We start from the raw sequence: 514,270 nt of genomic DNA on the forward strand, positions 1-514,270 counted from the left end.
TGTTAAAGAGCCGAGTGGCAAAGCCGGTCCAGGTTACCAAGCTGGTTACCCGGACACTGACAGCTGGTTAGGAAATACACACCGTTCCGCTTCTGCACCAGAGGCTGCATCACCACCCCGCATCCCACCCGCAGGCGGGTAACAGTGCTCAGTGACACACGGGTGCGTCACGACTGCTGAACTTCACGTACACAAGGGGAGAATTCATGAGCTTGGAGTACTTCTTTCAAGTCCTTTTTTAAAGGCTGTCTTTAATCTGCCACTTTAAGGATCACCACGTCCTGCTGCCCTCATTTTGTTTTGGTCTGTGAAGAGACTTTCAGAACACTAGGGATTTAAAAAAAAAAAAAAAAAAAAAAAAAAAAAGAGGCATTTAACAAAAGAACAGGAACTAAAGGTAAACAGTCTGATTTACTTCGCTTGCTTTGCTTAGTTTACTTATGACTTGTAAAATGTAAATCCTTTAATCTTGTAGTCCAAATACATTGCCATTTTGGTTGCCTCCAAGGCACCGTATTGCAACTTGGGCATAGGAAAGAACTCTGGGCGAGGGGAAGGGAAAATGTGAGAACCTCTACCTGATCTCCAGCTCAAGCAGCTTTGCTCACTGTTCTGCGTGTGTACGTATATGTATGTATTCACATTGTGGGAATCCTCAAATCCTAAGCAGTGGCGAGCAGACTGGTACCGTCAGAGCGCTGCGCACGCTGACCAGGCTGACTGAAGCCACGGGTATTACACAAGTGTGTAACACTGCACGTCGGAGGAGGCGAGAAGGATTTCGCTCATTTCCTTGGTGAGTCAGTCAGATGCTGTTGAGTCCAAACAGGTGTGGAACACGGAGGAAACAAATCCTCCTCCAGAAAGGTTCCCCTTTTCACAGACTCCTTGAACCCAAGAATTACAACTATTAATCGGTGATAGAAACTGCTGAGTGCTCACATTTTGTGACAGTCTCTTGAAGGGTGAAGTTTTGATGATCTGTACCAACTACCTGTCTTTGTATGAAACATGGATACGTTATTTATGAGAGAAAGGCCAACCCCCTTTGCTAGCCCTTTGATAAGGGTGATAGGAAAGGCTACCTGCAGGACCCTGCTTCTCCGTAAGCTTTCAGTTCCATTACTGAGATATCCTGCTTACAGGATACAGGGAGTGCCAACTACCAAAGCCGACCAGAGCTTCTTATCTCCACATGTTCGATTCTGGTTGAGTGAAGTTGTTCAAACTTTTAGTTTTGAAAGGTGGAAAAGCAAGAGGGGATGTCTACTCATATCAGGGGGGAAAAAAAAAAAAAGCATGGGGAACACTGAGCTGGCTCCAGCACTTCGCAATCTTTGGGGTGGGGTGATAACATGTTGCTGCCTCTACAGGGTGCTTCTATCTATAGCGGCTTGATGGTATGGATAGTAGGCGTTACAAGCCTGCTCTGCTGCTCAGCCTCATGACACACTGGGTTAATCGAGCAGATGGCCTTCCCACAATGATGTCACTTGAGAGGGAACCTGTCTGACTTTGCGGTGAAACGGGAGAGGGTGATGCCACCCCAGTGCCACATCCCAGCTCTGGACAGGACAGAGGTGGTGGTAGCTAAGACATCCTCCAGTGGGTCAGGAGAAGAGGTGTGGGCCCACTCACATCTCCCCCAGGCTAAGGACACAAGTGCTAAAGCTGAGGCCACCCTCTACTGAGACGAGTTGGACTGGTTCTGGTCAGTACAAAGAGGGATGATCTGACAACTTTAAAGAAAGGATAAACAAAGAGCACAGTACAAGGCTGCTTGAAGAAAATGATCCAAACAGTGAAAACAAGGCTAGGCAGTTGGGAAACAGCAGGAAAAAGATGTCTCATCAGGAAGTTCAAAAGAACTGAAACAGCAGCCAGCACACTCCACCCTAAGTTCATTCACTAAGCATGAGAATGGTATTGTGAACACATCCTAAAGAAATACCTGACTTTTTTCCAGCTGTAGAACGAATCACAGCGGATGATAGCATATCCACAGTATGAAACTGCGAGCAGACTATCACTTGCACATAAAGAATCCTCTGTTTCTGCGCTGACACAAGTGGTATCACACCACTTGTTTTGTCCTGCACATGCAACTCTTCCTAATACTGTATGTAACTACAGCTCAAAGCACACTCCTGGCAGCTGCAGTTCTCTGCAACTCTCCGTTAACACTTAATTCCACCATTCTGACCTAGAAACATCTTCAAACTGCATTTCACAGAACTACCCAACATGCTGCTAAAAAATACTAATGTATTTTTTGCCGTCTGCTTCAGCAACATGCCCAACGTTTTTCTTTCCCCACTTTTATTTACAACTCATCTCTGCTGTCCCTGCTATTCATCCACATATTCACATCGTTTCAGCTTCCTTTGAAATTGTTAGACCACTCCTCACTACCTTCCTGGACCAGGTAATCCCTCAGCTATTAGAGGGGTCTTCATAACTCACATTTTATGATCAACCGTGACTGCCACAGTAATGTCCATTCATTTCAGGCTATTCCACACAGAATTGCTTCCTTGAGAAGGAATTCATACAAAAGAGACACAGACCAGTAAATGAGTATCATGAAATTATCCTACAGTTTTTCTTTCCTTTTTACTCTACTATATTTTTCAGCAGCTGCTTAAAAATCGGTATTCAGTAATATAAACGCCTGATAATATTTAGCTCCTTGAGACACGGATATTTTACTTACTGGAAAAGTGCCACTGTAGGTCTAAAATACTTTAAAAATATTCACCAGTCTTTGCAGCACTTCCAGGAAAACACATACAATTCCTTTAGCCTCTCCTCCCTTTATGCAATTGTTTTCTCCTTTTCAGTCAGACAGATGGTAGGAAAGTTTTGCACTTGAAATTCATTAATTGTCTTTCCCGTGGGCATGCGATGATGTGCTCGTTGCATCATTTCTCCCGTCTGCATATTTTAAAAAAAGTTGGCTTACAAATTACATCTTGGGAAAGGTGAGAGCAGGAACTGGTATTTCCACTTTTGCTCCTGGTTACATGCTGTGGAAGTAATGTGTTTGAAACACAGATGTTAACACTGTCACTGTATAAACACATTTGTCCAAGCTACCGTGGATCCAGAATTATTGTACTGAGGCTATCGTAAGTAGCACCTGAAAAAGAAACAGATACATATTGTTAGGGAAGGGGATTCCTTATAACTTAAGGGGGCACTTAAAGGCAAACTCTCAATTAGTGCTGTCATGTTACATTAAAAGGAAGCACTAAATTAACTTATGTCTTCAAGTATTTTATTTTATAAGGTATTTTATTTAAAATTATACATTTAAATTATAGATTTATAAATTTTATACACTTTTCTTTACAGCCAAATAAGCTTTAATTTTTCATGAGACAGAAAACGGGCCAAACACTGTACTGAAATCAAGTATAATTCTTGCTCTGTGAAAGAGACGAGATAACCTAAACTCTCAATATAGGGAACAAGCGGTTACTGTGGGATTCTGTATGAGCACATTGACAGATAAAGAGCAGCAAGCCAACCTGGATAGTACAGATTCTATATCACACAGAAATGACAGTGATAAGTGAGAGAACACAGGTGGCTATAAAAAGACCTTGCAGTAACTGCATAAAGCATATTTTGGCAGTATTAATGAATACAGGAGGGAGATGGGTCAAGAGCCTCTTTGCCAAAATAAATTTTATCATACTCCAGTGTTGGACAGCAAGGAAAGGAGCTCCATGATCTCAGAAATATTTTTTTTTTTTTTTTAGCTTAATAATTTGTTTCATCCCAGATGAGGCATCTGTTTCTTCCCTCTCATATGTGGAAAGATAAACAGATGATCCAAAATGCAAGTGCTTTTTCACCAGCATTTTCTTCGAGTTATTTCAAATCTGCACAGTCAGAGGAGTTGTTCAGGATACCTCCCCTGTGATTCATTGCTAATCCACAGACACTTGGCAGGGTCATGAAATATTCCAATAGCCCAGAAACCTGAACGCTGCAGTAGCAGGGGAAAAAATAAGGGGGGCGGGGGGGGAGGAGTAGAAACAAAGTTTCCTCCATCTTTAGGGATAAGATATATATGCAAACTACTTTGAAAATTTACAGATTGTTATAGCAGAAGAGTCAGCACATAAAGAAATTTTTTAAAATTGCTGAAATGCTGTGAAGATTTAGGGCTATAAACACCTAGGATGCATAAAGCCCTACTTCGAATACTCAGTAAAAGTCCTACTTAGAATACTTAGTACACATTTCACATTGGGCTAGAAAATGCTACTTCTTGTAACTCAGGTTTTGAAATACAACAGAAGTATCTCAAATATGGTAGTTTGTTGGTTGGGGTTTTTTTGGGGTGGTTTTCTTTTCCCTTCTTCTTAATTTTATTTTTAATTACAGCAAAGGCATTTTCAGAGCCTGGGGTAAGGGCTGAGGCAGAAGCAGAGACCTGGGATTACAGCATTACCACAAAGATGGAAAATAAAATACATAGGATGAATCATTAAATAAAAACATTCTTCTCTGTTGTTAGAAATCAATATAAAGGTATTTAGCCAGTAAAACTAAAATAAGTCTAGTGCATATGGTGAGCTTATGGAGGAGGAAAATGCTCGTGGGGGTCATACCCCACTGCATGAGTGTGGCGGTCCTGCCAAAGCCATGCATTCGGCAGGAGACAGGCGTGCTCCTTCGCTTCCTTCCTCCCACACCCCCAGTGCAGCATTTGCTTCCCTACAGGCTCACAAAAGGCACCGCGCCCTCTCCGGCCCCTGGCCTGACCCACGGCTCCGCTGCGCATGGCGGCTCCGCTGTGTATGGGCGCCTCGGAGGGAGAGGGACCACACATCTGGAGGGCTTCAGGGATGAGGGTTCCTGTCCAAGGATGGTGCACAAAGGAAAAGCAGCACGTACTCAGTCCAGCTGGATCCAAATGTGATGAAACTCCATGTCTGAAAGTCAGGTTGTTTCCTCATTGAAAAAAAAAATATCGCAATGGTAATGATTAAATTAATTCATTTCCAGCTTTGGTTCACTGTGATACCATTGCAGAATAACAGCCTCCTAACCCAGAACACCTGCATAGTCCTTGCTTTTGCCATTTCCCTAGACAAAAAAAAATAGAGCCCATTTCTTTGTCAAACACTTGTTAATGTATTATTTTGTCACAGAAATGAGAAGTTGTAGAGAGAAAGCATTTTTCACTATGCATGCATAACATTTCATTTGCATTAGAATGATTTTACCCTATTCATCTTATTAAAGACAGATTTTTTTTTCTTTGCTCATTATATATACCCATTTAAATCTCTACGTCTAAATATGAAGAAATAAATGAAAGCTGAAGTTGTGTATGTCATTTTACAATGGAGCTGATAAATTGTATGCTTGTGTGATTTGTTTGAGCTGGCTGTGTCTTCTGAACCATGATGCTAATTTCACATCTCGGTTATCGCAAGAATGCTAAATTAAGAGGAATTTTTTCATAATATTTTATCCCTAAAATATGCATTTATATGTATGGTAAAAATAATAAATCTAACAATTTGAAAAAAGGGATAGTTTCAAGTCAGCATCACCCACACAACTTGCATTTAACTCTTATTTAGCTTAGGAAGCACTTCAAGCAGAGACCTTAACGAAAGTATTCCTAACATTCAGCCTTATCCAACAGTTGGTTTAGTTTTGCCAAGTAATACATGACTTGGCTTTAATTCCTGAAATAATAAGAAACGAAGTCTACTAAAAAAACACACCTGAAATGAAGCATTTTTCCATCATTTGTGTATTTTAGATATTTCTATCAAGTTAGCTTGCTATGTTCTCCTCTAGGAATTTTCTAGCAACAAGATATAACAGCAAAAATCACTAAGAGGCTAGGAAGCAGGCTAAAAATCCAGTATGCTTCCTTTTGAGAAAGATATATACAGTGCTGCTATAATACCAGTAAAGATTTGTTATGGCATGTTACTGTAAGCACATTCTTCATCTTATGCAAATACGTTTGTCAGTACATATGCACAATGTAATATGATTTATTACAAAATCCTAACAGCATCATAACTCTGATATCTTGTGACAGTTGTTTGAATGACTGCAGAAAAAACCCTAGAAATTTGCTTAATGTTTCAGGCTCTATCTAAAATGCCGAGGGATAAGCAACAGCATATGAAAGATATTCTGGACTATGTGTGACCAGGGCCTGTGATACTGTACAACAAATATAGAAATAATTGGGGCTCCCAAATCTCACCTGTGCACAGGCTGTAGCTGATGAACAAAACACGACACAACTATTACATATAGTCCAAATAAATATATGGTAAAATGCTACTACACCCCTGTTTTTTTACGAAACTCCTGAATGAAAACTAGCCATTAAGGCCAACTGAAAAAAAAACAAATGTTAAACAGAATTCATGAGATTGTTAAGTCAACAAAAACCTGAAAAAAAAATACAGATAAAACATGTTTCAGAAGTAAAACATACGAAGTTCTTTGGTTTATTTGCCTGTCATTTCAATATTGCATTTATTTCAACCAAAATAACACAGAAAATACTTGGCAAGTAACCCCCTATTAAAAAGATTCTATCTAGAAGAGATGAAGTAACTTGTTACTGCATGACAGTTAATTCAAGCAATTACTGTGTGTACTGACACATGCACACAAACACGTAAAATGCACAAATATAGGACAGAGTTTAGGAAAAGTTTTCAAAATTAAGACTTCTGACTTGCAAAATATGTGATTTCCAGTTATAATTTATGAAAAAAACCCCTTGACCTTTTTCGTAATAGTAGGGTAAGATTACCTACCCTCAGTAAGAAGGCGTAACTTCTTAAATGAAGGCGTTTTTCACTAGATATGTACATACAAGCTTTATCAGAACTTAATGAATGCAACTCCATTAAGCATCTCAAACAATACTTTAAAAATGGATCAGGAAAAAAACCCCTAAATTTATACCAACATTTACAGGCTCTTAAAGTAGAGAAGACAGACTCTTTACCTGCTCCAAATGTAGATGCATCAAAATTCTTAAGATCACAGCTTCTAAAACAGGAGTAGAAGTACCAGTAAAGAACATCACTGTAAATTCTTCTGTTTCCACTAACAGAATATTTCTATGCGGCATCGTTATCTTCTAATGGGTCACACAGCTCAGCAAGGCACACTGGAAGTATCTAGTGCTAAATAGGTACTTACCTATCAGAAAAATCATTGATCAAGATGTACATCCTGAAATTACAGCCATTCATAAATATGTCATAGTTGACTATTGTCACAAACCAATTCAAGAATCTCCTAGAATTCACAGAAAAAACAAGAAAATATGAGATTTAGTTGAAATTGATAGCGAAGGATTAGTTTTAACAGGCTTTACAGACACTGCATAATCCCTTTGAAATCTAGAAAATGCACAAAATAACATAATCAGGTATTCCACAGGTTATTATCTAAAGTAATTGCAAGACTGTAACATCAAATACTGTGAAGGCCATGCGTGGCAAACAGACCTGTGCAGTGATTCTTCCATGGCTTAAATCCAGACATGCAACAAATAAATACAGGTACAATTAGTAACGGGATACTACTTATTCAGTTACATCACTTACTGCAGTATGATGATGGTTCCTTGCCAGCGAGCACACAGAAGCAAGGAATACTCTTAAATCCCGATCCGAAGGGTGTAGGTTGCGCTTGGGAAACGACGGAGTGTATCCTTGGGAAGGACAAACCTAGAACACTTGAGTGACGGGGAGACAGTCATCTGACCACCAGCTCCTAAGGCAGTGTGACAGCCAAAAGTTTAATGGGATCAGTTGAACATGCTGGACAGCTCGGGGTTAAGAAGATTCAGAATACAGTTAATGTTTTTCAGTGTTAGCATGTTTGGGTAAATAGTACACTAAAAAACCTCTTCAGTGTTACCTCTCATTGCAGATCTAGGTGTTGTATTTATTGCTCTTCATTGTACTTTGGACCTAAATATATTTACAGCACCATGAGAGAAATCAAAACCTGTTGATGAGGGATCACAGTCTCCACAGGACTGACCACAATTTCCACCAGCTTATCTTTAGTTTAAGGTGAGGACTGAAATCTTGGCCCCTTTGAAGTAAGTAGCAGAGATCCCACACACTAAGCAGGGCCAGGACACCATTGGAAGGAATTTCCTTCATTTCAGGTCTGGAGAGTTGAAGTTCTTTGATTACACAAAATGAGAAACAAAGAGTTTTAAATGATTTATTTGATTTCTCCACATGATCACAGTTATAGTTTTACATCGATAGGGTCTGTTACTACTTACAAACAGAATGCATATTAAAATGAAAGCACTCCTTTCTTCCCCATGTTACAAAAGGGGTCTCAAGCCTCCCCAGAACAGAAGCTTCTTGTAAGCATAATGGTTTTTTGAAGTCTTTTAACAGTCTGCATTCAGGACCTAATTCTAACAGTTTAATACAACTCAAAGCTGATTTAAGTTCCTAGCAGGAGATAGGCAACCTCAAAGTGACTGCAGACTTATAGTAATGCTAATTTACACACTATGTACAATTTAGAGAACTATCTATTCCCCCTACTGGTCCCATTTTCATCACCCCCTTTTCTCTTTTCCAAATTTAGTCTTGTTATTGGTTCCACTTTTCTTTTAAATATATACACAATAATCCATTTTGCAGGCAAGAAGTGCGATGGTATTTTACAACGGAACAGCAAAATGCATGCTTAACTGCAGAAAACACACAGCTTCATATGGAACAGCAAGTCAACATCTAGAGATTCATTGTTTAAATATCTGCTGACTGTCTTTCAGCTCATTTTATCAAGAAACAAGAGGCTTCTGCTGCATGCAGTACATGATGGGAAAATCATTCTACACTGTATGTTAGACTTGGTTTTTTTAGCAATACAAGACGCACATTATATTAGGATGAACTTTGTTTTTTGTTTTTACATTGTTTTACATTTCATTCTTAACTTAAAAAAATAAAACCCCCAAAATATATTTCATTGTTGTCCCAGAAAAGATTTTTGTTGCCACACCTTCATTCATTACGTTGCCCTTTCATTTTTTCAAACCAGCATTACTACTTCGCCACATCATTAATGGGAAAAGAGAAACATGGTCACTCTGTGTAGCTCTGTACCAGTTTTTAATTGGCAATGACATTTGAGAAAAAAACCCTCTCAATTTTACTCCTGCAAGCAGAAAAAAATAATTTCCTTAACCACACGCAATGGTGAAGTGCTATCATTTTCCTACTCTAGGCATGATCCACACTGCTCCAAGCAATCGTTAGTCAAGGACGGAGTCAGAGAGGTTATACTACAACCCTAAACAAGCAGCAAAGTTCTTAAGACTTATGCTGACACCGGGACACATTTGTTTGTTTAAAGTACATACAAACACAGTCTAAAAAAATAAAAATAAAAATAATCAAGTCCACTGTTTCTCCTCATTGACTTGAAATAATAGTTTACAAATGCTGTGCTCTTCTATGACCAGTTTTGGTTTTTAAACTAGCCTCAAAATGATCTGTAATTTTACACGTGAGACTTAATGCACCTAGAGGGTTAGCACAAACTCTTTCCCCATGTGTACATGAAATCATGTGTAAATGGCTTTTTGCACGCACATTTGTGACATCTCCTGAGTATCCGATTACACATGGAAAAATCAGTGGTCAAGCATTAAAATGTGGCTTACTGTGTAAGTTTTGAATATTTATATGTAACTCTAATTTAAATGAATGAAAGGGGTTTTTAAACATAGAGCAAATGAAGATCTGGGAGATTTGACATCTTCATTGTTAATTAACACTGCTAGAGTCAGATTCTCCTCTCCACTGCTACTGCATATTCTGCATTTATTCCATACACAGGCAATTCTACTTACATTACAACTCTGCATCTGAAACAAGCACAGACTCTGTCACTCGGTGAAGAGGAGCATTCTTACCTCTGTTTAATTAAGAGATGCAGTTTCTGAAAGATGTTTGTACCCCAATGTTTCTTTATCTTTTCTGGAACAACCTATAAATTACAGTTAGACTCTACTATTGGTACAGATGTATGAAGAAAAGTCTACATATTGAAATATGTTATCACTTTACTTCAACTAATATCAACAGTAACACTGATATATTTTGCAAATATACAATATGTAGAGTGTAGCCTCACACTAATAACATTAGATGACATGCAGACAGTTCTACTTTCCCTTATAAGAACAGTATATATTTTTTTAAACTGCAAGGAACAGAGCCTCAGGGGACCCGTATGAGCCCTCTTAAGGTGAGCTGCAGAATTTAGAATAGTATGAGTGATACTTAGGAAAAAAAAAAAGAAGTAATTACTTGTTTTCTTTTCTTTTCATGAAGATAATTTAGAGGAGAAGAAGCAGAAGGGGAAAACATATTGCACGTGTCAAACAAACATGGACAGCTTTAAACAAAAGGCTAAACTCTAGATTGCTGTATTTGCTCTCTGTGGAGGTTAACAAAGTGCTCAGTTTGCAGTTTTGCTGGTATTGTGATATCAATGGTATGAAAGGGAAAAAATACTCGTCCTCTCCCCCCCCCCCCCCCCCCCCCAATATCAGAGATGCTATGAGCAAGCCAATATGAAAAGTCACTCCCTTGTTCTCATGTCCTCCTTATTTCTGACAATTTTATTACTGTCACATAGAAAATCGACCAGTGGCTGTTACTATTATTATTACTTTTACCCATCTCATACTGGAACTTTTTGCTCATCCTCTTCAAGGTTTGCTTTTAGGCTGGTACAGTTTTGCAGTTGTGATTCCTTTGTCTCTACTGTTTAGGTGTAAAGTCCTTGCAGTGGCTCAAAATGCTGAAACTACAAAGTACGCGCCATGTATAACTTTGTACAGGATTTTGGGATAAAAACTGTATATAAATTTGCAAATGGTTTGATTACAACACATAAGCAACAACAGCACAGCCTATTTTTATGTGATGTCTTGCAACTAACTGGACTATGGAAGTGAGGGTTTGAGCATAAACTCAGCCTGCTGAGTGCTGGGTACTTTCAAACTAACAAATGTGATGAGTAGAAATGGTGAAGCCACTTTGTTGCTAGCACATGGCTACATGGAATTACGTATCTTTTTAATCTCTATATAAAAACCCTATACTAAATTCTTAAACAAACCTTCAAGTTTTAGAGCACTTCCACCTGGAAACGCTCTGACTAGAATTCAGCTTCATTAGGGGTAAAAATGAGAAATTATGGTAAACAGGAAACAAAGTAGCTGAGAAATGGAAGTTTGCCATTTTCATGTTCGAGATGAATGTTTTTGCAGTGTGTACATGCACCTGTCGTAACCCTTCATGCGTGTTCATTAAATTGTATGCATACAAAAGAAACGTGGATCATGTAAATTCACAGTTATCACAGCCTTTAAAGTGTCCAAGAATTTGTGTGACCAATGCTTGAAGATGACCACCGGTAACTGGTCATCCTACATTGCTATGGTGTAATTACTGCATCTTAACAAGTTTGCTTACCTGAAATAGCAGAGCAGTTATAATACTGATTACATATGATATTATTGTGTTAATAAAATAAGGATTTATACAAAGCAGTATTTGACTACAACATTTAAATGCTATGTTACTTGGCACATTTAGTAATGATTGCTTAGAAATCTTAGCAAGTCCGGAGGACTTTTAATGAAAACACTGAAATGTCTGAAAATTGTTTCTAACGTGTAATGTTGGTCTACTCTTTCATATGCTATTCATCTATTATACTGTCCTATCAAGTAAGTGGAATTCCTTGTAAAGTCTATATTGCTAGTTTTGTGGACTGAAAAAAATTCTTCCCAAGCACAAATGTTAACTATACAGTATATATATATTTGTATGTATATATTTATATTATATAAAGTTTACTTACGTACTTTCATCAACCATATCAGGTCTACATTTTTTTTTTGCCCATTGATAATAAAAGAGCAAGAATGCAACACTTGGTTCTGTATCACTTTTTTCCTTTTTTCCATAGACTTAAGTTTTTATTATGCATGTAAAATTGTCAAGGGATTTGGTGTAAAAGGTAGCTTTACTCATATTCAGCAAGCAGCATGTTTTCAAGGCAGTTTGAAAATAAGAACTAACCAGATGGTAAACGTGTATCAAGTAGCTAAGTAAAACAAGTATCGGTTGCGCTAACTTGAATTATTTTATTTAGTAACAGCAAGCCTTTAAGCTCACACAACTCAAACTGTGTAGGTAAAAACTGGCAATATTATTTGTTGCTTCCTGTAAGTGCCTTTGTAACCTTGTTTAAAACTATAGTTATGAGGAGGGTCAGTATGTTCTAGACTATTGTGCTGATGCCACTGTGTTTGGGCTTAGTGCTGGCTGAAGTGGAGGGAGGCAGAGGCGGTCCGTGGTGGTGCTGAGCGTGTTGGGGATGCGCAGAGTGCCCTGGATGCGGAGGGGGCAGCGGCGGATGAGGAGAGTGGGTGTGCTGTGCATGGGGGTGCTGCAGGTAAGGAGTATGCTGGGAGTGCGCCGCATGCTGCGCATGGGGCACATGTTGGTGATACTGGTGGGTGTGCTGGATATGCTGGGGAGGGTGATAGTGGTGGTGGTGGTGGTATGGGGGTGGGTTCTGCTGCATGTGGCAGTACTGCGAATGGTGGGAGTGCACTTGTGCCTGCGCCTGCCCCTCAGCTGGCCCTGCGTGATGCATGGCAGAAGGATGCTGTGAGTGTTGCTGATGTGGGATTACTGGAGGGTGCGGAGGTTGCTGTGATGAGCCAGATGGTGGATGGCCTTGGGAAGGTGGCTTTCCCCTTTTACTACCAAATAAGGAACCTAGGAGTGAGGAGGAGTTAGGCATAGTCTGGTGAGGGCGAGATGGACACTCTCGGGTTGATGTAGCTCTTCGGCGCATGTGAGGACTGCTAATGATGGACCCCTAAAAAGAAATTAATAGAAATAAAAATTAAAAAAAATCTTAAAATGTTTAAAAGAAAAACTTCACACTGACCCACAAACTCCTCCTTCAGTGTTCACATGGGTGGACTATGTTAAAGAGTTCTAGGAAAAATTTTTATTTCCACCTTCTCTGTGTTGCCCATGAGGCATTCATGCCCTTCTTGGGGTATTTGAAGCATTAAATGTTTTTCTCTCAGTACTTTAATATTGAAAGTTATGACTTTAAATAAGAAAATGTTACAGAAGAGTAACATGACATAAGACCTAGGAGTGTGTTTTAAAAGGAAAAATACATTTTAAAATACTGTAAAAAATACCATACTTGCTTTTTTACAACAAAAAATAAACTACATTAAATTCAACCTAAATAGTTAAAACACACAGCAGCAAATATTACAGTTACGATTCAGATTTCAAAACAGTATTTTAGACTCCTTTTTTTTCTTTTTTAATAGTAGTTTTCCACTACTATATGCCACAGTGCTGCTTCTCAAGCCTACCTCTGAATTATGTGTTAAATGGAGCCATACCATTTTTGCCACTAAGATTTCTATGTGATTGTGTTCTTCTGACCTGTGGTCCAACATTCTCTATTATTTAGCCTTGAATGGTGTATTTAGTTTCTGGAAGTTTTGGGTTTGTATTTTTTAAAGAGTTATGGGACACAACAGTACTTAGGCAAAGTGTGCTAGATTTAAACTGCAATCTACCTAAAGCAAACACAAAAAAAAAAAAGAAAAAAGAAAAAAAAGAAAAAAGAAAAATCTGCAAGCTGAATTCAGAGACATGAACAGTATATATAAATGGTTTGAAGATGAATGAAATCTCATGAAATCCACATTGAATTCACCTGTCTTAGTAATTTTTTCCTCCCATGCCCTATCTGTGCAATTCCATGGTGTCATGACTGCATACATTTAGCAATTTAACTTGAAAAGAAGCAATGGGAATGGTTGAGCATGAAAGTCAATAGTTGTAGCTAAATATCAAACAGCAAGAACAGTGGACTTTGTAACAAAGAGCAAGTGGGCTTTTAAGCTGGGACCAGACTGAAATGGTGGCAAAAGGACACATCATATTCATTTAACCATGCTTGCAGGAACAAAGGGAACAAGGTTAGCTCAAACCAAAAATGGCACTGGTCTAAAACAAGCTGTCAGTGCTTTTGAAGCCAGAAGAATACAGAGTGAGTAGCCTAGGCATGCATATTTTTTTTTTTTTTTTTTTGTGGCAGGCAGGTTATATGTTAGAAGAAAAAAGAGCAAAAAAATATGTATATAAAAGAAAGGTTTGAAATGCACATCATCACATCCAGCTAGACATCAGTAACTTCCTACTTACTTCCATATTGCTGTCTAGCGATCCTGCACTGCTGCGTCGCCCACGCTTGCCTGCCCAGGACATGCAACACCATAGATTAGAGACTGAGACAAGACCCAGGTGAAAAACAGCTGCTTTCCCTGAATCACTAGAGGAGTCTCTAAATGCAACTAGAGGGGCTGCAGGGGGGTTAACATTGCACTGGACTGGTACAGCAGCTACTAAGGCAGAAATTTAGATTTTTAAGGCCATTAGTTATATTAAGTTTCTGTACCTGATGAATTTTTAAGAGGTATTGTTGTTGTGAATCAACTATCATTAGTGGTGTGTGTTTTTTTAAATTTGTACAGCTCTTAAAATACATGTATTTTAGCAACTATATTTAGTAGTATGGTTACGATGTTGGCCAGCAAGTATTTTAAATAGTTTGATTTTCTGGAATCTAATTATCTATGAAGTTTCTTTCTTCAAAGACTGGTAGCATTGATACATACTTGTGGGGTAGTATTAATTTAAATATTTAATATTGGCATAGTCTGAATTTCACTGTGGGGGACTGGTAAGGGGCATCAGTTTCGTCACTTCATTTTCAGTTTTGAACCTGAGTGGATTTCATATAATCTTCTTTCATGAGGTTTAAAAAAAAACAAAACTAAACTTAATTTTTGACCAATAAATCTGGAATCTGTCTTGATATTATGGCTAGATTTTGTTTGTTTAGCTGTGCAGTGCTTTATCTTTAAGCATGATGGATATGTTCTCCAGTGTTCTCAAATTCCCAAAGATATTTGCCTAAACCGCCAGACTTTGCCTAAAGAGCCAGAACACCTCAGTGGCTATATATAGGAGACAGGATCCCAGATTTTCTCTCTAATTTCACAGAAGAGAAAATAGCATATGGCTGCAGTGGAAATAGGTATTTTTTAAAAGATCGCTTGTTAAGCATTGCTTTGCGATGTTTCAAAATACTTTACAGGCCGGGTGTGTGAACAGAGCTAACCTTTAAAGAGCAGTCAGGTTCACAAAGCTTCTCTAAAATTGCATGCTTTTAGAAACCTAAGTTTTCTCAGTGCTTTCTCCTTGCTTTCCTGCAAGGCCAACTATCAGTCTCCACCCTGCACTGGTACATTGCTGCCTTCAGAATCCTCTACTCTGACAGGCGGTTTTGGGGAGGAATGTCAAGATTTCAGCATCACTGAACCTATAAGCCACACACCCTCATCTTTAGAAGCCCCAAAGCCACATCAGAGCTACACTGACAAACTTTGGGACCGCTTTGTAAACGGGGCACAACAGTGATTACTGGGAGGTTGACCCTTACATCTTGACATACCCTGTCACAGACCCATTTAGACCACCCATAAGTCTTATAAGATCAGTGTGACCTGAAAATACCACCTATTAGATCCAGAAGCATAATGTTGACCTGGCTGGTCATGGGATGCTGCCCTGTAACACAAGTTCTCTTCAGAGAAGCTACAATTCTCTTTAGACTGCTGTAACATTTCCCACTCTCTTCTCATCACTGAGAGTTGCTCCCTGGTACAACCCCCTCTACACTAACATTAAATTGAGGGGAAGGCATGTATGGTCAAGGTGTTTTGTTTGACTTACTAAAGTTGTTAGAATTTTGAACGACTCCCCTGGATAGGCTCTTTGTCAAAAGCCTGGTGCTTCATCTCTTGCTGCAGTTTTAGCCTCATCAAAACTGTAATTGTACTGTCTTACGAACCCCCCCAAGGAAAACTGGTTGTGATAATCTCTTATATTTACTTTTAGTCAGGGTTTGATTTTTTTCTGCTCTGCTATGGGATTAGTACTGATTAACACCCAAATCACTCTTGCTTGCTGATACAAAAACACAGAGACATCATCTCGTAACTTAGCAGTCAATATTGCAAATAAGATTGACAGCTGCCACAAGCCATTAAATGTGGCCAAAAATGAAGGAAAACAGGAAAATCTAATGCCTTTTGCATATGGCGGGTGTCTAATAAAATAACCATGAACACAGTATATACACAGTATATACAGACAGAAAGAGACAGATGGATTTTTGCTTAGAATAACTTCAGGGCAAAGTAGTACTAGCAAAGCCGAGAACAAACAGAAAAATCCTACTGAAAATGCCTATAATTTCCCTCAGATAGGCACTATCACTATACAGAGCACTTTGCTTATTTTCTTAAAAACAAATTGTATCCAATTCTGTATTGGCCTACAGTGTGATATGAAACTATAAAGTAAATCCTCTTGAGAGTTCCCCCTGCCAATGTGTGTTTATACAAGATTGTTCTCTGGTCTTCAAGGTGGCATCCCATCTCAAAAACGTTTCCCTAGCACTGCAGTGTTCAAATACATTTCAAGAAAATGGTGACTCTCAATTAGAATTGTACATAAGCATAACTCTGTACTCTCATAATAATTAACAGCTGTGCTATAAAGCAAGGTGGTATTCATCAAATCTGAAGACTAGTTTTGTTTAATATACCAGTGATCTACCTGAAATTTTTAAGGATGTTTCTTAGAGTGGTTTACAATTTATTTTTATAGAATTAAATTTCAGTTAATTTAAACTTTTCTGATTCATTCCAACAACTCATTGCTGTTAGATATGAATATTCTTTGTAAGAAATACCTTTAACTTATGTATGTATAACACATCCCATAAATGTACACGCATCATATGGGACTAAGAATATTTCAAATTTATAGTAGAAATACTGATTAAAGTATTTTTACGAACTTAAACATTCTGCAAGAAAACTCAGAGTTTCATTAATAAAAATCCATTCTAACTTGCAGAAATTGATCTCTCAGATGTGCAGATCATTACAGCAAATGTCAATGTTTCTCACTGTACCCTGTAACTCTGTTCTATGCCAGTGAGATACACTGATATTTAAACAATGTATTATGATCTGGCTTTGTATGTCTTGGGGAAAAAAGTTTGGCAAAAAGTTCTAAATTAAGGTTTTGGTAAAGCAAACTGATGCAGCAGCTCTAATAACAATGAGTTGTTATACTAGCCTCCAAAGGCTGTGAAATTGATATTCCCAGCAGCAGCAGATTCTGTAACCATCTGGCTACCGAGCTTACAGGTACTACCCCAGCTGACTTGATCAAAATTGTCTAAAAAATATGCTCTGATCATTAATTTAGAGACACCATTTTCCAGGGTGAAAAGACTCTTCGTAACCTTCAAATTTTCATCTTCTCTGGGTGAAACAGGTTCAGTCTTAAGATCACACACTGACTGTGAAAATAGCGTCCTGGGTTCTTAAAACAGACTATTCTCAAAATACTGATTAAACCGCAGGAGATGAATACAGCATAACCACACCTTGCCTTGTGAACTCATTCACTCGAAAAACAAACAATGTCTCTTCCATAAGACAGAAACATTGATACAAAGGTGTTTATATACAGTGCAGGGTGTAGCTGTAAAATGGCTTGGTATTAATGTGTGCGTATCACAAAAGACTTGATTCATATGGATCTGTTTTATTTTTAAAACCCAGTAAATTCTGTCATGCCCATTACTGACTGTTGCTATTCCACTGAAGAATAGGAAATATAACAATAGTGACAAGGGAACAGACAGGAAAAATCTCTCCCTACTTGGAAAGCTCTTCTAATAAAATGACTGCTAGTATCCTCTGTCCTATATAGTGCAGGAAAATCCATGAAGAAGGAGGGAAAAAATAACTGAGTAACCCTGCCTGATGACAGACTATATGCAATATACAAATAGAATTGTTTTAATTCTGGAACTACTTTGTGTTTTTGTTTTGGGTTTCTTTTTGTTGTTGTTGGTGGTGGTATTTTTAAGAGTCCCTACTGGCCTGTAGTTGTTTTGAGATAGCTCAGGAGATTGCGAGCACAACTTATATTAATAGTAACCATTATACCATTCTGCACTTCTGTGCAGATTCCAATATTACAAGGGTATGCCAGTTGTGTGTTATCAGGGCAAACCATAAAATTACAATTGTTAAACCAGCACAGTGTGTAAATATTATTTCCACCTTACAGTTAGGGATGGGGGAAATAAAGCTTGATTTCCACGGGTGCTCTCCACCGTAAAGTCAATGTGAAAACACTGGGTCCCTACAGCAACTCAAAGTCACTGGAATTCAGACTGACTAGCCTAAAATCAGTCAAGAAACCTGTGAGAAAGAGAGAATTAGAAACACAACCCGTCTAATCCTCAATGCTCTGCTTTACGGGCCAAATCATCCTTCCTACATACTAATGGCCATGATGGGACTTCACACCTTGCTGTAAACCTGCTGATCCTGTAATTGCATCTGAAGTGGTGTAATGTCCAAAATTCTATTGGAACCCATAAAACTCAGCTTTACCTGCATTAAAATTTGTGTGTCTCCTAATATTTTTATGTAAATTAAGAATTTCAAAAGTCTGGGACAAATAAAATCAGTTCTTCCTTGACTATGTAACTCAAGAAAGTGTAATAAATTATGTATGTTTCTTTTTAGAAAAATAAAGCACTAAATACTTTTGACATATTCACATCTTGGAACAGCTGGTTGCCACATTCTGCTTTTTATTCCATGGTAAGAACTGGCAATCCGCAATGAACAATACTACCTTTAAAATCAAGAGACCCTCATGCACACCCTTTTTGCAATAAGGATTTAAGCTACTGCGGCAAATGCATGCAAGAACCACCATCAGGAAATGATTCCTGACATTGTTTCTGACAGAGATCTTGACTTTCCTTACGGTTTACAGCTTAGGAGTCAGAATCATTCAAGGTATCAACATTCATTAACTCTAGCAGCTTATGAATCATCACACGTTTTCAAGACAGAAATTTAAAGTCACTTTCCACAGCCACCACTTACTACTGTGGTATCTGGTAGAGAGTAATGGACTGTTTTCTTAAATAGTTTTGTCATATATACATGCAGCCAAAAGGCTGTTCAATCAGATCTCCCCTTCACTGAATAAATATTTAAATTTTTTCAATTTGTTTTTGCAATGTTTATTGGACAATTATTTGCCTTGCTGCATAAATATACAACCAGGCAATTTTCTCATGTTTATTAGATTTATTTCTGTTAAAATGTAGAAGGGAACTCTACAAATTCACTTCATCATGCCTTTTCCTACAGAAAGACGCACATTCACACGTAGCCCTACTACTCTTGTTCCTTCTCCTTGTTGATCCTGTGTTTTATCCACAAAAAGAACTGAAGCAAACTAGCTCAGTACTCTTTTACAGAAGCAATTTAATATGGTGTAATCACTGGGATGCAGTATCTTGCTAACAAAGGATTTCTTTGTTTGTCTATGGATCATCTCTCCCATATAAAAAAAAAAAAAAGTCAGCCTCACATGCAAGCTATTCACTGAGAAAAGGCAGAAAACACATGTAAAATCTCATTAAAATTACTACACCAAATAACAATATAACAGATAAGTAATTTCGCAAGCCAGTTGCACTGCACAAGACCAAACAGAAGCTCTCCATAATTCTCAACTATTTAAAGTTAAAATTAAGTTTAGTTGGGTTTAACAAACTCATTGATAAACCCTCCAGTCTGTGATTTCCATTTTTTATTATGGAAAAAAAGTTCTTTTCATTAATAAGCATGCCCATTGTAGGCATGCCTTGTTGAAACGTGAAATGTTTTTGTGATTACAAATACTTGTTTATTGCATAAAACTCGTAACGTGAATGTAAGTACATGGAAATGTTTGAAAGACAGGGATGAAAAATACCCATGTGATAAAAAAAATAATCAGAAATCACATTTATGGGTCAGATACCCACTGAACTCACATATTCAACAATATGGTAGTTCTCATTCTAATGAAGTAAAAACAAAACAACAAAAAAGGATGACAGAAGTATCCTCAAATCTGAGGTATAACGGTGGTGAAGACTAGTGGCTTGATCTAAAATCCATTGAAGCCAATCAAGCACCAATATTCAACTTCAGCCTGATTTTGGATCAGGGTTCTACGTCTTTTTAATGAAAGCAAATGGACATATGAGTATGAAAGCCTAAACAGAGAATAGAAAAATTGAAGGAGCTCACTCTCTACATACTTGTATGCCCATACATATACCCACAAAAAACAGGCTATAATTTCAGTTTACAACAATTTTTATTGCAGCATAGCTAAAATCTCTTCTTTATTTTTTTAAAAAAAAAGATAAGTAGTGTTTACTCTAAAGATACATAGTATTGAAATTATGACTATACTGTAAATCATCACTGTAATTAAAAGAACACATCGGAGAATGTAACACAGACTATATAAATAAAAATAAAGTCGTTACTATCCCCAGAAGTACTTTCTGAATGGGGGGCATGGTGTTCAGATTTGACTTCTTGTAAATGACAGGAATCACATTTAACACTGAAAGACATGGTTACTACCCACGGTAGCCTGTATTACTGAGGTATGCCAGTTATGTATTACCGAGGCAAACCATAAAACAAAAACATACCAAGCTTCCCCTGGCTTTTCTTTGGGTAAAAAAAAAATTTCACACCACCACTGCTTTCCAGTCTTTAGCTGTATTGATCAGTTAATAAATCTTAAGACACATCAGTGGTTTTGTGGGGCATCAGTATTCTTGTCCACTAGGGCTTCTTTTATTATATTGGCAGCAGTATTTCACAACAACCTCTTCTGCAGGAATTGGGACTATATCTTGAGTTACAAAATAAGAGAAGACCATCAGGGACACACTGTATCTGAATCGCATAGCTCTAGACAGAATGTAGTAGGGCTTCACTCAATTTCATTCATCAAGGTGGTAACACAGGTACATCTGAGCACAATATACACAGAAAGCGGTCATTACACACAGACCAGCTTCTTTTCTTTCTAAGCGTATTGTGTGAAGGGGAAGAAGCAAAGGGGAACAAAAAAAGAAAGGAAAACTAAGTGGGTTACTCCTAGCACAAGGAAGCCTTTTTTTTTTTTTTTTTTTTTTTTTTTTACAAAACACTTACAATTTTTCCTCTGTCTTCACTCTCCTTGAAAAGTATATATAGCAATCTACAACGGTTTAAATGCTTTCAAATATTGGTCGCTTAATAGAACAAGGGTAAAAAACAAACAGAAATTAAACACGAACTATGAAAGAAGAGCTATTTAAAATGTTTGAAGTTTCAGTATTACTAGTTCTGGAAGCCCACTGTGAGTTGGGCTTTATACACATCCTTCACGCATCTTTGCATGCACTAGTCGGAGCAAGGAAACACGGGCGGCGCTTACCTGCTTCAGAGAGGTCTCTCAGGGAGCTGCTCAGGGCGCTTCTTTTCAGCCCCTCCCCAGTGGCATAGCTGTCATCCAGGCAAGCTCTGTTCAGCGTCCCATTGCCAGAATCTTTTTTCAGGCTGGAGCACTGAGACATGCTTGGACGCACCACACCCTTCTGTTTTTCTAGCTCAGCTGAGAGAAAGAGAATAATTTTGCAAGTCATTTTTACTGACTATAATGAAGGACACTGTAACATCACAATTTCTGGATGTGATCACCTATTACTGTGACTAATAGATAAGAGTTCGTTTTGGCACTGTTACATGCCAGAGAGGAACTTCACTCCTGTACTAACAGCTTTATATTACACCACACTGGATGAAAGGCTATTCCTCTTTTGAAAAAAACAAGATAAACTTCCACATTTAGACAACTCATGTAATTTCCAGCAAAATATATCAATTTGTGTTACAGCTATTTAATTGAGAGAATACAGGAATATCAACATGGAAATGATGAAAAATTCAGTTAAAAACTTATTTGAAAGGCCATCCCTGAGAATTTCAGAGTGATGTAAATTATCCCTAAAATTCTTACTGTAATTTATACTACAAATTACAAATCCATCTCTCCTCTGTCCATTGCTATTTGCAGTTTGCCCAGGCTAAATAGCCACTGCAGCTATGCTGCAGTAAATTAATAGTCAGTGAACTCTGATGGGGGCTTAAGATATCATTAGTTTTTAATTCTTTCTAGAATTCAAAGCCATGGAAAAAAACACCCACATTACTTTTTAACTTTTAAAGAGTTCTAATTCTATACATATATTCAATATTTTCTTATTTTGATTAGCTTGAAAATGCTCTATTATATGTACCTTTGTACTTACACTCTATTCTGTGCTTTTCCATTTCTTGAACCTCTGCAATTGACTCCCTCAAATCATCTGTAAACTTCTTCCTGTCCTGAGGATTTGGTGCATTAAAATTTATTAGAACTTTGATATCTGCTCCTGGAACAGCTGATGTGAGCCGAATACCATTGGGATAATCTAGAAGAAAGAGTCAAGAAAAACTAAGCTCTGATTATTCCGATTACTTTTCTTTTCATAAAACAAAAGAAAACAAAAAAAACCCTGAAGGCTTTTTACTAATATTACCATATAAGGGACTAAGAGAAATAGAAGTCTAAAGGCACAGAATTAGAATGAAATCCCTAAAATACATTTGAACTGCTTAACTGTCGAGATACCAAATAAATAGTGAAAGATAGTATTTATGCAGCTGTTACCCTTAAGGTATCATGTACAATGTAACAGAAAAATCACAGGGAATAAAAAACAAAAATTAAGGCGATAACTTTTGTTTCATGGAATGGATGCCATTACCTACCTTACTCAATTGTGACCATGCTGAATAAAGACTACTGTAATGCCTCTCAAATACTAGCAAATGTCTTGCACTTTCAACTTTATGTTTGCAGGAAGACAAACACACTAGCATATGTACAGCTTTTAGTATTTCCTATTCAGTTGTGGGGACATCCTACTTTCCCTTCTTTAAAAAAGAGATGTTAAAATTATCTGTGAAATTACATACTGAAGAAATAAAAGGAGTGGGCTTGCTCCCCCACCCCTTTTGGCCCACACTATGGACTTCTTCACAATAAAAGGCAGATTTTTCAGCAAACTGTCTTTGCCTCTTTTCTAGCTGCACATCTGAAAATGCTAATTATAACAGCTAGTGAAAAACATCTCCTGGTTGAGACAGAAGGGTCATTTACAGAAAGAAAGCTTATAATGAAGGTATGTTCTGCCGCAGAACACAGAACCAGCCTTTGCTCAAAGCAGAGACCTGTAGAAACAGGGTGTCAGAAAACAGGAAAACTCAAAACGTGCATTCTAATTCACAATGTTTTCTTTCACTCAACTGCCTGACCTTATTGGTTTGCTAAAGGTCTCAAATATTTACTTAAGTATTCAATCTGAACTTCAAGTGCTCCCACGTACTAAAAAACTCATTCCCTGCAGAACCAGCAGATGATGCAAGATAGTCTCTTCCCTCAAAGCCATTTGGTTTCAAAAAGACTTAAAATACTGAGAAACAAACGCAAATGCTACGCTTCTTTAAAAGGGTATCTTAACTTCCAAATCAAGAGTCGCAACTAAAAGTGAAGCAAGTCCATGTACCGTTCCTGGGGGGTGGGGTGGGGAGCGATCTCATTTATATCCTGGCATTTGCTCAGGTGGGCTACCACAAGCCTCAAAGGGCACAGAGAGGGAAGGAGGGGGCAAGCGCCCGGGGCTTCTGCTGGGGTCTGATATCAACATCTGGCACAGCAGTAATGTATAGCTGACCTGCTTCTGCTGACCACACGACAATGGCATCTACCTTCAATCAAATCAGACAGCCGCCTCCAGCCGCTGTCCTTCAGAATACGGCCACATGGCCGACGGCGCAGAGGCAGCTGGCGCGAGGCCAGCAAACTGGTGGAGAGCAGGGTACACCGCCACAGGTGCTCTGAGCACTGAGACTGGGGAAGTGGCAAACAGCTCTAGAAAGTGCACCGCTTGGGAAGGGGGGGGGAAATAGTTATGGAACTGAACAAGGAAACTTGGTAACCCTAAAGTCACATGGGCTACCTTCACATACGAGCAAAGAATGGAGTTCCAAATAATAAACAAGCAGAAGTGTTTTATTATCAGAGATACTCCTCTACATTGTACTGATTAAGTATCAGGAAACACATAAGTATTTATTGGTTTCATATACACTCTCTCTGAAGTTATTTGCTTGCCCTTTCTATTTTCTCAGTGATTTTGACTGAAAATCTAAAATATACTTCCCTTATGGCCTATTTATTTACTAGAGATATACGACATTATTCTCCCTTTTGGAGCTTATCCACCCCTTGATGTCATTGACTTCTGCCATTAGAAGTCAATTCTTCTATCATCCAGGGCAACCATGGTTGATGCTCTTTGGCTGCTGGTGAGTAGCCAAAACCATTTTTGTTGCTTCTGCTTTAGTGAGACCAAATTTTACTCACTTGAAATCAGCTGATTCTGACAGCTGCGACAGACAGATTTACTGAATGGCACGATAGCTCAGCCAAAACAATCCAAAGCTGGCTGGGGACAGGGGAAACCAAAAATATGCATTTTACAAACCAGAGGGGAAGAATAACCTTTCTTTCCCAGCTGGAAGACGCTGCATCTGGAGCTCATCTGCGTCTACTAAAGTGTCTCAGTTAAAATGCCTCCAGTTCACTGGAAGGAATCCAACTCTTCACTCCTAGTTTCACTATAGGTATCTTTAAGTTTACTTGAATAAAGTGCTTCTACTCAGCATGCTTACAAGATTTTTAATTTATTTACTTGACATCAAGGAATTATATATTCTATTTTTAGTAGAATCCAAGATATAAACATTTGGCCTTCCTCTCTAAAAATGAATTTTACATCATACAATGTGTGCACAAGAGAGAGAATAAATATGTTTGCATATAAATAATCTACAGGCTACATCACTGCTGTAAGCTCTACAAAATCTTCCCCTTTGAAATCTCCAGATGCTTTTGACTCAATAACAGCAACTTCTTTTGAGTGACATGAGCACTGGAGCAGGTTCTCAAGAACAAGAAAAAACAAGAGCCTTCCACAATAGAAAAGCACAGAAACTACTGACTGTCACACTGCACTGTATCCAGTTTATCACTAAGGGCAAGGTTTGGTTTACAAACCATGAGGTCAGCTCAAATAGACTGTATCCCTGTGTACCCTACAACCAACTGTGCTCTGCTACGTTATTATGATGTGTCTGGGCTTAAAATCAGGCCATTAGCAAACTATTTGCTTTTTGTTGTGTTTTTGTCTGCTGAGACTAAGGTTGACAAGCATTACAGATAAAAAGTATATCGGATTGATGCAGATTATGACTGACAAAAAAAAAAGGTTTCAGAAAATACAAACTTTAATCTAGACTCTACTTTGTATTTATATTTGAAGAGTATACATTACCTAGGCACTAAGTTAATATATATATCAGAAAAATAAACTAAATAATGCTAACGCTTTGATTTACACATATCGTAATAGTCATTATTTATTATCATTTATACATTTCCAGCTAACCGTACCATTGACTCTGCAACAAATGTATTTGCTTCTTTACAAACATTTTATTCTTTACAAGTATTCACAAACAACACATTTGGCTAGATTTGGCTTCTGAATACAACCAAAAAAATCTTAATAGCAGCCTTGCTGTTTCTTATGCTGATACCATCTTGTGTTAAACTTTAGGGCTAAGTTAAATTCAGAGCAACTTTATTCCTATATTCAGAATCAAATCCTGTTCACCTCTTTCATTCACACATTTTAAAATTTTGTTTTATTTATAAATATGATGGTCATCTAAAAAGAGAGGAGAGACTTACACTGGTTCTCAAAAAGAAGAACTTGCATTCCATAGAGGGAAAATGACTGTCGAAAACTGTATGTAACTGAGTTCTTCTTCTTTTGAAAAATCTTGGTCACCTGAAAGTTATCAAATAAACAAAGTGAAATATCCCTTTCACCACACAGTGTTTGTGGAAAATTATTGTTCTTAAGAACTAGCATATGAGAAAACATTTTATGCCAAAGAAAGCTATAATCTGCCAGAAAACATGAACTTGCAATTTTTTCCTTTTTTTTTTTTTAAAAAAAAAATAAAAAAATGCAACTGAGGTGTTTAATCTACTACTACTGAAGCTAGCTTTGAAGCATTGGTATATCTTAGCAAGAAGGTTTAATATTTTATCCAGATACAAAGCTTTTGTGCTCTCTATTTCTCCAGAATCCTACTTAAAATTTCAGAAAGAAAAAAAAACACACCACAAGTGCACCCTTATTGTGCACTCTACATGCCAGCAAAAATGTAAATATTTTTAAATTATCATTTTTTAAAAAACGCAGCTGCTACCACACTTCACACTTTTTTCTTACAAGCTGACTACAGGCAGGATGCTCCACAGAAGTTTAATTCTTAGCCCTTATTCTCATGTGCTGTGACCTTCCAAACCTGCTTCAATTCTAAGCACCTCCAAATACTGCCTTACACAGTAAGATGCCCTGTTTCCCCTATGATCTTTACAGCACCTATCGCAATAAAAGCTCTGAGATTTCTACTTTTTGCTACAACGTAAGTAACATACTGCTCCATACCATTAATTTTGGGGGTTTCCTAAAGTGTGAATGCCACCACCCTTTATAGCCCAGAGGTTTATTTTCACTAGCTCTTTCTAATTTTAATTTCTGATGATGGTATTTTACTAGAACTGACAAATTTGGTCTATATTAGTCCCAAAACAGTGTGATAAAAACTACTGACATCTGAGTAAGTAATAACAAACAACAGAAAACTTGCAACCTGAAGACAACAATGTTTCATCACTTTACACACAAGCTCACATTTACAACTAAGAGGTTATTCTCATTATCAAAAAGATTATTTTTTATTAAATTTACTTCCTGGTTGTAAGGTCTGAAGGTAAGTAAAAATTAAAACACCATGAAGTTGTGCACCGGAAGTATGCCTTTTTTGTAACAAAACATGAAATACTTAGTTTAGTTCTTAGTCCTTTGGTAACAGCCAAATACATTCCAAATAGAGTGCAACAAATTTTCCTATTTTTAAGAGTAAATCAACCACATAATTCCAAGCTGTCACTGTTTTGGTATGTCTGTTTTTCAAAAGACTGGTTCAAGTTAAATGCACACTAAATAGTAAAGTCAACTGTAAAAATCTATTTCAACATATCCTATTCCTATTTCAATGAATAAACATATTTGGTTCATAGAACACCTGGGGAATACAAAGTAGCATGTAATTTTGTTTTTCCACAAGTAACTTGAATTTGTTATTCACAGAATAAAGAACATCTCCGTTTACCCATTAGGGAAATGGGTAACCTGGAGCGAATTTTTGTTCTTTCCAGTAAAAACTATTACATCAAAGTACTTTCTTACAATAGAGTGTAGTAATCAGTAAAAGGTTTCAGTTTTGAAAAACATTATATATAATGAATAAAATTAAGAAAATTTCAATCTTAATCATCCCAAGATTGTTGGAGTACAGAGTAAAAGATAATAGATACTTATTTTTAGGAATGCTCGTGCACTTAATTGCCACTGATTTCATGAAGATAGAAATACCTCCACAGAAGTCTAACCACCTGAAAATACATACCACAAGAAGATCATTAAATAAAAATATTTCTCGCTGGTGTAATCCAAGCTTCTGAGGCTTATTTGGATCTGGGACTTCAAACAGCCTACAGTAGCAAACAAGCCTCCGGTGGGGTAGAGAGAGAACCTATGATAATACAAAAGTTCACAGTTAATATAGCAATATTTAGCCAAGAATGAACATCTTTCATACCCAGAGTCTTTTTTTGAGTACTTCAAATATTTTTTACCTCTAAGCCTATTGGACTTTTTCATCAAAGAACAAACAACAGAAAAATAAATATGTATATGCCACAAATCTGCATAACATTGGAACGTCATCATAGTTCTGATATAAATTCTCTAACAGCTTGCATTCCTGTGTATGGATGCCAATGAAAAGTTTTACTGGGGATAGAATTTGTGAAACAATAAAACCTTGAAAGAACTTAAGATTAAGCAAGTGGGAGCTCAAAGCAAAGGATGTTTGCTTTCCTGAGCATTTTTACATATCTTTATTAAGAAGAAAGGATGCAAAGCAACTTCAGCTTTTGTGAGGTGAAAAGACTGATGTTGTAGATTACTTTTTGTCAGCCACTGAGTTAATACAATTTGTTCATTCCCCCATAGCAGGGAAATGGTGACATCAGGGAAAAGTAAATGCATTTTCAGTCTGGCGTATTTTCTCATGCTGGCAAGAATCATTTTCCATTTTCTTATTTGAAATATCTGCTTTCAAATCTGAATGATGATACCTTGTCAACAATATTAAAATAAACCCTTTAAACTTTAAAAAATTTGAAGTAGAGCATATTCTTTGGTAACTAGATATGTATTCATTTATATCTTTTATTTCTTTATAATTCCTGATTCTGCGTGGAAATTACAAGATTTACTAGGCAAAGAAAAACAGTCGAAGTATGTTAATGCTTCTCCTTCCTCTATATGAGCAGGGAGGGGCTGGGGCGAAGAGGGGAAAAAAAGAGTTTAGGATTCAGTATTTGCCTTTGTTGCTGGTTGGTTATCAAGTCATTTGGTGAGATTCCAGTCTTTCCCTGAAATCCAATGATAACTATACTAATAAAAAGTAAAATGCTAATGGGGTTTAATTTATCTATGGCATTAACTTAATTACCCTCTCTGAACTTGCAAAGAGAAGGTATTTGAGAAAAGATCTGACATGTTCTAAAGGAGCCAGTGAGGTGAAGAATGCTGGAGAAATCAATGTTTTCTATTTTTAGGCTATTCTGTCAACTGAACAGCTTATACGGGTTCTCAGTGAAAAGTGGCAGGAGTAAATGTTGCGTGTTGTCATTCTCTCCTACCTCCAGACGTAGTTTCCCCAGCCCATGGCGGGGATTTGCTACTGCAATGTAACAAAACCCAAGGGTAGTCACTGAGCCTATACACAGTGACACTGAAATTTAACTATAGACAATACTTTCACTGATAGCAATAGATGGCTCCAGTAACATTCCCTTCCACCATATTTTATGAAGGTCACATCTTTCAGTTTGCTTTTACAATCCAGTGGTACTGCTAGACATGCATCCATGAAACAATGGCAGGTATTTAACTTAGGAATATGAAGATAGCTTTGCATGATTTTAATTGTTTACACAAAAAAAGCAAGAAACAGGAGACTGAAAAAATGAATGAAAGTTTAAAATTCCTTCTCTGGATTGTCCTGAGTGAAGCTGCTAATGCACAGTGTCATTATAATTGAGAAAAAAAAAAAATTAGGATCAAATTTGTATAAGGTAATCAGATTTCAGAGCGCTACATGCACTCCTCTGCTATGGGGTGGTTGGTTTGTTCAAAACTACTAGCAACAACATTACCATGAAATTAAAGTCAGCCAAACACTGCAACAGAAGAATAGGTTTAGTATTGTTATTAAATATGCCTATAACTTAAATCTGGAATCAATATTTTCTATGTTCATCCACCTTGCAGAAGAGAACTGTTAAATTAACTGGCAATATCTTTCTGGAGTGTCATTTGATACTGAAATGGACCAGAAAGAATAAACACACCACGGCCCAAATGGAAAGGTGAGATGCAACTGTAATTTTACTTGTTTATTCTTTACTGGCTGTCTAATTTCTACAGTGATAACAGCATTTGAAATGCATAAAAAGTGTACTAAAAAAAAAAAAAGGTCTAAAAAAAGTCTCGGCAATAAATTAAGCAGTCTCTGGGAAGTGTATTTTTAAGAAAATCTTTATACTTTGAGAGTTATTACTATAACAATAGGAAAATTTTGCTTGAAAGAAGCCCAATTTTTAAAACAGTTAAAATGTAACAGAATTCATTATTGCTAGTTTAAGAAATCACTGCCAGTTAAAATGACTATACATTTTGAAGGAGTATGAGAAAAATACCTACACAACCAAGTCCATGATGCAGAGATCCAATCTACAGTAGAAAGACATATACAAGTTCGTTAAACTTCAGAGAAACACAGTACTGTATCATAGCAAGTAAATACGTCATGGTCTTACTATGACTAAATGCCTATAAAGTAAAAACAAATATTTCTATCAATAAGGACTGTTGACTTTTTCCTAAATTTTCTTTCACACAGTTAAAAAGTCTTGCAACAGAAGAATCCTTGAACCTAGGACTCCACGGAGGACATTGTTTTCTTAATCCCATTTAATTTACAAGGTCAGGATTAGTTTTAGGATTTGATTTGCCACATGCCTGAGTGAAAAACCATGAAAAAACCCATCTCCCACAGAAACCTATATATAAACCCAAATCCCCAAACAATTATGGAAAATAACTTTCATATGAAAGCATAAGTGACTGTCAAATACTGACTTCAGAATATTTATTTCCCTTCTCCTCAAAAATATATAAAAGCTGTTATTAAGGAAATTCTGCTTTCTCTCTCCTGCTTCTTCCAAGAGATCTCCTCTAGATTTCTTTACTTGGAAACAGAAGTAAATTAGATTTTATTTTTTTTTTTTTTGGGGTGGTCCCTCATTCCCTTCCCCCCCCACGCCATGTTGAGGCTTGTCTGAGAAAAGGGAGAATCTTGAGATCCATGCTCTTTATCTTAATAAAAAATCCCCCAACTTGTCAGTCCCTGCTGCAGCAAAGTTCCCCAGAGCTGATAAAAAATGTAGAACTTCAAAACCAAGCAAATCTAGTCTTTTTTTGGCTTAGTTCTGGGCTCCCTTTGCGATTACTAACATGAAGATTTTCAGAAGATGACACTAGGAGTATCCATTGTCCCTCTCCACACTAGGTATCATTGCTAGCATGTAAAATACTGGTCTTACTACCTGTGTGCACTCAGCTCCTAAAACAAAGGGGAAAATGCTGTGGTCTTTATTTTTTCTCTCCTTTTCCAACAGATGCTTTGAAGATTAATTTATTTAGCAAAGTATTTCAGTATTTTTCCCACAACAAAGCATGAGGTATTTTCAGATGCTCAAACACAACATCAGAAACCCTGGGACTGGATTTTCAGATAAATTCTGAGACAAAACAACACGATCTCCCCTTACAAAAAAACCAGTTCATAGAGCTAGTTGCAAAGCTGAGAAAGACACTGACATGAACAGAAGTTTTCTATTACTCTTCTAAATTATGGAGCCATAACTGATAATGTAAATGTTGGAATGTGATTCTCTACATCAATTTACCAAAACACTTCAATTACCTCAAAACAACACGAGAACTTCCTAAAATGCAGATATTTCAGTGTAATTTCAGAATTTTAAAGCTTCACATAGAGAAGATTTTAAGACTATTAACATCATCATGAATATTGGACTGCAACAACAAAATGTATCTGCACCATGAATACTCAAAAATTAAAACCAATCTCACAGCAAATTATTATTTTGACAGTTTCTGCCTTTTGCCATTTATCAATCAATTTATACTTCTAAGCAACACACTTCTGCATCGTTCTGTACTGTGCATTGTCCTATATCTCCTTAGGAACTGATAGGCAGTGCAAAGTAAACTTACCGGTTTCTTTCCTACTATGAGTTTTTCAACCTTCTGGACTTGGGATACATGGTCCTCATTCGTTTTCAGTTCCCGTTTGCGGATTCGCTCATAAATCCCAATCAGCATTTCTCGTGGGATATCCTCACCATCATCCACACCTGCAGAAGGCAACAGTTTCTATTATCAGTCTATATCAGTAGAATGATCTAACAAACACTATTATTTCTCAGCAATCCAGGCTTCTCGGCAAGGACAGGATAAAAACATGGGCAACCTTTGTTTCCTCTGCTAACAGTAACATCGATGCTGCCTAAGAATGCTGATGTACTTGTTTATGCTGTTTTGTTCTATAGCTGCCAGTACTTTGTCAACTAACGTCCTATGCTGTCCTTGTGCCTACCTTACCAAAGCACCAGAAGTTACGTTACTTATTACTGAAGCACTGATTTTTGTCCAAGTTTGCCTCCCCTAATATGCCAAGACATTGATGGATATTATACAGATTTGGTTTTTTGTTTTAAAACTCTAATCTAAAACAAAGCCATAAAAAGACTAATTTCCTATGTAATTTTTTTTTCTTTCTTTTTTTTTCTTCTTTCAAGCTTCCTCTGCTTGGTATGAAAGCTTAAATGAGTTAAAATGAGCTCAATAACCCTTTAGATACTAAAATCTCCATATGACCTTCTCCTAGGAATATACTACTGGGAGGAAGCAGATCAACCATTCCATTTTGCCTTTGTCCCAAAACTACTCAACACTGTTCATGAAATAATTTCCTACACGAGAACCTTATGAACATCCACTAAAATTAATTTAACCAATATTTCCTGAATGATTTCAAACCCAATTAATTTACTCTGGAAAAACAAATCAACAAAATAGCCTAGTAGCATTATTCTTTAACACTGCATGATTATCATTGGTATCTCAGTATTCTAAAAAATGCCACAGTGCCTTGAATGCTTGCTCCTGAATTTTTAATAGCAGTGGAAGGAGTCCAATTTCCATAAGTGACTTAAAGCTGGATTTCCTGGGGACCAGATGCATGTCTAGTTGTTAAACAGGTTTTAAAGCAATAAACTCTTATCTCCCATTCAGCAGCCAAAATAGAATATTTTGTCACCCAGTGGAACAACTGTTTGCTTAAAAAATACTGTGATAAAATACTGTTTCTTTGCAACCAGAAGGAAGCAAAACTGCCTCTGTTCTGTTCCACACCAGCAAGTCTTCCACAGACCATCCTTTGCGATCCAGTCATTTAAAGTTACAGGCAAGGTAGCCTGTCACAAAAACACCTGCTATAGAAATTGCTGGCAGTCAGGCTGCAGCTCAGAGAGAATGTACTGTATTTAATATAACTGTAGTATTACGCTAAGTGATGGAAATCATTCCTTTTTTAATCTTTGTGGACTTTATGATAAGATCTCAACACCGACTTATATTTTGCTAAGCTAAAACTTCTGCTAAGCATAGAACGTTCGTTGATGTCTTATATAAATCTAAAAGAATAAAATCACCAAACAAGACTCTCATTTTCAAGGTCTGAAATTCCAGAACACCACAGGTATTTTGTTTTTACTAGTACTAAAATAAAAGTACCACATGCACACATGAATCCAAACCGCCATGCATCTGAGATGCACCAATATATTTTTATATATTAAGCAACGTGATTATGTCTTTCTGCCATTCAGCCCACTTTTAGATACCACTGAAAAAATGGTTGTTAAACAGTACATCAGTACTTGCTAGTGCCTGCAATAGTGGGCCTGTTCTGCTACTGTGCTCCTACATCCATTGTAGCCAAAAGAAGAGAGACTGTGCACTAAGTTGTGCTTATTCTGTGCTTAAAGGCAGGGGGAGGAGGAGGAGGGTCGCAGTGGCTGAGCAGGCAATTTTCCTGGTCTTTGCACAAACACATAGTAATGGAACCTCAGTAAAAGCTTCTTTCTGCCTATGGGCACAAACTATTGTAAAGAAAAAAAACAGGATGGGGGCTTCAGCCTCATTTTACTTCTCTAACATCTGAGTACCCTTCTGAGATAAAAGGTAAGTGCTGTCTCAATCATTCTTCCTCAAATACCCTGGAACAACAGGAGGTATTACCTCCTCATCCACGACCTTCCTCCTCAGCTCTACAGTGACTATTGCCTTTTAGGCACAGCTGAGCACTGGCTGAGCCAATACTTCATAAAAATCTGTTGTTCTTCACCAGAAATAACCAGGATAGAAAGGTCCAAGATACAGATTTGAAAAATTATCTGTATTTTTTTGGCAATCTAATTGCAAGCTTAGGTGTGCTGTAGCCTGGCAAAGAGTTTCTTGATCAGAAAATATACCAATGAAGAAAACTAAATGAAATTTCTGTACTATTTACCATGTACCTTTCAGGAAGATTTTGGAATTCAGACTTCCCCCCCCCCCAAGAATTTAAATCTTTAGTTTATTTGCATAAATTCTCATCATGGCAATTTCTGTTCCATAATATATACATATACATGGGAACAAAAGGTCCTAGCAGTACATCCATTCAAGAAAAACAAGATAAAAATGACAAAATATCATATATTTAATCCTGTTTTCACTATTCCAGAAATAACTAAAGCCTGTAAAAATGACAGTAGTTTTAAGTCAGGTGAAATCAGAAACAAGTGCCCCGTATTTTACCTTTTTCCCAGAATATACACAGTGGCCCTCCAATGACAGTCACAGGGAAAAGCGTTCATGACCTCCATCGTTAAGTGTTTGCTTACCCCTTAGATTCTTGACAAAATCTTCTAGCTTCATTTTGCGTTCTGGTTTCACATTGGGGCTGTACATATCTGTGTTCAACAGTATGATGGCAAAAGCTAGAATGAAGATGGTATCAGGATTTCTAAATTGTCTCACAACACCGGGATTGCAGATACAGTATCGTTGGCTGTAAAAAAGCAAAAAGGGGACTCTGTCACAGCTATAAATTACTATTCTAATTCCACAAAATAAACCAACTGCTCCATTCCAGAGGCTAAGCAAGCCATTATTTGCATTCCATATATATATTTAGCTTTCCATCTACACATTTTCATAAGCCAGTCCTAAAACGTGGAAGGCTTTTGTTTTGTACTACCACTGTAACTTCAGTTAGTATGGATTCTGAGCTACAATGTCAGTCTTCCACTTTTCTCCATAAGTAGCACCCGCTAACACCAGGTAAGAACCAGCATTGACTTTAGCTTACCACCATATAATGACTTACATCTCATTTTGCCCTGGGCAAATTATGCTTGTGTTAGTATTAAGTTAATGTTCTTTATTCCACTATTTTTGAAATTCTTTATGAAAAGTTGAGAGCATATATACTCTAAAATGTAAATGGCCTTGTAATTTCACTCATATAAAGGATTGCATCCATTGTTAGAGACATTCAGAAGTCCTTGAATATCTTTTCAACTGATGCCAAAAAGAACTTTTAATTGAAAAACCTTGCTATATTAATACAAATGACATACATGAACACCAGCAGCAACTAAAACTTCCTATTTCGTATTAGCAAAACCACCACGAAAGACACACCATATTTGAAACTGTATGTAGCTGACAAGGACACTGCAAAAAAGCAGGGAAGTAACTGAGATATACTCAACTTCCCCAGTTCTCCAGCCTGACAGTTAGACAACAGCAGGTTTCTGGTGACTGAGTAATTTATTACAGCATCATACCTAAAAGCTTCAATGAGCCGTTCTACTTTCTGGGCTTCTCCTTGAACACGGATATGAGCCTGAAATTTCCTGAGTGCTTCATCCAGTTCCATTGTTGAGAAGTCCATCTCATCCACAACACAGCTAGGATAAAAACATAGTGCCATTGTGTCTTAATTTCTAACAACACGGTACCAAAGGTAAGCTTTTGAGACCAAAAAAACCTTTCAGTTTTTCATCTCTTGTAGAGTTTCATGGAGTTTTTTGAAACATTCAGCAGCAATTGCAGTAAGTGTAGGTAAGTTGTGAAGGAAGGATTGCAAATAATAGATCAAAGAGAATGTGCACATGTAAGCGGGTCCTTATTTTTTTTCTAACAGAAGAGCTGCTGGAATAGCAAATGTCTGACCAATGTAAGCAACGTACCATTGCCAAGAATAACTATTGGTTTTGTGCTTTCAGGCCAATCAATTATTAGAATGCCTATAACAATAATAAAGAGCCTATACTGTTCACAATATTGGATCTCAAACAGCCTGCAGCAAGCACAATAACCTGTACCAAATGGCTCTGTGTCTAGGAACGTTCTTACATATGGAGAAAAAGAAATAATCTTGTTTGGATACTCTCTTACTATTACTGTAATTCTCACCTCCCCACCATTTGCCATGTCTTTCAGTGAACATTTATGAAGAAATAGTTTCTTGCTCGGAAAATACAGTGCTGACATAAAATAAAAGAAGGAACCAGTTTAATGTAATCAACAATGTGAACTATGTCATTCTAATATTTTGTTTAAAGACTACTTTAAAATCAGAAGCTTGTAAATTTCCTTTCTTTAAACTCAGCTTTAAGTTTTTAAATAAGCAGATATGAATCACTGCACATAACAGCACTGTAATACAGATAGAAAGCACAATCCAATTTTAAAAGCCTTTTCTTAAATGTATAGCTATACAATGACAAATTAGAGTAGCTCACATTTGTCTTGTAGTAGTGTTGTAGCTAACATCTGCTTACCACCTCTTTACAAAATTTGGGCAAGAGTGGAACATACCATTTGCGGAGCCAGCGCAACAACAGCTGCCTTGGTTCTCTACTGTACCACTTGCCTGTACTCTTGCACTGAACTGTGTAGCGTAATGAACTGAAATGATGGGAATCCCGTACAGAGCAACAAAATGTCATGCTTTCCCTCTCACTTTTAACAGTGTTCTTTATGGCGGTTTCATTTTATTCCTTCTTTGAGAGTCTGTACTTCTGTTTTCTAATGCAAAGTCAAGACACAGTAGAAGGTCAGATCCTCAGCTACACCTCTGTGACACCATGCACTCCTTGGTCAGGCAAAGAGAGAATGCCGAGGCGCGCTGCAGAACAGCAGGGCTGCAGGAAGGGTGTCTGATGTCCCCCAAATGTTGGGCAGGGCAACAACATCAATGCCAGCCATGCCAGACCTGCGCCACCCAAACAAGCCTTTACAATTGAGCTACCACCAGGTAGCAACTACAGTAGGCCCAGAATGCAGCTTTTGGTCAAAAATTTAGGCTACTCTCTTGAGCATTTTCTAAGCTCCAATGAAAAGAAGATTTCAGCCAGTTAAAACACACTAATTTACAGCATCCGGGAAACTTGAACACAAATCAAGAGCAAGTCACTTGAAACTGTGTAACAGAAAAAGGATCACCTGTTAAAATGTCTTTTCTGTGTAATAACCTGGAGTTGTTATCAGTTTGACAAAATCTACCTCCAATCTGTAAATGTGATATTTAAGATAAAATGCTATTCTGTTGTCTCTTTTTAAGAAAAAAATACCTTGTTCCCATTTGCAGGCGAGGTTCAGAACTCTACCAAGATAACAGCACTGCTTACAGGGGGTTCCGTGACCCAAAGCGTAGCTGAAACAGCTTATTTAAGAACAGATTAATTTCAATGAAAGGATTGTTGTGGGGTTGTAGGCAGGTGATTATGACCTTACTCTTAACAATTCACCTCATCAGACTCAGCATCTGGCTTAGCAGAGATAAACTTCTTACCCATATTCTGCTGATCTGTTTGAGACAGTGAGGGCAAACAATTTGTTCAAGATTCCAAAATGCATCATCTAAGATTACAAATCATCTTGTCCTAGACCTGTACTGCTTTCTTTTAAAAAATAACAAAATATGCACTTTTTGGAAAGTCTTCAGCCTAGCCTGACTCATAATTGCAAAATCCAGACAACCATTACAAGCAGCTAATAATGACTCATGCTGAAGAGGGACTGCATCAAAACCAAGCCATATTCTGTTCCTCTATTGTAAGGCTGGCTGCATGCTTTGGTAGGGAGGCTCTTCTGCTGCTTTCTGCTGGGTATTGTACTGTAAGAAGGCAGCCTTTACCAAGGCACAGGAAAGGAAGAGAAGACCTCTAAAGAAAGGTCTATGGCATATGTACCCATGCCATTAGCCATATTAATTCAGTGCTCAAGTTTACAATTTGAGATACGTAAGTTCTGATGGCATAATAGCAAGATCAAGAGGGCTGTAGAGAAAGTGACCAGCATCTCTGTAATAAGAAGCCAATGAGAGCAGTCTATAAGAAATATACAAAGAAAATACAAGGTGTTGGCAGACACTTTGTAGCAGGATACCATAACCTTAAAATTATTTGCAATGTATCAATATTATGTACCAACATTCAGTCCTCAAGAAAGACCAATGCAAATTTCATACAGCTTTCATTATACTCGGTTTAAAACTGCGGTCAGAATTTTTCCTAGTCTTCCTTAATGGACAAGATGCAGGGCTTTTTCCATTCTCAGCTGTTTTGTTAAACATCTAACTAAATTTTTTATACAGTTCCTTGAACAAAACTGGACTAAGATGTATTCATGTTTACAGGTCAGTATGTCAGGTATAAGTTAAAAAAAAAAAAAGCCCCACAAGAATACATGTTTTAAATAAACACCCTCTTAATATAAAGCTTCTTTTTTTGTTCTACTCTGTATATAAGGTTTAAAAATTTATGACCAAGCTGCTAAAAGTCTAATTTTCTGCTTTGAATTTCTTTGGTTTTTAAAACAATTTTTGTTTATCTAATCTTTTGGAAAAAAACCACTTTGTATAGATCTTGTCAGCATATGCCTGTACACACTGAAATCCCTGTTTACCTAACATCTGAGCCATTTCGCTGTAATAATTATTTTCATGTTCCACTACTGAGGAGGCCTTATGTTGCACATAATATTATTTTGTTTCAGTCAGTAAATTATTAGAGAGCCCAAGGAAGGAAAAAGACTTTGAAATAATGTATTTTAAAGCCAATGAAATTAAACCATAAATTTAGAGTTAATGTACATGAGTACAGGGAATATAAATCCTTGTAAGTATCTTGCTGAATCAATAACAAAAACAGTAACTTAGCTGGAAAGCAAAGAAATAAATATTTGCTCATGTACATGCTTTCTTTTTTAACCCCTAAGAGTCTGGCTTCCCCCTCCTTCAGAACAAGACCCAGAGGTAAGTGCAGAACATTCAGAGACCATTATTACCTGCAGCTCGATGACATGGCTTACTTAAACATTAAAATATGCTTACCTCCTCCCCACACAGAATACTCACTCTAATACATCCCGGTTGAACTGTTTTTGTCGATTTCCCAGAAATTCTCCAATCATCTGTCTGCTGAGACCTTTCCTTTGCAGGAGAAAGTGGGCAACACCAACTGGAGTGTCTGGCACAAAACCTCGCTCAATTAGGTACTGGACTCCTTTTTCAGGCTTTCTGAGGAGAAATGAGAATGCAAAACTATTAATTTTCTTCCTTTGGACCCGAAGGCATTTGATTAAAATTTTACAACAATTTTGCCAATCACTTTTAACTAACATACTACTAGTATGGGCTAGTATGGTTTCAGGATAAATGTAACCATCCTGTAAGAACATACTGTTCACTGTTAATAGCTTACTAGCTTTGAAACACATCTTTGCATGTTATTACACATTTCCCTGCCCCATAACCCTTCCAAAGAGATGCTTTATATGCAAGCAGCTTCAGGCATGAAAGTCAAAACACTTGTCAATGCAAAAGACAAGCCCAACATCAGCTATTAAATGCTCCTGCTGCTGGGAGAGATGTACCTTCCAGAAACTGAACTAAAAAGCTGATGCTGAAAAACAAGAAACAAAGAAAAACAAAAAACATCCCTGACCTGCCATCCCCCTGCTGTCAAAAGCTAAATTTACTGAACAAAAAGATCTGAAGAGGTGTAACTTGCAAGATGAGAATACAAAAAATAAGGGGAAAAAATTGTCAGTCATGCCAAAAGAAGCAATTAAACATAGTGGCACTCCCATCTAATTTAGTTTTTTTTCTTGTCCTTTAACACACCCATTGCCCCATATTTCTTTGCCTCAGACAAGCGCCTTCATAGTTTCTGCAGTATTTTACATCTCTTTATATGTCACCTCCAGAGTTAGCTGTAACCATTTTTGATCTCAAAACAAAGCAAGCTGAAGCTACTGATTTTAACATATTAAGAGGTGTGCGCTGGGGAGAAGGGTTGCGGCTGGAATTGGTTTCTGGCAATAAAATCTACTGCTTATAAAGGCAAATGCTGCTTATGTTTCAAAGTGATGTAAAATTCCCCTTAGAGCACACGTTGTGCGCTGCATCTTCCAGCAGTGTGATACAACAACTATAATTTCTTTTAAAGATACTAAAGGGAAATCTTTAAAGAACCAGTAACTCCATCATCATCTTTAGTTTGTAAGAAATTATAATATAATGTCCACCTGTAAGAGCAAATCATTTGCAGTATGCTGGATGACCTGAAAGATATTTCCTTTAAGGCAAGCAAAATCAATTTCAAAGGACAAGGTGACTGTACTATTTTTATACAAGGTTGATCATACAACCATAATCCTTCCTCAGGGTTTTTAATTGCAAATAACATTACTAAATACATCACCATTTGCTTCTCCTATTCTTTTACGTTACACTATTATACACTTAATACCCTATTAAGAGCTAGATAGATCAGAGGAATATCTATAATTTAATCAACAGGGAGTTCTCAAATCTCAATTTCTTGCATCAGGCTTTGTGGCTCTTTTCATCTGAAATAAGATTAACATATGATCATCTTCTAAATACAATCTTGTAAAATTAATCTCCATACTCAAAAAGTATCCTTTTTCTTGTAAGTAATATAACTGCTACGTTCATATGCTTTTGAGTTGTATTACAGAATTCTTGATCCTTCTGAATTTGAAATCATGGCATCCAACAAAACCAGGAATAGTTTTCTCCATGCCCCTTGTTAGTGAGTTACATTTGTCAGTAAAATTCAGAGCGATAAAAACCCAGGAGAGTGCCTCTCCAGCAATTGTCTAAACAGAAAACAAAGAACACTATCAAAAAGCACAACTTGATCCAAAGATCACCTTTACTCAAGATACAGAAAATGCTGGATCATTACGCACTGTACTAAACCACAACTTGAATTCTTACTATCCCCATAAACCTGAACATTTAAAATCATCACAAAGGTGACTAATTTGGCATAAGCTCCTACATATTTGTATTTTACATAAGTCAGGGTCTCCTTTTTCACATAAGAAGGTCTGCTTCTGGTTCAGCAATATGACATCACTTCATTCAAATACACTTCAAGCCAGGCTAGGTAAGTCTCCAAAACAGACTAAATCCACTTAGCAATACACTGGAACCCAAAAGCTCTTTTCCCATTGATAGTTTCTTCATGCTGAAGTGAAGCACCAGGAAGTTTTGCAGTCTAGGATTATGTGAAAGTAGTCCATTTTGTTACAAAAGTTGTAACACAGAAGCAATGTAAACTCTGAACTGTAATAACATGAAAGTAGTACCTGAAAACTCTGAGCTGTAAGAATGAAGACTACTCATTCCCTATTTGGTAAAACAAACTGTAGTAGCAGCGGCATAAACTTCAGAGTAACAAACCTGGAAGAATCATTTCCACAGTGAACAAACTTTGTTCCTTCTAATTCATGGCCCTACCCACTGAATTTGCCAACTAGAGATCAATTAAATTGTGTCATATTATTTTGAAATCTGCCCTTTAAAAACTGTTAACTTTGTGGTTCTGTTCTAGAAAGAAACTGCAAACCTAGAGAATGACCTCAACTGAAGAGCTACTGGTGGGCTGACCCCAGCCAACAGCCAAGCACCCAGACTAAGCCAGTACAGAGCTACTGCTAAAAATAAAGAACTCAAGAATTAAGGGCTTCTCTAGAGAATTGCTACTACCTGTTGAGATGAGAATTGTAACTTTCCATAATGTTACTTGGATTTTTCTTTGAAGGTTCTGATGATAGTCATCACTACAATGGGGATAAAAGATTTGTTAGAGCAAGCACTAGCAGTGTAACCTACTTAACGACAGAACCTACAGCTTCAGGTCATCTTTTGCTACCTCGCCTCAAGTTAATGACAGTCTACAATAGAGTGTATTCCAAAGGATGGCATAAAGGGCAAGTAGCCAGAGGCAGCTGGTACCACTCTGTAGTTGTTAGGGTATCACTTGCTAAGCAAGGCAGCCTACCATGTTTTCAGTTTTCCTGTTATGGAAGTGAATGCTCTTTGGCTCACAGGTGAACTCTGAAGGTTAAAGGTTATGTGGGCACGTGCATAAATAAAGTTCTAAATAAAATAAATTTCTGTGGCTAAATGTGGGTATTAAATACTACAGGTGAAAAATTTTCCTATCCAATGGGCATCTCCCTGGTTTCCCATTCAGCTCATAAATGATAATTCTAGTTTCTGTTCTGGAAGTCTAGCTTGCCAACAAAATGTCTTCATATTTCTGTTTTTGATGATCTGAAACCTTGAATTCATTCAATACTCTTGACCAAGAAATTGAATTTAATATGAACTACATTTTACCAAGCAGCTTACTGGAAGTACGCTCGCTCTCTCTCTTTGCCTTCTAAGCTAGGGAGGTTCTGGGGAGTTTTATTGCTGTTGTAGGCTCCCTCCAACCCTGACACCAGGTATGACGATCATGGATTTCACATGAGATAGGACATCTGACATGTTACCCTACTCAGATATCCTGCCTACTCAGAACTGAGCGTAGAGCTTTTTGTACTTACAACTAAGAGTCTTTTGTGATTAGGAAAACTCCCAGTATGGCTTGTTAATTACACCTACCAATAACAGGGAAGATGAGAAGTCTATAAATAGCAATCACGAAAGCTGTGTACTCAGAGCATTTATTTTCAGATTTGAATACATTAACTAATATCAAAATGCATCCTCTGAAGCTAGCACCTTACACAGCTGATAACATACATATTTAGAGAACTTTTGGTATTTACAGGATTGTTTCCAAAAATAAAGTTTAAAACTGTCTTCTACCTAAAAAAAAAAAACCAACACAAAAACACCCAACCAAAACAAATCAAAAGAAATCTACTCAAGAAAAAGAAATAAACAACTAACACAAAAGATGCATACTAACATATTTACATAGGATTCTCAGATGTTACACAAAGGGTTAAGGAATTCTCCAGAAAATGATTAATAACAAGACCTTTAGGATGGTTTAAAGTGATTTTTTGGGGAAAAACATAGATGAAGAAAGTAATGCAAACTTCAGAACAACGGATGAAAACTATACATTTTAATAAGCCTGCTTCTTAAAGAGCACTGGTCATATCCAGTAAAATTTTTGACTTTGTGTGTTCCTGAAGACAGGCTGAATCCTGCAGCAATTTCTGGAAAATGACATCTTTAAGAAGAAGTAAGTGCCAGAAATGAATAGCACAAAATCACACACAGATATCAGTTAAAAAAACAAAGAGCAGAAAAGCCCCAAACCCTCCCCTCCCCAAAACTCCATTCCTAAAAAGCCAAGACAATAGCAAACCCCTGCACATCACTGCCATTTCCCCGAGTCAGTATTACACCTTTCCTTCCTATGCCTAATACTAACTAGTAGGAGATGGCTTATTTACTCAGCAAGTTCTACATGCACTACTGAAAGCGTAGATTCAGTGAAAGTTTATATAACTTGCTGACATTCATGTAGATCTCATTAGAGTGGTCATTTGTTGGGAGTTTCTAGATGGTGAAGCTGAAGAGGATCTGGGTTTTCTTCCTTTAATAGCTATGCAGGTTGAATTTGGAAAAGTCACAAAAAGGTCTGTATGTTTAAGAGTTTTGCTAATCTAAGTGATGGACCAGGCTCTCCTAAGAATGAGTTCTCCTTTGGAGTACGGGGTAGAAAAGAAGTACAATAAATAGAGTAATGATATCAAAGTTGGGACATTTCTGAGAGAAGTATCCCCTACCCAAGTTAGGAAAATATAGAAAGAAAAAAAAATAAGTTTCTCATTTGAAACCCTAAATTTATATAAGCAGCACAGAATCTTTAGAAAACCACTGCATCCCTAATATTTCTGTTATCATAAGTGAATTAGTAAAGAGAGCAGTGATCCAGAAATCTACAATTCTGAATGTGTCATTATTTGTCTCAATTAACTTTCACCTGGTTGGAGGAATCACTGACAGGCAACTTTAGGATACATGTTATTACAATCATTTACACCGTGTGCAACTAGCTGTTGCAGAAAATCTGCATTGCCAATGATAAACCCCAGCCCTAAAGCTCCATGAATTACTAAATATGGACCATCAAAATCACAAAATTCCAGTCCCTCGTTTGACATTTCCTCTGCTTGAATTCTGTTTTCAAAGGTGCCCAAGACCTGCCAGAATTTGAGAAAACAGGAAAGCCACGGTCAGAAACAGCTCCTCCCTTTGAAGAAGGGAAGCATAACAGCATCTGCTGACTAATTTCCCAAGTCAGTTCACAGCAAATGTGCTCACACACCCCAACAGGTAGTGTGGGATCAAGGACAAACACAGAGGTTTCTGTTTAAGCCACAAAAGGAAACAGTTAGAAATACACCGAGGAAACAGTTAGAAATACACCACCTTATGCTGTTGTGGGACAAAGTAATACCAGATTCCAAAGGCTGGTGGTACTTCAGAAATAAGGCTTTGTATTACCTAAGTATTCAAAACATTAGGTTTAAAATTATAGGAAATACTATGTTTGAAAAAAATTGTAGAATTTTTGAAATGAAATTTCCAATTTTGAAATGAAAAAAATGAATTTGGTAGAGGAAAACTTTTAGTCAGATTCTAGATGGTAAAAAAAAAGATATCAGCACAGACTTAGCATTTGCTGTTATCTACTAGACTTACTGGTACAGCCAGTCTTACTGCAGAACGCATTAAACCCCAGTTCTGTAGGTAGGTGAGCACTTCAGTGGCAGTGCCAGTACTGGCACCAGTCTCTTCACTCATTCCTGTTGCTGGTTTAGGACTTCCTGACAAACTGAACTAGGAGAAAAAAAGGGGGGTTTATTGTTTTGTGTATGTGGGGTTTTTTTTGTGGGATTTTTTTGTGGTGGTCTGTTTTGGGTTTGGGTTTTTTGTTTGGTCGGTTTTTTAAATCCAGTCAAGCTCCTGCCATAGCTGCCCAATCAGCTGTACTAACCAAGCCATAGTGTGGATAAAATGCCCATGTCCATGCTGGCCAACAGAAGAAGAGAATAGTGATCACTACCTCAAAAAGAAATAAACAGCAAAACCACAATACAAAGGTGTATAAAGCCCTCCCTATTTCTGACTTGCTAAACATGTAAAACTTACAAGCATCCAAACCCACATTAAATCTTGATATTTCCTTTGAGATGCTCAGACAATAACAGAGCTGTGAAATGGAAACATTAATAAACAAATGAGCCCAGGAAGCAGCTTGCCCATGTCTAGATTTCCAATACCCAGCAATGCCAAAAGTATCTTTTGAGGTAAACTAGGGATTTATTACACAATGTAAACAATGACAACTGTACTATTCTTACAGCTGAGACAAGGGGGATAAAGCTAGCCTGACCGAAAATGAGAAGCTTGGTGAAATATCCAGAAAGAATGCCAGTATTTCTGAGGGCACATCTATGCTTTTTGGTTTCTTGTTTACATTTAGGCACACATAAGTGCTACACTGAAAGGACTCTAAGCTGCAAGAATCTAGAAAACAAGCAAACCAAAACTACAAACATTTCTTAGAGGCTGTCAACACTGAAAACAGAAACAGTTCACAAACATGCTCCTGCCAAAGAAATCTTTTCATGTTGGGGGTGGAGAATTTACTGCCAACTATGATGCCAGCCCTCTGTTAAAAAAAAAAAAAAAAAAAAAAAAATCATCCTTGCTTTTGATACTAGAGATCCCATTTTTAAAATATTTACAGTTATCACAAAACGAAGCATTAGTTTAACGTTAAAATCCAGAGATTACTTTTTCAATAGCAAGAATCTAAGAATTTTCTTAGAATCATTTAAGAAGGTAAATATTTTTAAATAGCCAAATTGGCAATAACAAGCTAGTTGAACATTCTCCTCAGCCTGCCAGGCACTACATTTTGTTTCAATGGCTGTACTTCTTTCACTTTTGCTGAATATCCTACTGCTACCGCAACAAAGAGAATCACTGTGTCTATTTTAAACCTTCTGGGAAAAAAAGAAAAAAACCCAGTATCCTTAAAATATTACCCAAACTAGTGCCGAAACAACTTGCCAGGGTTCAGTCAACTATGCAGCAAGGCAAGAAGGGGACTGAAAGGAAGAAAATGAGAGAAAACTGGGAAGTCTGAGCTGCAACATTCTCATGTTACACAACTGTTTAATGAAGAGAAAGAAGAACTAGGTGTAAATTGCATCTTCTGGTAATTACAAGAAAGAGTCCCTGGGTCAGGAAAACGAGCCAAGAAACAGCACATTTCTCACAGCTTCTCTGCATCTCATGGAAACGGGGAGATAGTTATTCACATTATTTGGGCAGGAACCCTATGGTTTCTCCCCCAGTGGGGATGACTTCTCCTCACTACATTATGATATGTTAATCTTCTCAGGTTCATTCAAGACCAAACCAAAAACCTACCACCACAGATGTGAAGGTCACAGCTCACTTGCAATTACACCAAATTACCTGGAGTAACCTCCATTCAGTGAAAGTTAATTTATACACAATGTCACTAACAAAGGAATTTACTAGGAAGTGATCTCAGTGCCCAGTTCTGTTTGGTGGGGGAGCAAAATAAAGAGAGGAAACCCTGTAGGCAAGGCAACTGTTCTCATAAAATTGGGTAACTGACCTAAACAGTTCTAACCATTACTTCTGGTCTGATCAATTAGTTTCTTCATGTCACCATTTCCTAGTAAAGTGCTAGAAAATTATACATTAAACATTATTACTGCTACTGCATGTTTAGGCTTGCCTGAAAACTATCACCTGAATCAGAGCTTATTAGAAAACTGTAAACAGTATATAAAAGGGTCCAAGCAGAAAGCCTAGGTTATTCTAATAAAGGAGGGGAAATAGAGATTAAAGCTATTTCAGAAACAGATTTTTTTCTGTATGAGAAGCATCAGCCTTGAGGAACAAAGCAGCCAGCACAGTGGAGAGGCACACCCCGAGCAGTTGCAATGCAGTAGCTGGACATGTCCTTGCTAGTAAACCCAATCCTGAGTCATCATGCCATAGCAGATTCTGTAGCTCCTTGTTATTCGCCCTCTCCGCAGTGGACAGTCTACTCCCCACCCCCCGCCCCGCTTCTTCCTTCCTTGCAAGAATGAAGGAAATATTTTACCTAAATAAATGGAACAAAATACTCTTTGAGGATTTTCTCACCTCCTCTGACCCCACTGCACCTCTGCATTTCTCAGAGTAGGGAAAAGAGCGTGTAGCTGCCAGCAGAGCAAAATATACTCCACTTTGAGACAAGATACATGAAAAACCTGCTGGCTCTCTCAGAACTATTTGCCAGGGCTGAGTATTACATTCATGTTTATGCAGCTGTAGTCAGGAATGACACAGTAAGATGACTATGTCCTTGAAATTGAGGAACAGTCCCTATCTTAATGTTTTCTAGTGCCCCTGCCCTAAATTCTCCTTCCACACCCTCACCCCAGTTACAAATAACAGAAGTACTTCAGCTTCAATTTCTGCAACTGTGCTGATTGCAAATGGGAAACACTGACACATTTAAAATGGATACCTTTCAGATTGGCAATGCAAAAATACTGTTTAAAGATACGCAGGTTTTTAATTTCCAGATCCACCAAACTTCAATTCAGTAGATAGGTGTGAATTGTTAAACAAGAGGAAAGAGTCGGTGCCCCCTTCTCTCTTCCTTAACTCTTCTTCCCAGGGTTCCTATGCAGCCTTCCCAACTCCCTGTTCAGACTGTCCTCTGTATGCCTGCAAAGGCAGCTGCTCACATTTTTCACCTGCAAAATTTAGTCACTTGAGATTTGGGGGTGGGGAGTGGGATGGGTGGGAAGGAATTAAAATTCTGGCATCCAGAGTCATATCAGATGCTTGTCTGGGAGCTGCTCACCCAGTCAAATTCCTCCATTCATAGGGTCATTTTCTAATAACTGACCATATCCTGAGCACGCACCCAGGCATTGTTAGAGCAAACCAGTTACCGATTCCTGGCACGTAGCAGCGGGAGGGAGATGTGTGCCCGGAATGTGTAAGGGCAGGCGGAGCTGGCGGCGAGGATGAGGTAATGGCTCTTGCATGGTTCCAGGGACACTCGCACACAGTTACCGCTGGTCATAGCGCAGCCTTTCAAAAACTAAATTTGCTTTCAACATTTGGTAAAGTTTATACTTTCTTTTAATGGCAATAAAGGGAATCCTTGTGCCTGTATTTGAAATTGGCTATTCAATTTCAATTTGAAATCAGCTATTGGTTGAATCCACAGTTATTCATTTTGGCTGGTTTTTATAGGCAGGACATAACGTATGCTAATCAAAGCACCCATTTTGGAAAAAAAAGGAGGAAAATCGGGTCCTCGGGGAGAAAAGATAAAACACATACAGAACAAAGCAAAACACACAGAGCACTTTTTTTTTTTTTTTTCCTTTGGGTGTTCTCACTTAGGGCTAAATGTTTTCAGAAATAATGAGAGTCATGCTAAGAACATTCTTCTCTTCTTACTAACTCCTCGGCATGTTAGAGGACAAGCTACATGGAGTGCTTTGATTTTAATTTTTGTTGGAACCATCTGTGCCTGAATAATCTGCAGTCCAGATGTTGTAAGAACAGTAAAGTCCCTCTCAGCACATACAGGAGGATGGCAAATGGCTGTGTTGCAAAATCCTGAACAAGCCTCTTGTCTCCCCTTTCCTCTTTCTACTGAATCATTCCAGAAAATCACAGAAGATACACAATTTGCAAAGATACTAGAGAAGAGCTGACATAGTAAGAATTAGTTCAAAGGTAAACAGAACCAACTCCGTTTGATTTACACATTCTCCTTCCTACTCATCTGCAACTACAGAGTCTAAAACAATTAGAAATGTTTCCAATACGCTTTCAACTTAAAATTCTAAGGGGGACAGTCTAAAACTAGATGTTTTCAGACCAGATGTGAGAATGCTGAATGGATGCCATGACACCTGACTAAAAGCAATACAGTAAATATGTTCAATGTCTTATGTGAAATTAAGCATGTGATTGGTGTAAATGGAGCAACATCAGACTAGTACACCTATTACAGTATTTAAACTTAATGGCTACTTGTGAAACTTCTTTTAAAGAAAAATAATTAATAATATCTGGCAACTTTTATGGATTTCAAATAGAGAAAAAGTTTGCAGTACTTTCTGAACGTAAGTGCTTAGGAACCCAAATCATCTTCAATCTCTACCTACGTATAAATGATGGAAACAGCATACCTCTGCGGAACAGTTAAAGCTGCTTTCATGGAAAATGAAAAATGTGCCTTTTCACAAATATTACTATTGTGTGCCTCAGACCTCCAACAAGTATTTAGCTAGAAATTGTAATTTGCAATTTTGTATTTGGTATAATCCCACCAGCACTCACCAAATTCCTCTCATATCTGCTCAGTAAAATAAAGAAATATTTAAATTAACATTCCAAGGAATCTGGACATGTTTTAAAAAGTCTGCTCCTGGACTGAGTACCCAATTCACATCAATAGTGATATTTAAATTTTTAATAAAATCATCCCCATCATGTAATAAATGAAGGCAATAGGGCTTTCAGGGCTTACAGGTCAAAGGATGATAGATCACTGCATAATGCAAACAGATACTCATGCCTTTCTAGCTCCGTCAGTAAATCCTTGGAGAGAACTTTGGAATAGTGGGGACTTTGATAACAGCCCGTTACAAATGAAGCTACAGAAAACTCTTCAAAACACTATGCTGTAATGGACCATGGACACATGGGTAACAGTCTTCCATCTGTCACTACCCTTTCCAGAAAGCAAAAAAGGACAAAAAAGGGGGGCCGGGGACGAAAGGCATCTGGGAAAACTTATTGTAAAAATATTTATCGCCTACCCTCTGCTCTAGAAAAGTGGTGTTATGTAAATTTACCTCCAAGATGTATGTGTAAGATTAGGCCACAAAGCCTTCAACAAAACACTACACAAAATTAGCCCTCAACAGAACTCTGCTACAACATAAAAAGCAGAGCAGCACGGTGGCGATGGCCCACGAGCTGTACTTCAGAGTCACTTTTTGCCAGCCATGTCAGAAATTGGCACCAGCACGACTGGCACCTGTGGTGAAATCACAATGCCATAGAAACACTGCTAGGTGACAGGACATTTGACAGCATCTTCCAACACTTGATATAGCAAAGGAGATACTAAATATGACTCTAGTCACCTAGATTAACAAAAGAGTCTAAGAAATGCACTTTTATCTCCAATATTTTATAATACTAGGCACAGTTGAATCAAATTTTCAACCACTCTAATGTTCTCCAAGTTTTGCTGAAAACGCTTTACTAATACAGAAAGCATTTGTACCCCCCGCCCAAGAGAACGCCGAATAATCACTACACCGCACTATTTGACATGGCCCAGTTGGGCACGCCACTGCAGTTTGAGGAGGCAGGAATTGAGGGCAGCATTATCAACAAACATACCTGGTGGCCACAAGCACTTGGCAAGGAGCCACAGTTACTGCCACCATGACGGTGGCACAACAGAAGGGAATACGGCAATTTACTGCCTACGCACACAGCTGTGCACTGAATTACAGTCTGCTGCTATTGACTGCAGAGCTGACCCAAGGGCAGGACGTGTTTCCTCAGACTACTGAGGTTAAACCATTCGGTCCTATTTAATCTGTTAGAACCATCAGTGCACCGATAGCAGAATGAAACCTGAAAATCCTACCAGATTGGGCTGCAATAACTGGTAAGCCTGGTATTTCCAGCCTGCAGTCAAAGCAAGAATAAAATCACAGCCCTTTTTACTTTTTTTCCCTTCTTTTTTTTTTTTTTTAAAGCAGCAGTTAAAAGGCCTCTTGAAGCCTTGTTTATAAGCAAACCGGTCTCAAAGGCTGGATTTGCATTGGCAGGGTTTGGAGCCTGCAAAATAAACCTTTCTAGGTAGTGCTTTCCTTCTGCCTATAAGGGAGGAATGGTTTTCAGTGTAATTTCTCCCAGACTACATCCCTTTCAAACTACACTGAAGAAAATGCCTAATTCAACACAGCTGGCCTTACCACGCTTCCCTGGGAGCCTTGCACTCTGGGCATGCACCTGCAAGCCTTCCTTTAGGAAAGCAATGAATGGTAACACACAATCTGACAGCCTATTGACAGGGTAAAATCACTACTGCTGTTCAAAAATAGGAGAATGTACAGAAGCTGTTACTTAGTTGCAATTTCTTTGGCAGAAATCATCCCACTTGGGCAATACTTTATGTTCTAGCATAGTGGATACCACAAAACATCTTTAAAAAAGTATACTAGTTTAATCAACATTACCATTCCAAACTGAGTGTCAAGTTATAGCCTGAAACAAATTCTATGGTCAAGTAATAGAACTCCTAGAAAAATGGTTTTCAATTCCCTATAGTTTTTTCTCTACTGTCCTGTGTTCACCATTCTCCAAGGACCTTCATGCTACTCATGTTTTGCATATAATAGCGTTTAAGTGAACTAGAGGGCTTCTGCTAAGAAAACTGCACTTCGGCTTCTGATTTTTGTAATGATTTTGGCTTCTATTATTGTAATAGGAAAACCAGAAAAATTATAAAGCAACTGCTGAAATTTCAACTGTGAGGATAGTGACTTTCCATGCTTTAAAAAATTTCATTCTTTCAACACTCCTAGTGAACAAAGCAGAAGTATTTACACTACTGCAATTCATGCACTTCTTTAAGGTTCTAAATTCTTTGCATTTCAGCCAAGCTTCATGTACCAGAAAGAAATGACATGATTATTTCTTAATTAAGGTCTGGGAACTTAATTTGCAAGGAAGATTTTAAAGATGCAATGAAATTAACATAAACTTCTTGTAAAACACATCCCTAAAATTTCCTCTGGTAGATGCAGACATTTGGAAAAAAACCTTGACTTCTTGTAATAGGTAACTTCAAAGGCACTACTTTCAGTCCTGCACACAGTCCTTCCGCATGGGTGGAGTACATATCCTCTCAGGAGCTCACTGCCAAGACTTGTACTACTCCTATGCAGCAAGATCACTTAGATGTGTTTCAAGTAACAGCCTCTGTTCTTCTCTGTTCCTGATGTTTATTTTTCACTTTCAGCCTCCTACTGACATGGCATGTCACTAGAAGCATCTGACAATTTCCAGTGCTCTCATTCATCCCTACATGCTGCTTGAGCACTTCTTCAATGCACCTCTTTTCTTACACCCTTCTGCAATTGACTCACAAGACTGTATTATCAAGCCTGAAGTTCACTGGTCATTGACTGCTTCAGGCTTAATTACTGTGCAAAAAAACGAGCAAACGTCTAGTCTTTTAAATGTCAGCCAAACAGTACCAGCACCTTCCTCCCCCCCCCCCCCAGGATGTTAATATTTTCAAATCTAAAAAAACAGCAAACTGATATAACTTCCTACCCAGTCTACTTTATGAGGAGCAAAAGCTGCAGAGATCCTATGACTTACATACTGCCAGTTGGTTAAAAGGTTCCTTAAAGGCCTACTGACTTTTTACAAAGATAACAAAACAAACCTGAAAGTTTTTACAGCCAAACCTGGCTGATCCATACTTGGTACTGTAATGCACAGCCTCACCTGACAGCTTCAGAAAGCTTTAGTAGTCTGCAACATTACAACATATTATTGTATGAAGAACACTGACCTATTAATCCAAACAAAACAAATCACAGCACTGCTAGCTGAAAAAAAGCTGTAGAAGACTATGAAGCAAGGTCTATGGCAGCACACTGAAATATCTATTAGCACTTCTGAAGCTACAAAATTTTCATACAGAAATCCTGAAGTACTGTGTAGAAAATTCCAAAAACTTATACAAACACTGTGACCTGCCAAGAGCATCTAAAAGAAAAATAAGGGAAAAGTCTGGCACTTGGCATCTATCATCTAAGTGCTTTGAGGAGCTTTGTAAGCACTAGTACCAGAAAAGTTTTAAGTAAATTGCACCTGTTCCACAGCAAGGGAACTGGCACACTAGGCATTAAAAAAGCAGTGAAGAAAAACTAGGAATTCTAATGCCAGCTACCCAGCTGTTCTTATCTTCAGATTATGATAGTTCCAATGAAAACTGTTTAACTCCAATAATCTGAATACAGAGTTTGGAGTAGTATGTGATTTCTTACCCTCTGTCATAATATTCATGGTTTTCTACAGACACCTGGGAGTGTCCAAAGAAGAAAGTATTTCAATAAAACAAAGAAACTCGAGTAAGTTATTTTATCAAATTTTAAATTACTCCATACATGGGAAAACTAACACTCATAGGCAGAAATACAGATTTGATGATAATGTTATGATAAATAATAAATATTCATTTAGTGTGAAAATATTCAGCACATTGTTCATTAGTATCAAAGTTTTGATGAAATCTACAGAACAAATTCCAGACCCATCCTGTGTTAAACAGGAAACTCATCTTACACTGCTTGTCATTTCTAATTCCCATATGACAAGTGTTGTAACACCACATTACTAGGGCAGGAAGAAATCTGAATTTGTTGTAACACCAAAAATGAATCAGGATTTAGCCACCATATTTTTCAACAAGAAAGGAATCCAATCCATCTTCTTCAATAGTTTACTACCATATATATACATATAATTACATTTTTTCATTTCCCCTGAAGCTGTTTAACTATGAAGGTATCAATGTGCAAGTATCCTGACATGAACAGTCACCACTCTGTTGTGGCCATTTTTCAGCAGCTCAGTTTTTTTCACTGAAAAGTCGGTATCAGACACCAGTCTTACTTATCTGATACAAGAAAAATATTCCTGGTTCAGTGGCTATGTTTCTACCAAACACAGAGAGAAGGAGGAAATGCTGTACTTACTTGTTAAAAAGATTCAGTCCAATCCTGTAATGGCGTTTCCTGATAACATCGTTACTGAAGGCAGGGGAATCCCAGCTGTTGCGAGTTTCTTTGTGGTATGTTTGTTTGCTCAAGGTTTGCTCCCTTAGGCTGTCTCTAGAAGAAGATTCTGAGCTGCAATTTATTGTGTCATTAGAGTTGGAAGTGCTGTTGATGCTGTCATTGTCTCCATCAGAATAATCAGACTCTGATTTGCTTTGCCTGTTGGCTGTGCCATTGATAGCTAAATGGCTATCTATAGGCCTAGCCCTATGTCTCGCCTCCTGCTCCTCTCGCGATATGATCTTGGCAGGAATACTGTGAGGGATGTGTTTTGGGCTTCCTTGCTGACTAGTGATCCCTCGGTCATATGCATTTTGCCTCTTTAACGAGCCTCTCTCAGAGCGATCACTCAAGTCCACTGAGCTGTCACTGGGTGGCTCTATAGTTAGCAACGGTAGATGATCCATTCTCATCCTCTGTTCCTGACATTCCAGTGATGGGGTACTCCTGCAGCTCGTATCAGTGTCTATCTTATCATCTTTGTGGGTCATGGACCAGTACTCTTGAGAAGAGTTCACAGACCGGAGCCTCAAATCAGATTCTGTGCTGGACGGTCTGTCTACTGACTGCGAAAGTGGAAGGGGTGGAGATAACTCTTCCTCATCAATATATAACGTAACATCACTGTATGATGCTGTCATCTCATCAAGCTTCCTGTGATCCACATTGTGAATTGCTGGTTTAGTTTGAGCACAACTATCCCTTTCCATTTCACGACTTCTGACTTGATCCGGAGTCTGGGCTTCATCAGAATGTAGACTACGGCAATTCAGTGCATCATCAATAGATTCTGCAAGGGATTTCACTTGCCTGGAAAAAGCATCCTCCAGTTCTGTAATAGCATCAGCAAAATCAGTAGATGCTGCTGGAGACTTCATTGTAGCTGACTCTCCAAGGTCATCACATTCAGACTGTACCAGGGATCCCAGCTTTGACCCATCATTTGTAACAGACACTTGTTTTCCTTCAAAGTAAGAGCTATGGACTTTCTCAGGTCCTTCAAAGGAAAACTGCATTCTCATATTGGACAGTACAATGCGTCTTGACATACGATTTTCAGACATAGAACTTCTAAGACGCTCAAAATTTTTGTTCATCTGATACTGGCGAAAAGCTGTTTGTATAGTACGAGCAGCATGTCTAGTTATGAGACGGCCTCCATATTTCCGTTCTAGCATTTCCACCTGTGAAAGGGTGAACACAATTACTTTGTAACTTGATGCAGGTTGGAATAAGGTTAGAGTATAATAAAAAAATAATTCTTTTTAACAACTTTAATTTTCAGACATTTTTCAAAGTGTATACTGTTTCTGAAAGTAAAAACTCAAAGCTCCAGACGAACAACTGCACATACAGTGAACCAAATAGTCATTTCTAAATTCCACCATAGAAATACAGACAAAAGTATCAATATATGAATACTGTCATATAAAATTAAGGTGTTGGAAGTTTGTGTGTGTGTGTGTGTATAAATTTTGGTTTTCACATGTTAGTATTGGTGTGCCCATGTCAAAGCAGACAAGATCAAGCACTCTAGTGCAGTATGATGCAGTCATTCTTTCTCTGTAGGGAAAACTGCAGACAAGTAAAATCCAAGTACAATGCGAATTGCCGTATTTTGGAAGTAATTTCTAGAAGTGGCCATTGCCCTTCCATGTATGCATCACTTTCCACATGAATGAGAACCAGGTAGCATAATTTCACCCAGGCCCGATATCAAAGCAAAACCAAGAGTCCCAGACCACAGGCTTCCAGAGAGGTTTCTATGATGGAATATCCACACACAGAGCCTTCCTCAAACCAAGAACATATTTCAGGCTTTCTAAATACAAATTCAAATCTATTTTCAATCTTGTAATTGCACTCAGCATTGACAGTGTTTCCAATTAACAGAATGAATATGCAAAATAAATACATTATAAATGCTATTGCTTTAACCTAGTGAAAATGATATGTTAATACTTTTGGAATACTCATTAGATAATTTCAGACCTTTCCTTCCAAAACATGAAAAGCATTGCTTCTTTAAAAAAAAATAAAAATGACTGAACAAGGTGAATAACAAGTTTTACTTCATTTTTTCCCCAACATTTCATTTCTGTTCTGATTAGTCTTTGCTGCATTCATATTATTCACAAACACAAAACATCCATGACAGAGCAATACGGCTAGTACTACAATTAAACCCACCATTTTTCTGGCAGCATTTTTGTATAAGTCCATGCAATTTCCATAATACTCCAATGATTCAAAAGTCGTTTCTCCTCACTTGCAAATCCAGGTACCCTTTTTCATTAGACACCATGTTTTAATTATCTATGTTATATGCAGTTGCACGCACAAGCCGCTCCCCCGCACACACACACACTTTGGAGGTATCTTATAATAATTGCTACGCTCAGATATCGATGTGCTGAGGGGATTCATCCCCCTTCTATGGAAGAAACTAAATGCTACTAAAAATATTTTCTAGTCCATTATGTCTACCATTTGGGAGTAGTTGATTTCTTTCTTTCAGTGCTATTGCCTGGTTCAGCAGCTCCCATTCCCCTTGGTGTTTTTTTAAGTACGAATAATTGATTTTTTTTTTTTTTTAATTTTCATTTTTTAACTCTAGATGCAAAATGTATTATGCACAGTTATTGGCATAAACTGAGGTAGCCAGCTTCCCACATGGGCTCAGATCAGAATTACTGCTAAGGAATTGTTCTTTTCATTGTATCTGGAAACACCCTTTAACTAAGCTCAAAAAGCTGTGTCTGATCTCTGAGCTTGGAATCTGTAAGTCTCTGCATAATTGTCTACAGTCTGTCTTTAAAAAAATTGTTTAGCCTTTCACCCCCCAATGGGGTTTATATCACCCCCACATTTGCATATGTCAACGAGGCATTCTAAAGATTTTTAAAAAAATAATTAAGAACTTCTATCACAACCCTGCCACTGCTGCCACACATTTGCTCTTTCTATCCATAGCATACATTAGGTCACGTGTGTTTAAATAAAACATAAGAGATTATTTTGCTGGACTAATCTCAAAACAAATGTTGAATTTTCAGTTTAGTTCTCCTCTCAAAATTAAATGTCACAGCTAAAGAAAAGACAACTATCACAGCTGGTGTGAAAGAATAAAGCAAAATCTAATATTCTGTAAAATAAATTACATGTACTTTATTCTTGCAAACACCTGTTGTCCTTCAGGTTTACATAGAAAATATCATCATTGATTATAATTAATCAGGATTTTTTGTGGGAATTTTACTTGGAAGTATTTTTGAATTTGCCTTGATGATTTATAAGACTTGTGTCTAATATTGCTAATAAATTTTAATGCATATTTAATGCACACTTAATGAATATTGCCTTTAGGTAAAACCTTGGACACTTTCCTAAATTGTTTTTCAGTATCTTCTGATATTTTAATGAGAGATTTTCAAGAGCAGTAAGCAACTCTTTAGTATCAAGCTTCCTTTATGTATCATTGTCACTTTTTGTTCTGTGGGACTCCCTGAAGAAATACAATGTAACATCTGCAGTGCTCAATCTCTATCAAACCAGCCTAAAACGACAGATGGAATTAGGCTCTGTGGAATACCTGCAGTGCAGCAGACCTCCTCAGTAAGCCTTACACTCTGTATCACTCCCTTATGAGACACCTAGCGAAAACGACTGCTAAAGGTGGAAAAGGAAGTAACATTTCAGATCTCACAAGGAGGTCCAATCCAATTTAATAACAAAACTGGCATAATCCAGATCAGGAATCAGGAATTTGGTATGTATCCACTCCAATATAGAATTTGGTGATCATAAAGGCTAAGCAAAACTTATACTTGCTATCCCAAATATCAGCTTCAAGTCAGAGCCCAAGCTCTGTTCTTCCAAGTCTCTCTGGAACAACATTATATGATCCTCCAACCTGAAATTTCAGAACAAACAGCTGGCACATGAGACATAGCCCCTATAAATTTCAGGGACTATCAAATACGTCGTCCAAAATCAGGAGTACGTCAATTCCCTGTCTGCAGAATTTTGCCTGCTTCCACTGTTGCTATGTTAACATACAAGTTGGAGTGACTTTCCAGTATAGCACAATGATTCACAGTAAACAAAATATTCTGTGGCAAGGAAGATCTCCAACAGAAAAACCTCCAAACTCACAACCGACAAACACTGTTGTGTCAGCTACTGTGCATCTATCAGTGAAATCCAGCACATCCTGCATATTTGCTTACCTTAAGCTATTACAGTATCATTTTCAAATTATAAATTTGAACTTACATGGCAATAAACATCTTTCAAATACGACTACATTCAGAATAAATCTTAAAAGGAATGGCAGAGGCCATCTTACAGAAGTGCCTTTTTAGGGACAAAGGCTTTGAAGATCTGTGTAGCTTCCATCCAGTTCTTTTTAAAGCACATGGGAGTTTTGCCTAGTTGAGTAAAACCAATTAAGACCTTGAATTCACCACACAGATATGAGCGTGCCAGTTGCAATAAGTTCTTAATTTCTTTCAGCAACAAAGATATCCAGGTTTCAAAATGACTAATTTTCTTAGAAAAATATTTTGCATTATTACATTCTAGTACTTGTCCCAAGCCTGAAATCATAATTCCTAGTGGAACTTTTTTTTTTTAACACTGTTAACATTATCTTTTATGCCTTTCTTCAGGAAGCAGAGAAGATGTATGGTACACAGGGATGACAACACAGAAAAAAAAAAAGTAAAAAACCTCAGAAATGCTGATGTAGGACTATTTCAAACTAAGGTGGTCAAAGGAAAAAAAGGTATTTTCAGCATCAAAGCTGAAGGGATGCTAGAAAAGATTTTTCCCAGCTTACAGACATGTTGCTGTTGTCATAAGTTAAGTAACAAAGCTCAAATACCTGCTTATCTTGTAGGTCTGAAGAGAGTTCATAGCTCTCAGAAAGTGATCTTGACCTTTTAATAGCGTCTTCCTCTGCTTGTTTCCGCAGAATGGATGTTGAGTGCTGAAGTTTCGGCCTTCGAGATCTTTGTTGTCCAGGGGAGACAGAATACAGCCCGTAAGCAGAATGATCGTAATGGTCTGGACTTATAGCTGAACTGTGTGTTATAGGTCCTTGATGGTAAGTAGATGGGCTATCTAAAGATGTGCCAGTTTCACTGCTTGGAGCTTCACCCTCAACACTACACAGAATGAAAAGACAGGAAAATCCTCAGGTGAGTATTTTGTAGGAAAATCCTCAGCAACAAATAGCATAGTTTTACTTAGTATCATTTTATGTAGACATCCAGCACATTTTGTTGTTATTTAACTTTATACAGCAATTACTAATAACATCCTGAGTAAGTCACTCAGCAACCACTGTGTAAAATAAAACTTATAATTTCTTATAAAACTGCTCTTCTCCAAGTTGTTCTACTTCAAAATGACAAGTGCTTATTTGTGTCTTTCCTTCCTTTGACAAATAAAAGCAATACTTTCCTACTGTTATATTACAGTTTGACATAAAAGGATTACTTTCATGTTACTCAATGGAGATTTGGGACTTAATGGATCTCGTGAGCTACTATGCTTCTAGAAACTGAAGCTGGGAAAAAGTACCTACAGGAGAAATCTAATTTGTTTCTCTGTTAGTGAAAGATTGCTCCCACGGGACACTGTTGACATGCTTTGTAGTAAAGCATCCCAAGGGATGGTGTTTCTAGCTAACGAAAGCAAAATAGTTTCAGGTAGGGAAAATGCAATAGGAGCTATCTGGCAAATAAACTACTTTGTTTTCACATGAATGCTGTTATTGCTAAGGCATAAAGGAAAGAAAAAAATCTTTTATATTAAGACTTGTACACAACAGGAAACATTTAAAAACTGAGTCCTAGTCAAGGTTTACTCTGAAGTAGTGATGACTAATAGTAATTTGCAGTTGTTTTATATTTACAGTAGGGCATTCTCACATTGCAATAGGGCATGCACATGCACTCTTCCATCTTTTTCATATGTTTCACATAAATATTTACTATCTGCCTTATTCTGTGTACACAGAGCATTGGTAGAAAAACAAAATTTTACTTTTTTAATCATTCAAAAGACTTAGTAAACACTCCACACATGCATGAATATAAACATTTGCAGCACCTCCACTACCTTTTGTTTTAGGAACAGGTACACCCAAACTCTAAAAGAGTCAAATCCCACATTCCCACCACACCCCGTATTTCTTATTTTGCTTTCACTTACACGTACGTGAACATAAAAAAAGAAGCGCTCCTGTTGTCACTCAGCAATGAAATGCTGTGACCTTTGCTGCATACACATACCACAGCAATCCCTTCAAAGTACAGAGCGATTTCCGATAGAACGTTCTCCACTGGACCACAGTGCCAGAAGAGATCAAGATTAACACTGGCAAAACTCTCCTAGCTTGAACAGCGTGTACTTCTTAAAGCAAAGGAGAAAAAGGCCCCTTAGATTTCTCAAAATGTTTCTATAAACATGTAAAACTGGAAGCAAGTCCTCTTTCCTTGCCCATCAAAATATGACTCTGCCCAAAAGGTATTTTCAAACATACTTTACCCAAGCTGGAAATATTTTCAGTGTGCACTCATTACTTTTTCCAAAAAGGAAGCTGACAGGAAACGAATCCCTTTCCCTCCATGATACAGCTGGCTTTCAACTCAAAAATGATAAATTATCCAGAGCTTTGCTAGTGACACTGAAACTGTGTAACCACCCATTAAAAACAAACAAATCATTCTCTCTGAAGTATCCATTAAAGAAATTAGTAAGGTACTGAACTGCTTCACATTCTCTCTTTAAATACCGAAATACATTTCTCTGTTCTGCTAACTATGAGGCCATACTGTTTTGTACCTCACAGGTTGCTCATCACAAGCTTCTTTGTAAGGACTTTTCATACAGCCATGGTAAATTTGTTTTTAACAGGAAGTCAGGCATTATCACTATTCCCCCTTCTTAGGTTCTATGACTTTCTGCCTTCCTCGCCCTTAAATTGTGAACTATTTAATAACCCTTCCACATTGATTATAATTTCATGTTGACATCTTAATAATGATAACTTCAATGGATCACTTTAATTTTCATCAACAAAAAGGGCACTGGCCTAATCAGAAAAAAAATGGAAGGGGGTCTGCCTGAGGCTCTGATTAAAGTAAAGGGTTATTTCTTTATTTTTAGTCTTTCATATTTTTTTTTCAGACGTAAGCATGATCCTTGACTGACTGTAATGCTTGATCTCATTTTGCTCACAGGCCTATTCCCTGTCATCACATCTGACCTTTGAAACAGGGAAGTAATTATCTTTTACAACAGGTAGCCTCCTGCACAACAATACAACAGCCCTTTAAAGCAAACAAGCATGCACAGTCTGTACGGTATATTTGAAGGCTTTCTCCCATTCAGCTCCTCCTTGTCCTGTAAGAGCAGCTGAAGCTTCACACGAGTTATTTCATAAAAATCAAACTCCACTGACAAAGTAAAGCAGTTTGCTTTCTACTTCTTATTAATTTACATATGCTTGGGGGGGGGGGGGGGGGGGAAGAGTATTTCCACAAATATGACCTGCGTGAGGCTTTAAGGACGACAAGCTGTATTGCTCCACTATGTAGGAAGTGCACACAGAACATCGTGGTACGGAAGCAGGGAATTGAGAATCATCCTGCCCATGTCTATCTTGAGAGTGTTCACTAAAAAGGATACTTCTGCTTCAAAACAGACTCAGACCACGAGCCAGCCGCTGCAGTCACAAGGGTGGTTTTTATCTTCTACTTATTAAAAATGCAGCCACACAAAAACGTCAAGGATTCTGCTCGAGGTTTGCAACAAAACTTAAGAGTAAGTCCTCAATGACAAGGGGAACAGTTATGACACCTCTCCAGCACTACTTCAATTCCAGTAGCCACCCTGCACACACTGTCTTTGGCAGATGCGTAAGAAATGAAGTACATTAAATACACTGCAAAAATAGAGAATATAACACTTGACACAGCCCTAACTGGAAGCAGACCAAACTTCTTAATAAAGGTCTCTAATTTGAGGCATCTGCCACCTACTATATGTGTTCAGTAGAATTACTGATAATTTCAGTGTTTAAAATAATGCAGCAGACAAATTTGGTTCATCTCCCTGCACTATGCGATGGCATATTACTAGGCAGCCTGGCAGTATGTTGCATATCCCAATTGTGTAATATTAGGAGAATGCAAAACAGTTGAAATTAACCTTTCATTCTATGAACTCCAATTGTTTTATCACACTCCTGTTTCAGCAGAAAATAGACGTTCATTATGTGCCAAGCCAGAAAAAGGTTGCTTGCCAGTATTTTACAAAGAAGCACCAAATGGAGCAGCTACAGAGTGAAAATGGAAATTAATTATTTTAAAATAATCAGTACTATTAATATGACTTTGCATGAACAAACTTTAACACAGAGCCATGGAAAATCTTTGGGGTTTTGTACACCTCAATTACTTTTTTAAAGAGCAGCCAGCCCTGACTGAATCAGGGCTGAATTTTATCAGAAATTAACACTGGAAGTTTCTTCCTGCATAAACCTCAACTTGTAATAGTGTTAAAAAAAACCCACAACAAACCAAAACACCACTGTATCAAGAAACAATAGGGAAGAAGAAAGACTTACAGAAAAATAGAAACAGACCGGGTACAGTATTTCTAACATATCTCAATGGATATATAAAACTATTGGTGAAAATCAGATTAATTTTACTAATGACTATAAACCAGTATTAAATACCAAATATAGATGGATTCAGGCATTTTCTTTTCTTTTTTGTGTGTATGGGTCTAGACTTCCTGTGAAGGCTAAGTCACACACTCTGCAAACACTTTAAAATTAAAATACATCAGCTGAAGTGACATACATGCATGCAAGTGGGATCTGTTGGCTTCATCAGCAGAGCGGTGAGATAAGGGTCGTCCCCGCAGTGCAGCTAAGATGCACATTGCTCTCTAACAGCGACACAATCAAAGCTCACTGCTCTGTCTGAATCAAAGACTCACACCAATGTGCACACAGTGGCTGCCAAAAGCTGCTTTTCTAACTAATTTGCCTAGAATTCAAACCTGACTAGCACGGTACATGGCTGTATCGCTGGACTAAAGTAGTATATAATAAACCCATGCTTACAAAACATGAAGGAGATGATGTTGCTAGCTAGAAAAAGGCAATTTTTTTTTAATAGTTATTTCCCACTATTCAGGTGCTAAAGTAATTTCAAGAATTACCTAATAAGAAAAAGCTCTGTCTCCTCCTTCCCTCCATCTAATCACCAAACCTAGTTGCGTGGTTAGCCATGACCAAAACAAAACATTTCCTCTCCGGGCATTTTAGCAGCACAAACCTGGCAGTCTTCTCTCCCCTGTCTCTCATTTTACACCTTCAGTTATTATTTCTGATCACAAAGGCTGTACTTAGTAAGCAGTACACTAAAACCACCATTACATTTTAAAACAATGTATTATTCAGGTTCTTTGAATACCTACTGTTATTCCTTGATTTATTTTTCTTTTTTTTATATTTACACCTTCCTTTTCCTTCAAATCTTGCCTAACTATTATCTTAGCAAAACCAAAAATGAGCACAATAAAGACAAAATTTTGAAAAGCAAGAAAATGTCAATATTTGAGCTCAAAATGAATACTGGAAAGAGTACTCAAGACCTAAATTGCAGTGAAGAGCAAACTCCACACTTTTTCTGTAAGTATAGACTTTATTCCACTGACAGTAATTGCAAAATCATCAGAGAAACTGCATGTTTGGATCCACAGGCACAAGCATTTACTTCTTAGACAGGCTATACTACGAAGGAGAGATGATAACCAGAAATGCAAAAATTGCCTTTTTACTGAGGCCCAGTACCTTATCTTCAAAACTACATGCATATAAAGAGGAAGTATGTAACAACATCAGATGCAAGGAATTATTCAGTATTCCCACTCACCCCAGAAACCTCACAGTTTGGAAGTAGTAAAGTGTCCCAGTACATTTGTAGGACTAAAATACAAAGATAATGAGAACATATGCTTACAGAAATCATCCAAATGTTCAAACCAGTATGTTGCAGATTTAGCTTGGAACTAAACACAAAAAAGGAATTCAACATGCTTCTAAATAATGTAAATGCCAAACCAAAACTGCATGCAATATTTTAAAATAGAACCAAAAGACCCTCCCAGCTAAACAGTGTGAATACTTGAGAAATTATTTTACCAGTGAACATTCTCTGAAATCACTAGTTATTTTCATCATTCATTTAGAATGGACTTTCAACAGTGTAATACAAAGACATGAAATTGAAAACAGGCCCTAACAACTGGATGGTACATGCATGAGAACCAATCAGCATTATATTCATCCTGTAAAAAATTTGTTTTGGACATAAAGAGAAGTATGACAATATAATCACTTTGTGCTGCTGCATCATAAAGATTTTTCCATAGCATTTTAGATCCCCAAAAGTTCAAAGGTACACAGAATAAATTCCTTCTAAATTGTGGAAAGTATGCACAAGTAATATGAATACAGTAAGAAAAACATGGCCAACTTAAAATTCTAGTCAGCATGACAATGATAAAACCACTCAGCTTTGCCACGACACTACAAGTGCTCTGGTCTTTAGGAAGCAGGCAGTTTTTGAAGCATGGCTGTGGTGGAGTATCACTTGCCAGAGACAGCAGTCAAAACTCCAGGTTTTCTGCATAACTGGAATTCAAGTTGAACTTAATGAAGGATTTACAAGTTTATTTTATTTTTTGCAACAGTGAAGCATTTGCACAAGTAGTTCATGAAATTCTTCAGTCAAATTGATCCCTTCTCTGCCTTGCCTGCTTCTTCCTGAATCCATGCCATTTATTCCCCCCTTCAGGAAAAACATACGAAAACCTGGTTCCCTTTAAGTCCTATCTACAGATAGAACAATTCTGCAAGCTTATTTTCTTCCTTTGTCCCAAACTTTCCTGTCCATAAACATTAACATGGTATCTACAGCTGAACTATCTAGATATCTAGGGACTCTGCCATATGATTCGTGAGATTAATTTAAACACAAACCAAAGAGCAAAGCTTTTTGTATTAAAACCTCATTTCATAAACATGATTCCCAGTAAAACTTCTGCCTTTATTTACATAAATATCCTATATAAATAGGCTCAAATGCCCAGGAAGGAAGAACTGCTATGCATCCGTTTTACACCAACTATCTCTTTTTAAGATTGGGAGTTATGATCAGAGTTTGAATCTTTAAACTCCTAATTATAGATAGCCACTTGAAATAGATCCAAATTCTCTACCTTGCTCAAAGAATGCAGACCAGAAGTCTCCCATGGCACTAACTCTGAGTAACAGAGAGAAGCATGATGGCAGCTGCTGGAGCAGCTGGTGTGGTCAGACACTTCCAACATAAAGCCTGAAAAAAACCCCATTTAAATGGCAAAAATCTAGGCATTCCACACAGGAACGAACCTCTACAAAAGTTAATTTCTTGCATATAACTCTGTCTTTACACGTGAAACAAAGTCCTCATTTGAACGTGAAATCTTGTGACAATTGCCAGCATAACACTGCTAACTAAAACTATGACTCCCCATACACAAGGTAATCCGAACATAAGCATTCATTTGACATAAAGGTACACCCCACAGCTTCAAAGCTGGCTTACATTTCAGTGCCGGTGGTGCTTTCTGCTATAAACTAGGAGCTGTATTTCATTAAAGCTCTGATGTATGCACTGTATTATCTCAAATTACTCTCCACAAAAAGTTAGTTACTTAAAATGCAAAATTAGACATACGTAGTTCATACAAGCTATCTTTCTAGCATTTTTCCCCAGCTCTTAAAATATTCCCCAATAGAGTGAGAACATTTGAGCAGAAATATATTTTCAGTACAGTTTGCAACAGATTAGAATCTAGTTCTTATTGACGTGTCTGTTTTGTGCTGTCTAGTAAACAAAAGTCAATCATATTAAGAACTTATACAAATCCCCAAATTCAATAAATGCAATAGCATTAACAAACCAATCTACCTTCAAATATACACTGTCAAAAGTTCAAAGCCATTATGATGGACAACAGTATTCACAGGCATTGGCAAAAGCTTTGATCCAGATATTGACCAATGTTTTTTACTTAGAATGCACTCTCAATTCAGCTGTTTCTGTTAGAAACCAACAAAACCTTTGAATGCACATCAAAGTAATGTCCCAGGTAATTCATCTTACTGAAGTTAAAAATCATTGCAAGAAATATCCAGACAAAATTTGCATGTGTCTCAGAAGCGAACACTAACAAAGCAACCACTTCATACTGTAATGTTCTGTGCAATAAGACCGCCAGTAACAGCCAGCTTAAGTTGAAACAGTCTGACAACCATTGACAAGAGCGACCAAAGCCCCACAGACAAGCACCACCATGTGCACTGCAAACCTTCATTCCCTCTCTGCTCTAAGCCCTGGATTCAAAATTACAGAAACACCCCAACATCTACTCATTCAGATACTACCAAGATTTTAATTCTCACTAAATAACGCCATAATAGGCATTAATTTTTTTTTTTTTAAAGTGCATTTTGACCCAGTCTTATATGCCATTAGTAGTAGCAGAGAGCAGGGGAAGAAAGATGAAAAATTATTTTCTCCATGCCAAAACAGAATGTAGGAGTTAATGCACCGTCTCTTCTGAAATGGAGATGCACACCAGCAAGACAAGACAAGTAAACAAAAATCTACCCAACTTCTCCATTTTAGGGAACGACCTATATAATAGATTTAAGAACTAAGAATATTCATTTGAAAAGAGCTTACTTGAGCTTATCTTCAGCTTCCAAGGAGGAGAAGAAAGGTTAAACACCTCGCGTATCACCTTTGTCTAAGTCAAACAGTGGCAGCATATTGGCTACAAGACACAGGTATTTACTACAGAAGGGTCAAACCGACCAACCAACCCACCCTCACCCATTTAGCACCTTACGAACCCTACCTGCTGAAGGCAAAGCTGTGTTTTATTTTCATTATTTAGCAGCTGGAAAGTAACAAAGGAGACTGACAGCATCGACACAACTTGACTACAGCTTACAAATGTTAGACTATCTCAGGCACAGACAGACATTACGTTCTCTGCTAATCTGTGTTAATCATCACCCAGCATATGTTGATTCAGCAATGACCGTATTCCATACTTCAACCTCTTTCAAAAATGGATCACTATGGTAATAATTTGAGGCTTCTGGCTCAAGGAAGAGTTCTCAAATTTATCAGCCCAATTTTCAAAACTTTTAGAGGGTTTTTTATGATAAGCTCCTCCTCTTGATATGTCAGCCCAAAACACACCAAGATCAGAAAATGTCATGGATGCTAAGCTTATTATACAGATGAAGCTAAAAATTTTTAAGTGTAACTGCAGTATCTGACCATTTAACAAAATCTGTGATCTGTGAAGGTTTACCTACCACTGCAGACTTTGTCCTGTTCCTGCTATGTAAACTCTTACACAACAGGATAAGCTTCAGAAATCTGTGGAGTCTCCCAATGCAGCTGGGGTAGAATTTGACCTCGACAATTTATTATTTATTCAGATACACCACTTAGCAACCAGAATCCTCTTACTTATCATATCTACACATGGCATGTATTTAAGATAGTAAGATATTAATACACATTCTACTGTTTATATCATGCCATGACCTTTATGCAACGCTAATTTTAAAAATGAAGATTTAGTTTCTGCAGCTGAGAAAAAACTGATTTGCATGCACAGCTGAAGCAGCATTTGCGATAATGCAAAAATCCTCGGTGTCGTGTACCAGCCGTCCTTCTATTTTGCCTCTGTCGTGGCTTCAGCTGTTGTGCCAAGCCCACCAGAGGAAGAGGTGACACAGAACAACAGTGCTGAGAAACCAGCTTGCTGGCAGTTAGGTTCTGTAGTAAACTAAATACTAGTTTCCTCTCCCTGTTCAGGTCTTGGTGGATAATGCTCCTCTTTCTCCTCTCATATAATAACTCCACATCTTATAAACATGAATTAGTTTAAAGATCCTCAATGAAATCTTGTTTACTGAGTAAATAAATGTTTCAGGCATTGAAAGTCCATACTTTGAACAAAACTATCCTCTCATCTTAGATCAAATATACTTGATAAAGCCTATCATTTGACTCATGTTAATGTTTTGGGCCCCTCATCTATCTCAAATTATTACAAAGAAGATGCAGTATAGAGCTAGGAACAACTTTTGGGCAGGCCAGCTTTTCCCTTCAAGTGTATCTGTGTGCCTGGGCAGAGGGAAATTAAGAATCATCATAAACCAAAGAGCACACAGAGAGCCCACACAGCAGAAATGACAACAAAGCCATCTTTCTGTATGGGACATTATAATGGGTAAATTCACATCACAGCTGTATTTGCTTAGGCCATATTTTCACTTAAGTAGCAAACAAATATTATACAAAAAGACCTATTTAAAACAACTAAGGGATTGAATTTCAATTAGTTAATAATATATCATTATTATCTAATGAGGTGGGCTTTAAAACAATGTCACTGATAAATGTGAGAAACTTTGCTCTCTCACTTAGACTTAAGAAATAGTTGGCTGAAGTTCTCCCACTTCTAAAATCAGAAAGAAAAGGACTGTTCAATTCTAGTGTTTGACTCCTTTCTGAAGTTACAGATAAACTTTATAAGGTTTTAGAGCAACATATTTTAAAAAGCCAATCCAAAAAGTCTGATCAAAGAAAGACCTTTTACTAATCTAACTGAACATAGAAGTATATACAATGTAGAAGCACCACTCAATTTTAAACACTGCACAAACCCTGCATTTTGACTGCCAACTATGTCATGCCAAGTCTAAAAAAAAACAACCACCAAAAGTCAAAGAAACCCTACTAGTTTTCTCTATGGGAGAGCAACGTAATTTCAATATAAATGCAAACAGGCATGGGAAACTTTCTCCAGGTAGGAAAGAAAATGGATGAGCACATAGAACCCCTGTTCCTACTTCCAGTGAAGTGTGGAGTGTTGCTACCAAGTTAGTGAGAATGGGAAGTGGCCCTAAGCATTCTGCACACACCGAGAGAGGTCTGTTTTGCAACTTACTGAACAGAATCACTGCTAACCAGTCCTTAAACACAGGCATCCTCATAAAAGTGAGATTTTTATACCCTGCATCACACCTAAGGTTTATATCAAAGTGTACAGAACACAGTGTTTAAGGAAACAAAATGGCAAGAGATCTGGTTTGAAGTACAGAGATTGGTAGCAAAGAAAATGTTTTAGAAGTTACTTAGGTTCAAGGCAAAGCCTTTGAATACAGAAGATACTTGCAGACATACTCAGAAAGATATTCTGCGTCTTGCTACGTGTAAATCTTCAATCTTACAAAAAATGAGACCTCAGAAGATTGCTTACAACCTCTAAATCATTTAAAGAGCTGACAGATGCTTTTTCTTATTTACAAACTTCCTTCCTTTTACGTTTCCTCTCCATTATGCTGAGTCCATATATTTCATAGTTCTTTCTCTGTTAGTGAGGAATTAAATGTAGGCTTTCAGCAGGACTTCTGAGCCACCTCACTGATCACAATAAAAAAGTAACACAGGTAGCAATTTCTACCTTGGAAACCTATACATGCTATTTCAAAGCTTATTATCAGGCGAGAACTTTCTCCTTACAAAACTTAACTATTAGCAAATTTTAAGTTTTATGTTCTAAATAATTTTATCACCTATCCCAATCAGTACCTAAAAACAGAGTATTTACTGCGCATACACACAATGAAAGTAACTGTTAGGTTTTACTGCCGCATATAGCAGCTTCATTTCGATGCAGCACACAGACGTCTGGTACGCCTCTGCAACTCCTGCTCCCAGAAGCATCAACAATCTGCACTGACTTCTGCTGATGCAGCTTGCCTTAGCAGGGGGCTGCACGTGGGGCTGGCCAACCACAAAAGAACATCAGGTCTGAAATACAGAACTTGGATCACTGTTAGAATGTCTAGGCACTTTACCACAGCTTAGTTCATTGAACTTTCCACAATGGAAAACGGTCTTTCAGGAAAAGACAAGTCCAGTTCCTGAACACAAGAGTCACAATATTGTGAACTGAAAACAAAATACTGTGCAAAGATATATTTCAAAAATGTCAACCAAAAGACAGTCAGAAACAATCTTGTGTATCACTCTGCACTGGAAAACCTGAAATATTTCTTTTCTTCCAGGTTAACCTAATCACAAACATCTCAATCACATTTTAATAACAAAAAAAGAATCCATGTTTGCAACAGATTGCCACCATTTGGGACAATTCCCATTAAGGCTGGCCAATCCTCTGTTCTCTCCCAATTTCACAAAAGCATTAACTACTACTATTAATAGGAAACTATTAGATGTAAAGTCCCATTCTCACAGAACCTGCAGCATTACAATCAGCTCCTCCTTGAAACCAGTTTCTACTAAATGGTCCACATCACTGGTATCTTCTAAACAAGGTTCACAGAATAAAATGTAAGAAAAGTCTACATAAACAACAATAATGAACTGTTTTTCTTTCAAGGATCTCCGAACAGCTGAAAATATTATTTACCATCCAACACCCTGTGAAATGTTAACCTCAAAGTATGAGAATCACCCCAGACATCTCTAGAATGGAAATTCAACAGCTGTTTCACTCCACATTACAATAAAGCAGAACCACGTAAGAAAGAAAAATAAAGGTAACTTTTATTACCAATTGAAAGTGCAGAGGGAAGTTAGATTGAGAGAAAAAACTGCTATGAACCTGAACCACGTCCAGAAAGTGAGGGGTTTATGCAGGCCTGTTCTGTTCTATGTACTGCCAGACCCCTGGGAACTGCAGCTAGATTAGGAACACTACTCTCCATCTCACTTGAATGATGACTTCCACAGCACAACCTCCACAAAGAATGAGGGAAACCCTGTCCTTCAGTATTATCTTTAAAGGCAAGAGTGCTTCCAACTAAACAATCCATTCCTTCCCGAAGATTTATCCTTGGAGTTCTGTGCAAATACTGACATGGCCTACCCTTGACTTGACTCATGAAAACTGAAAGGATCACAACTATAATCGTTACGGCTGTAGGCTACTCTAAAAGAAATACACTAGACTCAAGTTACATACAGTGCAGCTGTCGAAGCTACAGTGCCCATAGCCACTGATGTATTTCACCTTCCACAGGATCTGAAATGGTGTTTGGTCCTTTCTTCTGTAAAGGTGGGGAGTGGACACTAATTTAAAGTCAAATTGTCAACTTTCCTGTAGTGCAGTTTTAGGACTGGCTGCAAATATAACCTGCAACAGAAATCCATCAGGTTTGCATCCTTGCTTCCTTCATACTGCATAAAGATGACCTGAAAGGCCATGTATATATCAACAAACAGAAGGAAGTTAAGGGCTTTTTTGCTCTGTTCTTACCAAAACATTTAAACTCATGACACATCCATCCTTGTAAATCTGGTGAATTTTAGGGGCAACTGAATTTTTTTGGACTCAACAATGCAAGTACCCAGCAGAAAAAGAACCCTAAACTTGTTTTAGTGCCCTTTCCTGTATGTAGGCATTTCTGTAAAAGGAAGCCAAATCACAACTGCTGCATTTTGTTGTGCTTGCACAACATAAGGCAATGGGGAATTGGGTCCTTTGTTTTTAAGCATGAGTTTAACTCGGATGACACTGAACTACTGAAAGAATCTGATTAACAGATATACTACATCAATTTCCTGTATTACAGGCTATTGAGTCCTTCATTCTAATTTTCTGCTTTTCTCTCACAGGGAAAAAAGGGTTTGATTTTTTTTTTATCATACCAAAGCTTGGCTTTTTTACTTTATTTTTATTAAAGGCATCTTAACAATAATTTCATGAAAATGTTTCTAGTCTTTTGTCTATTGAAAGGAAGCAAAAGAAGATTTATTTAGCTAAATTTGCAGTCCCCTTTAACATAATACTAAGGCTTTGTGCTACAGTGGATTAAAGCAGCATCTGTTCTTCTCTGGAAACCTGGAGTCAAATCACAGCAGTGCAGTAAAGTTGCCATCTCTGTCTGTATCCTAACTAGAATCATCCTTCCTCCAAATAAAATTCAAACAAATTCCTGAAAGACACAAGAAGGGCTATGTAACTAAACTGTTTATGTGTTAATAAGTCTTGCTAATAAAGCCTGCATTCAGTAACTATTTTTGCATAACAAAGATGTATGAATTAAACAAAATCTGTATTTACACAAACTCTGACATAAAATGAAAATATGCAGGATGCTAAAAATACGCTTCCAAATTCAGGGCCTGATTCTGCTATTATAACTACTCAGCCTTCTCAGACAACAGAAATATAGAAGCAAACTTGGGATTATGAATTTGGCTTATGGCCCATACTCTGTTTAAATATCAATGACATCTAAACAAAGCACAGTTAACGAAAACATCACACGAGCACACTTTCTCCCCAAACCCATGATTCACCTCTTCATAATTCCAGTTGTTCCGTTGATCAGGCAGTGTCTGGGTTAAGGGTCATCCTCATACATTTAATGTAACAAATAGAGCAATCAGGGCTCCATCTTGATTACAGTTTTTGAGGTCTCCTGCAGTTCTGTCATTAAATAAACTTAAAAAGCAGTAATTGATTGACAGCTACTGTGATTAAAATATGCCTGGCTCTGAAATTAATGATAAAATCACCATCAATTCTGACAGAAAAAGTACTATGTAAATGCTGCAAGAGCAAGAAAATTGCATCCTTAACATCCTTCATAAATTATGGTAAATCCTTGCAATGAAGAGGCACAATAGGTACAGCCACCCAGCTGATCTATATCCATGTATCATAATGGTCAGAGCAACAAAGTGGGTTCTTCCCCTTCAAATTGTGGCCCTTCACAGGTTTTTTTTTTGAAAAAAAATGCAAAATTAAAAAATACAGTAACTTGAACAATTTCCCTGCACCTGTCAGAATCATGCAGAAACTGCAAGCTGCATGGGTTTACAACAAAGAGAGTGCATTAGTTTGGATCTTGAGATTCTATGAAGGTCTACTGGATGATTTCCAGGACATCTTTATGGCATGAATATTTCCAAAGTATAGCTGGTCTGGTATCAGGCTAGATCTAGTTTTACTCATTGAGCGCCACACAGCTGAGGCTATAAAGTTAAGGCAATGCAGTGTCTTGAATTTCAATTGGGACACCAAGCAGTAAGCAAAAGGAAAAGTTTTACTAGGAAAGCAGTCTCTCACTTCTCGCACTCTTGTTTTACCATGTTCTGCTAAAGACACCTGAAGTCTGAGTATCATGGTGTTAAACATCAAGAAGCACAACTGCAGTTTGTGACGAGATGTTAAATACCTGCAGGTAGCATCTCCACAAGCATTGGTTTTGGTTCAGGATGACACCCTGCATCCATCAACAGAGGACTGGCTACTTTTAGGCCAGCTTTTATAATTCACAGCTACTTCATATTGGCCTTCAGGGCAAACACAGTTTGCAGGCATAATTAGAGTAATCACATAAGTGTACTAATCAGCTACACAGTTATGAGATCTTCCTCTTCAGAAAATTTGATCTCTGAATTGTCATCTTTACACTTCAGAGAAAACGTGACCAGTATAAAAATAAACTGTTGCTTCAAAGTAGTTATTTCACTGAAGTCCTAGCAGCTAACCTCTAGATCCTCAAAGGCATGAAATAATCCCAGCCTCCAAGTGATGGAAGTGATTCTCATGAAAAGTCAACATTTGGAAGAATACTTTCTATGGCCACATGAATAGAAAAGCAATTCTCTTGAGAGAATTTGCATTCTGCAAATACGAAATGGTCACAGGGTGAGAAAAACCATGGAAGGCCACAGGGGCTGTCTATCCTAAGAAATCATGTCCCAGTTCTCAAGGGGAACATGCTGCCAACTGGAAGTGAGGGAACCGTCTCGAGCAAAGAAGTCCACTTGCCCAGTAGTAACTCACTGTGTAAACTCCCAGCAACCTTCCAATACAGATTTGTAACAAGAACAAGTCAGTTACTGTTCAACTTGGTATCTGTACTTTTTAAGTAAAAAACTGAATTATTGGGCTTCCTTACCTACAAGTTGCAAATTATTCTACATAACTGAATTGCAAGTTTTTTATTAACAGCACCAGATTATTAACTGCAGTTAACTGCACCCCGAATATTCTAAGGGGGCGAAGAAACAACCAAACACTGTTGATACACTGAGTGCTATAATTTTCACAGGTTAGCTCCAGATCTTGTACTACAGTTAATATCTTTGATGATAATGAATTATTTCAGATTAGCAGAAATAAGAAAAAAAAATTGATAATAGAGGACTTCGCACATGAAATCCCAACACTGAGCACCTATTTAACTAAGAGAAAAAACCCAGCTGACTACTATATAACAGTACTCTCGATATCTGCCATTTCAGGAACTAGAACAGGACATTGCTACAACAAAACAAATCTGGTACAAAAGTGGAAGTAAAATGGGAAATGGGTCATTGTATTCAGCATGGCTTAAGTTCTCCCAAAGGCCAGATAGATGTAATTAATTCTGTGTTTATATGAAGGATATCTGCCACAAGAATAGACACAGATACATGAAACCATCCAAACTAAGTACTCAGCAATTCCTCTTTTAACACACCAGGCAGAATAATCAAGTTTAACTGAAAGGAAGTGCATAGCAATGTGCAAATGGAGGAAAAACAGTCTGAAACAATGACTGAATAGCAGAACGTAACTGTGTGAATAGAGGCAAATCTGTCACCAAACTAACATCTACAAATTTCATTTTGAAGCAAGCCATCCAATGTAACTCGCATACACAAACATTCCAAATTCCACACAGGGAACTTGCAAGCTCAACTTTATTATTTTCCTTAAGCATAAAAATGGGCTTAAGCATTATTAAATGTGTGACTAAACTGTACTATAAAAAGTTTTTCTTAATCAAAAAACATTTTTCCTTTATTTTCCAGAAAAGACACTGTTGCATTCATACGTAGTTACGCTGAATTTCCTCCTTTTATATTTTTCCACACATGCACACATCCAATTTAAACACATGCACACATCCAATTTAAGATACTGCCTAGCTTGATTTAAATTGATTATCTCTTTAAGAGTCAATCAGCTCAGAATTTCACTTAATTGCTCGGTGGACTAAACTTTCACACGCATTGGAGACAAACTTACTTAGCAAGCCCACTTACCGGAACAACTCTTTTAGTCTATCATAATCTACACGCGATACTGCACAAGACCAACTGGTTTGTACTTCTAGTTTTCAAAAGGTTCATGTAACAGAATGCTGCATTTTGTAATGTGATGCATGTTATTTTAGCAGTAAACAACATCGTAACAATAGAGACGGTATGTATGAAGGTGACGACTCCCATTTTCTGTTTATCTGCCGTCAGTTAATCGGTACCCCCACTTTAAAGGCCTTTGAACTTAATTTTTTATTTTTTTTTTCGCTGAGGGCACGAGTCGCAAAGGATCATGTACCTACGCAGCGCCCGTGCGGTCGGGACAGCTTCCCAGGCTGACAGCTCCAGGGCCAGGTGCCCCCGGTGGGTGACAGGAGAGCCCGCGGCAGGACCCGCCGCCGTGACACGGCACGTGACCGCCCCGCACCGCACCCGCCCCGCGCACGCACAGGTGTCCCGGCGGCCGCGCGCGCTGCCGGCCGCGTAACGGCCCCGCCTGCCACCGGCTACCGGCAGCGGGCGGACGGGCCCGCGTCTGTACTACGCTTAAACGCTTGGGGTTTCAAACTTTTGTTCCTACGGGACCGGCGGCACCGCAGTTCTTCCCGCTCCCCGTCCCGGGCCCTCGGCTCCCGAGCACCGCCAAGCCGCGGCCGCCCGCGTTCACCCCCCTGCACCCCGCAAAGCGGGATCCCCGACCGCCAGCCGGGCCCCCCGCAGCTGGCAGTGGCTCCGGGCCGCCGCTCCCCCCGCCTACAGCTTCCCGCAACGCGACCGGCGAGGCCGGCAACGGCGGAACGGAGCCCTTTGTGTGACAGGACGGGGGCCCCGCCGAGCGGGACGCCCGGGGACGCCCCCGCCCCGCGCCCCTCGGGCTGGGCTTACCAGCTGTCAAGCTCCAGCTCCAGCAGCGACTGGGTCCTCTCCGCGCTGCAGTGCAGGCACCACATGGCTGGGCCGAAGTCGCAGGCGGGGAGCTGGGCGCCGCCACCATAGCCGCCCCTCGGCCGCCCCGCCCGCTCCCCTCAGCGGCCGCGCACGGCCCGGAGGGGAGGGGAGGAGGGGAGGAGGGGGTGAGGGGAGGGGGGGGCGCGCGCTCCCGCCCGCGCGCACGCGCGGAGGCCGGTTTCCCGGGGAACGCGAGGCGCCAGAGGCCGCGGCGGCCGCTTGACGGACCGGGCCGGGCCGGGCCGCACCGCGCCGAGTTCCGCCCCGGCCCTGGGAACCGGGAGCGCGGCGCACGCCCAGCCGAGGCCAGGACCCCCCTAATTCCCGCAAAGCGCCGAGCTGCGGCTCCCGGAGCCCCTCGGCAGGCAGGGAGAAGTTTTAAAGCAGACTTTGCCTTCGGAGCGAAGGCACCGGTCAGGCTGCGTCCAGCTGTTTTCCCGCCCAACTCCTCTGCTGAAAATAAAATAAATACCCAATTATCTTTTGAATTACGTTCAGCGAAGAAGCGCAGCCAGCCGGGGGAGGCACCTGAGGGAGGGGGTGACGCTCCCCCGAGGCGGGGGTGGCTGCGCTTTGTCGAAGGCTTCTGGGAGACTCCCGGAGACATCCGTGGAAAGAGCAACGCGAAACAGCACAGCGAAAAATATTTCAGATGCACCAGAATAAGAAAGTGAAGCAAGAATTTAACTTGTAAAAAACCCCCACAACCCTGACTTGAGGCAATGACAGCAGCTGCGCTGGCAGCAAATATTCCATCTCTCTCCCCCTACGCTTACTCCCAGGCACACGACTAGGTGAGGAAATGGAGCAATTTTATCAACATCACACACATTCAAAACAACAGCATCTAAACTTCCCTGTTGTTGTTCTGAATATAAGCACAATAATCCAAATCCTATTTACTTCCATCAAACACTGGTTTTATATGTGTTGCACCAGTGTGAGATGGTTTGAGGTTTGCAATTGCAAGGCAGAATGTGAACCAGTGGCATGAAACACACAGAAGGCAAATACAGTACATTAAGCACTGTAGAGGCCTGGCGACAGGAGAACAATTTTGGGAAGAGTGGTTGATTTATTATTTAAAAAAACCCAAACCTACCAGAATCAAGATTTCAGGAAAAAAAAAACACAACAACTGAGTATTTAAAAAAAGACTGTAATTACTATCCTTTGTTGCTCCACTGAAACCTGATCTAGAAAGCTCATGGATTTTGCTATACCATGTCCTCAGTGTTCTCACAGCATTTTTAAATGGGAATGGAAAGAAATCTCCAAATACATGGTAGCTCAATGGTAAAGCTAGTTCTGGCAAGCAAGAATTCCTCACTAGAATTAAAAAAAAAAAAAAAAAAATCCCAACAAAAAAAGCCCACAACACACCAACTGAATTTCATCATTGCAGTATTTGACACATGAATAACTATCCTTCCTAATTTTTTTTTTCAGGCAGATTCACCATGCAGTGATTAAAGTACTGCAAGAAATCAAGTCTAAACAGAGTTAATTGTAACTTAGTAACTCCTAAACAAAAACCATCTCATCTCCTAGAATACCGTAAAAGGTGCTTTAAATTACATATACGCCTCTTATGTAGAAACCACATACCTGCAAATGAGAACATTGAATTTATATAATTTTCTTACACACAAGAACATTTTACACAAATGTTTTAACAAAAAAGCTGCTGCTTCATGATGCTGCCCTGGTCTTTCTCCCCCAAAGCCTAGTAAAGAGAAGGGTTTGCAGTGTATCTGAAAGGTTAACCCAAGTGCTGAAGAACTAAGGAGTCAGCCAGTCCCAGAACTCCTTGTCCCCAGGGAACACCACCTTATCGGCTCTCTGCTCCTGTTCAAAACAGAGTCCGAGTTCCCCCGCCCATCTAAACCGCAAATAATTTTGAAGAGTATTTGCTAAGTCATAGTTTCTTTGGTAGACGCTTCTTCCAGCAATTTTAGCTTTACAGGTCAAAAGAACAGCTGAAATTGCACCGTAAAACCAGTAGATAAATAGTGCTACCTACAGGTACAAAGGAATTAGTGTTTCAAAAAAATAGTAAGGCCCATATGATTAATATCCTGTAATAATGCAAGGAAGCAAGACAAGTTTCAGCTTTTGGGTTTCCTGTTGCATGGAACTGTCAAAACATCTTGCCTTCCAAATTAAGTTTCCTTTCATCAAAATAAGCATCAAGTCTATGTAAGCTGGGCAAACTGTCTAACCACAGACACTCCTTGTCTTCATTTAGTTGCCAAGGTACTGGAGAAGGGGAAGCTAATTAAGAAAACACGAGCCATTCCTGGGTGGGGGGGGGAGTTGGTAAGTTTACTACTAAAGGCTTCATTCATAATGCACAATATTTGGTGCAATTTCGTGTAGAGACAGAGCAACTTGCACTGTATTTTTTTAGGAATGAAAATACTCCAGCACATCAAAGCAGCACTGGCTGATCTCTGAAGTCTGGGAAAACTCAGAAGTTTAGACAGAAACTAAAAATGTTGCTCAAACGAATCAGGTACAAGAAAGAGCACAATGAAAGGCCCAGCTGTGCCCTTGTGCTGTATATACAACATACCTCTTATTTACAATACATGCCACGAGAGCTGATCACATCTTCCTGGATGATAAAAATAATCAAAGCAACTTTACTTAAACCCAATTAAACATTTGGATCAAGTGTGCATTTTGCATAGTTTCCTAAGGAAGCATTAGGCATAGATTCCGATGAGCCTGGGTTTAACTAGCTTTCAGTGAAACTCAAATACGTCCAGGAAGGACACACCTACACTGACTGTTTTGATAGTAATGTCACTGCAAGTCTATAACCAGAGACTATTTACACCTCAGCGCCTACTTTCAACATCCAATGGTTACCCAGACAGTCTTCCCTGCCGAAGTTCTGGCATAGACAACAATCCTGCATTTTTCTGGTCCTGACTCAATGCCCTCCTGCATGAAGCTTCATCTCTACTTGTAAACAGAGACAAACCCAAAGCAGACATAAGCAGTCCACAGAAGTCAACTGCTCCTTTGGAAACCAGTTTCCATTTAGAAACGAAGCGCAGACGGTTTCAGTGTGGGCTGTGAAGGCGGATATGTACTAGGAAGGGTGGATTCTCAAGAAGCTCTGACCTCAAAAGCAGTCAGAATTTTCTGAAGAACGTGCTTTCCTGAACCCGCTTCAAACAGAACCTTCCTCTGGCAGACATGAACGCGCTAGGTAAAGAGCCAACCAAGCAATACTGGCAGGTCCCACTTCAAATACTACCTGGATAATTGTTACAGCTCCCACCACTCCCCCAATATCAAGTATCTAGAATTCTCAATTTTGTTTCAACAATTCTGCTACAAAGTTTTTATAAAATCACTTCATGTTTTCAGTAAGTCTTCAGACCCCCAAGTAAAGATTAAATGCCACAATCATTTACATTTTTAAGATCTCTCATGTTTTCCAATGAAGAAAATTAAACACAGAAAACCAAATTCTTGCTGCACTATGCAGATGGCATTGTGGTTTCCAAGTCAAGGCAGCCTGATGCAATTATTTTTGGAGAGACTTCTCATTTATGTTTCAGCATTCCAGAACCATCTTCATTGAACCATAATCCATAGCACACAATCCAGTCTCCCTCAGGTAACTGGCAGTGATTTTTCATAGACATCTAGGTTTGATATTTTTGGACAATTTTTTTGGTGGCGCATAGCTACACTTTTGTGCTATCCTGACTACATAGGTGCAGTGCTTATGCTCTATGCTAAACATATGGAGGTGGCGTTTCAGGCCTTAGGAGATGGGCAAGAGAGGCTCTTCAAACAACACAGAGCCAGCGTGGGTGTCTACACCACTTTATTTATCTGCCCTTTGTACAGGAAGCTTTGGCAGAACCAGTAGGACATATAGAGGCTACATATGCTGCTGTTCTCCCACTGCTATTTTGACACCTAACTAGCATTAAAGCTGCCACCAAGATACTGTAGAAATATGTAGCACAAAGTAAGGAAATAGTAATTTTTTGTGTCTTTGTATCCTTAATTCCTGGCAATTTGTTGGAGCACAACTAACAGTACAACACAGAGTTACCTTTCCTCCACTGCAAAAAAGATCAATTTGACTTAAGAAAAAATGAAGGCACTAGGAAATCTCTGTGCAAGAGGATGCAAACAAAGCTTTCAAACGATGAAGTTAGGCTCACTGGATCAGTCCGGAATTCGAGGTAAATAATTCTGAAGCAAGCAGGCTGGCTGAGCATGGGTAGAGCTTACTGCTGACAGCCAGCTCATTCACTGCAACTGCGAGTGCGTCCACTTTATACCACCGTAGCTTTCAGCCAGCGTGCCCAGCAAATACGACTGACATACTTCCAGGCTCCAATTTTGTTAGTGTTACCATGTTTAACAATATCTCAGCACTGAATGTTAAGACTATCCAATCTTCCCTGTGAAAGTTAACTGTATTTTATTTGCAATGCAGGAATATAATTAAAGCTTAGATTAAGCACAACACTGAAATTTTGGTTTATCCCATAATTTATATAAATCACTGTTATTTAATGTGCTAATAGCTAAGATAAAGTTTATAAACCCCCAGAGTTCAACAAACTCGATTTGTAATTATGAGCACACAGCAATTTGTATAACATGCCATCTAAATCTACAGTAATTATGACCCTGCTTAAGGGTAATTCCTAACTTAATCACATTTAATACACCATTATTTCCAAGATCTAAAAGGCTGAAACAGGCATTTGTCTCGCATTTTGCTTGAATAAAAGCAAAGGGTTACCCAGAAAAGAAATGGAAGAAACTACTAGGGAGTCATTTTCTTCCTGCAGAGTATAAATACAGCCACACAGCACTGTACAATAAAATGCATAAACGAATAAAAATACGTGTCTTTCCTCTCACAGTGGGCTGTGGGGGGATATTAATCCAATTCATCCCTTGAAAAAAATACACTAACCCATACAGATCCTCCACCTCCTCCCTCCCATGATGAATTCTCTGCTTCTCATGCTCTCCCTCCACCCATGCTTACCTGTATATCTAACAAAAACTAAATGTTCATTAAAAAAATATTGGGATATATCAGTTTCAAGGACATTCAGCATGATGCACTTTCACAGTAACCTCTTTTGGTGCATGATAAGAATTATCAACAAACAGTAATTGATTCTCTAACTGTATATAACACAGTATACTGTGATAATTTTCCCACATGACCTGGAATTACATAGGAATTCTCAAATATGTATAAATAGGAATTCTTTACAAGCTACATGTTACTGTAATTATCCCAGTTTTGTCTTGTGTCCCCCCCCCCCCCAAAAAAAAAAAAACAAACCCAAACAACCAACAAACGAAACAACCCACCCAAAACCCGATTTATCATCTTCTTTCATACACATTTCTTCATTTCCTACGGCTGCATACTAGTTCAATTTATTTTTTTCATGCTGATATACAAAAATAAGCATTAAAACAATAGCTACAACTTCAGGTCATTTTTTGAAGCTGAACTTACAAAGCCTTTAAACAAACACATCTGGGAAAAGGCTTTATGTTGTTGGTTGCTATGGAGAAGGCAAAACAACAAATCTTTGTAGTCATTTTACTCTCCTAAGAACAGACCCAAAGCCTATTTAAGGCAAAGGAAATCTTCACTGACTTCAAGGTTTGTCAACTTGAAACTGTACTTTTCAACTACCTATTTCAACCCCCCCCACCTTTACAAAATATAAAATAGCATTATCACTACGTGAAGGATGGGCGTATCAAAGCACAAAGACTATAAACCATTGCAGAAGAAAATGAGATTAACCTTTCACAGTCACCTTGCAGATCAGCGCGAGAACTAAAAATGAAACAGATCTACATGTTCTGCTTCTTTATCCTCTCTCCTAAGACAAGACACTTAGCTCCACAGAAGGAGAAAAGAAAAGGGTCTGTTATTAGCCCCTCAGAAGAAAACTTGCCAGTGGAAGGCTGTGCTCTGCACCAAACTCTCTCCTTAGCCCTGGCTAAAAGATTTGGGTAAGAGGCCTGATTTTGGGCAAAAAAGGAAATTCCACAATGATACCAATGTTTCAGAACACTAAGATACATTGCTTTATCCAGTGTGGAAGCACGCAAACCAGACAACCCTGCAGAACTGTAGCAAGTTGTAACACACATACGCAAAATCTCAGCAATGAGAAAAACAATACATGAAGAGGGTTCAGTCTACAGTCTGAAGAGCCTACAGTCAAACCATTAGACCAAAGCCAGGATTCCTGCCTCAAAATTCTTTGCCGTCAATACTCTACCTGGTTTTGTCCCTCAAAGTCAGTAGTTGATCCTACAAACCCTCACCTGGGTGGGGAACTATTGTACACTGTATTAATTAGGTGCACTACAGCACTGACGGACTATTTACATCCACAGGAAGAGCCCTGGAAAAAGTAACGTTAGGCAGAGCTTTTGTTTAGTACAGTAGCCGGGTGTTTCTCCCAGGGAACTCTGGCACACCGGTCAACGCTGCTTCTGAGCTGATGTTTTCATCTTCTCTGGTCCTGCCTCTGCTCCCCACAGCGCAGCTCACAGCAAGATGGTTTCAACTTCCCACAGAACTCATCAGTTACTAGGTAATGACATTTCATTATACTACTATCAAGATATTTGAAATTTCTCTTGACAGATCCATAGGCACGTGGAACAACTTCTTGTGTGCCAATACCATACACCCTCCCTTTCAAAAAAAATTTAGTAGGGGGCTTTCATCAGCCATCAACGTTGCCATGATTCACCCCAGTGGTGGAAGCAAACCTGAGGAGCTGCAACCAGCGCTGAGCCGTGGTTCTTCAAGAGACAACACTTTCTTCTTACAAATCCATGGACAAAGGGATAGCGGATGCTTGGAAATCCCCCAGAGAAAGTACAGAGGCTGACAAGGAGCCAGAGAGCCCCTTTACAAAGGAGGTCATCGGCAAGCCAAGGCAGCCACTCTATTATTGCCAGAAATTGTAGAGCAAAATGCAGTAAATAGGAAACCTTTAACCTGCATTCTTGGGGGCAATAAAAGCAGGACTCTGGTCTGCGAGTACAAGATGACTGCAATTGCAAGTTTGCTGATACATTATACATACAAGAGAGTGAAACACGTACGAGAGCGGCTCCTTCGTTTTCCTCACGTGGAGGGCCATGTTCTCCGATGAATCCAGAGTTCCCACAACTTGGGACTCACCCGAGCATCTGCAACACCGAGTCACCAGGTTCCAGCATTTCACTCACTGTGCGTGCGGTGCTATTACAAGGATCGTAGGCACTACCTCCACGTGGCTCAAGATTGAGAAACTCAGGATGTAAGGAATATATCCTCATTTTCTGGAAGAGCAGACCTCACACAGCGAAAGTCTGTTTCCAGACTGTAATTTCATCACAAGAAAGGAATGAAAAGGTAAAGTAATTCTCCTTTACCACAGACGGTGCAGATTCACCGTCAGATTAAGCTAATACTGCCATGGAAAGAAGCGGCTTTACCTTCCTCTGACCTCTGCACCTTCCCCACCCCCTGGCAGGTGCCTGTGTTCACCTCCGTGTTTCACCCTGCATCGGGCAGAGACATCTGACCAGGCTGCACCCTGCGTAGCACTCAGTAAGACCCACGGAGTATGTACGTAAGGTGCAAGAGAAAAGCAAAGCAAAAGATCCCTTTCACTCTTTACCTCTAGGTGTTGTCTCTAAACGGGGCCAGAATGGAATGATCATTATGATTTGGGAGTTATTAATATTCCAAAGTACCACTGTTAGAAAGCCATGAGAAAAATCCACTGACACCAGAAGATACTCCATATACCGCCTATGCAGTAGTTGTCCCTGAATAAAATATCTTTGAATGAAGCTGGACAGAACATGAACATTGAGATGATACATATAATGCAGGTAGCCAATACACCATGTATTAATGCTCTTGAAACACCCTGTGTAAAGTAACTGAAACTGAACCATCCTTTAAAAATACGCTATACCAGAAGGTTCCCCACAGCCTCCTCTTTTTTTTTTTTTCTGCTTTCATTTTATGACAGTAATAATGTGCTTTCTGCAAAATGCATTTCTTTGGGATTAACAGACAGCTGCGATTAACAATGCTTAGTTATGCTTCACGTCATCAACATCTCAAAAGCTCTCAATCCCCAAGAGCAGCATAGATTTGTTGGCTTGGTATCTAATTTTTTTTCCCCGTTCGATCGATTCACAAATTTAGGAAGATGAGTGAGCTTCTGCGTGCACATGGGGTTTTGTGCACACACTGAAGTCAATTAGAAAAATACATGACTGATTTTAACATGGTTTTACTACTATTTTCTAATTCTGGAAAATACAGAATTGTGTTTCTTTGAACAAAAATGGGAAAGAATTACAAACCCCAGAAATAGGGACTAAAAGCTTGAGAAAATCATTGCTTGTCAATATTAAATAGCTGAACATTGCTGATTTATGTGCTGTATACAACTGTCTTTCTACCAGCATTTGTGGCATCTGGCTCAGTATAATGTGCTACATGGAGAATCATGCAGAAGTACATATTTTCCATTACTTGTCTTTCTGCAAGTGCCATTCTAAACCCGGCAATTTTTCTACTTGAAGCTCAGATTGTATTACAGTTCTTTATTTTGATAGCAAGCACTAAGTTTAAAATGACAAGCATCACTGAAATGTCTCATATATAATTACAAAAACAGAAAAAAAAAGGACCGAAATCCACTTTTAAGGTAGAGAAATCACTTTTTCACTGACTGCATATTTAAACAAATGAGTATGAAGAAAGTTATAAGGATGGTCTTATTATTGACCTAATAAAGTTTGATTTAAAGGTATTTTATGAAAGTATTTTCACAGCTTCTGTATTAGTGCATGACTCTGCAGTACACCAATTTTTAATTCAGGAAGGATACATATCTGCATGCAAGTTTTGTCAAATCCATCTGCATGGAGACGCACTGTATCACTCAGATAGAAGAACTGGCTCAAATGCACAAATATTTACAGACACGGCCCTTCTTTTTGGCAGTTCCGTATCCCTCTGATGATACCGCAAGCAACCGTGCCAGTTCTGTAAAGTCCCTTTCCACAAAATCCTGCGAAGGCCTCCTGCTTACAGTTTTACGTGTAAGGCAAAGGGCAATCACCAAGAAAAAACACAACAAACCCACATTCCCCAGCAACGATCACAGAGCAAAATGCATTACTGTGCTAAGGCACATATATATACACACACACACATAACGCAGGAAACAGCTGTGGCACTGATAACACCACTATGGGTGCGAACAAAGTCTGAGCCTCCGCTAACTGACTCAAGCCCATGAACTAGATTCATTAACCATAAAAATTCAACCCTAGCTTAAATTACTCAAATACTGACTTTTCCCACGGTAACCTTTACAGCCAATAGAAACTTTGAATGGTGTTTTGAGCCAGATATAAACAAAAAGAGGAGAGGAAGCAATAAACACACACCTTAGAGAGCTGCTCCACACTAAGATGGAATGAAGAGCATTCAAAAAAGGAGTATTTTTGTTCCACAGTTTCCTTCACCGGAGCCGGGAAGGCAGCACAGCTGCTGTATGGAGAACTCTCAGAAAAAAGGCTGGGCAGCCCCGGCCGTTTTCACAGGGAGACAGAACACCTCTGCCTGCCCGCCGAGCACCAGCTCCGAGCTCGGCCAAGCGCTGAGCAGGGCAGTGCCCAGGCAGGGCACGTCGCTAGCGGTGCTCCCCATCCTGCTGGCTGCACCGCGCAGCCCCCGGCCCGCTCCACAGTCCCACACGTGAAGCACCCCTGCCATACACCCCTCGCTATGCTGGAAAACAAAGGGGCAGGATGTGAAAGAGTGGGATAATGTTATGCTTCCTTTGCAGACATGAAACAAGAGGGAAATGATCAGAAAACATCAGATCTAAATGACAATACCGGATTTTACATGCAATCCATCAGGGATTCAAAGGCAGGGGGTTTTATTACCAGAGTGATAAATATTTGTTCCATTATGCTCATTCACAGATTTCTCCCTCATATATTGTCCCTTCATCTGCCATGCTGAGTGTGCCAGCACAGAACTCAACCACGCAGCTACCAGCGTCTGGACAAGCACATCCCTCCTAACTACCTTCTGCATAATACTGGCCTACACAGGTATGTTAAGGTAAAAAATGATCAGGAAAATCCCTCTTTGAAACTCTTCAGTGCAGAAAACTAATTACATTTGCTAATACTTTAAGTGAAAGAAGAAACGCATGTTCCACTGTTAGATCCACAGGGAATGCCCGGAGACAGCCCCTGTGACACAGGACTCTATTTAAAAGGCTTACATGGGATTTGCCTTAAACCTCCGTAAGGCACCATTAGCAAAACACCAACAGAAGAAGCAATTTGCATATGACTATGCCCAGCACATATTTGTTCATAGACGAACAGAAAATATTTTGTTTTCCTTTGGAAAAGCGTAACTCCTGAAGTTCACGTCTTGCACAAGTGTTATATTTTGGCACAACTGCGTGCAGACTAAAGAGGCAGTGGGAAGACATCAGGGTGTGAAGTTCCCATCTTTTAAAATTATTATTTACTGCAGTCCTTGTTTTGAATTTATATAAAAAAGAAGAAAAAATACACACACACACGCTTTGGATGAAAAACCCCAGTAGCTCCTCAGGGGAGAACAGACTGATTTCACGGAACGGCACACACCGCCACTTGCACACACACACACACACCCCTCCCCCCTTGCAGCAGCCTCCACCTCTCCCAAGGAAAATCCCCACAGAAGACCAACAGCCACTTGCCCCACAAGGGGAGTAATAAGGGACCTATACCATAAACCAAAGCGTATTTTAAATCACTGAACAAAAAAACAAACAAAAAAAAAATCACCTTTTTGTGTGTCACTCGTAACAAGGTCATTTTGCAATACATGATGCTACTGAAGGCACTTTTAACTTCTGATTGACTTCTTGCCCTGTCACAGAAAACATTTAATAAATTCTCATCTAAATCTTAAGACAAAAAGAAAATGAAAATCCATTACGCTAATTAATTACGCAGTTTAGTTAAGGGTAGGCACACTTTCAAATGCAAACAGTTGACTTACAGTAAGAACCACCCCCCTGTGCCTCAGGAAAAGCTGCTAGCCAATCTGGAAGTAATCTGAAATGTAAATTAGCTTTCTTTACCACCATAAAATGGCCTTTCCCCCCCCCCCCTCTAATCTAGGTAACCACACTGGAAACTGCTGTAACTTGGCAAACAAAAATGACCCGGAGGCCATAAAAGAGACGAGGAATGTATTACAAATGGGTGATCTTTGGCACTCGCCAAAAGATTATTCAGTGCATCAATTTATATCAATGTTACTTATCTTCATTAATGTGGAGGAAACATACCCTGGACTCAAAGGGACTCCAATTTCTCCTCCTCAGCTCAGCACACACAGGACTGCGAGAGCACCAGCAATTTAATCCATTTGTAGCCTTTCATGTTAACTGACTAGAGAGATTTCCTCCCTCTGAGGGCAGGATTTCTCCTGGTGTGCTGGAGGCTCTGTTTGTCAAGAATCCAGAGAACTAAATCACAAGAAGTATTTTCTTTTGTCGATGGGATTGCGCAGTGGTAACAAGGCAGAGCATGGCCAGTTACCTGCAGCTGGTAGCAGCTACAATAGGTGTAGCGGGGCAAAGGACAAGGGATGCTGATCCCGTCAGTGTTCTATGGAAACCTGACCGTGGCTTTCCGATCTAATGAGCCTGATAGGTAGTGAAAGCACAAATGAAGATGAAATAGGCTATTTCATAGACTGATAGTCATCTGGAGCCCTCAGGTTTCTCATATGAACAATATTTTATGGACTGTAGGTTGTAACTCCCATCCACTTTAATTTAAAATTAAAAAAAAAAAATTAAAGCTAAGCTTAACGTGCAAAATGCACTACATGTGTCCAAAGGAGACCACAGCACACTGGGGGACCAGAACGGACAGACCAAAGAGGCGGCACACTAACACTTTGCTGGCAAACCTGTTTTCAGATATTGTGGCTATCTGGTTCTTGAACAAACACGAGGATAAATTTCAGTCTTGGTGGAAACCTGAGACCGAATAAAGTGTCAGCCACTGGGGCCTGTGTGCAAAATAGCCGAACGCCTCCCAGTTCTCCAGTGGTGTTTGGGAACATCGCCTGACAGTGATGTACAGGGACCAGGTCTCTGTAATCCATGCACACAATCCCAAAGAGGCATTTATAAAGGCTTCTACTATCAAAACACCCCGTCACATTCACCATGAGCCAACTGTTGCTTTGGGCCTGACACCTGTAACACACACCCAACCTTCTGTGCTGGCAGCCTGACATCGTCGCTACACCAGCCAAGGAGCACACCAGTGTGCTACAACGCAAGTGTGCTGCGCGTAAACCCATGCTCACCCTGGTAACCCCCCGTTATTCCTCCATACGCATAACGCAACCATTATTCCTGTTTGCAACCCCACTGAAAAGGAGGAAGAGAGAGTAGGACAAGCACTTACCTGTTTAGTTATCAACTAAAAAAAAAAAAAAAAAAAAAAGTCTATTTAAGTCTAGGAAGAGAATTCTGACTTCCTAGAGACCAAATTAAAATAAAGATAAAACTGTAGTTCAAAAAGAAGTTTTAGAAACCTTTGACACTTGATTGGATCACCAGCTTGGATGTTATGCCACCTTTCGTTTAACTTATGAACTGCAACGTAATTGAAATGTGAAGTATTGCTCAATGAGTTTAAACTCCAGAAATTCTGCTAATTTGATTTAAAGTAATGATATTTTTCTTCCTACAAAAAAAAAAAAAAAAAAAATCAGAGAAATTAAGATTTTAAATTTTGCTGCTCTGTACTGTTTTCAGAATAACTTTCAATACCCTCCACTGGCAAGAAAATCCTCTAGTTTTCATGGGTAGATGATTACAAAAAACTTTACAAAATAATTGCAAAAATAGTTTAATGTGTCCAAACTGTATCAGTTGCCTGCTTTACAACCACTGTAGTGGCTTTTCTCCTATATCACTCTGCATTCGTTTGTTGCCCATCACGAGTTTTAACAAGTAACTTTTCAGATGTGTGACAGACCTTCAACTTAAAACTGGCAGCACAGATGGACCTTTATTTACATGTTTCTATTTCTGCATATTGTAGACAAACACTTTACCTGCTCTAAATACAAATGAGAACTTTCATTTTGCTTTGACCTTGCCTATAAAGCCAGCAGAGCCCATCCTGATACTCTTTGATTGGTGATTTTTCCTTACATATATTTTCTATAAAATATTTACTTACAAGCATACTCTAGCTATTAAGGATGAAAGTTACCTTCACTATTGACAGCGGGAAGGTGTTTGCTGTGGTTTGGGTGTTTCATTGATCAAATTAGCTTTCATGAATGGTGAAATACTCTGAAGCATCCCTTTTTGTACTATCCTGAAACCTCTCCCATGAGCCAGAAGGAATGAACAGTGGAACAGTCCAAGCTGAAGTTATTTCAGATGGATTCTTTTTGCAATTCACAGGAAACAAGTACATTTTGAAGGATGTGGAAAGATCGTCTGAGTAAGATGGACAATCTGAACCACTTATTTTTTCCCCTAGAATGGAGCTGTGTAAGCGACCAGTGGCACCTACGAGGCCTTTCCCGAGGCAGATGAAGCAAAGCCAGATGACGACAATTGCTCATTCCTGCACAAGCATCTGCCTGGCACCGTGTTGTGCCATGGGATGAAACCGCAGACAGACAAGACTCGCCAACCACATCGATATGAAAACTGAGATGAAACAAACAGGTTTTAGGCACTCGGTTTTCAAAGCTCCTGCCATTATCTTTCAGTGATTCAGAGTTGAGAGGCTGGGGTTTTTTGGTTGTTTGTTTAAGTCCGAAGAAAGCATTCAAAGGGTGAGGTATACTGCTACCGTCTCGTACTTTGCAGCATTAGGATTGTTGAAAGGGAGTTGCAGCTTAGAATAGTTCAAAGGATGAAGCAGCATTAGCACTGAAGAAAGACAAAGCCTTCTGCACTCTGCCAGAACGGTTGATGCTGCTGTGACCCCTTCAGGCTGGCCTTCACTCAGCTCAGCCTGCCTAAACCAGAAGAGCTCTAACAAAAAGCAGACCTAGATTTACACTCCCTACAGTACGGATATATCTAAATAAAAACCCCTCAAACGTTTAAAACAAACCACACTGAATTCTAGCCTCACAAGCACTCGCTGCAACTGTGCGCCATGCAGGAGCTGGAATGCACTGCGACTGCTGCTCCTGTCTGGACGCTCAGAAATGAGATTTCTCATTCAAACAGCAACAGTGCTACAATTTCCAGTCCTACGGACAGGCCACAGAACACGAACACCTATAAGGAAAACATCACTCATTGTTCCTCCCACGTTTTCAAACATTGTTTTCCTGTGCAGTGCAACACACCATCCAAGCTCCTTCCCTCGTCCTCTCCCTCCACCACCAAGCACGAGTCCAGCACAGGCTGTCGCAAACCACCATCTCCTTTTGAGTCAAAGATACGCTCCCAAGCAGACATCTGGTGAAAGCTGCATATGCTGTGCACGGCTTTACATAATGCTACAGTGGTCCTGCAGGGAATTATAACAGCACATAGGTTCTTCAATTAATTCGTTTCTAAAAAGGAAGGATTAATTATTTTAAACCTGTTAATAAAGAAGCCCAGACACTTCTGTAAAGTTTTCAAATAAAAATAACTTCTAGTCTCTTACAGTTTTTATTATAATGAGCAAACCACCGTATAAAGAACTCAGGGATGTGTTCTCTGCTCAGACTGATTCCGGCTGTGTGTCTGATTTTCTCTCTCCAGAACACATTATCCTTAGGATACTCAGCCCTGTACTCAGCGCCTCCACATGCCTACGCCCTCACACACACGCGTTCTCCATAAAGCATTACACAGGCACATCTGCAAGTCTGTGACAGCAACACACAGAGGGAGGCAATAAGCTTTCCAAAAAAATTCACCCATAGTTTTATTTTGCAGAATATGTTTCTGCATTTACGCTTTTCAGAACATGCTGACTCATGTGTACAGCTGCGGCCGGCAGAGCAGCATCTCTGACGGGTGGTGACTCCCGTGTGTGACAGACGTAGAGACCTGACTTCACACGGAAGCCAAAGCTGCGGAATTCACCCAGAAATGGTTGCTGAAATGGCTTTCTGGGAACCACAGCTCATGCTCTGAACAGCCTCGCTAGCAGAGAAGAGTTTGGCAAAATCCCAGATGGGGGACAAATGCCTGAAGCGAGTTAGCTTCTGCTACAGGGAGCATCCGGAAATACACTGAATGTTCGAAGTCTCTATCATTCAAAACATAATTTAATCAATTTACCAAAGCCATTAGAACGTTCCCCTCCGGGTGAAAGGCAAAGGCACAAAAAAGCACCTCACTCTGGCTCCTTTCTATCAAGCGTGGTCAGACAAACTCTAATCGAGAGGCCAGAAAATGACCAGCACATCAGCGCTGCCATTCAGCTGGATGCAAGCTCCTGAGCAGCCCTACAGGAGCCAGCCCCACAAGCGCCAGCCCCACGGGAGCCAGCCCCACGGAAGCCAGCCCCACAAGCACCAGCACCAAGGGAGCCAGCCCCACAAGCACCAGCACCAAGGGAGCCAGCCCCACGGGAGCCAGCCCCACAAGCACCAGCACCAAGGGAGCCAGCCCCACGGGAGCCAGCCCCACAAGCACCAGCACCAAGGGAGCCAGCCCCACGGGAGCCAGCCCCACAAGCACCAGCACCAAGGGAGCCAGCCCCACGGGAGCCAGTTCCACAAGCGCCAGCCCGCCTGGCCCAGCCTGTGCACCAGCCCCAGCACAGAACCCAGGGCAGGGCTGAGCCACCCGCTCAGGCAGCGGCAGAGCCCAGCTCAGCCGGCCACCGAGAGCCACGTGGCTACTGAGCAGCTCAGCGCCAGCCAGTGACGATGCTCATGTGTTTACCACGATCGCTGTCTTTACAGCTAAAGCGTCATGTGCGTCAGGTATAAACCCTGAAATCCACACACAGCTCTTGGTGACCATTCCTAAAAAGCTGTAAAATGAAAACTCTGTAAGCAGCAAGCAATCTGAAAAATAAAAGTGAGAGTTTGCTGGGGGAAACCGCCTCTCTGCTTAGTCTTCTGACTATACTTAAATGGTACAAATAACATGGATTTTCCAAATAATTATATTAAGAGAGATAAAGCTTATGATTTCTGATAAAAGGCTCAATACAAATGTACATTTGTGTTTTGTAGTATGAGAAGGCTGGTGTACAAATGATCCAAGCAGGCTTTCAGGTTGAACCAAGCAACGCGATGTCGTAACTCCTCAACAGGATAACAATACCACACAGCTGACAGTGAGCTGAATCACCTTAAAGGCTTCAGACAGGTGCTGGAAAAAATGGAGCAAAGCCTTTACTGAAATAGCTCAGCATTTACACCCAGCTCCTCTAAGTATACCCTAAGAGATAAACGTTAACTACCTTTGTTTGATGAAAGCAGAAACAAATTAGCTTTGAGAAACGTGTCTATCTCTGCTTCTTCCTGTTCATTTTCTATTAAAATTCTGCAGCCAAGCAGACCAGGTATTATTTTACCTGACACTGCTAAAGAGCATGTAGGTCAGTCTGCACAAAGAGCCAGCTCCGCTCCCGATGCCAGCTTTCAGGCAACTCCATCTGCCTTTGAACAGTTTCTCCTGCTAATCTCCGACTAAGCTGGCATTCTCCCACAGCAGAGGACCTCTGAGCAGGTGACACGCGATGCATTTTGCTGAAGTTGTACCCTTGCAGAAAAGTCTGTCAATATTTACTTTGGGAAATGTTTTTCCTCAGATGGTTCAGGTCCATCTTGCTAGAGCTGCCAGCAGCGTACAGTCACCGTCAGCATCCTGATCCAGGTCCCTTCTCTCCCTTCTCTTTCACGGACCCATCTGCATGGAAATCATCCTGCTGGAGGGGGGAATGGCACAGCGGCTTTGCATAAAGCCTTCCCTGAGCAAAAGGTTTAACCATCTTTAGGTACTTCGCCTTATCCTAAGATGAAGACAGTACTCTGGGTATAGAACCATACATACGAATAAAGCAGGCAGGGATGTTTTAGGGCACGAAATACCAAGATTATTATGATTAGCAGTATTACTTATCTGTGTTTTGCCAATACGGTTTGTTTCGGAGTTGCTCGTGATTTATAGATGAACCACAAAACAGGTGGGCATCTTACTGAAGCAAAAGCATACAAAATGAAAGCAGAAACATCGGGGTATGAGACAAAAATACAGCAAATGTATTCAGCAACGTCCAACACTTGCATAAAACCTTTTTGTTCCATTGAAAAGGCAATGGCTGTTACCAAACACCAGCTGAGTATCCAACTGATGAGATGCAGAACCACCATGTTATTTTGTTTGTATTTTCTAAGCCACAGAAAGAGAAGAGGGAACTTAAGAAGGTTAGTAAACACATCACTTTTTAATTCTGGTGTTTCTTCTATGGGTAGTAAAAAGTATTTTTTTTATTTTTTACTGCATGTTCTAACTCAGATTTTATATTTGTTATTTTAAGGTAACCTATAAGAAAATAGAAAATCTACATTAACTCCTTAAATGCAAATGCATTTTGTAGAATAGAACTCATAAATATTAACAAGATAAAATTTACAAATGCAACAGACACCGTATGCAGCTATAAATGTTAAATTGTAAGGGAATAGGAATAACACTTTCATATTCATACAAGTCATAACCTATATTAAAAGAATACTTATGTACAAAGCATTAACATAACTGAACGAGCCAATATGGACCTGAGGTGTTTGTAAGCCTTTTCTGCTATCCCTCCCAGTCTCAGTTCAATACATGACTTTTAGGTCCAAAACATCTGTTTGGTATTGGTAGGAATCTGGAAAGTGGAAGCTCAAATGATAATATTAGTTTTATTAATTCAATATACCTTTCCCTGGCAGAGTTCATCGATATTACTGCTAATATGAACTGCTGGGGTTTTTTAAACACCTTTCATGAACAGACAGTGGAGAAGTTTACCGAGGTCCTCCTTCAATAACCACGCTGGATGAAGTGTCACGGTACTCATGGTTTTGTTCATGAGCAATGGACCAACATCTTCAGAAATGTGTTTTAAACCACCAATTAGGCTTCTATCTTCCTTTTTTTTTTTTTTTTCTTCCTCCCCCTTTTCTTGAAGTAGAGCAGTCACCTTAGAAACCCAGTCAGGGTTCAGAGCTTCTAGAAACAGACTGAAATCCAGTTCCAGGGCTGAGGGGGGGGTACTTCAAAGGTGCACGGGCAGTGCTCACCTCTCAGGGGACACCCAAGGGTGCCGAAAGCCCAGCTTCTCTTTGTACCCCTGAAAATATGTGCCTAATGCTGACAGTACCGGGCTTTGCTTTTGAAAATCTCGACCATGGTGTCTAGAGTCAAGATTACTTTTTTTGTTTTTAAGTGAATAGTTGCAATACTTGAACTTACCCCATCAACAAAACAGAACATTGTCATGTTTACAACCTATCCACTCTAGAACTCCCTGGCTGAAGCAGCAGATGCAACTGAAGCGTTACAGTGGTGCCTGCGTTTTTTCCATCCCTGAAGTAGGAACTTGAGCTCTCCTGGTCCTTCAAGGCCAATGAAGGCCAAACCCACAACTGTCTCCTGAGGTGGTGATCTGGAAATAACCTGACGAGTTTCATTTCTTACATAGGGAGACCAAAACATTTGGGAAAAGGATGAATGGAAAATGAGAACACTCCCAAGGACCAGATTTCTACATAGCTCACAGACTCACCTGGAGCACCCTTCCTTATGCACACAGTGACTGTAATTATGAACTCAAATTTGAGAAACATATACACGTTTTCCAGTTTGGTTACTTTATCTATATATGCAGCACCCAAGCCCCTGGTCTACATGTATACACTACCAGATTAATGCAGAAAGAAACATGACCATAAACATTCAGAATGAGCCATAACTGTTTCACCATTTTCACTTCTAAGATGCAGTCAAAGATATTAACAGGAATAAAGAATCTCTCAGTTATGAACAGCATCTCCCTGTCTGTACATCACACAAAACGTAATTCTGCACTGTTCTGCCACAGGTGGCTGCAGAGCAGCATCAATGAAGCAACGATGGATGGGGAGAAACATCCCTTCGGTGATGAACAGGTATAGATGAGGCAGATTGTCACCTTACAGTCACCCAAAGTCAATGTTTTAAATGGCTAAATGTAAAGGTATAATAAGAAATTACTAAAATAAAGTACTAAAAATGTAGCTCCTTAAAAAGAATACTTCCAGCATCACAGGGATAACTGAAGTACTTTGTAATCGCTTTTTAGATTTTTTTTTTCACTATTTGTTATTTATAAAAAAGACTATTTATTTTTTCCACTCTAGAATGAGGTGTTGTGGTGGGTTTTTCCCCTTTGTATCTGTCGCTTAGCATAGAAGTTAAGAAACAACAGCGGGGAAAGAAGAACGCAGCATAGAGGAAAGAGTCAATACATTCTGTGCCACAAAGCAAGCATCATCAAAAGCAAAGCATTTAATATGAAGCAGGACTAAAAACTCTTCCATATAATCAAACTGCCATCCTGCGTAGGCTGACTCCTGCACCATCAGCAGTAAATACCTGCTGATTTGACAGATAATCATACTGTCATACCACCCTCATCAACAAATTCTCTTCAGGTATTTTCCAAACCAGTAAATAAACAACAACATAACAACCTAATTCCCAGGTATAAACATGCAGGCAAATGGAAGATGAACTGCATATTGTGCTATTAAACTCTTTAAGTACAATTTATAGTTAATTGCCTTTCGCAGTGGAAAAAGAACATAAAAATCTCCCCCCAACCAGCTCCACGTTAGCTTCCCCAAGCTTTAATTGCTTGCTCAAACTGGGATCGGAGGCTAACGAGAATCTCAAGCATTACATTCAACCACGGCAGCTCAGCAGAAGTGTTCCTTTTTAGTATTTTTCTTTGCTGCAGGCCAAGAGTTACAGGGAGTGAAAGCCTTATGTCTTCTGTTTCTCATTAAACGTTGGTGTGCCATCGTAATTACCCAACGACATCGGAGGGGCCTGGCAGTCCCTCCTTTAACTCCAAGAGGCAGCTTGAGACTCCTCATGTCATAAACAGAGGAACTGGAATAGGGGGGGAATGGCGTTTTAACAAATACACTCGTTGTAGACTATTAAGACTGTATTTATGGGATGATGCATTATTCATGCCCCAGAATCCAGCTGGCTGTTTTCTCTGGTCCTTTCATCCTGACGCGCAGTGCCGCAGTGTTTACTCTGGGGTCTAGAAACTGCTGGAGCCACATGGAGTCCTGCTGGCCCCGAACTGCCCATGGTGTTAGGCGTAAATCTTTAAAGAGTAAATAAGCCTTCATTGATTGAATTCCTTTTAAAAACAGTATTTTAGTCCCTTGACTTTATGTGCATACACATCATTTTGCAGACGTGCATAATACGCACTTTTGGGGGGTTTGTTTTAGCTCTGCAGAATGTACTTGCTCTCAAAACCCAAGAGGCTGAGGCACACAGACAGCAGTGCAGGGTGGGACACGATGGTATTTTTAAACTATGCTACGATTGACTTGAGAGCAGCACATGAAATAGCATCCTCACAACAGCTGAAAGGTCCTTAATGAATTCTAAAGGAAAAACATTTAGTTCTGAATTTGCACTTAAGCAGGTGCCCAAAATGCTGCTGTGCACACTGTAAACAGTGATGTCCTATGAATGATAATAGAAATAATTTACAAGACAACCAAGCTCCACAATTTGTTGTTGCATACCTTCTTGTTTCAGGCCACACACTGCAGAGGACTGGTAATTTTTAGAAATGTACTTATGCTAACACATTCTATTTTACCCCATGTGCGTATGTACATACATATATGCACACACACAAGTATCTTCCAGGTCCCGCCAGCTCTTCACCTGTACCAACTGTTCTCCTTCCACAGGCTGTAGGGCTGTCATTTCTCCACGTCATGTTTACCTTCAGGTCAAGCCTCCCGTGGTAATAAGAACGTGACAGTTTCCGTAGCAGCTTTATATTGGTTATCTACTTCTATTACCTCCAAAATAAGCTGTAAAAATGCATGTAAAAGCCCTCACTTCAAATTTATTTACACAGTGTGGATATATAGACTGGAATAAAAACTGGGCAAGTTCCTGCCTCACTGGCATTCTGGAAGGAACAATAAAACCGCCCAGTCCCCAGCCGGTACCTCTGGGTTTGCTTTGTGATGTTCTGTCTAGGATGTACTCAGGTTTTTACAGTCCGGCGTAGTAAGGACCAGATGGTTCTGGATATGGGCATCGCCACACATCAATCCATTCAGAAAAGAGCCGATTCAAGTAAAACCCAAATCTCTTCTATCCTTGCCCTAACCCTCCATCCCTCCTCCGTGATGTAAACTCTGTGGGAGCCAATTCATGGTCCCAGGGAAGAATGGTTACATCTCCGCTTCAAAAGCCTTTCCTGGACCTCCTCTCCTCTCTGTAGTGGCTCTGTGTTTTTGGTGCCAAGCAAAGAGGGAAAAGGAGAATCCAGCCACCTGTTACGGCCAGGTACCAGCCCGGGGCAGACAGTAGCCGTTCCATCCCACACGGACACGGTGCTGCCTTCCCAACGACGCGGCTGTGCCTCGGCGACGTGGGACAGCTGCTCCGCGTTTGCATAGCGGCAAGAATCCAGGCTCCTCTGTGGGGAAAGCAGCTGCACAAGTTTATCTCCACCCAACAGAGCCTGCAGCAATTTTAGTCATCGGGAATGAAAACTGGAGCCCCTTCTGCCTTGAAGTCATGACCCCATCAATCAGATTTATATGAATTGGAAAATGTAGAGCTCTGGTGCCTGGGTGTCCAAAGCAAACCCAAGCACGCCCCGAGCCCACCATGGCACGCTCCAAGGGGAACACGCCAGGGCTTATGAATCGCTTTATTAACCTAAAGAGGCTGCCTGCGACGCTGGGCTGTGGGCGCAGCTTTCCAAAGGTATTTTGAAAAGGCTCCTCCGAGCCAGGTGGTCTTCCCGGACTTGCTATGCAACAGCCCTACACACAGCTCATCCTGCGTGGTCCCCAGGATTAGTCCTGTTCAGCTGGACAGCTTCTGCTTGATCCTCGCCCAGTGACAAGTGCAGCAAAGGCATGCCTCGGGCTGGCTGACGGCGAGGGGCCGCTGCCAGGAGACAACCAAATATGTAAGCTTTCAGAGCACAGTATCTCCTTCCACGCCCCCAACTTGCCGTTACTCCTCACAGTAATTGCATCAGGCAACTTCACGTTCAGTTGTCACGGAACGCCAGCTTGCTCTCGGAGAACACGTCTAGGTGGCATTTCAGTCCTGGTGCGAGTGGCAGTTCAGGGCCAGCAGCTGGCCACGGCTGAAGCGAGCCAGGGAGGCGGATTTCAGAGTGCTAGCAAGGCAAAGGGCTCTGCCCCAAGTTTTAGTAGAAGTTATCCCTGAAGTAAAGCAACAGTTCAGCTTTCAGTGAGAACGGTGTTGTCTTGACTCCCTGTCCACATACACGCACTTAATTATTGCAGACCCACAAAAGAACCAATTATATCCCAATTTAAACTCCCCCTCCCATTTTTGCCCTTTAATGGGCTGAAAAATAAAAGCATGGAATAATTTGTATTCATCACCGGAATGGCTGGGAGAGGTTCAGAAGCTCAGAGATACAACCAGGCCAGGACAAAACTGTTCCTACTCGTGAGGGAATTTTAATTGCAGACGTTTTGCACAAGCTAATAAGGAATCCGTGTGCTGAGACTGCAAGAAAAAAAGTACTCTGAGAATTCTGTTCTAAATTTATAGAATTAAAAAAAATGTTGAACATTAAGATTACATCACCACTGAACATAGAGTCAACAGGTCACCTCTCTCGGTGGTGGTGATCTCAACCACAAACCTCAGTACTCCACCCTGTTTTGGCAAATAAAAATAAGCAGTTATTTGGAGTATTTCACGAATATTGAAAATAGGTCTCCTTCATACTCCGGTTAAATATTTCTCCTTTTTCTGATAAAAATGAACAGAAGAATACCTTCAGTTATTAGAAAAATGCATTTCAGGCCCTCTAAGGATGTTAGAGCGTTCGGGGATGGTTTCTGGGGCCTTGTTGAGAAGGATCAAACCTGCTCTTGTAAAGTCTTGCCTCAGAAGAACCCCGCAGGAAGATACAAGTATATGTTAAACTAACCAAAAGCTCCTTCCTCTTAATTTAAAGGTCCAGAAACGTGCAGTGCTCTGGCAGCCAAACATGGATATTTTTACTCAAAGAAATCCTTTCTTGAGTGTTACAGAAAGAGTCTTGGCAAGCACCTATAGCAAAGCATACATCAGGAGCTAGAATTTATGTTACACTTAAGAGAAACTGCCTGGTGGCTCCTCCGTGCCGACCACGCAACTATGCCATTTGAGGGCGGAAGGTAAACTCCGGTTTAGAATTAATTGCTTAGTGTAGGAGTCAGCTCTGCCAGCGCAGTGGGACGTCTGCCCTCGTGCAGGACAGCGCACGCAGCCGCTGCGGCCCGCCAGCAGCCCCTCGTCCCCCACGGAGCTCTGCCAGCCCCTGCTGACCACGCTGGTGTGGTTTAGCGCGGCAGCCGCTGCGCTTTGCGAGCACATCACGCAAGCCTCAGCACTCGAAAGACAGACGTTTGTACAATTAAGCGCCTAACCAGCAGAGAGCAGCCCTTGGGCGTTCTGGCCCATATGGACTTCACGCGATTCCCTGGCAGAGCCAGCAAACCCATACCATTCCCCAGGAGCTGCACCACCACAGCCATGCCACGTCCCAGTGCAACCAGTACACTCCCTACCGACTCTCTGGGAGAGGAAACCTGCACCCCATGGCCGAGCCAGAGCGGCCTGGTGGTCTCACAAGTCATGACATGAAGCATCTCAGCGGCCAGACCTGATCTCACTCAGGGTTAGGCAGGGGTTTCTCAAGTTGGGGCCGTCAGGACGTGGCTGGTGAAGGTCAGATTCAGAGAAGAGAGTTAGATACTGCACGGACATAATTTAATGTTACAGAAATGCCTTCCAGAGCTGCTCTGCCATTCCTCAGCTAACAGGATGACTATTTAAAGAATGAAAGCTTGTCGCAGTGATCCAATCATTTTGAACAGGACTGCTGTGCGACCAGCCTTGGTCACAGATTTTTCTATTCTTATTTAGGGAACAGAGACCATCTAGTTATTTCTGCAGAACTGAATAGATCAATTAAAATATTAATTTGCACTAGTTCTGATTCTCTAGAATACTTCCAGATAGGGTACCCAGCAGAACCAAACCAAAGGTAGCACAATGCCCAGGAGGTGCTGAATAGTTTTGTACTAAAGCTCTCAAATATTTTAATTTCATTTCATGCTCACAAGCCTTTCTTTCTTCTACATGAGCAATGAGAGAGCCCCTGCTCCGTGCTGTCAGGACAGTGTCGCAAATCAGTGTCTCTGTCGTTGGTGAAATGGTGCTTTGACAGGTACAACCAGGCAAGGCAAGCCCTTAAGTCTTATTAAGTGTTCCAGATGCATGAAAACAGGCAGGCATTTTTTCCTCTAGGAAGCGAAGGAATTAAACCACACCAAATGTTCGCTGTGGAAGATCACCTACGCATATTTAAGAGGCCTAGGTAAGTGTGAGAGTAGATGTCCACAGCATTACCTCCGAACCTCACTACTGTTGTTCACATTTAGACTGCTGTCAAATTATATTCAGGGGTACAAAGTACAAAACATCACACAGCAAATCTAAATCCCCCTCCCTGCAGGAACGGTAACTTTAGCATTTCCTGATAAATTCTATCTGATGGCTCTAGGACATTAGATTAGCTTATTATTTGACCAATTGACCTCTGCAGATTTCTGTTGCTAACGGTACGCGCTGCTCTAGAGCAAACATCTCCCCATTTCTCCTCTCTCTAACACCCCCCTTTTGCCAGTAAGGTACCACCAGTGAGCCCCAGAAGCAGAGATCCTCGTGCACAGCAGGCAGAAAGCTGTCCCCAACCCCCCCGTGCTCCCACCCATGGCACACAGCACCTTCTTGCAGCCACTTTCAGCAGGCACCCCCGCTGCTGGCCTGGAGATCCTACAGTACCGAGCAGCAGTTCCTACAGCACCATGAAGCAAGGGTGCAGGCTGGCTAACAAAGACTGTAAAAAAAATAATCCTGCTGTATCTTCATGTGCTTTAAAAGAAGCACGTTTCTCCGCTTTGGCACACTTTCTGGCTCTGTCCTGCTTTGAGCTGTAGAGGTCACGCAGCAGCCTCATTTTTCATCTCCCGCACCCCAAATTCCATACATATCGTGTGAGAAGCTAAGGTACACTCAGCTATTTTTCTAAAAGCAGAGAGGTCAGCAGAAACTTTTACCCACCCACATGCTGCTGCGGCTACCTCTGGGTGCACCCACAAACCAGCGACGCTTACGCGGAGACATGGGAGGACACACTCAGCGACTGCTCTGCAACTGCCCCGGCACGGCGGGAGAGATGACCCTCGAACCAGTGCTCACCATGAACCGCCTCACACTCTTCCCAACTTTTTGCTTCTCCCTGCATTGCAATCTGTGGTTGCTTGACACCAGAAAAAGAAGACAGGCAACATCTTTCAGGGAAGAATTGGGCACACTGAAGTCTATCAAAAACTCTCATGTCAGAGAAGTCACGAAGTGCTATGAAGTAACAGCTCACCCCTGGGAAGGAGAAACCTTTCAAGCCCAGGAATTGATAGACAGAAGCTTCAGACCATCTCACTGGGGTCTCCGTGTCACGTGGGCAACTACACAGAAAACTGGTCCTACATAAGAGCCACACATTAGAATATTTTTTTTCTCTGATGTCCTTCAGTAACCTCATCGCTGCCCCCTAAAAAAGGGTAACTGCACGTGATAGTTTTTGCTTGCCTTTGCTGGTACAATTACAACAAATTTTACTCAGCTGTAACAATGGAGAGAGCAGACCACAGAGTTCCCTGGAAAGCTAATGTGCTGCTGGAGAACCAAGAACGATGAAGGACCTTCCGAGATCATAAAAATGGCACATGTGCAGATGACCCCAAAATGATCGCTATCTACTATATTCATAAACTTTGAAAAATTTTGTTGCATGCCAAATACTTTTTCACCCCATAAACTACGTATCTACAGTAAAAAAAAAAAAAAAAAAAAAGCTTACTTTTTCAATATCCTAAAGCATGGAAAAAGAATAAACCCAAACCTGCCTATAATGCCAGATGCAGATACTTCAAAAAGTGTACAGAAAGAGTTAATATCGGATCTACCACATCTGACCTACTATTTTACATTTTACAATTTTTTGCTCCAAGTCACTAAGCTCTACTAGACAGGAACCTATATTTCATACAAAGCAGCCGAACAATCACTAGACAGTCCATGAATTTGAGAGACAGAATTTACCCAATTCCATTTTAATTTCTATTGTGTATAAAAGTGTTTAGAGCGTGAGCCCTGCTAAGAGATGACAGAATAGCATTATACAGTAATTCAAATGCTTTAAAGGCCGCTAAGAAACCTCCCCTGCAATGACAGGCCTTGTGAAGTGCTTAGGAATGCTGTTTCATCCATTCTAGATGGGTTTAGGATAAGAAAATTCATATAATAAGATCATATATTTACAGCACGTAGGCTAACCTTTAAACTATTTCTGTAACCACATTATCCAGAATTGCATAAGACTTGCAGCATTGGTATCACATGGTCTTCCTGAGTTGATTTTTTTAGTTTGCTATGAGAACCAGAAAATCTGGGAGGACATTCTTGCAAGATGGCATCGTTGTTCTTACCCGTGGTCCTCCTATCAAGCCGCCTGAAATTCTTCAACAAGACTGAACATCAGCTTCCTTTAAAAACACTGAGCTCAGGGAAGGGGAAACAGCTCAACTTGGTATTTATGTGCCATGATAAATAAAAGTGTCAGAGGAAACGAACATTTGAAAAGACTGGGTAAACATACCCTCAGAGGGTGGCTCACTTTTCCTAGATTGTTTAAATGCCCACGCTTTTTTACTTCCCGACACAAAACCAACTGAAAATAAAATCTATTCAATGGCACAATTCTATCGTGACGACAAGCAAACAAAAGAACACAGCCTCCGTCCAAGATGCAATTCGGTCAGCTCAGATTTGGTTACCAGCAGATACTGCTCCTTTTCACCAGCATTTGGTTTTCTTTCCCTGTGACCACGTTCTTACCACGGCATGTGCAGCACCGAGTGACCACACCTTCGACACGTCAGCCTGCTGAAAGGGTGATTTAGCCCTCTCTCGATCAGAGCACCCATCTTCCACGGGTCAGTCAATCCCGGCAGCAAACATTATTTACAGTTTTATCTGTGGAAGTCTGAGCAACAGATAAGGGAGACAGAGCAGCACCATAACGATAAGTCAAAGTACACAGTTGTCCAGATTTCATTCCATGAACGAAGCTCTTTTCATCATAGTTTGTCCTACTCTAATACCAAACTTGAGACCTGATGGATCTTGCGATATTCACTAAAGGTTATCCTTCAGAAACGTATATATTGTGTTAATCTCTGTTGTGCATGCTGCTTTCTCTTTCATAGACAAAATAGTTCTCAAACAGAAACAGGCAAACAAATAAAAGTCAACTTCCTACATATCTCCACTGTTATATTTCCACTGTACCCCCCAGTTTATACTCTTTGCCCAAGCTTCTGAAACAGTTAATGATGACAAGTCTCGAGAACACAGACACAAGTGCTCTAGGGAGACTGGATAAAGAGATGCACTTGGTTGTTTGTAATCCAATTAAAATCAAAGGCTACATAAACAAAAAATTCCACTCATTTGCTGGTTTGGTTCACAAACTGGATTTCTTCAAGAAATCCTGTCTGGCTTCCAGGAGACTGTTTATCTAGGCAGAAGCAGCCTGGATGTTTTGCTAGGTGGCAAAATTTTTTACGGTGGGCAAAGATATTCAAATCAGATATTCTGAGCAGAAGAATATGCATAAGGATGACGCCAGAGTACCCAGAAGCCTGCACGGAAGATCTAGCATTCAGACAAATGACTGGAGTTTGCAAGAGAAGAAAGCTTGCAAAACAAACACAAGGACTAACTGCATGCACAAATGTTTCAAACTCTGATATTGCTCCTGACCTCAAGCACCACTTATGTTTTTCGTCAGACACAAGCTCGAAAACACTTCTGGTATTGATATGCAAACATGCACACCAGGCATCTTGCTTTATTTCAGACTTCCTAGATCTGACACTGCTGTAGCAAAGAGCTTGTACTAGGATGCGGAAACCTCAGTAGCAATGTGAATTGCTTGGGATTTGCTCCTTTTGCATACTAATACTTCGTATTCTCTTACAGCTGACAGCTACTTCATTCACTTCCACTGATGTCTGAGCTCTGGACCAAGGCAGGAGTTGCGCACAGATCTCCCCCACGGGTTTCCTTACCTTTCCAAAAAGGAGCGGGCGAGGAGACCGAACTGGAAAGCTAGAGCTGGGCTTCTGCTCGCTCCCCTGCAGAAATGAGGACAGGAACAAAATCCAAGCTCTAGCTCCTGTGCAGGCCTGAGGCAGCAGGGTGCAGGCACCCGGTCGGGGTCCGCTCCCAGCCAGCACCTGAGCACAGCTGCCAGGATTGGCCCCCTGCCATCAGCTCCAGCCCTGAATGCACCAGCAAGCACTGGGGAAGCAAAGTCCTCTGCACTTCTGTTCCTTCTCCGTCCTGCTATCTTCTTCAGAAACGTCTGGAATGTCAGTTTTGTGCTAACGAACGCTGCTGGGCCGACAGTGGAACGCGGAGCGGTTAGCAGAGTGAGGAGCCACCCTGGTGCGCTGTGCGGCGCCGCAGGGATCATGGAGAGCTGGGATCTAGGGCCCCTCTCCTCACTGCACAAACCTGGCCTCCTCCTCGCTTGGAAGGGAAGCCATTCCCCCACCAGGTATTGTTTCTGGGTCCCTCTGCCAAGTATGCCAGCCAGGATCCAGGATCGGGCCATGATTGTGCAGGTGGGGGGAGTGTGCCCACCCTGCTGCGCCGGCGTGTTCTGCTGGGCGCAGAGGAGAAGGATTTCTGAAGCATGGTGCAGTGCAGGGCGACGAACAGAGCAGCTGAGCCAGCGGTACCGGTAAGCTACAAAGTTCCGGGCGAGTGCTGGCGTGGGATGAAGTGACAAAAGAAATGGCACCACCGAGGAGTCCCGTGACAACAGCCAAAGGAACACACAGACAGGAAGGGAAGAAGGAGGAAAGGACAGCTGAGCAAAATTTAACCATGCAATTATTTTCTTTGGCTTATTTCCTTTCCACCCAGCCTTCCATACTCCCATTGGCAGGCTAATGTCACCATCATTCCCATAGCTGAGCAACACTTTTGAAATTCATGTGGGCCACCAACCGAAGAGCACAGCGGCACAGGTCAGCTGTTCTACAGGACACAAGTGCCTTATGCTCAGGCACTTAAACCAGGGTGTTGCTCTCCCCATTTCCCATCTCACCAGCTCCGTTACTGATAATGCAATGGTTTTTTAATTTTCCATTAGTCTATTCATCATGTTAATCAAGAGACAGAAAACATCCCGGTTATACTAACATATCCTACAGATGGCATCCAACCAGTCAGGTCTTATTACCAGGAAATATTTTCCTATGGCCTTTCACTGGAAACACACACATCTGAGGCCAGCCCACTTTGGCAGCAGTTATCAAACAAGGAAAAAGAGAGGAGTGTCTAAGACGCAATATATTTCACCACCCCCCTTTTGGAACCGAATCCAAGAATATTCTCTGGATGCAGCCCCATGGCAGGGGCACACAGCTGAACCAACACCCTGTACTGCACGCTCCAGGTAACACTGTAAACGCGCGGCAGCGCAACAGGCCATTTTCTCAAGCTACACCCCTTGATCCCTGCGTTCTCCGCTGCCCACGGCTGCCCCGAAGGCTGTCTCAATGGGTTCTACTCTTGGCTGAAATCTTAGGAAAATACCACTGGAGCGCACAGTATTGGTATTAATCTACCTGCCTCAAGCCTGAGCAGGTCAGGGTGATCAGCCCCTTGCCTCCCAAAAGTTGGGGTTCTCCCCCTTGCCTTCCAACACAACTGCATGAGAACTGTGCTGCTCAGCTGATGCTTCCCCTGAAGGCAGACTTCAGCACTGCCCTTGGAAAATTGTGAAGACTGGGAAATAACATTTGCGTGAGTTTCCTTTTCTTGGTTTGTCTGCAAATATTAGTTGTTTCCGCTATTTTGATTGCTGTGCTCATTACTGAAAGTTCAAGGCAGTCCAGCTATTCCCCTCCCCTGCATTTTAATAACATGCAGAAGTAAAAAGTGGGCTGCAGTAAGTTATGCTGTAATGTGTAACGTGATTATACCCATTGTAAAGAATACTGTCAATTCAGCACTGCCTGCAAGACACTGAGCGTAACTCAAAGATCTGGTTTCACTTCAAAGACCTAAAAGTGTTTGCCAAACACTGCGTTCTGCAGATGTCACGTACCCAGCATGTACACACACAAATCACACTTTTGAAAAGTTTATTTCTCTGTGTCATTGTTCAAGCATATGAAATAGATACTGTCTAATGCTCTTAGGCAGCTGTGACAGCACAGCACCAGCAACAAAGATTTCTAGAATCTAACTCTGCCTCTAATATCAACTTCCCTCTGCAGCTGAACAAACTGTTCTCTCCCCTCCTCTCCCTCAGTCTTTCCATCTGGAAAAGTGAAGAGATTTGCATTTGTACTGTGAATGCCTGTGCTGTGCATATAAATCGGTAAACATTTATAAAAATTATTTGAAGATGAAAAGTTACTTATTTTCGATTTCATGTATTTTTGTGGAACAACCCAAAAAGCACCAACCCCCGTACACCTAGCTTCATTAAGGATCTTACCCACAGTCCATGAAACTCAGCTTCTGTCAGGTACCTCATGCGTGACATTAAAGATGAAGGAGTTCTATCTCAACTCAAGATGAGCATCTACCCGCAATCACAACACAAAAAAATGTAGCAAATGGCAGCAGACTCGGCTCTCCTCCCCCTCCAGCCTGCTCACGTACCTCTGAACACCATGGCACTGAGTAAGGACTCTCAGCACCCAGACTAGCACTGACGCACCACACGCTAGCTTTGAGAAACCCCTAGACAGCATCACCCTGGGACATGCTCACACTGTTTGTGTTAGAAGACTAAGCTTTCTAAGGAAGTGGCTAACACATTCATTAAACTCCAGGTCACTGTCTTCACATGTGTAAGGCCTGTGATTTTTATTTTTTTTTCACAGCCCCAGAAGAATGAGCAACCTGGATTAAACTGAATTTCAGCAGGATTTTTCACTTTGGTAAATGTTTGAGGCAGTAGCCTGCTATGCCATCTCTTGCAAAAGGCACAGACATATAGTTTCGTCTTGCTGAAAAGCAAGTGTTGTTTTTAAAAAGTGGATTTGGGGTTTTTTTCCCCTTTCATCTCTCTTCTCGTGCTTCAGGAGGTAATTTAATTTTCCAATAGGCACAGAACAGTGGCCTGACAACCTTCTACACTTTGACAAAGCTAAAGTTTCTGTTTCTGAAGGAGTCCCCTCAGACAAATGCAGCAGCTCCTGCCTGGGAGAAGTCTCAAAACAAGATCCAACTTGCCTGCCATTGTTTGTTTATTTTTTCCTTAATAAAAATTTTCTCCTGGAAAACATGAATTTCCTTTGAAAGTTCTTCAGTACTCTGAAGACCAAGCACTGGGAAGGCGGTAGTGTCAGAGCATTGGGAGATCACCATTACCAGTTACACAATTTACCTATTTAAACTCCCAGCTCCCTCCACATACACTGAAACTCCTGCTCGTCTTCGCTTAGGATGCAATTCTTACTATGACAGCATTGCCATTTACAGGTAAGAGTCTTAAAAAAAAAATAATTACAGCTGTCCATACAATACCCCCCAGCGAACCAGTGGTATATGCTAGAAAATACCCTTTGCATTGCTTCATTGCAACAGCCTCATTCACAGCATTGCCCCCAGCATGAGCCTCCTTTGTTCCCCAGCAGCTTGAGAGAGCAGAACACAAGCATTGCTGAACAGCCTCATACACCACCCAGTACTGCAGCAAACTAGCAAGGCCCTGCCTGCACATTAAAGCAAAACTAATATTATTTACACTTGAAAAAAAATAATATCTAAATTTGTGGACAGAGTAATGAAAAAATGCTCCAACTCCGTGCAGTTGCTGATGCACTGTTTGCCCTTCATGAACACTGTTTCAAACTGGCAACTGTGTATATGTAAATTAAGGGTTTTATTGCTTTACTGCTGTTCAGCATGGGGGCCATTCACTTTTTACTAGAGTTGCTTTGGCATAAAGAGCATGACTCGACTAGTAATGAGACATGCCTTGTCTCTCTACCCTCTATAAAAATAACGATTTCATCAAGAAGGACTTAAGTCCCAGGTCCCCCCCTCAATTTGTGTACTGAATACACAACTTGTACATGCAACATGCACAACCCTTACCCATCCCTGTCACAGTAAAACCAAAAACATGCCTGTGAAAGCCTCCAGACCTTCAAACATATAATCATGTATATAGCTGCAAGCAGAAATGCTTCAAATCTAATCAAGTGATGCATTTATAAATTCAAGACCTATGTTTTTCCTGAAACTGCAAAACAGTACCTTTTATTCTCATTTAATTGAGGAAAAAAAAATGCTGTAAGTTATTTCAGAAAAAAAGAGTTAGGAAAAAATCTAGAGTATTGCTTTTAAATGGTACCATGTTTAAAATTAAAGGATAATTCAGGGAAAGAAAAAAATCATTTTATGTAATATTTATTAGTACTTTTCCTCAAGCACTTAAAAAAAGCGGGCAACAGAGTTGCTCATTTGGTGCACGACGTCGCACGCTGACTTGCTCTGAGACGGACGGGATGTTATCCAGGAGCCCAGCACATCCCTGGGCCGCCGCCTCCCGGAGGATGGACCGGCCCGGTGAGGGGGAAATGCCCCGCACTCCCCCCAGCTCCACACCACACACGGCGAAGCGCCGGGAGGAATGGCAGTGTTTGGACTCAGGGCACGCCAAGCTGAATTTCTTGCCTGTGACCTTCCCAAAGTGACACAGGCGCTCACCCCCAAACACCCTTTAATCCACTGACGCTACGCTACCCACTCCTCTCGGTCTGCTGAAAGGAATTCTGTGTTTAGTTGTTCAGACAGATTCGCCCCCCCCCCCCCAATCTGTTGGCCCGTGGACCTTCACAGCACACAACACTTAGGTCCAGATTTACTGTTTTCATACTACCCCTGGCTATTCCATAGCAGAGGAACATCTCTGACATTTATATTAATGATAAGTCCAGGTATTTTTCCTTCTGTTTATAAGGATTCCCACAAACCAGCAATCTGGCTGTGAATTTTAACTTGAACTAGGCTTAGGACTTCAAGGTATTTTTTGTAGACATTGGGCGGTCCCCTAGACCACCACCTCCAACTCAAACTACCGCGCAAAGACGCAAAGCGCCTGTGTGTAGACGGGCAGCACACAGCAGAGCTTTGGGTTTTACGTGGGAACCTCGCAACGTCCCGCCCCGGGCGCTGGTGGCAGCTCAGATCCCCGCCTGGCTTGTCCTAACCACGCAGCGGCTTCACAGGACCCACAGCAGTTTAAAGTATCGGGTGCTTGGAAGACATAGCAACGATTAATCCCCCATTAACATAAAAAGATATTAATCTACTACCATTAATCTAACACCGTTTAAGCCCAATGACGCTGACAGAAATTAACAAATTTGTGTTAAAAATAATGTTAAGAATTATTTAGCATTCAGAAATACACAAGAAATGTATGGCACATACTAAGAGATAAAAAAAGAAACGAAGAAGCAGACCAAGCCCAAACTCTCAGCCGCCTCTCTGGCGCCGTGGCCAGCCATTGCATAACCAGCACCCACCTGCACGGCCAGCCCCGCAGCTCGGCTTTGGGATCTCTTCTAGGAACCCACCTACCTGTCCGTCCTACGAACCCCCACCTTCCTACCTGCGAGGCAGACGTGAGACTGTTTTTTGCAAAACCCAAAACGTACTCATGGCTTGCACGAACCCCCCTCCTCTAACAACGGCATCGATTGCGTGCGACTGAACCAAAGGATTCCGCTTCCTGAAACATTCCGCTCCCTCTGCTGTAGGGTTGTTTATATTTCTGATGATTTATTTAAAAGCAGATACACAAAGAAGAAATACATTGAGCCACAGAAATTCACCAGAAGGGATTCGGGGTGGGCACAGACTCAATTGACTAAATGCAAATAAGAAACCTGAACCTACAGCCTGGAATCAATGCTAGCAATCTACATAACACTGTACATCAGCTACAACCATTAACAAGCTTATTTTTCTGCTGAGAACTTGATATGCATTTATAAGAACGACACACGACATTCCGTTAATTCCAGCAAGTTAAATGGAGAGCTTTGCCTTGAAAAGGCTGGGTTTCTTTCATTTTAATGAAAGCAAAACCTTCGTACATGACTACTTCAGGCATAACAGAAAGCTATATAATTAGAAAATATCATCTGCTGTGCCCAGAAAGCCTTGTTTTGCCTCAGTCCCTGCCCAATACATGCATAAATGGAATTTATTAATATTTTCCTCCGCCGCTAGCCCGATACATTAAATCATCATCTCCGTAGCGAAGCTACTGCTGCAGCAACTTCCTGCACTGCATCATTCACCTACCTCTGACTTCATTGTTCCACGGGCCATGAATAAATAAAATCAAACATCCAGGTGGAGCTGTCACAGTTTCCCTTTGCGGTGGACGTGCAGCAATAACATAAAAAGAGCCGGCTGGTCCTGCAGGAGGATGAAGCTGGGTCAGTGCCGTGCTCCGGAGCCGGGGAGCGCAGGGCTGGGAGCTGACGGACAGACTGTACTGATCAGCACATTTACCTAACGGCGCTGTGATGGGCCGGACCTTGGAGCTTCTGCTCAGCAGCTTTCCCACCCGCACGCACCCTGAGCCATACCACAGCTCTCTGGCAATCCTGGCTAGCAAGCAATCTCACGGCAAGGTCAGTGCCCTTTTCAACCTCACAAGATGTAGCAGGCAGCTTAAGCAGCAGATGCTAGGCTGTATAAAAATGATGATGCTACGTGTGCTTTCCCGGAACGAAATCACTTTCTAAATTTGATACTAATTCTTAGGTAATACTCAACTCCTATGCTGCTCAGCCCCAAATGGGGTATACTACCGACTTACAACTCAAATTTTGGAACAATACCAGCGATGCATAAGCATCAAAATGCTGTAGTGTGACTTTTATGCCTAAGCAGAAAGTATTTTCTCATCCCAATTTTATTTGTGATTCCGCCAGTACCCCCCAGACTATCCTCTTAAGCATCACCAAACCAGACAGAACATAAACCAGCCTCTCCAAGCCTTCCTGAACCCAGCCCATTGCCTCTGTCAGGCTTTTGCGTGTTGCTGGGAGGGCTGAAGTGCAGCTCCTCCTGACTGCACCAACGCGGACGGGTGCTCAGCACCTCTCATTGAGGTATTTCTTGGTCAGGCTCCTCCAGCCTTCAAAGGAAAGAATTCTTGCACATCATCATTTCTGCAGTTGTACCTCTGAAATGCACAGTCTGTGTTCGTGGTTACTGGGGCATTTTCAACCCATATTGAAATAAAACCCAAAGGTCGGACTACGTCGCTGATATTTCGTTGTATAGGGCAACCCAAAGTACTTTAGGTTTTAAGGTTATAGTTTACCTGAAAAAGCAACACTGTTCACGCTCTTTCCATCTAACTGGTGAAACTTGAGCTAAGCTTTTCCTCAAGTTCATGTGCTCTTCAGAATAGCATCAGTACAGACGGATACTGCCAAGCCAGCCCCAGCAAATGCTTACGAGTTGCCATGGTTCCAACAGCAGCAAATCACAGACACATCATGAAAAAAAAGTAAACCAGGATCTGTTCAACCAGATGCCGGATCTTTTCCAGTGTTTTGCCAAAGGATTTGATACCCCTTGAAAAGGTAAATTTTGGAACAAAAATTTCTCAACCTTATTTCTAGAGTTTTGCATACAAATGTAGTGGTAGGTTAGGCGCTTCATATTAGTAGCATAATAAATAAAAATAATATATTAAATACAACATATAGCTTTTTCTGTTGGATATCTGTATAGCACGTGTTACGATACACAACTCCACAACACTACCGACTATTTAGCCCAAGAGATAACGGAGCGCCCCGGCCCCGTTTGAGACTGAAATGCTGTGAGTTCAGCTGGGCTGAACTTGGAACCCAAGGGGTTTACAATCCTTCTCCCAAATCAGAGAAAGAGTTGTACTGCTTCCCTTAGCATAGCCCTCTGATGACAGAATTGCTTTGGTTCGCTCAGCTCTACCAGTTTTCGGGGCCAGTATTACCAACAGTCACTTGCAAAGAGCCAACAGAGGAGGAGTGGAAACTCTTTCAAGAACGGGGAAGCACGGCAGAAATGAAGTGCAATTTGGGGCAGAGAAGGTTTTGCCCTTTTGACAAACGGTACCATACAGCAAATCCCCTGCTATCCGAAAACTCCTGCCTGTCACCTGTCAGGCTGTTGGTCTTGAGCTCCCCGTACCAAGCCACGCATGCCGTGCGTAGGCTGCTCCCCTTCTGCCCTGCTTTGCGTGCTCACGCTCCCCTTGGTGCCCCCTTGCCGACGGGACCGTCATGGTTTGCTGCCCACACGCTCCCTGCAGCGTTCCCACCTTTTGGGGACACACACACACCCCGGCAGGGACGTGTGAAGCGGCTGCATTTTGTGAGACAGAGACAGCGTGGTCAAGGGGCCTGAGTGCCGACGCGCGTTCCTGGGCAGACTCCTCAGGCAGCCGAGGGAGCTCACGGCCCAGCGGCGGCTCTGAGCGGCCAGTGTTACTCCAACACATAAACACGGCCACAGAAAAGCATCGGAAAGGTAATTCAACCAGGACGGGAAATACAGAGGAACTGACAGGGTAGACGAGCACGCCTGTGTGCTGGGCTCCCATCTCGCTCCCTTCACCATTCCCGTGTTCCTTCGGCATGAAGCCAAGGCCTCCAGCAGAACCAGAACCTCTTCACTGCCCTCCCTACGTCAAACCTTTCTGTCAGAAGGTGGCACGTCCAGAGAGACACTTCCCAGCACATTTCTATGTAAAAGTGATCTGCGACAGTTCCCCTGCATGTGATTCCTTCATCATCTTTGTCACGTCATTTGTCATCAAATACCAGACAGCTCTCTCTTCCAGGGTTCAAGGTCAAAACGGACACACACCAAAATCTTATGCAGAGCTTCCCAGCGCATGGAGGATCACACCAGGATCAGCAACCTCCTGCATCCAGGCCCTGCATTACTGCCTCTGGAATGGCTTTCCAGTACAGGAAAAAAGTTTTAAAAGTTCTATTTTTCCAGTAAAAAAAGAAACAGAAAGGGAAAAAAATTTTTTTAAAAAAGCCTAAATTCAATATCTGAATGTGCTGCCTCTCCAAAATCCACACCAGAAGTCCTTAAAAGCTTGCTTCAGCTTTCCCTGTGGAAAAATTGAAGATAATTTTCACTCCCTTCTGTCAAGCACTTCTGAGATTTTCAATGCAAAAGATGCTGAATAAGTGCAAAATATTATTGAAATACATATTGGTAAGAAAAAGTTTATATTGCTCTCACAACAATAAAACAAAAAAAAAAAGGATTAACAAGCTTGCATGCTTCAAGAGCAGCTGCAGCTGGGAAGAAATCTTCGAGCTGTCTAATTAGCTGGCTGCAGGCTAATGAGGAAGGCATCCACCCTCCCACTCCATGAGACCCCACGAGCTGCAAGTCCGGTCAGTTTTACACGCCAGGAACAGCTCAGTTTCTTTGTGTTATTTTTACCGCATTGCTCAAGTGGCTCTGGGAGATGGAGGAGGTCATCGTTTCCAAAGAGCTGATTTGCTTTTCCTCACGTTTTCTGCTTGAAACCTCCTAACAGTTCAGTGACCTCAGCCTGGTTTTAAGCAAATCGGTTGTGATGTCACTAACGAGGATTCTGACCTTCAGAGCTGGGAAGCATGGTCCTGTGGAGCTCGGCCACCTGGGATCGTGCATGAGAAAAGAGGAGGGAGCATGAGGATGCCAAAAGGGCTCAGTGCTCCCAGGAGATGGAGCGCTCACAGCAACACTGATAGAAGTTGCGTGAATGACACTGAAGTGGCCGGTTTGCTTTTACCCAGTACCGTGTGCCCCTCTGTCACGAGCTAAAAGTCTAGCACCTTCCCAGGTAAGCCTCCCTGAAAGTCCAAAAAGAAAAAGCTCAAGATCACATAATTCTGATCTTACTTTGATTTACCCCCATAAAGTCAGGGAAATACTCATTTGCAGCTATCAGAATAATCTTTGTCCTAAACCAGCCCCTTGGACAAGACGATGTGCCAGGAAGTTTTGCCCTGAATGGATGCAGATTGCCATTTGCAGCTAGAAGGGCATTAATCTTGAACGCAATTATGCTTTCTTTCTCCACTTGGACTTGTACAATTCATCTGTCTAGTTCACATTTTGCGTGCCTGCCACCTCCAGGATTCTGCAAGGTGCCAGACGGACAATTTTAATTCTGTTTAGGCACTGAACAGAATCCATATACAAGCCCTCTTGACACTGCCCCAGGCATGCGCATGCATATCCAAAACACACAGCGTGTGTTATTTTATATTCTAACATGTGCTAAGGAAAAAATTCCAAGTTCTTCCCCAATGAGAACACATCTTGTAAAAGCACTGCCTTGTCTACAAGCAGTCGTGCGATCATGCGAGCCAACGGCCCTGCTGTGCTATCAGTGAGCATCGCTGCAACCTACACAGAGGCAAAAGGAGACCAACAAATTCTAACACCCATTAAGCATCCTTGTTTCCTTGGGAAAACTTAGTCTTGAACATTGGGTCATAGCCAAACATCGCCTTGGTCCTCCAGTACAGCTGACTGCCTTCCCGAGCCAAAATACGGCAGCTTAGTCCATCCAATTTAGCACTGCACTGGTTGGGCTAAAAGTTACTAGGAACAGGATGGATTTCATCGATTGGAGGTAAAGCGCAAGGTTTCCCGGTTCTAGCACCTACCAAGAAAGTTGCTCTGTCTCATAGGTACAACTGCAACCGATCTTGGCACCTTCACCAATTCCCAAAATCTTTCCTGTGTATTACATAAGCATATTAATACAAGCAGATAAACTCTATGCAAATTTTACCTGCTGGGTGCAACAATTATAGCCTCTAATAGTTACAGGAGGGAAACTAATTCAAAAAGTAATTTGTTCTGATTATCATTTTTTTCACCATAATGTCAACATAATCTCACATGACTTAGTTTTTGAGATAAATTCAAACCAAATTTTTTTCTGTTCTGTATTACTGACTGCCAAAACAGAGCAGAAGGTAGCCTGTATATGCTGTCACATACAGTGTGATTTCAATTACTTTTAGCATAATGCCCGGTCAAGTGGCAAGAAATTACTACATAGAAGGTTTGAAATTAGAAGACAGAGCAGTTTTAGCTTTATTATTGGGAACGATTCAGCTCTAGCACTGGAGATATACGAGAACATCACGTAAGAGGATTTCATTGCTGCTTTCTGTGTACGCAGCAGTGAATCCTGCACAGTGACGCCTTCCCGGCTAGTCTGCAAAGAGGAGAACCGGTGGGAGATGAACCAAAACTCTATCAGTGCTGTGCTACATGTAAACTAATGTCTTCAAGAAATAAACAAATGTATACTGTCTTTATATATATCTATATATATATAATTTTTTTCCTTCATACTGGCCATTTTAATTGCAGAAGAAATGGTAAACTACTAAAGACCAGACTTCAGCCCTGTGCTGTGGGGGCACAGCAGGCAGCTCCACGGGAGCTGCGAAGGCTGCCGTGCTGCCAAAGAGACCCTGGTACCCTGCTTTCCCCTCCCGAGGGTCTGAGGTTGTACTTCAGTAAAACCTGTTCTGCTGGCCAGGGCTCTGGTGGTGCTATTACACCTGAAACCGTACAAACCATTTCACACTTCGCAGACGGAGCTGCTGACCGTTACAACAGCTGGCTGAAGGAGGCAACGGCTTTTACCATTGCCTGTATATCAAAGGTGAGGAAACTGAGGCAGGAAAAAAAGTCAGAGGCAAGAAATCTGGTTAAAAATTAAGAGCTGCTGCACACCCCTTTCCTTTGCTAAAAATGAAACACAAACAAGCAGTATGTGTCCGAATGCTGAACAGCCAGAACAGTCTGACAGCAGAAGAATCCTGATGCCAGCAGGAGTTTGTACTCTCATGCGTGTTAATGACGACGTTTTGGAAGACCCCTGTTACCTGCAGTGTACGGTAAGGCGATGCCGCACGCTTCTCGTGTATGAGAATGACTCTCACCCCCAGTGTCTGGAACGATATTCCCTTTCCAGGGAAAGGGATCGATTTGTCCGTTCATGGGTAAAGCCACTGGCTTCTTTCAGCCAGAGGCTGTCACAGGCACTTGTAACATCATCACTGCTGGCTTCGGAGAGACGCTGTTTGTCATCTCACTGTAGTTTATTTGATATACGTTCATTCCTTTAGTGATGCAGTCCCAACCACATTCTCCTTATTTCCCAATTGGAAGCTTGATTGCTGGCAGGGTATACATTTAGGGGAGGATAAGAGACAATGAAGGCAAGCCTGACTGCAGTCATTACATGCTATGAGCAGAGTAATCATCAGTAAAACCAACCTGCCTCAGACTAACAGAAAAACGGTTGTAATTGTAGGAAAAATATATAATTTGAAAGTTAAAGCAGATTTAGAGGTAGACACAACAGTATTTCAAGAAATGCATTAAACATACCTGACAACATTTTCCATGCAGTATAATTTAAATTGGGATCTAACAGTTAGGTACTTGCATCTGACGCAATGCAAGCAGACCGTGATTATAAACATTCAAGTCTTTTACAAGGATTCAACCTCTGTTATTTGGTTGATTTCTACTTAGTCCTTCCTTATCGAGGCTGATCATCCTCAGTAAATTGTTTTCCTTCCTCACTTACCTGTGTTCCAGTACCTGCCTGAAGAAGGGTAGTTCCATGAATTCTCTCTTCCCACCTCTGGAAGCATCATGTGTTTTACGGTCCCTGACCCGATGTTTAGCTTCTGCAGCTCTGAGCTCCCCACCTTTCACCTTACTGTGCTACAGAGCTCATCTACACCTAAAACCCCAGGGCATTTTTCACTGGTGCCTTTTCCATTCTTGCTACTCCTGCCCTCTCACAGGGTGCTCCCCTGCCACGTTTCGTTCCCTCCCGGCTTCTTGTCCCTTCTCCCCAGGGCTTTGGGAAGAGTCTCATCAACCCTTCTTATAGGTACCGCCCCTGAAGTGCTCCCCAAGAATTCAAGTTCCTGCTGCTGTACTGAACTGACTTCCTTTGATTTCTCCTTTCACTCAAGCTAAACACCTTGCTAACAACATTTGGGACAGACTGATTATTGTTATATTTACTAAGTGAAAGAAGGGCTCTACTTCAGCTGCATTACACGGAGTCTCTCACACAAGCCGTTAGGTAACCCCCTTGTGTCTTGCTTACAAACCCACACCACTTCAATATGATTATTCACTCAAGAAAACAAGGTGAATTTGATCTTTTCCCCCAGTTTCCAGTTATTTATTTTTTCCTTCTTCTACACCTATGGCAACAAAAGACCAAAACCCAGATGTAATTTTCAAGGCTCGTTAAGGTTTTCCAGCACAGACTGTCCATTTATACCTCCTCAGAACTGGTCCAAAATCCAAGTTACAGAAAATCATCTGTAGAAACTGCAATCCCATGAATATACAGTCATGACTGATATAAAACTGTAAAAATCAACTGTGACTAAATGAGACAAGCATATTAAAAAGAATGAGGCTCATAATAAAATTCATTATCCAAGGCCCAATTTGCAAAAAGCAGCTCATCTCTTTCACACAGGGAATATCACTCTGACTTGAAAAAAGTTTTTCAATCTCAGTCATTCAGATTTGCTCTTTTTGTTGTTGAGATTTTCAGTCTTTCTTTTTTAAAACCGATTTGTTTAGAAAAAGGAGGTTTAGATGAAGAATAGCACAAAAAAGAAACATGCAAGGAAAATATTGCCCTACAATAAAAAGAAGTAAAGTTCAATAGGGATGTTTATATTTTCTTACAAACGGCATTACCTCTGTAAATAACCGGAGCACTCGCGTATTTTGGGCTTGATCGACTCTGAAGGCTGCCGAAGTTCAATAGACTGCAACAAAATCAGTTATACTTCACTATGATTTCAAAGATAATAGTCTAGCCACTGAGGCTGAATTAAACGTTGTGTGGTAACACCTTTATCTTGGGTGGTTTTTTACTCTGTGCATACTAAAAGCAGGATATTTTTGTCTACTACAGGGTAGTTTTAAAGTAACATTATTTTTATCCCACCAAGTGAATGATGAAAGCAGTCCTTATACCTACTCAAGGTCAAACCTTTGTAGACAGTTTTTGCTTTGCTGGACAATTATTTGGATTGTTTGATTTGATCAAAGTCTTGTGCAGCTCAAGGAAGCCACGTTACCTAACCAATGAATATTTTGAAGAAAAAAAGTTTCAAATATTTTTTTTCCTGTTTTCCCAGGTAAGGCACATGAGATGCAGTAAGGTTAACATTTTGACATGTCTTGTGCTGGCATGTTTGAACCCTGCACCATGAGGTGGATGAGGCAGCTGCTCTGGCTGAAGAAATACCCTCCTTTTCCTCCGTCACTACCTTTTTGCTCTTTGGTTTGCTTTTGGGATTTTTTTGGTGGTTTTTTTTTTGTTGGTTGGTTGGTCGGTCGGTTGTGGGGTTGTTTTTTGGGGGGTGGGGGTTGTTGGCAGCCAGATGGGTTCCCCTTCTGGTTCATGGCCCTGCCGCTCCCAGGAGCGCTACAGCTGGTGAGGGGCAGCGCAGGAGCAGGGACCGCTCACTCCAGGAGGCAGAGCCCGTTTAAGTGTGCGTCACACCATGACATCGCCTGCCAAAGAGCAATTACGAGCCAGCCGCAAAGCTAGAAATAGAACTCATGTCTCTTGACTTTCAATCCTTGGTATAATAATTAATTTTTATTCACTTTAAATAACCCCTTTTCTCCTCCTGCTAAGCAAAGAAATGATGGTCTCTTGCCGTCTTTACAAAAAGGGAAAGCTAGGGAAATAAGAGCTAAAGAAAACCATAAAAAAAGTATCAATATTTGAGAAGTATTTACAATTCTACTTCCTACCTCCCAAAATTGCACACAGACTGCTCACTGAGCTGTAGTCCCCCTCCTTTCAGGAACAGACCTTCACATGCCTAATAACATGTACAAGTTATGATATATAAGTTATTTTTAGAAACCTAAGACTTTCAGTGCATTATAATTAAAAAAAATCACACGCACACACAGAAGAGTATTTCCCTCAATACCAAAATTGCCTGAAGGACGGATGAACCAGGCAAAGTGCTCCTTACTTCAGCAGAACCCTTTCTGTTTTCTGGCTGATGGGTTTTTAACTGTAGCCTCCTCTTCCCCTCCTTCCCAAAAAGTTAAGACAACAACCTGATCGATTTTTCAATAACTACATTATATACAACATATGATAATACATTAAAGGACTTGATCTATGAAATTAGAGATCAGACAGCAAATGAAATCACATGGGTCTGACAAAAGTATCTATGTTTACACATGTAGACGTGACAGTGACATATAAAAAAATCCATTTCCTTCTGAAATCAGCTCATTGTACCTTGTAGAGAGCAGTAATTGTAAATTGAAAAACAGACTATATGGTTGGGTTGTTAGACAAATTAAGCAGTGACTTGGCATCTAGGCTACAGATCATTTGTCTGTTAGCCTTTCTGTTTTAATCTATCTGAAGTGTAAGAAAGCAAAATAGCATGTTACGCATCTACAAATGCATCACAGCTCTATGAATTCTTAAGAGAAACTACAGCAGCCACAAGTTGCACCTGAATGCATTTCCAAGTATAATGAAATTACTTTTATATACATGAAAGTTAAGCACGGGCTCTACAAATTGAAAAGGTGCTTCATGTTCTTATTAGACTATCCAAAATGGCATTTGCTGCCATTCCCGTTATTTCCCAGCACACCCAGTAAGCCAGCCTGCTGTTTCCTTTAGCTCCCTCGGAGAAAGACAGCCTCACGGTCCGCGCCAGGCACTCGTTATCTCTATGTACTCGATCCAACTGGGTAGAAATGGCTCATTTCACAGGTATGCCTGGTTTGTCATTCACACAGAACTGACCTTTGCCTTTTTGGTATTGGAAGTCACCAAAAAACAGTGGTAGAAAGATTCTGTCTACTTTACAGAAAAGTTGAGCAGCAGCCTCTGTTTTCTGACCACAGTTTCCCTTCCCCTTGCTGGCTAACGCGAGTGTTGGCACCTCTCTTGAGCGTTCCTCTCCATGAGAGAACCTCACAGCGGTCGAGCACACTGTAGAAACTCTTCCAAGAGCAGGCTGCAGCAACACAGATGTCATCTATCTTCTGTGCTAATGCTATGCGCCGTCTCCTTAGATAAAAGGAGATGTTCTGGAGCAAAAGATCAAATTTATTGCCAAAGTTCTTCAAGCCTTCACTTCTTTAAATGTATTTAAAGTGAAGAAACAGAAAGTTTGCATTTCTAAATAAGTGCATATGTACACGTACATCTATATAGTTCCCGCAGTTTTTATTATGTGTTTATTGCACTTCCCTGGCAGATTTCCCACAGCACTAAAAATTGGAGAGAAACAGATACAGCAGGGTAATATTACTATGGGGATTTTAAGGTGTATTATTCGGTACCTTTACTGGAAGCAGCAAACTAGTAGTTGTAAAAATCACATCCTGTGGGGAAAGGTTTGTTTCTTTTTTCAGTATAACTGTCAATCCAAGTTGCAGGGATATAAGGAAAAGCCTGCATGTTAAGCATCAAAAAACCCTAAAGATATTCACGTCAGACTGCCAAAAGGCAGGATCCTCAGCGATATGCTTTTAAAACAAAGGTGAGACCTCAGTTAGAATAACTGCACTGGTATTCCAAATTTAAGAAAAAGTAAATCAAACTTTGCCCTGGGTGCAAAGGTGGCCCCTTTAGATGACAGAAAGCTGCTCTGGCGACTGTGGATTGCAAAAGATGGGCTCACCAAGCCCCGAAAAGGGGTAAGAATTGCTTTTTCAATGCATACTGGTGGGGTGAATGTATGGGCTAGAAATGAAAAATTTGTATCGGCCCAAGAAGAAATGTGCACAAGTTGAAACCGAATTAAGATAGAAATAAAAAGATTTCTAGCTCTGTGAGCAGCAAAACTGTGGAAAATGACTGGATTATAAGAAGAAAACATACAACATGCTTGCCTGAAGTAGAAGGGATTAGCGCTGATAGCCCAGAAACTCTCATTTCAGTTCTATCTCCCTATAATTGCTGCTGGTTTTGATGTTTACTAACCAACCCAGCAATATCTTTTGTTATAGTTTACTTCTTAAAAGCATCAGGAATAGGTTTGGCCTCAACAAGCATTATTCGTTCAGCCTCCTCCTACCCATGGCTGGAAGGGCTGGACACCAGACTTGGGGTCTATCAATCCTGCCAGCTCTTCACGCGTTCAGCCTGCGCCCACGTACACAGGTCCCAGCTCCAGCGCCACACACACACCCCCTGCCCCACGAACGCTCTGCCATAGCATCGCGCTTTGCCTACGTAAGGGACTTCACAGGGCGTCCCTGTGCCCCAGGAAATACCCAGCACGGCCTTCGGCAGAGGACAGAGATGGAGCTGTTTCAAAAAAAATACTTAATGCAGCTTGAAAAGAGAAGTAGACACTGATGACTTTCAAGCTGTTGCACTCTTTCCAAAGGAGTAAACACTCTTTGGAAATAAATACCAGTATGACAAATGGGACGGAAAGAACATCTTTTCCATTTCCCTTCTGATGAGTGTGATTTATAATCCATCAAGCCAGCATATATATAGCTCTTCCCAGTTGTTATACTGATTAAAAAGATCAATCCTTTAGATTGATCTGTTAGGAAAAATGTTTTATTGTTTTACCAGTCTTTTTTTCCTAAAATTGCTTTTAAGAAACTCGATGCTATACATAAATTCAGTTTGCACATGCTCAGAGCTTCGCTGAATCAAGTGTAAAGGAGCTGGATCATGACAAATGCTTGAGATACACTGCAAACAGGAATTTATTCTTTGTTCTGGAATCAGGTCAGCTTTAAACACCCCTCCTACTGACATGCCAAAGAGTCAGTTGAAGGACAGAAGTACAGGAAGAACGATGCTAATTCACAGTTCCTAAAAATACATGCGTTTTTAGAAGGGTATTTATGTTAACAAGATAAAGGTGAGATTGGCCTGGTGTCACGTCATCATGTCAGCTTGCTGCACTTTGCCATAGACACATATTCAAAATCCACCAGGGATCACTTCAAACAGCCATCCTTGAGCCTCACGTAGCCTTCAAAGGACAGAAGTCAAAGCTATTCTAAAAACCCAGGGCTGAAATGAACATTCAGGCAGCTTTTCTATTTTTGTTTCCAAATGGTGATCTTTATGTGGCCTATGGAAATAGCTCCATTCCCAATTAACGCTACACAACCTGTACCTTCATGTTCTTACAGCAGGTATCAAGCGCGTCAGTAGAGAACAGAATGACAGCATCACTGCAAGACATATAGAGAAAAGTGATATGGCCACACAGAAAAAATACTATTGAAAATGCTTCTGTGATGAGTTTGCAGCCTTTCCCTACCTTTAGCAAACAAATAGCATTAAACTTCCCTTCACGCTCTTCAAAAAGCTTTTCCACTGGTGTATGAAGTGGCAAAACCAGCAAGTCGCCAGTGTTTTCACAATAAGAAACCTATTCTGTCATATATATTGAGAAAGGCAGTAAGCTCTGACTTCTTTGTGATGTTAGGAGAAAAGTGAATTTACGACAGAGGACACATCACACATGGGTGCATGTTTTTAATGTCTGGCTCCATGTCCACTGATAACAGTGCTTAGCACTTCAGTGTTCGCACCTTTATGGAGATATCAAAGTTCTCAGGACTTCCGAGGTGGGTTGGTTTTTTTTCTTTTTATAAGGACATACTGATGTAAACAATGAAAGTTAGCAACGCTTAAGCTTGGTGTTGAAGAAAAACAATTTGGTATAGGGTGTTCAGAATTAATTATAAGGTATAAGAAAGATATTACCTCCCGTTTTGGTAATGGAGACCTACTGCACCTGAAAGGTCAGAGAAGGAGGGAGAAAGCCCTTTGTGGAGCATGGCAATGAAGGGAGGCTCCAAACCAGCGCTCTGCCCACAGACCCTTCCTACGTTATCAGAACATGGAATTAGTTTTGCCTTCTGCAAAGCAGGTACAAACTGCACAAATCACACCAAGATACCACCAAAATCTCAGCGGAGACAGTGAGTCACCAGAAACAGAGATCCATAGTGCAACTGGCAGTTTGCATCTCAGGAACCTAAGGGGCACACTTTAAAAAAGCAGGTTTTAAAAATTAACAAAGAGGAACAGAGGGACCTTGCAGATGTTGCCTGCTTGCACCAAGTCCTTTCTGCGTGTGCATATAAGGCGACTGTCAAATCTGGCACTTGATGGAGCGTAACAGTAATTTACACAAATTATCTAGAACGCAAAGAGATCAAATCCTTGCAGGGTCTGTCCAGCACACCATCCTTCCAAAGCACAAGTGTGATGTGCAGGTCTCTGCTCAGGTGGGCCTAAGCAACGCAGTCCTGTTTGAATCCAAAAACTCCCACTGCACATGGGCTCACGGCCCTGGTACACCATCAGGCTCTTCACCAAGGGTCAAGTTAGAATTCCTAAGGCATTTGCACAGCTTTATTACATCTAGAAATGCTTTATTTATTCTAATTAGACAGATTTATTTTAGCTTGGCAGCTAGTAAAACCTGGTCTTAAGGAGTAATAAGGAATATTTCCATTTGTCACTAGAGGAAATTATTAGAAAAAGGAAAAATTGTCCTCAAATCTTCAACCAGAACTTACTGTGCAGTTTAAAATTTCAGTTCTAAGAGTACCTCCAGGTCACAAAGTCATTTGCTTCAAGTAGCAACTGATGACACGGCGCTCTAAAACCATGTGTACAATATGTCATATCTGTAATTGCCTCTAAAAAATTTCACCATATGTGCAGTGAGTTATTAATGAAACTGTCTACACAGAACAGAAAACAGGAATCTCGTCAGCAATTTGTCCTTCTATCTGAAAACATAGCCCAGACCTGGCAGCTTCCAAAGTTAGAAGCTACCACAATCATTTCAGCCTTCCTAAATGCTGAAAACATTCAGAGCAGACCAGCTCTCCTTGTCCCTGCCGAAGCTTGGCTTGCCTCTTACCAGTTTGCTGATGGCTCAGCACGACTCCCCAGACCTTCACAGAACCATTTTTTCAGGACAGAGGAGTCCCCGTTCTTCTAAGCATGGGCTTCAACCCCAGTTTACAGACACCCAGCTTTACATTCGGATGTATTAAATATGCATGTCGTCTGTTTGTGCTCTGCTGACCAAGCTACCCTACAGCTGTCCTCTTTCACCCTGTACATGTGTCATCCGTGGATACTACAATTATTTTTTTACCACAATATTAAAATCTATCTTTATGTGATATCTTTATGACTCCACTTAAACACACCTGCTCTGCAGTAATCCTAATTCACAGCTACATTTTGAGAACTGTCAGAACTACACCTGCTGAGCAGGGCTGTTGACTCTAGTTGCTTAGACCAGCGCTCTCCAAAGTGGGGTGGGTGTGCACACCCTGGGGGTTCGGAACCTGACCAATGGTGGTGCAGGAAGATGATCTTAGAACTTCAGTAGTATACGTATATAATTTACAAATATATATATATACACACACACACATTGGGAGTCAGTGGTCAAACATTTTTTACCGATGGGGTTCTCAATCCAAGGGTTTGGAGAACACTGGCTCTGACAACTCCCACGTCGTACAAATCCACCATAAGCAATGCCACCCTGCATACACAATGTCGGTTACAAACAGAAGCCTGCTTCAATTTATGTCAACAAATGCCATATCAATTAAAGACCAAGGATAACACAGTGAGCTGCATACTGGTGGTTCTACAATTCTGTCAAAAGTCAGTAGCAGGCTCACAGACATCACCAGTTGTCTAGACCATTCCTTTCTTCTCAAACATGAATATTACATTAACTTGCAATGTTATGGCTTCTGTTTTCCCCATCCCCATTAAATATTACATGTTGGGGAGAATTTGCTGGCCAACCCTTCCAAAAGCATTTGAATATAATTTATCCAGATGTGCTGTTTTGACAGGTGTTCTTTACCTTCTGAAAACAACAGAGTAGAAAACATTACTTCATAAGATGTGAAAACATTTCTTAATTTGGTTTCCAAACCACAATAAATAAGCTGAATCCGCTTCCTCTGCCCTTATTGACACATCTACCAGCTGCAATTAATGCTGTTAGAATTCTTTTTGTCTTAATATTTAATACGTTGCCCATAAGTGTGGTGGCATAAATTTGTACTCCTTTGCTTTGCTTATCATTCAGAACAGGTTTTTAATTGTATAATATATTCATCAGTCACCATCCTCTTCTCCATTTGTACGCACTTAAATTTTTATAGGTACTTGCATCACCCTGAACTACTTCGACAAGAAAAAGGTCCTGTGAACACCACAGAATTTTACTTAACCAGGACATAGCAACTGCTGTCCAGAAATTAATCATTCCCATTCACAGCCCCTGGCTTATATTCCTAAACAAAGTAATACAGTTCATAAACCAGATGACTGGAACTCCGAACATCCTCACACATTACTGTTCAGACGAATCAAGGCTACAGGACTGATTTCTAGACACCGCCGCAGCTTTGGTTCATTCTGTCAGAAGGAAGGCAATGCTGCTCCTTACCCCTGACAGATCAGGGCGCGTTTAGCTCAAGTGAAACAAGAATCAAGCACCTACTTTTACATTTCCCATTTACAAAAGAGAAACAGCACAGTCTGTTAGTGCTGACGTTCAGTTGCACACACTCATCACAACCTCTCCGCGTGCTGCAGGCAGCCTGGGGCAATGGCACCACCTTCCGTCGCGGGTGCGGGAGCTGAGCCCCAAGGAATTCCTCTTCCCAGCATCAGCCCTTCTGCAAGTGGCAGGTATTTTACTGCATTTATTTCCACCGGAATACAGATTGGCTTTCTCACTAGCAACCTAGGCACACAGGCACTGTTCACAAACCAACAGCTATTTTACTGTTCAAGTTACCATCAAAGCTTTTGCACATTCGTTAAAGGGACGTTTGTCTGGCACGTGACTCCCTGAATGCATGATACAGCAGTACGATTTTAATTTTGCAAACTTTACATATATACACGCATTAAAAAAGAACCTACATCAAGAAGAAAAGCTACTTTGTAAGATTAAACCTTCCAGTTCTCAAGGGCTCCTGAGTGGGAGCGAGCATGGAGCGGAGGATTTTATATCAAGCTTGCAGAACACTGAAATGATAGCTTAAAAGCACGAGTAATTCCCATAGCCAGGGATACTTCGGACACTGTACTGTCCATATTAGTGCCGACTGTCTCTTTAAATTCTCTGTTGAGCTGTGGCATTTCACACTTTATACTTCTGCTACACAAAGAACTTTCTCTTTAGATCCTACAGCATCTTTAATTTTACAGCTGATCCACTCATTGCATTTTTAACTAGAGACAGGCTGATCTGAAATTCAGCCTCCCGCAAACCTATCAAAGTTCACATGTGTCAGTTTTGACCCTTGAGCTAATCTAGAAAGGCTTTCAAAGGTACCGCTTTATTGCAAGAATTTCAGCGTAACTCATATATGAGGGTAAACGTCAAATACCCAGCTTTGAGAGCAGGCACAATATACAGTCTTTGCACTTCATTAGCTGTGGAGTCAATAAAAGTATTGAACGGAAAGAGTTTGATTTCACCTTGAAATAGTAAGGCTCTGGAGTCTTATGTATTGTTTTATATGTAAATACATACACATATTGATATATACATATAAACACACAGACTATCCTGCCTTATCTGGAACAGTTGATTTGTTATGCTACAGACTGTATGCAATATTTAAACTGTAAACATCTTTCAGATCTTCATATTTGTTTTGCATTTCCAGAATAAATTCCACTAGACGGGTATGTAATTGACTAAATGGCTATAATTAATAATTTTTACCTCTGTAAAGCAGTATAATCGCTGGTGGCTTCTGTCACACAGATGCAACTATTTCCCATTTGAGAACATACTACTTATCTTCAAACCACCAACATATCTGTATTATGTTTTATTGCAATGTAGCATAGCGGAAAGATCACATTTTGCAAAGCAGTATTCGGCAAGCGGGGGATCTGGACTCAATAACAAAACCTGAGGACTTAATAAGATTCACTTCAGTTCCTGAGGAGACCTGAGATCTCCCCAAATTCCTCTTTCACTCCAGCTCTGACTCCCCGTTTCTTCCAGAGTCTTGTTGTGAGCTTGCACTACCTCCCCCAGATGCCAGTACTTGGTCATGTTTTCCTTTCCACCCTTCCCATTCCGTCTTAAATCACAGCGGAGGAAGAACGGCCTGAATCACACAGCTGAGAACAACCTGATCTCCCCAAATTCATGATTAACCCCTTGATTTGGTTTGGTTCCACCTGAAAATGTAACTCATTTAGATACGCTGTTTAGAGAGGAAGGAGAGACATGGAGTAAAGATACAGCCGTATTTCTCTGTGCTCCTCAAGACATGCAAGACCAGCCCGACATACCCTGCCCTGAGATCCCCTCAGGAATACACCTGGAGGTGGTGGGGAAGGTTTTGGCAGGATCCCAGCCAGACCATATGACACCGCATTTTATACCCTTTGGTGTCATTCAAAACTCCCATGAACCTCTAAAATGAAACTTGCCACAACACGCAGCAACTCCAAGTTTATGGTACCCATTCCCGTGAGCATCGACAGTACCTGGAGCTATTCCTAAAGGCTTGTAGTAAGGCGAAGGTCTAAACGTCCCACCAACCTGCTCAGCAGCACAGCTTTCCTTCCCCGCTCTATAACCCAACCCTCTAGCGCACTGCTCCATCAAATAACAGTTTTTATTTCAGCCCCAAACTGTTAAAAACCACACAAACCCCACAGAGACCAGCAGTCGGTGAGGAAGTATCAGAATCCCAAGTTTCCATCGCTGACAGAACATCTGCAACTTTATCATATGAAGATTTTGAAAGCTTGCTCACCATAATATAAATAACTTAATAGCCATAGAAATCACAGAAGATACACAATCACTGCTTTATTGTCAAACTATAAACATGGAATTATAGATTCTACAGTCTCTAGACGAAGTTTGTGCAATACGATGATCGTTTTCAGCACTCACTATATTCTCACAACATCTGTAGCTGTGGGAACTAAGGAACTTCTGTGCCACGTGGTTACAGTATCTGATATTTAAATACTGTCTTGATAGAATTTCCAAATGATTATTTGGACACTCAGGATGTGCTTGGGAATATTGAAGGAGGAAGAAGGGGTACTTTTAAAAGGGAAACAGATAAAGCTATGCAAGTTCATGGCAAGTGCTGGAAAAAGGAATTATCTCAATTCCAAAGTACCAGAAGTCTTTTTTTCAGTGTGAAAACATATTTAGATGCTGCGTAGGTTAAAAAGTAATGCTATTAAATAGCAGGAAAATTAAAACAAAAGCAAGAAAACTTCTCTTGCAGCATTATCTCACAGCACTCTGAATTTACAGTCCGTCACACAGTCAGTGCAGCCACACGAGGCACTGGATGAAGGAGCCACAGCATAAGCTTAAATCCTACGCAACACTGCAGAGCGTGAGGGCTAACGTTTAGCGTCTTTTGTCACTCAAAAATTATCTTAGTTTAGAACACTTTCTATTGAAAGGGGGTAGCGTTTGGAAAATGATCGTTCCTTTCTGAATCACAGAACACCAAGCGATAGGATGCGTGTCCTTTAGCCTTCCTATACTCTTTGTTCTCCACATTCCTATTTTGCTGATCATATGCAAAACCTGCTTTTAATTTAGCCTGTGAAGACAGCTTGCTGCATGTGGACCTCTGAGTGGGAGCAGGGTTTAGCTTGTATTAAAATGACGAAGTGGGGCTACCAGCTGCCCAGGCAGCTTGGCAGCCCCCTCTGGTACTACAAGCAATCAGAAAGTTAAACGCATGCAAGGCTTTTGTTTTTACAGCCAAAAAATACCCAACCCCAAACAAAACAACTAAGAAAAAAAAAAAGAACCAGATTAAAAAAAGCACACAACCCCAAAGAAAACCCAAAACCAGCTGAAACCAAACCAGGAGGCATTGTCTGTAGAACAGCAGCCGATTGCATGCAGTGTGACGCCCCTTTGGAAAGGACAGTAACAAAGCACGTCGACCTGTTCACCTGATCACAGGGCTGATCACTGTAAAAGCAACTAAAAATGCAAAATAAATGGAGCTGTCTAGTTTTAAAAAAATGAAAAACAGGGTTGGGGTGGACAGGGAGAAGTGGACATACACAAAAAACACCCCAAGAAGCCTTCCAAAGCTCACCTGTTAAGAGTTCCCCGTGGATCAGCAGAAGCCAGAGTGCTCCTATGAGGGCACTTATTTACGCTCCATTCCTCTATCAAGTCTTAATATACCCAGGCTCAGATTTTTTTTAATTATTTTTTTTAAATGTCTTCCTTCAAAGCCAATTTTGGGTAAATAATTTAAAGGCTTGTGCACTGGAGGGTGTACGACTACTGAAAGGCTCAGAAGCCGGGATGGAAAGCTCTTTGGAACTGCCTGTCAGCTTTACACATCGCTTTTGAAATTAAGCATGTTAACTATAATTAAAACAGATTATCAGCCACCTGTGCTTACGGCTTTAGCAAGGTGCTTGGCCATGGCACTAGTTACATTAGAACAGCCATTAGAGTTAGCCCACATGCACAGCAAAGCTTGTGGATGGGGAGGAAGCTCAGCCAGCAGCACCTGGCAAGGCACAGCACAGCGGATTTTAGGGGCACACGGACCCTGTGCGTGCACCGGGGAGGATGAATGCAGCAGCAGCGTTCGTTACCCACAGACATGCTACGCCAAACTGGGGGTTACTGCTGAACGCCTATACAGAGAAAAAGAACTCCTTAAAGACACAACAAACCCTCTATTTTTTGTGGCCTGCCTTATACAGTATTTTGTTACCCCAGCGTTGGATTTACGATGCCTTTAAACACATTCTTCTGACGACATGCCGATGTGTTTACTAAGTATCGTTACCCCGTAAGCCCAGGTGACGGCTTGCTGAGAGCGCTCCACAGCAGGATGGGCCACTGACGGACATTTTTGCTGCCTTGACTGACGTGGTCTGCTTCCAGTTCCTAAATCTTCTTAAGGAAGCTAAGCCACATTGTACAAATGGAGGTTTGTGTCTTCATTGAAGCGTTCAGCTTTGCGGTTTGCTGTGGCATTCAGCACATCCCAAAGCCAACTGCTTAAGCAGCTTTCTGTGAGAATGCGCCCACTGCAACCACTGTGTTCCTACCCCGAGGCAACAGAGACACATAAGAGGACATAGAAGAAAATCTGAGAAGGTCTTCCCTTGTACAGATCGCTGAAAGGAACGTTTCTCTGGGTTAGCATCACGTTGTTGTACACATTTAATTGAATCTACACCTACAATATTGAAAGCTCAAAGACACGGTGAAATTAGGAGAGAAGAGCCAACACAAAATTGGCCAAATGAGTAGAAATTGTTAACTGTAGAGAATAAAGAGGGGGTTCTGCACATGCTGTTAATTCCTTCAACTTCGGACAGCAGTTTATTTCTAACAGGATCTTAATGGTTCTGCACTGTCCGAACAGACTAGCTCACAAACTAGTTCGTATAAGAAATATTTCATTGCTACTGTAGCCAGATCTCCAACGTTTGCTTTATTTTAAAAAACAATGGAAGGATAAAGATAATTGAAAACTATAAGGCAGCAGAAGTATTTCACAAGCCATCAGTTTAAGGATATTAAGATCAGGCACCTTTCATATCATTTTCCAAGTTCGTTGGTTCCCTCCGGAGGACAAAAGTGAAATGCTTGTTGAAGTTAGTGGGAGTTTCCCCACTGAATTTCAATGGCACCAAAACAGTCCCTCCTGTATTGTATTTACTATTCATTCAGCTGCATTGAAACATCAGATTTATTTAGAAATGGATTCAACAACAGAGTGATCAAAGTACCTGTCGGGATTGAAATTCATCCTTACTCCTAATTCCAAGCGCACCATACAAATAGCACGGCCAGACATCACAGAGCATCTGCAAATGTACTGGCAAAACCCCCCGGCCTGGGGACAAACATTCAAGCTGAGTAAATTCAGGCAAATCTGTCCTCCAGGTTTATGGAAGCTTAAACTTTGAAAGTGTGTGTATCTCTGTCTGTGTGGTTGCTTTGGGTTTTGTCTGTTTAGGTTTTTTTGGTTGGTTGGTTATTTTTTGTTTCTTTTCATGTTTGATATAGTTTTTCTAGTGACAAAAGCAAGAACACTGTACCTCTCCAACACAAAACCACGCAACATCTAACCCAACATTTCTCTAAAACATTTAATTCAGTTTCTAATCTAACTTAGAATGTGAATCTGAAGGTTTGAAGGCAATTTGAGTACTAACCACAGTTTGGGAATACTACCAGTTTGCACTTAATGAAATAAAAAAAATAATTACAGAAAAGTAATGAATGCAATATTCGGCTTCTGTTCCATCAAGACCTTCTTGCCATATTTTCTACAGCTCAGAACCTGTTTCTGTCTTGCTTATTGCTTATATGTAAACTGCTGAACCACTCTTTTTTTGGAATTTGAACCAAAAGAAACTGTAGCCTCCTACCACCTAGTCTTCCAAAACTCACAACACTATAAACACCAGGAATTAGAAACTTAAGTTCTCATCTCCATGAGAAAGCTTAGTCTAAAATACTTAAGGTCTCTTTTAAAAATACACAAATAAATCAACGTGTTCCCATATGCATTACCTAGGCTGTTTAATAGTAGCATGTAATAAAAAACAAAACCAAGGACAGACACTATTTTGCTATATTTTTATATAGCTACCAGTGATGCTAAGCTTTGCAGTCAGCCTGTGCTTCATCAGTGCTAATCATCAAGATCGTTTGAAATTTGTCTTGATTATCTGATAAAAGCACATAGGCTTTAACTATCCACGGAAACAGTAAAAGTAAACACTAACAACATTATCCCTCTTTCTCCTCACCCCCACGATCGCGTGCCTTTTATTTCTGGCCTTTTTTTAGGGCAGCCTTGGACACTCTGACTGCAGAAACTGGTAGAAGGGAATGCCGAACAGAGTGCTCTCCAGCAGCAGAACAGATGCTCCGGGGAAACTTCTTCCTAGCTAAATAATTCCTAGCAAATGACAATAGGAAACCAGTATAAATATTTGATAGGAATATAACAAACTGCCTTAATACTGGAAGGGTGAGAGAAAAGAATAGAAGATCCAGTGGAACATTTGAACCTATCTGGTGGATCAGTCATGTACAGATAGCAACCATCTGGGATGTGAACTTTATAGCTGACCCTCAGCTGGACAGCATTTGTTGCCGTAGCTGTTTAATTAGAAGAATCTCCAGCTTGAAGAGGAGGGAACACTTGAAAAACATTTGCCAAAGAACAATATGCCTTAGTTGGAGATTTTTCCAGTGTCTTCCTACTATTCGAGAACTAATATGGTTATATTTATTTGCATGTGGATTGATTATATTAAGCCTTTCGCAGCCTTTGCAAGGAATTACTTTGTGACACGTAGGTTGAAGGTGGGGGTGTGTGGGGGGGTAAGTGTTCAGCAGCAGCAAATTCCCAAGATACGCCACAGATTCATTCAACAAAAGTAATTACTTTAGCAAATGTTTGTGTATTTTAATGCCAAGAGGAGGATTCCAGATATTTTCAAAGCTGTTTAGAGCTTGTCAGTCTAGCTGATACCCAGAAACTTCTAGTCAATGTGATATAATATTGACACGCCTCTTAATCAGAATAATACGATGTTTCTCTGATGAAAGGATTAAATCTTTAACAAATGTTACATTTCATTCTTATTAATGTATTCAGAGCTGACATCATATGGTCCCTAGATTTCCCCTGGAGATACAGATTTTAAAAGTCCAGAGGGAAATGATAATACCATACACTGTTGACACATGAGCTCTGAAATTACCATTGGAAAAAAATTCCGAGATCTGCAAAGACAATTTCACAGCTCAAAGTGCATCCTAGCCCTGTGCTTAGGAGTTTTAAAAGCTTTTTGAAAGGAAAGTTATGAAGAATGAATGAATAGCACACATCGGGACCAGATTTTAAAGCAATTTTTTAAACCATTGTGCAAAGTTCATCTCCCTTTTTAATGAACACTGAACACTTGGACAAAATGTTTCCCTCCCTCCTCTCTCAGCAGATTTAGACATGGTGAAATTCATCTTTTTTGCTTTGATAGATATCAAGAATTAGAGACAGATATGGAAAATGCTGAGACTACCATCACAGGTCTCTTGTTTTCTTCCTAGTCTCATCTGTTTTAGACACATACGGATATCAGTACCCTAAGGACATGGATTGACCCCCCAGCCCACCCCCCCTATTTCTCTGATGGAAAATTAGGTACACAGTTCCTCTTATTAATAACATCATTAGCCACTGGTATGGAGGAGGCAAAGACCAGGTACCTGACCTCATCACTTAGAAAATGAAAGACAGAACAGCCCCAGTGAGCTAATGGTTCTGAGCAGGCACCAATAGATAGAAGGTCATCACCTCGGAAAAAAAAAGTCTCTTGAAAGGTTAGACAGCTAGTAGTCCTTTTTCATTCCCTAAAAGCATAAGTCGTGAAAGGTTTTCTTCTCCCCTCCTGAGCTTATTTATTTTCATTTTAGAAAATTCAGCTTTATGCTACCCCAGAATTACTACTTCAGAGAACTCGACACTCCAGGATACTACACACCTTCAGACCTTGAATTCCGACCACTTACAGTCACCAACAATCCAGATGAAAATGTCTGTAAAATAATGACTTGTATTAAGGCATCAAGACTCCCTGTTCTGAGAGCTTTCTCAGTCCTCCTCCCTAGGGTTCCCTAACATGACTATCTAAACTATCCCATTAACAAAACACACCCGCAAACCATCAACCCTTCAGTATGTTCACAAATACGAACAAAGAGTCTCTCCCCTCCTCAAAACAGCTTTACAACATTGACCGCCCATGTAGCCTTCCCAGTGCAACCAGAGCTTTCCCGTCAGGCTCTAAGTGCCTCAAACAGACGGACTTTTCTTCAGAGTCTGAGGAAATTATCAAATATTGATACAAAACACTACTAAGCCAGTAAGCTTATTTAACGGTTGGATACATACTATGAAATATAGAGTAACAGAATACAGAAATAACTTGCACAAGGGGTTTCTGGGGGTGTGTGTGGGGTGTTGTTTGGTTGCTTTTGGTTTAAAGCAGCAGCTGAATAGCCACATGCCTGCTACCGCTGCTGTTTGATGCCCCGGCCCTCTTAACAGTACAAGGACTTGTATTAATAGGGGATCTGCGTGCCTTTCAGCAACTGTATGACTTTCATTTGGCATCTTTGCACAAACACCCGTGTCCACCTGTGCTTTGAAATGGCACACGTGGTACATACGCTTTAAGGGATTCTGCTCCCAATTTCTTTAAAAGCTTCGTTGTTTCAGTATTTTGGAGGAAACGCCCCCATCAGTCTAGTTATGCTTTTGTTTGCTGAACATTTCCTCCAGAACTGACAATGGCATAAGAAGCCCCAGCCCCACTAACTCATTAGTCCTGGCCCATTTCCTTGGCAGCCTGTTTTCACCATGGGTTCTTCTCCCTTATCTACCACCGCACCACCTAACGGGTCGTTATGCCAACAAAACCAATGCATCGGGACAGTCGGATGAGAGCAAGCAGGCCAGCACAGCATAGGCACAAGAAGTACTTACAAACTATCATTTACAGCCGATTCAGCATAATTCCTCACTCGCCACCCCATTCACTCCAAGGAACACCTGTCCCTGCAGGATGGGCAATAAGTGGAACAGTGTCACAAGGTGCAGGTGTATGAGCGACTGTGTAAGCCTCTATAATCCGAGTAATGAATCTGCTGAAGTATTTAAGAATACACAGGTGGAACAACCAGGAAGATGTGGTGGTTTCAGAGCCTGAAAGAGGACAAACAACTTGGGGCAAGTTCTTCAAGAGGTTGCCTTTAAGGTTTGAGTTCTATTCCATGTGTTTGTTTTTAAAGAATTAACACTGGCCATTTGGAAAAAGTTCAAGTATTTATCTCCCTCTCACTGGCATCTTTCCTCCTCAAGCGTGTGTTACATTCACTTGAAAACATACAGACAGTAAAATTCTATCATCAGGTCTTTGTATTCACGTCCATAAAAATCACTCAGCTGAGCACACTGCAGGACAGAAGTCTTGAGCACTGCTGTTTGTGGGAAAGTGCTTGAATTCAGAGCTGTGTGCCTAGCAGCTCAGATTAAGCTCTCCTGAACAGTCAGCTTAAAAATTATGTTTGTCATAATGCCTAATTTTCACTTAATTTGAAATATTGAAAGAATTTCAGACAGATAAATAAACTATTGAAAAGATCAAGCTGCCCCTGTTTCATTGATTCGGTGCAATAGTTCATTCTTCCCGAGTTAAACATGGAAGAGAACTAGGCTGTACAAACATCTGATACAGACCCAGCTACCCATGCAGAACTCTTCTTCTGCAGTACACCGGCCTGCGGACATTCTGTGGACATCCAACAACTCTAAGTAACTTGCAACTCAGCTTTAAAACTAAGCTGAATGCCTAAGATTGAAAGTAGACAATTTAACAAATGGTAACTGCTAATTTGGTTCTCAAACTTCTGTTAAACCAGCTTCCATTTCCTTAGGAACACAATAAACCCCAATAATAACTGTGTTAAAGCTGTTCTTACGGCTTTTACAAGAGATTTTATAAAGCTTTTTTATAACTATTATCTGCCAATAACAGCTATGGCTTCCATCTGCTTCTTCCAAAGGCAAGTGTGCCTCCTCTTAGACAGGAGGCTCCAGGGTGAAGGTGCAGACGCGCCGTTCACCTTCCAGGAGGCATCAGCAGCTCGGCACCCCCTTCCCAGCGGGAACTGCCCCATGGATCTGCCCAGGGGCAGGAACGGGAGGGGGGGGGGCAGGACTCACCTTCTCGCTGAGGATGGACTGACCACAGACACACACCTACCCCCCGCCAGCTGCTGGAAGGGGAGAAACAGCTACGGAGTCATTTAAAAAGTCAGAGGTGGAACAAACATCCAGAGAACTCGAGCTACAAAGATCCTCTTCCAAGGCTTGTGGGCGACAGATGAGATTGCAGCCCCACTGCCCTTTTAACAAAGGCATTCTCCGTAAGACTTCACGATACATTCTGAAGGCTCCCAAGCAACAGAAAGGTCATACTCCCCTTTGCACCAGCCCGCACCGGCTTTGTATTCTGCCTTTCTGACAGAGCAGTCACAACCTGCCCAGATGTGTAGAAACATCTCTTGCTTTAACACAAAAAAAGCATACGGGATGCAGGGGGAACAGTACCATCAGCTCCTGCCAAAGGTCACAGTGAGACGCGGCTTGCCAAGGCAGCAGCAGCACCCAAGCCAACGCCAGCAGCACGCCGAGCGCAGGCAGCGGTGCCGTCTCCCGCTCCGCGCCGGGGCCACGCTTGGCTTGGCTTCATGCACAATGCTCAGCCAAGCCACAGGCAACACGGACCGCAGTGCTGCACCCGCACACGAGCTCTGGCCACCTGGATTCAGCAGCAATCAGTGCTTGGATGCTCTTGTGAGGGATCCCCTCTGACCGACGGCATTCCCTGCTGCCTGAACAACGCGGAGTGAAAAACGCTTGGGAAAGCAAGTGGGGGCAGAGGGGTGGTGGTGAACATCACCCACTACTCAAGGAGATGTGGTAAACTACTGCATCCGAGACGACTCCCGTATTAGAAAACCAATTTATGTGAAAATAAGTAACTTCAGGAGAGCTGAACCAGAATGCTTCGTGCCAGGGTGGCAAATCCCCCGGCTTAATTTACAGTCACAGGCATGGATGGACCCCCCTGGGCCACGAGAGCGGCCCCCTGGTGACGCAAAAGAATACTATCCATCACCGATATTGCAACTACTGAGAATTCATTAAATGTCAAATGCTGTGCATGTTGCTGAGGCTCTTCCAGAAGATCAACGCGGGTGTGACTGACTCAAGAGCATATTTAATTTGTAATTGATCTGCCCGCAGCACTCAGGTTTACACCTCCACACGTGCAGCGTGGCGATGCGCCGTGAGTGCAGCAGGTCCTGCAGTCATGCTTTGCCAGCTGCAAGTTTTATTTGAGTTTCATTAGCCAGTCAGAGGGTCTGGAGTAAATATACACATGATGAGCTTTGGTTTTGTTTGGGGTTCTTCATTTCTCTCTTACTGCAGTTGTCGTGAGAACCTAAGCTCTCCTAACTAAGCAGTTCTGCCACCCCCAACCCCCCACCAGTGGTGAGTACAGGAAAACCCTATCTAGTAACACTTCAAACACTTCATAGCTGTCAGACAGTTAATTATACAAATGAATTTATTGTCTCCTGCTAAAAGATGTCTGAACGCAGGATACTCTGCTTACTGCATAAATTCTTGCTGGTTTTACAATCAATTATTGTCAAAGACAATGATTAATAGGCAGATATTGCATGGAGTACAGCAAAAGCACACCGGGAATTAAAACTCACACTTATATAGCAAAATGAATTCCTATTAGAAAAGGAATAAAACCTTTTCCAGGCATTTGAGCAGAAGTCTTTTTCATTAAAATCATTTCGCATCTCATGCTTTTCATATTATGATTAATCCACACCATCCACTGACTTTAATCACATGATTCATAAGGATTAAATCGATCAGTACTCACCAATTACTAAAACGTCATCTGAGTCCTTCTGGAAAATGCATGATCTTGTTAAAAACAGGTAAGTTCAGAGCTTTGCTTTCTAAATAATTTTCTTTACAGTCCACTAGAAGATAATTCTGTTCAAACTGAAGAGCAGGCCACACTTCCATATAACTTGGTTCTGGTCTGTATGTTCAGAGCAAAAAGACACAAACTGAAAGGCTGCTTCAGGAGTTCTTAAAATATAAAAAATAAAAACTGCTGAGTAATCTAGAAGCAACAACAGAAGCAGTACCCTTTCAAAGCAAATCCTTAACGCCAGTTGCTAGGTCTGAAAAGACATGAAGCAAGAGGACTAGCAGTGGAAGCAGTACAAGCCTCGAACAGCGGTTCTGTTCTACAAGCTGCCACATACATTTTTACCATCACCCTCAGCAAGCATTAAAATACAAACAGCTACCTCAAATATAATCGAACTCGTCCATCACTAGGCAAACAATTTTACCAGCTCAGTAACCTATGACTCTGCTTCAACAAGCTCTTTTGAAAGGTCTGTGTAAATAAATAATAAAACAGCCCGTTAACTCCTCTCGGCTGCCTTGGATTAGGTTTCTGACTTGTAGGGTTTCAATGCGTGTCATTATACCTCCTCCTGAAAGGACACAGCTTCAGCACAGTTCAAGCCCAGAGCTGCTCTTAGCCCAAACTAAAGCTTTGAGGGAAACATTGATGCAATTACTTTAATGCAAAGACATAAAAATTCCAAAGAGGGCTAGAAGTTGATTTCATTTTTAGCTAATTAGCTATGCTGGCTTCGGGTTCTTTTACACCAGAACAGCTCAGTACACTCAGCCTTAAAATAAAAGAACAGAACTTTTAGAATACAACTGATGTGGGCAGTGACTAAAACCAGCCTTCAGGTCTCACACTGGTGCATCACTTCAATATTCTGCAATTATTTCACCCTTCTTAAAAAATACAAACTCTAAGTCAATAAGGTCCCTGCACTTTCTGTACAGGAAAGCAGACAAACCAGAAGCATTGCTGCTGGACTAACAGTTTCTGTGTAATTCCAAGGCAGCTGACCCTCCTCACCTGTGAGTTTTTTAAGTGAAGAAAGGCTTAATTACGTGCAAATACTGCAACTTCTGTCATACTTTTTACACTAAAATTCAGGGAAGGATTAAATTGAAATCACCCACTATCTCTAACAGCCCCTGCCGATACAGTTTTAGCTTTTAGCAATAATACAGCAAGTGATGCACAAAGACAGCATAGTCCAAGACAACAAGCACATGGAAATACTAAGTAGGAGCATTTTCATGAGTATTCATAGGAAAAAAACAAGAGGGGGGGGGAAGGGAAAAAAATTACAATAAGGAAAAAAAAGGCAAAAGGAGCTGATGAGGTTCCAGTCCTCTGCTCTGACAGATCTGTAACCCCGTAACCTGTTTAACTGCCCTTCCTGAACTCAAACCACAAACCACTCATTTACATTAACAATCAGATTGAAATAATCCAGCCATGTAAACACAGATACACCCTAGCTGAACAGAAGCAACATTTAAAGGCAGTTAAATGAGTTAAAAAATATCAATCCAAGACAAAACCAAAGCAATGTGTAAGTCACCCCTTGAACAAATCCATTTTAGGCAGAGCAACTGAGCTCCGAGGAATTAAAGACATAACGATTTCCCCTCCAGATTCCTATGCATAGACCAGAGCCAACAGGAGAAACAGGGCACACTTTACCCAAATAATAAATTTTAGTATGCAAAATGCACAGGACACATTCACACGCTCCTAACACAGAATTCTAAAGATATCAACTTCATTCGAACCTCACAATGATTTGTTACACTGGCATCAAGAGCTTATTACAAATTCATTAAGTGCTGTGTGGCTATTGGCACCGTCATGATGAAGAGATCTTTTAACCCAGAGGAAGGTTTGCACTGGGATAATTACAGTTGTACTATATTAGAATACAAGACTGATGGCTATAGAAAGCCATGCACTATATGAAGATCAAAGCATCCAGACTACTAACAGTGACTTACACTCGGTTCTGCCTTGTAGCTTCTCAATTGCAGCATTTTGCAGATGACAAAAAAACCCACGTAGAAACCAAATGCAAAAATAAACATGTTCTGGAGATGCAGGGGTCAACACAGAAGTTTTGGGGGTTGTTTAGTTTTGGGTTTGACTTCTTTCTTTCTTTTTTTTTTTCTTTAATCTTAGAAGTGTATTTTTAGTAATTCTTGTTGGTGTTTAAGCCATAAATAGCTATAGGAAAAAAACACTTTGTTAACATCCGATTTAATGAAGGATGCCAGCTCTATTGCTTATGCCTGGAACAACACATAACATATATTCTTTTCTAAGTTTCATAAACATTAACCCGGTAGGCATGAGGAGGAATACCTGAGGTGGGTGTTCTATTTTTCACTTGAGGTGAAAACTGAAATGCATAAATTGAGTGTCTGATTATTGTTGGTTACACGTGGCAGTTAAACAGCCCTAAGAAGGGCACGCTGCTGGTACTCGCCAGCACACTGCTGAGCGAACCGGCCCCAGCCCTGGCCCTCAGCCCTGTCTGCAGCCCACACTGTCCCCCGTAAGATGAAGTCACACCTGAGCTGTTAGCACCGTCCCCCTCTGCTCTCCCACTGCTGCTTGCTACACTCCCTTGCCTGATGCGAACACAAATTTTTTTGCGGGGCCTCGAGGCAATCCGTACCACTGCAACGCCCTGGATGGACCCCCCTCCCCTCTGCTCCCAGCCTTTCCTGCATGGCTGTACCACACCTGTGCGGCACCGTGCACAGACAGTCTGGAAGCAGGAGCAAGGAGCTGCAATAATGTATAGGGCAGCACCGCCACTGAGCACTAACTGCGGACCAACACGTTCACTGTATTATTCCTTTACATTGACCCCTCTGCAATGCATTATTATTTAGAGCAGCTTGAGCTTTCATGATGCAGCGTGGATGCTGAGAACATTTATGAATAACCCCCTACACAAGATACACCAAACCACCTTTATGGGCTCCAAACTCCCATGACTCCCCCTCCCCTCCCCAGCTCTGTAGCTCGTGCTGCCCAAAACGCCATTAAAGCCCGATTAAGACCCTTTCCCTGGTCAGGGTATTATTTTTTCCTTGATGAAAATGCAGCACTGTTCTGTCAGGAAAGAAAAAAAACCAAACCCCACACCAAACAGACAACTAAAAATAACGTATGACTGAATCAAGATGGAAAATGTTTGTAGCAGAAGGAAAATAAGTGAAGAAACCCCATGACAAATCACATTGAGGACTAATTCTTACTTTTTTCCAGATGTGTAGAGCACTGAGAACTAACTACTGACTGTTTTCCTCCATTACTTGCAAATGGAACTTGAAGATGCAAGCTGAAAACTATGCGTTAACATTAGTATAGACTCTTTAATTTGTTCTCTGTGGGCTGTGGATCTGCTGATTCAGATGGCTCCAGCCCGCTCCTCTGCCCACTAACCCCATCCGTCCAGGCTGGCTGGCACACAGCACGTTACTGGTGGAACGAGGAATCCGACATGGAGCTGAGCTGCTCCCCATCTTCATCTAACACACAGTGCTCTGTTTTAATACCAACGTGAGTGACCCTACAAATACAGCGGCTCATCTGAATATGGTGACAATTTGCTAATCATATATATATATATATAATTTGCCTATACCCCCATCGGTGGTGGGTTATTAAAATGTAACTTTAACAGAAGTCAATGACTCGTGATGCTTTGACCCCAGCTCTACTTTCATGCTTTGCCAGCTCTCTGATTTTGGAAGAGTTTTCCATCTGCAAATACTATCACGAGTGAAGATTCACCAGCAGAGAGAACATGGTTATCTGGCACGGTATTCCCTCACTGAGCTTCAGGGGAGCAGGAAGGGCACGGTTTGCCCATTGCACACACGCGGGGCCAGCAATGGGTTCAGTGGGAAGGGCAAGTGACACAAGCGGGGGCTGACACTGCTCTGTCCCTCACTCTGGGACGGTGCCGGTGACAAACACCGTTATTCCCCTTTTCAGAAATACGAGAGACAACTCACAGTGCTCTGGGCAGGAACACTTCCCACCTCTCGTGCAGGCAGCACCTGCTGTCCTCAAGGGGAGTAAAACATCCCTGCGCACGGCAGGAGTCACGGCTGGTCCCGGGGAGACTGGTCCAGCTGAGGGAAGAGGATAAGGATCCGGTATCCCATCCCGTAAGGTGCAAACACAGTGCAAATCGGACTGGAATGACAACTCTCCCCCGGATACCTGGGAACATCAGCTTCAGGTGGGCACCGTCCCGGGGCGCAGGGATGACCCACGGCTTGTTCCGCGTTCTGGGGGTGCAGCCGGACCCTGCCTGCCCGATACACCACAGCAGACAGGCTGGTAGCACCGCAGGCTTGGCAGGGGCTCACAGAACTGAGCTCTTGGGAAGGGCAGCAGTTTCGTGTTAAGCGCCACAATCTCAGCCTCAGGGCGTTAGTGAATAAATCCCTTCATCTTCAGAATTTTTGCAATTTTGCTCTAGGAGTAGGCCAACACCCCACGGAAGAAAAAAAACAAGACATCATTCTGACAGAGCGTTGTAGTTCCAGGTGACACGGTCCTGCTCTCTCCCCAGCGTTATCCTACAGCTCCCCTTAGCAAAAAGAAAACCACTGCATTTTCTTCTAGTCCTATGCATGTATTTCACCCTGCTGACGGGCATGACCCTATGATCTTAAGGTCTAGCCACATAAACTTAAACACATATACACGGATGCAGGTGATCTCTCTGCCCCTAAGCCACGCAGTCGAAATAAAATGGATGACAAAGATTAAGTCAAACATATTTTTTTTTAAAGCTGTTGGAGTTCAACGGAAACAAGCCTAACCCTAGACCCCAGCTAATTATAATTTTCCTTTTGGAGGGGGTCTGTTTCCTCAGCGGGGCGTAAAGCCCCTCATTGAGGCCTCGCGCACGCGCAGGAGCTGCGGCATAAGTGCTCCAGTGCAGCCCATGCCACACACGCGCAGCGCGACTGTGCCAGGGGGTGGGGTAGGTAGAAATGCTTTTACCAGGGCAGCTGAAGGAAAAAAACCACCTCACTCTACTGGTATAAAAGACATTGAGGCCAAGTGAAATGTGCATCAGGGGCTGCATGGGCCGCAGAGCCTTCCACAAAGGGGAGGAGGCAGAGGGAGAAGGACGGGTACAGCCTCATCCTTGATGGATAAGGACCTGAGCCAGGATGGTTACTGGAGCCTTTCAAAACACAGGGAGAGTTTCAGCATTTCTGAAGGATGTCAGAAAAGCAAATTAAGGTAGTGGAGATCTTTTTCCACAAAGGAAAAATGCTCTTTTTACGCTCTCAAACTCATTGGTGTTGCTGCCAAAGAAAATAGATCTGTTCAAACCACCGAAACCATGAATTGAAAATACTCATCGCGCCGTAACAAAGAGGAACGTTACTTTGCGTTATGCAAGCCCTGAGAGCCAGCAGGCTGCTCTATGAACAAGCCCTGCTGTAAGCAATTAAGCTAATATTAAACCTACACATTCTGAACAGCAGTAAGGTCACTGATCACAGAAGGTGGCTGCTTGCAGGTGAGCACAACCGGCACGTTAAACGTCAGGAAAACACCACACCCACTGGTCCAAGGAACCTTTCCAGCCCAGGCTTAGTGGGAACGTGCACCTTCACGGCTCAGGAGTTTTGCACAGAACTTTTCTCAGACGTTTCCAGCAGCCCTGAGGACAGGATGAACATCTGTGCTGTAAAGACCGTTCCTCTGGATTTAAGCAATGATCTGGTTTGTTTTAGGCTTTCCCTCTGCTTCTGGTTCTAAACCCAGATCATAAATAAAGTTACTTTTATCTTAATCAAATCCTCTCTCAGGGATTATTTCCAGTTTCTATTATATTGACTCACTGTCTGCAGGCAATGAAGGGACTTTTTAGTTTCATTTCGGTATCCTGACGATGACCACGGTCTCATCCTGGTTGTAACAAAAGTTCATGTAGGAATTCAGGCTCTCCAAAATATTTCCACAGCACAGAATAATTATGCAGCGTGAAATGCAGTAATTACTTAGATTATGTGATTTCTCAGGGGAAGCTTGCATGACAAAACATACCATTCAAATCATACAGCCGTGTAACGAACAATCTATATCATGAAAATGGCTAGCTATTTTTAAATATATAAAAATGCTGTGAGAAAGCACAATCACCAAGCATCTCTCGCTTAATAGCTCCGTTCCTGGAATAAACTCTACTGGAATCCACAGCAACTGCTCTTGGCAGGGAGCACACAGCATGTCAAACAGAACCACTCCAAGAATGTGCCCGGCGATGCACAGCAGCCACAGCCTGTCATCTTATTGCAGCCGGCTGTGTTTTCACATAACGCACACAGGTACGAGGTTGTAGCACTACCCTCGCTCAGAGACATTTGAAACATCAGTTTCATTCTGCCATAAAAGCCACCTTCTTCCCTCTGCCACCCCCCACCCCCCACTCCTCACCCCCCCCCCCCCTTCCCGAAGCAAATTATGTTTGTGGTATGCTAAGAACATGCTGAATCTCTGGATTCAGAAGATAAAATAAATAGAAGGTTATGATAGGCAAGTATCCACGAAAATAAGGTTTCTTTCATTTTCCAACTTTTGCCTGCTTGTAAATGAGACAGAGGTATTTCCAAGACGCTGAAATCATGAAAACTCCACTTTCCTTCAAGACTTTTTGAAATAACCCTGTATTTTTCTTTTCAAAGCTTCAGTATAAGGACAAGTAAGAATCTAGCCAAATAATCATCTCAGACTACTCCGAGGTAACTACGCAGGGTGAAAGAATATGAGCAGTAGGACAGACAATCTTCAACACATGCAGTTTTTAGACTTGCCACAAAACAAAGTTTCATATATTCTTACTGTACCTGATTGTCCTGACAGAAATGCAGTATTTCCACATCAGATTCCACATCGCACTACCATCTCCCTTCATGACCTTCTCTGAAGTGTTTGCAAAGTGAAAATGAATCCAAGTAACTCAAGGAACAAGTAAGTTTAGCAGCGGACGACAAAGCTAGTCCAAGGTTCACGCAGCAGCCAAGCACTGATTCACGATTTCCAAGTGATTCCTCCGACCTCCACGCAAACTAAACCAGAGAGAAGCCAGCTTTCTCATCTGAAGTCTCGGGTTACTTCTTCATGATTTACAAGACTCGTTGTTTATATTATTTGCAAACCAGAAGACATTATTAGAGGCTGTTCAAAAAGCTACATATAATCCTGCTCCAAGTTGTCAACTATGAAAAACCTACCTCTGCAGCACCTGTGAAAAGTTACTCCAATTTATTTCACTTCACTTCAAAAGAACAGTTCCGTAACACAACCCTAGAAAACCACTTGTGAGCACTGTAAACGCTTACCAAACACACGCACTAAATCAAATGGTTTAGGCTGAATAAACCCTCGACCGTTTGCAAAATCTCTTCTCTACTGTAATAAACTTTTTAGTGCCAAAAAAAAGTAATGAGTCATTTTCCAAAGCCCTATTTGAACACATACAAAGTTATGACTTTCAGTAGAGAATATCAGCTATGACACTTTGCCTATAAACTCCATAAAAAATAAAATGGCAAGATCTGATTGAAAACACACACACACCCCACCCCAAACCAAACCCCAGCTTGCTCATCATGTATATGGGATTCTCTCACTGTGCTAAGTTTGATCACACATTTATTAATGCCAAAAGTTTGAATAGAATTTAAACCTCAACACATACTGACCTGGAATCAACGTTAGAGAAAAGCATTATTATAGTTGCAATTATTGTTAATCTTTTTAACTGAAGGACAAACCCTTTAAATCCTGCCCTGCTTTCTCCAAGACCACCCTGAAAGTTACTGTTGTTGCTATGACAGATTAAAACTTCCTAAGCCTAGATCAACACTCTGTTCTCCACAAAGAGGTCAACAGCACAATCAAAAGACATTAGATATGTGTTTATGTTATAAAACTTAAGCAAGAAATTAAGTTCATGCTACTTCTTCATAGAACAGTATGCTTTTATGATTAAATTTAGTCTCTTTTCTGTTGCACAACTCCATTTTGCATAAGCCCGTTTTATCTAGGATATCGTGACCATTACTACTATTTCAAAAGAGATTCTTTCAGGGGGGTTCTGACAACTGTTCCTGGAGCAAGCTATTGATGGCTTACAAAAAAAGAGTCAGAACAAGTTCCACATTTTAAATCATTAGGCTTAATGAAGAAAAATTACGTTAGAAAATGTGTACCTCTGTCTTAACATAGTCATTAACTACATTTCAATGACGGAAAAAGCTATGTAAGTTCAGGCAGAGCAGCTGAACCCTGTCCGTTACCTTAATTTGCAAATTTGAGAGATGAAGTGCCTACAAGATAGATTTTCTGATTTTTGCACGGTATAACACTTGAAATACTTCAGTTAGCATAAATAAGCCCATTATATACAGAGTATAAAACTGGTAGTTTATTTTCTGTGTAGTATGAAGGTATCAACAGCACGCTCAGTTGTGTCAACTACATCTCTTTGAGCTCATAGTTCGGGCTTCAGTGTAATAGATGTATTTGGATTATACACTCCTTGATTCACCTCCAGTTGCAATATTTTGATATTTACCAGCATCTGCAGGAATAGTATTTTTATCTGTCTCTAAAGATAGATTAAAGTGGGTGAGACCCATAAGAGAACAGTATTTTAATTACCTTCTTCATCTGTGTTTCTAAAATTTGTGCACTACCAGTGACCAAATGGATTAAGACAACATGTGATGGCATCATAGGACAGAAGCGAGATGCTGTGGGGTGGTTTGTGCGGGGGCTGCTGTTTAAATCATTGCTGCAGCATTTCCCATGGAAAGGAGGCTATTTATGAAATAGTGTAGGGTATTTCAGCTCCTGTCCTGATGAGCTGAGTTTGTCCACTAATTCCCAAAAAGACCTGGACAAACCAGGTTAGCCCTCCGCTAAGCAAGTATTAATTGTACAGGGAATAGCAGGCTCATATTTGGAATACAGAACTGACAAAGACAAAATAATATAGATTCAGAAAATGCTGAATACCATGCAAATCACATGAATTAATACAACTACAGTTCTATGATTAAATCTCGGATGTAAATAAATGCTATTTATTCTGGTGAAAATATAAAGAACAGAGTGCGGTGAAACGCTCCTTGAAATGGTATTTGAGAGGTATGCTTAAAGCTAAAAGCATCCTGTAAAGCTTCGGGAGGGCAGAGAGAACAATGCCGGCTCTGCCCAAGCATGGGTGCTAATAGCATCGGCTAATAGCTGATGATTTCTGTACATACACAGATGGGAAGAACTGGTGATTAATCAAAACCTACAGCTAATTGTGCCTCTCATGATAGGCTTCCTTTTCTAAAAACAGCTCCTTTGTAATATGATTACCAAGGAGGTAACAGAACAGATATCAAAGAGGAAACTGACTGATTGACTATTTCTTATTATTAAGAAAAATCTTATTCAGGAATAGAGGAACTTTTCCAGCAGCAATAAGACAGTAAGTCCCTTTTGTCTTAGCTGTTTACTTTCTTCTCCTTTGTTCACAGTGACATTACTATGCCTGAAACAAGGCACAGATTAGCATATCAAATGAGTTCACTTTTTTGAAGCCTTGTTTGCTTTCCCTGTATGACAAGTCAAGATGAGCCCCAGCACTGCAGGGGCCATTTGGCACCACGTCTGTCCGTGGCATGGATTCTCCATTTTGCGCATCAATCATAACCCAGTGTAACGATGCCAGTGACAGCCTTCTCCCACACTCGCGCGTTTGGCCAAGAAATCCTCGCCAACGCTGAGCCTGTGGGCTGGCCACAAGGGCCGCCTGCAGACTGTTGCTGCCTGGCTGGGTTGTTACTCCTCTTCGGGTGTGGAAACGAAAGCTGCCGTTATCTCTTCCCCTTGAAATAAAACAACAGATTCCATTCTCAGGACATCACTGCATCCACCCAGGCACACTGTGCGTGGGACCGGGCTCTGTATGAGGCAGAACTCCCCAGGCAGATCCACTTAGCTGCTGATTTTATTGTCTCCTATTATACTCCCTGGAAATCTTTATTAGATCCGCCCTCCTTGCAAGCATCCACAGCACAACTCTTGCTTTCAGAAGCCACGTCAGCACCGCTGTGCCTGGACCCACAACAGTGTTCTGCTAATGGTTCGTGTACTACAAGCTGTTTTCGTCCTGCCAACTTGCAACAGGAAGGTGCAAGGAGAAGTTCTGCCTCCTTCCAAAATTTCTTCCCACTTCAGTACACTGGCTTTTCCTAACCCAGCACCATTTCGTCTCCCGAGGACACTGAGTGACTATTTGATTTCCAGTGGGTGCATTAATAGGCACAATCAGGAAGAGCTGCCCCCCTCCATCAGGTCACATCGTTCTTAGGTTTCCCCCCAGCTTTTTCCCCACAGTTCTACATCGAGTGGGAAGCACCAGCCCTCTTGGAGCTGCGTTTCAATGTCTGTAAAACACAGCGAGCAATTCTCAACTTTGTAAAACAGAGTGCATCTTTTTAAGGAAGAAATCTTTAATTCGACCACCTGCGATGGCTAACTCAAAGATGATGCCACAATGTCAGCACTCTCAAGTGGCTCATGAGAACCCAGCAAAGAGTGGAGGCGACTGAAGACGCTCCCCACCACACCAACAAGCCGTGGCTGCCCACTGAAGTCAGCGTAAAGGACCGCTGGTGCTCAGCTGCTCCGGATCCACAGCCTGGAGCACCGGCTGGAACTGCTGACGCAGGTGAGTTTGCACCAAGAGGACCTGAAACAGCTGAGACAGACGCAGGTTTTTTGTTTTGCTGACTGCACACAGAAGCCATGAGCTGTTGCAGGGCAGTAAAAACAATCGGAAGAATCAACATCTCAAAACCCTGGAACAAAAGTCACCAGAAGCTGTTTGTCAGAGCCCTCAGCTTGGCCAGTTCCAAGCACATACAACATACCGTTAGTAACAACAGGGTTCTCCCAATGTTTTTGAGTGCTAAGAGAACAAAGGGCAACTACTAGCCCACTATGTGATGGAGAAGGGTGGGGTGGGGGGTGTAGGGTGGTATAGGGAGGTAATGGACAGAAAAGAACTGGATTTGAACCTGTTTTAACACTGGAAACAAAGCTGCTGCAGGCAAAGCGATTACAGCACACAAATCATGCCATGTATTTCCAAATGCTAGCGCTAAGGTTCCTTTGCAAGTTGTAGGTGGTGTCTTACTTTAAAGTGATATTAATAGAAAGGCAGCACTTAATCTGGAGTCTCACACTCTGTTATTCTCCCCCCTCCTGAGACTCATTCATACTTGGCAGAGACGCCCAGGCGATAAGGGAGTGCTCCGCTGGCACAGCCAGCGAGGGGGGCCAGCAGCGTCAAGCCCCTGTTGTGGAAGTTACTATCAAGTGGCTCTGAGAAACAGAGCACCCAGGACACCTTATCTGATTTGCTTTTTGATAAAGTCATGTGCTCCGGATGCATGCATCACTTTACACACGACATGCTGGCCGCTAAGCTAATCTTACTGCTCTGACTGCCCGGGCTCACCCCAACCGGGGTCAGCGCAACGCTCCTGCAAGGAGCGCGGTGGGTAGTGCCGCTGCCTTCAAGAGGCAAGGCAGCAATTCGCTTATTTTCCTGAAGTTTCTACCAGGATGAAATGATCACAAAGCAGAATTTAACAGGATTCCTATTATCACACAAATCATATTTATAGGTCATTTGACAAAAGGAGCATGTGAATTGTTAGAGCCAGCACGTTTCTGGTTGCCAGGACAGTTTCAGACCTATTTTTAACTTCAGTAGCATTCCCTCTACACAACAGCTATTACCAATTAAGGATTGAAAGGGTTTTACAATCAGATGTGCTTTAAATTTTTAGGTTGAAATGCATCCTGGCTTTTTAGCCAATTTAGGGTATCTTTAAACCTTCGACTTGTTACAAGTCAACATTTTTTGTAGATGGAAAAAAAGTTTTAAATAAAATATTTTCACCACACATTTTTTCCTTAGCCTTCACCGTATTTTCCTTCCTTCCCTTTTAAACTTCCTTTGCTGATTTTTCACAAACATTCCCAGGGTTGTGCAAAACACAACGTTTCCTGGGAGTTTACAGCAGTGACATCCACATACTAGTCTGTCCGCAGAGCACAGCCGGCATGATTTTGGCATTTTGATAAAGGACATCCCCTCGCATCCCCAAGGAGCTGGCAGCTTTGTGTCACTCCAAGAGGCCCCTCCAGCTGCAGCTTCTGACAGCCTCCTCGAACGCTCCAGGCCTCCACCATGCTCCCAGGCTCCCTCTTCTGTGACTTCATCTTGGAAGCCTATCAAAGGAAGCTCAGAAAGCTTCCAATCTTCCTCTGCAGGGCACAGAGCCAAACACACGATTAAAATGTGACTGCCCTGGGGTCTGCCCATCAGTTGCATCTAAACGCAGCAGAGATCAGCTACAGAAAGGCAAGCCTGGCGCAGCGTGCCCCGGGGTGCAGCTGAGAGGCAGGGACCCCCCTGCCTGCCTGGGAGAGCCCCCCCGCACTGCTCCCCCGGGGTGCAGCTGAGGGCTAGGGACCCCGCTGCCCCCACACCACGCTGCCTCCCAGCCCTGACGCGGCTCTCTCCGCGGGAGGTTAACATCTGTACAAAGCGTGAAGAACGGAGAACTTGAGGACTCACAGATGGTTCCTGGGTGAGAGAGAGGGGGGGTGAAGGAAAAGGAAGGTCTCAGGAAGCCGAGGGACCTGACTTAGCGAGGACAGCAGGGAGGCAGAAGAGAGCAAGGCACATACACACAGAGCTGCCTGCAGCCCGAACCCATTTCTGGGTCCCAGCAGTGCCCAGGGCAGAGCCATCCCCAGCCCCGTGCCTTCGTGCAGTATTTCTGCTCAGCAATGCCCAAGTCCCACAGCACACCGCAGTGAAACCAAGGGATGGAAAGTGAAGGGATCCTGCAAGATGTGTCCTCCAGGTAGGAAGAACAGCCCGGAAAGTTGAGACAAACCAGAAGTACCAATTTCAGGCCTACAAACAATGCATTTTGAACACCCGCACAAACCCTCTCTTTCAGATACACAGAGCATTAATTACATTACAATGAAAGCTTCACCCGGATTAACAGGTATCTCAGATATTTTAATTTAAATTTCTCAACTTGAAGTCACTTTACTTCCCTGAGTGTAGGCAAGTCCTCCAATTGCTTTTAAGATGTTTTGCCACTTCATATATTTATTTGAGGGTTTCCTCTTAAAGATTTTTATGCTGAATGTGGGAATACTGCCATCCGCGTTGTTTGTGGGCTGTACTTCAAGAGGACGGCGGATTTTGGGGGAGAAGGAGAGAATTTTATGCTCTTAGCTGCTCTGCAATTGCATAAGCATTGCCAACACAAACCTCTGGCGAGCAAGCTGTGCTATAGGCGTATGACTCAGCCCTGCTCTGGATGAAGTCACTGTCAAGTGAAAGCAAACTATTTGTTCCTAACAACATATATGGTGAACTCCAAATGCAAGTTCAAGACAAAGCTTCAGTAATTTTTCCCACCCACTTTGCTATTGTTTTGTTCAAGATATTGCAAAGGAGCTCGTAATTTAAATGACAGCAAGAAGAAAAGCAACCGACTGGCACCACTGTCTGGAAGTGCACAAAAGAAGTTCCCTGCTCTCGTGAACTAGAACCTAAGGATTCCCACCTGCCCCTGCCCCGCTCACCATTACCAAGATTCGTAACTAGTATACAACTACTGTTTCTAAGAATACAGGATTACAGTATTGTGTATAACACACCACCTAAAAGTACCCCCCCCCTTTATTAAATCTGTTTTTAAATAATAATTTAGCAATAGCATTCCCTTTAACATGTGACCATCGAGTTCTTTGCAGTTTTTTTATGGTGTATTTTACTTAAACAGCAGCACTATTAGCAAGCACATTATATGGTGTATCTGAACCCACCTCACATAACCCTAGAGAAGCAGTGTCCATGCTGCTAACACCAGAAATGAAGACCAAAGACTAACAAAGAGTTAACCTAGAGGACAGTCCTGACATAGACCATTTAAAGCCCATGCGCTGTCTTAAACTGCATCTAAATTAAGGCTGGCAACTCCTCTAAGCTTCAAACACTACAAATTTTTCTTGGATAACAAAAATGGGAAAGAGGTTGAGCGCAGAGCTGCAGGTGCCCTGCAGACTGCAATATTACAGTGGCTTTAAGTAGCTTCTGACACTCAGCTACTTTGTGATATTCCAGTGTGGCAGAGCAATAAGCTGTGCCTAACACGCAAATTCATGAAAAGCATTTTCGTTTATAGTCACCACCAAAACATCCTCATGGGAATGAATCATATACCAAAACATAGACCTATTCCTGCCTGGAGATGGGCTTAAGCACATGATTCAATTGACCCTGAATCACAATGTTGGAACTGCCAGTCCCAATTGAAGACTAGTAGAAACAATTTCAGCTAATCCCTACTTCAAAAAAATCAGTCCTCTCTCGCATATCTTATTCCATTGGGGCAGCTGGAATCAGATGCTTGTTAGGCATGGCCTTAATTGTTCTGTAAGGGACTCATGTCTCCTTTAGGGAGACAAAACCAATGGAAGAAAACTGAAAAGTGCGAAGAAGTAATTTGAAAACCGTTTTGTTTGTCAAGCAATTGGATTCCAGTAAGTAGCATTTACAAACTTGGCACTTTGTGTTTTTAGCAAGAAGGAAGACTACATTTCTGGGAGGAAAAATTCTCCCCAGACTACAGATTATAGCCACCATCACTGCCGGCCACAAATTTTCTCACCTTATGCTTTATCTTTAATGCAATGCTAATTGTGACAATTTCTCGCTTGGGCTATTACACACCAGCTGGCAGAAGCACAGCACGATGCACCCACTGGCTAAAGAAAATCTTCACTTTCACATGCTAAACCTGAAGTCACATGATTTTGTGATAATCCACTGAGTAAAGCATGAGACACTCATCCTCAAAATCCCACAGAAACCCTACAGTGATTTGCTCATCTTACACTTCAATCTGTTATTGGACTACATCCCTACACTTCCAGTGTTTGCATTCAAAGGATACTGAAAACCCGCACTTCAGTGAGGGGTTCCACAGCGCTCATCAAAACACATGCAGTGCTAATGGCAACACAGAGCTGAAATTTGATTTTCATAACTTAGTGAATTACCCAACATTTTTGGGGCCAGGTTTCTACCCCAGTCCCCCCAGTTTGCTGTATACAACAATCTGCTGCAACTCCGATAAAAGCAGGCTGTTAGTTTCAATACACTTTGTTGGAGGCATCAGCACCATGACCTTGCACTTTGTTCTGGGAATATGCATGTGATGGGCAAAGTCCTGGCTACTGAAGCTGCTGCCAAATTTAAGAAATGGACCGGGAGTGCAGCCAGCTTATTTCCCCCTTTCCCTTGCTGTGTTAAGGAAAGGCACCTCACTGAATCAGCTCTCACACAGGACTGCAACCCCTGCAGAAGCCCTCTGCTCCAGGCTGGGTGTCTGCCCTTAGCTGGGCTTCTCTTTAGGAATCATCACACGCACAGCTTGCTGCAAGGAGTTTTGGAATTGGATTTTAATCTTGTATACCTGAATACATTTGAAAAGTAGCACCTCAGAAGGTAAAAACTGCCCCAGTTTTAACTGTCCCATCATCCAGAATCACTGTTTTCCTGCAGTGCCCTACCTGGCACCGCAGCTGCAGGCAGGGGGGGGGCCCGGCTCATCTGCTCATCCCTGGGCAGCAGGGACAGCCCACCACCACAGCTGAGCCTCTTGGTGTCATCTTGCTCTGAAGTGTCCGAGGCAGCAGCACGCTGCCCACGGTGTGCCGGCCCCATCCCGCCACTCTGCTCCATACATTCAGGGTGTATGCGTGAACGCAGCTTGGCAAGAAAGTTGCAAGACCTGACAGACCTTGCATGGGCTTCCCTTCAAGTCCATGGATTTCTATATATAGATGCACAATTCCATGCAGTGCAAGACAAAATTATACTGTCAATCAGAACTGTCCAGGTCAGGCAACATAGATGACCCCACCAGACCTCCCCGAGTCACAGAAGCTGAAAAGCACAGCTTGAGTTCTGAACATAGAGCAGCAAGCCGCAGAGCTGCTGAAGCAACAAGAAACGCTTACCGAAGTTTTGAGCACTGACCACGACTGAAAATAAAAGTCATGCTCTGCTCAGACAGTCCACAGAAGGAAAAAGAACAGTCACATTTCTCATCACGTACAGCTTGCTAAGCGCTGCTGGGGAGGGTGAGTGCACGAGGAGCAGAGCTCTCCTGGCCAAGCAATGAGCCTCTGAGTCACCCCACAGGACCAGGAACACACGGATTAAGTGGGAGGCGGGCGGCTATTCCACAGCATCCCCATGTCTGCTCCAGAAAGTCATCTGCTGTCAGAGCATGACCTGTACACGAGGAAGGCTCAGGTGTCTGGCACTGGCTCCCCCACAACTCTCTGCTGCGCCTCTTCACCCGAAGCCACGGCTGGTCAACCAGGTAACAGTGGTGGCACGAGGGAATGGCATAGAGGAGTGTCTGAAGTTGCTCCTGCCTACATTCTCTGACGCATCTTCCCCACGCCATCAAAGCATAACGGCGGACAGGCAAGAACCCCAACGCTAATACCAAAAATTCACGTAGCAAGACCCATGCAATGGAAACGTTACTCAAGTTATCTATATGTACGCACACAAATCTTCCCCACAGCCCCTTGGCTCTTCTCCAAGAGCATTTTAAAGAATCTGCAAGTACGAATTAAAAGTAATTGAAAGTATGTCTCAAGAAAGTTAGGGATTTTTTTCTCACATTTAGGTTTCTTAGTCCGGACCATTTGCTCTTCATGCTGGTTTGTCACTGTGCTTTAATCTAGAACTTACTTTGTTTAAAATGTGAGAAAGTGGCAACTTTCCTTCAATTTTCCTGTTCTCAAAACGAAGAAAGCAAAGTGCTTCTGTCCGATATTTAAGTGCTTAAGGCCTCTGTTTACTCCTGTTCATGCAAACACACTCAAGGCTCAAGTACATCTAGGTTTCGATGACAAATAAATTAACTATCTGGAAGGACATAAATGGACAGTCCTTAGCTATGACAGAGGTTTCCATTAAGAGATGCAGAATAACTCTACAGTAACTCATTTCCAACAAAGCTGGGATTTCGCCAGGAATTCAAGACATAAAGCTTTCATTTATGTATTTGTTATTTCGTTATTTATTTGTGTCAAAACAGTCTGGCTACATTTCTATTATTTTATATGTTTTTTCGGCAAGGAAGACATTACAATGGGCTGGGAATAGGTTGGAATTTTTTTGGCTTAGAAATAGAATCTGTGAAAAGCTGCAAGAAGAGGAGAATAAAGGTACCTTTTGAAACTTCACAAGCCAATAGTCACAGATGAGGGTCCTATATTACTCAATGCCAGAAAGTGCGGGGCACCCCTTAAACCCTGAAAAAGATTGGAACAGTTCCCTTTTCCAGCCTTCAGTCACCGCATGAAAAATTCAACTGCAATTAGCATTTAGTACAAAGCACTTTCTGTAGGCTGACAATAAGTAGTCAGACCAGAAAGTGTACATAACAAGAACAGAATCCTATTTTAAAGAATTGCACGGGTTTTGTTAACAATGAACCGATCCCTACTTTTTCCCCAGAAAATTAAAACACATATAATTCCCTCTGCTTAGTAGCGTAAATCAAGAGCAAGAAAACACAAGTTTAGATTAAAAAGCATCAGCATAAGTTCAGGGACACGTTAAATGGAATTGCTTATTTTGCTGTTCCATTAAATAGGCAAGCTCAATGCATCTGACACCCAGTGCTATTCTTTATGATCACTATTCACCATCAATCATTTAAGCTGTGTGTCAGACCTGCCTAAGTGAAGTGCCCATTGCTCTGAATGACTGTGATGTGCACTTTGTGCTGGAAGGGAGATGAAAGATGAACTATTATATTACTAAATATCTCTGGGAAAAAAAGTATCTTTGCTGCATTACATAAATTTCTGTGACATTTCAATTAATCTCCTAGTACTATTTACAGTCTGTACACTACACAGCACAAGCTACTGTGCCTAAGGATAAAATATCAGAGAAGAGAAAGTACTAATTGCGTCTTAGCTGAGATGATGTGACAAAATAAATGTTAAAACCAAACAGCATCATCACCTTTCACATCTGCATGCACAGAGACAAAAGTGGCTGATAATTAATGCAATACAAAAAGCAGCTTTACAATCTTTGTCACAAGTTCTCATTAATTCTCTACCACTCCCTTTTCCCCTGCATATTTGCCTTTCAGCAATAGAGTGGAATAGCAAGTAAAAGCACTGGTGGCATCATGTGCAGCCACCCAGTTCTGAAAAGCATTTCAGAGTTAATGTTTCCTTACCTTTTATAGAAACCGTGAAGAGGCTGGAGACATAAAAACTGCCAGTAATCCAAGCAGAAGGCCTTTAACTTCAGCATTTTCAAATACTTCTACGGCAGAGACTGCTGTCTGCAGCTAGGTTTTAACCACACAAGACTTTTTTTTGTTATGATTTGAATGACACAGATCCAGTCCAACACACTCTTCTTATTGCTGCAGCATAAGTCTTTCTAATTGCTCCCCACACATGCAGCTAACCGTGCACATGGCACAGCACCTGCACAGTTACAGCACCCGACTTTAATACAAAGAGGCAGTCGCACAAAGGATACAAATTCATGTGCGCTCTTTGATCCTGATCGCAGTTTATCTTTCCACCAGTCCCCAATACTACCGGGATCGCTGTTATTACACAGAAATCCCACTTCTCCTTTTGGCTATTTCAGGCCACACTAAAAGCCCCCTGGTCAAACAGCGTGCGTCTATTCCAGTGCAGGTTTCTGAAGGACCTTTGGAAAGCATCCTTAAGGCTCACGGAACTTTGGAAAACGCAAGCAATTATCTCAATCAGATCTGACAACAACTGCCCTATAATCACGGCAGTGCTATGATCCCATCACATGGGAACTGCAGGCTTTTTTTTTCCTTTTCCTCTTTTTTTTTTTTTTTTTTTAAATAGAGCAGCACACAACCGTTAATCAGCTCCTCCCGTGTAAATCACACCCGCTCTATTGTCTGCCAGCACCTACGCACACTGGGGGCTCCTTATGACAGGGGAGGGGAGAGGCAAAAAAAAAAAAAAAAAAAAAGGCAGGCAGCAGTGCCGACCCTCCCCACTGCCGAGGCACATTACGCGTATCTGAGTCCCAGCACCCCCGGGCAGCGGGGGCGCAGCGGGGGCGGGCGGCTCCGCGCCCCCTGCCCGCAGCACCGGCCGGGCAGCGACCAGCGGCTCCTCCTGCTCGGAAGGGACGGGGCCCACGGCCAGTTTCTGTCTTCCGTGAACGATGCTGCGCCCATCCGCGCCCCCCGCCGCGCACGGTGGCGGTCCGGCACTCGCCCCGGGCAGAGCGCGCAGCGGCTGTTCCGCGGGGAGCGCTGCTGGCCACGGGGCAGCCTCCGAAGCCATGGCTCCTTTTGGTTTGTTTGTGGGTTGTGGTGTTGTTTTGTGGTTTGGTTGTTTGTTTTGGGGGATCGTTGGGGGAGTGTGTATTTTGTCGTCTCTCTCCCTCTTTTTTTTTTTTTTTTTTTTTTTTTTAAGTTCTTGTTACGGTTGTTGACTAAGAACCAATGTCCCAGTAGGGACTGACCCAATTCCTGGATCCAGTTTGCCATTCAATTCAGATTTCCAGAAACTACAGTGTGGGTCTTTCTCATTCCATTGAGTTTTTTAAAACCACTAATAGTAAACACTGAGGATCTAGCTCGCAATAGTATCAAAAAGGTAGGGGAACTTACAAGAGGTCCGCAGACACAAAGCAAAGAGCCTGGCACTTGAACAGGTGGTTTCTTTTTATTTTTCAATTAATTTTAAAAACACAAAAATAAATCCAAACTCCTAAGGCTTGGCTTGAGGCTCTTTTCCATGCGGACCTATCTGGCTCCCCAAGTGCCTGGATAATAAGCTATATTTAGGGATCCTTCTGGTTTCTGGCTTTACTCATTGACACTGCTCCGTTACTTAAGTGCCTTGCAACTGCTTAGAAAACCAGTTCATGTACGTTTACTTAAAATGAAATTATAAATTTAAAATTTAAAGAAAGGATTGGCAGTTTCTTTAGTGAAGTAAAGAAATAGGTGAATTATGCCTAGAAAACATTCAAAAATGCTTATGCCACACTTTGGTATTTCCCTAAAAATACATTGTACAATATAGGGTGAATGCTGGAAATGGACAGATCACAAGAAAAACAACTTGGGTGAAAGAGCACGAACACGATGTGCATTTGATTTAGGCCTTTTAAAAAATAATTTCTTTAAAAGATGCACTTTAAAATAATCAGCTGCCTGTCATGCCTGCATTTACTCACTGAATTTCTTCCAGAGCAGCATCAGAACTGGGACTGTTGCAGCGATTCCTAAGAAAACCCTCCTGCTTACTGCTGAGAAGAGAGGCAAACCTCCTAGCAGTGTGAAACACTGTGAAAGGTCAAGCCTGTTTTTCTTCCTGAATTCGTATCCCCTTGGGCTTCATTAGCTTGGCAATTTTCAAGGCAGCGATGCCATCATGCTAAGGATATTTAGATTTTCATTATCAAAATCTTCCATCCCAGCTTTTCATCCCTGATTCAGCCCCTGTTTTCCAGAGACAGTTGTACCTAAAGAGGGACTGAACGAAAGACCCTTGAGATCCAGGGCCTCCTGGCTGGCCCCAGCCTTCCCCATCACCCTGGTGCCATGTCCTGGGCTGGTCCATCAGGACAGGCTACGGTCCACTGGCAAGAGTATAACACGGAAACTTTTCCCCTTTATTTCCAAGAACAAGCAGATAGCAGAAAAAAAAAAGTGTTTGAGTTTTCCCTATGGGATCATTCTTCTGTCTGAATTTCTTGAGAATTCTTTTAAAAAACAACAACAACAAAAGAAGTTATTAAAAAAAAAAGGAGGAAAAAAAAGAAGCAGCAGCAAGGAACGCCTCACCCCATAACCGAGACCAGGTACTGTCAGGATCGAGAACGGGAAAGCCATACCGAGACAATTAAGCTCAAGAGACACCATCCAAAGACTTGATCCTGAAATGGGACTTGTCTGAAAACTGGTCATTTGACTATTCACATTGCAAGGCAATTTCTTTCTCTCCATCATACCCACTCCAGAAAAAAATAATGCTATTTGTCACCTTAATTACTTAATTCTAAATATTGGACTTCCAGTGAGTAGAAGCTATGTACCCATGAATTTTCTGACAGCAAACAACACCGATTATACTGCACTGCATGCAGAGAAAATGCTAATTAGGACTTTTGCAAATGAAAAGCACCATGCTTTCAACACGTTCTTCATTTTTACTTGTCTTCCAGAGGAAAACAACAAAGAAAATTAAGCTTCATCTCACGCTCACCCTGGATATAAAACTAGTTCTTTCAGAAAGGCATTTACGAAAACCTTTGACTTGGAATTCCCAGGCCTAGTAAAGAGCAGGAATTTTTCTATGTGCTGCAGCTTCAGGACTGGTACCGTAAATGAGCAATTTACTGAAAATTTCTATAGTCATTTAGAGCTTTGCTATGCAGAGGCAGCTCTGGCAGCAGTGTACTGAAGCCGCTGACAAGTCTCTCAAAAACAGCCACCAAAAAAAAAGGGCAAAGTGAAAACCATATAGTACACCACCTCCTTTTTTTAGGGGTGGTTGTCTTGTTAATCCTTGAAGCTGTGAGGGTGAAGTGTAACAATCCACTGATGAGGCAGAGCATTGTATAAAATAACCCCAGGATGAAACAGTGCCTGCTAGAGTTACTGGTATACTGATTTCAAACGCTGGAGTTTGGGGAAATCAGGAAAATTATCTTGTCTAGCTCCATAATCTTTAACCCTTCATAAAATACGTACATGGAACTACTGTTATTTACTTACTTACACCCTTATAAGTGATATGCTGGGAGCATTCCTGAAAAATATTTCAAGTGCCCAGAAAAACAATGTATCTGCCTACTTACCTGGAGTACAGAAATTGTAAGCCTGCAGTGAGAAAACTGTTTTCCATGAGTCTTTTCATGACTCCAGGGTGAAATACTTCAATGGCCACACACAAAAGCATCCTGCTAGCGATTTGTACGCTGTGGAGCTCAAGCATATCATGAGACCAAGACAGTGCGGTTCCTATACTAATTCCCCGGTGCCCTGGCCCACCACATTAAAAAGCAGGGATCATAGCAGGAACACACGCAAGGTGTACAAAACAAGATTTTGTGCAACCAAATAGATGCTAAACTAGTTCCTGGGAGACTTAGAAGGCCCCTCTGTTCACAGAATACAACTGCGCACAAAGCTCCTGTCCCTCTCTTGATATTGGAAATCCAAGAGTCTCCACAAGCAAGCTCTGGGAAAATTTCCTGGGTTGCCCACACAAAGGGTAAGGAAGACTTCAACGTTGAAGGCTCTGCCAAACCAGATCTCTCTTCCTGGCGCTCTTAGGCATTTCTGGGCACCACTTCAGCAAGCATCCCTTCGCAGCCAGGGAACACGGAACATCTGGGCTCTTGGGTTCCCTGCCGCACCGCTGTGACACCCAGACAAGCTGTGATGTGCTCTACAGAGATCCCAGGGAATCAGGAACACGAAATCAAGCTCGCTGTTCCTCTCCTCCCCACTCGCAGGGAAGCTCTGCTGCCTACAAACGCTCCGGTAACTCAAAACAAATTTTCATCACTTCAAACAGCTCCCAGATTTATGCACTCCTCCACAGATGAATATTAATTGCCATTTGATACTATCCTTCATTTTTGGTTATTAAGCCTCTAAGCTGCCAAAATTTAATCAAGTAGAATAGTAAGAGATTTGCTGTTCCCTTAATGCTGAGTATCTCTTCTGCACGTCTGTTCTCCAAACTCACACAAACGCTAACTGATCACTTTGTTACAGAGCATGACAAATATGCCATGAATTTCGGCAAAACTTTAATATTTAAATTTCTGGATCATTTGAAACAGAGCTGGTAATACAACACTCCAGAAGGCCCACAGTGAGATTTAGATATTGGGAAACAAAATATTTTCAGATATCAGCTGAAAGCTGTCAGAGTCCAACTCAAAATATCCAGAACAAATAACGTCCAGACTATAAAAGAAATTGTGCGAAACAAAATATACATACATACATATATATAGCATGCCAATTTGTGCAGCTTTTTTTCTTTATAATGGGCATAAGCAAATTTTTCTCAGCCCTTACTCTCTACAGCACTGGGCTTTTCTCTGATGTCACAACTGTGTTAACTTTCAAATTGAACCTACAGAATTCAAGTGCAGTCTAAATAAATCCAGGGGAAACAAATGGCTCTGGCTGGTGGTGGATCTACATACAACTGACACTTAACAAAGCCAGAAGGCTGGCTTACAGTGGTCCAGAGCAGGTGAGAAATAGAAGAGTGGTTCTTTGAGGGCAAACTTACCTTGTTGATGGGGACAGGAACTCTGTGAGTAAAATGCAAGAAAAGTAGCCTGATTAGAAAATACTAATTGCTAGATGGGACACTGGATGGGCTCCTATCAATTGATACATTCCATTTTATGGGTCATTCAGAGGTAAATTTGCTCCACGGGCTCATGAGGACACATTGAGTAATAAGAAGTTTTCTACTAGCTTTCATTTTACTTAAAAATAATAAATAGCCTTAATTGTGTTTAATTACGGCTCCAGAACAGGCTTATTTGACCTACTGAAGCTGACTAGATTTTACATAATTTCTTCAATAATTACTTAACCCTAGGAAAAATTCACTGGTTTAACTGATATCATCTGGAAATTTCTTTAACGTCTCCTCTATGATTGTTTTACTCCACAGTTTTTAAACATCATAAAATCATTTCATTTGTAGTTAGACAGTAGCATTTTTACTTATCTCGTAACTCCCAGATATTATTTCACTATAATTCTTAAAATTCAAAAGTCCTTCCTAAATTGAAGTGCATTTATTTCCAAACAACTTTTTATAAAAAGACAGTTCTGTAAAAAAAAATTACAAGTATCCTCAAGATTATCTGTTTTAATTCGTTTAGGGAATGTCTGAGAGCACAGGCATTTTAGAAAAGTGAATAGGATAAAGAGGAAAGTCTCAAAATCTCTGGTAACTTAGAACTTTTTTTTTTAAATAATACCTTATGTTTTACCTTCTAAAACTATTGTTTGAAATATAAAGCAGTGCAACCAAGGATTCTATACCAGCCTGCACCTCTCTGTTGCAGGCTTAAGCAAGTGTTATGCACTGAATGCATACTAATGAGAGCCCAGCCACTGAACTTAACACATACACTGCGTGAATTAAACTTCATGGTTCATGGGGCCATGCAGCAATGGCAGTGGCCATACTGGTAACTGGTAGATATAAAATCACATGGTCTCATTTATTGAAAATAGCTTAAGACAAGGAAATATTCATGAGTTTATAGTCCCACAGCAACTTAAAATGATTCAACCACCACAGTTTCCAGAAAACATGTCTATTCAGTGCAACTAACCCTATTCAGAGAATATTCCCTTTTCCTTTTCCCAACAAATGTTAGAATTCAGCCACTTCTTATGTCTATCTAATTCTTCCCCATTTTTCTCACCGATATCCTACCACAGAAGAAAAAAAAAATCACTGGAAGGAAAAACATTGTAATAAATGTCTATTTTCACAAAGATTTATCGAGCCTGGAGGAAGATGGCAGCAATACGTAGTTCTCGTAAATCACAAACCAGCTACATGATGCTCTTGCTAAAATAAGTTTGCAGGAAAGTGGGGCGGGGGGGGGCATTGACATTGTTTCCCGCATTGTCCCACCACACAAAGCAGCAGTGTTCCAGTCAGCCCGGGAGACGGGAACAAAACTACAGTCATGACTGAACCTTGGCTGGTGTTGCTACGCTGAGCTGAAGACAAAGATAATATTACAACGTAGGGGGTGTGCGTGTGTTTTTTCGGCAATGATAATAAGGCACATGCTTTGCTTTGAGAAGACTAGACACTGGAAAATAATGGAAGATTAATAATATAGAGGGCCTTCAATTTGAAAAAGGTTAAACAGAACAGTCCCCACTAATGGTTTGTTCAAGCAAGGTTAAAACCACGCGACGTGGGAAAAGGTCACATCCTCAATCCGTAACGTCTCCAAAGGAAGATTTTTACCAAAACAAGTGTCAAGTTGAGAGGAAGGGACTCTGCCCCAACTTCATCAAAGGAAGCCTGCGACTTTGATGCACTCTTTAATGTGCAACTATGAGAATAAAAGATGCAAGGTACCCATTTGATATGCAGTGTTAACAGTGCTAAGCATTTTTTCTAAATTGAATGATCAAAGTAAAATCTCAGTTACTGCAATGACTCATATGACAGCACCCTCTGAAGTTTATACACGTGCTTTTAGCAGAACGCTGAGCAATGGCAAACACGAATGACGTTTCGACACAACCAGTATTGTTCACTCAAAACTGTATAAAACTGCCAGGGAAGGCCAAATGTTTTCAGCCCAATCTGAAGTTATAAACATCTGAGAGATGGTTCGCCCCTATGCGTGCACGAACACACCTTCCCTCCCTCCTCTTCATGCTCCTCAGAGAACAAATACACTCTTTGAAGCTAGGATGAATTTCAAGCTGGAAGCCCTGGAAGAGAGCAAACTATCCCCTCCAAAGCCGAAAAATCCAGCTGTTTGGTCAATGCCTTTAGTGGCGAGGCATTGTAAGATGAAGTTATGCAATATACAGCCAATGCAGAATAGAGATAAATTTCTGTTATTTCAAACCTAAAGTTACCATCTGTATTACTACAGTACCTGAGTGGATCGGTTGAGATGCAATGAAGTCCTGAGATGACAGAATAAAATTATAAAGTATTAAAACGATTCAAAAATACCGTGTGCTTAAATATCAGGTGTTTAATGACTTTACATTTTCTTCCTCTTTATTGAAATTGCAAAACACTTAGTACACCATTAATCATGGATTTAAGAAAAATCCAAACCCAAAGAACCCAACAGCCATTTCCTATACACGAGAGAAAAGAGAATTACAGAAACATTCTTCTGAACTAGTCAAAACGCGATCCATTTTCAGCATCCTAAAAGCACTCTACCCTTCCTTATTTCTTACGCAAAAATGACAAGTCTTTGTTCTAAGGACTGACACAAGTCCTACTGTTTGCACCATTACATTAAGCATTTCCAGAACCTGTCGCCTTTCAGTCTTGTACTGTGTGCGCTTAGCAGTAACAGCTCGGCTCAATTCCCTTGTATCAGCGCAGAACCTCAGAATATACTAGCACATGCCAGTATCACAGCCTGCTTTAGGAAGCGTCAGAAACCTTCACACTGCGGATGCTTGAAAATTTCAGGCAGTGCAACCATCCTCCTGGGAGGTGCTAGCTGCGCCACAGCCCGCGCGCCCGCAGGACCCAGCTCACACTTGCTGGACTTGGTCCCCGAGCACAAACCGCCTTTCAGCAACTCATGAAGTTAACGCTGACCCTTGGGTTAGGTGCATATCTAATTTCAGGATGCAAATATTGTCCTCACCAGAAGGCTTACTGGCAAGGAGTAGCACCAGAATAGGGCAGCACACATAAACCAAATGACAGAAGAACAGCACTGTGCAGCTTACACGCATGTACTCCTGGCCATTGCTTTTGGACTTGGTACAGCCACTAAGCAAAAACAGCACAGTTCCATGGAACAGGGAGCAGAGCAGAGCTCTTGGGCGAAGAGGCGGTAGAAGTTCCGTTCTACCCCCTGGCTGGCTTCCCTCACACCAGGCATCTGATCACTTACCAACGGAACAGTCATCCTTACATTCTGTGGCTTGGTACTCTCTACCCAAAAAGGCAACCCAAAAAGGAGTCATCCTGAGAATTATTGCAGCAGAAAGTTTAGTTAAGACACTCTAAGTACAGAGGTGATCACAACTATGCTTATATTTAAGCAGCAATATATTAATATGTAGTATGGTATTACTAAGTGGACTTGCTCGCATTGACTTCAGGTTTATTATCAACATATATATGATATATAGTTAATTTTTTAGGGTGAAACCTGTTTTTCCACTGGCTGTAATCAAACATTAGCCAAAGCCTCATAATGAACGCTCCATCATCATGTTAGAAATAATTTTTAAATGTTTATTTGCACTTATCCATTTACTTCCCTTACACAAACTCCCACAGATCAGCCTTTGCTCTTATAGTCATAAATGTGTGTAGTCCACGGAGGTCCATAAAATTAGCATTAGAATTGCATTAATTATATTTACGGTGGGTATTTGTAAATTGGTGTCAAACCTTTACTTTTAATCCCAAGATTACTAGTTTGTTTACAAAAATAAACAGGGTTGTGTGAAGGGAGGAGGCCATAAACACAGCATATGCAAGAATTAGCTGTACAAGAATGGAAACAAACTGTTTTGTCCAAATAGCTTTTCAAAGCACTAAAGCTTTAAAATAGCTTTTAGGAGCTTATTCCACCCTGTAATTTGCTTGCTTCCAGGGTTCAAGATTTGTAAATAGTGATGAATTTTGAGGGGGTGGCTTACATATGTTGGCTTTGCAGCTCGTTGTTAGTTTAACAATTGAAAAGGGTGAACTTAATTTACTTATAATTAAGTTTACTGCTTAACACAGTGTGCTATGGTAGTGCCAACCTGCTCACTGAGCATGACTTTTAAACAGATTAAACATAGCCTTGCTTTTAACAGATTAAAAAAAATAAAATAATCTTTGCTTAACAGTTTTGGCCCTTCTGACTATAAATAAATATTTAACAGACTGTCTTTGTGCAGTGACAATATGTTGTGCATAAAGAAGAGATGGTAATGAGACACAAGGCAGTGCTGATTAGCCTCCATCCCAGCGCAACCTTGATTGTGGTGCCGAATGACACGCAGCCCGTTGTGACCTCAGGGACTCCTTACACAACCACAAGCAGCAGGATTACAGCTTCATCAGAAATACTGCATTTTGCTTTCTGAAGACAGGCACCCAAGGCAGGCTCCCCACCGACCAAAAGCTTCAGCCAGGAGACACGGATGTTTTTAAATACACAGGGAAAAGCGCAGCTCTCACAGCAAAAATACCAGTCTTGGTATGTCCTGGAACATGGCTGGAAAGGTTCTGGTTTTCCTGAAATAATTTTCTAGAAGTTTCCCTGCTGCTGCTCATAGCAGTTCACCACACTATTAGTAACTGTTTATGTACTTAGTAACTGTTTATGTACTTAGTAACTGCAGTTAAAAAGCCCAGAACACAAAAAGCCACAGATCTAATCAATTTGGGAGCTGGCAACACAGAGCCTCAATAGCTGCCAGCGTGCTCAGCGCCCCGCAGGTCCCGCAGGCACTGGGGAAGGGCTTTGAAAGGCGCTGGGTCCATAGTGGGCAGCCCCTGGGAAGGCTCTGTCACGGAGACACCCCACCGCAGCTTCGGCTCCCCACCACGTGTCACCGGGGCACCCTTCCACCAGGGGCACGGAGGCGGACAATGGAGCCTCTTACGGTAATGTATGTTAGAAACATCCCGCCCTCGCACAATTCATTTCTTCCATCAAATACAGAATCAAAGCAGCCCTATGGAGAAAGGCTTGTTACTGGTTTCCTTATGTGAAGATCAGATATGAAAACAGTGCCAGACACAGGAAAAGCTACACTGTGTAGCTGAAGAAGTCTCCCTGCATGAGCCACAAACTGCTCCAGCTCCACCACTGGGGAGCAAGATGGAAACCAAGACACACACTAAGGAGGGTTACACCCCCAGAAAAAGCCATCGGCCAGCCTTTTAACCTGGTCACTTGCCCACAGATTCACCTTGTCGTTGTGGGAAAACCTCGGGAGTAGACTGGCAACATAAAAACCAAAGCTTAGTAGCCACAAAAAAGAAGCCAGTAGAGAAGGAGAAATCAAGTTTAAAATCTATTGAAAGATCTGGATTTGAGGTACAGAAAGTTAGTTAATTCTTATTGAATTTACCAAATAATTTTAGTATAATCACATAATAACTCCCCTTCTATCTTTACATCTAAAATCCCATTTAAATCTTTTGGTTTCTTTCCAAACACTGCTCAAAGGTAGAAAGTTCATTTAAAACATAAAAATAATCCAAATCCTGAACTCAGTATCACTAAGCTACAGCAAACAAATTATCCCATTCTACACAAAGTAATTTCAGGAGTGTCTGTTTCAGGACAAATTTCAGGAAAAATAAAAATACATCTATTTTAGGTTATTTCAAAAGGTGGTTTGTTTTGTTTTTAACAAATTAACTGGACAGAAAAACAAGTATTGCAATGGTCTACAGAAAGCAAGGTCTGACAATCCTATTTGTTTACTCCTAATGGGAGTTTACTCAGTACCTTTGTAGTCCAGAAAGAAATCATACACTATGTAATGGTAAAGCCACTGAAAATATAATGGGCTTGTCTACATATGTAGAATTTCCACTTTGTACATACACAAGAAAACAAACTATTACTACCTGTAGAACAAGGAATTGGCTGAAAATTGAGCCAAGACTTATAAGCACCACTGAAGAGAAGAAAACAAACTGCAGACCTATCCTGCATTACCAGGGAAATGCTCTAACAATGCTGCAGGCTGCTTTGCATCTCCAGTTTGTTTCCATGGAGTTCACAAGGTCCTTCTAGGTAGGGAGCTGAGGAAGGCTGCGCCAGTTGCACTGGTGAGTCAGCTGAATGACATCTCTTCGTCACACAAATACTTGACATTTTAGAGAAAAGGCAGAGAAATCATCGCATGAACTGTAACTAAACTTGGCACACAGGGCTGTAACTCAGTTGGGTTATTTGGTCCTAACATGGTCAGCATGAAATCTGAAGAACAGATGTAACTGTTGGTAATAGCCACCTCTTTCAAGGCTATACAAAATAAGAATTATTCAAAATACGGATACACACAACTCCTGAATTACAAACTTGCTTAGACCTTGCATCTGTTTCCGTCAGCTAGCACAGAAATCATCAACAGCCCACTTCTGCAGTGTATTATGCAGGACAAAATAAAAATACTACCAAGAAATCATTAGTCTAAAATTGAGACAGCTGCTGTCTTATTCAGTGGGCTTTAGGTATCCATACACAAAAAGAGTAAATACAACTCCAGCTGAGAGTTCTGTCCTGAAGCAAAAACCAAGGCCATGGGCTGTAACACGTGGTATTTGTGCTGTGTACTGAGCAAACCCAGGGATACAGGATTCCTAGCAAATGGGTGTTTAAAAGATCATGTTCCAAAATGTTTTAGCAGATTTAAGTGAGACACACAATTAGCTTCTTGGTACCTTCAGCAATGATCCAAGTTCTGTTTTATTTTGCCTTTTTGTGATCAAACTTTTTCATAAATACAAAAATCAGTCTTATTGAAGATTACTTCTGAAACTGCATAAGATGGATTTCCTTATACCATAAGGACAAAGAGAAGGAAAAGCATGAATACTGTGAAGAACTGACAATCTTAAATCTTGCCTTCCTCAGCTGTGACAATAGATAAGGAGCATTACTGATCTGGGAGACAGCATTACAAAGACAGACCTTAATTTAAACTATTCTGTCTCTAAGTATGGAACAGTGACAATGTAAAACATTAAGACGTTTCTAAGAAAGATGTCAATGTAATTGCAGTAAGCACCAGCGTAACAGAACCACACAGGACCTATGCTCTTGCTGAGACTGAATAAACAGAATACAGTGATTCTAGCGCTCCAGCACGGTGTCTGTGCTGTAAGCCTTTTACAGAGTATTTGTTAACCCTCTTGATGCAGTGCAAAGTTATATGGAGGTTCTTACTACACTGAACAGATAAACTTGCGAGTCCCCACGCTGGTTTAGAGCTCAGTATGGCTGCCTCCCCTTCGCAGGGTCCCATGGGCAACTTCCAGCCCTGCAGGCTCAATTCTACTGAATAATGCTAAGCTGGGACATGAGCAGTCCGTTTCCATCAGTGCAGATGGCTGCAATTGCTTCGTTATCTGTTAACCAGAGGATAAATGAGAACATAGCACTGCCTGTCTTACTGCTGACAGAGGCTACAAATAACTACATATCATAAAACTACGTATCATTAGCAGACATTGTACAAGCAGCAGGACAAATTTCTAGTTTGAAAAAAGCCATCATCTTCTGGCATGAAAATTCACAATGGTGGCAGAATAAATAAATGTAGTTGAAGCAAACCTGCAGCTTAATCCCAAATAAAAATTGTTTAAATTTATCATCTAACAGCTAAGAAGCAAAATCCACTTGGAACATCACAGTACAAATACATGCCATCTGCAAATGGCAACTCAAAGTGCACGTGTGTGAGCAGAAAACGCAAATCTGAGCTCTATCAAACTTTGGTGCTAGAAGCAGCACGGTATTGCATCTTTTTAATACTAGGGAAAGGAATGCAAAATAATGTATTAAATATTTAAGACACTGTGCTAGATATTGCTCTGTGAATAGCTGCTGCTCGTCACAGTTCCTTTGTGTGAACTGGCAGCACATGGAAGAAAGGGAACCCTGTTCACCGCAGACTGATGCTGTGATCCTCCCCACGTTCATTTACATGGGAGGACCAACTTATTTCTTTATATTCCAAAGTGCAGCTTCATGAAATGGGAATATTTACCCTTGCTTGAGGATGGTCTGAAACCTAGCACTGATGAGCACATTAGATCCCAGTCTTACTACTCCATTTGGGAGGGAAGCCCAAAGCATTTAAACACAGTGGGCAACAGGAAGGCAGCAGAAGGATCATACTCCGCCAGAATGCTGTCCTCCCACCGGAACAAAACTGGAAATGATATTCCAGCTGTCACATTGGTCAAATAAAATCATCCCTTCCTGTTCCGTGTGAGCTTTCTCTAAGTCACTTCTATGAGCACTGACAGGACTCCAGGATGTGTGAAAGCTTGACACCCAACATGTTTTACCGACAAGTGAAAGCAATAAACCACCCAAGTATCAAGCACTGCGCAGTACGGTGCCTTCTTCATAATGCTGGAGCTCACCACCACCCAGAGAGCTGGGTCATCTCCACTCTGCTCCCCCTTCGTTACCTGCTTTGTCACCCAGCTCCCAATGCGCCCATCGCTCAATCAAGTCACTTAGAGAAGTAACAGAAAAAAGCAACAAGCTGACATTTGAAGTAATTTTAGCCTCCCACTTCTAAATTCTGCTCAGCACGCGGTCTTCGCTTGAGCTGCCCCTCATGAGCAGAGCCTGGCTTTGCCCAGTGGTCTGCCAAGCCGTCAGGCAGGACACGCTCCCAAAAGGAAGTGCCCTGAGCTCAAGGGACCCAGCGGCTGCAGTTCAGCATTCACTTTGGTTACACAGCCCTTTGCCTGATGTCCCAAACAAACGCCCCTGAAGAAACAAGCTGTGGGAAATTCTAATTTGAGTATCAGGGATGAGAAATTAATGAGGAGACTGAGCTCCTCCCAGAAATTAAGAGGAATCTGATGGATATATGGCTAGAAGCTCTGCCATAATGTCTTTTCTGGCTGGAGCATCATTTATCAGACATGCATGTCTCCTGCATTAATTAGCACAATCCGAGTGAATCAAGATATCTTCAAGAACTAAAGGCAGACTAGCGTAAAAGCATGCGTGCCTTACTCTGACATGTCTGCCTGGGCACTGCAGCGGAGCCCTGTCAGCGATGGGGCACTGGCCTGGACGGATGCTTGCTCAGATGCGGCAGGGCTATTCCAACCCGCTGTTGCCACCAACTCACCACCGTGGTGGTGTTCAGTTCGCTGGCGGACACACTGCAATCTTAAAACAGGTCTGTTGCAAAGGCAGCAGCTCTCAGGAAACCTGTAATTCTTCCGGCAGCTACACTGACGTTTCAGTTCAGAAAACCTGCCTCACAGCAGCCTGTCCCAACTGCAGAGCTAAAAGCAGAACAGCCCAACGCCAGAGGTTTCCGCAGAGTTGCATGGTCAGTAGGCCAGAACTAAACACCACTCAGTTGATGTCAGTCATTGGAACAAAACCTGAAAATATAGTTCAAATCAAGCCTTTCTTTTGGATATACAATTTAATAGCTTAACTGTCATAACGGGCACTGTTCACCTACGAAAAGGCAGCACTTGGAAGAACTAGGAACATTGAATACCATTGAAATTCTTGCTTCTAATTTTCTCTTCTTGTACATTGTGCTCCAAGTATTTTAATGAACCCTTTAGACAAGAAAGCTCTTAAATACACGCTTAATGCTGCTCTTAGAAATAAAAAGCTTTCCTCACTTGGGGCTTCAATGACTTAGATCCCCGAGTAGAGTTCTGCTGGCTCTAGAGGTTTTGCACAGCTCTGAGCTGGAAAGCCCATACCGCCTGCCCTCAGAGTGCGGCTCATTTTTCCCAGGTCGCTAACAGTTAAAGCTGGATTACAAATCATAGCGGGCAATTGATTGTTCAGAAACCAACTGATTGATAGAGAGTTTTTTGTTGGATCTCTTCCAGATACCGCATAGCTATGTGACTAAAAGGCTTTCTTCAAAGACAGAAACAGATCAGAGAACAACAAGAGCTTTAGGAAAGATCTGCAGATGCTTTTCTACTTGGCATACTAGAGATGCAGCCGAGTTTGGTCCGGGCTGTGTGCAAGCTATAGCACAAGCTTGCTTTCATTTTGCCTCCTTCAGGAGGCTTTCCTTTGCATCACAGGTTTCTGTCATAGTTCCGGCAGTGTTCAGCACAGAAGCATGCCCAAACACTCATTTTTATTATGTGCTTTCCAAACAAAAATATAATCACACTATCTCAAAGATATTTTAACTCTATAAGAAAAACAATATCCAGGAAATAAAGCCATCCCAACACGAACCTAAAAGCCATGAGGAAATAGCAAGATTAGCAAGCTCAGCTGGCTTTATTAATTTGAGAAGACCGTGCAAAAGTAAAACTGAATTTATGTACAGAAGCAACAGAATTACATTAAATAAAACTCTTCCGCTTACAAGGTTGGGGCCTGCATTCCTAGAGCAATCTGCAAAAGTAACAACAGGGGGAACTTAGAGAAGCTTCCTTTTTCAGAAATGCTCTAATTTCACTTTTGCAGTAACAGATTGTACAGTGAAAGATGTTACTTGAAAAATTAACTTTAAAGAACTCCCACCAGCTAGATTAACTCCAGCAATAACATCTAAAGACTAATGACCTTGCTGTTTAAGACTCTTCATCACCGTGTCTTACAATTCAGTTTCAGAATTCACATCAGTCGGGTATGCCTTGTATTTAGGCATCCCAGCCTTCTGCTGTGTTTTCCAAAGGAGCTGCACGTCCCCCAGCCCCGAACTCGGGGCTGGGGGAACAAACCTGTAACTTTATCAAGGAATCATTCATGACAACAAATGGTTTAGAATTTATTATCCGCTGAACATCTTATCAGTATGTTTTTCAAGTTGGTATCTTGCCAGAGGAACTGATTTCATATTAAAATATTTCAGTGATGTGGTTTTGGCTTTCTAAGAAGTAAAGCCCATCATTTAAATGACACTTATTCCCAGAGTTACGTGAAGATCAGATGTTTATTAACAAGCTTCACTACTATTTGCAGCTCAAATTTAGAACCATGAAAACAAAACCAACCCGTACATGCAACATGGGACCTGAGGTTTTCCAAAGAAGGAAGAGAAAGTGTGTTGTATATAATTCAGTGTGAAGACATTAAAGTTTCCAGATCTATGTTTAATCCTCTGTGAGGCAAAACTCCAGCATACTCATGTAATCTGAGAACTGAAGTGTTTGAAAATGTCTTGTTCAACAGTATGGCTGGACAAACTTACTCTCCATTAAAAGTTCTCCCTTCTGTCTACTGGTCAGAAGCAGCTACCTTTCCCTGGTTTTGTCTGCATATCATCCGCAAAGAAAGGGACCTTTATGAGAGTCATAAATCTGAAAAGACTGTAGCATTATGGGTAAGGTTTCTTGATCACTGTCAGTTAAGCACTTACAGCAACCCAGTTAGGCTAACTTCCATCTTTTGTGTGACTGCTTACCCACAGCATAAGCAAAATCATATAACTTACAGGGGGAAAGGACAGCAGCTTCAGTATAGACAGAAGGGCACTTTCTGCATAACTCCCCATACCAGTATCCACCCAGGTAGCACAAGGATCTAAATTCTCTAAGTATCCTTGCATGGCATTTGAGATCACTTGACTGAAAAGTAACAGAAAACAAAGGCTGTTGAGTAAACCTAAAATGCATGTGTAATTTAAAACATGTGTTTGAATATCACGTGTCTTTTTCCAAGCTATAGTGTTACTACTGTCCTCCTAAAACAGCTAGCAGCAGCTCCAGCTAGCAGCAGCTCTGTGCAAGAGTGAGGCAGCCAAGTAAAATAAACCACATCAAGCTGAATACAAAAAAGAACACACCAAATCAGCCCCATTACATTATACCCTAAGAGCAGAGACTTACAACTTCATCCTTTAAAATGGACACTATTTCTGATAGGGTGTATCTCATTCATGCATACTTTAAGAACATTATGCTTGCAAACAGTTCAAAGCCTGAAAGATCTGTTGGCACAAAGCAGTACGTGGCTGCACCACAGGAGCGGTTCAGTGATAGACTTTACTCTGCTTTTCATATTGGTTTATAGACTTAACATTTTGTTTCTCATCTTCACATCAGCAGATTTTAAATCCCTAGTTCAGAATGAGTGCTCTGAGAGAAGTTTGCAGCTGAAGTATTTCGCATGTATTACCATATGCTGCCGGCACCTCCCCGTAGTTTGCATACCGCAAAAGCTTACATATGTACAGAAAAACAAAAGGCTTGAAGAGGAGCCTTATTCCCTTGCACAGATCTGCAGGCAGCACGAGCCACACTCTATGCTGCTAGAAGCTCATTTATCACGTACCACGACAAAGCTATTCGATCCTGTATCTGTCCAGAAACATCAGTATTACAATTTAGGAATGTAATACTTCATATTATATAATCATTTAATTCATATGATGCAACCCATTTCAATACATTCACTTGCAATCTATGATTATTTCTCTGCACATCAGCAATCTTTTTCTCTGATTACCGAGCATTTAACAACCAGCAGCAGATTACAAGATACTGTAGATCGATGTGCATGACCCTTTTGTTTCCCAGGAAATGTAACAGAGTTACACAAGCTGTTAAGTGGATTCAAAGACCTCGATCAATGTGCTGTTTCCCTATTCTCAGTAAAGCTGCGTCTATTCTAGGATTTTCACAATTTCTGAAAAAGAAAATTGACAGAGGTATTCACTTAATCAGAATCAATAATTTAAACTGTAGTGCACTGTATCAGTCAGTGGTTATGACGCTTTTCAATAAGAAAAACAACTTTTTATCACTACACACGCACAGTAAATGTTTCAGTAATGCTACTCCTGTAGGCTACAGACCTAATGAATCGAAAATGGGGTTAGAATTTTTTAAAAGCGTCGTTTTCCGGAAGAAGAGGCTTACAAATCTAAGTTAAATAACATGCAACTAGCAAACTACCACAGAATCTGAAAACAAGCACAACTGGAGCTACGTCAGCATGTCTGTGGCAAAACAACTAAAAGTGGGGTTAGTAGTGTGCGTGCTGGACGCAGGGTGGGGAAGCCACAGAGCAACCTAGTCAATAGAAAGGAAACACGATTTTCCAGCGAAGTGGCAATGCACATTTATCAAGTGTGCTGAGCGAATGTACAGAGGCACGTTAACTTTCAAATACACCTGAAGTTGAGACAGAAACTTCCCTGGCAGTACCAGGTGGATCCCATAGGCTACAGACTCTTCGGCACCAGTGCTGGGTTTCACCAAGGGCAGCTGCAGGACTGCAAGTCAGGGGTCCTGCACAGGGCCACTTCATAGGGGCCTCTTGTCCAACATGTAAAAACCCCAGCATTAGGGAGTTATGCAAATACCAGAGTGTGTAAGTAGCAGATTTAATATATATATATATAAATATGTGTGTGTATATATGGACACATGCATTTATACACTATAGTATATATAAAAAATTGAATTTACCATAGTAACAATTCTAACTTTTCAGAATAAAAGGAGCCAGCTGAAACCACAGTAAGATGACTACAAGCGTTACATCACTTCAGAGTTCACCAGGGGTTGCCATATTCATTCTAAGTTCCAAAGAGCATTTTCAGCAGAACAGTTCAGGGTGACTCTGTACCCACGGGAACTAGTACAGCTTCAGTGTAAACCCAGAAATCAGACTGCAGTCCCAGATGCGCCTGGGAGAGGCCAAGGTTCTGCCTGCCATCTGGATGCAGCTGTACATGTTCAGAGAACAACCATACTTGGGAAACTGCTATATATGTGTATATATACGTATGTATACACACAACACTGAAAGTGTTTTGGAAAAGCCCTCAAAACACAAAAAATATGGAAGGAAAATGTCTAAGTACCTGAAGAGCATAAGCTTTAAATAAATCTTCCACATTCTTCAATTTCATACTTATTACCCAAAGACTATTACACCATTTAGCTTTTCAGTAGCAGAGAGTTAGATGAAACAAACAACTGGCAAAAACTTGCACAACTGGCTACAGCAGGCACTACTTTGTCTTCCTTTCTAGCCTCCACAGCTACATATTCTGCCACTCCAAGTTTTGACAGATCAAGCATCTTACAAGGAGGCTAATAAAAATTGCCTCCAAATTTTCCTGTTCATGGCTAACCGTGGCCTTCCTCAAGCTGGACTAGTTTTGTGGCTGAGACGAGTGCCTAATGAAACATGAAAGCAAAGCTCAGGATTCGTTAAGCCTCATCTGTAATAAGGTGACAGGCCTCCTGCTGCTCCACTTACACACCTAAACCTTTGCCTCCCTTGTTGGCTCTTTGATCATCCTTAAGTCTTTGATGAAAAATGTGAAATGAGTTGACAATGCCTATTACCCAGTTGCTTTCAGTTTTGTTTTAAAAAGCATTGGCTATTTTCTTGCCTTGAAGCACTGATGTAATCTAACCAAGCAGTCTGTGGAAAGAACTACTACTGTTCATGTCTTACTTGGAATTCAGTATGTACTGGCAGCACTAAATACATTTTCATTGAGCTCCCCAAGAATCAGAAAGAAAAAAAAAATAAAAGAGCCTTCAATAATAAAGTCTGAGCATAAAGCAGACGACGCATCTTTGCCAGCTTCTGAAGAGTGAAACACGTGTGGAGAGCACCTCAATTTCATGCTGAATCCTAGAGGCACCACCAGCAATCTCATGGCTTCCACAGCCAGCTGATAGCAGTGGGCACAGCTGAGGGCTCACTCACTAACAAAGAACAAAGCTGAGCAAAATTGCTTTAATCAGACACCTCGTGACCAACAAGCAAACAAACTTGTTTGTCAGAAACATCTGCTACATCTAAGAGATGGAGCAGTGGGCTAGCTGCCCATTCTTTCCAGTGTCAGAATACATGTCACCTGATTAATAATACTGGTTGTAGGATTACAAAATAAAATTATTTAAGTAACATTTCCTGATCAAGATTAATTATCTGTACTACACCAGCCTCTGGCAAAATCTTGTCATAAAATATCAATTACAACTAATTGAATTCTCCATAAAGATGAATTTAATTGAGGAAGAGAGCAAGACAGATTTTAATACCATCTCATTTTCAGGTGTAACAATGCTCCAGTGATTGGCTAGGAAAAAAAATTCAGAGGTGAATGAAATGTGACACAATTTCTTTAGGAAAAAATGCTTACATTAAAGGGTCATAAATTGGGTTCATTTTATGCATTTGCTCTCTAACATATCAGCCCAAAATCAAAAAAGGCCAAAGAGCATACAAATAACATCAAAAAAAGAAAAACAACTCCTCTAATGGGTATGGAAACAAAAGCACTTGCTTGAAACACTAGAAATTAGAAAGGGACATATTTTTCCTGAAAAATATTGTGTACAAACTTTCCCTTTAATATGGCAAGTAAACACAACTGTAGGAAGAAACGGTCTTTGGTTATTTGAAATTTCAGCTCCCCAGCTTGTTTAGTTAACAATAATAACTAAACAGCTAATAATAACTAAACAGCTAATTATTTTCAAATTTTCTAAAATCTCATCCTCAACTTTTAATGTTTTACCTTGGTCATTTCTGTAAAATATGAATGTTGCTGTTTTCCCTTTATTGCCGATAAAGACATCAGCTGAGCACGGAGAAGGAAGCCAGACTAATCAGGATCTTTGAAAACTCCCACCCTTATTAGCATCTTTAGTTACTAGAAGCTGTCTTTAACGAGTACCCAAATGTTTGCTATACACTAAGCATGCAGACCAAAATATATTAGCTGTCTTAGCTACTCTTTCCTTCTGAGCCTGCAGCGTTCTGTTGTGAAAAACAGAAATAACTCCCTCTTAGCGAGTCCCTCCCACCCCCAGGAAGGTCCCCAGGGTCTCTTTTAAGGGTCAGCAAAGGAACATCTCTATGTTACAGGGTGGCAACTGAACAGCAGCAGCACTGAGTCATGGAAAGGCAACTAGCAGCAGAGAGCGGGAGGTGAATTTGATCCAGACGTAGCCAGGAAAAACTCTCACTGAGGTCATCAGATGTTGTTTCTCCTTGTGGACTGACTCGATGGAAGTTCTGCCTCCTCTTTCTCTATCCATTTTTTGCCAGCTCATCAGAAGCAGCCCCGGCAAGCACCGAGCTCACTACCTGGCACGGCCAGCTAAGCCGGCACCAGGACCTCCTTTCAGAAAGGAGGGCAGAGTGTCCTTCACCAAGCACCAAAGGACAGTGGCGTGTGTGCGTGTGTGTGTGTGGTGGTGGTGGAATAAAAGTCAAGCTTCTGTTCAGCTGAGTCACATTAAGCTATCGCTGGTGCGGATGAGTCAAAGTTCCAGCACAGCTGTGCTCCCAGGCTCCCCACCCAGGACTGAGCAACCGCTGTGCACATTTTGTGAAATGAAAAGAAAATGTGAAACGGACCTGCACATGGGAGAAAAGGTTTGTAAAGCCAAATGCCCTGTAAATACAGGTCTGGTACCCCTAATTGAATCATGATAATTAATTCAGTTGAGGCAGAAGAGTAAACCAAGAATTTCTGCTGCTCTGACAGCAGGAACATCTATCTAGCAGTTCTGCGATCAGTTCATGCTTTATTTTTGAAAGTCCACTAGATATCACCTATGGATTAGTCTCCTGCCAAAATCTACTGGAGCCTAGAAGAAGAATTGCCATTTATTTGCCTTGCTCTCATACTGCTTTCTACATAACCATCTGCCATCTGCCAGTCGGATGTACAATGTCCCATTGGGCCGTTCGTACATCCTTGAACTCGCGCACCTGCCCTGCAAAACGTTCTGCATTAGAACCTGAGAAAGGTAGAGGCAGACCAAACATCACAAGCAAACTATGTATTGATGATAATAATTATAAAATACATAACCAGCACTGACTGCAGGGCACGCCGGCGTCTGTACCCACTTCGTCATTTCACGTGATCAAACACTTCCCCAGGTCCAGCGTCAACAGCATGCGAGCGAAAGCAAATATAGATGGCCTCCTCCTTCGCTTTCATCTCCAGCCTCCCGAGATAAAATCAGCCGGTTTGTAATGATGAACTTGCCGAGCGAGCTGGGAGCCGCTGGCCTGCATTGCCGCTCCCTCTAGCCACCAGCCCAGGAACTGGGAAACAGTCGAAAATCCCAGCGCCACTGGCAGCCCCACCACAGCCCAGCTGGGAAGGCCTCGCATGGCGCACGGCGTGTTTCGGGGGTACATTTGCTGGGACCTCCCTGCTCCGTCTCAGTCTTTGAGGGGAAGAGGACTCTGTCCCGCGTTTCAAAACAGTCACTTTGGCAAATGAACATCCTGCCGGGGCAATGCCAGCACTGCTGCCCGTAGGCCCCACGGCACACAGAGCCTCCTCAAGCAACGGCTGCCGAGGAGCCACGTCCCTACCGCTTGGACAATGACCTCTACGAGCCACCTGAAACGCGACCTCAGTGCTGTTCCGTTCTGCCAGCAGATTGCACTCTGCCATCCCTAGGCACCTCTCCAGTAAGGGGCTTCCTTGGCCATAAACTAAACACGCAATTCAAATTCATCATGAACCTTGAGTTACTTGAAATTGTGACAATCCATATTCCATTTCATAGCTGCAGGAACGTGGAAGGAAAATTTTAAACGCTTGATTTCAGTCACGCTTAAGATCTACACCCTACATTTTTCAGGGGATTATTTTCTTCTCCTCACGTTACACAATATTTCGCTTCAGCTAGAGTTTTTTTACAGTCTGCTTTGGGAGGAGAGTCCCTAATTCATCACAGTTGAACTGGGGGGTTTTTGCTCCATCTAGCGGTGCACAAAACCCCACCAGGCAAGCACGAAGTGTGCGCACTGCACTGCGCTGAATGACTTTCCCGCCACCACTTACAGAGAGAAAATAATACATGTGCAGAAAATAGCAGCAAGCCAGTAGCTGCTCTGCAAAACTATAGTCTCACCTACCTATTTTAAGCAAAACCACCCAGAAAAATTTAAGAACTGAGTATGTTTGCGAAGGAGAACTACAATTGCAGAAGAAAAACAAAATAGCCTGATCCTACTAGGTAAAAGGGCCTAAAGGTGCCAAAGCAGAAATTCCCCAGCTCTGTTCCCCCAGAGCAGCAGCTTTTTTTCAGTCCTTTGAACTCCTGAATGAAGATACTTGGTCTACAAAAACACGAAAAATTCCACCTCTACTTCACCTTCCATACTAAAATGCACAATAAAACAGTTTTTAGTCTTCATAGAAACAGTACAAAATCATCTAGGAATCAGGAGAAGGACATTTTTCTACTGTTAACTTCCTCAGTTTTATAATAATGTGCAGCATTTAGGTCATCTACTTTCAAACTCCAGTTAACTAAAAAAAAACCCCTACTAGGCTCTACTGCTAAATCCTGAGATTCACAGCATGTTTTATTTAGCCACCCATGATTTATTTAAATAGGAAGATGTTTACTTCTGCATTTCTGACTTTCACTGCATCAGAGAAGGTCAGCTTCTCTATTTGCTCCACAATGAGTAAATGCCATGATACTATGGATACCAACTCAAATTATGCCAGCAACTTATAATGATCCTATTTTCCCTTAATTGGAAAACTACCAGATAGAAACCAACCAATGATAGTGTCCCTGTTACAGCTAATAACACTGATCAGTCTTTGACTTCATTTTCTCCTGAGACACATTGTTAGCTACAAACCACGTTCAGGATAATCAGCTGCTGTATCTTCAAGGCAAAAGGGCTGGCACCTAGAGTTGGTGGGTTTAATTTTCACATTTAAATAGTAGTCATTCTTCTTTGTTTTCCTCTACAGAATTATATAAAAGATACTCATTGAAAGACTGGACGAACCCTATCCTATGGAAGAGGTTAATTGCGGTGCTTCAGTTCAGTCACCAAGTAAAGAGAGTTAATTACTGTTTACATTTGGGAGGGAGATGCAAGCAAGTCAAAATATCAGAAATTCTTACTGTTTCTATCTTTGGGAAGCAACTCTGAGAAACTCTTAATTATAGCAGTAGAAGACCAAAATCAAAAGCAACATTCAAACATTTCAATGTTTTACCCTGCCCAGTAAACATCGCAGCACTTTCAGGGATATAATAAACTGCAATAACCCTACTAGACAATTTTTGCACATGTAATTTTCAAATTTTAGAGTGGAAATGAAACTGCTTCATCTATATTGTAATGCCAAGTGATTGAGAAACACATGAAACTAAGAAGCATTCAATACCAAATTACAGAAGCAGCTATGTATTGCTGACAGCCTGCAGTAAGAATAAAGAATGTAGACAAACTTGCAAAATCACGAAGGCAGATCAGCCTTCTGCAAGCGTATTCTTCCTTATGCCTTGGACACTTCACAGTCATACCTAAGGCAAGCACAAGGAAACATTTAACAGGAAGGATAGAAACAGTAAATCAAATGTAACTGAAAAGCAAATGACCTGTATTCTGTTTTTTATATGGATTTCTTCAGGGTCATAAAAAAACACATTATACAGGACGAGGATGAGCCTCACGCTACCTCTCCAGTTCTTCCCTCCTTGATCCTGATGATTCTCCTTTTATCCCATCCTCAAAGCCACATATAACTGCAAATAAATAACAGCTTTTCACCCTGTATCCAGCCATCCCTGCCTTTACAGGAGCCCCAGATGCTTTGGAGTATATTTTAACTCATGATAGTGACAACATTCACTTAAGAGCCTTCCCCCAACCCCAATCAGTTTTTCTTTCTTGTGAGCTTCAGGCTAGTAAAAGCCACTTCATAGAAATTCTGTTTCCTGGTACATCTGCTTGGGCTGTTTAGGTTTGGAAGATCCAACCAGTAGAAATCCTCCAGTTATTTTTGTGCCACAACATGTGTCTGGAAAGATGTAATCAACAAAGTGCCTTGTGGGCAACGGTAACTTGGACTCTGTTCTTAAGACACCCGTGGACACGTTCATGTTTATCTGGTTGTAGTTACAGGGCTCTTCAATTACAAGCTCATTCCTTTGTTGACGATCTTGTTCACAGCTTAGAGAAAAATATTTTCATCGATTAGGTAACAGAAGTACATGAGTAATCATCTTGCACTTTTGCTAATGCTTAATACAAGACTTTCACAAACGCAGGCAAACAAAATTAGAAAACAGACCTCAAAGAAGCTTAGAAATGTTGTAATCACTCCTAGCTAGAGCATCTGCTGTAAGAACATAAATGTGCTGGTTCCTCAGAATGATCAAAAGGCAAAGAAACAATGGTTAATCTCTATATAGCAACATTCATAAAGTGCCACATTGGTATTTGCCCAACCTTGAAACAAACTTCTAGGACTGTCTGCAGCAAACCCACACAATACAGACTCTGTGAAGGTGCTCCTTCCCACCCCGTGTTCTCAACATCTGGGGGAGAAGTGTATCACACGACCATGTACATACCATAACAAAACTCACAGTACACTTAAAGATTTCTGGTACTGTTTATTTTAGTTCAAAATAAACTGTGCATTTTATGTGTTTGCTTACAGTTCGCGTGTGTTTTAAATACTGGACACAAGGAGGAGAGCTGTAGAAAAGCACGGAGAGGAGATTACCAAGCATCGATGGCAAAAATTTATGGCTGGGCCGTTCTGAATAACTCACACTTGACATGAGTCAGAATCCTACGGCATCCATGCAAATGTCAGTCCCATACACACCAGTAAGAGAGGAGAGATGGATTATACAGATGTAGCACTGACTGCACACTTAGCGACCCCGAGCTTCTCTGTTATCTTGAAGATGGACTACTAGACCCCGAGGGTGGACAGCAGAACTGGTGCAGAACATTATCTTCCCTGCCAAGGAAGAGGGGGGCAAGAAAGAAAAAAGACAGAGGAACAGAATCATAGGGAACAGCATTAGGAAAATCAAGCTTGAGATTTTTTTGGGGTGTTTTTAAATCCATGAATAGTGTAACTTGTTTGCAAGAACCACCCAATTAACCCACTTCAATCTCAGAGGCAGGACTTTCAATACAGTGAAGAACAACTAAATGAGCCTAAGCCAACACTTTGAGTCAAACTCTGAGGCAAAAGCCATTTTTAAAGGGCAATTTCTGTTTTTCCCCTAAAAAAAATTACATTAAGTAGTTATATACATAGCCAGCCTAATGTGGCTATGGCTCCTTTGTTTTTAACATGTTTAAAAAAAAACTTTCCACAGGTATTTTCACTGCCCATATTCCACTGAAAATGCAGAACAGGTTCATTTCCCCTTCTGCTGGTAACTGACATACAGAAATATTGACAATTAACAGATCTGCACGTCACACACACACCCCCCACCCCCCTTCTTGTCAAGTAGAAGGAAGAACTTTGTTTCCATGCAGAGTTGCCAGCATCATGAATGGTGCTACAAACCAGAAGGCACAAAGGCAATTAAAGAAGCAGTTTGGAATACCTACATCTGTAATGCTATAGCGTGCTTTATGGCGGGTGGAGGAAGGGATGCTGGCTTAAAAGGAAGCTTGCACGAGGTCACTTCTTTACTAGTAACACAGCCACGAGTGGTCATTTCCTTTAAACTAAATAACAAGCTAAAGGAGGAGGATGGAAAGGAACACAATGAAGGAAGAAAAACAAGAAAATCCAAAATCAAATAGTAAATTTCATGATATTCTGCCAAGTTCTGACTGTTTGAAAACAGTTTGCTGTGTAGGAACACAATTCACCATTTTTGCATTGCTAGATCATGTAGGCATCAAGTGGAAAATTACAAGTATTACTATAATTATGCCAGCTTTCCTTTGCCATAGGGTTTGAGCACAGATGCCTTATATAATCATCTGAACCTCACACTGACTTAGCACAGAGCACACGACTTGGTCTGAGTTTGGATCTGGTTTGCTTTCTGTATCTGCATATTGCATCTTTGTTGCAATATGCTGGCTCATCTGAGCTGTGTTGCTTTCACTTCTTTGCCCCATTTGAAAAAAACATTTTCCAGCTTTTAAATCTCTGCATATTATAAAAAGAGGTTACAGTGCTTAAATGTGGCAACTTATATAGCCAGGCGATTGCTGTTCAGCTAGAAATGAGATTCCTATTCAACATTTTTCTTGGTAGAAAACTTCAAAAAATAGTCATATCAATAGTACAAAGGATTCTGAAGACACTCCTGCAGCTACAGTTTCACCTGTGACTAATCATTGACTGGGAAACTACCACAGGACTGAGGTGTCTGCTGTGTAGCGTGGGATGTCTTTACAGATGCATGTGTAAAGGATGTGAAATATTTATGTGTCTGAGCCTGGGAAACAGTATAGTGCTCATTAGTGGGAAAGTGTAAACCACAGCTGCAAAGAACCAAATTTATCTGTTAACAGGTATTTTTCACTTTCAGGAATCTAAGCAAAAAGTTCCCAATTTTCCCTGACTGTACCTAGCATGCAAGAATTCCCACCGTGCTCTTGAAAAAAAGTATGAAAAACCAGACCACTCAAATACAATATAGAAGCATCTGTCAGCTAGATATCATTTTATGTTAAGCTTCTGTGTTAACCAGTTATGGTAACAAAATAGCTACAACGCCTACCAGCGGCTCAGACAAAAAGAAATAGCACAACCAATCCTTCTATGGTCTTCCACACAGTGGTTTGTTGCACGTAAGCCAACATTACCTGGTGAAACAAAGATTCCACATTAAAATTTCACAGAAGTACATTATTTTCAGAATAATGTTTTTTACCTCCCAGAGGTGCTGATTAAACATTAAGCAGGTAGAGACTGCAAGAAAACGATGGGATTTCTTTGGTACTATAACATCCTTTGCATTATCTTTTTGTTTTCACAGGTATCACTGGGGAAAAAAAAAGAAAAGAAAAAAAAATCTCTAGCTTCACGATTTTGAAAATGGTCTTTGGACGTAAGGGCATCTATTTTGGTATTAGAAGGATGGAAGGTAAAGTGGATGGAGAAAGAACTGACTGACAGGCAACGTTTCATGCAAATCAGAACAAGGAAATCATAGTTATGAATAGACACATCAGATGAAAAAATGCTTAGATACTAGTGGTAAGGAAATCTGTCCACAGTTGTAGTTGCATGTATCAGCCTAAAACATACCCATAGAAAGCCTACAGGTATGGATACGATTTTACATTCCCAAGCGTGGGCAGTCTTCTACATTGTATCTTCCTGCCTGGAGCCGTTCCTACAGCTGCTCCTGCCATAGCACTCACCACACAAAAGCCTGAAGAGCTGACGGCTACAGCAGCGTTAGGGCTATGAGGCATTAGAAACCAACCCAACCAACACATCCCCACCCCCCCCCAATTTACAGCAGAGTAGGATGCCTTCTCCAGGGGTGTGCTGGTGAACTATCCTCAGACTGTAAATGAGCCCTGCATGTTTGGGAATGGTGTAAAAAGATGAGTAACTTGAAGGTTCAACTGATGTACTCCAAGTCTAAAACGGTCAGGTGCACAAGTGTGTTACGTTGTTAGTATCAGGCACCTAGCAGCTACACAGATAGGCTGGAGTACTAACCGAAGTCTGGTTAGAAAGATGTGTTTAGAAAATGTGGGGAACAGACCGTTCCTCAAACGAGAAACAAATAATTACATGTACTTTCTCTGAACGCCATTACACCTCTGGGCTTTGCTTTGTGCCTGTTCTCGCTGCAAGGCCACTGAGATAACGCGGGCCGGAGCAGCAAGAGGCTCAGAAACTGCAGTTGCAAGATCCAGGCCCTTTTGGAAGCCTCTCCATGGTGTACCACCATCTCCTTGACTTTGCCCTTCACACCAGGCAATAAAACCTGGATTGAAACAATCACTAACAAACACAGAGCACCTCATGGAATTTGCAGCTTTGACCTAGAGTACATTGTTTTTAAGGCTCAAAAAGAACAAATGCAGGAGACACATAGGCTAACTGGAACATACAGAGACCAGTAACTAGCTGCAAGTACATTATATGCTTAGGCTGCCTCAGACGACTTCTTATAATAGGAGAATGCAAGATAAATTGTATTATTTCTGTCTATTTTGAACGTTGTAAAATGAGCAAGCAAGGGATTACCGCAATAGCTGCAGTTATTAAAAATGCATTATTTCCCTATTAACAATTCAAAACAGATGCCAAAAATCGTCTTGACTAGAAATAAAACTGCCGGAGTGAATAAAACATCCAGCAATTAGCTAACAGCAAATCAAAGATGTTCCAGATCTCACTGTAGTGCATTCATTAATTGCTTCTTTCAGAGCAAATTTAATTTTTAATTCTGGGCTACAAAATTAATCCCTCTGTGTATTTTCTAAATAAAGCCTCAAACCCAAAGTTAGACTGAAGCATCCATTTCTGTTAGTTTTGCTTCTAATGATTTCTATTTATAACTTGATAAATGGTAAGAGTTAAAGTTAAATGTAATGCTGTTAAATGTATGTGGAAATTTAAAACCCACTCCTGTTGGTGTTCTAGCAGTTGAATTTTACCCACAGCAGTAGGATCCCCACAGATAGGTCCGTCACAAAACCAGGTGCATCATTTGTACTCAACTAAGAGATTACAGCTGTAGTGACGTCAAGTTGCAACAATCAGTTTGGATACAACAGCTTCAGAAATTTAACTCATGGGTAAACCAAGCAAATTCCTGACATGCGGAAAACTACCCTCTCCTAGAAGAGGCTGGCTGCACCTCTTCCATACTCTCCTGGTAAGGAGCTGAAGCCGGCACCAGCCTGAGACTTCTGTTCTTCGAGTGAACAGCCCCTGTTGCCTCAGCCTCTCCTCCCCTGCCCTGTACTCTGGCCCCAGGGCACCTTGGTGGCCCTTTGCTGGACTCGCCCCAGTGTCCCGATGCCTTTCAGAAAGTCGGACGCGGCAGCGGAGGTTTCGCAGGTGACGGGAGGGAGGAAAGGCCTCGCTCAGCCTGCTGACCGCTCGGCTCACGCAGCCCCAGGGGTGCTGGCCACTGCTGCATCGACACCTTCTGCAAAACTCATTTTACAACCCGGTCACTGGGGTGTTGGGCTGGGGGAGGAGGCAAGGGGAGAACAAGGGCATGTCTTAATCCCTGACCTCCCTTATCTAATGCACAACAAAGCCGGAGGCCAGCGCCGGCCACACGCTGGTGGCAGACCAGGGCTGACCAGCCAGCGAGGGGTGAGGGAGATGGGGAGCGCGTGAAGTTGCCCGGCAGCCGGTGACTGACCCATTGATTGCTCCATTACTGTTAGGTATGGGAAGCACTAAAATATTCATGGATTGGTGGAAGTTCCCGTATCTCCACCGGCTGTAGCTGAGTTATGGCTACGTACGTACACACAGTTGGAGAGTTGGAGACCTAAACTTCCTTGAGAGCAGAGTCGATGACGAGTTCCTGCACATCCCCCAATCCTTAAACAAAAGCTGAAGGTCTTGTGGCGTGTGTGTGGGCATCATCCAATTCTGTGTGTCGTTTTATACATTAGTACTCTAAACACTGTTCTTGCTTTACAGATCCAGCCACATTTAGGGCAGGGGTTTTGTGGGTTTTTTGGTTTTTTTTCTGCACAAAGACAGAAAGACAAAAGCAGCTAGAGAAGTTTAGGATTTTTTAACTACAAAGTTATGCTGCTCTAAGTTTTAATTCCAGAAGCAATACTACCGATAAAAATAATAACCTACATGGAGCAAAACACTCAAACATTCAAGAAACAACGGGTTTTCCCATCAACATCCCTATAGGAAGATCTTTAGTAAGTCTTTAAAATGAAAGCATTATAAACTAAGGACAAAGGAAAACCAAAGGCCTCATGAAAAAGCAAGCGGAGAATCTAACAGTGTTCAGGTGCTGCTCCTCACCAAAGGTGTACCAAGTTGTCTTACAACTCAACTATGGATTTGCTACCACCAAATAAAACTAAGAGCTCTGATGGGATAAAAAAAATCAAACATACAAACAAATGCTGTCATGTAAAACAAAAGGATGAATCCAAACATGCATGGTTAGAGATAACTAAGACATGAAACATTCAAATCAGAAATATGTTTATGCATTTACAGATTTAGGATTCATTGGTTTTGTCTCTCCTTATTACTGGTACAAAATGATTTGATTTTTCAGCACCAGACTTCCAATATTTTGATATTAATATTATTCATGAGCTGGCAATATCACTAAGTTAATCACTAATAGTAAAACTAAAAATTAAAGACAGTTTTTTTCATGACATGCACACTTTCTTCATGGTTTTCATATTTCTAATTACTTAGATTAGCTGTCCTTTGATGCTTCTATGACTTAAACACTAGCACTGAGAATGAATTGTACTAAAATGCCTAACTACTGTTCTCTGTATTTGGTCGAAGAAAACTTGGAAAACAGATAGTAAAGACAACTATGTTAAATGAAGCATTATTAGCTGGAAAACAGGATTTTAAAAATATATTTAGGGCAGTTTCTGCTTGGCATCAAGGTCCTGCAACTGTTTAAAGCCCCCTTGCTTCCATTCAAATCAAAAGGCAGTGCTGAGACTTTTGCAGGTCCATGACTTTAACCTTTAGTGGGCCAAAATACATGGCTTGCTTCACATACTGTCACAAAATAGTCAGGGGTTTAAAAAGTGTTGCTCAGAATGACATCGCTACCCTACATAAATTATAAAAGCATTTCAGTATGTTTGTTTGTGAGAACTAAACTCACAACTAGCTTCTTCCTACCTTTCAGAGAGTCTAGGGGGATGTGCCTCTTAAAGCACATGAAATCATTTTAATGTATAATTCAAGAGTGCCTGAGAGAAGTGAATGAGAACTATCCTATGATTAAAAATGTTTGATATGCTTTTTTATTTTTTTTCTTTTAGAACTTAAACTACAATTCCTTTTCTTTCATCAAATTGTAACATTAGATCTCTCTTCAAAAATAAAAAGTGGGTGGACCATATCTACTCTTACCTGTACTCTGAGTGTGTGGCAGGGACAGCTAGCTGGGTATGGTACAATGGAGCTGGACAGCAAAACTGGTGCAGAGTATTTAAAGACCTACGACACAAGGAAAAACACAAAGTCAAAACACCAAGTGTTTAGAACGGGGCTTTTTAGGGAAAAAGCAGGTGCTAATAGGTATATCTGAAACTCATAATAACTTTGAATGAAATTTGACGTACAGCTGTCAGTTCTGAATCCCAGGAAATAAGGAGGGAAACAGCCCCATGGTTTAAATATACACATCAAGAATGACAGTGATGAACTGTTGCAATGAAGAATCAAAGTTTTGTTGCAAGATTGAGATAAAACGCCAATTTAAGACTTTGGTTTTGCCTTGCCATGCGAAACTGAGGCAAAAGCTAAACATTGAGGGTTAAAATCCCTGTGCAAATGAAGCTTCAGACTTGCAATTTACTCTGCACCAGTCAAGCTGTTTCTTTGTTAATGGAATTACAAACACAGTGCTTACATGAGAGGAGGAATAATGTGATGAACATGGACACAAGCTTTCTTCAAGCCCAGCAATTATAAATATATTGCAATATGCCACTTGTAAATTTGAAAGAATCCAAGTTTCACCCAAGTTTTAAACAACATTCCAAAATGTGCAATACTAATTTAATTGCTGTAGTTTGTTTAAAGCATGGAAAAAGAAAAAAAGCTTTACAACACAAAAAGATATTCTGCACCCTAGATCATTACATTTATATTGTTTCACTAAACACAAAGAAGGGTTGCAAAACAAGGCAAGGTATTGCATCTGAAGTAAAGCTTAGAAAAATCTTTAAGCAACACACACAGTACAGTTCTCAGCATTTTTGATGTTTGTGCCAGGGAACACTAAACAAGGTTTAGCACAGTAAGTCCTCCATGATAAAATCACCTAATCAAGCTTCTTAAGACACAGTATCCTTCTAGGAAATCATAACAATATCAATCAATATTTCCTGGCTCTTAGAGTGTGCACATATGGAAGAAGTAGCCATTAAATTGAAAATCCTCTTTTAACTTGTAAACGTCCAAACTGACTATTAATAGAGAATGTGTGTATGTGTACATACATGCAAGTTTCTCCCCACCCCCCCTTTGGCTTGGCATCTTGAAAAATGTTTCAGAAGATTGATTTTGATTCTTCCACACCCCTGAGGCTTTTAAATGAATCCTGTGAGGTCACTTTCTTATGAGATCAAACAGAGTGGTTAAGCAAAAGAAGTCAGGCTTTGTTCAGAAAGGAGTCTGTTACTAATCCTTTTTAAAAAACCCTGCAAGGTCAGCCTGTTCTGATTTCTGCTGCCAACTGTGTGTCAGCAACTGCATGGCCAAGACGAGTTAGATTTTCTGTCTGAAGATAGCAACTGATGGTAGCTCCTATAAAGTACTGGAGCTTGTGGAAACAGAAGCACAACACAATTCAGTCACCAGGCATATTGCCATCATGGGACATACCCTGCTAACACCTCGTAGCACACAAGTACTAATTGGTGGCACCTTCAAACTACTTGGAAGGATGGACTGAACAATTCTAAAGAAAGATGGACAATGTTACTGAACGCACTGATGGACCATGATAAAAGCGGTTAGAACACACAAAAGCTGTATTTTCTGACATGAAAAACATACAATATTCACAACAAGTTGCTCCACACAATTCACAGAACCAGGGTGGCACATTGTAAGTGTGCATTGCACAATAGTCTCACATTGAGTAGGGAAACTGATCACAGTGGCGAAATCACTGCTTCCTGCTTTGTGAACACCTAATTTTTTTCAGTAGAAGCAAAAGGAGGAAATTAGTATGAGAGTGTCCCATATTCCCTTCCCACCACTTTTTTTTGCTGTACAAACCTGTCTATTCTCAGCAATAGTACACCTCTTCTTCAGGGAATAAACCAGTAAACAGATGAAAGAAGCTGTCTGGATTCAGTTCTGCTCAACAAAGCGTTTCAAACAGAGCTTGCTCCTGACTACTCCAAAAAGAATCTGCCCATAAGGCTCCATAAATCTGTCCTATCCCAACTTTACTACGTCAAAAAAAAAAAAAAAAATTCTAAACAAAGAAGAAAGTTCTCCCTATAATCTCTTTGCTCATCTGCAGTTAAGGTTAATACTCACCTATCACACTGGTTAGGAGCTCAACAGCTTTGAGTTTCTTTTCGAAGGCGCAGTAGAAATGCAAAAGTCCAGCCACCTTGATAGCAAATAAGAAGTGCCAAAGTTTTGTCAAGTAGTAAGTACGCTGGCACTCTGTGCATCGTAAGTGCAGGTATGGAGTAGATAAAACAGATGACAATGTTCAACTACAGGCTTGTAATTAAGTTACCACATGTCATTGCTGTGTTCTAAAAAGAACATCTCAGATGTTCAACAGACATTCAATACATCAGGTTGGATTTCAGCCAATGTTTAGGGTGTTGAAAGATACGCTCTTTGTCCAACTAGTTACAGAAACAAACATGAGGCTTAGACTCTGCTCCAAATATTACAAATGAGGGACATCTTGACTCTGTGTTTTGGTTCCTCTAGATTCCCACTGACTGATGCCCAATCAGCCTGACAAATGATGAGGCTCAGGCTTTGCTGCCTCTGTCATAGCATACTAATTTTACCCAAAGCAAATCTACCTTCTGCTGGTGCAATCTAAGATCCATATGTGGCATCTTGTATCTTCAATCAACTGCTAAAATAGGTTCCATTCATTTACTCCTTATCACAAAAAGGTCAAGATTCAAATGCCTTTTTTTGTATTTGGGGTTTTTTTTTTTGTTTGGTTGGTTTTTAACTAGATTTTTTGATCACTCTTCAACACAAGTTTGCATTCAAAAAATCGGTTTGCTAAGTTGTAACACTTGAAGCCATACATCAGAAGAAATATATTTAAATAATTTGGAGAAGTAATCGCTTCCCCTGTTCACAGTACCCTAGATACTTGGGCCTATTAAGTTTAGTTTCTACCTCTCTAATCTATGGTCTTCAAAAGATGATATAAGGTTATAAATAGACCGCAGCAACTTCAGCACTGACACCAGACAAATGACTAAAATGATGAACGCTACTTCCAGTAATTTCAACTTCTAAAACATGACCACAACACCCCAGTGGACATGGAAGCTTTGCAATTTCCCTGCTTCCAGGCCAGGTTTCTTCCAGCTCCCCAAGTACTGACAGGTAACCGCTTGTCAATTTTAAAGGAAAGTCCTTTGGAAAACAGACTAGTTAAACAGAAAAACAGAACCAAACCTAAAACAAAACCATGAAATCACACCTCCCTCAGGATACCAACATAACGGGAAAAATCCAGCTATAAAGTATGTATGCAGACCCAAAGTAGGTATACCTGTTCCTCTCACTTCTGTATAAGTTCCATTATGTTTGCCATTAGAAACCACTCGTTTTAATATTTTCCTGTGCCTCAGTGAACAGAAATTACCATTCTTTTTATTCTTTCAGTACTAGAGCCTTGCTTAGGTATACAAAGAAACAGATCACTGATCATCGCATAAAGCTACAACTGGTTTTGTTGCTTTGTTGCGTTTTTTTTTTCTCTCATTTTCTCTTACAATCACCCACAAGCCTCTCAAACTCAGTAGACTATTTTCTCAATATTGGTTTTAAAACCACCTGGGAGAGCAGAATCCTAGGCTATTAACTTGGAATTACTTTTGCTTTAACAGACTATCCTCTTACTGTTTTCAAAATGTGCCCTTAGTAGGCTGGTAACCACCTCCTGCTCCTGGTAGCAGGGCAGCACTGTGGGCTGTAGCACGAACCACATCCATCCAGTCAAGTGCCGAGAGCCTGGAGAGAGCATGTCCTTCTAACTCCGAGTAGCACACGGCATTTAGTACAGCATACGCTATCCAACCCTTTTTTTAATTTGGCTCATTTAATTTTCAGCATGTGTAAACCTGTGAGTAAGCTGAGGGCATTATTAAATCAACACTTAGAACTTCTTCCTAACAAGATTATTCGATATCAGACAGAAGAGACTGAAAAACTGTTGTCTCACAGGCACTCAGTAAAAGTGTATTGGTACAGGCCCACAGCTGAAAGAAATGCTGCCTTTTTATAAAGTTAACAACGTGGCTGATTAAAGCATTCTACAAGGTACATTTGCTCACCGTAACTGCTGTATTTATCTGCAGCCTTATTACTTCACACACTCCTCCTCCTCCTCTTTGTATGAAATAACAATCTGTTCACCTCCGTCTGCCAATATTCTTCCTTTTTCTTCTGGTACATTTTTCCATGAGGTACTGTGCTCCAACAAGTACGTGCGAGCACTAGGAAAAATTTATACCAGCACAGCCTACTATACTGCCTCAGGCACCCTGTATACCTGGTGCTAGTTAACACATACCTTTTTTACAAATAGCTTGTAAATATCCGAAGTGGCAGACAAGTCCATCCCCTGTATAAGCCCATTCACTTCAATGTCATTTGGGGCGGCTAAGAATGAGGTTTGATTGGATTCATGCCCACAAGCTAATAAAGGGACTACTTCCATTTCTCGGTATTTTATCCTGATGAAGAACAACATTATTTTATAAGCTGAATTTTTTTTTCTTCACATCAATCCAGAGTTAGGGATATAGCTGAGATTAGAAAAGACTATAGTTAAAACTAGTGAAGTCTGTCCTGTTCTCATTTAATAAATGTAACCATTTATTTAATGAGAAATAAAACTTGAGATATAATCAAACTGACCTCCAAATACGTGACAAACAGCAATCGTAACAATACGGACGTGTATCGACTCCATCTAGAAGTTCGCTTATTACCATGTTTATTAAGACGCCAGAAAGGCTTTTAGAATCAGCTGGCTGAGCCTACAAGACCACTTGCTTTTTGGAAACTCACCCCAGCAGAGCAGAGAGCAGAGCGCTGGGCACGCGTCCGCCAAGAGGTGATTTAGCAGATGATCCACTCACATTTGCAAGGACCAATCCCTCCTGTTCTGATAACAAGGATATTCCTTTCAATACTCGCGTCTTCACCCAACATACACGGGATAGCATGATTCTGAAGTAGCAGTGAAAAAAATTTTCTTTTTTTCTATGTGATTCATCCCACTTTATGTCCATCAGCCTGGAGCCAATTATGGCAAGGAGAGGCTGTGGTGGCATATAGCAATTTTTTCAGGGTGTTGATCTTCATTACAGTTTTTCCCCTACACACTTTTTTGAGTGGTAACTGTGCAAAATTAAATGCTGGTCTGGCATTTAGAGTTGCATATGTAAACACCTTACAGTTCACAGGCACGTGGCAGTTTGTCACACACTATAGAAGACTGCAACTAATACCTTTATTCCTATTGTTTTCCTTCAAACAAGACTGTTTTCTGTACACAGCTTCTTAGACACCAAATCCCTGCGTATCAAGGATGCTCAATAAAATCTGCAGTTCTAAGACATTGGCACATGTAGGCTGGAGTATAGACCACTGAATTTTTCTCAAGAATACATATAATTTGGTCATCAAAATGATTAAGTATCAGCATTTGTACATGTTGCAGTATAAATATGAACCGATAGGTTCTTGTTTTGAATAATACCACCCTTTCTTGTATTTCCAACTCAAGCGTCCAAAACTGGGTTTATCACAAAAATGATTAGGTACACTTTCACTACCCTCTCCTCCATTAAAAGGGCCTTAAAATAATTGCCATCTCTCGGGAGAATAAAGCCAGTACAGTCACAGCACACTAAACAAGAAACATCAGTTATTTTTGTTCCATCCTAGAACACAATCCTTATTGACATAATTATTTTAAAAATAATTATTATAAACTTATCTGCTTTCACAAAAATGAAGTACTAGCCTACTTAAATAGGCAAGAGGTGATTCTTTTGCATCCTAGCCAATGCACAGTTTGTAAGCAGCCTCCAGTACTGGGTTAGCTGTAACTAGGGTGAATTTAATTAAGATTGCTAATATGTAGACACTTATAATTAGGAACATTTATTTCCCTCTTGCATAAGTCTTACTATAAAACCATCTATTCTGAAGGGTGATGTACAATAATTTACAGTACACATGAATGCACTTGTATCATTTGTGCTTACGAGTCACTTTCAAAATCTATAGAAAAAAATCCACACAGACCAAAAGCAGAAATAAAGAGCAGCAGAAAGACGTGAAGCTGCATATGACAGAAGGAAAAAAAAATCTTTTAGATTAAATCATAAAATTGATGGTTTCACTGAATCTTTTCTATATTTTCCACATCAATAAATTGGTTCCCAGATTTTCTCAAGAAACTACAACTCGCATTAGAAAATCAGCCAAATTTATAACTTCACAACGCAATAATCATAGTAAAACCAAATCTAAATAGTGACATCTATACATATTGGATTTGAAGCTCATGAAAGAGGAAAAATACAAATGGACAAAGAATGAAATTACACAGATATAGCATAGGAGATTTACAGCAAGGTAAATCCTATTTATTAAAACAATGGTCCAAAGACATATGTTCTATTCAATGCAGCATCTGGGAAAACACTTTTGCTAATCCTAGTAGTCTGAAATTGTTGTTTAGGTTGGTTTTTTTAGAATGGCAACAACCTAGCTTTTTACATTTTAAGATGTAAAAAAGATACGTTTTATTTTTTAAAAAGGCAAAAGTTCTTAGCATATATATTATTAGAACGTTGACAGAACTATAGTATTTAAGTTTTCATCTCAAAACTTAGTAATGCATTAAAAAGCTAGTGTATTATACTGTTTAACATATGTTTTCAGTAATCAGAACAGATCAGTTTTAAAGAACATGAATGTTTTATATATATATATATGTTCTAGAGAGTTAGTTTTTAAAAAAAACCCAGGCATACATTTTCCTTCTTTTCAACTATCAGTATGGACTTTCTTAAATAGGAGTTACAACACAGAATTATAGAAGTCATAGTTCATATCTTGTTTCCTACACCAACGTGCTGAGGTAGGTAAAAAATACTAAACATGTAAGCAGTAATAGAGGAAAATACTGTACAAGATGGTTCTATAAATAAGACTGCAACACCACTGTCAAAGAAAGTAACCTATAGAGATGGGGCATTCTTTAACACCATATGATAAGCACTATAAGAAATTCCGTCCTCTGCTGAGAGTTACAAAACCCCCAAATCCCAGAACTCAAATTAAAATGGAGTCTAACATTTCTACTACTCCCTTGTATAAACATACAGCGTTATATTTAATAACTGATCCACGTATACCTGGAAGGCTACAACCTGTTTTCCAAGTTCACGTTTCTTATTTCAACTTCCTACATTCCTTCCGTACATTTTGCTTTTAAAACATTTGAACTTCACCATCATACCCTCCCCATAAAACAAAAGGCTAAAGAAAACTTCAGAGCAGATTTCAACACTCTTTCAATATTCATTTGGGGTAATTTATTCTTGAATGGTTGAACTTACTATGCCTGTGTATGGCCCATGCTACTGAAAATGAAGCAGATCTACTAAATCAAGACCCCAAGAGGTACCATTAAAATAACTGAAAAAGGCTAGAGAGGACAATTGCATCTGCTTAATAGATGATCTCTGGCAAACCTGGATTTAACCCTAAAGGGAGAGGATCTTTAACCATATTTCAAAAATGTAAATAGCAGGTACAGCCATTTCAAAACACTGGGTTAGAAGTGAACCACTGATGGCAGCGAGGGTGGGTCATAGAGGACAACCTAACTGCACGCTCACTTCTATTTTATTCTGATTTTTCCCTGAAGTGGAACAACACTGCAGTATGGTTTAAGAGAAAGCTCCTAGTAAGGGTGATGTGGAACCACTAGAATTCAGCTGAAAAAACTGCCCAAGCATGGTTGCCACATATACCCTGACACCACAAACACTATGCAAACTTCTGCATTCTCCTTCCTCTGGCTACAAGTGGATAAGCACTTAGCTCTTCTGCCAAACGTGGCAAGTCATGCAATGGGCTCCTGCACTGCATAGTGCATGAATGACATATTAAACTCCTCCTGTGCTGACTATAATGTTTGAAAAACTATTCAAGTAAATAGTAAGCAATTAGTGCACCTTTAGGTTCTGATCAAGCATATATACAACAAAAACACAGCGTTATTTTGCCTGATTGATATTATATTGCTTAAGACTGCATTTCATATCCTTGTGTTAGTATTTATGTACATAAAGGACAGATTACACTTTAATATGACAAAGCATTCAAACAAAATGGAAGAGAGAGTCTTGACTCATCACAGACAGAATTCGTAGCATCCTGCATTGCTTCTTGTATGCAAAGTGGGGCTTTCTGTTATTTTTTTTCACTGCTAAACATAGACTTATTCACTTTATTAAGTTAAATGTTTAAATACCCATAAGCATAAACACAATCATCATGTATACATTTCTAATATACAAATCATTCATTTGCCAAAAAGGTAACACCCTGAAAATGGTTCGTGGAAAGAAACCTACCAAACAATAAACTGATCACTACTCCCACTTCTGGAATCCTCAACACAGATATCAGAGACGTGATGACAGATGAAGAAGGAAAAGGTACTCACAAATAACACCTTCTGCAAGCCATCCTTGAATGTGTTGTGGATTTGGAATTTATATTTTCTTTCACGCAATCTGAGGTAGAAAAGCTCTTTCTTAAGGAAAAAAAAATAAAAATCACATGAACAGCTTTTGCATGCTCATTCAAGATCAGCCACGGTGAAACATCACAGATAAGTAAGCTGGTGATGTAACCAGCATCAAACGCTGCATCAGATAAACCCAAAGGCTCTACAGGGTTATATTTTGCAAAGCCAAAAGGTTTTTCCCGGAGAGGAGGTTTAGCAAGCATAAACCAGCCACACTGTTTTCACATTCCTGGTGGGCTTGCTTTCTGCTTCCAGAAGTCACAAATCTGTATTTATTGTTAAACTTCTTCACAAGAAAAAACAATATGCTTTCTCATTTGATGTTTAGGCTGCAATATAAAAGCACCAAATGTTGCGGTTTTGAATGCACCATCTCTGTACGAACACTGTAGTACAGTCCAAACCAAGAAAAGGCCATTGGTCCTTTTATCTCCATGGTAACAGCAGCATCTGTGAAGACGAACCGTATTCCCTCTTCACTGCGAAGTCAATTTATAGTCACATACTATGACAAACTGATAAGACAGCAAAGCTAATCAGCAGCTAGGAGAAACAGTATGAGATTAAGCTCCTGTTCAAGAGAATACTGTTTTGTATATAGTATTTCTCATATAAAAGTTACAGAATGAATAACCAAACCAAGCTGTTCCAGGTTGGGAATTTGTGAACCTCCCAGTTTAGCTCAGAAGGATAGTGGCTGAATGTTTTATAGAATTAGTTTCTTGTTTATATCTCCAGTTACACCCTGTTAATAAACAGGTAGAGAGTATAAAACAAAGCTATTCTTTGAAAAAAAACCCCAAAAAACCCAAACCAAAACAACAAGAACAAACAAACAAACCAAACGGCTGTTATTTAAATATTACCTTTTCCCTTCAAAAGACTTGTCACATCATTAATAAAAACAGCAGAGTGAGAAGTTTCACAACTCTACAAACTATTGCCCTCCTGTGTCCCCTCTCTCCCCTTCTGAGCACCGTCAGTGGTGCAAACGTGTCAGCAGCACCATGCTTGTGCACTAACAGTCTGTCTCCAGGGGAATGACCATATGCACAGGCTTTATGAGTCACCTAATCTTGCTTTTATTTTATTCCTGTCCATAGCGGTCCTTTGTAAAAACCAAAATCAAACAAATCACAACAACCACGAAACCCCTCACAATAAAAACCCAAGAAACAAAAATCACACTACAAAAATTTCATTTTTTCCTCCCCTTCCCTGCTTCTTGCCCCACACCAATGCCTAGCACTCAGGCCTCACAGTATCAAGACAGCCAAACTTCCTCCCTTGCTTCATGAATCAATATAATGACCATCTGCTTGCATTATTAAGTTAAATATATACCAGAACACACTGATGAGGGCAGCTCATTTGTCGTGGTCAAGTGATCAGTTCATAGCTGTTTCATGGCCAGTTGTAATATTTCCAGAATAAGAGAGCAGGTGGTCAGCCAAATGCTACTTATCACAGCATCACCTATGAAATTCCCCAGGCTAAAGAGAAGCATGAACTGTCACAGACGCTGCTAAATAATGTAAACTTTCAAAAAAAAAAAAAGTGGCAAGGCAGGAGTTATTGACTATCTTTGGTCCAAACTGATTTGCAAATGAGTATACTCTGTGCCAAAATACCCTAAGGTGCTCCCTTTTGGTCAGTCATCTGCCTGAAGTTAAAGTTACATCTACAACCTCCTGTTTACACCTGCTTACTGGCCATACTAATTCCTGCTACACTGGAAACCAATGTAAGAATTTCATCTAGCAGACATACACCTATGTTTACCTGTTCAGCTTCACTTTCCATCCTGACAAATGTAAAATTGATCATTTGTAGAACTGTCAGGGTAGCCACAGCCCTGCAGTCTTTATATGCTTTAGTGTTACAGCAGTGCAATGGGAACCCTTAACTAGCGGAGGCAAAAGCCCCAAAATTCTCCACCATCCCCCCCCCAAACCAGTCTGTAATGCTTATGTACTGTGTCAACAGGTCTCAAGCAGCATTCATTTTAAGACAGCTGCATCTAAACACACACTTGATGCAGCACAGCCCCACACAGCAGAAAGCGACCTACACAGAATCCGGCCTAATGGGGCAAGTCCGAAATAGCTTTGTTTATTTCATTCACAAAACCTTTGCTGTGAGCTTGATCCTGTAACTCCAACTCGCGTGGCCTCACGGCAAGGATCAGACAGCTCAGCAAAACACCCCCATTCCACAGCGAAGGCCTGATGCGAAGCATCCATACCTTGAAACACATATACAACACTGCAAGCCATTAACCTGATTACTTGGTATCTGTTAACTCAGGAAGCTAAATATCTTTTCCACAACTTAAGATAATTCAGTGAAATACAGATTTAAGACAAGTGAGTTTCCCATTGCACTGAAGACAGCCTACAAGTATCCTCTGCTCCAGAGAAGCTTTATAATGATTCAAATATTGCCTCATGTTTAACAGATACAAAATACAGAGCACTGAAGAAATAGTATAATTTTAGAAGGTGATTGAGTATTGTGAATTTGCACATCTCAGCCAAAGCCCTCTAAGAGGCATCAATTCATCACACAGATAAATGCCTGCTAAGAAAATAAAAACATTCCATAAAGAGTCCCATAAAACAGCTTTCCAACCTATTGTAAAGTCAAGCAGCTTAAGCACCACTGGTGTATGAGGAAGAGAATATACAGTCTTGTCAGCTTGGTCTGATTCTTCTGTTTTTAAATTCAGTCTCTGCAGATGGCTGGCAGCACAGTGAATACGGCTGAATGAGAGGCGAAGAGTAAGTTACAAAGGTATTCAGTAAGGTGCTCTCTGAATGACCATCGATCCAGTCAAAGAGGAAACCCTTTGGTCAGGTAACTGGATCTACTAGTCCTGTGAAACAGTTAATCATTTAAGCTATTTTTTGAAAAGCACAGTTTTGAGGGACATGAAAAACAAGACCGACAAGTCAAATCAATAAGCCAAAGCAAACTGCAAAAGAAAGATGGATTGTCTAGAATCCAGCACTACTAATGCTACAGGAAGGCTCTCGGCTGCTGCGTGTGCGCTGAGTTCTGTCGCCACACAGGCTCAGAACTGATGCCCACTGCTCATTCACTGAGGCTTCCTACAGGAAGGTACTATAGTACCAACGTATCCAAAAGCAGTAACCCAGCCTGCAGGTCGGTATATGAAAGATGCACAAGTAATTGAAAAGCTGTACCTCCGTATTCTGTAATGAATGTCACAGAAATTTTAATTTTAGGCAGGATAATAGTCACGAAGCTTTTATAGTGCATAGCATTTTCTTGTGTGTTCGGTACAAGTTTTCAGTTTGGTTCTGGTTTTTGTTTTGAGGTGTCCAAATACAATGAAAATTAAAAAACCCCACACTATCTGGCTCTAAACTCATCTGAGCTCTTACTGTTTTACTCAAGGTAACAGGCTAACTTGCATAGTTTATGTTAAGCATGTGCTCAAGCTGCTGTTTGAGCCAACATATCTTTAGTTCACCATCTTCCTCCGTTCTCCCCTAAAACAATATGAAGTTTGCCTGATGAGTAAGCATAGGATAAAGTCTGGCCACGTTTGTATCTCAGCAGAATGAATTAAAATGTTTTGCAGTTGATTGAATACTACAAAGTGAAAAGTTAGTAACCGCACAAGGCTATTTAGCCTTAGCATTTGAAGTAGAAGAAAGGCTTTCCTTTCTAAAAAAAAAATATAGTAAGTAGGGCAGAATTGGGAACACCAGGGTTGCAGTTTTCCCTAGCTTTACAAAGTCTACTCAGCAAGATACTTGTACAGTATGTTACTCAATGCCACTATATGCAAAGACATAGACAGAAGATACCCAAATCATTACCCCAATAAGTTTGCAATCTAGAAGTATTAAATACAAAGGCTCTGATCCCACTGAAATGACTGGAAAGAACTCCCACGGGCTTCAGCAGGGGCAGCATGTCACAATAAGCAATCAGTTCTACCAAGTCCTACCTACGTTAATGACCTGCCAACATCAATAACCAGCACCACCAGTGAACTGCCTCTAAAAACTACTTTTCTCTGCTGAGATTTCTGTTCCTTCCATTACGGCAAGAAATAAAGAGATCATCTGAGCAACATCACACAATATCATATAGGACAGCTTCTGCAGGATCACCGCAACTTAGGCACTGCAATTCATATACCAGATGACATTTACAAACCAAAATCACTCCCTACTGCTTGCTGGCTTGTTTGGTTTAAATTAAGGCCTGAATTTTTCTTGAATGTTTTGGGATATACTACTAGGCAAAGCCATTTGTTACCATTTATTGTATTTTCATGCTTATTATTAACATGTTGAGCTCTGCGTGATTAAGATGCTTAGCTATTTATTCATTTGAGAAAACCAGAGCAAACCAGGCTTGCGGTTGAAGTTAAAAGTGAAGTCACATGGGATAAAGCACACATCCCTCACCCTGCCCCCATGAGGCCTTGACCTATCTTCTCAAATACATAACCAGCATGCTCCAAATATGAAAAGAATAACTATCAGAACCATTTTAAAACTTCATGTTGATATCACAAGTGTGACTAGGAGCAGCTGTGTTGCATGCTATTACCATGATCAGCTTTTTTTGCTCTACAGTGGTGTTTAATGACAGTCTCCAACCCTTTGTTTCAAAGATCCCCCAATTTTTTTTCAAAAATTTTCTCTCAGTGGACTAAACAGTTTGATACATTTTTCTACTTGCATCATTATCGCTGCCCCAAAAGCGAGTTTATCATTTTAAGACCAATTAGTAAATATGGACATCCAGGACATTCTCTAAACATCGGGGTCAAGAAGTATGTCTATGGCCTCAGAATGATACTTACAGAGTACACAGAGCCTGATCTGGACAGAGTTCAGTGCCCTTACGCCGTTACAGTGCCAGCGTCCCTGGGAGCCCTGGAATAGGGGGCTGTGCCGGGGCTGCCAGCAGCTGCGGTTCACCTGCCTGCCACGTCTCCACACGGTGCCACGAGCCCAGCGTCAGCACTGGCACGTAACGGAGCACTTGGCTCTCGCGCTATAACTACGGGAGCGAGCATTACAGTCCACTGTCCCTCAGGAATGATTAACAGCATCGCATCCCAGCTGACGATCATCGCCTGGGAGATACGCACCGCACACCTCTCCCTGCCCTGCTCCTGCTTCGTTTGTGTTGAAATGGAAGTTTAACCTACCCGGTACCAACACGTGCCACATCCTTAAAGTTTGTTACTATGAACTTAAGAAGAAAAAGTACAAAATGGCTTGATGAGAGCATTACCCCTGCGTATGGGGTTGGAGGGGGCAAAGCTGACGACATTTATATAAGCAACCAGTGATCTGAGAGACCATATAGATTATTTTTATAGGAAAAATAGCTATTACTGGCCAAAAACTCCCACATGCTCACACTGCCACCTGAGACTGAACCATGCCCGAGAGCCTGGGGCTTGGCCTGTACCTGTGGAGCTTCCCTTTGGCACCAGAGAGCACGGCTGTGCCAGGGACCCACACCGTGCCCGAGGATGCCACGGCTGAGGCCAGCCACCAGCCCCAGTAATCACCCCAGTGGCCAGAGCCAAACACCGGGCATGGAGGTCAAGGGGTCCATACTGCTGGGGAGGGAGGGAGGAGGAGGAAAGCAAGAGCCACCGCACTCCGGCAGCTGGCCAAGGCCACCTGCCATAAGAACCTAATTCTGTATCGCTTATTGTGCTATGTGCTTGCACTTTTATTACACAAAATGTGACGTCCAAGGAACAGTGGAAAAAAACCTGGCTACAATAGAGATGCTGTGGTTCTCGGCATAGTAAGGGAAGGATAAACCACTGCGTTTTGTTTTCCTGCAAGCAGGTGCTGCCCCTCTGTGAAACATTAGCTGAGTATTGTCACACTGATCAAATATGCACGCTCAAAGCAAAAATAAACATTTGTAAAAGGACTGCCAAAAATTTATTATGTCACAGTACAGTATTTTCATTCTCAATCACATTTTGAAATATTTTTCATGAATGAATGTAGCTCTATTCTGAAGCCTCTGAATTTTTTTCCCTACTATTTATTTTAGTAACATGCCCAAAGGTTTCATAGGAAGCTGCCTCTGATTTTCAGCTTGGTTGTTACTGATCAGTTGACACACATTTGCTTGTATTTCCTTTGCAATACTCATTTTATCCCTGTGTGTTCAGAACTTTATACACAGGTGCTGATGCATTGATCTATTTTATCATATATACTCTCCATGTACACTTAATGTAGTTAGAAAAAGTTATTTAATCTAATACTTCTCCCTGCTAGCGTTTGCCATTCAGCTTCAGAGGCAAGTAAATGGTACTTCATGCCAAACAGCCAAAATTATTTCCAAGTTAAAGAACAAAGCCAAGCAGCCCCCTCTTTCCCACTACATCTCTTTCATTTCAATAACTAGTTTACTTAATTTCTCCAAGCTTGTCCATTTCCTACGGAAGTTAAACTTGTTTCTATCATCTCACTGAAACGACTTGCTTTGCCTCGGACCCTATCTCCCTCTCTCAGAAACAAACATGGACTAAATCCCAGCAGCTTCTCTCCCGTCATTGGCTTTTCTGGAAAGTCCTTGCTCTTCATCAAAATGAAGCCCCAGCTCAGCATCAGGTCACTAGCTGCTGCATTCATTTACTGGCTCTCATCACAAAACCACTGCAAGTATTAACTGTTACTGGCAGCAAAATACAGTTGTGGAAAAATCTGTATATTATTACTCACAATAAATTATTTTTCTATTTGTACACTAGTATTACTATTAAAAGTGTGCTTTGTTTTCTGTTAAGCAACTAAAGCCCCAACTGCTTCCTTTTAAGTTCTGCTTAAGAACACTGCTAACACAAGGCTCTAAAATAACTATACCTCCTCCCGCTATGCAAAACAACTCTTTGTAAAAGGAAGCCAACAAAACAAAAAAAATCTATCCTACCCAAATTAAAATACTTTCACAAACCTTCAGTCAGCCCTAATTCATACTTCCCCTTAAAAAGCTTTGTATCAACAAAACTTTATTAAAACTGGTTTATTTGGCTACAGACACACATTCGCATGGTAAGTGGCTCTCAATACCCTTGTGGAATCTTGTTTTGTGCCACTTTTGCCCTCTTCCTTGGTGTGAAAACTATTCAAACTCCCTTGCATTGCATGTGACTCTGGAAAAAGGATCATCTTTCTTTAAAGTAACGTGAACCCTCACTCAACAGATTGGCATATTTTAAGTATTAACATATCCAAGTTCTTTAGGCACTTAATATGCCCACAAGGGATTACAAACATTTTATCTGCCATGCATTTTTTTTCTGCTTACCTTTCCAAGGGTTTTGCTTGTTTGTTTGTGAAGAAATGCAGAGGAATGCCAATATATTCAATACCCAATTTTTCCTGTGCACATACATTTGATACATTTTCATTTCAACTATACAATTCTGTTTCTTTCACTGTAGCAAACACAATTAAGTGCAAGAGATCGTGTGTACTGTGGAAAAAGCCAGGTGAATAGTACCATCCTCCCCCAAGATACAGCGTTGGCAGAGTAGAACTTCCCTTTGCACAAAACACAGCAGAACAGTTTGTTTTCTTTCTCATGACACTCGCCCATGCCAAGGATAGCAGCTAATGGCTGCAGCAGCAGTTTTCAGGCTGAGAGGGTCTGTGCCCCCAGGCAGGTCACAGGATTGCATGGGCTTTGCCCCTGTGCACACCATCAGGCAGAGGGGACCATACACTTCTGCGTCTGCTGAAGTCCCTACTTGAAGCACTTACTTCACAAGAGGCTCAGCAGACCCTGGAGTGAGATTTATATTTATAAATCAGGATGCGTGTGTGGCTTGTTACAGTAACTATGTTCCCTGCCATGTCTAGGGCACGGCACAATCCTTAACAAGGTAAGAAAGCTTAACTCCATTCACTCCATAGGATACGTATTTCCAGCTCAAGGTTGTTCGTGACATGGAAGGATATCTGCTGAAGAGCAAGAGGTGGCATAGAATCTGCAAAACACTAATTAGCCAGAAACATTTCAGAAGACCCAGAGTTAACAGCATCTGTGCTGCTTCTACCCACTTCTAACAGACACAATGATGCTTGAACTACAAAGCAAAAGATGTATTAAAAATCACAAAAGCTTAAAAAAACTCAGTGACTACCTGCCCCACTAAAATAACTCTTTGTCTATGTATTTTTCATTAGAACATTTCATTTCAGAAGTGAAACCTCTAGAAATGTTACTATGGTGCTGTTGACAACAGAAGAAACCGGTTTGAAAATTGACTTCCAGGTTTTCATGTCATCCTGCATTGGCAAAATTTTGTGATGAAGAAATTCATACAGAGATATAGTGTGCTCAGATCTGTCACCAGCTATTGCTTTTATATTGAAATAAGAGACGCAGGTACTCTGAACGCAAAGTACAAATTTCCTTCATCTTTGTATGAGACATCCTGAAGTCAGCTTATTCGGGTAACACTGCTATTTTCAATAACTATCAGTTATCCTCTGCTAACAGCTGAAGAGAACAGTTCTCACATAGCCACACCGTACCACGAAGTGCAAACTCACAACCGGTACTTAGGGCTTCAACACAGCCCTGGACGTGATACACATTTACACCATTAAGTAGCACTGCTGGTTTTGTGGTGCAGTTTTCTTGTTTGGTTGGGTTTGACATCTTAGGTTTAACACATCTTATAACATCATTAGACATTTAATTGCCAGAAGCTCCATGGTCTCTGGCAGAAAAATCAAAACTTCAGAGTAATAATTTTTAATAGCTAAAGACTACCCCAGAGTAAGTATTTACATGACAAATTAGCGAAGAAAAATCGGTCTGCAAAATTAAACCACTAAAATTCCATTAAGCAGCACTCTGTAATATCCTACAGACTTGATTACTCCCTGAACACAGAATGTGAGATTAACATTAGGTTTACACAATTTTATATGTTAAATTATTTGAACAGCTCGAAACTACTGCAGAGCCTTTGGGCCACATGACCAGGATAGAACTTAGATAACATAATAAATGACTTATTTTCAGTGCTGAAAATCCATCTTTGAACTGTGAAGAAGTAGAATAGCTTGGTGAAAATTTTTGAAAACCTGATCGTAGAATCCCACAATTTCAACCACATGCCACTCCTTTCTGCTTCCCCCATCCATCTTTTTATGTCATATATATTCTTGACACACACGGCAAGAAGTACTGTATCAGCTGAGGGCTTATCTGATTTTTGAGCAGGTTCTTTTCCAAATATCAGACTTAAACCCTACTTGATTGCCCATAATTAGAATTATTACCCCGAGTGAGCATTCTCTGGACGAGTAGCAATTTAAAGACATACTAGACATTTCTAGTCTTTACACAGCTGTGTGTCCCAGCTAAAATTACTGCTTTAAAAATGAAACAAAGCACTGTCAAGCAATTTTTTGCAGCATTGCAAACTTCAAGATTTTACTTGAGATTAAGTTTCTGATTTTGTGTCCTTTCTTCATTATTAAGAGGAAAACTTCAAAGCCTACAAAATGCTTGGAACAGTCCTCTGTAACTGTGGAAATATTTACGCCAGATACTTCACCAGACAATACCCTAACTGTCCAAAACTTAAAAACTTCAAATATGCCATGAACGAAGAACAAATATGGAAGAAAGTCCATAAAGTTACAGGCTTGAGTATAACTGAACAGCAGATCAAAACACTTAGGAAAAATCCAGGACCAAACTATTTCAGATGCACAAAATCTGAGCAGCAGCAGGAATACCTGGAACAGAGCCTAGAAACAGTTGCAGGCATGGACTAAGTACAGTATTTTGGCCTGAGTCACTCTTCTGGGCTTCCTGATATCAGGTCACAGCTGCTGTCCTCTTTAATAAAATAATACATTGCTAATGAATCACACTGTAATAGGTATTTGAAAAGCAGTTTTGTTTCTTCAAGACCGGGATGTGTTTTAAATTGCGAGTTTTAATTGGACATATATTTCTTCACTTATTAATTACTTAAGTACAAAATGTTTGTTCAGATCCAGTCCTTCATCTTTTGGACAATGGAGCTGAAAACGCAAAAGCCAGGAAAAAATCTGCTGCATGCACCTTCTAGTATCCGAGGTGATGCACACACAACAGTAAATACGTATCAGCAGATGAATGAATACTAATGAGCAGAATGTAATTAATGCCTACACGTCTCCTGGTCTCTAAGTAAAACCATATCTGTCACCATAAGATATTTTACAAACATTAGCAAACTAATGGGCAATGTAATACATCATCTGAGATAAGGAAGTGCCTGTCTATAGCTCAGGATATCACAATTCATTAGAACCTGCAGATGTTTTTATTTAATACATATTTCTGACGTAACTCAGAATTACAGTCAGTGACCTAACTAATCCAGGGTATCTTCTCAGAAAAGCATTCATTCTGGGCTACAGAAATAAGAGTTCAGAAGTATTTCCTACATCCTTTGTTCCTATTAATCAAGCATTTTATTTCTAGCTTTAAACTGTTGACTGCAGCTGCTATTCAGTGGTTCTTGTATAACACACTGACATTACCGTTATTTGCTTCATCTTTTCTACATAAAAATGAGCAGGCATCTCATTATTATCTCTTAGCATTCATTTACTGTGAAGGCATTGTAAATATTTTGTTCTTAATTGTTAATAAAAATCCAGCTTAAGTGTTTTAGATGGAGGAAAAATTGCAAATTAATGGTCATTTAATTATTTTGGCAACTAGACCCATGGCAGATTTCACAATAAGGGGCTGAGACTCAATTTTAGTAACAAGCCTAGTTAGAGTATTTGCCCCAGAAATATTAGCCAGATGTTCTGTGAATCAATTATGTTAATTAAACAGGCAAGAATGAAGACAACTGATGTCAATAAACATGTCAATATGTTAATAAAGACAACAATGCCACCTCTCTCCCCAGGGTAAATATAAACAAAAAATCTAGCTGGATATTTCACGGATGCATTGCTGACTGAAGCAGTAAGTTACCGCAGTTACAACAGCAAGCATATAATTTACATTCACTACAAGCTTATAGAGAACCTGAGGAGGTAATAAAGAAATCCCAGCTGAGTTCCTGAGCCATGGGTGTTCACGGCTGTGGTAATCCCACTCCCCAGAAATGCCAGGGAGCACCTGGCTGCAAAACTATTATTGTAGTCTAGCTGCGTTTGGGAAACGACAGTGGTGGACTTTGCAAAGCAAGAACATACAGAGCTGTATCATAAGGCTTGTTCGTTTGGGTTTTTTACCCTCCCTTTTTTGATCAGCTGTAGTACTACCATACTACTGCTTCACAGATCATCCCAACGTGACCAAGCAGGATAAGGCTATGTGCGGCACCCACAGCGGCAAGAACGGGGTGAGCTGGCTGTATTGAACTCTGAGTCACAGACCACATCAGCCTATTCAGGGGCAAGAAAGATTGCCAGCCTGCCTGCCCATTGCCTGCATTCACACCTCAGGGGGCTGCAGCAGCTCCTGGCACTACAGAGATAACAGCCCATGGCTAAAAACATGGGATCTGCAAAGGAGCCCTGCCCTGGCCTGGGGTCAGTGCTATAAAGCAGTCTGCGTCAAAGCCTGCACTCCTGTGCCAGCAGTGACACGTTACCCTTGACATCTCCAGTGTCATGTGTTTTATTTATTAGTTTTTAAAACGTACGTTCAACTTAAAGGAAGGTCAAGAAAGGGTTTTTCAAAAATATTCAGTAGTTTTGAGAATGTGAAAGTGAATACCAGTTTGATGATGTTTGGTGAGGTAGGGTCCATCAACTCGATTTCAAATAAGAACATTTCAGTGAAGTGATCAATGCTGAAAAAATGGAGGAAGAGAACAGTTCATGGCAAGCGTACACTTAAAGTTATAACTTACAGAAGGTGAGCAAGGCATTATCCAGAGCAGATTTCTCGGGAGAGAAAGACCTGTCAATCAATACAAAGCACACCTATAGAACCACTGCAAAAGGCAATAAAACTTCTGGAGCCAACTGCACATGAAAAAGCATCCATCGTATTCCCCTCATCTGTTACAAAAAGCAAAGGGTTCAGGTATTTCAAATGTCTGCAGCTTCACAGGCATATCTGCAGGATTACAGCAGATTTAGGATAGGAATTTTGTGACAATTTTAAAACAATGGAAGCTTAAAAAAAAATCCACATGTATTGCCTTAAATGTTCAAAAGCACCAGTATTCAAAGCATGTTATTATTCCTTACATTATCCTGAAGCCGCCTAGATGATTTGAGATGAGTCAGGATTAGCATAAGAATCCAAATAACAGCTTCACAGTTTGCTCTATTCAGAGGCCTGAATAACAAACCCACAGAACTCTAGTTTGCAACATCAATCAAAATACCTTTCACCCAAGTGGCAATCCCACATCCCAGCAACATCCAACAAGCAAGGCTTCCTCCTCTTCCTCCTGGCTCAGCATTTGCTTTTCTGTTTAATATATGCCTCAACTTCGCACAGCAGAGAACTAATAAAGCACTTCTAAGTGGAGAGACAAGGTGACACCTCATGCAGGAGCTCAAATCCAAAGGCCATCAGGTCTCAGAAGTCTCTTTTCATGAGCATTTCCACTAGTACATACTAATATGCTTAAAAAAAAATAATAAATGAACCAAAACCTTTTTGGCTGCGAGTCAGGTCAAATTGTATAGAACTGTGGGCAGGGGTAACTGTTTCAAGACTCTCTTCTTTTCCTCACCATAACACCACCAGCACAGGATTCCTTTTGCTACCCTTCTCTCTCTTGCCCAACTTTTGTTCATTTTTATAACACAAATTCTGATTTGGACAATGTAACTAGGTAAACCACATCTCCCAGTACTACCCTGAAACACAATTTGTTTTTCCACAGCCCCTCAGTTTATAATAAGCTTAGTTCTAAAAAGAGCATGCAGACGTGCGCGCAGGTTCTCTGGTGCTTCTAATATGTCTACAGGCAGAGATTAGATACGGTATTTTCTTTGGTGAATTAAGAGTAAATGAAAAAATCAAGTATCCATCCTCTCAAGGTTCTTTTGCAAAAGCCTTAACAAATAAAATACCGGTATGTGTGCAGTGCAGAGCATGGAAGACAACTGTATTCAAGTTTGCACACAGAAAATTCATTTGCCCACAAGGACTACAGAATACATACTCGAGACACAAAGAAACCCCTCTCATACCATTTGCCAGTTCTCTTTTCTGGCAGCAGATGTTGTGGACTTGGCCAGGGTCCCTCAATGCAGCAGAGGCATCAGGCTGGTGAAACAGCTGCTCTCGCAGGCAGAAGGAGTAGCTGGGCAGCTTCTCCTCTGAGAGGCTTTCAGAAGCCAGCTACTATCTAAGCGTGCCTGTTTGAGAGCAGCTGTATTGGATACTAACGACCTTGGGAATGTGTGTCATTGAAGTTGAGCTCTGCTAGAAGAATCCTAAAAACCTCTACACTTTTTTTTTTTTTTAGGACAACCTATTGCATCTCTTATTCGTACTTCAGTTATAAATATTAAAAGGCAGACGCTTCAGGAATTTAAATGACCTTTCAGACCAACACAAACAAATACAACAGCCCCTAGCAAGTGCCTGTTGTTAAATCCACGGAAACGGGTCATTTTCACAGGACAGCTTCAGCAGACTTTTGCATTTCACGTTGAGATTTGACATATTGAGCAGCTCAGCCAAGGGCAACATCTTCGAAAGTTTAAAGGAACAGGGTCAAGTCATGGAACATTTTGTTATTACTCTATATGCAGAAATGGTTTGAAACAACTTTAGAAATTCTAATACTACAATTCAGAACGATTAATACCGAAGAAATCCTGAATGTTTATCCCATTTCAATTCTCCTCCACATATAGCAGCTACCAACTTGTTTTGATCGGTACAAGTAATGTAAGAACAACTAATGAGCTGCTGCTGCACTCCTTGTTACTTTTTTCTCCCTGTTTTTGTTTTCTTTTGGGTTACAGGTAAAATATTAGCCACACTAACGTACATCAGTGAAACACTATCTGCCCCTCTGTATTTCAGTATATTTCAAACAAGGTGTCTTTATAGCAATACCAGGTTAATTTTTCAAAAGCAAACTTTTAGTTAGACTCTAGATAGGTGATGTAAGGACAGTCTCTACCGTGAGTTTCATCGTTGAGGAGTAAGTTTCAGCCAGCTCTGGTAGACATGTTAACTGAAAGTGTTTATGCTGATATTTCAGCCTGGGAATGAAGGTGTGCTCCTGGACTAGATGAATTCACACTCAAATGTAGTTCACAAAGCAGTCTGACAGAGGGAAGCATCACTGTGATATGAGTCTCTTGGCATGGACACAAATACAGCGTAGCCAGAGAATGGGTTTATCTTTAATGCTAAGTATATTCATTGCAGTAAGAATAATTAAAAAAAAAAAAAAAAAACCCACCACAAAAAACCCACACACAACAACAAACCAAAAACCCAACAACCACCTGCCTCAACTTCTCTTCGGTTTTTAAAGATTTTGGGAGTTTGGACTATACATGCTTACAGATGGTATATTATTTAAAGTAAAAAGGAACAAGACTTTTAATACTCTGAAGCAGTACCTGCCTTCAATCCTTGAGCCAAACCGCAGCCCTACCATACAGACACCAGCTGAACTCCATCCATTGCTAAGTCATCTAAGCTTGGGCCGATGTTTTCAAGGAGCTGGGCACTGAGCAAAACGGATAGCCAGGCATGCAATCAGTATTTATCCCACAGGAAAGCAAAAGCAATTCAAAAAGGTTTTCTTTATCAATGTTACATTAAATGATTTCTGAAAAAATATCTTACCGGATTTTCAGTTTAGCACACACATCATAACTGTACATTTTCTTAAAGTTTTTTCACAATTTTTAGGGCATAATTAACAACACAATTAGAATATATTACTATAAAGATGTTTATTCAGCTCTTCCTGAAATTCAAAATAAGAACACTTCCAAAGAAATTTTCCACACATAATATGCAGTTCTACGGGAGTATAAACCACAGAAATATTGTAATGAATTCTAATCGTAAAAGCCTCTTGAACATAAGTTTGTCTGAAATGGTTAGTCTCTTTCCCATGCAAATATCTGAAAATAGAACTGCACATTACACAAGAAATTTGTTGTACATTTGTGCAACCATTGTGGATTTCTAGTAAACATCGTTAACAGCAACCACACCACTGAGACACGCTTCAGTTTGACCTTTTGAAAATCTAAGCACAAAATACCATCACGGCGTTTAACTTTATCACCTAATATTGTTTAGGAAAAAAAAAAAAAAAGAAAAAAGAACAAACCTTTTAATTACTCCTTTTTTCCATTTTTAAATACAACATTCTTGAACTTTCTTTTGAACATGGACATAAGAACAAAGGTCTTGGCAAAACAGCGGCTCCTGCGGCGAGCCTACACATGCCTTCCCACCGCCACGCTCAGCAAGGCCTGGTTTGGCCAGCAGAGCCCCAAACAGTTATCTTCAGCTTTGAAGGCTTTCAAGATCTGACTGGTCAAACCCTGAGCAAACTGGTCTGATTTCAGCATTGATCGTGCTTTGAGCAGGAGGTAGGAGCAGATGGCCTCCAAGGTCATTAAACTCAAACAACTGTCTGACTCGGCCATATTCTGATACTTCCCCAGTTTCCAAGACCTTACAGCTCAGTAAGTCCCTTACCACAGGAATGTCTTCAGGGTTAACAAGCCTGGGCAAAAATTTTTCCCATAACCATGTCTTTTGAATCTGTATAAACTCGGCATCAACTAATTTCTGTGCCAGAGCATTGTGAAGTTTTATTTTGCTTTACAGGAAAAAATATACTTCTGCTTCCTTAATCGGCCTTCATTTTCTGCTCAGCAGCTAGGATTACAGAAGACGTTGAATGATTACTCTTACTCCCTCTCCCTATACAACTGCCAACCCTATCGACCTTTTGTGTTCCCTTCCCCCATCCCACCAGCCACCCCTCTCGGGCTGAAGAGCAGTGTAGTTAATCATTCTTTGTACAGAAGCTATTCCTTGGATCATTTCTGATTCCTTTCTCCTTGTCTTTTACCACTCCACTGCAGTACACCAACAGATCAAGACTGATGGGTTTTTTTAAAGAGATGAAGTAAAGAAAAAATTTAGTAAATAGCAACAGCAGCTGCCTTGCCCTGTACAGTAGCCCTTATGGGGGGGGAAAAAAAAGAAAAAAAAAAAAAAAGGAAAAAAGTTTTTCATGGCACTCTCAACTTCTTACTTCCTTTGAGGAGCAGGATCCTTGAAGGCCTATTAATAGTAATGCTGGAAGGAACTTTACCGAGCAGATTATTGGGTTGCAACTTCCAGACATAATCATCTTTGGAGGTTCTCATTGCTTCTCCAGCCACAGAGAACAGTGATGAGGACTAGGGCAATATGCCACCCTTGCTAGTCAAAAGGAAGACAGATGGTACTGGAGGCAGTGATCAAAGTTACAGTAGGTAAATCTGTTCTGTTTTCATAATTGTGGAGGTTGTTAAATGCGCTAGAGGAATTTCAAAAAAGCATGCCTATTAATTCAGATTTTGCAAGCCTCAGTAGAATAGGGCATTTCTGTTATTTCAAAAAAATATTCAAAGATGTTTTCAGTATAAATAAATTAGAATATTCTTCTTGCTGGAAACAGAATTAATTGGCTTCCAGTTTACTTTAACAGTAAACTGGGCACTTCTTGTAACATTTGCTCCAGAAAAATACTAATTTTAGGCTAACTTAAAATGCAACCAAAAATTCAAATCCGGAACTAACTGCAAATACATCAGAAGAACACTAGTTTTCCGACAATGCTAATATTATGATGAATTACACAGCTAGTTGCTAGACATCTGACCACTCGGCGTTACTGAAGAGCTGTACCTATACAATATCGTTTCTTTATGCTACATCTCATGACCCCTAAAAATTAATGAGAGGGGGGAAAAAAAGAAATCTTCCTATTTAGGATTACATTTCAGATAATAATGTGGAGCTGTGGCATACTATATTGCATGCTTTGTCAGAGGAGTCTATTCTTCTGCCTTTGTATGGGCAGAAACTGAGAACGGATACGGTTCAGTAGGCGAATGTTCAACTAAAAGAACTTTAATGTCTTCAAGACAGTCTCAATCTTTCCGTCTTGAAGATTACAAAGATATATGTGGATTGCTCATATAGGACAAAATCAACACTTGCTAAGATTGCTGAAAGAAATCCATGGGAAGAACCAAACCAGCAGGCTCCTGAGATAGCTCAGCAAGCCTGAGAGATCCCATAAAAAGCCTTGTTCAGTGTGTTACAGCGGATGGTGAGCGGAACGAAGGTCACTCCATGAGAGGGAAGGGCAGAGAATAAGAGAGGGTTTTTTTTTCTTTTAAATCAGCACTGCATGCTCTTCCTCCGAGACGTCTGCACGAACTGTAACTTGAAATTAAAATAAAAAGTAAACATTGAAAGAAAGTTTCATCACACAAGGCTAATGGGGTCAGTTTAGGCATAAGTGCCTTTAAACACTTCTCGAGCCCAGTTTGAATTTTAACATATGGGGGTAACAAAGGTATTTTTTATTTTTTTAAGCGAACAGCTACATATCTATACTGATACACCTAAACCCAAGCTGATACTGTTCTGTTGTAGGCATGAACAGCTTCCCGAATGTTTGGTGTACAGCCCGATGCATCCCTTCTCAAATCCTGTTTTAGTGTAAATATTTTCTTAATGCTCTAGCCATACTACTTCAGTACCATCTTGCATGCAAAAAGTCTTTCTGGGGCTGGAACTACATTTACACAGGCACACCCCATCCCTTCCTCCTCCCTAAGTCACACCAGGGTGTCCCCCGTTCAGCAAAGCACAGCCTTTCCATGGGAAGAAAGGCAACGGGATGAGTAAAGGTGGCAGCTATCAAACGTGACATAGTGAGTGCTCTACCTGCTTTAGTTCAGACAAGAATGCTTTTGGCAAAGGAAGGAACTTAAATGCCAAGACTGAGTCATCCATTGTAAGAAGAATACAACATAGACGGACTTGCCAGCAGCTCCCAGTTGATGTCTACTTTCTCAACGTATGGTGAACAATTTGTTTCTAATCCGTGTAGCTTCTCTAGAAGGTATGATTAGCTAAAGGCATGGATGTAAGAGAGGCTTTAAAAAATAAAAAAAAAGGATGACAAGTTATTAAAGTAGGTGGTTCAGACTGTAGCCTTTAATTTAAACTGAAGGTTAGTGTATGTTAAAAAACTGCTATTGTTATGCCATGCCAATAAAGTGAAAAAAACCAGAAGGCTGCTTTTCTTATCCAAGCTAACAGGCATTCCAGTCGCTGATGTGTTGCAACACTATATATTAAAGTGCATTCAATATATGTTGAGTGAGCAGGTCTGCACAAACTTGCAAAATGATTCAACGTGAAATGGCTTAGCATTGTACACAATAAATATATGAATTACCTTGTTGCTATAACGACACGAATTGCCTGGGTGGAAAACCACAGCTGCTGGTGGCTCCTTCACGGGACCTGGCTCTCGCCATACTGTATGTCAGGCAACACGTTGGGGCATTACAGGCCCTGTGGTGGCCAAATGAAGCAAAAGTTCCACCTCTTACCAAGATCAATTTCAAAGTTAATTTTTTTCCTTAGCAGGTGAAGGGAATTAGCTAGCTGCCTCCGGGAAGGCCAGATGGCTAGGAAATACCGGCTACTCACTGCTGAAGAAAAGAATTAGCTTAGACACGATCTCTGCTATATACAGCCAAGTACCTTTCGCTCCTCTGATCAGTGCAATGTATCTCATACGAGTTGTCTTCTGAAACACAATTATCACTAGATTTTATACTGTAGAGCGTAACACCAGGTCTCTGACATGAGTCACTGAAATGACTCAGTTCTCACTTGCTCTTGTTATTCAGACACTGATACAATATGGCACTAGTCTGCCTTATTTTAGGGATATTTATAGAAGCTTGACTCACTGACTAATGAAAGCCACCTTTTTGAAATGAAACATTCATTAACAAGTCTGTGCACAAAATTCTAGCTCAGACACATACCAGAGACACAACGAGGATTTCACTAGTCACATCTGAATCCCTACTCATGATATAAAACTTATTCAGCGTTTCTTCTTAATGAGAAGTATGTAGTTCTACTTCCTCCGGGCCACATCTCTTGATCTGTATTTAGACATTAGAAAAAACTTAAAAGAGTTTTCACTATTCTTCATAACTCCTCCACCACACAGGCACTAGCTATAGAAGCTTTACTGTGGTACTACGATCTATTAACACCATACGTGTTTTAGAATCAACCCCTATCCTAACTTCTTGGAGGCAGGGAAGGTGCATAGGTACGAGCAAATTCAGAATTTATAAACAGAGACAAAAGAATGAGAAATGAATCTGAGACACAAGCTCATACTTCCTTCACTGCTTTCTACCATGAAATACCCAGCTCAGACCGATTTGTAAAACTGACAGGAACACAGTATTTCTCTGCATGGTGTTACAAAACATTTTGCAAACAAACCAACCCCCCAAAAACCCAAAAGAAACCTAAACCAAAAAAAAAAAAAAAAAAGGTATAACCTGCAACACTTTTTTTAGGATCACTTCCTCAACAAAAATAACCCCCATAAGTTGCAAAACAAATACAGTTTAAAAAATTGCTTCTAAATGAAAATTATTTGCTTAACATGCTTATCTATTTATATTCCAAGTGTTGATCTAATTTATTAGAGAATTCCAATGTACCAGGCTGGAGACAAGACTGAAGGGAAAGGCTTCAGAGTTTTCAGTGGCAATAAATTACTCAATTCATAAAATGAAGGGGGCATTCCTTCATGATGTGATCCTTGTTAGAAGAGGTTAACGAAAACTATGATTCCATTTATAGAAAGAGTTTCTATAAATAAAATAATATTGTGAAACAATACAGAATAAGAGGTGAATTAATTGTCTAGATAGAGAAATTTAGTATGATGAATACTGCAGCTGGCTGGCCAGTTTCAAAAATGCTGCCTTTAAGAAGTGCAGTCCCTGCAGATGTGTGTTGCTAGGAGAGAGATTCGCAACCACACACGTAAAAGCTCTCCTACTGTATTACTTAACACTGTCTGGATGCAAAATTAAGCACATTTTTCCTACTAATCTGTGGGAAAACCCCCGTGTATCAAGTGCCAATAGTCACAGCACCAGAATGTTCTCCTACCCAGCTACTGACCCACTCAATGTACAAAACTGAGGCACAAAAAGGTGCTGGAGTTCAGTTTGGGTTTTTTTGGTTTGTTTGTGGTTGTTTTTTCTAAAATGCTCAGAGATGCCCAGCACAAAGACTGCTTTGCAATATCTTTAGTGCTGCCTGCTGCTAGTAGCAAAGAAGGAATGTGGTTTTGGTGGTCACAAAAGTAGAAATGTTTCTTCTACGTGACTCCCACCCTGCTTTCTCCTGCTGCTTTCAGTAAGATCAGATGTGGAAACATTTTATTCTAACAGAATCAATTTATGTACCGAAGTGGCTTTGGAGGTTTTCACAAGTACTTACTTTTCATTACTTAACAGGAAAGTATGAAAATGCCAGACATTTTCAAATCAAAATGAAGCAAACCAGTGAAATCACATTACAGCAGAAGAAAGTTCTGTAACTGGTACCGGAGATAATGAATAAAAGAGATGCAGCTTCTCAGGAGAGTCAGGGAACTGCTGAAGTGTTGATTTTTCTTTTTCCTTCATCTTTTCAGTATGAAAAGATGCTCTTAAAGCAGTTATTTCTTTCAGCTGCTTATTGAAGGTTATTCAATCAACCCCATGTTCTTACAGAAGTTAAACAACCTGGCAGGTTTCAGTAATAGACATTTCAGAGAAATATTTCCATCATCTTTTAAGTAAAGCAACCTTTTTTCTAATTAATTAAGAAATTAATTAACATAGTCTATGTGAAATATTTTGTTCCACTAGTAAAAGCTAGATATTCAGCAAAACATCCAAATACAAAGGTTTAAACCCCAGTTTTGTTAACTGAATGTTATTTATAGTGTACATATGTTTCATGATACAAAAGGATCTTATTAAACTTTTACTCTCTTATATGAGGCATCTGCTGAAAGGAGGCAGATGAACAGATCGTTTTATGCTAAAAACAATGTTTCTTGAAGCACCACTCCATTATAAATAACCCTTCTGATGAGTGAGCAGATGAGTCTCTTGTTTGTAGTTCAGGTAAGGCAACACTTTGAATGAAATGATTTTGTCACCCAAGCCATTATTCTTCTTCTATACATGTTCCATGAAGCTTTTGTATTTCATCAAAGCTTAAAAGTGACTAAGTCATCTCAGATAAAGTAATTAGAGGTACCAAGGCTGATGCTCTGGAAATGCCAGGGGGGAGCACATTTTTAATTTAAGGTGGAAGCTGGGGGCTTGGAAGCACGTTTGATTCATGCCGTACCCAGAAGAGGGCAATGTCTTGCTTCGGAAAAGATTTCCTACTCCATTCCCTTTGCTCAGACAGACAAAAAAAAGAAAACTGCATGCAGGAAGGAATAAGTAGCACTATTAGGAAAGTCACAAGCAAATATTCTGAAAGGAAGCTAAGACAGCATGATTCAGATTCATTTGCTCAGTTCCAGCCAGTGTGAGAGCCATCCAGAATAGCAACATTTAACTTCCCACTCACAAGCTAAACGGACAAAATTCACCCGGCATGGAAGTACCTATTTGCTTCTTCTGAGCAGATGACCAGAAAACAACCTACTGAGAGCTAAATCAAAATATAACTTGATGCAAAACATCCTGGAAGTGCAGTTACCCCAGGTCAGGTCCGACACTATCCCAGCACATCATCGTGCCTTCCTGAGGCACTCGCTAAGGCACAGAGAAACAAGGGAATTGTTCCTCCTTTTCGTTACAGACTAATAGGGAAAGGTCAATAGTATCTGGTTTAAAACTCAAAACTTTTTAAAGCAGAATAAGAAGTCCTATGAAGCTCCTCATGGTCAGGTGGAATGAGCCCAGAACATCAACACCGAAGTACCAGTTCAATTAAGCATGTTCATTAGTCTCTCACCATATTTCAGGACCAGTTCGGGCGTTCTCAGACACCCAGAAACATTCGTACCGTTGCAGAAGTGGGCAAGTGAAAATGCTTGTTTTAGAAACACTAAGATCTAATGGACGCTTTTTTTATTAACTATGGTTAGGGAACTTTTAAGTTGATTTGGAAACTGCCGCTTGAAAACGCTGTGAGAAAAAACACCAAGGAAATTAAGGAAAACTACTCTAGTACTTTATAAAGACATTTAGAGATTTAGTCTTTTTTTGAGGTTTCAAGATGAAAGTATTTTCAAAATTCATACAACTACAGAATTCCACCAGTATGTCTAAGCTTCATACTGAAATGAAGAAACCCCAAAACAATGAGAAAACTCCTTTAAACCAGAACCAGCACTGTGAGATCCAAAGGAAGCTGTCCAAACTAAATAAAAAGAAATTACTGCAACAGACTCAGTTTTGATATGAAACAACTGATGGATGGCAATAGCTGTAGTATTAGTCCAATTCATGACTAAGTTTGCAAATGAACCCTTACCCTGCCTTTCCATCATGTGCAGACACTGAGAGGAGCTGGCTCTGTCAGCCAGGATGGTTTGTTCAGGGGTTTTGTTTGGTTTGGGGTGGGGTTTTTTTTTGTTTTCTAGATTTTTGCTGTGTTTTTTCTTGTTTTAAAGAAGAAGCATCAGAAACCATATTCTCAAATGTGCGACTGCAATAAAGAGTTCTGAAAGCTGCCTTGGGACATCACGATTGCTATAACTGCATTATAAAAAAAATCAATCACTTCTCACAGCACAATAAACTACCACAGTGGTGCCGTTGATGCATTTCAAAGGCTGAAAAAAGGGTTGTAGAGTAATGAAGTTAAATTCTTTGAGGTAATAACTTGTTCAGTAAAGGTACAGTCTCCTAAAATGCAGCAAAACTTTACGTTTCGAACATGTAAACTACGCATACGTGAAGTATCCATCTTCATCATCACTCATTTATTTGCAACTGTATAAAGTATTTCACTGTTATATTAAAAAACTTGTTTCCCAGGACAGAGAAAAAGCTATTGTCATTGAAAAGCATCATCAGTATTAGAAGAGAGAGAGATTAACCGGCAAAGGTATGTAAGGGCGAAATGGAAATGGGAAAGTCTTAAATTGGCACAGGCAAGGGGCCTAGTGAGCTCTCCAGCCGGGCTTATGCAAGAGTTTACACAACAACTTCTAAGCTGAACAAGGAAATGAATTTAACAGTTAATCCTTAGGTTGACTTAGTGGATATGAAACAATCCGAGTGAGGTATACCTTGCTTCCTTTCTTTAGAAAAGAACTGTTAATCCATTACCCGTCTCAAAACTGCCTTAAGGCATGCTGCAGTGGTGGCAAACAGCAGTCTCCGACACGCCAGCAGAAAGTATTTACTCACTGAAATTTATAACAAGCATCTACTGATGTTTACATACTCAGACCTCCTATGTTTCTGCCACATCAGTATGTGTATCACAATTCATACTGGGTTCTTATCATTTTATTGCGCCTGTACTGATCGCTGCTTCTACTTATAGAAAGGAAAGTCCCATTTTCCTTCCCCCTATGCTTAACCTACAGGGTTAAAAGTCCCTATTAACCTGTGTGCTGCCTCCTGACAGTGGCGGGGAGCCATAGCTCCTCTTCCATAAAGATCCTCTTGTCTGCTGACTGCAGCGATTAAATCTGGGGGAAGCTGGATCCTATCTCAACCGCTGGCTTCAGCAAGGTGCGTACAACTATTCTGTTAAAGATTCAAAGTACAGAACTTGGAGATAAAGGTACTACACGCAGGCAAACTGACAGATGGCAGCTCGCGCTTGCTTTCTCCCACCCAGCACACAAAAGGCTATCCATTTCACAGCGTGCAAAGTGTTAATTAGTGCCCAGACCCAACGCTGGATCAGAACCACACCAGCAGGGTGCTGGGGACAGCCTTCCCTCAACGGAACTCCCAGCTTCACAAAGCTACGGGTTTCCTAACTCCCTACAACTTCCAAAAAACAAGGGGAGACCAAGAAACATCACAACTGGATTTGGCATTGACACATAGCAGTGCGCACACTGTGTAGGTTTTTTTAAGCATAGGCGTTTTAAGAGGCTGTGACAGCTGGCGGACCGACAGCTCTGGATGCTGTCCCCTGATCCCAGCCACCGGGCAGAGACGCCATCGCTGCGGCCCACCAGCCGTGGCCCGTGCCGCAGAGGGGGCCCTGAGCTGGTACGTGCTGGGGAAGACCCAGGCTGTTCTGTTATAGCTAATTCTGGCAACAATCCTGCCGGTGCCACTTCCCTGCCACCTAAACCAAGACGACTGAGGTCATGTCTCTGTATTCGGGCTTTGGGCTGGTTTTCCAGTTGTCTTACGCAGACCTACGTACCTCACTGACACGAGCTTCAACAGGATTATTGCATACACGCAGTGAGGTATTTCACATCACCAACGCTAACGCACACTAGGATGTAAAAGCCTGCAATTCAGCAAGTTGAATAAGCTTCTTTGTGGTCGCGGACAGAAACTAATGACATTTGAAGCCCACCTTTGCAGCAGCTCCTCATTCCACCAAAGCTACAAGATCAGCCAGACACATGTGGATTAAGCAACAGCATTTTCCAAGGGGGGGAGGTGCAGGTGCGAGGAGGCTGCCTGCCAGCAGCAGCATTGAGCCACGGGGATCACACTGGAGAACAGCAGAGCCTGGCTAGGACTGCTGACCAGGAGGTGCCACAGCCCTTGCAGTCAGGAAAACAGACAGCAGCACAGTTCGCTTCAGCTAATATTTGCACATCTGGAGAGATTACATGAAGAAATGAAACCTAGCACAAAGGGCAACCAAACCATATATTGCTCAAAGCCTATGAGCCGCTACAAGATGTCTTTACGCCCAGGTTTGAGGCTCTGAACATTGATGGATTTGCCGAGTACCCTGGAAGGCATCTCTGCCCAGCACACAAAATCCTGCATCACCTTTGTCCTGCTCATGCTCAAGACCTAGACTGTCATCTAAAATATAAATAATCTTCCTTTTACTATATGCACAGCAAGTCAAGGCAATCAACCAAAGCTGCCAGGTCATCTAAAAGATACCAGTTCCTTGTTACATTTAATGTTTTCCATAAGAGACCATTTCTTTAACAACAGCAAATCACTTCAGTTAGTGCCATCGTCTTAAACTCCAGTTCTACAAAATCTCAGTAGAGCTTCCATATCACTGAATGTAAGTAACTCAGATTCTATCAGTAACTTCAAGTACTTAAATCAACTGAATGAACGTAATGAAGCTGAAGTGTTTACCTAAATGCAGAGTTAGACAATATGAATATTCCTTAGCAGGCTTTCTGTGCACGAAAATAAAAGACAGAGCAAACTGAACAAGAACCGACCTATGATGCACATGGGTGAATGTAAACATATCTGATGTGCTTTGGACATGCCTCAAATATATAGAGCTTCGGCTTCCTGAAATGCCATTTATGAGAGCAATAAGGAAAGGTAAAGAGCAAGGAATTTCATTTAACAGATATCTTCACCACTCTGTTGGGTGCAGCGTTCAGAAGTTTGGAATTCTGACCTAGCTCAACATCCGCTATAACTAGACACCAAAAAAGACAAGAACATACTAATCCCCAAAAGAAATATATCATCTTTTAACAAAAGCATCAATGCTGTATCAAAGCCACTTAAAACCCTATTAGTAGTCCACTGTGTGCAGTGTTTTTACTCATCTCTGGTAACTCAAAATTTCTTCTTACAGGCTGATACACAAAAGAAAAAAAGAAATACCAGAGTGTATGCAAAATACAATAGTTTCTATAGACTCTTTCAAAAAAGAAGCACGAAGCATCCAATAAGCACAACATGTTTCTCCCTATCGATAGATATGCTTTATACAAGTGATTACAAATTGCTTGAAAAAGATTTTAGAGGTGCGGGAGCACTGACCATGTTTTTACATTATGTGCTATAAAGCAGTGTGAAAAGTACAGCTGATCCTGCAATGTTTGTCTCCAATTTTAAGTTTTTTTCCAAGCTGTGCTGGATATGGCCCACTGGGGAGGGGGAGGGGGGGATCTAAATGTAGGCAAAAGCTCTTCTATTCTGATTTGTTCCTGCCAATTCCTTTAGACTATGACCATCTCCTGTATTAAGAAACAAAAGAGCACAACTCAGTGCATTCTCAGCTCTCCAAATGTGCTAGTGGGACTGGTGATTAACTTGAAATACTAACACTAGCATAAATTTCTTTGAGTAAGAAAAGTATATACCTGAGCTTTTAATTACTCACCTCTTGTACTTTGACTTTGTTACACTAGTTGATATAATAATGAACTCTGCATCTAGTACGTATAAATGTTACCATATTAGATATAATGGTCGTACAAATACCTGGCATGCAACCACACTGTGTTGGAAATATAAAGCCGCCTTAGAGGTTATGACAAGCTCACCCTATCTAAACACAAAATAAAAAAGCAGCAGGGACATTTAATTTTATGTGATAATTATTTACATTACATTCTTTTCATGTGTGCTAATTTCTGCTAGCTTCACAAGCATTTGCATTGGGTTCTACTTTTATTTTAGTAATCAAACTTTAAGATACAAACACCTTTTCAATTTCACTTTTATGTTTATGAAGTCTGGATGACATCTTATTTATATAGTCAATTGGCATAAAAATTACAGATGTGGAAAATCTGCAATCAACTGTCACATTTGCCATCACACAATGTTTAAGAAGCATAAAAGAAAGCATCAGGAATCAAGGAAAACCCATTTAGCTTTATCACTTAAAAGTCACTTAAAAGTAGATGAATGAAGAAAACTGAAATAAATGCACCAAGAGCAAAATTGGGATGGGGAAGCAGGTGCAGCAGGAAATGGAGAAAATATGCATACAGAGGGAAGAGAAAGCGTTAGGCTTTTTTGCTTCTTAAGAATATTAAGAAAACAAAAATCTTTGAAAATTTGAGGACTTCAGGTCTGTGTAAAATCAGACCAAGTCTGACACTGCTAAAGCAGTATTTCTGATGTTCAAAAGACAGCTCTTCATTTATTCCTTGTCTAACGGTTAAAGTAAAGACATAAAGGACAGTGCCACTGAAGTCTGCAAGGTCTTAAACCCAGCTAAGATCGAGATCACAGCTGCAGTTTAGAGAAGATCACTTAAAAGGCGTGTGCCCCCACCCTGCTCACCCCTCCAGCTCAGTACACACATATCCACACAAAGCGTACAAAAACCCTGGGCGCAGGGCACTGGGAGAAGCAGGCAGCCGTGGTACGCTGCACAAGGCAGCACAAGCAATTAGCCAAACAACACTGCCATTTTTATCCATCCTGAAAGTAAACCAACAAGCTCTAAAAAACAGATGTGGAAACATAATTAAAGTGACTTTTCCCCAGACAACCAGCTTTACTGAGGGAAAAATACTGATGAGACTGACACTTTACATTTGGAAATAACCAAACCTACCAACAAGACCCAGGGAGGGGAAGGGGGAGAAAACAAAACAAAAGGGCAAACTGAATTGCTTTTGAATTTAATTCTCTTTTCAACAGCCTCTTATTTTTCTATCACCCAGGAACCGTTCTGCAGAACTAGCAAGGCAGGAACTAAATTCTTATGAATAGACTTAACCCGAGTCATACAAATTTACCCATGAATCCACAAGAATTATTTTTATAAAGACAAATACAAGCACTTCATAATTCTCCTGATATTCTGACTGCCTATTACATCCGTAGATGTGGAAAATAATAACTAGGAAGTTCTTACTAGAAGATCAAAGCATCAAACCCTGGCTATGCCAGTTTCAAAAAAGGTGCCCTGATGCTGAGAATGAAGGGAGGAGCCTCAAAGCACAGCCAGGGAGCTGCATTTTTTTCCAGTATATGAGAGTTCCACATTTCCAGTTATCAAACATGTAGAAGATTTACATTTCCATTTCACAAACTTGAAAAGCAAATAGGTAATCTTCATGAAGAGTTTGCACGTGAGATCCAGAGACATACTTGCAGAAATGCTCTCACATATTCTATGAATCAATATAATAAACATTCCTAATCGACCCGTATCTATAAAACAGGTGTATTTTTAAAGTTCAAGGAAAATTTGATATAATTCTGGTGTGACACATGATCTTGTGCATGGTTAACCTGCTATCTTTTAAGCTCCAGAATGTACAAGATATTCAAATAGTCTATTGCAATAAATGCAGTATTCCTATTTTGATGGACACACAGTTCAGGAAAGCGAGAGAACAGACGGCAGAACGGTGCTGCCTGCAGATACGACTGGACTCCCAGAAGAACAAAAGGGAGCAGTAACTATTTGAGCAGTGTCAGGCTGCTTAGCTGCACTGAAGTGCTAAGGCAGCCAGCCTCCGCGGGGTGTTCTACAAGCACATTTGGGCCCATTGGTAAGCACAAACCAAGGAAAAGATTTTCAGGTCTAACATGAGACTCCATCTCATACCCAAATCATATCTCGACATTTTCAGCTCCCATGCTCTGCAGAGGTGCCAACAGTCCTCAGGACACCACAGCTACCACTAGAGCAGGTAAAAGGCTCAAGTAAATTGGCTTTTAGGGTTCCACGCTGTTCAAACCAGAGGGTACCATTCTACAGGAAAAAATACATTATAATTCTGTTACGTAAACATCTATTTATGTACACAGATAAACACATGCATATATACGCAGACAAGGTATGCTCCCTTTGGAAGCCTACAAAAAAACCCAACAAAACCCTGAGTTCTTCTGTGTGGAATGAATGATCATACTATGAGTTTCCAATATTAATGAGGACTTACATCAACCATACAAGTTTTCAGTCATGGATAAATATAATCATTCCTGAATCTCAGTAGCTGGACTGTCTAGGCTAACAGGCAGGTTCAGCAGGCTTAATTCACTTTGTGCTGAGAACAGTTACCTATTGATCCTCTCTCTGCTGGATACAGGGCTTTGTTACCTTTAAAAAGTCAAATAAATGCTGAAAAGTCTTACTAAAATCATACAATATGCAGGACTTGTATAATCAGAACAGAAAGATGCCAATGCTGAGCCGACAAAAAGGAAGCATCCTTTCATAAAATACAGGGCTGATCCTTAAAACCCCACTGAGACACCCAGAAGACATGTTCAAACAGCACGGCATTGGTATGACAGCATTTAAACATCTTCATGCCTTGACTAAACTTGCATTTCTGTGTGATGAAAATAAGTTGTGACACCTAACTAGCATCTCAAGAAATTAGGAAGTCTACAGATAAAAATTTGAAGGAGTGCTGCAATTGCAAAATATATTATCCAGAAACACTTCTACCTTGAAGGAGAGTCCAGATTCCCTCCCATAGCAATGCTTTTGCTTTGCTTCCATTCACCAATTTCTGTAAGTTGTTTTCTGTGGAGGTTTGGGGTTCTAAAAAGAGGTTTCTTCTCTCAGACCGCTGGCCTCAACAGTGTTAGTTGAGCTTCCCAGTCACTGTTACCCCATTGCCGGGGGCAGGGGGGGGGGGGCGGCGGGCAGTAGCCATTCACAGGACTGCACAGCTGTGATTTGCAACTTGTAGGCGTCTTATCCGTTTACAATTCGACATGAAGTTTGGAGGGTGGGAGGAGTCTTTTCTATCACCTACAGATTTTCCATACTGGTTTACTAAGAGATTCAGTTTTGAAGCATTAATGCAACTTGGAAATACACGCACAAAGATAATCACTAGTAATTTTGCTACTAGTTTCTTACATCCACTACCGTAAGCTTCACGTATTAGAGCATCAAGAATTGGCAGTCTTCTATATTTGGATACAAGAAGATGATAATCAAAAGGCCAATTCCACCAAATAAATGGCCCACACATTATTTTTCCCCCATGCTTGATGGAAGCTGCCATTCTCCATTTGGATGATTATCTTTCCCTTCCAGGCATCACCTTTAATACATCTATCAAACACCACCTTTCAAGTTTATCATTTGTCAGGTACTTCTCTCCTCCTGAATGCAGCAGAAATTGTATTCTTGGCAGCAATTCCCCATCATTCTTCATTAATACTGCAGTTGTTCTTTAATCCTTGCTAACCTGCCTTCATAATTTGTTTCCAACCCTACACCTCCTGTTTGTGAAGCCACGTTTTCTGCTCATTTTGGTCCCTACTCATGTTATTGCCCCAGAAGTTTGCATTTCCTCTCTCAGCACATCTAGTCCCCCGAACAGCTGCATTTGCTTGTCTCTGTGTGGACTGGCTTCTCTTCTGACGTACCAACACGATGCAAGGACACAGTGATTCCTGTGGGACACCACCCCACTAGCAAACACTACTGTTTTCTTAAATTAGCCACTGTTATTCATTCCTTTCATGAGAACGTCGATCTTTGCCACAAAAATAAGTCATCTGGTAGCTGAGAACAAAGCGTTCTGCAAAATTTGAAGCCCTACAGCTATCAAAGCTGAAAGGAAGCTCTAAAAGCAAAGCATACATTCCGTGTGCTTCTTTAACACTTCCACATGTAAATGAATTTGAATAAAAACAGTATCAATCCTAAAAAAAGGTAGGAGCTTGCAAAGGAAACTTTTGCTGTAATTGTTTTTTATACTAAAATCACTAAGCAATCACATAAACATTGGCAGCTCTCGTACCTGTTTCATACTGAGAGTTCCAGTGTCCCCTGTCATGACAGCATCTCTGTACTCCGAAGCATGAAACCTAAAGGCATTATTAGCCACCAGGACTATAATTTTGTTGTAACGTGGTTTCCCCTCCCCTACCACACACATTTAAGAAAGCACTGAAATTGTAATTTCAGACTCATGAAAGCGCCATGAGTTTACTGATGTGCTCCTTTATTATCTATACATTTCTTCATGGGACAGAAGTCTACATTAACTGCAGAATGCTAATACAGCACCATTTTATGGTATATGATTCACTACCCGTATGTACCAAACTCAATAGCCTGTCTTTTGTGCCTACTCTACACAAGCCTAGGTCACTATTCTCCTCATAGCTTGAGAACATTAAGCTACTTAATGCTTCTTTTCTTAAGCTAAGTATTCCTGTATTGTTGGGATTCTGAATGACTATAATTATCTCGTGTAGTCCTACAAACTACATTTACCTACAGCAGTATTATTTAAAAATAGGATTTTTACTGCCTTTTCTCTGGAACTGGATGTTAATGAGCTAGTTGGATAACAACTCTCATAATATTTCAACAGCATGTGGGCCTCCTACTTGTCTTTCAGCCCTGTTTCCATAGCCCAAGTACACCAGGAATCCAGCGACCTTTTGGCAGTGTGGAGGACAAGACCCCCCATCCGTCTTTTGTAGTATGCTTATACTTATGCTTCGAAGTTACAAGCCATCTTTCAAAATCAGCTCGAGGTAAACATATTTCCAGATTCACTCTTTGATCAATATTGGCATGATCAAGGTCTGGAACCATAATTTGTTGGCCCATACTCCACCTAACACCAGTGAGACAAGGTACGATCACCTTCACATCCCAATCTTTGCATTTGCTTCTCTCTCTCCAAATAAAACAAACACCCTTGAAAGACTTGTAGGAGACAGGAACAGCTCATTGTCATATGCCAGCAGAGTAAGAGCATGTGCCTGAGGGCTTTTGTCTGTTGCACCAGAAGCCCCTCCCTGTTAATGCTGTTAATAATGTGCCTGTTTCAAGTGCAACGTGTATCTAGTTCACAGAGACAAAACTCTGCTCTGAGAAAATTATCTGAAGGCAGATTTGTTAAAGACCAGCGTTTAACTGTAGTACCCCATCTCATTAGCAGATGCTGATCCCACTAAGTAATTAGCATGTTTCTTTAGCTCTTAATCCTGATATATAGCAGAGGGAAGCATCCATGGGAAAGACACAGCAGCGGCTGGAATAGGTAGCTCTGCCGGAGATTAAACGTAAGACTGACCATTCATTAGCTAAGCAAACTCACTGGATGCTGAGCTTGAAGGAAACACTTGGGCCCTTGTGCCCTCAACTTTTGAGACCACTGCCTAGAAACGGACCTGAAAAGGACATTCCTCTTCAAAGGGCAACTCATTTAATTCATCAATGCCTTTGCACTGGGGACTCAGGCTGGAAGGGGCTGATTTGGTTTGTCCGCTTTATCTTCAGCACTACAACAGCATGTTGCACACATCTTCCTTGCTTTGCAGCTGCTCCAAAACTTTGAGGTTTTCAAAACGTCATAAAACGATACTGACTTCGTACGTGTCTGGAGCCAACCCACATGGCTCTCATTTGCCACTCTGGCTGTAAATACTTTGCAAATTTACACGTCAAAACTGAAAACTAAATTGCTAGGCAAAAATCCTAGGTGCTGTACAACATGCAACAGGCTATTTTAAAAGAAAAAGCGAGTTACAAAAAACCTAAACAAAGCAGCCACAACAGTTGCAGGACTGAAAGGCAGTTTTCGAGAGGAAACAGTCAGGCTCTTAGAAGTAAAGAAAAGTCAGAACTGATATAAGGTCTAGCGCATCAGGCTTGGCAGAGTGGTTGGAAACCAATATCAAGAGTTCCACTGTGGTGGGACAGGGACAATTCCTTGGTGACTAGCTTGATATGCTTAAACTTCTCCAGAGTCTTCCACACACCATGACAACATAGACACGTTAAAGCTGACATTACTGAGTCAGAACCTTAAGCACTGTAACTTCTGTTCAGAAAGAACTTTTTGCTAAATACCTTTGAAATTAATTGCTAAAAGATAAAGGCAATTGTAGTGTATAAATTCCTGTTATAAATACAAAACCCACTGAAACCCAAGTAAAGATAACTCATCTTCGAGCAAGATGATTGATTTCCAAATATCTGTTGTAATCAAAACAAGAAAACCCCACTCACTGTTTGTGATTTGTTGGATATTGATTAAGAATTCCATATTATTATTATGTATTCACTCTCAATGGTCCCACTCCAACAGTTTATAATAAAAACTGATTCCTGTGCTCAGCTACGATGTTCGGCTACTGAACTGATCAGTGGCAAGAACAAGCCTTTCCAGTAGTTTAAGCAACAGTCCCTCCTAGCCACCATTACAACCACCCCAGAACAGAAGGCAGGTTGGAACAGTTTCCAACTATAGAGCATGGACCCTAAACTAGGTTCTTGTGTGTGCACAGGTAACTATTTTTTTCTCCTCCTTCTCAAAGGATGCTGGTGGGTTGGTTCCTTCTGATTTTGAAAAAGTCAACCAGTGGTACTTTAAACCAGTTTTGTTCAAACTAAAAAGATTCAAGATAAACACTAATGGTGTTGAATTTACATGCTATGTCAACAAAGGTGTTGTGTCCTTTAAATGGCAGTTTTTGGCAATCAACCCTGTTGTAATTGAATAATTTAACTGTAATAAACTGTCCCTGAAGTGTATAAAGTACCTTCTCCAAACATAAGCCTCACTGCCCCCATCACCTCTGTGAAAAGAGACCATAACTCCCCTATCTCCCTAACAATACCCAAGCTGTCTGCTTTTCATCAGCGTTATCAGGTCTCCATTAAGGGGATCTATAGCTTCCTCTTGTCAATTTTTTTTTTTTGTTCTTTCATAAACTGATCCTCCAACAGCCTTAGAAATTCCTGGAAACAGTAGGATAATTCCTTCCATTTTCACATGCACAGGTGAAACAACTATGTTCGTGTTTTTCTTGGAGTTACACTGAAAATTAACTGAAGAGCATGTAGCAGGAGGACTTGAAATAGGACATAATCAATGGAAAGCCACTAGAAGTTCAATCGTTTGTTGTTAGCTATGACTTGTCAATACTGATAAATGAAGCCAGGTGAACAAGAGCAAGGTGGTGTTCCCCAGCACAAACTAAAACCAGTCTCCCTGGTAGGCAACTTCAGACTATCTGCCAGTAAGGCAGGTGGTGATCAGAGTTTTGTGTTGCTCCTCTATAGCTATAAACAGCCCATTGACTTTGGCAGCTGTACATTCACCACAACATCAACAGCAGGGCAAAAAAAGATGCTGCATGTTTAAATCGTTACACTGATAACACTAAAGCAAAATCCACAGTTGATGAGATCCTTTTCATTTCTGAAACTTGTGTTTGTCATGTTATACACAGTAGTAGAGGCTTCTAGCCTTTATGTATTCTAATAGGATGAATCACACTACGTTACTGAGCTACTCGCGTAAGTAATCAAAGTTTTAGACTCACTGACTGCAGCAACCTTGAGAAAAGGAAGAGAAAAAAGATCAATACAAATATTCTCTGGAAAATAAGCTTCTGTGAATGAGGGGGAAGTAATTGTGTGTCAGAAAGAAATGTTCAGTTACCTGTCTTTGTAGCAGGTTACTTTAAACCAGGCCTTCCTAGGGAAACACCCGTAGCAGAATGCACCAGCCCCGGTAAGCCCACGAAAGAGCCCCTACAAGCCAGTCCCCCCTTCCGTGGAAGCCAGCCAGCTCCAACAGCGAGTACTGCTCGCAAGAAAAGCAGCCTGCCAAACCCAGAGCTGCTGGAAAAGGCAGGGATGGTAGCTGGGTGAGAACCAGCAGCGCTGTCCTGCCCCAGTATGAGGGCTGTGCTGGTGCGACTGAGGGACCGCTCAGCCCCAGTGGCAGCACCCAGGGCACCTGCTGCGAGCGCTGCAGGGGACACAGGCAGCATTCACCCGCCACATGCAGATGAACATCGCTCCCAAACAATTACAGACCCATTAGATGCTTTTTCCAGAATTACATCCAGAGAAACCCTCAGCCACAACAAGTCCAGCTGGTGCCTGCTCCTCAGAGCAGGATTCCTCCCCAGGGGTATCGCTGATCTTTGGGATGCCAGCTCCCAATGATGTATTGAAGCAATCTGTCCCAAGACCTAAATAAAACACCAGCTCTACTACTTAATCATTCAGCCACAATGTCGATACGCATACATGTTGCAGCATCCCACAGCCCCACAGTTAATGAGGAAGCTATGCCACACTGACTGCAGACTACTGTTGATTTTTGCTTTGCAGGTAAAGAGAAAAGGTATTTTTCATCCTTCACATCACAAACTATGACAATCTCATCTATGGTATAACCTTCAGGGTGTCTCCAAATCCCCACGATAGCTCTTTGGCTTTTGTTTCCTAATAGCACATACCTTTTCTTCTTTGCAACATCTAACCTTTCAAATCCACTTTCACCAACGCCACCACTATGTGAAAAATCAGACTACATGACATCAATTCTTTGTTAGATGCTGAAAAACTGAAGGAAAAAAACCCCACAAAACAACAAACAGCAGCTTTGATCCCTTGGTTTTGCAGGACAAAGATCTGATGTGCCTTCTGGACAGCATCACAGGAAGTTATGCAGCAGTGCTGGTACAAGCCTCAGGGGTGGGCAGAGCCTGAGGAACAGTTGGTACAAAAGACAAAAAAAGATATGGATGATCTTTTAAGATGAAGCACCCAATTCTCAGAGAGAGATACTGGGAAGCAGTGACAACTCTCACAGAAGAGCAGAATTCAATCCAATACTACCCTCTTGCAGCACAAGTGAAAGTGAGAGCAATCCATCGAAACAGCAGAAGGAGCCAAGCCTCAAAAGTGTGAAACTCACAGAAGTGGTTCAGATCCAGAACATGCTCAGATCTGTATTTGCCAGATTTCTGGTGTTCCAGATTGGAAGGACACAGACACACTAATATTGCTCTATCTCAGCAGCTTTTATATTTTGTTTGGTTTTATCAGGATGCAGTAAGCGAAAACAGCTTACTCTCTTGCTTCGAAGCGTTACTTATGCATATTAATCTAAAACTGAAGCAAGAGTAAGGAACTACAGCAGGGACTGTCAACCTGTACGAGTAACAAAAAAAGAACAGAAAGATCTAAACTGAAATTTGCTCTACAGAATTTCATATTATAGTTTCAGATACAGCTCTGCTCGCTGCACGGTGATCCCTGGCAGCACAAATGGGAACGCTAGGTTATTACAATTCCTGCCATTTGTGCAGACTGCAATCTCTCCTCCCATCAGGAGAAAACTCTGAAAGCACTGGATCATCAAGCTATAAAGCCTGTGATAAAAATAACTTCTCAGATACTAATACACGCTTCAGAAAATGTGTGGCAAGATTAAAAATGGGTATATGCTTATCTGAAATGCACTGATGGCACTTCCACTTCGGCTGAGCATGCCGTGCCAACGTCAGCGCAGGGCAACGTCCATCACCAGAAGGATCTTAAAGCACAGCTAGCTGCATGCACACAGCGCCCAGTCTGGCGCTTCTGTTTGAGTACAGCTTTTAGATTAGAAATATGAGACAACACATTCACGCTTCCTACGCCTCCAGTTCATCTCACTGCTGGAAAGTCACAGTGAGCAGGTTCCCAAACCAGACTTGTTTTGGACAGGACAGGTCTAAACCTCAATGCTGGAATCCAAACAGGAGGAGCCCACCGTGCTCTGGCTGGCATAAAGCACGGGGTAACCAGAAACGGAAAATCAGTCTAATGGCAGGAAAAGTTTACATTAGAGGAATGTTGCTGGGAAATAGAATGCGCTGAAACAGTCTAGATTTGAAAGCCTACATGCAGGCTTCTTGAGATGGCTTAATTTTTCTCAGGGAAGCGCTGCCACATAACTAGAACAGTGTTTTTTATTTTTCTTTTTATTTTTATTCACTTATTTAACATGTTTGGGGGTTTTTGTTGGTTTGTTGTTTTTTGGTTTTTTTTTTTTTTTTTTTTTTTTTTTTTACTTATTTCCTTCCTCACTCTCATGAAATCAGTTTTGTAAGTGAATGTGACAGGTCACTTTCTTTACTTGGCAACCAATGTATGACCAGACTTTGAACATATTTCAGAGTCTAAAGAGGTACGTGTCCAGTTACCAGCAGCACTTCTCTCCTAGTAACTTCTCCAGCCCTCTGACGCCAAAGCTCAGTATTGAACAGCATCCATGTTAATTAATTCTAATTTTAGTTCCACCTCTTTTTGACCACCAATAAATCCATGTTGCTTGGCAATCCAGAACGGTGGTATGTTCCAGCATTACAGAATTTGGCATTTTAAAACCACTTCTGTGCCTACCCCAGTTGTCAGTAACTTCAACATGTTTGGCATATGAAAAAACATACATCTCTGCTTTAGGGTCAAGTAAAGCTTGTGGGACAGTAAATCTAACGGCAATATCATTCCTGGAACTGCAGACAATACAGCATAGTGATGCTATTTGGTATGGAAATGGCTTTCTTCACAGAAAGAACACGATCTGTTTGTCATTAAAACACGCTTAAGTTCTTCCAAGGGATCAGCTACTAGAAATGGCAGTTCTGCATCAAAACCACGCTCTCTGAAAAACCTTTACTTTCCCCTTCTGTAGCTTCTATACCAAGACAAAATTTTAATTCTGTAAGAAAAAACACACCCTCTCTTTGCATCTTCAGAGAGCCTTTTAGACACAAGTAATTACAGAAAAATGTTTTTATTAGTTTCAAGGCTGCTGTCCAACTGTTCCTAAGGTATTTTATAACCTAAATGTATTTCAAGGGGCTGCCAAAAATACGAATTTTATTTAAGTAACAGATTTACATATTTGTCTTCCTCTGAATCCTTCTGTGATGATAGCTATTATCTGCTGCTTTCATGGTAGGCAGTGCTTTTACCCAGGTTTATTACTGAGGAAATTAAGTGTTACAGCTGGTGTCAGACCAACATGACACGGTTTCAGCAACTGTGCTAAGTTTCATATCCTCAGGCACCTTCAAATTACAGTCAAGCAGAGAAGACTTCCATGAACTTGAAATACAAGACAATAAATAACTGAATGGGGAACCAGGGAGAACAGCTTGCTTACAACACAGAGCAGTTGCTATGCTTAACCCAACTAACGGCTGTGCAGCTCAGTGTTCCTGTGCCTTGGGGTAGCAGGAGGATCCCAGACAGAATCTATCCCCCTGGTTCAGTTGGATTTCTCGAGTACAGGGGAAGGACAGTATTTGGCATCTTAGAAGCAAAGGAGCCTGATCAATAATACAAAGCACAGTAAAAGTATAATTGCATTAAACACTTAAGGCCGTCTTAGTGCATGATACTTGTCCCACTTATAAACATTTCCAATCTAACAGTCACTACACTGTAAACAGAATTTTGATTAATCCCACTGAGGATTCTCTCTCTCTCTCTCAGACATATATTCTGAAGCTTAGTACAATATTCCGAACTGGTGGCAAATACTCAGAGATACTATATTTAGAGGAAAGCTTACTTATTAAATGTGTTCAGCCTCATCTATCGACAACAGTAAATGAAAACCCCAAATACCTGATGTTACGAAAACCTCTTTGAGATGCAGATTCCAGAGCAACTTTTAAACCTGCCAGCTCACACCTGACTATCGATAATGATGAACATGCAATCTTTATTTTTCCTTCTTGTCCCCCAAATACCAGTATGCCAGCATGTGACAATGAATAAGAGTTTAAAATGCTGCTGATAACTGATACAGGAATTGTAATAAGATCTTTGGCATGGAACTACTCTAGTCCAGTTTAATCCCCCATGTTGTGGCCCCATCTGTACAGTCAGAAGACTGAGATTGTGGTAACTGGAAGAAGCAATGAATTTCAACTCCAAAAAAGCATCATTTTTAAATTACTTAAAAAAAATTAAAAATTAAATTTTAACTAAAAATAACTGATTTTTTATTTAAAATTGTTAACCTATGCAATTACCTGAGGCCTGCGGGGGTTTTAAAGGTAAAAGTTCTGCCGTGTTGCAGAACCTTCTGAGGCGAACCATCATGCTGCTATAGGCTATAGGTTTATCTACCTGCTATTTTGGTTGAACTATCTTGAATTGTTTACGGGTGCACGTAATCATCACTATTTTCTGGCAGGAAGCTATTTCATTTAGCTTCTAAATAAAACTCACTCTAAAGAGCAAGGTATTTGTTTAATAGAAGCCAACCATGATGTACTGAGAGCATTTCAAAAGCAGAGGTCAAAATATCCACTTATTTTTCAGAGGCAGATTTATTTTATCCATTTTTAAAATACTGCCACAGAACACCTGCTGAAATGTTTACCTGAACGCAATAAAACGCAAAAAATTCCCACAGAGCCTGTATTTCACCACAGAACGCACTACCCTGTCCCTTTAAAACTATTACACATTTTTTAAAAAAAGGATTTATACATAAAACTTGAATACCTCATTATCGTAATACAATTTAGGAGATGTAAGAAATAAGAACATGTCTAAGAATATATCCTCTAAGACAAAAGCTACTTACTGAGTATATAACAGAAATAGCTTAAAAAAGATAATATTTAACTTCCAGCATTGATACTCAAATGCTAGAACGGCTACAGAAATATTCCTAAAAGACTTTTCTGCCTTTTATAGCCTAGAAAAAAAGTTGTTTTTTTTTAAAAAAAGAGATAATCAATATATCTATTTGCCCTGTCAATTTCCACTTTAAGGCTCAGATTTGTGTTTTCCTCTACAGTACATTAGGTTGCTGTTTACATCCTTCTATTTCTCAGCCAGCTAAAACCCACCATAGTTTCTTTGCCTCATCTATTTGTGCTTTAGTGTATCGTTTGTAAGACTCAACATGTAGATATGCTGAATTCCCCTAGAAAAATGCTATTAGTTTCTTCTTTATACAGGGCGGGACAATAGTGGGCAAATTCACACATGCTGTATTTTTGTATCAGTGTAAGGAAAGCATTGGCTTAAAGAAAAGTCTGGTTTTTTTCATTTGTTTGAAAGTATAATCAAAATGGAAAGACCTATAAATTAATAAATGCTTTAATTATACCCATATAATCACTGATGGTGAGATACTATAAGCTTTCCATTTAAGGGAGGCTACTCAGGCAGGCATCAATTAAGTGGAAATTGAACCTTCATTTTTCAACGCCACCACTAAAAACATCCTCTCTCTGCTTTAGCCCTTTATTGGCTAAAACCCTTCCTCTCAGAACACAGGCAAGGCAATTTTCTTTGAACCTGTTCCAGCTTTTGGTAACAAACGGGAGAATCCAACCTTCTAATGTTCTTCTTGTCCGGACGGATGAGAACCTACAGCACTTCCGTGGCGGCCATGAGAGAGGTGGAGGTGACCAGGGTGAACAAAGACATGGATGATGTGACAAAACGCACCAGGGGCATGGTTTTTGTCTCTATCAGTAAAGATTTGATCCTTCTGAATAGGGGACAACAAGCTTTATTTGAAGTAGTCTGTTTCAGACAAAATTCATCCAGAACGCTCAAATTCTCCTTCCTTCCAGTCTTAGTTTTGCCAGTCAAAAGCAGGGAGAATGAGACGCTGGGCCACCATTTCAAACTCTAACATGAGGTAAGCATTTCAACGTGTGCTGCTTTTTAGCCAAACCTGAAATATATAGTATAAACTGTAGTATGTAGTATAACCTGCAATCCTAATCATTCCCTGACAGAAAGTATCCTCCTCCAATTTGGCACAGGTGCCTCTCTCAAGAAGAGAGTTTTTAAAAATTGCTGTGGTTTTGACATGAAATATGGTTTTAGAAAAGAAAACTAGTCAGGAAGACTCGTGGAGCAAGAGAGTTCACGGAAGAGGACAATGCCAAGCACATTTTTCCCAGATTGAAACTCAGGCATCCTGAACAGATGCCAGTTCCCTGCTTTGTTCTACACCATTCAAAGATCACAAATGCAATCCCTGAGAGATTCCTCTTCCCTATTAAGATGGGGAAATGCTCACAGAGTTAACTACATGTGTTATAAAGTCACATACGATGCATGCAAAGAGGTCCCACGGTGCTATCATCAAAGAAATTGACAGCTGAGTGATCATGGCAGGCATGCCTGTATCATATTAAAGAAAGCATTTTTACAATTATTTACTGTTCTCTGGATAGAAATTCTCAGACAGCTTCAGCCCAGTGGATCCTGGTCTTAGCTGAACCTTCTCTGAGGCTTGGTTTACGCAGTAGAGCATGTGCGCAAGGAATGTCTTGTTCTACTGCCCTAAACCCAGCCTAGTCTTGAAAATCACTGCAGTGTTTTTGGACGGCAGAGCCCCCCGCAGCAGCGGGCAGGGGGAGGCTAGGGTGAGGAGCCCCCCGCCAGCCATTTGAACATGCACAGAAGTCACATGTATGCAAGAGATCTTCACGCACCTAATTTTAAAGAAAACATTAGTATTTTTGCCAGCATTGCTGAAAAGTAAATACCATGACCATATTGTAATAATAGTAGGGGCTTTAGATGCTTCTTATTACAACTGTGAGCTGACCCATTTTCAGACCTTTAAAGCTAAAACTGCTTGGCAAAGAGGCAAAAACGTGTGCAGACATATCCTGCAGCAAAGAAACTGAGTGACCCTATTAAAAAAATATCTGAAAGACAGGAAAGAGCACAGGCTGAATGACACCACCGACGGCAGAGTAACAAGTGGCCATGAGCGGACTGGCAGAGACACAGCAGGCGTGAGGACGACGGGCTTCAGAGGGACCATCCTGCCCAACGCTCCCACCACAGGCCACCACGGAGCCCAGAATGGCCCACAGCGTGACTAACCCCGCAGTATAAAGCTTGATGTGACTCAGTGTAGCAGTACAGGAGCTCAGGAGGAGCTGTGGCGGTGTCACGTCCCACCTGCGGGAAAGGGGGAGCACCACAGGTTTGCGACCCCCTCGGCGCAGACTCGGGGTGAGGTAAACGCTCAAGGTCCGCACATAAACACCGAACAAACGCTCAGTGAACACTGACCCTTTCACAATTACATCCAGCGGAAACTACGTGGCTTTGTGAGAGGATGCCCCAGTTCATCAGCCCCAGCCCCTGGGCTTCTAGAATCTTCTCTTGCCCCAGGTTCCAGGAGTGGCCAAGACACACATAGGTCAGGAGAAGGGACCCTGCCCCACATTGTGACAAGCCATCACCGCTTCTGGAACCTTCTCCAGGCACCCTGACCCAGCTCACAGCACAGGCACGCGGGCCCCTCGCAGGCACCCACCACCAAACCACCCTGAGAACCGCAAGCAATTTGTCAGACGAAAGCACATATGAGGTCTGAAGTTTACTCCCCACCTCGTGGCCTGCCTGTCATTTGGTTTTTGGTTTTAAACTCTGACAAAGCGCCGACTGCTGCGCAGCCACACAAACAGAGACATCCCCATGGCACAGCCACGCTCCCCGTTCCCTGTCCAGTAATGCTAGAAACTGAAAACCCAAGAGTCCAAAAATCATGGTTTGTGCTAGATCACATCAAGGTCGTCTGACCTGCAGAAGTGTGAGGCTCCCAGGCCAAGGAGCCTAAGCTGCAGGTGAAAAACACACTCGGGACAGATCCACAAAGGGATTCAGTTCAACTTCTTTGAAATCAAGTGAAAATTGCCACTGGTTTGTACCAGCTCTAGCTCTGACCCTGTAGGCTGTAGCTTTCCCACGCACATACACGATACAAACACCGCTACGCCCTTCCACCCCCACCCCCCACGGCTCTCTGGAGTCTTTCTCTGCCTTGCACGGATCTCCTAGCTCACCTCAAAGAGCCACCCTCCAGCTACATTCAGTACCGCAATAGTAGGAAGGTGATTTTACAGGTACCTGAGATCTACGACACCTATCAAAAGAAAAATGGCAAATGAGAATCCTCCCAGGGTCAGTAATAACCATTTAATATTTACTTTTAAGAAGGCCTCTCCAAAACTGCAAGGGGAATATACATGAGAAAATAATACAGAGTTAAATATGCTGCTAGTAATGATCAGTGTATGTATGACAGGGCTGAAATGAAACAAGTCTTCTAACGTAAAGTCCTCCACTTCAGCCCTCAGATTTTAACTTTACTTGTTTTTTTAAAACTGAATTCAGAGAAACCATTGCTATGCCATGCCTGATTAACAGCAGGTACTGCCATGGACAGGATGATGGTGACACCACCACCAAAACAGGTAGAAATGGTTTGGGGCTGTTTTTTAGCTATCAGTGTCTAGATAGCATTTTATCACATTAGCAGAGGAAGGCATTATATACATGATGTCCGGTGAAGAATTATCAACAGTGAAGATTTTCTGCAAGCATCATTAAAACATCCACTGCAGTTTGACATCAAGATTATACCAGCACTCAGCATATCAGAATGGCACCATCACTAGTACCAGGCTGCTGCTAACCTGGACTACTAACCAGTGCAGGCTCCCTGCGCTGCTGAGCCTGGGACCAGGCAGAGGACTGAGCTGAACACAGAAGTGAGACACACCACCCAGTCCCAAGCCCCACGGTGCTATTTCTCATCTCTTTTTTTTTTTTTATTCAGTTTGCTGAGCTCTCCTTTCTGCACACACTTAATCCATTAAGCATCCCATGAAACACGTGCTTAGAGTCTAATGACTTCTCTTGATCTCGTCTCTTTCATTACTTACGTTGGGAATTAACAAACAGAAACCTCTGCCCCCATTAGAGCATCACGGAGCACACCCCAGGCACACAAGCCACCAGCAGCTTGTTCCGCTGACAAAAGTAGACCCCAGTGTGCCCTCCCCTCTGAGCTGGGCTTTCCCAGCAGGTGGGAAGGAGTCGGCAGTGCAACGGGAATACTCCTCCCACAGAGTTCACCACCTGACATGGGCACTCTCACAAAAGGTAGGAAGTTTGGGGCATTTTAGACTAGGAGAGGAAACACTGATAAAAAGTGGTAAATGCACACTGTAAGTTAAACCAGCTCACAAAATTCCCAGACCTAGATTTTAGTCCAATCTGAAAAGATAACTTCAACATGTTCATTATTTCAGGAAAGCTATAAAATGGTACATGGCATTCTCTTCTTCACTCTACTACAAGCATTCAAACGTGCCACATGCCAGTTTGCCTTTTTTTTTGCTTTCATGAAGGAAAATTATCTTGTCAGTGACAAACTGAAGTACATACCAACACAGAAAAGGTGGCAAATAGTTAACGTTATCAAAAACTATCTAACTTTTACTACAGTGCAAGGTGAGCGCCTGAAACACCTCTTTCCTCTCCTCTTCCGCATTAGAGCCCTCCTTTCTTCAGCAGGTCCAAGAATTCAACCAAGTAACTGAAACTTGGCCCATAATCTCATGAGAAAACTGCTACTTCACACCCCCATAGAAAGTGTAAGAGTAAATGCCATTTGCTGCAAAGCCGTTCTTTAATTTTGTTGTTTGATAACAGACCAACAGTATTTTCTGGTTGGAGATTTTACTTACATCAATGAAGACGTAATTCAAGAGCAGCTTGTGTAAAAGTTGCAGCTTGACAAGAGTTCACGTAAACCATCTGATCAACACTTACTAATTGATACGTTCTATTCAATAAAAAATAAAATTACTTGTACAGAAGCTATAGAGAAAGACTGTTAGTAGCACACCTGCACAGAAGCCTAACAAGGCAGAAATGTTACGTGGCAGGTTTTTCCTGCATGGATTCTCCCACAGCTTACCAAAGTCCTCCACTGCCTCTGCACCTGCAGGGATTTGGTCCACGCGCCACCACCCCTCTCTGCAGTAACAGGCTGGTTTGGTGGGACACTGCCCCTCCCACCTTCTCCACTTATGAACTCAGCATGCTACTTTATCTTCAAGTCATTTAAAAAACCACTCCAGAAGATGACGACACTTCTCAGGGAACATGGACCTTGCAGCAGCCCAGCCTCCTGCTACAAATATCATGGAATACCTTTCCCCTGAAACACCTGCCCATCATTTTAGGAAGTCTGGTAACCTGGTAGCTTTAAGCCCAGGTGAATTTCATTGATTCACCTGGGCTTATTTATTTTTATATATAATTATATAATTTTTATATAAAATAGAAATTAAAAAATATTCTTTGAATAAAGTTAAGCAGAAATGTTTCCATAACCAAGAAGCACACAAGTTGGTACCATCATTTCGTTTTCTTCAGCTGCCTTTCCCCTTCCCGCCTTAAAGCGAACGGGGCAGGGCAAGGGGCTACCAATACACAGCGGTCTCGCTGTTGCAATTGGCTTGCTCATTTTGGGGAGCAACAGTAGAAATAGCTGTAAACCTAAAAGCTGTATCAAACTCCCATCAACTATATTCATGGCAGAAAGGGACCGTGTCTCCCTTTTCCATTTGGGAAGGACAAGCTGATTATGAAGCTTGATCCTTGATCTCATCTCCAGGCTTGAAAACCATGTACTTGTTCACAGTACTAAAAGTAAAGAGGACTCGAAGGCATTTGGCTTCAGTGAAGGAAACAGTGCTGCTCTGGGGGCTGTGCATCAGCAGGAGAAATGATGCTGCTCAGCTTGCTGCCCGTTTAACTTGCCAGCTACATTTTCAACCTCTTGGGATTTAAACACTCAGGAGTAAGAAAACAGTTAAAAATGCTTTGGTGAAGATTGAATCCAGGTTTTGCAGTTTGTACTTGCCCCTCATTTTTAAACTAAGACTTTAAAACTTCATATAATCAGGAATCTCTACACCAGCACTAATTCAGCCTGTAAGTACTGGCAGCTATTCAAGTAAGTGAATTCCAGGCACTAAATCAGACTAAGTTATCTTTTATTCATAAGACACCATGAATTTCTCAGTTAAAAGCAGCAAATACAGGTTAAAGAAACTGTCATGTCCCTTCTCCCCAATCCTTCTTCAACCTGATAACGAGCATGCTTGCTTCTGCCGGCACTGCCCAGAATGAATAGCTGTTAATCCATATAAACTGAACTCGCTCATTCTGCTATTCCATGCAGTGAGCAAAGTAGAGTAATTCACTACATTAATTCAAATTTTGTTTGCACATAGCGTTCAGTAAGCAAGTAATGCAAACCCATTCCTAAAGTGGCACAGAGCGAGCCCACGGGCTCTGGCTGACAGCGACAGCCATGGCTCAGGCTCACAGAAAGATTCGAGACGTTTAACACATCACACTGCTTGGTTCTGCATGAAAATCAATGCCAGGAGTTAGATTTCAACAGTTAAAAATTTGGCTTTCACACCGGGGGGGTGGGGGGGAAATTAGAAGATGTTCTTCCAAGATTTTAGAGTTGTAAAGAAAACGCATGGTAAGATTTCAGACCAAGGCATAATCCAGTTTCAAAAGTTCACTTTGGGATAAAAATAGGTAAACTAGCTACCAAATCTTCAGAGTTTGGTTATTTAAGATTAACTAATTTTACAATCATTTCATAAATTTACAAGCATTTACCTGCATTTAGTATTTCCCCTCCCTACCCCCAAAATAACTCAAGGAATACTACTTAAATACTACATAATTATGTTTCACATCAAACTTCTAACTATGTCTTGGCTGACTAATGGAAATTGTACACGATGCACACCTGGCTTCTGACCAAGGAACAGACAGAACACAAGAAAGGTCTCATAGAAAAATGGAAAAAAATACTTTATGTAACATAGCACTTCATTAGAAAGCATTGTATCCAGCAACAGTGTAATGATAAACTCCATCCTGGACCTTCCGAGGCAAGAAAGTATTTAGTAATGTATTAGCTGAAATCAAACTGTATCACAAGATGGGTTCTCTTAATTCCTTCTCTTCCTGCTCTTCACATCTTTGTCTCTGCCTGTGGTGGAAAGGGGGAAGAAACTTCCTCCAAGGATTTCAGTATTTCTTATCTATTCAAGTGTTTCCTAACATTTTTGTTAAAATCATTTGAAGACAACTTTTTCCTTTGAAGACTGCTTTTTAACCCTCCAAAAATGACGTTTTGTCTTATATATAAAAAACCTAGTTCTGAAACTGCTTAATGAATACTTAGATTTAGTGAGCATTTGAAGATATTACCATGGAAGGCTATGCTTTGAGAAAAAAGTCTTTTTAATACTTAAATAAACTGTAATAGTAATGGAATGAAATACAGCTATATACATGGATTGTATTTATTTTTAAAATATGGAACTTTTGGGGTGTGGTTTTTTTGGTTTTTTTGTTGGTTGTTTTCTTTTTTTTTAAACACTGAACCCGTTGTAGGCACAGAATTTTGAATGTTTGAAAGTAGAGAATTTGGCGAATGTTGCCAACAGGATTCCCTAAATTCCCAGATCAACTGGTTTAAGAGCATGGCTTGGGGATAAAATAACAAAGGCTTGAACGTAGAGAAGGCAGACAAGGCTCACAGCCGTGCTGCTCCGTGGGTCTCTGGAACAGCCGGCTCAGCCAAACTGGACCAACCTTTTCAAAGCCAGGAAGACTAAACATGCCTCATGGGTTTCAGCAGGAAAACAGCTGTCCTTCCTCCACCAGAGGACAAGTCATTCTGATTTCGAAAAGACTGCAACCAGAAAGCCAAGCTGCAAAGGACACAGCTCATTAAAGGCTTGTAGCTTTTATTAGAAAGCATCAGCATGGAGGAGGTATCTCAGAAAAAGGCCTTTTAGCAGGAGGTAGCAGAATACAGGCTTTAAAGGTCTTTGGTTAGTTCTCTACCAATAAAGCAAAGGCAATTAAAACTTCAATGCACCTCCAGGAGCTGATAGTTTATTCACAAGCAGAAAGTGCTAATGAGACACACACACAAAAAAGCAGTCTGTGAAAGAGGGCAATGCCTTCTGTTTTTAATGCAGTCAAAATGCAAAAGTGGTGCATCATCCTCTTACAGAAAAATACCGAGCGGGAAGTCTAAAGTCTCTTTGAACTGAGAAGGCAGCAGTTTTGGAGCTGCAATCAGCCAGTTTCAGCAACACTCACCCCAGTGGCTGTATCCAGCCTCTTCTGGTCTTGACATGGGAAAGAAAATGGCTGCAAAAGCCCTAAAAGCGTCAGCCACATAACAGTCTGCCAGTGCCATGGTATTTCTACCCTACCCCTGGCGATACTCGGTTCAACAGAACACTACTGATTGAATTCCCTTTTCATCCTATAGCAACCCTACATCTTTCATCACGATTTCACACAGTAACACTCCCCTGTCAGGGAGCAGAAGGCAAGGCTTCCTCTTCTGCACATCCCCTCGGCTTGGAAGAGGCAGGCTAGCAGAGAGGACACATTAATTTCAAATAAGATTGCTGTTATTCATTCTGTTTCCCATGAGTGGTTCATTTACATCCCAGAGTTGCAAATTTTTTGTTCCAGAAACTTCATCAAGGTTTTTCACAGTAGCCTTTCATCAACAGTTTAGACATAAGCAGGGCTCACTCGCCCTTGAACGCAAGCCCTTATCATCATTTACAAAATCATTTTAAGTTATGCAAGGTGTCAAGGCTCACCACTGATTTCATATCACCGCCTGCATTTTCCTTTCAGAGCACAGTAGGAATGCACAATTTGCTCAGAATTGCAGCTTTACTTCTGCTTTACACCCGGGCAAGCTGAGAGAAGTTCTGAGGCTCAGGCTCCATCCAGACCATGACTAATGTTAGCTATTAATACCACTCAGACTGGGCCAAAAACACATCCAGGTGAACCCTCTGGCTTCCAACACTATCAAACCACCTGAACAAATCTCACTCAGTTGGCAGCAATCTCAAGATCAGATTTAGGCAGATGATATAAATCTGCTGTAACAGAAGTGCACAGCTGCTGTAGCATCGTTGGCCATATTCTGTTCCGAGCAGCTCAGGAATTGTTTCAATGGAAGCAGTAGAACTAATTCAGCAATGCCATTCAAGCCCAAGATATGCTTATTTAGATATATAAGGCAACGTGCATGCAAGTTCACAGAATCCGTCTCTACCTAACAGAGTGGCAACATTCCCAACTAACATCTCATTTAATGTAGTCACTCCAGGGTACAGGGACCGAGTGAAACAATCCCGTTTCACTAAGAAAAATATTCTGGCTTGTTCTTCCACTACCCACTTCTCCATCGGAAGGCTTCAACTTCACAGCACTACGGAATGCTGAACTGAGGGAGGAATGTTTCTCAGCGTAGTGGTAGGCTATCCGCAAAAACAGGCTCACAGTCATCAGGCGGCTGTGAGAAAATATAGGAAGATATGGCAGGGACATGAGAAACACACTATTTTCACCAGCACTACCTAGAACATCTCCTAGGGGCAAAACGTGAACTTCCCCTTTTCTTATATTTCAAGCATGTGTGGATATAAAAAAAAAAGAGAGACTTGCTTGGGAAAATTTAATTGATTTTTAAAGATATAATGTATATAATTCTTTTTTTTATCCATATGTCACAACAGCAAGAAACTTTGAAGGTTGGGGTTTGTTTTCTTTGTTTTGCCTTGAGAGGGGGATGGGGGAGAGGGGGAGCTCTCCCAGCACCACTTCAGTTTCCTGCAAAGCTAATCCCCACGCTGGAAAAAGTAGGTAGATAAGTGTACATGTTGCTGGACGACAGCTAGACATGCCCACAGCCACCCTGAGAAAAATCCGTATAGAAATGAAGCATCTCCAATATGTTTGCAATCAGCCAACAACTGAGTGAAAAATGCTTCTCCTGTCTTGCAGGAGTTTGGTATCTAAATATTTTTCTTCATCCAAAAATCACCCTGCCCAACCTCAAGGCTTTTTGTGCAGTGTGATCTAAGCCACCATCAGTTTAGATTGCTAGGGGGTTTTTGTTTGCCCTGTTTTTCAGCTTCAAAACTAATGTTTCAGTGCATTAAGTTTGGGCAATAGCCTGCAGGACTAAAGAAAGCCAGTAATATAAAAGGACTGCATAGCTCCAAACCTCTGTAATCTTGAAACAATGCACTCCCAGTGCCAGAGCTACTCAAAATACTCCAGAATCACTGAGCTCAACTCTTAATGGCACTGAGCACTGCAGCTCCTATTCTGTTAAGTTGGAAGATTTATGACAGTGGGATTTATAATTCTTAGCTCCTCAATATCAAGGCCATTTATTCACCATAATAAGAAATTTAGGAGCTACTTAACACCTGACAGTAGCAGCACAGAACAATTTAAGAGAATTAAAGACAATTTCTATATTTAATTGAAGACCTATCTAGGCAGTTGAGAAGGCACAACGGCAAAAAATCAATAGTGAATTTTGTATCTCATCTCCTGTGAAGACCAACATGGCATTTTCAATGGCTAAGGATAGTTATATTTAAGGTCGGAGACAAAAATCTGTTTTTTCATCATTTCTACATTCACTCCGAAGCATTACCCATTTTCTGTAGTTATAAGAACATTATTTTTATGCATTAACATTCAGCTACCCAGAAATACAATCTAGTTTTGCACAGAACCACCAACAAATGTCTTACTGAACCCGAAATGTGGCTTTGCCCTGTTCACATATAAATACCACCTGAATAAAACCTCAGCTAGTTTTAATCTAGTGCATAGTTGCTTTTATAAACAACTTAGTTCGGTAACATCTTTTACATTCTTAGCTGTACAACAGCAGCTGCCAGGGTTGTTTCTTTATCTCGAAAGGCAGCACCAGGCTCCTCAGTGTGCTATTCTGCACAGCTGAATTCTATGCTTTCCCTGTGGCGAGATGTGATACAGGGAAATAATTTGGTTGCAAGGTCTCTCCCTTCCTGGAGCTCTGCAGCATATTAATGCCACATCTCAGGAAGTGACATGACTTGCTGGAGAACACAATCTCTGAAAAATTACTTGGAACTTTGAACAGTTTCAATGCTATACTATTAAAATCTATATTATAATCAAAGTTAAGCCTCATTTTAATGCCGTAAGAATGTGCTAAGGTCCACATTCTGTTCCATACACAGCAGATCACATAACACACCTCACCACCACTTAGCCCTACGGTAATAAGAAAAGCCTGAAGCCCTAACAGTATGTTTGAAACAGCTTTTCAAGTGTATAACCCACAAATTGTACATGAAAAGGTCTCAGTACACAGTGGTTCATTTAAGAAAAAATTGCACCGGTACCACCAGTCAACATTACTGTCTGACATTTTCAGTGGAATTTTTTCTTCCTGCTTTAAATATACAGACCTATTTTCCTCCTAACACGTCTAAATGTAAGAATAGCGCTGCAGCACCTTAAATGTTAACGCGTAAATACAGACTGTTTTCCTTAAATATGTACTTAGGTTGTTTTCTAGACAATTGCATTTTTCAGACGAAGGCATCAGCTAAAGAGAGCAAATATTTGAATGGTATTCAGTACGAAAAGTGATGACTAACAGAACAAAATGGTGTAATTTCAGGAGCTGTACTTTATAATCATCATTTTGAGCAGAGCAGGGAACAGCACTACAAGCAGCGGGGGTACAAACCCAACAGTTGCCGCAATCAACTTCGGTTTCTTCACAGAGCTTCTGTAGCTTCATATAGCCAACAAATTTTTAAATCATCTTGCCTATATGAAAAAAATAGATTTTATGACTACATCTACTGCTGGATCTGTAGCCACGTATGCAACACTGCTGTTCAGCTCCTACTACCTGCATCTACTTCTTGCTAGTTAGCTGGGTTTAGCACAGTCTGAATTTGAGATGAACCCTGCTAACGGTTACTTTTCCTTCTAGACCTCAGTACAATGTCAGAAAACTCTTCCCTCCCCACTGCTTCTGCTCAGAGACACACCTTGCTACAAGAAAATACTACCGCGATGCTGGAGCTGCAGATCAGCAGTCACCACCCTACGGCTTCCATCTGGGGAGCACTGCCCTGCAGCCAGCAACCATCCTCAATGGAAAAAATCCCAGGGGAATTCAAAACGTGTTGTAAGATCTGCTGTGAGGGATTTGGCATCCTCAGAAATAGGCGAGACAACCCTGAGCAGAAGGGAGAACATCTGCTAGCGCCGGTTTGCTGCAGGAGGCAGGGCAGCTGGTGGAGAGGTCCGAAGCCTCCCTCCAATCCATCACAGCTGGTCTCTGCTCCAGCACCGGGAGAGCCTTGCACCCATCCTCGGATGCAAGCGGTACAAGGCTGCTGGATTTGCTGTAACGCCACAACAACTACCTCCCCACCGCCCGGTCATCCCCCGTCCTTGCAGCGCGGGGCTGCGGCGGGATCGCTGCCCTTACAGCCCCCAGCCATGACGAGACACCGAGAGAGAACGGCACAGCTGACGTACAATTCTGACTCTACAGGGGGCTTTATTAGGATCCTGTCAGAAAGCATTCCTACCATGGCCCTGGTAATTGACTGTCCAACCCTTAGTCTCCTGTAAATCTCAGATCAGTGCTGCACTTTATGCATATTAAACTTTAATGTACTGAAGAAAGCATGCGCCTAACAAAAGCGAGAGCGATTTGTGTCTAACTGCAAACTGCAGTAACAGCCTTAAAAAACATTCATTCTGTCTTCACGAGGTGAAAAAAATCACTCATACCAAGGCAGTCAGCAGACTGCTTATGCATAATTTAAGAACCTCATCCAGTTTCCACCAAGTCAATGAAAAATCTCCTACAAACCTTAATGTCAACTGAATTGTGCCACAGGGACTGAAATGCACAATTCTCAGCTCTTACGCCAATGCCTTGTACAAGACTAACTATCCAACGCAAGCCGTGCTGCTTGCTTTTCCTCCATTTTGCTCTTCACTCAAAATAAAATATGAATTTAAAGCAAAAGTAGGAAAACAAAAGTAGATCCAAGCGTTCTATGGAGCGAACAGAAAAATCACTTTAAAGGACTATAGCTTCACGTTTTAAGTCACTGAGGTACTGTGTGTGACACCGCACGACTTCTGGAGGGGAGCGGGAAGTTTTGACAGGGCTGGGTAGAGATGCTCACCGCAGGGATCCCGGGCACAGGGCTGACAGCTCCTCCAGGGAATCTGGCATAAAGGCGATGTTCAAGCCACCCAGATCACACCAAACACAGACTTAGCCATCAGGCGTTTGGTTGTATTTTCCTATTAAACAACAAAACCAACCAAAAAAAAAAAAAACAACAACACACACCAGGAAAAGGAAACCCAAAGTCTAAAGCTTTTATGCCAGTTACAGTATTAATTTCTCAGAGGAGGAAGGGAGCAGGGCCATTTCTTGGCACATATTTGAAGCACCTGCCACCCTGTGCAGCCAAGGCCCTTTTGTGAGATGCTAACAGCCCAAACAGTTTGGACCTAAAGAAGTGAAAACATTAGAAAATTGGGAGCAAGGCATGAATTGTCTTGACGAAGCTTAAAAAAAAAGCACGCTATCTTGCGCTGAGCATTTTGACACAGCCAGGGGCTCACTCCAGCTTGACACTCGCACAGGCGACATGCCCGCTGCCTGGCAGCTGAGCGCAGTGTTTCCTATTCAAAGATACTTTCTGGTCTTGTGTAAACCAGCGTGAAGTCTCCGTATCAGAGTTTCCAGTTTTGTGGCTATCAGTTTCTAACAGCACAGTGTGGGGGTCACGGGATAAATAAGGAATGGTCCAAAACCCAGCAGCTTCAGGCACAAAGCTTTCTACTTAAGGCAGGGCTAGCAGTTTTTCTGCTTTCTGTTCCGCAAATCTTCATCATAAATTCCTTTTGTTTTTACCTCAGTGCTCTCTCCTGCCATTGTGATGTATTACAAGAATCAAATAACACTTTTTAAACATTTTAGCAGTTCACATTAGTTTGATCTCCCTTTTGTTTTAAGCCAGTGCAGGACAAACTTGGAAACGGGTGTTTTCTGCCGGGAGATGCTCTGCTGCCCCGCTGCACTGCCCAGGTACTCAGCACCGCCGTTTGCCTTTCAGATCCACAGCTTGAACCCTAACGTTTGCCAGGATTCAGCCAATTTTACCGACCAGACTTCCCACAGAGCTGACAGCTTTGATAACATTTTTAGAGGCTCAAAAAGGAGAAAAACAGAGGCAGCTTTTTCAGATTCCTGACGGGGCACACCAGCCCTGTTTCACTCGCAGAGACTCTTCAGATACTTGCTTTGAAGAACAACTGTCATGTTGGGACTTCTATAAAACGGGCTCTCAGATCTGTCTGTGGAGTAATCTCAGTGTGAATCCACACCTGCCTGAGCAAATCAGCCCCAAGATCCCACAAATATTTCAATATGTTCTTGGATTTGGATTTCTCAGGTGTCTGAGGAAATCAAACCCTGCACCCACACTTCAGCTCTGCCCTCCCTCACCACACGTCTTGCCAAGCAGGAGGAGATGCTCGACGTAATTCCACTTTTTGTATCATTCTATCCCACATCACATTTATGCAAGTTCTCAGCAGCGCTTTCAAAATTCCATCAAAAAAAGACATGCAGTATTTCACATATTAATTTGTGTATCAAAGTGGAAGACTATAAACACTTTTTGCTTCATGGTATCTATAGGCCTTGACTGAAAGGACACGAAGTCTTATGCTATCAATTAAAACTATGAGCTCTGTTCCAAAGTGAGCAACAAGTCTACCCCTCCATCCCTCAGCATTTGCGTGAGGTACTTTAGCCTCACAAATCCAACTACAGGCATAGGTATCACATCTAGATTGCTTTTATGATGATACAGCGGTTTTGAAGATAAATTCATTTCAAGTACATCAGCGTTACAAGGCTCCTTCACACTGTATTACAAAAATTTGAACCGTCCATCAGCCTGGTATCTCGGCACTCTCAGCTTCCTCACTCTAGGAGATAGCTGATCGCAGCCAGGATTGTCAGATGCCCAATATTTTAAACAGTTGAAGTCAGCTCTTCCAAACCATACCAGCTCCTCTGTATGGTAAAGAAACCCCTACAAGTGATCTCCTACATCTCCCTGCAAGGACTCGGGACAATAATCTGCAGCCTAACTTGTGCACAGCATGCCGGCCCAAAAAGTAAGCGTGGAGTACGTAACACCTCGCTGTAAATCCAAACCAAGTTCACGGCACGCGTGCTGAACAGTTCTGTAAAAAGCCAGAGGTGCTGTGGAGCAGTGCCTGGGCCAGAAATTCATACTCTTAAGATTATGTTTAGTAAAGAGGTTGTTCACCAGTATCAGATATATTGGCCTCAATATACATGCATTTTTATATATCACATCCCTTTCTCCTGCATTATTTAATACCAGGAAAACTTTTTTTAAAAAATTTATTTATTATTTTATTAATTATATTATTAATATATTATATAATTATTAATATATATTTATTTTATTATCTGTTATATTATTAATTATTTAATACCAGGAAAAACTTAAAACCTGCCCTCAGCCAGGATTAACCAAGATCTTAATTTCCTGCCTTGCTCCTCCCTTGTCTGAAGACAGAAGCAAATTCCACTAATTTCTGTGTAAGCACCAGGTAAGTTACCCAGACGACAACCCCTTTCACTCCCTGCTACCATCCTCTGCTCGTGCACAGCCGGTGCTGTCCTGCTGCTTCTGCCACCTCTATAGAGTCTCTTATTAGAGGGAAATTAGAAGTGGCAACTGGGGACAGACGGACGGGCTTCCTGGCCACCGAGCTAAGACCCGTGACAAATTCCAAGCCACAGCGCTGCAGTTACTGGCCGCTATGGATGCGCATTTTGGGTGCGATGTAGGAGGCTGCAGTTCAGGTCCAGCGGTTTCATGTCAAGGTGGCAGGCTTTTTGCATCAGTAGGACCCCTTCCTCATTTTAAGATACCGCATGCACTGCTCCCACCCTGCCCAGGACTACTGGCGTAAAGTCAACACATTTGTAAAGACTCTACTAATTTGTTCCTTGGATATTTAAGCCGTATCTGGAAAACTACCATGGAGAAGCATTTCCCCCACACATGCTCCCCCAACAACGGAACCACAGCTCAGAGCGACCCAGAACCAAACACACACCTTATGGCTCATCTCAGAAAAACCAAATCTTCCGAAAGCACGACGTGAAAGACCAAACTCCACAGTGGGCTCAGGGGGTCTCTCGGGGTACCATGCAGAAAGGGTTGTCCGAGTGCCCCCTGTCTGGTTTGGGCTTGTCAGCGTGGGTTTGTTAGTTCGGGTTTTGGTGGTTTGGCGGTGTGGGGTTTGGGTTTGGTTTGGGGTTTGGTTTTTTTTCTGTGTGTGTGTTTTGGTGTTCAGTTGGTGTTTTTTGTGTGTTTTGGTTTTTTTTTTTTTTTAAAAAAAAAAAGGTCTGTATTTACCAAGGGAAGACTCACGCAATAGAAGCCAACACAAAACCAAAGGCAGCATTTCTGGCCAATGCTTCAGAAGGAATTAATTCAAAATCCCAGGTATAATCTGACTGATATAAAATTGAGATAAAGAAGCTAAACAAAATATTTTCTTGCTATTTGTTTTAGAGGTCTGAGGGACAAGGGCCATCTTAAATTTACATGTAATCAGCCACTTTCATAGCTGAGTCTGAACAAAACCAAATGTGAATGTCATTACTAAATGTTATCTTCCCTTTCCTTCTTGGTTTCTTAATCTTTCCATTACTTCTCCCGCCTCACTGCCACTGCATTTGCCTTTTCCTTGATCCCCATACACCCTCCCAAGAGCTCAGCCATCCGGGATGCTCCTCCATCCCTTTCTCACAGCTGACATTCTGGCCTCCAAGTGCCTTTCCTGTTCCATGTAAACGTAACCCTTTCCTCAAAAGACAGGCAGCTGCCATCAAAGGACCACCTGAACTCGCCTAGGTTTCTAGGTTAAAAAAAGAGAAAGAAAATAGAGGTTGCTCTTAACATGGGCAAGACTGATTTTCCTGGAAGGAAAGGAAATTTCAACTGCTGGCAGCCTATGAACATAGCTCCATGGAAGACCACTGAAAATTGCACCCATGTTAAGAAGAAAATTACTTCTAAGATTATTTCTTAAATATATTGAAGAATCCAGTGTTGGCCACATGTTGTATAACATGTTGTACACTGTGGAACAATTCATGCAAACCACGTCAGAAGTGTTTACACTAGAGATCAGCTTCTACTGCTTAAAAATATGATTTAAACAAAAGCCACACAGGAAACTGAAAGGTCATTAAAGACACCTAACTGTTAGCCACTAGTTTTCTTGCATAATTTCTAGCATATTTGAATTTTCGTAATCTAATTTATTAAAACTGCAGTAAATCCATTGCAGATAGCAGCTTTTCCTATGGAATTATAACTGTTCCTTAACTTCAAAAAGAGGCTCTTCAGATGTAAAACATTATTATTACTACTAATTTGTTAATAATGAAATAATGAAATTAACAACATTATGTTAAATTTTCATTCTGCTTTTCATTCTATTATTACTAACTGTTCTGAATTACTATGAGCTTGCTATTGTGTTTTCTACATGAAGCACAGTAACTTTTGTGTATTTCATGCAAGTTAGCTTCAGCATCATGAACATGGACTTCTTGCGAAGAAAAATACAACAGATTTTGCTAAAAAAACAGAACAAAACCAGAAAAACCAGTATTCCCATCAGTTGAATCTTAAAGGAAAATGAACTTGAGATAGATTAAGTAACATGAGTTAAGAGAAAAACCTTGTATTATATTCTCTAAGTAACTTGGTACATTCAGCAGCTACCTAAAGCACCAAAACAATTTGACCCTCGATTCTTGCAGATCTTTTCTAAATGCCAGCACGTGTGCATCAGTTACCTGACATCTTGTTACAGTGGGCATCAGGTTCAGCCCACCTCCCATGGCTACAGGAATAATTCACTCTACTTTTCAGAAAATGGAACAAAGTAATGGGTAATGCCTTGCAGAGCGCTGATACAAAATGACACTAAAAATCCATTTAACATGAATCTCAGCTTTGTTTTTAGTGCCTTTTATCATCTATTCAGCATTTCAAAGCAGGAAACACTCTGTTTAAACATCTTTAGGATGCATTTTTCAAAGCAGCAGTATTTTTACAAGCACACGCGTTACATTTAAGTAGGTATTTACCAAGGGAGGTATAAATACATTTTCCCCTTCTGAAGCCAGTTATTTAACAGGACACCAGCTAGCAGCATCAGTCCTGCTGACTTCATACAGAGATAACTGGGACTGAGACAAGGAGAAATTACTCACAAACAAGTCCCTGTTAACTAAAACCATTGCTACATACTTACCCTAGAGAACTCCAATTTAATAAGCAGCATAAACAATACAAATGGAAATTTACTCCAGGATACTTCAATTCCTAGAGCCACTTCCAGGACCAAACAGCCCCCTGGCTCCAGTTCCTGACAGGATACATATTTATGCAGGTTTTCTAAACCTGACCCCTGCAGAGGTCTGCAAAAGCCCTTCTACAATGATTTATCAGTTAGTGAAAAATCAGAACAGGTCAGCTCTGTTAAAAATTATTTACTAACATCTTAAAAGCAGCTTTGTGTTTCAGGAAACAGTTCATCAGCAAGCAATATATATTTTATGATTTTTCTGAACATTAGGTGGTTAATGTTTGTTCAGAATTTCCAGTATCTCTTGACTGCCAGCTTTATAATTTATTATTATTAATTAGCAACTATTGCATAAAATAAAGTATGCAGAAACAGGCACACATTCAAGTGTTTGGATAAACACCCTCTTTCCCTAATATGAAGAGCCAGCGTTGTTTCATTATTCATTAGAAGATGTTGACAGAACATGGTGTGCGTTATTTGATCAAGGCATACGAGCAGTAAGTTTCTAAAAATAGTTTCAGTTTTATTTATTGGGAACTTGTGTCTATTTTTTTCTTTGCATAAACCAACTGCATGGCGAGCCACAACACAAGCAGTCAGCCAGTGTCATAAATATACCAACAAGTAATAAAAAGCTTAGAGCAATCATATTTCATTCACCTAAGCTGCAGAAATCCCACAACCTTAAACAGAGGAAAAAAAGCCTCATTCAAACAACATACCCCCTAAAAAAAGAATAAAGTGACATTCCCTGCCTTGCCCTGCCATCTGTGCCCATCAGAAAACTCGCTGAAATTCTCCCTTGCCATTGCAGGGCCCTTCCCCAGGAAAAGGAGATCACCAATATAGGACATCAGTTTAAAATGGGTATAAACTCTTAAAATCATGGTTATCGCTCAACAGCTTAATACAGGCACTTTATAACCTAGGATAAGCCTCTTCTCCAGCAGCATTTTGAAAACGTGAACTGGGATGCTGAAAGAGACTGCGTTACCTTCTGCAGGTATTTTAACACAATCAGGAAAGTCAATCTGAGTTGCTGTATGGCAGCACTTTGAAATGCCAATTAGTGATCAAACACTGACAGCACACAAGATAAATTGTTCCCTTAGCAGAGACAACGCTGAAAGCACAGGAGAGAGACAGGGAAGTACCACCTCCAGCGCCAGGAGCAGAAGCAGCAGAGGCAGCGGACAGGAAAGATCTTTTATCTGCCAGTGGCACTCAACTCGCACACCTCGGGCAGGCTTCTGAAATCCTCAGAGCAGTATTAACACATGCACTTCAGCCAAGCCACAAAAGGAAGCGGGCTTATCGTGTACGCCAGCTTATTTCTCAAAATAAGTAAATAAAGCCCCAACGCTCCTGATAAATCATCCTGCTATACCTCAAAAGCATCGCTGTGTTTCACAGCAGACAGTCTAAGGTAACTACAGACAGACACATTTAAGAAGAATTTACAGTAAGCAGCCAGAAGTATTTTTAAAGTTAAGAGTCCCAAAGAGCAAAACATCACAAAACCTGATTAATAAAGCTCTCGCAGGAAAGAGCCGGACTTGTGACACAGCTTGCCTGATGGAGTGTGTTTGGTTGTTTTTTTGATGGTTTTGTTTTGTTTTGTTTTATAAACAAACCATCAGAAAAATCAGAGCCCATTTCAAATGCAGCGAGACCCTGTCATGTATGATTTCCAGCCTTACACCCATTGTGCAGCTAACCACAGGAACAGCAGCGCGCTTGGACTGCAGAGGGACCGTCCGCTTCCAGCCAAGGTCAGCAAGCGGGGCTGGCAGCAGTTTTATAAAAAACACTGTTACCCTTCTGTAAGAACAACATATACACGTTACGTATATTTAACCCAGCAAAACCAGTCGGTTTCTAGGTATTTAGCTGGCGACTCTTGGGTTTGTTTTGGTAGGGTCCCTAAGGAAATCGCTGCCATTCCCTCCGTTCCGCAGGCCAGTACCACGTCCCTTCTGATGGCAGTGCACGTGCCCGCACCCCATGTGTGTGCTTCTCTACACGCACACGTCTGAGCCGGGGGCAGCACAGGCACAGACACTCGGAAGATGCTTAATTTTTACACCTAAGAAGCAATCGGGGAAAGGAAGAATAAAAAGAATATGTACTTCAAAGGAATAAATTCTCGCTTGCATTTTAACCTCTAAATGGGTTCGGCAATTCCTGAAGCTGTTTATATGCCAGTTTAAACGAAATGAAGGAGTCGCAATGAATGAGTTTTTGCTGCATAGTGCCTTTTTAAGGGTGAAGAACATCCATTATGAAACTATAAAAAGCAGCAATAGTGAACTGTGCTGTGTTTATCTTGTCACTTGACATATCAAAATACCCACTTAGTGTCAGCATAACAGACTAAAGTGTCTACAAAAGCAGGATTTTGCTCTGTGTTTGGAATATTTGCCCTTAGTTCAATGACAAGTCTTACTAATAGAAAATAGTCTTAATTACATGCCATTTTTCAGTATTTATGACACTGCAGACCAACAGTCATGTAGTGAGAAGAAAAGCTAGATATGCGAATGCGATGTAAGATGCAGTGCAGTAAATATTTGGAGATAGACTACTTTTATTAGGTAGCAAGACTGCTAGATGCATTAAACATCATAAATTCACACCACAGATCCTCCGAGACTCTTTGGTCAAGACCGTGGAGGGACACACTTTAGAAAGGAATTCCTAAATAGCAACCACATTTTCATCTTTCACATCGTATCTGCTTTCATTAACCTTATAAAGATGATTTATTCATTATAAAGTTATTAAAATGCACTAAGCCTTCTCTTATCTCACAGTATTGGTCATTATTTTGTACAGAAAATGGCACTTAGGATGCTATTTGAAGTCCCTGTCGCTTCTTTTTAAATACAGTTTGCAACTGCCTGGCTGCCAGACAGATTCCGCGGGAAAGACTCAAAGAAGAGACCGCGGCTGAACTGCTGCACCCCAAGGTCATCGGGCTCCCCCCAGGGACTCATCACTTCAGTCGCTCTTCCCTCTCCCCTCCTGGCACGTCCTCCCCTGACACAGCGTTAGGGCCACAGATGCTCCCAGGACCTTGCTGGTGGCTCCACACAGCCCCTGGCCAGCGACACAGCTGCCGAGGGTGCCAAAAGCCACCGCTGCAGATGGACAGGAGAGAACAGTGAGATACTGGAGAGAGAGAGCTACGGCAGATGACAGACAGCAGCGGTGAGGGTCAGTCACAGAGGTCATTTGCACCACACCTGCAGGCTCTGTTCCAAGCTACCCTGGTTCAAGAACAGTGCCCTCCTGACCTTATTTATGTAAACAAGGAAATTTACTCATTCCCAAACTCACACTTGTGGTGCATTTGTACCCGCAGCTTTGTAAGCACGGGCAAAGTTTGCAGGAATCCTAGTAAAGAAAATCCTAGTTAAAATTTGATAAGCTTAGTTAAAACTAGCTCAACCAAAATGTATTCTGAGGCATTCAGTGCATTCAAGTTGATGTGGAAGTTACTTGACATCATCTGGCTGGCCAAGATCTATCAATGCCAAGTTTATTGTTTTCTCTACATTTGTTTTTTTTTTTCCTAAACACTTTTCTAACTTCTCATCATGGACACTGTGTAGTATTTCATGCTCTACTTATTCCGAATTTTAAGTGTAGGTGTCTTTCATTATCACAGACATTGAGGTAACAGAATCCTCAAAGCCAGTGTTATCTTCTTTCCAAATGTTAGTACAGTAAAACACCTAACATGGATATAGTGTGGATATAGAGTTTTAAATTTGTATTAATTTAGTGTGCACACGCAGACAAAAAAAAAATCAGCATTCACCTTTTCTTCGTAATTCACAGTATTATCTGTTTTGTCCAATCAGCATTTCTGCTTACTACAGCCATAATCTAATCACTTTGTTAAATTAAGTGATCAAATCTCAGCTGAATCCCAGACATTTTGCAGCACAGGACCCTAATACAGGATAGTCCTAGTACTCCACGGCAGAACAAATCTTCAATAATTTATTAATAGCTCCCTTTTTGGATTCACCCTCAAGTTCAGGGACAAACAAATAAATTGCAAAGAATATCGGAATCTTGCCCCTGTACCAGCAAAGGTGTGGAACAGCTTGCATCCCTGTCCTTAACACTGCTTTACCACCTCTTTTTTGTCCTAGATTTGCAACCACACTCTCTTACCTACCTAAGCCCAGGGGACATGGAAAAATGTTTTCAGATTATATGCAATTCTGCTGCTTTGAAGCAATTACCTGGAGTTGGCGAGGGGCAGGGTGGGGTGGGTACAAACACCTACTTTTTCAAAATTACTGTTCTAAAAGTCACCTCCAATCTTCACACAGTCAGTTCAGCCCTGATTGTCAAATGCAGGTTAAGCATGTTCACGATAACCTCTTGCTATCAGAACAAAAGTACCCCAACCACGTTGTTAAGAGCTTTTTTTTTTAATTAAACAAAAAACAACAAAAAAAAAACAAAACCCAAAAAAACACAACAAAAGAACCCCAAACAACAAATACAAACACAAGGCACACCTATGCCCTAATACACGGCCATGCAGGCATCTCCAGGGAAGGAAAGAGCCTTCCTGCTACAGTGCTCTTTGCTCCAGGCAGCTGCAAGACCGAAGGAAACCTAATAACTGGGATGTCCAGTTTGAAAAGCTATTAAGCATGCAGTGGGTAATAATGCTGCTTTTTTACCTTTGCCTGGATACTTGCAGTACATGCCTAATTCTTTATGCCAAACTTCAGAAGTGTGCACTTCTGTGACAGGTGAAATAATATTTCTCCCCATTTTTTTGTCCTACCTCAAAGCAGTGCAAGACATTTTTAACCAGAGCCCTGGCTGCATGGATCACCCCTACAATCCCTGTTACACCAAGCACCTAATTCCAAATCCATTACCAGCATTCCAAGTTTTTCCCTAAGCTTTTTGCAACAACACAAAACCAAGGTATTAATTTGGGGTTGTTTTTTTTCCGTTTCTACAACTTTTATAATAAAAATTTTCTCTCACTGAAAATGTAGCTGTTACAAGCATCCCAAGTATTCAGCTCTATCTGCATATAAACTGTTCCACTGTAATACTGGTTTTGAATATTGGGCTTATGGCTTTTTTCCTCTGGCTCACAATAAAGACGCAAGAAAGCAAAGTGAACAAAGGCCAAGAGAAAAACCAATATTTACAATAAATGTAATGAATAAAGTGTTACAAAAACACTTTAAGGAAACAGTCTAAACCTGGATACCTACATATATATCTTTCCCCTATAAAAAGCACACAACCACACAAAATGCTCCTGCTTTCATTACCTGGTCTTCCAAAAAGCACATGCACACTACACTATCTTTCAAAATAGGAATTTTAATCTAGATTTTTACCACCAGTTCATTTAAGAATCAGTTAAGCACACGTTATGGTCTAACATAGAAAGGCATTGTGTGTCAGCTCCATCTGCTGCAAAGCAATTAAAAGGTCATAACGACATTTCAATTTTTTAATTTTGAAAACTAGTGTAAGTTCCCCCCAAAAAATGAGTATAAATGACAGGCTTATGTTTTCTAATGAAAATTATTTGCAGCTGCATGAAATTCATGCCACTTGGACAGATGTTTGCTCGTATCCTCCATCATAGAGGCAGGAGAGTTTATTTGCTGCTGCAGTGACACAGGAAAACAGGAAGATGCTCAAGCAGAAGATCTAACATCACTTGGAGAACGTACAGAATAAAGAATGCATTTACTTTGAAATAGCCCATGGAAAGCACTCCAGACTACATTTTCTTACTTCTTAAATTTAAATGGAAATTCCCTCCACATTGTAAGTTACTTTTCACTCCTGTTAGGAGAAAGTGTGACAAAAAACCAGCCTAGGTTTTATCTTCTGGAAGTCAGAACAGAAATTAAAACTCCTCTTTTGCAGGTTAAAGGCGCTTACTCTTTCTACTTACAACACTTTACTAGCTAATACTTCTCACTTGTAACTGGAACTGAGAACAGGCAAGTTTCACGAATCACTTCATCCTGTAAAGGATCACCTCCTCCAAGCTCAGGAGCGGTGTCCCAAGGAAGAGGAACTCCAGGAGGCACACCAGGAGGCCTGCAGGAATGAACAAGGAGCCCCTGGACCGAGGCAAACCCAGGGGAGAAGCCTACAGAGGGTGGAAGCAAGGACAGGTAGCCTGGGAGGAATACAGGGTAATTGTCCGAGCAGCCAGGGACCAGGTCAGGAAAGCTAAAGCCCCGAGAACATTAAATGTGGCCAGGGACATCAAGGGCAACGGGAAAAGCTTCTGTAGGTACGTTGGTGGTAAAAGGAAGACTAGGGAAAATGAGGGCCCTCTCTGGAAGGGAATGGGAGAGCTGGTTACCTGGGACATGGAGGCGGCTGAGGTACTCGGTGACTTTTGCCTCAGCCTTCGCTGGCAAGTGCTCCAGCCACACCGCCCAGGTGGCAAAGGCAGGGACCGGGAGGACGAAGGGCCACCTGCTGTGGGAGACGTTTGGGTTCGAGACCATCCAAGGAACCTGATGGTGCGCAAGTCCATGGGACCTGACGACCTGCATCCACAGGTCCTGAGAGAACTGGCGGATGATGTGGCTCAGCCACTCCCCACCCTATTTGAGACGTCGTGGCAGTCGGTGAAGTTCCCACTGACTGCAAAAGGAGAAGCATAACCCCCACTTTTAAACGGGGAAATGAGGAAGACACAGGAAACTACAGGCTGGTCAGTCCCACCTCTGTGCCCAGCAAGATCATGGAACAGATCCTCCTGGGAACTATGCTGAAGCACGTGGGAAATAAGGAGGTGACTGGTGAAAGCCAACACAGCTTCACTAAGGGCTACTTGTGCCTGACAAATTTGGTGGCCTTTTACAACTGGGTTACAGTATTGAGGGATGAGGGAAGAGCAACTGATGTCATCTACCTGGACTTGTGCAAAGCATCTGATGCTGTCCCACATGACATCCTTGTCTCTAAACTGGAGAGGTGTGGGTTTGATGGATGGACTACACGGTGAATAAGGAATTGGCTGGATGGTTGTGCTGAAAGAGCTGTGGTCAGTGGCTTGATGTTCAAGTGGAACCAGTGCTGAGTGGTGTTCCTTGAGGGTTGGTACTGGGACTGGTGCTGTTTCACATCTTTGTCGGCAACGTGGACAGCAGGATTGAGCGCACCCTCAGCAAGTGCGCTGATGACACCAAGCTGAGTGGTGCGGTTGGCACACTTGAGGGATGGGGTGCTTCCAGCTTGTCCATGTTCCTCTGCATTAAGTGGGCCCATGTCAACCTCATGATACTCAGCAAGGCCAAGGGCAGGGTCTTGCACCTGGGTCAGGGCAAACCCAAACACAAACACAGGCTGGGCAGTATGGATTGAGAGCAGCCCTGAGGTAGAAGGACTTAGGGGTGTTGGTGGACATAAGACTCGGCATGGGCCAGCCGTGTGCGCCTGCAACCCAGAAAGACGACTGAATGCTGAGCCGCATCACAAGCCGCATGGCCGGCAGGTTGAGGGAGGTGATGCTCCCCCTGTGCTGCGCTCCCGTGAGACCCCTCTCCTCTGCAGTACTGCAGCCAGCTCTGGGGCCCCCAGCACAAGAAGGACATGGACCTGCTGGAGCCAGTCCAGAGGCAACGAAGATGATCAGAGGGCTGGAGCACCTCTGCTATGGAGACAGGCTGAGAGTTGGGGTTGTTCAGCCTGGGGAAGAGGAGGCTCTGGGGAGACCTTAGAGCAGCCTGCCAGTACCTAAAGGGTACAAGAAAGCTGGGGAGGGACCTTCTACAAGGGCATGTCGTGACAGAACAAGGGGCAATGGCTTTAGGCTGAAAGGGGGTAGATTTAGATTAGGTATTAGGAAAAAGTTTTTTACTTTTTTACCCTGAGGATGGTGAGACACAGGCCCAGGCTGCCCAGAGCAGCTGTGGGTGCCCCATCCCTGGCAGTGCCCAAGGCCAGGCTGGACGGGGCTGGTGGAAGGTGCCCCTGTCCGTGGCGGGGGGGGGGGGGGGGGGGCGGGAACTAGATGATCTTTAAGGTCCCTTCCAACCCAAACCATTCTATAATTGTATGATCCTTTCAGAATAAGGAACCAGTAATTTATTTGCTTGCATACAAGTGTCTTAGGGTACCCTTCCACCCTCCTCCTATTGTTAACTACCCATTGCCTAGTAACTTCCTACATCCTTTCAGGCAGTAGTTATCAATTTTGCCACTAGTTAAGTGCAAATATAAAAGTAAAAAAATCAGCTTTTACGATTCTTGTTTAATCCTAAACCTTTGGTATTGCCCTATTTTATCTAAGAAACAGCACCAGGATCTTTTTCTTCAAAGTGATAATGAACATGCTCATTACTGAACTACATGAAAAGACCTCCATAAAACCCTCAGACTGGTAATGACTTAGGTTAGGCATGAATGGTGAGGGTGTACAATGTTAGCAGAGGAATAAAAGGCCAGCTGCTATTCGTATTTCTAGAGTAGCCGTAGAAGTATTTCCCTGATTATTTTTTTAAATTAAGTTCATTCCACCCAACATTACATAATGGGGTGTGTAGTTTGGGGTGTTTGTTATAGTTTCAACAATCTAATGCAATTTAGAAGTGGGGTCGCTCCTAGCAAGGCATCAGAAGAGCAGTTTAAATCTTGACTATTTAACACTCAGACCAGCAAAGTATGTTATGTTGTCTCAGAACATCTACAGTATTGGAATGTATCTCCACAAGACCAAAGAAGGGCTTGGTCTTCAAGGAGTAGAAACCATATGTTCTACAGAGGAAAACTTAATGTTACTGTGATTTACTTTAGGGTTTTTTTAGGAAACTTTGTAGTTATTATGAAGCGTATCCTAGGAGAGAACAAGGACATAAGCCACAATTATGCAAACCCCTTAAAATAATGAAGCACCACTACAGAGACAAAGCGTAGATCCTGAGAACGTGTAGCCTTTCCGTTTTATGCTATCAAAATAGCACTGATTTCTTCTTACAAAAAGCCTGGCTTCCAAAAATTTGTCCATCATCTCTTCTCAACAAGACTGCAGTTAAAGAAACAGATTTGTGTGTCACATGCATTACATTAATAATGTTCAGGCATTGCAAGGATTGTATCACAAGAAAGCAGGTACATTCACTACCCTGAAGCACTGAGAAATGACTCATCTGCTGAAGCAAAGACTTGAAAGAACTATCTCCCACATGCTCAGTCTTTATAGAAAGAGAATGGATTGCCATAAAATAAGGATCCTATACAGCAAGGGCAAGAAGAGACAGAAGCGAATCTGATCACATTAGTGCTGGAGCTACAACTGAAAGAATCAGTCGTTTAAATAACTGACTGAGCAAAGAGTACCTCCCGCCCTGCAGACCATTTTGCCATCCCCCTCCAGCACGCAAACAGCATGCCCTTCCAGGGACAGAGCCACCTCCCAGAGCCAGGCTTACTCTGATGAAACCTTCCAGTCAGAACGTGGGCACGGTGGCGAACACCACAGGTTTTAGCAGAAACGCAATGGCGTGAAGCCCTCTACTATTTTCTTTTACAATGTAATCCAGCAGACATTCTGGACTCTGAAACTATGGCATCAGCATAACGCCTTCAGACCTCCTCCATTTTAATCAGTTCATGAGCAGGTCCAAGAAAAATTCCTCCAGCTCTATAGAACAAGGATTATGAAGCAAATTAGACAAGCAGTGAAGCCAGAAATTACTGAAATGTTCAGTCACTTAGCCTTGACATTTTAGAGTCCTCTTTGGATCTAGCCAAAATACTTAGGCAGACCATTCCTTGCTTTTCTAAACAGAATGCAAGAACAGTGAAAAATGCTGACAACAGGATTCATGGATGACTCAGTCATATTTACAGAGTCCGTAATTAGCCATGAGCATCCTTGCTTTGTTTGTTCAGCTTCCTCAGATTTCTTTTTTCATAAAATAAATCAGGTAGCTACAACAAAAGACCAAGTAGCTACCAGCTGTTGGTTCATTTAGTAGCTCTGCTTTCTGTCTGAATAATTCTCTTACGTGAGCTGCCAGCTATAGCAGGCCTTAGAGGAGAACGATACTACTTCTTCCTAAGAGGGTCCAGAAAGTCTGCCAGAACAGAAGTCAACTGTTTCTTATGAATCCAGATTTGGAAAAGTGACTTTTGCTTTGAGCTTCCAAGAAAGATGACTCTCCAAAAGCAGGTATAGATTGGTTTAGAGTTTAAAGGTAGGCCTATTTATGCTATCAGTTTTAAGTGAGTGCTATTTGAAGTCTCTCTTCAGCATCCCAAAGCAATGACCACTGTATTTCTTCTCTCTGCAGTGTGCACACTACTCTACGCTGACACCTTTTTCCAGACGTCCTTATGCATTTCTCCAAGATCTGTACGTAAGACTGTTAAATTATTCTGATACCTCAGTTCTGAAGGATGCTGTGGAAAGCATTCTCTAAAGGAACCAGATTACACCTGCTGTATGCAGCGCAGCAATGCCAATTAATTCACAATTACTTCAGGAAGCACAGCATGTTTTAGTGCCAAAGGATTACAAATAACATAGTAGTCCGTAGTCACAGCAGACCTAGCTCTTCAAAGTCAAACACTCACAATAGATAAAGTGCACAATCAAAGTAACACTCAGATATCCTGCTAATGTTATCTCGGTAGCATATAGTCCTCTGTAGCTGTGCTTCTGAGAAGTCTATTGTCATTTTTGCAAAGACACGCGTTGGTCAGGAGGTTACTTACAGCAGTGCTTTTCAAAGCAGTTCATTTCAAAACCAAAGGCAGCAGAGAAAAGATGATGAAAAAAATAAAGAGCTGTGACATCTCAGGCAAGTCAAGCTTAACTCCATATATTCTGAGCACATATTAAATGACAACGTGTGAGCTGAAATCCTCATCTTCATTGCAGAGTGGAAACTTTCCTTGATTTATGCATCAGAGCTGAGGGGTTTATTAGAAGGCTAGAAATTTAAATGAATTCTTGATGGATTTTTTATATTTGTTTGAGCACAAAGGGACTTTTTTTTCCCTAAAAAAACTGAATAATGGTAAGCCATCTTAATTCATGCATACGATCGGTTTACAGTATCTAGAAAGGAAGGATTTGACTGATTTAAGTTCAAGGTTTGTTTAGTATGAGTGATATGCTCCAGTCTTTACCACTTCAAAAGTTTTGAAGATCAAATTAAGTTTGACTCTATAACAAAAGCACGCAAAGAAATTGGAAGGCTGAAGATACCCATAGAACGTTCTCTAACTGTACCCTTACAACACTTCAAAACGTAGTTCTTGAGTATACGACTTGGGACTTTTGCACCATACACAATACAGGTCAGAATAAAGCTTGACTAAAACCAGGAGCAAGTCGGTTTACCTTCAAACAATTTTTTCCATGTGTCACATGCCAAGTGTATGTAGTATTCCATCCAGCCCTATTAATTTTGGCTCCAGTCTCTAGTTTTCTATACAGATACTGTTTCTTGCATTAAAATTCAGAGGAGGAATCTTATTCCCCTGATAAAGTTAACTGTTATAAATAAATGACAGGGGTATCCCAAGTAGTGTGCTTGATTTAATCAACAATAAGTTAATGAGGCCAAATTGATGGCAGAAATTAGGCAAGACTAGCTGACAGGTACTTACAGATATGTTCAGCAGATAAGACTGTAGAATCAATATGGGATTTCAGCAAGTAAGGGCATCCATTACCGAGATAAGTTAAAATGCTTTACTTTCTCCTCTTAACCTCAACAGAAGACAGCTAATGACAGGGCAAAGCAAGGAGGCACAAAAGGTTAAGGCTTTCAGTTAGTTATTTTTACTAAAGAAGTCACAGAAACCTTTACAGGCTTCACTACACTTTAAGAACAAGAAGTACGCATGAAGAGTTGTCTTACTTAGTTTTGTTCATCTTTGAAAAGGCGACAAAAATCTACAGCTTCATTTACAAAAGAAGGTAGAACAACATGCGTATAGTTTGAAATCGTGTGATATAATGTTTGGTTGCTACCATTATCAAATCTAGTGATATATCTCTCTGATATTGGTGGCCACAGCAATCTGAAGATAAACGTTAGGACCAGACACTAAAAAAAAAAGCAACACATTCACCAAACTCAAAGAACTCCTTGGCCTCTACTTCCATATCACAGAACACAAGGATGTCTACACCTACACTCCACCACTCACCCAAGCTCAGCATAGTTACACTTCTCTAAATAAAGGTTTTGTTCATCAGGTTGAGCATGGCTGTAAGGATGGTAACCACCCAAACAGCACTTCTTGACTTCTACTGGCATCTGTTCCTCCTGCTCTCCTTCCACTTCTCCATCCACCTCACACAAATACCCCACAGAAGGTTGTGCCCTATTTCAGTTTCACGGACAGCACCAGTGCACCCACAGCCCCACCTGATTTTTGGCAGGGGTCCCTGTCAGTGGTGCACTCCCCATGCCTCTGAACAGGACCGCGTGGCCACCACAAGTCAGGAACTTCTGAGAACTCCCTGAGTACAGACAAAGCTATTGACAGCCCCATAAAAATGGTACAAAAATTGACATTTCCTCTGGAAAGCAGGGGAAGAACTGGTGGGGGGTGGGGGGAGGGAATCAACCAACAATCACCACCTCAGCCATAAACATGCCTTCACAACCACTCCAACTCGCTTCTTCAATAGTTCCTCGGAAGCAGTTACATCACACACAAAGCTTTAGCCTTGATTCCAATTATTTATGATGTCTATTTTAGGATACTGATTTTTCTTCTGTACTGTGATAACATAAAATGTTGTTCTTTTTGTCTTTATGTTTTTATTAGCATATGATTCTGTTCTCAGTGTCTCCAATACACGTTTGCTTACTTCATCTTCCATTTACTGACAATTGCACTTACTGGAATACTGCCAAAAGTATCATTAAAACAGTTCAGATGAGGAACCAGATATCTAAACCACGGTTCACTCCAAATCCAAGGCTCATTCTTGAATTACACTGAGGCATAAAACTACCTAGAATATAGATTTTAAAAAAGCAAAAAGGGAAAAAGGCCTTTAAAGGCATCAGTATATTTTTACACATCTATTTTTGCTGCACATTTTCCTGTTGGATTGAATTAGTCTAACCATGACTACTTGTGTAAAACATTGAGATCAGAAAGAAAAATTGTGAATGTTCTCTCTTTGATTTTAAGTTGTCAATGCACAGACTCCTACATAAACATTGCTGCATTGTGCCTGAACCTTGCATCTTGCATTGCAAGGTACCTTTGGCTAAAAGTCCTATCTGTAAGTGTCTAACATACAAGTTCTTTCAAAAGAAAGATTATATGCAAGGAGGTATTTTTTATCGGCAGTACGTAGAGACAAATCAACAGAACTCACTGTGTTCTACTCATGATCCTATCAGTTTGCACATGCACATGTATTTCCAATAATTAGTGTAGATTATTTCTAGTGGAGAGGAAATTATACCCAGTTAATTCGGTTCCTAAAGTCAGATTTTATCATTCACGTCCTCACAGGGCTATGCAAATATAATCACACCTCCATTAAAAAAAAAAAAAAAGGAAAGAAAAAGCCCTAGTTTAAATTCATAAGATAAACCAACTTCAGCTCATACCCTGTCCTCTGGAACTCCTGCACCAGCTACAGCAGCGGTTCCGCTGGACTCACTGTGCCACTGTTCTGTGTTCTAAACCTGCCCCCCCCACCAGCTGTATGTGATGGACACACCTCTGCCTACATCACAGGCCAGGGAAAAATTTGTGTCACAAGGGTACACAGATTCCATGTTCTTCTGAAAAGCAGACGAAGAGGAGGCAGAAGGCAACCTCATTTAGTATGAGCTGCACAGCAGGATGCCTTCAGCTCGCTGAAAACACTAGTTCATTTAGAGGTGATTCTCATTGTCCCAAACAGCTAACAGATGTGTCAAGTTTTACTCAAAATGCACATGAGTCCTGCCTGTCTTGCCTAGAGTGAGGGCATGGAAACAAGAATTCAACCGGGTAATTACAAACTGTTCAGCAGATGCTCCAGACCAACTTTAACCAAAGCCCTTGAAGAACACGACGAACTACACAAAGTATAAAATAGTCTATGTTTTTTCCTTCATTATTCTCATATTCCATCCCCTAGATTTAGCCAGTGTTTCATGTGTATTCTAATAGAAAAGAACAAAACCAACTGAGATGGAATAGCAAAATCATTAAGGAAATTCAAAATACTTTATCTACACAAGAAAGAAATCCGGTGGCACCACAAGCACTCAACTTACTGAATTAAGTTGTTCACACATATTGCTCATTAAGGCAGCCTTATCTTACATAGTAACCAATGGGACTACTTCTGAACAAGAACAACTCCTTCAAGGACCGAGTATAAAAACTAGCTGCATTGAATTAATGTGAAACCACTTACAAAGCTTTGTCTTTTACAGATTGCAAATTCAACAACTGCCAGCCTGTCAAGAGAATTCTGTTGAGCACAATCAGTACTTAGAAACTTATACAAATTACAGTCATCTATTTCCAGTGCAAATAATTTTAGACATAATGCTTACATATGCTGGTTTATCCACCTGGATGGTATCCAGTTTTTAGCAAGACTTAATTCTACTTTGCAGTATAAAAATTGGAATCTTAGTAATTCAGAAGTCAAAAACAGCGGTGTAATACATTACCTGAAATGAAAAACTCCATTAAACTGCAGACACCTACTCATGTTTACACAACTATTGCAAAAAAAAAAATCCAGCATTTTTCCCTTTAATTCACCTATCAGTACAACACTACTATATCTCCTTGCCAAATGAGTCTAAGGAAATAGCATTAACGGAGGGAAAAACAGTTACCTTAGTTCACACAGATTATTTTTTCTACAAAATATACAGTTTAATGGCATTGATGCTTAGAATCATTTACAGTACCTGAAACTTCTGAGTCATGAAACACATGTTGAAAAGCAATCCAGAAAAATAAAACCCTTACTATACGAAGCACAGAATTGTGGACTTCTTTTGAAGACTCAGGTTAAAGAGGTCCCCTCAGCCGCCCCCCTCCCACCAGCTAGCACAGCCATGCAGTTACACAGGATGCTCCGAAGCAATGGTATAATTTTGGCTGTAATACCTGGAGAACTAGAACTCTGTTAACTCACTTCTTGACTAAACTGCCTCAAAAAAGCACAGTATGACTCTTGTTTTTCTTCTTCCAACAGAGGATGTGTAAAAACAATAGAAGGTTTATGAAATAAAGTGTATGCTTCTGACTTACATTATCATTGTTAACTCTGAAATTGTACTTGCTAAAATATCTACACTATTGCAGCTGCTGAATGCTAAAAAGTCACTGATCAACTACCCATACTGGACTGGCATGTAGTTTTTTTTAATTTTTTGAAAATTACATTTTAGAATGTAATTGCTGATCACATTAATAATTCTGCTGGGCAAGCCCGATATGTAATTTATAACACTTGGACCGATTGTTCAGGTATATGGTCAACCTTTTTTTGAAAATCAGAAACTTTTAAAACACCTCTAACTAGGCAAGTTAAAAAAAAAAAAAAAAAAAAAAAGAGGCACTCGGTATCACCAGGAAATTTTGAAGGTCTCTTTCCAGTTTACAACTAATTCCCATAATCTCTTTCCCGAAAAATCAAGTGCCTAAAATACCACTACTGATGCTGCCAAGTTATTTTGTTACACTGAATGCAATTACACTTGAGGAAAAAGCTTTACTACTGTGAGTTCATTCCACTTAAGAGTAAAAAGAACATGCAGTGACAAATTTGTGAAAACAGACAGTGGCTTCCCTTGTCAAGGCAGCCATATAAAGCATATATATGGCCATGCTCTGCTCTCCGATTTACAATCTCTGATGAAATCAACTCACCGTATACCCCGAGCAGGGCAGGGGTGTAGGTAGGGCACATGGTAGTTTCAGATACATGAGCACACTAGAAACAGAGGCAAAACTCTAGCTAACCTGGCTGCATGAAGCAGTATCGCCTTCCCCTCTTCCAACTCGGCAAGTGTCTTGCAATCACCACCCAAACCTCCGTTCCCTGCTTCCTTTGTCAAAGAATCTTGTGACTTTCCTCAGAAGGCTGATGGGGAAGGACTGCCATCAGCCACCAGCCCACGCGCTGCAGTTACACTGGTTGTGCAGAGTATCTGAGAAGATTATTCTGCTTGACACGCAAGTTGTTACCTTCTTACCATGTCTCACAAAGACAAGCCTTGCTGAAGCAACAGCGAAGAGAGCAATTCCCGTTTGATCACGAACCCTTTCACCACGAATACAGTTTACATTCACTTTGTACCGAAAAGGCATTCCTATCCCATACATGTCACAGAGCACCCAACAAAACATATTCAGTCATAGAATCATTTAGGTTGGAAAAGACCTTTGAGAGCATCACGTCCAACAATTAACCCAGCACTGCCAAGGCCACCACTGAACCACGTCCCTCAGCACCACGTCTACACAGCTTTTAAACACCCCCAGGCATGGAGACCCCACTGCCTCCCTGGGAAGCCTGTTCCAATGCTTCAACACCTTTTCAGTGAAAAAAAAAAAATCCTAATACCTGATCTAAGCCGCCTCTGGCATATCTTGAGGCCCTTTCCTCTTGTCTTATCACTTGTGATTTGGGAGAAGAGCCCCACCCCCACCTTGCTGTAGAGCGCAATAGGGTCCCACCGAGCCCCCTCCTCTCCAGCCTGAACCCCCGGTTCCCCCAGCTGCTCCTCACAGGGCTTGTGCCCCAACCCCTTCCCCAGCCCCACTGCCCATCCCTGGACACGCTCCAGCCCCTCTACATCCCTCTTCTAGTGAGGGGCCCAAACCTGACCGCTATGTTACTATCAGTTCATTTCAAACTAACTCACCAATGGTGGTGTTTGGTACACTTAGTCCAGAGCTCACCTATCCGTACCATCATCCAACCATCTACTGTGGGCTTTGACCACAGACAACATTGTTTGTACCAGCTGGTTGTGGCATTGTGCAGGTTTTTTCCTTCCAGTTCCTCTCCCGATTACAAATTTAGTTCTGAATGGTCAAACAGGTAACAGTACAAGACAATACTGATGCAGTTCTGCCTCCGAGAAAGATCTTCCAATTAACTGCCAGATTTCTAAGTAGTCAAAAAATTAAACAACTAGCAAGCCTCAAGAGCCTCTTACAGTCCCATGCAACACCAGAGCTTAGCAGAAACAAATTATGAGAAACCTTCTGAGCACCTTGGATTCTACCGATTATTGATTTTAGTAAGCCTTCCTAATCCTTCACATATCAATTCATAAAACAATTTCTAACGTATAACGCTAATGCAAAGTCTGGAGAAAAATAAATCCAGTCCGGTATTAACTCTTATAGATAAGCGTGTGGTCCTCTGGCAGTCGGAAGGGCAGAACAGACATTCTGGTTGCAAACAGGAATGCTGGCACAAGGCTTCAGAAACAATAATACCAACAACCTAAGGCTAATTTGCTTTCATCAGCTTCAAGAACATCTGGAAAAAACAATTACAGTTGTTTGTTAATAACAGCTTAATTCTAAGATGTTAGTAAGAGATGTAAGTTACTGAAGAAAAAAATCTACTCTGGAAATACTGCTCACCTTTTAAGAACACTCACACGCTAATGCTTGCATCTCCAGACTTCACTACTTTTATAATTTTATCTAAAGCTAGAATTTAACATTCCGTTGTCTTAAACATCACCCAGTTCCCCAAGTGTGGTTCAAGTGCACAATTTAACGCAAGGACGCAGCTCAAGCCTTGTGGGGAAGATGCTGGGACTGAAACCAGACTTCCTCATTGCTGGTCCTGTGGTTCCAGCACCTGAGCTCGCCCTCCCACATCAGCAAGTATACACCATCCCTGGGCAGTATTCCTGGGACCTGGCCCCAGCTCCTGGGGCGAGCTGCGTTCCCCTCTAGTCACAACCATTTTTTCCTCGAGAAGATTGCAGTCTCAGATGTCCTCCCTTGGCAGCCCTGGGTTGCATGGACCCAGCAGCCCCGGTACTTGATCATCACTCACAGCACAAAAATGAAGCGCGAGGGGATGAAGGCAAGCAGTCATCCCAATGAAGTCAGGCACTTAGAAAATATTTGTTAAGTGTATAGAGACAGAGCGTACAGTGTGGGGTGAAAAGGAGGAATTGTTCCTATTGCTCAAGGAGATGACCAAAAACTACAGGCAGAGCGCTGGTGTGAGCATGGTACAAAGGCTTCCACATCAATAGTATCCCCCACTCCTGGGAAGTCCCATACCTTACAGCACACCTTTCACGTGATTCCACGTTGCACAGGATGACAGATTTCTAAGAATAAATAGGAATACTCCCAATCTTATTAAACTCTTTTTTTTTTAAGTTTTGCACCCATTCATTCTATAAAAGTAGATCTTCCATTTTAGGAAAAAAAACCCATATTCTAATATTACAAGTGTGGAGTTAACTATTAAAAGATGACACAGAAACATTTCTGACAACTTGATCTAACATACTGCTGTCCTTTCATTCTGAAATTCATGTTAAAGCTTTGCAATTTTAAAGCCGTTAGCAACTCCACAGCCATCTCAGCTACTAGAAGCTGTTTCCATATATTTTATTTATACAGCAGTAATAAAACTAGTTTAAATTAACATCAAGAACCTCATCATATTCTATTCTACTGTTGAGGGTCAGCCTGATATTTATGTAGAAATCTATTGAAAGATTTTTTTTAATTAGTAACAAATTATGCTTTTGCACATTTTAAGGACGGGTTATAAAACTGTAGAGAGGCTTTATGGAGGGATGCAAACCAGCCAGAAAAGGCCCTCTTCAGATGCACTCACCGAGTCACTTGGATTGCAAAGCAATACATTTGAACTCGGAAATTAGTTTTATGAGTCCGGCTGTCTCTAAGTCCCCCAAACCTGTACTTTGCAGGTTATCAGAGAGAAGGCTGAGTCACACAAAGTAGATTTTACTGGGGTAAAATAAAACAAAAACACACAAAACTTTGCTTCCTGCTAGACTTTGTCTCAATTACTGAAGTTTGACAAGGTGTGTTTAACAGCCATTCCTCCCACTCCACACAGCACAGAATGAGGCTGATACTTGTACAATCCTTCCCTGCTCTAAATTAAATTAGACAATCACTTTTCCACTTAATCTAATGCACACCTTTACATGAAATTAGCCTTTTTGCATGGCCCTCAACTAACACAAAACTTTACACCTCCTCCATCTATTTACTTACTGAGAAGAATTACAAACCGAGACTTTTCTTTTGGATCAGCTAAATTATTTAGCTGATGTTTTCTGCACAGCTAGTGCTTCTACTGACCCTCTTCTTTTTTTTAATTAACCTTCAGGTTCTCCCCTCTTCCCTTGCATTTTTCTTAAGTTAGTTATGTGGATATTCACGGAACACCACAGGTTTCTGGCAACAGCCTTGGCACCTCTCAGTTCAGGAGCCATGAGAACACCCTGCTTTTATGCAGTATTGTTACTTTAGAGTTTACCCCGTTCATTTCTCCTTTCAAAAGCACACAACTGGAAAGAAACACAAAACCCTAAAGAGGACAGGTGAATTCCAGTGGTCTGACTGAAGATTTATTTTGCACAGGGTGGCTGCTGGGACAGGGTCTGGGAGATGCTCTGCGCTGCTGACGACCAACTGACACACCAGCTGTAGCAGTGTTACACCAGCAATACCATGGAGCAATTGTGTGGAGTAGCTACAGTCATCTCAAACATAATTAATTTCACCTCTTTTACTGGCAGAAAAGCAGCAAAAGAATACCTAGGGAAATGGTTAATTAAATCTTAGGTCTCTGAGCCATTCATACTACTGTTAATCTCTTAGAAGAATAAAAATGGGAAAGGAAGGCAAGCCAGAACAGAGGTATTGTTTCTGGAGAGGTTTTAGAGGTTTGCTCATCAGCGATGCTTACTGATCTTCTGAGTCCCTCTGCACCTCGTATGCTGCTTGAATCCTCCATTCTGCTGCCTTGTGCTCCTGAAAACACGCAGGGTCCACAGAAGACTTAAGAGGAACGTCTTCTGGTTACTAAACCTTGAGACATGCTATTCTTGCAAATTTTAGTATGATAGATTATACGACATATATACAGTCATATCTGTAACTGTCAGGTCATGCTACTAAATATTAGAATTGCTTGTAAACCAAATTAAATTTTCTGCTGAAAACATACGAAGACAGATAATCAAAAAGGACCATCACACTGACAATTTCATAGCTCACTGTGTATGTGTTCATTACATCTGAGAATGCAATTTATCCATTTTAATAGATTTAACAAATACCTAGACTTGAAAATTACAGGGCATTCACCAAAAGGAAACCAATGCAAGTTTATTACAGTACAACAATATTATATGCAGAAAGAGTTTTAAGGGCTTGCACAAACAATAGGATAGTGGTGTTTTGGTCACATAATGAGAAAGCCAAGGTGTGTGTGGGGGGGGAATCAAGATGATTGTTAATTGTTTCAGTGTATTACCTGGAATCATGTTGCTTTTCTGCATTAGCTTTGTCTCTGCAGTCAGATTCAGCATTTGCTGCATTTCAGGACGCTTCAAAACATTCTTTGGATAAATTTTCATCATTATGACAAGCTATAAAGCTACTGAAAAACAAATGCACCAAGGCAATAACTTTTGCAACTGAGCAACAGTATAAAATTCTAGGGTATCACTTGCAGTGGATATTCCATTTCAGCCTGGAAAATGCCAGCTATTCCAAATCTCTCAGACAAAAGTCTGATTACACTCAACTGGCAGAGACTAAACCGAACTGAGGGATTCCCAGTCCCATGGCACGACTGGTGCCAGACTGGCATGGCCTGCCAGCCCCAGCTGCACATCACAGCTGGGGGAAGGAGGGGGGGGGGGGTGGTGGGGTGGAGGGAAAGACAGGGACAAAACAAGCCAAAAAACCCCACAACATACATTTATTTGCCTGCCCTTTGGAATCCTAATTCTTCTATGTAATGCTCAGAGTTCTAAGAAAAACTTCTAACAAGACCCTCCTAGAAGAATTAAAAAGTTTAACAAGGATGGCGGTGGTGCAGGTTTGGCAGGAAGCAGGGAGGGAAGGGAGAAGGATGAAGCTGATGCAGAGCAGAGCTGCTCCACAGCTCGATGCCCACGCCATCCAGCGCTGACCCACACGGAATTCAAGAGAGCGATCTGTTTCTCTCTCTGCATCTGCTAGAAGTGCAAAAGTAAAAGCTAATCACTGCACTGGGTCGCCTCGTACCCCCGGTAGCATTGAACATGAGAACGGTCTTGCTCCTGTGTCACAAGCCACTGGACTGTCCTAGGATACAGGTTTCCAGTGACAGACGTGCTGAGCTAGCCATCCATCTGATCTCAAAGCAATCTCCTGGCAGAAAGGATGTAAAAAAAAAAAAAAAAAAAAAAACCACCCAACCAACCACCACAGCGGCTTCTCTATTTACAGTGATCCTTTTATCTTCAGTGCTCATGCTAGAGTCAAATGCTACAATCCTGATACTTTCACTTACCAACCGCAAACATAAGCCCTTAACTAACCTCAGCATTGGTGCAGTTAGTGCTGAGCCAATACGTTTTACTCCTGGCCCCTCACCTGCTCGCAGCTCCTTGCCATGCTTCACTCCACAGACCCAACTGAACAATCTGGCAGAAGATGCTGGCACAGTACAGTCAGCACACGGATCTGCCAGTATTTTCCTGGTATTTCCATGAGGAGGAATGATGTTTAAGCACTATCCCCTAGACTGACCCGATTTCATCTGAGATGATTACACTTCATCTTCATTTGGCAGAAATCAAGGAAAACAGTCTGAAGCAAATTAACCACAATGTAAAGCATCTAGCCAGACACAGGTAAAGAGCTAAGTGAGCTTTTGCCCAAGACAAGACGAAAGCTGACCAGGATTCTATGCAGGCAGAAACATAAAAGCATGTTCTCGGGACATTTCACCTCTTCTCTGAAGAAACACAACTTGAGAGAGAGGATGGAAGAGCCGGATGGAAAGACCATTCCAGGAGGAATATGGCTCTGCCTCCTGCTTGCACTGCCTGCTACCGCATGCATCTCTTCGCCTAATTTTAGGTTATCACAGAAGTCTGGAACTGTCCTGGAGTAACTCAAGTGCATGCTGAATAACAGCATTAATTCACTGAACAGCCTCAAACCAGAAGATTATAGCCGCGCTCCAAGCCTCACGCTGCCTGCCCGCAGGTTTCCGTATAGAACACGTGCTGCTGATTGTCACTATCACAACCCTGACGCCTGCGCATGGGAGAAACATGCTCCCTGTAGTAGTGCCAGTTTCTACAGACGCACCGAGTCTGAGCAGACCCTTCCTCTAAGGTGTGGAATTTATCTGGCCAGACATGTAAACGTTATTCTACCAGTCTTGCAGCCCAGCCCCTTCACCCAGCAGCCAAACGACACATGCACACCCCACAATGAAATCATCTCGGTTCACCGACGCATGCTACAGCGAGGGCTGGAGCTCTGGTAACACTGGGGTTTAGGTAGCACCCAAACCAGATCTGAAGTAACTGGCTTTCAGCTGCATCTCCACACTACTTAAATGCCTCAAAATACAGCCTCTAAGAGAGGAACTTGACTCTCGGGGTGCTCAGCAGCTGCTTCCACATCTGGATGCTCAGATCCTGCAGGAGACTCTGCAGTTTGAAACCAGAACGACTGTCAGGGGTTGAAATGTGACCTCAGTTATAGTTCTGTAAATTCTCATGCCAGTGGACTTATTTTTTCTTTGCGATAGCTGATCAGCACTAGCCTTTCCACAGCTTGCCAGCACATTGGCAACTCCCATTGGGAGTTAAAAATCCCCAAGGAATAAAGCTCCAACATCTTCCTACGATCTGGACTGCAGCAGCTTGCCATTTGGTCCGGGGCAGCTGCTGTTTATTCAAATATGTTACAGCTTCCATATATTCAAATATGTTACAGCTTCCCCGGCAGAGCCTCGAGCTCAGCTCAGTGCCATACACTGATCTGAAATTCTGCTTGATGAAAAAAAAAAAAGCATTTCAGAGGGTCTCGGAACACTTCCTGGAGACCCCTGTTTTTCTGATATCAGATCAATTATTCTGCAATTCACCTGTTTTTGTGGATAGTCTGCACACCTATCAATAAGAATTGGATTTTTAATTCTGCAAGGGAAGGTCTTGGCTTTGTTTTTTGTTGTTGGGTTGGGGTTTTTTTGCTGTGTTGTTTTTGTTGTTCTTTTAAAAAAGAAAAAAAAAGAAAAAAACCCACACAAATAAAATACCGCTTCCTTAGATGCAAAGTCCTGATAACCCCTAAAACAAGCTCCAGGGTATTACAGCGAACCCACAGACAGTATTTTGGATCTTGTTATCATTGATAAATGGTCACACTGCTTAAGAATCAAGGCATCTGCTTGATTGTAACAGTCTAATGAACATGGAACACTTTCAGATTCAAGTATGTAACTTCAACATTTCAGTCCTCTTCAGAGCACATGTACTCTGCAAGTCCGACTCTCACAGCCAAATTTCCAGAGATAGGTTTTAAAAAAGTATCCTTAACAAGTATAAAATACTGAATAAGTTAAAAGTAAAGTACCTGATAATTACATTAAATTCCCTAAATTATCTCAATCTTCCAAGTGCATAACGAGTATTGTAATAATAAGTCAATGAACGTTCTTGCTGTCAAGTAAAGAAGAGGAAACTACTGAGAAAGCCTGAACACGTACGTGGACTTCTCCCCAGCACGGATGCTCCCCCAAAAACTGGCAGGCAGCTGGCTCACAGCTTTGCCAATACAAATGACTACGGAGTATGTATTTGGACTGAAAACAGTGAAAATGAACTACAAATAACCTCTTCCAATTATCAAAACTAATAGAAGAGTCTTAAACCATACTGGAGACAGAAGCGTTTAGGAAATATCATGCTATCTATTACTGAACTTATCCAAGATTGAAGATCCTTTATTCAAAATACAAATGGCATGCTAAGTAGTACCAATAAAATCCACATTTTAAAAAAAAAATCTGTTTCAATTGAACACTTTCAAACAAAATTATGCTTTTGAAATACAGTATTTCCTTAGACCAAAGACATCAAGACAGAAAAAATACAACATACACATACCTGATGCTTCTTGAACTTTCACCTTCAGACCTGTAAAGTAATACACAAATATTTAGGACATAATTACTTCTAGCATTTATAAGCCAGACAGTCTAAAAATGCTAGACCTTCTGATGCATTCTCTCCCTTTGTATTTCAGTTAGTTTTTCTCAGGCTTGTTGTACTTTCCCTACTAATAACACATTTAAAGAAACCAGTCTAAGTTTAGAATAGATCTATTAGAAGTTAAAAACCAGTTAACAGTGGAAGCCAGTGACCACAATACTAAAATATGGGCTGAGACCCTCTGAACCCTCAGCAAAGACCTTCTTTACATGCGCAATAACAAAGATTTATGTTCCATATTTGCAAGTGAAAAGCACCAACCTCTAACATTATTCTAGAAGCAGATTAGCTTGTACCTTTGTACTATTTTTTTTTTTTTTGCTTTTCTTCACTCTGTAGCTGAAAAGATCATAGGCAAATACATTTAGGAATCTAATCCCCAGGCTTAATAGGCACTACGCAGAAAGGGCTAAGGCTTGCAAATAAAAGTAATTTGAAATATTTAAAAACCCACACTTGTCTGAATTTCATACATGTATAAAGATGAGAGAGAAGATATACCAAGTTACAGAACTTAAAGAGTATAGTTTTTCAAGGTGAGATAATTTTATCAAAACAGGAACAAAGCCTCTCCCCCTTCCCTCTCCAATATTTTTAAAGTAACGGAATTTAATTTAGTGTCATTCATACAAACAAGGTTTCCTTCTCCAAAGAGGAACCTAAACACAATACTCCCAGCAATTCACCAACACAAAATCCAGAAGAAAACGTACAACCATGTGTGCCCAGTTCCCCTCCTTCCCCACTCCAAAATAATCCAGCCTCAGCGCTACAGAAGCCTTAAATACATCAGTAGGCTCTGCAAAACCAGGAAGCAGACAAAGCAACGCAGAAGACTCCAGAGCAAACCAGCCTCAGAACACCCCTTCCACATCATCTTACCAGGGACCCAAATAAAAAGGTGATCAATATTGCAAAATTTAGCACTTAAGCAACAACATGCTAGCACTGAAGTTGCCTCCTCAAAATCAAAGACAAAGGTATTTCCTCAGGAACTAAAGAATCTTCCCTAGTTTGACTGAAGTGGGGAACAACACAACAAAAAAACCCACAGCCAATTTGATACTAGAATGACCTCCATCTCCAATGATAACTTGTATGTTATGCTAGAGGCAGTAAAAAAAGTTATGGCTAGTACGTTTTGTAACTCTAATGCTAGAAAGCAAAAAGTATTAAATATCAGAATCTTATTTTAGAAATTGGTAGCAAAAATTGATTATTTGTTGGGGGTTTTTTCCCCCTTTATTACATGCTCTGACATTATCTTTAATTTCTTCAAGCTCAAAGAAGTCTAGATGATTTTAAAAGCCCAAGTTGAGGAAAGGAGGAACAGAGGAGCACAGCCCCCTGCCCCATGAGAGCCTGGCAGCAGCAGGAGAGTTGCAATTCAGTGGGCTGAGCGCAGGGGACAGAAAGGTGGCCAGGTATACCTACAAGCAGGCGTATCAGTATGTTTCTGACAGCTGACATCATCGAATACTGTATAAGAGAAGAGAAATTAGCACAGTGGAAAATTCTTTTGCCCAAAGCAAAGTGAATCCACTTCTGCCTGGAAAGCAGAGTGCTGTAAGCAGCCACACGGCACAATCTCAGCCTGCAACACCCAGCAAAGTGGAGAACCCACAAGGTTTGCTGCAGAGCTGAACTCTGTTTCAATATACACTCTTCTGAAATCGTTACAATGGTCTTTTTACTTGAGATGAAGAGTCACCACTGCTTTTCATTTAAGGAAGTATAGTTTTCGTTTAACAATCTCTGTCACCACTGTAAAAAACTTCCTGTAGCATCTCATGTACCCGAATGCAGTACCTACCCATACAAAGACCTTAACAGCTCTGAGAATTTGAGTGTTACTGGCATCATTATCTGTTATCACAAGATTTATTTTACTGCACATTAGAAAGAATTTATAAAACAACATGGAATGGAAAAACAATCCCACAAATCCACACCCAGAAAAGCTCTTAAATATTCAAGAGAACACTTTGCCAGTTCTTGGTAACAAAGACAGGATCTGATATCAAATGGCTTTACATCCAGCTGCATTACTTCATTGTATTGAAGACATTGCAACATACCGACCTGCGCAAGACATCAGCAGTGGCTGCATTCCAACCCAGCACCCTGCCCTATTACCTAGCAGCCCGACTCTGCCTGCACACGCACCCCTCAACACATCCAAGAGGGACCAGAGCAGAGGGGAGGAGAGGACGGCCACAGGACTAAATTCTATCCTCAGACTGCAGCTTTATGAATCCCAAGCTGGCACAGTGTTAATTCATCAGTTCCCGTGCTTCCCTTCTCATTTTTTCAAAGCCTGTCCGTCACTTCAAGTGGTCACGTTTTTAGACACACTTACATATTCTGATAGACAACAGGCAACATCACAGTAGCTTTTTTCTACACAGTTATCTAACCCCTGACAGCCACATGAATGCAAGGGGAGGCAGAGAAATAAGCTCACCTATGCATCCCCATGAGTAATAAAAAAATTAATGAATTAAGTGTTTAACTGACAACTTCCCACACTCAGTTTTCAGCAAATTACATCTTGCAGAACATACACCTTGCAGTTGAAAAAGATGTTACGTGTAATTGCTTGTGCCTTTCAAGTTTTCAACTACAGCTGAGACAACTGCATTTTTAATGTCTGAATTTTCTGCCTTTCCTTGACCAGAATGACAAAGGGGAAACGTCTTTAGGCACTCAGAGTATTCTGCGGTCACCCAAAGCAGCAAGCAGCCATCCTAGACCATCTCCCCATCAACTCACTATTCCTCTTGCTAAAGCTCCAGAAGGATTTTAGCTAAGGCAAGGCTACAGGGTAAAGGCTGAGGGAAGATGGACCACCAGCCCTTCTTCATTTCGGGGATCCCCAAAGGTTAACCAAAAAAAAAAAAAAAATCCAAGGCTAAAATTTACTGGAGTAGATTCCAAAGAGTTATTCAGAGATGGTCAGTTTTACTCAGGGAACGAGTGAGGAATTGGTTTGCAGGGCTAAACGAACATGCTACTGAAAAAAGCCACCACATGTAGTTTGGAATAAGGCATTAGGTTTTCTTTACGCATTTTTTAAAAGCCAGGAATTTGGATCAATATTTAATGTTTCTGCTCACACTGTAAGCATGTGCTGGGCTTTGGATTTTTCTTTTTCCTTTTGACCCAGACAGAAGAAATGATACTGTCACTGCTGAAACAAGGAGAAAGGTGACAAAATTTCTGGCAATATACCACATTATTTCTTTTAAGGTAGACCTTAAAGTGGGGAAAGGCTACAATATATATAATATCTTCTATGCTACACTATTTTAAACAGAATATATTCTGTTTAGATAAGTTGTATCAGCCATGTGATAAATGTCATGCAGCTTTCTCCAGGATCTCTCATCTCTGGCTGGTTTCCAATATTTCATTTTGAGCAGAACTAAATATTAACTCACACACCCCATTAAAGTACAAGTTTGTCTTCTTCCTGACCCCAGGGACTTCATTCTCAGTAGGAAATAGGGCAAAACACATCCTCCTGAGGCTGTTACAGCCAACAGCAGCAAGACTGACTTTGCTGTTAGAAGTATTTACCATCGTCCCATTGCAAGCAGAGGCCAGCAGGAACAGGTACTATCACAACAAACCTTGAACCAAAAAACAAGTGCAAAGAAACCCAAAAAAACCCAGTACTTCAGGCTTGCAGGAGACCACAAACCAAAGTAATGATTAAAATCCTGAATTATTTTTGTTTAGTTTAAACGAAGTACTGCCATCACCCGCCACCTGTCAGTCTGCATCTGTGAAAACTGGAGATTTCAGAAAACATCTCCATTCACATTACCAAAATGACTCACTATCTTTTGCTCTGCATACCCAAGGAACAGTCACCGCTGTCCTCTTACAGATACACCGAGCAGGGCAATGACAAAAAGTGTCTTGGCTTCCAGTTGCAGAGGCAGTTGGCAATTTTTCTACAAAACATCCTTGGTGGGAGGTTTTCAGCTCGTAAAAACTGAAAGCCAGGAATATCACAATTTGGACAAAATCTTTGAGCCAAGCACAAGACACAAAAGCCACTCAGACTGAGAACGTGAGAGGTTCCCCTCCCGGCCAGCAAGTCTCCTGTTCATTTAGGTGACAGCAGGGGCTTAAGCCCCCGAAGCAGCCCAGCTTCAGAGGCAGAGCTCACTCCACGGCTCTTCCTCACTCCGAAGGTCTCAGCACATCTCTGGCTCGCTCCAGCAGGAAACGTTCAATTCTCTCCGTTATTCCCTCCTCTTAAAGGAATAATAAACAAGCTGAAAGCCTTATGTCATCTGATTATTTGTTTACACTTAAAGCTATACTTAGAAGTGAAACAGCACAATGTAAAGCTGCTTCCGTCTGACTCATGAAGTAATCATTTTCAGAATAAAATATCGTTCATAACCATTACGGCATATTATATCGGCTGATATACACAACCACCCCTGCAACAATTTCCAGCTAAGCAGACACTTTATCTAGGCAATGAGCAGAGTTATGGCAATGTTCTAAAAAAACAGGTTATATGGAAAGTAGAAACAACAGTTTCAAAACTCTGCCTGCCTAAGCTTCATATTCAGGATGCAAAATTTTGCATGACATGGCAAGGTAGACCAAGAGGCAAAAGCAGAACCAGAACCTCACTGTAAACCCCCCAAGTGGACAGGGCTTCAGTACAGCTTCACCGCCCCACACGCGCCCGCGTGGTACCCAGCCCAGCCGTACCTCCTCACCTAGAGCTGTCACTCCCGTCAGAACAAACAAACTGGGTAAAAGCCAAGGTTTGCAACAGCACGGCAAACCTCCATGCTAAGTAATCATACTCCATCTGAAATACATCTTCTTCTTGCAAGCCACAAGAACTAATTTTATTTCAGTAGGAGACCTACCACAGGTATGAGTATACAGTAACCACAGACTAAAGAGCACTAATTTCATTTTTTATGAAAATTGAACCAAATCTTTATAGCACAAATACTACAACAAATGCATTTGATGAAGCCTTGCGCTGAGCACAGAACTTGCCTCAAGAAAGAAAACTACACCTGTTCCAGGCTGTTCATTTGTAATATGTTAAGACTTTCAGCATTTGTAATGCAGATGAACAGATTACCTTCAAGGAAAAAAGCTTCAGGAAGAATTCATTAAGGGCTCCATAAACAGTACTACTCATATCACGACTAGGCATTAGCATGTTTCAGTATAAAGTTGCTATACATTTATGTTCTGAGCAGCAATTCAAAACAAGGCAGATGTTGCCAGGAAACTTCCAGGCCCCCATCTAAAGGCTATTAGCACTTCCTAGGATTTTTATTTTCATCTACTGCATCTGAGCAATGTTATGTGCCCCTATGGATCACAGCAGATGAGCAATACTCTGTTAAGAAACACTCTCATTTCCAGGAGTCTGACAAGAGCGGCTCTGCTTGCTGCACATACAGTCGTAACAGACACCCCCAAGCCCACCGAGCCCCGCGGCCAGCACGCCCCTGCCCTTCTGCCAGGGCGTCTAGGTCAGCACCAGCACGTTGCCAGTGAAGCCCAGAACACTACGCCCTGTAACACAGACCTATGGAACGGAGGTCTTCCTTTCCAAAAAAATGGGTGAGCTTGCAAGGCTCTGTGTATCAGACAGGGTCCGAAAAATTCTGCTGGGCTGGACTCTAAAGAGCAGTGACAAAATATTAAGCATAGTAAGACCTGTCCCGTCAGTAGCATTTTAAGAAGGTAAGTTTCAGGATGAGGAAAAACTATGAATTCCACCACTAATTATAGCCTTTTCCTAAGTATTTTATTATTATGCATAACAGAATGAAGGAACAAGCACTTGCTGCAAAAACATGCTCTTGGATCTGCCCATCACAATGGTAACAGAAAAAATAAATCAATTACAGAAGTACAATTACTGCACTGCATTTTGATTTAATACTGAGATAAACCCCCTATCATTCACAGTAGGAAAACTTCTATTTTCACAGATTATTTGAGAGCAGTAATACCCTAACAGTTTTTCTGTTCTTTTCCAAATAATATGAAAAAGTTCAATGGCCATCTTGAATATAGCACTTCCATTTGGTTTGGCATCCTCCAGGACAGGGTCTAAGAACTTTCCACAAAACAAAAAGTTTCTTTCAGAAGGTTACATGTGTCAAGTCACACATGATGCACATTAGGGTTAGGAACAGGTAAGATGCTGCTAGTAATGAACAGTCTGTGGAAAGAGATGTCTGAAGTCAGAATAAAGATAAGCTCAAAGACATCAAAGGAAAAAGCAGTGTAAACAGAGTTTCCCCATTGCAATGCCAATCAAGGGGGGTTTACTACTTCATTCTTCAGAGGTATGTTTCTGAAATCAAGTTATCTGCATACTGAGAACAGAAAAAGCATAGAGAAGTTTTTCCTTGAAAAGAATAACAACAGAAGGAGACTCACATGTCACAGATGTGATTTTTTTTAAAAAAAAAAAAAACGTAAACTGCTAGAAGTGTTCCAACATCACAAACCAGAACAATTATTTACCTAACAGAATAGAAAGATGTGAAATTTTGTTTTAGTGAACATCAAGCATTTGACCTAGCAATATTCAACAAACTCAAAATACTCAGGACTGGCATCTAACCAACAGCCTTAAAACCTGGCACCACAGGTTTGTCTGTCATCATTATTTCACCTCCCAAATAATGACTAGACGTATCGCCGGGGGGGGCGGGGGTCTTAATACAAGATGACGGAAGTTGCTAGAGCATCTCCACATCCATCTCTTCTGCCCTAAAGCCTACATGAACTGAACAGGAGATAGACGGCAGTGATTAGCACCACCCAAACACCAGCACTAGAAATGGAACAGCGATACCGGTGTGAGCAGCAAGGCTCTCGCTGCCGCACACACCAGCAGGACTCGAGCGATGCCCTTCCTCTCTGCTGCTCTTAGGCAGGTCTCACTGGATGAGGGAGCCAGCAAAGCCTTCACCCCGGAGAGGCTGTAGCTCCGCCTGAGGCGTGGAACCACTCAGCTTACTGGTGCCTCCCCCCTCCGCACATCCCTCATCCCAGTTTTGCTGTGATCCGGCAAATTACTCAGAAGTAGCCGACGGAGGGATCCGCTCACAACCCACCCCTCCTGCTGCTGCTGCTGCAATACACCCATAACACTGGCCCACGGAGACAAGCGAGTGAGGACAGCAAGACTGGTACTGCCGAGGCACAGCCGCGACCCAACATCCCCGCTGCTTCAGCGCCATGGGAACAACAGGCCAAATAACCCCTGTGATGGTTTTATTGCACACGTAGAAATACAACCCTGTACCTCGAGAGCAGCAGCTTCGTGCTCTGCAGCACCCCTCATTTCGGAAGGCTCTAGCTACGCCAGTAACTCCTTGAGGCATACGGAGAGCTTACTGGGAGAGGGGAAAGCAGCACCTTTTACAAAGGGGGAGCTACATAAAGATAACGCAGCGATTCCCATATGCTCCAACCTCCCCAAGCCCACAAACCCGGACTGGCGATGCCAAAGCAGCAGCCAACATCACCGCTCCGAAGCTGACCTGGAGCAGTAAGGAATCAGCATTTCTCCACCCCTGCCCGGCAGCCTGCCTGCAAGGAGGCTCTAGCTGGGATGCACGTCCTGCTGACGGGAGGCTCCCAGCCCCCGCCACGCCAGCTCCGGGCAGCTCTGGCTCTCTGGAAGTTCCAGGGCAGCTGCCCCAGGATCACAGCTGCCTGGCCAGGGAACTCCTGCCTCAGTCACTTTGCACGGGGTCTGTAATGAAGAGACTCCCACAGTCCAGACTGCTGAGTCAGTTTGAAAGATAGCACAGGGTCAACATTTATGAGATACTTCACTTTTTTCAATTATAGGAGGACCGAGAGCTGTAACACTTCCCCTCCAGCACTTTAGCTAGTCTTCACAATTGCTGCCTGAAATCCTTCAGACTAATACTGCTACCCCATTAACAACCATGTCTGATAAATCCGTTTAAGCAAAAATAAAATGGGTGATGGAACAAAATTGCACTACAGTAAAAAAGCAAGTCACTCAGCTGGGAGGTTTGAAGCCTGGCTCCCTCCACTTTTTTAATAGTGGGAACAGAGCCTGCAAGGCAGGAGCACCCCACAGCATGCTGTACCAGGACGAGCAGTCGCCTAGCTCCACCTCCAGGTTCTTCCACTGGAAACTTAAAAACTGCATGTGTGCGCCCTTCCAAGGCAGTTAGTGAAAAATATCATCGTGGAACCCCCCCCAACAAGGCACACCTCACGACTAGGCTCAGTGAAAGCCTTGGGAAGACAGAAGATGCTCTTGCCTAGAAGATGAGTCTGAGTGTTCCAGAGGTCCACGTAATCCTGAAACATTTTTTAAACATACAATTTTCACTGTATATAATCAAAGGTAAAACTGAGTGCACTTCTCATGCAGCAAACATTATACATTAAAATCAGATTTGTTTTTTCACCTTTCTATTCTTCCTTTTAACAAAAACTCAATACTTGGTAGAAGCAATTTTCCAAAAATGCCCTCTCCAATTCCAGGTACCAGAAATACATATTTTGCAGCATATCATTTGCATTATAATAAACAAACAGTTTCTAGTAAGGATTAATTCTCCTCTTGTACCATGTCACATACAAATCTTGAATTCCTCTGCGCCAGCAGCAGTAGGTGAATAATGCAGAACCATACCTCTAATTACTAAACATCCGTTCTGCTGGCTTACAGCTATACCCGTCCAGTACTTCCAGTGGGATGGTTTATTGCATTATAGAAGAGAAACAAAACAAAGGTATCAGTAAAAGCTGACATCCCCATGCTTGATGGAACTGTAGCTCAGCAGTTTGTAAGTGCATTTGTATTGGCACTTTAAGTAGTGTCAGTTTGTATTTTACTCGTCATATTCTTCCTAGCTGTACAGCTTTGTATTGTCTCTAGCAAGTGAACAGCTCTTTTCCAGTACAGTGCATCAGTTTCTTCGAGAGATACGTATACTTTCTGTACGTATTACAGTGCTTCTATCATCAAAGCCAGAAGACACCTTTTCATCAACATAATTAAGCTGAACGCGTCACAGGATGCATAGCCTTCCAGGAAATTCCACGAGTTATAAAGGTACCAACCTCATGCTAAGGCCTCAGGACCCTTCCTATGAAGACATAGGAAAAAACCTATTCTTTGGTATTATTCCATGTTTTTAAATACTGGCTTCATGTTATGATTAATACATTAAAAGCTTTCTGTTTCATTATTCTTAACACTTCACACACTCCACTGGGCACCATCCCACCGCTCATGCACTCTGTGCATTCATAGCCTCAAAAAAACCCAGCGATACATTCTGACTGCAGAAAAGCAGGAAGAGTACAGATGTGATCGCCCATTATCCAAAGTGAAAAAGGAGTTTCAACTGAAGTCCCAAAGAGTAAAAAACTTAAAACTCATATCAGAACTACATACAAACTAAATCTGGGCTGGTACTTACGACTAATGGCTCTCATCGCAGATCATGCTTGAAAGTACACCATCTCCCACGTGAAATGGCATCGTGAAGATGAATTAAAACAAGGTAAATATACGAATCATCAGCTGAAAGATCCAATGTAAGTTATATAAAACACGCTTTCAGGCACCATTTTGAAGGGGGGCAGGGGGAAATAAAAAAAAAAGAGACAGCAGGTGCCCAATTCCCCTTGTATGCCATAGCACCAATGCAGGCAACTGCCAGTCCTGCTGCTGGAACTGCTCCTCCGTGACCAGCCCAGCGCACTCACCTGCAACACGGAATTACCACCTTATGGCAATTCTCCCCAAGCACACCGATATAAAACAGCACAGTGAACTCTACCGTGCTGGGGAAGGAGGAGGTATAACAAGAAAGAGTTCTGTATTACAGCACAACATAAGACTGAGAGCTTTAAATAGGACCCATTTGATGAGTTTATCGAATTGACTGGCTATTAGACCTATAACAGCACGTTAGCAATGGTCACTGGAACAGCACGCTATTTCAGAAAGAGCATTAACCACACTTTTTGTGTCCTGTATTTTCCCCAACTCCTATTAAAGTACCTCTAGTTTGTAGGTATTTTAAGTCACTTCAGATGCCCCCTTTTTTTAAATACAGATCTACTATAAGCAGTCTTCAAGTCTCTGCCTGCATGCACTTGTGTTTGTGGAGAAGACCCCCACACTAAGAAGCACCCTTCCATTCCAGCTGTTGGAACGCATCGCTCCTGTGGCAGTGGCCACCAAAACCTCCTAAGTCCTGACAAAGGTGTCACACAGACACTTCCAGCAGCCACGTTAAGGAAATCGATTTGGCTGCGAGCCTGGACAGGAACACTGGGAACAGCCTTAGGTAGCAGGTGCCATTTTGTCTTTTAAAGCTAAACTGTTAACCCCATACAGACACAGGTCTCTATCCACAAGAACCAGCAAATACTCATCTCCCATAGATATTCTATGATCTATTCTATATATTCTTCTATATTCTACGATAACATTCTAGTTCCATGACATTCTAAGACAAACACCAAGTGCAGCTACTGGCATATGGTCTCCATAAAGAGCTTGATAGATCTATTCCTGGACTGCCTACAGCCACTGCTGTCCAAGGAGCGTCTGTTCCAAACTCTCAGTAATCTCTGATGAGAGAATCGTAAAAAGATCAGCTTGGTGCCGCCGCCCAGCCATCGATCGCTGTGGCATATGCCACCAAGCTTCAGGCCACCAGCGGCAAGGCTGTCCTGCCCTCACCGTGCTCATCCAGGCACCTTTGAGGTTCTCCTTCCCCTTCGCATCTGAAAAGAGTTTCAAGCATCAGACAGGGTACAAAGTCCCGCGTTTTCACAAAAAGCAACCCCCTCCACAGGCTGTGCTGTGTGCTTTACATCAAGGTTATAGAGACCATCTGCCTGCTCAGTGAGAGGCGGAGGAACACGCTTCTTCCAGCATGCAAATGAAGACCCACGCTGGGCAGATGCTACCTCATACCACTGCCTGGGCAGCCTGGAACAGCCTTCCGTACCTGAATATTTAACAAAAAACAAGACACATAAAACTCAGCATACAGATGCAGCTACCTGAGGGCCCTTCTACCTAACTGGAGAAACACTATTATTTTCTGCCCAGAAACAGCCACGACACCTGGAGGGAAGGAAGGGGCAATTTTTTTTCTTTTCAGGGAGCACATTAATACACTGTGTGGAGACTGAACGAGCAGTGGTCCAAACACAAAGCAAGTGGGAAACAGTTTGTTCCTGCCCAAAGCATTTGCTGTCCATCTCTGGAAGGGGAGGCAATTAAACCAGAGGATAACTGAACAGGTGCCCTCTCTCAGCCCCTGCCCCAAGCAGCCCAGCGCTCACCACACCAGCACCACCACCACAGGCCAGTTACACTCCTCGCGGACAGGCTCATCCAGGATGCAAACCCTTCGTGTCTACTACAGAGTAGGACAGAAAGTGATCCATGGAACAGAAAATACAGACAAACAGAACACCAAGGAAGAAAGCTTTGTTTACAGAAGTCATCAACTATCCTTTCCCACCGCAGGTAGCGGTAATGGTTTTGTAAAATTAACGCCTCCGGAACATGGCATCACCGTGCTAAAAAGGCCCCGTGGTTCCCGCTTGCTTTACATGAGGTCCAGCACCAACACCTGTCTCATGAGATTAAGCAATTAGAATCTGCAGTGAAGCCAATTTATGATCTAAAGTAAGGATACTGCCAAAGAGCCATATGGAAGGCAAGTAAATATTTTGCTTTGATAAGCAGGGGGTGCTCTTAAAGTCAGTATCAGAATAAAGACTTGAATCCAAAGAGTAACTAAAGTATCTCAGGTTTAAAATCTCCCAAAACCATTCCACCTCTTTTCACGCCCCCCTCCCCCCAATTGTTTGCAATTTGTAATTGTTTACAAGAAAATAATATTGCAAAAAGTGAAATGGTGCGTACGCTTCAATTCTGTTTGAAAAACATCTCATTCTTATTCATTAATCACTTTATAAATGAGCCAATTCCTTTATTTCTTCCCCTGCAGCTGAAACTTTTCCAGCCACTTACTCCTTCCCCTCTGACCTGCAGGCGTGTTTATCCCTGCTACAGCTCAGGAACCAGTAACTTCACAAAACTCATTTAGATGTTGCTTTACAGCTCAGTTAATTGAGTGAGTTTGGGTTTTTCAATAGCTGAGGAAGTGAGAATGCAGCTTAACCTCAGAAACAATTTAGAACTGCATAGTAAATTTTTAGTATATGTAATTGCACACCAGAAATGTCTAAGGAAGTTCCATGATACTGCAACCACCTTTGCTTTATGAGCAAGTGGAAGAAACTTCCTTGCAGCAGTACAAAGTATTAAAAAGCATTAGCAATCGGTGTTCCTCTGTATGGAATATACCCACAGAAGGCATTATTCTAGCCTAAACTAAGATTGATCATAAGTGGCAAGCCACTAGACAGGGATTACTCCTGACTGCCTTTCCACTTACAGGCAAGGCCTTACAAAGAAAGAAAAACGTCCTTAAAATTTTATTTTAAGGAGTGCATCCTTTTATCTTACATTTAAAATAACAGCCAAGATGCAAGTATGGCTTTTCAACAGTCATGGCTCCCATTAAAATACTCCCTTATAGAGGTCCTTGCCTCTAATGGCAGCTAGATGCTTTTCTGAATATGATGGTATCTACAGCAGAACCCTTTATCATCAATTTAGCCTCTAAACATGCAGTCATCAGCCATAAACGTTTAGAAAATGATCAAATCAAGCTTCATCCTTCACTTGTATCAAGTATTTGTAATTTCCTTAATAAAATTATTATTGTGCAGAGCGGTTTTGTCAAAATGTATTTTAGACATACGTGTGGATTGGTTAGATTGAGCAGCCAAGAAACCTTCAACAAGAATGAACGATTTTCCACATTTGGAATGTATGTTTTTAATCCCCAGGCTCTGGAGGTCATTACATTTCTACACTTACTTTTTACATACAACAAGATCTCACTATGTTTATTGCATAAGGAGAAAGAAGAAACAATAAAACTTCTGGGGCCATAGTTGGTGTCAGCTATCCATGCCAGGAATTCATTCAGTCATTGATCCAACAACAATTACAAATCAAAACCCAGCATCTGAAGCCTCCCTATGCAGTTTAAACCAAAGTACTTCATGGATAAAAATTTGAATATAAACTACACTTCAGTCTGATCTCAAAAGAAGCACCTGCACATTAAATTCCACACAGAGGTTATTAGACGTCTGAGTGACTTGTCATTAAAATGGCAAAGTTATCGTTTCGAAGAATAAAACAGTGCTTTCAGAGCACAAACTAGATTTCACACTAAGATGCATGAAAAGTATTAAAAGCCTGAGCGTACTTAACCTCTGCATTAACCTCAGAGCCTACACAGGCAGTTGCTGGGCTGACACCAAATACAAAGACAACCTGAAACATATGGAGGCATAAAACTGGCTCCCAGTGGAATTGGTATGGCTTTCACTGGGAAGAGACATGTCACCACGCGAGACGGGGGCTGTTTGACTTTGTCAGTCATTTTTGGTAGACGTTCAAGTCCCCGTCATTTTTTGTTAACTAACCACGTAACGTGCCCCTGAAGTCATCCTGATTTCAGTGGCCACATGGGTATAATTCAGACCTGAGTTCTGTTGCCATCGATATAATCCTTTTCTCCAATTAAGACTGAACTCAAAAACCTGAAAAGATGAAGCCAAAACCAAGCGTACATTAGATAGAAGGCATAAAGAATGGAAGTCTTAGACGTGCTTGCTCTCACCTCAGTTAAATTTTTGGAAGCACTGTAATCGGTAACTATTAAAACTTTGCACGCAGAAAAAAAAAAAAGTTCTACTATAGGAGAAAATCCCATAGACAGGATTCTTGGCTTCCTTTTAGATGCCTGGAGGTCTCAGTTTCAATTATAACAGCTGTACGCACAGCTAATGGCTTTCTTGCTATTAGTCAGATTCCACCTGTCCCTAAACCTGCAGCAGTTATTGCCTGAGCCACCCGTACACAAAACGCCCTTCCTTAGGTAATCTCGAGGTCACAAGCTCTTGAGATTATTTTGGCACTGGATGGAGCAACAAAGCCTAGTTCTTATCTTCCAGAAAATGCCTTACAAGTGTTTTGGTTGTTTAGGGGGGGTTTGTTTGATTTTTGGATCTTTTGGGTGGTATTTTGTTTGGGGTTTTTTTGTTGTTTTGGGGGGGGTGGGGTGGTGTTTTGGGAGGGGAGGCAATGCTCGGCATGGTCTCTGGAGTTTCCTTTTCTGGGGGTGGGGGGTTGTTTGCTTGTGTTGGTTTTGTTTTAGTAGGGTTTTTTAAATCTTAAAATCAGCCCCCAAATGCAAGCTTCAGTACAATTACAACTTTCAGGGAGAGTTTGAACTAATCTGTTCAGCTTTTAGAAGCATTACTTCAAATACCCTCTTTATCCTCTGTGTTACTCCAACACCCCCCTGAGAGACCCCTGCACTATCAGCTTTACCTGATTTTCCCTTCAATTTGCTATTTGGTATTTTCAATTGCCTCTTGACACTGATACGCTATATTTTGTTTTTCTTTAGATCAAAGCACTCCCCAACAGCTCATACTGTTCTAGACAGAACCAATGACTCTTCAGAGGTTGTTGTTGGGGATTTGAGGGGGTATTTTTTGGCGATTCTCGTTTTTAAATCCTTACAACATTACAAAGCTAAATCACATTTAGTGTCATTGTTCCCAGTAATGTGTTTCAGACGCGATATTTGGTAGCGTACTACCCTAAGTGGCAGCAGATCATGCGTCTATCCATTTGCCCGGAGTAAGAGCACATTCACAGTTCTGCACCTTAGAGGTTAGCTCTTCCTGCTAAAAATCACCTTAACCTTTTCACATACCCCTAAAAAAAAAAAAAAAGAGAGAGAGAAAGAGAAAGTTCTGTAAAAAGCAGAGTGCCACTAGGACTTCATTAAGCATTACCTTATCAAGTTGATGCCCATGGATATGGGTCCATCTGCCCCACTAGAGCTACAGCAACTGAGCTGAGAGGATCCAAGCCCTAATTCCCGCTGGGTCCGTGATGGGCAGTCTTGTTTGTTCCTTTGGCCCAGCGAGCAGAGGGCAGGACTGAAGTAAACATGGGGTTGGCTGCTGGCTCATGCAGTAACTGTGCATCCTTTCTATATATTTCTTATGTAGCGAGATAGGAAAACCTAATTTATATAATACATTTCATCTCAGCATTTTCGCTTCCTAGAAGCGGCATTCATTCCAGAGCTCTGCAGCTCCAGGACATTTAAACGGTAGTATGGCACAGCCAAGATACCGCAACAGATGCCATCTGTCCTCCTCACTGACGTTCCTCATCTCCTTTTGCCCTCACTTGCTGTGCTGAAATAACACAGAGCTCCTCAGCGCTCCCCTGCTGCCGGGAAGCCCAGGTCCATCACTTCACCTTTCAGAGGTCCCTGCCACAGAGCCCAACCGTGCCTGCATTCCAGCACACTCAGCCTTCCTCCTCCTCACTCAGGGACGCGCACTCGAGGCCCCTGCCCTGTGTTCCCAGCCCCAAGCACTGCCTTTAACAGCTCCTCTGCTGCCACTTCTTAGTCTTATTGCTCTACAACGCTCACTGCTAACAAAAAAAACAAGAGCTGCTCCTTACTCGGGCCAGCTAACACACACATTTAGGTAAGAGCACACTGGTACAAAAAAGTTTTCAAAAGGAAAGAAAATGGGGGTAGGAAGGGAAAAAAAGCAGGCGTATATCCAGTCTCAGCCATGTAACAGCAAGTTTTAGCCAAATTCAAACAGCGCTTATTTGGTTTTGTGCCTTCTGTTCAAAATACAGTAACGGGGTTTTATTTGGCTGTTGTCAAAGAAGTCTACAAACAAATGAATTTATTTTTAGCAGTGCCTGAGCTGCTAGAGAAATTTAAATAACGCCCAATGAATGGTAACTGGCACAAGCAAATGAAGTGCTGATAGTATTTGTCTGGCACTCGATACACTAATTGCTTAACCAGGCTTTGCCTTCGAGGGGCTCAGCGCTCAAAATGCGTAAGCATCATTCAGCTTTGTAAACCGACACAGGCTTGTATGCAATAGGTGTCGAACTGGGGGAAGAGCATCCGTTCAGACGCTCATCCATCAAACAGCCCATTTTTATAGTAAGTACTCTGACATTACAAAAGCAATAACATTCCACTCCTGGAAATAGCTACGCTCAAAGATCAAACACCGATGATACTCCAGAAGCTTCTTTACATACATATTGAAATTTAAGATTTCTTTTCTTTTACAATAAATCACTGTCTGCATTTGAATAGTCACTTTAGTTTATGAAATTATTTTGATGGATCACTGCTACCTGGCACAAGGAGTTCCCAAACCAATCTCTTCACATAAAAGGCAGCTCTTGTAGATAATGATTCCAGAGGCCCAGCCTAGTCTCCATTTGTGGTTACTGCAGATGTGGTATTCAATCACTGCTGAACAGGGGCCAAGGACGGCACAGATACAATGGGGTAAGCACATTTCGCTTGAAAACACATCTGTACATTTGCAAGCTGCACCAAGTTTCTGCTCTACATATAGTCGTTGACACAGACCTTTACAATTCCACACTAAGTGCCACGCAACTAGAAGGTTTTCAGTACAATTCCTTCTTTAGATAATCGCCAGCTTTTCAGGTTTTAGCAAAGATTAGGCACCTATGCATTTGTATGGCAGCAAATTTTTCTGCAGAGGCAGAGAAGTGGGAAGACGGCAGGAGACAGTGTATTTTTGTGCATTGCAAGTCTGTCCTTATTATAAGTCCCTCATTATATAGATATATGTTAGGCCACTATCAAAAAGTGTAATTCCTACACAACCACAGCAATACTAACTTTATTCTAACTAGTGCAAGAGATGATAGCAGCAAGGACATGATGATTCCCATAGCGATATCAGCACAAAATGTACCAGTTTACTAAAAACGCTCTGTCTTTCGGCCACTGAAGCCTTTTCAGCTGCATCTTAATTGTCACAATTCTTTGAACTGTAATGAGAAGAAAGTTAGGAGGTATGCCCATTAGTGGCGGATTATTTTTCTTAACCCGAAACAGAGAAGTATATATGTTTCTTCAGAAGAATTACAAATATCCAAACACAATTAAACTTAAAACCAGAATAAATCCCATAATACAGGATTTAGAGGACATCTGGTCCTTGTTACTTTTGTACAGAAGAGTACACACTGTATGGATTTAAACCTTATTAGGACCACCTTTCATCTTTTTAGTGCCGTTTACTTTGGGTGAGGAGGCTGAAGAGAGGGAAACTCTGTTCCCAGCCCCTAGCTCAAAAGCAGCGGTTCGTTGAATTTGATACACTTGGCTGTGTATGCTGCATCAAGTCTACCAGCCAGTATTTTCTGTGAACGCGCCTTGAACTGCAAAGATAGTTCTCCTTTCCTGCAAACATCCCTTCAGCATGCATTGTAACGCGCTCCCTGGGAAGGCAAAAGGGAGAGAGAGATCTCGCTGCAATGTTTGTTCTGCCGTGCAGCAATTCCGCTGTAGAAGGAGCTGGGCAGCAGCTGTGAGCCAGCAGGCAAGGCATCCTGCCTGAGAAAAAATAAGCAATCCATATGATTTGTCACTGGGCTATTTTTGTTTCAGCTATTTGCACCAAACTTCACAGGGCTGGATGTCCTATGCATTGTGCTCATTTGACTATTAAGTTACATCGATCTCCCCCATCAGCCATGTGGGACTTTTATACAGCCTACAACCATGGTTTCAATATCCTCAGGGTATGTAACCGTGCACTTGCAAATGCAGCATTTCAAGCAATTTCAGCTTGTCCAAAGATGATATTAATGCCACATAACTACAGATCATCCTATTCTACACTGTTGTCACCAAAACTTCTTATTCTTCCAATACCCCAAGAAAACTCAGACAAATGAGCAGCTATGACTAAGGGAACAGGATCTTCTGAATTCTATTGCTTTGAACATCAGTAAAGCATTAAGGTTTAAGAGTCCTCTCAAGTGAACTTCATTATGAAAGCCTGAATACGACAGGAGCTTTGTCATTAGATGACGTGAACCAGACCAATTATTTTTTAAGACGAGTTCAGCTCAGCTGCTACACTATAGTAAGAAATACTAGTTTCTCTACTTAATCACAATACTACACTCTTCAGAATGCAAAATCTGTTCAGCACAGTCCCTAAAACACTGCCCTACTTATGTTAACCACATCATTCAAAGACAGCCCTGGAAGAAGTCTGAACACCCTAAAATTTTAAGTGAGAAAGTTAAAACTTTAGCAGTCATACCGAAGTTAACTCTAAAGGTAAATTCCTATGAAAAGCCTTTATTTTAGTACCTCAAAATTCAAGCCACCTATCAAACCCAACTAATTCATCTTCCCTGTCTCTTAACTGCAAGACTACACGCATTTCAGACTTTTCTGCTGGATTTTGATATACCACAGTAAATTTAAGTCTTCCTACGTACATTAGTGCTCGAGTTTACTTCTGCAAGCTGAAAAGCTTCAGACAGCAAATCAGTTTCCTGTCATTACTCAACACTTCACCGTACACAGAAAGCCCAGGACAGATCTGAGAGATGCTTATGGCACAAACTTCAAGCATACAGACTTTGAACGTGATTAATTTTATGTAGAAAATGTAATTAAGGTTCGACAAAATTTAATTAGATGATAGATACTAGTTTTGACCCGAATTATTTTATCCCACTGTTAACCATAGCTTATATTTATCTGCCTTCAATCACTCAGGTAGGTTGGTTTTTTCTGTGCACAGACCAACTCTAACTGGTGTCCATCCTTTCAGCAAGCGCTGCAGACTGGAGTCACGTCTAGGGTAGAGCGCAATGCTCATGCATTCACTCATTTCAACACAATAGATGTATTAGAAGCACAAAGAGCGAGAATGTCACCATTACAAACCCAACAATTAACTCGTACAGTTCAAACAAGTTAATACCACAAGTTTTTGAAGTGGCGCCATATAATACTTGCATCACTTCCTAGGGATTGTTTACTTTCTGGATATTGTTCCTGGAAGTTTCCATGTGGAAGCGTTGAACCTGTTGACCTTATCTCTTAATGATTAGTGGAAGGTTAAGAGCAATTACTGGACATAATCGTCTCAGTTCCAGGTCCTGAGAGAATACTTGATTACAGAGAATCTTTGAACTGCAATATATTAGACAACACTACGGATAATTCCATTTCTCAAATCATGCACAGTTTTAGATAATGCAGACCAAGACACAAAGAGGAAACTTCAGTAAGAATTTATGCCTGAAGTAGTAATATGTTACAAAATATCAATAATCCATAGACTGACTGGGAAGATTTTTCTCCACTTTTTAAGCCACTTGAAAAGTGATAGCTTGAAAGCATCCAGTATTCTGAAGTAAGGCACAATTAGTGAGGAGTACTCTAGTACAGATCTGAGCAGTTCAACCAGTTGTCTTTACCAGCAGGCATGCAACTACTTCTGCTTGTAGACAAACTGAAACACCACCACACGGCAATTTATCTTGATCTGCCCTAAATATATATTGAGAAATTAGTGAACATATGAGCCAGTACATTCAAGGCAGCCAACACAGGTAAGAAAAGTATGCAGGGCAAGCTGAGGAGTCAAGTGCATTTTCTATGTGGCAAGCCTTTGCTTCTTAGAGTATTGTGTTTTACAGAAGGAGATACCTAAAGAAGAAGAAAAAAACCCCACCCCAATAAAAAACCAAACCACCTACATAACACTGTACAGATGGTGCGGTTCTTCAGCAGACCAGCTCAGACCTTTGGGAAGTAAGAGTATTGCTCAGCTCTGTGGCAAGAGCCTTTGAGAAAGGGCATATATGTGACGCAGAAGACAGTGTCAGGTAATTGCTCACAACCAAGCATTCTAGAACAAGGCTGGGTTTCTATTTTACTGAATGTAACTATAAACTGGGAAATTACACAAACATAAACTATTAACTGCTTTAGAAAACTGCAAAAGTGCTGAAGCACTGTAATATTTTGATCCTGTTTCTCAAGAAATGACAGCAACTTGAAAGCCAAGAAAAATAAAACAAGCAAACAAGTCACTTGCCTTCCGTTGTTCTATATCACCTATGGAAGGCTACAGAGCAGCAGCTATGGCAGTGAGAACAAGTAGTACCAACAACCACAACTAAAGGCATATATTAATACTGTGGTTGGGTATATTTTTTGTTTTAATTCGCCATTTGCACATCAGACAAATGATCTAAGGAAGCCTTATTATTTTGCTTATTGCTGCTTTTACTGCTTTCACAAATACTAAGGTAAGATCTCATTTAAACAAAAATAAAGGTCTGTACCATTCTCCATGTCAGGTTTACCAGCCTAGCCTATGCAGCTACCCAATTCAGCCATCAGGAGTAGTAGCAGAAGAAACCAGCTAGCATTTATTAGAACTGGGGGTTTTAAATGGACTGATAGAGCCTTGAGAGAGTGGTTACCGAGTCTGGGTTACGTTTACTGAAGCGACTTCAGATTTGCATGAAGAGATGAGAACATTTAAGTAGATGCTTGTTAAAAGATACTATCTAATTTAGCCTCAGTGACTTCGACAAATATATATATATATTCTATTCTTTAATCCCTCCCCGCCCTTTACTAAGTTTTACCATATAGCACTTAGAAAGCAATTCCACATCATTTCAACTCCAATTCAATTCCAAGAATCTGCAGTGTGATGTTTCTCACCCACTTCCACACTTGTTACAAGTACTTAGAGCAAACACAAAGAAAAGGATGGGGTAGATTCCTGGAGGCAGATGGAAAAACACGATGTGTACTTTTTGTCACTTCCACAGAACGTAATAGTTTGAGTGCTTATTTTATGTACTTTTCATGAAAAATAATCTTGTGATACACACCTACAGCATTATTAAGTCTGATGATTTCATTCCTGACATTTAAAGTTCCTGCTTATAAAAGACCAGAAGCGCTTCTGTTTGTTTCTAGTAAGTTAATGCACAGAGTTGCATGTGATGGCTAAGAATATATGAAAAGATGACTGCATGGTACTGCTTTCAGATTTTATGAATAATCTTATTCATAAGCAAATAACTCAATAAAATTAACATATACCACTAGTGACAAGGCATAATTTCATTAGTCAACCACGTCAAGGTTAGTACAGGTCATTACACTGATGTTTGCTGATCATTTCTGCTTTCAATTAAATGTGCATAAATGAATCTCAACATATACCAATATCTTGTTAGATACCAACATTTATAACATTGCCTAATTGCTTTCATCCTAAAGAGAAAGCAGTAAGAGGACTGCTTTCATCACTTTGTCATGTAGTCATAATTCTATAGAACTAATTTTAAAAAAAGTCAAGATAACGTATTATTTCAAGTGCTGAACTGGAATTCACAGTATTTAAAGATGCATTTTTGTGTTCATGCAAGTAGTAATATGAACAAATGAACACCTAGCTAGTGGATTACATCCCTCTTACACACCTCCTTGTATTTGTCCTCTATTGGCTGTTCAGCTGCCACGTCAACAAATGACAGACCGCTCAGAGGAAAAGCCACACACAGAACGTGCTGGAAACAGAGGAGCCTGCAGATTTCACTGTGGCTACAAGTCCAGAACTACGCTAGGACTGCAAGGAGCACGTGTGGAAGGAGTTAAGTCATATTGCTGCCTTTCTGATCTCCAGCTTCTAAATAAAGTCACAAATTCTGTGTACATTCTAAAAACATCTGACTGAGCTTGAATGTATTTTCTCAGTGAAAATGACTGTAAGGTGAACGTTGTCAAGAGCAAGCCCGTACAAGCTGCCTGGATCTGGATCCCAACTCGGGATCCCATCAGTTCACACAAACACAGAAAGAACCAATCACACTTTTTCAGCTAGGATACTTCCAAGAGATACCAAAAATTATCGTTTGAGATGTTTCCAGAGAGAACTTGGCCAATACTGCTTTTACACAGATATATCTGCAGAAGTAAGAAGTCTGAAGGAGATACTTGGAGGATAGCTGAAATGATGGTGTTAGGTAAATGACAGCATTACTAAAGACACTTGCATAAAACCCCATCACTTAGATGTTGAAAGCATTTCCCTTACCAATTCCTACTTTCCCACTTCTGAATTTTTCACCTAATTGCTACTGCAGCGTATCCTAATGGAAAGATGTAAACAGCTCCTGCAAACGTGGTACAGTCGTAATGCAAGGAATAAGAACAAGTGATGTTTCAGTGAAGACAAATCTCAAACACACAGCCGACCCAGCTGCTGTGTAGTGCACGAGTTGGGAGATCCCCCCGCCCACGGCTCTATAAAGCAAACTTCCCCTTCCAGTTACACTTAGCTGACCCTTCATTCTTGTTTTGAAGACTAAGATGTGAATAGCTTCAGAGTTCTAGCGTATGCCTTCTGAGGTCAGCACAGTCAAGATTTCATAGCGGAATAAACCCAACTTGGCCAGCACTGTCATACATCTTTTGATTCAGCCTGCAAGTCTTTATTCCAAGCATTACGGGTTCTGGATGGCTCAACAGGTTCCAGAAAGAGGTATTTCCTCACTAGTGTTAGAAGTTTCAAAACATTCACTGTGACTGGCTTTGCAATACCGTTATCACAAGCACAAATGCCTAAGCTCAGAAGGACCCGTACAAATCTCAGTCCTGAAATAGCTTCTCCATACAGAGAGATCCCAGCTCTGCAGCACGCTGCCAGAGTGTTTTCAAAAAAATCGAGAAAATCAACACAGCTACAATAAAAAAAAATCATCATTTATAGCTCTGCAAAAAACACCCTAAAGTTCAGTCTGGATGCTTTTTCTACCCAACAGTTCTCAGTAGCTTGGGGATAAAATTTTATCCTTCCTGTGCCCAAAAAGATGTACAAGAACCAAAAATATGCTTCATTTTACTTCTGTGGCAGTCTGGTATTTTGTCATTTGTGATATGTTAATCATGGATGAATCTGCGATATTACATAATATCAATTAATAATAGTTATGGGCTGATTAAAAATAAAGCCAGCTGTTTCAGTCCACAATTATGGGCAGCGCTTTGGTATTACCCCATTAGGGCGTTTCTGCAGACAACCAAACTTCAGCACACATCTGCTCAGAAATACATTTTCATGCTCCAGAATTAGACTGCATGAAAGCAGCGCTGATTGCTGGGAGGATAAAAGCAGCGCCTTTCAAATGTGGAAACAGGCTATACACCCAATTGCCCTTTTCCAATGGGAGCTACAGGAAACTAGTATTCCTCAGGTTTTCAGGTTCACATTAATTTGGCTACTCATGCCATCAGCATGATTTCCACAGGCACGTATTTTGTACAAAAAAAATTAGCTTTGAGAATGGTTTCCACAAAGCAGGTGTTGTGGCACATCTTTCTGTGTCACAGCACCGCTGTGACTTCTCTATGGACAGGCAGAGATAACTAAAAATGAAATTATTAGTCTTTTCAACTGTAAAGTGCTAGTTACTAATAGTGACCAGAAAGGATGTGAAATGAAGAGCATTTTAAGCTACACGTCCTGCACAGGGGAAGCCACAGCAGGTTATTTTCTAAACCTGTTGCTTATTTTTAATAACTGAATTTTTGCCAAGCAGAAATCTAACTATTTTTCCTTACATGAACTACTTCATTCAAGCATGCAAACTACTCACCTAACCCAGGAACTCACCTGTCACTTTCATGTTGTTTGGCTTCACTACATTTACTGTGTTTTTTCCTTTTTTTTTTTTTTATATAGGATATTTATTGCAGAGATAAGAATAAATCTGCTTGAACACTTCATGCCATAGCAGTGATTTTTATACGAGTTACATAAGTTACATTGAAGCACCACCTTTTCATTCACCAATGAAAAAAGCTTTCTCTCATGCAGTACATGGTAACTTATAAAGCAACAGAGGTCAAAGGACAGCAAAAATCTGTTCATTCTCACTATCCTATATGTTACAGAAATGACACCTTCAAACACTATAGCAAATACTGTCTTATAAACTCATTTCTACTCCTTTCGCACTGGGTTTACTTTTTCCAATTACAGGAATTTCAGATCCATGATCTCCCATGCAAATCTGAAATGCATCTGGAAGCCAGCCAGTTAAACTTCATTCTTTAAATGTTAGTCCGAGACTAATTTTTGCACTGTTGACAAACCATCGTGACCATTTCCTCACTGGTATCTTTGCTCCCACACCTGTTTGAACGGCAGCGAAACATTCTCCCGACTGTCCCCTAGAAATCTGGTGCAAAAGGCTTGGGGAATGCTGCAGCAGGTTTCCTGCCCAACACATGCCCCAAGCCAGTTCCCTGAAGGCTGACACGGCAAGGGTCACATCTAGAAACTCCTACGCGAGTTTGCTGTGTATTCTTGTGAAGAACTGTTCTGAAAAAAGTTCACAGAAAATAGTACATTTTATGCCACCCAGCTCTGTATACACCATCACGGTGCACAGGTGCTTCAGATGTGCTCTGCAACGCTACGTACTGCTCATCTCTGCCAAAAATGCACGTTTAAATTGGATTAACATTGTTCTTTTTACGGAAAGTTATTTCCTCAAATGATCTAGCTCAGTAAAAAAGGGCAGTTAATTTTAGATTTTAACCTGGTGTTATTCTACAGAGCAAGACATGTCCAGCTGGAATAAAATAAGTTAAGGAATTCTGTGTAACAGGACTATCACTTTCTACCAGCATAAGGTTAAAAAAAGCCTTTTCCTTATGAGGAAAGGAAACCTATTCTTCTGGGTCCTAAGACCTAAAATTGCCACTTGAAAAAGAACTCAGCATGTATTCAAATATATTACCATTAGATTCCTTATAAAGCTTATTTTAGAGAGGACATATCAGATCATAAACTTATTTTTGATAGTTTCAGCCAAGTTTGCCAGTACGCCAATATTCCTTATCGTAACTACTCTGAAAGAAATCAGTACTTGCATTCAACTCTCGCTCTTGTATATGAGCTGAAAGCACACTGAAGCCAAACATTCAAACAAAAATTTTCAAGTTCAGGAAAGGTGAGAGACTGGGTTTGTTCCAAGTCCACCTCTAGCTCCAATCTTAGTTAAAAGGATTTAGAATAAGCCTCAAAAAAATGCCACTTAAGTGACTGCAATTGCTTTCACTGAAATAACACGCTCAACTCCTCTGTAGTCATGCCGAAGAAAAAATTTTGGGTAAGGTTTTCAGAAACCCTGCTGAATGCTTAGGTTTTCAGAAGTGTAACTGAGTCTGATTTCACATATGCAAAACAACCAAAGTTATGAAGGGGCAGCAGCTGCCGGCAGCTCAGCACCTCTGACAGAGCTGACTCGGAACCGTATAAGTATACTAACTGTTTTCTCACTCTATTGACCTAGCATATACTGCTGAAATTACACAGCACCAGGTTCAAAATCACAAAGGTCTTTCCCCGTGTTACCAGCACAGACAGGTACGAGCAGAACTAGCAGCGCAGCCGTGCCCAGGTGCAGTCAGGAGTTCAAAGGTCCGGGCTTCATACAGCACCTTCCTAGCACACTTGGCTGCTGCAGTCCATTGTGTGCTCACAGGCTCATGCAACACCCACCGAGCATCCTCCCAGCAGGGGCAGGGTGCTACTAGGACCACCTAGTTACGGGTGGTAATGGCAGCTATCAGCCCATCACTTCCAGCCATCAGCTTCACCCTTGGGTTAACTTCAAATCCCTGCATCGGAAAGTCCCAGTTGTCGGTCCCCAGATCATGCAGGAGTCCTTGTTCTCGAGTACAGCCATTAGTTTTCCTTTTTCAATTCACCAACGTATATCACAGGGAGTTTACATGAAGCTTTTCCATCTCAGTGTGCTAGTCTTGCCACGTCGGGACAAGCAGCGCGCTCTGTTTCACAGCTTATTTCCTAAGCAAGTGGCAAGAGCAGCAAACTGAGACAGACAGAAGCTAGTAAGCAGCAGCAGCAAAATGAGAAGGTAGTCCAAATCGTTTAGTCTACCAGCTTTTACTATTTAAATATACTTATTTAAAAAAAAAAAAAAATGAAATTGAAGGAAGTTGGAACTAAAGGACAGAAGTGATCTTGAAAACAGAAGTGAACGTACAGAAATACCATTAAAGACCCACTGCGTTACACAGATAGTTAAGAAAAAATATTCATATCCCTTTTCCAGAGGTTGGTGACATTTTACTTTGCGCCTAGCCCACAGTGCCCATGGGCTACCTAGGCAAAGTTGGCCAAATGCAACTGAAATCAAGAAAACTATTTAATAACCTAAATACCTACACAGCAGTGATGCCAGCGGGCAGGAAGAACAACTGTCATTTGCCTAAATATACATTTATTAAGGTTACATTAATACCTGTACAACATACAGTATTAAGGACAGCCGACAGGAAACCTGCTAGTAAAATTATCGTTACCGAAACAGTGAATTATGAACAGAGGGAACAAGCGTGAGATCGAATTTCTTGGTTTCTTTGCGTTCCCAACATTTCAACAAATATTAATCTGCCATCAGCAGCCATTCTTACACTAGCTTGAACTGCAAGACAGCTTTGTAAGCACAGAGAAGTTTTCAGGTTACTGGATTTTTCAGCTTCCACACCCTAAAGCTTGTTTACAAAAAAAGCTTCAGTTCGGTTCACTGCTAAATAGAAGTCGAAACTTCCCCAAGCGTTCAGATTACCCAAGGTTTAAACAGAGTTTGCTTTGAGAACGTTTCTGTAACCTTACAAATGCCTACGGTTTCCTCTTCCCACACAAAGCAGCTTCCGTCCGTTCGGATGCCGAGCCATGGGAGCTGCCAGCCCCAGGCAGGCGCCAGCAGCCCCTTTGGTTGCCACCGGCCTCCTTTGCAGCTGCCAGTGCTGTCAGTATTGATATCAACACCCACATGTCGCCTAAAGAATGCACAACTAGAGGTAATCATGATGAACAATGTATGGAGAGATTCTAGACTGGTGCGACTAATTAGCAAAAACTCAATTCACAGTTAAAGAATTGTTCTAATGGAAGAGCCAATGCAGACAGTCAAAATCCTTAAGGAGGGCAAGCCTCATTGCAGCAGAGAATTCCTAAGAGATGTGATGTCTGCACCAGCCAGGGCCAGCACCAGTGGTACGAAGAACACAGACCCGTGGCCAAGGCACCACCACGTGAAAGCGAGCGCTCGGAGTAGCTGCGGCAGAACACCAAGCACCGTAACAGCGGGATACGGGAACTGAAGAGGCAAAAAGCTTTGAAGCCAGTGTCACTGAGCCGTACAGCCAGTCCGTAATACAGCTGGCTGAAACAGCTCGGTGCTTACAGGTCTCCTGAACAGCCAGGAATATTGATACCATCGCTTCTGCACTCCAGTCCGGGCTGTGGTGAAAACACACTTTGCTGGGCGGCTCCCATTGAAGCCTGGAGCGAACAGACTGGCTGCTCAGACTGCCCCGCTACTGGGTTTGTATCCTACCATCACAGCTTTGCTTTATGGCCAAAAAAGTACATTCCCTGCCAGGAACGTGATTTAATAAAAGTTGTTAGAACTATTCCAGAGAATCCAGCAGAATTTCTGACAGCAAGCTTTGCGATCAGTCACAAGCTACCCTCAAATGTATTATTTTCTAAAGCAATCTATTTTTTCCCCCTCATTGCCTACTACTTCTTAAATAGACATCGGGAGGAAACTGTTCCATTTCTTGCCCCCAGTAACTCCTTAAAATATTTTCCATTTGCAAACTCCCCAAAGCCTTCCGAGAGCTGTCACCTAAGAGGCACGCAAATGAAGTTTTCTGTACATTGTGCCAATGTTCGATAGATTGTATCAGTCCCTGCATTTCCACAAGGAGAATCAGCTCCTGAGACATCGCAATTCTGTCAAAAATACTCTGTGTGTACAAGTCTATTGGATTTTTTTTCCACACGGTACTTAGAAATTTGTTCTGGCTAAGATAATCTTTACATACCTTTCTGCAAGTTAATTATCTTAAAGCAACCACCTTCTGAACATAGAATATATTTGACTCACACCTGCATTTTATGGCTCCAGGTTATGAAAAACTATCTATGCACTGCCGGACTCTTAAATTTTTTTTTAAGTAGTAAATCTTCAGGCAATTTGAACAGCAAGATAAATTTTTCTTTCGTGCGCTTTTACCTAAAGAATTCCCAGTGTAACGTAAAAAAAAGCTATTTCCAACACACTATAAATTTTTAATATATATCCAAACCTATATCTTTTACCACCATGCCAGGATATATAATCTTAAACGTTTGTGACAGGAGAGCTTTTGTACACTGTGGTCTAACAGTTTCCTGTATCACTTTATACGTGTATATATGTGTGTGTGTATATATATATATATGTGTGTGTGTGTGTGATTATAAATGATCCCAGCAACAAGACATTCCACAGGCTCCAGAGTTTGCAGAGTCCAGGCCACAGCCAGAGCAGGAACTGTTGTGGCCGTCAGGGTGCAAAAGGCAGAATTCATTGCATTCCTCGGGAGTATTCCTGTCAAATTTATAGCCTCATCAGCTGTTACCTACCGATGTCAAATAACGACTACTTCTAACAGCAGAGAAACTGAGCCACACTGTTCACAAAATTGTTGCTGCAGTAGTTAATACCTGTAGTACATGTAACACTCCCTACCTGGTCAGTGTCTCATTAATGGAAGAGATACAGCAGAAGCAGATCAGAATAAGAAACTGATGAGGGAAGGGTTAAAGACCTTTCCATACGGCCAGCACAGGACAATGTGCGTTAGAAAAATCTTGTGCTGATTTTAACCAGCATCTGCTCCACAGGGGCCTCTCACTGGCCTCACTGCTCCTCCCGGCGAAGGAAGGCCATCGGCTCAGCAGAGGTTGAGAAATGCCAGAGACTTTCAGCTGCTGAAAAGAAACCACCTTACGTAACACGTTCATTGCATTGCATCAATTAATCACAATTTGATTACACAGGATTAAAAAAAAAAACAAAACCGAACATTAATACTCTCTGCTCCTGTAGACATGCCAACTAAAGTAACTGTTTATTTTGGATGCCAATTAGTGAGAACACTGAATTGAAGCCTTAAAAGTATGAAGCCTGTAAAGATTAGCAAAATTAATACATCAGCTGAGTAATGTATAGTGTATACACTTCACATTGGTGTGGAGCTGCCAATTTGAACACTATAGAACTGTTACAGGCAAAACAATTCGCACAGGCTGCATGCTGCAGAAGTAGAATTTAGTATTTGTGTTTAGAATATTCTATGACTTTCAGACAATGTAGTTCAGGACTGCACTAAGACAGGATATATAGACACACTTCCAAAACAAGGGGTGCTAGGTTTGTATTTTATCTGAATAGGTTAAAACACACACTATGCGCAACTGAAATGGGTCTGTAAGAAGGGAGTAACACTGCCCCAGGGCTTAAGCGCTGCTCTCATGAGCTGTTTAAACTGGGCTCCTCTGCTTCTGCCTAAATCTAATGCTTCTACTGCAATTCCCACGGCACAAAGCAAGCATCTTCCCTTTGCAGCAACTCTCCCTGGAAAAGCATGAGCCCCTCTCAGCGTTAGATCAATCTTCAATTTCTTTGCCCTTTTCCAGTGGCTCATTTCCCCCCAGTACCTTAGCTGTGCAATTTCCATCACTTTGCATAGACTCAGGATTTGGGGGCGGGGGGGGGAACAAGCAAACAGGAATGCCAGCTCTTTTCTGCAGACAGGTTTGTGGTCAGAAAAAGCAGTGCCTCTCCAAATACCACTGGAACCTGTTTCTAAAGCCTCAAGTTGGTATTAAAGGCAATGGAGTAATTGTCAGCAGAATGCTCCTGGGAGGTTGTTTCTGACCGACTTAACAGACAGGCAACTTTGTAACACTCAGGATTATGTAAGGATGAAGGCATCTCTAGAGTGAAAGGTGGCTTGCTTGAGCTCCTCAATCCTAAAACATGCTATTCGTAAAAAAAAACCAACAAACAACACACACAAAAAAAAACCAAACCCACAAAAAAGAAAACTCACAACACAAAAAGAAACCCAAACACTCACAAACAAACCCAAACGAACAAACAAACAAAAAAAACCACACCAAACCCTAAAATAACAAAACAGCAAAACAAACACAGCACAGCAAGCTTCAACAGAGCTGCCAAAGAAAAGAACTTTAAAAGAAAAAGGGCTCCTCTCCCAGGAAAGGGAACCCTGCAGGCCTTCCACTTAATAGCTACTGCCCAAAATATTAAGACATTTAAGAACACCTTCTTGTGCTCTGACCTTCAGCTAATGCAAATGGAAAAACACACTGTCTGACTATCACGGCGCATTCTGGTTTTCCACATTAAGGAATTTGGAGGAAGTCAACTGAAGCCACTGACGTGCAAGCCTGGCAAGAACATCCCGTGGGAACGGGCTTCCCACAGCAGCCAGGGACAGCCCTCGCCAGAGCAAGTCATTGAAAACTCCCTGCCGAAAGAGAAATTAAGAGCACTGTAGAAGTTTCCCATAACAGTTTTATCTTTTCCTTCTCTGTGCTCCTATCGTTTCCCCCCAAAGCGCAGACATCAGGCCTTGACAGCATTCCTCCTCTGATTCCTTCACATTCCAGCTGCCAGGAACATTTTTGTCTCTGCAGGATCTGGATCAATTCATGACAGCTGCTAGCACGGGGTGCCCGTATCTGCTGTGATAAGTGTTTGCTTATCAATAATGCAAAGCTCGCAAAATACACTGCAAGGCCAGTGGCTTAACCGAGGTGTCACTTCTGCCAGCAGCAGCGTGTCCTTGCCTTGGTGCCTCAGCTACAGCATCAAGTGCCCAGAAAGCCACCGAGTCAAGCATCAGCTTTGGCGTGAGCCTTGGGGTTTTTTAGTCCAGTGAAACACATTCAAGTGCACTCCCTGAACGACAGTCACATTAAGCAGAGGATCTATGTCCAAGTAGTATGTTGATGGGTAAAGACAACCATTACAACCCAAAGCATTTCTGTTGGGGTGATGGGGAGTGCAAGATCCAGCATTTCCTTAGCTGGCTGCCAACAGCAAGTACTAGACTGTAGATTTTCTTACAGCAGGTGGGGCAGCAAAGTTGAAAATGCATGGTTCAGGTGACCAGCTACTGCTGCAATCAGCCAAGAGCACAGAAGAACAGTATGCAGCAATCATCTCTGGATATTTTGAAGAGCGATGCTAGGGACTGCTGCCACGGACCATATTACACGCTGGAGCTATTAGAGAAGTCCAACACTGCTGCTATTGAATACAAGGATTTTAAATGCAATCAAGCTCGCTGAGGATCACCCATGATTTTCTGTTGAGCATTTGTATAAATCCTTGTCACGCTGCATTTCAATTCAGAGGAGTCTTACCGAGGGTCAGTACAGCTCAGCTCACTCGGTCCCACTGTTGTGGTAGGGAAAGGAGAGAGGTGAAGCTGAAGAACTAAAGCTTTAACAAGTGGCTTCCCCAGCAAAGACGGGTTCTGAACATCAGAAGTTGCCTCCCCTCCCCACAATTCTATGGCTTACTGACACCTTTGTTTAGGTTTATGGGATAAAAAATGGTAGGCAAATGTTTAAGCAATAATTCAAGTGACAGCACTGCCAGACCACCATCAGTTTGTGTGAAATACACAAGTATTTCTCTATTTCATAATAAACTTTCACTTAAGTAAATTGAGGCATGAATTTACTAACTTGCAGAGAAGATAAAACCAAAACTCATCACCCACAGTTATTTCTTTTCAAGCGTCGATCTGACATTCAAGTGCAGCAAAGTACCATTCCCCCTTACAGTCCTCCTTATCTGAAGGGTGAAGGGTCCTGACCTTGACCCTCCGGGCCCCCGCGCAGAGCTGACCGTGGGGGCTGCACAGACCGGCTCCAGCAGCATTCCTTCCAGCTCACGTCCTGCAGGACCAAAGTTGAAGGCACATGCTCAAGTACCTCACTGAATCACACCCTACACATTTTTCTCCCATCAGCAAAGAAAATTTACCTACCAGCACAGACTAAGGAAACTCCGACAGAGAAAGCTAATGAGAACAATTTATTGCAGTAGGATTTATTACAGGTCTTAACATTTCCCAAGATGAGTCACAGACTGAAACGCAATAACCAAATTTTCCATTTGCATTCTGGAAGTTGTACAGCGGGAAAATTGCCTGGGTTTTGGACATTGATGATAGGCTTCACACAAAACATCACTGCTTTGGTGGTTTTAGACTAGTCTTCATGATGGGCTATCTGAAAACGAGGGGTATGTCCGTGGACTTGGAAACAGCTCTTCAGCAGGGGCAGCCCCTGTTCTGGCAGCACCGTGCCCGCAGCGACCTGCCACGCTCAATGCTGGAAGCGGCCCTGCAGCTGCCCCGCAGCAGGAGGGAACGCTCCTGACGTACCCGAAGTCAGAGAACAGATGAGTGAAGGGGGAAGAAACTTTCAGCCTCATGATAAAGGTTCAGAGAAGGGCAGGAGGGCTGCCCTGGCAAGGCTGCCCAGTTCCTCCAGTATTGCAGCTTTGGTGGACAGCCTGTGTCTATGTTTGTTGCTCAAATACCAACCAGAACTAACGAGAAGTTCCAGCAGAGCAGCGAGCCAGGCAGCCTGCACAGGGAGCTTGTACAAGGAGCACACCTTGGTAGGCTGCTGTTCCCAGAACAGCGTTACGCACCCCTTTGGGGAAGTTACTGCAACTGGTCTGCGGAATTAATTCTAAGCCACCAACCAATACTTTACAAATGTGATAACCGAATTACATACAACATATCCTTCCACAATAGTTTATGCTTAGTGGTTTTGTTTATGTAGACAAAAATAATTAGATTTAAAATAGAGTGGATAGCTCTCATTAATCTCTCGGTCAGCCCTAAACTGGGTGGCTTGTAGTAATGGACATGACATGTTCAGAATATTTGTTAATAATTTCACAATCAATGGGAAGCCTAGGGTGCGCAGCCCACATACAGGCCAATGGCATTAAATGAGAGCCCGCATCTGACGGCACAGTGCTGACCATACTGTATCCTCTGCAGCATAAAATCCTCCTTCACCTCACATTAATACTTACACCGGTCAGTAGTGATATTGTTGATGAAGAGCATCAGTCACTGTTGCAGCACAAAAACTAGTAGCTGCAACAAGGCTTTACCATCGGTCAGATTCTACTGTCCATGCTGTAGCTCCTTCCTCCAGAGGTCAGACCACACTGCTCCTCCTCCATCCAACACCCTCTCCCACCATCCTCAGGGCTATTTAACCACTTAGCGGAATGAGCTACAGCTGCACATCGTCCATGTCAATCAACCCACTGCCTCTGAGGCAAGGCCACAGCTGCATGTTATCAATGCTAATTAACCCACTGCCTCCATTCCTCTACAACTCACCTCTGTGATAAAGAATTTATCTAAAACCCAAAGTGTTTCCCAAGCCCTACAGCAAGTACAGTTATTGTCCCTTTTGCAGCTGGGTTTCTTGGGGAAAGGAGGTGCAGGACATGGTCCAAAGCTGGTAGATAGATTATATAGTATCACCAAGAAAATAACCATTTTTTATCATATCTCTTTAGCCAAGATGTCAACAGAAGCAATAGGAAGATGTCAAGTCTGAGAGTTTCATGAATCTTTCCTATTCTTACTCCATGCACATAAAGGGTTTGGGGCTAGTTTTTTTTATTATTTTTATTAAAAATGTGTTTTGATATAAAATACAACAAGGATGCTCGCTTAGACTGACAGACAGAAAAAGGCAGGTCAACGCATACAGTTATTCTTGTTGTCTTACACGTTGAACCAAACTACATGTTCCCTTTAGTCTCATTCTCCAAAGCTACTGTAAAATATTTTCCGCTAGGAACTTTACATATGAAGAGTTTCTCTGCAACACGTTCAGGGCAGCACAAAATTCAAGAAGTTTTCTTTGATTGTAAAATATTCCAGGAATTTTCCATTTTACAAGCCTAGAAGGTGAAGCAGTAGGAACACAGCACCACTATGCCCCCATCTGGCTCACCAGCCAAAAGTAACAGGTAAAACGTTAAGTTAAAATAGTTTCCTTAACACCCACAAAAAAAGGTCCGTTTCAAGCAAAGTAAAAGTCTTCATTTGACTGGAGAGAAAGCCCTCCAACTAGGTCACAGAGGCAAAATTAACATGGTTAAAAAACTCTTTCCAAACAACTACACACATTTGAAAATACAAAAGCCTTATAGTGGCAAAGAATGAATAAGTTAGTTTTATTGATACTGGAGTTCATCAAGATACTAAATGCAAGCAAGAAGCATTCCTAGTTTCACGTTAAGTCAAAAAATGGAAGCTTTGTTTCCCCCTCCAAATAGGAAGCAAGAGTACTGCTCTACACATACTAGAAAAATGTGTTTACTCCTTCATGATCTTTCATTGGAAATGATTGGCATTAATGTTCCATAGATCGTGCGAGCACCTAGCATCCATCTGACCCAGTAATGGGCATCACATGCACCAACAGAAACATTTTCAGTCTGGACAGCTGAGCACTGCCATTTGGTGTATTATAGTTGAATTGGCACAGACTGAAGGGTATTGGACCATTTTGGTTTTATTCTCAAGTCAATGGCATCAACTAACATAAGCCAGAGATGCTGTTACAGAAATAGTGGTTTATTTTGGTTGTTCCCCCCCCGCCCCCAGCTGATGACAGACCAGAGGCAGTTCTAGAAGGGAAACCAAGGAGATGCACATACCACCTCCTGTGGAGGAGCTGAACAAAAAATAACTTTCAGTTTTCTCTATGTTGGGCTGTATCAGTCAACTGGAAGATGACTCAATCCCGTACAAATGCTAAGTTGCCCCTTTCAAATAAAGTTATTGTTAAAAATAGTTTAACTTCTCGTCTGACCCACAAACAGCAAGAAGTTGTTAGAACACTCAGCTTGGAAGTCAGATTCAGCGTAAGCTACAGAAATTCACATCTCAAGCGGAAACATCTAGATTTACTTGCTGGTGTCATCTGATGCAACCTTCAAGCATGCTTGATTCATTGAAAGAATACCAAATGCACTGGAAAACACTGAAGTTTATACTAAGAGTTCATCCAAGTGTAGACTAGCACCCGCCAGACCTCTACAACTAGGGAGTTACACTGGTGAGATGAACCTTCTTGTTAACTTCTCTCCATTTCCATTTTTCATTCTATTTCTTCCTATTCTACACTTCAAAAGTGCATTTCACAGGGCAAGTTTGTTACCAAATCTTCAGGGGAATTGTTCTGTTCATAGTAGGGTCTTATCAGCTATCAATTTCCATTAACCTGTAACAGCGATACTCTCTTGCTCCTGCTGGAACAGCTAAATGCTTCTGTATCCACTTAGCATAAGGTCCAGATGAATTCGACCACAAATTTGACCACTCACACCCAACACTTTCACTAGGGGGCTGTACCTTAAAACACGTAGGCTGACAATGCACGTGTGCTGCTCGTCCACACACAGATGATCAATTGTATAATGTCATACATGGTATGTATATGCATATACACCCAGAGAGCAATTTCTCATATCCAGACAAAATCATACCAGAAAGTCAAACAGCAAACTTTTACCTGAAGTCTCAAACAAAACGTTTCCACGTCTGACTGGTCAAACCTCTGGTTTAATCACCCACCTACATTAACCTCAAAAAAAGGCCTTAGAATAAAGTCACCATATAGCACAGGAAGTAAACCAAATCCATCTGCTGGGCAGAAGAAAAAGAAAAAACCCTCTTTCACTGGTCATTTTTGTGGTTTAATCCACTATCATTTGATGTGCTTAAGGAACAAAACACAGCACCCTCAGGTTGATTCATTTCTTACTGAAACAGACTGCACCAAGTCATTATTACCAAGCCATCAGCATCCCTGCACATGATTTTTCACCTGTAGTCTGTGTCCTGTCTACATAATTCACCCAACATTTCCAGTGCTCTACATACAGAACAATTTAAGGTTGGTGGGTATTTCAGTAAGTACTTCGTAGAGTTTTGCTGCAACTATGAATAACATTCTCTCAACTTCTGCAGCAGACCAATTTTCTGCTTTGTTTTATCTCAGTATCATAACTAAATCCAGCAATGAAGTAGTATAGAAATTATTTATTGCAGCGTAGAACACTTCAAATAAAACATCAGTTTACATTTATCCTCAATGTTTAAATAGTTTTCATTCGAAATGCCAAGAAATTTTTTTTTTTTTTTTGAGAGACAGATAATTCAGTTCTATTATTTTTTTTCCCATGTCTCTCCAGCAGCAGAGAACTGTAAAACAAGTTTTCCCACCAGGGTATACCAGAGAAAGGGGGAATCCTTAGACAGTAACAGAGGAGACTGACCAACAGCCAAAACATGTTGCCTGTTCTGCGCACCCAACAGAGGATCTGTACGGAACCACAATATCAGAGCAAGCTGCAAAAACATTTAATTACCATTTGCCAAGGTGCTTCTCGGCAGCACATCCCCAGCATCTGGCGACCTTTTTTGCCTTTTCCCCTCCCTACCGCCCTTCAAACATTGGAAGGCAAGACAGTATTTGTGTGCCTGTAGTGAAAAGGGAAGACTGTCAGTGCAACACATGTACACAAACACCACTTGTTAGCACTGAAATGGACATTTTTAAATGAGTAAATCAACTTATGTTCCTAAAAAATAGCTATATAGTCCTCTAAATACGAACTGAATGCACAAAATTAAAGTCCAATTCATGCAACTGTATTACCCCAGCCAGTGGTAATCTACTCAATTTAAAAATTCAGCTCATACATACATCAGTGTCAATATTTATGTCCTCCACAACTTGAATGTTTGTTAATTACTACCACAGAAAATTATCATAACACGTAAGGCAAGGCTTATGGTAACCATCGACCCGAACCAGGACTTCCCATCTTGTTTTTCACCCTCCAGATTACAGAAGCAGCGCTGTCCTATGAGCAAGTATTCGCCATTCCGATCATTAAGAAGAGATTACCTTTCTTATCAAGCAGATATGACATAACATGGGCAGGAAATAGGCCTTGTATTGCTTATCTACACAATTAGCACTTCTTACTATAAAGGTAAAATACATTCTGATTTGCATCCCAGTTATGCAGTCTGACTGGGTTATCACTAAACATTGCTTCTACAGGTGAGTGGATTTTTTTTTCCCTATGAAACACTAAGAATTATACCTCATATCTTTGTACAGCAACAGTGAAGACATCCAAGTTCTCATGCCCTTGTTACCCATCTTTCTGATATAGCCCTAGGGCAGAAAGGATTGAGCCTTTCTTCAGGAGGTGCACTGGCCCACAACACACCTTCAAATTAACAGCAATTTACACAAAGAACAAGCAGATAACCGCAGGACATTTAGAATAGCATGCTGACTGCGTAATAAATTTTCAGGAAGATTAATAATATCATCATCTCCCCATTTAGCATTCAAGTGTGTTTAGCTGAGAAGACAGGTCCCAACTGGGTACCAGAGCATCAAAGCACCGCCAGTCCCAGGCGGCCAGCCCTCCTGGCTCTGGGGGAGCACTGCTGATTTATTCAAAGGGGTCACCTTGCTCTGCCTGGCATTACAAATTTGCTTCATTCAAGGAAGTGACTGGGAATCTGATTTTTTCCTCCTCAGCCAGGCCACTGCCCGGTATACTGCCCGTGAGATGCAAAACGGCATCCCGCAAGCGCTGCTCTTGGTCATTTCCTAAAGAGATTCTGTTCATGAATCTCACAAGGATCCGTATGGTCTGTCATTACGCTCCATTGGGTTACATTAGCACTGATCCAATACCCCACAGAAAGAGAACAAACGGTCCCAAAAGCATAAGCACAAAGACAGCAGTTTTATTCCAAAAACTCGCAAATAGAATCAACTTTTTTTTTCCCCCCCTTAACAGTGTTTTCAATACTTGAAGAAAAGTATTTCTGGTACGTATTGCAGAGACACAGCGTTGCTAGTAGCACTAGAAAGAAATACGGCCAGGTGCCCAGTGCAGGTGGGTACCCACAGCCAGCAGGGACCCTCACAAAGCAGCGAATGAGACTGCAAAGTTAACGAGGAGCAATTCTGATCCCAACACAAGCAGAAAGCCTGGAGTCACTACCCTGCATGCTGAGAAAGCACCGGATTAAACAAGAACAGCTATAAATAGGAAGCAACAACTTCCCACACCTTAGTCACTGCAGCAATGACTTACAGCAGGACAGCAGCAACAACCGCTATGACAGAAAGATGGAAGTTAAAAGGAAGCTTTTAGAAATACATAGAACAGAGTCTGGTCCGGCCTCACAGCCCTTCAGTCCAGTCTCAGGAGCCCTCCACCTTGGGATAACAACAGACTGCTTGGCACATCGGGCAAATCTGTATTGAAAAAAAGATGCAGTACTATTTCAGGGTTTGAGTTTCTGTATATAATGTTTGTTTTGCTTTCCTAGCAAAACAAAACAAAAAAGTTTTTCAAAAATTCTCAACATTTCAAAATATATTTTAATTACTCCAAGTCTCTATGGTCCATTTTAAAACAGAGCCAAGTAAAAAAGCCAAATATTCCTCTACAGTCCAAAGCAAAGTTTCAAAGAGTTCTTCTGTTACTTTCATGAGGAAACTTTTTTGCTTGGGAAATTGCACAAAGCCACCTTTCTCGCTGCTCAAGGTGGAAAAAAAACATTTCCTTATTTCCCCATCAATACAGTGAATTAACCTGATAAAGAGATATTATTTTAAATGGGCATTAAATTAATTTCTAGCAGACAATGAATACGATCATATTTAATTTCAAAATCCATGATCCATGCTTTCACCTACTTTTTAAAACCCAGGAAGAAAGTATACATGTGAGAAAATAGATCACAGCACAAGAGCTAAATCGGTATTTCTAGAGAGAACACAGCCTCTGATCTGGTGGAGAATGATCACCGCATCCCCATGTCCTTTTCCAAGGGCACAGTCCTATGAATGACAATAATTCGGGCAGGCAACGAGGTAGCTTAACATCAAGAACAAGAACTGAAACTGTTGTGTCGCATCAGAAGTGCCATGGAACGGCCCTTTGGTGATTTTGTTAGGCATCTAATAACTGTGCTCGTAAACTGTTCCATCCAAGACAGACAGGTAACAAAGAGTCATGTACGAGACACAAAAATGAGAATATTGCATTAACATCTGTCTATTCCAAATGTGGCATCTCCTCCTGGCAAAAACTCAAGAGAAATGTATTTGAGGAATGATTTAACAGAAAACTTGTTCCAGTTACGAACTGGAGAATATGGCACCTAGGTCAAAAGCACCCACTGCCACAAAGTTACAGATTAAGAGGTTTTCCACCCAATGCTGAAGACAAGAGATTTCAGCCATGGGGCCAGGAAGCCTATTTGTCTCCCAGATAATACCACTTCATGTTTCCAAGTGACACTTATTATTACCAGGTTAACCAAGCTTAGATTTAAGCCATCAGCACTGAGGTTTCTTCAGACCCTACATATGCAGCATACAAGATGCTGCACTGAAAGAGATTAGTACTTAACCAGCAGTGACAGCCAATGCCACAGGCACCGAATATCAAAAAAAGGGTTTCTGGAGAAAAAAAAACCCAACAAAACAACAAAACCAACAACTTTCCAGTGTCATCCTCTCACACTAAGACCACTTTCTCTCCCCTTCTTTTCACCTTTATTGCAATAGTTATGTTGAATTCATACATGAAAATATTGGATCTTCTGTAACACCGTGTGCATGTTTCTAGCCAGAATTTCAACAAAAAATCCTGACCACAACCAGCACAATCACCATCAACACTAGTATCTGTCCTATGGGAGAACTAGCAGACCACAGCTAAACAGAGAATTAGCAAGCCATAAGGCATTGGTGAAGCCCACAGAGCCCAAATAGTCTACTTAAAGTACTAAAACATTCTAAATCCCCCAAACCACATCCTTTACCTCTAGCAACAAGCAGCATTAGGTAAAATTCCTTTAAGGACCACAAGCTGGCTACAAAAAGCCCTAACAGTCCAATTTTCATGCTACGAAAGCCTAGAATCTGGGTCTCTCAAGCATGTTCTACACGTGGTTTGGCAGAACTTCATCAGCAGCTGACACCACTAAATCCTCAGCTGCTTGGTTTCAAAGCGTGGGACATACTTCACTTACCATCTACAAGGAAAGGGATCTTGCCGCTACCTGTAAAACACCATGCTCCCTAAAAGCCTAAAAAGGAACAGGCTGCGTCAAATCTTGTCTGCTTAACAGAGAGTACATATGACAGAACTGCTGTTATATAGTAACATATGTTATATAGTAAGATACTGGTCAAGTCAACGTTGAGTCAAAGGAAACAGTCAAAAAGCCGTGGCAGGACACGCACTCGCCAGGGGAGCGCACCTCTGCGCCAGGACAGCACGGTCCCATGGAGGCAATGGCTCTCCGAAAGCACCAAGTGAAAGGATTAATTGCAACGTGGAGAAGGCGCAGGGCAGAACAAAACACATCCCCTGATCTACTGCTGGCATACTGCTCTCTTGGACAAGCCGCTGCAATTTGCTGCATCCCACTTCATCACCGTAATCAACGCTTACAGCGGCTGACAGAGGCTCGAGGGAGTCGTTAGGAACACTTGCTGAGATTCTCCAAAGGAAGAATATTTTTTATGAAATATTTTCACTTACTGGCAACCTAGAAGGTTGCTTTCCTTCCTGGAACACTCTTCTTGCAGGATTTCATTACCTACAGAAACAATCCCACATTTAAAAAGGATGCTATTTTATGTTTATGCATGGGAATTGGACCTGATCCACTAGTTCTGAGAAAACAGCTCAAGGCTAAGATGTAGTTCTGCTAGCCAGTATCATGATGTGTAGTTTTTAAAGATTTCATTCCCCAGCCCACCTGTTAGACCATTCCCCTCCCAATTTATTCTGGATTCATGGAACATCACAGCCTTCCTAACAGTTGAGGCCTCTTACTTCAGCCTGTTCTACTGAAGTATCTTGAACCGGTGCAAAGAAATAAGATATTTTGGATTCCTTCATTAACTTGATTTTTACTGTGCCAACTAAGAATTACATATAGCATTCATATAAGCCTTATTCTTAAAGTCCTCCTTCAAATACCTTGGGAAGACTCGATTCATTTCTTTCACCACTTGTCTAACAACAACTTGAATTTCCATTAAGTTGTTTTTCATATCCTTGACTCTGCCTACCTGTGAATCTGAACTGCAATTATGTCAAAGCCCATTTCATTAGTGCTCTTAACTTTCACCAAACAGTTTAATAGCAATTCTTGGCATCATTGTTGAATTTGCTTTTCAAAAATTTTTGAGTCAAGACTATTATTCAGGCAAACTCAGAGGAAATTAAATAGTACATACAGTATCAACAGTTTGATGCTGCAATCAAACATCTAAAACTTCTACTAAATTTGAGACATTTTACAGATACTTGCTAAGTTACTACAGAGATACTGTTACTGATTGGTAGCGGAAGATGCATGAATTTATTTAATAGCCCTCTGAAGTGTGCAGAGGTTTTTTGTTTGATTTTTCTTTGGCTTTACTTTGACACATCTTTATTCCTCACAATTAAAACAAAAATAATTAATTCAGGAGAGTTCGAATACAAATACCTCAAACTGTTGACATTTAGGCAGGTAAACAAATGAGGCTAAAGGAACAAGACTGTCCAAAAAAAGCCAGAAATCCCAAGTTGTCACATGTCTGTGGTGAGTTTACATAGTCAAGACTTCAGACATCTTCTACCAAATCCTAAAGGATAATTCTGTGGAATTATATTTACAGTGTTTATTATCAGTGTGTTATTAAGCATCAAATTTTTACCCACTGAATTTCATATTGACATTCATATTAACGACACAGATTTGTTACTAATTATACAAATTATTATATGAATAATATAATATCATTTACTACTCTAGTAGAATTTAGTACCAATTATATAAAGCTGTATTTACTGCCATACGTCACGGACACCAGGCTGCTGCCCCCAGAAGGATGACTCAGGAAGCCATGGCTGAACACTTGCCATTTCAGTTTCACCAATGGTTCAATTAAGTCTCACAAGCCAGCAATTACAGTTAAAACTCTGACCTATCTTCCTCCTACTTCTAGCAGTTTTTACATGCTACTTAACAGCCCCATTAATAGGAAGGGAACGTAAGTGCAGAGCTATTCCCCTTCCTCCAAAGTCACCATCGCGTTATTGATAAGGACTGACGAAGAGAAATTTCTTCCTCATTAACCGAGTGCGTGCACATGCGATCAGAAGCAAAGATGCTCCACAGAAGGATGTTCTGGGGACACTTGCCAGCAGCTCAGCAGACCTTCAAAAATACAAAATGCGACCTTATCCAGTCAAATTAAGATGACAAGCTGCAATTACACACCCTCTGCTTACTTCCTACGTAACATCTACCCTCCTCATGAAGGCAGAGCAGCTCCAAGCGTGGTGCCGAACCTGGCCATGTCAGCAGCTGCCCTATTTCAACTGATGGACGGACCATGCAGATACCTTATGGATGCCTCCTTTAACACCTCCCCTAGTTTAAGACGACAGGGTAGGTTAAAAACGAGGAACCACCACCCAGATGAGAATCCAAAGGTTGAAGATGTGTGCGGGGTCCTGCAGGATTCAGATAAACCACAGAACTTGTTTACTTTTCCCAAGCCTTATACATTCAAACTGGCTAAAAGTCATATTTGCAGTATCTGAGAGCTCAGCCTCAAGCAAACAGATTTCTTGTATTTTCTGTTTAAAACACAGCATCCCAGACTGGTAGGGGTTGGAAGGGACTCCGGAGAGCACCCAGTCCAACCCCTGCTAAACCTGGTTCATCCAGAGCAGGCTGCACAGGGTCATGTCCAGGTGGGTTTGAATGTCCCCAGAGCAGGACACCCCACAGCCTGGCTGGGCAGCTGCCCCAGGGCTCTGTCACTCTCAAGGGAAAGACATTTTTCCTCACATTCAGCTGGAACTGCCTGTGTTGCAGTTTGTGCCCGCTGCCCCTCGCCTGCCGCTGGGCACCCCTGCAGAGCCTGGCCCCGTCCCCTTGGCACTCGCCCTTAAGGTATCTGTGGGCATGGGTCAGCTCCCCCCTCAGCCTTCTCTTCTCCAGGATAAACGGGCCCAGCTCTCTCGGCCTTTCCTCATCAGAGAGATGCTCCCATCCCCTCATCATCTTTGTAGCCCTCAGCTGGCTCCTTTCCAGTAGCTCCCAGTCTCTCTGGAACTGGGGAGTCCAGCACTGGACACAGCACTCCAGAACAAACCAATTCAGTCTGCAAGTTCTCACCATAACTAGTATACAGCAATATTTATGCTGAGAAGTTAAACCAAGCCAAGAGCTAACAGTTAGTTCAATATTACCAATGAATTGATGTTATCTTGCATCTCACATGACAGCATCACCACGCTGCAGTTAACAATGTTGTTCCTGTTGACACATTTCTCAAAGACGGACAACTCAGCTGAAGCATTAGGCAAACAGGGGCAACGGATAAGTGAGATGAGAATAAGGGAGGCAGCATTTGCTAAAAAAAATATAAATAAAAATAGCTGTTTGGAAAATAAAGCTTGGAACTGAAACATTGAACATCTGCCGCTCTTTAGCAAAAGACCAGTACATGAAACACAGCTTCATCTGAGAACAAATGTCTTCATGGCTTTTAAAACAAACAAACAAAGGACTTTTAGGTTCTAAGAAGTTGGAATTTTGAGAGTCAAAGGAGAAATCTACATTTTGAAATAGTTGGCACTCGAGCTTTGTAAGCTTATGGGAGGAAGAATACAAAACATAGCAAGTTGATCAATATCCTCAAAAAGGAGACATAGCACCAAGTGGTCCCTGTAAAGCTTCCCAATGCAAGATTTAAAAGCCACATATCCACAGATTTGTGTATTTATTAGTTCTACAATTGTTTGTGTTTTACTCAGGACCAATGGCCTATCTCTCCACATGCTATACAGACAGTATTTCCCTGCATGCCTTTATTCATGCAACCACCTACAGCGCTTAAACACTTCCTACAAGTTAAATACACTCTAAAAGAACGGGAAGAACAGTTCAAGTTTCTTCACAGTAATGTCAATGCATCACATATTTTTATTAAAAACAAATGCATTTCAGCCACAAAGCAGGACTGAAAAATTCAAGTTGTCCTTTAACCTTGCTTTAAGTCCTGAAACTTTACAACTTCAGACAGGTAGAAAGTGGAGTAGACACCACTTCTGTTTGCAATGTCTCTCAAGTAAGAAAATTGAAACTTCAGAGAAGAGACCGACACATAAGGAAGACAGAAATACAAACCCTTCAAAAAAGCTAACCAAAAAAACTCCATGACTGTAACAGAAGGTTTTATTGGATTAAATTCAATATGAAAATCAGATTGCTGGCTTAACATATCCATCCATTTATGTTAAGATAGAATTCCTCTTCAATTCCCATCACTCTTGACAGCACAGAGGAGAAATTCAATTCACTTGGTGCTGACAATCAAACTTGGTGCTAAAGATGAGACACACAAGTACTTGAAGCGCTTTATGCTAAAATTTCAGTGGAAATGCAGAGTGGTTCTGACCAATGCTTAAAGTTCTTTGCTTAAGGAAGTTGCAGTAACAATTCTTAATGAAATTATTTTTATTATTAGAATTTTTGCTTCTTCATGAGTACAAATAAGTATGGCAAAACAGTGTCTACCTAAAAAGATGTTTCAGGACAGACACTTTCTGTATAGAAGCCTCCTTTTTTCCATAGTCACTCCATCCCGAATGCAAAACTGAAGGAGCAGCTCAAGTTTGCAGTGACTTACAGCAACTATTTCTTCCAGCAGGCATCAGAGTGTTTTAACAGCACTTGCCTCAACCAGTCACTAGCTGCTCCAAGCCCCATTAACTGAAAATACATGTTTACAAGTAGTCCCTTCTTCATTATGGTATTCCAGTTTGCTCACTGCTAGCAGCTGCAAAAGAATCTGCTCTAGAGTAATTAGGTTCTTAACCAGCACAGAAAGAACAAGGACTTTCCAACCCACTAACAGTACCATTTGTTTTAGTTTGAAATGCGTAGCCAATGCATACTTTCATCATTGCTGAGACAGACAGCGGCTGAACTGCTACAAACTGCATTTCTACAGATCAGGACCTTATACATTACATATAGGTGGGAATACCCAGTTTACTTCTGCCCATAAGATAAACTACGCTTCCTGTAAATGCTACATGTGCTTTACGTGCTCTCAAACACCTCTCTGTTCATCATGTTACTAAATGCAGTCTTTGACAGCAATTCCACTGCTTCCAGTCTGACAAGTAAAATCTGGTCCGTCAAGCCAGCAAAGCAGCAGCATTCAGACTGCAGTTGCACATCTGATTTTTGATAGCACTGTTAACTCTCAATTTATATCTCTATAGCTTTTGTAAGTAAAAGCCAGGACTCTAAAGTGTAAATTGCTAATCACATCCACAAATTATAGTATAACCTAATAAGAAGCTGTAAACAACATTAGGGTAGACTACCTTTGCAAACTACTTCCACGCCATTACTACTTTCCTGGCAAAATCACGAAGCGTAACACTGCTTAAAAAGAGCTCAAGTTTGTATTTCCACAGATAACCATCGACAGAAGTACTGCTGAAAAGCTGTCAAACGCAGACTAGTTAGTCTTGCTTTACCACTTTGGAATAAAAGGAAAAAAGTATCCTCAAGCCGATGTGAGAAAGCTAACAGCCCCTCCTGCTGCATGCTAGGAAGGCCAGACCGGGAACAGCCTGCTCGGCTCCAGAAGCTATGGAACTTCACCTCAGCAATACCAGAGATCACTCTCTGCCAGCTATGCAAAAGGCATTATTAGAAATGCTGAAGTGTAATAGAAGGATTGCGGGGGCGGGGGGGGGGGGGGGGGGTGGAGAAAAAAGATGAATTAAAGCTATTCATAACCATCCAAATGATGAAATATTAGGACATAACTGTCTCAAATGCAACCTTAGAAGCCTGGGGGAAAAAACTGTTTAGAAGCAGGAGAATTTCTTGTAGTATTTCATTTTAATATAATCAGATTTGAAACCTCATTTGCCGTGTATTATGCTGTAATACTGCTGCAGAAATTCCACCTATTCAAAGTGTACAGTAGCATTGTGCTCTATTGTTTAGCCAGTTCTCTGCAAGACTCCAGAGAAGGCAGTACAGATTAATTTTCATATGCCCTCCCTTCAGAATACATGATTCACTAGAGGAAAAAGCATTTTCGCTTTTGATGGCTTGCAAGCTATTTTTAGAGGTTTGAAGTTAATCCAGCTCGGAGCTGCTCTAGCAGTGATATATCCTCCCAGCCTCCGCACAGGCATTCTGGCCAGTCTGCTGTAGCAAAAATTCTATCTAGGTATTAAGAAAATCAAACTAACATTTTTAATAAGTGGGACTGCTTAATTGCTAATGTTCCTCCCAGGTATTAATGCCGACAAGTGCCTGCTCACAGGGAGTATATTACCCTCCCCAGGGAAGAGTTTTCAATTAAGGGTGGTCATTTTATATATTATTACCAGTCTCGCAATTTTTCTCACCTCGTTTCCATTCTCGAAGAGCACTGTTGCAGAGCCACGTACCCTTCAGGCTGACACAGATATTTACAGACCAAACCAAACTATCTGGACAAGTAGTATAATGGCTCAGCTAGAGGCACAAAGTCGGTGCATACTGCTAGATACAGGCAAGCCTTTCAAAAAAGAATACGGCAAAGGGAACGGATTTTTTCATGCCTCATTTGCAGAGAATTGCAAAGTGACCTGGCACAGCAGTAAGCTGGCACCAGCTGGCAAATGAAGATTCCACAAAGAAGGGATGAAGCAAGTTAAATATTCCTCTGGTTTTAAGGAGAATGAAGACACAAAGTCCATGCTTCAACAGATAGCCTCAAGTACAGACAGGATTTTTAGAACTGGACTTTTAAGCAAAAGCCTACTCTGAGGCAGCTAGTTCACTGGCACGTTCTCTTCTGGTCGTCCCATGAGCGCGGGAGGAAAGAGGGAGGGAGAGGGAAGGCAAACCCTGAGCCAATGTCTAAATTTAAGTTAAAACAGGATGCTAAACGTACTATTTTTTTCCGTGCCAAACAAGTATACACGTATAGTTTTCCATGAGTCCCACAACCACAATCCTGCACACATTTCACTTCCTACATCACAAGGAAACTCAGACTTTTTGGAAGTAGCGTTGAAGGAGAGAGGATCTACCTTGGTGTGTCATTCAAAACACATACATCATAGGTAAGAACAACTCTATCTAACAATCTAGGACATCAAAACTGAAAACACTCAGGCATGCAAAACTTATCCGTGATCCCATGCTTGTAAATCCAACAGGTCAGTCACAACTGACATGAAGCTGCAGCTCTAGATCTACATGCTGAAGAGGCAGCGATGCTGCACACCCCTTCCTACAGCGCACTCAGAAGCAGCACCTGAACAAAGAACTAACTGGGGTCGTTACAAACAACTTGTATTCTTAAGAGTACTGTGCAAGCACTCACTACACTTCATTTTGCAGCCTGGGGCTCCCCTCAGCACCCAGTACCAGCACACGGGGCAGAGGGGGCACCCCTGCTTTGATTGATAGTGAACAAAATACCCAGCATCACCCAAACTGCACAGGGTGATTTGCGAAGGCATGTTCATTCCTTAGGCGAGTTTAGGAGTTTTGCAGTTGCAACTTTTGTTCTCTTACAGTAAACTGCGGTCGGTGCTTGGGAGAGATGCTGACAGGAGAAGCGCGTTAAACCCCACGCCTCGTTGCCCGAGGCGTGCTCACACACAGTGCCACAGCCATTAAGTGTCACCCAAAAACTGCGCCCAGTGAACACTACAGGTGGTTCTCAAACCAACTGAGCTGAGACACAATTCACCTGAAAAGAACAGGGGAGCTGCCAAACCAGCGGCTTTTAGAAATTAACAGTAAACTCCCATCTTTAGCTGTCTCCCAAATTATTTTTTCCACACCTCCTGCCACACAGACATTTATTCATGTACAAGGAAACGCAAACCAGTCAAGGTGTTTCTCCCACACACTAAGGCAGAAAAGAAATTGCTGTAAAATGTCTCTTCCTTTCAGAAAAATATTCCAAAGGCACTCTGTTCCTATGGTGATGTGCTCCTACCTAAACGAGGAAAACCACTGCCTAAAAGAATAAAACACAGGATCGGGACTGAAAGGGATATAAGCACATTCTGGATCCAGCGCTTTTCCATTTGTTCATACACAATGTCTCTGCGAGGGCATTTTTCCCTACTGTGAACAGCCAAAGTAGTCACAGCACCTACTGTTATTTCAAGCGCCATCGTCTCCACTAGCCATTTAAACTATATCTGTATTAATAAAATTGGATTCTATTAAGAAAATTTAAATTGTTTCCAAATGCATCCAATTTTAATTTTATAAACCAGATCCTAGTTCATACAAGAAGTTAGGCTATAATTACACAAGGAATATAGAAAAATAGCAGTCATTTAAAGCTCAAAAATAATTCCTTCCCTCCTCAACACCACCTTAAGAACCCATATTGTAAAGCTCATTTTGCTTGGTTTAACAAGAAGCTTGCATCTGTTGGAAAGTTACTATATATTTACTATGTATTACATAGCAGTGCTGTCTCCTGACATAATTTATTCAACTATTTCATAGTAAATACTAATTCAGTATTAGCAAGGATTGCTTATAAATAAAAACAATCTATGCCAGGGTTTCAAGATGAAACAGAACTTTACACTGAGAGGCTAGTTTGGGTTGCGGGGGTGGTTTGGGTTTTTTTTGGGTTTTTTTTCACTATTTCAGTAAGTACCCCCCCATACGCATTTACTGGGGAAGAGACTAGAATGTAGCACACAACTGCACCCCAGCCCTGCTGCAGAGGCACAGCCAAGCATCCCACGGTACTGCCAGGGTCCCAGGGCCGCGGGTCACGTAGCCCACAACTCTGAAGGCTCTTCCTAATATTTCCTAGGCTTTGGACAGGTTAAGATTACAAATGCACCCAAAGCCGTTGTTTACATGAGGACAACTGAAAAGCTGACACAGCTCATCTGCAAGCTTAAAAATGGGAATTAAGGGTGACGTAGGAAAGCAATCGCTTCTGAAAGCTTGCCAATGTGGCTTGTTTTCCCTCTGTTCAGTTTCTCCGTTCTCCCATTCCCACAAAAACAAACCAAAAAAATACCCCTTAAGCTCTTGGAAAACAGAAGGTTAAAATACGGCATCCAGTAGATCAGCTACCAGGCAGGCTCCCAACAATCCCACCATCACAAGGCTCCATCAGCGTTCATCTATCTGAAACAAGCACGTAGGAAGGGCTCAGCCCTCACACTGCACGCACACGGCTGTACGAGCACAGGCGAGCTGTCTGGTGAAGCAAAGGAAGCAGCCTTCAGACACTGAGCCCATCTTGAACAAACAAGATCAGTCACACTTCATTTAGATGTAACTCTGTGATTAAGTGCTGTGTATCTATGTACACACACACACTTCAAAGTGCCATTACAATACTGATGGCCAAAGAGTCACACTCGGTTCACTATTAACAATAGTATCAATTTAAATTGCCCTGGGTTTCCTTGAATCAAAGTTATATCAGTTTAATTATTCTCACTTGATGAGAAGCATTTACTTAGTTCTGCACACGTTTAAAGAAGATAATTTTAAATAACTTTAAACCGGTGCCCTGAGTCTTGCTGGGGAGCTAAATGGAACATTAGAAATGGGTCATACTGGTGACATAACAGAAGTAGCTCGTCACTACATTTCATCTGGGAGTGCTGAGAAACATTGACTGATTTAACCTGGATAATGCTTAGTTTATAAACTGCTTGGGGATCCTTGAACACCGGGGCACTCCAGGTCTGCTCCAAAGCCTACTAAGTTTTTAATGTGTGCTTTATACTCCAGGGAGGGGAGGGGGGGAAAGGGCACAAGGAAAGATGCAGAAGGAAAAGGAGGCAGCAAACTAAACATTTGCATCTGATAAAGAACAGTACCAGACTACTTAATAGAATTTTATCTCTGCAAGTAAAAATGAAAATTCAGTGCTGTCACATTAAGGACTTATTTGCATTTCAGTTGTAAATGCTGTTGTTGCTTGTGCTGCTGGTAAGGATTTACTGATTTAGTAAAACCTGCACTAACCACAAGGCTTCCTATATATTGCACTTATGTTCAAAAAGCACTGTTTAAACCTGAAGTTTTCAGTGAGTGGCTTCTCCATGAATTGATTATACTGCTCATATATATATATATATATCTCCCTATATATAGCCCCTTTCCTCACGCTCCTGCCCTTCATGTGGCAGGTTTTTGGCAAAGACTTCAGTAAAATATTCTCCTTTGCAAATAAAAATATGGACCAGTCTATCACTTCTGGCACTCTGCTGCAAGCCAAACATTTTTCCCATAGAGCATTAAAAGTTAGCTGTGCCATAGCAAAATATATCAAAAAAAAAAAAAGCTGCTTAAAAATATAATCTCTAAATAAAAGCTGGAATTCTAAACCATGACTAGCAGGTGGGAGTTCAAGGACTAAATATTGTGAGATTTGACTAAGACCACCCCCTCTAGGCAACAGCACTTCTTTACCGTCCTTTTACACCGTACTCAGCCTCAGTCCTCACCCTGTACTTTGGAAGGTGGCTGGGTTCCCCAGCTTCCTATATGATTATATTGCATTTTTTTTTTCTCTTTTCTTTAAATCAGTGATGTCCTGAAATTACAAGTAAGGCTAGGAAAATCTGTGAGAGCTTTTACTGAATGCTCCCCACACAATTATTTTAAAACACTTCACCCAGCTGCCAGCTTCTCCTCTTGACAGCTGGCTTTGGCTTCCCTCCTGGCCACAGACTGGCTTCTTTCCACAGCTACAAAGTTTCAGCCAGAGGCCAGAAAGATTCATTTGGAACACAATGGAGATATTGGAAGCTCTTTACAATTTATTTTTTTTTTTGCCCTTCAGTCCTAGAGTGCACACTTTTGGGTGACACCAGCATGACTCATGTATGCGGAATGCTCTACATAGGAAGGAGAATAGCGGTGCAGAGATGTCTTCATATAAACCTTCAGGCACCCAGATGAACAGTGACAGCACCAACGTATATGGTTATCCCCAGAAAACACACATCCTAATTCAGCAGAGTCCTTACGTGCCTTGCTACCAGCAGTCTCACTGGCTTCATTAACTACTTGCATGCTTGAAGTTGACACATTTTTGAAGTCTTTGCAAAGCTTAGCCCTGCCTGACGCTGAGCTTCAACTGACTTTGATACAAAAGAAACTGAACACTAAGAATCAAACTGTTGAAGTAACTGCACAGGAGCATTTACTCCTAACAACCCACACTTGAACTTACAGCCTGTATTTCATAAGCCTCAGCTCCTTTAAAGCCAAAAGCAGTTATACTCACAGTTTTAAAATAAATACAGTAGAGTTGTAAGGTCATCCCCACATTTTGAGCATTTTACTCCATATGAAACCATCTCTAGTAGAGTCAAGCAACCCTTGGTTATCCATTTCTGTGAGCACTAAACTATTCAAACATCATCCCAATTTCAAAGACAAAGTAGATTCCTAAATACATTTCATATGCAAGTGTTAACAGTGGATTATTCTTAAACATCTGGAGGTTCTAGCACAGCTACATGTACTTCTACATCAAAGATAAATGCCTGCCATACTATTAACAAACAGCTCTCCCGTTCCCCACCTGCAGTTCTCTGTACAAGTGACAAAAAAGTTAATCACGATGCTACTTCTAAAATTCCCCTCCAAGCAAAAAAAAAAAAAAAAAAAAAAAATCTGTGTTTCTGGTTTGCCTTAAGACCACATTACTGCAATGCTCCAAGCCAGGGGTCCTCAAACTACAGCCCACGGGCTGGATATGGCCCCCCAGGGTCCTCAATCCGGCCCCCGGTATTTACAGACCCCCCACCCCACCCCCCCCGCCGGGGGTTGGGGGGGAAACCAAGCAGCCGCAGATGGCTGCCTGCCACTGCATCCGTGTGCCGGCCCCCTGGTTAAAAAGTTTGAGGACCCCTGCTCCAAGCCATCCTTACGATGCTGCTGAACCCTCAAGTAACTACTTTTATGCAGCTGACATTCAGCCTGTTGATCTATCCAGAAAATTCAGATAATGCCCTACCCTACAGTATGCACTAATTACCTCAAACATCAATTACAAGTCTAATAAAGCCATTTGCAAGGGGTGATGGCTAGAAGGTTTCTAGGACTTTATGTCATTTAGTATTATTAAATTTGAAATCTATTATCATTCTATGTTGTGCAAGCTGGACTACAGTTAAGCTGATTTAGCGAGACAGGTTACACTGCACGGCCCTGAAACACATGATCTGGAAACAGGGAGCTTATCTATAAAAAGGCACATAAAAGCACAAATTCATAATCTACTGGAGCACACAGAAGATGACAAAAGAATCATTCGTTCAATATCAAAACTGTATTTCAAGTTTACTGGGGTAAACTAACTGTAATTCTTCCAAATATAACTAAGTCAATAGCTACACAAATACAAGCTACTACATTTATTCTACAATTACTGACAGCAGTTTTACAGAGGTATCATCTTTATTAGTAACTGTACACGTCCAGCAAAATTATGCTAATACATGCATCAAAACGACTGCAAAATGTCATACTAAGTCACCCATATAATGGATAATTAAAGGGATGAGTAAAAACACTTACAAGGACACTACAGCTATTCCACTACATCCACTTTCTACACAGTGATAATCTCCAGTACGTGGGTTTTATAACACAGGATACCTTTAGGAGCACAACCAACCTGACAGACTGCATCTATGTGTGATAAACTCAAAAAGATTAAAGAAAGATTATATGGAGAATATGATAGTAAACTCAAAACCAGTCATCAGCTTGCTCACATCTAATATCGTCAGAAGAAATTAAGTATTGGACCAAAGTGTCCTTGCTTTATTTGGTTTGACAAACCAACGTTATCTGGCTCAGTATTTTTATTAGAGTAACTCAGAGTCTATAAAACAAGTTCAAAATTTTAATATCAAAAGGCAATCACCTTGTAACAGCTAGAAATAACAAGAATGCCTGCTTGCACGCCCTAAGCATTTGAGGGAAGGCATAAAGGAAACCAAAATTGGAAGAACATTGGTTGATCATGGACATTTAAAGCCAACAGTTGGCTGAAGACAAGAGTTACCTAGTGTCTTTACAGCTTCATCCCTTGCTGTATCAAAAGCATTTAGAGAAGTACTTTTATTTTATTTGGTCTTAATGCAAAATGAAACCAAGCACTAACAGTGGTAAGGGACAGGAAGATGGAACTTGCACTTGCTTTCTCTATCCACTTAGGCAAAGTAGTTTTAAAATTTACGCTTGCTAGCTTGTCACTGTTACTAAGCATTTAATTTTTTTATATAGGTGCATATATACACATAATTTCCTTTTTGCCTGAAGCCATACTTGGCTACATTCTGTTAATGTGATTGCAATTAGCTCAAGTAACAAATGAGCAGACATACTGTCTTAGAGACAGGTAAACTGGGAATGCTGGGAAAAGGATTACCCCCTAGAGAAGAAAAGTGATGATAAACATCTGATAAAAACATGAAGCAATGCGCTTGGGGGGCAGACACTTACACATGACCTATCCTCAAAATCCAAGCAGAGCTCTGGAAGTTGTAAAGCAGGGATTAACCAGACAACTGCTCTAGTACTCATACTACTTGTTCTAAATTATGTTCAGCTTGCCAGTTCTCATATGAGCAGGATGGAAAAAAAAAACACAACAGGAAAAAAACATACTTAAGGATTCTGAAAAGCTTCAGATAACTACCACCTAGCTCCAAACTCCGCATGGTTATCAAAATAACGTAATCACATTTGGAAAGCCATTAAAGCTGACTAAATTGCACGTTACTCCATCTTTCAGCTAGGATCTCCACCAAGAAAAGGTCATGCTACACGAACAGGTGAATTCAGCCTACTGTTGGAGGCTCTCCTGGCTGAGAAGCTGCATGGCCTGCAGCAGGTACAGCATCTCCCTCGCCTCTCTGGGACCCAGGACCCAGAGCTCCAGGCATCACACAGCACAAACCCAGCACCCAGTGCTGACTCCAAAACAAGCAAAGCAAAAGGATGTCAGCAAGGGACAAGAACTACACTTGCTTCAAAGCTCTGGGACAATGCTTATGTTTACTTAATCCTTCCGTACCTGTTTTTTCCATCACTGAAGGTTTCTGTAACAATGGAGACATAAATATGCTCTCACACGGGCTGGGCCTCGCTCTTCAACGCTCACCGCCACCTCCTGCTACCCTGATCTCTGGGCTGAACTTACCCCCCAGTACTTCAGTACGTGACCTTTGAATTAATTTGGGAAAGAAGTCTTAAATGCTTTTACTTACCAAACCTACCTTTTCAATTTCTAAGTACTAAACTGTTTTTTTTAATCCTAAGTATTCATCTGGAGACTCTGCAGTCACACGTCAGGTTGACAGAAGATTGCCACTAAGGGTAAACTCACTGTATACCATCTGGGCAGAAAATAAAAGCATTTTTAGACAAGCTGACCCCATCCCTCCTGAAATTCAGCAAGTTTTTCCAACACCCTCAGCTTTTACCGAGATGGATACAAAACAAGAAGGATCTACAACCCGCAGAATCTCTCAGGGTTGGGAACCTACTCCTTAAATAACTGTAGACAGACCATCTGATCTTCAGGGCCTCTTCTGGAAACACTTCCCAGTACCGCCAACAGGAACACAGCAGTAATTTCTGACTTTAGATTAAAAATATCTGTGAACCTTTTCTATGCAAGATGAGACATTCAAGTCTCAGACACCTTTTAATTGCACTTCTCATGGTATTTGTGGTTAAGTTCTCAGAATTCCTTCTTTGGAGGGAGGGAGGAGAGGAAAGAGGGGGAAATCTGATGTTTTTTTAGGCTGACTGTTCTGGAAGGATTTTCTGCCCTTTCTTACATAAAGAACACATTTTTCATTAATGTCAAAGATCCAGCATCAGATGGTTTCAGTAAAAAGCACTAGCACTATAACTAGGTTTCCTACACCTACTTTCATGAAACTTGAATTTCACCAACACCCCATACATGAACGGCAAAACTGCATCTGAAACTGAAGCCCCTACCAGCTACACTGACGTGCAGTCATGATGTTACCCCTTACCACCTGAGGATGCTTGGATCTTCAACACAAACACTTAAAAATTACGGTAAAGAAAACACAGCACAGAAAGCAGTAAATCAAACAAGCCTGTTGTCGGATGCCATTCTTGGTTCTTCAGTAATCCACTTCTATCAGCAGCGCCAGCAACAAACAAAATACAGACTCAACGATTTTAATAAATACACCATTGCTTCGTCAGCAGTACCAGACAGTGAGAGTCCCAGCACAGAACTGCCAGACTTATTAGCATTTCTGGTTGATCCATTTGCTTAATTATAAACAGAAGATCAGACAGCAATTCATTTTGCTTTTTTTTGATTTGGGGGGTGGGGGTTTAATCATTAAGTCCAAATAACAGCAAACTTATTATGCCCTTTTCTACTGCAGCGCTAGGATTTCTTCTTCAGTATAACCTAGTTGTGATTTTTCATTAAGGTCACCATGTGCTCAAAGTGTTGTACAGTAGCAAAGTGCTTCTGAACTAGGACATTGTTTCATAGTTACCCACCACTGCAAACAGCTTCAAGAAAGTCTGCCCACTTACTATTTTTTAAATCTAGTATGAAATACTTTAAAGAAAAATATCAAGAAACCCCAGTTCTAAGAACATAGACTAGAATACCAGTGTACCTGAAATCATTATAAATACCAGTTGTAAAAAAGTGTTCTCCAAGAAAGCAGTGACTTTCAAGTCCAAAACCAGAAGAAAATCCAACTTATAAACAGGCTTTGGCTACTACACAAGAGGACCACTTAAAGGCTTGCCAAGGTGAAACTATATTTGGATGTTTCATGCATTAGTAACATAACCACTAAAAAATAAACAAGGACCGATGGATTGCTTAGTCAAATACACTGCAGGCATTACATTAGAAGGTTGTTTTTTAAAAAAAAATAAAAATACAGATCTGTATTTGTCTCACTGTGCCTCATTTTCATAGAACTGCCTCCAGCTACAAGCTGTGCCATATCACTCTTATTTGTAAAGCTTTAAAAAAATTTTTTTTTCAAGGAAGGAAAATTACTGCCATTGCAAATAGTAGACAAGAAAGTCAGTCTCTGTCCACCCCCTGTGGCTGCTATACTTGGTGACAGCTACGTGATCACTGCTTATCAAGCCAGGCTACGTTTCATGGCACGCGAAGGCAGGCTAGAAATGACATCTTTTTCTTCTGCATACTGAGAAACATCAAGAATTAGAATAACGATGCATTCTCGGCTCACTCTAAGATGCAGTAAAAAGATGAAGACTCATTTCTCAACACCATCTTAGCCACCCAACAGAGTCCTTGAATGAGCTTCTTCCTCAGCAAGCAGATGGGCTGTATTAGCAGTAAGTGCACAGAACAGTAACGCTCTCTGAAAGTAGGGAGCAGAGGGAGGTGTTCAGAGAGATACCTTATTTCTGCCTTCCGTCATACCTCTGCTATATTTAGTACACACTCCAGCTGTGCAACCACAGAATATTTTGTTGGATGAGCAAGGACAAAACGATACCCACGGCTATTTCACCATGTTTGGTTGACTAAGATAAAAATAAAGCACAAGTTGTGAAATCCACTTTTATCGGGTGGGGGTTTTGTTAGGTTTGGTGGTGTTTGGGTTGGGTTTTGGGTTTGTTTGTTTGAAGAAAAACGACCACGTAAATGGAAGGCAAGTTTTCTAAAGTGTAAGTTCTTGCCCACATTACTTTTACGCAGGGAAACATGACTTTTTTTTTTCTTGCTATCAAGCCAAGTCAGGGAGCACAGGTAGGTTTTTCAGTGTGCCTTAGCACAGTGATGTATTAATTCTGCTCGAAGTCTACATTATGAAGAATGACATTGCCAAAAGTGGAGAAGATAACCCAGCCACCTCAGCAACAGCCCTTTTCCCAGCGTTCCTAAAGGCACAAATCCAAAAGCACTACCGTACACAGGAATAACACAATTAACAGTCAGTAAGTTTGTGCCGCGTAGCTACCTTTTGATGTTTATAATCCTGTTCTACCCATAGAAAGTCTTCAACACTGACTTAACAGTGGATTACTGGTCACATGCAAATAAAAATATCTGCAGCTCTGTGGGTTGTACAACATCAAAGAATTAGATATTGGTGTTAAGTTTGAAAAGAAATCTAAACAACTCACATCCACGTGAAGGAAGTGAAAAGAAGCAACCCCACATAAAATTGTCATGTGAGGCCAAGATAACAGATGGCCCCCAAATATAAACTCCCGGGAGCTGAGGAAACCTAAGCAAATGCAGAAAGTTAAATTTGGGAGGGGATATCTGTAGTGCTTTTAGAAGAGTGAAGCAGAGTGAGCACAGAGCAAGCCTCCCAGAAGCACTGCTTTCCAGCTACAACCCAAGGCGAAAAACAAGCTCTCCTCTTGAATGAGGAAAAATGTGCCTCAAAAGCACCGGGGTTTACAGCAAGGGCTTTGCCTTCCAGAGAGCCGGACTGGCCAGTTGAAAGAAAAATGCAAAACCAGAATAAAGTCACTTGCTGTCTAAGTATCACAGTCACAGGAGAGACCATAAATTAAGTAGATACATAATTTAGTCTTCTACCTGCACTGTTTGGGAACATGATATTTTGGGGTGGGGGTGAGGTGGGTGGGGGTTTTTGGGGGTTTTGTGTTGTTGGGTTTTTTGACACACTGAAGAATCTCAGAACACACTGTTGCTATGTATACATATGCCAAAGATGTTCAATTGCTATACAAGCAAGTACTGAACCCCTCTCTTGTCAACACACAGACACACGTATGGCAGGGGATCTGCACCACCAAAGCCAGCCTGCTTGCCCACTCCACCCCATTCCTACAAGATTATTATAAAAAAAATTATAGGACTTGTTTATCAGTCAAATGATTACTAGAACTGCATCAGACAGACAGAATACCCTCCCTATAAGCATACTAAAGAACAGCCTCAGGAGAAGACCTAGGAAAGACAAAGCAGCAAAGTAAACCTGAGCACATACTGACCTGGAAAGGGGGACTTTTCTCTTGTTTACAGTCACCGAGACCACAAGCTAGCACTCACCAAGCCCTCAAGCATAAGACACCTTGTCTGGGTGTGCAGGGGTGTTCATATGCTTTGTACGGATTCAATCCATACCTGGAAGGTTAAAAACAGTGCTGGATAATGTGATAAAGCATATCTCCAATAGAAGCCCCGACGACCATTTAGCTTCCCTCTGCTAGCATGCAAGTAGCATAAGAACAAGACACACACGTTTGGAGTGACCTTGGAGTTGCTATCCCTTACTTTGCATGCTTGAGTAAGTCAACAAGAACTATTTATTTTAGTAGAGTCAGCAAAACTCTTCAGTTGTGCATCTACTTTGATAACCCTGTACCGGGATCAGAATTTCTAAGGTACATCCAAGTGATTCTTCTAGATTTAATCCTCTTGTACCTCACCTCCTTCTCTTGTGCAGGTTTCAAGCCCACTCCACGAGGTCTCCCTGCCCAGTGCTAACCAGGATCTCAGCCCACACTGACAACACGTCTTTCCCAGTTTGAGAAAAGGATGCTGTTTTTCAGATGGACTTAGTCTGGCCTAGGAGCCAGGAACTCTCATCCTTCCAAAGACAGTTAAACTCAATTTACTCATCTGTGTCCGGAAAATGCCAACGGAATTTATCAACTTTTCAATTCAAAGAACAATTATCATATAGAGGGTCTCAAATTGCAAAGCTGCAGCTAATGTGTTCAACCACTCTTCATTCACTACATTTTCTCAAGTGTATTGGGGAAAGCAATAGTACCTCCACGCTTTATATTAAATACAAAATTAGCCAAGAGAGAAGAGAACAACTTATCTGCTTTGACAGCATCACAAGCTTCACAATCCTCAAGGCACTGAAGTTTATTTTGGCTATTATCGCTGCATCCCAGGCATTACTACTTATTACAACATAGCTTTCTATTTCAAATAAGCCAAGCTTCTAATTAGAGATTTAAGTTTTTCCATCTCCCAGGGATCTACCTAATATGTGGAGATCAAGCTACCCTACATCGTCATGACTCTTTGGAAACCGATGCAACCTGCTTAAGAGGAAAAAAAAGAAAAAAGAAAAATAAAGCTTTGTTGCTGACAAAGAATTCAAATTCAACTACAATCACTATCTGGTAAGTTGGCAGAAAGCCACAGGCAGCACACTTGAGACTTTTCTGTTACTTTCCCTTTCATAAAATAAAGGATTTTAATTGGTGAAGATAACATAATACATTGGACATCAATTATTAAGACAGACTTCTTGAAAGAATCCATTATTTGGGAAAGGTGCAGATCTATAATAGTTAGGAGATCACTACTAGCAATCACTTCTGCCCGAATGAGAATTTTGCCCAGTTAACTCCCCACCAGCAAGAACATCTATACAGCTGAGCACAAGGAGTAAAGTGAAAAACCTGTGCTTAGTTGAGCAGGTGACAGATTTGAGACCTTTTGTTGGCATTTCAGCTACCAAGGAGCACCACGACTTACAAATAGGCTATTTGTCTCTAAATGGTCTTTTTAGTTCCTTTCATAAAACAGTTTTAAAAGGAAAGCCACTGACTCGCACGTTTTGCACTCAGCATGGCAAGCAAATCTATCAAAACAGGAGGGAAGCATTTTATGTTTTCTGGATTCTAAATTAAATTATAAACCAAACAGTCCAGAAGTATCCTTCAAGGGCTTGGTTCAAAGTGGTTTTAGCATTAAGCTGGTTACAGTTCACCACTGTTCCTCAGAGGAACCCGGCAAGGAACCTCCCCTCCAGCTGTGGTTACTGGCCAGTCTCCCACGGACCAGATTCACCCCCAAAATTACAAAGCATATCACACCCATTTTACTTAAGATTTATTATATTTATTTATTAAGCTAATCGGTTGCTTGCACACAATGTATTTGTTTAGCCAGAATACAAGACCACACCTTAACATAACACACGAAGACTGACAGAAGGACAAACTTGGACAAATGCCAACAGTAAACACCGCTCTGGCGACCTTTGAGTTAGTTATAAATGTGTTGGTAATATCAAGGTTCATTGCACAGGTTATCATAAGCAAAGGACGTCGCTAATTGAATAACATTATCTAAAAGGGACTCTTCATCTAGTCTGAAGAGGTTTAATGATTTCCTTCACAAACAGCAAGATGACTCATGAAAGAGCTTAAGAGGGTCACACCATGCCATGTTTAGAAAAAAAAAATCACTTCTGATCATTTCTTAAAAATCTGGGAAACGCCACTTTTTGGAGATCGCAAGAAGTTGTTTAAAACATTGACAGTCTCACACGAATAAAGATCTGAGTCACAAGACTCAGACTATGCACGACTCAGTACACAAACTAGATCAGTGCCCGATTTACTAGCAGTCTTCCATCCTCTAGAGTAAATCAAACAAGCTTCTAATACTGCACATAGGTAAGTAAGGTCAAGGAAATCGGTTTTTACTGGTGAAGGTGAAGATCGTGGCTTATGTCAGCAAGTTCTGGTGATGTATCATGTTACAAAAGCGAAGCTCAGTGCTGCAAAGCACCTTCCTGAATAAAAGTTACGTAACTCTGCAATAACTTTACTAAAAAAATCATACTTTCTTGCTTTCAGAGGGAGCAGGCAAGAGGACAGACAACCCTCAGCCCCCCAGTTAGGGGCTACTCTTACCAGGTACATCTGGATGGAGATTAAGTGCTGCATGAAGTCATAAGATGGTTGAAAAAAGCAGGTGAGGAAAGTCACTAACCAGCACATAAAACCCTACGAGACAAAGGCCTGATATCTAATTTTGAGCACTAATATGAGCATCAGCTTCTCAGTGATAAGTTCTTAGACAGGGAAATTTGTATCTTAAAGTTGTCACTATATTGAGAAAGAGAGCAGAGGAGGGAAAAAGAGCCATGCCTTTTTTTTCTCTTTTTATAAGGGTTCTTGGTTTCCTTTAAGGCATGAGCTCCACTGAAGGTAGCTACCTGTCAGTTAGCCTCTTGGACAATCTCCTGCCTAAATCAGATTTCAGCACAACCAGCCCAGGTAAGCATGCGTTCACACACGCTCCGGCTGTCTGACTTCCTACGCACAACCCAAGTCCCCGCTCCGAGGACGGTATTTCTGCCCTAGGCGTGCACACGAGTTGAAGGGGAAAAGGCAGAGCATCGTGGGACTTCACTGCAGAGTACAGCTCATAATTATGAATTGTTTCACGTTAGCATGAGATTTCATCTGTTACCCAAGTTAATACAAGACGGAAGGCTGTACTGCTTGACCACTTGTGCACAACAAAAACCCCTTTTAATCATACTGCTATGAAGAGATTTCAGCATGGAAATCACCTTTCCAGGATTAAAAGCAACCCGTGCTGCTTAACAGAATCCAGATTCAAATCCAACTATTCATTTTTTTTTAAGCAGCAAAGACCAGGCAACTTACAGGGCGTAACACCTGTTATAATATAACAGGTTATATATTTTATATATATATATATGTATATATGTATATATATATAAAACATAATAGAATATGTTAAATTCGTTTCCCTGCCTCCTCCTCTCCGGGTCTCGGAGCTCACAGCTGCGTGCCCGTAACCCTGTGATAGATCCCGAGCAAGCGCGCCGAGGCACACCCCACCTGCGGCGGACGAGCCCCCCACAGGGGTCCAGCACTGGCCACCATGTCTCATCACGGCACTAGAATGAAGTCAAAGGTGACCAGCTCTTGCTTGTATCTAAAAAGCCTCACATACCTAAAAGGGTAGTAAAACTGCCTCAGAGGGTTTTCTTTGAAACACAAGCCAGGAGTAGCTACCGAGTTACCCGGCAGTCTCAGGAGAGCCTCAGACGACTGCCTTGAAAGTTTTCATCCCAAGCTGTCTGCGAAAATGTTCTCGGAGAACAAGTTCTTGCGCTGAGATTATCGTTGTGCGGTACTCAGCCTCCCCCACTACCGCCAGCGGTACGGACACAGCCACAATCCTGCAGGCCAGCGTGCACGTTCAGGTCAGCCTTAACTCTGCACTAACCCCACCATTACAGCCTTGGTCAAACTAAAAAAGAAGTTTGTCTTGCAGAAAAGGGGAAAACTAAGACATTCTCTCACCACATGACAACCTCAAGCACTCAAGAAGTGGTGGACTCCATTAAAAGCTTAAAATAAAATCAAGCCTGAAAGCTGAACGTAGGTTTTACTTTGCTCAAAGGGAGCCAGTTCGCTCGCATCCGAGCCCAGCCCGACCCCTGCACCAACACCTCCCTCTTTAGAGCTCCAAATGAAGGAGATCAACACAAGAACAGACTATGCTGTATGGAGAAGGAAATCCCCCTGATCGTTTCCTTGGGAAAGGTAAATATGCCATCAACAGGGAGGGCTGGACCAAACCATTTTACTTTTCTGTAACTAGAGCCTACTAACTCCTATGGTACCATACAGTTACCCAAGTTACATGCGTGAATTAAGACACAAGATGATACAGGCCACTTTATCTTTTTAAACATCAAGACAAAAATCAAAAATGTTTGGTTTTTTACTAACAAAGTTACACTTACAATTTAAGAATCACCATCCACGGTCCTGCCTGCGTCAAGCAGAAAGCAGAACAGATTAAAGCACGCATTCTTTGAAGTGTACACACTTCCCCCACTCCAAAACAGTCAATCAAATGCTTCTGTGTGATATATAAGGACGCAATACAAGAAAAGTCAATACACCTATTCTCCACAACAAGGAACCATTAATCATAACTCCTAGTAGGGAGTAAAAACCCCAAAGGGATACTCCTATGGCTGTGAACTCTTGCTTTACTGTCACCATGAGGAACTTCACACAAATAGCCCTACCTCCTCATGAAAGCCAGTCTAAGATGCAGTGCATGTATACAGCACACCACATGTGCACCTGGGCGTCCATGGTGCCAGTGCATCCTGGCACTCAAGCCAAAAATTTAAAATGATGATATATCAAGTTGTTTGGGATTTGAATAACAATGCTGGAATTTCATTTCTAGAGAACTACATGTCTGCCTCGCCGAGGAAACTATTAAGGGAACAAAAGACTATCAAGCAAAACGTAGTCTGAACCAGTTTCTACTTTGAAATCATTGGTGAAAGGAAGATGAAGTGAATGTAGCAAGGTAAGCAGCAAGAATGAAGAAGAATGATAGCTCGGCTCTGCAATCCCTCCACTGCAGCCATCGTGACTAGAATTGCTAAGAAGTCCCTCTGAATTTAGCACAATTACAACATCCCAGCTGCATTGCAGGGTGGGAGATTAATGCCTGTTTGCAACCCGCCCTGGACACACGATGCATGGACACTGTGCACGACCTGGAGCAGTCACAAGCACAAAGACTCAGACCTTTTACTTCAATTATATGCATAGAGCACAAGTGGCACCTACACCGTTTAGCTGTTAGCACAGTATCAAACAGTGCGTCCACAGAATATAGACTTAATAGTTACCTCTGCAAGGGGCTTGAGTGCACACGAAATTCCAAGAAGCCCTTAGGGTTCAATGCTATATGCATCTACCCTACCATGTTAAAAGATACAGCACACACAAGCAAAAATAATTTCTAATATATTGTAACATATAAGATTTCACTTTTGGTTTGTCAAAAATTCTTCATTCTTCTGAAATACAACTTTCTAAATTCAGAAAAGCCGTACTAAGAGATCAAAATTGCAGAATGACATGACATACTTGAACCTAAACTGGAAGACAAACACTTGTTTAGAATCTCTCACACATATCCTTGACATTTTTCTGTATTTCCAGGATCATTAGTAGTGCACAGAAGACAACCAAACAGAAGATTTTATATTCCCCAAGCACAAGCAGAGAACTATTTCGTCCACAGAAAGAAAATGAAAAACAGAACATTGCTGCAGTGAACCTCTGAAAGAAGGAACTTAAGAGTAGGCAGGTGAACAGAGGTCACGTTCACCTTGTTATTAAAATATCCCATTTCATATGTGCAACCAGCCCTAGCGAGATATTGAGGTCTACTGATCCAACAGCATGCAGTCCACTGCTAAAAAACTGTCATGCTCCAGTGTGGCTCTTAAGCAGCAGGTCACACCTGGCAGGGGGCAAGGACTGCCCTTCAGCCTCTCCCACCATGACGAGAACGGCATTCCGGCTGATACTTCCCATTCACACCTTCATAAAGAAGTTACCATTCCAACAGGTCTTGTCTTACTATTTCAATCAATCATCGCTCTTCTAATTTAAATGCAATCAGAACTTGAAAGAGGTTCTTCTTTGGTTACAACAGCATCTCCTAGGCATGACAAATAATCATAGAATGTGTTTAATCATAGAATCACAGTTTGGGTTGGAAGACACCTTAAAGACCATCCAGTCTCACCCCTCTGCTGCGGGCAGGGACACACACACCCCCAGCCCAGGCTGCTCCCAGCCCCGTCCAGCCTGGCCTTGGGCACTGCCAGGGATGGAGCACCCACAGCTGCTCTGGGCAGCCTGGGCCAGCACCTCACCGTCCAAACGGTAAAGAAGTTCTTCTAATATCTAATCTAAATTTAACCTCTTCGTTAAAACCATTATCCCTTGTCCTATCGCTACAGGCCCTACTTAAAAAGTCTGTCCCCCTCTTTTTTATAAGCCCCTTTCGTACTGGCAGGCTGCTGTAAGGTCTCCCCAGAGCCTCCTCTTCCCCAGGCTGAACAACCCCAACTCTCAGCCTGTCTCCATAGCAGAGGTGCTCCAGCCCTCTGATCATCTTCGTTGCCTCTGGACTGGCTCCAGCAGGTCCATGTCCTTCTTGTGCTGGGGGCCCCAGAGCTGGCTGCAGTACTGCAGAGGAGAGGGGTCTCATGGGAGCGCAGCACAGGGGGAGCATCACCTCCCTCAACCTGCCGGCCATGCGGCTTGTGATGCAGCTCAGCATTCAGTCGTCTTTCTGGGTTGCAGGCGCACACGGCTGGCCCATGCTGAGTCTTATGTCCACCAACACCCCCAAGTCCTTCTACCTCAGGGCTGCTCTCAATCCATACTGCCCAGCCTGCATTGATCCTGGGGTTTGCCCTGACCCAGGTGCAAGACCCTGCCCTTGGCCTTGCTGAGTATCATGAGGTTGACATGGGCCCACTTAATGCAGAGGAACATGGACAAGCTGGAAGCACCCCATCCCTCAAGTGTGCCAACCGCACCACTCAGCTTGGTGTCATCAGCGCACTTGCTGAGGGTGCGCTCAATCCTGCTGTCCACGTTGCCGACAAAGATGTGAAACAGCACCGGTCCCAGTACCAACCCTCAAGGAACACCACTCAGCACTGGTTCCACTTGAACATCAAGCCACTGACCACAGCTCTTTCAGCACAACCATCCAGCCAATTCCTTATTCACCGTGTAGTCCATCCATCAAACCCACACCTCTCCAGTTTAGAGACAAGGATGTCATGTGGGACAGCATCAGATGCTTTGCACAAGTCCAGGTAGATGACATCAGTTGCTCTTCCCTCATCCCTCAATACTGTAACCCAGTTGTAAAAGGCCACCAAATTTGTCAGGCACAAGTAGCCCTTAGTGAAGCTGTGTTGGCTTTCACCAGTCACCTCCTTATTTCCCACGTGCTTCAGCATAGTTCCCAGGAGGATCTGTTCCATGATCTTGCTGGGCACAGAGGTGGGACTGACCAGCCTGTAGTTTCCTGTGTCTTCCTCATTTCCCCGTTTAAAAGTGGGGGTTATGCTTCTCCTTTTGCAGTCAGTGGGAACTTCACCGACTGCCACGACGTCTCAAATAGGGTGGGGAGTGGCTGAGCCACATCATCCGCCAGTTCTCTCAGGACCTGTGGATGCAGGTCGTCACGTCCCATGGACTTGCGCACCATCAGGTTCCTTGGATGGTCTCGAACCCAAACGTCTCCCACAGCAGGTGGCCCTTCGTCCTCCCGGTCCCTGCCTTTGCCACCTGGGCGGTGTGGCTGGAGCACTTGCCAGCGAAGGCTGAGGCAAAAGTCACCGAGTACCTCAGCCGCCTCCATGTCCCAGGTAACCAGCTCTCCCATTCCCTTCCAGAGAGGGCCCTCGTTTTCCCTAGTCTTCCTTTTACCACCAACGTACCTACAGAAGCTTTTCCCGTTGCCCTTGATGTCCCTGGCCACATTTAATGTTCTCGGGGCTTTAGCTTTCCTGACCTGGTCCCTGGCTGCTCGGACAATTACCCTGTATTCCTCCCAGGCTACCTGTCCTTGCTTCCACCCTCTGTAGGCTTCTCCCCTGGGTTTGCCTCGGTCCAGGGGCTCCTTGTTCATTACTGCAGGCCTCCTGGTGTGCCTCCTGGAGTTCCTCTTCCTTGGGACACCGCTCCTGAGCTTGGAGGAGGCGATCCTTGAATACTGACCTGCTTTCTTGGTCCCTCTTCCTTCCAGGGCTTTACCCCATGATACTCTACCAAGCAGGTTCTCGAAGAGGCCATCTCTGGTAACCCTAACCTGGAGGCACTCCATTTTCACTGTAGCAGAAGCCAAGTTCCAAACGAGCTCTGCACTGTCACACAGGGATCCTCAGAGTGTTCACTTAAAGCTCACAAAATTTGCTTGATGCAAGTTTTAAAGACTATTTCAACAGTAAGTTGACTGAGACAATCTTATGAATTAAAAAAAAGGAAACAAAAAAAAAAAAAGTCTTCTGTACTATGTAGGAGACCCAAGCTGGATTCCTCCTCCTGTTTTCCCAAATTTTAGAGAGCACACAAGAGTCACTGAAGCCTTTGAGAAATGGCAGCATGCTGGCCCTCTCAGGTGACCAGCCGATTAAGCAAGAGTGGTAGACACCGTTCAGTTCTCTAATTCTACTCTGAACCAATCAAGCAACTACAGAACTAAGTGTCATCTGTAATTAACTTCATTAATCAGCTTTCACACCTCCCGGACCGTACAACGATCCCTCAAGGCACTCCACAACAGAAAAGTACAGGATAAAACTAAAATCTTCCCAGGAGTTGGAATGTGATTATAAGGTAGCAGAGGTCTGAACACAGCAAAATGAAGGATCCGTTTTACAGAACTCAACCGCTTGAAAATTAGAAGTGGGAGAAGTTAACACAGGGTGGCCCAAATAGTTGTTTTAGCATCACTCCCAACAAACAGAAAGCATATTAACAACAGCTCAGTTAGTTTGCCAGTAATTCAATACACAGCTTGGTGCATACCAGTTCAACACTGGCAGCCAGGAAATTCCACAGGGATTTGTTTACTATGGCAGCATTAGGAGAACTTGTTGATGACTGTTAGAAGTGCTACACAGCTCCATCCACCCAGCAAAAATAGTACAGCAAGTTCCAGAGGCTGCCAATGTGGAAATATGATATTTTAGAGACTCCACATATGATCCTCAAATTGTTTTAAGTGCTAGTACAAATGCACATTAGTACAAAGTTCAAGAAGTGGGTCATTATTCCACCTTGATCAATACTCGTGTCAACACACACAGACCTTCTGCTACTCAAGTTTACACCTAAATTTTAGATAAATCAAATAAAAACGCAAAGGGGCACAGTTGCAGAAATGAAGCTGCAGGACTAAGAAGCCATTTTCACAGTAAAGTGTTGTTCAAGTGGACAGAAAACTGGTAGAGGTGGCTAGGAAAAAAAAAAAAAAAAACCACACACAAAACCCAAAGGCACATACCCCCTGAAAAAAATAAATGGTCAAGTTCTTCTCTTCCTTGAAAACATGTTTGTGAAACTATGTCCACAAGATGGTGGTTCACATCCTTTAGGGAAGGGACTTCGTTAGGCTGAAGTTTTTTGGAAGTGTTCCAGGCCAAGACCCTCCCAGCTCCCAGCGGCTCCCTTCCAGCACAGCTATCAGGTACCCTCTGACCGCCCCACATGTCAGCTAAACTCTCAGGGCAGAAATCAATTTGCAGAGATGGACACAACCAGCCCCCACAGCCTGGGAAAAGTGCTTACTGTTGGCAAGCTTGGCTGATCAACAGCACTTCAGACTGTTTACCTGATAGCTACGTGCTCCAATGCCCAAAAAAAAGCAATTAAAAGCTTCGAAGTACCAGTGGTCCACACCACCCACAGTTATTTTCAGCTAGCAGAAATCTAGCAAAGATGGGAGAAACTCTGACAAATGACAACTCCCAGCTGCATCTTAAATTATGAGAGAGGATATGATTGTTTCCCCACCCTCCTTCCTCGGCTTTATTTGCCCAGTTATTCAGAATAAAGTGCTCTTTCCACACAGTAAATCTGAATTACCATGGTGCAGTAAAGGATGTATTTACATGTATGTTGTTGTCTCTACCAATGCTTGTTAGGGAAGTCTGACTAGCGATCTTAGTAACATGCAAATAACATGTATTATGTTTCAATCCATCACTATGGAGAGCTACTCAGCAGCTGTACTTTCCTTACCTAGCACAGCTGCAAGACTCAGTCCGCACAGACACCTCACAGCAGAGTCATTTCTCTCCTGTGTATATTTTAAAATGGTACTATTTGAGCAGAAAGTTTGCCTCTGCACTTTAAGACACTAGAAGGAAAAATAAAGCAAACCTGAACTCATGACAAGCCTTCAGCTACATTCACAGTAGCTTTTCTAACGCTTTGGAGAGAGGCAGAAGCGGTACAGGCGCTGCTGTTCAGAAGCAGATCCGACACGGCGCGCGCAGAACCCGGCAGCACCGTGAGCCATGGAGGGATGTGCCGGCAGATGGAGCGAAGCTGCCAGCACCGGAGTGCCGCTGCCTCGGGATGGGGGGGCTTGGGCCCCAGCCAGCACCACAGCCTTTGAGAAACAACAAGGCATTTCAGACCCAGCTGTTCAAAGAAAGCAAGATTCATGTTTTCAGATGCTGCTGTGAAAGCTGGTCTGCTTTACAGTGTTGACCCTTTCAAAATATTTTAGGCACTCTGCAGCAACATTATTAGTTTTACCTTACACTTATCATACAAATAACATCATTAAACCCAAACAAGTTTGTATATCGCACCAAAGGAACCCAGGATTTATAAAACCTTGTGCGTCTCAAGCATGACACTTAATGCAATATTTTTTCACCTAAATCTCTGAACAACCCATTAGGAGAAGACTGATAATTTTAACATGGACTTGCCCATCTGTATAATCGCAATCATTGTCAGTGCTTAGTTTTGCCAGGGGCAAACAGGTCACCAGGTGGGACCAAAGGGACATACCTTACTCCTCCTTCTGCCCTTAATCACAACACCATGGTAATGGCCACACAAGGGTGACAGTTCTCGTCCAGGTTTCTAGCTAGTGCAAACCGGCACTTCTTCCACTGTAACACAGTAAACTACAGCAGCTGAGAACTCTGGCATTTCAAAGAACTACCATGAAAAATCTACAGAGGAGCCCCCTAGTAAAGGAAGAGGAAGGAAAAAAAAAGCAGCCCACAGCAGGGCCAGCTACCAAAGACCTAAAATCCAGCAGAATGCACCATCGCATACTATCTCCTCAAATCACATTGTTCTACGGTACCAAAGCCTGCTCAGATTGTCCAAATTTCTAATGCAACAATTCTGCTGAGAAGAATAGTACAATTAAGCAAGGATAGGGGCAGAATGAAATTACAACAACCTCATTCACAGGCTCGCTGAGCGAAGACGAAAGACAGGAGCACTGGCAAGAACAGCCTAAAAGTGTCTGCAGGCTGCAAACCACAAAAAAGGTGGAATTAATGGAATAGAGGAGGTTTGAGTAGGAACGATAGGATCACATTAGAGTAATGCAAGTGTGGGCTGCATATCAGGAAGTACTTCTGGCCTACAAAATCCACTTACCTAAGAAGCTTCCCACACACCACCTTGGTGAACAGCATGAGATGACCTCCTTGCCACCTGCACGAAGGAGGCAGGAGCCCTCAGACGGAAGGTGGCTCTAAGTAACAAACAACCCATCTGTGTATAGGCTGCCTACTCTATAGGCAACTCTTCCCAAATTCGGGATTGTAATCCCAAACGAGCCATAAACTCAGGGGAAATTCACTGTGCTGCGCCGCTTTGCAGGTCTGCTCAGCTGTACCACCCAGGGGCCCACAAAATTAAATAGTACCAAAATCAGAAGCACGGAGGAAACTCTGGCTGTTCCCAACCAGCCCCATACCTTAAGAAGGTCCCAGAGGAAGCCATGCACCTCTGCAACCGCTCTGTGAGGAAACTCAGCACCTCAGGGCCATGGTCAGGCATGGCAACTGCAAACCCTGCACCGCAGTTCCTGTTTAGCATCACTGACCAGCACATGGATAAAAGCCACCTAGTTTTACTGGGTGTAAAAAACTGAATTAAACTTTTTAAGATGCTACTTTCAAGAAGCATTTAATAATTTACTATTTTAATTTTAATAATTTACTCCCCATCAGTATGCTGTAAGAAAACACCTTGAAATACCTTGGGTTTTTCCACATAGCTTCTGCGACCTGCCATTGAGTAAATACTTCCTACAGATACTACTTTGAGGATGCTGTATTTTGCTTCAGGTTTACAAAAAAGCTGCACTTTATTTTTTGCTAGAAGACACCATCCCGAAGCACTGATGAAGATTTGTCTTCCCATGCAAATAACCAGGCCAACAATAATGCCAGTCAGGTTCAGAGCTGTGTATGTCTGTACCTCACATTCTCCCTAAGGGCCGTTATTTAGGTGGGTAAGGATGAAGTTTCACATCCCTCACTCAGCAGGAAGCCGAGCTCTCCACAAGCACCGTGCTTGGCACATTTACAAAGAACAGGTCTGCTCTTGCTCACCCTAACCCGTTTCTACGTAGTCCTTCAGTGCCACCCCTCTAATTTACTTTAAAATGTTAAACCGTACCTTCTCGACAAGCAGGAATTACTATATTTACGACCACAGTAACGTTCAGGATTGACCCCAAAGCCACTGCCTTATAACAGCACACTGCTCCAGACCTCCTAGCTTCCCAGCAGAACTTACGGCCACAGCTGCTCCAGTTTGAGTATCGCTGTTTCTCACAGGCGATCACACTGAACCCACAGCTGTTTTCTGGTACTAACCAGCAGACTGAAGCTCAGGTCTTCCTCACACACCTCTCGAGAAAGGGACAGTACTAGCACGCTGCTGGTGAACTACACGCATATATGGTACAGAGCATCACACACAGGCTCACTTTGGCGTGAGGGTTTTTTTGGAGGAAAGGGAAGAGCATCTTCAGACATTCAGACTCACAGCAATTACAGCAGCTCTCATTTGCTTGCTGAGGACCTAGGATCCATAACCATTGCCAGAGATTTTCCACGAGCAGATCTTTGGAAGTGCATTCCAATTTCCTGGACAGTAAATTCATCAGGAAGACCAAAGCACTAACTAGCATGAAAACGTACTTGATTCTTCAGTTCAGAACACAAGAACTCCAAAGTTAGGAAGTGCAAAAGTTGTGTTCTGGGTCAGCAGAATAAAAGGCTTCATTACAGAAGGATTTCAGATCCACTGAGTACTTATTCCACAGGTCTGGTCTGCTTTAAATGGGACAGATTTACTTCATTTCAGGTTTTTAAACCATCTTTAAACACACTGTGTATAAATGGGTTACTTTCTGCTGCATTGGTTTTTCTCTCCCAAAATAGCATGTATTTTTGCTGTTTTCTTTATGGACCGTGTTTTTCCTCCCTCCTCTGATTTCCCAGGAACTTTCTTGATACCAGAACACTATTTTGTTATCACTGTGCTTTCTGGCACCACCACTGCCCACCCACCTGCCCGCCCCCCCCCTTTTTTTTATTAATAATACAGTACATCAGTTTTCAAATTAATTTGTCTTTATGTGTTATTTAGCTTAACATCTAGCAGATATTTGTACAAGAATTTGTCAATATTTCAACTGAGATCCAAAATAATTTAGTTCAGTTTAGTTAGCAAGTTCATGTCTTATGACACATCCTCACACTATTGATTTCCTACTGCCTGCCAGAACAACAAATGCCTGTTCTAAGAGATGCTCGCTCATCTGCTGATGTACAAATCACACTAATGATGCTGAAATGAGTGCTTCAAAAGCAAAAGCACTCCCTTCAGTGTGAAATCCTTATTCTCATAGCTCAGTATTCATGCTGCTCCAGTTACAGACTGAAAACAGAATGTTTTAAGTTATTTGAGGATGGCAGTTCACATTCTGCCCAACTTCAGAATTACACCGTCCCTGCCTGCTACAGGAGTGACAGAACACGCAGCATGCTGCAGTAGCACCAGTGCAACCTTGGGGTCCCTGCTAAGACCGTGTGCAAGGGGACATTCAGTGCCAAGAGTGACACACAAAGCCACAATCTCATTTTATGTAACCCATAAAGAAGCCTCCACACATATCACCAGAGCAACAACTTCCACTTCCTAAACCGCACTACTACTACCCTCAGTCTCAGCTGAGGTGTATCTTCTAAACACAGTGAGGACTTCTTCAAGCTCTGAGTCGTGACAGTTTTCCCCAGAGAACAAAGCCAGTCCTAGATTCATTTAAAAATAAATCAGTCAGGCCAGGTGCAGGATTTAGACTGAGTTGCAAATAACAGCCCTCTAAGATTGTTCTATCTCAGCAGACAATTATTCCCTACCTCCTGCTCGAACTCTTAGCAGGCACTCTCAGTGGAAAAGCAGCGTGGTTTTTAACTTGATTAGGTTAAGTACAAATATCACTCCCTAAGCTGGTAACGTGCCAGTGCTGAATTTTCAGAGCTAGACAAAACTGTACTTGCATAGATGTGAGATGCTCCAGCACGTTTCTTTTTATGTATCTGCACCAAAAAGTGGATTACCAAAATGGATGGATTGAACACATCTTCCTCCCACTAAGGGTCTGAGTTGTAGAAGTACTTTCTGTTTTCTCAAATGTTAAATGAAATTGATTACTGAAAATTAGTCTTCTGCAACTTAATGAGTTAAATACCTATTGTTATCTTTAACATGCTGATTCACTACATGTAACAAAGCCCTGTAATCAACTAATTATCCTCAATTCCAAGTTGGGGATATTTTCAGGTTGATTTGCACTCAACAAACTACTACAAAAGTGAAGCAGCACCCAAACCTTTTGTGGTGTACCCTCCTGGCAGGTTGAAGAGCACATCTGCACCTGCTAATCCATCCCTCTGCTCTCCCCTCCCTCAGAGGGCAACCTACACAAAAGAAACTTTCCTTCTACTCTGGTCTGGTTTTTGGAAGGACACAAACCAGAGTATTTTTACCTTACTGGATGGGTGGGTTTTTTCTTCCAGAAGTCTACTACAGCGCTCATTAACAGTTCCCCAACCCACAAGAGATCCAGCTAAAGAATTTCTACAGATATGCCAGCTTTTCCAATTTTTTTCAGCAGTCTTCAGCTATATATTCTTCCCATTGGACAAACTGAAAAGGCTGAGGACTTGTGGTTGTTTTTTTGTTGTTGTGTTTGGGTTTTTTCAAATCTTTTATTTTTTGTGTAAGATGCAATTATAGGCATATTATCTTGTATAATATTTCCATGCTTCCTTTTGTATCACACAAGCTGACCACCACCTGGTAATAGGTAACAGCCATCCTGACACTACAGCGTCAGTGATCCGTATCCACTTTACAGAGGCTGAACTGCTGCAGACAGGAGTCTAAGCAGTTTAGAAAAAAAACCTGTTCCAGTCTCAAGGTACAGGAAGTAATCTATAGTGCTTGTAAGTACTGATTTCTTGATGTATTTGACTAAGAGAAGCCCAGTTTCCTTTAAAAAGTGTTCAAGTCATTTTACCTTTGAAGTGCTGGAGGGTACGGGAGAGCACTGACTGCCACTGGTACCAGCGCACGAAGCAGCTCTGCTGCCTCTGGAAGAGGAGGGAGGTCTGTGACTGGGGGCAGGGGGCACAGGTGGGACACACCAACTCACAAGCTGCCTCCCTCCTAACACCGGAGATCCCCAAAACAAGCATCACTGACACCCAATACTGAACTTCAGCAGCAAGGGATTCCTATTCCCCACGCAAAGATACACAAGGAGCATGTGACATCTAATTCTGGGGAAACCGAGATGGAGCTTCTCAACACGAAGCCGCAGACACCCAGAACCCATGGTCTGGTTCTCAGAAAGCCAAGATAACTGTGAGACTGTGACAAGACTTCAAAACAAGAGTATTTTCTATTTTCCCAGCTGGAGACTTCCTCCATGTTTTGTATGACAGTAAACTGGTCCTGTGGGTGGCTTGGTGCCCCTGCTCCCGGTCAGCAGGAGCCCCAGCAGCCACAGCCCCCCACCTCCCCAGCTGGGGAGCCCACAGGTGGGACCCCCCCACACACACACAGCAAGACAGGGTATCCTGGAGGAAAGAAGGGGCTCGCTCCCTGCAAAAGGAGGGGGACGACACCGCCGGACACAGGACGGCTGGGGAGGCAGCATGCCTCAGATGAAGGTGGCCCTGAAAACCTGACTCACCACAGACAGTACATGGGCAGAGGGCCCAGGCCAGGGCCAGCCTCGCCAAGCGGGCTCTCTCCCCGTTTCCCCACTAAGCCCCACAGGCTGTGCCTCAGAGCAACACAACACTGCCATAAATATCCCAGATTAATTCTGATTCCAGCCTCAAATCCACTTAAGAGACTTAAAAGCCTCCGAGTCCCCCGAGCTGCCTGCCCAAAGAGAGCGCTGCAAACGAGTCATGGGCTGGAGCAGAGGAAATATTATCGAACAAGGCAAGCCATTTGTACAATTTCTGGTAATGTCGTTTGCAAGAGACAAATGGGACAAGATAGCCGAGCGGACGCCTTGTGCTAGCAGCACTGCCACACAAAAAATCCTCGGGCACTGGACACAGATGCACAGGGTAGGAATCGTGTAAATAGCCCATACTTTCTGGAAATAGCTCTTTCGCCTTCTGGGATTGATTGTTAAATGACAGCATATGCTCTCCATGTTTAAAGAGCTATTTGCTTAGTTTTCATAGAGACATCTTTGTTAATTAAAAAAAAAAAAAAAAAGCCTGAAATGAGAACCCCGGCATCGCCAAAAAGCCCCGAAGCGTTAACGCTCCGACAGCAGGAAGGGAGCCGGGCAGGGAGCGCTGCTGCCCCCCCGCACGGGTGCGAGGCGCTGGGGAGCCGGGGCCGGCAAAGGGGGCCCCGAGTGACCGACGCCCCGTCCCCGTGCGCAGCCCCCGGCCCGACCCCCGAGCCAACGCGCCCTCAGCGCGCCGCAGCCGCAGGACCAGGCAGCAGCCGCTCTTGCCCCCACCCTGGGGGGGACCCCACGGTGCCGGCAACCCCCCGGGGCAGCCCCCTCCGCCACCCCCAGCGCCGCGGAAAGGGCGATGCAGCCAGGCCGGGAAGGGGGGGCGGGGGGGCGGGCTGTCCCGCTGCCCCCCGCCACAGCGGAACCCCGACGGCAGCGCCCGAAGCGGGGCGTCTCCCCCCTCGCACCCCTCGGCGGGGCGGGCGGGCCGGCTGCGCGGGGGGGCTGGGCCGGCAGCCGCGGAGCCCCCGCTGGCCCGGCGTGGCGGAGCGTCCCGCACAGCCCCTTATGCAACCGGGCGCGCCCGGCTCCCCGCGGCGGCACGAACCGCCGGTGCAGCCGCGTGTGCGTTTGTACCGCGGGGCTGCGAACGGCCCCCTGCGCGGTGCCACAGCGGCTAAGCGGGCTCTCGGTACGATGCACGCTCTTCCCACTCGGCTCAAGGAAAACTAAATCTTAAATACTTTCCCGTAAGCAGCAGCACGTCGGGTAAGCGCCCCGACTGTAGTTACTGCTATTCCTGAATTCCTGCTCCTTCAGGATCGCGCGCAATTAAGCGGCTTTCCGCGCGCGGTAAAGAAGCGCACGATTAATTACAGCTTAGGGAGGCTGGGAAGAGACGCGAGGGCTGGGAGCGGACGCGGCCCAGAGACGGGCGAGCTGCCACCCGGCCGAGCCAGCCCGCGCGGTGGCCAGCTGCCAATGTTTACTGACCCCTCGCCGGGTCACTTTCGTTAGCGGCGGGAGCGCGGCTCCCCGCACCGCCGAGGGGCCTCGGCAGCCCCACGGCCGAGGGGGGTGGGGGGGGTGGCAGCGCCATCCCGGGCTTCCCACGGCGGGGTGCAGGCCCGGCAGAGAAGGGCAGAGCTCGCCCCACTCCTCCTAACGCCCCACTGATGCTGCTGCGCCGGGAGGGTGGCGCGCCCGGAGCATCCCCCTACCACCACCGCCCCGGGCGGTGAGGGCTGCCCGGGTCCCGGAGCGCAGGGAAAGCCGCGAGCACGGCGGGCGGCGAAGCCTGCCCTAGGGAGCCCCGGCCGTGCTGCCGCGGCTCGGCACCCCCCACCCCGGGCCCGCTCTCCGCGGGATCCCTGCTGGAGAAGCGGTGAGGCACCGGCACCCGGGCGGGCTGGGGGGCAGGGGCTGGGGGCATCCCCCCCGCAGCGGCCAGCTGCCCCCCGAGGGGACCGGCACTCGCTCCCGAGCAGGGAGTCCCGCCGCTGCCCAGAGCTCGCACCCGGGGCGGCTCTGGGAACCGAAGGCAGGAGGCGAAAGACGAAGGGAAGCCCCGCCACAGGAGAAGCCGCCTGGGGGAAGGGGGCACACGGACGCGGGCAGCACTTACTTTTCATGCTTCGCGTTCTCCTGGATGGCGCTCAGCACCCCCGGGTAGGCGGGGGGCCCGCCCTGCTGGAGCCTGCATGTGGCCAGGTGCCGGTGATGCTCGTCCTGGAGGCAGGCATTTTCGTGGTACAACTTCGCCACTTGCTGCTCCAGCTCGTCTATCCGCCGCTTCTGTTTCTCCAGCAGCTCCTGCTGCGTCTCGATAATCTTGTTCAGCTCCTTCAGATACTCCGCCGCCTTGCTGGGGTTCTCCGCTGGGCTCTCCATGGCCTCCCCGCACCTCTCACCCTTCGCCGAGCAGGTGGGAGGCGCAGGTGCCGGCCAGCCCGCTCCGCTGGGAACTTAAGCGAGAGGGAAGAAATAAATAACCCGCCGGAAACCGGCCCCCCTGCGCGCCCGCCGCTTCCCCTCCTAGAGCCGCGGCCGCCCAGGCGAGCGCAGGAGCGGCGCGCAGCGGTTCCCGGCCCGCGCCGCCATTGCTGCCGCGCGGTTCCCCGCTGCCGAGCGAGGGCAGCGCCGGCGGGGACTGCCCAGCCGCCGCCGCCCGGAGCCCCGCCGCCGCTGCCGCACGGGCGCTGTCCCGCCCCGCCAGCGCCGCAGCCGGGTCAGCCCGTCGCCTGGCAGCGCCCGCGCCCCCGCCGAGCTCGCAGCCGGGCATGGGAGCCCCGCAGCCCGCCCCGCAGCCCCCGCAGCCCGCCCGGCCCTGCGGCGGCTCCCGGCGGCCCTGCCCGCTCCCGCGCCGGAGCCGCCCGCCCGCCGCTCCCCCGCCCCGGCCGCGCCGCGCTGCCGCCGCCGGGGCTGCGCGCTGAGGCGCCGCGGCTGCCCGCTCCGGGGGGCTGGCGGCTGGGGGGGGGGGGGCGCGTCCTCGCGGTCCCTGGCCCCCTTCCGCGGCCGCGGTGGGCGCCGCCAGCCCGTCCCCGCGGCGCCGGGGGGGTGGGGGTGTGTGAGCGGGGTGGTGTGCGGCCCCGGGGAGCTCCGGCCCGCGGGTGGGGCAGGGCAGCCGTGCGGGGACCCCGCTCCGCGCAGCCCCGTGGGGGTGCAGGGCGACCCCCGCCGCTGCTGGGCCGCGGTGTTCAGTGGCGGAGCGGCACCGGGGGGTCCTGGCGCTGTGCCCGCCGCAGGGCCCCCCCTCGGCAGCCCCCGCCGTCGGGGCCGGACCGCTGCCCGCCGGGGTGCGCCTGGGCAAGCTGCTGGGGTGGGGGTCCCCTTATCGTCCCAAGGGCGTGCCCGGTGGGAGCGCTTGGGAAAACCGGGAATAGGAAAGGGAAACGGGGAGACAGTGCAGGAAGAAGATAGGAAGGTGAATGCGTGCTTTTCTCCTCCCATCCTCTCGATGACTCCTTCATTTTTTTTCCTCGTTTTTCTACCTCTTAAACTTTGCGAGTTTCCCACTAGCCACGTTTCCCAGAGAGGCGCTTTCTGCTGCCGGTGGAGCACAAGCCCTTTCTTGTGGCACCAGCCCTCGCTGGCATGTGCCAGCAGCCATGGCGCTTGGCCATGCCTGATGCAGCAAAGCAGGGAGGTGGGCACCCGGGGTCTCGGGGCTCTCTGTGGCCTCCTTGGCGTGAGGGGCTGGAGCTTCTTGGATGGAGCTCCAAAGCGCAGGGTGGATGTCCCGACTTCTCCCCCTCTTCTGCCTCTTGCCGCCGGCTTGGCAACATAGGGAGAAGGGGCGTGGGGGAAGGATGAAGCCCAGAAACGCAGAGGTTCATCCGGCAATTCTCATATTCGTTCTCATTTTAGGTAGAAACAAGTTATCATCAAACCTGTTACTTTTGCTGTGGACATACCCCCAATGAAGGGCTGTTGAAGTGAGTGAAGCACGAAGGACTCATTTCCAGCCCTAGGGAGGATCGTGAGTTCACAGAAAAGGCTTCAGCTGCTTTTTGAAGAGGCCGAGCTTCTCTTCCAATGACTCCATCAGTATTTTGCATTAGGATATTTTTTTTCTTCAGTATACTATTTGCTCAGAATGTATTTGCTGAAGATCAGTTTGCTCTTTGTGGAAAGAAATGTAACATCTTGCTGAGGCAACCTGCATGGTAGTATTTGAGGCAGCCCAAATATTTGGCAGGGGTTACATTGATAAATACAGCAAGTGAACTTGTTTCTTACATGCAAAATAAAATGTAAAGTGAGATGCTCAAAACTCATTAATGTATCAGCAGACAATAAAAGCTTATTAAGCATTTCACAGAGAGGACAGCCAAAGTGAAACAGCAGTGGTTAGTAGAACTAGAATCCGTTTGAAAGCGATTTCAGGTAGAAATTCCTGAGTTCGTGGGACCCGTGCAGCCTTGCTAAAGAGGCGCGAGCCGTTTTAAGTGTGATTACTTTCCTTCCTTCTTTTACAGATTACAAGGAAGTGCCTCAGTTCCCAAATGGCAAAGCTGTATCTTGTTCGGTGGCTTACAGTCTTGTTAGATAAGCTAACTGAGGAATAATAGCTTGTGAAGGGACTAGCTTCTCTTTCATGTCTGCTTGATTTTGGAGGGTTTGGGGTTTGTCGGGTTTTTTTGAGAGGATACCAGTAAAAAGATAATGAACTTGACCTGCCAGTCAGAAGCTCGGCTGCTTGTGCTGTCCCATAGAGGACATGGAGAAAAGCAAACCTACTGGAAACACTCTTCCCAGGAAACCATAAATTAGACTGGAAAATTTTAGTAAACCCTCAGAAAAGCCTTTGGGTTGGCACCTGGCTACCAGGGCCATGCTCCCGGTGTGCTTGGTATGTCGCTGGCACTCGGCATTTAGAAATGGGAGGGGGTGCTCTGTGTCTGAGGGATTGTTCCTCTGAGCCTCAAAAGGCCTGTGTGCTTCAGCACGCTCTGTAAATTAACAAGAGGTAAACTTAGAAGATAAGCATATTCATGGAATCAATAATATATTCAGTCTCTCTGTGTAAGACACAGATTGTAAAAGCAGATCCAGCTTGTTCGGATTTGCTCAGTTAGAAAATGAAGTGACATCAAGCCTAACCTTTTTAAATATGAAAATTGCCAAAATAGCATTTGTGTTACTTGCTAACATCCTACCTCAGACTGTCCATTTTTATAAGCTAAGTATCACATGGTTAATTCTTGCCTAGGAAGGTGCCAAGGGGGTCTTAAATATGAAAGGAAATGTTGCGCGTTCAGTAAGTAGGATCCTCTTACTAATTCATTGCTAGCAATACATAAATATCCCATCACACTGTGGAAGAACTTCAGGATGGCCTTAATTTTAGGCTGTCTCAGGTCTTTATACTTTCTGGCAAATGAATACCCTGCAGAGTACCATTTGTGAGTGTAAGGGCGTTTGTTCCCATGTCCGATCCAAATTCTGATCGGGATTCAGGGAGGTGTCTCTGCTGCTTGTGGGACTCCATATGCCGTTAGATGCCCCACAGAGATTGGGCACATCTGCTGGTCCAATTCTAAAAACCTGGCTCTTGTACTTGCTACATGCCTGTCTGACTGGGATGTTTGGTCAGATGTGAGTTTGTTGGACTGCATAAAAACTAAGCATAAAATGTTACTATCTCAAAAGCGATTTGGTGTGGCTAATAATGCCAGGAGTGAGCAAACAGCTGAAGTAATTTTGTCAAATACAAGACCAGGAGAAAGCCTCTGATACATATTTTCCATGTACAATTAATTAGGTCAGTATAATATAAAACACAAGAACCCAGAAGTCATGCAGTGATTTGTGCTCAATCTTAACTCTGCCCTCCATCTCTCTCTCAAAAATTTCTCTTGGAAGCCACTTCCTTCCTGCTTGCACTGTCGCCTGCTCTCCTCCCCCTTTACTTCTCTCCCTCTCTCCTTGGTTTTGCTGGATTGTCTTTAGACACTGAGGAGCATTACCCTCTTGCCAGAGTTTATGTGTAGGTACCAAATTCTTTCACACCATGTGCCTAGTGTGTGTGTACCCTAATACACAATATACGTGTGCCCTGTCTCAGAACGGGGTACTCCCCGTGCACCCAGAAGCGCTTGTTCGTCTCCAGCAGGCTGACAGTGGGGAAACAGCTGAGCGGTACCAGAAAGACCAACATTCTCTGTAGCCCATTTGCTGCACGCTTTTGAGATTCCTTGGAGAAGGAAGGCAATAGAAATCATGCTGCTGCCCTGGACCATTGCCTCGGTAGGGCATGTACTGCCTGCGAGACTGGTATTAAAAAAAAAAAACCAAACAACTAAACACAACACAAAACCAACACACAAACAAAACACCAAAAAAAGGCGGCACAACCTTAAAGACCTGAAGTCTTTTAGAAACTGGCTGCTTCTTTCCCCTCTCCTGGTTACGGATAACCCACTGTTAAAACCTGACATCTTACTTCTCTTACTGGTCTATCTGATTTCTACTTACAAGCATGGAACATCCTTGTGCCTTTTCCTACCACAAATCTTTCACAATAATCTCTTGTGAAATACGATCATAACACCATTGAACTTGTTCTCGGATGAATGGCATGCACTGAGTCTCCCTCTTGTAAAAGGGAGATTGCTTGAGCAGCCTCTGTCAGCCCTGGAGTTCTCGGCGCACCCCGCGGTGCCTGAGCAGCTTGTATGGCAGTTGAACAATTAGGCTGTGCTTTTACCCTGACCAGCTTATAAACTATTTAAAGTATCACAAGCTAAGCATGACAAAGTTACAGGCCCTATTTTGAGGCGTATACACAAGGCAGTAGAAAGTTCAATTATAATTTTTGGAGTGCTGATGCCAAGCCTACTGATCATTGCTGTTTGCGTGACTTGCCTTTTGATTTATGGAAGAAATGATAAATTGGCTCTTCTGGGTTACATAGCTTGATCTGGAAGTTTGCCTGCAGAGTTTGGTCCTGAGCTAATCCATCTAAATACCTAACTTTAACCGAGTCTTTAGCTCTAATGAGCCTTTCATAAAAGTATTTCCTTTGTATTTTTGTTAGTGTCTGTGAATTCTTTGTGTATATCTTGTTTTGATAAGCAGAATCAGGGAATGTTAGTAGGCAAAAAAAACCCCAACGTGTCCTCTTGTTTGAAGTCCTTGGGAAAGTACTGTGGTTTTGAGTCCTGTAAATTAAAAAGCCCTGTTAGTGTAAGGTATCAAGCAACTCTAATATAAAAGCGTGGGATAAATTAGCAAGGAATATTTTGCTTCTTTGGGGAAAGAGGAAAAGTCAGTAATGGGCTTATAAAGGAAAGGATATGCTGTTTAAAGAGATGGCTCATGGTTTTTCTTGGGGAGTGTAATGTGGCAGCAGCACTGAAGGCAAGGCGTACTGTGAGCCCCGGCTGGTGGGACAGATGCCACGTTCTAGCAAAGCGGGAGGAAGGGGGATAACACCACATGGAGCACTTGCAAATGAAGCACCTGGCATGATCTGCAGAGGAGCTGCAAGACGCCTTCGTAAGCCCTTGGATCTCAGCAGTGCAAGGGCCTTGGTGCACGGGGAGTACCCCGTTCTCGGACGGGGAGCACGTATGGCTGTATTAGGGTACACACACACTCAGAACGGGAGCTGAAGCGGCGTCACTGAAGGTGGGCGTAATGCTTCTGGTGCGCTGCAGCAGTCGGTGAGCGCTCCTCAGTTATGACAAGGAGAGGCAGGAATGGACACGTGACCAAAGGAGAAAAGTATATGCTACGATATCAAATACCTAGTGTCAAGAGCAGATAGGCGCTGGAAGAAAACACATTAAACAGATGAACAGTAGAGGCGTATTGGTGGGGCAAAAAAACTTAGACATGAGATTAGGAAGCTGGCTATTAAAGAGAGGAAAGCAAACAGATGAAACCCTCCCAAAACTGCAACTTCACAGATTCACTGAAAGCAAGGAGGAATATCAAATGCTAAAATATGCATCGGTGTGGTCCATCACCATTTCTTGTGATTACATGATTTCATTGCAACATGCTTCTTTTTTTAAGCTTATAAAGCAATACAATATCATACACAATATCAAATAGCAGCACTTCAATATCAAAACACCCAAACCAAAGTTTTCTTGAAGTCTGTTCTACATAAAAACCTAATAAGCAAACTTGCTCATATAAATGTGTTGAAGGTTGGGGTTTTTGGGGGTGTGTTGTTTTTTTTAAAAAAAACACTACTTAAAGGAATAATTATCTATTTTGCCAGAGTTAAATTCACCCACTATTTTCCATTTTAAGATGTTGTATTCCATTTTGATTCCATCCATTTCCATTCTAGTATTTTTCTGTAGTTGGTTGGAGTCAGTTTTTCCATGCTTACCATGTTGTTCAGATTGAATTATCTAGTGAATTTCAGCAAACAGTGCTTTTCAGAATAAGATTGTGAGAAAACATGAACATCAGATAAGGTTATTTTAAATAACCATAGGAACAGAAATTAGGCAAAAGTCAGAAGAAGCAACTGTGATAAAATATTAAATCCTCAGATATATGTTTTTATTTTGCCAGAGGTATTTTAAATTGGACACCTACATTGATGAACACTGATGATTTTTATCATTAATTTCTTGTTCTCATTTCACATCTGTAATTGGTGTGGTGCTTACTAGGATGCTATGAAGAGAAACTGGCTTAGATGGCATAGTAATGTCTTTTACATTAGGAAAGAATTCTACCTTCAAAGAGAAGTTGAAATAGCAAAAAAATTAGACGATGGGGAAGCATCCTGAAAAATCATTATCAAATGGCATTTCCAATATGTATTCTGTTCATTCTGTCTGAGTCCAATGGATAAAATCACAAATAGTTTGAAAGCAGGGCATACCATTGTGTATATGTATATGATCAAAGAGAAGAATTTGTTGCATGGGTAATCCTAATTACAGCATTTAATAACTTCAGAAGGCTTGAAAATTCAGCCTCGCCTATTCTTTTAAGTAGTGTACCTCTCCATACCTCCTGGCTTATTTGAAATCTTGTATCCCTATAAATGATTTAAAACAATTAGTATTCAAAGTAAGATGTACAGATCCATCAGGAAGCACTTAGGTGACTGAAAATGAAGGTTATGACAGAGGCTTAATATGTTCTTGCCATTTATAATGGTTTTTAGCTTGTGTGTTTGGATGGTTTAGTGAATCCTTGTCATCAACAAAATTTGGAGGGAACAAACCTATTTATTCATTTTGTATGAATTGCAACAGCATGTAAGTGGTGAAGGCTTGGGTTCCTGATCCTTTCATCCCATCCAGAACACCTTTTAATTGAGTGTGCTGTTACGTACATCTGATGTGGAGCGTTTCACCTGCTTTTGCTAATTGTACAGCATCCCTAGGACAGCTACTCTATCTGCTGTCAAGATTGACATACCTCAGTATAACACTTCACTCTTCAATGCATGTTAGCAGCTGGAAATGGGCAATGTTAATTCAGGCAGTCATTAACTAAAAAGGTCACGAGCACATAATTATGGGTTGCTACTGAGAACCTCTAATCTCCAGTCCATCTCCAAACTCTGTCGTAACAGGCAAGAACTTTCCATCTTCCTATCTGCAACATGGGCGCTGCCATGCGTATGTCCCCGCAGCACGCCTTGAGGCTGCAAATCCTTTCCCACTAACAAAACGGTGCAGAGCAAAGCCCCCAAAGAACACCGTTACGTTTACACAGGGAAGTGTGCGGAGAGCTCGCTCCTGTCTCAGCAGTGAGCTATCAGCACCAGTGCAGCCCTGTGCTCAGCACTGCTGCCTCACTGGGATACGGCACCGTGCTGGCAGCTGCAGCCCCTGCAGCTCTGGAGCATCCCAAGGCACTGCTACTTCACAGATCCTGACATCGTCCTGTACAGTGAGATTCAACATGAGCTTCTGTGACGAAAACTAGCTAGGGAAAAAAGGGTCTCCTTAAAATCTGGACCTATAGCAAACACAGGATAGATTTTCATCATTAAATATTAATGGTGGCAAGAGAACTGGCAATTTCTTTTCAAGGGTGGAGGTATGTTCCTTGCCTTGGCTGCTGTATGTTTACATAGTGTACGTTATTCTGTCCCCACCCTGAATGAAAAGGTGACCTGGAGACTGGTGATGAAACACGTAACAAGGTGAAAACTAGAAAAGGTATTTGCCTGACAGCTGGTTCTGTGCTGGGAGAAAAACAGTAAATTTTTGATCCTGTGGTCATTAAGGTATGTTTGTACTAATGCAATTAGAAGTCTTGTTTGCACTGACTCACCATATTTTCACGCTTACTGGTCTGAGGTTTGTGGACAAGTTACTTTTTTCCAATGAGAAATTAGTAATGTATTGCTGTCCAAGACAGTGTGTATGTGTATATGTGTGAAGAGAAGGAGAAATAACCTTTCATTTGTAGGCAAGGAGTAAAAATCATACCCCAGCTTTATCACTGAAAACAGCTGAGGGAAATTTAAGTTCTTTCATTTTATTTGCAGCAATACTTAAAAATAGATTTGCAGATTCAGACTGGAAACTCTTCTGTCCTTCTCCAAAAAAGAAAATACATCATTATATAGACAAATCAATTTCAATTGCTTCTTACCCAAATAAACAGTGCTAAACCTCCAGATGTCTTAGGTAAAGATTCAAAATCAGGAAATGAAAAACTGAACAAGAAAATGCTAGGGTCAGACAGGATTAACCTTTTCTTATCCCTTCTTTTTCACAGTGTTGAGAAGTATGTAGGAGGGGATGAAACGTGTTGATGCTGGACTGTATCATTAGTAACACTGTTATTTACTATTTCAGCCTAGAAGCCTTGGAAAGTACTTTATCGCTTGATCTTCAAACTAGTATTTGTAACTCGTCAGCCTCTCTCCATTTTATGAGCATTTGTACTGCAACTGCATTGAGAAGCCCTAGAGCAATGTAGTTAAGCTCTATTGAACTCTGTGAAAGTTTAAAGATAAGGGAGTTATTTCTGTCAAAGCTAACATGAAAAAAATATATTTGCTGCTTCATAATTGCCAAATAGTGGCAAAAAAAGCATTTTGTTTTATTATTTCCTTTTTTTCTCCTCTTGCCATCGGAACCTGGTCTTGCATAGGCAAGGACTATGAAATATTGTGGATATTTGGGCACTCCAGTCTCAAGGGTATGCTCTCCTTACAGAGTATGTGGCTTTTGTTGCACATTTCCTGTTACTATTAAAAACTCACGATTAAAATGCTTCACAGGAACCTAGTCCATCCCCAGTCTCTTAGTAGCTGGTCATACAAACAGGGCTCTTCACGTGTTGGTGAGTATGAATGATCAGGATAGGCTTCACTTGGATCAGCATTGATCCTAATCTCTTTTTAGACCTCTGAGAAAATAATGCAGTAACTTCTGGAATCTTTTCCAGCTAGGTTCTTTCCAGTTGAAAATTAAAAAAATAAAAGAGAGAGAGATGTACTTGCTTTTGGAAGGAATCTATTCCCCCCTCCCCCCCCCTCCCTCCTCCCCCCCCCCCCCCCCCCCCCCCCCCCGAACCATTTCTCAAGAGGAGGCTCTATCACAGATGGAAAATCTGTCATATGGAACGACAAAATATTGTGGCAGCAAAACGTTCAGTGAACACTTACGTAGGGGATTACAGACTGGCAGAGCGAACAGGTTTTCTAAATCAGAGGCACCTCCAGAACTGACCCCGTCCCTGAGTATCTGAAGGCACAAGTAACTTGATTCACTCTCAAGATGAATTGGAAGCCTACCCAAAAGGAAAAGTAAAAAAGGAATGTGCTGCTTCTACAAAGAAGAGATGAAGATGTAAATTCTGGAAATGCAATACAAAAAGAACCAGCTATGTTTTTTTCATAAGTCTGCTTTGTGCACATTGCTTTGTCTGAATTAAACTGGGTCATTTATCCAGAGGAGAATAATGATCTGAGATCTCCAACAAAGTGTTAATGAGATGTTTAGAGCCTTCCCCTTGGCTAGGCACTTAGAACACAAGGAGAAACACCATATCAAAGTAAGTTCTTAGTACAAACGACAGATTCAGTTTATTGTGGGTCCCTCAACAGGAATTGAGATCTTAGACTTAAAAATAGGGAATGGACTAGCTGGGAGCTTGTGACAAACTGCTGTAGGTTCTCCTGAGCGCAGCAGCTTGCTTCATGAGATTTCCTAAAGAATACTGATCACACCAAGACAGATTGCTGTGCTCAGGCTCCTCAGCTATCAGGCTCGGTGGGGCTTGTGTGCACGGTGTAGGTGCTCTCCTTTTACTACTTGGCAGCCTTGGAGGGATTTGGTGAGAAGAATACGTAGAAATGCAATGCCTGGGTGCTGGTATGTCTCCTTGAAATTGTCCTTCATTCAAGTCAGGCAAAAGCTATGAACAGATGAAAATGTTGGGCAGCTAACACTGTTGCAAAGGTTTATAAAGACCCAAACCACAGGAAAGGAAAAAATGGTCTCTCATCTAAGTTTGTAGCCAGGCCCAGAACCCAGCAAGATTGGCAGGGTCTGACATGGGCTAGGTTCTTCCCTTCATAGCAGGCGCCTCGGCGCTCGTCTGCGCTGCAGGATTCAATCACAAAGGAGGAACCTGCAATGAGGAAGGGTGTCAGCTCTTTAAACCTCTCCCCCCACTCTTCTGGAACAGCCATAGGAAAGAATTCAATTTCCTTCATAAGTGTTTTGATCCTCAACCCGTTCAGGAGACTTATTTTCTCTGCATTGGCAACTAAGTGAATTTCTACTGTGGGAAATGCTGCTAACTTCTTAGTAAAGAAGGCGCAGTTTAAATTACGTGATAAATCTGATCCATTTCTCACATGGAAAAGCTAATCCCAATCTCTGTATAAAGCTTTTTATTGTACTGAGCGTTGTATTTCATAGTCCTGTGTAATCAAGACCTATCCTCTGTATCTTGGGTTAATTCATGTGAGTAGCTCTTTACTGAAGTGCAGAAGTGGCACTAATCAAATACTTGGGGGTAAGTGATCTTGAAACCTGTCTCTGAGGGATACTATGACAGGACTGTTAACTCTGATTTTTTTTAATTTTTTTTTTTTTTTGGCCTGTCAGTGATCTAGGCATTTAAAAGCCTCTTACCGCATTTACTTGCTGAATTACTACAAGAAAAAGATGCATTATTAATGTTTGGGTCTGCCTTTCACCTGAAAAAGATATTTTCCAAAAATCAAAGTAAAGAAAATACCTCATAGTTGTATTTGCATTACTCAGACCTATTGAGGAACATAGTTCTTCCATTACTTTAGTGTAAGGCCTGGGAAGACTCTTCCGCATTGCAAAAAATTCACTTTCCAGCTAAGGTTTTTCAAAACCTGGTGGTCAAAAAGTCATTGTCGTATTACTGCTTTATTGGATGCTAGCTATAAATTGACATTTAAAATAGATCTCCAGGAATTTCTAATGTAGAATGAAATTAATTCAGCCTTTGGGAGCAAAAAGGGCTTTCAAAAAGGTGTAGCTACAACTGCAAACAGGTTTCAACCCATTCCGTTTTGTCCTCTGTTCTGTTACTGTGAGGTTTTTTCCCCCTTTAAGCTCCCAGAATCTCCGCTGCTACAACTGCCATATGTGCCAGAAGGGCAAAAGTGGAGAATTTACCTAAAGTAAACATTCTCCTCAAAGCTGGGTCCCACCCACAGCAAAAGCACAGCTCAGGAGCTCATGCAGCCCTTTGCATTGTTACGTGTTCCTCGTTACCATTTCACAGAATGCCTGACAAAAATACATATTCCATCTCCGAAAGGGAACTAGACAAAGCCCTTGTTCTGCTTGCTGCAACCACAGCCACAATCTGGCAAGGGATGTTTTTCTTCCTGGTTTTTTTTCTGGGTTGTTTTTTTGTTTGGGTTTTTTTTTTTTTGGTGTTTTTTTTTTTATTTTATTCCTTTCTTCTCCTCTTCCCCTTCCTTTCCTCCTCTTCTTTCTCTTCCCTTTCCTTCCCCCCCCCCCTTTTTTTTTCATTTCTCATTTTCCTTTATATTTTTCTTCAGAAAGGTGCTGATGACATTATTCATCAACCAGCTTCCACTGCAGAGCAGTTACAGCATCACATTGTGAACTCAAGGTCAGCAAAACTGTAATTCAGACGCTCCAGTCTTCGTCTTACACTGTTTCAGTGCAAAATTATGAAGAATCCTTGACAAGGTCTGCACATACATATCATTCCTTCTAAAAAGAAGAAAGTAAATATGCTGCTTGATGAAACACTGCGTATCAGTTCTTACAGAATCCAACTGGCAAAGCAAGCAGTCCCTTGTTATGCAAAATCCTTGTTTGTAAACAGTGTCCTGCCTTTAAATTGATTTTAATGCTTTGCCTTAGAGAGTTTACACACTTATTTTCCCAGCATAAACCCACTACAAGTGCCATCTGGTGGCAGAAGTAAATTAAATCTGCACAAGGTGTTTTATGGAATTATTAAGGGTAAATTTCCAGCCCAATGGGAAGGGATTTAACCATGAATTCACATGAGGAGGTATGTGCTACTGAGACTGTGTTACAATACATGGATCACTCCGGGTTGGAAAAATTCCCACAAAGACAGGACAACTTGGAGTGAAAATACAACTTGGTCCGTGACTGATCGATTGTACTACCAAGATAAATGTCATCTTAGTATACATATTAGGGTGTAATAATGCCATATTTCATCTTAAAAAAAGAGAAAAAGGAAAACGGAAGCTTAAACTTGTTTCACATCCTCTGCATGGACCTGGCCTGTCCCCATTCAGGAATTTTTGCTGATGGACCACTCAATACCTTCTTTTAGGGATAAACTTTTTTTCCTTGCTACAGGGAAAACACACAGTTCTGCATTGCAACAGTTCAGTTTTGTATACAGTCTGTTTTGGTTTCCATGACTTATTACAGATACCCCAAACCTTTAGGTTTTGTAGCCAAGACCTTAACAGATTTCATGCTTGAACGATTATGACTATGACATTTATGAAAAGGTGAAAAAACCTTTGTGAGAACTATTTGAGGTTAATCCTCTGGAGATAAATTTAGGACTCTGTTTTGTGGGAAGGTTTTATTGGGGTATTTTGGCCTCTGTCGTAAGTATGTGCATATCTGGAAATAGTTTTCTACAGCGATGTATATTTTGGCCAGTATCACCCATATGGATCTTAAACACAGGTTCCATGTTCTTTTCTTAGTATGCAAGGAAATGTTCCGACTTGAGAAGACATATGCTGTGTGGCAGTGTTACATCTGTTACAAAATTCTTTTGAGAAGAGAGAACTGAATAATAAGGTGGATTTGCTTTCTATCCTTGTCTCTAGATGTCAGTTCTTGAAGCAGAGTTGCTGACTAAGAAACAGTGTTTGGTGTTGCACTACAGTTCTCAAAAGGAGCGGCGTGAATGCCTGTGAAAAATTCAGTTGATAAACACCAATACAAATAATCCCTGGAAAGTATGTAACTTCAGGTCAGTAATTAATACCTCACTAAGAAGATGATCTTGGCCTGTTCTGGCTGGAAATATTTCAGTTTTAAGAATCACCATTAAGCATACTTCAGCAAGCAGATTTTTTCAGGAAGATTGGCCGCTGATGGTCGCACCAAGCTGTGTGTATCTATCTATCTACCGCGTTTCTACCCCTGCATTGAATTTGGGCAAAGGGCGAGTGGTTGGTCCTCTTAAACCATCCGTGTCTCCAGTGCCAAATCAACATGTGCAACTTCTTCTGCTGTCGTGCCACAGCATAGGGAGTCATCCCACCCCATCGATTTGCCAACCTCCCTCTGGTTGCTGGCTACTTAAGACAACACGCAGCTTGTGAACACTCTTTCAGCTGTGTGGCTGACCCCATTCCTAGGTGATATTTTCTCCTGGCTTTCCACTGTGTGATACAAAGCTGGCCGCAAAAGTGGCTCAGTAAGCTGATATCTGGCCCAAGGACATCAAAGAAAATAAAAGTGACCTCCAGCATTTTGTCGCAAAGCTACAACCTATTTCTTACTCTTATGCCTTTATGGATTCCAAACAATCAAAAAGGGATTGATCATGGATGAGCATGAAGTAAAGGATAATTTAAAAAGTATCTATGTGAAGGGTCAGAAACCCATCCTAGATAAAGCTTCTTTCTGTTGCTGAAACAACAGCAAGAAATGAAGTCATCACTAGATGCCAGCAACAATCGTCTGTTATGCTGTTCTGTGAATCACCCTTTTGAACACAGCTCACAGTAACCTGTAATTTTCATATGCAGAACGTCCAATTTCAATGCAGTGATAAATGAGAGGGAGGAGAGGCATTTAGCTGAATCATTCACGTACGTAAGTGTCAACAGGTACTGTCATGCAAAAAGAATGTGAGTCAACCGTATAGCAGCGCGGTTTTTGATGAGGGTCTTCTTGCAGAATACCCGATACAGAAAACATCCAGCAGCCTTCTCAGCTCAACCCACCACGACTTGGGACCACTGGCATAGTCGAACAGGGCAAACTGTTACATGGCAAAGGCCTCCATCCAACTGCTAAAAATGCGGTCTGAGTCAGGGAGGGAGTGGAGAGGTGACACGTGGCACTGCCATCCATCCAACTGCTGCACCTGCGAAGCTTTAACAGTCTTGGTGCCTGGCTGCAGCTTCACCGACTCAAAGCCCAGTGCCAGCATTTCCATAGCCCTGTAACTTTACCGTGCATAATTGCTTATGCGGGCGCTGGGGCTGAGGAGGGTGGCATGAAGCAGGCTTGGCCACGGGAAAAACTGGTTGCATGTGACTGTCGTTCTGGTGATCCAGGAGCCACCAGTGGCACACGGAACCTTTTCGGCTTGGCCACGGAACAAGATGATTCAAGGGAGAAGTGGCAAGGATTTGAAAGTGAAGCACTGAAAAGGTGGAAAAGCGCTGTCACCCTAGCTCCTTTGCCAGGACGAGGACACATCCCCAAAGACGCCCATCGCTGTCAGTATTTCTGTGACACAGGCCTGAGCAGAGCAGCCTTTGTGCTGTGAGAGGGAGCTCAGTACCATGGAGCAGGAGGCTGGCTGAGAGCTTGGCACAGCATGGCTGTGCCAATGCATCCCTGGCAGTCAACGTAAAAAATGTGTTTTCCATGTGGGATACCAGTAAAACAAAACTACAGTCAGTAGCGTTTAGCAAAATACTTTACAAAGTGAACCCAAGTTTAGATTCAAAAATTAAATTAAGAATAAAAGAGAAAAAAAAATGGAGGGAACAGTTAATTAGTCTAGTTCTCCCATTTCTCCAACGTTTTGTTTTCTAGTTTAGTAATAATGAGGTAAAGCAGTAGTTGATTTGCAGTGTTGTACTGGTGTTCTAAGCATTGCAGCTAAGAAAGCCAACAAGCTGCAGTGCAAACAGGAAAGGCAGTGTTTGTACTGTACCAAGGAGGTTGCCTGCAAATGACAAGCAACGGCAGGAGTGCTGAGGGACAGAGAGCAGGAAGGAGTGAAATCCCCATGCCAGAGGAAAGAATAAGATATAAATATCGGGACAGCACAAGGAAATTCCAGCATGCTCCATTGAGGTTTTCTCCAGAAGCTTAAAAGTTTTCCCCAGGTAAGAATCAGGAGCTTCAGGTCTGAAGTGCCACCAGGTGACCAGGCGCAAACCTGCCCCTCATTGCTCATGTCCCACGTCAGCACAAGCACCCCCTTAGCATTCTCGTGCCTATAGGTTGTCTTCAGGAGCTTGTTACAGACAAATAATTGCAGCTGCGTTTCTTTAGCAGCAACCACGGAAGCACTTGGGCAGGTCTTTGGCGAGCACCCCATGAGGCTGGGGCTAGCTGGGGCGAAGCCGGCACGGGATGGGGGCAGCCCAAACCCCTCCAGCTGCCTGAGAGCTGGGAATGCTGGAGCTGTCGCCTTCCAGTTCCTGAGGAAAGAACTCGTGTCTGCTCTTGGCTTCCAGCTCTTGTCTACTATTAGGAGGGACACCACATCAATTAACTCTGAAGTAGTTCCCTGGGAGTATTTTAACTACCTAGCAGAACTGTTGATACAGAGAGCTTAACAACCACATCTGTTTAGGTACCCTCCAGAGCACATTTAAGACTGATTAAAGCCTAAGGTTCTAGTTACTTTCCCTTCCGCTGCCTCTGTTTATCTTCAGTATCTCAAAATCTTCAAACCCACACAAAACAACGTAATGAAACAGAGCTGTGTTGTGGTCTTGTAACGTCCGACCCTGAAGCTGTTGATCTCCAAGAACTCAGTGATCTTGTCATGCAGTAGTTGATTCAGGATGTGTATACTCTCATAGCAGCATTGAAATAACACCCTATCAGCTGCAATCGTTGCTCTGTAAGGAGCAGCTGCCTTTATAAACTGCCTTTCAACTAACAGGCCAAAATATTTCTCAGTTCTGCTATAAACGGTTTAAAAGCTGACCTTACCCTCCACTTCCAATATGTGCTGTATGGCGAATTGCTATGCCCACAGCAATTGCAAATGTATTTTAAATTAGCTCTTAATTCTGACTCTAAAATGATCTATATAAGAGCTCTCACACCTTTTTGAAAGCACGAAACCTTGACATTCTGCAGAATAGTGCCTCTACCTGCTGTAAGCAGATCTTAGGGTGGGAATATATACTGTTTATGTGTGTTAGTAGGGAAAAAATGCAAGATTTTGAAAGTTGTTAAATTTGGTATGATATGTATGGCGTGGTATGTATGTGTAATTGGATGTAACTCACCACTGGTACATGCAATCACAGCAAAATAATTTGTTGCATTGTGTGGTTTGATACAGTAAGGTAAAAAATGTTTTCACCTAAACGGACTTTCTTAGAATTTCAACAAAGCAGAGATTTAAGTTTAAGATTTTAAACAATCTATGTTTTTTCAGTTGGTGTTTTCAAGGGCTCCATTGTGACAAGAAATGCTAATTTTATGAATTGATATGCACTAACATTACTCATGTGATATGCTCTTAAAAATGTAATTGAACATAATGGAAATTTCCTGGAAAGGTAGATAATAATTTTCAACAAATTCTGATCATCCATTTAAATTAAATGCACACATTCATTCATCAATGCATAATGCAAACTTCTATTTACAAGACAAATGCTATAATTTATACATCACAAAGATACTCCGCTAATGTAACACCTCTCAGGCAGCAGTAGTACTATCCTAGTTAAGGAAATGCCAACAGAGTAAAATGTTCTTATGGTTCAGAAAATAATTTAGAGGGTGTTTTGACAGCATTATTACAAATGTTGTGAAGCCTGGTGCATTTGAAGCTTATGCTCTGCATTTAAATTAAAAAAAAAAAAAAGATGCTGTGAACCACGGAAAAAGATGGCAATGTCACATTCATCTGCTGATATACGTAGTTATAGTGACTATAGAGTAGTTATATATTGGTTTCCTATATGGCCATATTTCAGTGTAATCGTTGAAGTTACTGCTGTGCTTATATCATCTATAGGAGTGGTGTAAGTTCCATCCACTGACAGAGTACCCACAAGAATCTGCCTACAGCTAAGTATGGCAAATGAGAAGACACTTAAAAGGAGCTGAGAGGGCTGCGTGAAAGAGAGCAAAACTTACTGCTATTTTAGTTCAGAGGTGAAAAGAGTGCAGAGGCTGTTAATGGTTTACAGACGATGAATGCGCAGTACAGCACCTGACCAGATTGTAAACATTACATATTAATATGTGTCAAACTAATTTCATTTACTGCCACAGCTGGTAGCAAAAAAATCTACATAACTGTGGGCTGTTCAAATGAGAACTCCAGTTTTGAGTCTGCAAATCAGTTCATTATACATTGATTTTTACCATGCGTGCTTACTCAATAGTGCACGACTGTGAATTTGGCCCCCAAGTTCTAAAGCAGCTGTTGAATATTTACATCCCGCTTCTGAATGCAAGCTCATTTGGCCTGAAGCATGCGCAGAGCAGTTCACATCTGTTTTCCGAAGGCCGTGCAACCACGCTGCGCCCTGCAAAGTACATTTGGTTACAGGGTGGCCTCAGGGAGAGAAGGCGCCTTGCCTCTTTGCAATTAGACAAGAGCTGTAATAGGTGCATGTATTAATTTCATAGAACGAAATAAATAGCAGGGGAAAATGTGCCTTTTCATAAATGAATACTGTATTTTGCTGACTAAAGCAGAAAATCAGTGGGGAGAAAGTGGGAAGAAGTTTTCCTTCCTATTTCTGATTTTTAACGGAAATCCGTACATGCGCTTACGCTGACGTAAACTCCTACGCAGAGAGGAGCTGTTCCGTGAACAGAGGCCGGTAAGGAACAGAGTTCCCCTTCTTCACTGAACGTGGCAAGTCTTAGTGGTTTTAACATTTACTGAGGTACTACAGCTCCTTGCTAGGCATAGAATAATTCCTGTACAGGTCTGTCTAAAGCGTGTGATTTCCATATGAGCGTGGGGTTGCTGAAATGAGGGCCTTAGAAGTTGCTGAAGCTAAGGGAAGTGAATAAAAATATTAAATTAATGGGAACATATTTGGGGAAGGGATGATGGAATGGGAATAAAATAGAGAATGTAAAAGTGATGTGGTGCTTTAAAATGAGATTTTCCAGTCAGGATTCAAATATCTATTACATGGAGCTTTAATAAAGTTTATGCCCTCACAGTGCTATATAAATCTAGAACAGAAGACAGATTTAATCCCATTAAATATTTGCCAGGGATTTAATGTAGTAGATAATATAACAAGTGCTATTGGACCTGGCATTACAATTACCCATTTTTACCAAACACTAATGCCCATGGCTTCAAAAAGGATTTTACTTGAGATAGGATTCAGTGATTTAACTTCATATTTCTTTTAATTTATCACAGTCAGATGGTAGAGCTGCTATTGTTTTCTCAGCTCTTTTTATCTATTCACTGTAAAGCCAGCTTTGTTTCCTTGTTCCAGAGTTGTCCGGTGGAAATGCTGTAACATGAATATTTCTATAACCTTCCTTTTAAAAGAAATGTGGCAATTTAACCTACTGATTCTGTATGTTTTTTCTTATTTAAGAGCGGAATATCATCGTCTGCCTCCACATAGTTGAAGGACTGCTGCCAAAACCAACTTGCTTTGGGAAGGCAGTGACATACACCGGTCCTGCAGTCCATTTCACCCCAAATGTCAAAACTGTTAGCGAGGAGAATGCCTGGCTTCCAGGCTGCTTGCACACTTCATTTTCTTGTGTCTTCCCAGCTTTTATGCTTGGCTGAAAAAACCTAAGATAAATTATAAAAGTTTTGAGCACTGTAAACATGGGAAAAGTTTCCAGTTACACGCAAGAGCTTGGGATGGATGAAGCATTTCTTAATTTCTTTTCATTAGAAATCCATTTATCTATAATTATGTATACTCATTTTTTTCCTTTTCTGAGGACTTTTTTCTGCAGTTCTGTAGCAACTATACCACACGGCTAATGGGAAGTGGTTTTTGAAGAATACCTTGCTGCTCTGTCCTCAGAAGTTTAAAGCTTATGGGTCATCATAATCATACCTGTGGCAATTAAAATGCTGAGAATTCAGATACTTAGTCGTTCAGGGTTTGTTAAATATAGTAGTGTTCTCTTAATTGATTAAAACTGAATTCATTAATTTTTCAACTTTTATTATTCTCTTGTTTAAAACTCATCAGCTATCAAAGCAAGCAACTGAAAGAACACTTGGTGATTTCTGATCCTAAACACCACTAATGTATATATTTCATGGCTGAAGTGAACAATGCACAGTTTGTGGCTTCACTGCAATTTATTTGATGAACAGATGTAAAATGAGTATTTCCAACATGTGGCAATCCTAAAACTTTTTTTTTTTTCACTTGTGCATAATAAAAGTTATTTTTGAGAACTTTTAATGTTGTGTTTTGTAGCCACTCATCAGGTGATGTTTTCTATATAACAATGGAAGGAAGTAAAATAAAAAATCTGTTATCATAAACTAAAAGTGTTTTGGAAATTCTTGCCAGGTTTCGTATGAAGATAAATCATATCCAGACTGTTAAAGCATACTTTTTCCACTAACAGACTATCAGCATCCCATGAAATAGTGGAACTACTCGTATCTGTTAAAAGTAAAACCACGTGTTTATCAGTTCTTTCTCTATAGATTCAGGTCAGCCTTATCAGGATTTCCAGTTGTAACATGAAGAGGCAAAGTAAAACCCACACAGAAAAGCTAATTCACTCTGCAGCAAGACAAGAAACACAGTATGACATAGGGAAGCCCACTTTTCCTGTTTTTTTAAAGAAGATGGAATTTTGCTTTCTTCCTTGTCTTTGGCACCACATTTGAACTCCAGTATCTCGAGAGGACGGATGTTCTGAGACTCGGGGTGTGGGGTTCAAGTCCCCACAGCTTCCTGAATGATGAGTAAATGCATAAAATTGTTATTTCCTTTCTGGAGCGGGGCAATTGGACACAGGGAAGTTATAGGCAAATAGAGATCCTCAGGTAAGGTCAAATCTTCATGGCTGCTTTAATGCCAAACAGTGTCATGCTCCCTGATGCACAAGAATGAAGTTCCTGGACAGCTGTTTTTCATAAAAAACATTTGCTAGAAGACATGATAAGAAATTAAAAAAAAAACCCAACCAGATCTATGGTACTATATTTGCTGCTCTTCTCACTGATCACGGGTCTTGGCTTTCCCCAAAGGTCACTTAAAATTTTTACTTAAGCAATTCCTGTCTGAATTTCATGGTGAGCTGATGGCAAATGTCCCCCCTACCCTGGCTCCATATCCACTACTCTTCCTTTGATCCTAAACATTTTCCTTCTTCACAGCAGGATGAAACTGGTACTAATATTTTGCATGGTGAATGGGGTGGGAGGGAAAGGGGGCACTCCCAAGGAACGTTGTGGAATTTGGGTCATTCTTTTTAAAGAAAAAAATTCAGCTTTAATTTACACTCTGAGTTGAATCAGGATCTCTTGCACATGTCCCTAAGTATAGGGCATTTATGTCTAAATGTAGTCCCTCTGCTCCAGTGAAAATTGTGGATGTCTCATTTCACAACGAACGTTCACCTAAATTCTCATGGTGAAAGCTTCCCCCTTGAGAGCTTCATGTGTGATGCTGGAGCGCTTAGAGGGGAGGTGAACACGCTGTTTAAATCCGGTGTGAATTCACAGACATGAGTTGGGTCTTTTCTATCACAAGTCACTGCAGATGAAAGTCTCCATGTTCTAATTCTTAATGACATTCTACTTCTCTTTCTCTTCACATTGGGCAGGAATTTAGCCGATGAGTTCTCATAAGGTACCAATTCTTTCAAAAAACCTGCTTCTCCCAAGAAGTATAAATGAAGGAGCTAGTGCTCAGCCCTTCTGAATTCAGGACAGAATATTTTCAAAGCCTGTGGGAACCAATATTCTGAAATGCCTCAAACAATATCTACCACTGTTTTTCAGCTATAGTGCAAAAAGGAAGATGGCAGTGAGAGAGATCAGAACTGAAGAAGGATGGGGAACACATCCTCATCACCATCCTTGATGAAAAAAAGGAATAATTACAGTAATGCTATGTTAAAGTCTGGCTTCTCTGTAGCTGTGAATATAATACGCACTGCATAACATTGCTTATGTCAGATTAATAATAGTGCTATAGATAGTATTCTTTCCTACTATCAGGAGTTTCTGAGATATTGAACTTAAAGCTCTAACTGGTTCTTCACAATCCAGCAGATTTCATTTGATGGCTTTAGTTTTGGAGCAAGCAAATCCAAACCTTCCTGCTAGTGATATTTGCACTCCCTTGCTATCATTTATTTCAATAAAAATTAGGTTTGTTACTTTATCATGTAGAACATCCAAATAACAGTGGGATCTTTGAAATCATGCTACTAGTCTGAAAAAATAATGAAAAAACGTTGTAACAGGTATAACATACTGTTCTCAGATCAACATTGGTACATGCCACAAGATTTGGTCCTTTAGACCCATTCAAACGCACAGAGAAGATGACAGCAGGCCTACTGACTTGCAAAATACCTTTCTTTCATACGGCAGCATGAAAAGCTGTGTTAATCCAGAAAAGCTTTTTAATTAGAAGTACTTCTGTTCATTTTCACGGATCTAAAACTAGTCGACTGTTGAGGGTTGGGAGTATTACATCTGCAGACATTCTTGCCCTATAAATGTTATTTGTTGCCAGATGCATAAAGTGAACATTTGCCAGGAATGGGAGAGGAAACCTGAATATTCACGAGACCGACACTTGCAACACAAGCAGCAGCCGGTACCCACGTGTATCGCTTCAGCCAAGGTGCCTCAGTGCGCACCTTGCGTAACGCCAGACCCCTCCCTCATTGTTCAACAACTAGACATATAATTCAGAACTTGTTTAATTCAGAACCAGAAACTCTAATAAGATCTTGGATTCTTCTCCGTCTCTGTTGGTTTTAGTGATGCATATTTTGATGTTTCCTTTTTCCTGAGTTTTGGTTTTACTTCCTTTCTGGGTGATACTTGATTAGATCCCTGCTCTGCTGAAGAGTTGGATAATTGTATTCCGTAAAATCCTGACCTAGCACTTCGGTGTCTGGGATTCATAACCCCGATTCCTTAATCTTTGCTCCTGTAGCATCATCTAAGTGTAACAGAGGAGCCACTCATGGCCCTTGAGCCCTTCTTCTACTTGGACTACTTGAATCTGAATGAACAGGCTTATTTACCAGCACAACTCTTCACAGAAATGAAAGCCCAGAAAGCGAGAGAATGTCACTGTTGAGACCAAAATGTATGTGCATTCTTTCACTTGGAAAACAGACATTTACTAGAAGAAACAATTTACTTGGATTAAATACAGTCAGTTTTTTTAACAAGGTTGAATACACTCAAACCACAGGCTGCAAGAGAAATCTGAATGTAGAAGCCGAACTTGCAAAGTATTTGCTCAGCCGTAACACACTTTTCTAAAAGTAATATGTAAATAATAATCAGGACAGAGAGCTTGCTGGCTGCCATGGAAATGGAGATATATCATAGCATTTTGACTCCATAGCATCACTCATCTAGAGGAACAGGCTGGAATAAGAGGAATTTTTAATGGATACGAGTGCTGTTTATAGTAATCAACTTAAAAGAAAGGGCACTGGGATTACAGCATCACAGTTTCTCCCAGCACTCAGAGGGTCACCAGCCCCTGTGGCAGAACAGGCAAATGAGAGGCATGAGCTGTAATTCCCATAAGACTTGGTGACAGCGTTTCAGAACAGAAGTGTCTAGGTGTAGCTTTTTCAATAAAAAAAATAATGTTTTTAATGACTTCAATACAAATTAAATTCCTACGAAGAAAGAAACTTTTCCATATCTCAACAAACTGTATGGTGTAAAGAAGGCATACTTTTTGAAATATCTATTTCACAACCTATGAAATGCCCGAGTACTGAAAAGACAATTAAGAAATGTAATTAATACTTACAGGGGCTATAAAAGTCACTGAAGCAATTTCTATTTCAATCTCACATTTCAGCAAATGCTCTCAAAAATCATTTTGGTTGGATATTTGAAAAAATCTCTTCACCGAAAGGGACACTGGAACAGGCTGCCCAGGGAGGCGGTGGGTCTCCATCCCTGGGGGTATTTAAAAGCCGTGTAGATGTGGTGCTGAGGGATGTGGCTCATCACATAGTGGCCTTGGCAGTACTGGGTTAACGGTTGGACTTGATGATCTTAAAGGTCTTTTCCAACCTAAATGATTCTATGATTCTAAAAGAAAATCTCTGGGACAAAAGGTGACAAGTTCATGATAAATATCACCTTAAACCCAAATGTGTCACAAATCAGCAAGACAAGAATATCCATGCAAGCTCAAGTGAAAGGGGAATAGCTTTCTGTAGCTAGTTTAATAACAAGCTATCATAACAGTTCCTTTATTAAAAATATCTCAAAAATATGAGGATTCCAAGAAAAATTGTAATAGCCTATATGAAAACCATTGCTTGTTCATATGCCTGAAGTGGACCACTGGGAGCACCGAGTAATGCCCTGTGATATTTTACAACTAAACCAGCCTCACTCTTGCTGGCAGAGATCAGCGGGAGGTTCAGAACTGGACAGACTCACATTGTTGGTTAGAATTATAAATTTCCATTGTTGCTAAAATACAGTGACACAATTTAAGCCTAAAGATAAAAATGGCATTTTGCCTACCAAGGAAGACATTATGTCTAAAGGAGTCAGGAAGAATGAGAGGAAAGCCAAAACCATACGTATGATCATAAAAAGTCCTGAAAGCACAAGTTATACCAGATGCATATAAATTAATCATATTGGTTAGACAAGACGTTGTTCAATAATGGAGATAACGCTATTAGTGTAATTACTGACCGCTTGGTGAGGTACTGGGAAAGAATGAAATGTATTAAGCTCTGAATAAAGCCAAAGTAAGCATTAATTTCAGGTTCTTTCCAACATGAACGACGGTCTAGTGACTCACAATATGTGAGTTTAATGCAGAAACTACATTCTGATATTAATGCTGTGTTTAAACACTAATAATCAGACAACTCTTCTACAGGCTGCAAGGCAGTCAAGAAACTCCCAGTGGTACCCTTGCCGATGCTGGACTTCAGGTTTAAGAAGTTTCTTCCTAGGGCTTTAAATAACCCTAGTGACCAAAGTACCAAAAAGTGATGCTGCTGCAGCTTTTTACATCCCAGGGTAAACATTTTCCTTCCTCTGTATCAGACTCCTTCTTCCACAACAAGCAAGAGGCACCCCCTTACTGAAATTTTATTAAAATTCAGTACAGTTGTATTCGGTAGCAGCATGTGTGCAAATCTGCGTATACTGCTTCGGGGTGGTTGGATGGATGGCGATGGGTAAAGGCAAATTAGCCTGTAGGGAGGATCTGCAAGGACAAATAGAAACAAGGATCAATGTTCCCAACGCGTACTGCTGGAATTCTTTCACTGTGACACCTTTACTACTTTGCTCCCACTCCCTCTAAGCGTGGGTCCCCTCTTTCATGTCTGATGAAATACCCCTTATGGTCATGACCTACATTTCCCAGTGCACTCTGTTCCAGTCATAACCATTACGGAACAGTTATAATTACAAGAGAATTTGCACCTGAGAACAACAGATAGCATCCAGTACATGTTCTCTTTGAAGCGTAACGTGTTCAGCATATGTGTACATTTACATTGTTATTATTGATGCTGTGGACCCAGATTTTGGATGTGCTATCTTAATCCTGGTGCAGGTTTCCTTGCACTCTTACAGAAGCTGTGCTTCACTTCCACAAGCAAGCGGTTTGTGAAATAAAGGTTTTTGTCTAAACAGCACGCTATCAACAGAGCTGTTTCCCCGCATTTAGCCATGTAGCCCTTCCCATTCCCTGAGTTAAGTATGCTCTTCAGGAATGGAATTCTTGATTTTAAAAAAATCTCTTTTGCTTTTCTCATTTCACAGGCTTCCTTCCCACAAACATTTTATCTGATATCCATTACTCTTCATTATATGTAAAGAAAGCATATCTATAACGACTTAAAATGATGTATTGAAAAGCACTGTGAAATATTTATACAAAATATAGAAGCGATAGCCCTGAGTTGTTTGCACCTGGTCCATTCTGGTTCATTCTCTCATGCTGTGCATTAGAATAAGGCCTGGAATTAATCACTTTTTATTGTTGCTGGTTTTAATACATCGCTTTCAATCTTTACGAGTTAGGTGGGGTTTAGATGTCTCTCAAGTTTTGAGTTCATATGAGGTGGACCACAGCAGTTGTGTTTAATTCTCTTCATAACTTGTCACTGATAAACTGCCCATGTTGGTAATAACTTACAGTCTCTGCCATGGTTGGCAGATTTTCTGTTGCTCTGTGTATTATTTGTTATCAAAGAAAACCACAAATTTTTCCAGGTGACAAAGCTTGTAGAACAGATCTGTCTTTTCCATTCCAGAGCAAAGGTACTTCTCTCTCCCAGCTCGTTCTGACTTAGATGCAGTAACACGTTGTGTGAAAGAACAGAGCAGTGCAAGGAAGGTGAGGTGGTACGGAGGTATGGTGGGAAATGATTTATGCTGGTGGAGCTTTCTTACACACGCTCACTGCTGCCCCGGTTTGTACTTGCAACAAGCATCTCTTACACCTGCCATCACAGTATATCAGTTTCGAGTTCTGCAAGCCCTGAAAGAACCTTTCAAAGATCCGTTTACAATTATGACCAGCATCTCATAGACGCCTTCATACCTGTATGTGCTGCTGACTTCATGCCTTTGTGGGCTAATGCCTGCTGCCTTGTACCGCTGTTTGCTGAGCAGGAGTCGTGAGGTCTTACTGCAGGAGAGCGGCCAGGATACCAGCAAGTGGGCAGCGGCAGCTATCCTTATCCAATTCAGACAGTTTGCTCCCAGTTATTTCTCCCTATTCATGTTACCATGTGCCTAGGAATCCTCCTTGCAGACCAGATGCCACTGTGCAACGTGCTGTACAAACAGTGCAAAAGGAAGACTTTGTCATGGAGGACTGCAATAAGCTCAAAGAAAACTGAAGAGGGAGAATGATGCCCTCTAGAAAGAAATCTGGCAGAGAACTGTTGCAACATCAAAAAAGCACAGTTAAAGAGTATGCAAACCTTGGAGGGCAGGATGGGTAGGAAAGTAATCTGAAATCCGTTCTTTTGGGTCAAGCAGCTGCAGACACTGAGGATGCTTTGCTCCAGTAAAAGAAGTAATCCTCTCTCTATTTCTCTCACTGTCATCTTGCAGAAACACTTAATATGCTCTGTTTTGTACCTGTCTCTATATGCTTCATACATAAGGTCATGCAAAACTGAAAACTGATTTTTTTTAATGTAAAAAAACACTGAGAACATGTTCATTCATCACTGCATCAGAAATGAATTTTTCAAGGCTTTCAAAAGTGCAAACACACAACCCGTTATTTTGAGCTATCTCCCAAAACATGTGGCTCTCTAGCACATGAGAACTTATCAGCATTCAGATTTTCTCTCAGGCAGATGAGAGGATTACCGGCAGGCACTTCATAAATCCAGGGATACTTTAAAGAACTGGAATACCTTGAAGAAATAATAAAGAAGGACCCATCTCATTCCTGGTTTATAAAGGATTGATAAAATATGCTTGAATAGTCAAGTGCAATAGATAAAAGATCATTTTAACAACTTACCAATGTATTTATAATCAACTGCAGTCCTAGTCTCATCTATTACATGCTTTGAATTTGCCATTCAGTGACTGAGAATTCTGACATGCTTCATTTCCTGACTCAATTTCTTCTGGGAAATTGTAAATTCTTTGACAGAAAGTGCTCTACAAAAGCCAACTATTACTTCATAACAGTGTCTTGGTTTCCACCAGTTCCTGACTAGAGTTTGGAAATTTTTGTTCTTAAAACATAAAGCAAATTCTTTCAGATTTTTACATGTATTTATTACATTACTTAATGAATTATAGGAGAAAAGCAAGAAGCAGCTGGCTCAGACTACATTTTTACCACCAGTTATTCATGTTGTCCAGTCTTCATTCATGTAAGGATGCCAATAAAGAAATTCATGCAGTCCAATAAATCCTTCTCTTACCATGTAGGCTATCTCCCTGCTTTTGCACTCAAGTAGAACCTCCTCTATACCATGTTGATTTAAAAAAAAAGGTTTGAACTCTCCAGTGTGCTTAGCCTGCTGTTACCATTTTATTATGTTCTCTTACATGATTCCTTACTACTTGTGGTTTAAGTCCACTATAGTTTCCTTCAGGTATTTTGGATTTTAATTCCTCTCTAAAAGAATACAGTGAACAACTAAATTAGGACTTGAAAATAAGCAATAGTGGAAGAAGTAAAATAGATCATATTACCAATGCATTGCAGTGGGACGAGGAGAGTATGGTGTAAAACCTGCTGTTACTATACACCACTTATAGTTTGTCATCAAACTGGATACAGAATAAAAAAATCATCCCACTCAAACTGGGATCAGGAAGGGCAGAGCAAGTCTTCATATTTTGAGATTTACAATAGTAAGATGATGCAACACACTTCTCTTTCTAAGAATTTTTATAACAGATGATGACATGAGCATGCATGTTCCATACTAAAGTTAATAGTAGCACATCAGACACTTTCCTTTGGTAAAAATGCCAAGTGTCACTCTGTGCAGCTCTTAGGATTGAAACCTTAATTCTCCATTCCTTGTGCGCCAAAAAAATCACTGAGCATTTATCAGAAGCTTTGCACATACAGGAATAGTGTAGCATTTCTATCACAAAGGGTAATAAAGAACAAAGAAAGTAACCTTGGCAGATCATAGTAAAAGTGATGATGCCCCATGGAGAACAGGAAACAGACTGGGAGAGGATTTGGTTTAATCAGGATGTGAAGACTTTTGTTTCTCATGCCATTAACCTTTGCACTTTTTATGGCCTCTGGTGACAAAAGCCTGTTAAATTAATTTCTCATTTAAATTTTAAATTCCTGTATATACCCAAAGTTATTGAATGCAATTCAGTTTGACATAAAGCACCTAACTAGAAAGTCTGTGTAAAATCGTATCTGTATGTACACTGTTGTCCTCCCACCTCATAAGATAAAAACTCCAAAGGGAGGAGGGATCTTTCCTTTTCCTCTATTTAACATCCTGAATTTTAAAATAGTTATGCTATCCTCCATTTCCTATATAATCACAGATACTAAATGAATTTATGTTTATACACCCTGAACACAAACTGATGCCTATACTCTCATTAAAATCAAGATTTTGAAGGTATTTTGCTATAGAACTGCCACAACTATGGCTTGTTACTGTGTTCAAGTTGATGAATTGCTGATAGGAGCTTACGAGGGTTCTCTGTTTCATAGCTGCATGTTTAAGAACTGTGAAGTATTTACCAGAGAAAAGAATAGGCAGAGAGCTTTACACATTAGTGTGAAGATTGGACTAAAGCTGGGAAGGAATGGAAATTCACTGATTAGAATTGAACGTTAACACATAGCCATAAGGCCACATGACATTTGTAATAATATATTGTGTTAGACAATGCAAGCAGAGCAGCTATCTGATCAAAACTTGATGTGGAAAAAGAACGGGTATCAGTGCTCAAAGGTGTGTTTAAGGTCAACATTGAAATATGCTGGAAATCCAACATGAGCATCAGGCAAAGCTTTTTGGTCTTTCTCCATCCTGCCATCTTTCTTTTTCCATAATGAGTCAAAACACGAGATGACAGTTTCTGCCTGTTTTCCCTTCCTACAGTTAACCGTCTGTAGGTTCCACAAGGCAATATGCAATTACACAGCTCCTGTAGATCCAGGTTCCTCATCATAATTTCTTGTCAAGGTTCTGCTTTTTCCCATAGCTGGGAGGAGTCCAAGGGGATGGCAGCTTCAGGAAGTAACTTCGGCTATAGACCAAAAAGCCTTTGGTCTAGACAGAAAAAAAAAGATAATTTAGGCTTAATTTAAATGCATACTTCCAAGAATATGATCCTCAAACTTTTTTTCACCCAAGCAACTATTCTTTTCTTTGTGACGGTAACATTCTGTCAAAATTCTGCCTCCACTGCAGACCCAGAAATATCCCAATCTGACAATCCTGTACAACTCAACCATCCATCGTGCAACTCACAAAGAATGAGTATCGCATTATTTTCAACAGCTGTTTAATCAGTCCTTGAGGCAGGGACCAGAATCCAAGTCACTGACTTGATCCCCACTCCAGCGATTCAACATCATCCTCTTCTTCAGCTCATTGAACTTGAATTCCTTTATGGAAGGCTAACCATTTCTATGAATGAATGATACAGCAAAACCCCGTTTTTTCTCAAAATAGTCCTAAGTGTGAGCTTTGTGCCAGTATTAACCGTGTTATAGTTCACAATATTCTAAACGATCTTCTGTGAGATGACTGACTGCCTGTACTGGCTTTGGCTGGGGTAGAGTTTATTTTCCTTGTAGTAGCACATTGGGCTGTGTTTTGGATTTGTGCTGTAAACAGTGTTGGTAAATCGGGGATGTTTTTGTTACTGCTGAGCAGTGCTTACACACCGCCAAGGCTTTCTCTGCTCCTCACCCCACGCCACCAGTGAGCAGGCTGGGGAGCACAAGAGGCTGGGAGGTGGCACAGCCAGGACAGCTGACCCCAACTGACCCAAGGGACATTCCATACCATAGGACATCATGCTCAGCATATAAAGCTGGGGGAAGAAGAAGGGGGGGGAAGACATTCAGAATGATGACGTTTGTCTTCCCAAATAACCACTACGGCTGATGGAGCCCAGCTTTCCAGGAGGTGGCTGCACACATGCCTGTCCATGGCAAGTGGTGAATGAACTCCTTCTTTTGCTTTGCTTGTGTGCGTGACTTTTGCGTTACCTATTAAACTGTCCTGACCTCAACCTACGAGTTTTCTCATGATTACTCTTCTGAGCCTCTCCCCCATCCCACTGCAGGGGGGTGAGTGAGTGGCTGCGTGGGGCTTAGTTTCTGGCTGGGGCTAAACCACAACAGTGCCTTTTTTTTTTCTTTTTTTTTTTTTTCTTATTTAAATTGGCCATTTTCCCCCTTTTCCTCAATTAATGCTCACCAATAACCGTAACCAAAACCTGCCTGTCAGGAGCTGTCAGTGATTCATTAAAATATTTGTTATTACAAACAATAGAACACCAATTCTCTAAAACCATTACAATTTTGTTAACTTTATAAATATTTAATAGACAAGAGAAGAGCAGTACATGTCATCAACCTTGACTTTAGCAGGGCTTTCAACACTGTCACCCAAAATAGTCTTGTTTCTTAGTTGGGATATTAAGGAATGGATGGGTGGATAACTAAATGAATGAAAACCTCTTTGGACAATCAGGCTAAGACAGTGGTTAGCAGGTCATATTCTACCGGGGACCTCTTACAAGCGGAGTTCCGCAGGGGTCTGTGTTAACATCTGTCCTGTTTAACATCTTTATGAAGACATGAGGGAAGTGATGGGGTATGCTCTTGTCATGTTTGAAGATGACACCAAATAGGGGAAAACATGATGATATGCTCAAGGGCAGGATCATCATTCATAGCAATGTAGGTAGGCTGAAAAAACCGACCTTTAGGAACCTTACAAAATTCATTCATTAAAAATGTGACATCCCGCCCCATTGAAGGAAGAACCGCCTGACAACATACAGGCTGGGAACCCACTGGCTGGGGAGCAGCTCTGCAGGAAAGGCCCTGGCTGCTGGGTTGAACAGCAAGCTGAAGAGTGGCCAGCAGCACACCCTGCAGCGGGGCAGGACAGCATCCTGGGCTGTATGGGCAGGAGCAAAGCCAGTAGATTGGAGGAAGTGATTGGTCACCTCTACTCACCATTCATTAGACTACATCTAAAATAATGCCTCTGGTGTGGGGCTTCACAGTACGGCAAAGACATTCAAAACAAAAGCGAGTTAGGCAGGGGGCCAAGATGGTCAGGAGCTGAAGCACTTCCCCCTGTGATGAGAGGCTGAGGGAAAGGGACTTGGTCAGTCTGAAGGAGATAGTGTTTGGGGAACTTAAGAGAAGCTTTCCAGTGCCTGTGAGATGTTGTAGTTTAACCCTAGCCAGCAACTAAACCCCACACAGCTGCTCGGTAACTCCCCATGTTACATCCCTGTTGTACCCTGGTGGGATGGGGGAGAGAATCAGAAAAAAGAGAAAACTCATGAGTTGAGATACATACAGCTTAATAAGTAAAATTGTCCTGGCTGTGTCCCCTTCCAGCCTACTCATTGTGTGTGTGTGTGGGGGGGGGGGGGGGGGGGGCGAGGAGCAGAAAAAACCTTGAATCTGGGTAAGCACTGCTCAGCAATAACTAAAGCATCCCTGAATTATCGACAGTCTTTCCAGCACAAATCCAAACCATAGCTCATACTAGCTACTATGAATAAAAAATCCTCTACCACGGCCAAAACCAGCACATTTCTCCACTTTTACATCCTATTCAGGTCCCACATCCCGATCCAATTTATTCAATACATCCTGATCACCCACCACCACCTTTCCCATCCTTTGATATAATACACAGATATCATTCCCTCAGTCTATGGACCATCCCCGTGATATGTCTGTAAAATGTCCATAAATGTCCACAACATTTCCACTGAGTTCATTTAGTCCGTGATTTTGGGCTCCATCTGTTATGGTGGTCACTCAGGAGAGTAGAGGTGGTGTGTTGCATGGAGTTACTGGGTGCCAAAGCCAGCTCAGGTTGGGTCACAGCTGCACTTGCACTGCTGCTTGTAAGGCTTCTCCTCCACTGGCTTGGGTGGTTCCTCCTATAGTAATTCCTATAACAGGCAACTCAAGTCCTGCATTACAACAATTTAAAGGTATTTCCATTACAGTCTCCACCCCTGGTACCTTCAGACCAGGTCATAGGGTTTATCGCTGCAGTGAACTCCTCCCCTTGCCCCTGCTCCAGCTTGGACTTATCCACAGACTGCAGTCCTTTAGGGTGTACCTGCTCCAAGTGGAGCCTCGGCTATGAGCCACGGCCTCTCCAGGGGGATACCTGCTGCGGCACAGGCTTATCCACAGCCGCAGTCGCTTTGAGGGTCACCTGTTCCAGCATGGTCTTGTCCATAGACCATGACCATAGACCTGCTCCAGCGTAGCCTTACCCACAGCCACAGTCCCTTCAGAAGTAAAACTGCTCCAATGTGGCCTTACCCATGGCTGCCATCCCTCCAGGGGCATACCTGCTCTTTCATGGGCTTATCCATGGCCACATACTTTCAGGTGCTTCAGCATGACTTCATCCACAGCCACAGATGCTTCAAGGTGTACCTGCTGTAGCGTGGACTTGTGCTTGGGCCACAATCTCTCCAAAGGCATACCTGCTGCAGCACAGATACAACCACAGCCACTTGGAGATATACCTGCTCTGGCATGGACTTAGCCACAGCTACAGACACTTCAGGGTGTCCTGCTCCCACGTGGACTCATCCACAGGTCACAGTCCCTTCAACTCGAGCTCACCCTGGAGTCCCAGCCTGCCCAGTACAGCAGCACAGACACAGCAGCGATGCCCTGGCCACCTGCCAGCCCCGGCACATCGCCATTGCTGTTACCAGAATGTAACATAATTTACAGAGGCATTATTTTAGATGTGGTCTAATGAATGGTGAGTAGAGGTGACCAATCACTTCCTCCAATCTACTGGCTTTGCTCCTGCCCATAATACAGCAGAGTCAGATGATCAGCAGCACAGCAGCAGCGAAAGCAGAAAGCAGCCACTAACGAGCACTAGACTCCAATATACAGTAGGGCAAGCGAGCCCCATGGCAAGCACAGCAGCCTGGCAATTAATAGCTAAACAGCAATAACTGCTATAAATTCGATCTGGCACTTCCCAATCAAAAATGTTGTTATCTTGAACACTTCAAGCCCCACATTTTGCACCAGAAAGGGCTGTCATGGTGTAACCCCAGCCGGCAGCTCAGCTCCGCACAGCTGCTCGCTCACTCGCCCATGGTGGGATGGGGGAGAGGATCAGAAGAGTGAGAAAACTTGTGGGTCAAGATCAAGACAGTTTAACAGGTAAAGCAAAAGCCGTGCACGCAAGCAAAGCAAAACAGGGAGCTCACTCACCTCTTGCTGTGGGCAGGCAGGTGCTCAGCCGCCTCCCGGGAGGTAGGGCTGCATCACCTGTAGCGGTTACTTGAGAAGACAAAGAAGTCACTGAAAAGATGGAGCCAGTGCATGGTAGGAAGACAAAAGGCAATGAACATAACTAAAGCAAGAGAGGCTCTGACTGGACATAAGGAAAAGCTTTCTCACCACCAGGACAGTCAGGATTGGATGAGGTTGTCCAGAAAGGTTATGCTGTCTTTTTCTTGGACTAGGTGGTCTGCTGAGGCCCCTTCAGCCTGAATTTTCCTATTATTTCCTATCTGTCTACTGCCTCTTGTGTTACGATCCTGCCTCTTTCTTTTTGAGAGAGGAAGGCCTGTTAAACCTGGATGGACACAGAACATTTTGACACTAAATCCTAGCAATAGGCATGGTTTGCTGTCGTTGCCACATCCTGTTGTTCAGCTGAGACTTCTCCCCCTCACTGCACTATTCACTGGGAGACTCAGCTGTCCCCATACCAGAAGCAGACCTGCTCACACTTTGGTTTGTGGAGCCAAATAGAAATCTGACGGTGCAACACTGAGTATGACAATGCCTGGATCCATTTGTGGCTCCAGTTGTTATTTACAGTATTTAAAAAAAAAACAACAAACAAACCAAACCAATTCTCCTGACACCCTCTATCGCAGCCAACGATCACATCAGTGCCATACAGACTGGTTATAGGCACAGCAATCTCTGCAAAAACTAGATTGGAAAGATGAAGTGACTGAAATCCCTGTTTCATACCTTCTGCTCTACAATCCTTTGATAAAGTACTATAGCAAAAATATCAGCACTTCTAAAAAATTCTTGAGGCAGTAGTGGTTGGAGAAGCAATTCTTAATAAATCTCTGAAAAACAACTCCTGAAATATGACCCTCAAAATCCTAAGTCTCTGTCTACCTTGCCACAATGTTCACAAAGGGCCGATACATAGTGTTATATATATATAGGATATCTGTTTTCCTCTATAGTACTTCATATTTACTAGTACTAGTACTTCAAATCTGAACTAGTCTCAGCACATGCAGCTGTTTGAAAGCAGACTAGTGTTATTTTCAGAGAAGCAGCATAAAGAACAGGGGCAAACCCTCTGAAACTGAGACTTTTCTACTTGGCCCACCATAATAGGAAGGTATTGAATCATCCGTGCTGGAAATCCTCCCTTTGCAGCAAGCTGAGGAGCACGAAGATGGCATGTTTCAAACACAACTTCATTTTCTCATAGCATACAAGAGCATCCTACACGAGCACGTGTCGTGCAAACAGAAACCTCAGCCCAGCTCCATCTCCTCCCTCTGTCCCACCTACAGCCCCCTGGTGCGGCCGGCTTCCCTTGGCACTGCCGGTGGGCTTGGGCTGGGTCAGGCTGAGCGAGGGGGACCCTTGGAAGGAAGACTTGCCCCAGCAAGCGTGCAACACAGAGCAAACCTCAGGGGATGGAGGAGAGCAGGTTCCACACTGAACACTCACATGACTGAGGGTTTGGGGCCAGCTTCCCAGTTTGCCAAATGCTTTGGATGTTTTTTACGTAAACCGTGACTAGACTGAAATCTGTGGCCCAGAAGCAGGTGTTCCGAATAAATTCTGTAACTCCAGCATATTTTTAATACAATACAAAAGATACCGTAAAATGAGCTTAGCGCAGCACTTGCAGGGGGAAAAAAAATCAACAAAACAAAAATAGGAACTGGCATAATTTCAGCTTTCTGTCTTGGCTTTTTACAGTAGGAGAGCATCGTGGCCAGCTGCCAGTTCTCTCAGCAGAGAACAACATCTAAAACCCTCTGAACTCTTCCTCATTATGGGAAGGCTTCTGTCATCATAGTGAAGTTCCCAAACTGCCTATCAGGTGTCATAGTCACAGGCACAAAAACACCAGAGACAAGAGTTGTTCAGATTAGGTCCCTGTTTTGTCCTCATTTTTACAATTTGCTCCTACCCCTTCAAGATGCTTTTTTGGCAAGTGACTGGTGTTTGCTGCTGACTCCAATTTCTGAAGGAATTAGCAAATGAGCCTTCCAAGACAGGAACTATAGAGTACTCAGTGAAGCAGGTAGAATATTTATAGCTTATACCATCATCTTCAAGTACCCTTGGACCACCTGGTGTTAGCAGGACTGCTGAGCAGGTCAGAAAGGCTATATGCTCCGTTTCCTTGTAAGACAGCCTTCTCTGTACGTTCTCCTTTATAACAGGAATCTTTTCTTCAATTTGCTCTTGAAGACTCAATGCCTAAAGAAGAACTTCAGTGTCTCATGGTAAACTTTGTTTTATTAAAACTTCTACCAAAACTCCCATTTGAAGGCAGAACAATTTAACACCTTTATTAGTTACTCTATTTCTGCTTACAGTATTTTGGAAGAATTCTGCTTGCCACCTTGACTTCGCTGTCATGACCCCACACTCACTGATACTTGCTCTTTGGGATTGAATATTTCTGATACGAGTAAGTAATCGAAAACACTGACCTTTGGCTCAAGATCCCGTTTGGTGCTTTTGAGAAGTGGATCTTCTATTCCTCTACACTATATTAAAAGCCTCACTTGAATTTAGGAAGGATGCAAAATAGATATTATGGACATTTCCTGGCAGAGTTTGATAATTAGCATGAACATTAAGCTCACTCTGCAAGTGAAGTCAGTCTGCTGTGAAAGGAAGCAGCTGACCAGCTAGCAAGAGACAGCTTCACTGAAAGAGTTTGCATGAACTACAGGTTCACAACAGCTGTGGATTTTGGCCCTTGCTTTTGAAATATTACTTGACCATCATGTTACCTTTTCCTCAGTGTATGACTGAGATCCAATACTCAAAAATCACCTTTTTTTTTTTGAGGAAGGTTTGGGGGGTTGCCCTATGTATTTCTGCTTCTAAGGAAAACTAAGAATTATGGAATCAAATAAAAAAGTAGTAAGTAAAAGTCTCCATGGAGTGTTTGTGTTGAATTCTAAGCCCAAGATAAATAGCCAAAGATCACAGAAGTTCCCTTCTGTCATCCAGCACTGATTTTCTACCTACCGATTTACAGCAAGAGTGGAAGGGAAAAATAACGTGTACTTGGGTGTCACCCCCCACATTGGAGTGGGCATGGCAGAACACTGCCAGGCTTGGGACTGCAGCCCCAGGCTCCTCAGTTTAGATGTAGTGACTTTCATTTAAAAAAAAAAAAAAGAGCCAACCCAGGAATGAGTTTTAACTGATGCTGCTGCAGCGTGTTAAGATGCTACTGAGCCCTGCTTATCTGCCCCGCTCTTTTGCTACTGCTGATCTCTCCCAAGAGATTAGAAGCACATTCATTTATGGGCTGAATATCCATTCAAACCACTGACAGTGGTAGATTTGCTTGAAAAAGTCAGCCTGTGACTCTGAAGCCTAGGAATATACTACGTTTTGCCAGCTCTATCTAATCCACAGGCAATGAGTGCCAGCTGGAAAGTGATTAACAGCTGGTGAGATTTAATGTCTTAAATCTTCACAGCTGTCTACTCACTGAATGTGAATCAGCAATTTTCATTAAGGAGGATTCTACTAGCAGAATGGATTTCCCTTTCTCTCAATACTTTCTGTCTTAGCTGCTGCATTGAAGAATTTTATTTAAATTCCTTTTAGCTATTTATTTCACAGTAAGTTGTTTGACATGCAAAAGAACAGCATTGTAATTTTTTATATTCTTGACATTCTCTGATATGCTGCTATCAAGGCAAGCCATACATTTCAAAAGATACCGTATTGTTTTGATCTCCTTCCAATGTTTATCATTAGGAAGGTGAGATTAGTAAGAAACTTCCACAATTCTGACACACACACAAAAAATTAATCTAAACCAAAGAACACAACATTTACACCCAAAGTCAAAACATAGGAAATAAGACCCCACAAAAGTATGTTAAGGAAATGTCTGGGTAAACATCTGCTAATGAGCACGAACAGCATTATACTTCCATTTAAAATAACCATGTCTGAATCGATAAAAAAATACCATTGATTTCAGGGCAAAATGAATTAGAACTCAAGCAACTTTGGACAGGACTACAGCTAATGCAGGCCAATTGGTTAACAGTGTGTGCTGAAGCATATAGGATTATGTATTACAAAAACTTTTTCTTATATGTATATGAAATATATATTATTATATATAATTATCTATTCAATAACAGAAAGCATATCAGACCATGAAACCCCCTTCCAGCTCAGAAAAACTGTTTTATTCTACTTCCAGAAGGCACAGTGAGCGAGTAAGCGTGACACTTTCATTTGCTAAATCTCAACTGTAAAAATGAATTCCAGGCCCTTAGTTCCAAAGCTTACAAACCCTGTGCTCTAAAAACAGGAAAGTAAGAGCCATGGAAGTTTAATAATTTATATGAAATGTCTCAGTGCATGACCAGTGTTTATACTTATTGTACCTGAAAGGAGGAGGCATCCAGGATTTCCACAGAGCCACTGTTTTTTTATGTGACAAGTCAAGTCATGGCTGTTAAGGAAATATCAGTGATGTGCTGGTATTAACTGCAAGAAAATTATAATGTGAAGGGAGTTTTCTGAAGGATGGAAGTTAGAACTGTGAGCAAAATGCTTCAGCGGCAACTGAAAACAGTAAGGTTGCACAGTGAAAGGGAGAAATAAGAAAGAAATCCAGCAGAATGGAAATTCTGAGAAGGCAGCGATATTAATAACTGGGCATTAAAAGCAGCAATTCAGGACTCAGATTTTCTTGCTTTCCCTACTGTTAAGAAGACTCCTTTTAGAGAAAGCGAGAGAGAGAATGCAACTGGAAACTTGAATTCCTAGTCTAAATACTGGCAAAAATCTTTATGTGGTCAGTTTTGCAGCTGTCCACATATCATTCTAAAGTCCATGGAAAGAAGGTCCAGAACCAGGATTTGCCTCTCAGCTCCACATTAAGTATGTAAGCACCTCTTCCTTTAGATTGCCCTTAAATTTCCTCTTCCTCATCAAATTCCCTAAAGATTATCTATTATAAGACGTGTTGTTGTTTAAGCCTGTGGAAACAAAAGTCATCCAATAGACTGCTGATGACTTTAAGCACCCAAGCAATGTCACTTAGCTGATATTTTTTATATCAAGAAAATAGACGGTATCTGTGTAGTGCTGTATTATCTTCTAGAGTTTTTCTATCCCCAAAGGATTCCTTGGCATTAAGGCTTTTGTTTCTAGACTTGCTATGATTTCATGACTTACATTATTAGAGAAATTTAAAGGAAGAAAAATATGTGTATACATGCAGTAAGAGTTATTACTGAAGTCTATGACTTTTGATTGCCACAATACAAAGAAATACTCAAATCCTAAGTGGTATTTTATAGTTAATTAAGTTACTAGAATAATACGTACTTGTTACAACAACTGGCATTTCCTTTCTTACAGTCCTTCCATTTGCTTTCTGTTCCCTTCTGAAGAGGAATTCTATGAAATATTGTTGGTGCAGCAACCCCGGGACACCTTCTAGTCCTAGACCACAGAAGATGTGACAAACATAAGTTTATACATATAAATATATGTATGTATACTCTCAGACGCTAGAAATACATTGTCAATGCCGTAAAACAGACATGCATGGTGTCTCTCAGTTTTGGACCAGGTTTGCAGTTGTTCTTCCCTTTATCCCCCTTTTCCCTGCAGCTTTTCCAAAGAGGCCTTTAGTTCTTTCTGTGCACTATTAAGTTTTGGGTGGGTTGGTTGTTTTTCACTTAATTTTGACTATGTTTCCAAATACAAAGCAGAAGAGAATTCTTGGGTCCAGGGCTTGCAGCTCAGCACTATAACTCGGGAGCTGCAGTGCTATAAAGGAAGCAAATTACTCTGTTCTTCCCAGCCAGGCTGGAGAAACCAGCTGCTGAAACCGTGGTGCGAAGCCGGCCTCACTGGCACGGCCCCTTAGCTTTGTTTCCTACCCGTGACTGTTCTAAATGGTTAGAACAAAAGGGAAACTATTGGGACAGCTAAGAATAAACTGTTCACAAGACTGGCTCTCAGCTAAAGACATTTATTTTCTTCACTCTTTTTTCACTCAGACGGCAGGGGACACATTCTGCAAGAATTAGGCCGCGTGGAAGTTTATCGTCCCTGTAGCACTTTGAACTGCTGTCTGTGGAGAAAGGAGAAATTTGCTGACACAAAACGCAGTTTTGTTTTCTGATCAAAGCAGGTGCTAGCTCCTGGTTAATAAGCATACTACCATCTGATTAACAAATTGAGAGCAAAGAACAAGGGTGCCATGCAGCGAGGAGAACCAGCTCATTTAAGCCTCTGCCTGAGCCGTGTGGGCAGCGTAGGAGTGGAGCAGAGGAACAAAGCTCGTGGGCTGGCCGTTCCACCGTGCCCAGGAACCCCCTCACTGGTGCCCCAAATAAATCCGCTCTTCCTATCTGAGAACCCCCTTGATTTCTAGTCACCTACCCTCACCACTTTCCTTCCCAGCCCTTTACTGAGATATTAATGACATAATTACATTTTATTACATCTATTATAGATGTTTTAATGACAATAAAACTCTCCACAGAAAAGCAAAAAATACTGCAAATGGGAAATATCAAATTATGAGTAAGTGTTCACAGATTACTGCGGGGAGGAAATATATCTGGCGTTTCTGGCAGCTCAGAATAAAGCATCTGACAGAAGACTGTGTTAAGGGAAGATCCATACACAAGAAATAGGAAGTAATTATTCCATGTTTACTTTGTGGAGTCAAGACGTCATTTGGAGTGCTGTATCTAGGTTTTGGCTGCATGCTTTGAAAGTAAGTACAGATTAGAGAGGAGTGATAAATGTGTGAGAAAACATGCACTGCTTAGAATCTTAACCAGAGGAAAAGGTTTGTTTGTGCTAGAAGAGAGAAGAACGTCAGTCTTCCAAGTGCCGTAGTTAAGACAATATTGATTGTTCTGTGTGACAGCTGAGGGGAATACAAGAAGTCAGCTTTAAATTGCAGAAGAAAAAAGTGCAAATTGACTATTAGGCAATGCTTCCCCCCATCCAAAACCAGAAAACCCCACCAGCTCTTCCCCACCTGCCCAACTGTGACATTACGCTGAGCTAGGGATACTTTAAGATTCGAGGAAATCTGGGACATCGTATGCGCTGCTGTCTACTTGTGCTCGTGGCATGCCCGGCGAGTTCTGACTCACCGCCTGCCTTACGCGGCATCCTCTACAGGAGCAAGCGCGAGCGCTACTTGTGAAGCAGCATCTGGGAGTCCCTCTCCCAAATGAAGGCTGCAATTTAAGATGTTAGTGACAGCAGCATTCAAATAGACTGCCTTTGGAGGGCTCCAGCAAAGGGGCAACCAGAGCAGATCGAGGACACTCCTTCTCTGGAGGTTTTAAGAGTGAGTTTAAAAGAACAGTCTAGATTTTACCTTACCCTCATTTCCATGGGAAGGATTGTAGGGGAATGAAGATGGGGGCTGATTGACATTGATAATAGGCAGCTGTGGCCTTGCTTTGATGATGTGCAGCTGTGATCCCACAGCAAAGTGGTTAAATAGCTCTGAGGAGTGTGGGAAAAGCCCTGGATGAAGGAAGAGTCTGGAGAAGGAAAATCCCAGTGTGGCATATACAAGGAGGGGTGTGGTCTGGCCTCTGGAGGATGGGGAAACAGCATAGACAGTAGAGTTTGACCAGGGGTAAATCCTTTTTGCTGTTTGTTGGCTTGTTTGTGCTGTGACAATTGGTGCCCTGTGTGAGGCAAACTGATTTGGACTCAAATTGCAACAAAGGATGATTAAACGATTGTTTGTGGTCTCTATAGTCCTAGTTTTTAGGTGCAGTCTAACCTAGATTATCTAAAATTACTATTCTGGAACCCCCAGCAGAAATTCATGGTTTGTGAAAAGGAGGAGAAAGGCAAATCAACACGGAAAAATAATGGAAGTTGTATTATGTTAATCCTAAATAAGCAGAGGAAAGGCCATTCAAAATAGGAACTTGATGTAGTAGCACTGTGGAGATCAAAGACTGCTGACATGTACTTTCTTTGGCTTTACCATTCTGAAGAGGATGCAAATCCTTCCTCATATGTAATGAAAAGACATCATATAAAAAGAGCCCTCATGCAATAAACGCCACCTGGTTCTTTTATAGTGCTCTTCACCAGGTTTCAAAGCATTTAGTAGAGTACATCAAGCCTCACTGAGGGCGCTGGCACTATGTGGGCTAGGTATTTGCGCTCCAGACACATCTGCAGAGTCTGAACTTTTTCTACCCTTAAAAAAGACACAGTATACTCATTATCAGAATAATTCTAATGTTCAAAGAACAACAAATACCAATCCGTCTTACTAGCTTTCTAAGTACCTTGTAATTAGGATGATTTGTTCCTTGCATGTTTATAAGCTGAGCTGCACGCTAATCAGGGAGAGGCAGGGGGTACTCGCTGTGTGAGATGCAAGGCAAGTGCCAGGCTCCATTGGCATGGGCCGTACCACAGCAGTGACGGATGCTGCCTTACAGTGGTGATTGTCATGTGTTTGAATGGCATGTAGGGAAACGTCCTCGTTACAAATAACTTACCAAAAAAGCAAGTTATCCCCAGAGGGCTTGTAAATTTGCCAGCAGAGCAAAAAAGCACAAACTGAAATTGCAGCTCAACAGCTCTGTAGGAAATGTTGTTTGAAACTAGTCGTTTGTTTGCTGTCTTGCTAACCTAACTGAATGGGGCGGACACCCCCCTACACATGACGGGGAAATACCTTCTTGCAGGTTGCCAGAAGGTTGTGCCACCTGAAGCAAAGTTATCTGTGGCCATTATTCAAATGATGCCTGGGAATAAAGCTGGTTGACACCAGCTCTGTCCAGTGAGGACCCCAGATACCCTCTTGCTGTACAGGGGAATGGGGTAGACTGGTCAGCTGTCTCTGCGTTGCTGCCTGAGGCTGTGTTGCAATACCCGCATTGGCATGTACGTGGGGTCAGGTCTCTCTTTGCTGTGATGTAGTCTCACACCTCACCAATTTGCCAAACCCAATATACAGTAGTGCCACCCCCTCTAGAACAGAGGCTGCCCTACAGTCCAAGATTTACATCTAATGACAATCCTGGAAATGGGATATTTAACTATTTCATATCTCAAGGTCACAGCATTTATTTTACAACACTTTTCACCAACTCCTCCAGAAATTTATATTAGGTTTTGGTTTTTTTTGTCTTCCTATTATCATTTCTGTACGATGCTTTAAGGCTTATTTTGTGAGATTCTGACCTGAAAGTTTTATCACTGACTTAGTGAGCCAGATTTTACCTTTCATTTAGGGTTACTTTATCTGTGCACATGTATTTACAACATCCATGTGGGAAGCAAACAACATCTGTCAGTCTTTTTCAGAATCTGTCCCCAACTGCTGCAATTATTTTCAAGGTTAACAGACAGAACAATTCAACAACCACCCAGGTCAGAACTGTTCACAGCATTTGCAGGGGAAAGTCATGCTTTAGAGCTCATGTGTTTCCACAGTGTCCTCCACTGCCTGCAGATTGCTTTGTGAGACACAGGTTTATATGCGAGGAGGGTAACAAGATGTTTAATGTGTCACACTTGATGCATGGGTGCTGCACAATCAGACATCCAGATTTCTCTTTGGGATTTGCCAGTGAGAATTACAGGAGTTCCAAGGATATAATTTTATGTCACGCTGGGTCAGACCCAGGTGTCCCACAGACGCTTATGTACCGGTCGTTGGAACCCAGTGCTGATGATGTCCAAGCTGACATTCCCACAGGCCAGTATAGCCCAGTGCAATTCACCCTTCCACAACACCACATCCATGAAAGTAGCATGTGGAGGGGACGCTGCTCTTTGTAAACACTATCAAGCAGCTCTTGCCTGTATTGAGGCAGACAGTTCAGGTGGAACATCTGTAACCAGTCTTGAACAATGCTACACGTGTGTGCTCTATTCTGGGAAGAATTTTGCATTTCCATTCAGATTAACCTCCACAAGAATTTTACCAAAGGACAGCTAACATGAGATTGTTACCTGGTAGTAAACACTGCCCTCCTCAGCAGTAAATTCAGAGTCAAACTTCTATAGCCCTTCCTCCCAGTCCTTCCCACCATCACCTTCATTCTGATAGGAAAGCTGGGCACTTCCAGCATCAGCCTGTGCACTTAACATGTGAAACAGGGTGTACATACAGCCGTCCCGAGTACTAAATTTTAAATAGCAGTAAATAGTTTACTTACATCTCCTTTTTTTAATAAACCAAACTGGGAAACCCACTACAATTACATCCTTATTAGATTTATGAATAGCATTAAACCTAGCCCACCAGACACTTTGGATTCATTTTAATTCTTTTTCGACCCTCTAGGCAGACACTATTCTCCAAGTTTTGCTATGTATTTTTTTACTGCTCTAGTGTTGTCCTTTCATCCAAATGGGGGAAAAAAAAAGATAATCCACAGACAAAACACAAAAATCCACACACCTCATCCTTTCTAGATCACTGCAACAATGAAATAACGTTAGGTCAAAGAGCTCTTATGTAACTGTAGTGCTTGTTTTGATTTTCTGGGCCATACAGTGGCCTGAAGTCATCTCCATCTGGAAGGCTTCCTCACTCTCCTGATGCGCGTGTATACAGACACACACACACGACCTGAACGCATTATGGTACAAGCAATAGCATTAAATTGGGAGGCAATACTCTCGCAAAGAGCTTGCGCTAGAATCTTCGCCTTTTAGATGGCATCTGCCGGGACCATTAGAGACTGCACTAGCAGCAAACCCTTGCATAGGCTGTTCAAGAAACTGCCACAGACCCACTTTGTAGATCACTGCCAACTGTAAGAACTTCCCCACCACCTCATAACCAAGCCACGCCACTTTATTGACTACTTACATCAAGAATAAAATGATTAAAAAAATTACTGTTTAAATAAATTATTTTACTGCCTACATTTAACAGGAAAAATACCATGGTTTTGATAATGGCTCCAGTACTAGCTACTCACTAAGCTTTGAGTAGCTCTGTTCCTCTCATTACTATATTGTTTTATTCTTGCCTAGTTATAATTGCCTACATTTAAAAAAATAATAATAGTAAAATTTTGTCATGGTTTTCCCTGTTGTCCACCAGATAGCAATTCTTGCTGGACTAAACATCTCAAAATCCTTCAGGAATATGTACGTACCAATTATTGGGAAAAAAGATTTGCTGGTTGGGCTTTGAACATAGCAGGAGGCTTTTGAATTACAGACTGAAATATTATGCAGTGAAATAATTTCCATGCTAAAAAGTTTATGCATTTGAGTAGAACTACTTTAAATAGAACTAATTAACTAGGCACAATTTTAGATACATATTTAAGTTCTTTGATGAATCAGTCATAACATTTTTGGTGCCCCACTCTCCCCGCCCCCCCGAAAAAATCTAAATAAATGGGAAAGAAGAAAGTAAACACACATACCAGGATGTTATCCGAGATAACAAGTTTTGATTGATACTTAAATAGATCAGTATCATTCAGCAACACTGTCATACATCAGATTAAGAAACATTTTCATTTGGAATACATAACGCTGCTGATGCAATGTACACAGTGGAATCAGATTCCCATTTATGTGGGTAATGAACTGTATTGTATTCACAGCAAAATACTTCTAAATACGATGCAAATAAGAACATCTCTTTTGTATAAAACACCAACTTCCACATTCAACTACAACAACGCAGCTTCAGAAGCACTAGCACTGGACTTAGGACATCGCCCTGCCGAGTGTGCCTGGCCGAGCTGCAGTAAATTTTTCTTGATGTGCAAGATGCTTAGCAGTGATGTGCCCACATGCTTGTCAGCACGGGTTGTCAACACCCACCGTGTTTCTTCTCTTTCGGAGCCCTACTCGCTCTTCTCACGCAGAACTCATCGTTAGCAAAGGGCAACTTTGACTGATTCTTGGAAGCGTACTCACATGTTGAAATGCTCTAGGGAGTAGTAGTTGCCTTATTTTAAAATAATAAAGTTTAAGACACACGCTGCTTTATTGACCGTTGACAAGTTTCCTCGAGAGCTTTACCCTTTTAACAACATAGGGACATTATTTTCAATGGAAAGCTAGCAATGTATCTCTGGTAGTTGAAAAGAGCTGAGTATCACTTAAAAAAAAAAAAAAAAAAAAGTGTGCTTCAGCCTTCCCAATGGTGAGGTAAGGTTAACAATTCTGATTTACACCGCACATGGATTCTCCACAACAGAGCTCAAGATACTTCACAGTTCTGTATCAAGCACTAAAGCAGTGCTGTGGGCTCTAGAAACAACCACTCTTTCCTTCCTTTCTTCTTCTTTCTTCTCCATACAAAAATGAAAACAAATAGCCCTCAGCTGAAAAGTTTCTTTCTTCTCCATACAAAAATGAAAACAAATAGCCCTCAGCTGAAAAGTTTTACAGGTTTTAGTATTTCATAGAATGTAACTTACAGAATTTAAAAATATTAAAGTTAACATTACAGGGAGGGCAAAACACAGTATATAACCAGTATAAAACAGTAGTGAAATGATGGTCTGTAAAGTGTAACGTAGTGATAAAGGAGGGAGACAGAACCAGTTCTGTGATGGATCATGAGTTAAACCTAGTTCTTCTTCTTGGGGACACCTTCCTGTAAACTTAGTCAAGGGGACTACTCCCACATACGCTGTTTCACAAGCTTGGTAAGCCAAGTGAAGAGTTGTCAGGAGCTGTGTTGCAATGGAGACAAATGAAACAAGCTTTAATGCCTAAGACATAGGTCTTAGCTCGCTTTGGTGACTTGTCAAGTGAGTTCTCATGGGTTTATGTACAAATCGTTTTCCATTAAATGGAAATCAGAAGTTTTTATGAACTTTGCATAAATGCTTCTGCATTTTTACAAATGACCACGATCCAAGGCACATACAAATTCAGCAGCTGCAGGCAATCAAGGCACCACTACACTGGTAACAAGCTTGTCTTTTTGCACATGTAAATCCATATAACGAAACTTAGTCACCAAATGTATCCGCAGATTTGCATAGTCATACTACTCAAGACAAGCTGATTAAAAAAAGGCTAAAATTTTTATTCAGAAGAATTTGTATATGAGCAGTTGTAGAGTCACAAAATTACAGGATCCAGTCTCTGTGGGAGGGATGTGCTCCTTCTGTTGGACCCACAAGTTTATCAGCTACTCCAGACACGGCACTTCCCATAATTCTGTCACTTAGAAAGTATGGATTTCTAGATGTGTTTTGTTGGTTCTGGACCATAACGCTTGAATCCCAAAATGCAAAAGAAACCAGCACTCCAAGACACTTGAAAAATTGCTGCTAAAAGTTCCAAATAGCAAGTAGTGAACGAGCAATACATGCTTGGAGCTTATCTGAAAGTACAGTCATTTAGGCCACGGAAAGGTATGCTGAATTAGTAGTCTGAGCAACAGACAACAAACAAATTAATATACATAAGTGATTAGTCACTAATAAGAGGTACAAGTACACCTTTACGATATATACACAGAAGCTGAAGTATTCAAAGAACAGTGGTTTAGAAATTACCTGTTCTCAGAGAACAACAAAATTCCTAAAGCTTATTGGCACTGAAAATATTTTAAGTGAGCAGTTCTTTCCACTTGATTTCATCTGCATATACTGTGCAGTGTTTCTGAGCAGCTGCAGGTGCCGGAAAAATATTCACTTTAAATATTTTATTTATCTGGAATGAAGCAACCTAAACAATGAATAGCAGACTTAGTACAGTCCTATCTATTTGCAGATGGAATGAGAGAAATGTATAATGATAACTTAGGAAAACTCCTGAAGCACAACTGAACAGTGCAATACGTAAGACTTGGCGTCAAAGAAACACTGTGGTCCAACTCCAGCAGCAAAACAAATGTTCTTGGGTCACACATGTTATGCAAATATACCACATTAACCTGAAAGGAAGATGACCCAGAATTTAAGACAACTTCCAAGTCGTAAGTTGAACTACTTGGAGGAAACCTTCCTCTCCCTCCCTGCTGTCTCCTCCCAGAAATTTCCTGCACGCAACCAGGCTCCCATGGAAATGGGAGATGAAGACTGTTAACATCATTTCCTTTGCTAGTCTCACTATGTTATGCAAACCTACTTATGAAGAAAAAGCTGTCTTCTACCTCTACGTTTCATTTTAATACATTGCCCAACATCACCTCTACCGTGCTTAGGAGGCTGCTGCAGAGAAGGTTTTTGCTTTCTTATATACTAATGAAACAACAGGTCTGTAAGAACTCCCGGAGAATATTTCTTCCCCCTCTCAAAGATTAGTTCCAACTATTTCTAAATTTTAGCTTGTTAGGCTTTAACTGGAACTATTCCAATCCTCCAGAAGCCTAGAAGTCTTCATATGGTAACCCTCAGAGGAAAAAGCTTTGCTTTCTCTTGCTAAATTTTGTTTGTAAAAATGTGAACTCTACAACTAGACATTAATGGTTTATATGATGGTTTACCAACTCCTATGAAGAAACTGGGGTTTTTTGAGTGATTTACCAATACTAAAACTTCAAAGGCAAGTCTACTGTTTTTAAAAGTCCCAAGACTGAAACGTATGTGAAAACAGAGCCGGGGGTACGTATGTAGCTCATGAAGCCAAGCTACTTACTGTGGGGTTTCCAGGTAGCCTGAAATGGTGGTTGATGCTGATCACCCCTGGGATCACCACAAAGCTTTTCATAGTAAGACAAATTTACATAATTTCCAGCTCACAGAATTTCAACAATGTTTTGTTTAGATGAGCAACTCTAATAGCTCGCTTTCTGCTGCTGACTTTCATTTCTAAAACCATGACTGCCTGAAGATCTGCCTTTTACTGCTGGAATTGTTTCATTAGAAGAAAGGCTTCACCTTGAAGATTATTTGGCAAGAAGAGTGGGAAATAAATATTTAAGGTCCTATTCAACAGTGGGTTCTATATATAAACCAGTTTATTTTATTGCTGAAACCAAAGAGATTTTATTCATGATAGCAATCGTTAATCATAACAGCAGGATGCTATTCAAAGATAAGCCTACATGAAAAGTCAGAATGAATTCTGACACGTTTACAATAGCATTCTCAAAAGGCATACTGCTCTATAATTCTGCCCGCTTTGTTGCAGAGCACATGTAATGACTTTAAAATCACATTTGACAGATTTCATGAAAATGTGTGTACATCACCGTATACAGTCCAACTATATCAAATAACTACACTTAAACATACTGGGTGAATCGGCAAAAAGACAGCAGCTGAGTCATACAGAAAGCTTCCTTTGGCAAAATGTGAAGCTCATTTATTGCTGGACAAATGACAAGATGTGGTTATTGAACAAGGTTGCAGAGAGATTTGAATAAACCTGAAGAATGTGAAGCCTCATTCTCAGTCTGCTGACAGACATCTTAAGAGCAATGCACAAAAGGATGCGTGTTTGCATATACAAAGACGTTGAGTTCAGGTAGGAGGTCAGACATCGGCACAGCAGATACAAAGAGCCTGCACAGTTTTGGAAGTAAATAGTTTACTTTAAAGGTTTCCAGAAATAGCACAATTGTAATCTAAGTCATATATATTATATATCTGCAAGGTTCACAGACTGCAAATGTCTGATATTCCCGTTACATTCAAAACCATGGCTTAGTGTGTTTTCCAAATACGCAAACACACTGCCTTTCCCTGCCCCCCACACCCCCACTGAGGAGGAAAACTTCACCGTCCAGTGCTTTCTACACATACCTGCTTCTGTGACTCACTGCTGGAACTGGGACCTTCTACTTCTAATGCCCCTTGGGAAATACTAGCTGGAAAACACCCGATGTATTTTCACCCTACTTTCAGTGTGTCTTGAAGGACAATAGTTTCCCTCATGTCAATCCTATTACTTGGTAAGTCGTTGCATTGCAGGTATAAATATACTTTCTCTCAGCTCAGGAAAGAGAATCATTAAGTACAGCTCTAAGGATGGCTGTTACCAGCAGATGCCCAACTGCAAATGCTGGGTAATTCACTGATCCAAGGACACAAATTAGTTCAGACCTGTTCCAAAACTGCAACTGGAAAGAGTTAGGCTACAAGGGAAGAATATTATGAACCGGAGGGACTGAGTTCCTCCATGACCACCTAGAACACGAAAACACTATTTGTTAAGTTAGATCACGGAGACAAAAAAATTGAAGGAAAAAGAAGGAATGACTACAGAACAGGTGCACCATGACTGACGGCGGCCATCCCCTGGAGCGGATGACTGAAGACGGGGCAGAGGTGGCAGGCTGGCGCAGTCCTCACCAGCTAGGTAAAGGCTAACATGTGCAGGCGTTACACTATCAACATCACATGGAGTAGAACTGAAGACAACATACAGGGTTTTATTCTACATAGCTGGCAGGTGTCCGTAGTCAGGAGTTTGAAATAATATTTTAGACAAGAGCAATGTAATAGGCAAGATGCATTTAACAGTGTGAAAGAGGATCCATACATTTTAGCTGATTTCATAATGAAGGTGTAAACTTACTCTAATAACAGGAAGTAGCTTGTTTATTCTCATCTGACCTTATGAGGGAAGAATAAATCCCGTCTTGGCCCACGGTCTGTCCCTTGAATCCAGGACAGAAACATTATCACAGACTTCACTGCATTAGTCATAGCCACCTCAAACCCATGACAGGCTTAGATGATTTTATGACAAAGTAAAGTAAGTTTATGGCAGTGTTATGGTAGGGTCTTTTCTTGCCTGATGCATGAAATAAGACTAGATGACACAGAACTTGAAATTAATCTTGTTGTCTAGTATTGTTATTTTAACAACGTTGTAAATAAAGTTTAAGAAATTAAGGAAAACATTGTACTTCAAATTATGTGCTATGACATCATCTTATCTATTAGATATCTAATTATGGCTCACATGGGTTATAATTACCTATAAGCCATGAGCCTCAGCATTGATTTTAAGTATGTATATTACTAACAATTGTTCCAAGAAACATTCAACATTGTACAAACTTAAAAAAAAAAAGGGGGGGGGGGGATGAGGGAGGAGAGAGGAAAAACTAAAAAAAAGAAAAAAGAAAAACTAGGGGGGGAAAGTTTTCTGTTTTATAACGCATAAATTTCACACCAAGATTGAATGATTGGTTTGCAGGAAATAATCAAATTTCGATGACCAATAGCATATATTATAAATTATTTGATATTAAAAAATAAAAACCCAGCAACAAAGCTCACTGCCCATTACTGTCGGCATGGGAGAGAGCAGTTCTTTCACAGAGGCGAACCGTGGAATGGCAAGGGGAAAGGCAGATAGCTGAGAAACACTTTTAGTTCCAAGTAAGGAACAGTAGAAAAACCTTACTTGTCTAACGTTGTGTTCCAAAACAGACTGACTGACACAGAATGCCCTGGGAAACAGAATCTTCCATCAGAACAAGCAGAAGACGTGCCAAGTTACTGAGAGGCAAGATTGCTACTCTGAAGGAGTACATCATATGTTTTCATATATATTTTTCCCTGTTTCCTTCACTGTTTTAAGTGCAATGATCCAACTATGAAAGTACCTTCCTATGTTCCAATCATGCACCTCAACCCAAATGTAGAACCATTACAGAACGTCCCTGCCTTGGGGGGTATATCTCCAAGGCTTCCATTTCCTCTCCCCATCTCAAAATGGCTCTTACTCTTACAAGGATTTAATTGTTCTTAAATACCTCAGCAGACATAAAAAATAAAATGCCTGTCTGTTTACTAGAACATCTTCCTAGGTGCAAAATAGATTGTGTTAAGGTGGACCGAAAGTGCTGTGTGCTTTTCACAAGGTTATTACTTGCAAACATAGGTTTGACCAAAAAAAAATAAAGTGCTGAAAAGCATTCCAGACAGTCAATATCAGAAGCAAAAAAAAAAAAACCAAACCCCAAAAAACCCCACAAAAAAACACAAAAAACCCCACAAAACAAAACTTAAGATGGTGATAATTTTCCTAAATTTACAAAAATATCTGAATTTAAGAGAAATGAAAAACACAATTCCAAGCAGGTAAAGTACATTTAGTGCCTATTGAAAAAACAGATAATCATTTTCATACTGAAATGGTATTTCTATTAATTTTCATATAGAGGCTATTATAATTTAATGTCTATTGTTAGAATTATTATTGCCACCACTAACTTTGGAGCCTACAGGGATGCAGTAAAGTGAGTGGTGTTAGATTCCACTTCCCTCATCATCAGCAGAACTGTTAATAACTAGATTTGAACTGCACGATGCTTTAACATGATTTTTCAGCATCACTTAAACACAGTTCCCTTAAAAATAGATGGACTATGAAGTAAGCACATTAAAAATATGGTTCCTCATTAAAGCTGGGGAAAAGAACCCACCAGCTGAAAAGAGCACGGTTTGACTTTTAGATTCCCAGGTCAAGCCTATGATGCATATTTTCTTACATAAGCTTAACACATTTGCTGTGGTGTTGATGGCATATGAGGATTTAAGATTATTAGTAGCGCTACTTTCTAAAAAAGCAAATTCAAACCTTTTAAGTGGAAAACTCACCAGTCTTTCAGCTTTACTTCCATTATGTGTTTGTTGGCTGGTTTGTTGTTTGCAGTACTCTCAGCAGTATCAGCGCTAGGAGAACATTATGGACTCTGAGATTTGTGTACCACATTTATTTATCACCAGTCTCCTAACCACAATGAAAAGGTGAGGGAAAAACTTGATATTTATTTTTTATATATATAGTTTTGCACTTACTCAGAGTTGCAGGAGCAAATGTGAGCTGCATTATCTCACAGGCTAATTTTGTCCCTTTGCCAGTGCTCCCATGAATGGATACTAGATTGACACCTCTAGGTATATTACTAATTTGCCACCGAGATGATTCTCTCCACATTAAGTTGCCCAGAAATAGGCTAGCTAATAAAGAAATAAATCATTAAATGCAAGTTCAGACTTTGCAAAATTTCTCTTTGAAAATGGAAATAAATCTTAGAACTTTTCAATTGCCAACACTCAAAAAAATCAATCCAATTCTGGATGCGGTTGGAAAAGCCAAAGGCTGCAACATTTGCAGAGGCACAAGCAAAACAGTGGCTTAGGTGATGGGCTTCCTGCACTCAGCAATGGAACCGTTACTAAACCAAAAATATATGAGCTTTAGATCCACAGAACTACAGTACGTTCTTGGAAAAGAAAAGGAAAAAAAAATAGTATCTGTATTCACATATAGATCTTTGTGGGTTTTGATATAGAGGGGATATATAAACATAGCAGAAAAAATTGTAGATTTTGCGTGACTGTCTTCCCCTTTGAATAGTATCTGTAACTGCCACATTTTCCATCCAAGAACATGAGGAAAAGGTTTTGATAGTCAAAGCATTGTTTTGCACAGCGGAGGTCACAAAGATTATTTGGTTTAATCTGGAGTGTGCGCTACAGTGTTCTGTGACCTTAAAACTCTGCACCATGCACGATGCTGCCTTCACCTACCCTGTTCTTAATGGCGGCATTTTGTACTATGTTACTGCAATCGGAAATCTAAACATCAAACAAGCGAGTGATCTATACCTGGCTTCTTTTAAAAGCATACTCAGTAAAGCTGGAAGAAAAAAAGAAATTGCTGTATCATGTTTTATGCCTAAATGACGTTCTGCTCCCCGCCCCCCTCCAGCTCTGGGTAAATTATTAATAATTTAATTAAATAATTTAAGAGCGACAGCAACTACAATCTACTTCTTCCTTCAATACATCAATTCATCAGTTTCTTCCTGCTGAAGGAGGAGGTGGAATTTCCTATCAGAGAGGCACAGAAAAAATCACACATATTGACATTTGTGTAGTGGAGGAGGAATATGGGGACTATAGCAATGGTAATAACCTGTGTAACATACAGATTTGTGAGAGTCCCAGTGAGTTATCACACATGCCTTAGGAAGGCAGCATGCCCAGAAGTAGTCAGCCACCAAAAAAACCTAGCCCAACACCAACAAAAAATGCCCACAAAGCACTCTAGTTGACCTTTAAGCATCTCCAGCAGAACAATATTTCTACAATGCTATCAAAATAATCCTTCAATTCAGCTGTTTATTTGGAATCAAAACCTGGCATTCCAAGGAGGATGTTTAGCCTTGAATGTTTGGGTAGTTGCTGAAAATATTTCTTTGTTTGGTAATTTTATTCATTTTCTGCTCATGCAAGAAACAGTTGGCAGTGAGAATGAACCAGCTGGGGTCAGATGCTCGGGACAGCAGATATCTTTTCCCTCCCTAAGAGATACTAAACTGTGCTAGAATCGAAGGCTGTTTATTTCTATTGGCCAATCTTAAACCAGCATAAAATAAAATTTTAATCTAGCAAATGAAGGAAATCCCAGATTACCACCAGGACCTGGCCATAAATTTAAAATCCAAAGATGATTAGTGAGTCACAATGAAAAACAGAGCCTTGAAGAGAAAATTACGTGGAAGGAATAATGTGCATTCAGTGCCCCACATCACATTTTGAATTCTAGTACTATACATAGACTGCACTCGTTTTTTACAGCTGAAAGGTAAGGAAGTTTGTATCCAAACCCATCTATGATTACAGTAGTTGGTATTTGTTAGGGAATTTATCTAGTCAGTCACAGCTTAAACCGTTGACTTCTACCCCTCTGTGGTCAGATTCACACCCTAGTTCCTTTGTTTATGGGGGCTGATAGGACTTTGCAAGCTTTCAGCTGTCCTCCAGAGTGCCACAAGTAGAAAAATCACACTTTGCCTGTGATAATTCCCCTGGTTCTGCCAAAATAGCTAGATCTAAAGCTCCTTAGGACACGTCTTTAGCCACGTAGCTGGTAGATAAGTATTTTACACATTAAGGTCAGTCTGCTGTTGCTACACAGTGTAGAGCAACAAAAAACCCCTCACAGGACTGTACCGTTTCCCCAACATCTTTGACATATTTTTTCTACATACACGCCATACAAAGAGCCACTGAATGAAGAACCAAAAGACAGTCCAACTTACTTCAGAACTTTAGAAGATAATACAAAATGAGTGTTTACAATCAAACAGAAGTTAGATGAGCCTGTGTGTGAATGTTGAGGGACACCAAGAATATCAGAAGCAACCAATGAAATTATAAGGCTACTGGTACCACGAGAGCACAACAGACCTTGTTGGAGACCAGCCCATCCCTCCTCCTTCCTCACTAGCTAGTGTGCAAACACACAAACGGGAAACACATCCACCAAGTGGTGGACTAAACAAAGAATGGCAGGCAATGGAGCAGTGGCACATGCTTCAGCCTGGAGAGCTGGAACAAAGGTTGACATAATATTCCAGTCTCTTTGTTCCTTAACAAATGTATTGATTACAGCCTTGCTACTTCTACTGAGCCAGATCCTTAGGAAAGAGAAGTTCGCAAATGACTGTTCTCCAAGTGCAGCATGAGGGGAGCGCGTTGCTTTACTGTTTTAGTCACAGAAACCCAAGCAATTTTCATTTAATAAATGTGTGTGAGAGAGACTATCGAAAAGCTCCCAAGTTCAGAAACTTAGGGTAAGTGCTATCTTGCGTTATTCATTGCTAAGTAGCAAGACCAATTCAAATTATTTTGTTTCTGTGTAACATCATGTTTGCTTCCACAAAGAATTGCTTTTTTCCTCTAGCTCAAACTTGCTTTCAATTTACTTAATTCCTTTTTGTTCTCCTACTTCTTTTGTTCAAGCTCATTCTTTTCCACTTGATATTGCTTTTGTGCCTGCCACTGTTGCAGATTTTATTGTTAATAATGAGTAAACACTCTAACAATGAAATCCATTCAGTGGTGCAGAACAATTGTAAGATATAAATTACTGACTTCATTCTTCACTGGTTTAACTTGTACCATGCATGAAACTTTGTCTTATTAAATCTCCAGTTTTCCACAACTGATTCTATTTATATGTTGCATGGTAGCTATTGCACTAGATATTGCTGCTTTATTCCACTGTCTTTTTCTGTTCACAATCTACATTATAATAAAATCCTATCTCCTCTATTTGGGATGAAGACCAACTTTGTTGGTGCCTTCTTTCCTACAGATTTGATCCTCATGGAGGGCTGCAAACTCTTACTAAAGATTTTCATACAAATCAGGCATTCGTAAAGGTCTGCGTCTTTGTGGATTATCTAGAAGCTAACAAAGGATGAGCTTACGAAACGCTAAAAATAGAATTATAAAGTTTTCTTTACAAAAGGATTAAGTTTTGCAAGATGCATGTCAACTTAATTATCCCTCAGATACCCATTCTATTACCTAAATTGGTTGCAATTGGGCTCAAAATTAAAACAGGAAGCTGAAGCAAACACAGGGACAGCGTGGCTGAAAACGCTTCCTTTCTTCAGGGACCCAGGCAGAAATATCACTGCTATTATTCTGAAGTTCCCTCCAGATTCAATTTATTCCCACATCAGGGTAAAAATCAAATATGTGTAGGAACAATCACAAAGTAATGAGACTGAATTATCTTTAATAGCTATGTTTGTACTCATGGTGACTTGATTCAAATTCTACATGGTGGAAGAGTGTGGCTCTCTGTTGGAAGAAGCTGGATCATAACACAAACTCAAGGCTTCTTAGTCTTCTTCTAATTATAGGTTTGATCCAGCTTCCATTAAAGGCAGGCTAATTGGCTTTTACAGAAAAAAAATAAATGAAAACAGCCTTTACCTGTATTTTAAAAATAGTAAAAGTAGTTCATAAAAATAGCGCTTTTAATGAGCAAAATTTTAAAATATTTCAAATAAGCCTTGCCTCAGACTCCCATGGACTGTTGCCTTATTAGCAACATTTTGTGAGAGGTAGTTTCTTTGTTAACTTAATACATTTTGAAAAATAACTCTTAGCGCATCTTCTATTTATGACTCATTCATAATAACACAAGTGACTCATGCTGTCAGATTACAAGTTATTACTTTAGAAAATGAATTTTTTCTCTTCCTTTTGGGTAAAATAAGACAGTTTTCACTACTTTGTTACTACTGGCAGTTTCTTACTACTTAACAGGTTCTCAGAAATCTGTTTTCCAAGCACATGCCACAAAAGAAAAAAGCATCTCCCACCTCTTGTCTCTTTTGAAGATGAATACATTTGATACAGAAAAAATATTTAAAACTAGTTTCAGAACTTCAGAGGTTGTTTATCAGTAAATTGTATTTCAGTCATCAGATTTTATCTAGGCAATTCTGCTTGCTTTTTTTTTTTTCTTAAAAGTTGGTCACTAAGCTATTAACATGTGTTGGCCTAAAATTAATTACAAAGCATACACTTGTACAGGCAAAGACTCAAGTCCTCTGCTGCAGCAATTTCTGCTCTGCCTCTCCAGTAAGGTTACAAGCTGCTTTCACATACAGGATGCAGAAGGATGTCCCTAGGTGGGGATTAGCTTGCACAACTGGGAATGGAATAGTTCCTGGGTCAGAGAACACTGTGAAGCTGATTGTTTCCCAATAGCTTAGCCATTCCCTCTGGCCACTTTCTCTCCACCCCATCTCACCTGCTCTGGCCCTCTTTTTTTTTTTTTACATGTCGAAAGCAGAACATTCCCCACAGAAATATATCTAAATTTCTGTACATGCTGTAGCGTCCCATAATTTTGTTATTGCAGACATGCCTAGTGATTCCGGAAGTCCTGAAAGGGCAGGTGCTGAAAGCCCAGCTGACTTGCTTTCCCGTGAGGAAGCTGTTGCATCCTAATGATTTCCTCTGGTTACTATCCCAGACAGGGTCCAGTATTGTCTGGCTAATGGCCATTTAACTTCAGCATTGAGATCATTGGAGCATCCTTTCATTAAATGGTATTTCCTCCTGCCAATCTCCCTTGACTCCTCCCTTCCCCCTTGGTGGATCACTCTGGAGTCGATCCTCACTAATTACCTGCTCTCAAGAGTGGCTGAAGTTGAAAAAAAAAAAATATTTTTTTAAAAGCCTCTCTAGAAGCTCTTCTTACATGTGTCCTTGTTCTTATCTATGAGAACATCCATGATGGCAAGATCCAGAAGACGCCTACACATGGGCTCCCTGACACTAGACACGAGTGTTTGCCACCCGGCATTTCCTGTTCCTAGGATATCCTGCTTGTATCTCTTGCAAACGAACAGCCATCATTCCCTAGGGGAGGCACATTTCTTCCAAGGGAAGAGGAGATGCAAGTCAGCATCACCTTTATTCAGCTGCAGATGGGGTGATCTTGGTCTTTCCTGGGTAAAGGGGAAAGACAGATCCTAGTAGGATTCTTTGCCATGTTTTCTAGGCATTGCCAGTTGACCCTACCTTGCCATCCAGGCATTGATCAGGGCTTTAGAAAGCAAATGAACTGTTCCTCAGCTCAAATGTCTTCCACATTGGGACATTCCTTTGGAAATTGCTGCTGTTCAGATCTATCACTGAACTCCAGGTCAAGGCCACATGCTGCCTCTTCTCGGACTCTGCCAAAAGCAACATTCAGAGAACTATTCTTCCTGCCATGCCTGTCGTAATTCTTGCTTTAAAGCCTTTTCTCCTTTAAATCCAAACTTACTGCCTCTGATTCTCTATGAACATAAGGATAGATGAGTCAATTCCTTCACCTAATTGTTCATTACATTTCCTCTTAATGTTTTAATCTTTCTTAGCTCCCCCCTCACTGGTCAAAATTCAGCCTTGATGGAAATAGACATGACTTAGAATTCAAGTAGCTTATAGATTTCTTGTCTATATTCTGTTTCTGCTACCTTCAACCCACTTTGTATTTCCTTTATTCCTTCTGCTGCTTTCCCTAGAAAATCCAAAGCACTGCACAGTATCAGCAACATTAGAAGAGCTGTCCATAATCCGAGTCCACATTTGGATATTCCCGGTCAGGTTTCAAAACAGACTCAGTCTGATGACAGTGCAGCAGAAGCTGAACAGCAGCCAAACTACAGGAGTTGGGTGAACTCCCTGGCACAAATGGGGTAAAAAAAAAAAAAAAAAAATATCACACTGTCGAGGTGTGTCTCTTTTGCTTTGTGAAGGATGATGCAGAAGAAATGCTTTCTTAAAATCCTGGGCCTTTTTTGGGGATGGTATTAGGATACCTGGTGTATGCGAAGCAGCCACTTACTAGGAAGCTGGCCAAGAAAGACAACCAGCAAAAGCAAATCAGGCTCTTGTTTGGTATCGATGTTTGCCATTAACATGTTCTGGATGCAGAGATACATACAGGCACCGGGCTACTACTGTACCTGCTGGAACATCTGGATTGGTTCAGTCTATATGTGGAAATAAAGCTATGTACCATTAAAGATTTTTTTTTTTTCACTCTCTGCACTGGAAGGTGGTTGTCAGCAATGAGAATAACTCCTAGAAGAAATGGAGTTCTAACACAAAAGGTGAATGAAATTAAGGCAACTTCGCATTGCCTTGCATTTGCTCAGTAAAAAACCACTCCCCACATGAAAAACGGAACTAAAAAAATTAATAAATGGTCACAGCAGTGACACTGACATATCCGTAAGCACAACATCTTGACAATAAATTTATTTAGACTAAGTGCAAAATTAAGAGGCATAAAATAGTCCTTTGGACTAAGCAGAATGGAAATAGGGCTTTAAAACATAACACGGCATCTAAGAAGAGAGAACTCAGGAAAAAAATGAGTGATTGGGTGAATTATAAACATGTACACAACGTCTGCTAAACAGAAAACAGCAACTGCATCTTGCAATCTGTTTAGTAATTATGGCAAAACAGACCCCCAAGCACTGAAATGGAGACAGCACGCTAAACAGAGAAACAAGATGCTGTGCTGAATTGTGAAGATGTTATGAATTGCAGGAAACAGTTTATTAATACAAAGCGCTCTGGAGCAGGCCACCTGCAGTGGTAAGCACAGTACCTGTGACAAAAATAGCTCTGAAGATAGAAAGGACAAGTGGTACAAGGGAAGATATGGAAAATGGCTTATTGTTGGTAAATTCACAGCTCAAATGCAATGATGATAAATACAAATCCAGGAGAAAAGTTAGTTTCCCATTCTCTTTTTCCATTTTGCAAGCTTCAAGAGAAGCAGCCCCCCAGCAGCGTGAGCGCAGGGCTGTGCTTACAAACAAGCCCCCTTAGCAGTGACTTACTCGAAGATGTAATTCTCCACCCACGAAAGCAACGTTTATTTGTGCAACCTGCACACTTACTGTTTCAGCTAACAATTAACCTTCTGGGGGTTTTAAGTACCTATGGGTAGCTACATACACCTGGTTGCTGCACTGGTATAGCAGAAGGCCCCCTCTGCTCCCAGGCTGCTAATTTCTTCCTCAAAACAACATGATGCAAGACTTTACTTTCACGACCCACTTTTTAAAAAAAAAATAAAATTCTTTTTCCTTGATTCTTCCCTTGGCATTCATTCCAGAATGCCTTTATCTTTAAAGTAAATAAGTGATTAGCAGCGACCTGATTAACACCTGTAAGCCCTATATTTTCATACGAAGAACAGAAGTCTGCAAAGATGCTGCTAGCAAAGCCTTCTCCTTAAGCACCACACAACACTCCCATGCTCCTGTCAGAAAGAGCTCTTAACTGAAAAGGCGGGCCCAATGTTTTATTCATTATCTGCCTTGCTTTTTACGGGGGGAGATGGCGAGGTGATTATGCTGCGTTGGGGTTGTTACATTAGAAAGTAGGTTGGCTTGAAGACTAATATTAACCTAGTCTGGCTAATCTAATTATTTCCTTGCAACATGGCTGTGGACAGGCAGGAATTTCCTGGATGCAGCAAGACAACCTAGAAGAGCAGGCAGGCTCTTTACCTCTCGCCCAGCGGAGGGACCACCTGTGCCTCGTGCCACTGTGCACACCCCGCTGTGACTGGACACTGCTTCAACAACACTTCTGTTTGCACTTGTGGCAGTCACCATTTCCCCCCTTGCTTCCCCTCCAGTTCACAGGAACGACACGAGGGAACCACACAAGTTATAACCAATCCCATTTTCAGGAGGACTTTGGTGAAAGCAAGTAAGCATCCTGCCAGTTAGCTGTGACCTGGTGCCAGCAGCCAGGAGAGCAATCTAAGCCACTTTACCAAAAAGCCCGAGATTGACAGAGATTTTCATTCGGTTGTTCTGCCTCAGAGACAACAGGAGACCTGGGGCTAACTTTAATTAGTAGAGAAAGCTATTTCAGAAATGGCAGTAGTACTCTATAATTCTAATGAGTACTCATAATATTATTATTCAGTATTTAGTTTGATTCAGTATAATATTATTATTATGGAATGTTTCCCAAATGCTTCCCTCCTTCCAAGCACCTGAACACCTGCCAACCATAATTCAGCAACACTGCCTGTTCTGTTAGCGTGACATCTCCTTCCCCTTCAGGGATGAATTCCCCTCCTCTGCGCAGACGCCACATTTAACTAAATGAAATTATCCTGAAATCCCAAAGATAACATTTCCTTTTCTTTCCTGATCCTTGTGGATGCTAACTGCTGAGCACAACCATACCTTTCAGATGATTTTCCTCATTCAAGTTCGCAACACTCCACATCTCCACACTTTTTTTTCCTCTTCCACTAGAACTTTTTAAAAGAAGTGCAGTTTGAGCAACTTACGAATGATTACATTACAGAAAACACATTTATACGGAAGTACATAAAATATGAAGTTTAAACTGTGGCATAAATTACAGCAGTGATGATTTGATAAACTGAAGTAGATCAATGCGGTTCTGTCGGGGAGTAAAGCTCTCACCCCCAGGGCCTGCTGAGATCCCACCGCTCTGCAGCAGGAGCGGCTGTGCCAAGGGACCGCCTCTTTTTCAGCGTTTGCTTCCATTTTCTTAGGGGGAAAAAAAAGCCATGGAATCGGTTTTTTAACATTAATATTTGCACTTGTGGAAGAAAGGCTGCTCCTCGAGCAGATCCCGTGGTCTCAGTCTGACAGAGGCACTCTCAGCAACACACACCACACGGGCTGGGTTCGCTTCTTTCATAGCTTATGAAGCTCCAGTCAACCCGTTAAAAACTTTCTGTCCAAGAACCAACGTAATGTGATGGAACTTGCCATTGCTGGCATGCAGCAAATCCTGCTTCTACTAAGGAGCAAAGCCAAAGCTCCTGCCGAATGTGAAGGGACCAAGGCCTGGGTCTGAGCGCAGCACTGATTGTTTTGTTACCTGATCAACTTAAAAATACTATTCAACTCACAGAAGATGTGTAATATGCTTACAATACACAAACTCCCAGCATCCCTTCTCCCACTTAGGGGAGCAAACAGTCAGGAACAAGTAGTAAGTGAAAACAGGAAAAACTCAGCATTAAATGCAAAAAACCCAAGGCCTCATTTCAGGCAATTAAAAATATATAAATGATCTTTATATTGGCAGACACATGCTCAGAAAAATTTATACCCCCAAATCCCACCCACAGAGCAGTCACTGCTCACTGCAGGCTGGCTCCTGAACCATGCCAGCTCCCTATTTCATGCGGCTTTTTTTTCCTTTAACTCCCCTCTAGCTCTAGCTTGCAGTAGATCACAGTTCATGAAGATGCATGCCAGGAGACTGCAACTACTTGCATAAAGAGGTGACATGAACAGTGGGCATTTGTAAAAGTACATCCACCATTTGAAGCAGTTTGTTTTTCAGGACATTCAGTGCCAGACTGCTAGACTGAATGGGAAAGAGAAGGAATAGGGGAGTAAAAGTTTCCTCTAAGCATTTGTGAAATGTTTATCACAGTAGCACTGAGATATTCATAGCCCTTTCATTACTCCCTGAAATCAAGATGAGATCGCTCCTGAAAAAAAAAAGGAATTAACTAAGTGGGAAGTCTGAACAAACCTGGAAAATTAAGAGCTGCTTCTTCAGCCACTGCTGACTTCAGCAGGAATTGAAGATTCTTAGTGAAAACCAGGAAAAGCCCATGACAACAAACACTAGGTGAAAAATTGTCAAAATATTTTAAAAATTACGTTGTCAACAGAAGTGAAAATTCAGACTGTAAAATCACGGCTGCAAATACCAAGGGGCCATAGGAGGTCAAGTACAAATAATATAGTCCAGTGCTAAATTCTGAACAGCCAAAACACAAGAAAGTTCAACAGTATACTAAAAGAATCTTACAAAGCTTTATTAAATAACAGATACAAATAACTAATTACATCCAAACTGTCAATTTTAAGTAGTACTAGCATGTAAGGCACAAATTCTCCAAAACTAGCCCATAAGTTACACAAGACTCCACATAATAGCACGTAGCAATGTAACCCTTTTGTAATACTGCATGAAACCCGAACTGTATGCCATACACTGTGTCTGCATTCCATTCCTCTGACTACTTGCCTGCATAGTTCTTCAGACAACATATTTTGCATTAAATATTTTGCTCTTTGAAATAGAACAATTGCACTCACTTTCATTATGGTCCTTTGGAGAGTTCAGACAGGCAGAATATTATTCACAATTAAAACTGTGATACTTCTCATACGTAAACAAAGCCCTTATCCAATAGCCGCAAAATACTGTTTATGGATTAGAATTACTGTAATTACGATTATAATCCTCAAAACAAAGGATTCCAACTAAGATACTTTCTTCCCCCCCATTATTCTCAGGCAAGTACTTCAGGACTAAGAATTGCAACAACGTTTTTCTTCTCATCTGTTTAAAAGTTGAAAAGAAGTTCAAGCCACCTTGTTTAGAAACTAAAATACATCCAAGCACACAGTGATCAACTGCCTGGTTTAGCAAAGTACTTTCTGAAGTACCCAGAATTATGTATTTTTTACCTATGTGTCTTACTCAGTCAAGAAGAAAACCAAGAACTCAATCAAAAAATCCCCACATTAGACACTACATCGTATTTTACAGACTTAAAAATAAGCACTTATTAGTAGATATTACGTTTCAAATATTCTAAAGTCTGGTCATACCAGTAATATCTTACTGTATAGTTTAAACGAAGGTACTGGGTGTGGCTGTATCAGTTTGTACAGAAATACACCAGGGACAAGCAGATTGAATCAACTGAAAACGTCACTAACCCTAGAGTGTGACATAAGCCATTTTCCACTGCCACCAGATGACCAGTGGTAATAAAAGGAGGCTCAGTTTCAGGTACTTCGTGTGTGAAATGACCTATGAAAATGTATTACATTTATATCAGAACACAGTTAAGATAATTGCCTTCAAATAAAAGTATTTACTACCAGGAGAAAGGTCCTCTTCAAAGGCACATGCATTCACATTCCCAGTTCAAAAAAGTGCTTACAGTAACAAGAAGGGAATACTGCAGCTGTACCCAAAGGAAGACACAGTAAGTTTTGGTTTTAGTTTTTTTGTTGTTGTAAAAAGCTTCAAATTATTCACAGTTGTTCCAGCATTCCTAATGTTAAAACAGCAAATTATGATGATGAATCACATTGTAAGGCTAAACATAATAACACTTATCAGTGCAGCACATTCCTGAGTCTTTGGAACTCAAAATAAAAAACTAGTTCTACAAAATATATAATCCTTCATATTTTTGGCTCATATTTCATCTGTTTTTCCATTTCCCTTTTTTTACAAAGTTCATAAAAAAGAAAGTTATCTTTACAAAAAAGTAAATACATTTTTTATCACTATTACTTAGACATAACTTCTAGTTGCTTAGAGCGCAAGAAAGCTAGCTTAGCATAAACACGGCTTTTTGTCCAGCCATCAACTGAGCATAAAACATCACATAAAGTAAGTTTTAGAAAACTGAAGCACTGACAAAAAAAAAATCAAAGAGCTCTAAATATTAAAAAAAAAGAAGTAGTTACATTCAAGAGATAACTCAAATTATATCAAAACTGTGAAAGTTCTTAAACTTGCTCTTGTTAAAGGCACTGATTTTTATTTTGTTCTATTTTCCTGGCCTACTTGAACAAGAGTCCTGCTGTCTTTAACGTGAACCATAATCAGTGCTCCAGAGCGCGGATGGTGGGCTTGTTTTCCTGCTTGAGGACTGGGGACTGAAGGAAAGCACAGGTGATAGAGAGAAACCTAAAACACAGGGGAAAAGGAGAAAAAACACAATCATACTCAGGAGGGTGGAAGAAGTAAGGAAACAAGTAACTGCTGTTGATCATCTGCTGGAACACCTGGCAAGCAAGTCTAACGATCCATTCAAAGTGAAATAACCCCCCTAGCTTATTGCCTGTTGAAAAGACATCTTAAAAGCATCAAGATTTTATAAGACTTCCTATTAAGGAGTTTAATTGAAGAACTGATTAAGTCTGAGGAGCACACACATTTCACCTCAGCAAAAAACTTGCAGTTTGAATTTGCCTTATTTTATCTGAAGCATCAGGCATGTGTTTTTACAAACAGGACTGCAGCTCACCATAACTTAAATACATCTGTAATCGTGTGATTTTTATCTTAATACCCATGGTTAATTACAGATCCTCCAAGTGAATGGGTGTTTTTTTGTGTATTTCTGAATAAGTTTGATTCTGCAACACTGCAAATAGATAAAATGGGGAATAAATATGACGTCAAAAAATACAGATAAAACATGACTGCACGATCAAAAGCAGTGAAGGAATAAACTGTTCCCTGAGCAACACAACCTTCTTCTACAGACTTGTGCCCTTTACCCCCTAACATTTGCCCTTCCCTGTCCTCTTAGAACAGACTCATAGGAAGTTTAGGTTGAAAAAGAGCTTTAAGTTCATCGAGTCCAACCATTAACCCAGCACTGCTAAGTCCACCACTAAACCAGATCACTAAGTGCCACATCTACATGCCTTTTAAATACTCCACCACTTCCCTAGGCAGCCTATTCCAATGTTTGACAACCTTTTCGGTGAAGAATTTTTTTCTAATATCCGATCTAAACCTCCCCTGGCCCCAGCCTACAGTACCTCACAGCATGCGGACAGCACAGGAGATGCAGCACGTGCTGCAGCTAACCTGATGTCACATGGATTGACGCACCAGCCTACTGCTGCCAAGCTCTTTGTGCCAAGCAGCTGAACTCTGCTTTACTTTCCCTCAGTAGGAACAAAATTGTGCATCTCTCTCCTCTACCCATCTGGTGATTTGGATGAATTCTTACACTTCTAGCCCATTCCTTGTTTCCAGTGCAGCTGAAGCTGGCTAGGAGTTTCCAAAGAATTACCAATGGGCAAAGGAGAGGTTGGGGAACAAACTTCCTAGGAACAGGCACACTGCTTGTTGTAATACATTTCAGTACCCAAGCTTTCTCATAGTCCTACCTTCCTACATTAAATTCCAATGCGATAGCTAGACTAATCAATTAATGCACTTATAAATGGGTAACAGCTGCTTACTGTTCTGGCTGTGTTGAGGAGGTGTCCTTGGGATAAATGCTGGGTGACTCTGCTGTTCTTTTGGTGAACAAACTGCATGATAGGCTGCAAGACATTGTTAAAAACCAAACAAATAAACCCCAAAATCAACAACAAAACAACAAAATAATTTCACATGGAAAGATACAAAGGAAATTATTCCTTTGTATTATTACAGCTAATGCATTCTAAGAAGTTGTGGGGAAAAAATACTTCTGCAATCTTTCATTCTCTTACCTATAATCATAACAGCTGTCCCTGCTAATAGTGCAAAAAGCGTGAAGAACATTACTTGATAAGAATCAAGAAAGTGCTGGAACAGACTGGTTCCATCTGTAAAATCGATTAACAGGAGACAATATTGAATTAAAAGAGCATCTTCACCAATCTGCTTTAAAGGTTACCCATTCTTAACCCAAAATGAAAAGCCAAAAGAAGGTTTTTATTTATAGTAAATAAGTGTAATCAACTTAGATAATATAACTTTGATTCTAATGACTATTTCCAATGCAGTCTTCAACATCTGCCAATAATTTTTTGCATGTTCTTTACTTTCTCAGCCCCAAAATGCTAATCTGTTTTCAAAATAACAAGGCATGCTTGAGAGTAAACAAAAGCAGAGCAAAAAGAACAAAATTTCTTTCAGATACTTTAGCACGGGGATATTTATGCCAACTTCAACAAAATATCTTGGGCTGACCCAAAAGGAAAATACATTCAGCTTCACGCATAATGAGCAACTGTATTCAAGTTTTCTGGTCACAACGAGCAGTTTACCTGTCAGTGAAAATATTACCTGCCAGCTCAGATTTTAATACACATCAAATTTTATAAGCTCATGAACATAATGGATGTTAGAGGTTTATTCTGGCATATGAAGTCTAGAGATAAACTTACGTCTCACTGGTGCACTGGTTCTGTCAGCAGAGTAAATCACTGTCACTGGGATAGTGATAGACTGGTCAGTCATGGGACTAGAGACAGTTAGAGTGGTTGATAAGGATCTCTGGCTTGAAACTCTTGGATCAGACAGACTAACAGTGTAGACTACATAACTAGGCAGCCCGTAGGATTTCTCTTTCTCAAACACTTTCACTGTTGGTGACCCACATTTTACCTGCCGAGGAAAAGAAAGAACCTGAAACAGACTGCTTGAGTAAGCACAGAGCATATCCATCTTCCAAGCCACATGTCAGAAATATGTTATTCCACACAAACATACAGCAACTCACCCCTTGGCAGGAGTCAGATCTGGTTGTAACTTTATAGTGACACCAGCAGCACCTGACCCCTGTTTATTGTGAAGGTTTCCCTATTAAACAGTCGCTTCTGTGGGGCTGGGCTAACTCCACACAGGCAAAAAATCAAAGCACCCCTTACTGTGCTACATGAACTGTGGGCAAACAAGTAAGTGGGCAAGAACCTACCTGTGCTGCTAGGGATCAGGAAGATTTTCTGCTTCCCCACCCGTGCTCTGGGGTTAACACATCCCAGCTTGTGCACAGGTGAGCCTGACACATTTCTACTACCCCAACACAAGAGCGAAAACTGAGAAGGAATACATTCCAAGATGAGTATTTCCAAATCATCTCAGGAGCAATCTTGACATGGTAAAGGTGGCACAGAATGCCTTTGATTAGAAAGTTGCATGTAACCATTCAAAATGCTTTCAACTGGGTTGTGAGACTTTCCAGCAATACACTCACCTCTAAGGTATCAAGAATTTCAATGGCACCAAATATTTTCACATCGGAGCTTGGGTAATGGTTGCTTAAAAGCATTTCTGTTTGGTCAGCATAAAACCCAGGATTGAATGGCAACTCGGTGCTGATCTGCTCCCCAGCGAATTGGCTGCCTTGGATTGAAGCTGTAACTCTGAGTGCAGTTCTGCTCATGCTGAGATGCTTCAGCTGCTTGTCTGTAAGCCTGTGCATTGTGATGGAACAGGTGTAATGTCCTGTAGAAAAAAAAGCGGTTTGACTGTGAATTGCTCATCTTTGTGTTTTTTTTTTCCTCCATGCAGAGTGAGATTTCTGTGATATCTTTAGAGAAGGGCTAAAGGTAGTGGTAGAATTCAAACCGGAAGATCAGGAGTGCATAGGTGAATGGGACAGCGTGTCTGCTGGTCCAACCATTGGCGTCTCAGTACTAAAACAGAAGATATTTCTTGTCCCAAATTAAACATCATGGTAAACACATTGAAATGACAGTTCCATGTCATATTTTAATGTGCCAGTGAGGCTCAGTTCCACTTTGGATATAACATTTATGCTAATCTTGATAGCAAGGCTTTACAGAAAACAAAATTTCATGTTCTCTTCATCTAATGTTAAAATTTCAGTCAATTACCATTGTCATCATCAATTCTGTGGAAACATGGTTTATTATTTATAAAAGTTTCTTTAAAAGGTTAGATATTCACCATGTTTCTAGTCTCTCATGGGACCTATTTGTCTGTTATTAGCAATAAAGATAGTAAAAAAAAAAAATCCCCCAGTATGGAAGATACAAAGGATAAGTAACAAATAGGACTTGCTGGGTACATGTTTTCCCCGTATTTTCTTTCCCTAATGAAGTAAAAGAGACAGCCACTATTATTCAAAGTATAATAGTGTTTTACAATGCGTGCAAGGGCTAATCTAACAGATAATTAATGTTATTTCCATACAATCCATGGTGTTATTTTTTGAATCATGATACAGTTATGAAACAGTAACACATGTTGTAGATTTCCACAATTTTATTTCTATTTCTACAGCATCTGGTAATTTCCCCTCCTTTTAAGTCCCAGTCCATGTTGTTTTGGGGATACATAAGAATTCTACCTTTCATAAAAAGTTACAGCACTCAGGTTGTGCAGAAAAGTTTGAAAGCATGATAAATTCCAAAATGTTGAAACTGAAGAATACAAAGAATTAAAAATTTATTATTAACACCCAATTTTCACATTTATGCTACTTCCCTCATTTTAGTCACTGAGGTCAGTAATACTGCAGTAACTTCAGTGGCAGGGCTTTTAAAAGGCCAACATCAAACAAAAAGTATTTGACTGAGGAGCATAGATTGGTGAAACCCAAAGACCCTCAGTATGCAGACATTAAAACTGATTGCTTTTCTTATCCCTAGTCTTAACTTCCACTGCATTTCAGTATATGGTAAAGGCCCTGATGTACGGCAAGAAAACACCTAGAAGAGCCACTAGATGTTTACAGCTGCAGAGATCCCCAGTATCTGTCACATGAGTGCTCATTTGTACTAGCTGAAGGATAAAGTGTTTTGCTTCCATAGTTTAACAAATAGAGGGCCTGATATTTTTTTTCTGAGTTGTTATACACAAGGCAATCTATTTTTTGTATGGTTCAGCTAGAGCAGGGGTCCTCAAACTTTTTAACCAGGGGGCTGGCGCATGGATTAAGTGGCAGGCAGTCATCTGCAGCTGCTTGGTTTCCCCCCCAACCCCCGGCGGGGGGTTCTGTAAATACCGGGGGCCAGACTGAGAACCCTGGGGGGCCGTATCCAGCCCGTGGGCCGTAGTTTGAGGACCCCTGAGCTAAAGTATGGCAGCTGCTAGTTCTAAAGTATGCAAACCCAGTATATTATGTCTACATTCTGCAGTATCATTTCTGTCTCAAGGTACCACTATTGTCTACATATTTACAAATATATGAGTAGTAATGTGTAAAATTAGGACCTAAGTTTTCAGTCAAAAAACCGTATCAAAGTTTGTGTGCCCCCGTTCCAGTAAAATAATGCTTCTGCATTTCTTCTTGACTTACTACTACAACTCTGAAAAACATACAAAATGGGCTGCCCGTGATTTCTGGCTTTCTCTCAAAACAAATAAATGTTTTTTTGTAGAAAACCCTAGAGTTAAACAAGGAGAGTGCACACACCAACCACACTCTGAAGCCTGAGATCCTACACAGCAAAGCTCAGAGGGTTCAGAAGGAAATCAGCTGGGTCAAAGGGCTTTTGGACTAAACTACAGCAAAATTCAAATTGTCTGCCTGGAGTGTGGCATCTTGTCTCACCTTACCTGAAACCGCATCAAATCCAGGTTCTGCTCTAAAAATATGACGTGCTGGGAAATCAAATGCATCATTGTTAAAATCTAGATGGCAACTGATAATGGACTGTGGTTGTAATTCAGTAATGGCTTCAATCTGAGCAGGCAAGCACTCCCCTAAGGGGTAGAAAAAGAAATATTTCTAATTAATTAGAGAAGAAGATTATAACTAATTAACTTTTAATTAATTAAAAGCAAAACCACATCTTGAAATACCAGGTTATTCTGCCACCTTCTGAAATAGTTTCACAAGGTTAGGATGATCTTAAAATAGCTGGAAACCATAGACAGCTGTCCTATCTCTGGTCTAATCCCAAAGAGACAGCAAATGAAAATTTTATATGTTGTGGTGGTTTTTTTGACAGGAATTATTTATTTACAGGAAAGAATGAACTAGACAGAGTTTTCAGCTCAGATGTGTCTGTTGAATAACTTACATGATCCTGGGAGTTTCGATTTATATTTCAGTATCTGACAAGAAGGTTTTTTGGTAGGCTAATAATTTACATAAGGCACAATAAAAGACTATTTGAACAAGTTCTAAGTGTTAAGCTAAAAACTAGAAGGAAGTATAATCAAAGAAAATACAGCTTATTAAACAGAGGGCACAATATGACACTTAGATCTTTCTATTGATTGTAATTGCTGATAATTTCTGTAAAAGACTTAAGGATGTTAACTAAACACCCTCAGTGTTTAAATAATAATAGTGAGAAATAACAGTAACTTCAAGAACATAACTGGAATTCAATATATAAGCAACCAGCTGAGCACCTATTAACTGCTTTTTGATATAATCAAAAATTACACTTCTATTATCTATCAATTGTATGAGTTGCAAAATCTTAATAGCACCCCAGAAGACATTTCAAACTCTGCAACATGGCCCTAAGATTCTTCTAGTACTGCTGGGATTCTGGAAAGGCTCTAGAGGTTCATAGAGAACTTGCTACACCAGCTTTACAGACCCATAACTGAGCTATGGTGGTTTTTGTTTGTACCCCCCTCGTCCCGTGTTGTGTCCCCTGTCACAGCACTCTCCAAACCAGCCGGCTGCAACAAGGTCTTTTACCATCTCATACCGGCACACTCTTCATGCCAGTCCCTCTGCTGCCTCCTCCTTGTCCCTCCTCACCCAGGGCGGGCTCTCTTCTCTCTGCTTCTTCCTTCTCTCTCTTCCTTGGCTGCTCTCTCTTCATTGGCTCTCAACCCCTTAACAGAACCAGCCACAGCTGCACCTTGTCTACATCAGCCAACCCACCGCCCCTGAAGCCAGCCCACACAGCTGTATATTATCAATGCTAATTAACCTGCCTTCACTCCTCTACAGTCCCCCTCCAAAAAAACCCTGTAACACAAACCAAAGCCACCTATCATGGATATACAAATGTGTAATAAACAATAAGCATAAAGTTATTTTTTCATCATACCTTGCAAATTTTTATTTCTTTCCCCAATTGAAACTATTATTTTTGAGGCTTCAACTCCTTGTAAACTTTTCACTCCACTTACATGCCTTGCTGTAGTCCTCTGAGGTATATTAATCAATATCTGAAAAAAATGAAGTACATTGTTAGCAAAAACTTCCATGTAACATAAAAATTAAGGCAAAATCAGATCGGATTGACTGTGAAATGCACACATCCTTGTACGTATAACAGAAGAGAAGACTCCAAGAGGTCGTGTTTCTCTTTGTAACAAAACCTACATTTCTCCAACTTTAGAAACTGCCTTTCAAGGCAATTTAAGCTAGTAATTTTTTTTTCTACCCAGCCCCTGTAAGTGAATAGACATAAAGCTCTATGTCTAAATTTTATTTAAAAACAATGTCTAGTGTTTATGTTAGCTGATACAGTGAACTGTGTCAACAATGCAACTACACACCAGATAAAATAATTTGAGTAGTTCTGATCAGTGATGCATAATAATACGGTATGATACTTCAGAAAGTTCTTGTTGGCATCTCATTCTGCAGGAAAATTTCATTCATAAAAGCAGCCACACTCAAAAATTGTTTAGCATCTGGAAACAAATTAGCCAAACAAAGGAATCAAAACATACCATTATAAGAACAGTATAGGCAAAAAATAGAAACTATTTGGCTAAATTTTCCTCCTTAACATACTTTATTAAAAAAAAACATGATGTGTTTGGACACATACCAAATACTTTCCAACCACTGGCATTTCTAATACTTTTTCTTTTAATGAGAATGTTTTGAAGTATTTATAACAACAACGGTAGAATACGTTTCTTGTGAGGGTCCACCGGAAGCAAAATAACTTCAGCAGTTCTGGCAGGATTTAACAGTGCCTCACCTCCCTGTATGTTTTAAGTAATCCAGGAATCTCGTAATAGATGGTGACTGCACCAGAATCCCTTGCCACGGCTACGCCAGTCTTGGAGTCGATTTGAAGAACACTACTTAACGAGGAGCTCCATATGCCCGGCAGGCCTGAGAAAACACACCATTTGGACACTGTTCAACGGATTTATGCTAACTGAAGCATTTCATTATCACATTGGTGCCTGTATGGACATACCCACTCCATGGGCAGCACAGGTACACATACTTCCCAATTAACAGAAACTAGATTCTAGGGTCTCATGTGGTGGAAGGCTGGCAGCCCAACACCAAACTGACTTGCAGTTACTCTGAAAAAAAGCCCGTTAATACGAAGAATCAAATACAGTGAGTGAAGTTTGACAGTCCTGAACCCGCATGACTCCTGTAAAGAGCAAGCCTTTCAAGCTAACTGAATAGAAATGTCTGGAGTCTGATACTCATTAATTCAATACAAGTGGCATATTGCATGGTACAATTAAAATTAGAGGAGTTGATCAAACCTATTTTTACCATTAACAAGAACAGTGACATTCGATTCTGAACAAACATCATAAATTATGCATTTAATTTTTCTGAGAATGAGAAAGAGTTACACTGATGTCAAATTATATAGCTGCAAAACCACAGCAACTGAAGTGCTGCTTACCTTCTTGGTTTATCAGTGAAGTACTCAAACAGAGAACGTCACCCACCACCACATCTGTGAGTTCAGGAAAAATAGTGTGTTGCACAGGAAGTGGGACATAGTCTGCAATTCCACTGTTTTCTGCATCCCAGACCTTAAGCAAGGTCAAACCTACATTTACAGTCCGGATTACAAACGTGTTGTTTGTGGCTCCTTTCCCAATCTGTACAAAGTCATCCCTACAGAGAAAAAGAAATGCTTTTATATTAGGGCAAGTTTGCTAATGCCATTATCTCCACAGTAAACAGTAGGTACTGAACTCTTTTTAGATGGCTGACTTCTTGTTTTCAGCAATAGTTACCTTCTAATGAAGTCTGACAAACTAAGGAAAATATCAAAGTGATTTAGGTGCTACTGAGGCAAATTTCAGTTCTCACATCATTATACTGGGGCAATAATAAGGTCATAACTTTGTACAAGAACTACTTCCCAATTTTAAGAATTGTAGAACTTTAGAAAGAGGTGATCTGTCCCTTTTTCCCTTTACTCGGGGAGTTAAGAACCAAAGCCATGTAAACACCAACATGCAGCTTTCCAGCCATAACTTTAGAACTAAATCACATTTGACTGCGAGTTCTGATATTTACTAAAATTCAGCATTCCCAAATGCATGGACAAGCAGAGCGCTTGTAAGCACACCCAGCACAGAGAAAGCCACCTTAGCAGCACCACGCAGAGACAGTGAGCATCTTGACAGCAGCAGAGGCAGGTCACCACAGTGCTGCACCTGAGGTCAATGAGCAGTGCTGCTCTGTCTAGGGCTAATTATCCCTGTGCTGAAGCAGCTCTGTCACATCTGTTTTGGAAGCTAGGGCAGTGTTATCTCGGGAACCTCTGTATGCTACAGAACTTTCTTCAGATTGTTCAGATAGGAGAAAAGAGGAAATCTTGCATTCAACCCCTTCCCCACCCCCCCCTTTTAATCACAATCACTGTGTTATAACTGCAAGATGCTCTACAGAAAAAAAGCTACGTTAGAGTAATGGAATTAGTGATTGTTTACTAGTGACCAAAGAAGGTAGTTTTATAATATTTATTATTCTTTGAGGCAGAGACCGCAAGGCCTTCTGAGGCTTGGCTCTGCTGTGCAAAGGCTGTACAAGCATATCTGAAGAGACAGCCCTGATCCAGAATGTTCACCATCTTATATAAGACTTAAGTGAGTCAAGTAACAAAGCACTAGGAGAAAAGAGGCAAGATGAGGCAAATGCTAATAAGATCAATTGTTTATATAGGCCACTGATGTATGTAATCTGATGATTCAGAGTCACTTAAAGCAGAAATGTACCCCAGCACGCCCCTCTGGGGATCACGCTTATCTGGGCAACTTTCCACTTGCTAGAGAATATCGATTGTTAACTACAACTCTTCTTTCTGCTACAGTTCCTCTGAAGACCGCAGAGATGAAATCCTTTCTTTGCTAATCCCAGCCCAAGCCATACCTTCACTTGGTATCTCTGGAACAATCTTTGTTCCTTGCTGTGGCTGGGCTATGTGTATTTGGCTTTTTTTTGTTCTCTATAATTAACACCCATGGTAGATACCTACCTGTTTGTTGCAAAGTTGAGCACAGAATTATGCGAATGAAAAGTATCTCCAGAGTTATCATGAAAATGGACTGTAAATGTCAGTGTCGCACCCAGGGGGAGAGCCAATAATGCCTCTTTGTTTTTTGTGTGCAGGATAGGATTCATGGAGATTCTTAGGTATGAAATGGGGTAGACCTGTAAAAACATGAACAGCGAAAAGCAAAATTAAATTGCATTTTTTGATGCCTCTATAAAAATAAACTATTTGTCAATCTATATGTTGTCAATAAGTCAATCTATATTTTTAATAAGTCAATCTATCTTGATATATCTATTTATGTCAATGTATGTGGTTTTGTATATTTTTATAATACGAATCCTATTACCTAGGATAGTATTCTTACTATGCAAATATACAAAGCTTCTTTTATGAACCATCTGCTATATGTTTAGCCATGTGACAGTACTGAGACATGGAGATTTTATTATCAGTACATACATTTTGCAGAATCACGGAATAGCTGAGGTTGAAAGGGGCCCTCTGTAGAATATCTAGTCCAGTCCCACCTGCTCAAGCTGGGTTACCTAGAGCCAGTTGCCCAGGACCGTGGGCAGGCAGGTCTTAAGCATCTCCTAGGATGGAGATCCCACAATCTCTCTGGGCAATCTGTGCCAGCGTTCAACAGCCATCACAGTAAAAAAAGTGCTGTCCTATGTTCAGAAAAAATTTCAGGTGTTTCAATTTTTGTGTACCCCCTCTTGCCCTGTAATTGAGCATTGCTGAGAAAAGTCTGGCTCTGTCTTCTTTACACCTTCCAATCAGATATTTCTTAGTGGTTTTCTCCAATAGCACTGGGAATTGAAGCAAGCAATAATGATGTAGAAACACCCATAACATATCAGAGACTACATTATTATCCTATAAATTAAAACTGTTAAGACTCCCTGGATATGCAAGCAAACACACGGCCCCTAGACTTCTCTCCCAGTAATTCTTGCAGTAAGAAGTGTAATTCATTCCCTAGTTACCAGAACAGGAGTAACTTGCAATGTATGTGAGAGCAAGGGGATGAAAAGGCTGTTGTTCCCCCAGTTCCCCTGCACCAGGTGGGAAAACCAAGTTGATACATACCATTTCTAACAGCCTTGGCTCTGAGCAAAGGTTTGCCCAGCAGAGGAAGGATGAGCAATAGCTGCAAAGCTGTTGCCTGGCAATCCTTGTCAAGGAGCACTACAGACACTACGGACTGCTGCCCCTCAAACAGGTCTGCAGTGGGCTGACAACGGGGCTCCCAGAGGTAGGAAGGAACACCCCCCACCATCTTCCCTCCTGAGTCGTGTGCTGGGCTGGTTTGCCTGACCCATCACTGGGCACACTCGCCTTGGTACTGTTGGCCACATGATGCTGCAGCCAGGCCGTCCTCTGAGGCAGGGACTGATAGAAGCACAACAGACAAAAGCAGTCAGAACTGGCATCTGACCAGTCCTAACTGGTCAGCAGGCTGCATTTTGTTGCCTCAGTGCTCAACCAAGACACAAGTTAGGAACTGCTTCAAATTCTTCAGGAAAGTCTGCTAGATTACCCATATGTGCACACCCCCACATTTTTGCAGTAACACTCCAACGAAGGAAGTTTGAAGAAAAAGATTTTACAACCATTTTGTTTTGTTTTTAAATAACATATTACAGGTCTTCATTAACTTATCTAGGTTAACTAGCAAAATTACCCAACAAAAATAACTGTATCTGTTCTTTCTGTTACAGCTGGTGGAAAATAAATAATGGAAGGAAAGAGACAGCAAAACCCCTCAAATATACAGAGAAAACTATTTTAGAAGAAGCCCTCAAGGTTATATTGTAGGAAAATCCCTTTTTTTCTGACCTAAGAAGCTCAGCCAAAATGTAAAACTCTGCAATCTGAAAATGTACATGTCAAACCTTAAAAAGGAAAGGACAAATTTGGCCTCAAGCAAGTAGCATCTGTGGTGAATCTGAAAAAAAAAAAAAAAAAAAATCCCAACCACCCACCCAAAACCAAATTAAAAAAAGAGTGGCTAGAATATCAGTATATACAACTGTCTTCTCCACAGGCTGATATAATCTGTTAAATATCAGCCCATACAGTCATCTGCCCAACTAGCTGAGGTTACAAGCCAACAAGAACGCCATTTCCCTGAGATATTTTCAAGCTTCATTTACCTTAAAATCTCGGAAATTATCCCACAAGGGACAACTGCTGAATTTAATACTGATGAAAGCAGCTATTTACTGTTAAATCATCTCAGTTTTTAAAGTATTTTTTATTTAAAAAAATAAAAAATAAAACTTGAGTTGACTACAGTTGGTACAGGCAAGTGCTTAGCTTGCTTCCATGCTAAGCATACCGTCACTCCTTACCTCCACTGTCCTCCTCGGCTTATCTAAGACAGCCTCTTTTTGAGCAGAGTTGAAGGTCTAAGTGTTAAGTGATGCTGCTGCAGCAGTTTGATTCTTAACTGTGTACAGTTGTAAACAGACAAAACAAGAACTTATGAAAGGAAGAACGGCATGAAGGAGAGAACTCTGTCTTAGAATGACACAACAGATTCAAGATCATCTCCTGTCTGTCACAAGTTTTTCTACGTGACCTTCAGCAAAACCACTCAAACTCTCCCTCAGTTCCTCAGCCATAAAATGAGGGCAGCACTGTATGACCTGACGAGGTTACCGTGACGTTAAAAATATTACTTCCGTAAAAGTACTATAGTCCTAATAAATACAGGAAAACAAATCAGTTGTGCAAGATCCTGAACAGAGATGGTTCCTACTACAAAGGGCTCACAAGCTTCATCTCATAATGCACTGACTCCACAGTTCTGCGATTTCCTGTATACCGAAAGAATGCACAAAGGGTGACCTTAACTTCAGTACCACTATAGGCTGAGTAGATGTCATTTGAGCCAACCCCAAACTCATTAGATGTCTTTCACTTGCCAGATCCAGCAGTGAAGAGAAGAAACAAGGTCATCTATAACAGAGCTGTAGAATTTCACTGCCACCACCTAGCAGCAGGAGTGGCATTAGTGAAACTAAGCCATCATTTCTTTTTTCATTCTCCACCCAGGAGGACAGACCTACATGCAGTCCTACAGACAAAGCTGAACATTAAGGTAAAAAACATAAATTAACAAAACTCCAAAATCGAGCAACTTCACAGTAATAATAATAATACAACTTGCAAATAATTTAAAGTCAGCACTCAATTATATGTTTTTCTCCTTTAGTTGGGACATAGGAAAGATGCTGACTGAGTAAAAAGGGATAAGAGGTGGAGCAGTGCGTATCTCAAGGCTCATCTTGCCAGATGTAAAAAGTTCTCGGCACAAGGACTTTTAAATAGAAATGAAGGACACGCAGTCTCTTATGTCCCAAATGCCTGACCAGTAAGATATACATTAAACTTCACAGAACAGCATTCAATCAACAGATGTAGTTTTGAGAAAGAAAGATGTTTCATTAGCCTGGAAACAAACTGCTGAGTTTTGCTACAGATTTGTCCTTCCCCGAAGCATCCATATTTTGGTGTCTCTTGGGCACAGAGGGCAGCGTTGGACATGCTCCTTGCCAGCTCACCAAATACAGGCAACAGCAGCTAAACTATTGCATCTGATAAGATAGGCTCTCTCATGCAGAGATTCTCATTCTATGTAAGAGCTGAACTGCTGGGAAACAGCAAAGAAAATAAAATTTTTGTACAGTTACATCTGTAGTATCTTGAAAACCTAGGTATCACTTTGGTACCTTGCAACAGATGCTGCATTTATATTCATTACTCCAGATGATATTTACCTTTTTCATACACTGCAAAATACATGTTTATGACATTAACATCTTTTTTGATTTGAACTTCTGTAACTGCAAATAAAGAGAGATGATACTACCTTAACAGCAGCTACAATGCTCTGGTTGATCCCAAATGATTCTTGTGAAATCACTTCAATTGTTGATGATCCTATCAAAGACCCAGAGTTAAGGAAACCTCTCTCATCGACTTTTACAACAGGAACTTTATGTGGTCCATCCAGGACACGATAACTCAGTGAAGCCACTCGGTCCCTGAAGAAAACAAACACATGAAACAGAAAAAAAAAATCCCAGGGGACTCCCTTAAACGAGTAAAACCATCTTTACACCCCCATAATTTTTGGTAATTTTTTTTCCCCATGTATCTTTAATAAAAGCTCAAAAGCCTGTGTTGTAGTTTAAGAAAGAAAAGTTTCAGTTCTGATTTAAGCTTACTTATCTGGGTTTAGGCATGTATTAAAATCTAGTTTCTATCTGCTGCCCTGCAGTGCCATCATTCCTTGATAAAAACTTGATTCCAAATAATAATGGCTAAGGCTACAACACGCAGCTTCTGCCATCATTTTCTGTAAATAATATTTAGAGGGAGATTAGTTCCCATGACCAATGCTAGCATTAGAGATAAAGTCAGGGACTTAAGTGGATCTCATCAGTTTCCTGGAAATGGTTTTGTACACAAGGTTAATCTTTGCAATAACTCTCTCCATGGTATTTGCATATTAATAAAGTGAGCAAATACAAAAACTGTAATTAGTGGGCATTCTGAGACATTAGCAATTTTTAAGTATCACTTATCACATCTTCTAAAAGATCTATAAATTATTACTTTTTTCCGCTCTCCCAAGCTCCTTCATTGAGCTAGAAATACTCTTAATTTATCCAAGGAAAAAAGCATTAAAGCTGGATTTTAGTTGCCATTTTCTTGGCAACAACATAATTGGTTTTGGTGGTGGAGTTCGGACATACCAGCTCCGACACTGGACAGTGAAGATGGGACAAAAATGTACAAACTGGTATCTAGCAACTTAATGACTAACGGATCAGAAAAACTGCTCAGTAGAAATAGTGGAAAAAAACATTAGTGACTACAAATGACAGGGCTCCTATATAATTTTCAAAAGCAGATGCTGAATGACCATGGTCACTGGAGCTGCAGTGAAACTAACTGTTCCCTCCCCTTAAAACGTAAATGCATCTAAAGCCTCACCCACAGCCTACCTCCTGTTGTCTGTATCTGCACACTTTTATGCTAGGAAAACCAAATTTCAAGTCTGAGATACCAGTCTTTGAAAACAGATTATGTAAAAAGAACTTCTCATTTGGAAAGGATATTTTAATATCAAAATCTAGTCACAGCCTCTGTGTGAGAAATACAGAGAAGTATATTCCATAAACCCTTGATCACCCACAAAACACTCTAGTGGAAGCAAGCTACTGATTTAACTGGCTCAGCATCTTTTAAAATGATTTAAGTATTGAATGAATTTTCTAGCTACAATCCAACTACTACAAGAATTGACAAAGCCCAAGAGAACAGGTAAGATACTATTAATCACCAGGTAAGTTGTGTATTATATGAATGTATCATGATATTCTTTTTAAAAGACTGGAACAGCTTACTTCAAACAGAATTGCTTTATGATTTTGATAGACTGTTGACACAAATCAGTATGAAAACTAATCACTAACCTGTTTACCTGAAGTTTAATAAAAGAATTTGGTGACATTAAGATCTGCTCTGCTTCTACTTCTGGAGTGACTAGACGAAGTTTTTCAAACACCTGGAAAATAAAAGGCATTGTGTCCTACTGTTGTGTGCAGCAAGTAATTTATTTCCATTTATCTCATTTTCAAAACAAAAAAAAACCAAATAAAAACTATAACATACTACTTTATCTTGTATAATATATATGGGAATAAAAAATAAAATTAAACATGAATATTTGAGAGTGGGATAGGCAGGATCTTCTACAGATTCTGCAGAGCATTCATTTCTATGGCCATAGTTACACTATGAAGCAACAGGAAAAAAGCAGCAGATTGAGTGAAATGGTGTTGGGAGACCCCACATTCACGCAAGTTACTTTACCCCAAGTCTGAGCCTGTGAGCTGAATTGCTCACATGAGGTGCCCTCTTCAAGCACATCTTCCAGCTTTGTTCCATCCAAAGGAATCCAGTTCACATACTTTAAAACCAATCCCCAAATCATGATAAGTGGGAACAACCAGGAGATTCATTTCAGAAGCTAATCCCTGATCCAACTTATCATGCATGTCTATGCAAGCATGTTAAGCACTATAAACAAGAAGTATTATTGTGCAGAGAGGCACTACAGCAGTGAAGTTGTTCTACAGTTCTAACATTGCTTATCCACCTCAGTTTCAGGTGGTCTACAACAAGAACTAACTCCTGAATTTCATTCAGGCATCACACCGATGTTCAGTATAAACCTTAGCAACATTTGTGGAATTTGTTTCCAAACAGTGGAACGTAATACAAACAAGAGTAAGGGCTCAAAGATAAACCAAAGCTGGAATTACTCCTTTGCATTTCAAATTTCTGGCTTCAAATACAGACTCTGAAATAGATATTAAAACATTAACTGTGAGGAACATCATCATACCTGAATTTGGATTTCATCAGACAGTTCTCTTGCCATGTTGTAGAAGTGGCTGGCTGTAGGATCAAGGACCTTCACAACAACCTTCAGGCCTGTTCTTCCCTTCACTCTGCCATAAACATCCATTGCAAAGTTGTATTTTGCAGGAAGCTGAAAAGAAGCCTTGGACAGGAGAAAGTGATTCAAATTTTACGCATGGAAAGAACTGACACTGATACAGAGGAAAGACCACACCCAATGCTGACATTGGCTCCTTGATTTTGAGTAAGCAGAAGCAACAGTGTTTTCTCAATTCCATTATGTGGCAGTTTCCTTTTCCTAAGAAACATACATGTGAACACACACACACACAATTTACCTCACTATGTCTTGTCTTGATATCCAGAGTATCTCTCTTTGTGACAGACCAGTAGAACGTTAACCCCGGTACTGCGTTGCCAAATGAAAAAGGAGTCTGACTACTGGTGATGCCCATTACATAAACTGGCATCTAGAAACAGAGAAACCAATTTTCTTAGGTAATTCTAGGATGCTAACCAAACTGCACAGAGCAAATATAATTAAACTTAAAATCAATTGATCAAATGAAGAAAATGTTTTGGTTGCTGTATCTGTTGTAAGGATGTATCACACAGAAGACTCTACCATCAACTTGTAGAAAGTAAATTTTGATTTACTCTCATTTGCTACATGCTCTACAAAAAACAAGTACAACCTTTCCATCAAAAAAGGTGGGTTCAGTAACTCATTTGTCCCCTTCGTAGCATTAAATCACTTCATCTTATTTAAGTCATACACGCTTAACTTTTCTACATCTTTGTCTAGATAATTTTCCTGATTAACTCTGCTCTGGACATCCACCTTCCCCTTCCACCTCTCCAAATTAAGACAACATAACATATAAACACAAAATGGGGATTTTCAAGTTTTTGTTTTTAATCTTCAATTCAATCACCTGGGACCAACAAGTTAGAATCACTAGCCATTTTGGAATGAGTAACTTAATACGCAAAACACAGACTGTTCAAAATAGACTTATTGAAAGATAATCTGAACAGTATCTGTTGTTCTGGATATAGCAGATATACTGTAGATTTTTAGCATACAAAGGAAGGAAGCCTCCACTGCAAACAGAATGAAAATGAGAGCATCCTTCTCCAGATGAAATTATGTTTCAGCAGGGCCTGAATTTCTGAAAATCAGTCTGGTGTACATGGTAAACTTGTCCTGATTTCTGTTTTCAGCTCTGGAGCTTCTCCACTTTACAGCATATTTATTCCAGCAGCAGCAGTGGTACCCCTCAGAGTGGGCAACCACTCTGTGAGCTGAAGTGGTATCATCAGATGTTGTAATAGGAATGGTCACAGCTTGCAGATCAAAATTTTAAGGCAATAAAAGCTAATCACAAATCAACTAACCTGTGTACCAGTTTTCATTCGTGTAATTGGTGCACAAATTCTAACAGCTGTCAGTTGTACTACTTCAACTTCCACTTTGTCCTAAAAAGCAGGAAGGGAAGACATTGTTAACACTTGTCAAACGTGAACTAGATTTCACTTTCACAATCTATCCACTATTTTGCCATTATCTAATCACTACTGCCATGTGATTTGCATGTGACATCACAGAAAATACAGAGGGACATAATGCAGTATGACTGTACAAAACTACAAAAGTATTAACTTTTGATTGATGGCATTTAAAATGCCACCTAAACTTTTCTTAAAAAAAAATCTGCTCAAAATTACTGAGGACATGAGTGATGGAACTGAGAGGTGACAGACAGCAAGGGACTAGATCATAGGGGTCCCTAGGAGAAAAGGGATGAATAAATTCAGAATGTAAAGGAAGACATTGAGAGATTTAAAAGAAAGTGAGAATTGTAAGCAGCAAATAGGACAATCAAGAACAAAAGAATGATGTGTGATACTCTGATGTCTCCTCTTCACATATCCTGACATTCCAGATATATTTTATTCCTACTGTACACTGGGAAGGAAAGGTCAGACCTGGACCTCATTGGGCAGTAGATTTAGCTTTCAAGTTCATTCTGCTTCCTGGCACAGCATCAGGCCAGACTGCTGCCCCACATTACAAAGCAGAGATAGAGAGATATAATTTTTTTTTCCCCCCAATTACTTTGTCTCCTCTTGGCCTGTGGTGACATCTTTCAAGCAACAGAGCTTTGTGGTGTGCAGCAGCTGTTCTGCCTTGACCTCAAATGAAGAGCAATAAGATTTGGCCCAAGTTCTGTGAGTCCCATGCAAGTCCCGGGGACTTGTACTCCCTTATAGGCCAGCTCCCTCACACTCAGCTAGTAGGAAATTATATAGACAGAGATTCTGATGGGGTATCAGGGATTCATTGCTTGAACTTTGTAGATGGATTCAGGCCACAGCATGGGATGACAGCTTTCTATATAGCCTATACAGCCTTAAGCTTATAGCTTAAGAGACAATGTGTTTCTTAGACAACAGTTACTAACTTCTACTGACATAAGACACTGCTACACTGTAAGGTGATGCAGGTAAGGACAACCTTCTGCTGTTTTAGAAAGATTTCTTTAGATGGGCTTTTCTAGATTTACTAATAAATTCTAAAGCTATCAGACTATTTATAAAGCCTCCCTGGGTTATCAGTAGACCTTGTTTTAAGGTACAGTGAGATTTAGCTATCTGTTGAAAGCATCGGCTGTGTCAGCACACACATCAGTTCACAGGCCAGAGAGTAAGAAACACTGAGTTTTCATCTCCTTAGGAGATGAGGAAAGTGCACAAGATAACATTACTAATCCAAAGAGACTCTTTGCCCCTTTTGAGCCAAACCTGAGTTAAAAGAGCCTCTTTCAGGCCCAACCAGTATCATAAAACATTACCTGAGACACCACAACAAGCTTCCCTGTCTCTGCATCAATAGCTTGCACTACTCCTGTTACTGTTCCATTTCCAATCGCCACTCCTCTGACAAGGCCGGTGCTGTTCACTGATGCAATTTTCTCATCGCTGATGGAGAAAATGATGTTGGACTGAGGTTGAGGGCCTCCTTCTGAAGTGATCTATAATTAATAGCACACAGAACAACTAACATTAACTCATCAGGTATTTCTTCTTGTCTGTGTCGTGTGGGACACCCCTCCCCTGCTCAGCACCATGTCTTCAGTAAGAAAAGTCTGTCTGAACCTTCCTAGGGCATCTCAGGGCTTATTTCTCCTGTACACTGGTGTCCTTGCATGATGGCAGACTGGGAAATACGTGAGCTAAGCACAAGTGGTCTATGTGCTTTAGAGAATGTAATAGGCTGACGCCACATCCAGCCCAGAAAAATTTCAGAAAAATTTACCTCACTTTTTTCTTCACCATAGTACAGCTCTGCTCTGTGTTTCAGTTTGTAGAACTAGCCCACTACGCTTAATTTCATGGAGATGACAGTTTTATTAATGCAGTGCTGGTATTCAACTGGAAAAGTTGTCACTATCTTGACAAAAATAAATACAAAACCTTTGATCTGGCAATATAGTAAATGGAAGGTGACTCAAGAATGAAACTAGTCTTGTTAGAACTTATTCATCAATGACCTGGATGAAGGGACTGAGTGTAACCTCAGATACAAAACTGGGAGCAGTGGCTGATACACCAGAAGGCCCTGCTGCCATTCAGCCAGACCTGGACAGGCTGGAGAGTTGGGTGAAGCAGAACCTAATGAAGTTCAAAGGCAAGCGTAAAGTCCTGTAGCTAAGGAAGAATAAACCCACACACCAGTACAGGCTGGGGGCTGACCTGCTGGAAGGCAGTTCTGTGGAGAAGGACCTGGGAGTGCTGGTGGGCAGCAAGTTGCCCACGGGCCAGCACTGTGCCCAAGTGGCCAAGAAGGCCAGTGGGATCCTGGGGTGTATGAGGAGCATGGCCAGCAGGGCGAGGGAGGTGATCCTGCCCCTCTGCTCTGCCCTGGTGAGGCTGCATCTGGAGTGCTGTGTCCAGGTGTTGGGCTCCCCAGCTCCAGAGAGACTGGGAGCTACTGAAGAGGAGCCAGCTGAGTGCTACAAAGACAATGAGGGAACGAGAGCATCTCTGATGAGGAAAGGCTGAGAGGAGCTGGGCCTGTTTAGCCTGGAGAAGACTGAGAGGGGAGCTTATCCATGCCTACAAATATCTTAAGGACTGGTGTCAGAAGGATGGGGCCAGGCTCTTTTCAGCGGTGCCCAGTGACAGGAAAAGGGCCAACAGGCACAAAATGCAACACAGGCAGTTCTGTCTGAATACAAGGAAAAATGTCTTTACTTTGTGGGTGACAGCACTGGAACAGGCTGCCCAGAGCAGATGTGGAGTTTCCTCCTCTGGAGATAACCAAAACCTGCCTGGGACATGACTGTGCAGCCTCCTCTGGGTGAACCAGCTTTAGCAGGGGGTTGGACTAGATCCTCAGAGGCCCCTTCCAACCCTGACTATTCTGGGATTCTGTATTCAGTGTGAATGCACCTAAACTGTGAAGTGGAATATCTACTCCTGAAAAATAAGTGATATATATTTATTTTCACATATAAATTAGAGAAAATGTGTAAGAAGATGCCTTACCTGAATCACTGCCCCAATAATTAGGGTCATTTTCCTTGGCAGCAGTCTAAATGGAGGAAAGACCTAAAAACAGGAATATGAATACTTGTGTTCATGCTATTTTTATCAGGTAATTTATGTCACCAAACAGCACATACAAGTGAAAACTGGGTCTTCACTTGCTTAATTAGAGTAAATTGAGCATGCATAAACTTAACTTATCACATGCAGTTAAAAATCACTATGAAATCTGAAACAGACTACCATTTGGGTATCTTCTGGACAGAATAATCTGGTTTACTTTTTCTGGCAAATTCATTACTGTACTATAAACAAACTATAATGAATTGTTCCTATAGATTTTATTTACGCATATATTTTATCTGAAATTATTTACTTCAATCTGTTGTGGAGCAGAGTTGATTCTTTGTCCTCTTCTGTCAGCAACAGTTGCCATAAGACTAGTCTGACCAATGGCCATCCCGTGCACTAGAAAAGCAGCAGTATGGTCATCAAGAGCTTCACTGAGCGGGCTGCAGAAAAGAAACACATTAAAATGGAGAAGTTCATTGAATAAATTACATAAATAACAAATGTAAAGGACCTATTTGGTGCATAACAGTTTTATCATAAGGACAACTAAGTGACTATGTCTTAAGCAAAATTAAGGAAACCATCACATTTCTACATGTAACATCATGAAATGGGTAGCCTGTGTTTTATCTTAAAATGAAACATATGAAATTAAAATGAAACAAGAGCGTTAGCTGATTCATACCAAAACTCTACCAGGGAGCCCACTGGCAGTTTGACCAGTATGGGTAACAGTGGCACAAGCCCTGATTACGTACCTTGACACTATTTAACGGAGTGGGACATACAGCCAAGCAGTACTGCATGGTGTATGCAAATACATACACACATTTCCCCATACAAAGCAGAATGATTTTTACTGATTACCTCAACATTAAAAAATCAACAGTCCCAAAACCTTCTTTACTGTGATTTTTATTATTGTGTTTAGAACTTGGAAAATAAGGAGCTTCGAGGAATAGGATGATCTAAGCCTATCTGTTTCTAAAAGATTAGGTAACAGACAGTATGAGTTTGGTAACATCACGTATGTCTTCACAGAGTTCTTCATCTGACATTATTTGCCAAATCACTGCTTCTAAGATGCATAAGGCTCCATTAAATATTAAAATGTATGAATACAGTTTAATTCAGTCAACAACACTTGACTGTTAACTTAGGCAATTTTCCTGACAAATAACCACTTTTTACCATTTAAACAGGTAATTAAAACTTTACAAAATAAATAAAAACTCATTGTATACTACCATGCCTCCAAGCTCATACCTTTACTTACTTTTTTGCTTACTCTGCCTATAAACATATTTGCAGATTAATAAAAAGATCCATTAACTTACACCAGTGAAACAATCTGAGATGCTGCTCTTAGTTTTAGATCCATGACAGCAAAGTATTTCGCCAGAAAAGGTTTCTTAGAGTCATCCAGAACTCTGACATAAGCTTTAACTGTTTTTCCAATCTCCACCTGAAACAGTCACATCCGGTCATTTTTCATTAAAAGCATTTTCATTTGTTAGCATAAATATTTTCATTTTATTTTGTATTACACTTTTAGAAGAGTATTAGAGATAAAGCCCCAAGGTTAGACTAGATGAGCACTGATTTTAAAGAATAATCCCTGCCAGCTACAGTTAACATCAAATTAAATAAATTAATTCAGGTCTTTCAGCTGGCAAGGGCATAATTAAAGCATTCAGAAATATCAACACTTATTTTGTATAAGATGCACCCAAGCTGGCAAGGTAAAATGAGTTGGACTTTTTTTTGTTCATTTTTAAAACATGACATACAGAAAGTGACCTTGGGGCAAAACCTACTCCTAAAAGAATTGCTCTCGTGCACTTTAAACAACAGGAAACATAAATTAGTTTGTTCATATAAATTATGAATTAAAATTGCTGTGTAAATGCAAAAGTTGAGATTGCTGCCGCACAGAACATGAAGACGCACTTGATACTCTCTGAAAGCCTTACAACCTAGAAGGATAAATTTGGGAGGGAGAAGCAGAAGCACAGGAAGATCAAACTATTTCTCTAAGGTCATATAACCACAGCCGACGGCCCTAACCACTACATTGTATCATCTTGTACATGTCTCATCTTCATGTTCATGATCAGCACAAGGAATCAGGACAGCTGAATCAGCCAATAATGCTGGTTTCAAGCCACTAACCTTGTCAACAACTCGGACATACAGTTCCTGTATATCAGAGACATAAATTTCAGCTTTAGCTGGTGCAGGGAAAGCCAAACACAAGTCATGAATCATTACAGTCACTGATCCTGGAAGCAGAGGATGCACCTGCAAGGCCAAAAGAAAATTCTATTATAGCACTTCTTATTTTCATTTGTTTGTCATTCACAGTATAAAATTTATAGCACTTTCAGGACAGACACAGTTGGACGCAGAAGTCTCTAGGCCTTAGACACAGATAAATCTTTCACCAAAGTAAAAGTAAAGCTGTAAAATGTGTGTAAAAGTATCATACTATTAAGGTAGTGCAAACAGCCTCTGGGCAGCAATTGAATTAACGTTATCTTAATTGAGAAGCAGTTTGGCATCCTGTTATTCTCCTTCTGACATCAGAAGGACAAAAAACCCCACAACAAATCATTCAGAGCAATGAAACTTTTCTTAGCGGAGTAAAAACCAAAATTTTAAGAAAAAATAATAATCAAGAACAGAGACTGGTTTATAAAGCATTAGTATTGCCTCCTACAAGATTCACACTTTACAATTATTGCCTTTAATCTGAATGAATAGCCAAAATCTGGTGGCAGATTTCCAGTAAGAAGATGACTGACATATCAAGTATTTCTTTGATACACCTTCTTTAACACAAAGAACAAGTATGTTACACTTCTAAGAATACAGTGAGAATCAATCAATGAAGAAAGAGATCTCTGCTCACAAATATAAGCCCTCAGAACTAGGCACCAGCTGCAAAGTTGTCTCCACACACTTTCTCAAGACCATGCACACACCTGGCTCACATCACCTTTGCAGTTCTACTGCAATTTGCCTGACTTTGCCACACACCTCATGGACAACCCCAACTATTCTCTTCACCTTCACAGGTACCTTCACTTTGGCCAGAGACAGTGCAGATGTTTGGTGTCCTATTCTATGCACTCATCTGGCTTATGAAGATAAACTCTGAAACAAGGGGTGATGGACAGCCAGCCCCCCCCCCAGTTCAAAGGAATTTGTTACAATTCATAGCATTACTGGGCAGCACTACAGGAGTTAGCAGTAAGAGCAGTGGCATGAGCTGACATTTTTTGTTCTTTTGAGGGCACCACTCTTGCTTCAAAACAGAAAGGAATATAAAGTTTTATTAAATGTCAGCTTTCAGAACAGCAGCAGTTCCTGAATGGGGTGACTAATACAGGTGCTGGGGGCACATATTAGCACACAGCCACAGAAAGCAGAGCGGACATGGCCAGGAGGCAGCAGCCAGCACAACCATGGGGAGGAAGATGTAATGGAGCTCCGTTTGGTCTGGGAGACCAGAGAAAAGAAGCTACTAGAGTAGACTGCCAAAAGGAAAGCAGGGCTACTACAGTTTACTAAAACTGTTCCTGTCCCAGCTACTTCTCCTGTTCTCATCTCCTATTAGGTGTCCAGTGGCTTCCTAGTATACAGTGTACTCCAATGTTTACCAGTATTCATTCTCCCCCGCCACTACCACCCACGTCCAGAAAAGCTGCTGTCTCAAAAAAAGAGTAAGAGTACAGAATTTATCCTTGGCAGCCCCAGTAAAAATCTGGGAACCACTGCTCCACACAACTTGAATTTAATTTCTCAGAATAATTTACTACCAAGCCATCCTGTATCAAACTTGGTTCCACTGATACCTGCCATGGCATCAACCTGAAACATCAGACTGAAACTTGCTGATTTTCTATCTTTATCATTATTTATTACACAATAAATCTGTACATTATAAATTTGTAAAGATTACTCTTTAAAAAAAAGCTTGTCACTTCAGTTCTTGCCTAATGAAAGCTACAATGCAAATATATAGTTTTATTGTTGTTCACTGTAGAATGCATCTCATATGCTGGACCTAGATGAAGTCAAGCACAGCTGTAGTTTAGTTGCATCTTCTAGTGGAAAAGTGCGTTAAAGACTTAATATGGAGATGAGAAATCAACCGTTTCATAGATATTTATCCACAAGATCAGGATGAAATACTGTGATACCAAAATATCCTGAAATAGCACTAGAAGAAGAATTGGAAGGTTTCAGAAGTACTGGCCTACAACAAATATTCAAATACTGTTCCTGAAAACAATTAATCCTTTTTATAACACTTCTGAGTAATTCTGTCATATTATTTTTCTTTGTGTTAATGAAATCAAAATATTTTACTGCAGAACTGTAAAAGGTAAAGGATAAATTGGTATTGGCTTTTATCTTGTACGGAGTATAGGTATGCATCATAACTGTAATGAAACTGTTTCCTATACCTGAAACTATACTTGCAACTGTTAATGCAAAGATCCCCTGCCTGAAGCTTGACTGTGACAGGCAAACACATCCAAGATTCAGTTATTTTTTCTCTATCCACATGCACTGGAAAATGACCAACAGTGATGAAACTGCATAACGATACTCAGATCGCCAAAAAGACATAAAATAAGAAAGTACTTCACTCACCACAGCAATACCTTGAGCTTCCTCATGAGCCACTCTTACAACATTTGCAACACTGGTATTAATGAAAAAATATCCAGAACCTTCTTTGATGAAAAGTTCTGCCTGAAAACCAGAAAAGAATATGAAATTAGATTGTAGGTATCTTTACAATAACAATATAATTTTTGCTGTTTTCTTCCCTGCAGTCAGAAAGTAGCAGAATAACTCCTTACCTGTATGTCAGGGTGATTGTAAATGGAGACATCAGTAGGGTTCACTTTCACATCTTCCACTAGTATAAGCTCAATAGTGGCAGACACTGGTAGAATAGGTTCATACTGAAAGAAACAATTCTAGCTGTTACAGCAAACACTAAGTGCAAGTCTTGTATATGCAGGGAAGGACACTTAAAGCAGATGAACAAAGGGCCAGAGCTGGAGAAGCTTAGGTCAACAGAATGTCCACAAGTTCTAGTAATTGGCTCAGCTGCTAGCTCTCTTCTACAGGTAAGGTCATATACAGGACATGCTGCTGTACTCTGCATCTCTGACCAAGACAAAGAACAAAGGCTTACGCATTAAAGAAGTAGCAGGATCAGTTAATCAAGTCTGACATACATAGATACAATATTAACTCAGAGACATGTAATAAGTTCATACAAAATGTTTAAGCATAGACACATAATGTTTTCTTCTACTTCGAGCTCATCTTTTTAGGATTCTTCCTAGCAGCCTGCCAAAAGAAATTCAAATTCTTCCTTAAAAGTATGTACATACACACTGGACCAGATGCAAGTTTAATCATTCACTCATAATAACATTAGCTTAGAAAGGGAAAACTACTTTTTTTTTACAGGAAGTTAGTATTATTATGTACCCACTTCACCTAATTAGTAAAATTATTTCCTTGATGTAGAAAGGATGCCATCGTTCCCTAATGACATAACAGGATGTTCCACTTAAACATGGAACAATGATCAAGATGTCTTAATATACCATCTATTAGATTTTTATTTGTGGTTTTGTTCGTAAGAAAGAAGTACAGACAGGTTTGAAAGCAGAATATAGCAGTCCATTTCTTATGTATTTGAAAAAAGTAGACAAATTACCGAATTTAAAGACATGTAGCTGTAGCAGAAGTAGTATCTACAACTACTCTTCAACTATCAAAAAGATTCCCCCCAAACTTAAACACAGAGACTAGAACTTTAGAGAACTCTGCTGCCATTTTACAAGTGTGTATCCCACACTGAAATAAAATAAACCTCTTTGAACTTGAGCCAAAGTTTAGAGAATTCACTTTTCTGATTATCTCTAAATGTAAGAAATGTTGAACATTGGTTTAATAAAGCAGAGCACAATGAATTAAAAAACGACTGCAGAACACCAAGTGTTCTTATTACAACTCACTTAAGAGGAAAAAAAAAAAAAAGAGAAGCAAGGATCTTAAGTGGCAAAGTAACCATGTCTCTAAATTAACAATTTTGACTAAGTTATAGTCAAATACTTCAATGGAAATGCATCCACACCATGCTTCCCAAAAAGAGCAGACTGGAAACCTCACTGAAAAGACAGGAACAAACTGGTAATACAGATCATCTTCCAAAGAATTTTACCGTTCAGATGCCAAACCTTGGACATACTGACAGAAATCTGGGCCATAGGATATTTCACATTACTAGTGCCCATCTGTTACCTGCTTTGAATCAAAAATACTACAACCTCTAGCTCCTTATTTCACTCTTTGTCTCAACTCTATTTTCATGGTACATAATTTAGAAACGCATATAGTCAAAACCTGCTTAAGTCTTGCTTAAAAGTATTTAACAGAATTTCAGTGTAGTGAAGCAGGATATTTTAAGAGTTAGTTAATAGGCATGTCAGGCTGTTCCATAGGCTGAAAACTGTCTTTATATTCAGTTAAAAAAAAGTGATACAAACAGAAAATTGCCATCTGTTTACATCCGCCTTCTTTGTTTATCATCACTACTTTTTGCTGTTGTTCTTCCCTATGTTGAATAGCTAAACTATTTCAGGGAGTGGCTAATGACTTGTCAAATTAGAGCTTGAGCTTATGGCTGGCACTGTACAAATTAGTAGTCTCTCCCTTCTGTAAGATCAATGTGAGATTAAAGTAAAAAAAAAAGAAGTATTAGTCAGAGCCCAGATTTTCCATATGGTCCATATGAGGACATCAGCCAGCTTTTGCTTTGCTCGTGCAGAACCTTTCTACTCAGATCTGCAGTGGAAAGAATACATTTGCTTTCCCCAGTGACAGCTGCACTAAGCACATGGTTGCTTTAGTGAAGGACAAGCAGCAGAGATTCACCAATTCATTAAAAAACTGAAACAAAACCAACTGAAACAATTCTTTGTAATACACTTGTCCAGATGGTTAGTTAAAAAAAAAAAAAGGAATTGCACGTATTTGATATGGACAGCAGCACACAGTGCAAAGGAAAGCAGGAAAACCCACGAATGTTATAACAACATTGTGGTATGAATCCGTCTTCAAAATCAACTATGGAGCTGCCTAATTTTTACATTACTATGCACCAAGGAAATAAATACAAAGGGACACTGTACATTAAGCATCATAGCAACATGGCAACAAAAAAAATGACAGAGTTCCAAGTACCGGTGTTTTCACTTTAGCTGCCTTGAGATGAGATTGCTGGTATCCTGTTGCAGTTGCAGAGATGGCAGCTGTTCCAGACTCACGATGAACTAGAACAGTTTGTAAACCTACAATCAAAAGTCAAATAAATCAGATTATGAGGAAGAAAAAGATGAAATATACACTTCTGATCTCTTCTATCATTCTAAACAGACAAGGATTTTCTCTCTCACAACAGATTCTAGGCGTTGGGTTTAGTTCTTTTTTCTTTCTGAATAGCACACACTCAAAATGCATGTTGAGGATAAGCTGAAATACGACTGTAGACTACAATAATTTCTTCAATCAAGCTCAGACATAACCAAATAGATTTAATCCTGACTTCCTTCAAGTAATAAAATGCTCATTTCAACTCACTCATACCTTGCATTTTCTTTTGACCATTTCCATCTTCTTTCACAGTCAGCTCCATCGGCTCAATATTAGCTAACGACGTTTTTGTTGATTCCCAGATGACACTAAGAGAACTGAAGTTATCAAATAGACTGCCCTGTTGGTCATACACAGCCAAATTCAATACTGGATGGCGATAATTTGAGACAGGAACCTGAAAAATAATGAATACCTTAGACTGAACAGATGCAAGAGGATTTTTTTTAATCATTAAAAGAAAAAAAAAAAACAACATATGCTAAGTTCCATGAGATTTATTATAACACCCATTACGTGAGTAATTTTCACTAAAATGAGCCCTCAAGGCAAAGTCATTAAGCTGTACTTCAACTGCAAGCGGTTTTTGGGGGGAGGTTGAGAGTAGGGGTTTTTTTAGGCAGTAAATTACATTAAAACAAAAATCTTAAACCAGTTTAAAACAGCTTAACTACAACGTCTTTGGAATTCAGAAAATAATGAAAAATACTGCTATTTGTCAGAAGACATAACTCAAAATTCTAGCGTTCACCTTGTGAAATGCATTAATAATAGCAGTGTACTGACATAGTCCGATACATTAAATGGAGCTAGAAAACCAGGTGAACTCTGAAGTAACTTACAGTACGCAAAGATCTCATCTTGTTACTACATCAAAGTTACTTAAAATGATTCATCAACTCAACACAAACTGCAGTTTTATGCAAGTAGGATGACTTTTATATTTGCCTGGTAACATTAAGATGACAAACCACAGTTTACTCAGCAAACAATGTGACGGCACTCATTAGGATATAGAGGAAAGAGTGCTTTATGCTTGATAATCTACATATATGCATTATCCATTTATTGTGACTCAGATTTGCAAAGCCAAATACATCGGATGTCACTGAACAATACTCACTGTATATGCTTACATAGGTATCTTCACATCAGCAGTGTTTGTGCCTTTCCCAGTAAAAAACACACCAACTTACACTCATGTGTAGACTCTGAAGTAATACATGTATGGTAAAATATGTCTCTATATAGTGAATTGAGGAGTTATATTGGAAATATTTCTCTCCCTTTTTTTTTTAAATAAGAAAGGCGTTTATCTCAAGACAAGTCAGAAAGCCTTCCTCACAGTGACACTTCTGTGAGAAGCCACAATTCAAATGCTTTTACATATACTCCTACTTTACGGTAGGTCCCTTTATAAATCTGGTTGAACGATGACCCTAGGAAATCCACATTCAGGCTGCTCTCTGCAGAAGCTGACAATGATACAGCAGTGCAGCCCACAACACGAGAGTTACTGCTACTCTTGCAGCAAGTCAGATGCTTTATTTCGTACGTGGAGGTCCAAACACTGATTTTTAAGTTGCAAGAACACATTCTTTTCCTGTCACTTCTCAGGCTTACCACTTGCTTGTTTTGTTGCAGCAAAGGGCAGGAAAGATCAAGCTGAGGACTTCCATAAACAGGAGTTAAAGTCAGTCGTGAAGGGACAGCACAGATAAACTTCACAACAGCAGGCTCAACCGCTGGAAAAGGGTTGGTGATTGAGGGGTTGTTTCCAACTGTTAAGGCAATAGCCTGTACAATTATGAAAACAGGCAAGTGAGGAAAAGGACTACTAAGTTCAGGCATATTCTATTTCACAGATCTCAGTTACACTCCAATGTCAGAAGCAAAAATACAATTATTGGGGATTTACAGCACCACTAAGACACAGGATGACGTAAAAGGCAGTGCGTATTTCAAGAACAGTTCTATACTATTACCAAAGTATACTTACTATTCCTGGGAACTTTTCCTGGGTATTCATGTTTTCTACTACCAAACTTTAATCAAACAACCAATCTTTTGAACTGAAAAAACCTAACAGACAGGTGTTTTTCTTGCAGAGTGAAAACAGAACAGTGCAATGACAATATTTATAGTCATTTCAGTGTGTTTAAAAGCATCTCATGTTTTATTTTACATTCCAGTTATAGCTCTCAACGAAGGATGGTAGACAGACACAGCCATGTCTATCCCAGCAGGCTGAGGTAGCTCTGGTTACCTGCCTCACCCACTCATGCACTAGCGCTAGCCAGAGCCACGCAGATGTGGTCTGTCCTGAACAACACTGAGGACTGACAGCCAATGCATGTCCAGTCACAGACAACAACAACATATTCTTCCTTTCTGAATTTGCATTTCTAGAAATACCTACACTTTGTACAGCGTACACTGTGGAAATCAGTTAAACCATCTGGCACCCACGCCAAAACGCTTAGGCCTTGCAGAATTACAGGAGAAAAATGTCAAATCAAAGCTAAATGCTTTACAGAGTGGCCAGGGTGAGTAAAGCAGGATAAATCACTTCTGCATGATGGAGAAAACAAGACCAGGTGGAAAATTACTGCAGTCACTATTAAAAAGACTGCACAAATATTGGAGCAGTAAATTCGTATGGCTGTCATTTGTTTGAATAAAGAGAATTACACTGGAAGGGAACTTGGTTAAGGGGGGCATGTCTGACAGAAGAGTCAGTTTACTGCAGCAACATTCTGACACGATCCTATTTATGCAAACTGAAGCAGCACTTATTAGTATGTTTAACACATTCTACAACATAAGGTTTCTGTGACTTAGCTTTACACTGCAATAAACCCATCATAAACCACTTTATAACAATGTTATGAAATGCTCACTCTAAAACCTGTAGGCATCACAACACATAAACAATACACTCACCCAAGTTCTTTACTGGCATTTTATAAAAACTACTCATTATATAAAAGGTATACGGTATCATAAATCTGAAGCCTGTCCTCAATTGCCTCAGCTCAGTGTTTGATGGAAGGCAATACAAATAACTTCTGGCACTTACTTGCTCTCCTAGGCTTTTGCAAGACACTCTAACCCAATGCTGGATGCTGTTTCGAGACGTTGAAAGTCCAAGTAAAGACACACCAATACTTTCTGCATCCTCAGCAGTGATGTTCCTGAAGAACTTTGAAGGTTCTTGAACCCATGGTCTAGGTCCCCCTTCAAACAACATATCTTTAGAGGAACCCAAAGTCACCAAAGCAACAGATGGAGGATCAATACTCTGTAATTAATAAAATAATTACAAATGAATGACTCATAGTTTGGTTTTATTTTGCAAAAGAAACTTCTTTCATAATGGAAGTGATACCTTTGTTACTTTGATTAGACTATGATTTTTTGCACACAGTGGTTTGTAAGCATGGTTATTTAAGATAAGAGGTGTATTAAAATAATTAGCATCACCTACAGGAATACTGTCCAGTTGGATTACGTTCAATGGAACCCACAGATCCAAAGAAAAGTTTTAACTACATTCTAATCACATCTCTTTCAAGAAGAATTACAGCAACAGAAGGACCGTTAACAGAGTCTTCTGAGCACATTCAGATAGACAATATTCTACTACATTTTTTTAAATAGACAGGACTTTAAATGAATGAAATAATAAATTTTATTTACACTTGACAGTGCTCTCTCCAGCACAGTTCTGTGTAGGAGAATAATTACATGCACAAGTTTTACTTCAAACCTCCATAACAAATTCTACAATGATGTGCATCACTAGGATAGCCTGTGCAGTTTATCATCACAGAAATTAACCTGACATTTTAATACACAATAACCATTAGTAGCTTGTGTTCCACATCATCATACTACTTTGGTGTTTAGTAAGAAAGAAATAGCAGCCAACATAAAGGATGGTTCAATTCTTTCCATAGATGCATCTTGGTAGAAAAAGAAAGAAGGCAAGGGTTGGCATAAATGTTCCTCCTTCCTCTCATTTTCTCCCTGGTTATATTTGTAATAAAAAGGTAAAGACCCACTGGAAAGCCATAAGATTTAGTTTCATGTGTCTGTCTGCCCTTTCACTCCCATTTATCTTTCTCCCACTTTTTATGTTATTATTATTTTTTAAACAGGTATCTGACAGAAAGATGCTGCCTTCTATTTCTGGGCATCATAAATACTTCATTCTACAGAAAGGAGAGAAAAGAAAGTGGAAATCATTTCACTTGGATATCTAAGCACAGTTCTCTTTTTCTTAAAGTGCACTTATTGCACCCTCCTTGTCAGTGTGTATTGGCTCTGTTAAGTACCCTAGAATCATTTAACTGTATATATGAAAAGCAGCATTACAAAACTTCAAGTAGTAAATGTAAATGATACCATACATATGAAAAATTCCTAATTAAAGGGATTATGCCCCTCTCACATTGCTGCCAATAATAGAAAGTTTACACATTCTGCTTAGGATGTCTCAGCAGCTTCAAATAATTATATTCAGTTATTTAAGGTATTTGAGAGAAAAGCATATTTAGAAAGCAAAATCATTATTACAGTCATAAATCTGTATGATTTGCACAAAGTTTTGTTTCAAATTTGGGGGGACAAGCTACAGTCAAATTTATTAGACTTCAGCTTTGTGGATTCAGTGCTAAGTCTCTGAAGGTGAGGGTAACATGGTTTCATATTTTCATGTATTGACCCTGTGCTTAGGTTTGTTCTTCCTGTTTTCTGTAGTGAAATGCCCAACAGTGAAATTTTTTTCTCCCATTTGCAGGGAAAAAGCATGTATTTTCACAGCATATAGGCAAGCCAGCTTTGCCTTATTGCAAAAATCAGTTTATATACTATGAAAGCAGAAATCATAAGCTAGGTCTATTCCACTTGCCATTATAGACACAGAATTGTGACTGCTCCCTTTATTACCTTATTAAGCCAACTGTTAGTCAGTTAAAACGGACAGTCAATAAAAACTATGAGTCTTGCATAATTTTCCACCCATCTAGAGTCTGCTGAAAAGTAATTTACTAATTCAGGTGTGTTGTGCAAAACAAGATACACATCCTCACTTGGATGAAGGTTGACTCCTGTTACTGTCTTGCACATTTCTTCATATTACAGCAATTGTTACTGTTTTGCCAAAAGCCTGAAAAATGGGCAAGGCTATCAAATTCACTCTCCAGAATTTGCAACAATCTGTTAGTTTGCTATCGCATTACTTGCTTCTCTATAGTTGGCTTGCAATGTCCATGTAGGCAAACTCTACTACATACATGGTCCACAGAGAAAGAGTTAAAACACAGTTCCCCGGAACAGTCCATGATTTTTCCTGTGAATCAACCGCCTACCTCTTTTTTTTTTTTTTTTTAAAAACATACTCATTACTTGCTATTTATCATTTAAAGACATTTTAAGTAACGGATTGTTTTAGGAACTGCAAAACCAGACTTACTTTTAATGGTAGATAAGCAGCAATGGTGATGCTGGTACTGAGGTGGACATTACCATGGGTGTAACTAACAACAAGTGCTGTGTATCCTTGAGTTTCAGCTTTCACTCTGACGCCACTACAAAAATCAGCAGTCGGCTTAAGCCTTCCTGTCAGATAAATTAAAAGCCTGTAAATACATACTTGGAGATAAATGCCAAAGCATTTTAATGTAAGCTCAACACAGCTTTCCTCAACAAAAGCGCTTCCACCAGTTCTCCAACCAAATGGGTAAAAATGTTTGCTACTGTCTTTCATCTCAAACCCAACACTTCCCAAAGCGTCGATGTCTCACAACCTTCTTTATTTTCACACTATACTAAGGACATGAGTCTTTACTCTGGTACGAACTAACATAACTTCTGTTGCTTATTGAATATTTTCATCTTGCTGTACTATAATGAAGCCAGCTTATAATTAAGCACGAATAAGTCACACTGCTTAGACAAGCTTTACTGCAAACTGTAGGCAATACATTGTTTCTCTGTAGCTGAAAGGTATTTTCATGACATTTCTCTGCTTTTGATGTTTGCGAGGGGTCTATTTTTTTCTTTTTCTGAACAAACTGTAAAACAGCTTACTACATAGTGTACATTTAAAATAGCTGCCTCTCAGGCAAGCAGATGGTACGCTGTAGACTGGTTTTACTGGCTCAGTAGCACAGGAAAGAACTTCCATACAAGAGACACTTGGAACAAATTAATGGTATGTCTGAGTAACATACTGAATTCAGTAGACACAGGAACAAGTACATTGCTCAGTGTCCACTTAGCCCAGCAACATTAATGGCAATCTTTAAAAGTAACATGCATACTCCACATTCTTAATAAACCTGACGAGGCATTTCTTACAGCGATGAACTTACATGACAGAACTTTGGAAAATTTAAGCAGCTGATTGTCTCAGCTTCTTGTGAGCAAACAATGAACCATGTCTTCATAGAACTGAAAGTACTGCTGGACATCTGAGCAAAGCAGTTATTAATCTTAGTGTTCTTGTAAGTTTTAAGTGCTATCTCAAAATACAGTAAACATGGACCCCTCTATGAGAAAACCCATCAATTTTGTTACAGATGCATATTAAAAACAAAAAAATCTGTAGAAAGGGAGCCTACACATATCCAATAAAGTAAGTGCCAAAATGCTTTCAGAGTCCCCCAAAACATCAAAAATATCAAAGGGAAGTTCTGCATAAAAACCTAAATACATCCTCAAAAAAACCCTACTCTGATCCCCCCCCCGAAGTTAAGGACCTCTGTGGGAATACTATACAGAGTAACTGAAACAGTGATTTAAAGGAGATGTGTGACTTGGTAACACCTTAATTTAACTTTCACAACAGGGAGGGAGTCAAATCACCTTGAAGTGGCTTGAATACACCACGGGTTTCTACTTCCACAACTAGATCAAAGTGTGAGCAGTCACTCAGTGGGACCATCTCGCCCGTTTCAACGTTTGTTAGGCCATTAATCCTCAGAGGCAGCTCCAGTATTTGGCCAACACGTGCTTCAACTTGACATGGTGTGAACTCCATCCCACTAGGTTCAGTTACATACACCTGAAGGAGTAAAGAAACACAGGACAGAGATGTACAAACATAATCCCACAAGAAGGTACCAGAAAAAGTAAAACCAGACTTCAATATGCTCTCCTTATTTTAACTGGCCCTCTCCCAGCTGCTGACTTCTCTCTGAAGGCTGGAAATAGTTCTCAGATCCAACATTGCTTTTGTGTTCACCTGCCACAGCAAGGTATCAGAAAGGGCCAGGAAAAGCTCGCTACTATTTTCGGGCTCCTTTCCCATACAGTCCAAACTCACACTAGCTTGGTGATCCTTTTACTGCTACTTCAACAATTCCCTCTTCTGCTTTGTTGATTTTAAAGTGTGGACTAAGTTGTGTGGTATCTCCAGGAGGTATTATCACTAACTGGGACAGATTTAATATCCAACCTTAACTTTCACAGCATAAATATTTGAGCTAGACCTGACATCGTTAGCAAGGCTCCTCAGCCTCCATCACTCACAGCAGCAGGAATGCAGAAGTTAAGGGAACTAATAACCCAGACATTTCCTCCATGGCTTTTTTTGTTGTTGGTTGTTTGCTTTTGTTATTTCTTGCATTCCTGTTGGCAAAATATTTTTCAGGGTGTTCAGTAATCAACATTTTCCCACAGTAATCTGTCAGAAATCTAAAATAAGCGAACAAGTATCTACTGCCTAATCTAACAATCTTCTGCTTCAACAAGTAAACTTTATTTGAGAGATACTTTTGAAAACAGAAGGATTACTTTCAGAAATAAGGCCAGCATAAATAGATCTTTCATGCTATTATAGCTGGTATGTTGATGAACAAGCCTTAACTGTATTATTTATACTGTTATACTGATTTTCTATTTTTTTCTCCAACGTTAAAGAATCCGCCACAGATTGACTGCACATTTTGTAACAATTACTATGATCAAAGCTTTTCATTTGCAGTATCTTAACTTCCTAACCATCTGTAAATGTCTTCAAGATAGAATATTGAACCATATGGTACAGAGTTAAAACTGTAATCCTTGTGGAACGTGGCTAACTATTCCTAAAACTTGCTCACTGAGGTCAGTAAACAGAACTCTTCAGAGTTATTCTACAAAGAATGCAATTCCTAACACAAGAACAAAGGTATTCAAAAATAACCTATTCAGATTGTGCAGTACACCGCTCTGAAAGTGCACATGGAGAGAAGTATTTTTTGTGTCTTCAGGCTTTGACTTATGTTTGGGGATAAGGAAGAATGAAGGTTTTTCAGTTAAAACTTATCTCCTGCTGGTAACTGTCACACTGCTAAAAAGCAGCATCATGGGTTGTCCAGAGAATAATTTCAGAGCCAGTCTGTTAACTAAGTTCTGCACAAATTTTAATTCATGTCATTATTTTAAACATTTATGTTATTTTATGCATGAAGTTTAGTACCTCTCAAATCCCTTTTATAGAATTGTCAGAAATAATCTGAGCACAAAACGCAAGCTAATTTGCCCTTCAAAAAACCCAGCATCAGTAGATGCAGCTGTTCTGAGTAAAATTGGGTTAGAAACATCTTTCCCAAAACACACACAAAACAAAGAAGGGAGGGGAGGGGGAGGCACAGTATCTGCTTACATAGCGCTTTCTTCAATATGGGACAGACCTTGACCAAACACATTTTTTAACAGTTTTGTCAAAAGGGACTTCTGTGCAAGTGCAGTACAACAATTACAGCAGTGCTACACATGGGAATACTTAAAAATTACGAGGTATTTCGTAGACCTAATGTATGTGCATTTGATGCAATCAGCTTGTTCCTCCCCAGCTGCTAAATTACAGGCATGTATCCCGGAAGGAAGGTGCGCTGCCCCAGGGCTTGCAAGACTGTGCTTCCCAAATCAACTTATATGCTCTTCAGAAGCAAAGACCACCACCTTTACAAAGCCTTAGCCAGATGGGACGTTGTCTGCCAACCTCAATAGCATCCGCTTGGCATAAACAAACCTATTTAATTTATGGCCATGCAGTTAGACCAACACAGCCTCTGGATCCCAGATTAGTCACACATGCTACAGTACACTATCTTAGTTTTTCTAAGGGCAGGCGTGAGTTTCCTCTTCTGTCAGGTTTCCATTCCAATGCTCAGCTCTTTGCAAAAGGCACAGAGTTAAAGCATAGATTAAAATGCCTGAATTTGTGAAGGTAGCAAAGCAGTACTACTTCACAGTAGCAAATATACACCAGAGTAATAAGTGCTTACTCTTTAGTTTCTATTCTATCATGTTACAGATCTGGCAGTTCTTAACAGCTTGACAGAGAGAGTAAGCAGACACCATTTCATTAAGGAAAATTATTTGTGTGCAAAGGACACAAGGAGATATTCCCAGAGCAGTAACTTTCTAGAAAAAAATGTTAAAGATTGGTTAATGCTGTAAATTTGCAGTGTTAAACAGAGCAGCTTCTTCTTCACCTGCCTTTGCATACTCTTTCCTGTGGGGCCATTACATATACTGTTCCTGTATTTTCTTCACTCCATACCACACACTGATCACCCTGACCAAACTCTAAGAACAGGGTATGATTTGCACAAAGATCACAAAATTCATCTTGGGAGTGGTATTTTTTCATTCCTATTTTCTCCTAATTTTCCTAAAAGATTATTTTTTCTTGGCCAGCTTTGGTATCTAGATTCATTATGTGGCACATTTCAGCCACTTCTCTAGGCAGGAATTTCCTTGTGTACCTTGGTGTTATCAGTCACCGTTTTACATCAAGGGAAAGCACCCACCTCTTACCCTGCAGAATACATTTTTAGTTTGGCTTGCCTGCTTAGATGACGAGGCCAGTAGCAAATTAATATTCCTCCTTGCACTCAAAGCTTTCAACAAGGAAAAAGACTTGCCAAGGAAAGCAGGAAGGGGACAAAACAGGAGTAAAGTTAATGCAATGGAGAGAGCTTGAATCACTTAGCCTGCCACCAGGGCATGCAGGGACTCTTGGAAACATTTTGGGAAGGGGAATGCCTATGGCGTTCTCAGCTTCTTCACTGTTTCTAAAAGCCATCTGTTTCTAAAAGCCATATTCAAGAGTAACCCAGGGTAAATAAGAATTTTACCTTCATTTCTCCATAATGCAACGGATTCTGAACATCAATTGCCTGAATAACACTGACACCAATATCGCTTCCAGTTGTCATTACTCCTTTGATTGTCACTGTAGCGACTGTCTGGTTAGAATATGACCAGCTGAAATTTCCACTTCCACCATGGGCCTAGAATACAGAGAGAAAATCTTCCAAATATTTTGTGAAGTATATGGTTCTTACATTTCTTAGCTGTCAAGCCTTTGAATACCTTGCATGAAGACCAGGGACACACTGAGCAATGGTATTATTGAGGAAATACAAATAAAATAACACTTCAGAACTTTCAAATAAGCAAGGTGAAGTAAGAAGATTACTACCCTTCATTCATTTTAATTTCAGCTTTCCTCACGCACATACCCCGTGTGCTCACCAGTGCTGCTAACCCAAATACTTGCCTCCCCACTGCAGAAGCGTGATGCTCACAAATCCCAGTGACTGACAGTGCTTAGAGCCAGCAGAGCATTTCACAAATCAGCACGCTGGAGGCCTAGCACCTGGCATTATCGTACTTCTGAAAACTCCCACTGTTTCTCTGTTCCTGACGGCCAAAGTTCTGATTTTGGGTCTCAGGGCTGCTAACCTGACACTCTACCTACTAGCTCTTTCAATGGGAACTGTTACGGGACCTAAAGGGAAGAGACAAGAAGGTGGGAGGCAGGGAGGGAATGAGGCAAAAGGGGAGGGGGAAAAAAATAAAAGAAAAAAAAAAAGTCTCTCTTGTTAGCATTTACTTCTTTACTTTTACGCTGAAAATCATCACAGCCTCTTGCTCTTGCAGCCATTCAACAGACATGCTGTTCCAGCAACTGATCAGTCATGGAATAAGCAACAGGCACATATGGAAACTGCCCTGTCTTGCCACGAGCACCACGAGGGCCTGCGGAATGTGCAAGTGATGCTCCCACAATGGCTTTTCAAGGACAGACTCAGTAACTGCCCAACTTAAAAGCTCAGGTTCATCGTGCCGATTCCCATGAAAAAAACCCAAACCAACAAAAAAAAGAAAACCTCACCCTCTTCCTAGAGCTCTCAGCTCTTGAAGGGTTGTTTCAGAACTAGAAGAGCTTAAGCGAGTGGAATTATTCTACAGAAGGGTAAGAACTAATTACTTGATACTGTGGCTATCATCAATAGAGACAAATTATTACACTCTCTTTCTTTATAAGCACTTGGCAGCCAGGAAGGGTAATAAGATTTGCTGCAGGTTCATACTTTATAAAGCAAAGGGCCAAAAACCATTTTGCCAACACAAGTGGAGTGTTGTCCTCCTAGGTGTGTAATACTAGCTACTGAAGAAACAAATTATTACAATGCTGTAAACCGTATAGGTTTTAAACATCATTATTGTGAGCTATGGGAAGTGTCTGTTGAGAAAAATACTATGCAGAAAGGTATACTGAGAATAATGCATTTTTAAAATGCATAAAAAAACCCCAAACTTCCACACTCCAAAATAAGTTTTAAAGTTCCATCACAGTAAAACAAGCGTGGAAATCAGAGCAATTTTTTTGTTTATGTGTATTGTTTTAATTTCTTTAACTTCCTCAGCATTTGCCCTAGCTCATTTTATAATTAAAGTAAAAATTAACAAGATTATAAATATTGTCTAGAAGGACAGCAGAGAAAATAAACAAATTACGCAGAAGTTTAGCTAATAACTTTTACGGGGGCGGGGGGGTATGGGTGGGGTGGGGTGGTGTGGTGTGAGAATCCAAAGGGTACTAATTTCACTTTTTCCTTCCCATCAGCATGTGCACAACCTGATTACACAAAGAACACTGGCGAGGAGTAATAGATAAACAGGTAACAGTATGTGACAGAAGGAGATGCATGGAAAGTAGCAAGAAACATTTAAAGAATGTAAAAGTTCAGAATGTTTTGTAATTATATTTTCAATTAAAATGAGCAGAAAAAATAAAACAGAAACACACAATTCTTAATAATTCTATGGAGTCACCTCTTGTTGCTGTACAAACCAGAAGAATTAGCACTTTCTTCTCTCTAGTAGTCAGTTTGCACTGAGGAGAGAAAGGGTAAACTTCTATTTCAGTCTAATCATGATCAACAGCCTGTAAGCTGAACTCCACAAACTGACTTCACATCACCAGTGACCATGATGACCTCACTAGAAAAAAAAAATAACCTCCACATACTTAACTTCACAAAGATGGCACTTCACTTCTCGGAAGGAGGGAAGGAAAGAAACATCGGGTTTTTTTATTCTTAGCTGGTTTTTTTTTTACTTGCTGCAGAAACCATCTTATTAGCACAAACATGAACAAAGCAACTAACAGAAAACTAGACAGCTGACAAAGTAAAACCTAGAAGTCATTCTGACACCATCTGGAGGGAGTTAGTTTAGCTATAAACAGAATTTGGCTAGATCCAAAAATCCCTTTCAACTTATTTTCAGAAACAGTCTAGTCGCCAAATTAAAATAGCCTGCCTCAAAAACTATCAAGTAGGAGGCAAACACTAATCTACAGGCAGGAAAACAACAGTCAAGCTGTGTGCTATTGTAAACAACCACTAGTATTGTTGAAGGGGCAGACTGGGAAAATGTTATCAGTTTCAGTAAATATAAACTAAATGTTGGGAGAAAAAAAGTTTTTATGTTTTTAATGAAAAAAAGTCACCCTACAGTTAGAATAGTGATGCAATTATTGGAGTAACATGAAGGAATATTCTCTAATGAGATATTTGACGATATATGCAAGATAAGGTGAGACAAGAATAGAACTGTAAAACAGGCAGGAAACAGAAAAACACGTTTACTTTCCCTTAGTGGGAAAACTCCAGCAGAAGTTATGATGTACTGAAAATGCAGATTTGTACTAAGAATTTTTACCACACTCTGCTGGTGTGGTTGGGTATAGCATGAACTAAACCAAACTAATCCCACAGAAATTAACAGTCCAGCTGACAGCACTAAACTCAATGGTGTTAACTTCAGATTTACACTAGAGAATGCAGTTTTACCCCTATGAGATTGATTTGTTTACTTCAGATACCATGTGTCCCACTGCCTCTTTTGTATACTTTTTACAGGAAGAGAGACCCAAAACTGAGCACTACTTCATGCTGAAAGGGAGAGGTAGGAACCGCGCATAAAACACTTGAGTGCAGGATCTGGGTATCATCGTACTAGGATAAAAGTCTGGGCCAGGGATAAACAATGGCCTTTTTTCTCCAGTTAGACTATACTCAGGATACTGGAAGTATCATTGAATGATCACATGAATACATGAAACTATTTGCTTCATGAAGTGTATGGAAGGATTGACAGACAGGACACACAGAAGAAACAAGAAAAAGATGTCCCTTTAGAAGGGCATAATGTAAATGAAACTGTGGCCTTTGCCTCCCTGTAACTTTTTATTAGAAGCATGAGATGTTTGCTGAGTGAAGGATACTGATGTCAAAGGTTGACAGGGCATGGTTCATTAATCTTGTCATGCCCTTTTTCCAGTCATTTCACACTCTTGATTCATACTCACATACTTCTATCCCTTTACAGTAAATGGTAGCCTCTAATCATTACTATGAAGTTGTGTACCTAGGATGTCTTCTGTAATTCCAAACCACTCAATGCATACTTGTGTGGTGCATGTGTGAGGGAGAGAGGAAGTGAATGAAACACACAAGATAAAAAGTTGGTGGGGTTTTTATGTTTGTTGGTTTCTTGTGTGCTCTTTTTAAACTACACTAATTCCTGCAAATAAGATCCAATGAAATTCCTTCAAATAAAGTTTTGGATGTCACTGTGCCTGAAGTACCCAACCAACTCCCTAGTGGTTACAGGCCTCGCTGTGCCTGCTTGAGCAATACTTCCTGCATTTACATACTTCTTCAGCATACCTGTATGGTGTACTGGTAAACTCCGGCTTTTGGCTGCCAAGGAAATGTCAAAATGCTGGGTGAAACAACTATGGGAACATATATTTCAACATCTTGCTGGTTTCGCACTGGAACTGGTAATGTATGAACACCTCCATCCTACAAAAAGCAAAAGCACAGTATTATAAATGGCACCATAGTGCCTCCTACAATTTATGTTTAGTCATATATAGAGAAGTTGTTGAAAACATCTGAGAGAGGAAGGAAAGCAACTGTTTAGGGTCACTTATGAACACCATTACTTGTGAGCAAAGAGCTCATCACAGCAAAATGTACTATTGCATTAAATGAGTAGTATTACTGTGGAGATACAGCTGCCCACATTAAAAGGCAAACAGCAGTAAGAAATACACTTTCACTACTCCTAGTTTTTGACACCTTGTCTGCAGAACTAATTCAGTAACTCCACGCCTGCATTTACCACTTGCTCATTCCACTCTGCAGCAGGTGAAGACAAAACTCAGCCTAACAGACCCATTCCTCAGCCCATCTTGACATACTGGCCTTTACAACTTGGCTGTAAGTGTAATGCCGTAACTCTGGCACAACTTATTGTTTCTTATTGAAGTTCTGAAGGAAAACCTTCAGAGCTCTCAGCAGACCTCACTTCACTGAAGACTACCTCTGACACAGAGAATGAACACGGTTTATCATATACAAGGATCTACTAAATCCTACTCGGGGAATCACTAGAACTATTTCATAGCAAATGGGTTCAAGTGTTGAATTTTTCCAAGTTTCAAGCAAAAGCAAATCACTTTCACACCACATGCCCTGGTTAGCCATACCTTCAGCAGCCTGCCCAACTAGCAAAAGTTAATATTAATTTTAAGAAATTTGCAGGCTGATACATTTGGCAGATTTTCATTCCAGCATTTAACATCACTTACCAAATGATAGAAAACTTTCCAAATGTGACTGAATGCAGAACAAGGCCAGGGTATGACACTGATGATCCTACCACAATAAATTGTAAATTTCAATCAGAGAATGTGAAAGGGCCTTTGCATCGGCACACGGAAACGATATGTGCCCACATAAGTATCTGCCATGAAAAAAAAAAAACAAGGCTGTGCACCACTAGTTTTAACAGGTGTTTGCCACACACTTGGTAGCAAAATCCCAGTCTTTATTTAGGCAAATCTTCTGTTGACTTAACTGACAGTTTTCCTGAGGTAAGGATTTTAGAATTTGATTCTTAAATCTGTTTAAACAAAGGTGGCTTAGACCCATGTATGTCTTAGGTTTCCTTTTATTATGTGACTATTAAGTCACTACTGCACAAGTAAATTATTTCTATGCCTACCAGTAAAGCAAAAGAGTTATTACGAAAACATACCTGATCTACTACTGATGTCAGTGCAGCATCAATGATAGTCTGACCCTTCTTCACTGCTTTCACATAATGATACGATCCATTCAGAGATGACTTCAGCACCTCAAAATATTCTTTGGACAGCTTTGTACTAATTCTGATATTCTAAAACCAGAACATTAAATAGATATTGCCACAGGTAACTAACATGAATACTGTACAGAAAGCCATAGACATACTAGCAACAAATCAATGAGAGAACAACCATTTAATAACACAATTCAAAGAAACTTATCTGAAACCGCGTAAGAATTTTTCCCTATGAAAATTTCAGTCTCTCAGCAAGATTGTATCTTTCAGACACGGCATTAACTCCAAAGAAAATATTTACTTTTTTAAATTATCAGCAACCTGAAATTAAACACAAAATGTGCTAATATTTATACTACTAAATAATTTACATTTTACAGTAATTTCTTAATTTTGTCATTCTTAAACTGAACAGGGAAGGAACATGCAAATATACCACCCCAATAGCATATGTCTGAGATCTAGCTGAAACTCAGATCTGTATCTCAAGAAGCAAATTAAAGCAACATTCCCATAAATTCGGTATTCTGAAAAGCATAGTTCAATAAATTTTTTTCTGCTAGCAAATGAACTATTGATTTTACTTTTTTTTAAAGCAATGTATATTTGGTACCTAGTACCTAGAATTCATCTTATTTAACTAGCAAACAGTGAAGTGTTTTAGTGCTACCTAATCCATCTAAGCTTTTCCCATAATCAACGGAAAGGACACAGGTAGCTCCTCAAGGATGTTATAAGCCCACCTTGCACCTCATTCTTTAATAGGAAAGATTGCCTCTAGACATGAAATATTGTATGTGATGGGGATTGATGAGATGAAGTACCATATTAGTACTGCTCTCCAGCAGTTACCCCAGTTTGCAATTTCCAGTGCAATGCCTATGCCACATATTTGAAGTGCACTGTCCATCTTCTTTTAGTTTTTTTTCTACAGTACTTAAGACTCCAAGGGACACTTTCACATGAATCTCTGCTTTATTTTACCAAAAAAAAAAACCCTCACAACAAAACAATGAGGGGAAAAAAGAAAAGGCAAGAAGCAATATGCTTTGAAATGTCCTAACTCTGTGTAAACAAGAAACTGCTTAACTAATTTCAAAGAAAGACAGGATTTAGGAGACAGGCACTCAGAAGTATATCACCATTTCAACTTACATCAGATAAATACACCTTATGGCTTGATTTATCATACACTTCAATTGTTATTTCATAAAGTCTGCCTGTTTCCAGGATCCATCTGTCACCTGGATGAACTGTAAATCCTACAAAACAGGAAAAACTGAATAGCACAAACCAACAGCCTCTTTACATAATGTATGTAAGCATTTTGCTTCTGAAGATACACATTCATTGTTTTAAGCTGCTGAATACAAAGATGAAAGATACTTACTACTAAACCTATTTTGCACTGAGCTACTTTTCTGAATAAAATTACTTTTCTGTGAAAAGCAATACCAGAAATGGAAGCATGTATATACACAACGACAGACACCAACACAAAAACAAGAAAAATTATATTAAGTGATGAAGAAAACTGCAGCCAGTACCAACCTAAATACTTAGGATTTACAACATAGATAGTGCTGTTTGGTAATCTGGAAACCCCTTCCATACGAATACCTGAAGTCTCAGTAAAGGAAGAGAAATATTTTGACAAAAGTCAAGTAAAGATCAGCTTGTTCTTGGGGCTCCTTATGCCTCTGGGTATTAAAGCTAATTGTACACTGAAAATAAATGTTCTCCCCACTACCCTGAAAAACAGTGAGCATTTTAGAGAGATTTCACTGGAGAATATAATGCTCTAAATATAAAAATTAAGTAAAGCCCCACCACATTTCCACACTGAATAACGGGAACACACATGATTTAATTGATCTTTTGCCAACGTAATTTCTTAGCACATTTCAAAACATCAGGCAGCTCTGTTGGACTGAATTCACAGCAGTGATGCTTTCTATGGCTCTACCAGGTACTCTTGATTTTCAAAACTACTGGTACAAATGTAGATAATTTTATCTTTTTATGCTGCAAAGGGTGGAAATTTTGCCTCCTGCCATGAAATTCTGGATGGAAAAGCATCACCTAAAAAGGATACTCTTGTGCCCAAGTACAAGGTTAGTTTGTCCCTGCTGCAATGCAGTTACAACGGATGTTGCCTGATCCAACTTGGCAACTGGCCAAGACGGATCTCCCTCAGGACCAAGTATGTTGTTCTGTAGCTGCAATCCATACTGATCAGACGGCATCATCAATTCTGTACATAAAACAAGACAACATATGAAACAACAAAATCAAATGTGTCAGTGTTTGGACGCTGATAATTATTTCTGATTAATTTTTACTGATGCCTGGTGCACACATTAAATCAGTATTTTTAATGTCTTACGGAAACAGAATTTCTGTGATTACATCAACACACACGCACAAAATTAACTTCTTGCCTAACTTTAATTTCTTTGAAGCTGCAATTTTCAATTAACATCATCCCACCCTTTTGACCTAACATCCAACTCATTCCCAGCTTCAGAAGTGGCCAAATAACTTTCTATGAGTTACTGATAATTTCTGCTGCTCCATTCTGCACTACTAGCTGACATAGTGAGCCTAGTAATCATTTATTTAGTCTCTTTCAAAAAATAATGTCAGTCATTACGAGCACAGGCTCATTGTAAGCTGCAGGCACTTTTCTGTTAGAAAAGTTACTAATTAGATTTGATTTAACTAAGACAGAGTTTTAGTAAATGGGAAATAAATGAGTACATCTAAAATGACAGCTCCTATTCGAAGTTATCCCTAGCTTCGTGTCCTTCACAAACCTGCAATAGTATATCCTTTATAGACACAGTTTCTTTGAGAGAAAAATTAAACAGCTGTATCATGTGGTTTAGGAAAACAGTATTAAATATTAAAATATTTAATTTAATTGATTTATTAATTATTAAATCTTAGCAAAAAACACAACTTCTCAGCCTTTAAAAATTCACATAGGGTTAAAAAAAAACCAAAAAAACAAAAAACACACAACCACAAAACACAGGACAAACCTGTAATCTTCCCTTGCCTTATTTTCTGAACTCTGTACTGAATTGATGTTCCTACCAGAAGATAAATGTCATATGCTGGATTCAAAAGAATGTTTTCCAAAATTAGCAATCTGACTTCTGCAGGTTGTACATGCTATTGAGGGTAAAGAAAAAGAAAAAGCAACATTGAAAGCAGTTTACTTGTTTGAAACAGACCACACAGTAATAACTTAAAATCTGTAAGTGAAAAATATTACTTGCTGTAATTGGCTCTTTATTATCATCTCAAATTCAGTCACAACAGGGACATGCAAAGCACAATGAATAGTAGGAAGATCTGCTCTATGCATACTGTGCAAGGCTGAAGAAAAAAAATCAAGTTTGCATGGGCATGATTTTGGTTCAGTTTTCTGGAGAATACAGATAAACTTGAGGCAGATGCAAAATGACTATTCAGACATCTAGAAATTCATTTTCCCTACTGTAAAACATGGTACTTCCACACAATATAACCATTACAACTTCACTGAGGAACCTGTATCAAATTCACTAGTCTTTTAGATTAGGAATACAACAGGTAATTGTATAAATTCCATTACAGCTGTTTGAGGGATATTAACTGAAATGGCAGTCCGGCAGCAGTGACAGATTTAAAGGAACTACTAACCAGACAGCCATAAAAAAATTGCAAATGGATTATTTCGATTTCACTTACAGTATTCGCTCAAAACTAATTCAGAAAAATATTAAAACAGAAAGCTAGTAAAGCTACAAGCATTCAAGGAAAAAAAAAAGTCAGCCTGATACACAGGATAACTAACTTCAGCAATTAGGTAGAACTGTAACAAACCCACAATTCTTAACATGCACTATTATTTGTGCCACGTTATTAGTATTACATACATTTAGGTAATATTTTCATAGAACACTTTTTACAAGTATGCGTTTGATAGTCCAAGGCAATTCTGCTTTAAACAAAAACATTACGTACAACATGTAGCAACACAAATCTGCAAAAACAGACTGCAGATATGAGATGAACTTCAGAAAAACTCCACTATTTTATAGAAGGATTTTTTTTTTAAGGTGCAGCATTAAATTGATACTAGCACAACTGCACGTATTCCTGCAAGGGACAACCTGTAAGAACTCTCAGGTGTTTGCAAATTCTATTAAAAGAAAAAACAACTCTGTTACTAGAGTTGAAGGAAAAACTCAGTCACTGCAAGTTACAAAGAAACAGCATAGATTTACTTAACAGCTAAAAACACTGCCAGTGCTGCAGTTTAACACCCTTGTAGCACTGACATTCTGATCCCAAAGCCCTTGCTTGGAGAGGAGCATCCAATGAGGTAGAATTACATACCAAGTATCCCTAAGACACCCATTTCAAGCACAACAGGAAATAAAGGTATATCCAATATAGTAATCCTTGTTCTATTTATTTATTTATTGAAAAAAGGACCTAAAGTGTTCTAGTTGGTTATTTTTAAAAAGAGGTAAGAGGCCAATGCCCTATGCAGCATGATTCTAGGTTTTATATATATAATATGAATGACTACCAGGAATAATAAAACTGTACAGAAGTATTTGAAGTGTATTCCTCAGGGCCTTTTGTCACAGTTCAGTCTAAGAATGATGCCTGGCACATGCTCTGTCCTGCACTAGGTAACTGCACCAAACTCCAAACCTTTCAGGGCGATCAAGAGCAGCACTGTAATCTTTTGTGATATGGACTACAGAGTTGATCCAGTAGGACAGAGATGCAGCACTGATATCCACAACGTGACTACAGCAGGGCAAGCTTACAGTACTCCTGTAACACTGGACTAAAAGACTACATAACTTGGGGGGGCGGAGAAAGAAAAGAAAAAGAATGCAAGTTTCTTACCTTATAGACACTTTCCTGTATTCTTGCTTTCAATTTAGAACTCCCTGTTTTCATTCCAGACACCAAAATGGTATCTCCTTGCTTACCAACTTTTTCCATCTCCAATATATAGGAAGGTGGAATGTAAGTGGATTCTAAGAACTTGAGTATACTGAAAGGTAAACCAAAAAGTGAACAGAAAATTGTTAACTAATCTTTGTAAACTCACAAGAAACACCACCAGCATCTATTCCCAGCTATTTCCGTTTTTAAGCAAATTTAAGATGTCTGCTTGGGACCAGATATCCAAATTTTACTCATTCTTCAAGATATCTGCAGCTAACTTCTGTGACTGATAGAAGTTTGTTTGAAGCTTGTTTGTGGGCTTTCAAGAGATATCAGAAGACTGCACATGTTGTCTACAATGATCTCTCCAGTTTTTACAATAGGCGTAGACTGCAAAAACTCTCTATGTTATTGTAGAACAACTGATGTGAAAGACCCAAAGCTTATGTTCATAAAAGCAACAGCTTAAACCAAAACGTAACTGTGACCTACAGGAAGAAGTTAGGATTCATTTAATAAATTACTATGAAAAAAAATGTACAACCAGAGTACTTGTAATAACGCTTAAGAGATTTCAGTTTGATGTGATGACAGAGGAAAGGAATTTGCCATGAATGTGTAAATGACAGGACAGAAATTGAAAGAGGATCATCTTCTGAAGTTTGCCAGCTTCCATATGCACATGATCTGTTTGGCTTTATGTGCACTTCCACAGCACAATCAGTATAGCCATATTGAGAACAGTTATAAATATTAACATTTATGACAGTTCATTGTTTATTTTGCAAAGCTGTAACATGATTAGAACATTTTTATGTTACCATAGCTGTGCTAACAGTACAGCATATATCAATATTAGTTTGGTTAAAACCACATCTCTAGCAAATACACTGAAACAAAAAGGACTATGGACTAGGACTTGGATTGTAAAATGCACTGAACAATTAGCACACTGCCTGGCTGTCATTATAGATAGGGGCCATATACTCGTACCTGCAGCTTCAAGTGTATTATGGGCTTAACAGGCTTTCCCTTGGGTAATGCTGTGTGTTTGTTTCTCTAAGGCTGCATAATTGGAGTTTGTGTTTACCCAGCAGAAAAAAAGTCCTATTTGCTACCCCTACCCCATTTCTAAGGTATTTGGAACATAGGTTTGAGGACTGAAGTTAACTGTTAACCATTCTTCTCTCTAAGAGAACTGGTTTCCCCACATGCCAGTCATAGAATCATCCTATGAATAAAGCCAGGTTCTTTAAAGGAAAGTATAGTTTTCTACATTATTTTATGTCCCACAATTTCCCTATATTTTGCTGGAACCTGTTTTCTGAAGTAAGTGAAGTCTCTGGTGCAGGAGTTTGAATCTATTTCATCTCATAAGCTTACTATACATTAGGAAATTTCTGACTAAAGATGTATTCAAGAAGTGTCTGTAGACTGCTGTGTGACAAAAAACAGTTTCAGGTGTCTGGTTAAATTCATGTATATCAGGGAGGCATTTTTTTCTACCTACATTCATGTCAAGCAAAGTCAAGATTTACCACATAAATACTAGCATAATACCACAAATAACAGGGCCCCGCTGTGTTAACACCAGCTGGTATCAGTGCAGAGGTAAAATTCTTGGAGTTCAATTTGAAAAATATCCCTTACTACTAAGCAGCTTTCAATTCTGGTTATTTTAATAAGGATGGAACCCCAAATTTCTGTTTGAAGTCACTGAAGAACAGAACTACTAAGTCATCGCTGTAAAACTACACCGTACATATGCTTAATAAAAAAATCCAAACAAACAGAAACACACCACTACCATAACAGAGGCCAAAGATGGTCAGCGACAAACACAGGAGGAAAAAAACATTAAAAAAAATATAATCATAGGGTCTGGATTCTATTCCTATCCTTGCCATAGGTGAACTTTCTGACTTTTGGGCAAGAACTTCATCTCCATTAAATGCAGGAAGAACTTCCTTATTGTACAGAAATGCTAAAAAACACTTCTCTCATTAGCGAGTTGAAAAGCATTCAAGATCTTGGGACAGAAGGTTCCACAAAAATTCCAGTTAACTTATTGAGTCAGTACAAATGATGAACCGAGAATCATGACTTATTTATTAAGCAAGTGCTTTCCATTCATTGCTCTGTCTGAAAGACAATATATTGAATACCTTCATTGAATGCCTTTCATTTAATTATGTCACCTGGCTTTATGAGCTGTAGCTAGCTCACAAGCAGCCACTTGGTCAGTTCCAATTTAAATATTAACTACTTTGAAAGCTATTTCAATACCAGTACTAAGTGTTGACTGAAACCTGAAACTCTTCAAGTTCAGAGAGCTCCTTTCTGAAATAGAAGAGGACTTTCTTCCTTCAGAAAAAATATCTAAAAATAAGCCTGTCTGCCAAAATCCTAAGATAACAATCTTATTGATAAATCTTTCCTTTGCACAAGATGTTTCAGGAAGATCACCAATTGCATCTATTTATTTCTAGTTGTTGCATTAGGGCTACCTGGGCTGCTCATTAACGCTATAAATTGTTAAATTAAACAGGGATATGAGTCCCCAGGCTGTTGAGCAGGCACTTAAAAAAAACATCCTGAAACAACTAAGCCATAAGCATTATTTCAGGCATCAGCTCGCAACAGCTAGACATGGGGAAATAGTTACTCAAACATGATAATTTCAAGAAAAAATTAAATTAACATACCGTAATGCACTGTGGGAATCTGAGAAGCCATCAGCCTCTGTGTCTTCTACTATTGTCCAGTCAAAGACTAACCCTGCCAATGTGCTGAAAGTGTTTCCTACAAATCAAAATCAAATTAAAACAAAAATAACCAAAAAGCATACAGTCTTCCTGGAACAATGACTTTTTTCCCCCTAGAAAATTTCTGTATCTTACCCCCAAAAGAAGCAATATCTGTATTTAGTTAAAAATCACAATCTACCTTGCTTTACTGACTTCTGCAAGTTTAAGATGTTTCTGTTAAGTGGCTTTTCTGTTCACATTTTGCAACACCATATTCCACTTTATGGTTTTCACAAAGCCCATGAGATAGGTGGTGGCACCTGCACCTATCATCCACTTGTCAGTCCTCAAGACATCCTTCGCACCCACCACCTCCTTTCCCCTTTGACCACAAAACCCTTACCATTTCTTGGATATTAGCAGGACATACATAAACCTCCCCCCTCAAGCAGCTAAACAATCTTTCATTTTGAAACACGTGGATCTCAGTTCGCAGCACAGATGAACTGCACTTCCCACAAATACTGTTTTGGTTTTGAGCACAACCATGATTTATCCATAACAGGAACAAGTTTTCACTCAAAGAACTCAAACTGAGCACCTTCTTTCCAGAAACTGTGAACCACCAGAACATGAGAAATTGCAAATGGTAAAAAAGGAACAAAAAGGAACAGAAAGGAATAAACAGACTGAAAACAAAGATTTATCATTATCGTATTTAAGTGTAATGAGCTGCTAATATGAAAGATCTTACAACCTTCAAGATGAGTCTTGCTCTGAATTGCAGAAGTTGCAAATAAACACTGAACTGGAATCCCAGTATTTACTATATTTTAAAAGATTTTTTCATTTGTGTTATTTCCTTGACATTTATATCTATATTAATAAAGTAAGAATCAAAGCAGATTTATCATCAGATTCTTATGCTTAAAGGTTTATGACTTTTTAAACCACAAAAATATTTTAAGACAAGGTAACACAACACACAGCCTATGTTGTTGCTCCCATTTCTATACAAATTACTGCATATAGCTCCAAATCCCAGATAAATAGGATTTTAAACACAAAACTCTAAACACACAAGGCAATATAATTAAAATTGATTCAGAATGGATTAATTAACATGCATTCAAGTCTGACTTTCTTTAATGATGCATGGTTTGGCTTTGCAAAGCTGTATTGCACCCTTTTGTTTTGCTGCAACTGAAAATAACAAGGTCAGTGGAGAAACGCCCATGGCAGCACTATGAAGAAGCTATGCCTGGACAGAGACAGTGCTGCAGCCAATTGGTAGCAAAAGCTTGAAACTGTCCCTTACAGCTTCTGAAAGACCGCCGGGCCTGGGTGTCCTGGCTCCTGTCGGGGTCCCTCATTACAAAGACAAAGTCAGGTTATCAAAGAAACTATCATGGGCATTCCCCAGACAACGAAGGGTCTCACTCGTTCAAGCCAGGATCAGATATCTCTGCAGCATGGTGGGCAGTGGCTGTCTCCACGTTAAACCCAGCAGCAGCAGCACCCAAGGAGGCAGACAGGTAATACAGCACTTGTGATGAACCATAGTATGTCTTTATCCTTCCCTGAAGGATCACACAGCTGTAACAGGAGCTGCAGACCAGCTGCCCTTCGGCCAGCTGTAACATTACCCTCCCAGGCTCCTCAGATGTCAACACAGGCAGTGACTTGCGTTCCCACTCCACAACCATAACCTCGCCCAGAGCTGCTCCTCCTCTGTGATGCTTCAGCAGAAATGTGTCTCTCTCACTGGCAAGGCTGGAGTAAATCCCAGTAAACAAAGAGAGATGTCTTGATGCGCTGTGCTCCATTGCTGCAGCAGGAAGCCAGCGTTCCTTGCACACTCACAGCCAAAGAAATGCAAGCTCATATCTTTAAGCCTTTCTCTTACTTAACTCACCTCCAGGGAAGTCATAATAAAATAACTTGAGCTAAGTTCAACAGATAAAAGAAAACAATATGTGACTTTTTCCCCCCTCTACATTCTATACTTTATTTGGCCAAATATGTCCATGATAATCTTCCTAACTTTCATTAATGATCTTTGAAAAGCAGTATTTGGGAATTGAGTTTATATTTGAAGTAGCTTATTAAAAACACGTACAAAAAGAAATCCACAATTACGTAACTGATTAAAAAATAGAAATTATATAAAAAATATATATATGTGGAATAGAATAAGGAAAGAAACTATTCCTGAAGATATACCCTGTATAATCCATAGTAGGATTCTACTCCTCTACACAGGATTAGAATCATCAACATTAATGAATGGTCTGACCCACACCAAGTGCAATAATCTGGCAATATAAAATACAATAATCACCATCTGCCCAAAGCAAATTGCACTTGGTATATCCCTAGAGCCTACTTAACAACTATACATACCAGGGAAAAAGCTCTGTCACTACAGCATTGTATACGTACAATTATTGATACAAAGCATCTACTCCCCCTCTCACACAGGCTGCACTAACAGGCTTGACACCCGTTCCTTGTGCAAGTTTTCAGCAAAATTAAGCAGATTTTTCCCAACAGTCATTGAACTGGATAACTATTTTATATTGATTTTCTCACCTTCTGAATATTAAATAAAAAGTGTTCAAGAGTCCTTTATTCAATTCTCTGACTTTTCCTGAACAGTTATATCCCTCAATAAACGTGCCACTGCTCTTGAATTTATTTTTTAGAGTGTTCCAAGAAAAACCACTGAGAGTCTAATATGTCCAAAGGTCTCCCAAGAATGTCAATGTCATTTGGGTCAAAAAGAACTGATTTTCAAAGCTTTTGAGTGTATCCTGATCTTCTAAACTTAAACAATGTGTTGACTAGAAGCCATAGGACTAAACTTCCTAATCTTCAATCATGCAGATTAAACATTCTTTGTGAGTTTGGAACCATTGCTCCTGTTCAGACTCTAACCTGGGTGGCTACAAGCACAGATTTGTCTTATTGAGCATACTTGAAAGTTTGCAGAAACGCCAAGCCAAGAATCCAGTATTACACACAGTATAAGAAAACAAAATTATTTTTCATTATTAACATCGTAACATGGTATTCATGACTTACAAAAAAATTAAATGTAGGATGAGCTCAATCACCCAAAACAAAAAATTCAACCTTTTCTAGCTGCTTTACATATAATTTCCTTTCAGCCCAGCAGTTGTCCTAAAAATCACTTGGTTTGTGTGAGTGTTGATGCATGCATAAAAATAGATTGTTGAAACTAAACTAAATTCTTACCAGCATCATAGCTGTTTTTCTGATGCTACAAACAGTAGGAAAAGCAGAAGTTTTCTGCTCCTATTAAATAATGATGCATTCAGCCAAGTGTACTGACTTTTATGATCCTAAATGATACCTCCCAAAAGTGAGCGTAATAATTAAGGAATATTAATCCAAGCAATAGGTGGTTTGGTCTTCAACATAATCTTTAAAGATACTGTTGGACACTTAAATGGACTCAGATAAAATGTTCTTTTGCAAAATTTATTAGACTACCTCAAAAGAAAAAAAAGAAGAAAAACCCCCAAAACTGAACAGATTTACTTCACATCCCTGTGCAGCCTTGCTCAGCCTAGTTAAATCCCGATGGAACACTTCAACAGGACAAGTTCTGGGACTTCTTCCATTACATTTCTACTCCTAATCTGGAGGCAGAATTGTTAAGAACTGATACCTTTTTTTTAAAAAAATTCTGATTTTTATAAATACCGCTAGCACTAGCTTTCTTGGGGGGGGGGGGGGGGGGGGGGGGGGGGGGCGGGAAGGGAAAAAGGCAAGCAAAAGTTGTTGGCAATCAGTGTTTAATCTTCCTATTCAGGCAATATGTAGATTTTATTTTACACTTTAAAAAAATAAGCTACTGAATGTATTATCCAGAGAGCTCCCTTTAAATTACTGAGTTTGGCTTCTAACATTCAATTGTGTTGCAAGTAAAACCTGTGCACGTCAGACAATTGGAATTTCAACATATATTTTATCTCTTACTAGTAAATCTCTTACCTTCAGAATCCAAAGCCTGAATTTTTAGCTCCAGTGGTGAATCTTCAAGATAGAGTTCTCTTGTTGTGGACACAATTTGGATATCATGAATTATATCAACTATAGCATCACAACGAAGCACTTGTCCAGTCACTTGAAGAGACATCAGAAAGACCACATGAAACCAGCAACACTGCACGTGCTTATCAAGAGCACCACCAAGACAAAATGCACCTCAAATGTAGCCAAAGGCACAAGACACTGAAGGAACTGAAACTGGGTCATGACCTTGACTGATAAACTCTTGGTCAAATGGTGATTGTGGCTAAGCAAGCAGGAAAAGCAGTTCCCTTGCCCACTGAACTTTAGAACAAATCTTTAAAAAACCTGTGATCTCCACCTACACTAATAATTACAGATGTTTTCTCTGAGTACAGAGTAAGAGTTTCTACAGTGCAACTGCCAGATGTGGTCCATGTCCTAGAGAACTTCATGACTTTTACCCACAGATGATAAACCCCTATATACTTCTTCATTTAGTGACTGTAAGACATTTAATTGGCCATCTGTTTTTGCCTATCTGCCATTATAAAAACTAACCTGGCACACTGTATGACAGACAAAAAGGCAATTTCCAGCTTTTAAAATGCAAAACATCTGAATTTGCATTATATAAAAAGTAGGTACTGAAAATTATTTTCAGCCACTCCACCCACCTTTTTTTTCCTCAAGGAATTACCTGTTTTCCTGTTAACATCATTAATACTTATTTGAGGTGTTTAGCAAACGGAACTTTGAAACCATATCCATGGAAAGTCTAAAATTACTATGCATATGAACAGAAATGTCTTATTTTGTGCACTTATACATCTCTGCTTTGTTTCTGAAGGATGCCAGGATCCCCATAAAAAAGCAGTGGTATGCTTACAAAAATTAAAACTTACTTATATCTTCAGCAAAGATGATACTTGTCAGACGTGTGGGCTGTGAGGACTGTGCCTGGACAACAGCCTTCTGTGAACACTGGCGCTCATCCTGATCTGCCAGATCTATGCTTGCAACCTCTGGCCTGGTGGAGGACCTACAATATTATTTGGTTGTGTTAGCAGGATTTAAGTTACTGCTAGAAAGGAATCAAAGGTCTGGTTTAAAAGCTACAAACATCATTCACATGAGACAGGCTACACTGTCAGGATGGCAACAGCTCCTTCAGGACTTCAGCAAAAGCAAGCGAGGGCTGAAGGAGGAGGAAAGCACAGCCAGAAGCCCACCAGAGCCCAGGCAGACAAACACAGCATTCTCTCTATTGTGGCATGCTCACCGTTGAATGCGATTCAGAGCTATACCCTGCTACTTAACGAAGTTAACAAAGCCTCTGGCCCAAGCATTAGCTTAGAGGTGTGGACAAGCAAAAACACATACAGAATATTGAGGCAAAATGTAGAATAATTTTAACTGAAGGCCTGTTCACCACTTGCATTCTAAAAATGTTTGAATCAAAGCTCTAAAAAAACCGCATGTTCTCCCTGATGCCAACACATCACAGTTATGTATGTTTGCTATGGCAGAGACTCTGAACATCTAAGAAACAACATTTTTTAATCAGGAAATATGAATAAAAATATAGTCAGTCTGTTTAGCTGAAGTACATACCACTGTAAACCATGCGAAGTTGTATAATCACCTTTGTTGAAACATAAGCTTACATGGAATTCTGATCTAAAATTGATGCATCTGTTACTTCCTGCTCCGACTTGTACAGCTTTTCTAAAGACACGTGCTTCAGGAATGAGCTTGTGGGAAGCTCCTCCTCAACATGGATGTGCAGCCCGGTTCCTACTTCCTCTGTGCCAAAAGCATCAAGATGAATGAGAGGTGGGATGGAAGTGTTTAAAAGTTATTCAAAAACATGCCTCTTGAAATTAGAGATGGTAGCAATGATGGTAGAGATGGCGAGGCCTGAATGTAGACTGCTCAAAGCGATTGCAGTATTCAAGCAGGCCATACCTCTTGCACACAGTTAAAGAGCGTCACCACTCTGGAACTAGGATGAGCTGCTAACTAACCATTTTGGAGAACCGTTTGGGAGAACTGCGTCATAGCTTCTCCACAGAATTCCTTGCTCCTGCTACACCTTCAGGAGTTACTGGCACCCTGCCTGGCCCCCAGCTCAGAGCCCAGCACCCTGCTTAAGCCTCTAATGAATTAAATGTCTGAAACAGCCATAGCTGTTTGTTCAGAAGTCCTGAGTCAGAGCTCTTTCACAAGGGTCCTTTGAAGGCTTAAAACAATGAAAGAAAGCACTGATGACAACGCTGTTCAGGAATTGCTTCTCCCAGATGATGACAGCAGTTCTGATGAAAACATTGCATTATCCAGTAAATGCAATCTAAACCGGGCACTAGATCCCCACCTGGTAAAGTTGGTGAAGCTGGATTGATTTAGACTTTTCTTCTGGAGGATGTCTGAAAATGCCCACCTGTGATCTATAGGAAAAAATCTTTTAACTCTGCAACGAGCCAAAGGAGACTTTCATACGGCAGTATCATACATGCCCTTCTCCCCAGACACAAGTTTTACACACTTTTATTACTGATAGCACCAACCAATCCAGAACACTGAAAAACAAAATTTCTTGTTGTAGTGGGTTTGCATGGCAAGGTTTTGGGAGCAGGAAGGGCTACAGAGATGGCTTCTGTGAGAAGCTGCTAGAAGCTTCCCCCATATCTAACAAAGCTAATGCCAGCTGGCTCCAAGATGGACCTGCCAATAGCCAAGGCCAAGCCAATCCGTGACAGTATCCCTCCGGGATAACATATTTAAAAAGAGGGGAAAAAAATCTGTGCAACAATTGCAGCAGAAGAGAGGAGTGAAAATATGTGAGAGCAACAACCCTGCAGACACCAAGGTCAGTGCAGAAGGAGGGAGAGAAGGTGCTCCAGGCACTGGAGCAGAGATTTCCCTGCAGCCTCTGGTGAAGCCCATGGTGAGGTAGGCTGTCCCCCTTGGCCCACAAAAGTCCATGACAGAGCAGATATGCACCTGCAGCCCCAGGACCCCCCCATGCTGGAGCAGGAGGATGCCCAAAGGAGGCTGTGACCCATGGGAAGCCCATGTTGAAGCAGATTTGCTGGTAGGATGTATGGACCCATGGACAGAAGAGCCTACACTGAAACAGCTTTGCTGGTAGAACTTTTGACCCCGTGGGAAACCCACACTGGAACAGTCCGTTCCGGAAGGACCGCAGCCCATGGAAGGGACCCACACTGGAGCAATATGTGAAGGACTGCAGCCCATGGGAAGGACTCGCATTGGAGAAGTTCATGGCGAATTGTCTCCTGTGAGATGGACACCACACTGGAGTGGGGGAAGAGTGTGAGGAGGTAGAGAAATCAGGAGTGAAGTTGAGCCTGGGAGGGAGGGAGGGATGGCGGGAAGGTCTTTTTAAGTCTTGACTTTTAGTTGTCATTATCCTACTCTGATTTGAATGGTAATAAATTAAAACTAATTTCCCCGAGTCAAGTCTGTTTTGCCCATGATGGTAATTGCTGAGTGATCTCCCTGTCCTTATCTTGACCTCCAAGCTTTTCGTCATATTTTCTCTCCCAACTCATGAGGGAGGGGAGTGACAGAGTGGCTTTGGTGGGTACCTGCCACCCAGCCAGTCAAACCACACTTGTTAACTAAATCGTATCCATTTAAAAAAAAATAACACATCACAGTAAGTTCAATTATCTTAGAGTTAAGAGTTGCAGTCCAGGTGAACATGGACCAATCCAGTTGTAGTCACAGGAATAAAACTGCAAGTTGTGTTTTCAACCTTAAGCAGTGAAAAGCACAATTCTGAAGACAAAATCCAGTTGCACAAGACACCAAGATCCCTTTGGTTCGAAGCAATCGGTAAGACAGCAAACTGCATTTCTTACAGAAACCTCACATGAAACAAAAACACACGTGTTAGCTCTCTAGTTCCCCTACATATGGGTCTGGATTTTATCACACTACACTGTCCAAATAATGAGGCCCCAAAAGCTTGCAGTCCAAGGGCACAACACCCGTCAGAACACTTTTAATTGTGCGTGGTAATAGCGGCGTAGAGGTTCATTGGACACTACTATGCAGTATGGTATTTTTGTCTTGGGAGAAATTAATTAATTTCAAGAATTTTTAATTCATAATATTGGTGTGCTCCCAAAAATATTTTGCCTACACAAAGACTAGTTTCAGAGGATTTTGAAACAAGCCGATCAACTGCTAACTCTGCAGTTTCAAAGTATTTTATCTGCTCAAGGGAAAAAACAACCCATGGCAGCACACAATAGACAATTTAAACATCAATTAGAAGCTTAAGCCCAAAAATTGTTCATTATATTCTAGATACGTAACCTAAGTACACAAATACAAGGATTTTTTTTAATACTAGGGTTTACAGTGTTTCTAAAATAGTACAATTTCTTTTCTATATTAGTAGTACATTTAACTTCCCCATATAGAGAGATTAATTTAAGAGCAAACAATTTGTTATTTTCCTGTTACTCTGTACTTAGGCAACCATGAAAGTTATCCAACATTCTGCAAGTTTCTTTAAACGACGTTAGTATTCACAACCAGTAAGGCTTTTTCTGCACTTGGCTGGTAGGCATTTTAAGCTAACTATGTGGATCCAACATAATATGCATGGTGGCTTTTTTTAAATAAGCATTATACGTATGGAAGTGACTTTTAATTTTATTATTTAGTTCTTTACATTGCTTAATATTCTCTGTCATTCAAATGTTATATATTAATTTGCATTCTTATAGTCTGAATTTAATTATGTTTACAACACAACAGGGGTTTCACAGTGTTTTGTATTTGTTGTTTAAATATACGGCTATGTATTGCAATACATAACCACTACAGTTTGTACTAATAGCAGTGTTGTTAAACTAAACCTAATTACAGGATATTTTTCAGGATAGAAAAAGGAAAGCACAAAGATAAACTTAAGTTTGCATTGAATTTTAGCTGTAAACTTACATACACTCCACAATTACAAAGGAACTTTTAAGCTTTTATGGCTGAATGCCAGTGAACTCTTTGCTGTCACTGGAGTAGGGAACCTGAGACTTGATACTATTTGGCCTCTAATGGTAGTTTAAAATACGATACAGATTATCAACTGAATTTCTTACTTTTTCTTTTTTTCTAAAAAAACATTTTTAGTTTTATTACCAAAAGGATGTCTGCTATTTTAGGCAGTTACCTGAACTGGGCAGGTAAAGTAGGGCCTTTCAGAGGCTTGGTTTACTATCGATTTATATTAATAAAGAATCTGTATGACTACTGTTTTTTACACAACATATGAAATATTTGTGCCCCCTCAATATCATCCAGCGGTATCAAAAGCACTTTCTATTTACAGCTAACTCCTATTCAGAGTCAAGTACAGAAAGGATAAGGCATTAATCAAACAGGCTGTATAGCAAGTATAGTGGCAGTACTCTGCTGTAACACACACGGGGATCACTATTGTGTTCTAGATGAACAAGAAAATTTTGCTTTAAATGGCATCAAAGACTGCAAATTATATCATCTTCCAATTACAGCAGATCTTCAGCAGCACGTCAGCATGCAACAGTGAGAGTTAGTCTTGTCAGAGATCAAAATTAGATCCTGAGAAGCAAGCAATGGAAAGCATTTCTGGCACTAGCTCTTGATCGCATACCAGGGTCTAGAAGAAAAAGCAAGGTGGGGAGGAAGCACTAGAAAGAAGAGCGAGATGAAGGGGAAAAAAGCAAATAAATGCCCCAATATTTATTTTCCTCAGAATAAAATCCTACTTACTGAGGAATTAACGACACTTGCAATAAAGACCACCAGTCTTCTTTCCAATTTCCATTTTTGTCTGTTTTCACGCACACACAGAACCATGTGCCGATATTGTACCTACAGATCTACACAAACCTATGCCTGCACTTTTTTAATTGACTGTTCTCTAATATCACATGTGAATACTTGAATACTTCCATTATACTTAAATCAGCTGGTTAAAACATTACTCTTTCCCTCACTCAGCAATATTCTGTTGATTCTTATTGCTTCAGCGTTTTATATTGTTTTGTCATCTCTTCAGATGTGGAGATGCACCACAACTGCCAGTTGATCTAATCTTTTAGAATTTGTATCAGGCATGTAGCCAGAGGGAAACGGGACAGTGATGTTTTTAAAGAGTTTGGCAAGATTGGATTGACCAATACATTAGGCACCTCACTTCTAGTCACTCTTGGGACTAACACTGTTGACATACAAAAACGAAGAGTCTCAAGAGCCAGAACAGCATCCAGGCAACTGTAGTTGTATGATAAAAAATAGGTTCCCAGAGAACCAAGGATATGGGAACTGATCCCATTCTGAAGAAAACACAGAGGGAGCCTGGCAAAGTTCCCTCAACTCTTAAGGATTTTTAACAACACAGTGGCAGATTATCTCTTTATTGTTCACTCAATCCTCTCCTAGGATGTTTCTTATTGTACTGGGAAAACAGAAAGCAGCAAAAAAATCCTCCATCCAGTCCTGCTTTAGAAGCAAATGGAAACATCACACACAGAGTGAAGGATAAGGCTTGCACTCATGGGTTTTTATAATGGTGACCAGCCGGCATGCCCATTAACTTGAAAGGAAGCAGAGTTAAGCCAGTGATGATTGTTCTCGAAATCCAACCCAGATGCCCGAATTGTAATGTGGATATTTTGTGAAATCAACTGGTAGACAAAAAGATTTTATTCTAAGTGCTTATTTTTGCACCTTTTCTAGCTGCATGAAGGAAAATGGCGTGCCACACTAGTGACAGTCATCTTCCAACTAAGACAATGCAATAAAGGTTTATCCACACAAGTTGTCTGAAATTAGCTTAGCCTTACTGCAAGTTAGAAAACTAAAACTAAAATATTGCAGATTACTTCCAAAATACAATGTCACATATTGCACTATTTCAAATTACCCATTGTAAACCTTCTTACATGTAGACACCCTTAAGGCTTCCATTACTATGGTGAGACACACACACAAACCCAGCAAAAGTCTTAAAACATTTCATGGGTGTTGAGCAATTAAAGCTGCCCCAGAAGTAACAACAGCCCCTACTCCTTCTATCCTCCTTCCCAGGCAGGTTATGCTCAGATTCAAAAAACATTTTTTCAGCAGTAAACCTGCACTACAGGCTGACACACTGGGTAAGAGAAAAAACATGATTTCTTCTGCCTCTTCAACTCTGGCAGAACATCTATGCTGCAGACCCATGCTACCTACTCTGGTTTTGAGCCAACATGTAACACTGGCCTGACCCACAGCAACACAGTCCATTTCACTTTACCAGCAAGGATATCTCAACCCAATTCTAAGCTCATTTGGCTATCTACAAGAGCTTGAAGCCAAGCTGGAAAAGCACACACTGCACTGCAGCCTGCCTACCTGCCAGACAGCAGCGTAGACACCTCCCAGAGAGAGGGAGAACATTTTGTTGCCTGCTGTAATGGCCTTAAGAAGTAGGAAATGCAGCACAAGTGAGAGCTAAAGAAGGGGTAAGACTAGCAGGAGATAACAATCATTATTTAAGATGTCATTTTGTAATATGGAAATTAACAGTCAGTATCTCACACAAAATACTTTTCCGTGAAAGTCAAAGACAGGGTTTTTTTAGACCCGTAGTAAAACATAATCCACAACAACTAAACCCCTGGATTATCCGTTGAGACTGTCAGTCTTGTAGCAAAGTAACAGACCTCGAACAGCAACACTCTTATTCAATACACATTTTTAAAACACATAAACCACCACATACATCCCCTGGAGTGATAAGATCAATTTACAACCCAGTATTAGAAACATGACAAGATAAGGAGCTAGAAAATCAGCTCTACCTGCTAACTACTGCAACAGCAGCGCTGTATATAGGCTTTGGTTTCTCTGGAAGCACCTGTGCATGACACAGCTCAAACACTACTCAGCTGCTGGATCTCTCACTCCAGCTCCCTGGCACCTGCTCCTCTCCCAATGGCAGTTAGCTTCCTGTGACCTCCGTGAGGGCTTCAGTAGCACACAAATGCTGTTATTTAAGGTGGCAATAAAATCTCATTTGTTGTATTTGCAGCAAACAACATTATACAGGGCCATTATCACCTTTGGACAGTTTCCTATAACCTTGCCATAGCAAAACTTCTGACTTCAATGGTCAATGGTTCAAATTCAATCAGTTGCATTTCTCAAAGTTAACTCCTGAAGCTGAAACTTTCTACCAGTTCTCACCATGTATCTCAATTCTAAAAGATATGAAATGGTATCACAGACATGTAAGCATATTTATCGAGGACAGATAATTTCTGCCATAAATACCCTATGCCATGCTGCATACCTTGGGGAAAATGTTGGGGGGGGTTGTGTGTTTCCCTCCCAAAATGTTATTTTGGTAAGGCTGATTTCAAGGAGGCAATTCTGCTCCTAAATGCTTTCATTCTTCTAGGTGTCATTACTGGATTAATGTAATTACAAGATAAATACAGATGTAATTTAAATGCTAAAAATATCTGCTCAGACTGTGTTTTATCCCTAAAGATAGTACCACGTACAGTATTTACAGATGGGAACACCGTATGCTTTGAAAAAAAAGCTTTTACCAAAAAATAATTTTAACATAAAGGCAACCCAAACTCCAGACGGCACAAGCATCTTGAAAATCTGAAAATAATTTAAAGCTATGTGTGTAACTTTATCATTGCTCTCAATCTGCTCTGGTGATGATAAAACTTGACCTTTTCCCTCGGAATCACTGGAATTCTCAGACACTACAACAACTGCTTTGAAAATATACCTTTGAAATACCTTTCAGAGGTAAACTTGAAGCCCCAAAGGGAAACTGGAAAGAAATAAGGTCACAACATGTCATAGACTTATTTTTCATGAAATTGGACACTCAGGTTATGAATTCTGAAAGTTTGAGATGACTAATGCAGTCCTTCAAATACTCAAAGGATGTCTTTTGAAGACAGATGCTGCTTTTAAGACAAGAACAGCATTTATATGCTACCCCTAACCTTGCAATCTCCCATATTACATAACCTCAGTCCCCTTCTCAACACAAAGGGCCTGAAACTTGTAATTTCCATTCCAAATCCTTGCTTTTGTGCATGCAAATCCACCGTCATTTTACAAATCCTGGGTAAGGCACAGCCACTACTTCTTAAGTCATTACCATTTAGCACTTCACTTTAACCGTTTCCCACCAGTAATAGCTATTACTGACAGCTCTAGCAGGAAAGTACAGGAAACTTGTCAGCAAGTAGCAGTGGAGTTGCCTGCCCCTCCAAAATACCCTTCTTTCTAATCCTCTGCAGTTCAAGGCCTGCGAGGTCAAGGATGTAGAGGGTAAGACTGCTGCAGATGCAATCTAGCAAACATGCTCTGAGCACCAGGAGCATTACTGCTCCTGCTCAGTCACACACACAGCTACTGCTTCCTCCTGATGGTTTTGTAAGCACACGTTGAGCTTTACCACCCACATCCTGCCAGTCCCTGCAAAGCAGAAGTGAATAAATACACATTTACAACCCCAGTACAGAAAATGATGACACACTCTGTATTAAGCCGGCATAGTTTCCTTAATTCTCAACCAAAACTAATCTCTGAAGAGTAGGCAGAGAGAGTGGATGGAAAAGCATGTTAGAGTCTTTCTGCATTAGGGATACAACCTGCTGCTGGCAACATAACACGCTCTGCAGTGGCTACAAATCACTCTCATTAGAGGTAGGTATGTAGACCAAATCTGATACTTCCTAGAGGACAATCTCATATCTTTACATCTGTAGATTTCAGTGAGATTTGCAAAGGTCTACATATTTCTGACAGCTGGATAGCACCCCAGCATCACCAAGTAGCTGGAAATTAGGAAAGACAGTCTACACCTCCCAGATTTTGCTAGTGCTTTGATGAGTTTGGGTTTTAAGTTCATATGATGTACTTTACCACATAAACCAAATCCTTTTAAAGATTCCGTTGTCTTTAAAGATTACTGAGGAAAAAGAAAAAAACATACTTGTGAGATTTTCACTAAAACGGTCCATATAAAAATTAAATTACACGAGCACAAGCAGCTCATCTAGGAGCCTGTTTCCGTCAACTCTTGAAGAAACTGTTATTACTGCTCTTGTGTGTAATGTGCTCAAATGTGAAAACATGCTCAAACGTATAAATTCTCACAGATCAAAGGCTGGAACAAGCCCATGGATGAGAAGTGTAGGACCAGCAGGTAAATAAACTGATATACTGTGAAAACACAGCCCTACAAGATGTATTCCAGTAACTGTCAGCCACAAAATAATAACTGAAAACTGCTATGCACATGCATCTCACACATAAAAGTATCATTCCACATATACCTTGACTGCCACTTTTTTTCAGGTGGGTATGTCCTGCTCATTACTGATCCAAATTACAATTCAGGTATGCTAAAGGAAGGACAAGGAGTCGGTAACGTTTAACATGACTGCGATGCAGCTGCTAAACCTGCACAGATCATGCTATTTGCCTTTACCTCCTGGTGCTCAACACAACCCAGACCTGCCTGCCATGAGCCCAACCCGCACACCTCCCCCTTGTGCAAGGCATGGCAGGCCTCTCAGCCACAAGTCCCTTGAGTGTATCCCATTCCCTCAGCACCAAGGCCTCCTAAAGAAAACTGGGAAAGCTTTGATCTTTTACAACTTGACTTCCTTGTCCCCAGGTGATGTGCTCAAGGTGTTGCCTATGCCTAAAGTAGCATCGAGAAGCTCTCAACATAGCAACGTACTATGACTCCTTTACATCCATACCCTGAACTCAAAGCCATCAGACCTTTGTTACTGCCCACGGCAAAGGAAGGGGTATTTTTACACCAGCAGCATAAAGTACGAGCCCTGGGTGCTGTCCCCACACACGTGGGGCTGCAGGGCAAGCATGTGTGGGGTGGTGCTGTGGGTACACAGGCAGCAGAGAGAGCACATCGGGCGGTGTGTGGAGGCAGGGTGGGCATGGTTAAACCATGACAGTGGGGTACATGGAGAAGCAGGGTGGGCATGCATGGGGTATGTGGGGTGGGTGCACGTGTGGTGTGAGGCGCACGCAGGGCACCCAGCCATGGCGCGAAGCTCCCCCACAGCAGGGACCTTCCCCTCAGGGCCTCATCAGCCCCAGCCTCCACACTGCGCCCCTCTCCTGTGGGTTTAACTCCCACTGCAGAAGAAAAAACAAACAAACAAACAAACAAACAAACCCCAAACCAAAAACAAACAGCGAAGGTTTGTAAAACCCAGCCTCTCCCCTCAGGGATTATCTCCATTTCTGCCCCCACGCTGCTGGGCCACGCTAAAAGCCGCCCGAAGCGAGGGGAAACGGTGAGGGGAGGCCTGGTGCTGCTGGCTCCCTCAGGGGAACGGCTCCAGGCGAGGAGCGCTCAGGCCCCACCGGCCGCGTTTTCCCGCCGCAGGCTGAGGAAACGCCGCAGGTGCATCCGGGCGGCGGCGACGGAGGGAAAGAAGCGGCGGACAAAGAGCAGCGGCACCTACACTCACCATCGGTAGCAACCCTCGCTGGCCTCTAGCGTGAAGTTGACGCGGGTGCCGCGGGTGAATGGGAGCAGCACCTTGGGGGTGTTGAGCTTGGAGGAGGCGGTGAGGTGGAGGGAGAGGAGGAGAAAGAGAGGCAGCGCCTGAGGCGCGGGGGTAGCCATGCTCTGCTACAAGCCGCCGCCGGTGGGGGCGGGAAAGGACGGTTGTGCGCCCCGGGCGGAGGGACGTCAGCGGCGGGGCAGGGCGCCCCGGGGGGCGGAGGGGGCGAGGGGAGGGGGCGGGCCTGCCCCGCCGCTGACGTCCCTCCGCCCGGGGCGCACAACCGTCCTTTCCCGCCGAACGGGGCAGGCCCGCCCCCTCCCCTCGCCCCCTCCGCTCCCCGGGGCCGCGCCATCGCTGAGGTCATTTTTAGCGGCGCCCGCTACGGGCGCTCCCCGCAGCGGTTGAGGCCAAGGGGACGTCCACCAAGTCAAACCACCGGAGGTTTTAGCAGTTCTAAAAGGCTCCTATCGGGGCACATCATGTTGGAAACGGCTTGAAGAATGGGGCAGGGAGGTGGGTTTTCTTCACGCGATGTGGCTGTCGCCAGCTGTAGGGATAAACTTGAGGGTTTCGGCCTAGATGGTGCTTATCACCGACCAGAGCCTCCTCAACAGCTGGCCTCAAGTCATTTACAAGTGGAGCATGTACTGTTTTCACCCCACTGGGGACGTGGGATGAAGACTGTGGTGTATAAGGTCAGCTTCACCTTGCTCTGGACAGCACCTTCCAAAAGTCCTGCTGAAGGCTGAGTGAGGTAAGCTGTTTGTTTTTGAAAAATATAATTTACAGATTAAAAAACAAAACAAAACAACCCTAACTGGATTAAATCCTAAATCCTATGGATTAGAAAACCCCTAAAAAAAAATCAAGGATATGGGTATTACATACTGTACTCTTTCAGCGTGCACATTATGGTAGGTAGAGTCATAGACTCATTTAGGTTGGAAAAAATCCTTAAGAACATTGAGTCCAGCCATTAACCCAGCACTGCCAAGGCCACCACTAAATCATGTCCCTAAATGCCACATCTATGTGACTTTTAAGTACCCCCAGGTATGGTGACTTCATCATCTCCCTGGGCAGCCTGTTCCTGCTTGGCACCCCTGTCAGTGAAGAAATTTTTCCTAATACCCAATCTAAACCTCCCCTGGTGCAACTTGAGGCCATTTCCACTTGTCCTGTTGCTTGTTAACAGGGAGAAGAGACCCACCCCCACCTGCAGACAGCCCCTTGTCAGGCAGTTGCAGAGAGCGATCAGGTTCCCCCGCATTGAGTCTCCTTTTCTCCAGGCTGAACACCCCCAGTTCCCCCAGCCGCTTCTCACAAGACTTGTGCTCCAGCCCCTTCCCCACCTCTGTTGCCCTTCTCTGCACACTCTCCAGCACCTCAATGTCCTTCTTGTAGTGAGGGGCCCAAAACCGAACACAAGATTCAAGGTGCAGCCTCACTAATGCCGACCACAGAGGAACAATCACTTCCCTTGTCCTGCTGGCCACACTGTTTCTCATACAAGCCAGGATGCTGTTGGCTTTCTTGGCCACCTGGGTACGCTGCCAGCTCATATTCAGCTGGCTGTTGACCGAGACCCCAGGCACAGTGATGCTAACAGCTAAGCTAAGCAATTGTTCTTTTGTTATAAAAATACCAATTTTCTAAGTTAATTTTCAATTAAGAAGACTTATTTTCCTGTACTTTTTGTATCCTGGGGGAAAAAAATGGTCAGCAGACCAAAGTGCAGAAAAAAGTAAAGAAGCTGAGACAAGGAACTTGGTGTACATGAACACTGCAAACCAGGTGAATACCACAAGCAGTCTTGATCTGAGTTGCTTGGAGCTCCTCCAAGAAGTATAATAAGTAGCTAGATTTCGTCAGCCAGTCTAACGCAAACTTGACCTTTTCCTGTGTATTGCTCAAAAGTGTGATGGAACAGCATGGGAAGTAGGGCAATGTAAGGAGAAGGAGGAGGGAAGTTTTAACCATCACTGACAGATCTGTAATCATTTAAGTGTGTTCAGAGCCTGGAAAAGGATTCAGGAATCGCAAGTCTCAATTTGATTTTTTTTTTACCTTATATTTTGTAAACTTATTGCAAAATGTGTATTTTGCCTCCTAGTGGTGATTGGACTTTGTAGTGGATAACATTGTATTACTCAGTTCACTTTGTTACAGATTTTTTTGCTGGAGACTTAACTGAACTGGTGATTTATGTAGAGTCATGCTTACTCCTGTAGGATGGAATTTCTGTGTATTTAATAAATTGCTTTTTTAGAAACTTTGAACACACCTGAGAGTACTCTTGAAAGACCATTATTTTTGTAAGTCAAAAGTCAGCTGGTATTGCAATCTTAATTTGTCCTTGTTGTCAGTATGCATTCATATGTGTCATTATCTCAGCATATCTTTAATGGTAGGATCTCTTCACCATTCATGGTGCATGGGAAGCGTGACGCTCCCGTATTAATCAAAGCTATTTAGTAGATTAAGTTATTGTATGGAGGGTCTCCCTGTCCTTACCTATGACAGAGGGATGGTATATATATGTAGAAAGAGAAGGGATTTTAAGAAGGGGACAATCATCTTGGAGTTAAGATAGTTAAATTCTGCCCAGGAAGATAAGAATCGGTCCAGGGACACCATCTGAGAGTTCTTATTTAGGCAGTGTAGAAGTTAACCAGTTCTTATCAATTCAAAGCAAGTAAACTTATACAGGGCTTTTTATTTACCTAGCAGTATTTTTTTTCCAGTATTTATTCAGCTAGTGTGTTATTTACCAGTACCTCAGCAAAGCCATTCCGTTTTCTATCCAGAGGACTGTGTGCTGCCGGACAGTTAACTTCTTACTGCAGCTTCTCCTTGTGTATTACTCATTTTCTGAATGAACGTCTTGAAATTGTGTGGTCTGATTTAGAGAAGAGCTGAACCTTACAGTTGCAATTTAAGTCACTGGGAGCTGGGCCCACAAAGATATATGGTATCAAAAGCTCTGGCAAATAAAGCCACTACACCTTAAATTGCTGCTCAAAACACAGTTATTATTCTTTACCCCTTCTGTCAATTAATCTCTAACTTTCCTTGATTAGCGTGTTATGAAGATAGGTTCTGTAAAGACTCAGATATTAGGGAGGGATGATGATAAAATAACCCATGAATAAATCAGTACAATCTGTTTACGGTTAGTATAATTCCAACTGAATAGATAAGAAGTAGGTAGTGAGTATACCTGGCATCCTGTGCTGTGAATAAGGTGAGATGTCTGTATCCCACTACTTCCTAGCTTTTAAAAGCAGGTTTTGCAATCTCAGTATGTCTTCACTTTCTTTCATCTGCAGTGTATGGTGATGAGTATTCAGTGTGTTCCTGGAAAATTACTGTTGTTCTCAAATACTTGTTAGACTTGAGTGATTTTCATAAAGAACAGTGAAGTGCAGTTAGGAACATAAAGCTTACTGATGAAACGTGACAGTTAAGTACAACAATTAAATGACTGACATCTTTCAGAGCATACTCAAAAGCATACTAAGCAATCGTAAGAGTAGATTAAGGCAGGAGACACTGATGAGCAACTTTGCAGTTTCCATTACACAGTGAAATTATGAAGTGAATTTTCTCCTTAAACTGGAAGTCATGCATTGTAGCACTGTGTTAGCATTAGAGACTTCTGCATAGAGAACAATTGGCTAGGAGGAAAACAGTGTAGCTGTATGCCCTGTGAGAAGTTATTAAAATCATGGGTTGACAATGTGGTTGCTGCAGTGCTCTACTTTCTTTTTCCATATGGCTGGGATGAGGCCAGCATGGAGTCAGTGTATCCTTTCTCACACTAAAACAGTGCAAAGAACATAAAAATACGTCCAGTTGGTGGTGTAGTTAGCTGGCATGCTAGAGAATTGGAACTAGATAGACGTATTAGGTATATGAGATAACTTTACATACATATCAATGTACACCTGAGTAAGTCTGATAAAGAACAAGATGGAAATTTCTTAGTCACAAAGAATGCAATTATAGAATGATAGAGGGAGTACTTTAGTGAGCTGCTTAATTTGAGAGGGATAAACGCAAACAATAAATGGTTATTCTCCAAGCAGCTGAGCCATTTGTGGAAGAATTACATTTTAAAGAGATTTAAGAGGCAATCAAAATACACGCAGTAAATAACAAAACACCAGGTGCTGATAATGTTTCTACTGAAATACGGAAATAAAAAGGAGAGAATTACTGAAAGATTTTACAAACTCACTTGGTTCGCCTGAAGATCTGAAAACACTCCCAGGGAAGCAAGGAGACATATATTTGGATTAGATGTTTTAAATTAATCAGTCTATGGTGGAAAGATAATTTTTAGAAAACTAGAAAAACCCTGGATCAGTATATCATGGAGTGATCTATTCGCAGTGAAGTGATTTTAAATCTTTGTTCAAAAAAAGAAAGCATTTGAATGGCAGTACAAGGACTCGAGGAGCTCATCATGTTCAGGAAGGCTAAATCAACTTGGTATGAATACTAAGCATTTATCTAATATTAGGGTTATGCATACATGCTTTCCTGCATTGAGGCCTGAGTCTCTGACAAATTTTGAATGAAGCAAACCTCAGGTTCTAGAGTTCATTCAGGAAAAAAAAAAACAGGCTGCTAAAAAACTACCTGGTCAAGGAAAATCTGACTTTATTTTCAGGCATTTCGTATTTTAAAATGTCTGAATAATTTAAGATCTTTAGAAAGGCTCCTCTACCAAAAACAAAAACAAAAAACAACGCCCCAAAAAACCAAAAAAAACCCAACCCAAAAAAAAAAACCAACCATCCCACAAACCTCCCCCAACCCCAACTGACTAATTGTGGCTCAGAAGGTAAAATTGCGTCAAAATGATAAGGCAATGAGGTGTGGAAGATTATTTTAAAGTGTATTGGGTCCAGCTAATGCAAAACAATTCCACTCATAACCCTTGCAAGTATGTCTGTACTCATGTGTTAACAGTATAGGGCTGGATGTGTAGTATCAGCAGCTAAATGTATTGCGTACAATTTAATTATAACTACGGTTTCGTTAAACTGAAAGAATCAGGGCTCAAACAGTAGTACAATAAAAAATAAACTGCACTATCATGCTTATGAACCTCTCAAAATAGATTTGAAGCTAAAAAAAGATTTATAGGCTAGAAGATTTAAAGGCTAAAAAAGATTCAAAGGCTAAAGACTGACTGACAAATAATAATAACCCATTTAATTGGAAAGACTGTTCCTCTAGGGATGAAGCTCTGGTTGAGAAGAGCTGTGGAGCTGGCTACACCAGGCTGAGTAGGAGATGAAAAGGACAGTCTAACAGTTCTGGAGAAAGACAGTTGTCTGGGAATAATAACTTAAGGCAAAAATAACAGCCTTAGGCCTATATTTTATCTGATGCTGTCTGTGTTTAAGCTCAAGAATAAAACAGTATCCTACAAAAACTGCTGGGAAAGATGGCCAGTTTCCTTCCTGCTTATCAGGCTGCATCTCATTACACTTCAGCTGCTCCTTTTTTGTCTTAACCATCACTGATCTCAAAGTACAGTGCTTTTCTCGTTATTTCCTGGCTGGCCAGCTCTATGGCTTTCCTTGCTGCACTTTTTTCCTGCTTAGTTTGCTGTCTGGTTCCATCCTCATAGCTGCAGAGCCTTGCAAAATATCTCCACCAAAGAAAAATCAGTCAAAGGATTTAAAGTACTCCAATATATGAAAAGGTACTTAAAAAACAGTCAACAGAGAATCAAGATTACAACTGGTGGTGTCCTTAGTTTGTAGTCTAGTACTAGCAAAAGTCTCATGGGAATTAGTAGTTCACTAATCATTGTATTTGAACCTGTGGATATAACCATGCATTATTTTAAAATTAAATGGAAGATCTTAAATCCATACAAATGCACATAGCTGTTAAGCTTGGCTGGCAAGATTTATTGAGTAGGTATTGATCCTGCTGCCAGAAGTGCATGGGATTGGTTCCAGCCTCTGCATTGTGTCTCTGTTCAGCTGCTCTTGCCTACTTACAAATTGAATCGTTAAGAACAGACATTACACTTCATTACTTTAAAATAGATATCGTAGACTTATAGAGTACATAAAACAATATTCCTTTTTCAATTATTTATCACTTTCTCTACTAGTAAAGTTACCATGTTCAATTTATTGTATTAGACTTTCTGTATCTTCATATGCCTATTGATTTTATGAGAACATCTTCTCGGCCTTACAACCGTTCTCTACAGAGATAATGATGGATTGACAGCAACTATAAAACTGAACACTTTGGTTATGCCTGCCAGTATTTTCCTTCCAAGAGAAGATGTTTGGCCAAAGGCAGGCATAAATTCAGTAGATTTCCAAAATGAAGGCAGCCAGTTAATTGTAATAAAGAAGGAAAATTTAAAATTCCATCAAGGTTGACTTCCTTGAGGTTATTCAGAAAGGAGCACTTGTGTTTAGAACATCAGTAAAATAAGGGCCAAACCTGCCATACTTTGCGTAGTCTAATCTGCCAGGGATGTCACTGGGAGTTTTTGAATGTACCAGGTAAGATTGCATCCCAAAAGGGAAATGTAGCTTTTTAAAAACCCCTGTTCCTATCATATAAATCAATTTGATATGCGAGACTTTCCCAGATGGTATAAAAACCCATGATCTTATTAAAGTATTCCGGACAAGTCTGATAACACTGAGATTATGAAACAGTAACATCAGATAAAAGTAAATGGTATTCACTTCAGAGTTTATCTACCTTTCTAATGTAAATTTATGGTTATTAAAGTAGGTCATTTACAACTGTCTTTTCAAGCTGTTACATTACATTCTTACATAGCAGTGCTTTTGCCATGTACGTTTATACACAGATAGAAACCATATAGATGAGCTATTCACCAAAGGAATGAATGCATGAGTGATTAAAATTTCCATGACGAGACAAATAACAAACAAACAAAAATCCCAACCTTTGTTTCTGCCTGAAATACATCAGGGGAATTTAGGAAAACACAGTAATCTTAGATCTTCAAAATAATTAATACAGTTTAAAAATAGGCATGTGAATATGTTTAATGACTTACTTAATAGTACTAAGGAAAGTCAATTATGATCTTTTCAAGGTTACCTGGTTGCAAATTATGTTATGTACTCCTCAGAAATTTTAAGTGGGCAGTCAAGTACAATAATTCTGAGTCTTTTTAAACAATATCACTGTTCTGAATCCGTTTATTATTTTCTATGTACCATCAGTCTGGGGGCAACTTACAAAATTCCATCATCTTTTTCTATTTTTCCCATTCTATTCCTGCAGTAGTCTTCTGACCTCACTTACCTCAGCACTGACAATGATCTAGGCAGGGGTCCTCAAACTATGGCCCACAGGCCGGATACGGCCCCCCAGGGTCCTCAATCCCACCCCCGGTATTTACAGAACCCCCTGGCCCACCCCGCCGGGGGTTGGGGGGGAAACCAAGCAGCCGCAGATGGCTGCCTGCCACTTAATCCATGCGCCGGCCCCCTGGTTAAAAAGTTTGAGGACCCCTGCTCTAGAGGGCTTCTATACGCACACAGCAAGACTGTCAGATTTCCTGTCTGTTTCTCCATATATACTGGCAGTATACAGTATGCATTTCAACTGTAAAATTACAATTTCTTATTCAAAATATATTCTATTTTTCCCATTCTTATATATACATAAGCACAACAAATTCAACACCTCTTGCTGACCTTGAAGAATCCTAACACAAGTTCTGTGTATAATGAGTCCTTGCAAAGGAGGTATCAGTGCAGTAGAATGTTAGTAGAAAACAAGGAGGTGCTCCAATATACCACAGAATATAACATATCAGGTACACACTGCACTGAAATGAACAGATTTCTATTTTGTCTCCTTAATTCCTTTCAGGGTCACTTTTCTAGGTATCACTTTTCTACCTACCAGTCAGGTTACCTTGGGGAATGGAATATTCAACATTGAAAAAAGATATGTAACAATAAAATTATCTTCAGTATGAACTTGCAACTGTAGATTTGTAACAAAAAAAGCTAAATGCAGTGTCACTGTGACAAATTCACTTCTGATAGTGGGGCAGTGGACAGGGATTTTAAAGGTTTCTTGGTTTTTTACAAATACTGAAAGAATCTTGGCAAATCGAGGTCTAGTCCCAGCAACACAGAAAGGCTGGCATGAGTAAAATTGCACCCAGGCTAGCAAAGTATGGCACTGCAAGCTAAACTCCATGGCTTGAAACTGAGGTCTGAATTTTGCTGATTGTGGCCATCTCTACATGCACACATCTTTTTGTTTCTGTGTTGACTGACTCATCCTAGTTACATGCAAGCCTTGTTTTTGCTGTTGCCCCTTCTGTTCTGCATCTTACGCTGCCACTCTACCACTGCTGCATCATGCTTCACAGGTATTAATGTTTTTCACAGCTGCCTATTATCTGCATTTTGCAGATGTGCAGTTAAAATTCATGAAGGAAATCAGAATTTATGGTAGAAATTTCATTCTTAACGATCAGTATCTGTCTAATATACCAAGTACCTTCCCAGTCTACTATATGGGTTTTCCAGGTGACCTGTATCATGTCTAGAAATGTGATTTGGGTGAAATTTGGACACTGTCTTGGACTTTCTTCAGACAGGACACAGTAGCATTAAGTCTTGCTGGACACCTGAATATCTTGCACACAGACACTGTGCATACTCAAATCTCCTGTACAGATCTGAGTACAGCAAATCAGACTGTACTACCCAGCCCAATGTTCCACTGAATAACAAACATCTAAATTTCTGTGGTGGATATATGGAGAAGAATTAGGACACACTGAATGCTGCCCTACACTCACACAACCACTGAAATAATAGTCTAGTCTGGTTACAATGACCTTCACTTAGGTTTAGACCCCCAATTTCTATTTGAGATTGGGTCTTAGTTTCTGAAGTTGGAGATCCAGATGGTATAATGTGAACATTTACTTAATGATGCAGATAGCATCCAGTAGGACTCAAAAGGCAGAATGCTCCGGGATTTTTTTTTAAACTTTAGCAGACTTTTCTCAGCATCACACATTAGGAACTTGTATCTGCCTTCAGGCATTTTGTAAGATCTTCTATCCTAAGTAAAGGACTCTTTTGACTAGAACCTATACTGAAAAATTTAGTAAGACAAGGCACGTTTTCCAAAGAATGTTATGGCTTCCTATGAAATGGCCGATTAGCTCAGTAATACAGGTTATTAAAATGTTGATAGTTTAAACACATTGTTACATCTGTATAATTTTGTGAACATTTGTGCTAATAAAATTTTGTCTCTTAAAGTGTTCATGAATGAAGGAGGTTCATTTCAAGAGCATGTGAATATTCATTAGCATTTTTTGTAGTCTTCTAGCTCTTTGGTACAAAGTTCAAACAACAGGATTTGTGCTTGGAAGATACTAATTAGAGCATTTAAAAACTGCTATATGAATTACACACCTTTTTACATGTTGAAGTATAATAGTTTCAGAAATAACATTCTGCTGATGTTTATAACATACCTAAGTTTTAATACATTAGTTTTTCTAACAGTGGCAGAACACTAAGAAACTGCCCTTTTTTGTGTGGCTTGGTGATATCGTTCCAAATACATTCTTTTCTTACAGAAATGTCTGCTACAGATACTATACCAAAGTGTCAGAGAAATGTGAGAAATTTTCTGATATCTAGAAAAAACTAAGTGACCTCAACAAGGAAGCATGTCCTGCCAACATGATAGCTATAGTAGTCATCAGTTTAGTTCATTTTTTTCATCTTCTACTTTAGGCTTGGTTAGCTATGAATTTTATACCTTGTCCTCTCTGGATCAAATATATATACAAGTTCTAACATTCCAAGGATATTGTAGCCAAGGCACTTTAAACAATTTCATGGGGGAAAAAATGCTTAAGGTACTGTTTGATAGCTCAAAAGATTCTGTGAACATAAAGTTAAACAGGTATGCAGTGGTGATATTTCCTCTTTTTTAAATTGGTTTGGTTTTCCAAAACCAATTTAAGTAGCCGGTTTTTTCACAAGCCCCATAAAAGCCAGTGGAAATTGCAGGTGCTTGTGCTTGCAGAGTTTTGGGTGGTTGTTTTCTTTTCCTTTTTTTTTTTTTTTAATTTCAGATTAGGGATAAATCACAAGTCATCCTGATTGTCACTGTCAACACTGTTGTTCTTATATAGAGAATTTAATTAGGCTATCGGTTTTCAGTTCAGTAGGAGGTTAATACTAGTATGTCCCAAGGATCTGTACCATAGTTAGTATTTAATACATTCATTAATTATGCAGAAAGGCAGCAATGAGGGGTAGAACCAAACCAATTATGTCAGCAGGATCTGCAGATGACAAAATTATTTAGTGTAAGTCTCTGTAAGAGAAGGCTGTGATGAACTTCACAGAAACAGAACTGCCAAATTGGCAGCATAATGGTTGATGAAATTCAGGCACTGACATGCATGTTAGAATGAAAAATCTGAATTGCTTGTGTGCATGGCCCTGTTCTAACTTACCACTAACTGTTAAGGGAAGAAAAGCACTCACCTCAATTAAAAACTTCTCAGTGCCCAGCAGCAAACAAAATCTAAATATGTTGTAACAAAAAAAAAAAAAAAAAGCATAGAAAATACTTAAAATACAGTGGAAAAATATTACTTTCAGTTTTACTTTAAACTTTACAATGACTAGGATCATTCCATCTCACATGAGATATGATAGGAGAGAGCCGTGTCTCTCATAATTCCTAAATCCATCTTCAAATCTATTTCGTTTATGATGCAAGAAGCTGGAAGCCCATTCTTATAACACATGTTGGGTTGTGTAGGAATCTGTGAAGATGGTTTGCCTCTCTTTGCTTTTCATTATCAAGCTCAGTGCCATTTGGTGAGATTTCTTGAATGTACTTCTGTCGATTTATCAGGAGATCTACTCTCTACGAGATCATCAGTCTGCTTTTATTCATTTAAGATCACCCTGAGGACGTCAACATCAATCTTCCATTTTATTTCTTCTAATTAGCTGGCATCTTGATGGCACCCTTTCTTAGGTCCTTTACAAAGTACCTTTCCCCACTTGCTATGTTTTGGTTCTATTGAGTAAGTTCTCACTATCTCAAATCAGTTCTTTGCATAATAAGCATACTAATCAGGGGATAAAGAGACAGGAAGATTAATTTATAAATTCATTGGCGTTAGACATGCTAAGGTTAGAGCCAAGGTTAGTTACACTGTAATCAACAGTAATCCTACAAAACTAAATATCTTTGTTGGATGAACGCTGCTTTAGCATGAAATTTCAGGTTTTAATGTTTTCTCTGGTGCAATTGCCAAGCAGTCATTTGTAGTTCTGGTGATAACCCAGAACTGAAACCTCAGAAGGGTATTTGTCAGCAGGTTTTTGTGCAATCTTAAAATGTTCAGTCACTTTAGTAACAGTAGACAAAACTTGTTTTCTTTCTCATGTAAAATGTCTACAAAAAATTGTATGAAACACATGAAAAAAATTATAAGAATCTCCAAATACCCCAGTATTGGCCTATTTTACAGTCATGGAGTTCCATTTAAAATCTGTAAAATTTGTCATTTGAGATGAAAAGCCGAACTGAGCGCCATTGCCATGCAGCCTGGGCCAGCCATGAGGTCACAGTGGGGCTGTGAGGTCACAGAGCTCCGCGGCGATGCACCAGCTATAAATAGCGATGCCTCAGCCCCTAGCCGCAACTGCAGCAGACGCAGTAGCGGTGGCGACAGCGGCACCGGCAGTATCATGTCGTTGCAGGGAGCCATGACTCTTGCTCGCCACCTCAACATCATCCTCCTCCTCCTGGTGACCCTGCATGCCAGGGCTGCCTGGGCTGCACCTTGGCAAGAGCAGGAAGTAGGTAAGCACTCGGCACATTTGCGACCTTTCACGGGCCAGCGGGCTCCTCTCCCTGAGAAGCGTGGATGTGGCTTTTCCCTCGAGTGCTTTGGTGAGGGCTTCCCCTGTGTGTGTGTGAGAGCTGTGAGAGTAAGAATGCCCCCAGGGGCCATATGTTGGCCCACGCGCTCCCTGAGGGGTCTTGTTCATGGCCTGGCTTAAAGAGTGTGTTAGAGAGCTGCCAGGTGCCGGCCAAGAGGTCACCAGGCCCCTCTGCAGCGCTGGCAATCTCCCCGGGGTCTGGCTCCCACGCTGCTACCTGAGCCCCTTCCAGTGCCTGCGGTTCACTAAGGCACAAGCGGATGCCAACAGGCAATGGCAACATTTCCCCTCTGTGCTTGCTTCTAGGTGAGGATGCTGCCAAAGTTTATCGAGATGCATGGCAGGCTGTTGGTTTGGAGCCCTTGGGGCATCCTGCAGGTAAGCGCTCAATGTCCCTTTCCTTGAAAGAAGAAACAGTGTCAATGTGGCAAGAGCTTACTCATGTGCAATTCTCCTGAAGAGCCTCCCAAGGGTTACACCATCCCGAATTCGTTGCTGTCCTCCAGCCTGAGAGCCATCCCACGGGTAAATCAGTGGGAGGAAGCTGCATCTACCCTCTAGGCTTCTTTCCGCCCGAAGAGCAAGTTGCTCCGTCCGTGGCCCATGCGCAGACATGGAGGAGAGCAGAGAGGGAACGGGCCGGGCTCAGAGATGCGCCCTGTGGAGCTTTGCCTTGCAAAGCTGTCTGCTGGCCCTGGGAGCCTGAGCTGCTCCCAGTGCTGGCTGCCAAGCCAGCGGGCTCGTTGGGGTTGAGCTGGGAGCTGGTGTGAGCTCCAGGGAGTCCTTTGTCCCGGCAGCTCCGCACGTGGTTCGTTCCGTCCCAGCATGGTGCCAGTGCAGGCGCACGGTAACTCTTGGCACCATGCTCCTGAGCGGAAGGCAGAGATGAGTGCCGTGGAGGAAGCCCACCTTTGAGTGGCACTCGCTGCCACTTTGATCTGAAGAAGTAACTTGAACTGTGTCACGGCAGCCGTTCTGTCCTGCGCTTCTTTGCAGCCGTGGCTGTCGGCAAAGGTGCTGCAGATTCCCAGCGGGGTTCCAGGACTGAGCCTCTGGGAGATCGCACCATGGGTACGTCATGGCTTTCTCCTCCCTTTGAGATCCGCCAGCTCAAAGCCCAAAGGTCAGCCCGCTGGGCGCCTCTGCAGCTGTGGGGACAGAGATCTGCACGTGTGTGCCGTCTCCTTGCGCGGTCCCCTTACCGCTTCTGCAATCCAGTCCTGCCATTGTAGACCGCAGTAGATGACGGAAGCTGCTTTGGCTGTTCTGTTACAGGTGTGCCTGTAGGAAGGACTCGTCCAGCTCCTCGGCAGTGGGATGCTGCGCGAGGCTGGCATCGCAGGGGTGAGTAGTCTGTCTGTGCTGACCTCACAGGCTAAGCACTGGTTTTCTGTAATTTATTTGGGTGAAACTGAATCGGGTCCTTTCCGTTAAGGTTCTGCAATAGAAAAGTACCGAGCTGAAGGAGAAAACGAGTCCTCGGAGCTAGTTGAGCAACTAAGGCATGTGCTGGAGGAATGGAAGAGAGGACACGGTGGGTACATTTCACTCTGCCTTCGCTGTGAAATTTGGCAGCTGAGCCACAGAGATGGTGCAGAGCCTCTGCTGCCAGTTGTGCTTCAAGCGGAGGGCCAGGGGCAGCTGCTGCCCCAGTTTTGCCGTTACGGCTCGGAGCTGGTTTGTGCAGGCGTCTGCTGGCAGGCAGATTTGAGGGCCTGGCGAGCGCTGAACTTGTGTTCAGCTCACGGGCAGCACTGCTTGCCCACTGGCCCAGTTCCAGGCAGGAGCGAGGTGCCAGGCGACGCCGGCTGCCCTTTCCTGATGCTGGAGGTCGGCGGGGATGCTGGTTCGGCAGGCTTCTTGGGCTGTGCTGCGTCTCCCGTCTGCCGACCGATAGCTGGGATGGGGCAACCGTGACCGTTGCTGGTGCTTACAGGGAAGGGCGGAGGAGCCCTTCTCGAAAGGGCTGTTTCCCTGGCCGGACTGGCTGCAGCTTCTTCCCGTCCTCTTTGAAGGAAGGCATTTTGCATCGCTTTACACGTCGCCAAAAGTGCAACGCAAACCAAAAGATGGCCTGCAATTTCCTGGTCCCCCAGCAGGTCAGGCGTGGCTGTTGCGTGGAGTCGGAACCAGGCGCAGTCTCTTCCCCCAGTGCCCACTCTGGCAAGTCACAGCAGCAGCCAAAGCTGAAAGTGTTTTGGGTTCGAGGCATCGGGACCATGTTCCGCAGATATGGGAAATGTGCCAAATGTCCCTCCCGCTCTAGCTGCATCCCCGAGCTTGCTGTGACTGCCGAGAGGCACAGGAGCAGCACAGAGCGGGATCCCTCCCTGAGCCGAGGTCCACAGCGATGCCCTGACTCCCAGACTAGGCAGAGGCTTAGGGGGAACCTCCCCGTCCTCCTGTGTCCTCTGTGCCTGAGACTCGCTGAGGCTTAACCTTCCCCCTCTGCTTTTTGGCAGTGCCGTCAAAGCCTGGAGAAGACCACCACAGCAAGATAGATCGGGCTTATGAACCGGGCTCAGGTACGGAGCAGTCTTGCTGGGGTCCCCAAGTGGGAGACACATCCTGAAACCTGGGAGGTGCTGCAGGCGGTGCCTGTGCTGGAGAAAAGGCACTAGGGGGAGGGCAAGGCTTCAGGGCCACTTGAGGCCTGAGTCTGTCCCCTGGGGTGTGGGAACTGTCTCACGGGGAGGGAGAGCTGGGGTGGCACTGCCTGCTGCAGGGACGGTTTCTGTCCATGTCACTCAAAGGCTCAAGCAGCTGCGCCCCCCCTGTGCTCCCCTTCTGGCCTTCTGGGTTTGGTTGGGTGGGACACCCTGCCCCAAAGGGTGGGAACGTGCCTCCAGGCACCAGTACGGGGGGGAAACAGAGAATGTCCTGGCCGGATCAATCGTGCTGCACGCTTACCAGTGGTGCGCAGGACGGGCTAACGTTCCTAGTTGCTCCTGCAGACGTGATCAGCGAGAGAACCACAGAGTTTTATGATCCCCCGAGCACCTCAAATGTTCCGGGTCCCAGAGATCCTGGGAAGTTCTCGCTTAAAGGTGCAGTAGCAGCTATTATTTCTCTGCAAGTTCAGATTGTGTTGGGCTGTGTCTGGATCTGGTGGCGAAGGAAGAAGAAAGCGTGAGTACATTTCCCTCCCTCCTCTTCCTCTGATGGCTGCTCAGAGCCACGAAGCATTTCTAGTCAGGCTGCCGCGGAGTGGCAGCCCGCTGGCTGCCCAAAAGCAAGGGCAGGACGAGAAAGAGCGGGGCAAGAGATTGCCCCAGCCAGGGAGGCGCCCAGTAGAGCTGGCTGGTGGTCACCGAACCTGCCCTGAGGAGTCCCCCTGCTCGGGGCTGCCATGAGGTGCGGGTGTCCACGTCGGCCAAGGCGTGCCAGCGGCTCTGCCCGTGCTGGGGAGCCTTGCCAGCTCTGGGCCGTGCTGTGGGGGACAGTCCGTGCGCCCCCTCTGCAGCTGGGCGCCTCAGCGGCCTCCTCTCTCCACAGGCCCGTCGCTGGAGCTTCTAGAGTCCAGCAGGAAACCCATGGCTCTCACTTGCACCTGGACAGCCAGAGCAGCGGCCCTGGCAGCCCTCAGAGCTGGACCGAAAGACAGCAGACACTGCCACCTGAACAACAAGCGTGCTCAGCCTCTCCATGGCCCGGGTGCCCCCCGAGCCCATTCGCAGCCACCCTGGAGCAGAGGAGCCAGACCAGCACCCTCCAGCCCCCTGCCAAACGGCAATGGCCCTCACGCCCCCCGAGCCCATTCCCAGACTCCGTGCATCAGAGGAACCAGGAAAGTGTCTACCAGCTGCAGCAGTCCCCACGTCCTCCACGCCCTCCGCCGCTACCGACAGCTCCGAGCCCACTACCGAGGACTCCGAACCCTCTGAACCCACCGCCACTACTGAGACCTCCGAGCCCTCCAAGCACCCTGCTGCTACCGAGACCTCCGAGCACTCCGAGCCCACCGCCACTACCGAGCCCTCCGAGCCCTGCGAGCCCCCTGCCACTACCGAGCCCTCCGAGCCCCTCGCTGCTACCGAGCCCTCCGAGCACTCTGAGCCTAACGCCGCTACCGAGCCCTCCGAGCCCTGCGAGCCCCCTGCCACTACCGAGCCCTCCGAGCCCCTCACTGCTACCGAGACCTTCGAGCACTCCGAGTCCACCGCCGCTACCAAGCCCTCCGAGCCCCTCACTGCTACCGAGACCTTCGAGCACTCCGAGTCCACCGCCGCTACCAAGCCCTCCGAGCCCCTCACTGCTACCGAGACCTTCGAGCACTCCGAGTCCACCGCCGCTACCAAGCCCTCCGAGCCCTGCGAGCCCCCTGCCACTACCGAGCCCTCCGAGCCCCTCACTGCTACCGAGGCCTCTGAGCACTGTGAGCCCTCCACTGCTACTGAGCCCTCCGAGCCCCTCTCTGCTACAGAGACCTCCGAGCCCACCGAGCCCCCCGCCACTACCGAGCACCCACCACTTTTGAGCCCTCCAAAGCCTCCGACCTCCCACTGCTGCCAAGCCCTCTGAGAACCCTGAGGGCCCTGAGCCTCCTTAGACTCCCACACACCCCTGAGCTCACTGCTCCAGCCGCACAGCAGGGGCTGAAGGCAGCCACACCAGGGTAGGAGCTGGGGCGCACTGAGTAGAGCCCCAACCGACAGCTTCGGGGCTCAGCCGCTGCCCGCCAAAGACAGTGTGACACAGGGCTGTCACACAAGTGTCCAGGGGGTACCAACAGCAAACCAAGCGAGGCACCAGCACCGGCTGGGCTCCACGCCTGGGCGCAGCCGTGGATGCCCACTGTGTCGGCAGGCAGGAGCTGGGCACGGGCACGTGGGGAAAGCCCCAATGGCGGCACTACGCGCTCTGCTCCACAGCTCATCCCTGACTGCCAGCCTGCTGCAAACAGGTCATTAGCCTGAGGGGCAGGTCCTGCCCCTTTCTCCTACAACGCAAGGCACCCTCTGATGCCATCTGGGCTGCTCCTGAAGTGATTAAATTGCTGGGAGAACAGGAAGCGTGGTCAGGTCTCCTTCTCAATACAGTTCTCCTGCGTCGCCTGCAGAGAAACCTCACGGCAAGTGGTGACTAGCGGTAGATGACAGAGCCCTGAGCACCGCCGCTGAACAGCGCCCTGTGGCTGCTCCCGGTCCGAGTGGTAGAGTCCCTTGTGCCAACGAAGAAGCCCTGCCAGGAGTGGTGACAGTAGCTGGGAAGGATAGGTGGTGTTGGCTCCCCGTGTCGGGGACAGATAGGGAGAGGTCTCCTTTCACCAGGCGGGGACTGCCGTTTACATGGACCGCCTGACCACAGTGTTTTGAACATTGTCCTGCCATTGCTCCTGCTCCACCAGCTGCAGAGCTGGAAGCATCAACATTAGCGCAGAGGTCGCTGTGATGCAGTTACTGTGTGACAGAAGGTGTGAAAGCCAGCGTCGCTGCAGCGAGGCTCCAATCCATCCCTTCCCGCTTTGTAGGCTACAGCGTGGCCAGACGTGCATCTAAAGCCTCTGGCTGCTGAGTCTCATGGCTAAGGCAGAGTGAAATACGGGATCATGGAATGTTTGGGGTTGGAAGGGACCTTTACAGGTCATTGAGTCCAACCCCCCTGCAATGAGCGCAGCCATCTTCAACAGGATCACTTTGCTCAGCTGAGCTTGAATGTTTCCAGGGATGGGGCATCCACCACCTCTCTGGGCAACCTGTTCCAGTGTTTCACCACCCTCAGCATAAAAAAAAACCAACCTGCTGTCCTTGTGTCTAGTCTTAATCTGCCCTCTTCCAGCTTCAAACCATTGCCCCTTCTCCCTAGGGCTGCAGGCCCTGCTCAGATCTCTGTCCCCGTCTCTCTGATAAGCGCCCATTAAGTATTGGAAGACCAGAATCAGGTCTCCCCAGAGCCTTCTCTTCGCCAGGCTGAACAACCCCACCTCTCTCAGCCTTTTCTTTTTTCAGAGCAGAGGAGTTCCATCCCTTCGACCTTTTTGGTGGCTTCTTTTGATGCAGCCCAGGCCACGGTTGGCTTTCTGGCCTGCGAGCGCACATTGCTGGTTCATGCCCAGCTGTTCATCCACCAGTACCCCCAAGCCCTTCCTGGCAGGGCGGCTCTCAGTGGTACCGGGCGTTGCCCTGACCCTGGTGCAGGACCTTGCACCTGGCCTTCTTGAGCCTCATGAGGTTCACATGGCCGCTTCTCCAGCTTGACCAGGTCCCTCTGGACAGCAGCCCATCGCTCAGGCGCATCAGCTGCACCACTCAGCTTGGTGTCATCTGCAAGCTTGCTGAGGGTGCACCCGATCCCACTGCCTTATGTCATTGATGAAGCTATTAAACAGTACTGCTCCCAAGAGGGGACCCTGAGGGACACACTCGTCACCAGTCTCCGTCCGCACACTGAGCTGTTCACCACTGCCGTCAGGATGGCACTGTCCAGCCAGTTCCTTATCCACCAAGCAGTCCACGCATCAGATCCACATTTCTCCAATTGATGGAGAAGGATGCTGTGAGAGACAATATCAAAGGCCAAAGAAGCCTGGAGAGACGACAGCCGTAGCTCTTCCCTTGCCCACCGAGGCACTCACCCTACCATAGAAGGCCACTGGGTTGTTCAGGCAACATACACCCACCGTGTGCTCTCTCAAGGTTTCCTTTTGCACGTCAAATACTTTAAGAGAATATTTTTTCTGTTTTATTGATTGACTTTGCCCTTTGAGGACCCCAACAGAAAGTATTCCCTTAAGTTTCACGTGAAGGAGAAAGGGAAGAGTGAAGGCTTCATCTTTCCCGTCAAACAAACGTGACTTGTTAGCCCTGGGGTCCCCCAAGGCGCCAAACCGGGCTCCAGCCGGGAAGGTGCGCACAGGAGGGGATCTGGCACTTGAGGCTGAAATCATTCACTCCTCAGCCTCGTGAGCTGTTGCTAACAGCACCGGAGGAGGTCAGAAATGCCCTGGCTGCGCTCCCCAGGTCATCTGGGGCACTGTGAGCTCCGCGCTGCCCCTGTGACAGTGCCCGGAAAAGAGGGCAGAGCTGCGGGCTCAGCCCCAGGTGGGACTGTGTGCCAGCCCTTGGACGGAGCTGCCCGACGGGGCGTGCTCCCCAGCCGGGGCAGCTGCCCGGCTGTGCTCCAGCGGCTCTCCCTGAGCACCATTGCCATGCAGCCTGGGCCGGCCCTGGAGGTCACAGTGGGGCTGCGATCTGACAGTGGGGCTGTGAGGTCACGGAGCTCCACGGCGATGCACCAGCTATAAGTACCCACGCCTCAGCCCCCAGCCGCAACTGCACCACATGCAGCAGCAGCGGTGACAGCAGCACAGGATCATGTGGCTGAAGGGAGCCATGGCCCTCATTCAGCACTGCCTCCTCCTCCTCTCCTCCTGGAGGCCCTACGTGCCAGGGCTGCCTGGGCTGCACCTTGGCAAGAGCAGGAAGCAGGTAAGCACTCGGCACATTTGCGACCTTTCACGGGCCAGCGGGCTCCTCTCCCCGAGAAGCGTGGATGTGGCTTTTCCCTCGAGCGCTTTGGTGAGGGCTTCCCCTGTGTGTGTGAGAGCTGTGCGGGTAAGAATGCCCCCAGGGGCCCTATGTTGGCCCACGTGCTCTGAGGGGTCTTGTTCATGGCATGGCTAAAGAGTGTGTTGGAGAGCTGCCAGGTGCCGGCCAAGAGGTCACCAGGCCCCTCTGCAGCGCTGGCAATCTCCCCGGGGTCTGGCTCCCACGCTGCTACCTGAGCCCCTTCCAGTGCCTGCGGTTCACTAAGGCACAAGCGGATGCCAACAGGCAATGGCAACATTTCCCCTCTGTGCTTGCTTCTGGGTGAGGATGCTGCCAAAGTTTATCGAGATGCATGGCAGGCTGTTGGTTTGGAGCCCTTGGGGCATCCTGCAGGTAAGCGCTCTATGTCCCTTTCCTTGAAAGAAGAAACAGTGTCAATGTGGCAAGGGCTTACTCATGTGCAATTCTCCTGAAGAGCCTCCCAAGGGTTACACCATCCCGAATTCGTAGCCCGTTGCTGCCTCCAGCCTGAGAGCCATCCCACGGGTAAATCAGTGGGAGGAAGCTGCATCTACCCTCTAGGCTTCTTTCCGCCTGAAGAGCAAGTTGCTCCGTCCGTGGCCCATGCGCAGACATGGAGGAGAGCAGAGAGGGAACGGGCCGGGCTCAGAGATGCGCCCTGTGGAGCTTTGCCTTGCAAAGCTGTCTGCTGGCCCCTGCGAGTCATCTGAGTTCTTAAGGCAAATGTTGGAGGAACAGGAGAGAGGACACGGTGGGCACATTTCACTCTGCCTTCGCTGTGAAATTTGGCAGCTGAGCCACAGAGATGGTGCAGAGCCTCTGCTGCCAGTTGTGCTTCAAGCGGAGGGCCAGGGGCGGCTGCTGCCCCAGTTTTGCCATTACGGCTCGGAGCTGGTTTGTGCAGGCGTCTGCTGGCAGGCAGATTTGAGGGCCTGGCGAGCGCTGAACTTGTGTTCAGCTCACGGGCAGCACTGCTTGCCCACTGGCCCAGTTCCAGGCAGGAGCGAGGTGCCAGGCGACGCCGGCTGCCCTTTCCTGATGCTGGAGGTCGGTGGGGATGCTGGTTCGGCAGGCTTCTTGGGCTGTGCTGCTCTCCCGTCTGCCGACCGATAGCTGGGATGGGGCAACCGTGACCGTTGCTGGTGCTTACAGGGAAGGGGGAGGAGCCCTTCTCGAAAGGGCTGTTTCCCTGGCCGGACTGGCTGCAGCTTCTTCCCGTCCTCTTTGAAGGAAGGCATTTTGCATCGCTTTACACGTCGCCAAAAGTGCAACGCAAACCAAAAGATGGCCTGCAATTTCCTGGTCCCCCAGCAGGTCAGGCGTGGCTGTTGCGTGGAGTCGGAACCAGGCGCAGGCTCTTCCCCCAGTGCCCACTCTGGCAAGTCACAGCAGCAGCCAAAGCTGAAAGTGTTTTGGGTTCTAGGCATCGGGACCATGTTCCGCAGATATGGGAAATGTGCCAAATGTCCCTCCCGCTCTAGCTGCATCCCTGAGCTTGCTGTGACTGCCGAGAGGCACAGGAGCAGCACAGAGCGGGATCCCTCCCTGAGCCGAGGTCCACAGCGATGCCCTGACTCCCAGACTAGGCAGAGGCTTAGGGGGAACCTCCCCGTCCTCCTGTGTCCTCTGTGCCTGAGACTCGCTGAGGCTTAACCTTCCCCCTCTGCTTTTTGGCAGTGCCGTCAAAGCCTGGAGAAGACCACCACAGCAAGATAAATCGGGCTTATGAACCGGGCTCAGGTACGGAGCAGTCTTGCTGGGGTCCCCAAGTGGGAGACACATCCTGAAACCTGGGAGGTGCTGCAGGCGGTGCCTGTGCTGGAGAAAAGGCACTAGGGGGAGGGCAAGGCTTCAGGGCCACTTGAGGAGGCCTGAGTCTGTCCCCTGGGGTGTGGGAACTGTCTCACGGGGAGGGAGAGCTGGGGTGGCACTGCCTGCTGCAGGGACGGTTTCTGTCCGTGTCACTCAAAGGCTCAAGCAGCTGCGCCCCCCCTGTGCTCCCCTTTGGCCTTCTGGGTTTGGTTGGGTGGGACACCCTGCCCCAAAGGGTGGGAACGTGCCTCCAGGCACCAGTACGGGGGGGAAAGAGAGAATGTCCTGGCCGGATCAATCGTGCTGCACGCTTACCAGTGGTGCGCAGGACGGGCTAACTTTTCAAATTGCTCCTACAGACGTGATCAGCGAGAGAACTGCAAGGGCTGATGATCCCCCAAACACCGCAAGTCCTCTCTGTCCCCAAGATGCGCGGAGGCACTGTATGATAGCCACAGCAGCAACCATGCTTTCCGTGCCAGTTGGAATAGTGTTGGTCTGTGTCATCATCCGGTGGTGGATGAAGAAAGAAGAGTGAGTTGTTGATTCCCCCGACACTGCTTCCTTCGATGGCTGCTCAGAGCCACGAAGCATTTCTAGTCAGGCTGCCCAAAAGATAGGGCAGGACGAGAAAGAGCGGGGCAAGAGATTGCCCCAGCCAGGGAGGCGCCCAGTAGCGCTGGCTGGTGGCCACCGAACCTGCCCTGAGGAGTCCCCCTGCTCGGGGCTGCCATGAGGTGCGGGTGTCCACGTCGGCCAAGGCGTGCCAGCGGCTCTGCCCGTGCTGGGGAGCCTTGCCAGCTCTGGGCCGTGCTGTGGGGGACAGTCCGTGCGCCCCCTCTGCAGCTGGGCACCTCAGCGGCCTCCTCTCTCCACAGGCCCGTCGCTGGAGCTTCTAGAGTCCAGCAGAAAACCCATGGCTCTCGCTTCCGCCCGGACAGCAAGAGCAGCCGCGCAAGCACCCCTCAGAGCTGCACCCAAAGACAGCAGAGGACACTGCCGCCTGAACAACGAGCGCGCTCATCTCCCACGGCCCCCGCGACCGCCTCCCCCATTCGCAGCCGCCTTTCAGCAGAGGAGCCAGACCAGCACCCTCCAGACCCCAGCCAAAGGGGAACGGCCTCCACGCCCCCGAACCCATCTCCGGCCGCCCTTCAGATGAGCCATACCAGCACCCCCAGCACCCACCAAATGGGACTGCCCTCGCCCCCCCCAAGCCCATTCCTGGAATCTTTGCATCAGATGAACCAGGAAAGTGTCTCCAGATGCAGCAGTCCCACGTCCTCCGAGACCTCCACCGCTACTGAGACCTCCAAGCCCACCGAGCCCCCCGCCACTACCGAGCACCCACCACTTTGAGCCTCCAAGGCCTCCGACCTCCCACTGCTGCAAGCCCTCTGAGACCCCTGAGGGCCCTGAGCCTCCTTAGACCCCACACACCCCTGAGCTCACTGCTCCAGCCGCACCAGGGGCTGAAGGCAGCCACACCAGGGTAGGAGTGGGGGTGCACTGACAGAGCCCAGCCGACAGCTTCGGGGCTCAGCCGCTGCCCGCCAAAGACAGTGTGACACAGGGCTGTCACACAAGTGTCCAGGGGGTACCAACAGCAAACCAAGCGAGGCACCAGCACCGGCTGGGCTCCACGCCTGGGCGCAGCCGTGGATGCCCACTGTGTCGGCAGGCAGGAGCTGGGCACGGGCACGTGGGGAAAGCCCCAATGGCGGCACTACGCGCTCTGCTCCACAGCTCACCTGACTGCCAGCCTGCTGCAACAGGTCATTAGCCTGAGGGGCAGGTCCTGCCCTTTCTCCTACAACGCAAGGCACCCTCTGATGCCATCCGGGCTGCTCCTGAAGTGATTAAAGAGCTGGGAGAACAGGAAGCGTGGTCAGGTCTCCTTCTGATACGGTTCTCCTGCGTGGACCGCAGAGAAACCTCACGGCAAGTGGTGACTAGCGGTAGATGACAGAGCCCTGAGCACCGCCGCTGAACAGCGCCCTGCGGCTGCTCCCGGTCCGAGTGGTAGAGTCCCTTGTGTCAACGAAGAAGCCCTGCCAGGAGTGGTGACAGTAGCTGGGAAGGATAGGTGGTGTTGGCTCCCCGTGTCGGGGACAGATAGGGAGAGGTCTCCTTTCACCAGGCGGGGACTGCCGTTTACATGGACCGCCTGACCACAGTGTTTTGAACATTGTCCTGCCATTGCTCCTGCTCCACCAGCTGCAGAGCTGGAAGCATCCACATTAGCAGAGGTCGCTGTGATGCAGTTACTGTGTGACAGAAGGTGTGAAAGCCAGCGTCGCTGCAGCGAGGCTCCAATCCATCCCTTCCCGCTTTGTAGGCTACAGCGTGGCCAGACGTGCATCTAAAACCTCTGGCTGCTGAGTCTCATGGCTAAGGCAGAGTGAAATACGGGATCATGGAATGTTTGGGGTTGGAAGGGACCTTTACAGGTCATTGAGTCCACCCCCCTGCAATGAGCGCAGCCATCTTCAATGGGATCACTTGTTGGGGTCTGCAGCGGGTCTACAGACAAATTAGTTGACTTCAAAGGCTTAGTCGTGTACCTTGAAGACAGCCACAAATTGCCAGGTACGTAAACAGGATGTGAAGAACCGTAACTTAGAACCACAGCACACGGGCACCTACAGCAACAGCAAATAGCAAGCAAGAAGAAGAACACAAACACCTTTCAGGGTCAGACACATGTAATGCTAAGATATAAATCATTTGTATAAGCAATAAAGGCCATTTTGTTGATCCCAGCCATGCAGCCATAGTGTTTTTTCAGTCCGCCTCGACTTGGATCACCACAATCACTTTGCTCAGCTGAGCTTGAATGTTTCCAGGGATGGGGCGTCCACACTCTCTGGGCAACCTGTTCCAGTGTTTCACCACCCTCAGCATAAAAAAAAAACCAACCTGCTGTCCTTGTGTCTAGTCTTAATCTGCCCTCTTCCAGCTTCAAACCATTGCCCCTTCTCCCTAGGGCTGCAGGCCCTGCTCAGATCTCTGTCCCCGTCTCTCTGATAAGCGCCCATTAAGTACTGGAAGACCAGAATCAGGTCTCCCCAGAGCCTTCTCTTCGCCAGGCTGAACAACCCCACCTCTCTCAGCCTTTTCTTTTTTCAGAGCAGAGGAGTTCCATCCCTTCGATCTTTTTGGTGGCTTCTTTTGATGCAGCCCAGGCCACGGTTGGCTTTCTGGCCTGCGAGCGCACATTGCTGGTTCATGCCCAGCTGTTCATCCACCAGTACCCCCAAGCCCTTCCTGGCAGGGCGGCTCTCAGTGGTACCGGGCGTTGCCCTGACCCTGGTGCAGGACCTTGCACCTGGCCTTCTTGAGCCTCATGAGGTTCACATGGGCCGCTTCTCCAGCTTGACCAGGTCCCTCTGGACAGCAGCCCATCGTCAGCGCATCAGCTGCACCACTCAGCTTGGTGTCATCTGCAAGCTTGCTGAGGGTGCACCCGATCCCACTGCCTTATGTCATTGATGAAGCTATTAAACAGTACTGCTCCCAAGAGGGGACCCTGAGGGACACACTCGTCACCAGTCTCCGTCCGCACACTGAGCTGTTCACCACTGCCGTCAGGATGGCACTGTCCAGCGCATTCCTTATCCACCAAGCAGTCCACGCATCAGATCCACATTTCTCCAATTGATGGAGAAGGATGCTGTGAGAGACAATATCAAAGGCCAAAGAAGCCTGGAGAGATGACAGCCGTAGCTCTTCCCTTGCCCACCGAGGCACTCACCCTACCATAGAAGGCCACTGGGTTGTTCAGGCAACATACACCCACCGTGTGCTCTCTCAAGGTTTCCTTTTGCACGTCAATACTTTAAGAGAATATTTTTTCTGTTTTATTGATTGACTTTGCCCTTTGAGGACCCCAACAGAAAGTATTCCCTTAAGTTTCACGTGAAGGAGAAAGGGAAGAGTGAAGGCTTCATCTTTCCCGTCAAACAAACGTGACTTGTTAGCCCTGGGGTCCCCCAAGGCGCCAAACCGGGCTCCAGCCGGGAAGGTGCGCACAGGAGGGGATCTGGCACTTGTCTTGAGGCTGAAATCATTCACTCCTCAGCCTCGTGAGCTGTTGCTAACAGCACCGGAGGAGGTCAGAAATGCCCTGGCTGCGCTCCCCAGGTCATCTGGGGCACTGTGAGCTCCGCGCTGCCCCTGTGACAGTGCCCGGAAAAGAGGGCAGAGCTGCGGGCTCAGCCCCAGGTGGGACTGTGTGCCAGCCCTTGGACGGAGCTGCCCGACGGGGCGTGCTCCCCAGCCTGGGAGGGCAGCTGCCCCGGCTGTGCTCCAGCGGCTCTCCCGTGAGCCATTGCCATGCAGCCTGGGCCGGCCCTGAGGTCACAGTGGGGCTGCGATGTGACAGTGGGGCTGTGAGGTCACGGAGCTCCACGGCGATGCACCAGCTATAAGTACCCACGCCTCAGCCCCCAGCCGCAACTGCACCACATGCAGCAGCAGCGGTGACAGCAGCACAGGATCATGTGGCTGAAGGGAGCCATGGCCCATTCAGCACTGCCTCCTCCCTCCTCCTCCTGGAGGCCCTACGTGCCAGGGCTGCCTGGGCTGCACCTTGGCAAGAGCAGGAAGCAGGTAAGCACTCGGCACATTTGCGACCTTTCACGGGCCAGCGGGCTCCTCTCCCCGAGAAGCGTGGATGTGGCTTTTCCCTCAACGCTTTGGTGAGGGCTTCCCCTGTGTGTGTGAGAGCTGTGCGGGTAAGAATGCCCCCAGGGGCCCTATGTTGGCCCACACGCTCTGAGGGGTCTTGTTCATGGCATGGCTTAACGAGCGTGTTGGAGAGCTGCCAGGTGCCGGCCAAGAGGTCACCAGGCCCCTCTGCAGCGCTGGCAATCTCCCCGGGGTCTGGCTCCCACGCTGCTACCTGACCCCTTCCAGTGCCTGCGGTTCACTAAGGCACA

At 41.6% G+C, this 514,270-nt stretch overlaps 3 protein-coding genes across 18 annotated transcripts in view; 1 reads left to right on the forward strand and 2 right to left on the reverse strand.

Annotated features, from left to right (window-relative positions):
• Positions 1–2,574: 2,574 nt before the first annotated feature.
• IQSEC1 (IQ motif and Sec7 domain ArfGEF 1) lies at positions 2,575–356,946 on the reverse strand. 9 transcript variants are annotated; one of them, XM_037384100.1, is made up of 17 exons: positions 356,313–356,943; positions 279,476–279,505; positions 197,298–197,387; positions 188,726–188,812; positions 58,742–59,024; positions 53,776–55,040; positions 38,993–39,154; positions 35,415–35,537; positions 34,467–34,633; positions 31,732–31,871; positions 30,133–30,162; positions 27,767–27,892; positions 25,974–26,073; positions 22,414–22,587; positions 21,552–21,728; positions 14,313–14,362; positions 2,575–12,951 (listed from the first exon to the last, which is right to left on the reverse strand). In XM_037384100.1, exons 1-17 carry the CDS (start codon positions 356,576–356,578, stop codon positions 12,346–12,348), a joined length of 3,876 nt encoding a protein of 1,291 aa, XP_037239997.1. In that variant the 5' UTR covers positions 356,579–356,943; the 3' UTR covers positions 2,575–12,345. The 9 variants fall into 9 exon arrangements, with proteins under 9 accessions (XP_037239997.1, XP_037239998.1, XP_037239999.1 ...); XM_037384101.1 differs by having other exon boundaries at positions 22,426–22,587; positions 356,313–356,942; XM_037384102.1 differs by lacking the exon at positions 197,298–197,387.
• A 61,862-nt stretch (positions 356,947–418,808) lies between these two features.
• NUP210 (nucleoporin 210) lies at positions 418,809–488,211 on the reverse strand. Of its 2 annotated transcripts, XM_037384915.1 has the most exons (40): positions 487,994–488,211; positions 477,356–477,492; positions 476,433–476,564; positions 472,371–472,467; positions 469,621–469,771; positions 467,751–467,883; positions 466,802–466,960; positions 466,258–466,326; positions 465,862–465,968; positions 464,641–464,781; positions 463,263–463,400; positions 459,375–459,530; positions 456,112–456,310; positions 454,718–454,863; positions 452,321–452,542; positions 450,865–451,038; positions 449,455–449,638; positions 449,053–449,159; positions 446,649–446,753; positions 446,437–446,538; positions 443,947–444,075; positions 443,112–443,239; positions 442,079–442,214; positions 441,703–441,765; positions 440,007–440,186; positions 438,550–438,630; positions 437,490–437,621; positions 437,135–437,293; positions 436,200–436,291; positions 434,588–434,762; positions 430,687–430,862; positions 429,100–429,317; positions 428,425–428,561; positions 427,537–427,657; positions 426,077–426,223; positions 423,747–423,997; positions 422,938–423,157; positions 422,278–422,373; positions 422,023–422,106; positions 418,809–420,730 (listed from the first exon to the last, which is right to left on the reverse strand). In XM_037384915.1, the coding sequence occupies exons 1-40, from the start codon at positions 488,149–488,151 to the stop codon at positions 420,630–420,632; spliced, it is 5,643 nt and encodes a 1,880-aa protein (XP_037240812.1). In that variant the 5' UTR covers positions 488,152–488,211; the 3' UTR covers positions 418,809–420,629. The 2 variants fall into 2 exon arrangements, with proteins under 2 accessions (XP_037240812.1, XP_037240813.1); XM_037384916.1 differs by lacking the exons at positions 476,433–476,564; positions 477,356–477,492 and having other exon boundaries at positions 487,994–488,057.
• A 163-nt stretch (positions 488,212–488,374) lies between these two features.
• The window catches only part of LOC119147491 (vegetative cell wall protein gp1-like), a 516,692-nt gene continuing 490,796 nt past the window's right edge, over positions 488,375–514,270 (forward strand). The window contains exons 1-8 of one of the 7 annotated variants that reach the window (XM_037386595.1): positions 488,375–488,786; positions 500,317–500,388; positions 501,007–501,081; positions 501,286–501,354; positions 501,446–501,544; positions 502,473–502,535; positions 502,965–503,139; positions 503,506–506,877. In XM_037386595.1, coding sequence (XP_037242492.1) covers positions 501,078–501,081; positions 501,286–501,354; positions 501,446–501,544; positions 502,473–502,535; positions 502,965–503,139; positions 503,506–504,487 — 1,392 coding nt within the window. In that variant the 5' untranslated portion in view covers positions 488,375–488,786; positions 500,317–500,388; positions 501,007–501,077 and the 3' untranslated portion in view covers positions 504,488–506,877. Of the gene's footprint in view, positions 488,787–498,716; positions 499,931–500,316; positions 500,389–501,006; positions 501,082–501,285; positions 501,355–501,445; positions 501,545–502,472; positions 502,536–502,964; positions 503,140–503,505; positions 506,878–507,635; positions 507,891–509,195; positions 509,259–509,689; positions 509,865–514,270 lie in introns of those variants that run through there. The other 6 variants (XM_037386591.1, XM_037386599.1, XM_037386592.1 and 3 more) reach the window with 6 other exon arrangements.

This window comes from Falco rusticolus, chromosome 4 (assembly GCF_015220075.1).
Source record: "Falco rusticolus isolate bFalRus1 chromosome 4, bFalRus1.pri, whole genome shotgun sequence".
Lineage (NCBI taxonomy): Eukaryota > Metazoa > Chordata > Aves > Falconiformes > Falconidae > Falco > Falco rusticolus.

Excerpts from the sequence above, each read along its gene's own strand:
- IQSEC1 (XM_037384100.1), bottom strand. The coding sequence starts at position 356,578 with ATGGAGAGCCCAGCGGAGAACCCCAGCAAGGCGGCGGAGTATCTGAAG. Across the intron at positions 197,388-279,475 it reads GAAAGTTCAAGAAGCATCAG|AAAGAGCTTTTCTACCTCAG; the intron begins GTATGTGTATGT and ends TTTTTCCTTAAG. Across the intron at positions 55,041-58,741 it reads CAGACCTACAAGATAAGCAG|GTGGAAATGCTAGAACGGAA; the intron begins GTATTTGAGCTT and ends ACCCTTTCACAG.
- NUP210 (XM_037384915.1), bottom strand. The coding sequence starts at position 488,151 with ATGGCTACCCCCGCGCCTCAGGCGCTGCCTCTCTTTCTCCTCCTCTCC. Across the intron at positions 446,754-449,052 it reads CAGCTAAAGTGAAAACACCG|TATGAACCTATTCTACCAGT; the intron begins GTACTTGGAACT and ends TGTTTCTTTCAG. Across the intron at positions 440,187-441,702 it reads TTATTGGGGCAGTGATTCAG|ATCACTTCAGAAGGAGGCCC; the intron begins GTAAGGCATCTT and ends TATTAATTATAG.